Source organism: Rattus norvegicus, chromosome 2 (assembly GCF_021556685.1).
Source record: "Rattus norvegicus strain SHRSP/BbbUtx chromosome 2, alternate assembly SHRSP_T2T, whole genome shotgun sequence".
In the NCBI taxonomy this organism is placed as follows: Eukaryota; Metazoa; Chordata; class Mammalia; order Rodentia; family Muridae; genus Rattus; species Rattus norvegicus.
The window spans coordinates 7,177,703-7,754,418 of NC_141535.1; the positions used below are offsets into that span (position 1 = coordinate 7,177,703).

The following is a 576,716-nucleotide window of genomic DNA, read 5'->3' on the forward strand; positions in this document are numbered from 1 at the left end:
AACCAAGTAGAAACAAAAAGGACCATAGAAAGAATCAACAGAACCAAAAGTTGGTTCTTTGAGAAAATCAACAAGATAGATAAACCCTTAGCCAGACTAATGAGAGGACACAGAGAGTGTGTCCAAATTAACAAAATCAGAAATGAAAAGGGAGACATAACTACAGATTCAGAGGAAATTAAAAAAAATCATCAGATCCTACTACAAAAGGCTATATTCAACAAAACTTGAAAATTTGGAAGAAATGGACAATTTCCTAGACAGATACCAGGTACTGAAGTTAAATCCGGAACAAATAAACCATTTAAACAACCCCATAACTCCTAAAAAAACAGAAGCAGTCATTAAAAGTCTCCCAACCAAAAAGAGCCCAGGACCAGATGGGTTTACTGCAGAATTCTATCAGACCTTCAAAGAAGACCTCATACCAATACTGTCTAAACTATTCCACAAAATAGAAACAGATGGAGCACTACTCAATTCCTTCTATGAAGTCATAATTACACTTAGACCTAAAGCACGAAAAGACCCACTAAAGAAAGAGAACTTCAGACCAATTTCCATTATGAATATCGACAGAAAAAATACTCAATAAAATTCTCACAAACTGAATCCAAGAGTACATTAAAATGATCATCCATCATGATCAAGTAGGCTTCATCCCAGGGATGCAGGGACAGTTTAATATATGGAAACCCATCAACTTAATCCACTATATAAACAAACTCAAAGAAAAAAGCCACATGATCATTTCATTAGGTACTGAGAAAGTATTTGACAAAATTCAACACCCCTTCATGATAAAAATCATTGAAAAGTCAGTAATTCAAGGCTCATACCTAAATATAATAAAAACAATATACAGCAAACCAGTAGCCAACATTAAACTAAATGGAGAGAAACTTGAAGCAATCCCACTAAAATCAGGGACTAGACAAGGCTGCCCAGTCTCTCCCTACTTATTCAATATAGTAGTTGGAAGTCCTAGCCAGAGCAATCAGACAACAAAAGGATATCAAAGGGATACAGATTGGAAAGGAAGAAGTCAAAATATAACTGTTTACAGATGATATACTATACTTAAGTGACCCCAAAAGTTCTAATAGAGAACTACTAAGCCTGAGAAACAACTTCAGCAAAGTGTCGGAGTATAAAATTAACTCAAACAAATCAGTAGCCTTCCTCTACTCAAAGGATAAGCAGACTGATAAATTGGAGAAATGACACCTTTCACAATAGTCCCAAATAATATAAAATACCTTGGTGTGACTCTAACAAAGCAAATGAAAGATCTGTATGACAAGAACTGCAAGTCTCTGAAGAAAGAAATTGAAGATCTCAGAAGATAGAAAGTCCTCCCATGCTCATGGATTGGCAGGATTAATGTAGAAAAATGGCCACCCTGCCAAAAGCAATCCCCTCAAAGTTCCAACTCAATTCTTCACAGAGTTAGAAAGAGCAATTTGCAAATTCATTTGGAATAACAAAAACCTCAGGATAGGGAAAACTATTCTCAACAATAAAAGAACTTCTGGGGTAATCACCATCCCTGACCTCAAGCACTATTACAGAGCAATAGTGATAAAAAAAAAAAAGCCTTTATGGTATTGGTACAGAGACAGGCAGGTAGATCAATGGGATAAAATTGAAAACCCAGAAATGGACCCACCCACCTATGGTTACTTGATCTTTGACAAAGGAGCTGAAACCATCCACTGGAAAAAAGATAACATTTTCAACAAATGGTGCTGGTTCAGCTGGAGGTCAGCATGTAGAAGAATATAAATTCTTATCGCTCTGTACAGAGCTTAAGTCCAAGTGGATCAAGGACCTCCACATCAAACCAGATACACTCAAACTAACAGAAGAAAAAGTGAGGAAGAGTTTCACACACTTGGGCACTGGGGAAAATTTCCTGAACAAAACACCAATGGCTTATGCTCTAAGATCAAGAATCAACAAATGGGACTTCATAAACCTGCTAAGTTACTGTAAGCCAAAGGACACTGTCATTAGCTCAAAATGGCAACCAACAGATTGGGAAAAGAGCTTTACCAATCTTATATCTGATAGAGGGCTAATATCCAAATATGTACAAAGAACTCAAGAAATTAGACTCCAGAAAATCAAATAATCCTATTAAAAATGGGATACAGAGCTAAACAAAGAATTCTCAGCTGAGGAATATGGAATGCCTGGGAAGTTCCTAAAGAAATGTTCAAACATCCTTAGTCATCAGGGAAATGCAAATCAAAACAACCCCGAGATTCCACCTCACATCAGTCAGAATGGCTAAAATCAAAATCTCAGGTGACCACAGATGCTGTCGAGGATGTAGAGAAAGAGGAACACTCCTCCATTGTTGGTGGGATTGCAAACTGGTACAACAACTCTGGAAATCAGTCTGGGGGTTTCTCAGAAAATTGGACATTACACTACCTGAGGACCCAGCTATACCACTCCTGGGCATATACCCAAAAGATGCCCCAACATATAACAAAGACACGTGCTCCATTATGTTCATGGCAGCCTTATTTATAATAGTCAAAAAGCTAGAAAGAACCCAGATGCCCAGATTATCCTTCAGGAATGGATACAGAAAATGTGGTACATCTACACAATGAAATATTACTCAGCTATCAAAAACAATGACTTCAGGAAATTCATAGGCAAATGGATGGAACTAGAAAATACCATCCTGCGTGAGGAAACCTAATCACAGAAAAACACACATGGTATGCACTCACTGATAAGTGGATATTAGCCCAAAAGCTCAAATTATGCAAGATACAATCCACAGACCACCTGAAGCTCAAGAAGGACTATCCAAGTGCGGATGCTTCAGTCCTTCTTAAAAGGCAGAACAAAAATATTCATAGGAGGGGATTTGGAGGCAAAGTTTGGAGCAGAGACTGAAGGAACTGCCATTCAGCCTGCCCCACATGGGTATACAGTCCATATATATACATATATATACATGTATATGTATATGTATATACAGCCACCAAGGCTAGATAAGATTGATGAAGCTAAGAAGTGGATGACTATCGGAGCCTGATATAGCTGTCCCCTGTGAGGCACAGTCAGAGCATGTCAAATATAGAGGCGAATGCTAGCAGCAAACCTTTGAACTGAGAACGGGATCCCTAATGGAGGAATTAGAGAAAGGATTGAAAGAGCTGAAGGGGCTTGCAACCCCATAAGAACAATGATGCCAACCAGCCAGAGTTCCCAGGGACTAAACCACTACCCAAAGCCTATATATGGACTGACCCATGGCTCCAGCTGCATATGTAGCAGAGGATGGCCTTGTTGGGCATCAATGGAAGGAGAAGCCCTTGGTCCTGGATCCCCCAGTGTAGGGGAATGTTGGGGGGCAGGTAGGAAGGGAGGGTGGTTGGGGAGGGGAATACCCATATAGAATAAGGGGAAGAGGTTGGGATAGGGGTCTTATGTTCAGGAAACTGGGAAAGGGAATAACATTTGAAATGTAAGTAAAAAAATCCAATAAAAATAATTACAAAAAAATCATTTTTGTTCATACACCTTACTGCATTTTTCAATTTTAACTTTACTCTGTAAACTATTATATATTTGATTATTACTATTTACCATATACAACTTTAAAAAATATGACATTGTAAGGATGAAATGAAGCAAATTCTAACAGATTGGATTCCCATGTACAAAGAACAGACAGACAGACAGACAGACAGACACACACACACACACACACACACACACACACACACACACAGAACAAATGTTAGATATTTTTTAAAAGGCTCATAACTAATAAGATCTGGAAAAAAAACTTACCATAGCAAATGTTCCTTTTTAAAAATTGGATATATTTCTTTATTTATATTTCAAATGTTATTCCTATTCTTGGTTTCCTGTCTATAAGCCCCGAATCCTCTTCCCCTCCCCCATAAGGGTGTTTCCCTCCCCAACCATCTCCCCTTTACCGCCCCCCCCACCCGACATTCTGCTGCACTGGGGGTCCAACCTTGGCAGGTCCAAGGGCTTCCCCTTCCTCTGGTGCCCCCAAAAGGATATTCTCTGCTACATATGCAGTTGGAGCCCTGGGTCAGTCCATGTATGGTCTTTGCGTAGTGGTTTAGTCCCTGGAAGCTCTCGTTGGTTGGCACTGTTGTTCTTATGGGGTTGCAAGCTCCTTCAACTTTTTTTTTTTTTTTTGGTTCTTTTTTTCGGAGCTGGGGACCGAACCCAGGGCCTTGCACTTCCTAGGTAAGCGCTCTACCACTGAACTAAATCCCCAGCCCCTTCCTTCAACTCTTTTAATCCTTCCTTTAATTCCCCCAAAGGGGGTCCCATTCTCAGTTCAGTAGTTTATAGCAAATGTTCTTAAAGAACACTGTTTTAAGTATGAATTTATAACCACTTAAACGATTATAGTCATTTATTTATTTTTGGGAGGAGCAGGACCCACACACATCCCAATATTGAAGTCAGAGAACAGCTTCTAGGAGTTAATTCTTTCTCTCCATCCTGCCAGTCCTGGGAGGTCAAACAGAGTCCATGAAGCTTGGCAGCAAGCAACTTTACCCACTGAGTCATCCTGATGTCTCGGCATCCACTTTTGCTTACATTAACTTTAACCTAAGTATGTATTACAATTAATAATATTCTGAACTGTTCATATTAAACTAATCATTTAAAACCTAATTTCCAAACATAAAGGCAAGATCCAAGATTGTTTCCAGCATGTGTAAATACCAGACTAAATTTAGATGCTAGTCTCTGGTTATAAAATGCTAAAAAGGTCTGTTGAACTCCCTGAAAAATGTATGTCAGAAGGCACATGTCACTGGGGAAATAGCTTTCTTCTTGCCAAGATCAAACTCTTTGAAATAATACATTGAATACAGATGGGGGAGGGGAACAACACTGCATTATATTTTGTCAGCAAAGACTGTCAGAATATGCACAGAAAGTTTTGCTAAGCACAGAGTCACAAGTATTAGAATAGCAATGCAGGAAATTGCAGGCTAAACTGAAAGCTTACTTTTTTAATATTTTCCACTTTGAGTTGTTTGGTAGGTTCTGTTGCACTGTAGTATTTATTAGCATGTGTTTCAATAATAAGACACATGTGCATTCTCTTAAAAGAAAACTGTAGTAAGGACAGCATAATTTCTTTCATGTTCTTCAAAAATGGCTTTTCAAAAAGAAAAGCTAAGTTTTATTCCATGTTTCTGTAAGTGTAAACACTGATGGACTCATGGGGATTTTGCCCTTTTGTTTGTTTGTTTTTTGAAACAGGTCTTACTCTATAGTCTAGTCTAGTCTCAGACTCATAAAGGTCCTCCTGCCTCCACATCCTGAGCCACCATATCTGACAGCATTACCTCATAGGCAATTATTCTAGCAAAGCAGCTTGAGTCACGACATGCAACAGGATGTTATCAGTTTGATTACTTTTTTGAAAAAACAAACAATTTGGGAATCAATCTACCTCAAGATCCATCTATACCATTTGTGAATATGTACCCAAAGGATGCTCCATCCTACTGAAAAAACACTTCCTCAACTATGTTCATATCTGCTCTATTCATAATAGTCAGAAACTAGAAACAATGTAGATGTCCTTAAACAGAAGGCTGGATAAGCAAAATGTATCACGTTTACATAGTGGATTATTACTGAATTGTTAAACAAAAAAAATGGCATTATGAAATTTGCAGCCAAATGGATGGAACTAGAAAAATTATCTTGAGTTATATGTGAATATTAGATAAATAAAATTAAATAAATGGTAATGAATACCTAATCCATAGAACCAGAGAGGTTAGATATAAAGAAAGGGATTGGGGTAGTAGTGGGGGAACACATGGATCTCTATGGGAGGAGAATACAGAAAGAGTGTAAAGGCAAAGGTCAGAGGGGGTCAAGGACACAAGCACAAGGCCCTCTGAATCAGCTTAGCAAGGCTCATATGAACTGACAGAGGAAGAAGGAGCAAGCACAGGGCCTACATAGGTCTGCACCAGATCCTCTGTGCATGTATTATAGCTCTTAGTTTAGTATTAGTATGGTACTCCTGACAATAAATATGAGCGTCTTTTGCTCTCATGCCTGCTTTTAGAGTTCTTTTCTTTTTGTTCGGTTGCCTTGTCCAGCCTCCATGTGGTGATTCCTGCTTTATCTTATAAAGTTTTGTTTTATCATGTTTGTTTGTTATTTCTTAGAAGCCAGTTTATTTTTTTCTAATGAAAGACAGAAAGGAAGTGGTTCTGATGTGGGGGAGGAGGAATAGGGAAGGAACTGGGAGGAGTAGAAAGAGAGGAAACTGTAATCAGGATATGGTATATGATGGAAGAATTTATTTTCAATAGAAGAAAAAAATGAAAAAATAATCTTTTCATTGTGAAACACTAAACACATACAAGAGAGGTGTAGAAAATGCCTGTGTATAATTGAACACATAATTTAAAAATTAAACATCTAAAAGCTTTACATTAAAGCGAGAGCACAATCAGGGTTTATCCTTGGGCTGCATATTCAAATACACACACACACACACACACACACACACTCACACACACACACTCACTCACACACACACTCACTCACACACACACACTCACTCACACACACACTCACACACACTCACACACTCACACACTCACTCACACACACTCACTCACACACTCACACACTCACACACACTCACACACCCACTCACACACTCACTCACACACACACTCACTCACACACACACTCACACACTCACTCACACACTCACACACTCACACACACTCACACACCCACTCACACACTCACTCACACACACACTCACTCACACACACACTCACTCACACACACACTCACTCACACACACACTCACTCACACACTCACACACACTCACACACCCACTCACACACTCACTCACACACACACTCACTCACACACACACTCACTCACACACACACACTCACTCACACACACACTCACTCACACACTCACACACTCACACACACTCACACACCCACTCACACACTCGCACACACACTCACTCACACACACACTCACACACTCACTCACACACTCACTCACACACACACTCACTCACACACTCACACACTCACACACACTCACACACCCACTCACACACTCACTCACACACACACTCACTCACACACACACTCACACACTCACACACACTCACTCACACACACACTCACTTACACACTCACACACTCACACACACTCACACACTCACACACTCACTCACACACACACTCACACACTCACTCATACACACACACACACACACACACACACACTCACGATGCCTCCTTCACAGTGACTGAAAGAATAAAGAACTTGAAGTTGTAGTGATTGTTTATTTTTCCCTTACACTTTGTGTATCTTGGCTGCCTTCCTTCCGGTTCTTCGGTGACATAAGTGTGCTCACACTGCACATACTCTTCGTTTGCTTGTTGCTATTGTAAAGTGTGAAGCCTGAGCTTTACCCCTTCCATGGCTGAGGAGCAGCAACTGAGACATTTGTGACTCATTACCTCTGCTGCTGCACAGGTAGGGCAGTTTACTCCCAACTGGACCGTTTCTTTCCTTTAAATACATATTTGTGAGTCTGATAAATCACACAGGCTGTGTAAGTCCAGCTTTGGTTGGTAGTACCCAGATGATTTTAAACACTTTTATCCACTCCCTAGAGCATGAGGCATGAAAATTCTCCCGATTCTTTACTTAAATATATCTAAGTATATACTTTAAATATACTTAAGTATATACTGAAATTATATATTGTATACCTGGAACTACATTGTGAGCTTTACAAATAATGATTTATTTAATTTTCACAACCCCTGGAGTAGGATCTCTTACTGTCTAATTTACAGGAAAAAGATGTTAGGGCACAAAGAAGTTAAATAACTCCCCCAGTATGAAGGAGTTGGAATTCCAACTAGGGTGATAGGCACAGAGCCTGAGCATGCAATGCTAAGAGAGTATCTGGGACACCTCCCTTCACTGCTGGCAATTGCTTTACTTCATCTCATACATTTGGGGCTTTGCCTGTTTTTATGTTTGCATGTAATTTGCCTGCCTGGTGTTCAGAGACTAGAAGAGGACGTGAATCTCTTGGAATGGATTTACAGACACTTGTGAGCACTATGTGGGTGCTGGCAGGTGAACTTGGGTTCCCTGGAATGAGAAGCCAGTGTTGTTTACTGACTAGTTATCTCTCCAGACCCACTTCCTTTCATTTAAAAAAAATTGTGATTGATAACAGCATATGCACACCATAAAATCTCATAGCTTATAGCATTTTTCTAACTCCCTTAAACATTTTCCCAATGGAATTTCAGTGGACATTCATTGAAGGTCTGTTTGAAAAATGCTACAATGCAGGCCAAAGGGGTGGCTAGGCTAGTAATGAGCTGGCCAGTAAGCCAACGTTTGATTCCTAGGACCCCAGGAAAGCTGGATGGACAAGCTCCTTCAAGCTGTCTTCTGCTTCCACATGAGCAACGAGGTGTGTCCTCCCATAGCAAGCACATTAACAATGAAAATGAAAGTGTGCAGCCCCTTTTGATTAGTCTGCTGGAACACATAAGCAATATTAGGCAAGGTGGAGATGTCGACCAAAATTTTTGTTCAGTAGGGGTGGAAAGGAAAACCAAACATCTATTTTGACAGCTAGCTAAAGAAGCAGCAACTCATTGGAAGCACACACCTCAGAGCACCTTCAGGCAAACTGAAGGCTAGCCAGACACTGGCATTATTGTATCACAGTGTAAACCAAGAACTAAAACCACCCAGACCTATTCAGTTATTCTTCCTGTAAGGCTTTACTAAGAATTACATTTAAAAAGTTCTATATTAACGTGTGTGTGCACACATACGTATGTATGCACACATTTATTTACTTCTATTCCTGAGACAATATGTCATATGCTCCAGGATGACTTTGAACTCCTCCCTCTCCTCCACCTCCTAAAAGCTAAGATTATAGGCATGCACCACTGTGCCCAGCTTATATGGTTTTGGGGATCAAGCCCAGAGTTTTATACATGTAACTAAGTTCACTACCACCTGAGCTACAACCACATCCTTATATTAATATGCTTTATTCAAAATACCATTTGCAGTTATCTCATCTATTTAATCTTTTCTCTTTCAGCATGTTTTACTGTATTCATAATGTCCTGACAGTAATGCAAACATTTTAAAGTTCCATTCTTCTGGAATGTTCAGTCAAAACCGTTGGAACCTACTAGCTCATGTTCTAAGGGCAAACACAAAGGGACACACAATGAAGCTATATCCACTTGGAAGTTGAACAGAGGACTGGGGCTGGCTATTCAGGTGAAAAAGCAGCTTAGAAACAGGAAGAATAGAGAGGGAAGCTAACATAGATAAACTATAGACCTTCTGGTCTAGAATTTCAGTTGGTGGGAGAGAAATGTATTCATATTGTTTTAACTAGTCTAATGGGAGATAACATTTGTAAATTTACATACAAAATCAAGAGATTAGCCATCCAATAAGAGTTTGCTAGTAGTTCACTGGGAACAGTAAATCCAGACATCTGCCTTTGAAACCATTTGGTCAGGCAGAAGGAACATTGACTTTTCTCATTTTATATCATGTGTGAGCCTATAATAGGGATCACACAGTGAGTTATAGGAGTGATCACGTGGTAAGCCTATAGTAGTGATCACATGGTGAGCCTACAGGAGTGATCACATAGTGAGTCTACAGGAGTGATCACATGGTGAGCCTACAGGAGTAGGCAGCATTTTGTTTCTGTGTTATGGCTTTCTTCCAAATGGTAAGATTTGCACTTTCAACTGCATTGTCTGTGGAAGCCCTGGATGAATACAGTTGTCACATGAACATTCAGTCCCCAACATCTGTTATCTATCTACATCAGGCACAGTGGCTAGTTGTGTTTTTCAAAAACTGTTCTATTTTAGTTAAAATATTAAATAAATAGCAAAACATGTATTCCTTTGAATTAGGACTTCCAACACTTTGAAGTGTTGAACTTCAAAGAAACCTGACTGTGTGGCCTTTAAGATGCCTGCTCTTTTATTCAGCTATTGACAAGCTGAAAACCCTCCCCTACTGTAAAATATAATTCCCAGGGAGGTGTCTAAGTAAGTACAGATATGATGCAGTTCATTTATTCACAATATTTTGGAGTTTTTAATTTGACCCTGTGCAGAAACATGACATGTTATCTTTAAATGATATGAAATGTTGTTGTTGAACCTTCTCTGAGAACTCGAATGCAGTACAAATAGATATTTTCATCCTCACTATCTCTGACTGTCACGGTGACTGCACTAACCACTGGCATTTCTTTTTTTTCTTTTTTTTTTTTTTTTTTTTTTTGGTTCTTTTTTTCGGAGCTAGGGACCGAACTCAGGGCCTCGCGCTTCTTAGGTAAGCGCTCTACCACTGAGCTAAATCCCCAGCCCTACCACTGGCATTTCTGATAGCAGGTTCTCTCATCACTGGCTGTTCTGGATTCTCCCTTAAACTTGCTACTTCAGGAACTCTGATCTCCACAATGACAGTCCCCAGGGTATTAACCAAGCTAGAAGACTTTACAGGCATTGGATTTGAGCTGTTCTCTTTAGTTCACTCACTGTCACCTGACCCCTTCCTTGACACAATACTTCTCAGACTTAATTTTCTCAACTTGTGTTTTACTTTTTCGTTTCTGGGTTGATAATCTTGCCTGTAGTGAAGAGCAGTATTTTACAGTGACCAGCAATTGAAACTTCTTTACAGCTTTCTTTCTGAGACCCTAGCTGATTCCATTAAATATTAAGTTGACAGAGGCATTTCAAAGCCTTAGCTAGGCTCAATAAGGGTTCAGGAGTTCAATGACAACCTGGGTAATAGGCAAATTAAGGGCAAGTTAGGCTATGAGAGAGCCTGCATCCAAAAGGAAGAAAATGAAAGCAAACAAAATAAACCAAAGAGCCAGGAGAGTGCCTTAGTGACTCATTTGCTTCACCTTTGTACTGTGTGTTGCTTTCTTTGATGAGTCCCTCTGGCTTGTTCTTAATGATATTGGCCTTTTGGCCTCTTTAAAACTTCCTTACAATTTTTCGACCTCTTGATTCTTGAATGAAAGACACGCATGCCAGCTAGTTTTGATATACCTTGCCTAGCTTAATGGTTGAGCTCTTCTAAACCTCCCCACAGCTAGCAAACACTCCCCTCCGATTTTCCAGAGTTAACAACTTTTTTTTTAAAGATTTAATGTATATGAGTACACTGAAGCTGTCTTCAGCCACACCATAAGAGGGTATCAGATCCCATTACAGATGGTTGTGAGACACCATGTGGTTGCTGAGAATTGAACTCAGGACCTCTGGAGTCAGAGATGGACTTTAGAACAGTCAGTACCCACTGATCCATGTCTCATCTCTGCTACCCCAGATTCAATCAGGGGAGTGGCCCCTAGGGCCACTCTCTAGGATTCTTCATGGTAGCATAGCTTTAAGTCTGCTCTCTTGTCTTCCTCATCCTGCCTATTCTCTTCTTCCTCTCTCCAGGGTCCCTTGTCCACACAATCTAAAAGTCCTATATTTGTCTCCCTGCCCAGCCTTTGGCTGTACAGCAATTCTTTATTACCAATAGAAGCCAGCTGGGGGTGGGGACCCTTGGGTCTAGAAGCACTGCTTTGGGGAGTCAAATTAAAACAAAGCATTAGAATCAATTCCAAACTCTCGAGAGACGGCCCAATGGTTAAGTGAACTGATTGCTGTACCAGACAACTCAGGCTCAATTTCCAGTACCCCAAAGGCATCCAACAGCTAACTGTGGTTCTAATTTGGGGGGTGGGTGAGGGGATCTGGTTACCTCTTCTGGCATCCACATGAGGTATAGACATGGATATACCTGGCAAAACACACAAATAAAATAAAAGTTTAAAAAACTGAATAAAAACAAATTTTAAGCATTAAGCTTGAATTTTGGTATTGCCTTTCATTTCTATTCTCTCATCAAATTAGAACATCTATATTTAGATAGTCTTTTCCTCCCAGATATATAACTACTTTCTTTCCCTAAAGTATCTAGATCCACAACCCTTCTCAACAGGAAACACTCTAGGTTCCACAGGGCCTCTGCTGCTCCTGCTAAGGAAGGGCTTGTTACAGGTTCTCCTTCAGGACATTCTGTGTTACATAAGTTCCTGCCTCTTTTAGGACCATGTTTGAATCTGTGTTGAAACGTAACTGACCTTTTTCTGTAAAGTGGTAAGTACAAGCAGCAAAGGAAAGTGATTCTGATTCCACTAGCAAGCAGAGATTTTGAAACTTTTCCTTAGAAGCATTCTGCACTGGATCCCTGAGTAAATTCTCCAACACTCCACTTCTGAATCTAGGCCTCAGCAGAAGCAGCATGCTGCAAGCACAAACATATTTCGTGGCTTCTTGAATTTTCTTACCTTTGAATCGCAAAACATCCTTACTCAATGAAAAAAAAAATGGGGCTAGAGAGATGGCTCAGTAGTTGAGAGTGCCTCTTGGAGAGGAACCAAGTTTAATTCCCAAGCAACTGCATCATTGTTCACAAATACATGTAGCTCCAAGGATCCAGGGGGATCCGTGTTGTATGTAATAATTAAAAATCAATCCACGCTGTCACCAGCTAAGTACCAGCCGGTGGTCTTGGTCTGTTTCTAGCCGGGTACATAGCCCGAGATCAGACAGCCTGTTTCCCCTTGCCAAGGCCTCTTCCACCAAGGCTAGCTCTGCCTCTCCAGACCTCTGAAATAGCTCTCTCGGTCCCTGCGGGCAGCTGTGGGTGTGCTCTCAGCAACCTCGCTCTGCTGCCTCTCCCCTGGGGCTCAGTCCTTGCCCAAGTTTCCCATCCCAAAGCCTGGCTAAATTCTGCCTTGCCTAAGTTCTTTCCCTCTGGCACACCTCGAGTCTCTGCAGAATGGAAAACACCAATCTTAGTTTAGAATCAACAGATAACACAATCGCTGGGCACGGAATCCATTATCCTAAATTTATCAACTGTTCTATGTTAGAAACCTTGTGGTAGATCCTGGGAGATTCTGCCACCAGATCTAACAGTCCTTGGCCTAAATACGGTCTACTTCGCTCCTGCCCTGGCGTCCAAAAAGCCTCCTCCGTGTTTCCTCTTTCTCTCTCAGACCAGAAGATTTGCCTTCTCCTCACCCAGTGATTGGCTTCTTGTCATCTTTATTTTTCAATTAATTAGGGGAGAATTCCGCTACAGATCTGAAAACTTCTTCTGACCTCTGTGAGTAAGTACCAGGCACACCAATGGTACACACACATGCCTAGGCAAACATTCATACACATGAAATATAAACAAAAATAAATCCTTTTCAGGCAAGATGGTAAACACCTTTAATCTTAATATGAGGGAGGCATATGTAAGTAGACCTCTATAGGTTCAAGGCCAGTCTCAGTTACATATTAAGATCTTATCTCAAACAAACAACCGAATAAAATGAGCATTTTATGCATTTAATGTTTGCTATGTGTTTTGTTTCATGGACTTTTGGTTTGCTACTATGGAATCTGGCAAACTGTAAGGAAATCTGTTGAATTCTGGGGAGCCAGAAACCTTTTTGCATCAGGTGAGATCTAACAAGAAATGGTATTTTTGTTGAACTGGCTAATAAGTATCTAATGGTTTTGTGGGTAAGCTATATCAAAAGAATACTCAGGAATTGCTGTCAGAATATTTGTCATGTTGGGGGAAAGTGTATTTTCACAGATGTTACCTAACTTTAGAGTTGCAAAAAAGTCTATTCTGAGCAGTAAGGTATGCAGAAACATAGAATGCAACATACACAGAAACATAAAACACAAGAGAGCAAGAAAGCACAATAAGATGCAAATGAAACAAGTTTCTTTTTAAAAAGTGGAGTTTACTCTGCCTTCTGCTGTGTCAGTAAACATTTCAGTCTTCACTACTCTGTCCCCTCTCCTCACAACAGCTAGAGACTGTCTAGAGCAGTGGTCCTCTACCTTCTTACTGCTGTGACCCTTTGATGTAGTCCCTCATGTTGTGCTTACCCCAACCATAAAATTCTTTTCATTGCTACTTCATAGCTGTAATTTCTATGCAAAGTATTTGATATATGGCACCAAAGGGTCTCAACCTACAGGTTGAAGAAACACTGGTCTAGAGTAACTGACTGCATACTAGACTCTGAGGTTAGGAGGCATTTCAAAGCCAGTGTATTTTATTGCTGCTCAATGCTCTAATATATTACTCAGTTCTCTTATATTATCTCTGATTACAACAATATCTTGCCAATGATCCCTTCCATGGCCTCCAGGATTTTTATTGCAGAAAGTCAAATTGATTTAAATAAAGTTGCTGTCCTAAGCAATCAGGCTAGAAATGTCATGGGTAGAAGCCAGCTGGGTTGATAGGTTGATAAGATGAGAGTATGACAGGGTGACAGGATGACAGGATGACAGGGTGACAGGGTGAGAGTATGACAGGGTGACAGGATGACAGGATGACAGGGTGATAGGGTGACAGGGTGACAGGGTGAGAGTATGACAGGGTGACAGAATGATGCAATGGTGTTGCCTCGGTTAACTCATTTTTCCAAAAGCTCATTCCTCTATGTTGCAAGTCTACAAACTCTTTTTATAAAGAAACCCCAAATTGATCACAGTAGGAGGCGTGGGGGGGCAAGAAGACATTGTGTAAACTGTAATCCCGATCATAACAGTCAGAGAGATGAGTAAGTTCCATGTACCCAGCATTTCTCCTCCATTACTGCCTTCAACTCAGCAAACATTAGTTAGTGCCCAGGGTATATGTTAGCTTGATATTTGGGATATGTTGTGTATTACAACACCTTAACTATATCTGTAGCATCACTGACTTGTACAAAAACCACTTTACTCAGAGCAAATTACCTTAGGCCAATGTTTGCCTTTACCAATTTTCTGAAGTTGTCTCTTCTATTCAACCCTTTTGGAGAAACTATGAACTCTCTGCCTGACAGCATTAGACAAGATGGTCTCCACTAGTCATGGTCACAACCCATCCTCTGGTTCTTTCAAGGAACCCATACCTCTCCAGATAGGCACACAGATGATTGCATGCAAGGTGAATTGTTTTCTGCTATTAGATTCTTGCATTAAGGAATAACATAAACATTTAGAATCTTTTAACATCTCCAGCAATCCGGGCAGACAGGTCACCAATACTGCCCATTACCTAGTGTCAATGTTCCTAATGCAAACTTGTGAAAACTATAGACAGATGAACCTAGCATGCCCTATTTTCTCACATTAGTAGTATACTATGTAACTTACCCTTCTGCAATGTCCGTCATCTGGGTCAGTCCACATTTTTGCCTGCTGCCAACCTTTTTCTGGTTATCTTCTGGACTTTTGTTTAGGCCAGATGGAGAAATCAGACCTTATTTCTGTTCTTCTGTTTTACCACATACTTCCCCCTTCTCTCCTATTGCTCTCAGCTGGCGATCCCCTCAGCAGTCACTCATACACCCTAGTCATAAACATACCTTACAGCAAACACTGTTCATACAGCATCTGCCTCTCTTTCTCAAACTCAGATGCGTCCACAGTCTCAACAATATCCATGCCTACTTCAACTCCCTTCCTAGCTCCTTGATCTTTGGTGACCTTCACCATCCCTCTACTTTATCCATACATGACCAGACCTCAGACACTGTCACTGTCTGCAACAGCTCCACACCTGTAATGTTCATTGTCTTAGTAAGTTGTCATGCTCTGTTTTAGCCAAGGAACTGAGTAAAGAGATGAGATTGCCTACCTTCCCTTCAGACCCAAGCATGTTTACCTAGTATGTCCTCCAAGACCTTCTGCTTGGGATGGGCTGCAACACCATCCTTCAGTCTGTGAGAAGGAAAAAGCAGAGCTGAAAAATAGCACAGCAGTGAACATACCATTTCCTTGAGGATAGAGGGGAGTGAATTGAGCTTTTAAACTATATTTGAGTAAAAACACATGTTCTTGAACACAGCTGGAAGGTAAATGATTTGAAGGCTCCTTTCCAAAGCAAAAGCCTCAACTACTGCCATCTCATGACATAAAAATACACATGGTGGGAAGGGCTAATTTCGAGTCTCACCCAGGAGAAGCTATTCTGCCTGAAAAGCTCTATGACTGTTGGCTTTATTTTCAGAGTTTCTCCAGACCACTTTGGAGGGATGATGTCAGTGTCTGATCTTATGCCCTGCTGTTTGCTGCTTTACTCTTGGACTCTTGCTTGCTATATCCTTAATCAATTTGCTTGTTCACAGTCAAAAGCACAGTCTGGAGGACTGGTCTTTGTATGGATGTCTAAGACTGTAATAATTTTTCATACACTACCTGCTCACATTCTCACAAGATGTCTCAACTCTGGTCCTTCTTTCTCTCCCCCTCTTGGCTAGTGTTTGTTCTGATCTCCTTCTCTATGCATCATTTGTCACATCCTCACAATCCTTACAGTCTCTATTTCCTTCTCTCCTTCCCATTCTAATCTAAACCAGGATCCATGCAGGTGTGTGGATTTTCACATCTGGGTTATAAAGTATCACTCTGTATCTTAGTTACTTTTCTGTTGCTATGACTAGGTCCCAGGACCAAAACAACTTATGCAGAAAAGTTAACCGGGTGGGGGGGGTAGTTACAGTTCCAGAGGGTTAGAGTCCATGATCATCATGCACATGGCAGTGGGCAGGCAGGCATAGCACAGCACTGACACAGTAGCTGAGAGCTCATATCTGTTCCACAAACACAAGTGTGTGTGTGGAGGGGGGTTAGGAAATGGCCTAAGCTTTTGAAAATTCAAAGCTCACCTCCAACAAGGCCACACCACCTAATCCTTCACAAACATATCCAACAACTGGGGACCATAAATTCAAATATATGAGCCTGTGGGGTCCTTCCTCATTCAAACATCATAGTGCAAAAAATAATCATAATTTGTGTGCATTGATGGTATGGTCCTTATCTTCAGTGTCATGTGGTAGTGACCTTATAATCAAAGTTAACCATTTCTTCTCAGATGTAGAACAGATTTCTCCTTTTTCCATCTCTAACTCTGACTTGTCTTTATTCACCTTCATATTCTGTGCAGCTGAGGATTTCCCTGTGCCTCTCCAAAACCAAGCCAGTAAAGTTACATGTAGGTACCTACACCCTTTTCCTCTCACAATGCAATATGATTCCTCCTGTAAGTTATGTGAAAGTCCTCTGAATGTCTATATGAAAAAGGTTGGCCCCAGGTTCATATTAGTACAATATAGATAGAATTAGGAGGTACTGTGGATCTTTCAGGTGGGAATCTTAAAGAAAGTTTTCTTTAGAAACAACAGGACTGATGCACATGTGAACTTGCAGAGACTAGAGCAAGATGCAAGCTAGATAGGGTCCCAGAGTTGAGAGGGAGAAGTAGACAGGAGCTCCCAGCCCTAACCAAGAAGCTATGAGCAATTGATACCCGTTGGCAAAGGAACACTAGCTTTCTCTACTCAGGTCTCACCTGCTGTATTAATCACACCTCAGGTCAGGCCCCATGCTCAGGAGAAGTTGATCAACACAAACCTTACCCAATGATATTTTGAATTTGTCTCATTTTGCTTTGCTTGGGCTTTTGTTATTATTGCTGTTGTTGTTGTCATATTGGTCCTTTCCTTGTATATTTTGGTCCCCCACCTACCTCCTCTCTCTCTCCTCTCTCTCTCTCTCTCTCTCTCTCTCTCTCTCTCTCTCTCTCTCTCTCCCCCCCTCCCTCCCTCTCTCTCTCTCTCTCTCTCTCTCTCTCTCTCTCTCTGTGTTTTCCTATTTTCTGTTGTTTTTTTGTTTTTATTCATTTGCTTTTTAAAGAGAGAGAAGAGGTATGGAGTTGGATTGGTGGGGAGGTGGGAAGATCTGGGGTAAACAGAGGAGAAAGATGATCAAAATATGTTTTGTTTTCAAAAATAGGAAAGAAAAGAGGTGGGAATCTATCTATGTGATGGTCTTAGGTATTTGGGAACATATCTCAAAGGCCATTGTTAAAACCCAGCCTCTCAGACTATCTCTGTTTTAGGTTTATGATGTGACTACATACTTTGGCATGCTTTCCCACTGAGCCCACATGCCGTTCTACTAACTTGGGAGTTTAGATGCCCACAAACTGTGAGTTAACTGTATACACCATCACCACCACCACCCTTATTTCCTATGTATCCTGTCTCTGATTTTATTGTAATACAAGGCTGACTAGTGCAAATCTCTTATCTTCTGATATATCACTTGATCTGGGAATGCTGTGTGCTTTCCCTTTTGTGGTTGGAGGAACTGCATGCTATGTTTTGTTCTCCTGTATAGTTAACATTTTCCTCTCAACTTCTCCTTCAGCATGTCAACATCTCCTGGTGCTATGGCTTAGGAATCATATGCTCCTCAAAGGTTCATGTCCTGTGTCTTGGGGTGATAGTCTCTTCCCATATTTGCTCCTACAATGGTTGATGCCATTTTCTATCTACCACAGGGTCCTCACCAGAGTTCAATCAGTGTTATTATATTGCACTCAAATCATTAGAACTGCATGCTGACGTTAGTCAGAGTTTTGTAGAAGAACAGAACCAATAGAATGAATATATATTAAAAGAGGATTTCGTAGATGAACTTATACCATATAGTCTAGGTAGTTCACTGATAATTTTATAGTGGAGAAGCCATGAACCCATGAGGGGCTCCTCAGAAGTCCCAATATGGTACTGAAGGCCTGAAGGATTCCTGAAGAGCTACTCATCTTTGCCTCATGTAAGAAGGCTGAAGAAGTTGTGTTCTGACATTAGTAAAGGATGGCAGAGACACCATCAGAAGCAGGAACACCATCGCCTCCATAGATGAACTTATCAGCAGGAGATAGCAAAAGCTTTCCACTCAGACTTCCTTGTAATCCAGACTGGCACCAGAAGGGGCTCCCCACACTTAAGATAAGCTTCATTTCAATTAACCCAATCAAGAAACTCCTTCCCAGGCATCCCAAGAGGTTTGTCTTATGTGTTATTCTAGAGCCTGTTATAGCTGATATAGTCACAACTGTCACACTAAGTTTCTTTTATAAAATATTTACCCTGCCTTAAGTACTCAGTTATAATCATGAAAAGCCAGGTAATATGCCAAATATCTGGCTATTCTTTCCCTTCTTTTTGAAGCAATTTTAAATAAAAGAAAAACAAAATACCTTTCCATTCAGAAATATTTACTTCTTTCACTTGCCAAGGTGTTCACACTTTCTTACCATTTGTTTTCAGCATTTTAAATGTTCTAAATGTTCCAAACTTGTTTGCATGAAAATTATTATGACTGAAAATTAAAATTCTGTAAGAATCTTTACTATTCAACCTTGTTTTCATATATAAAACTATATATTAGTATATAGTTTAATGAATTATTATTGTGCCTATCATTCAGATCAAGGAAATAACTCTATCCTCCTCTACATCCCTCCTAAATGGACTTCCCCATCCTTCTACAGGTGACCATCATTCTGAGGTCACCATAATAGACATGTTTCTTTGAAAGTTCAGTTCTGTCTTTGTTCCTCCTCCTTCTCTGCTCCACCATGCACTGCATGCTGGGACTCTAGATTTGCAGGACTCATCTGTACCTGCTCTGGCCTGGGCTTCCAGTGAATTTAGTTGCTATAGATCTCAGAAGGAGCTGAGTGAAACAGGAAATGTTTCATCCCTGACTACCTTCCTAAAAGAGTCTCCAGAGGTCAGCGGATTGACTTTGTCATGAATTGATACAACCAGGGCATTTCCAGTAAAAAGAACCATATCTAGGTGTATGAAGGAGAGAAAAAGATTGTTTAAAGAAACGGGGTCATGAAACTGAAGACTTGATGAACCCAAAGCTGCCACATCCCACCCCCTGTTCCCTATAGCCTTCCAGTCACATTATAGTCCAGAAAACATTTAGTCCAACTTTAAATGTCTCCATAGCCTATATCACAAGCTCACACTTCAAACTCTCTGATATTCATAATTGCATGACTTTAACGACATGTAAAATCAAAATGAAAAGGCAGATTACTTACTTCCAACATATAAAGGCACAGGATAACATTACCATTCCAAAGGAAAGAGAATGAGGAAATATTGGACCAAGGCAAGACTGAAAACCAGCTGGGCAAACCCCAAAATTTGCATATTCATATCTGATGTCAAGGCACTCTTCAGGTCTCCAACCCCTTTTAGCTTTGTTGACTTAAACAGACTTCTTTATCTTAGGCTGGTTCCACACCTGGTCTGCAGCTTTTCTTGGCAGGTATCCCATGGCTCTGGCATCTTTGACAACTCTAAAATCAGGTTTTCCAAGAAAATCCAGACTTCATCTTCATAATTTCACTCATTGATCTCTCTAGGCCTCCATACAGGGACACCCCTGTTTCACGTCCTCAGCAGCTTTCCTTAGAGGGAGATTCCATAACCCCTTTCTTCTATCCTTGACTCTGAAGTTAGAACCACATGGTCAAAGCTGGCAAGTACTGTTATTTTCTAGGGGTGGAACATGGCCCACTTGTTCAATTTCATCTCCATTAGCTTCTGTTTTTTATATTTTCCTTCACTGCCTAGGTTTGGCTGTCCTTCAACTCACTCTGTAGACCAAGCTGGCCTCAAATTCTGAGTTTCACTAGCCTCTGCCTTCTGAGTGCTGAGATTAAAGGTATGGGCTACCTTTAATTCCTTTTCCTTTTTCTTTAATTCCTGTAGCAAGTTGGAAGTTCAGCTGGGTGATGTCTTGCTCTGAGACTCCTACTCCCTTAATTCCATTTAGTTTTAAACTTTTCTTTCATCTGTTTATACTTCTTAGTAACCCCTTTATTCTTAAACTGTACATTTTGTATTTTTTTCCTTGCTCAGCTTGCTTCTTTTCATTATAGATCTGCATTAGTGTGGCCACTAATAACCAAAAGACAGTTAATAATAGGGCTATTTGAAACCTGTCTGTCAATGCAACCAATCCAAAAGTCTTCCATTTAGCTCCAGATGAACTTGTCAGACAAAGTTGAAAGCAGTCACATTCTTCAGCATATTACGGTCTCTAGGTCATATTCTAATATTTTTCCTCTCTGAAACCTCTTGAGCCAGGCCATCATAATCTACTTTGTTCTCAGCATCACTGTCTGCTGTCCTTCTAACTAGTATGGCTGACTAAATTCTGCTTATTCAACTGCTTCCCAATTCCAAAGTCTCAAAGTCTCACATTCCTTCAGACAAAAGCATAGTCAGGCCTATCACTGCAATACCCCAGTCCCTAGTACCAACTTCTGTCTTAGGATAGGTAGGATTTCTATTGTAAGGAGACACCATGAACAAGGCAACTCTTATAAAGGAAAACATTTAACTGGGGTTGACTTACAGTTCAGAGATTTAATCTCATTCTCAGCATGATGGACAGGAGATTTGGTACTGCAGAAGAAGTTGAGAGTTCTACATCTGGATCCATAGGCAGCAGGAAGAAAGAGTGATCCACTGGGCCTGGCTTGAGCTTTTGAAACCTCAAAACCTACTCTAAGTGACACACTTCTCTAAATAAGGCTACACCTCCTCTAACAATGTCTTACCTCTTTTTTTTCTTTTTTCTCTTTTTTTCTTTTTTTTTGGAGCTGGGGACTGAACCCTGGGCCTTGCGCTTGTTGGCAAGCGCTCTACCACTGAGCTAAATAACCAACCCCTATGTCTTACCTCTTAATCCTTTCAATTAATGCCGTTCCCCATGAGCCAATGGGGGCACATTTTCATTCAGAGTATCTACCACAGCTGATAAATTTTGATCCCAAAGGCAGTTTTCTGGCAGAATTCCTTCTTGCTTGGGGGAGATTAGTCTTTAGTCATTAAGGTCTTTGATTGAGTGAGAGCCACTCATATCTAGAAAAGTAATCTGCTTTACTCAAATTTCAACAATTTAAATGTTAATCTCATCCAAAAGATGCCATCATATAAAAACCCAGATTAATGTTTGACCTAATATATGGACACTATTATCTAGGCAAATTGATACATAAAATTAATCATGATGCAGTCCAAAAGCAAGTCAAACTCTACATTGTCCTATCGTGTTCCACACGAATCTTGATAAGACTTAATCCTGATAATACGGATATCATTGCCTCCCTAACTATGAAATTGAATTACTGTATGAAAATTAAATGAGCATGTACTCTTGAGGCAAAGTCTCGTACCTATACATGGGTATATGTATATTGTCTGTTTGAATGTTGGTCTCAGAGTTTGTGTTTAGCTAAGACTGGGAAGAGAAGGTGCCCATTTCCAATTTCTAAAACAAACAGTAAACAGTAAAATTTAATTTGAGTATTAAAACGTAGAGCTAGGCTAGAGACAACCAACTCAATTTACCAACTGAATAGAAAGCAGAGGTTCTTCTTGAAATTCCATGTTCCTTCATGTTATAGTGAATCTTGTTTTATCTTTCAGAGGAAATTACACACTGATTTCCATTGTGGCTACACCCATTTTCACTCCCACCAACAGAGAGCTTTGAGAAACAAATGGACCATTAAGGTTCTACCACTCATTAGTCTAAGCAAAGATCTAGGGAGTTGAAGAACACCAACACTCAAATGAAGAGGAATCTGCCTGAAGAACAGAGGATGGGGGAATCTTTATTGGTATCTAACAAGGGACTAGTATCTACAAGATACAACGAATGCAAAAACTAAACAAGAAAATAACTCAGTTAAATTTAGGCATTCTGCCCCACATGTGGCCCATACATATACAGCCACCCAATTAGACAAGATGTTTGAAGCAAAGAAGTGCAGGCCGACAGGAGCCGGATGTAGATTTCTCCTGAGAGACACATCCAGAATAAAGCAAATACAGAGGCGAATGCCAGCAGCAAACCACTGAACTGAGAACAGGACCCCCGTTGAAGGAATCAGAGAAAGAACTGGAAGAGCTTGAAGGGGCTCGAGACCCCATTTGTACAACAATGCCAAGCAACCAGAGCTTCCAGGGACTAAGCCACTACCTAAAGACTATACATGGACTGACCCTGGACTCCGACCTCATAAGTAGCAATGAATATCCTAGTAAGAGCACCAGTGGAAGGGGAAGTCCTGGGTCCTGCTAAGACTGAACCTCCAGTGAACATGATTGTTGGGGGGGGGAGGGTGGCAATAGAGGGAAGGTGGGGAGGGGAACACCCATAAAGAAGGGGCGGGGGATGGGTTAGGGGGATGTTGGCCCGGAAACCGGGAAAGGGAATAACACTGGAAATGTAAATAAGAAATACTCAATAAAAAAAAAAATGTAGGCATTCTCAAAAGAGGAAATACAAATAGCCAAAAAACAATTCTATAAATTTTTCAACATTCTTAGCCCTCAGATGAATGCAAATTAAAAGGTTTGATCTTACTCTAGGCAAAATGGCCATGATCAGTAAAACGAGTGATAACAAATATTGGGTTAGATGCTGAAATAGGGCTACTGGAATAGTAGGAGTGAAAATGGAAATCATTTTCCATTTTTCCACCATGGAAATCAGTGTGTAATTCCTCAGAAAGCTAGAACTAGATTCACTATAACATTCAGCAATACTACTCTGGACATATTTCCAAAGAACTCTACAGTGTACTAAAGAGACACTTGCACATCCATATTCATTGCTACTAGGTTCACAAATAGCCAGAAGATGGGAACAGCCTAGATGCCATCAAAAGATAAATGGGTTATGAAAACGTGGTTCATGTACACAAGATTATTGTTCAGTTCTTAAGAAAAATAAAATTTGCAGATAAATGGCTGGGGCTGGAAATAATCATTTTTAATGAGGCCGCTTAGACCCAGTGCATGTTTTTCCTTGTATGTGGATGTTGACTGTGAATCTTTAGGTGTGTGTGTGTGTGTGTGTGTGTGTGTGTGTGTGTATTTAAATTGGAGTACTCATAGAAGACAAGAAGCTAATAAGAGGCCAGGGGGTATTTCAAGGGAAGGGAGATAGATTTCTGATGGTGTGAAGAGCAAAGAGGAGTGATGGAATAGGAGGGGCTTAAGGGGAGGTCAGGGAAGAGGGTAGAGTATGGAAGATAATGACTAATACTACAAGCTCTGAAAATGCCATATGGAAATTCACTACCATTGAATATTCCTATTATATATATTTATATATATACATCATATATACACACATATATATACACATATACACACATACACACATACACATATATACACACATCTATAAAAGTGGTTCAAATACATTACCCTAGAGTAGGAAAACAATGCCTGGCCCAGACACCATAGGCTATCAAGTTAAAAGCCCAATGCCAATATGTTACTTCTTTTCAAATTGTTTGTCACTGGAATCCTATAGGTCACGTTCCCAAACATTATAGGCTATTTCCAACACTCTTGTTTACTTACCTTCCAGACCTTGACAATAAGAGCCTAAGGCTGGATATACTATATATCTGAGTCACAGATCATGGAGAAACAAACCTGTACTGACCTGGAAACTTCGTCTCTACTGACTAGCTTTCACAATGCAAGAAAGTTCTATACATACTATCAGGGCAGCAAAATCGTGAACTATTCTACTCAGTTGTGACCTGGTGAGCTACAATAATAACTGATCTGGAAAGACATGTTCACATGTGAAATAGTAGCTTGGATGTTATGGGAATAACCAGCTACTTTCAGATTATATTTAAAGCCTGCTACACAAGATGGGGCACATGCTGCACCAAACACCTGTGGTTAGCTAGGTCATAGTCCCTAGAGGAGAACATAGGAATTAAGGGAGCATAGTAATAAATGGCCCCATAAATTCTTATCATTATACCCATAGATCAGTATATTTGTCAGCCCTCACCAGAGAAACTTCCTTCCTTTTATAGTAGATGGTAAACAGAGACTGCGAGATGCTCATCTCAAAATCTGCGTCACACTCCTTCCTGCAAGCTTCAGGGACCATTTTGGAAGAGGGGATGGAAAGATTGTAAGAGCCAGAGGCTCTTAGTGGCAAATGGTATTCTTGAGCTATGACACTGTAGGGGTACATATGAACCCATAGTAGCTAGGACTGTATATACACAAGACTTATATGAAATCAAGCCAGTTAAAAATCTCAGCATGCGTACAGGAGGGAATCATAAAGTTCCACTCCTATGAGGATATACTGGCAACTGATGGCTGCTGAGGGAGGGAAAGCCAGTTTTCTTCAGAAGTGTAGTTCCTGAGAGGCTGCCCATGCAATACATTTGTCCATACTTGTGCAAGTACAGGCCACACTAATTGGATTCAGTAGATTTCAGGAGAGAAAGGGAAAAGGGTAGGTAGAGAAAGAGAGAGAGACAGAGACTGAGAGACAGAGAGTATGAAAATGGGAGGAAAAAGTGTAGGTAGTAGGTAAAGAATTGGAGGGGAGGAAATGGTGGGGGTTACATTTGATCCAAACTCATTACATGCCTGTGTGGATATTAAATAAGATATTTGTGGGGCTGGGGATTTAGCTCAGTGGTAGAGCGCTTACCTAGGAAGCGCAAGGCCCTGGGTTCGATCCCCAGCTCCGAAAAAAAGAACCAAAAAAAAAAAAAGAACAAAAAAAAAGATATTTTTAAAATGATAAATAAAAATTAGGAGTTTTTATGTTTCATTTTATTTTGCTATGTGAGGTGTAGAACCCAGGGCCTCACTAGTGGGGGGAAAATGTTCTATACCCCCCGAACCAATAAACATTTTTTAAACAACAAAACTAATTGCTGGTGAAGGATTACTTTAAAGCAGATGATGCTTTATAACAAATGTTGAGGAAATAAATCAAGTATGTGATACAACAGAGCACAGTAGTTAGTGTTCCACAGTGCAGGTTCTCTACTGAGAAACAGGGTGATTGGGGCTGAACATGTCCAAAAGGCTTATATTTTAGTCAGACAGCCATGATTTTTATTTTCTTCCTGCTCTGCATAGCTGGGAAAGACAGGCGGAAGTCTAATACCTGTGCATGTCAGTAAAAGACTTGACTCCAAGAGGGATCCTGCGACTGACCAGCAAGCAGTGTCCAGGATGTATCCTAGCACTTGGATGCTTTGAGATGAGAATCTTATTCTAACAAATGAGGTCAAACCCTCTCTAGAACTTCAGAAGGATTCAGTTTCTCTATTAAAATGCTGACAATACTACAAAATGTAAGTATTTTTTTCTTTACCAGTATGCTTTTAAATGTGCTAATTTTATTATGTCATGTCTTTTATCTCTTAGAAAGATGTGGGCCTCTTTATTTTTATTTCGGCCTACTAAATCTGTTGGCTCAAAGCAAATACTGTGTGTTTCTATGTTTTCCCTTGAGAGAATCATGCTATCACAATATAGAATTATTAGCATAATTTAAAATGGCATAGCTACTAAAAATCTTTTAAGGATTTAAATATATTTCATGAGGTGGTTTGAATGATAATTCTTCCTCCCACTCCACAGGCCCATATATTTTACATGTTTGGTCATCAGTTGATGAACTGTTTAGGAAGGATTAGGAATTGTGGCCTTGTTGGAGAAGATGTGGGCTTCAAAAACCTAAAGCAGCCCTTCCCCCATCTTTCTTCCTGTTGCCTGAGGAGGTAAAGCTCTCGATGATTATGGACTAGTCCTCTAAAACTGTAAGGTAGGCCCCACTTAAATGCTTTCTTTTATTAGAGTTTCCTTGGTCATGATGTCACTTCAAGCAACAAAATATTACCTAAGATACTTCACCAACTTTGTTCAGTAAAAGTTACCTCATGGGACTATCAAGAAGGCTTAGTGGAAAAAGATGCTTGTTACTAAGCTCTGACCTGAGTTCTGTCTCTGGGACCAATAATGTGGAAGGAAAAACCTTCTGATCTATACACACACTCAGTGTGGCATGCATGTCACCACACACACACACACACACACACACACACACACACACACACCTATAAAAAGTAATATCATGAGTGCTTCAATCTGCTCTTGGTCTTTTCCTTGAACATTACTGAATTAGAACTCTAGCCTTACTTTGCCAGTGTGTTTTCATTGATGTGTATGCATCAATGCAACCTGTCAAACTACGAATATTACTATTTTTCAAAGTATGTAGCTCAGGCAAGCTTCACAAAGTAGCACTTTCTCAGTCCCAAAATATTTATTTGTATTTATCTGACTCATGGGAATCTTCTAACATACTTTCAAGCAAAAAAAAAAAAAGGCTTTACTATTTTTATGAAATTAATTACAGATTTTTAGGAGAGAATCTAATTACAAATACTTGACAGCTGGCCAGTATTATTTTCTCTCTACACAGAAGACGCTTCTTTGCCTGGCTCACAAGGGAGCATTATACATCTTGACTTAATTCAATTGGAATGAAGCTCATAGCTAAAGGATGAATGCTGCCAAAACCATAATGTTTTGTTTAGTTATTAAAATAATGGGGTAACATTTTCATCAAAACACAGAAGTTATTTTGGTTAGGGCAGTTAGTAATTGATTTCTTCTCCTGTAGCCTAAAGTTTGCAAGACCTTCGAGGAAGCAGCCACCTGTGGTATGATGTTAAGATTTCCAAGCTTTCAGGGTATTATTTACTACAACAAAACAAGCATTTCCCATGCCTTCCAGGTCACTGGCCTGTTAAGGGAAAAGACTGACCTAATTCAAATACTGTTGCAGTTGCCACATGTTTCTACTTTATATCCAGATGTTGAGGGACCTGGGAGTTCATTCAGGAATCGTTGACCAACAGGGTTAGAAAGAACTTTAAGCATTGCAAGTTTTATTGTGCTGATAACATTGGGAATAGTCAACATGGGATCAAAGGCTCAGAAAAGTATGGATCAATACATCCAGACAAAGAATGGCTTTTGCTACAATTGACTTTTGTAGTATGAAATAATATCAGTAAAATACAAAAATATGTTAATAAGTTACATTTTTGAAGGTTATTTCAATAAGGCATCTAAGTGAACAAAATTAAAATCCATTGAAAAAGAGTTTACTTCCCCGAAAGGCAAATCAATGTTCTTTTATCAGTTGGGCTTCTAATAATATGCTAACAAGAAGCCAAGAAACATTTTATGAAGTTGTAGTGGCTATAGTAACAGTAATTTGTAATTAAAAACAAATGTAAACATGCAAATGACAAACAATTAGTAATGTTTAAGACATTACATCTCTAAGAATTGCAATACTATTTATGCTTTCAATAAAACTTAATGTATTTATGTCTCATGATTTTTTTAAAAAATTCCTGTGGTATTGCTTCTCTATGAAACATAAGTAACTAGAATGAAAAAATGATTTCAGTAAAGGAGGATAATACATAATTCTAGATGTGTGAGAGCATGGTATTGAATGATACACACATTCCCACAAATAAGTGCGCACAAATCTGCATGGCTCTCAATAAGCTTAGTGGTAAATCCCAACATCATGGTTCAGGATTTGCTGTTGTACTCTGCTTTATAAGATGTCATTATTGGTAAAAACTGGGTCAAGGTAACTAAGATCTTGCTATTTTTGCAATTTCCTGCGGGTCTGTAATTAAGAAAAAGCTTGAAAATATGAATAGCTGCTGTGGAGCATCATTGTGCTAATTAAATATTTGTGAGCTACAGTTAGAATTCAATTCAATTCAATTAATGTCCCTGATTCTCATCCTTTTTACCAAGTCTTGGAAATCCATAAATTTTGACTTCCAAGTGTTACCCACAAAACAAAATGAAAAAACAAAGAAACAAAAAACAAGCAACAACAACAACAAAAACTGAAGAAGTATGTGGTATCAGAGTCCAAGTCTATGCTGAAAACCCCAGTCTTCCCATCAATCTCTGGTGTCCCATTTAGACTTCAATAAGTTATTTGCAGTAGAACCCTGCAAGATAGTTGACCCCAAGTATGAATGGATGAGCTTTCAAATATCTAAAGGATTTTCTGTGCCAGAAACTATCCCTTCCCACCATTCCCACCCACTTACCCTTCTCACTCATGCCGTATCTCCATTTCTATCATTCTCCCAATAAAGTCTCACAGCTCTGAATTCCTTTTCATTATTTAATTTCTTTACTTTGCTCACATGAACACACATATTTTTATCATTATTGTTCATTTTCTTCTCACATTCCTTATATCTGTCCCTTTTAACTCATTTGTATAAATGTCACTTTATTTTTACTTTGGTACTCAGTGTATCTTGATTCAGCTTGTTTTTCATACTAATTTCTGGAAAACATTTTTTTAAATACTGTGCTTTTCAGCTCACTAAGATCATAGTGGTTTTGATCATTGTTAGCATTTATTGACTGCACACACACTGAATACCAGGCACTGTTGATCTATGTAGTGGTGAAATAGCTCCTCTCTGAGCTCCTGTCATCTCTCCACCTGCCCAAGAGCTTTGGGTTCACAAATGAAAGACACTCACACACAACCCTTTTTTTAAATAGCCTTGACTAGCTTAATGATTGGATACTTCTAAAACTCCCCATGGCTATTACACATTCACCTCCGGTATTTCAAAATTAATATTTGCTAAATCTATATTTTATCTCTGCTATCTCAGACCCAATCAGGGGAGTGGCCCCGAGGGCCACTTTCCCTCTGCTTCCCCATTATGGTGATTCTGCTCCTTTTCTACTCTGTGTTTCTTGCCTGGGAATCCTAAAAGTCCCACCTCTGTCCCACTGCCCAGCCATTGGTTGATGGCTCTTTATTGATCAATCAAAAACCAATTGAGAACAGGGACCGTTGGTGTCTGGACATATAGATTACCATGTGATTTTGAGAGTTGGATTAAGACAAAGTATTAGATCCAATCCTTAACAAGCTAATATTACAAAATTTACCTAATTGGTGTTTATTTTCTACTCATGGAATGATGTTGATTGCCTGTTTCAAGGTGATAGATCCTTTCAGGAAATATTTAACTACTCAAAAATATTTATTGAGGGGCTGAAAAAATGGATCAGCAGTTAAGAACACCTGCTCTTCTCCAAGAGGACCCATGTTCAGTTCCCGACATACACATGTAGCTCACAACCATCTGTTAAGTACAGTTCCAGGAAATCCATGATTTTCTTAGGGTGCTATAACAGACACCATGACCAAGAAAAATCTTATCAGCACAACATTTAATTGGGACTGGCTTACAGGTTCAGAGTTTCAGTCCATTATCATCAAGGCAGGAGCATGGCAGCATCCAGGCAGGCATGGTGCAGGAAGAGCTGAGAGTTCTACATCTTCATCTGAAGGCTACTAGCAGAATACTGGCTTCCAGGCAGCTACAATGAGGGTCTTAAAGCCCACACCCACAGTATCACACCTACTCTAAAAGGGTCATACCTATTCCAACAGGGCCATAGCTTCTAATAGTGTCACTCCCCAGACCAAGCATAATCAAGCCATCACAATTTTACTGACCAGTAAAGACAAATACTTGACTATAAAGTCTTACAAAAAATAAGTCTGAGTTTGAAGCATATTTGTAATATTAAGTTTTATAAGGCTAATATAAATATACTTTAAAAAGCTTTTTACTTTTTCTTTATGAATTACTTTTTCTTTATGAATTTCACGTGATGCACCCCAATCGCACTCATCTCCTCCTCCCCATACCTGAGATCCACCCTTATAACACCCTCCCCAACAGAGAAAGAAAATAAATCTCATTGTGGAAACTGTAGTGTGTCACAGTGTGACCCATAGTATACCCTTTTGTCTGCACTTCTTTGCTTGCACATGTTCATTGACTTGGTCTGATACAGGCCTCTGACTTCTACTACACTATCACTACTGGAACCTTATTTGAACTCCTCTGGGATATCCTATTGTTGCCCTGTGTCATGGAGATCCTGAAGCTTTACCTCTATAGGACTTGCCCCTTCATGCACTCTAGCAGTTCATAGATGAGGTATATTTTGGGGTAGGCCAATTCAAAGCCCTGTTCTGACTGACCCACTACCAGCAAGGGGCAAAGCCAGTCTCCTGCTCTCATGCCCATGGGACTGGCTCATGTGCACCCATAGAGTCAGAGATAGTTCTATTGTGCTGCCCAGATAAAGTACAGGACCCAGTCTCCAGAGTGCTATGGCAGGTGAGAAGTTGGGAAGGCTCTCCCACTCTCATAACCCTGGGGTGGCTCATCCATTCACCTGCACCACCTGTGTCCAGGACCAGCTTTATAGTTCTACCCAGGCAAGGTGCAGGGCCCACTCTCCCAAGTGTTGTAGTAGGTAAGGCAGAGGACCACATCTCCTGCTTTCATGACCCCAGGACCAGGTCTGCTACCTTCCGCAGATGTCAAGAGGCAAGGAGGGGTGAGGGCATCTGTCCCTCATCCATGCCACCCCATGAGAAATGAGTGGCAGGGTCAGCTTGCCCACATTCATACTCTTAGGGCAGGCTCACCCACAACTCTCATACCAGGGCTAGCTCCTGGGCTATGTGTGCCAACTCTCTCAGGTACTACAGCTTGCTAGGGATGGGCCAGCACTTCTGCTCTCACACTCCAAGGCCAGCTCTCCCATGATGCCCAGGTGAGGGGTAGAGCCAGATCTGCACAGCCCTCAGACATCAATATATTCCTGGGCCAGGGACATCTTCCTGACTTTTAGTGGTAACAGATTCCTGCTGATGCAGGGGTACAGACCCAGACATAGCCCTCAATGACAGCATAGCCCAGGAACATTATCAGCTATTCACAACAGGTTTTTCTCTACCCTCAAATCTCCAGATCTGCCTTCTTCACTGTGCTCACGTCCTTCTGTTTCTCTTTCTCTTCCACTTTCCACCACTTACCTCCTCCTATTAGTGGAGCCTGGGATCTCTGGCATTCTAGGGTCATCACAGGAATGGTCTAAGGAGTATGGTGCCCCACCTCTGCATTATGCCCCTTGGCAGGGGTTATCTGAGGCATGGTTGGCCTCTCTAGACTTTTGCAGTGCTGGACTGGTGGTCATCCTAGGCTAGCTCACTGCCCTTGCCCCATGGCATGGGACTGGTGATTATCCCAGGCTAGCTCCCTGCTCTTACCCCATGGCATGGGACTGGTAGTTGTTTGGGGCTCATTCCCATCCAGGGGTCGTAGTCCTAGCCTAAGTTCTTCTAGTCTCAGCTTGATTTCTGTCCTGGGAGCCCATCTGGGCCTGCACAGCACCAGACTGGTGGTCATCTCCAGCTCTCTTTTACAGGGAATGTTAGGCAACTAATCATTCAGATGTTCACATGTGAAAACACTGAGTATAGACATAGCCTCTCTGCTCTCTGCTACCTACAGACACATATGTGACACAGCAGCCACTCCTATAACGTCTCTAGGGGCATGTACTTTTCTTTATTTAAAAGAAAAAAAAAACGGTCAACTGGCATGAATGCCTCCTCACTGAAGATTAGCTTTCATGGTACCAGAAACACCATGCAGCTTTCAAAGTAAGGAAGCAACCAACAGTATCACACAGCTATGACACCTGTGAGCAACATTAATGACCAGCATGGCACAACAACCCTAAGGATGCAGTAATGGCACACATACTTTGAGGATAGGCAACAGCTCTGTATTTAATTTTAAGACCCACCAACAAGAAAGAAAGTATGCCCGGTACTGGAAATCTAACCACCTACTCAGGCTAGCGAAGTCATAATTATTGGAGGAGAGTCTATAACCATCACTTTACTAATGCAGCACAATCTCTAGCAACAATCTATAAACATTTATTATACCCACAGATAAGTGGAGTCTTCATCCTTACTTCTCTAACAGATGGAGAAGACTACAGAAAACCACAAAAAGTTCAGAGTCATAGAGCTTTGTCCCACTAGATAGGGTGGCAAAAAATTCCAACAACTAAGGCCCAGGGAGCACTGTAGAGGAGTGGACAGAAAGATTGTAAGAGACAACAGATCAGGGAGTCTAATGGAGTGTGTCTCCTACTAAGGTTAGAAGCTACACCCACAAAGTCTCACCAACATGACTGATCAGACTTGAGCTGAACAAGGAAGACACCGATGGACATGAGAGTGTGGACAAGGAAAACCCAATAAGACCTCAACCCTACACAAAGAAGAATGCTGGGAGTGGGCGAGCTAGTTTTCTCCAGGGAAGAGCACACCAACTAATTGTCCAGTGCCAAATGGTCTGCCTTGAAAACATACATACAGGTAAGAGTATACAGACTGAGAAAGTTATATTTAGAAATCACAGAGTGGTTCACAATGTTGGGTGCCAATATGTTGAATTAATTTTGTAAGATTTATTTATTTATTTTAGGTATATGAGTACACTGTAGATATCTTCAGACACACCAGAAAAGGATATTGGATCCCATTACAGATGTTTATGAGCCTCCCTGTGGTTGCTAGGAATTGAACTCAGGACCTCTAGAAGATTAGTCAGTGCTCTTAACTGACAAGCCATCTTTCTACCCCTGTTATATTAATATTTAATCTCAGTCAGAGGTTTCTACTCTGCCTTGATCATTCAGTTCCCATATAAATGACACACAACCTTTATATTTATGATAAACCTTTAAAGCAGTAGAGCTGGGCAGAAATCTACTCTCTAAGCTATTAATGTCTTCTTCCCTAAACAATAACCCAAGTTATAATTTGCTATGTTCCATCTGGGCTGTTCTTAGCTCCAACTGGCCAGCCTTCAAGGCCATGTTCTCATGACTCACCTATGCCATGGCATCTTCTCCTCTTCCCCTCATGGTTCTCCTCAGACTCATAGCTAAGGAATCTAAATTCCCACCTATCCTCTCCTCTGCCACTGTCTTTATTCAACCAATAGTTTTAAATTATAGAGCAAGGTCACATAGTGTTATGTTGGGGACTGGTTCTACTGCTTGGATTTAATCAAGAATTTGCATGTCCAAACACTGAAGGTCTTTGTCCCCAACAGGTTTTTGTTTGATCAATGAAGATACCAGTGACCAATGGCTGGACAAAGGGAGACAGGGCAGGACCTTTAGATTTGTGAGGGCTAGGAACTAGGAAAAAGGAGAGAGAGAGAGAGAGAGAGAGAGAGAGAGAGAGAGAGAGAGAGAGAGAGAGAGAAAGAACTGCCATGACTTGGGGGAGATGAATGGGATGTAAGGCCTGCAGGATAGAAAGTCAACTAGCTATGTGAGGATTCGGGTGAGTGGCCACTGGCCACTTCCCAGATTGGGCCTGGAGTAGCAGGGGAAGGTTTAGGAGTGCCCATGGCATTTTAAAATTAACGGGCGCGCATGCAGGTGTGTGTGTGTGTGTGTGTGTGTGTGTGTGTGTGTGTGTGTGTGTTCCATTCACAAATCCAGATAGCGCCTGGGCAAGTACATGCATGCGCCCTCCCGGGAGACAAAGCAGCATAGCCCAAACTCACTACTATAGTATTACTTTGTGTAAATTCAGATTCTCTCTCTCAGAGCAACCTTGTAGTTGCTTTGAGCCAATATTTAGCATTACAATACATAGCAAAAGTCCAAACTTCAACAACCATTATAATTCCAATTCCAGGAGATCCAATACCCTCTTCTGGACTCCTAGGGCACAGGGTACATTTAAGTGCATGCAGACAGAACATCCCACATGTAAAATAATTTTTAAAAGTTCTCATCATTATCAATTTTAAACAAATATTGAACAATTTCTTTGCTTTACTTATTTTTTAGTTTATAATACAATTTCTTCCTTCCCATTCTTCCCTCGTACTCCTCCCATATACCCTATCCCACTCGTGTCCAAATTCACAGCCCCCCCTTTCCACTGCTATGCATGCGTATGTATACACACACACACATACACACACACACACACACACACACACACACACACACATTTCTAAATATAACTTTCTCAGTCTGTATACTGTTACCTGTATGTATGTTTTCAAGGCAGACCATTTGGCACTAGACAATTAATTGGTGTGCTCTTCCCTGGAGAAAACTAGCTTGCCCACTCCCAGCATTCTTCTTTGTGTAGGGTTGAGGTCTTTTTGGGTTTTCCTTGTCCACACTCTCATGTCCATCGGTGTCTTCCTTGTCCAGCTCAAGTCTGATCAGTCATGTTGGTGAGACTTTGTGGGCGTAGCTTCTAACCTTAGTAGGAGACACACTCCATTAAACTCCCCGATCTCTTACAATCTTTCTGTCCACTCCTCTAAAGTGTTCCTTGGGCCTTAGTTAAGTTTTACCACTCTGAACTTTGATTTTTTGTGTGTGCTTTCTATGTCCCTTGGAAAGCAGCCAGCACTTTGAACTGCTAAGACATCACTCCAAGCCATAAATCTACTTTTAAATTAAAGAAATGCTTTATATCATATGTAAGTCACTTTTCCAGGTACTGGGGAATACAGAAATGAAGCATTCATCTCAAAATATGAGTAAGTCATTAATGAAAGGAATCATTTTTCTAGGTTCTCAGGAAACAGAATATGACTTGTTTCTTTTTTTTTTTTAATGGAATGTAAGTTTCCTTGGCACAAGGATTTCTCTCTTTCAACACTGTGTCTGTGTGTGTGTGTGTGTGTGTGTGTGAGAGAGAGAGAGAGAGAGAGAGAGAGAGAGAGAGAAAGAGAGAGAGAGAGAGACAGAGACAGAGACAAAGACAGAGAGAGACAGAAAGAGTATGTGAGTGTGCGTGAGTATGAGTGTGTATGGGCGAGTGTTTATGTGTGAGTATATGAGTGTGTGAGTATACGTGTTATGAGAGTGTGTGAGTGAGTGTATAAGTGACGGACTGAGTATGCATTGACCTTCCTGCTCAGATGGGAAGGTGTTATGGGACTCAGAAACCCAGGAATCACACAGGTCAGCTGAGGAGCTGAGCAGCTTCAGCCCCGCTCCACCACTTCACTTCTTCCCTTCTCCCTTTCATTGTTTCTTGGCTTCCCATGAGAGTCACCTCAGGCAGCAAAACTCATAAAAGAGATTTATTAGGATGTGGAGGGATAAATCCAGGGATGACTGCCTTTACTCCTGCTGAAGGGTCCTTTTCATCCCGTTCTGTCCCCACTCAGGAACTAGTCCATAAACCACCTGTTATCCATCTGTTACCCACCTGTTATCCATCTGTTATCCATCTGTTATCCATCTGTTACCCACCTGTTATCCACCTGTTATCCATCTGTTACCCATCTGTTATCCACCTGTTATCCATCTGTTATCCATCTGTTATCCATCTGTTATCCATCTGTTACCCACCTGTTATCCACCTGTTATCCATCTGTTATCCACCTGTTATCCATCTGTTATCCATCTGTTATCCATCTGTTATCCATCTGTTACCCACCTGTTATCCACCTGTTATCCATCTGTTATCCATCTGTTATCTGTTATCTAGGTGTGAGGTACTTCCATAGCTGATTTGCCTATCTGGGCTGCTCTGAGGCAAGATGCTGCAATCTCTGTCTTAGCACCTCATACTGGAACAGCAGGACGCTCTAAATTTAAAAGGTATGCTAAGCCCGTCTCTGTCCTTTGTTCTCAGCAATTGTATGATTTTTCCAAGAGTGTGATCACATGGTAAAAAGTTCACTACAAAATTGTCATAAATTCAAGTCATAAATGGAATAAGAGGTTTATAACAGAGAATGTCTATGTGAATATCTACCAGGAATAATTATCTGGCTAAACATTCATCATTTATTATTAGCTTACAGGTTCATGGAAAGTTAAAAACTATAACTAAACTGTCATTGAAGCTTTATATAGAAAAATCCAGTCAATATTTTATCTTCTGTCTTTTCACCTTTGGTGTATATCTTTGTTATAACCTTTGATTAATGGCTTTTATAACCCTTTGGAATGTGTTCTAGGTTTTAGAAGTTTGTTATTTCAAAAGCAATCAAGCAGTTCTGTTATAAAAAGGGCTTGAATGTCTTTGACTGTTTCACTATTCTGAAATGATGGTGACCCTAGCATGCTAGTTGTTTCTGCAGAATAAATGCTCTTTGTGTTGGTATTCTGTCTAAGCTCCACCCCCACAGCTACCTGGGAACAGCCGAGTATGCTCTGCCCCACAGTTGCCTGGCAACAGCTAGCTGTGCCTGTCTATAAAGGGGTCTGCTTGCCCCCTTTTCCCCCTCTTGCTCTCTCTTGTTCTTCCTCTTCTCATGCCCTCTTTATCCCTGTCCCTTCCCCCTCCCCCTTTCCCTCCATGTGCCCATGGAGGCCTCCTTTCCTCTCTTCTTCTACTCTTCTCCTCTCAACAAATCTCTCCACTGGAACCATGTTGCTTCGTGTGCTTTATCCCGGCATGGGCCGAGACTTCTACCCCAATATTCGTAGAAGTCTCCTAACAATCTGGAAGGAGTGTGGGTTACTTAAAACTAAAGGAGGATCAGTAACTAATTCGAACCAAAATATAGCCCATGCTAAAGGCCTCCCACCTCCCCACAGCTATTGGGATTGTCCACTGCAAATCCCACCAGACGGATGACTCTATTGTCTCCAAGGGAAACAACTGAGTTGACGAGCTTAGAGATGCAGCCCTTAGAGGCCTAGACTCATCTCGTCCTTCCCAGGGCATTCTTACACTACAGCCGACAACGCCACCCTCACCCTCTGACACTCTCTCAACTCTGTCCTGTCTTCACCAACACTGTCATCCTAACAGCTGAGCGTTGTCCTATTTGACCCACCTACAGCCTACTCCTGAGAATTTGTTTCTTTTTCTTTTCTTTTAAATTGTATTTAGTTATTTATTTTACATATGATGAGTACACTGTAGCTGTCTTCAGACACACCAGAAGAGGGTGCCAGACACCATTACAGATGGTTGTGAGCCCCCATGTTGTTGCTGGGAATTGAACTCAGGACCTCTGGAAGAGCAGTCAGTACTCTTAACCACTAAGCCATCTCTCCAGCCCTTAAATTTCTTAAAATCTATCACTGCTTCTTGAAAAATCTATCAGATGTTGGACTCCAACTCAAGGTATCTTAGTCCCCCCTTCTCTACCCACCAGGTCAGAGGCTCCCTTCTTAGAATCGACTGGCAACTTGACTTCACCAACATGCCCACTGTCAAATGTGCCAAGTACCTCCTGGTCTTGGTAGGCACCTTCTCAGGTGGGTAGAGGCATTTTCCACAACTAACAAAAGGATACAGACAGTTTCTGATCTCCTCTGAGAGACCATCCCCCCTCCCTCCGATTTGGTATCCCAGCCTCCCTCCATTCAGACAATGGCCCTGAGTTTACCTCCCAAATCTCTCAAATTCTATCTAAGGCCCTAGACATCCCCTGGCATTTTCATATTCCCTACCACCCTCAATCGTCAGGGAAGGTAGAAAGACCTAACCACTCTTTAAAAACTACTCTTGTCAAGCTGTCACAGGAACTTTGTCTAGATTGGGTAAAACTCCTACCTCTGGCTCTCTTCAGACTATGAGCTCTCCCTAAATGACTTCTCCAAGTCTCACTTTTTGAACTCATGCATGGATGCCCAGTCCTAACTCCTGGCCTTTCACCTAAATGCTCTCTCCTCCCAGACCATCTACTTACCCCATTGCTTTGCCTCATTTGTTCTCTCCTATGGAACTTTGCTGACCACCATCTACCTCGGCCACACACTGTCCCTTGTCCATTGCCTATCAACATTGGGGACCAAGTTCTGCTATCCCTCCAAGACCTCACCCATCTCCCCTAAATGGCAGGGCCCTTTTAAGGTGATTCTCATGATACCTAGAGCTGCCAAATTGGAGGGACTCCCTCATTGGGTCCACCTTTCCCACCTTAAACCTTTTACCCCTCCTCCTAAACATTCTTCATACACATCAACCCTAACAGGACAATGCTCTGTTAAGCTCCAGAAGACATCGAGACCCCCCACCTTGTCCCAATTCCAGAAAAGGAGACTCCAACACTTCACCAACTGCATTCAACACCACTGGACTAGACATGGGCTTCTCATCCTTTCCTTGCTGCTTGTTTCTATCCAGGGTAGGTCATAAATCTGGAAATTTGAGGTTCAAGAAACCTCTGCAGATAACAAACAGTCTTTCCCAATAGGGTCTGGAAACTGCTCCATGGCCGGGTGCCAGGAACTGATCCAAATTGTTGTCATCCTTGTATCGGTTATCCCATCTAAATATTATGATCTCTTTACTTGCTTTCATTTTGACCAGACAAAAGATGATTATAAAAACTGGCCAGATACATATGGGCGCAGCCCATATTGGTTTTGTCAAATACATATGCTAGGATCATGGACCAATCACCACTTCTATCAACGACGATGCAAGATGCTCTTTTTCTACATAGGAGATCCATGGAATCCCAGGTGGGAGACAGGAGTTGTTGGTAAGCTCAACTGGAAAAATCAAGCAGAGACTCCAATAAGTACTATCCACATTCAGAGAAAATATGTTTCAATTGCCCAACCTCTAGATATCAGAAATGTAGGGGAGGTAGTCAGATACTCCTCTGAGCTTCTTACCTCTTTGATACCGCCCCCCATAAATGGCACCAACCTGTCATTCCTCCTTTTGCTCCAAACCTTTACCTCAGCATACCAACTCCTTAATGTCACCCGACCTGGTTGCTTCAAAGATTGCTGGCTATGGGTAACCCCAGGAACTAACTCTCAGCTGCCACTTACAGCTTCTCCAGTGATACAAACCTTACCTCACCCTTTGTCAGTTGCCCTGACTCTGATGTTGCTATGACTCCATATCTTTCCTCTATTTCTCTTTTTGGTGTGGCAAACTGTTTTAAAACCTTCAGGACACATTCTGTAGGAACACTAGGCTCCCTAGACTCCAATAGAGCCACATCTTGCCACAATGCCCTGCAGTCCAAAACATGTCAATCCTCTGTGGCACCCAAGTTTATGATCATTTACCTGCCAGGTGGTCACAGTTTTGCACATCGGTACTCTTTTTCCCTGAACTAAGGGTAATCCAGGGAAACGACCCACTGCCAATCCCAGCTGTAGATATGATAGCTGCCCAACATAAGAGGGCAGTTCAGGTCTTGGTCGCTGCAGGAGATTTCAGGGATAACTACTTCTATGACCCAATATAATAAATTCACTTACAAGCTTGGCAACCATTTTTAAAAATGTCTGAAATCATGCTTTCCATCCAGAAACAGATCGATTCTTTGGCAGCTGTGGTCCTTCAGAACCAACAGGGGCTGGACATCCTGACAGCTAAGGAAGGTGCTCTTTGCCTGTTCCTCCAAGAAGAATGCTGTTTCTACATCAACTAATCCGGGATAGTGAAAAATAAAATTCAGGAGCTTCAATCAGACAGGCAGAATTTCAAGGAACGTGAGGCCTCCAATTCCTGGACTTTCGAAAACCCTATATAAAAGTAGATACTCCCATTCAGAACACCCTTTCTAGTCATCTTTCTGGTGTTACTATTTGCTTCTGCCTCATTAATCTTGTCTCTACATTCCTTCAACAACAGATAAAAAAAACTCTAATCAAACTATTAATCAGTTCCTGTTACAGGATTACTAGCCACTGTCCATTGAGGAACCTGATGCGAACGTTTACCAAGTGCGCCCTGATGGTGAAAGTCAGCTGTACCCTGACATTGAGTACAAGGCAGCAGGAAGTAGCCTAAGAGACACAGCACCCCTATCCTCCTTTCACCATCAGCTTCCCCCTCCCTTTTTCCTTTATTTTATGATAAGAAAAAAAGAGTTATGTTGGTATCAGGAATTGCTTTCACCTCCAGCAGCTACACCACCTGGTCACTGTTGCCATGGCAATTGCCATAAATTCCCAGTACACCTTTGGCTTAGTTCCCACCTTCAGCTGGGAGCAGTTACATCATATTACAAATAAAAGGCAGACATTTTCTGCCCTCTCTCTCTTTCTCTTCTTTCTCTTATCCCTTCCCCTTGTTAAATTCTCCCATTAAATCTCTCCACATGGAACCATGTTGGCTTGATGTGCTTTATCTGGGCGTGGGCTGATATTTAAACAAAACACTTTGTTTTTTATCTGAGACTGGGGTCTTCCTTTGGTAAAGTTTTGACATTTGCACTGGGAGTGGACAACAGGGAACTGAGGAGACACAACCTTTACATAGGGTTTAAGGGGCAGAGCTTTCTAAAGCAGAGAGTTTTTAGAGTGAGGATTGGTGGAATTTCGATTCCTGAGCAGGTGGTTTTTCCTGTTCAGACTTTTCACCTAAAATTAGACTAATCTGGGAAGGGTCATATTGAAGGACTGGAGATGACATTTATGATAGTTTCAGAGGCTAGGATGCCAGTTTGACAGTAAGGGAGGCCTGGGGAAGGGGACTGGAGCTCTCAGGCCACGAATTGGCCATATTCCTGCTTTGAGGTTTACAGAGTTTACAAAGGGAGGTCACCACCTTCTTTGCCTCTTGAGTGAATAACCACAGTATGTGTGTATGTGAATGAGTGTGTGTGTGTATGTGTGTGTGTGTGTTTGTGTGTGTGTGTGTGCTTAACACTGTATATGAAGTACTTCTTTTAAACTACATTCTCACTCCCTTCAAAGGGAGCTAGACCCATTAATTTAAATATCACTATAGAATTTAGGACAAAACTCAATCTGAAATATAGATCTTCCTACTGTAATCCACTTTTCAGGTTCCTCACTCTTCCCTCTTGCCCTCTTGCCTCCAAACACATTCTTTCTCCCACTAATACAGTTATTTCAGAAGGTTTTGTAACAAGTTCTCAGAGGTTCCATTGTGTAGTCACAAAGAACCCCAGCAGTGAGCCAGTGAGCCAACAGGTCCTGTTCTTGCTGGTCTGAGTGGAGGACATCCTATCCCAGGCTGGCAATTCACTAAACGCTTGGAACCAAGTTCCAGCTTGTCATGGAAGTCAGACCTATTGGGTGGATCTGTGGACAGGTGGTGAAGAACTTCTCTGGAAGATGTGTGTATATGGCCAACCCTATTGTAACGGGGGCTATGGGCAGGGGCACAATTGGGAACAAATCCCACAGGTTTCTTTGTATTCCCCGTTCCCTGGGATAATGGCCAGTGTTCCAAATGCCTGCAAATGTCACAGGATGTTTTTCCTAATTTCTCCTTTTTTTAGTTGAGGGGCTCCAGAAGGCAATCATGGACCTTATAGATGAGTTTAAAGATGATCTTCCTACCATCCTAAGATTATCACAGTCTAACCAGGTAATGTGATTCTTGAGCTTCAAAAAAAAAAGGACAAAATATGTTATTATTTGTATCATACAAATCATTAATGCTGAGATCAGTAAGTAAAGTTAAAATTTTTTTAACTAATTTGTCCACAGAAAAACCAATGTCAAATTTTATTTCGTGGGACTAGTCCTAGAGATAGACCAGGAAGTGAGTGAGGTAGATTAATTATGATTAAAGATGATCATTTGATCATTAGATTAAAAACCTGGAGGTCTTTCAACCAGAAACTGACAATGTGGTTTACATAAGATTTACTTAATGTTGGCTATTAGCCCAAATGCTTGAATTACCCTAGATCCCTAGAACAAATGAAACTCAAGATGGATGATCAAAATGTGAATGCTTCACTCCTTCTTTAAATGAGGAAAAAGAATACCCTTGGCAGGGAAGAGAGAGGCAAAGATTAAAACAGAGACTGAAGGAACACCCATTCAGAGCCTGCCCCACATGTGGCCCATACATATACAGCCACCCAATTAGACAAGATGGATGAAGCAAAGAAGTGCAGACCGACAGGAGCCGGATGGAGATCGCTCCTGAGAGACACAGCCAGAATACAGCAAATACAGAGGCGAATGCCAGCAGCAAACCACTGAACTGAGAATAGGTCCCCCGTTGAAGGGATCAGAGAAAGAACTGGAAGAGCTTGAAGGTGCTCGAGACCCCAAAAGTACAACAATGTCAAGCAACCAGAGCTTCCAGGGACTAAGCCACTACCTAAAGACTATACATGGACTGACCCTGGACTCTGACCCCATAGGTAGCAATGAATATCCTAGTAAGAGCACCAGTGGAAGGGGAAGCCCTGGGTCCTGCTAAGACTGAACCCCCAGTGAACTAGACTATGGGGGGAGGGTGGCAATGGGGGGAGGTTTGGGAGGGGAACACCCATAAGGAAGGGGATGGGGGAGGGTGATGTTTGTCCGGAAACCGGGAAAGGGACTAACACTTGAAATGTATATAAGAAATACTCAAGTTAATAAAAAAAAAAGATTTACTTAATGTAAATTGTAAAGTAGTTAGAAATACTATGATAAAATCTAATACAATTAACTGAATACAATAACTGAGATAAACCAATACTGAAAAGATACAGCGTAAATAAGTATGTGTTAATGTGAAAAGAAAGTACCGATATCTACCAATTTACACAAAATATGCATATACTGTATTTTTAAAGTCTCTGTTCCAAAAAGGATTTGAAAAAGATAAACTTGAAATTGGAGGGAGAGGGAATTTTGAAGATGCTTATAAAAAAAAAAAAAAAAGGAAAGACAGTATCTTTTCTAACCTAATTATTCTAAGTATCTCCTTTGAAGTACAATACACTTTATATGATACTATAAAAGCCAGACTTGTGACAATATCAAGTGTTTAGTCCAAACCAGAAGTTTTAAAAAACATACAAAAAGCATCCTGAACAATATGGAAAGCACAAAAATCTGTGCATCTCATTAGGAAGGGTGTTGGAGCTGTCCTAGCCATTTCTCGAGATAAACGACTGTTGAATATTTACCACATTACCTCTCTATCACTTGGAACTGGAAGGAAAGGATATAGAGACAATTAAAAAGAATGGTCCCTTGTCAGTGGGTTTAATGTACTAAAGACGGGGTTTTAATAGTAAAGTTAAAGTATTATTAATTTAACCTGGACCCAGAATATAAAGATCTTGGATGTCATGCAACAAAAGAAGCTAATCTTTGTCTTAATTATAACACAAACATATGACAAAGATGATCTTGAGGATGAAAATGATATCCAATTTTTACACTGAAAATGGTTCTTAGGGCTAGAGAGAAAGTTCAATGGATCAGATCACTTGCTGTGCCAGCAAGAGTTTGCATCTCTGGCGCCCACATACAATCCAGGTATGTCTGCCTGTAAACCCAGCATTATGAATGAAGGCAGGTGGATCCTGGGCTCTCACTGGCTAGTCAGCCTAGCTGAAAGAGTACGGTTCAGTGACAGACCTGCCTCAAAATATAAGGTAGGGAATGATAGAGGAAGACACAGGAAACCCTCCTTTGGCCTCTCCATGCATACATGAACACAGATATATGTCACACACATATACAAACCCACAAAAGAAATGTTATTTTTCCAGTGATATTTTTTCTTAATAGTGGCAAAGTTTCTAGTAAGATTCTGTTATAAATGGTTGCCAAGAATATTGGGAATATAAAGACTGGTGGTAGATTCAATATATCATAAAGTTGACAGCATGGGATGACATGCTATGCAGGAGTCAAGCAAGAGTTGGCATTTCTTGAATAGCTGGAAGGATAATCATTCTATTAAGTAGGATAGGTGACTAGGTGAGGAACAGAGAGATAGAATATAATAAAATTATTTTCGTTGAATTTTGTTTCAAGGGACATAACACATTGCATTTAATCCATGCAGTTGAGTTGTAAATTGGAGCTACTTAGTTTATTGATCTGAATGTTGACTAACAATGAAAATAACCCTTCTTCATTTGGGGGAAAAGGATTATGGTGAAGTGTGGGATCCCCAATGAGCAGTAGTTGGGCAGTGTACAGAGAGATGCTGGCTAATGGAGCAGCACAAACCAAGGCTTGAAAACTCCAGGGGTCAACCCAAAGTTAGTAATTCCAGATCTCTAATGTCTAGTTACACCCCCTCTTAGTATTTCCCTGGACTTGGGTATAAAGTACTTTGAAACACTGTAAACTTTTCGTGGCCATTCTCTGGAGTTGTAAGAGAAGAGATAGACAGGCATCCACAGTGGACCTAGGATATAAATGCTTAAAGTGGCAATAATTATTGGAAAAAGCCTCAAGGGGAGTCCTCTAAGCTAGAGACATGCTATAAGTGCCCTGTTACTTTTCCAAAATGTGCTTCCTTCGTTGTTAAGATTAGAGACATTGAGACTTGTTCAACCAAAAAAAAATCAGATTTTTCATTAATTGATTTGTTATTCACTTTACATACAGCCCCTCTGTCCTCCCAGTACTCCCTTCAGATACCCTTCTCCTCTGAGAACATTACCCTGGCACATTAAGTCACCACAGGACTAGGTATATCCTCTCATACCAAGGCGAGACAAGATAGTCCAGATAGGGTGACAGGATTCAGTTTTTTTATATCCCCTTTCATCTTTGTCTGCCTTCTGATGGCATCATTGTCACCAGATCCAAGACCATGATTTCTATTTAGATACATAGCTGCCAGCTCACTAAAGAGAGCTCTATGTCTTGTTTCTAGCACCTTAATTTATTGATTTATGAAACTCAGGCCATTTATGGAAGAACACAATGACAGCTTTTGCCCAATTTGAAATCTGTGGTTCTTTTTTCACCATTTTCTTTGCTAACTTAGTGACACAGACCCACTCATATGTGTGACATGTTCAAAGCACAGACTGTGTGTAGAATGAAAAGAGACCTCACCTGAGCCTTTAAGGAGTCCTTTCAGAAGCACTTACCTCAGTATTCACCCTTCCCTCATCTCCAGCTCCACTTCTGTCTGGATTTGACAAGAAGAAGTTCAACTTTCACAAAACACTCTTAAGTTCCACAAATATTGAGAAGGGAAAGGGAGGGAAGATGGTTGTGTCAGATGGGAGAAAGCCGCCATCTCCACAGGGCATATGCCCACTTTGCTTTCACACAGAGCTGAATAGCAATTGTGCCAAAGTAAGGTGTGATTCTGACTGTGATGGTTTGCTCAGCCCAGGGAGTGACATTATTAGAAGGTGTGGCCCTGTTGAGTAGGTGTGACCTTTGTGGAGTAGGTGTGGCATTGTGGGTGTGGACTTTAAGAACTTCATCCTAGCTGTCTGGAAGCCAGACTGATGAAGATGTAAAACTCTCAGGTCCTCCTGCACCCTGCCTGCCTGGATGGTGTCATGCTTGATAATGGACTAAACCTCTGAACCTATAAGCCAGCCCCAATTAAATGTTGTCATTTATAAGACTTGCCTTGGTCATGGTGTCTGTTCATAGCAGTAAAAACCTAACGAAGACACTGTCATGGGTTTTAACTGGGTCCCTCAGCTTTATGAAGGTGAAATAATGAAAGTAAGCAAAACTGGAAGAAAGGAACTGTTTAGCTGGCTATTCGCTCACCTACAGAAGAGATGACAATGGTGTCGTAGACACTAGAATAGAGGATGGGTGGGAGGAAAGGGCCAAATCCTGGGACTATTCAAAGGAAGAATTGAATAAGCTTTACTGGCAGGCTTGTTTTATAGAGGGAGGATAGTAATTGCTCTGGTATAGAAATGATAGTTCGGTGTTAAAACTACTGACAATAAAGATATGGGAAGGGCCTGAGAAGCGGGAAAGTATTCAAGTGAAGAAGGTCAGTTCGGAAATCTGGAGCATAGTTCCAGAACCCATCTTAGTGACATTACCTTTGCTAAGCAAATCCTGAGCCTCCAGGGGTTTGGTGGGTGATTGATTTCCTGGCATCTGTGAACGGCTCAGATGATGCTCAAGCTCCAAAGGGACATCCACCTTGCACCGGTAACCAGATCTTAAATACTTAGGCTAAGAGTCTTAAAGAAAACCATCAAACAGGCATGAAGATCACTCATTTGGGAACAATATTTAAACCCCCACACATGATTTGCTTAACAAACAACATAGAATAGGCAATAGAAAAAGGAGGGGAATGTCTGGCAGCTGAGAATGAAGATCCACCCCACCCCTTTTAGAACTGATTAAGAAGTTTATTTACTGCTGTAAATCATAAGCATGTCCACCCACCTCTGAGGACTGTAGGTAGGTGCTTCTCCCTGACATCTTTTTGTTCACGTAATACAGAAGAGAACCACACCTGTATCCCTCTGCTTTGGTTTGCTTTCCTACATCATTTTCCTGTGAGGCAGGAAGAATGTCTTCTTGAGAAAGTGCCAATTCTATGGTTTGTGGGAGGGAAATTACAAGTTGCCAAGAACATTGTGTTGTTGGAAGTAACAAGTCCTTAAAGTTATATGGGAAATGTTTTGTTTGTTTTTGTTTTCTTTTGTCTTAAAGAAAGGATTTAAAAGATGTGCAGGGCAGCTCAGCATTAAATTCTAACAACTAAGCATTAGAAAGAAACAAAGACCATAGTCATGAGGCATGGGTTAAGACCCAGAGATAGCTAGGATTTCATGATGATTTCTGTCTTAGAGTTTCCATTGCTATGAAGAGACACCATGACCAAGGCAACACTTATAAAGGACAACATTTAATTGGAGCTGGCTTACAGGTTCAGAGGTTCAGTCCATTATCACCAAGGCAGGAGCATGGCAGCATCCAGGAAGGCATAGAGCAGGAGGAGCCCAGAGTTCTGTATCTTGATCTGACAGCAGCCAGGAGAAAAACTGGCTCCCACATAGCTGGAAGGAGAGACTCAAAGCCCACCCCAAAGTGATCCACTTCCTCCAACAAGGCCATGCCTACTCCAATAAGGCCACAGCTCCTAGTAGTGCCACTCCCTGGGCCAAACATATTCAAACCACAGCAGCTAAATATGCCATTATTGCAGTTCAGACTGCCATGAAAGAATACAATTGTCATGTTTTGATCAACCTAAATTATGTGAGCCCTACTGAAATTTGACATGACCAAATTATCAATGATAATTAACCTTGTTTTTATATAAAGACAAAAAACAAGAAAGAAAATAGAAAATGTAGAAAGGGATTGGATTGATTTCATCAGAGTAGAATAAATATGTTTAAAAGAAACAGATGGGGCCAATGAGTGGCTGCATGCCATGGTCTAGAGAAGAACTGGAGGTGTGATTGTGTATGCCAGCAGAGAAAGAGGCCATATGAGACCAGATTTGCTTAGAAAGTGAGACTGTGTCTCAGAAAAACTAGAAGAAAGTAAAAGATCCTGTAGAGACACGTAGAAAATTAGAAGAGGAATCTGTAGATGATAATCATTTCACAACTGCCAACATGGTAGAATCTCCAAACACTGATTACTTGAAAAGGAGATGAAGTTTGTAAGGTAAAACATGTCCCATCCCTGTTTGTCCTGCCAATGTGGATGACTATTCTTAATAATGAGTACAGTGAGGGAGAACATAGGTAAAGTGTAGTCACAAGTAAGATAAAGCTAGTGTCAAGTCCCTACAAAGGAAGAGTAGAGAGGGGCAAGTACAGCATAGCACACAAGAAATGGACCAGCAGACATCAGAGCTTCAGCAGGACAGCCTGTGTGACTTCCCTGGCTGTCCTTTAACCACAGCCACAGAAGAAAACAGTGTCATGTGACTGTGCCTCTGAGCTGTTTCACTCTGCTTTTAGGTTGCTTTTCTCTACATGGCTTGGGAGGTTAGCAGTTCCAAAATCAACCCACTGTCTAGATGGCACTAGCTACTGTAGCTGCTGCCTGGGAGACTAAGACCAGGACCCACCAATGGGACATCAAAACACCAAAAACAGGACAAAAAAAACCACCCCTCAGGAATGGGTTAGAAATTCTGAACAGTAAGAAAAATACTGAAATCACATGATGCATATTTATTTTTAAAGTAAATATATAAAATGTTAGCTCTTAGGCAGACACATGATGTTTGCTGCAGACAAGACAAAATAATTCAATTTATCAGATATTTTGTTTGGGTATATTTAGGTTTAACAAAATATTGCAGATTTTGTACCCAGTTCTTTTTTTTTTAATTTTGTATTTTTTTTTATTAACTTGAGTATTTCTTATTTACATTTCGAGTGTTATTCCCTTTCCCGGTTTCTGGGCTAACATCCCCCTAACTCCTCCCCCTCCCCTTCTTTATGGCTGTTCCCCTCCCCATCCTCCCCCCATTGCTGCCCTCCCCCCAACAATCATGTTCACTGGAGGTTCAGTCTTAGCAGGACCCAGGGCTTCCCCTTCCACTGGTGATCTTACTAGGATATTCAATGCTACCTATGAGGTCAGAGTCCATGGTCAGTCCATGTATAGTCTTTAGGTAGTGGCTTAGTCCCTGGAAGCTCTGGTTGCTTGGCATTGTTGTTCATATGGGGTCACGAGCCCCTTCAAGCTCTTCCAGTTTTTCTCTGATTCCTTCAATGGGGGTCCTGTTCTCAGTTCAGTGGTTTGCTGCTGGCATTTGCCTCTGTATTTGCTATATTCTGGCTGTGTCTCTCAGGAGAGATCTACATCCGGCTCCTGTCAGTCTGCACTTCTTTGCTTCATCCATCTTGTCTAATTGGGTGGCTTTGTACCCAATTCTTAATCAGTATTTCCTAAGTTATGGCTAGGAAATTGCTTGGATCAATGATGAAACTGCCTGTCTGTTACCTGGGTGCAGCCTTGCTACTCTCTGCACTTTCTCTGTGGTAAACTACTTGGTAGAACTCAGAAGAAACACATGTTATATGCTTTGATGATGCTACTACAGGTTTGTTAGAAATTCCTTGAATTTCTGAAGTTTTGACATAAAGGATTTTCTTAGAGCCACAATAGATCTGCATGTAAGGCATTTTACTTTCCTTTAAATCCTTTCTACATATTATATATGCTTTAGCTTATGACTAAAACAATTTAAAGTAAGCCTGTTAAAACATTTGTAGCATTTAAAATAAGTACAATTGCATGAATGTTTCAGATATTGAGTAATATCTTGGGTAAGAATTATTGTTTGCAGTGGAGCCTGGAAGCATAGGACTGCAGTCCCAAGTAAACAGGAGGCTAAGGCAGGAGGATTGCCAAGTATAAGGCCTGAATGGGTTACAGCATGAGCTCACATGCAGCCTGCACAACTTATGAGATCTTGTGTCAAAGTAAGAGTAAACAGTGAGCTAACATACAGCTCAGGGGTGAAGCATCTGCTTAGCATGTACAAGACCTTGGGTTCAATCCCAAGTACTGGGAAGAGAGGAAGAAAGGCAAAGGAAGTGTAAGAGAGAATCATGTTTATTTTCACAGCAGCTTCTAATGTCAATGTAAAAACACCATTACCTCCACTCCACCCCCACATCTATGCAGGCACAGTGGTTGTAGCACATGCCTTTAATCACAGCACTCAAGGCAGGCAGTGATGGGCAAATCTCTATAAATTTGAGGCTAATCTGGTCTACACAGAAAATTTAAGGTCAACCAGGATGACATAGTAAAACTCTGTTTCAAAAAACAACAATAACACAAACCCTGAAAGAAAATATTCTTTCTTTTGGTTTATTCAATTCTTGATATTTATTGTAAGGAAAAATAAATGTATTCACACATAGTTTTAATTAGTCATTGAATTTTTGAGGTATAATTGTTGGACTGATAAATGTAAGGCATTGTGTACAATGTAGTTGAATACTCACTTTCTGCTACATGCAGATTCTAATAATATGTCAGAGAATCATATATCAGATTCTTTTTTTTTTCAGAAAAAAGATTCAGTGCAGAAAACATCTAAGGTCAAAATGGCCCTTGCTTTAGCCAAGATCAACCGTGGAACATTAATTCAAGGGTTGAACAGGATATCCAGTTCCTCCAAATCGGTGGCCAAGCTTCTGCAGCCACAGCTGGCATGCAGACTCTTAGAACTGAGGAACATATCTCACAGGCTGCTGAGAGAAGTGAATGCGCCAAGGCAACCCCTGAATAGCATACAGGTAAGTGCAGGCTATATCTGCATGATCTGAGGAACCTCTCTAAGCATTCATAGCTGACCCAAGTGTTGAAAATAAGTCACCATTGAATGCTTAGCCCTAAACACCTGAATCCCCCTTTCAAGACTCAGGGAACATCATGGGGCAGGACAGAAAACTGGAAGAAATTCAGTGAAAGCCCATCTTCTAGACAACACATGCCAGTTGATGGACTCACTGCAGCAGTGGCTGCCTACGTTCTCGGGGTTGAGCCCACTGACACTCCATCACTCACTGGGAAGAGCTCAGAAGGCTATTGACAGTTAATGGTTGCTAGAGAAGGGCGAGTGCTTTTTCTTGAATGGGACAGGCACAGGTAAATTGCCCCAAACCTGTGCTCATTCAAGTACCCCAATTAAAAGTAATGAGCCACTCTTCCCCCTGAAAGGTATGAAAAATAGGAAGATTTGTTGGAAGACAGAAGGCATCAATGATCTAGGGAAAAGGATAAGACAGAAAAATGGGGGATTATGGTCAAAGTCCATGATAGTGGACAGAATTGTGAAAGAATAAATAGCATGTTAAATCTTCTTTAATTTAAAAACAACCCCCTCTGATATTCCTGAATTATTTCTGACTAAAATCCATATTTCATCTTTGCCTCTCTGTCTCAATGCCCAGCCATGGGTTGCTGGCAACTTTATTTCACCAATCGAAGTCAACTGGGGGCAGGGACCCTCAGCATCTTATAGGTAGATGAGCAGGTTTCCATGTAATTTGGGGAGCCAAATGAACACAAATAGCAGTAGAACCAATCCACAACACATTGTATTCATGTTAAAAGCATTAGCCACAGCAATGTCTTGTACTGGGCCCTACTTTTGATTCCTACTACAGGAAGAGGAAATAAGGATCCTTTGTTAATTGTACACATTTAATGTTGTATCAGGAGAGAAGAACTTTGAAATAAATAAACTGAGCCATGGGTCTGTCTTTGGGTAGTAGTTTACCCTCTGGAAGCTCTGGTTGGTTGGTATTGTTCTTATGGGGTTACAATCCCCTTCAGTTCCTTCAGACCTTTCACTAACTCCTCCAATGGGGACTGCACACTCAGTTCAATGATTTGCTGATAGCATTCGCCTCTGTATTTGTCGTGCTCTGGCTGAGGTTCTCAGGAGACACTTTTATCAGGCTCTTCTCAGCATGCACTTTTGGCTTCATCAATGTTCTCTAGGTTTGGTGGCTGTATATGTATGGGCTGTATCGCCAGGTGAAGCAGGCTCTGAATGGTCATTCCTACAGCCTCTGCTCCAAACTTTTTCTCCATATCTCCTCCTATGAATATTTTTATTTCCCCTTTAAGAAGAACTGAAGCATCTGCACTTTGGTGGTCATTCTTCTTTTGTTGTCTGATTGCTCTGGCTAGGACTTCAAGTACCATATTGAATAAGTAGGGAGAGAGTGGGCAGCCTTGTCTAGTCCCTGATTTTAGTGGGACTTTAGTCTTCATTAGTTTGATGTTAGTTACTGGTTTGCTGTATATGGTTTTTACTATGTTTAGGTATGGGCCTTGAATTCCTGATCTTTCCAAGACTTTTAACATGAAGGGGTGTTGAATTTTATCACATGCTATTTCAGCATCTAATGAGATGATCATGTGGTTTTTTTCCTTGAGTTTGTTTAAATAGTGTATTATGTTGATGGATTTTCTTTCCTTTCTTCCTTCCTTCCTTCTTTCCTTTCTTCCTTCCTTTCTTTCTTTCTTTCTTTCTTTCTTTCTTTCTTTCTTTCTTTCTCTCTCTCTTTCTTTCTTTTTTTGATGGATTTTCTTCTATTGAACCATCCCTGCATCTCTGGGATGAAGTCTACTTGCTCATGATGGATGATCATTTTGATGTGTTCTTAGGTTTGGTCTGCAAGAAGTTTATTGAGTATTTTTTTTATCGTGTCAAGCCAGGGGAGGAAGAGAGAGAGAGAGAGAGAGAGAGAGAGAGAGAGAGAGAGAGAGAGAGAGAGAGAGACGAGAGAGACAGAGAGAGAGAGAGAGAGAGAGAGAGAGAAAGAGAGAGAGAGAGATTGAGTATTTTTGAGTTGATATTCATAAGGGAAACTGGTCTGAAGTTTCCTTTCTTTGTTGGGTCTTTGTGTGGTTTAGGTATAAGTGTAACTATGGCTTCATAGAAGGAATTGGGTAGTGTTCCTTCTGTTTCTCTTTTGTAAAATAGTTTGGACAGTATTGGTATGAGGTCTTCTATGAAGATCTGATAGAATTCTGCACTAAATCCATCTCGTCTTGGTCTTTTTTGGTTGGGAAACTTTTAATAACTGCTTCTAATTCTTTAGGAGTTATGGGACTGTTTCGATGACTTATCTGATCCTTATTTAATTTTGGTACCTAGTATCTGTCTAGAAAATTGTCCATTTCATCCAGATTTTCCAGTTTTGTTGAGTATAGGCTTTTGTAGTAGGATCTGATTTTTTTTTAATTTTCTCAGTTTCTATTGTCATGTCTCCCTTTTCATTTCTGATTTTATTAATTTGGATATTGTCTCTGTGTCCTCTGTTTAGTCTGGCTAAGGGTTCATCTATCTTGTTGATTTTCTCAAAGAACCAGCTCCTGGTTTTGTTGATTCTTTATATTCTTTTTGTTACTTGGTTGATTTCAAACCTGAGTTTGATTATTTCCTGCCTTCTATTCCTCTTGGGTTTATTTGCTTCTTTTTGTTCTAGAGCTTTTAGGTGTGCTGCAAAGCTGCTAATGTATGCTCTCTCTAGTATCATTTTGGAGGCACTCAGAACCATGCGTTTGCCTCTTACAAAGCATGCGTTTGCATTGCTTTCATTGTGTCCTATAAATTTGGATATGTTGCACTTCCATTTTCATTAAATTCTAAAAAGTCTTTAATTTTTTTATTTCTTCCTTGACCAAGTTATCATTGAGTAGAGTGTTGTTCAACTTCCATATGTATATAGGGTTTCTGTCATGTTTGTTATTATTGAAGACCAGCCTTAGTCCATGGTGATCTAATAGGATGCATGGCATTATTTCAATCTTCTTGTATCTGTTGAGGCCTTTTTCATGACCCATTGTAGGTCAATTTTGGAGAAGGTAGCATGAAGTGCTGAGAAGAAGGTATATTCTTTTGTTTTAGGATGAAGTGTTCTATAGATATGTGTTAAATCCACTTGGTTCATAACTTCTGTTAGTTTCTCTATGTCTCTGTTTTGTTTCTGTTTCTATGCTCTGTGTATTGATAAGAGTGGGGTGTTGAAATCTCTCCCTACTATTTTATGAGGTGCAATGTATGCTTTGAGCCTTAGTAAGGTTTCTTTTATGAATGTAGGTGCCTTTGCATTTGGAGCATAGATATTCAGGACTGAGAGTTCCTCTTGGTGGATTTTTCCTTTGATGTGTCCTTCCTTATCTTTTTTGATAACTTTTGGTTGGAAGTCGATTTTATTCGATATTAGAAGGACTACTCCAGCTTGTTTCTTGGGACTATTTGATTGGAAAATGGTTTTCCAGCCTTTTACTTGGAGGTGGTTTCTGTCTTTGTCACTGAGATGTGTTTCCTGTATGCAGCAAAATGCTGAGTCCTGTTTAAGTATCTTTTAGTCTATGTCTTTTTATTGGGGAATTGAGTCCATTGATGTTAAGTGGTATTAAGGAAGAGTGATTGTTGTTTCCTGTTATTTTTGCTGTTAGAGGTGAAATTATGTTTGTGTTACTATCTTCTTTTGGGTTTGTTGGAAGAAGATTACTTTCTTGCTTTTTCTAGGGTCTAGTTTCCCTCCTTGTGTTGGAGTTTTCCATCTATTATCCTTTGTAGGGCTGGATTTGTGGAAAGATATTGTGTAAATTTGGTTTTGTCATGGAATATTTTGGTTTCTCCATCTATGTTGAGAGTTTTGCTGGATATAGTAGTTTGGGTTGGCATTTGTGTTCTCTTAGTGTCTGTATGACATCTATCTGCCCAGGAACTTCTGGCTTTCATAGCCTCTCATGAGAAGTCAGGTGTAATTCTGATAGGTCTGCCTTCTGATATGTTACTTGACCTTTTTCACTTACAGCTTTTAATATTCTTTCTTTGTTTTGTCCATTTGGTGTTTTGACTATTATGTGATGGAAAGAATTTCTTCTCTGGTCCATTCTATTTGGAGTCTGTAGGTTTCTTTTATGTTTATGGGCATCTCTTTCTTCTGTAATTTTGTTGAAGATATTTACTGGCCCTTTAAGTTGGGATTCTTAGTTCTCTTCTATACCTATTATCCTTAGGTTTGATCTTCTCATTGTGTCCTGGATTTCCTGGATGTTTCGGTTAGGAGCTTTTTGTGTTTTACATTATATTTGATGGTTGTGTTGATGTTTTCTATGGTATCTGATGCCCCTAAGATAAATCTCTTCCATCTCTTGTATTCTGTTAGTGATGCTTGCATTTATGACTCCTGATCTCTCTTCTAGGTTTTCTATGTCCGGGGTTGTCTCCTTCTGTGATTTCTTTATTGTTTCTATTTCCATTTTTAGACCCTGGATGGTTTTGTTCTATTCCTTCATCTGTTTGAGTGTGTTTTCCTTTAATTCTTTAAAGGATTTTTGTGTTTCCTCTTTAAGAGCTTCTACCTGTATTATTCTGTATTTCTTTAGGGAGTTATTTATGTCCTTCTTAAAGTCCTCTATCATCAACATGAGATGTGATTTTAAATCCAAATCTGGCTTTTCTGATGTGTTTGGATATCCAGTATTTGTTTTGGTGGGAGAACTGGACTCTGATGATGCCAAGTAGTCTTGGTTTCTGTTACTTAGGTTCCTGTGCTTGTCTCTCACCATAAGGTTGTCTCTGGTATTAGCTTGTCTTGCTGTCTCTGACAGTAGTTTGGCCTTCCTGTATGCTTGCATGTCAGCACTCCTGTAGACCTGTTTTCTTACAGTGGGATCTGGGTACAGAGAGCGGTGGCACCGGCTCAGCTCCAGGCTCAGACAGAAACCAGGAGGGTCCTGTACCAGACTGCTCCTGCCTTTGTGTGTCCCGGGGTCTGTAGGTGGGTCTCTCGGAGCAGAAGAGATGACATCTCTCAGGTGTGTCAGTGCTCCTGGGAACTGGCTTTCTGCTCTGGGCACAGGCAGAAACCAGAATGGTCCTGCCCATGACTGCTCCTAGCTTCCTGTGCCCAGAGGGCACTAGGCGGTTTCTTCTTGGGCCAGGAATGTGAGCAGATGTGAAATGTCCACACTTCTGAGAGTTCAGTTCTCTCCTCCACCGGATTTGGATTTTATCTAACATTATTAATAAATGTAGCTAGGGTTTATTTTAGCTTCTCTCTGGTATTCTGGAATAAGGAAAGATAATCTAGAGTTTGACCTGGTAAGATGAAAAATTTAATTTCCAATTCCTTTCTTAAACAGACAGTGCTTTGGTAAACATGTTTATAGATGTTTCCCTGTGCATATGCATGGACTATGTGCATGTTGGCAAGCACCCCATCACTGAGCTACACCCTGCCCTCTTGTTTCACTCTATGTAACTTTAGTTTTGTGCACCCCAACCCTGAGTCTTTCTACACAGGGTCTTATTATGTAGCTCTGGCTGGCCTGGGACTCACTCTGTAGACCAGGATGACCTCAAGCTCACAGAGATCCACCTGCCTTAGCTTCCCAAATTCTGAGATTAAAGGTGTGCACCACAGGGCCTCGCTCTTTCTCTTTTCTTTGAAGCATCTTGAGTAATTAGCTATGTCCAAAGGGTATCTTAAATTTAAAACATATTAATTTCTTTTTATGCATGCGTGTGTGTGTGTGTGTGTGTGTGTGTGTGTGTGTGTGTGTGTAAAGGTGACTGTGTATAGTGGCCAAAGGTTGACATCAAGAATCTTCTTCCCTATCTCTTCACTGTATTGTTTGAGACAGAGTCTGTCACTAAGCCCGCAGGAAGTCCAGGATCCTCCTCTCTCTGTTTCCAGCACTGGGATTACAAGTGTGTGCCACCAAGCTTTACATGTTTAAACCCAAGGCCTCCTGTTTCTATGGCAAATATGTTACCAAATGAGCTGTCTCCTTTTTGCCCCACATTAAGGACTTTGAGAGGAACTGTGAGTTCTTTCCCTTAGGATTCTGTTTGTTCTTTTTCATTTTTGTTTTTGTTTTTTTTTCCCTTTCAAGTCTTTCTTTAAACTTTTTCAATAATTTTGCACATATGTGTGTGTATGGTCTTTCAAATGGTTATTCTTTGAAATATTAGGAGCTACTATTTCCTTATGTTTTATGATTGTATTTAACTGGAACTTCTCCAACAGAGTTCACATTAGTAATGTCCTCTGTACTTGATACAGAGCTCTCCTGGAGGAATTTTGCTAGTGCCCTGGACATATGGCATATGGACAACCTGAGACCAGCCTTCAAGCTTTTTCTGTCCAGGCTTGGCTGCATCATTCACACAGCTCTCTAAGCATTATGACAAAGAGAAAATGCCAGCCCCAGTCAGGGAGCAGCTTCCTCTGCTTCTGTTGTGCTGGTTACAGTTTGAGTCTCAGTCTCCCTGACACTGCAGCTCAGCAAATCCTTTCATCCACCATGTGTCTATCCAAGCCTCAAATGCTGCTGGATATTAAAACTCATCTGGTAGTCCAGTAAGTGCCCGGGTGCCTGAGATACAAGCTCACAAGCTACCCTGGCCATTCCTGCTTTGTTCCTGGCACAGGGATTTATCTTTCTTTTTAATAGACTTGGCCTTACATGAAGTTCTGGGTTTTTAATTTTAAATGGAACTTCTCAGTGGTTTTATGTGAATGTTTCCATGTTAGCCTGTCATGTAACTAGACCATCTTTCTACCATCTTCTTTTACAATTTAATATAAAATGTCTACATTTCTTTTGGGAAGTAAGTAAAGTATAGCAACCTTTCAATTAACCCAGCAAATATTTATTGAAACCTGATATATACAATCACTTGTTTGGGTACCAGGCATTCAGGGGTATCATCCTTGCCTCATGGAGCTAATAGGTAAACATGTAGGTACTGTCAGTCAAACGTAGCAAGTGCATGACCGAAGGGTGCAAAGCAGATTGTGGAAGGATCCAGAAGAGGCATGCAATTTCAGAACCTGAAGGCTCAGTGAAGGTATATATGGAAGCATGAATGTGAACATTAGTCCAGAGGGTCAAAGGCACAACAAAGGGATGCATGAGATGTGAAGTGTGGGAAGGGTTGCTCTGTGGACAGTGTTTCCATGGTGGTAGTATACTAAGTGAGTCTCACCACATAAGGTACCTCTTAGTCATAACATGGAGAAACTATGTTCATTGTTAACAACTCTCAGTCGATTTTCCCAGCTGCTTCCAGGCAAAGCTTTATGGTGGAGAATTTCAAGGAGGTGATAGCTGGAATTAATTTTCAAAGTAGTAAGCTGTGTGACCTCCTAGAGAATATTACTTTATGTAAACATGGCTGTGGGGAATGTAGATGGCCTATAACCAGTTTGAAGCTATATTTCATGGTCTAAAGATAGTCTTCAAGTGCCCTGTTGAGTCTCTGATCTGAAAGTGGTGAATGATAGAAGCATTTTATTTTAACCTGTAACAATTTAATTAGTTCTATCTAAATTCTTTTATTAATATTAAATACCAGTGAAGCAGATTATTTCCCTTAAAACATGGAAACAGAAGCATTTTCATTAGGACACTGACAATAACTAGAATGATGTTTGAGCTATTTGGTACAGTACAGGGAGAGCTAAGCCATTAAATTTACACTAATGGTTTCCTTAAGATGAGCAGAGAGAGGATACTGGCCCAGAGCCCCTAAGACAGACTCCTGAGTCTTTTGAATGGATCTGGAGCATGCGAGTATTTCTTAACCTTTAAAATACATACATGAGCTGCCTAAATCTACACTCGATACTCAAAAAATTCCAATGACCAGTCACGAGTAGAGTATAGAAGTTGGGGTTTGGCCTCTTCATTGCTATCTTGTTAGAAATTTCCTTTGCATCTGACTGTACAGACAGATGAATGTTGAGTCATGTTTCTTCTCAAGTTCTTCCAGGTTCTGCAGACCTCAGACTGCGGTGATAGGAGAGTAGCTAATGATGTTAAGTCTCAGAAATGGAGAGTGGAGAATTCCCTAGAGGTTTCCAACATCCCTAGCACCAGTACTTCAGAGTGGTATATCCACCCAGCCTGAAAGCTGCCTAGCTGAGCAAAGCCTGCAGCTGTTCTTGCTGCAGTGACCTAGATAATCAGCTTAAATGCTGACTTCAGCCAAGACACGTCAGCTCCAGACATAGCTGTTGATTCTGGAAGGCCAATCAATGTGTCGCCAGAGAATTAAGAGCTCTTTCTGGGTCGAGATAAGATGACTGTTTCTATTGTGTACAGGCGTTATGGGAGGCATGAGGTAAAATGGGGGCAAAACCTGAGTGAACCTGAAGCCCTGTACTTCCTCGATATTTACTCAAGTCAACTGAACTCATGCCTCTTTTCAGGTTGAGGTGAGTTTTCTAAAAACAACCCTACCACTACCACCACCTTCCCTGCACCCTTCAGGGAGCACACCAGTTAAGAGTTTAAAGTACAAATATCAGGGTTTCTGTGGGTTCTTGATGGGTCTGCCCCAACACTAACCTAGGAGCTATGATTCAGACCTGAGGAAAGAGGACATTTCCCCAAAAAAGAACTTCTCAAAGACATACTACTCCAAGCTGATCAAAAAGTCAGGTCATCTGACTTCTACTGGACCATTTCTCTGGAATGATGTTCCACAAGATGCTAACCAAAACCTTCTGTACTGTGGAGTGCTAGGAGTCTTAAACTTACCACTGTGGTAAGTTACACAAAGGCATGGCCATGTAGCTCTTGCCAACTTGTATGAGGCCCTTCCTTGCTGGGCCTGCCTGTTCACAGCGTCAGCACATTTACAGTTGTTTGTTAGTTACAGAGTCAGAGCTGTCCCTGACGCGTCTCCTATCCCTTTCATGTTGTGATTCTGAACAGCATGAAAGAAGTCAGGCCTGGCAATTCTTTACTCTGCTGGTTATGTATAATTAAATCTTTATTTTTTTCAGCTGCTCAAACATGATTTTCTTGTGATTTATGTCATTATTAGTGAAAAGAAAATGAAGACAGGTGCTTTACGAGATGAGACAGTCAATTATGTAAATTTTTCCTTGTCTCAAAAATGTGTATATATTGTGCATATTAATGTAACCAAACTAAAAATATTGACATAGCATTTATACTATACTTTTAAAATATATAAATAAATGAAATTAATAAAACAAATTTAAGATAAAATATTTCAGACAGACCAAGATAATGTAAATACAGCTCATATTTATCCAAACAGCTCCTGTTTATTATTTTTTCTATACATTTCTATACACTGTTCTTGATATCAGGCAGAAATGAAGCAAGGTGGTTTACGATGTAAAAACCATGCAGTGCATGTGTCTTAATCAGTGTTCTATTGCTGTGAAGTGACACCATGATCACTGATTTGGTCTTATAAAGGAAAGCACTTCATTGGGGACTTGCTTACAGTGTCAGGGGCTTAGTTTATTTTCATGACAGGAGCAGGTGTGGTGCTGGAGAAGTAGCTGAGAGCTATATCCTGGTCATCAGCCAAGAGAGAGAAACTCCTGAAGCCTCAAAGTTCATCCCAGTGACACACTTCCTCCAACAAGGCCACACCTCCTATTCTTTCTCAAAAAGGCTCACTCCATGATGGCTAAGCATGTAAATATATGCACCTATAGGGGCCCCTTTTTTCTTCCATTTTTATTAAATTGGGTATAGGGGCCATTCTTATTTAAACCACCAAAGCATGTGAGCTGCAAAACTGGAAAATATTACTTGCTGGTAGCCACATAAATTTTGGACCAAATATATATCCTATGGGGATGTTACAGAAATTGAAAATAGTAAGATAATGAAATCAACAAACCTTAGGCAATGTACAAAATTAATTACTCACAGTTGTAACAAGAATCATCAATACATTTTGAAACTAATCATTTTAATTACCTTTTGATGAAAGAATAAATCTGAGAGAAGTGTGTAGTGAAACAAAGTATGATTTCTTACACAGACACCTCTTTTATTTTGTTATGAGACCTTCTACTCATCCCACACAGACTTTCCCCCATGCACATAAATGAGTCTTTTCCTGTACAAAGAGGTATCCTGTTGAAGTGAATATATCTGCCTTTCTTTCTCATGCTCTTTACCTGTGTACTTGTGTCCTGTAGCCATACAGTTAGGTTTGAAAGCATGGTGCCATTCCCACTGTTCTGGGAAAAAAAAGAAAATGCAGCCTTTGATTCATTTTCCAAAGACTCCTTAGCCAGGGACACTGAGTCATTGTCCACATTGAATTATGGGGAGAGTAGCCAAAATTAGAGGAAATATATTTCCTATGAGGATGATCTATTAAAGAAATAGAAAGCATTAATTGTAAGCAGAAAGAAGGCATCAGTTCCTATATCTGTGTTGGTGTGGCCTCAAAAAGGAAAGAAGAAAACAGTTAACAATATACTCCCTCACTTTTAGCTGAGAGGTCTCTTGGCCCATGATTTGTTTTTGCATTCCATAAATCCCTTACTAAGAGTCACGGAAATACTGGTGGCCAGGTTTGTTCTTCATTCAGAAGTGGCAGCAGTAAGCCAAAATGAAACATTCAGGGCATTGAGCACATGTATAGTTTAGACATTTCACTAACACAATACCCTGTGCCTTTTCAATATAATTGTGACAGTATAGAAGGGGCTAATCTTTCTGAACCTGTGTCCTACCTCATAGATTTTTTTTTCTTATTGGATAGTTTATTTATTTACATTTCAAATACTATCCTCTTTCCTGGTTTCCCCTCTGGACACCCCCTATCCCATCCCCTCTCCCCCTGCAGAGCTTTGCAATTTTATGAGGTCCCATTTGTCTACTGTTGATCTTAGAGCATAAGCCATTGGTGTTCTGTTCAGGAAAATTTCCCATATGCTCATGAGTTCAAGGATCTTCCCCACTTTATCTGCTATTAGGGTGCTGCCCCACCCACCCAACCACTCCTGCCTCCCTGTCCTGGCATACACCTACAGTGGGGCATTGAGCCTTCCCAGGAACAAAGGGTCTCTCCTCCCATTGATGTCTGACAAGACCATCCTCTGCTACATATGCAGATGGAGCCATGGGTCCCTCCCATGTACTATTTGGTTGGTACTATTTGGTAGTTTAGTCCCTGGGAGCACTGGGGGGATCTGGTTGGTTGATATTGTTGTTCTTCCTATGGGGTTGGAAGCCCCTTCAGCTACTTCAGTCCTTTCTCTAACTCCCTAATTGGGGACCCCATTCTCACTCAAATGCTTGACTGTGAGCATCCACCTCTGTATTTGTCAGGCTCTGGCAGAGCATCTCAGGAGATAGCTATATCAGGCTCCTGTCAGCAAGCACTTCTTGTCATCCACCTTAGTGTCTGGGTTTGATGTCTGTATATGGGATAAATCACCAGATGGGGGAATATCTAGATGGCCTATCCTTCAGTCTCTGCTCCATACTTTGTCTACATATTTCTTCCCTTGAGTATTTGTTTCCTCCTTCTAAATTACTGAAGCATCCACACTTTGGTTTTTGTTCTTCTTGAACTTCATGTGGTCTGTGAAGTGTGTCTTGGGTATTCCAAGCTTTTGGGCTAATATCCACTTATCAACAAGTGCATACATGTGTGACTTTTGTGACTGGGTTATTTCAGTCAGGATGTATTTTCTAGTTCCATCCATTTGCCTGAGAATTTCATGTAGTTATTGTTTTTAATAGCTGAGTAGTACATGATTGGTAGATGTACCGCATTCTGTATCCATTCCTCTGTTGAAGGACATCTAGGTTCTTCCCAGCTTCTGGCTATTATAAATAAGGCTGCTATGAACATAGTGGAGCATGTGTCTTTGTTATATGTTGGAGCATCATTTGGGTTTATGCCCAGAAGTGGTATAGCTAGGTCCTCAGGTAGTATTATGACCAATTCTCTGAGGAGCCACCAGACTGATTTCCAGAGTAGAAATCCCACCAACCATGGAGAAGTGTTTCTCTTTCTCCACATCTTCACCAGCATCTACTGTCACCTGAGCTTTTGATCTTAGCCATTCTGACTAGTGTGAGGTGGAATCTCAGGGTTGTTTTGATTTGCATTTCCCTGATGACTAAAGATGTTGAACATTTCTTTAAATGCTTCTCAGCCATTTGATATTCTTCACTTGGTAATTCTTTGTTTAACTTGGTACCCCATTTTTAATAGGGTTATTTGATTCTTTCGAGTCTAACTTCTTGAGTTCTTTGTATATATTGGATATTAGTCCTCTATCAGATGTAGGATTGTCAACCAATCTGTTGGTTGACAGTGTCCTCTGCCTTACAGAGCTTTGCAATTTTATGAGGTCCCATTTGTCTACTGTTGATCTTAGAGCATAAGCCATTGGTGTTCTGTTCAGGAAAATTTCCCATATGCTCATGAGTTCAAGGATCTTCCCCACTTTATCTGCTATTAGTTTCATTGTACCTGGTTTTATGTGGAGGTCCTTGATCCACTTGGACTTGAAATTTATACAAGGTGATAAGAATGGATTGATTTGTATTAATCTACATGGCTTTTAGAGTCTCTGTTGAGGAGTCTGGTGTAATTCTGATAGATCTGCCTTTATATGTTACTTGATCTTTTCCCCTTACTGATTTTAATATTCTTTCTTTGATTTGTGCATTGGGTGTTTTGATTACTATGTGATGGGAGGAATATCTTTTTTGGTACAATCTATTTGGAGTTCTGTAGGATTCTTGCATATTCATCGGCATCTCTTTCTTTAGGTTTGGAAAGTCTTCTATAATTTTATTGAAGATATTTACTGGCCCTTTAAGTTGGGCATCTTTGCTCTCTTCTATACCTATTATCCTTAAGTTCAGTCTTCTCATTGTGTCCTGGATTTCCTAGATGTTTTGGGTTAGGAGCTTTCTGCATTTTGCATTTTCTTTGGCTGTTGTGGCAATCTTTTCTATGATATCTTCTGCAGCTGACATTCTCCCTTCCATCTCTTATATTCTGTTGGTGATGCTTGCATCTATGACTCTTGATCTCTTCCCTAGGTTTTCTATCTCCAGGGTTGTCTCCCTTTGTGATTTCTTTATTGTTTCTATTTCCATTTTTAGATCTTGGATGGTTTTGTTCAATTCTTTCACTTGTTTGTCTGTATATTCTTTTAATTCTTTAAGGGATTTTTGTGTTTCCTCCTTAAGGGCTTCTACTTGTTTCCTATACTCTTCTATATTTCTTTAAGGGAATTATTTATGTCCTTCTTAAAGTCCTCTATCATCATGATAAGATGTGATTTTAAATCCAAATCTTGCTTTTCTAATGTGTTTGGGGTATTGGAGCTTTGCTGTGGTGGGAGAACTGGGTTCTGATACCAAAGAGCCTTGCTTCCTGTTGTTTAGGTTCTTTGTGCTTGCCTCTTGCCATCTAGCTACCTCTGGTGTTAGTTGGTCTTGATGTCTCTGACTGGAGCCTTTCCCTCCTATGAGCCTGTGAGCCTGTGAACTTGGGAGTGATAGTGGTCCTGGAAGATCAGTTCTCTCTGGGTGGGATTTGGGTACAGAGAGCTGTGCCACAGGGTTAACTCCGGGGGGGCAGATGGAGACTGGAAGGATCCTTTCCCCAGTTGCTGAGTGGTTCCGGAGCCCTGTGGTCTCCTGGCAGGTCCCTCTTTGGCCGGTTATTGGAGCAAAAGTATTCATCTCACCTGTGAACTTAGGAGTGACAGCACTCCTGGGAGATCAGCTCTCTCCAAGTGGGATTGGGTACAGGGAGCTGTGCCACAGAGTTAACTCCGGGGGGCAGATTCGGCGACTGGTATCTTAGAGATTAAAACAATGCTAGTAACACTGTTAGAAAAAAAGTTGGCCTTCAAGAAATGTTCTATATAAATGATACAAAGTTGTACTTTTCAAACAACTTTTATTACAAAAAGCTTTTACTACAATTTTAGTGTATTTCTGACAATTTTTCCTGTAAAAAGCTAGTTGTATTTTTAATACATAAAAAAAAAAAACAAAAAACAAAAAAACGGGAGGGCGCTAGCATCCCTGGTCCAGGATTTACAGCCAGTTAAGAGCCACCGTGTGAGACACCGCCGGAACCTGAAGGAACAGACCAGATAAACAGTTCTCTGCACCCAAATCCCATGGGAGGGAGAGCTAAACCTTCAGAGAGGCAGACACGCCTGGGAAACCAGAAGAGACTGCACTCTGCACACATTACTGATTCCAGAGGAAAACACCAAACACCATCTGGAACCCTGGTGCACTGAAGCTCCCAGAAATGGCAGTGCAGATCTTCCTGGTTGCTGCCGCGGCAGAGAGCTCGTGGGCAGCACCCCGTGAGCGAACTTGAGCCTCGGGACCACAGGTAAGACCAACTTTTCTGCTGCAAGTGACCTGCCTGGTGAACTCAAGACACAGGCCCACAGGAACAACTGAAGACCTGTAGAGAGGAAAAACTGCACGCCCGAAAGCAGAACACTCTGTCCCCATAACAGGCTGAAAGAAAACAGGAAAACAGGTCTACAGCACTCCTGACACACAGGCTTATACGACAGTCTAGCCACTGTCAGAAATAGCAGAACAAAGTAACATTAGAGATAATCTGATGGCGAGAGGCAAGCACAGGAAACCAAGCAACAGAAACCAAGACTACATGGCACCATCGGAGCCCAATTCTCCCATCAAAACAAACATGGAATATCCAAACACACCAGAAAAGCAAGATCTAGTTTCAAAATCATATTTGATCATGATGCTGGAGGACTTCAAGAAAGACGTGAAGAACTCCCTTAGAGAAACACAGGAAAACATTAATAAACAAGTAGAAGCCTACAGAGAGGAATCGCAAAAATGCCTGGAAGAATTCCAGGAAAAAAGAAATAAACAAGTAGAAGCCCATAGAGAGAAGACACAAAAATCCCAGAAAGAATTCCAGGAAAATACAATCAAAGAGTTGAAGGAATTGAAAATGGAAATAGAAGCAATCAAGAAAGAACACATGGAAACAACCCTGGATATAGAAAACCAAAGGAAGAGAAAAGGAGCTATAGATATAAGCTTCACCAACAGAATACAAGAGATGGAAGAGAGAATCTCAGGAGCGGAAGATTCCATAGAAATCATTGACTCAACTGTCAAAGAAAATGTAAAGCGGAAAAAGCTACTGGTCCAAAACATACAGGAAATCCAGGACTCAATGAGAAGATCAAACCTAAGGATAATAGGTATAGAAGAGAGTAAAGACTCCCAGCTCAAAGGACCAGTAAATATCTTCAACAAAATCATAGAAGAAAACTTCCCTAACCTAAAAAAAGAGATACCCATAGGCATACAAGAAGCCTACAGAACTCCAAATAGATTGGACCAGAAAAGAAACACCTCCCGTCACATAATAGTCAAAACACCAAATGCACAAAATAAAGAAAGAATATGAAAAGCAGTAAGGGAAAAAGGTCAAGTAACATATAAAGGCAGACCTATCAGAATCACACCAGACTTTTCGCCAGAAACTATGAAGGCCAGAAGATCCTGGACTGATGTCATACAGACCCTAAGAGAACACAAATGCCAGCCCAGGTTACTGTATCCTGCAAAACTCTCAATTAACATAGATGGAGAAACCAAGATATTCCATGACAAAGCCAAATTTACACAATATCTTTCTACAAATCCAGAACTACAAAGGATAATAAATGGTAAAGCCCAACATAAGGAGGCAAGCTATACCCTAGGAGAAGCAAGAAACTAATCGTCTTGGCAACAAAACAAAGAGAAGAAAAGCACACAAACATAACCTCACATCCAAATATGAATATAACAGGAAGCAATAATCACTATTCCTTAATATCTCTCAACATCAATGGCCTCAACTCCCCAATAAAAAGACATAGATTAAAAAACTGGATACGCAACGAGGACCCTGCATTCTGCTGCCTACAGGAAACACACCTCAGAGACAAAGACAGACACTACCTCAGAGCGAAAGCCTGGAAAACAACTTTCCAAGCAAATGGTCAGAAGAAGCAAGCTGGAGTAGCCATTCTAATATCAAATAAAATCAATTTCCAACTAAAAGTCATCAAAAAAGATAAGGAAGGACACTTCATATTCATCAAAGGAAAAATCCACCAAGATGAACTCTCAATCCTAAATATCTATGCCCCAAATACAAGGGCACCTACATACGTAAAAGAAACCTTACTAAAGCTCAAAACACACATTGCACCTCACACAATAATAGTGGGAGATTTCAACACCCCACTCTCATCAATGGACAGATCATGGAAACAGAAATTAAACAGAGACGTAGACAGACTGAGAGAAGTCATGAACCAAATGGACTTAACAGATATTTATAGAACATTCTATCCTAAAGCAAAAGGATATACCTTCTTCTCAGCTCCTCATGGCACTTTCTCCAAAACTGAACATATAATTGGTCAAAAAACGGGCCTCAACAGGTATAGAAAGATAGAAATAATCCCATGCGTGCTATCAGACCACCACGGCCTAAAGCTGGTCTTCAATAACAATAAGGGAAGAATGCCCACATATACTTGGAAATTGAACAAAGCTCTACTCAACAATAACCTGGTCAAGGAAGAAATAAAGAAAGAAATAAAAGACTTTTTAGAATTTAATGAAAATGAAGGTACAACATACCCAAACTTATGGGACACAATGAAAGCTGTGCTAAGAGGAAAACTCATAGCTCTGAGTGCCTGCAGAAAGAAACAGGAGAGAGCATATGTCAGCAGCTTGACAGCATACCTAAAAGCTCTAGAACAAAAAGAAGCAAATACACCCAGGTGGAGTAGAAGACAGGAAATAATCAAACTCAGAGCTGAAATCAGCCAAGTAGAAACAAAAAGGACCATAGAAAGAATCAACAGAACCAAAAGTTGGTTCTTTGAGAAAATCAACAAGATAGATAAACCCTTAGCCAGACTAACGAGAGGACACAGAGAGTGTGTCCAAATTAACAAAATCAGAAATGAAAAGGGAGACATAACTACAGATTCAGAGGAAATACAAAAAATCATGAGATCTTACTATAAAAGCCTATATTCAACAAAACTTGAAAATCTGCAGGAAATGGACAATTTCCTAGACTGATACCAGGTACCGAAGTTAAATCAGGAACAGATAAACCAGTTAAACAACCCCATAACTCCTAAGGAAATAGAAGCAGTCATTAAAGGTCTCCCAACCAAAAAGAGCCCAGGTCCAGACGGGTTTAGTGCAGAATTCTATCAGACCTTCATAGAAGACCTCATACCAATATTATCCAAACTATTCCACAAAATTGAAACAGATGGAGCACTACCGAATTCCTTCTATGAAGCCACAATTACTCTTACACCTAAACCACACAAAGACCCAACAAAGAAAGAGAACTTCAGACCAATTTCCCTTATGAATATCGACTCAAAAATACTCAATAAAATTCTGGCAAACCGAATCCAAGAGCACATCAAAACAATCATCCACCATGATCAAGTAGGCTTCATCCCAGGCATGCAGGGATGGTTTAATATACGGAAAACCATCAACGTGATCCATTATATAAACAAACTGAAAGAACAAAACCACATGATCATTTCATTAGATGCTGAGAAAGCATTTGACAAAATTCAACACCCCTTCATGATAAAAGTCCTGGAAAGAATAGGAATTCAAGGCCCATACCTAAACATAGTAAAAGCCATATACAGCAAACCAGTTGCTAACATTAAAGTAACTGGAGAGAAACTTGAAACAATCGCACTAAAATCAGGGACTAGACAAGGCTGCCCACTCTCTCCCTACTTATTCAATATAGTTCTTGAAGTTCTAGCCAGAGCAATCAGACAACAAAAGGAGGTCAAGGGGATACAGATCGGAAAAGAAGAAGTCAAAATATCACTATTTGCAGATGATATGATAGTATATTTAAATGATCCCAAAAGTTCCACCAGAGAACTACTAAAGCTGATAAACAACTTCAGCAAAGTGACTGGGTATAAAATTAACTCAAATAAATCAGTAGCCTTCCTCTACACAAAAGAGAAACAAGCCGAGAAAGAAATTAGGGAAACGACACCCTTCATAATAGACCCAAATAATATAAAGTACCTTGGTGTGACTTTAACCAAGCAAGTAAAAGATGTGTACAATAAGAACTTCAAGACACTGAAGAAAGAAATTGAAGAAGACCTCAGAAGATGGAAAGATCTCCCATGATCATGGATTGGCAGGATTAATATAGTAAAAATGGCCATTTTACCAAAAGCGATCTACAGATTCAATGCAATCCCCATCAAAATACCAATCCAATTCTTCAAAGAGTTAGACAGAACAATTTGCAAATTCATCTGGAATAACAAAAAACCCAGGATAGCTAAAACTATCCTCAACAATAAAAGGACATCAGGGGGAATTACTATCCCTGAACTCAAGCAGTATTACAGAGCAATAGTGATAAAAACTGCATGGTATTGGTACAGAGACAGACAGATAGACCAGTGGAATAGAAGTGAAGACCCAGAAATGAACCCACACACCTATGGGCACTTGATTTTTGACAAAGGAGCCAAAACCCTCCAATGGAAAAAAGATAGCATTTTCAGCAAATGGTGCTGGTTCAACTGGAGGTCAACATGTAGAAGAATGCAGATCGATCCATGCTTATCACCCTGTACAAAGCTTAAGTCCAAGTGGATCAAGGTCCTCCACATCAAACCAGACACACTCAAACTAATAGAAGAAAAACTAGGGAAGCATCTGGAACACATGGGCACTGGAAAAATTTTCCTAAACAAAACAACAATGGCTTATGCTCTAAGATCAAGAATCGACAAATGGGATCTCATAAAACTGCAAAGCTTCTGTAAGGCAAAGGACACTGTGGCTAGGACAAAACGGCAACCAACAGATTGGGAAAAGATCTTTACCAATCCTACAACAGATAGAGGCCTTATATCCAAAATATACAACGAACTCAAGAAGTTAGACCGTAGGGAGACAAATAACCCTATTAAAAAATGGGGTTCAGAGCTAAAGAAAGAATTCACAGCTGAGGAATGCCGAATGGCTGAGAAACACCTAAAGAAATGTTCAACATCTTTAGTCATAAGGGAAATGCAAATCAAAACAACCCTGAGATTCCACCTCACACCAGTGAGAATGGCTAAGATCAAAAACTCAGGTGACAGCAGATGCTGGCGAGGATGCGGAGAAAGAGGAACACTCCTCCATTGTTGGTGGGATTGCAGACTGGTACAACCATTCTGGAAATCAGTCTGGAGGTTCCTCAGAAAATTGGACATTGAACTGCCTGAGGATCCAGCTATACCTCTCTTGGGCATATACCCAAAAGATGCCCCAATGTATAAAAAAGACACGTGCTCCACTATGTTTATAGCAGCCTTATTTATAATAGCCAGAAGCTGGAAAGAACCCAGATGCCCTTCAACAGAGGAATGGATACACAAAATGTGGTACATCTACACAATGGAATATTACTCAGTTATCAAAAACAATGACATTATGAAATTCATAGACAAATGGTTGGAACTGGAAAATATCATCCTGAGTGAGGTAACCCAATCACAGAAAAACACACACGGTATGCACTCATTGATAAGTGGCTATTAGCCCAAATGCTTGAATTACCCTAGATGCACAGAACACATGAAACTCAAGACAGATCATCAAAACGTGAATGCTTCACTCCTTCTTTAAAAGGGGAACAAGAATACCCTTGACAGGGAATAAAGAGGCAAAGTTTAAAACAGAGACAGAAGGAACACCCATTCAGAGCCTGCCCCACATGTGGCCCATACATATACAGCCACCCAATTAGACAAGATGGATGAAGCAAAGAAGTGCAGACCGACAGGAGCCGGATGTAGATCGCTCCTGAGAGACACAGCCAGAATACAGCAAACACAGAGGCGAATGCCAGCAGCAAACCACTGAACTGAGAATAGGTCCCCCGTTGAAGGAATCAGAGAAAGAACTGGAAGAGCTTGAAGGTGCTCGAGACCCCAAAAGTACAACAATGTCAAGCAACCAGAGCTTCCAGGGACTAAGCCACTACCTAAAGACTATACATGGACTGACCCTGGACTCTGACCTCATAGGTAGCAATGAATATCCTAGTAAGAGCACCAGTGGAAGGGGAAGCCCTGGGTCCTGCTAAGACTGATCCCCCAGTGAACTAGTCTATGGGGGGAGGGCGGCAATTGGGGGAGGGTTGGGAGGGGAACACCCATAAGGAAGGGGAGGGGGGAGGGCGGTGTTTGCCCGGAAACCGGGAAAGGGAATAACACTCGAAATGTATATAAGAAATACTCAAGTTAATAATAAAAAAAAAAGAAAGAAAAAGAAAAAAATCCAGATAGAATCATTAAATTCTAAATCAAAACTAACAGAGCTATATAATCAAAAAGTATGCAAACCACTTAATGTGTAATTCAATGAATTTTCATAAATTGACAATTTATGGTAGCCATGCCCCGAAAATCTCATACCCTCCTCAGCACTGACCTCATCCTTATGAAGGAGGAGTCCATGCTCTGCACTCCCACCAGTAGAGATTACTTTGGCTCACTTTTCTTTTCAGTTTTCCCATTTGCTAGGCATACAGCTCTAATGTCATTCTTTCTCATGTGCATGAGATACTAATGTCTGTCAAGTCATTTATTATTCTCTTTGTACAGGAGTTCCACGAAGTACTGTAAGCATGCTCTTGTCTTCCTAGCAAAAGCTTGACGTAAACGATTCTAGCTCCAGGTACTACTATCCACTCGGATGAGCAAAGCCTTCCAGCAGCACAGCTCACTGGTCCAGTTAGGGCTTAGACTTGGGATGTGATTCCTTGCTGGAACCTCACTTTACTTTCAGCAGCTATGTTGAGGGTCACTTCTGTCTCCTTTCTCCTGGGTCTCTGTGGAATGAGAAAAGCAAAAATGCCACCTTTATGAGGTGGTTTTAAGTATAAAACAGAGTGTTTATAAAGCATATATTTGGCTGTGTTGCTGTTTTAGTTGAACTAACCTTGTTCCGTTCCTTCCAGGCTGGTCTGAGTAGCTGTGACAATCAGCCAGTACTATCATGTCAGCCTACAAAATGAGCATGACATCAGTAACAGAATGAAGTGTTTATTCAATAAAATGTTATTATATACACTTCAGAAGCATGTTCTTAAAGATTACAGAATATATTATTGGTTAGATTTCATTTTCCTAACCTTTCTGCTATCAGTAATTATTTTGGCTTTTTGGGGAGGGGGGTAGGGAGGAGAAGGATAGTGTAAATAGCCTTTGCAAAATGAGATCTTCCTATACTGCCCAGGCTGACCTCAAATTGCTGTGGTGAAGGAATCCTCCTGCCTCAGTCCCCCAAATAGCTGGATTTACCCACTCCTATGTGTGGGTAATTTTATTTTGGTTTTTGGTGATGCCAGGGAATAACTCAAAACTGGTGCATGCCAGGCAAGCACTTTCCCACTGAGCTGAAGCACCAGTCTCAGCATTATAAATAATTTTTAAGGGCAATGCACACACTGTTCTTAGCATGCATGCACTATCCATTGTGCCTCTCTATGATTTTATTAGTTACAGCCCTATCATTGGACAGTCACTGAAGCTGCTTCATGTGGCTTAGCTCTTACTTCAGAGGAGCATGGCTAACTGCTACTTCACTGCTGGAGGGAAGGAAATATTTATCTAAAGGCCCTCATTTCATAGCCTGTTCAAAACAACAGAGGTAACCCCATAGGAATGAGCCCCTTAAGCTGAATATGTTATACTGATATGTTAAAGGCAAAAACATCTGCTACCAGAAACCAGAAACTCGTAAGAGGCAAATTCATTATTAGCATAAACCCTTCAGGGCAGCAGGCTGGTTATGAGCAGAGACTTGCCTGAAGCTTAACGTTCATCTAAGGTCATGACTGCCTACAGCAGCCCCATGATTAACATTTCTAAGCGGGTCATTAATCTCCAGGAAATGCTTAGTATTTTGATTGCTGTTTGCTTAATTGAGGTTGTGAATAATTTAGTAAAGAATGATTACGAGTGTTAGAAAAAGACAAAGAATTTTTCTAATATTTAGGGAATCCCTCCTAGTGAACACATTTCACAGCTAAACATTGAAATAGTTCTGGTTTCCGAAATAGAGACTTCAGATTTGTGTATATTTGTCACAGGTTTTTATTAGTAAAAGGAAGCATCTTCTTGCTAAAAGGAGAAGCAGGAACTAGTACATCTTCACAGTGTGAAAAGGCACAGATAACTAAATACAGATACCTTTTATTAGGTAAAAATTTTAACTTCTCAGAATAATATTGTGAAATAGAACATTGAAACATTGAAAATTTCATTTTAATGAACTTTCGCTTTGTTTTTGCAGGTCAGAAAAGGTTCTTTGTTTGAAATCATTTCTTTTCCAGCAAAAACTGCCTTAACTAGCATAATGTATGCTTCTTATGCAGCGCTAATTTATTTGGTAAGTTAACTGCTAGATTGTAGAGATGAAGGTACTTCATGCCTTGTTGAAGACGGCAGGCCCTGTATCTAAGGTGTCATCTAGCACTAGCTTTAATGTTACCAGTCCTAAGTCAAGGCACAGTGCTGCCTATGCAAAATGATTTCAGATTAGATGTTTGCTCTTCTGAAAAGCCAAAGTTACCACCCGGTCCAATTCGCTTATAGAATTAGAATTATTTTATCTCTCCAAAATTAATTACTATTTAGAGAAATTTAGTCAAAACAGTTTAACATTTGCTTTGAGGGGGTTCTATTGACTTGTTATTGCCATTGTCTCATGAGACCTTTAGTCCATTATTTGGGGTCTGTGACTTTGAAGAACACAGTACTGCATTTTGATTATAAGTGCTGTTTATGATAACAATATAAAAGGTTTTATCAATTATAAGTTTCCCTTTGTTAATAAATATCCATATATGCTTTATTAAAAACATAATACAAGAAAGGTCTTGCCTTGAGTTATTATAAGTCTATTGGTCTATTTCAACTTTACTCGTATGTCAAACCTCATTGTCTATGGCAGCCATTCTTCCCTCTCTCACATCTAAGTGACTACTATTTTGACTTGTGGGCAATTCAGCTTTTTAGAATGTACATAGATTGAATCATAATATACACTTTCATTTACATTTTCTGCAGCTGCTCAGATTATAGAGGCGTTACTCTGTAGCTGTCCATTTCTGACCATTGTTGTAGAGGCGTTACTCTGTAGCTGTCTATCTCTGACCATTGTTGTAGAGTGTTCTAGTAGTTTGCATTCCTTCTGCCATTCAACTACGCATGGGCAGCTTAGACTCTTCCTAGTCTGAACATACATGTCTTTGGACAGGTTCTTTGGTGAAATCAATAGGCTATCAGATCTGCATACATTTTATCACTAATAGATGTTGCAAAAAGCTTCTAAAGTGAGTGTTAGCAATTAAAACATCCTAGCAGATCACAACAGTCCTATATGTTATCATTAGTATCATCTTGATACTGTCAAGAGTTTCTATTTTTAGTCATTTTTGAAAGTGCATATTATAATATTGATTTTAATTTACATGTCTTTGATTATTAATGAGATTGATTTCCATTTCATAAATTACCTGGGCATTTGGATGTCTTGTCTATAAATTTCTGTTAAAGTCTTTTATTTTTCTGAGAGATGTCTAACTCTCTAAGTTATTGATTTTGCTTTGAAAATATATTTCAAGATATTCTTGTTTGATATCATATAGGTAAATTTCATTTTTTCATCCTATGACTTATCCTTTCATTTGCATAGCAGAATCTTTTAATGTACAATTTCTTAATTCTAATGTAGTTTACTTTACTAATACTTTTCTTTATATTGTGGGTTTTTTTCCTGTTTAAATAAATTATGACCTACACTCAAGATGATGAGAACATTCTCATCTGTTATATTCTAGAAGCTATATTGTCTTTCACTTATAGATTTATAATCTATGTGGAAATTGGTATGAGTTAAGAGACACACAGCCCAATGGCACCCAACTAATCTACCCTTATTTATCAGGAACTTTATTGTCACAAGTTAAATTTATTTGTATGTAGGACTGTTTATAAACTCTCTATGTCTAGTTGTTTTGTCTATTCTTAGTCCAGTTTTGTGGTGAATCACTGGACCTTCATAAAAATGTTTTTATAAGTTACCAGTTACATTCTTCTAATTTATGAACATGGCATATCCTTTGGTTACTTTGGCCTTTCAAAACTTCTCTTAACAATTTTTATTTCATCATAACTTATATATTTGTCAACTTTTATCATATTACAATATATAATAGTATTAAACTTTTCCCACAACTGGTGTGTGTGTTGACAAGCTGCTTCTAGATTGGTCAGGGAGGGCTGGAAATATAATGCAGCTCAGTTAGTAGGGTTCTTGCCTACTATGCACAAAAGTCTTAGGTTTGGTTTCAAGCAATGCATATATGAATCGGGTACGGTTTGCAAGCCTATAATCCCAGCAAGCAAGAGGTAGAAGAGGCAGGGTCAAAACTGAAGGGGACAAAGGAGCATGTATGTTGCAGTGTTTTATAGGACAGTCAGGAGGCAGGAGAACAGCTGAAAGCCCCAATTGTTCACTGCTATCCTTTCAAGAAAACCAGAACTGAATCTACCTTCAAAGCACTGCACTGATGTCTTCTGTAGGAAGATGGTGGAACAGAAATGTCCTTTACATGACTCTGCAAGTGGGAAGAGTCAGTACAACAAAGTATATTCTGAAGAAAGAAAATGGAAAAAGCTATAGGAATCAAAACAGGTGAACAAGAGCTAAAAGACAAAGAAACAGCAAGGCAACTCAGAGAAAACAAATTGGAAACTCCAACTTAGGTCCCCAGCAAGGCTTAGGGGATGTCTTCATGCCAGAATACTCAGCAAGGCAAAGTGCAGACAGCCACAGTAATACCATCAGCCCGTTTTAGCAGTGGAGAAACCCCTAGTCCATATAAGCCTTACATGTCCAGTATTGTGATTTGTTTTGAAGGTGACTTATTGCTCACACTTTCTTAAGAGTTTGGAGCCAGGATTCACTGTGAGAAGGGTACTATTAAAGACTGAACTACTCTGGATTTCAGACTACACAGAGCGGTCACAATTCAGAGGCACTGGAAAGTGTGAACTGCAGGGCACAGTGGTCAATGGCACTTTCCTCTGTGGGAAGGAGAAGAGCAAGTGCTTTACTGTAAGAACTGGGCTGAAAGTGCTCAGAGAAAGGGCAGTAGATTCTTCATTTCCCACAGGGTTCTCTCCATCCCATCCCTGCCCTATCACCAGTCAGAGGTCAGTAGTCTGTTTGCTTCCCACACCCTATTGGGCCTCTAAAGATACACTTTGGCTTGGACATTTGCCAATGCCCTGGGAGATTGAGATGGAGGGCATCTGGACTAAGAGAGCACTCACCTATCAAAAATTGTTGGGGTTCATGCAGAACCAAACTTCAAGAGAGGAGCAGTGCCCATCCAGCCCCCTTACCACTTCCGTCTTCTTGCCATGCATACTGAAAGCCTTTTTATGAATACAGATCTGCCACAGGCATATCCTTGACCAAGCCAAGAGGAAAATGCAAGGCAGTGCAGAACAAGGTTCAAACTGTATACAGCTCTGCCTGTCAGGTGGGAAATTTAATGACCATAGGCCTTATCTGTGACAGACTATCCCCTTTCCCTACCAATCACACATGGAAGAATAGAGGACAAAGAAGGTAACTTTCTCAATCCATGGACCTCAGTTAGGAGGGAGTTTTAGTGTTTCCTCCTTACATTATTTTTTCCTTGCATCTAATTTTACTTTTTCTTTTAATTAGATTTTTAAATTTCCATCTTAGCTCTCTTTAGTTTATTCTGTACTATTCCTGACTATTTCTTTTCTATTCTTATTGGTGGTGGTATTGATGTTTTGTTTCTTATTTGCTTGTTGTGTTTCTATGTCCAGGAGGTTTGTTTTCCTGTTGTACTGTGATTACTTTCATCTTTGAGTGATAGGTCATACAGAACTTTCAGGAGAAGGCTTCTCATTAAGAAGACCTTTGCATAAAGTAGAAAAGATATCCATTCTAGTAGATGTACAAATATAAATATAGAAATACAAGTACTATGAAGAAAATAAGGTAGCACCATTCTTCTGACAGTTTATAAAAGTGAACCCAAAGATACTGAAGCATACAAATGATAAAGAATTCAAACAGCTGTTTTTCAAAATGATGACTGAGTCTGAATAGAATACAAATGAACAGATGAATAAAATAAGCAAGTCAATATAAGCAATAAGATGAAACTCAGAAAAAGAACCAAACAAACTAGAAAAAGGAAAATTCGTTCAAGCCTCACCAATAAACAAGGTCATCTGTAAGGCATAAGTATCAGATACAAAAGACAAGTGAACAAAAGATATGTTATGAACATATAAATGGTTTTCAAAAAGTGACATAATTAGAAGGATACGTTTATGACTAACTAGCATTGAATGAACCAAGTTATAAAAAAAAGAAACATATGCTTACACATGTACATACCACACATACGCACACAAAATTTCAAAATGATTTATTGGATTTTAAAACAAGATACAAGAAATTCTGCCTGCAAGAAACGCACATCCATCACATAGTCATACAAAAACTAAAGATGAAATATCAGAAAATTATATTCTAGAAAATTAAATCAGAAACCAAGCAGGAGACTTAAAGACAAAATGTTCAGAAAATATAAAAAACAAGGTCACTATATATCAGCAAAAGGAATTGTACTAGGCAGCTTTTCATCACTGAAACAAGTAACTGAAAGAAACAATTTTAAAGAAGGAAAGGTTGATTTTGGCTCACAGTGTGAGAACTTTCAGCAAAGGCTAGCTTTCTCCACAGCTCTCACATTGGAGTAAAGCATGACAGTGGAGGCAGGTGGCAGAAGCTTATTATTTAATGACAGAGAAGAAGCAGGGGAAGGAGATGTGGACAAGGCAAGATATAACCCCTAGAATATACCTCCAACGAAATAATGATTATAGGAAGTACCCATCATCTAAAATTACTAGCACCTCCCAAAATAGGTCCATATCTGGGACAAAGCCTTCAGCCCATGAACCTATGGAGAACATTTTACATCCAAACTATAAGAGGAACAGTCCATTGAGGAGATGTAATGGTTATAAATCTATATACATTGAAGACTGGATCACTCATTAAACAAGCATACAAGGAGAGCTAAGACTACAATACCATTGTGTCAATCCTAGTTGGTGACTTCAGTATCCCTGCTCTCACCAGCACACAGACCATCATGACAAAAATATGGACAAAGAAACATTATAGCGTTAAGTACACTAAGGGTCAATGATTTAATAAATGTCTACACAATATTCCATACAACAGTAGCAAAACACACATTCTTTTAATCAACACACAAAACACTATTTTTCAAAACATTTTAAGCCATTACTACAAGGTTTACAAATCTGAAAAACGAGAAAGGAAGAAAAGGGAAGAAAAAAATTATAGGCCAATATAATCTTTGATAATACTTGATCATCTTTGAAACTAATTAGGTGAATAAATCCTTAATAAGGTACTTGCAAATTGAACTCAGAAATATATGTTAAAACATCATCATAATTGTCAGTTTCATCTCAGGGATGCTAGGATAGATCTATATTTGTAAACCAATATTTAATTCAGTATTAAATAGAATTAAGACAAAAATATCATCATCTAGATCAATGCAAAGGAAACCTATGAAATGAAATTATAACATTTGGGAAAAAGATTACAGAATGGAATTTGAGGTCATTTAGGAGAAGACAAAAGACGTAGAAAGAAAAGTATAGTATGTTTTGTCTCATTGTGTGGAAACCAGAATGATTTTTAAGAAGACATAAGCTAGTGGAAGGACTACGAGGGAAGGGCTGGGACTAGTACGAGGAGGGAGAGGGTAAATTATCATTGTGATACAGCAATGTAACAGCATATAAGCCATGTGCTGTAATAATAAGAGTTCTCTGAGAAAAGTAAAGTGCGTTGAAATCTGAAGGAGAGAAAGAAAGCCCTGAATGTTTGCTGTCCTCATGTCGACTTGAGGCAGTTCTTGTGCAAGGCAAACTAGTGCTGTTCTGTTTAGCTTCAGGGAATGGTTGTTGTCTTTCACTCCTTGGCTCCATCATCGACGTCATTAGTGATGAAGAGTAAGTTAAGATTAAACTTGTTGTATTTCTCACTTCTGAAGTTATTTTTATGCATGTTTTATTTAAATGCCTTTCCATATTTAGGATAAGGAATCGATCTATCACTTGCCATGAGTCAGGGTTTCCTCAAAGGAAGGGTTTTTTAAATTAGAACATGTAGATTGACTATATTAGACATGTTACTTTTTGTCTGTGGTTGTTAGTACCTTAAAGGGAAACATTATTTTTCAACATTTCTGTTTCGGATTTTGGTACAGGCAGTCTGTGTTAATGCTGTGCTGGCAAAGATAAAGAACATTTTCCAAGAAGAAGAATCCATAAGGCAAAATAGAGAGAGCAAGAATTTTAGAAAAGCCTTCTCTGAACCCGTGCTCTCGGAGCCCATGTTTTCTGAAGGTGAAATCAAAGCGAAACCTTACAGGTCACTGCCAGAGAAGCCAGACCACCTCTCAGATCAACCCAAGCCTCCTGCCAGCATGCAGAGCAACAAGATCCAAGTTCTACATTCTGTATTTGACCAATCGGCTGAATTAAATGAATGAGAAATATGGACAAAAATACCACTTTAGAGAGCTCAATAGTTACCTATCCACAGGTAAATTTCATCAGACATTCCAATTTATGTAAGCTGAATGCTCTTTTAAGAAGGGACACAGAAGGGAAACTATGACATCATTCTCTGGCATTTAAATGAAATAGAAAATAAAATGAATCTTGATGTACAATATACGTATGACTACCCAGTGTTTTTTAATTTTTGTTTTCCTACATATACAGGTATCTGTACAGGCCAGAGGAGAGTATCAGAACTCTGAGGGCATGGATACTGGCAACTGAACCAAGTCCTCTGGAAGAGCAGACCATCTTTTAATTACTGAGCTCTTCCCAGCCCTGACTATACAGTAATTTTAATAAGAGAATTCATATTTTGTTGTGTTAGAACTTACACAGTGTTTATAATATGGATGTGTTCAAAATTCATTTATATTTTTATTTAAGAAGTATTTTGAATGTTCATCTGGAAATGCAAAATGTTATGCATGTTGGGGCTGGAGAGATGGCCCAATGGTTAAGAGTACTTGGTACTCTTACGGAGAACCAAGATTTGGTTCCTAGCATCCTCAAGGTAGCTCACAACTCTTTGTAACTGCAGTCACTGGGAATCTAACCCTCTCTTCTGGCTTCTGCTGGCACCAGGTGAGTGTGATGCAGACAAAAACTTTAAAAAAAATGCTACACATCATCTTCAGAAATAGTAGAAGTATATTTCTATTTGCAGGCTGTTGAGCTGAGTCTCCCTGCTGGTGACTTTGTAACTGACTTGGGAAGTTATGAAGGACTTAACACTTATACATACCATAAACTTGTAAAACAAAACGTTACTTGCAAATCTGATGAGATTTCTGTATGTTACGACAGGACGCAATAAGGTGGGGGTTGTTCTTTAATATTGGGGTTTGGCTATATCCTCATTTTAACTTTGAATTCCTGGGTCAAATAATCCTTCTTCCTCAGCCCCCTGAGAAACCAGGACTACAGGAACACTTTAATTTTCAAATTTAAAGACACAGATTAAGAAGAGGAAACCCAGTCCACAGTCATCACTGCCACTGGCTCCTTACGAAAGGCTGCTATTCTTGGCTCTATAAACCAAGGTCCTAGTTTTTGCCTAAAGGGGAATGACTTTACATTTTAATGCATGATAAGATTTTGTACCCATTTAAGAACTACTAGGCTGGTATGAACTCCCCTCAGAGATGACACATTTCTGAACCCCATGCGTGACTAACTGCTGATGTAAAACACTGTGGAGAAAGTCCAAGCCTGGCTGATTAGCATTTCTAGAAACAAGTAACAAATACTTTCTGTCATGTAACCCATATGCCCAAAGAAAAGGGAATGTACAGCAAATGGTGCAAGCACATGTAAGTCACTAATGTGAGTTCTGGGATCCAAAGCAACAGTCCTCTCAGAAGAAGTAGTGTGCACTGCACCCCCAATCCATCTCTCTAGGTCTTTCACTGATCTTTACAACAAATCAAGAGCCCAGGTACAATCCTTTGAAATGTTAAGTACTTAATTCATCCCACATCATGAAAAATCATGTTTTGAGATTTGATTTTATTTTTAACAGTCTTTATGCTGAATTCATAGCCTACATATCCTTTCTGGCCCTGTTTACGCCTATATTTTACTGAGTTGCTAACTTCTACATGACAGATACCCAGGGTGTTGCTCTAAATCCTGAATAAAAAGTATGATATGGGTCCCAGGCAGCTAGAACAGTACTGGTCAAAACTAACTGATGGTTTAAACAGGGTGTTACCAAGCGAATATCTATCCTGCTTGTAAACTCTGAGGAACAAAATATATCTCTGCTGTCTACACATTTATGGGAAACTGTACACATACACAATGTTCTCTAAAACTCTTTTACAGTTTTACTTGAAAGTTTCATTTAGGTAAATTTCTTTGGATCATTGAACAGGCGACTTTACATCTGTCTTTGCTAAGGTATGAGAGACAGGGCGGGCAGGCTAAGTTTTACTGGGTCTTTACATCTCGCACTCCTCAGTCCCCTGCTTGATAGACTCTCACTATGTAAACTAGGTTAGCCTGTAACTCACAGATCCTTCTACCTCTGCCTCAGAATGCTGGAATTAGAGGTGTGTACCACCACTAATTCTAGCTAAAACTAAAACTAGCTTTGAGTTTCTCATTTTTAAGTTCAACATAAACATTGACCTCATTTTTTTGATAGCAGTTTTAACATGTAAGACATGTGCTAAACATTTGTAAGCAAAAGTATATAATACAACTAAAATTCAAGGATCTCAGTGTGTTTAAATTTTACCTTTAAAATTGTAAAAACCATAATTAAATACAAGCAGTCAACAGTCTGTCGGCACAGCAATGCAAGAGGAACAGAGGACTGCTGGGGACTATTGAAGCAAGTAACTTTGAATTATGAAAATTTTCCAAAACAAAACACAATGTGATTGGGAAAATGTGTCTTTACCCATTTACACTTTTCCTGTTAAGTTTCTGCTTAGTCTGTTTATCAACTGTGTTTTCTCTGAGTTAACTGCATGCTTCTTAAACAGATCGTGTCCAGCCTATAATGTACAGATTCCAATCAGTCCTGAGAAAGATGGAATGTATTCTATTGACCTGGGTGGGGCCCTGAAACCATACTAAAGTAAATGTGTTTTTAAACTTCTCAAATTTAACACTTTAAAAAACATCTGCTTTTATTTTTATTTATGGCAAATGACTTGTGTGTGCAGGTGTCCACAGAGACCAGAAGAGGGCATCAGATCCTTAAGAGTGAGAGTCACAGATCACAGGGGACTTTGAACCACTTGATCCGAGCCCTAGGAACTGAACTCAGGTGCTCTGAAAAAGCAGCGAGAACGCTTAGCTTCTGGCCATCTCTCCAGCCCCTGACAAGACACACGCTCCTATGATGGAAAAAAAAAATCCATCTTTGGTACTGAAACAAAATTACTTTTAAAATATTTTCAAACATACACACATTTTTTGGCTGCTGTACATGTTTTATCAGGAAGAACTCTGAATCACTTTGAATTCTCCAGTGGCATAATAGTCAGAGTCACATTTGAAAGGTTCCTTAGAAAGCGTCACATAAATGTTGCCATTCTTCACCGTCACAATGTGAATCCTTTGCTTTACTCCTTTGGAGCACCACTTGGGTTTTGCTGATGGGTCTTTAGGATCTATAGACTGGTATAATCCTTCTCCTGTTGCCAAAGTGATTTTGTATTTATGCCACGGGCAAACTATACATGATTGTCCATTGAAATCCTGGAGGGGAAAAAACCAGATTTAATAGTCTTGACCTTAAAGTATTTAGGATAGATCTCAGATTTAATCTAGTGCAGGAGGACTAGGCTACAGAACACCACCAAGAGGAGTGGCACGAAAAAGTCATCTCAGCGCTTGCCTGGGACCTGAGGCAAGAGGCTCTTGAACTTAAGGCCAGCCTAGACTACATAGTGAGACTATCTCATAAACAGAAAGGAGCCTGCCAGTGAGAAGCCTGTAGGTGAAGGCACAGAAACCCACGGATAGATGAGGAAATGCAGCCTCTACAAGGCTGTCCCCATACACACATAACAAATGGACAGAAGGCCTTGTCTCCCCCTCCTACCAACAAGTTATTCAACATAAAGTAAACCTAATCTGAGGACAATCAAGCCCCTTCTGTAGCTAGAACTTTGTGAGCTGGAGCTCCAGCAGGGGAGGACTAGCTGGCAGAAGACCTCACTGCCTTATACTCAGGAGATATCTACATTAATGTCACTTCTGTGGCAGAAAGAGGGCAGGGCTTATAGTGCCTCCAGAGGAATTTTCACTGTAAGGCCTAGGTGTTACTAAAGGCATGTGTGCAAAGCTAACAGACATGCAATTTTTGAACCCCACTTTCGAACTGTCTTAATGAAATGCTGCCAAGCCTTAAGGAGCATGGGCTGCACCTGGATCTGCTTTAAACATAGCTGTCAGTTTAAATTCAGTAAGCAGGGTTCTACATGTCTAAGAGACTCCAACATGCTAAGAGTGCTGGCGGGGGTGGCTCACACATTGAGTAGCAAGTTCTTTATAGACTACAATCCTAGAGACAATACTATAGCATTCTCAAACATGTGCTAGCAGCCCAGTACACCAGAAACAGAGGATTGCTAATATGAGTTCCATAGAGTTATGAGCAAATAGTAACATTTTTCATAACAAATACATGCCATGTATTTGGAACAGGAAAATATATGCTTAACATGAAGGCTTGTACAATTAGACAAAATAAAACAAACAAAAATGGAAGAAGACATATTAGATAACTAGTTTTGGAGTATAAAAAAAGCAAAGGTGCCTTCTGGTTGCTGCCCTCATGGAGAGCTGAGACCCAGCTCTGAGAAGCGACTCCAGGCTTGAGACCAGGGGTAACAACAAATTTTCTGCTCCAAGTGACCTGCCTGGTGGACTCAGGACTCACAAAGGAAAATTCCTCCAGGACTGGGCACTTCCGGTTTCTAGTTGGGGCCCGAACCTCGAAGATCCCAACCCACAGCTCCCTGCTCCCAAACCCCATGGGACAGAGAGCTCACAACCCACATAGGTGGGCACTCCTGAGACTGCAGGGCAGGAGAGACCACCAGTATTGCCCACCCTTGCCCACATACCTGGGCCAAGAGGAAATTGTATAGGGCCTCTGGGAACAGGAAGATAGGGACACGGCGGTCCAGACACCGCCCAGATCTGAAGGGACCCGTTGAAACAGCTCCCTGCACCCAAATCCCGTGGGAGGGAGAGCTAGACCTTCAGAGGGGCAGACACGCCTGGAAGGCCAAAGGAGACTACTCTCTGCCAACATTTCTGACTCTAGAGGAAAACGCCTAGTGCCATCTGGGCCCCCTGTGCACAGGGTCCCGAGCAAAGGCTGGGCAGGCCCTTCTGGTTGCTGCCCTCACGGAGAACTAAAACCCAAATCTGAGAAGCGACTGCAGGCTCGAGAAAAGAGGTAAGACCAACTTTTCTGCTCCAAGTGACCTGCCTGGTGGACTCAGGACACATGCCCACAGGAACACCTGAAGACCAGAAGACAGGAAAGACTACACGCCTGAAAGCAGAACACTCTGTTCCCATAACTGACTAAAAGAGAACAGGAAAACAGGTCTGCAGCACTCCTGACACACAAGACTACAGGACAGTCTAGGCTCTGTCAGAAATAGCAGAACAAGGCAACACCAGAGACAATGTGATGACAAGAGGCAAGTGCAGGAACCCAAGCAACAGAAACCAAGACTACATGGCATCATTGGAGCCCAATTCTCCCACCAAAGCAAACACTGAATATCCAAACACACCAGAAAAACAAGATCTTGATTTAAAATCACATTTGATCATAATGATGGAGGACTTCAAGAAAGACATAAAGAACTCCATTAGAGAAATGCAGGAAAACATAAATAAACAAGTAGAAGCCTATAGAGAGGAAATGCAAAAATCCCTGAAAGAATAACAGGAGAACACAAGCAGGTGAAGATATTAAATATGGAAATAAAAAGCAATAAAGAGGTTGGGGATTTAGCTCAGTGGTAGAGCGCTTGCCTAGGAAGCGCAAGGCCCTGGGTTCGGTCCCCAGCTCCGAAAAAAAAAAAAAAAAAGAACCAAAAAAAAAAAAAAAAGCAATAAAGAAAGCACAAAGGGAGACAACCCTGGATACAGGAAACCAAAGGAAGAGACAAGGAGCCGTAGATACAAGCATCACTCACAGAATGCAAGAGATAGAAGAGGGAATCCCAGGAGAAGATTCCATAGAAATCATCGACACAACTGTCAAAGATAATGTAAAACGGAAAAGATACTGGTCCAAAACATACCAGAAATCCAGGACTCAATGAGAAGATCAAACCTAAGGATAATAGGTATAGAAGAGAGTGAAGACTCCCAACTCAAAGGACCAGTAAATACAAAATCGTACAAGAAAACTTCCCTACCTAAAGAGATGCCCATAAACATACAAGAAGCCTATAGAACTCCAAATACATTGGACCAGAAAAGAAAACTCCTCCTGTCACATAATAGTCAAAACACCAAATGCACAAAACAAAGAAAGAATATTAAAAGCAGTAAGGGAAAAAGGTCACGTAACATATAAAGGCAGACCTATCAGAATCACACCAGACTTCTCGCCAGAGACTATGAAAGTCAGAAGATCCTGGACAGATGTCACATATACCCTAAGAGAAAACAAATGCCATACCAGGTTACTGTATCCAGCAAAACTCAATTAGCATAGATGGAGAAACCAAGATATTCCATGACAAAACCAAATTTACACAATATCTTTCTACAAATCCAGCCCTACAAAGGATAATAAATGGTAAAGCCCAACACAAGGAGGCAAGCTACACCCTAGACAAAGCAAGAAACATCGTTTTGCAACAAAACAAAGAGAAGACAAGCACAAACATAATCCCACATCCAAACACGAATATAACAGGAAGCAGCAATCACTATTCCTTAATATCTCTCAACATCAATAGATTCAATTCCCCAATAAAAAGGCACAGATTGACAAACTGGGTACGTAATGAGGATCCAGCATTCTGCTGCCTAAGAAAACACACATCAGAGACAAAGACAGACACCACCTCAGAGTAGAAGGTTGGAAAATAATTTTCCAAGGAAATGGTCTGAAGAAGCAAGCTGGAGTAGCCATTCTAATATGAAATAAAATCGATTTTCAACTAAAAGTCATCAAAAAAGATAAGGAAGCCCACTTCATATTCATCAAAGGAAAAATTCACCAAGATAAACTCTCAACCCTAAATACCTATGCTCCAAATACAAGGGCACCTACATACATAAAAGAAACCTTACTAAAGCTCAAAGCACACGTTGCACCTCACACAATAAAAATAGGAGATTTCAAGACCCCACTCTCATGGAAACAGAAATTAAACAAAGACATAGAAAGACTAAGATAAGTCATGAACCAAATGGATGTAACATATTAATAGAACATCCTATCCTAAGACAAAAGGATATACCTTCTTTGCACTACCTCATGGTACTTCCTCCAAAACTGACCATATATTCGGTCATAAAACAGCCTCAACAGGTACAGAAAGTTAAAAATAATCCCATGTGTCCTAACAGACCACGACGCGCTAAAGCTCGTCTTCATAACAATAAGGAAAGAATGACCACATATACATGGAAGTTGAATAATGCTCTACTCAATGATAATCTGGTCAAGGAAGAAATAAAGAAATTAAAGACTTCTTAGAATTTAATGAAAATGAAGGTACAACATACCCAAACTTATAGGACACAATGAAAGCTGTATTAAAAGGAAAACTCATAGCTCTGAGTGCCTGCAGAAAGAAATAGGAGAGAGCATATATCAGCAGCTTGACAGCACACCTAAAAGCTCTAGAACAAAAAGAAGCAAACACACACAGGAGGAATAGAAGGCAGGAAATAATCAAACTCAGAGCTGAAATCAACCAAATAGAAACAAAAAGAACTATACAAAGAATCAACAGAACCAAAAGCTGGTTCTTTGAGAAATTCAACAAGATACATAAACCCGTAGCCAGACTAAAAAGAGGACAGAGTGTGTGTCCAAATTAACAAAATCAGAAATGAAAAGGGAGACATAACAGCAGAGCCACAGGAATTTCAAAAAATCATCAGATCCTACTACAAAAGCCTATATTCAACAAAACTTGAAAATCTGGAGGAAATGAACAATTTCCTAGACAGATACCAGGTACGGAAGTTAACTCAGGAACAGATAAACCATTTAAACAACCCCATAACTCCTAAGGAAATAGAAGCAGTCATTAAAAGTCTCCCAAACAAAAAGAGCCCAGTGCAGAATTCTATGAGACCTTCACAGAAGACCTCATACCAATTCTATCCAAACTATTCCATGAAATTTTAACAGATGGAGCCCTATCGAATTCCTTCTATGAAGCCACAATTACTCTTATATCTAAACCACACAAAGACCCAAGAAAGAAAGAGAACTTCAGACCAATTTCCCTTATGAATATCAGTGCAAAAATACTCAATAAAATTCTGGCAAACCGAATCCAAGAGCACATCAAAACAATCATCCACCATGATCAAGTAGGCTTCATCCCAGGCATGCAGGGATGGTTTAATATATGGAAAACCATCAATGTGATCCATTTTATAAACAAACTGAAAGATAAAAACCACATGATCATTTCATTAGATGCTAAGAAAGCATTTGACAAAATTCAACACCCCTTCATGATAAAAGTCCTGGAAAGAATAGGAATTCAAGGCCCATACCTAAACATAGTAAAAGCCATATACAGCAAACCAGTAGCCAACATCAAACTAAATGGAGAGAAACTTGAAGCAATACCACTAAAATCAGGGACTACACAAGGCTGCCTACTCTCTCCCTACTTACTCAATATAGTTCTCAAAGGCCTAGCCAGAGCGATCGGACAGCAAAAGGAGATCAAACAGATACAGATTGGAAAGGAAGAAGTCAAAATATCACTATTTGCAGATGATATGATTGTATACTTAAGTGATCCCAAAAGTTCCACCAGAGAACTACTAAAGCTGATAAACACCTTCAGCAAAGTGGCTGGGTATAAAATTAACTCAAATAAATCACTAGCCTTCCTCTACACAAAAGAGAAACAAGCCAAGAAAGAAATTAGGGAAACGACACACTTCATAATAGTCCCAAATGATATAAAATACCTTGGTGTGATTTTAACCAAGCAAGTAAAAGATCTGTACAATAAAAACTTCAAGCCTCTGAAGAAAGATATTAAAGAAGATCTCAGAAGATGGAAAGATCTCCCATGCTCATGGATTGGCAGGATTAATATAGCAAAAGTGGCCATTTTACCAAAAGCAATCTACAGATTCAATGCAATCCTCATCAAAATTCCAACCCAATTCTTCATAGAGTTAGACAGAACAATTTGCAAATTCATCTGGAATAACAAAACACCCAGGATAGCTAAAACTATCCTCAACAATAAAAGGACTTCTGGGGGAATCACTATCCCTGAACTCAAGCAATATTACAGAGCAATAGTGATAAAAATTGTATGGTCTTGGTACAGAGACAGACAGATAGACCAGTGGAATAGAATTCAAGAACCAGAAATGAACACACACACACACACCTATGGTCTCTTGATTTTTGACAAAGGAGCCAAAACCATCCAATGGAAAAAAGACAGCATTTTCAGCAAATAGTGCTAGTTCAACTGGAGGTCAGCATGTAGAAGAATGGAGATCGATCCATGCTTATTACCCTGTACAAAGCTTAAGTCCAAGTGGATCAAGGACCTGCACATCAAACCAGATACACTCAAATTAATAGAAGAAAAAGTGGGGAAGAATCTCAAACACATGGGCACTGGAGAAAATTTCCTGAACAAAACACCAACGGCTTATGCTCTAAGATCAAAAATCGACAAACTGCAAAGCTTCTGTAAGGCAAGGGATACTGTTGTTAGGACAAAATGGCAACCAACAGATTGGGAAAAGATCTTTACCAATCCTATAACTGATAGAGGGCTTACATCCAAAATATACAAAGAACTCAAGAAGTTAGACTGCAGGGAGACAAATAACCGTATTAAAAAAAGGGGTTCAGAGCTAAACAAAGAATTCAAAGCTAAGGAATGCCAAATGGCTGAGAAACACCTAAAGAAATGTTCAACATCTTTAGTCATAAGGGAAATGCAAATCAAAACAATCCTGAGATTCCACCTCACACCAGTCAGGATGGCTAAGATCAAAAACTCAGGTGACAGCAGATGCTGGTGAGGATGTGGAGAAAGAGGAACACTCCTCCATTGTTGGTGGGATTGCAGACTGGTACAACCATTCTGGAGATCAGTCTGAACTTTCCTCAGAAAATTGGACATTGAATTACCTGAGGAACCAGCTATACCTCTCTTGGGCATATACCCAAAAGATGCCCCAACATATAAAAAAGACACATGCTCCACTATGTTTTCATAGCAGCCTTCTTTATAATAGACAGAAGCTGGAAAGAACCCAGATGCCCTTCAACAGAGGGATCGATACAGAAAATGTGGTACATCTATACAATGGAATATTACTCAGCTATCAAAAACAATGACTTTACAAAATTCATAGGCAAACGGATGTAACTGGAAAATATCATCCTGAGTGAGGTAACCCAATCACAGAAAAACACACGTGGTATGCACTCATTGATAAGTGGATATTAGCCCAAATGCTCGAATTACCCTAGATGCACAGAACACATGAAATTCAAGAAGGATGACCAAAATGCGAATGTTTCACTCCTTCTTTAAAAGGGGAACAAGAATACCCTTGGGAGGGAATAGGGAGGCAAAGTTTAGAACAGAGGCAGAAGGAACACCCATTCAGAGCCTGCCCCACATGTGGCCCATACATATACAGCCACCAAACTAGATAAGATGGATGAAGCAAAGAAGTGCAGGCTGACAGGAACTGGATGTAGAGCTCTCCTGAGAGACACAGTCAGAATATGGCAATACATAGGCGAATGCCAGCAGCAAACCACTGAACTGAGAACGGGACCCTCACTGAAGGAAACAGAGAAAGGACTGAAAGAGTTTGAAGGGGCTTGAGACCCCATATGAACAACAATGCCAACCAACCAGAGCTTCCAGGGACTAAGCCACTACCCAAAGACTATACATGGACTGACCCTGGACTCTGACCTCATAGGTAGCAATGAATGGCCTAGTAAGAGCACCAGTGGAAGGGGAAGCCCTTGGTCCTGCTAAGACTGAACCCCCAGTGAACGTGATTGTTGGGGGAGGGCCGTAATGGGGGGAGGATGGGGAGGAGAACAACCATATAGAAGGGGTGGGGGAGTGGTTAGGGGGATGTTGGCTCGGAAACCGGGAAATGGAATAACAATTGTAATGTAAATAAGAAATACCCATGTCAATATAGATGAAGGGAAGAAAAAAAAAGCAAAGGTAATTTCCCCAAATTCTTCAGGTAATATTTCAAAATTTGGTTTCTCTCAAATACTATGAAAAACTTTTATTGTATTGATTATTATTATATAATATATTGAATAATACCTTGTATTAAGTCAGAATACATACTCATAAAATTCAAAGTACACAGTATATAAATAAAAATGTTTCAAGAAATACAAGTTTATTGAAACTGTTGCTGTAAAATTATAAAAAATGGTTTTCTTTTATCCCCACTAGATCCGGCACCACCATGCCCCAAGATATCTAGTAGATATCTTGGCAGAAGCACACATTCCAACTCTGTGGGGTCCCAGTGTCTCTGCTGCCACACACTCCCAAAGTCAAATCACCACAAGAAAGAACACGCAACCCAATAACCTTTGATCCAATTGATAAGATATAATTGCCCACCTAACATACAAAGCTCTGCACTCATCCATCCCTTAAAAACATTCATAACAACCTGTTAAGGTACAGCATGAAATCTTAACGGCAGCCTCCATGTTCTCCTGCAGCTACTCTGCTGTCCCTCAGGTCTCCTCTCTCCTTCCACTCCAGTCTCCTCCTCTTTCCTCAAACTTCTCTCCCGCCCATCCTTCCTTCTCATCCAATGAGAGGCCTCCTTCTATCTTGTACCTGCCTCACCTGTATATTGACGTCATCCCACAGGAACTACTCCATTTGCTCTGAATATTCACATTGTTAATGTCCCTCCATATTAGCACAGATAGGCTCGCTTCATTAATTTAATGAGTGCACAATGTTCCAAAGCATGGCTATGTTATATTTATTAATAAGATGATCCTAAAATTTCCATATTAGTGATACTGCAGCAAGCTTTTCCTATCAAATATTTGTGCAATTATATCCACAGAGTAGCTAACAGAGTATATTTGTTAGTTCAAAGGACATACTTATTATTTTGTCTGGAAAATGATGCTCTTTACATTTTAAGAATAAATGAGAATAATGACAATCATGTAGAAACCACTAAAGTAGAATTGAATGTAAATTATCAAATTTTGAATAAAGAACAAAATAAAATAATAAGAATGTAAGAAACGTTTGAGTTTGTCTAGAGTAAATTTAACTTTACATACCTCAATTTCTCCCAAGTGCAAGGGTCCTCCAGAATCTGAAGAGGAATGGATATATCTAGTTACTAAATGAATCTTGATAGTTTTGTGGTAAACATATACAGATTCTACAAATGAAGACAAGTCTTACGGTAGCAGCGAATGTCCATTGCATGATATTCCCCCTTGTGGTAGAAAATGACCACTTCTCTGCCATGGACAACAGCTGTCATTCTCTCTGATCTCCTAATGTCCTCTTCTCTGCCAACACAGACCGTCTTCTGTTCCTCATCCTGTTCAGAGATTTCAGGGTCCATGCTATTTAGCAAAGAGAGGAAGGGATGGGAGGAAAGCTCAACATATGTTTACCTCAGACATAACCTTCCAAACCAAAATGAAATGACTGTAAAGTTTTGAAGCAATCCTAGGTTTTATTTCATTTCTTTTTTTTTTTAATCCCCTTTTAAAAAGCTATTTTATATGTATAGGTATGTATATTATTTTATGTGTATGCCTGCATGTATGTTTGTGTACCACATGTTCATACTTGGCTGGTGCTTGAGGAGGCCAGAAGACAGTATCAGAGCCCTGGGTCTGGAGGTACAGAGGAATGAAGGAACCATGTGGGGCTGGAAATCAAACCTGGGTCCTCTGGAAGAATAGCCAGTGCTCTTAAACCACTAGGCCATTGCTGTAGCCCCTTTTGGTTTGATCTTAGCGATTTTATACTTGTGTGAACTTGTTCCAGTATGAGGTTTACAACCTGCTTTATGCAAGATAGAGAATTACATATGGAAAAGGAAATGAAGTAGGAAATAATGCCCCGCACTACTGCAGGAAACTGTTATTAAACACACTAAGAGGTACCTGTGAAGTGCTCCTACTACTAACAATATACAGAAAAGCACATGTTAACTTCAAGTCCTCCAACTGTGTGAAGGTGACACCCACAATCAACCTTCTAAACTACACTGATACTGTCGCATACATAAGGAGTTAGCACACCTTTTACCTGACCAAACAGGAAGCTATATCATATTGGATATCTCAGCCTGAGGTTAACATTTTGTGTGTATATGCCCACATATCCAACTTGTTTAAAGGAGAATCTGGACCTAGATTATATGGCTCCAATATAATAAACCTTAAAATGTTAGGAAGGAAAAACTCTGACTCATTTAAAAGCAAGTAAAACAGAGTTTAAAAACAGAAAACATTTACTTAGGAATAAAATATTACTGAGTTTATTAGAAGGAGCTTTAGAAAAGGGAATTCATCAGCTACTGTAACAATGGGGACAGCTAAACCAGGTACAAGATAGGATAGCATCATAAGCCTGGGCTCTAAAACATGCATGAATGGAAGAAGAAATGTGTCCTGATGTGGTTCAGAGAAGCAAGAGCTTTCTTTCATTCAGTGTATAAACTTTACACAAACTAAGTTTAGGAAGTACTCTGAAATTCAGTCAACCCTTGTTCAACCTAGTTGGGCTGGGATGCAGCTCGGTGGTAAAGAATGGGATGACTAGCATACGCCACAAGTTCTATCCCTACCATGTGGATTGGGGTGGAAGGCTTAACTTAGCATTTAACTGTTGTGATGGTTTGAATAGGAATGGTACCCATAGAATCATGTGTTTAAATGCTTGGCCCATAAGGGAGTGGTACTAATAGGAGGTGTGTCCTTGTCAGAGGAAGTGTGTTACTGTGGAGGTGGGCTTTGAGGTCTCACACATGGTCAGGCTCGGCCTAAGGTGGGAGTCCCTTCTTGTTGCTTGTAGATGAAGATATAGAAGTCTCAGCTCCTTTTCAAGCATTGCATGCTGCCATGTTTCCCACCATGATAATGGACTAAACTTCTGAACTACATGTAAGCTAGCCCCAATTAAATATTTTCTTTTGTAAGAGTTGCTGTGGTCACAGTGTCTCTGAACAGCATTAAAACCCAAACTAAGACAATTGTTAAATGAAAACTAAGATATATGGTATTTTAAAAAACTATTCCACAATAGAATAGCAAAAATAATTTTAATAAAAAAAAGTGAGGGGCCAGTTGTGGTAGCATACATTTTTAATCCCAGCACTCTGAGGCTGTGACGGGCAGATCTCTGAGTTCAAGGCTAGACTGAACTCTATATAGTGAGTCTCAGACCAGTCAGGGAATATATAGTGAGAATCTGTCTTAAAAGAAAAGGGTAAAGGGGATATTACTATCATTGGGGGTGGTGGTGGTAGGTGGTGGTGATTATTTGTGTCTGAGAGGAAGCTGGAACTTCCTATTTCTCTAGTCACCTGGTTTTGCTTGATTTGGTCAAATATACAAATTCCTAATGGGAACATTACCTTCAAAGCTGGATCTACAGCCTTATCAGATTCCATGGAAAGAACACAAAACCAAAATGATAAGAAAACAAAGAAACAAGCAAGTAAAGAAAAGGGAACTAGGCTGAAGTAAAAGTAAAGAAATCTTATTAAATTTGTCACACATACACCCCCACAAAAATAAGATGCAGAATATATGAAGAACTCCTATGGACACAGTAAGAAATGCCAAAAAAAAGCAAAGAGAAAACATAGAGAAGACATGACCAAAGAGTTCACAGATGAAGAACTCCTCCTGGCCAATGGTCACATGTGAATATGTTCATCTCATCAGGAAAATGAAAGAAAATGAAAAGCAAGCCCCAAACTAGAATATTTTTTGCTAGAATAGAGCAGCAAAAGATGATAGAAGACTGGCAAGAATGTGGCATGACCCCTTGTGATGACATAAGCTAATGCTGATGCAGCATGGCATCCCCCAGGAAAGCAGAACAGTCTCGACCTTATACGCCACTGAGGACTGTTGGAAGAATGACTACACCAACAAAGGACAGGAAACAACACAGACCATTAGTAGCAAGATGAATAATTTGTATATCCATCCAATGGAATGTTGTATAGCTGTAGAAATAGACTCATTTTAAAATGTGAAAAGCTTTCAGTTTTTAATCATGTGCAAAAGCACATAAAACCAAATGTTATTCATGAATACATGCTCTTAAAATATTTTCATTACTATTTTATTAGTCTTGATATTTTGCCTACATGTATGTCTGTACACCGTGTGCATGTCAGGTGGTTAGGTGCCACAGAAGGCTGGAAGAGGGCATTAGATCCCCTAGAACTGGAGTTACAGTTTAAAATTTGACATGCGGGTGCTGGGAATCAAGTCTATGTCCTCTGGAAGAGCTGCAAGTGCTCTTAACTGCTGAACCATCTCACCAGCCCCTATGAATACATTTACAGGATAAACAAAAGAAAAAAGCAAGAATAAAAACATACTCTTAAAAGCCTCAAAAATGTTAATTCTTATATTTAAAATTATTCTTTGTAGTATTTAAGTTGAATACTACTTTATGCCTTTGTTGCAAAGTCAAGAAAAATAGAGGTTTGTATTAGAGCATTTACCTGCACATAGATCAAGAATCAACTCTTTTAGACTTTTGTGTATCTTATATCAAAACTTAGTACTAGATTAGAAGTTAACCACCCACAACACACACCAAAAGCTAACAAAAGTCCAATAAATGTAGACTAACTCTTAAAGTCAACCACTCCTGACAAGCAAACAAATAAAAGCAAATACAAACTTCCCTCAAATTTCAGTGTTTGCACATAGGACGTTTAGAACTTGAAGGGGCTGATAAGAAAGGAACAGAGAGGCTCTGTCTACTGATAACAGTTTCAGAGAATTATGATTATAGCCTTGTACATGCTTAGGAAAGTGTTCCTTATCAAATAATAGTTTACTTTTTTTAGTTAAAATTAACACCCATATTGTTCTTAATTAAATACTGCAAATATCACAATCCCTTCAGACAATGAGTTCATGTGTTCATCTTTAAGAATTTAAATTTTCTTACTCTGATAAAAACTGTTCAGGCATCGCTAATGCTAATATGCCTACATATAGTTCCTGTATTTAAAAAAAAATAGAATCTTTTTAAAAAGTGTAGCTTTTTTACACTGACATAAAATTGTATGTATTTACAGAATATAACCTAACATACACATACACCGTGGAACGACTAAATCTAGGTTATTGAAAAGTGAGTTGCCATACATAATTAACATATTGTGATAAGAATAATTTACATGCATTCAAGCATTTTAAGTTTTTCAAGAATACAATACTATTAACCTTAGTCACCATGTGTGCAATAGAGCTAAGATAAACTGATTCCTTTAAATAAATAAAAGTATAAAATTAGACAACTACCCAATTTGAGGAATAAATGATTTCCTTCTGTTTTGTTGTTTAGGGTTGTAAGAAACCTAAAATTAGGTTTCTTAAAGTGAGAATTCCACATAAAACTACTACTTTTAGATAAGAGGATGGCCCCATCAGTTTTAAACACCTTTCTAATGTAGATAATTCATTTTAAGTATAGTCACAAGAGACAAAAGACATGAAATTAAAGGTACTCACATTCACGTCACTCCTCTTGAGCAATGACTAAGGGGTTCTACACCAAGAGTGGGGACTTGGCCTGCACATTATCACAATGCTTATCTCCAGGGTGATATCCTTGCTTTTAGGCTCATGGAAGGGAAATGCCTTAGCCAGTAGCAGTTTGATGATACACATGACTAGCTACATTTGACTACTGCATGGACACTTTGCAGGTTAGGGTTAGGGTTAGGGTTAAAATGTTCATTACTCCTCACAAAATTAAATATCCGTAAACTCATGATATTTGGTGTAACTTTCGTTTGACTAGCAGCCAGCGATTTATTAAAAAAAAAAAAAAAATGTGGCCTGAAAGAAAATCATCTTGAAAGCCACAAAAATCGTTCAGCAAAAATGTATAGAGAGCCTTTTATATTCCCAATGCATACAGGTATCAGAAAAGATGGTTGCAAATTTAAATCTAGGAATGCTAATGTACAAGATTGTGTTCACAAATATTTAAAGTAAAACACTTGCCCAATTTAATGAAGCCATGCAGCTGAGCAAATTAATGCCAATGTCTAATGTTAACGGTGACAAGGAGTTTCACCTGGGTCTGAATCCCGGACTGCTTCATAAGAGGCTTGTATCATACATAGGGTGTGCAGACGAAAAGCATGTTAATGCCATTACCTCTACTAATATACAGTTTGGTGCAACCACAGGAAACGCAAGATAGCCGCCCCCCCCCCCCCCCCGTGGCTTTTGCAGTTCTAACACCAGCTTTATTGGCTAAGACAGCCTGCGCAGCTGCTAGACTGAGCGGCGCCAGGGACATCACTGCATCCAGCAGCAGTCCGGAAGGCCATCCCGGGAGAACTTTTTGGGGTGCGTGGGACATCAGAAGGATCAACTTTCATAATTTACGTGCACAGGTGCGGGAAAGCGTGTTTAAATGGCTGCAGATCCCGGTGGCGGCCCAACTGTCAAGGTGAAAAGTACACTGAAGCTCTTTCCGGAGGCCGAGCCATTACGGAACACCTCCCCGCGAGGGACCAAACGCTCCCAGCTCAGACACCCGAAGACACCGAACTGCGCCGACAGCCGGATGAAGTCCAGGCCCGGCCTCCGTACCACCGGAAGCAGCATACTAGGAAGCTCCGCCCCCCGCCCGCACCCATTTCCCGCACCGCGAGAACTCAACTTACAGTGCTGGGGTTCTCGCCCCGCCCTGTACACTATAGCTCCCCCACCCCTATCTTCTGCGTCGTGCGCCTGCGCGAGGCGGGGCTGGAGGGGCGGGGCAAGGGTCACGTACTAGGAAGTACTGTCTACCCCCAGTCTGGGGCCGCGTTTCTGGGATTTTCTAGCTCTGGCGGAGTTGGTTTGATGGTGACAGCCAACCTACCCTGCTCTTCCACCATAAGTGAGATCATTTCCTTTTTTTAAAGAACGATTATTGGTCTCACTCTAAATTTATTCAAATTTTAAATGCACTCAGCAATCTCATGCCTAAGAATGTACATTGTAAAAAATAAAGGCAGAAGAAGCCTCATGGCGCGCATAATCCACGTACAGGATTGTGTATAGTAACGAAATAATACCTAGACCGTAGGAAAACTTTACAGCTATATACTACTAAGCCAAAGGTCCAATTCCATACTATAATGAACACATCATACAGGTTCCCCTATTAATATGCTCTTTAATACAAATAACTTACTGTTTGAGATACAAATAGGATAAGTATCTATATATATTTAAGCTTTTAAAAATTAGTAGATTTAAGGGAAGATGGTGTGTTTTCATTTTCAATTTTTTAACTGCCTATTTCTCTTTTTGTATTACATTGAAAGCAACACAATAAGAATTCCTCATACTTGCTCAGAGGTGAAAACTAAACAGGTTTGCAAGTATTCTCTGTAAACTGGCACATGGCAAGCACTTGTAGAGCCAGCTACTGTTGGGGCTGAGGTGGATCACTTGAACCCAAGTGTTGGGCAACAGAGAGACCCCGGGAATTTTTTGATATTGTTGTTGGGGTTTTTTTGTTTTGTTTGTTTTGGTTTGGTTTTTGTTTTTTAAAAAGATCAGCAAGATGGTTCATGTAATAAGGGTACTTTTAAACCTGTCATCCTGAGTTGTAGCTCCAGAACCTATCTAATGATGAAGGAATTGACTCCACAAACTATACTGTAGCATGCATGTCCCTGCTCACACAGAATAATAAACATTTTTAAAAAGAAAAAAATCAATGGGGGCTGGAGAGATGGCTCAGAGGTTAAGAGCATTGTCTGCTCTTCTAGAGGTCCTGAGTTCAATTCCCAGCAACCACATAGTGGCTCACAACCATCTGTATTGAGATCTGATGCCCTCTTCTGGCCTGCAGGCATACATGCAATGCAGGCAGAAAGCTGTATGATGTATACATAATAAATAAAGGGGAGGGGGAGGGGCTAGGGGGATGTTGCCCCGGAAACCAGGAAAGGAAATAACACTCGAAATGTAAATAAGAAATACTCAAGTTAATAAAAAAAAAAAAGAAAGAAAGAAAAAAAAGATTGATTTATTAAAAAAAAAATCAATGATCCTTTGGTGCATTGCTCAGAACCTAGGCTTTAGGTTTGCCTAGCAATTAAAAACAAGAAACAACAACAACAAAAAAAAAACAACCAAACAAAAAACAAACACAACTTTGCCCAGTACACCAGATCAATGAAGTAAAAATTGTAGAAGGGATTCAATATATTTTTAACTTCCAAAGTGATTCTGCTGTGAACCCCAAATTGAACATTGAAGCCTGTATTTAACATACTAACAGTGATTTCAGTGTCCCAAAGGATTGGAGTTCTTGAGACTCAGGGATCTTGTTCACTTATCCTGGTGTGTTGCATACATATTTTTTCTTTCAGGACAAAGTTTTGCTGTGTTATCCAGGTTGGTCTCAGACTTGTGAGCTCAAGTGATTCTCTCAAAATTACCCTCCAAGGTCTCTGAAGTCACAGCACTTACAGGTGTGTGCACACAAATATCAAAATATTTACAAAATGAGCCCCAACAAATAAAACTCAGAGAATCCCCGAATAATAGTTCAATGCTAGTTTCCTTCATACTATTCTGTTCACTGTATAGTTTTAGGATAACCAGTGGTATTTTATAGAACAATGTTTGTCTTGGTTAGGGTTTTACTGCTGTGAACAGACACCACCACCAAGGCAACTCTTATAAAGAACACTTAACTGGGGCTGGCTTACAGGTTCAGAGGTTCAATCCATTATCATCAAGGCAGAACATGGCAGTATAGAGGCAGATGAGGGTTTGGAGAAGCTGAAAGTTTTACATCTTTCATCCAGAGGTAGACAGGAAAAGACTGACTTCCAGGGAGCTAAGACAAGGGTCTTAAAGGCCACACATTCAAAGACACACTTCTTCCAACAGGGCCACACCTACTCAAACAAAGCCACACCTCCTAATAGTGCCACTCCCTGGGTCAAGCATATTCAAACTACCGCAATCTTCCTTTTCACTATTTAGTTCAGTGGTAATTATCATTTTAAAACTATTTTTAAAAATGAAATATTTGCTTTATCTACCTGCAGTCCTGATTTCTGAAAATATTTATTTTATGTGTCCCTGTGTGTGTGTGTGACAACATGCATGTAGGTGCCCTGACAGGTAAGAGGAGGGCATTAGAGCCCTTGAAACTGGAATTACAAATGGTTGCAAGCTGCCATGTGTGTGCTGAGGACTGCACCTGAGTCCTCTGGATTAGTTCCTCTAGGAACCCTCTTGCACCCCCTCTCCAGCCCCTGTCCCCAGTTCTGTTTGTGACACATAAAGCACACATACAGCTTGTGTCACCAAATAATTAAATATGAATTTCAGTAAGTAACAAAAAGTTTTCTTTTGCATAACCTAATCTGACAATTTTAAAGGGATACATATTTTAAATACGTTGTCCTTCAATCTGTTTCCAACTCAACACTCCAGTAAACACACCTATATAAAGAGAAATTTTTCTATTATCTTTATGAAAGTATTAATATTAAATGCTTTGAAAGTTGTAATGGATAGTAGAATAAATTGCATCTCTCTACTTCTCAGATGCACACATATGAACATACAAAATCATGTGTGCACCATCATAATACACTAGGTAGTAGCACACCCCTTAAGTGTGTGTGAAAATCTTTACAACTGAGTAAAATTCACAACTCCTCTTGCTCCCTTTAATGCTGTCTATGGCCATCTTGAGGCACTTTCTACTTAGTGGGCATGATTTACGTGTTTTCACATCTCCATGGGTTTTTGTCTGTGGTTGTTGTTACTCTCCAGTGTTTCTAACTTTAGTTTACTAGTGACACCCAGTGGTGTTTGTGAAATCAGAACACAGTGACTTTTCCTCTGTATCCTGTATTCTGGGGGCAATTTCAAGGGTCTCTTCTAAACTTTGGGGAGTCCAAGCCCTCTGTACTGAGTAGCAGTCTGCTTTTAAACAGATTTTCCAGGTACCACACCCCTCCCCTTACAGAACTTTACCATCATTAGTTTTGTAAGCTGGTGAAGGCTAAGTTGAGTGCTACTATAAGATTTGAAGAATATTCACCAGACTGAATTTCCTACAAATGCAAAAGAAAATATTGAAGCTAGCTGTCTTGTGACACAAACTACACAGACACAAAAAATGAGGGTATTTGCCTTACTGTGTTACTTTCCTATTCTGTATAAAACACCAAGACCAAGCCAGGCTATAACACATTTAATTTGACTTACGGTTTTAGAAAGTTCATGATGCAGGAGCAAAGAGGTGGAGGTAGGAGGTGGTGAGCTTGTATCTTGACAGAGAGAGGGAGGAGGGGGCACTAGGAATCTCATCCGTCTTTTGAAACCTCAAAGCTCACCCTACTTCACAGTGATACACCTCCAACAAGACTACAATTCCTAATCCTTCCCAAGTGGTTCTAACAACCAGGGACCAAGTACTCAAATACATGAGCCTATGGGGGGATTCTCCTTCAGACCTCCACAGTATACTTCAATGCATCTTACGTCCTGTAATTCCCAAACCTTATCCCCACAGTTCACACGTAGCCAGGTACCATGACAGAAACAGTGGTGTTTACTCAGAATCTAATAAACTCACAGCCCTGCCTACAAGCTGATTATACAATTGTGGCTGAAAATGCAGTTTGTGCATCCCTAGACCAAAAGAGAAAAGCTTAGTAGGAGACCTTGGGAGTTACCCCTTCACCTGTCACAAGAATGAAAGACAGACACTACAGATTTAGAAGCACCACAAACCTGGGTCCCCAAGTAACTCCAGATAACAAAGATTACATGCTTCTCCATTTCTCACTCATGTTGCAATCCACCAACTTCTGTCAAACTGCAAAAGACATAAGATTTTGGTGAAAAAAAATGAACTTTTGTTGTACTGAGGGACCAGATTAGTTAGTTTTCTGCCTGCAATGACAAAATATTCAACAAAACAACATGGTGAGGAAGAGAAGAAGGGAAGAAGGAAAGGAAGGGAGGCAGAGGGGAAGGAAGGGTGAAGATGGAGGGAAGAGGGGAAGAAAGATGGCAGGAAAGACATGAGGAAGGAAGGCTCTCTTAACTCTGATTTCAGAAGGTGAATAATGCCACCAGGCGAGTGGACAATAAGCCTATGTGCAGAGGATGTTCCTCAGTATTTGGCAGATGGCAATCAGAGAGGAGGGGAATTCAGTGAGGGTCTCGTATTATGGCTTCATCAAGGGGTTCATCAACTTTTTAGGTCCTACCATCATGATCCCAGGATTTCAGGACTCTTTCTCAGAAACTTTCTTGTAGGTAGCCTCTACTAACCTGGTAGGTGGTTCTCAGTCTAATCAAATTGACAACGGAGTAATCACCATAGGGATTGAAAATTTGGGATTGTTGACTATTTGGCATAGTCTAATCTGATATCTCATAATTATATCCAATTCCATTATGTTCAAAATTAAAATATTAATTTTCAGCTTGGCAACTTCCAAAACATCAGCCAAGGGTGAAGCTAGTAAAATGAACTTTTTAGAAACACCCATCTCTGGTCACCTATGTAAAAGGGATATTATGCTAAGAACATCTTGGTCTCTACCATAAGCCTGGGGAAAGTCAAAATTGTTACATATGGAGACAGAGGGTACAAAGAAGTGCAAATTTGTGGATTCTGATAAAAATGCTGAGTGACAATTCTCTAGCAGACTTCCTTTAGCAAGCACATTGCACACATTTCTGTGCTTTCATTACTGGAGTTAAGAACACTCTCTAACCACTCATGAGACGGCTCCTTTGTCCCCTGATATCATCCTTACAGCTAAGCCAGAGCTAATGCTGTTCAATTCTACTTCTGAAAATACACTTGGGTTAACTGTCCCTCATTTTTCAGCTACTGACAGTACCTTGTAGGTATCATTGTCTTCTATTTCTGTTGCACTTTGAGAAGACCATACCAACTTTCTTTTCTGAGAGAACCAGCTGAGAATAGAAGGAAAGAGAACAATAAACATCTCAGTTGGGATGGGTTAAATATGTATTTAAAGAATCTTGCTAACAACCTCTGGAATTAAATTTACATATGCAAGTAGACATTCTTAACTGTGGTCCTTTTTTAAAGAACAAACCCCACTCTATCCTCTTTCGGGCATATATCCTGCATAAGAGAGCAACTACTCAGCCACATACATCAGAAGTGAGCAGGTGAAATATTTCTCATTCTTTCTGGTAAAATTTGTGACCTAACATTCTGCAATGAATACACAGCTCCCAGTAGGAGATGGAGAAACACAGGTTTCACCAGGGATTTGCACTAGTTCTGTAGCAAATCTTGAATACCAAGCCTGGCTTAACAAACGCACACAGAGCTAAGGAGTTTCAGTAAAGGACCTCTAAATGTAAGCTGCTGCTTCCTGACCTTGAGCAGTGCCCAGAATGCCTGCCATCTACACTCTTAGCAAATGAAGAAAGACCAAAAAAAGACAAAGACCTTAGGGACCAGGCACAGCTAAGATGAGACTATAGAAAGGCTGTCTTTCAGTAAGTATACTAGACTTTCAGACAACAGTGGGTAGAGTAACATGTGCTGCTATTAGAAGTAGTGATGTTAATATAACTCAGACTTCAGGTTTCCTCCATGTCTGGGCCCACTCTGAGGTCCTATCAGTCCCTAGTGTTTAGGGTGTATTTCCTGAACACAAAGGTATTTTCTACATCATAAAGTCAGGAAGATAGCCAGAATTCCTTCCTATTATCTAATTCTCAAGCTCAATTCTCAAACCCAAGACTATATTTAGATGCCATGTTTCTTTAAGATTAAATTAATGAACCAGCCAGGCAGGGACCTTGAAAACAAGCAGTTCTATTCTTGTCCTTGGTTAGATATGGTCTTTGTTCTGTCTTGGCTGGAAGCCAAAAATGCCGGAAGTGGTATTTCAGTGCTCTAGTTCCAAATCTGGTTGTCTGTTTGATTGCTTTTTAATTTTTTGTCTTCTTTCACACAGCTTGCTGGAAAGTGAACATGAGCAAGAGCAGTCCAGATGCCTACTCCTTGTGGTGCGGCTTTGCAGCTGGATCTTGGAGTTTTCAGGGTTGGAAAGAGTTGTAGCTATAGTTGTAGTAGTAATGATATAGTTGCTGGACCTTGTACATTCAAGCTGCTACCTTAATGTTATCTCCTTTTGTTCACAGTCCATCCAGAACCTAATTCCAACTATCTGGATTCCCATGACTACCTTCCAAGGCCAACCATCAGCCCTAAAGCCTTCCATACTCCAATTTCAATCCATCTCTTAAATCATTTCAGATTCAGCTCTTACAGCGAGTGTTAAAGGGATTAACAATCTTGGAGGCCGTTGGAGATGGACGTCCTCTCTCATGGACAGTTTCAGACTCTATCTTCTATTTTCCTGGTAACACTAGAAAGGGAAATATCACAACTGCACCTCCAGATTTAAAATACCATATGAAGAGGGTGAGATATTAGGACTTTATTGAGGCCTATCAAGGAAAGATATTTTCTTATGGTCAAAAGAATAGATTCTGAGTTCTACATTTGGTGTTGGGTAGAAACATTGAATTCTAATCTGCTCTGAAGATTAAAACATTACTTACTCCTGTCTCTTTGGTTAAAGTGAATTCAGCAGGGCCTGCCTGCCTACCACCTATCCAGAGGCTCACCTTACAGAACATCTGATAAGGTGGGAGGTATAACTATGTATTTAATGAAAAAGTATGCTTTTACTTCTCAGAAGTTCTTCTCCATGATCCTGCTTAGGTAGTTTCTGCCACACAGTACTGTTAAGCCTGCCGCTTTCCAAGTTCTAATTCAAAAGACAGTAGCTTTTTCTTTTCTTTCTTCCAGGTTATTTGCAGATGCTGGTCACAAGCCTAAATAACTTCTAAATTCATTTTTAAATTCTTTTATTAATAAAACTAGAAGCTCTGAAAGTGAAGCCTGATTTTGCAACAACACAAGCTATTCAGTGTTTTCTTAACATTTATGGCATGCAGCAGCAAACCACTGAACTGAGAATAGGTCCCCCGTTGAAGGAATCAGAGAAAGAACTGGAAGAGCTTGAAGGTGCTCGAGACCCCAAAAGTACAACAATGTCAAGCAACCAGAGCTTCCAGGGACTAAGCCACTACCTAAAGACTATACATGGACTGACCCTGGACTCTGTCCCCATAGGTAGCAATGAATATCCTAGTAAGAGCACCAGTGGAAGGGGAAGCCCTGGGTCCTGCTAAGACTGAACCCCCAGTGAACTAGACTATGCGGGGAGGGTGGCAATGGGGGGAGGTTTGGGAGGGGAACACCCACAAGGAAGGGGAGGGGGGAGGGTGATGTTTGTCCGGAAACCGGGAAAGGGAATAACACTTGAAATGTATATAAGAAATACTCAAGTTAATAAAAAAAAATAAAAAATAAAAAAAAGAAAAAAAATAAAAAAAAATAAAAAAAAACATTTATGGCATGAATAACTTCTCCCTCTCTTCTCCTTTTTGAGACAAGAACTTTTCTTATGCCCCTGCCTCTTAAGTAACTGAGATTTCAGGTGTGAGCTACTATGCTCAACAACGTTAACTGTTTTGATGCCCTTCAATTTGAATTTGTCTGATATTTCCTCCTGATTGGCTAACAAAGATAAGCTTTGAGCCCTTTGTCCTTTCTCACCTCATTAGAGTTTGCCTCATTGTACAACGACATTGTCATCGACCCTATCAGACTACTATGAGACTCTATGGTTCTACACCCTAGGTCCCCAGTTAGGATAGTGTTTACCTGGCTATTTCTCTTCTTCTGATTTTAAAATCAGAATTTAAAACTAAATTGTTTTAAAACTAAATTGTTTAAAGTGGGAAGAAATAGAAATAATAGTGGTAGAATATCTTTGTAAAATCTGTGAAAGTAATGATTTAGTTTCAAGAGATTAGATTCATTGTCTCTTTTCCTTTTGCCATTTGCTTTTGAGTTTAGCCTAAGGGGAAGATGAATTTGAAATAAATGTAGTTCTGAGTTGGTAGGATATGTTTATATGCTTTAAAGAATATTCCCACTGTTTACTAAATGACTGGTATGCCCATGCCAGGGTGAGAGCTGATATTTTAGCAACAAGAGAATGTGCAGCTGGGTTGGTGAGATGGGTTAATTGTAAAGTCTGATGACTTGAATTCTGTATCTTCAACTTACATGGTGAAAGGAGAGAGCCAACTCCTGAAAGATGTCCTCTGTCTTCCAAAGATGGTTCATGGCACACTGTATAAGTGCCCACTTATAAACACACACACACACACACACACACACACACACACACACACACACGATCAGTATAAAAGAAAGATTTTTAAAAGGCTCATAAGATAAGTAGTTTCTTTAAATATACAGCATCATTTTTTAAGAGGTCAAAAGATTGTTTGAACAAAACAATAGAGTCAAGTGGATGGATTACCATTAGATTTGAGTTCAAAGGGAAAAGTTCAAGTTATACTGACACAGAGAACATGTAGTTGTGAACTGAGTATAAAAGTTATTAGTCATGGCTCAAGTAAGTGGACGACACCCAGAGGCCACCAACCAGCCATGGCTCACCTGCAGCAAGAGCCACTACAATGTGCTAGAATGTGGTTCACAGATGGGAGAGAAAGAGAGGTGGAACAGTTCGACTAAAATGAAGAGAAATGTGGCTGGAGACAAGAAGGTGGAGAGGAGTGGCCAGTAGTGGGTGACCTGCCCTGCCTCCAGGTTGGAGTCCCAGGCTGTGCTACCCTTAAGGGCTATATCTGGGTCTGTGGCCATGTAGCAGCAGGGGTCAGTGTCACTGAAGACTATGCAGATGTCCCTGTTCTGGACTGCTGCCAGAGACCATAGTAATATGCAGGGGCTGTGCAGAGATGACTCCATTCTCAGTGGCTACAGCACTCTGCAGAGCTGGCCTTGTACTTTGCCTGGGCAGCACAGTAAGGGATGCTCACTGAGGTGAGCTGGCCCCGTGCCTTGACAACTGCAGCACTGGGTAATATAACTGGGGCAGTGCTAGAAAGTTTGGCCCGGTGGTATGCGTATGGGAGAGCTGGGAGGCTGACCAGCTTAGCTACTACCCAGGCACAGATCCAGGCTATGGGTTGGATCAACATCTACCTTACCTAGGAACTGTTGGAGCCCTTGGAAGGACCAATCCTGCAGATCCAAAGCTGCAGAATCTCCTTGACACAGAGTACCTGCGGGGTAATCAGGAGAATCCAGTGTCAATGGTGTCACAGAAGCCAGAGGTTTCAAACCAGACCAATGACTTCGTTGCAATGAACATTTGCAAGTGAAGATATGTGGACAGTGTTGTTCTGTGCGACACCCTGTGTCACACTACAAATTCCACAAGATGTTTTCTATGCTTTGTTTTGTTTTGTTTATTTTGTTTTTTATTTTCTTTTTCGGGGAGTTGCAAGGGCAAATACGAAGGGACAGAGAGATGGGTGGGACTGGGATACATGATGTGAAACTCACAAAGAATCAATAAAACGTTTTAAAAACAGGTATTAAGAAAAATTCTTGCTACTTTCCTTAAGCACGATCATGCTTTTGGAGTTATGTAAGAATGTCTTAGCAGTTGTGTGCTCAGAGGCAGAGCAAAGTGTAATGAGATGAGCTCATGATGCCTGCGAGAGCTCGTCAGCTTATCCCTGTCACCAACGTGAACACAAAAGCAAACATAGCAAATGCTAACAACTGTTGCAATTCAGTGCTGAATGTGTGGGTGTTCTTTTGTATTACACTCTCAGTGTTTTGTATATTCTATAATAAAAAGCTTAAAAAAGAGGCAAAATCTCTTTAACCTAATGTTCCAAACATATGACTATGAAATTATTTCTCATAATAATGTCAGGGCCATAACATTATCACAGAGGAGTATACTGTAGAATGTTCTTGCATGGGGTAAGGTTTTGGTATCTACATTTTAAATACATAATAATATATTTATACCTAATATACTTGTATATGTATGTATTACTTATATATTATATATAATATATAAATATAGTAGATATTACAGTAATAGAAATGCTCAGTAAAAATAAAACGTTGGTTTAGAAATTCAAAATGTATCTTTAAAGTCAGTTGAATGCAGCTAACACAGTGGTCAGAATGGTAAAGCTAGAATCTTGCACATCGAATATCTAGTATTCATTACCCAGATCCTTTATTTAGTATTACCTCAAGTACAATGATGTAGATCAACTCTCCTGCCAGAAGCCCCAGGAAGGCCTGATATTTATCGTTCTTAAAAAGCATGTGCCCATAATGCAAATTTTGTCACATGTTCAAGTGAGCATGGTTGGTCCTGTGATCTTTGCTGGTCTTAAATAATATATGATGGTGTCTTTCTATTGGCTGCATTGAACTATATGTTGTTAAAAAGCCCTTGAATTTTGTGGGAGCAGAGACTCAGAATGAGACAGTCTAAGAAAGGGAAAGCTGAGAGGAAGAACACATGTTTCTGGTGATGTATTTTCTGTGACTGGATTCATTCAGCTCTTCCCAAAACCATTTTGTGTTCTTGGACTTCCTAATTTCAAGGGCTTTTATCTTACTCCGGTTGGAGAGGGCTTTTATTGTTAAACAACTCCTGAATGGTTATGAGGAAGATTCCTTCCATGAGAAGAAATGATTTGTATCCACTTCTTTATTCATCTGGCAGATGTGTGACTGCTTTGATCAGTAGGGCACAGAGACAACAATGCTGCCTGGGTTCTGAGGCAGTGGGACAGCATCTTACTGCTTCTGCTTTACCACTAGTATGCCGTCTTTGCATGTCTGGTAAGTCCGTCTCTCTTGAGGCCACTTGGAAGCACATGTGAGCACTCTAGTCAATAGGCTCCGATGAGCCCAGCTTTTGCGTATCGAAGGGGCTATTTGTACAAAGTTAGAAACTCTCGAGTGACTACAGACTCTTCCACTTCTTCCTTCCAAGACAAAGCTCCACACAGACAAGTACTTGGTCTGATCTCCAGCTCTACAGAATCCATGAACATAATCAAATAATGGTTATTTTATGCCATAAGGTTTGAAGTATTCTGTTACTCAGCACAGCATATGAATATGTTGATCCTGAATAAAACTAGCTTCTGCTAAAGGACAGGAAAGACATGGGAGTTAACAATGGGTCCCATAGACGCTGTGTCTGACCGCTGCTCTGTACTGTGAATGAGGTTTCTTTAACACGCTTAGATGGACACAAAGTCTCTTCTGACATTAATGGACATCTTTTAAGGCAAATAGAGCAAATTCCTCATAAATGCAGTTTGGCTATGGTCACAGGTCAAGCTCTAGATCATCCTTAAGCCCCTAAGGAGCGTCATAGTGTAATTTTGTGCCCATGTAATTCACACCAGCATTTCCTGGAAACTTAGACAGCTCCTGGAGCAGAAAACTGAGGAATGAACCATATCTTTGTCTAATTTAATAGATCCTTGGAATATTATGCAAAGGAAAAGTTTATCTATTGTAACAAAAACAAACCCCCACAAAATGCAGTAGCTTAAGGATGACATGTACAGTCTCATATGATCCTCGGTCTAGGCTGGCTTGCCTTTGTACCACAAGATTCCAAAACATCCAGATTGCATTCCTATTGGTGCTCTGTCATGTTCCAGAATGTTTCTTTTAAGCCTGAAAAGTGTAAGGAGAAACACCAAATCTAGGATTATCTAATTAAAACAAGATTTATTTTAGGGGTGGACTTTGTCTGGCTAGCTAATTGTTTCATTCTATATCAGCATTTTGGAGAGAAACCCTGAGCATGAGAAAGACAGGGTTTTTGTAGCTCAGGGGTAGGAGGTTTCTAAGGGGGGCAGAGTTGACTCACAAAATAGGCAGGGTTACAGGAACAGAACATAAGCATAACAAGTTAGTCATAATGATCTCCTAAAACAAAGACATTATTGCCATTCCTGGAACAGGAGATACAGAACAATTTGTAGTTAAGATTATAGGTGGGGCATAGCCCAGTCCTTAACAAACAGTAGTTCAGTCATAAACAGGCAAGAACCTTGTTTATCTTTACTGTAAGATGACTCAAGCATAGGTAAATGCAGTTTGGTTCTTCCGCTCCCTTGTCTGTGTGGATAAACCCGAGTCACTGTCCCACCATGAGTGGTGGCCAGTGGGAGAAAAAAAGCACATGGCAGAGCCCATGCCTGGAAAGCAAACGTTACTGTTACCACATTCCACAGCCCAGAACTGAGTCACTTGCTATATCTAGGAGCAAAGAGGACTTCGAGATGTGGTCTTTGGCTGAGCAGGCATGTATGGCTGAGCAGGGAAGAGTAGATTTGGTAGACTAAGTGATATGCTTCTTCATTTCCAGCAAGTGAGTTCTTTACTTGATTTGTTTAGAAGCTGAGATGATGAGAAATCCTGATGGTCATTGGTTGTTTGTCCAAAATATAATTTTGTTCTTTAGAACAAGTCAGGAATTGATGTTGTTTTGGTTTCGTTTACCCAACATCCTCCCTCCCAGCTTCTTCCTGATGGTGTGTATTGATGCAAAGGAAGGTTGCATCTTAAAAAAAAACACCCACAAAATTTTTCTACTATATTTTCAGATAACAGCAGCAAAGAGATAAGCTTTGCCACTTAAAAGCTGTCTGGACATGGACAGCTTATCTTTCTCTCCAGTTCCTTAAACTGGAGGTGATGATAAGATGTGCCTTCCAGCTTGTTGTGGGGTTTTCATGAGTTAGTGCTTGTGAAATGCCAAACACAATGCCTGTTTCATGGAAACCACTTAATAAATTATAACTATTTACAATACTATTAAAAACTAAAGTTGAAATATGTTAACATTTTCAAGTTTAACCCCTTCCCTAAACCAGTATAATGGTTAGCTGCATTTAATGTACTTATCCTGATGCCCACAGGTAAGTGTAGTTTTCACCCCTCATCAAAGAAGCTTCTTTTTGTAGCCATGACAGAAAGCTCTGCAGAGTAAAAATACAAGAAGAACTGACTGTGGGTGCCCAACACCAAGCAATGAATCTACAATGCAATCCTAACCCAAAGGAAGGGAAATGGAGAGGAGGGACTAGAAACATTGTAACAGCAGCAGACCAGGCCATTGGGCTTTTTATGTAACAGGGAGGCCACACTCAATATTCAACAATATTGTTGCCTAAACAGGATTTGAACATTGCAACAGCAATTGACCTGTGAATGAAGAAAATCTCACAGGGTCCTCCCCTAGATCAAGACCTAGAGAGGCTTATGAATAGTGGAGAGAGGTAATCAGCTTGCCCCGTGCCAAATGGTCAGCCCTAAAAACATCTAAGTTACACTAAATTGATTTGGGTTTTATTTTTACACTTTGAAAAATATATATGTAAAAATATTAATGAAAGAAAAAGATGTTATGAACTTGAGGAAGGTATATAAGGTAAATACAGTACACATATATAAACATTTTTAAAAATTCAAAAAAAATTTTTTTCAGCATGAACTGGGTGACTCAAAGTGAAGGTAGTCCAGAAATCCATTACAGGTGCCCAAGGGAAGAGCTGCATAGGGTGAACAATGAAGCAGAAAAGGAAATATTTAACAGAGAGATGTCTGCAAATCCTGGTGGAATATTTCCAATGACAGTATACTTGTGATGTTTTAGATTTGAAGTGTCTGTCTGTTAGAGCACCCAAAACCTTTCAGAAAAAGCTGTGAACATTGTGAGCAGGGTTTTCTGCTCTGTCAGCAGCACAGACAGGGGTAGAGCCTCCAACCTCCTTCACTTAGGGTTCAAAGAAGATCAGCTTTTGTTGTTGACAACTTTTTAGTTTTTGCCCCGGCCTTTTGGGGTTCCAAGCTGTGGTGGAACACAGAGTTGAACAAAGGCCAAAAGACTGATATCTTTAACCTTGTAACTCTGTCCTGGAAGCTGATGCTTCTGAAGACTTAACACTTTCTCCTTTATTCTGTGGCTGGAAACCTCTGGCTTCTCTTCTCTTTAATTCTCTGTGCTTTATTTTTACTTTATGAATCACTGCTTTATTTAACACTGGAGACTTAACTCTTTCTTACTGTTGTATGCTGAAACCCTGAAAACTTAATACTCAATGCTTAAATAAGCAATGGGGAAACTTAGCTCATTACCTCTCATTATTTGTGCTTACATAAGCAGTAATGTCTGTTTAGCAGTGGGGAATTAAGTAAAAGAATTTATTGGTAGACTGCCTTTCTCTGTCAAGCCAGCCCCAGCCCCCCCACCCCCTTCATCTTGGTGGCTAGGTGAGAAGCTCAGAGCTAATTAACTCTTTCAGAACCAGAGAGAAAAAGAATAAGAAAGACAACTCATCAGATAAAGGGGGAAACAGCCCCACCAACTTCCCTTATTGCTTTCAGTCTTCTTATAGCTAAAAAGCTCTCTGTGTAAGAAAAAAATTACCTCACAGATAGAATGTTAAAAGGGAAGTTACAGAAGAATATTAATAGCAAGTTCAAAGCAATAAGTTTCATACTGTAAGCTGTTACAAGTTCAAAGTAACAGTTTTTTACATGCCCTTGCACAGTGCACACCTGTGAATTCATCCTTGGACCTGAATGCTTTTCTTTGAACATAAATTTGTCCTAAACCTGTTTTTCTTTTTAGTGTAATTATGAGAGTTCATTGTATTTCTTATTATGAAGACTTTACTTACTATATGATGAGCAGGCACATTCTATTCTTGATTCTAATTTTATTACATCTTTCTAGCAAAAACAACTAAAGCCATCTCTTAAAACTTTCTTCATAAAATTACTTGAATCAAATCGAGAATTCTATAAAAATCATTAATTCATCTAAACAGTATTAATTCATGAAAGTTCATCTTTATGTTGATCTGCAGGAAGTCTGCTCAATATGGTGGGCTGATGCCCAGGAGTCCTTAGGGTATGTAATAGTGACAGGAAATGCATATCAGCTGCTGCAAAGCAATCCTAGGGTGAAGTCTCTTGGGGTCTTGTTTCTTCAAACTCACCCATTGCAGACCATGCAAAGATGATAGGTCACCTCCAGGAGGGCCCCTTGCTAGCCTTAGCTTTTCCTAGATGCCTCCTGACAGTTTTATTAAGCCACAGAGTCTTGTTATGTAGCCTTACGTGGCCTTGAATTTGCTCTGTAAAATCAGGCTGGCCTCAAACTCACAGTAGGCCTGTCTCTGCCTAATGAGTGCTGGCATTAAAGGTATGTGTCATCATGACCAGCCTAAAGTAGTTTGATTGCAGTCACATAGTAATCACATCCCTCTCTCCTAAACAGTGTTTCTGTAACTGCCATTTTTGTAGCATGAATTACATATTGACTGGTCTCTTGCCTTCCAGGACTAAGGACCTTACCCTCCCTTGGAAACCTTTAAAAGTAAACAGTTGTTTTGACTAGTAGGACTGATACATCTTCCTCCCTATTTGTGCATTTCTATCCTATTTGTGATGTTAATCAATCTCTTAATAAAGTTTATGCCATATATATTATATTGCATATTATACCATATAACATATATTGTACCCTACATGTGTATATGTCTGGATTCAATGGCTTTCTCTCAAACCTCTCCTTTTTTCTGCCCCAGAGCTGACAATATCCTCCCTCCAAACTACGTGTTAAAGGCTTGGTCTCCGCCCAGTGGTGCTATAAAGAGGTGACTGGGCTACAAGAGACAACTGCCACACCCAGTTTATCAGGTGCCTAATCTACTAGTGAGTTCAAACTAAACAAACAGGAGGTATAGCTTCATTGGAGTAGGTGTGGCCTTACTGAAGGAGTATGTCACTAGTGGTGTGGGTTTTGAGGTCTCAGATGATCGTTCACAGGATAGTGTCCCTTTGACTTCTGCTGCTTGTGAATCAAGATGTAGCACTCTTGGATCCTTCAGCTCTATGTTTGCCTTCATGCCACCCTGCTCCCTGCCATAATGACAATGGACTGAACTTCTGACACTATAAGCCAGCTCTGAGTAAATGCTTTCCTTTATAAGAGTTGCCATGGTCATGGTGTCTGTTCATGGCAGTAGGGTTCTAAGACAGTGGCTAATGTCATACCAGTTACCTAGTTGTCCTCTTGTAATTGATAGAATTTAAGATTTATTTTCTTTTCAGTCGTTTCTTAGGTTTCAATTTGTTTAAGTAGGAACATAAAAGGTATAGCGGTCTAATTGATTCTCATTCTTTATTTTAAAAATTTGGTTATGGTTTGCATTAGTTACATAAGACTTAACAAAATTATATCAGGACTTTCCCAGTTTGTAAAACAAGATTTTACCGCATGGAAATGTAGTAAGACCTGAGTTTATACTCTGAATTTTAGTTTCTTTGTTGGGTTATTTTATATTAGTGTGATAGCTCATTAAGCTGTGTGATAATCAGTTAAATATTCCAATTCATCAAGCTGCTGGAGACTAGAATGCAAGCCTAAGGTTTCTAGTCCCTCCTATAAGAAAAGGTCTTGTTATATAGCCAGGCTGGCTTTGAAGTGCCTCTGCACTTTCTCCTATTTAGTTATTTATTCAGTGAAACAAGTCATAGTTTAAACCACTATGACTATGGTTTCTTAGAGTTCTGAGGTTTGATCAGCAGGTCTACAGTTTTCTCTTTGGTTCACATGTGTGTATACATACAACTGAAGGGTCAGCTGGAGGCTGTACCCTGCTGAAGTTACTGAGTGACTGAGTAATATTTTGCTCCCGTGCAATATTTTCTTCTGGGCTTTTTCATAGAATGGTGATGTCAGGAGAACAACTCAGAAAGGGCATGCGGCCATCCATGTGCAAGTATTTATCAATCATCTGGTTTGTTAAACATACATGCTCGTGTCTCCTTCTCTAAAACAGATCACATGATCAAGCCTAGTCTCAGTGTGGGTTAAGATTATACAGGGAAGAGATTAGTATGGGGTGAATCTCTATGAATTATTGCTAGAATAATCTCTTCCTGAATGTTTATCATTGTCATTTCTGACCTGGCTATGGAAAAAACAGCAAAATAACTTTACATCTAAAAGGTTAATTTTAAGTGGAACTGCTGTCTGTGATAATTGATAAGTATCTAAGTGTTTTCCCCAAATTATGTGGAGGCCTTCTTTGAACCGATACAAACAATTAGCTAATAAATCAACACAGGTCCCAGTGGAAGGTATTTGCAAACAATATTCTTTTTTGTGGTTTGAGGGAGAAATGTCCCATACAGACTCATGGAAACAGATGTCCCCAAATTGGTGGTTCTGTTTGCGAAGGTCATGGAACCTTTGGTAGGTAGAGCCTTGCTGGAGAAAGTGCATCGCTGGGGACAGGCTTTGAGGTTTAGAGTATAACTCCACTTTCCTTTCTTTCTTCATGCTTCCTGTGTGTGCATGATATAGGATCACTCTGCTTCCTGATTGCTGGCTGGCCTCATGACTCTGAGGACATGCCTTCCCACCATGATGGACATAAGTAAAAAACAAACAAACAAACAAACAAACAAACAAAAAAACCCCTGTTTTTCTTTAAGATACTTTTACTGTTGTATTTCTGTCACAGCACCAGGAAACGGAAACATCTTCTAACTTCAGTCATTATAGGCTGATATTTCTTAAGCAAGGGTTTACCAGATTCTTCATTTAACATATATGCAAGTGTCACAATTTTGACTTTAACAGATTTGCTCTATTGTCAAATGCAAAATTCCATACATTTGTACACTTCGACTGAGGCTATGTGAAAGTGCTCTAAGAAGCATTCTGTTTCTCTGATAAAATGCATAAACCCTATGACAGGCCAAAAATTTACTTCCTTTTGTTTCCCAAGCGTTTACTTCACTTAGCAACTGCTTGCTGTTACAATTAACAGAAAATTCAACTCAGTTTAAGCCACATGAAGTGTCTTCATCTTTCTCTAAATTCTGCAAGCTCACTCATTTATCTTTAGCATGTGAGAGTGCTCAAGTTCTTGGTCCTCCCAATGAAGATATGAACTTCCTTCCTAGATACATTTCTCTACAACGTCTCCTCAGTTTCATTCACACTAATTGAATTATTTTCATGCTGAGTAAGACATGGTGTTAAAGGCAGTAGAGTTATAGTGACAGGTATAATCAAGCCCCAATCAGGAGTGAGAAATAGGTCAATGTTGGGGTTCTCTTAGAACACCTGACTACTATAGCTATCCTGAAATGAATCTGAAAAATGTTAGAAAGACTTCTGGATACTAGAAACCAATCACCATGGCCAATCAATCCACCATGGCCATAACTTCCTACTATGAAGTACGATTAAGGAGTATTCATCTTTCATCATGGTGTTCCAATATCTTTTGCTTCTGTCATATAAGATTCAACTGAATTTGAACCACGTATCCAAGTGTTAGAAAATAACAAGAATCTGAAGAGAGAAACCAAAGCTCCCCTATTCCCACTTAGTACAGCATTTAACATTCATAAATCCTACAAAGAAAATTATATGTCCACTGTATCATAGAGAAACCATAAATTCAGAGCTCACTAGATAGAGCTGAAATGACAGTGTCTGAGGCCTTGGTTTTATTCTGTAGCACTTATCAAATAAAGAATTAAAGGTAAAGCAAGCTACCTAAGCTCACTTTGGTGCTATGTGGATGATAGCCAAGCCTGGCTCTTCTGACTTGGAATATTGTTCTCTTTTCACTAAATTACACTGCTCCAAGTTTGATGACGTTTATCAGAACACTCATTTTTTAAAAAAATTTTTTTTATTTTATTTTTTCGGGCCAACATCCCCCTAACCCCTTCACCTCCTCTTCTATATTGGTGTTCCCCTCCCCATCCTCCCCCCATTACTGCCCTCCCCCCAACAGTCATGTTCACTGGGGGTTCAGTCTTGGCAGGACCAAGGGCTTCCCCTTCCACTGGTGATCTTACTAGGATATTAATTGCTACCTATGAGGTCAGAGTCCAGGGTCAGTCCATGTACAGTCTTTAGGTAGTGGCTTAGTCCTGGACGCTCTGGTTGGTTGGCATTGTTGTTCATATGGGGTCTCGAGCCCCTTCAAGCTCTTCCAGTTCTTTCTCTGATTCCTTCAACGGGGGTCCTATTCTCAGTTCAGTGGTTTGCTGCTGGCATTCGCCTCTGTGTTTGCTGTATTCTGGCTGTGTCTGTCAGGAGCGATCTACATCCGGCTCCTGTCAGCCTGCACTTCTTTGCTTCATCCATCTTGTCTAATTGGGTGGCTGTATATGTGTGGGCCACATGTGGGGCAGGCTCTGAATGGGTGTTCCTTCTGTCTCTGTTTTAATCTTTGCCTCTCTATTCCCTGCCAAGGGTATTCTTGTTCCCCTTTTAAAGAAGGAGTGAAGCATTCACATTTTGGTCATCCTTCTTGAATTTCATGCAGAACACTCATTTTTACTATAAAAGTTTCCCATGATCCAGTGAGAACATTTTTAGGAAAAGAAGGGAAAATTATGTTTCCTAAATTCTTTGTAAAAAAATAACTTAGGAAAAAACACCATTAAAATTTTCTTTTTTCCTTCACAAATAAGCCAAGCTCTTGCAGGTTTATGTAGGATTTGTAGCTAAGCAGTGGGTGTGCACTTTCTTACGCCTGTTTGGTGTCCACATGTGACATGTGACATGACAGAATTATGTTTCCCTATTTCTTAGTTCTACGTTGCTATGTGTCTAGTTGGTTTTGTTTGCTTTGTTTTGATGGAAATAGAAATCTTCACATACTTCTGCTAAAATCAAGCTGCCACATTGCTTTTCTCTGGTGTTGATGTAAAATCATCTATGTGCAAAGACTCCTTCAACTTAGGCTTATATGCAATGGCTTGGTGAGAGTCTTTTTTTTTAATGGTGAAAAAAAGGTTTTAGAATTAGCCATCTGGACTCACTTCAGATGGCCCCAATCTTGTTGGCAACATCTAGAGCATCATAATCAGGAGCCAAGCAAACTTATGCCTTCTTCTCTCCAACAAGCCTTACCAGGGTATTGACTTTAACCACATCAATGTCATAGAGTTTCTTCATGGCTTCTTTGATCTGGTGCTTGTTGGCCTTGACACCCACAATGAACGCAAGCATGTTGTCCTCTATTTTTTTCATGCTGACTTGGTGGTCAGTGGGAATTTGATGATAGCATAGTGGTCAAGCTTGTTTCTCCTGGGCACTTCCTTTGAGGCTCTTTTGGCTGCCTCTGGAGCTGCAGGGTCTTAGGCCACCAAAAACTGGGTAACATTTGGATCTTTTTCTTTTTGTGGCTGTGGACACCTTTCATCACTGCCTTCTTAGCTTTCAAGGCCTTTTCTTCGGCTTCAGCTTTAGGAGGGGCAGGAGCTTCCTTCTTCGCTTTTGGCGCCATCTTGGCAAAAGCGGTTGCCCAGCCTTGGTGAAAGTCTTAACACTGACTAGAAAGGATGTCTTTACTCATGGGATCAACATGATTGTTCTAAACTCCAAATATGTGACTCTAGTTTGCCTCTTATTATCCTTTTTGGGTGATCTTAAGAAGAAGGTAATTTGAAGGTCAACTCACTTAATTTAGCTTTGCCGTATGATATGAATAATAGCTCTAATTCTGGCAACTGTCCAAACATAAAAAGCAATATGTCTTTCTGACTAGCTGTTTTAGTCTGTGTTTAATTGATGTGTAGAGACATCATGACATGGCAACACTTATAAAGGAAAAGCATTTAATTGAGCCTTGCTTCGAGTTTCAGAAGTCCATGGTCATCATGGCAGGGAGCAAGGGGACATGCAGGTGGACACGGTGCTGGAGAAGTAGCTGAGAGTTCTACAACCAGATCCGAAGGCAGCAGGGAGAAAGAGACACTGGGCTTGGATTGGGCTTTTGAAACGTCAATGGCCACCCCCAGTGACACACTTCTTTCAACCAGGCCACACCTCTTAACTTTTTAAATACTGCCACTCCCTGGTGACCAGTTCAACTCTGTGAGCCTATAAACACCGTTCCTACTCAAACTACCATATTAGAACAGAACTAAATTTCTTGGTTTTCAAAAAGAATTCAAATTCCTGTGTCCAACAATGACAGATGGCCAAGATAACAGAATGCAATTCTATTAACTTATAAATAGTTCCAGAAGTAGTAATTGAGTTGCCTACATCTATATTAAAATTTGAGATCTAGTAAAAATTAGAGGAAACTACTTAATTATAAGCATGTCTATATGAGTTGGTCTTAACTAAATCTTCTATAAAATTTAAGGAACAGTTTAGTAGGACTTCAAATTAATTTCTTTAGTTGGTATTCTATATTTCTATCCTTGTTGGAGAATTTCAAAATGTATAGTTGACAATCAGTTGAAAGTTTATCATGGAATTGTGAGGCTCACCCTTTTTAGCACTTTTACAGTTTATTTAAAAAGTTGGACTTTGTCTTTCTAACAGACATTTTCTCTTCTTTGCTGTAGAAACTATTTTTTTCATCCTTTGGCCCATGTAGTGCCAATCCACTGTTATTTGTCTCATGCAAATAATGGTCACTCCATTTCCCTTGCAATTACAGGTCTAGCTATAGACACACTGAAAGAGATGCCACAAAATTTACAATATTCAACAGACCTCTCACAAGAGACTTACTGGGGGAAGGGAGGGGGAGGGTGAAAAATGGCTGCCTCTAACAGGGATGGAGACAGCTATTGACAGGTCAAGCCTGGATGACAAGCTCTCTAGTGGGTATGGAATGTGCCCATAAGAAAAATAAGGTAACTGGAATTCCATTGCTTTGGCCCTTAGTGATGGCAGGACTGTTGCTGCTAAGTCATTGAGGTGGGGTGGGGGATGAGGGATGGAAAACTGAGTAACTTGGTTCCAGAATTTGGACAAAGAACTTTTGCCGGTTCTTAGAAAGCCCAGCACAGATGATATAGCTCTAATGAGTTATATAGGATAGTGTTGCTTTTTAAGAAATGTCTCCTCTTATTAAAAGTGGAAAGAGAGAGTTGTCTTAAGAACAGCCAGAGAGCTGTATGTTTGAATGTGATACATGCATTTACTGACCTCAAAAGGAACTGGCCTGAATATAATGTCTACTGACGCTGAGAATTCCGTAGTATGTATGTAAAAACCAGAAAAGCAAGAAAGTCCTGGTATATGTCATTTTTAAGTGGAAATACCTGAGAACTATATGTGTTGGGGTAGGGGTGGAGGTGGGGGAGCAAATCCTAGGATGTGCAGACTTTAATATCTCAATTCAAGAAAAGATTGTAGATTAATATGCCATTTCTTTGTGTTTTCTTGCTTTATTCAAATAGGTCCTTAGTAGACTGAATGATAATTACCAACATTGGTATTTTAACTCCTGAACCAGTGAGCGACATTTCACATTCAAATAAATCAACTTTACTCTCCCTCTAGATGAGTGGCATGAGTGAGGAGGCCATTGGTCAACCCACTGCCAAGTTAGCCTTCAGAGTTGAACCTCTTCTTAACTACTGTAAACTATAGCTTTAATATAAGTGTATTCAGTAAATTAATACAGCAGCTGTATTTCTTTATCCTAGCTAGTTTTCCAATAGCAAAACAACAGAGCCAAGATTTATTTTCAAGCTTCACCTCAATACCTGGGCAGCCAATTGATCTATATTAATCTCCTAAACTAATTTGGCTACCTCCCAGCCAATATCCCATAATACTTGAATTTAGAGTCTTTTATTCTCCAGGTGAACGCTCAAGAAATCTTTCCTCCTTCCTCCAAGTGGCAGATCTCTCTCTCTCTCTCTGTCTCTCTGTCTCTCTGTCTCTCTCGATCTCTGTCTCTCTCGATCTCTCTCTCTCTCGATCTCTCTCAGAAGTCCTGCTTTATTCTCTCTTCTGCCCATCCACTGGGTGATCAGCATTTATTGGCAAGGCAAAGAAGAAATGGTAAGAATTGTTTACACAAATTTGAGATAGGAGATTCTTGACATAAGCATTAAAATGCCATGTCCCAATCGGAAAAAGATATGAAGGCAGAGAACTCAGCATTTGAGTAACACAAGGATAGCATAATGTAAACATTATGTCTACAGTGGTGCTGTTTTAGGAAGATTGTGGAGCCTCTGGGACTGTGGATGATGTAATATGAGAATCAATAGGACCAAGAACAATAAACCTTGCAAGGTAATGGGTACCCAAAACAGGAAAAATATACCTTGTAGGTTAAAGGTTCTATGTGCGGTTAGGACAGTTTCAAATACATTCCTGTTTGTCCTATGTTTGATTGACCTATCTGTACCAGATGTGCTTGAACACATGTAGGTGGTTAGTATGTAGTCAGGAAATACAAGTATACTTGCTCCTGACTGGACCTGATGAGAAATATGGTAGCCTTGTGGTTTTGCCTTTTTAAGCTGCTGTAAAAAGTGCCATTTCCTGGGAACCCAGAAGTGGACCTGGCCAGACTCCATCACCCTGGCTAGTGTTTAATTAAAGTTTACTTTAAATTGAGCTCAAAATTTACGGCTGTTCTTTTCCTCTGGAGAATCTCAGGATTATCACCAACCAAAATTGGTCATGAAGGGTGTGAAGTGTTATCTGCTTTTGGTTCTTCATGAACCTGTTTACTTCTTGATGTAAATAAGCCATACTCTTGCTATGAACTCCTACTGCTGTGGGAAATATAAGGAACACCATACAATACCTACTGCTTTGCACTGAAATCCCTAAAATTACACAGCAGTTTTGAGAACTACAGTGATGAAAAAAGGATGAATGAATTTGACTGCCCAATCTTCCAGCTGTGTCTGGTGGTCTTCTTCAGTGCTTCTGAAATCTCTTGATTGAACCCCCTATTAGAACTGCTAGGATTCAGACCTGGGACAAGCAGCCTAGGTGCATATTTAACATACCAAAGTGGATGTGGCCTCCAGGTTCTCCCAGCATGCCTCAGTCCCTACCTGACACACCACATTCTCTTCTCTAAATTCCCTAGCCCAGGGGCTGGGCTTCCCCTTCCCGAGAAGCTCTTTCCTATACAATCCAGATATTTTGGCCTCTCCTCTCCTCTCTTCTCCTCTCCTCTCCTCTCCTCTCCTCTCCTCTCCTCTCCTCTCCTCTCCTCTCCTCTCCTCTTCTCTTTTCTCTCTCCTTCTCTCTGCATTTTCTTTCTTCTTATGTGCACACTCTTTTTCTCTTCTCTTTCCCCTCTGGCTTGAGATTGGAGTATATGAATACCGGCTGAGAATAACTTATCAAAAACACGTGGTATAATTGTCATATTGTCTCCTACATCTGCCCATATTGTCTTTTTGAGGCAAAAGTGTATTGTTAATTTTAGTTTTTCTGATGCTTAGCATCTCTCCTGGCATAAAACAGTTAAAAAATATTAATTAACGAATATAGAAGTAACTTTTGGGAGGTTCAAAAATCTTGGGAATAAAAATTTTCAATTCCCCAGGAGGCATACAGTGGCTCCAGAGGGAGCCACTGACAATGGGCCTTTAGTCAATGACAGCCCTGACTTAGGGAGGTGAAGTCTAGAGCTGAGTTAGCTCCTGGGACACCTGGCTGGAGGAGATAACAATGCCAGAACTGAGCTGGTTTCCAAAATTCTTCAAAGTCTCACCAATTATAATAGAACTGACATAGAAGCCAATAAAAATTGTACTAATGTCACTGCTTTGAGTCTACCAATCATATTAGAGGTTACCAAACCATTCTAGAAAATTCCCCAATTCCTGTATAAAAGGGGGCCTATGAGCTTCTCTGGTCCTGATCATTTTGATTAATGGTTGACCTCTGCATGCTAATAATTTCTGCAGAATAATGCTCTTTGCCTTTGAATACTGTTTGAATCCGGGGTCTTCCTTCAGCGATTCTTGGACTCTAACAGCTGTGAACCAGGCTAGGATTTGTCAAAAAGCTTGAATTCTCTCTTTGGCTCATCTATTCTGTTTTTCAGACTTTAACATACTCATCAGAGTAGGGAGGAGGATCAAAGAGAGCAAGGACTCTGCAGCTCAGTATCATTTACTGTTCAAATTCCAGAGGAAGAGAAAGGGGTTCTTTGGCCTCAGTCAGGGGCACAACAGTCTTCTGAATCTCCCCTCTACCAACATAGCACTCAGTTGGGGGAGGCTGGCCCTGTGGGCAGGAAATAGCCCACAATGAAGAGATCTGTGTGGTGGAGAATGACCTGTGTTCCCTTGTGTCATGTCCTGCTGTCACACTGCTAGCTAGATATTAACAGACTTGAAAGCTCTTTAGGACTGACCCTTTTTAGTCAGCAACTTGTAAAACCAGATGTAGGAATTGAACGACTTTGATTATTGGTAAAAATACTGACATCTGAATTTTATCTCTGGTCTTTTGTGGAGCAATGGCATTCTAAACTACCAGGAAGATTATAAGGTTTCTATCTAGTGGAAGGACTTCTGGTAAAAGAAAAACAAAGATGCCATTGTCCCTTTTCTTGATAACTCATTGTCCTCTGCCTTAAGAGTTAGTCTCAAGGGCCTATCAATCATCTGGACAAGATGCCCTTTAGGAAACAGTCTGTTTCAGACATGGTATAAAGCCTGCCTTAAAATGTAGGATGGAACAATGGTCTCTATGCTCACTGTCCACTCTCACCTTTTGATGGCATTTCCCTTCTTGATGGTCTCTCAGGCCCTTGTTTGCTCTCAGCCTTTGTTTTTTTCCCCAGAGTGGTCTTGCTGGTCACTTTCAGATCTCGAGAACAGTCCATGTAATTACCTTGGGTTACCTTATAATAGATTCAATCTATCGTCTACTCTGCACTGTGCATGCCACACTTTGCAAAAACTCACAATGTTTGAAGACTGGTGAAGGACAGAGGAAATTATGAACATTTTGAACAGATCAGTAAGGTGCAGAGGGAGCTTGAGAAATATACTAGAGGGTCCTTTTGACCAAACTGTCACATGCTTTGCATAGTTGACCTTCAGTGGGAAAGATTAAGAATCAAACACTCAGACCCAAATTCATACAAGTTTAGATGGAAGAGTCTATGTCCTCATGTAAGACAAGGTTGTATGGTCCCCATCAACAGGTCCACCTAGTTCACCCCGAAGGTGCCTAGGGACAGTTTTTTGAGCTTTAGTGAGTTCCAGACCTTCATTGGATGGACTTCTTTCTGTTATAGCAAGGTCACTTTCAGAGGCCAGAGAGCAGGGGAGATGATGTTGAATCCATCAAGAGCTGATGCAAGGACTCATTTTTTCTAGGTGAAGCCCTTACTAGGTTCTCATAGAAGAACAACCTTTGGGTTATTGCTGGGTTGAGCAAGCGTACATTGAGTAGCTGCTGTTTCACACCTGCCATTTCTTGGCAGCTTTCAGCAGATAAGCTAGCCTCTCGGGAAGATGATGCCAACTTCCAGGTTCCAAACAGCCAAGTGATACAAAGGATGACAGGCCTGAGTTCCTTCTGTTAGGACCCAGTATGGGCTGAACTGATGAATCTGCTAAGAAAAAGTATTCTGGAGGAATGCATATTTCCTTTCCCTTATCCTTTATGTAGCCTGCCTATAGCTACTCTTGCTAAACTATGCCACAAATGGGCATTGAGTGGTCCCTATGTATCACATGATGTAGAAGTATACAAATATAACCACGAGCAAAACATAATCCTCAAAGATTATCACTTGTGTAAACAAGCTTTAGCCAATCCCTTCCTCTCTGCTTCTTAGTGGCACACTTACTTACGGTGAAGAACCCACGCTGTGTGTTCTCAGGTGCAGGGTGCAGCTGAGCACATGGTGGGCAGTGCTCAGAAATGCTGCCATTTCCCCTCGAAGCATGAACAGTTACGAGGAGGAGCACATACATCGACTGTTCCCTGATTTAATTCAGACTCACAGGAGCAAGCTACACATTGTTTTGTTTGTTTGAGACGAAGTCTAACAGTGTAGCCCAGACTATTCTAGAACTCACTACTTAGTCGATGTTGGCCTCAAATTCAAGACAATGCTCTTGCCTGGGTGCTGAGATCGATGGCAGGGCCTCTACTACACCTGTTTACACAGGTTTATTTTTAAGCAGTTTTCTACCTACATGCTGAACTTGGAGCTTTTTCCTGCAGATCTTGGAGCACTTGGACAGTGACTCCTGCCCTGGCACATCTACTTAACACTTTCCCTCAAGACTTTTCCCTTAGGAGTTTAATGTGGACAGACTTAGAAGCTGGACTGGGCACAATAACTCTATGTCTGACGGAATATAGACATGCTTGGAAAGAACTAAAAGAAGCTTTATGTCCTCATGTACTCTCAGTTTTTATTGATGTGGAAGTTAGATTGGAAATAAAAGCCACACCGATTTTCTTCCCAGAAAACACATTACCACGTTAAAAAAGGTGTTCTAGCTGCTATGTGGGGAATGCTTTTATTTTTCAAATGCTCTGTCACTGAAGTGACAGCATAATTACTTTCCTATAGCTTTGCTAATAGGACTCCAGATCTCCCCAGGAAGAGCATTATGGGGATTTTCTTCTTGGTAGGAACAGCAAATTTGCTGCTCCCCAAAGATGCACTTGATTTAAGCACAATTCGAATTCACTAAAAACATAATAGCAACGAATGAAAAATTGACAATTTTGTTAAAATAAATGTTCTTATCTAGAACACAGTGGGAATATAAAAGAGAATTGCAAAAATATTAAATTTTTTTAAACAACTTTCCAAGCATTTGGTCTCCTTAAAATGGGCATTGTGAGAGGAACCACAGGGAAGAAAACAAACAAGAAGTAAAAACCATGTCCTTAATTAGAAGGAAATAACTGTCGCATAAAGTATGCGGGCAGTTTCAGTGGTTCCTGCAGACAGTTCCACTATTCGTGATTTAGGCAGACCACTTACATCCTGTGTTGTCTGAAGTCTGTGCCACAGTGACAAACGACCTGTCTGTGCAGCAGCTCCTAGAAGGCACTTTCACAGGAGCAGGGCAGAGGTCTGGGGCGTGGCGGGGGTGGGCGCAGGCCGCCTTGGTCCCGCTCCTCCCGCCGGGCATGGTGATAATGGGGGTGGGGCCAGCGATGGCGGTGGAGTGCCTGGTGGTCCCCAGCCCCTCCGCTGATCTCGGCTTCTTCCTCCTGCACGCAGCACAGAACTCCTATACGCCTCCGTAGCCGCCGCCAGAGACGGCAGTCACCCGTCTGGAAGAAAAGGTAGACCAAAGGATTGACAGCGCTGTTGGCCACCTCTACGACCCGCATCGCGGCTACCAGGCTCTCTCCCTCCCAATCACCCCGGTGCCCCGACGACCAGGCGGCTGCCAAGCGAGCTGCAAAGTAGGGCAGGTCGCAGCCCACGAAGAGCAGTGCCAGTGCCAGGCTCATTTTCAAGCTCTGCACCTTGGCGCGGGGCAGCGCACTGGGTAAGGAGGCTCGAGCCATACTGGCGGACCAGGGCATCCCAGCCACCGAAGCCTGAGACCCGCGCCGCCACCAGACACACAGCAGGTGACCGCAAGAGACACCCAAGATCGCGACTGGCGCCGCGAAGCCCACGATAGCCTCGTAGAGCGCGTAGACCTGCAGGTGCCAGCGCGGCAGGGGGGCGAAGATGTCGTGGCAGCGATGCTCCCCGGGCCAGGCGCTGGCGGTTGAAGATGGAGGCGCTTCCCAGCGCACCACGAAGGTGGGCGGCAGAGCAAGCAGCAGAGCCAGCAGCCAGCTCAGGGTAGTCAGGGCGCGTGCGGGCAACTGTGGGCCCTGAGGACCTCGCACTGCGAGCTGGCGCTCCAAAGCAATGAGCGCCACCAGGTGGGCGGAGGCGCCCCGCCCAGATGTCTGCAGCAACTGGGAAAGGCGGCAAGCCAAGTTGCCCAGAGCAGGTCGCGGGTCGCCCAGCAACTCCCAAGCCAGCTGCGACAGCGCGGTGCCTCCACTCGCGTACAGGTCAGCCGCTGCTAGCTGCACCAGCAGGAAGTCCATCTTGCGACGCTTGGGACCCAGCCAGGGTCGGCTGCTACTGCCGCACAGGCGGCAGAGCACTGTGGTGTTGCCAGCTACCGAGGCCGCCAGGATGATCCCCAAGAAGACCAGATGGATCCGGTGGCTAGGTGGCCAGCGTGGAGGCGGCTGCGGTCCCGGCACAGAGGTTCCCTGCTTAGAAGTGAGGTTGAGACCCCAGCTCTGCCGAATGGGTAGGGATAGGTTAGACACCGGAGACAGAGTTGAGGGGCTGAAGGGATCTTCCATACTTAATCCGGAGGAAAGAAAGATACCTTTAAGGGCGGTGCACGCTTAAAATGCCAAAGTGTAGGAGAGGTGGTGAGGGCCACACCGCTGGGTCTCTGCGACTTCCCAAAGTTAGTTGAAAAACCACACGCATCCCGGGGAAGATGGATATGGGTAGATTTGCGCTTAGTTGTTTTTATAGGTTGGCCTTGTTATTTGTCATTCAAATGTGGGTTGTACATTCGAGGAACACACATGATCCCTATTCTCCACCTTCTTCGCTTTTCGCCCCGTCCCCCAATCACTGCAGAGCACCTTCTAATCCATGCAGCCGCCACCCTCAGTGGGATCCTTAGACCCCTGGGCTCTGGAAATCTTGCCTTCTGGCATAGAGTCAACCGGAAAGTAGTGTATGTGACCATTGCAAAGGCTAGTTAATGTTAACCCCAAACCAATGAGATAGAAAGTTCTCGACTGAGATAGTACCCTCTCCTCCAACAATTGTGTGATTATTAACAGGAAAAAATTACAAATAATACCTTTGATTAAAAAAAAAAAACATTTCGTAACGCCATACGTCTGGACTAGCTTGAGAAATACAAGGACACAAAAAGCCAAGCAGGGTTCCCCTATTTCTCCCACTTCCGACCCCGCTGGGCAAGCAGTCTACCACAGAACTACAGCTTTTTGAGCAGACTCATTATGTGAGGTATACCTTCCTCTGCCTGCAGCATGAGTGGTTTAATTGGAGAGAACTAAGGGCCTTTCTGTTGCCTGGTAACTACGAACAGAGAGGTCTGCAGATGCTTTCTAATACTGTCTTTACTAGAATCGGGGGATGGCAGCTGCTCTCTCCTCTCAGTGATGCAAAACTCCTTTTATCAGTCTGAAGAGGGCACTAACAGGGTTTTATACAAATGGTGGTTTATGTACCTAGTTCCCCTAGTATTTTCTTCCAGCGAGGGATGTGTCACGTGGGCTCCTCTTTCTCCTGATTCTGTTTTCCAGCAGATGGGAGGTTGCTAGGAGGGACTATGCCTCCAACAAGCCCAAAGAAAAGGTGACTAAGAAAATAATATGGCGGCCAATTTTTTTTTAAAAAATAAATCCACTTCACAGGAAATGGTTTAGATTTAATGCCGCCACTTTTAGTCTCACTTCACAAACAAATTTCAGTTTTCCTGTTGGAAGCATCAATTTGTCTTTGTGCACCCATCACATTAATCATGATGAAAGTAGAATTTCTTGTACTTCCTGGTCTTGGGCCAGAGAAGTGTGGGTGTCTGTCGCTTCCCAGGCTGCAATAATGCTTGCAACCTACAGATGCATGAGTTAGGAGGATTTGGTAGGATACATATCATCATGCTGGTTGCTGTAGGAATCTCATTTTCTTTTATTTCTATTTTTTATTGGATATTTTATGTATTGACATTTCAAATGTTATCCCCTTTCCAGGTTCTCCCTCTGTATCCCCTTCACTTGCTCCTATGAGGATGCTCCCCCTCCCACCCACCCACTCCCAACAAAACACACTGGCATTCTCCTACACTGGAGTAACAAGCCTTCACAGGGCTTCTCCTCCTGTTGATGCCAGACAACGTCATCCTCTACTACATATGCAGATGGAGCCATGGGTCCCACCATGTGTACTCTTAGTGGTTTAGTCCCAGGGAGTTCTGGGGAATCTGGTTGGTTGATATTGTTATTCTTCCTATGGGGCTACAAACCTCTTCAGCTCCTTCAGTCCTCTCTCTTATATTTTGGATTGTGAACCTTTTTAATGGCAGAACCATCTCTCCAGCCGACCTTCAGACCTTCCTCTTAACTCCTCCATTGGGGTTCCTGTGATCAGTTTGATAGTTAACTGCAAGCACCATCATCTACTTCACTAAGTCTCTGGTAGAGCCTCACAGGAGACAGTGGCTCCTGTCAGCAAGCACTTCTTGGCACCAGCAATAGTGACTGGGTTTGGTGGCTGTATATGGGATGAATCCACAGGTGAGTCAGTCTCTGGATGGCTTTTCCTACAGTCTCTGATCCACATTTTTTCCCCTGTATTTCCTCCCGTGAGTATTCTGTTCCCCTTTCTGAGAAGGACTGAAGCATAGGTGTGTGGGTTCATTTCTAGGTCTTCAATTCTATTCCGTTGATCTACCTGCCTGTCTCTGTACTAATATCATATAGTATTTATCACTATCGCTCTGTAATACATCTTGAGGTCAGGGATGGTGATTCCCCCAGTTCTTTTATTGTTGAGAATAGTTTTCCCTACCCTGGGATTTTTGTTATTCCAAATGAATTAGCAAATTGCTCTTTCTAACTCTATGAAGAATTGAGTTGGAATTTTGATGGGAATTGCATTGAATCTGTAGATTGCTTTCTGCAAGATGTCCATTTTTACCATATTAATGCTGCCAAACCATGAACATGGGAGATCTTTCCATCTTCTGAGATCTTCTTTGATTTCTTTATTCAGAGACTTGAAGTTCTTGTCATACAGACTTTCATTTGCTTGCATAGAGTCACACCAAGGTATTTTATATTATTTGTGAATACTGTGAAGAATGTCATTTCCCTAATTTCCTTCTCAGCCTGTTTATTCTTTGAGTAAAGGAAGGCTGCTGATTTGTTTGAGTTAATTTTATATCCAGCCACCTTGCTGAAGTTGTTTATCAGGTTTATCTGGTGGAATTTTTGGGGTCACTTAAGTATACTATCATATCATTTGCCAATAGTGATATTTTGACTTCTTCCTTTCCAATTTGTATCCCTTTCATCTCTTTTTGTTGTCTAATTGCTCTGGCTAGGAGTCCAGATACTATGTTGAATAGGTAGGGAGAGAGTGGGCAGCCTTGTCTAGTCCCTGATTTTAGTGGGATTCCTTCAAGTTTCTCTCCATTTAGTTTGATGTTGGCTACTGGTTTGCTGTATATTGCTTTTACTATGTTTAGGTATGGGCCTTGAGTTCTTGATCTTTCCAAAACTTTTACCATGAAGGGGTGTTGAATTTTGTCAAATGCTTTCTCAGCATCTAATGAGATGATCATGTGTGTGTTTTTTTTTTTCATTGAGTTTGTTTATATAGTGGATTACATTGATAAATTTCTGTATAGTGAACCACCCCACATCCCTGGGATGAAGCCTACTTGATCATGATGGATGATCTTTTTGATGTGTTCTTGGATTCAGTTTGTGAGAATCTTATCAAGTTTTTTGGGCTAAATATTCATAAGGGAATTTTGATTTGAAGTTCTCTTTCTTTGTTGGGTCTTTGTGTGGTTTAGGTATGAGGATAACCGTGGCTTCATAGAATAAATTGGGTAGTGTTCCTTCTGTTTCTATTATGTGAAATAGTTTGGAAGGTATTGGTATTAAGTCTTCTATGAAAGTCTGATAGAATTCAGCAAGACACCCATCTGGTCCTAGGCTTTGTTTGGTTGAGAGACTTTTAATGACTACTTCCATTTCTTTAAGAGTTATGGGACTGTTTAGATGGTTTATATGATCCTGATTTAACTTTTGTACCTGATATCTGTCTAGAAAATTGTCCATTTTATCCAGGTTTTCCAGTTTTGTTGAATATAGGCTTTTGTAGTAGGATCTGCTGATTTTTTTTTAATTTCCTCAGTTTCTGTTGTTATGTCTCACTTTTCATTTCTGATTTTATTAATTTGGATACTGTCTCTTTTGCCCTATGTTTAGTCTGGCTAAGGGTTTATCTATGTTGTTGATTTTCTCAAAGAACCAGCTCCTGGCTTTGTTGACTCTTTGTATAGTTCTCTTTGTTTCTACTTGGTTCATTTTAGCCCTGCATTTGATTATTTCCTGTGGTCTATTCCTCTTGGGTGCATTTGCTTATTTCTGTTCTACAGCTTTCAGGTGTGCTGTCAAGCTGCTAATGTTTGCTCTCTCCAGTTTCTCTTTGGAGGCACTCGGAGTTATGAGTTTTCCTCTTAGCACTGCTTTCATTGTGTCCCATAAGTTTGGGTGTGTTGTACCTTCATTTTTCATTTAATTCTAAAAAATCTTTAATTTATTTATTTCTTCCTTAAACAAGTTATCATTAAGAAGGGCATTGTTCATGTCCATGTGTATGTGGACTTTCTGTAACTTTTATTGTTATTGATAACGAGCCTTTGTCCATGTTTATTTGATATGATGCATGGGATTATTTCTATCTTCTTCTATCTGTTGAGGCTTGTTTTGTGACCGATTCAATGGTCAATTTTGGAGAAGTTATGATGAGGTGCTGAGAAGAAGTATACTCTTTTTGTTTTAGCATGCAATGTTCTAAAGATATCTGTTAAATCCATTTAGTTCATAACTTCTGTTAGTTTCACTGTGTCTCTGCTTAGTTGCTGTTTCTATGATCTGTTTGTTGATGAGAGTGGTGTGCTGAAGTCACACTATTATTACGTGAGGTACAATGTGTCTGAGCTTTAGTAAAATTTATTTTATGATTGTGGGTGTTTTTGGAGCATAAATATTTAGCATTGAGAGTTCATCTTGCTGGGCTTTTCCTTTGACAAGAATGATGTGTCCTACATAACCTTTTGTGATAACTTTTGGTTGAAAGTCTATTTTTTTCGATATTAGAATGGCTGCTTCAACTTGTTTATTGGAAACGTTTGCTTGGAAAAACTTTTCCCAGCCTTTTGGAAAGTGTCTTTCTTTGTCACTGAGATGCATTTCCTGTATGCAGCAAAATTCTGGGTCCTGTTTAAATATCCAGTTTGTTATTCTTTGTCTTTTTGTTTGCAAATTTAGTCCATTGATTTAAGAGAGATTAAGGAAAAGTGATTGTTGCTTAATTTGTTGTTAGAGGTGGAATTCTGTTTGTGTAGCTATCTTCTCTTGGGTTTTTTTGAAAGATGATTACTTTCTTACCTTTTCTAGGGTGTAGTTTCCCTCCTTGTATTGGAGTTTTTCCACCTATTATTCTTTGTTTGGCTGGATCTGTGGAAAGATGTTATGTAAATTGGGTTTTGTTGTGGAATATCTTCCTTTCTACACATATGTTAATTGAGAGTTTTACTGGATATAGTAGCCTGGGTTGGCGTTCTTTGTTCTCTTAGGGTTTGTATGACAACTATCTGCTCAGGATCTTCTAGCTTTCATAGTCTCTGCTGAGCAGTCTAGTGTAATTCTGTTAGGTCTGTCTTTTTGACCTATTTCCCTTACTGCTTTTAATATTCTTTCATTGTCCATTTAGTATTTTGATTATTATATGAAGGGGCCAATGTATTTGGGGTTGTATAGGCTTCTTGTATGCTTATGGTCATCTTTTTCTTTTTTTTTCTTTTCTTTTTATTATTTTTTTTATTAACTTGAGTATTTCTTATTTACATTTCGAATGTTGTTCCCTTTCCCGGTTTCCAGGCAAATATCCCCCTAATCCCTCCTCCCCTTCTTTATGGGTGTTCCCCTCCACACCCTCCCCCCATTGCCACCCTCCCCCCCAAAATCACGTTCACTGGGGGTTCAGTCTTAGTGGGACCAAGGGCTTCCCCTTCCACTGGTGATCTTACTAGGATATTCATTGCTACCTATGAGGTCAGAGTCCAGGGTCAGTCCATGTATAGTCTTTAGGTAGTGGCTTAGTCCCTGGAAACTCTAGTTGCTTGGCATTGTTGTTCATAAGGGGTCACGAGCCCCTTCAAGCTCTTCCAGTTCTTTCTCTGATTCCTTCAACGGGGGTCCTATTCTCAGTTCAGTGGTTTGCTGCTGGCATTCACCTCTGTGTTTGCTGTATTCTGGCTGTGTCTCTCAGGAGCGATCTACATCCAGCTCCTGTCGGCCTGCACTTCTTTGCTTCATCCATCTTGTCTAATTGGGTGGCTGTATATGTATGGGCCACATGTGGGGCAGGCTCTGAATTGGTGTTCCTTCTGTCTCTGTTTTAAACTTTGCCTCTCTATTCCCTGTCAAGGATATTCTTGTTCCCCCTTTTAAAGAAGGAGTGAAGCATTCACGTTTTGATGATCTGTCTTGAGTTTCATGTGTTCTGGGCATCTAGAGTAATTCAAGCATTTGGGCTAATAGCCACTTATCAATGAGTGCATACCATGTGTGTTTTTCTGTGGTTGGGTTACCTCACTCAGGATGATATTTTCTAGTTCCAACCATTTGCCTACGAATTTCATAAAGTCATTGTTTTTGATAGCTGAGTAATATTCCATTGTGTAGATGTACCACATTTTCTGTATCCATTCCTCTGTTGAAGGGCATCTGGGTTCTTTCCAGCTTCTGGATATTATAAATAAGGCTGCGATGAACATAGTGGAGCACGTGTCTTTTTTATATGTTGGGGCATCTTGTGGGTTTATGCCCAAGAGAGGTATCGCTGGATCCTCAGGTAGTTCAATGTCCAATTTTCTGAGGAACCTCCAGACTGATTTCCAGAATGGTTTTACCATTCTGCAATCCCACCAACAATGGAGGAGTGTTCCTCTTTCTCCACATCCTCGCCAGCATTTGTTGTCACCTGAGTTTTTGATCTTAGCCATTGTCACTGGTGTGAGGTGAAATCTCAGGGTTGTTTTGATTTGCATTTCCCTTATGACTAAAGATGTTGAACATTTCTTTAGGTGTTTCTCAGCCATTCAGCATTCCTCAGCTGTGAATTCTTTGTTTAGTTCTGAACCCCACTTTAAATAGGGTTATTTGTCTCCCTGCGATCTAACTTCTTGAGTTCTTTGTATATTTTGGATATAAGGCCTCTATCTGTTGTAGGATTGGTAAAGATCTTTTCCCAATCTGTTGGTTGCCGTTTTGTCCTAATCACAGTCTCCTTTGCCTTACAGAAGAGTTGCAGTTTTATGAGATCCCATTTGTTGATTCTTGATCTTAGAGCATAAGCCATTGGTGTTTTGTTCAGGAAATTTTTTCCAATGCCCATGTGTTCGAGATGCTGCCATAGTTTTTCTTCTATTAGTTTGAGTGTATCTGGTTTGATGTGGAGGTCCTTGATCCACTTGGACTTAAGCTTTGTACAGGGAGATAAGCATGGACCGATTTGCATTCTTCTACATGTTCACCTCCAGTTGAACCAGCACCATTTGCTGAAAATGTTATCTTTTTTACATTTGATGGTTTTGGCTCCTTTGTCAAAAATCAAGTGCCCATAGGTGTGTGGGTTCATTTCTGGGTCTTCAATCCTGTTCCATTGGTCTATCTGTCTGTCTCTGTACCAATTCCATGCAGTTTTTATCACTATTGCTCTGTAATATTGCTTGAGTTCAGGGATAGTGATTCCCCCTGAAGTCCTTTTATTGTTGAGGATAGTTTTAGCTATCCTGGGTTTTTTGTTATTCCAGATGAATTTGCAAATTGTTCTGTCTAACTCTTTGAAGAATTGGATTGGTATTTTAATGGGGATTGCATTGAATCTGTAGATCGCTTTTGGTAGAATGGCCATTTTTACTATATTAATCCTGCCAATCCATGAGCATGGGAGATCTTTCCATCTTCTGAGGTCTTCTTCAATTTCTTTCTTCAGAGTCTTGAAGTTCTTATTGTACAGATCTTTTACTTGCTCGGTTAAAGTCACACCGAACTACTTCATATTGTTTGGGTCTATTATGAAGGGTGTCGTTTCCCTAATTTCTTTCTCGGCTTGTTTCTCTTTTTTTGTAGAGGAAGGCTACTGATTCATTTGAGTTAATTTTATACCCAGTCACTTTGCTGAAGTTGTTTATCAGCTTTAGTAGTTCTCTGGTGAAACTTTTGGGATCGCTTAAATATACTATCATATCATCTGCAAATAGTGATATTTTGACTTCTTCCTTTCCAATCTGTATCCCCTTGATTTCCTTTTGTTGTCTGATTGCTCTGGGTAGGACTTCAAGAACTATATTGAATAAGTAGGGAGAGACTGGGCAGCCTTGTTTAGTCCCTGATTTTAGTGGGATTGCTTCAAGTTTCTCTCCATTTAGTTTAATGTTAGGAACTGGTTTGCTGTATATGGCTTTTACTATGTTTAGGTATGGGCCTTGAATTCCTGTTTTTTCCGGACTTTTATCATGAAAAGGTGTTGAATTTTGTCAAATGCTTTTTCAGCATCTAATGAAATGATCATGTGGTTTTGTTCTTTCAGTTTTTTTATATAATGGATCACATTGATGGTTTTCCGTATATTAAACCATCCCTGCATGCCTGGGATGAAGCCTACTTGATCATGGTGGATGATTGTTTTGATGTGCTCTTGGATTCGGTTTGCCAGAATTTTATTGAGTATTTTTGCGTCGATATTCATAAGGGAAATTGGTCTGAAGTTCTCTTTCTTTGTTGGGTCTCTGTGTGGTTTAGGTATAAGAGTAATTGTGGCTTCATAGAAGGAATTCGGCAGTGCTCCATCTGTTTCAATTTTGTGGAATAGTTTGGATAGTATTGGTATGAGGTCTTCTATGAAGGTCTGATAGAATTCTGCACTAAACCCGTCTGGACCTGGGCTCTTTTTGGTTGGGAGACCTTTAATGACTACTTTTATTTCGTTAGAAGTTATGGGGTTGTTTAACTGGTTTATCTGTTCCTGATTTAACTTCGGTACCTGGTATCTGTCTAGGAAATTGTCCATTTCCTGCAAATTTTCAAGTTTTGTTGAATATAGACTTTTATAGTAAGAGCTGATGATTTTTTTGAATTTCCTCTGAATCTGTAGTTATGTCTCCCTTTTCATTTGTGATTCTGTTAATTTGTACACACTCTCTGTGTCCTCTCGTTAGTCTGGCTAAGGGTTTATCTATTGTCCCATGTGCGACTTCTCTCCAGCAAGAAAACACGCGGGGACATACGGATCCTTGCTACAGCCAAAACTTTTATTCAATCTTAAGGAGAGCCCCGCGCGCCTGCATGGCGTGGCTTATATACACCCTAGCGTGGCGCATCCACACCTGATTGGTCGCTTACCCATGATTTCATTAGGCACGTCCCAGAGTGGGCAAAGACCTGGCACGAAGGCACTCTTGCACATGCGCACACAGTTAACTTCCTGAAAGGAAGTCGGCTGGCGAGGCAGAGGCCAGCGCCATCTTGTAATGGCTGAAGCTATCCTGGCCTTCCACGTGGGGCGCAGTGGAAGCCAGCGCCATCTTGTGGTGGCAGCAGCCCTCTACATCTCCCCCTTATTATTTATTTTATAACAAATCATTTATTTTATAACAAATCATGATCACCCTATCACGTGCAATTAGGAAACCTCAGCGATGTGGAAGGGCTGATCAATGGATCATTGACTCTCTCTCATCCCAGTGCAATGGATCCACAGATCCATGGGGTGCAAGAGCAGAGAACTCAGATACCGAGAGAGAGTCTCTCTCATCCCAGTGCAATGGACCCACAGATCCATGGGGTGCAAGAGCAGAAAACTCAGATACTGACTAATTCCTGAGTATAGATAGCCAAATTCCAGGGGAGGCCCCTTGTTCAATTGCCACAAGTGCTTGAGTGATAACGGCCTTGTCACGTTTTTGTTGAGATCTGAGTTTGCAAACCAACCATAGCATGAACACTAATCCACAGCCTAGGGCTGTACCAAACAGAGCCACTCCCGATAAGTAGTGGGCACCTCATTTGGTTCTCTTCAGCTGTTACCACCAAAGGCCGTAGTCAAGCCTCTCCTATAATAAAATTTTGAACTCCCAATTGTTAGCAACTACTCCAGAAAGTTCACCCACTGTGTTTGTCTAACAATAGATTGGGGAGGATAACTCCAGACACTGCAGACACAATGTCTGCAGCAGTAATGGCTGCTACAATAGCAGCGAAAGTGTCAAGGTCTTTTCCAGGACAGTTCAGGATCTCTGGAACAACCCGCAGGCAATGGAACCATGTCTGAGATCTGTATAACCAGGACAGAGTTTCCCAGTTCACAGCAGCTTCACGCAGGTGGCATTCCTGTGAAGCTACAGTCTGTAAAATGACCAGTTAAGGCAGCAAGAGTCACCAGGGAAATGAGGGGGGCAGCAACGGCTGGAGTTCAGTCTTCTCCAGCAAGCAGCAGTGCACAGAGGGTCAGAGAGCGGGCCATAGTGGGACGGGACACACGCAGTGGTAAGACTGACTGTAGCAACGGCAAAATCTCTGTGATGACAAAGGATGAGGGGGGAATCTTCCATCTTCCTCTCGGGGCAGAGGGATGACTCCAGGGACCCGAACTACGAAAGCTGAATCTTTTTGTAACCAGGATCAGCAAGTCTCAGCAACCACTCAGGCAGCTGGCACACTCTTGTAGCATCCTGTAGAAAAAACACAAACATTTCCTCTTCCCCATATAAAATATCTGGACAGGATCATGTCAATATGTGGATCTCTCTATTTCACGTAGGCAGAAGTATGCCTAGTTGTAGGGTGCCATAAACTTTGGCATCCAAATTTTAAAATTGAAATAAAAGCATTATTTAGCATACAGGGATAACTCCCCCTTTTTATTTATTAAGATATAGTAAAGATATTATTTATTAAGGTAAGTCCTCGAGGATTAAATTGAGGACACTGAGCACTTCTATTTATAAATTGACTTGTATACTAAATTATTGTCTCCACCATTATTGTTTTGGATATATAAAGAATGAGATTTTTTGACTAATTGTTCCTATGTAAGGCCTACAATCTGTCTGGTATCATAGTCCTCCCTTGCTAAAGAGCCCAGTCAATCCAGTTTGAGTTTTTAAATGTCCTATAAAGGAACAGTACTTAGTGCTCTTAACCACTAAGCCATTTCTCTAGCACCTCACAAACTTTATTTACCTAAACATAAGCATTAATTAGAAATGTCAAATCTTGTAAATTTTGTCCAATTTCAATCTTACTAGAAATCCCTGAGGTGGCAGGGTGAGGCTGGGAGTTGAAAGTTAGCAAATGGAGTCTTCCTCTTTTCATGAGGGTGTGTTATCAACTCCATTACCATTTTCAAAGAGCTGGGTCTATGGTTTTGTTTAGTTGTCTGAGCTAGAGCACTGAAAGTACAGTGAGTTGTCAGACAATTTACACTGAAATCACTCACTGATTTTAAGTAGACAACCTGTCTCTAATAAAGCATTAAGTAATTGAAATCAATTGTAAACCACAAGCCACACATTGGCTATCAGTATGTGAATTGAAAGCTTGATTTTTTAACATTTTAAAAACAGTGGCTAAAGCATGGAATTCAATAATCTGTGTTGAAGCAATAGAAACTCAAGAGAATAAACAAGTGATCTAATCATACATGTAGCCTTTTCATTAGATGAACCACCTATAAATACAGTAAGCGCATTTCCTATGGGTTGTATGCACAAATATACAGGAAGTACAAAAGCATGTAAAAAGTAAAATTATCAATTTTGCCTGAAAAATTTGTATATGTAATAGGCCAAATATCAGTATTTTGTAATAACCAATTTACTGTTGTTTGGAATAAGATATGTTTCACCAGGTTTCTTTTTAAAATACTTCCATGACTCTAGTCTACAATTCTGTATTAACACAGCTGAAGCTTTATCTCCAATGTGCATAACAAAGACCTAAGTCCTCTGGTAGGGTGAGGTACTTAGCCAATTAACATATCCTTAGAAGGTTAAAATTAGTTTCAAATATTCTTTTCTGGAGTAGTGCAACAGCTACTCCCCAAATATTAAAGCTCATTTTGAGAGCAAAGGTTTGTAGTAAAAATTTCCATATACACTGAAAGATTTAAAGTTCTAACTTCTTACATTGAAGAAGCGACAAAATTACATAATATAAGGCTGTTAGCCATTCTTAATGATATCACTTTATGGGCTCTCTAAAATTATAAGCAAGCTCACGAAATGAAAACTCAAAATCAATCCTCTAAATCTATCTTGAAATGGCAGTTGGAGTAAGTAAACTGGCTGTAATGTTCTCACAAGTTCCAAAACCTCATCAATCCTTTGTAAATCTTGTAACAATCTCTACCTGTTTGATTTTTTCTTAATTAAAAATAAATTTGAGTTAGTCAATGTAACATTGGCAATACTTAATCACAATCTTTAAGTTCTCCTTGTAATACCAGAGTACAACCACAAGGTCACCTGAGTTCTGAGTACCTGACTAGGCAGCTGTTCTTGGGGCAGTGGAATTAGCATTAAAATACAGATAGCTTCAGGGCAAACCACAACTAGGAAAGCAAAACTCGACCTCCAACAATCTAGTACAAAGTTTGACTGCCAATTCCTATATATGAACACACGATGGTGTAGTCTCCAGTACCTCAACAAAGAGACACTGTCCTAAAATCTTTTAGAAGCCTGGTTTCTAGAATAAGAATTCCATAAAAATATTACCTCAATTTAGTCCTGTTTCCCTAGGTTGCCTCATGCCACATGTTGTCTAGAATGACTCTATCCAAATTATCAGCTTTATGTCAACTTTCTGTTACCAATATTACACCTTTTTAACCATATCCAATAACTTAAAAAGCCAACAATCTATGACCAAGGCAAGTAGAGCATATTTACACATTTAAAACCAATCAGAAACAAAATTGAAGTGGCTACACATATCTTTAATATTTAGACCAAACACCATTTTTACCTTTTTAGCTATGATTTTAAGAGAAGCACCTTGTCACCTGTTGAGTCAAATAATAAGTCAGGGATTTCTCTAAGAAAAACAGCTCTCAGCTCTTGTACCAAAGAAGCTGAGAAGCTGATGGCGCCTTTAAGATCAGCTCGTGCAGACGCTTAGCCTCTGGGCAGCTTCTCCAGCTGACCTAGACTCCTGGCTGTAGGTACAGGGCTCTAAAGGCCTGATTGAAACTGTTTTTTATTCATTTGTCCCTTTTTGAAATGAGTTAAAACCAAATCAAGATGTAAACGAACGGCTGATAAAGTTTTTACCATTTTTTCTTTTGAACATGAAACATAAAACATTTAAGCAATGAGAAGCAAGAACCACAGACATAAACTGACAGACATGGGGACATCCTGGTGCACCAAGGACAGACAATAGACAAAGAGGGAAAAAACCAGATGGTGTTCACGGTGACTATCCACTCGAGTGGAGTCGATATGGATGATGGATTGTCTCAATTCCTGGACTAGTCCATCAACGTGTTGAAACCCAATTCCTGTAAGATACTGAGATATATTATCTGAGCAGCACGACTGACATTCGCCAATGGTATGGAAATGAAACACAGTCCTGAATATTTTTACTCACAACCCAATTACATTAACTCCATCAAGCTGTGCATGGGCATTGAGATGTCCTTTTGTTTGATTCTCCTGAATAAATTTTCAGGCGGTCTGCCTCTATCAAGTCTAATCAGTATGACTCTGCAAAGCTTCCAGAGCCTAATCACACCTTTTACAAGCACGAAGACAAAGTTTTTCTCCCAAAATACTGTGTGCCTTTTATCTCCTCCATTTTTCTCTCCCGGGGCTTTTTTTCCCCACTCTCTCGCTTCCTCGGATCCAAGGTCCTTGGAAGGGCTTTTTTTCTTAGGTGCACCTTTCCTTCTTAAAGCTTCTAATCTTTCAACTCGCACTGTTTCTGACATGCTGCCTTGCCCTTCCCCCAACACTCTCCACTTTGTTGTTATAGCTGGGAGGCTCCCATGCGACCTCCGACGCTGCTTGGTGGTAGCTAGAAACTCAAAGGCCAATAGAAAAAACCCGAGGGCTGCTACAACCATCATAGAGGCTTCTGCCACATCTAGCAGAGGGGTGAGGTGGAACAGATCAAGGGTAAACATTGTCTCTCAGAGTCTCACCCGCGTTCCGCAGCTTCTGGATCCTTTCCGTGAATGGAGGCTCTCCTTCGGCGCCGGCGATGATGAGGCGTTTATCCTGGGTTTCGGCACCAAATGTCCCACGCGCGATCTCTCGCCAGCAAGAAAACACGCGGGGACATATGGATCCTTGCTACAGCCAAAACTTTTATTCAATCTTAAGGAGAGCCCCGTGCGCCCGCATGGCGCGGCTTATATACACCCTAGCGTGGCGCATCCACACCTGATTGGTCGCTTACCCATGATCTCATTAGGCACGTCCCAGAGTGGGCAAAGACCTGGCACGAAGGCACTCTTGCACATGCGCACACAGTTAACTTCCTGAAAGGAAGTCGGCTGGCGAGGTGGAGGCCAGCGCCATATTGAAATGGCGGAAGCTATCCCGGCCTTCCACGTGGGGCGCAGTGGAAGCCAGCGCCATCTTGTGGTGGCAGCGGCCCTCTACAATCTATCTTGTTGATTTTCTCAAAGAACCAACTTTTGGTTTTGTTGATTCTTTCTATGGTCCCTTTTGTTTCTACTTGGCTGATTTCAGCTCTGAGTTTGATTATTTCCTGTCTTCTACTCCTCCTGGGTGTATTTGCTTCTTTTTGTTCTAGAGCTTTTAGGTGTGCTGTCAAGCTGCTGACATATGCTCTCTCCTGTTTCTTTCTGCAGGCACTCAGAGCTATGAGTTTTCCTCTTAGCACAGCTTTCATTGTGTCCCATAAGTTTGGGTATGTTGTACCTTCATTTTCATTAAATTCTAAAAAGTCTTTAATTTCTTTCTTTCTTTCTTCCTTGACCAGGTTATCGTTGAGTAGAGCATTGTTCAATTTCCACGTATATGTGGGCGTTCTTCCCTTATTGTTATTGAAGACCAGCTTTAGGCCGTGGTGGTCTGATAGCACGCATGGGATTATTTCTATCTTTCTGTACCTGTTGAGGCCCGTTTTTTGACCAATTATATGTTCAGTTTTGGAGAAAGTACCATGAGGAGCTGAGAAGAAGGTATATCCTTTTGCTTTAGGATAGAATGTTCTATAAATATCTGTTAAGTCCATTTGGTTCATGACTTTTCTCAGTTTGTCTACGTCTCTGTTTAATTTCTGTTTCCATGATCTGTCCATTGATGAGAGTGGGGTGTTGGAATCTCCTACTATTATTGTGTGAGGTGCAATGTGTGTTTTGAGCTTTAGTAAGGTTTCTTTTATGTATGTAGGTGCCCTTGTATTTGGGGCATAGATATTTAGGATTGAGAGTTCATCTTGGTGGATTTTTCCTTTGATGAATATGAAGTGTCGTTCCTTATCTTTTTTGATGACTTTTAGTTGAAAATTGATTTTATTTGATATTAGAATGGCTACTCCTGCTTGCTTCTTCCGACCATTTGCTTGGAAAGTTGTTTTCCAGCCTTTCACTCTGAGGTAGTGTCTGTCTTTGTCTCTGAGGTGTGTTTCCTGTAGGCAGCAGAATGCAGGGTCCTCATTGTGTATACAGTTTGTTAATCTATGCCTTTTTATTGGGGAGTTGAGGCCATTGATGTTGAGAGATATTAAGGAATAGTGATTATTGCTTCCTGTTATATTCATATTTGGATGTGAGGTTATGTTTGTGTGCTTTTCTTCTCTTTGTTTTGTTGTCAAGACGATTAGTTTCTTGCTTTTTCTAGGGTGTAGCTTGCCTCCTTATGTTGGGCTTTACCATTTATTATCCTTTGTAGTGCTGGATTTGTAGAAAGATATTGTGTAAATTTGGTTTTGTCATGGAATATCTTGGTTTCTCCATCTATGTTAATTGAGAGTTTTGCAGGATACAGTAACCTGGGCTGGCATTTGTGTTCTCTTAGGGTCTGTATGACATCTGTCCAGGATCTTCTGTCTTTCATAGTCTCTGGCGAAAAGTCTGGTGTGATTCTGATAGGTCTGCCTTTATGTGTTACTTGACTTTTTTCCCTTAGTGCTTTTAATATTCTTTCTTTATTTTGTGCATTTGGTGTTTTGACTATTATGTGTCAGGGGGTGTTTCTTTTCTGGTCCAATCTATTTGGAGTTCTGTAGGCTTCTTGTATGCTTATGGGTATCTCTTTTTTTAAGTTAGGGAAATTTTCTTCTATGATTTCGTTGAAGATATTTACTGGTCCTTTGAGCTGGGAGTCTTCACTCTCTTCTATACCTATTATCCTTAGGTTTGATCTTCTCATTGAGTCCTGGATTTCCTGTATGTTTTGGACCAGTAGCTTTTTCCGTTTTACATTATCTTTGACAGTTGAGTCGATGATTTCTATGGAATCTTCTGCTCCTGAGATTCTCTCTTCTATCTCTTGTATTCTGTTGGTGATGCTTATATCTATAGCTCCTTTTCTCTTCCTTTGGTTTTCTATATCCAGGGTTGTTTCCATGTGTTCTTTCTTGATTGTTTCTATTTCCATTTTTAATTCCTTCAATTGTTTGATTGTGTTTTCCTGGAATTCAGGGATTTTTGTGATTCCTCTCTGTAGGCTTCTACTTGTTTATTAATGTTTTCCTGTGTTTCTCTAAGGGAGTTCTTCACGTCTTTCTTGAAGTCTTCCAGCATCATGATCAGATATGATTTTGAATCTAGGTCTTGCTTTTCTGGTGTGTTTGGATATTCCGTGTTTGCTTTGGTGGGAGAATTGGGCTCCGATGATGCCATGTAGTCTTGGTTTCTGTTGCTTGGATTCCTGCACTTGCCTCTTGCCATCAGATTATCTCTAGTGTTACTTTGTTCTGCTATTTCTGACAGTGGCTAGATTGTCCTATAAGCCTGTGTGTCAGGAGTGCTGTAGATCTGTTTTCCTGTTTTCTTTCAGCCTGTTATGGGGACAGAGTGTTCTGCTTTCAGGCGTGTAGTTTTTCCTCTCTACAGGTCTTCAGCTGTTCCTGTGGGCTTGTGCCCTGAGTTCACCAGGCAGGTCACTTGCAGCAGAATAGTTGGTCTTACCTGTGGTCCCGAGGTTCAAGTTTGCTCGTGGGGTGTTGCTTATGTGCTCACCGCGGTGGCAGCAACCAGGAAGATCTGCGCCGCCCCTTCCGGGAGCTTCTGTACACCAGGCTTCCAGATGGCGTTTGGTGTTTTCCTCTGGAGTCAGAGATGCGGGCAGAGTGTAGTCTCCTCTGGTTTCCCAGGCGTGTCTGCCTCTCTGAAGGTTTAGCTCTCCCTCCCACGGGATTTGGGTGTAGGGAACTGTTTATCTGGTCGGTCCCTTCAGGTTCCGGTGGTGTTTCAGTCGCAGTGGATTTCTTTCTCCTGTGCCCTTATCCAAGGGAACCCAGAGGCCGTATACAGTTTCCTCTTGGGCCAGGGATGTGGGCAGGGGTGGGCAGTGTTGGTGGTCTCCTCCGCTCTCCCGTCTCAGGAGTGCCCACCTGTCTCAGCGGTGAGCTCTCTCGCCCACGGGGTCTGGGAGCAGTGAGCTGGAGGCAGGGAGCGCGAGATTGGGACTCGCGCTACAAACTGGAAGTGTCTGGTCCCAGAGGAACCTTGCCTCTGTGTGTCCGGAGGCCACCAGTCAGGTCGCCTGCAGCAGAAAAGTTGGTCCTACCTGTGGTCCCAAGGCTCAAGTCTGCTCGTGGGGTGTTGCCTATGAGCTCTCCAAGGCTGCAGCAAGCAGGAAGATCTGTGCCGCCCCTTCCGGGAGCCTCCGTGCACCAGGGTTCTAGATGGCGTTTGGTGTTTTCCTCTGGAGTCAGAGATGCGGGCAGAGTGTAGTCTCCTCTGGTTTCCCAGGCGTGTCTGCCTCTCTGAAGGTTTAGCTCTCCCTCCCACGGGATTTGGGTGCAGAGAACTGTTTATCTGGTCGGTCCCTTCAGGTTCCGTCAGTGTCCCATCTTTTTCTTTAGGTTAGGGAAGTTTTCTATAATTTTGTTGAATGTGTTTACTGCCCCTTTGAAATCTTCACTCTTTTCTATATCTCTTATTCTTAGGTTTGGTCTTTTCATTGTGTCCTGGATTTCCTAGATATTTTTGGTTAGGAGTTTTTTGTATTCTGCATTTTCTTTGACTTATGTGTCAATGTTTTCTATGGTATCTTCTGCCCCTGAGATTCTCTTGTCTATCTCTTGCATTCTCTTGGTGATGCTCGCATTTATGACTCCTGATCTCCTTCCTAGGTTTTCTATCTCCAGGGTTGTCTCTCTTTGTGATTTTCTTATAGTTTCTATTTCCATTTTTAGATCCTGGATGGCTTTATTCAATTCTTTCACCTGTTTGGTTGTGTTTTCCTATAATTCTTTAAGGGATTTCTGTTTTTCCTCTTTAAGGGCTTCTACCTATTTATGTGTGTTCTCTTTAAGGGAGTTATTTATGTCTTTCTTAAATTCCTCTATCATCATCATGAGATGTTATTTTAAACCCCAATCTTGCTTTTCTGGTGTGTTGGGTTATTTCTGTAGTGGGAGAACTGAATTCTGATGATGCCAAGTAGTCTTGGTTTCTGTTGCTTATGTTGTCCTTGCCGTTTGCTATCTGGTTATCTCTAGTGCTACAAGACCTTGCTGACACTCCCTGGAGCCTGCTCTTCGTGTGATCCTGTTTGTCTCAGAACTCTTCAGAGTCCAGCTTTCTCTTTGATCCTGTGATCCTGAGTGTGTCATAGCTCCTTGGAGCCATCCTGCCTCTGGGATCCTGAAATCACGGTGTGACTAAGCTCCTGAGATCTTGTTGTGTCAAAGCTCCTGGGAGTCAAGCTTTCTCTGGGTGTTGTAGGAGTGGGTGGGGAGCTAGAGCTCTGGGTTTGCCCTGGGCACAGGTTCAAGCTGGAAGGAACCCGTGCCTCTGGCTCGGTGGGGGTTTTTGTTTCCCTGGTTCCTGAGGGTGTCCCAGTTATGCTAGGTGTTGCAAAAGATGTTGTGGCCTCAACTGTGATCTTGAGTATGTCACAGCCACAGTGCTCCTGGGTGTGTCTGATCTCCTTCAAGTTGAGCTTCCTTTGTGATTTTGTGATCCTGTACGTTTCAGAGCACCTGAGATTCAGGTTCCCTTTGCGTGTTGTAGGAGTGGGTGCAGAACCAGGGCTCCATATCTGCTCTGGATGCAGGTTCAGACTGGAAGGTGTGTCCAGTTGACTAATTAGTGCCTATATAATGCATATCAGATGACTTTGAGTAAAGTTCTGGCTTTGACTATAAATGTATCACATAAGATGCTTTGCATGCTTTTGGTGTCAGTATCATCTAGAAGAGCCAGTGAGGTCTGAGGGTATGTGGATGCTCATGTCTTTCTTTGCTGGAACATGAAGGAAGAGGAACAGTGGCTACAATGAATGTTTCTGGGCACTACGTGTTTGAGTCTTTCATTTCTGAGTAGCCCCTAGCAGCTCATGACTGCCTTATCAAGTGTGAGTTCAATTAGTTTTCAAAGTAATTCTACAGTTAGTTGGAATTTTCTCATACATTATAAAGAAAGAGTCTACCACTGAAAATTTATTCTACTCAACTTTAGAAAGACTTGATAAAATATTGATTTTAAAAAATAGTTGTTTTCCAGGGAAAATGGCAACCACTAAGGCTCGGAATGCCAGAATCAGTTGTGGTCATGCAGTATACATAGTTCGAGCTGGCCCTGGTCTCCCCTACATCCTCTTTCTTCTTCTTCCTCTTCTTCCTCCTCTTCTTCCTCCTCATCCTCTTCTCCTCTTCCTTCTCCTTTTCCTCCTCCTCATCATCCTTTTATGATGTCTTCTTCCTCCTTTTCTTGTATTTTTAAAAATATTATCTTTAACCATTTTTTATAGCCTAGCTGTTATTACCCTCATGTTCAACCCTCCTACAGTTTCTCATCCCATTCTTCCTCCTCTGTCTCCAAGAGGATGTCCCCATCCCCACAGCCTCCATACCCTTCCAGGCCTCCCATCCCCTGGGGCCTCAAGTCTCTTGAGGGTTAGGTGTGTCTTCTCTCACTGAGGCCAGGCCAGGCAGTCCTCTGCTGTGTATGTGTTGGGAGACCTTGGACCAGCTAGTGTATGCCGCCTGGTAAGTGGCTCAGTGTCTGAGAGATCTCAGGGGTCTGTGTTAGTTGAGACATCTGGTCTTCCTATTTGGTTGCCCTCTTCCTCAACTTCTTCCAGCCTTTCCCTAATTCGACCACAGGGGTCCCCAGCTTCAGTCCATTGGTTGTAAGATCTGCTTCTGTCTCAGCTGCTTATTGGGCCTCTCAGAGACAGTCATGCTAGACTCCTGTCTGTAAGCACACCATAGCATCAGTAATAGTGTTAGGCCTTGGAGTCTTCCCTTGAGATAGATTGCAATTTGTCCTCTGGCCTCCACACACATGCTCACAAATATTATACATACATTCAATAATAGTAATAGTAATAATAATAATAAATAACAATAAAATTTAAATTAAAAAGAAGTGAATGCAAACATTAAAAGGGTTCAGTATGAAAGCAATACACAGAGTTTGCATAGACAATAAGAAAGAATGAGATAAAGGATGATCCATTGACGTGGAAATGTTAACAGGCCCCAGACATAGTAGGCCCAGAGACCTTAGCACAATTTCCATGACAGAAGTACCATGGCTGTACCACTCACCAGCACCACCTTCCAAAACTAAAACCAAGGCTAATCCATAGTTCTCAGAAAGTCTCAAAATGTATTAACCTTGCTCTTTAGCTTCTGTAGCTGCTCTTGTTAACTGAAATATGTCAACCCAGGACATATTTTCTTTCTTTCTTTGTGTGTGTTTAAAAGCTCACCCTGAGAAAGGCTTGGGGCTATATTGGGATTTTGAACAGCTAGTGTAGTTGGCTGCCTGATATTGACTTAAAACCATGTCTAACCAGTCTTCTCTGGTGGATACCTCAAAACAGAATAATTGGTGAGAGTGGGTGTTGAAGTCTCCCACTATTATTGTCTGGGGTTCAATGTATGTTTTGAGTTTTAGCAAAATTTCTTTTATGAATGTGAGTACCCTTACATTTGGGTCATAGATGTTCAGAATTGAGACTTTCTCTTGGTGGATATTCCCTTTGACGAATATGAAGAGTCCTTCCTCATCATGCTTGATAACTTTTGATTGAAAGTCTATTTTATTGGATATTAATTAGTATGGCAACTCCAGCTTGTTTCTGGGGACAATTTGCTTGGTAGACTTTTTCCCAGCCTTTTATTCTGAGATAGTGTCTTTCACTGTTATTGAGGTGTGTTTCTTGTATGCAGTAAAATGCTGGATCTTGTTTGCATATTTAATCTGTTAGCTAAAGAAACCAAAAACTATACAATGGAAAAAAAGAAAGCATCTTCAGTAAATGGTGCTGGTCTAACTGGCTGTCTGACGTAGAAAAATGAAAATAAAGTCATATTTGTTACCATGCACAAAGCTCAAGTCCAAGTGGATCAAGGACCTCAACATAAAACTAGATACACTGAATCTAATATAAGAGAAAGTGAGAAAGAGCCTTGAACTCATTGGCACAGGGGGAAATTTCTTAAACAGAACTCCAAGATCTTAGATCAAGAATTGATAAATGGGACCTCATGAAACCGGAAAGCTTCTGTAAGTCAAAGAACATAGTCAATAAGACAAATTGGCATCTTACAGATTGGGAAAAAAATCTTCACCAACCCCACATCTGATAGAGGGCTAATATCCAAAATATATAAAGAACTCAAGAAGCTACCCACCAAAACCACCAAACAACCCAATCAAAAAATGGGGTATAGAACTAAACCAAGAATTCAGAACAGAGTAATCTTGAATGGCTGAGAAGCACCTAAAGAAATGTTCAAAGTCTTAGTGATCAGAGAAATGCAAATCAAAACGACCTTGAGATTCCACCTTACACCAGTCAGAATGGCTAAGAACAAAACCTCAGGTGACAACAAGGATGTGGAAAAAGAGGAACACTCCTCTATTGCTGGTAGGATTGCAAACTGGTAAAACCACTCTGAAAATCAACTTGGAGATTCCTCAGAAAACTGGAAATAGACCTACCCAGAAATACTACTCTTAGGAATAGACCCAAAAGATATCCCACCATGCCATAGGGGCACTTGTTTCACTATGTTCATAGTGGTCTTATTTGTGATACCCACAAGCTGGAAACAACCCAGATGTCCCATGACAGAAGAATGAATACAGAAAATGTTGTTTATTTACACAATGGAATACTACTCAGCTATTAAGAACGAGGAAATCCTGAGTTTTGCAGGTAAATGGATGTAACTGGAAAATATCATCCTGAGTGAGGTAAGTCAAACCCAAAAGGACATGCATTGTATGTTTTCACTAATAAGTGGATATTAGGCCTCCCCCAAAGTACAGAATACCCAAGATACTGTCCACAGAACTCAAAAAGGTCAACAAGCTGAAGGGCCCAAGTGAGGACACCTCAGTCCCACTTGGGAGAGAGAAGAAAGCAACCACAAATGGGGAGGGAGGGATAGGGAAGGAAAGGGGATAGGGGTGGGAGTAGAGGGGAACATGATCTGGTATTGGGTGAGGGGAAAGAACTGAAGTCCCAAGGGCCAGCAGAAAGAATGGAAGCAGGTGACCCCAGGAGGAAGAAGGTTGGGAGGACCCTCTAGAATGTACCAGAGACCTGGGAAGTGAGAACCTTTTAGAACTTAAAGCAGGGGGACCCTAGATGAAATGCCCTATGGTGGGGAGAGGGAACGTATTGAACCCAACTCCAGCAGAAAGACAGGGCATCAATTGAGGGATGGGGTTGCTATCCCACAGTCACAGCTCTGATTATAATTCTTCCTGTCTGAAAGAAATGCAGGGATGGAAGTGGAGAAGAGCCTGAGGAAAAGAAGGTCCAGTGACAGGCCCAAAGTGCGATCCAGCTCAAGGGGAGGCCCCGAGACCTGAAACTATGGGGCATTCACAAAAAGAGATCTATCATGACTGCTCTCCAAAAGACCCAAAAAGAAGCTGAAAGTGTCAGATGCAGATATGTGCACCAAACCAATGAACAGAAGCTGCTGACTCCTCTGGTTGAATCAGGGAAAAGCTGGAGGAAACTGAGGAGGAAGGCAACCCGGTAGGAGGACCAGTAGTCTCAATTAACTTGGATCCCCGAGATCTCTCAGACACTGGATCACTAACCAGGCAGCATACACGAGGTCTCCAACACATATACTGCAGAGGACTCCTGGGTCTGGGTTCAGTCAGAGAAGATGCACCTAAGCCTTGACACTGGAGGCCCTAGGAAGTTCAGAGGTCTGGTGGGGTGGGGACATCCTTGTGGAGATATGGGGGAGTAGGAATGGGGAGGAGGTGTGGGCTGTGGAACTATGGGGTGAGGGTGGTGGACTGGGAGGGGAATATAATCTGGAGTGTAAAAGTAAATAAATAAATAAATAAGTAAAAAACAAACAAAAATGAAACAGAATAAATGATGTAACAACTAGGAATAAATTCACAGTAGTTTCACATTGTGATCAGTGACAGGAGGGCTTTACAGACATAGCAGTGTGACAGTGTTCAGGCTTCTTTGTGAATGGGTGCATTTTTCCCTTTTTAGACAAGGGTTCAGTAGCCCAGTCTGACTTCTGTGCCAAGGGATAAACAAAGACAAACAGTAGACTATGTTCTGAATGACTGTCATCAAGAACTTCATTCTCTCTAAATTAGGCTATACATTTAATTACCTTATTTAGAAGGATTTTTTTTAAGTGGACCTTAGGGCAGCAGCAGGCAGATATCTGAATTCGAAGCCATTCTAGTTTAAAATGTCAGGTTCCAGGACAGCAGCAGCCATACATAGAAACTCTGTCTCAAGAAACAAAACAAAATAAATGAACAAATAATGAAAAATGAAAAGAAAAAAAGAATTATACATTTTGGTAATTAGTCCAAATTCGTATGGAGAAATTAAACAAGAGTAGCTGGGACAAAACAGAGTACTACATGTGGCCCTGGGCTTCAGATTAACTACATGTAAGAAGCAGAAGACTCAGAAAGGACATACTTACAGATGGGACCTTGATACGGTCAAACAGATCAGAGGAGAAGATAATGATTCAACCTAAGATGTTATGTAATGGAGTGTAGTAGGAGAGGAGACAGTCAACACAATAAAAGGTAAATCGTTTAGCAGCCAAACAAAACTGAAGAAAACAGCAACACTAAAAACTAAAGTCAGATCTTTAATATGTAAAGAATCTTACATGGATCAAAGATCTAAGGGCTAAAAACAAAACTTTATGAACATCAGAGCATCGGAGAGAAGAACATTCATAATAGGACACAAATTCTAAAAGCTACAAAATAAAGATTTATAAACATTTTAATGAATATTTTAATTTTAAAAATCACAATATTTATTTGGTACTAAGATTTATAAATATGTTACAAGAAAATACAGATTTTCCCCGGGTCAATAGCAAAAGACAAAGTAAATACTATTTCCAGTAGTTTTTTTAAAAAAAGTATTTGTTTATTATTTTAAAAATTTTATATGAATGAGACTTGCCTGCATTTAGTCTGTGCACTACATGTTTGCCTGGCACCCTTGGGGGCCAGAAAGAGCACTGGCTCCCCTGAATTGGAGTTATACACAAGTTGTGAGGCACTGTATAGGTGTCAATAATTGGAGCTTTGTCCTCTGGATGAGTAGCAAGTGCTCTGAACCACAGAACAATCTCTCTAGTCCTTTTTTTCTTTTCAAAAGGCTAATATCTAAAAGTATGCATGTAAGAGAAAGACAATGCTAATAACCTATAGAGAAAATGGCCAAGAGACATATGGAAGGTCATTCTGATGCAAATTTTACTGGTTATTAGATCTATGAAAAAAATGTCAGTACTCACAGTAAATAAAGATAAAATATTAGCTATCTACTGGTGGGAATGCCAACTGCTAGAATGTCTTTAGAAACAACTTGAGAAAAGCGACAGAAATTTTTGTAAATCCCTGCTCAGCAATTTTACATTTCAGCATCTATTATTAATTGGAACTAGAAAATAAAGCCAGAGCACAATATGCCAGAAAAAACCCTACAAAGAACATTATCAATTGTGTGTATGCCTGCATGTCCATGTAAATAATATATTCATTTGGTTGATGACTATATGTAGCTTGTCCACAAAGGACACAAGGTGATTGTAGTTGCCCTTTGGAGGGTGCTGACCAGGAAAGGAAGGGAGCTTCATATTCTTTTTTTTAAAATAACAACAACAACAAAACTAAAATCAACTATATTAGAGTCTATATCCAATTAAGTAGTTCTAACATATCAAATATATCTAAAGAGTTTCATAAAAGAACTAGTAAGTCACGAAATACGATTCATAAATAATAACTGATGGCTGTTAAAATAGTTCATATTCTGTATCATCCAGGGAAATAAGAGTGCCTGCTTCTATTCTTTAAATACTTCTGATGTTAAACTGTCAGAGCTCTGCAACAATAAGGTTTTAGTACAACTAGTTCTGACAATGTGAGTTCTGTATTCATTGGCACTTGAGATACAGTATGTATTTTGAAAGTAAGTAAAATTGGCAATCACTGAGGCTATTTCAGCTCAGTATGCACTAACGTATTCATGTATAGCTTGAGAAAGTTTTTTTATTGTCTACTGCTATTGGAGAAGAGTGGGTTGTGAGCCACTGGTGGACTAAGGAGAGTGGGCTGTGAGTTGGTGGACTGGAGTGGACTGCAAGCCACCGTTGGATTGCATTTTCATACTTCCTTGGGTCTTTTTGCCAATCTTGATGCCACCTAAGGTGTGCTATATAATTTGAGTAATTTTGTGCTACGCTTTGTTTCCACATGATAAACTGCTCTTTATTGTACTGATGGACTGAAGCTGACACTTTAGGGTAGTTTATAACAGAACGAAGCTGCTGGTCCAGTGAATAAGTAATTTCTGGAAATTCTGTAGCAATGTTTGTTAGCTCATCTGGGTCCAGTGAAAGATCTGAAAGAAAAGAAATAAAACAGTTATGTTCTAAAATAGTTTTGCTAGAATATCATTGTGATATTATGATTTACTTTTATTTTCCTTTCTTCTTTGCATAAGAATGCAGTATGCATTCACATTAGCAGCAGCAGAGCACATTAATAGTTATGTTCTTCTAACATTACATCTCACAATGACTCTCAGCTGTTTTAGGTCAATGATCGGGAAGCAAGGAATGGCCATGGATAATTTACTAAACGTGAAACACTCCTGTTGATGAATAAACATATATCTTAATGTAATCATTCTGTCACTACACTCTTTTTCTTATGTGTACTCTGACGGCAGACATAGCTGAATTCCTGCAGTTACTAAACTGGCTTAGAATAAATGTCTACTGTTTGTAGAGAGAATTTCTTGTGTACTATGTGGAAGTGTCACTGGTCAATAAAAATCTGGAAAACAATGAGCTAAGGCAGGATTGGAAGAAGGGACACTGGCAGGCAGAGATAGGAATTCTGGGAAAGAGTCAGACGTTGGTACATTCAGCACTGGGGCTCTGAAGGACACATGAAACTGGACAGGTAACCAGCCTTGTGGCACACATAAAATAGAATTAACAGGTTATATAGGTTACAAGCTGGTCAGGAAACAAGCCTAAGCTTATGGCCTAGGCATTTGTCATAAATAATTTTCAGAGCTGTTATTTGAGAACTGGTGCATAGTGAAAAGCCCATAGCTACAAATGGTGCCTAATGTGGGACATATAATCCAAAACCAAGCTTAGAACCAAAGATTCAGGCATTAGAAAAGCCCCAAGGTGATATTTTGACCTCTTCTTTTCCGATCTGTATCCCCTTGATCTCCTTTTGTTGTCTGATTGCTCTGGCTAGAACTTCAAGAACTATATTGAATAAGTAGGGAGAGAGTGGGCAGCCTTGTCTAGTCCCTGATTGTAGTGGGATTGCTTCAAGTTTCTCTCCATTTAGTTTAATGTTAGCAACTGGTTTGCTGTATATAGCTTTTACTATGTTTAGGTATGGGCCTTGAATTCCTATTCTTTCCAGGACTTTTATCATGAAGGGGTGTTGAATTTTGTCAAATGCTTTCTCAGCATCTAATGAAATGATCATGTGGTTTTGTTCTTTCAGTTTGTTTATATAATGGATCACGTTGATGGTTTTCCGTATATTAAACCATCCCTGCATGCCTGGGATGAAGCCTACTTGATCATGGTGGATGATTGTTTTGATGTGCTCTTGAATTCGGTTTGCCAGAATTTTATTGAGTATTTTTGCATCGATATTCATAAGGGAAATTGGTCTGAAGTTCTCTTTCTTTGTTGGGTCTCTGTGTAGTTTAGGTATAAGAGTAAGACCTCAGAAGATGGAAAAAATCTCCCATGCTCATGGATTGGCAGGATTAATATAGTAAAAATGGCCATTCTACCAAAAGTGATCTACAGATTCAATGCAATCCCCATCAAAATACCAATCCAATTCTTCAAAGAGTTAGACAGAACAATTTGCAAATTCATCTGGAATAACAAAAAACCCAGGATAGCTAAAACTATCCTCAACAATAAAAGGACTTCAGGGGGAATCACTATCCCTGAACTCAAGCAGTATTACAGAGCAATAGTGATAAAAACTGCATGGTATTGGTACAGAGACAGACAGACAGACCAATGGAACAGAATTGAAGACCCAGAAATGAACCCACACACCTATGGTCACTTGATTTTTGACAAAGGAGCCAAAACCATCCAATGGAAAAAAGATAGCATTTTCAGCAAATGGTGCTGGTTCAACTGGAGGTCAACATGTAGAAGAATGCAGATCGATCCATGCTTATCACCCTGTACAAAGCTTAAGTCCAAGTGGATCAAGGACCTCCACATCAAACTACATACACCCAAACTAATAGAAGAAAAACTAGGGAAGCATCTGGAACACATGGGCACTGGAAAAAATTTCCTGAACAAAACACCAATGGCTTAGGCTCTAAGATCAAGAATAGACAAATGGGATCTCATAAAACTGCAAAGCTTCTGTAAGGCAAAGGACACTGTGGTTAGGACAAAACGGCAACCAACAGATTGGGAAAAGATCTTTACCAATCCTACAACAGATAGAGACCTTATATCCAAAATATACAAAGAACTCAAAAAGTTAGACTGCAGGGAGACAAAAAAAACCCTATTAAAAAATGGGGTTCAGAGCTAAACAAAGAATTCACAGCTGAGGAATGCCGAATGGCTGAGAAACACCTAAAGAAATGTTCAACATCTTTAGTCATAAGGGAAATGCAAATCAAAACAACCCTGAGATTTCACCTCACACCAGTGAGAATGGCTAAGATCAAAAACTCAGGTGACAGCAGAAGCTGGCGAGGATGTGGAGAAAGAGGAACACTCCTCCATTGTTGGTGGGATTGCAGACTGGTACAACCATTCTGGAAATCAGTCTGGAGGTTCCTCAGAAAATTGGACAGTGAACTGCCTGAGGATCCAGCTATACCTCTCTTGGGCATATACCCAAAAGATGCCCCAACATATAAAAAAGACACGTGCTCCACTATGTTCATCGCAGCCTTATTTATAATAGCCAGAAGCTGGAAAGAACCCAGATGCCCTTCAACAGAGGAATGGATACAGAAAATGTGGTACATCTACACAATGGAATATTACTCAGCTATCAAAAACAATGACTTTATGAAATTCGTAGGCAAATGGTTGGAACTGGAAAATATCATCCTGAGTGAGGTAACCCAATCACAGAAAAACACACGTGGTATGAACTCGTCAATAAGTGGCTATTAGCCCAAATGCTTGAATTACCCTTTATACACAGACCACATGAAACTCCAGAATGATGACCAAAATGTGGATGCTTCACTCTCTTTAAAAGGGGAACAAGAATACTCTTGGCAGGGAATAGAGAGGCAAAGATTAAAACAGACACAGAAGGAACACCCATTCAGAGCCCGCTCCACATGTGGCCCATACATATACAGCCATCCAATTAGACAAGATGGATGAAGCAAAGAAGTGCAGGCTGACAGGAGCCGGACGTAGATCGCTCCTGAGAGACACAGGCAGAATACAGCAAATACAGAGGCGTATGCCAGCAGCAAATCACTGAACTGAGAACGGGACCCCCGTTGAAGGAATCAGAGAAAGAACTCGAAGAGCTTGAAGGAACTCGAGACCCCTTATGAACAACAATGCCAAGCAAGCAGAGCTTCCAGGGACTAAGCCACTACCTAAAGACTATACATGGACTGACCCTGGACTCTGACCTCATAGGTAGCAATGAATATTCTAGTAAGATCACCAGTGGAAGGGGAAGCCCTTGGTCCTGCTAAGACTGAACCCCCAGTGAACGTGATTGTTGGGGGGAGGGCGGCAATGGGGGGAGGATGGGGAGGGGAATACCCATAAAGAAGGGGAGGGGGAGGGGTTAGGGGGATGTTTTCCCGGAAACCGGGAAAGGGAATAACACTCGAAGTGTAAATAAGAAACACTCAAGTTAATAAAAAAAAAAAAAAAAAAAAAGAAAAGCCCCAAGGTTAAAGCAGTTTTCTAGCTGGGAGAGTGAGTAGAGGCCTGTGGGCAGGGGGTAGCAAGTGGGGAACTGGAGCCTCAAGGCATGACCCACAGGTGAAAAACTTCCCAGAGCTGAGGCAGATAGGCTCATTTCCCAAGCAGTATTAAGCTCAGCTAATACTGGGGGGTGGTGCGGGGGCTGGTGGTAAAGCTAGTTGCCCTAGTCATATGCTGGCCTGAGGAGCTTGCAGACATACAGAAGGACAGAAGGAACATTTTGTTAAAGCTGTAGCGGGACTGAAAACTCTCAAATTTCTGAACTGGTAATGTGTAAGTTTGTAAAGAATAAAAAAGGAACAAATACATATTTGAAAATAATAAAATGCTTCTGGTCTCCATATGCACCTAAAGCTAAGGCAGTCCCACAGCCCTCCTTACCCAAATCCTGCCTGGAAAGAGCTGGTTTCCCAGGAGTTCTCTCATGTGGGTTGCTGTTTATGTGCAGGTGAGGGCAGGCAAAAGGTAAGGCAAGAGCCTGCTACTGGGTAGTGAAAAAGAAAGGCAGGCTGAGAATTTTAGAGATGGGACAGAGTATGGAGAGGGGAGGAAGGAAGATGGAGGAAGAGAAGGGTGACCCAGATCAGTGTGGCTTTAAATAGTCACAGGTAGTTATGAATATCATGTAAGATATGGATTATTACAGGATAAATTTGTCCAATCGAAATGGGCAGTTTATATCAACATCATGCTCTGATTCTTTCATTGGACATTTGTGGGTTGAGATTTTACTGATATAAATCTGACTGATAAAATACAAGCCTCCAGTAACTTGATTTTACTGGGTTACAGGGATTTGTGACAGCTAACTGCAAAATGGGTGGCAAGACTGCTGGGGCCCAACACTCTCACTTCTAAACCCACAGGTAAGATCACCACTTTCGCTCCAATAACAGTCCAAAGAGGTACCCACCAGGAGCACACAGAGCAGAAGAACTGCAGAGCAGCCTGGGACAGGATCCTTCTAGTCTCCATGTGCTCCCAGAGATAAGGCTGTGACACTGCCCTCCATACCTAAAACCTGCCTGGAGAAAGGTAGTCTCTCATTGGTGCTCTCATTCTTAAGATCACAGGCTCAGAGGCCCACAGGAAGGACAAGCTGCACCAACTAAAACCAGAGATAGTCAGATGGCTAGAGGCAAACACAGAACCTAATCACAGAAACCAAGGCTATTTGGCATCATCAGAACCAAGTTCTCCCACCACAGCAAGTCCTGGATACCCTATCACACTGGAAAAGCAAGATTTGGATTTAAAATAACATCTCATGATAATGATAGAGGACTTTAGGAAGGACATAAATAACTCCCTTAAAGAGAACACAGGTAAACAGGTAGAAGACCTTAAAGAGGAAAAACAAAAATCCCTTAAAGAATTATAGGAAAACATAACCAAGAATTGAATAAAACCACCCAGGATCTAAAAATAGAAATAGAAACTATAAAGAAATCACAAAGGGTAGTCCATGCTGGCACTCAACTTCTTGGAATTTTAATCCTGCTTTCTTAGAACTCCCAAGAGATTGTAGTACAAACATTTACTGGCATGCTTTACTTAGTATGTAAACTAGAGAATATATGCATTTATAAATAAAAACCTCATACATAAAAAAAAAAAGAAATCACAAAGGGAGACAACCCTGGAGATAAAAAACCTAGGAAGGAGATCAGGAGTCATAAATTCAAGCATCATAAACAGAATACAAGAGATAGATGAGAGAATCTCAGGGGCAGAAGATACCACAGAAAATGTTGACACAACAGTCAAAGAAAATGCACAATGCAAAAAGCTCCTAACCAAAAATATCTAGGAAACCCAGGACACAATGAGAAGATCAAACCTAAGGATAATAGGTATACGAGAGTGAAAATTCTCAACTTAAAGGGACAGTAAATATCTTCAACAAAATTATAGAAGATAATTTCCATAACCTAGAGAAAAAGATGACCATAAGCATAAAAGAAGCCTACAGAACCCCAGATAAACAGGAACAGAAAAGAAATTTCTCCTGTCTCATTTAACAATGTTAATTACATAGTTCTTAAGCATGGTGTATCTTTCCATCCTTTCCTGTCTTCTTCTATTTTTTTTCTCGGAGTTTAAATATTTTTGTTATGAACATATGTCCCAGTAACATTTTTTTTAGCTCTGACAAAAATTAATGTACAGGAGTAGGGACATGTTCCAGCTCCGAATTTGAGGATACACTCTATCTATGGGATAAAATCAAATTGATCAAGGAGACTGACCTTTTTAAAGCACGCCTATCTTTGCTTTTCAGTGATTTTGTTAAGAATACATATGTAGCAGAGGATGGCTTTGTCTGACATCAGTGGGAGGAAAGACCCTCAGCTTTGTGGAGGTTTTATGCCCCAGCATAGGAGGATGCTGAAGCAGTGGGGCAGGAGTGGGTAGGTGGGTGGGTAAGCACCCTAGAGGCAAAGGGGAGGGAGGATGGGGTGTGGGGTTGTGGGGTAACTGCGAATGGGGATATCATTTGAGATGTAAGCAAATGGAATGATATATAAAAATTAACGATAAAAAGGATGTTTATATCTATGTTAAGAAAATCCTCCTGCATCAGAGAAAGAACTGGAAGATCTTGAAGGGGCTCGAGACCCCATATGTACAACAATGCCAAGCAACCAGAGCTTCCAGGGACTAAGCCACTACCTAAAGACTATACATGGACCGACCCTGGACTCTGACCTCATAGATGGCAATAAATATCCTAGTAAGAGCACCAGTGGAAGGGGAAGCCCTGGGTCCTGCTAAGACTGAACCCCCAGTGAACTAGACTGGTGGGGGGAGGGCGGCAATGGGGGGAGGGTGGGGATGGGAACACCGATAAAGGGGAGGGGGGAGGGGGATGTTTGCCCGGAAACTGGGAAAGGGAATAACACTCGAAATGTATATAAGAAATACTCAAGTTAATAATAATAATAATAATAAAAAAAGAAAATCCTCCTGCCACATAATAATCAAAACACCAAATGCACAAAACACAGGAAGAATATTAAAAACATTAAGGAAAAATGTCAAGTAACATATAAAGGCAAACCTATCAGAATTACACCAGATTTCTTACCAGAGATTCTAAAAGCAAGAAGATCCTGGGCAGATGTCATACAGGCCCTAAGAGAACACAAATGCCAGCCCAGGCTTCTATACCCAGCAAAACTCAATTAAAAGAGATACATAAATCAAGACATTCGATGACAAAACCAAATTTACACAATATCTTTATACAACTCAGCCCTACAAAGGATAATAGATGGAAAACTCCAACACAAGGAGGGAAGCTACATCCTAGAAAAAAAAAAAAAAAACCAAGAAAGTAATCTTCTTTCAACAAAGCCAAAAGAAGACGGACACACAAACATAATTCCACCTTTATAAACAAAAATAAGAGTAAGCAACATTCACTTTTCCTTAATCTCTCTTAAATCAAATGGACTCAATTCTCCAATAAAAAGACATAGACTGACAGACTGGATACATAAACAGGACCAAACATTTTTCTGCATACAGGAAACACACCTCAGAGACAAGGACAGACACTACCTCAGAGTAAAAGGGTGGAAAACCACTTTCCAAGCAAATGGTTCCAAGAAACAAGTAGCCATTTTAATATCGAATAAAATTGACTTTCAACCAGAAGTTTTCAAAAAAGATAAGGAAGGTCACTTCATATTCATCAAAGGAAAAATCTACCAAGATGAACTCTCAATTCTCAACACCTATGCTCCAAATGCAAGGGTACCCACATTCAAAAAAGAAACTTTACTAAAACTCAAAATACATATTGCACCTCGCACAATAATCGTGGGAGACTTCAACACCCCACTCTCATCAATAGACAGATTATAGAAATAGAAACTAAACAGAGATACAGGGAAACTAATAGAAGTTATGAACCAAATGGATTTAACAGATATCTATAGAGCATTTCATTCTAAAACAAAAGAATATACCGTCCTCTCAGCATCTCATGGTACCGTCTCCAAAACTGACCACTTAATCAGTTACAAAACATGCATCAACAGATACAAGAAGATTGTAATAATCCCATGTATGCTATCAGATCACCATGGATTAAGTCTGGTTCAATAACAATAAAACCAACAGAAAGTCCCGATACACATGGAAGCTGAACAACATTCTACTCAATCATAACTTGGTCAAGCAAGAAATAAAGAAATTAAAGAAGTTTTAGAATTTAATGAAAATGAAGGCACAATATACCCAAACTTATAGGACACAATGATAGCACTGCTAAGAGGAAAAATCATAGCTCTGAGGCCTCCAAAAAGAGACTGGAAGGAACATACACTAACAGCTTGACAGCACATGTGAAAGCTCTAGAACAGAAAGAAGCAAATATACCCAAGAGGAGTAGGCCACATAATCAAATGCAGGGCTGAAATCAACCAAGTAGAAACAAAGAGAACTATACAAAGAATCAACAAAACAAGGAGCTAGTTCTTAGAGAAAATCAAGAAGATAGATAAACTCCTAGCCAGACTAACCAGAGTACACACAGTCAGTATCCAAATGAATAAAATCAGAAATGAAAAGGGAGACATAACAACAGAAACCAAGGAAATTAAAAAAAATCAGCAGATGCCACTACAAAAGCCTACTTTCAATGAAACTGTAAAATCTGGGTGAAATGGACAATTCTCTAGACAGATAATAGGTACTGAAGATAAATCAGAATCAGATAAGCCATCTAAACAGTCCCATAACTCCTAAATAGAAGCAGTCAATAAAGTCTTCCAACCAAAAAAAGTCCAGGGCCAGATGGGTTTAGTGCAGAATTCTATCAGACCTTCATAGAAAACCTAATACCATTACTGTACAAACTATTCCATAAAATAGAAACAGAAGGAACCCTACCCAGTTTGTTCTATGAAGCCAAAATCACACTTATATCTAAATCACACAAAGACCGAACATGACACACAAAGACAGAACAATTTCCCTTATGAATATTGATGCAAAAATATTCAATAAGATTCTCACAAACTGAATCCAAGAACACATTAAAATCCATCATGATCAAGTAGGCCATATGTCAGGGATGCAGAGATGTTTAATATATGGAAATTCATCAACATAATACATTATATAAACAAACTCAAAGGGAAAAAAACACATGATCATCTCATTAGATGCTGAGAAATCATTTGACAAAATTCAATACTCCTTCACGATAGAAGTCTTGGAAAAGATCAGGAATTCAAGGTCCATACCCAAACATAGTAAGAGCAATATACAGCAAACCAGTAGCCAACATCAAACTAAATGGAGAGAAACTTGAAGCAATCCCACTAAAATCAGGGACTAGACAAGGCTGCCCACTCTCCCTACTTATTCAATATAGTACTTGAAGTCCTAGCCAGAGCAATCAGACCAAGGTAACCAGGTCAAAGGGATACAAATTGGAAAGGAAGAAGAATTTTCAGATGATATGATAGTGTATTTAAGTGACCCCAAAAGTTCCACCAGAGGGCTAATATCCAAAATATACAAAGAACTCAAGAAGTTAGACTCCAGAGAGAAAAATAACCCTATTAAAAATGGGGTACAGTGCTAAACAAAAAATTCATAGCTGAGGAATATCGAATGGCTGAGAAGTACCTAAAGAAATGTTCAATATGCTTAGTCATCAGGAAAATGCAAATCAAAACAACCCTGAGATTCCACCTCACACCAGTCAGAATGGCTAAGATAAAAAAAACTCAGATGTCAACAGATGCAGGCCAGGATGTGGAGAAAGAGGAACACTCCTCCATTGTTGGTGGGATTGCAGACTGGTACAACCACTCTGGAAATCAGTCTGGAGGTTCCTCAGAAAACTGGACATAGTGCTACCTGAAGACCCACCTATACCACTCCTGGGCATATACCCAAATGATGCTCCAACATATATCAAGGACCCATGTAGGAGCCTTATTCATAACAGCCAGAAGCTGGAAACACCCCGGATGTCTGTCCTTCAACAGAGGAATGGATACAGAAAATATAGTCCATATACACAATGGAGTACTACTGTGTTACTAAAGAGAAAGACTTCATTAAATTCTTAGGCAAGTAGATTGAACTAAAAATTATCCTGAGTGAGGTAACCCAATCAGAAAAGGATACACATGGTATCCACTCATTGATAAGTAGAAATTAGCCCAAAAACTTGGAATACCCAAGGTACAATTCATAGACCATATGAAGTTCAAGAAGAAGGAAGACCAAAGTGTGGGTGTTTCAGTCGTTCATTATAAAGTTTGATGCCTTTCTCCTGTTCAAACATAGAGCAAAGAATCATTAGCTGAATTGTGGATACTGTACATCCATACATGTGTTAAAATAAATATGTATATAACCTTTGAAAGCTTACATATTTTCAGAGTGAAAGGACCAGATACCAAAGAAATCAAGACAAACAGTCCTTGAGATCCTACACCACAGATCCTCAACTGCTGTTTTCTTAAGAATCTATATCCGGGGGTCTTCAGAGGTCCTGAGTTCAATTGCCAGCACACACACTATTCCAGTTAGGACTTCCCTTAAGCTTTGCATTTTCCACCAAAGAACAATTGGACAACAAATGTTATAGCTAGCTTAATTTTTTTGTTTCTTTTTTTTAATTGTATACTTTATTTACATTTCAAATGTTATCCCCTCTCCTAGCTTCCCATCCATAATCTTATCTCCCCTCCCCCTTCTTCTATGAGGGTGTTCCCCTACCCAGCCACCCATCCTTTCCGCCTCCCCACCATGACATTTCCCTACATTGGGAGGTCCAGCCTTGGCAGGATCAAGGGATTCCACTGGTACCAAACAAGGCCATCCTTTGCTACATATGTAGCTGGAGCCATGGGTCTGTCCATGTGTACTCTTTGGGTAGTAGTTTAGTCCCTGGGAGCTCTGGCTGATTGGTATTGTTGTTCTTACAGGTTGCAACCTCTTTCAGCTCCTTTAATCCTTTCTCTAATTCCTCCAATGGGGGTCCCATTCTCAGTTCAATGGTTTGCTGCTAGCATTTGCCTTTATATTTGACATGCTCTGGCAGAGCCTCTCAGGAGACAGCTATATCAGGCTCCTGTCAGCATGCACTTCTTAGCATCAGCAATATTGTCTGGGTTTAGTGGCTGTATGTATATGAGTTGTATCCCTAGGTGCGGTAGGCTCTGAATGACCATTGCTTCAGTCTCTGCTCTAAACTTTGTCTCCATAGCTCCTCTTATGAATACTTTTGTTCCACTTTTTAAGAAGGAGTGAAGCATTGGCACTTTAGTTGTCCTTCTTCTTGAGCTTCATGTGGTCTGTGGATTGTATCTTGGGTAATCTGAGAATTTAGACATTTATATTTAGGTATTGCAGTATTTACCCACAGTACACACCATGTGTGTTATTTTATGATTGGGTTACCTCACTCAGGACATTTTCTAGTTCTGTCCATTTGCCTATGAATTTCATGAAGTCATTGTTTTTAATATCTGAGTAGTACACCATTGTATAAATGTATCACATTTTCAGTATCCATTGCTCTGTTGATCTTAGAGCATAAGCCATTGGTGTTCTGGTCAGGAAATTTTCCCTGTCCAGGGAAAATTTGTCCCTGTGTCCATGTGTTCCAGGCTTTCCCCCACTTTTTGTTCTATTAGTTTGAGTGCGTCTAGTTTTATGTGGAGGTCCTTGATGCACTTGGACTTGAGCTTTTATACAGGGAGATAAAAATTAATGAATTTGCATTCCTCTACATACTGACCTCCAGTTGAACCAGCAACATTTATTGAAAATGCTGTCTTTTTTCAACTGGATGGTTTTAGCTCCTTTGTCAAATATCAAGTGACCAAAGGTATGTGGGTTCATTTCTGGGTCTTCAATTCTATTCAGTTGGTCTACCTGCTTGTAGCTGTACCAATACCATACAGTTTTTATCACTATTGCTCTGTAATATAACTTGAGATCAGGGATGGTGATTCCCTCAGAAGTTCCTTTATTGTTGAGAATAGTTTTCCCTATCCTGGGATTTTTGTTATTCCAAATAAATTTGGAAATTGTGCTTTCTAACTCTATGAAGAATTGAGTTGGAATTTTGATGGGGATTGCATTGAATCTGTAGATTGCTTTTGGCAAGATGGCCATTTTGACAATATTAATCCTGCCAATTCATGAGCATGGGAGATATTCCCATCTTCTGAGATCTTCAATTTCTTTCTTCAGAGACTTGAAGTTCTTGCCATACAGATCTTGGCTACTGGTTTGCTGTATATGGCTTTTACTATGTTTAGGTATAGGTCTTGAATTCCTGATCTTTCCAAGACTTTTATCATGAAGGGGTGTTGAATTTTGTCAAATGCTTTCTCAGCATCTAATGAAAATGATCCTGTGTTTTTTTTCTTTTTTGTTTATATAGTGGATTATGTTGATGGATTTCCATATATAGAACCATCCCTGTGTCCCTGGGATGAAGCCTACTTGATCATGATGGATGATTGTTTTGATGTGTTCTTGGATTCGGTTTGCAAGAATTGTATTGTGTTTTTTTGCATGGATATTCATAAGAGAAATTGATCTGAAGTTCTCTTTCTTTGTTGGATCTTTGTGTGGTTTAGGTATAAGAGTAATTGTGGCTTCATAGAAGGAATTTGGTAGTATTCCTTCTGTTCTATTTTGTGGAATAGTTTGGATAGTATTGGTATTAGGTCTTCTATGAAGGTCTGATAGCATTCTGCATTAAACCCATCTGGTCCTGGATTGTTTTTGTTTGGGAGACTTTTAATAACTGCTTCTATTCTTTAGGAGTTATGGGACTGTTTAGATTGTTAATCTGATCCTGATTTAATTTTGGTACCTGGTATCTGTCTAGAAAATTGTCCATTTCATCCAGATTTTCCAGTTTTGTTGAGTACAGGGTTTTGTAGTAGGATCTGATTTTTTTTTTTTTTGGATTTCCTCATAGTCTATTGTTATGTCTCCCATTTCATTTTTGATTTTGTTCATTTGGATACTCTCTTTGTGCCCTCTATCAGTTTATCTATCTTCTTGATTTTCTCAAAATACCAGCTCTTGATTTTATTGATTCTTTTTATAGTTCATTTTGTTTCTAATTGGTTGTTTCCCTCCATATGTTTGATTTTTCTTGTGGTCTACGCCTCTTGGGTATATTTGCTTCTTTCCGTTCTAGAGCTTTCAGGTGTGCTGTCAAACTGTTAGTGTATGTTCCTTCCAGTCTCTTTTTGGAGGCCTCAGAGCTATGATTTTTCCTCTTAGCACTGCTTTCATTGTTTTCCATAAGTTTGAGTATGTTGTCCCTTTATTTTCATTAAACTCTAAAAAGTATTAATTTCTTTATTTCCTCCCTGACCAAGTTATGATTGAGTAGAGAGTTGTTCAGCTTCCATGTGTATGTGGGCTTTCTGTCCTGTTTGTTGTTATTGAAGACCAGTCTTAGTCCGTGGTGATCTGATAGGATGTACGAGATTATTTCAATCTTCTTGTATCTGTTGATGCCTTTTTTTGTGATCGATTATATGGTCAACTTTGGAGAAGGTACCATGAGGTGCTTAAAAGAAGCAATATTCTCTTCTTTTAGGATGAATTGTTCTATAGATATCTTTCAAATCCATTTTGTTCATAACTTGTTAGTTTCACTGTGTGTTTGTTCAGTTTCTCTTTCCATGAACTGTCCATTGGTGAGAGTGTGGTGTTGAAGTCTTCCAGTACTATTGTGTAAGCAGTGTGTGCTTTGAGCTATAGTAAGGTTTCTTTTATGTATGTAGGTGCACTTGCATTTGAAGTATAGATATTGAGGGTTGAAAGTTCATCTTGCTGGCATTGTTGTTCATATGGGGTCTCAAGCCCCTTCAACCTCTTTCAGTCCTTTCTCTCATTCCTTCAACGGGGGTCCCATTCTCAGTTCAGTGGTTTGCTGCTGGCATATGCCTATGTATTTGCCATATTCTGACTGTGCCTCTCACAAGAGATCTACATCCAGTTCTTGTTGGCTTGCACTTCTTTGCTTCATCCATCTTATCTAGTTTGGTGGCTGTATATGTATGGGTCACATGTGGGGCAGGCTCTGAATGGGCGTTCCTTCAGCCTCTGTTCTAAACTTTGCCTCCCTATTCCCTCCCAAGGGTATTCTTGTTCCCCGTTTAAAGAAGGAGTGAAGAATTCACATTTTCATCATCAGTCTTCAGTTTCATGTGTTCTATGCATTTAAGGTAATTCGAGCATTTGAGCTAATATCCATTTATCAATGAGTGCATACCATGTGTGTTTTCTGTGATTGGGTTACCTCACTCAGGATATTTTCCAGTTCTATCCATTTGCCTATGACTTTCATAAAGTCATTGTTTTTGATAGCTGAGTAGTATTCCATTGTATAGATGTACCACATTTTCTGTATCCACTCCTCTGTTGAAGGGCATCTGGGTTCTTTCCAGCTTCCAATAAAGAAGGCTGCTATGAACATAATGGAGCATGTGTCTTTGTTATTTGTTGGAGCATCTTTTGGTTATATGCCCAAGAGAGGTGTAGCTGGGTCCTCATGTAGTTCAATGTCCAATTTTCTTAGGAACCTCCAGACTGATTTCCAGAATGGTTGTACCAGTCTGCAATCCCACCAACAATGGAGGAGTGTTCCTCTTTCTCCACATCCTTGCCAGCATCTGCTGTTGCTGGAGTTTTTGATCTTAGCCATTCTGACTAGTGTGAGGTGGGATCTCAGGGTTGTTTTGATTTGCATTTCCCTTATGACTAAAGATGTTGAACATTTCTTTAGGTGTTTCTCAGCCATTTGGCATTCCTCAGCTATGAATTGTTTGTTTAGCTCTGAACCCCATTTTTTAATAGGGTTATTTGTCTCCCTGTGGTCTAACTTCTTGAGTTCTTTGTATATTTTGGATATAAGCCCTCTATCAGTTGTAGGATTGGTAAAGTTCTTTTCCCAATTTATTGGTTGCTGTTTTGCCCTAACAACAGTGTCCTTTGTCTTACAGAAGCTTTGTAGTTTTATGAGATTCCATTTGTCAATTTTTGATCTTAGACCATAAGCCATTGGTGTTTTCTTCAGGAAATTTTAAGGAATTATTTCTAATTAATAATATTTATATTTGTAACTCGGATTCAAACTTAGGAAGCAGTAAATATTAACAATGGCCTTGACTCTATTTTATGTCCAACATAGGGAGAAAAGATAAGAAAAACAATAAATAAAAAAAATACTGTTTAAAAACTGAATTCACCCAGAATGAAGCTAGATGTCATTTACATAGGGTGCAGGAGCTTGGGAACCTATGCTGAACTTTTAGTTTTATGACTTCCTAGTTCTGAGGCCCCTGCAAGTCTGTCAGACTTTCTCTGATCCCCAGTTTACTTCTCTCTAAAGAGAAGAGAAGGATGCAATCTCATAGCACTGTGGTGACATTAAATGATGTGTGAACTTCCCAAGAGATAGACATCAATAATCTGGAATGGATGAAACTTAGGTGTAAGAATTTTGATTGGTCATTGCACCTCACACAATAATAGTAGGAGATTTCAACACCCCACTCTCATCAATGGACAGATCATGGAAACAGAAATTAAATAGAGACGTAGACAGAATAAGAGAAGTCATGAGCCAAATGGACTTAACGGATATTTATAGAACATTCTATCCTAAAGCAAAAGGATATACCTTCTTCTCAGCTCCTCATGGTACTTTCTCCAAAATTGACCATATAATTGGTCAAAAAACGGGCCTCATCACGTATAGAAAGATAGAAATAATCCCATGCATGCTATCGGACCACCACGGCCTAAAACTGGTCTTCAATAACAATAAGGGAAGAATGCCCACACATACGTGGAAATTGAACAATGCTCTACTCAATGATAACCTGGTCAAGGAAGAAATAAAGAAAGAAATTAAAGACTTTTTAGAATTTAATGAAAATGAAGGTACAACATACCCAAACTTATGGGACACAATGAAAGCTGTGCTAAGAGGAAAACTCATAGCGCTGAGTGCCTGCAGAAAGAAACAGGAAAGGGCATATGTCAGCAGCTTGACAGCATACCTAAAAGCTCTAGAACAAAAAGAAGCAAATGCACCCAGGAGGAGTAGAAGGCAGGAAATAATCAAACTCAGAGCTGAAATCAACCAAGTAGACACAAAAAGGACCATAGAAAGAATCAACAGAACCAGAAATTGGTTCTTTGAGAAAATCAACAAGATAGATAAACCCTTAGCCAGACTAACGAGAGGACACAGAGAGTGTGTCCAAATTAACAAAATCACAAATGAAGGGAGACATAACTACAGATTCAGAGGAAATTCAAAAAATCATCAGATCTTACTATAAAAGCCTATATTCAACAAAACTTGAAAATCTGCAGGAAATGGACAATTTCCTAGATAGATACCAGGAACCGAAGTTAAATCAGGAACAGATAAACCAGTTAAACAACCCCATAATTCCTAAGGAAATAGAAGCAGTCATTAAAGGTCTCCCAACCAAAAAGAGCCCAGGTCCAGACGGGTTTAGTGCAGAATTCTATCAGATCTTCATAGAAGACCTCATACCAATATTATCCAAACTATTCCACAAAATTGAAACAGATGGAGCACTACCGAATTCCTTCTATGAAGCCACAATTACTCTTATACCTAAACCACACAAAGACCCAACAAAGAAAGAGAACTTCAGACCAATTTCCCTTATGAATATCGACACAAAAATACTCAATAAAATTCTGGCAAACCGAATCCAAGAGCACATCAAAACAATCATCCACCATGATCAAGTAGGCTTCATCCCAGGCATGCAGGGATGGTTTAATATATGGAAAACCATCAACGTGATCCATTATATAAACAAACTGAAAGAACAAAACCACATGATCATTTTATTAGATGCTGAGAAAGCATTTGACAAAATTCAACACCCCTTCATGATAAAAGTCCTGGAAAGAATAGGAATTCAAGGCCCATACCTAAACATAGTAAAAGCCATATACAGCAAACCAGTTGCTAACATTAAACTAAATGGAGAGAAACTTGAAACAATCACACTAAAATCAGGGACTAGACAAGGCTGCCCACTCTCTCCCTACTTATTCAATATAGTTCTTGAAGTTCTAGCTAGAGCAATCAGACAACAAAAGGAAATCAAGGGGATACGGATCGGAAAAGAAGAAGTCAAAATATCACTATTTGCAGATGATATGATAGTATATTTAAGTGATCCCAAAAGTTCCACCAGAGAACTAGTAAAGCTGATAAACAACTTCAGCAAAGTGGCTGGGTATAAAATTAACTCAAATAAATCAGTAGCCTTCCTCTACACAAAAGAGAAACAAGCCGAGAAAGAAATTAGGGAAATGACACCCTTCATAATAGACCCAAATAATATGAAGTACCTCGGTGTGACTTTAACCAAGCAAGTAAAAGATCTGTACAATAAGAACTTCAAGCCTCTGAAGAAGGAAATTGAAGAAGACCTCAGAAGATGGAAAGATCGCCCATGCTCATGGATTGGCAGGATTAATATAGTAAAAATGGCCATTTTACCAAAAGCGATCTACAGATTCAATGCAATCCCCATCAAAATACCAATCCAATTTTTCGAAGAGTTAGACAGAACAATTTGCAAATTCATCTGGCATAACAAAAAACCCAGGATAGCTAAAACTATCCTCAACAATAAAAGGACTTCAAGGGGAATCACTATCCCTGAACTCAAGCAGTATTACAGAGCAATAGTGATAAAAACTGCATGGTATTGGTACAGAGACAGACAGATAGACCAATGGAACAGAATTGAAGACCCAGAAATGAACCCACACACCTATGGGCACTTGATTTTTGACAAAGGAGCCAAAACCATCCAATGGAAAAAAGATAGCATTTTCAGCAAATGGTGCTGGTTCAACTGGAGGTCAACATGTAGAAGAATGCAGATCGATCCATGCTTATCACCCTGTACAAAGCTTAAGTCCAAGTGGATCAAGGACCTCCACATCAAACTAGATACACTCAAACTAGTACAAGAAAAACTCGGGCAGCATCTCGAACACATGGGCACTGGAAAAAATTTCCTGAACAAAACACCAATGGCTTATGTTCTAAGATCAAGAATCGACAAATGGGATCTCATAAAACTGCAAAGCTTCTGTAAGGCAAAGGAGACTGTGGTTAGGACAAAACGGCAACCAATAGATTGGGAAAAGATCTTTACCAATCCTACAACAGATAGAGACCTTATATCCAAAATATACAAAGAACTCAAGAAGTTAGATCGCAGGGAGACAAATAACCCTATTAAAAAATAGGGTTCAGTGCTAAACAAAGAATTCACAGCTGAGGAATGCCGAATGGCTGAGAAACACCTAAAGAAATGTTCAACATCTTTAGTCATAAGGGAAATGCAAATCAAAACAACCCTGAGATATCACCTCACACCAGTGAGAATGGCTAAGATCAAAAACTCAGGTGACAGCAGATGCTGGCGAGGATGTGGAGAAAGAGGAACACTCCTCCATTGTTGGTGGGATTGCAGACTGGTACAACCATTCTGGAAATCAGTCTGGAGGTTCCTCAGAAAATTGGACAGTGAACTGCCTGAGGATCCAGCTATACCTCTCTTGGGTATATACCCAAAAATGCCCCAACATATAAAAAAGACACGTGCTCCACTATGTTCATCGCAGCCTTATTTATAATAACCAGAAGCTGGAAAGAACCCAGATGCCCTTCAACAGAGGAATTGATACAGAAAATGTGGTACATCTACACAATGGAATATTACTCAGCTATCAAAAACAATGACTTTATGAAATTCGTAGGCAAATGGTTGGAACTGGAAAATATCATCCTGAGTGAGGTAACCCAATCACAGAAGAACACACATGGTATGCACTCATTGATAAGTGGCTATTAGCCCAAATGCTTGAATTACCCTAGATGCCTAGAACAAATGAAACTCAAGACGGATGATCAAAATGTGAATGCTTCACTCCTTCTTTAAAAGGGGAACAAGAATACCGTTGGCAGGGAATAGAGAGGCAAAGATTAAAACAGACACAGAAGGAACACCCATTCAGAGCCTGCCCCACATGTGGCCCATACATATACAGCCATCCAATTAGACAAGATGGATGAAGCAAAGAAGTGCAGGCCGACAGGAGCCGGATGTAGATCGCTCCTGAGAGACACAGGCAGAATACAGCAAACACAGAGGCAAATGCCAGCAGCAAACCACTGAACTGAGAATAGGACCCCCGTTGAAGGAATCAGAGAAAGAACTGGAAGAGCTTGAAGGGGCTCGAGACCCCTTATGAACAACATTGCCAAGCAACCAGAGCTTCCAGGGACTAAGCTACTACCTAAAGACTATACATGGACTGACCCTGGACTCTGACCTCATAGGTAGCAATGAATATCCTAGTAAGAACACCAGTGGAAGGGGAAGCCCTGGGTCCTGCTAAGACTGAACCCCCAGTGAACTAGACTATGGGGGGAGGGCGGCAATGGGGGGAGGGTGGGGAGGGGAACACCGATAAGAAAGGGGCGGGGGGAGGGGGATGTTTGCCCGGAAACCGGGAAAGGGAATAACACTCGAAATGTATATAAGAAATACTCAAGTGAAGAAAAATAAAAAAAAAAAAACCAAAAAAAAAAACCCAAAATAAATTGATAAAGCTAGGTAAAATAAATTGTGTATATAATAATAGTTATTATTATATCAATAAATACTTCTATTCCTAGGTAAAAAAAAAAAGAATTTTGATTGGTGATGAAGAAACAACAGTCATCAGAAGGTCATTCCAGGAAACATGGTTGAATGAGATTTGGATAGCAGGCTCTATGCTGGCTCTGGTTTGGGTGCTAATGTGCGAGGCAGCACTCGTCTTTTATTAACTGAACCTGACAGCTCATAACACCGTTAGGCATCACAGACTAGAGAGTACACACGGGTTTTAGAAACTGAGACTAGATCTAAATAAACTTACTCTAAACCATGAAACTATTGCAGCCTATCCCAGCCTGAGATGCAACAGGTACTTATTTATTTCAAAAACAATTACTGACTCTCTCAAGCAGGTGGTGCAGATCAGCTTTTTGCACGTAATCTGTATCAAGAAGCTTACCGAAGAGCTGAGGCTGTACCAAAGTACCGTCAGAGTAGGCTATATACTTCCACTGGCCAGTTCTCAGCATGTAGGTGGAAGCATTTGCATTGCATCCATGGAATTCACTCAGAATCCAAGGTGGATGGTGGACTCTGAATGCCTGGTCATTTGCAGATGTATTTGACGACAGTGGCAACAAGGAGTATCCACTCAGGTTCAGTGGCAGAGGGATCCCAGCAATGTCTTCAAAACAAAAGGAAAGTGGTTTTTTTTTTGTTGTTGTTGTTTGTTTGTTTTTGTTTATCTTTGTGTTAATTCTTTTTGGAGTTATTTGAACATTCAAAAACATGATCTATATTTTTCCATCACTAAGTGTTGCAAACTAGAGATCATGTATGGATTTACAACCTTACTTCCTAGACTGAGGTGCTCACTCCATGATCATGCTACCCTGAGTGAGGTAGTAACTCCTCTGACTGTTTCCTCATTTCTGTGAGATGTATAATAATAGTACAATACTACTTCTATTTGAAATGTTCAGTTTTGATGAAAATGAGGTAACTTGAAATTTGGGAACAGTACATGGCACACAAGGGCCCTCAGTCAAAATTACTTTACATAAGGCCAGCCTGGTCTATACATAAAGTAAGTTCCAGGACAGCCAAGGCTACACAGAGGGTAGAAAAAAAGGTGCAGCCTTGTTGGAGGAGGTGTGTTACTGGGGCCATGCTTTGACGTTTCAAAAGGAAGAGAATAAAGGGGAAAGACGATATCTATTAGGTCATCTGTTCAGCCTCTTTACCTTCTGTTTTGTTGTCCTGAGTTCTATATTTGTGTCAGAGAACACCTGAGGTATAGCTCCCAGTGCATTCTCTCTGCCTCATGGATGTAGATGGAAATGTCTCAGCTGTTCCTCCCATTATACTATGTCTGTGCACCACCATCACAGACTCTCATCCTCTGAAAAATAAGCCAATTAAATGCTTTCTTTTAAAAGTAGCCTTGGCCAAGGTGCTTTGACTCAGCAACAGAAAAGTAACCGATACATCCTGTAAAAAGTGGATAAACTATTCCATAGTGGAAATACTTGGGTAAGTAGTAGAAAGCTGAATGTTGTATATAAATAAATAAAATAACCTTAGAGTCATATTCTGATTGTGAATCTTTTGAAGAGAATATGACTGAACTGGGTGAAGGCCATAGGAATCTGTGGGCCATCCTATCTTTGCAGTTCAATCCTTGTCTTTGAGAGAACGATTCTGACTCCGTGAGTGAGATGCTTAAGGCAGGAGGATTCTGAATATTTTGTGTTTCTTTTCCTCAGCATTACAAATAAATATTTTCACAACCACAGTACTTACCAAGCATAGTAGGGTAAATATCCACAAGAGAAACAAGACTTGGTACTTGTAGGTTGGCCTTAATTCCTGGTCCCATCATCAAAATAGGAACATGGGCACTAGCTTCATACATACTCATTTTGTAAAACTGGCGGTGTTCCATAGCCATCTCGCCATGGTCCGAAGTATATATAACAATAGTTTTCTGAAGAAGATTTAACTTGTGAAGAGCCAAAATAATTTCACCTACCACAAAAATCCAGAAAAATGAGCTTTAGTTTGTGTTTTAGTTTATCACACTCAAGTTTAAATAACTGGATTGAGTTTGTTGGGATACTTCTTACCATTTGAATAAAACCTACAGTTTGCTTTCTTCTCAGCTGACAGATTGGAGAGAGGAAGGGGGACAGACAGTATCTATCTGATCTCTTCAGTTGTTTTACCTGGTATCATGCTGTCCTGGGTTTTTATGTTCCTGACAGAGAACACCTGAGACTAGAGGGGCTTCTTCCTTTTAGAGCCTCAAATGAGGAAAGACAGGCAAATCTGGAGTCACTACTGTATATGATTCAGACGTTAAATCAAGGAAGATCACTATCACTAATGATCCACAATTTCTGCACAATAAGTGTGGCTGAGAGCACTGAGAACTTCCCTGCTACCTTTGCTCCTAAATCCTTATGCCACTGTCCTTTTCTGCTCCTAAAAATGACTTAGAGTTATGGATATCCCACCCTTAAAGAAGGGTGAGCCACACAGACAGTACAAGCCATGACTTGATTAGCTGAGCTGTAACATTTGGAGAGACTTTGTCTCCTTGACTTGGAAGTTGCTTCTTACTGAAATTATGAGAATCACAATAAAGGAAAAACTTCATTAAAACTTCAGATAATATTAGGCATATTCAGAGTAGTATGTCCTTAGACTTAGACCTTCTGCAGCTTCCTTGTCTAATTCTTTAGCAGGGGACACAAGTTCTTCATCTTAAGTGCTCTATACTTAACATCCTCAACTATTTGGTGAATCTAGTAGTCCTAGATCACATAGTATACTCTGAAAAGTATATTAGATTATGCCTTTTGTTTCTGTGTGAATGCCCTTTCTCCTACACTTCAGTCATGTTTTTACCCTTCTTTTATGAGTATTAGATATGAAGTATTAGATAGTGAAGCCTTCTCTTGTAGAGGAATTTTAATTTAGCAATATGGCTCCTTGAAATATAGACACGCCCTTACCACACACCTTTAATCCCTAATAATGCAGTTAAGGTTAGTTTCTTACATTAGAAGAAAGCAATCATGTTTGAAAATTGTTGTTGTAAAATTGTAATAAAATAATGCTTTTATCCCTCACTAGGTCCGGCACTGCAGTGCCCCAAGATATCTGGTAGATATCTTCATCTCAGTCAGCAGAGCCTCTCACATGCTTTGCTCTATCCCATATCACACTGCCGATGACTTCTCTCTGAGCCTGACAACAATCTCTACCCATCTAGCTTCGAAGGCAGGTTGCCACCATGCCAGAAATAAACATTTTAATTCCGTGGTGGCCTAGTGTCTCCAGCCACCACATACTCTCTTGAACTTAAATAGCCACATGAAGAAACACACAACACAATAACCTCTGATCCAACTGATAAGATATAATTGCTTACCTAGACATCCAAATCCCTGTACACATCCATCCCTTAAGAATATTCATAACAACCTATAAATGTGCAAAGAGGAAACTTTACATCTGCCTCCATGTTCTCTCTGCTGTCTCTCTCCCTCACTCTAGTCTCCTAATCTCTCTAAAACTTTCCCCCTGCCTATCCTTCTTTCTCGTCCAATGACAGGCCTCGTTCTATCTTGTACCTGCCTTCACCTGCATGACATCATCCTACAGAAAGTGATGTCTAATTCAGAGGTAGACAAAATGATGAATCAGAGAAAGGTTTGTCAGGATCAGTCAGACATAGGATATGCCCAGCTCTCACAGAAATATCACAGGAAAGAGCAATGACTTAAAAGAACAGCATATATAGAGAGAGGGAGAGGGAGAGGGAGAGGGAGAGGGAGAGGGAGAGGGAGAGGGAGAGGGAGAGGGAGAGGGAGAGGGAGAGGGAGAGGGAGAGGGAGAGGGAGAGGGAGAGGGAGGGAGAGAGAGAGAGAGAGAGAGAGAGAGGGAGAGAGAGAGAGAGAGAGAGAGAGAGAGAGAGAGGTTTTACCAGGATAGTTTTATATAGACAGGCTATAGGTGAAGACAAAATGAACCAGAGAATAAGGAGTCAGAAGACTAGAACAGACTTCCAGAGTTAGCTTGAGGTCAAGCAGAACAATTCAGTGAGAAGTTGAGAGAAGCCAGATTGAATCAGCCAGCTTAGAGGAGTTTGAGACAGAACAACTGAATTGATCCAGCCAGAATTCAGAAAGAGGTAGAAAGGGTGAGCACATCTGGCAAATAAAAGCTACATTTACATCTGACTTCTGAGGAAATAAAAGCAATATTTACACTTTCTTCTTCTCCACACCCAATCATTCATTCTCCAAGCTCCCTATGGTTTATCTGCAACTGCAGTAATATGAACACTGGTATTTATCTGTATGTATGCCCATCTATATGCATACATGAGCCATAGCAACAGGGTGGAGGTCAGAGGACAACTTCGGGAGGTGGTTCTTTCCTTCCTCCATTGCTTGGTGACAAGCATGTTACTGCTCCATCTTGCTGGCTGCACTGAGTTTGTCTGATGAAGCCTGACTGATCAGGTACTGTGTTGGGCACTATATTGAATACTACTAAGAAATAACATTCTTTCTGTGGACTTCTTTTTTTTTTTTTTGAAGAAAGGAGTTTCATTTGTTGGAAAACTACATGTGTAAAAAATCTTATTTGTGTCACAACATGGCAGTTGTCATCAATCATATAGTGGAAGGAGATGCAAGAAATCACAAGAGAATGAGAAAGCAAGAAGATTGTGTACTTCTATCTTAATGTACAGGCATTAAAAAGTATAAGTTACAAGGCATGTAAAGTTAAAAATATAAGGTCTATTTAAAATATCTTATTTATCTCCTTTCTAAAAAAAGAAATAACACATTAATTTAAGATATTACAATTATTTCTCCATCCCATGGCCTTTATATTTTCTGCCTAGAATGTCCTTCTTTTTGCTCTTTACATGACTGACTTTTTTCTCACTTTTTGGCTCACAAACCATCTCCTCAAAGGTATCTACCCCAGTTAGAAAAAAATGGAAATGTAAAATTAAAATGATGAAATTCACCATTTACTTTTGTTTACACCTTCTACTATTTACATCACTTTACCACAGTCTGTTCACCTCTGAACCTCTGCTAATTTTCTTAGTGTCTGTGAAGACACTTCAAGAGCTATACTGTCTCATTCCCTACAGCAGCATTGAGTATGCACTATTTCACTCTAGAAGATGCACTTGCAAACTCTGAAAGCAATTTGAGGATGCAGATGACGAGACACTTCCTAGCACTCAACTGTCAGATGGAGTTATGGCTAAAGAAACACTTAAAATATTACTGTCCCACTGTCCTAATGAGGGAGAACTTGGAAAGTTCCTCTTTTCTTTCTGCTACATGCTATTCACTCAGTGAGCACTTCTAACCATGCTGGGTGGTTATTCTCAATGTGTTTTGGTGAGTAGAAAGAGGTGCTTGCCCACACTTCACCAATGCAGTTGTGTTTTATTCCAAAATATAGCAAAGTGAAACAACGCTGAGAAAATAACTTGTCATCCTAACAGTTGCTTTTAAAAACAAGGTTTCTTCAGTAGGAACTGGAAACAGTACTGCAGCCAACAGCCAGAACCCGTCCACAATCATGTTACCGAGGCAGGCTTGTCTGAGTTTCCTTTGAGCCAGAGTCTCAGAGTCTGTAGTCATCAGAGGAAATGGATCTGAGCTGTGGGCAAGCCTTACTCTACAGGGTCTAGGGAGAATTAATTTATTTGTAGGTATTATATGTGTGGAAACAGTTTATAAACACTAACAAAGAAGTCTCTGTTTAAAAAGGATTATTAGAGGTGTTAAAATGAGACTGGTCCATCCTCAGTAAAACCAGTAAGACAGGAAAGTAAATATTGAGGTGCTCATTATCTAAGCTGAAGATATTTTTCACAAAGAAATGTACATGCTGACTGGACATCTGTCAGCTTCTAGAATGAGCTGTAAACATGCTTAAAATGATGGTGAAGCAAACATGAGTGCTAAGTTCTTTTTATAACACCTTAATCTACCATCTGCCTTACTCCTAAGACTGACATTTCCAGTAATTATAAGATTTGTGTTGGAATTTTCTCACTTTAAAACACATGAATGATTTTATAAAAATAATTTCATCTACAGCTTTTATTAGCAAGTCATTTTTTTAACTTTACATAAAAATATCACTTGACAATGATACAAAGCATCTGTTAGAAGTTAACATGTTTGAAGAAAAGTTAAAGAGATTTTTCTACTCTTAATTCTTCTATATGTCTATCCACTGGGCTTCTGAGAACCGTTCAGCAAATTCTCAGGTTCAACAGAAGGAGTTTGTGGTCACAAATCACCGAGTTGATTCCTCTCCATCAGTGTTTGAAATGTCAAACTCCTCATGTCTTGGAAGTAAGCTGACTTATAATTACTTGCCGCATGCCTGTGTTCAGCAAAGTACAGATTTGTTTAAGGCCGATTGTATTTTGTTTCAAGTAGAAAACAGCTTTCTGTGACTCTTTTTTATGTATGAACAAATCTGAGAATTATAAATAATTAAAATAGGAAGGGCCCTTTATTCTGTTATTAAGGTATTTTTGTAGGTAAAGAGTCTCAAAGTTCTAAGTCTTAGGTATCTAAGCAACTGCTTTAAGAAATATCTGAGGATGCTCCTGCAAGCCCCAATTAGCACAATCATAATTTGTTGGAAAAATATTTTCTTCATGAAATTGCTTATTAATTATACCACCTACCTAGCATGGCATCTGTCTCAGCACACATAGCATAATAAAATGCTCTAATGTTCTTAATTTCATTTTCAGTAAACTTCCCAGTGCAGTTTTTTGTGTAGGAGGAGTAATAATCCACAGGATGCATTTCTGACAAAGCCAACCACTTTGGGATTTTGATTGCATCGTAAGCTACCTGAAAAGGAAGAAGAAAAAGCTTTACATTTGCAAAGTCAAAATATCCCTTTCTTCCAGTGAGTGTCTGTGGTGAACTCTGAAACGTTTCGTACATAGAATGATTGAAAAGAATGGCTATGCAGCATGGCATTTCTCCGAGTTCGGAATGGGCTGAGTAAACCTATTTACAGTATCTGGAGCAGGGGTGTTTGAGATTTTTCCTGGCTTTCCTCAAAGGTTAATAGGAGAATCGATTTATCTGCCAGTGAGAACTTCACAAGTCACTTTACAAAAGTGGAAAGAAAGAAGACTCGATAAAGATGAATACTCAGTAAAGAAAGGAAACACACTAAGACTAGAGTGAATTCAAACCACACATATATGAAATTATAGAAGAAAAAGCTGGTCTTGGATACTGACAGTGCTGCCATCCCAAAGAATCCAGATTCACAGTCAGAGAAACTTAGGGACAGGACTCCTATTTAAGCAGATAAACCAATTTGAAAAGGCTCGAGATTCAAACAGGAGAGGCAGTGGTAAAATGTTCATCTTAAAGGAACTATTGCAGATCTACACTGGAAGTCAAAAAGTAAAATATAGGAAGGTAATCCAAATAGAGAAAGAAATATGACAATTTGCCAAGCCAAGAGAAGATGCTTGCTGTAGGTCAGCTGCACAGGGGAAGGTGGGAAGTGCTCACACTGTGCCTAGTATACTTTTTACAGCACTTATCTGAAGTACTTCTGCTTTTAGCACAGAATACTAAATAATACATTTTGATATTTCTTTTTTTACTGACAACCCAAAGCAAAATTTTAAATATTTTGACAGGTGTTTTTAACATTTCTAGAAAAAAATGATAATTTTTTTTCCTTTTACAATTAAGAGCATTTATTTGCAGTTTAATTCTGTATGGTTATTTTTACCATCCTGAACAAGGGGAAGTGAGGCCTGCCCACACCCAAAGATAGTGTCTTTAGCTCCATTTTATAGACATATCACATGTACATCTATACGGTTAGCAAGCTCTAACATTTTATTTCAAAAATAGCCTTTGAACAAATTTATGACCAGTTTAGTTTAAAAGTATAAGCTCCAAATTTTTCCATAAAAATAATAAAAGAATGAGCTAATGCCAGGTGGCTTTGCATGTGTCAGTGCCTGCTTTTGGGCATGCATAGAATACTTACCTTTTCAAGCCAGTAAAGAGAAGTGTGAAATGTAGAAGAGCCAAAGTTTTCTCCTGAAGATGGTGAAGGGTAAGGATGTGGCAAATTCAATCCCAAGTAAAGGACAAATGGTTTGGTGGAGTTAACCTGTCTTAGCCAAGCAATTGCTTTGTCTGTATTCTGCCAGTCCTTGTCCATCACTCTCCTTCTATTCTTATCAGGGATAAGATTAATTATGGGCCTGCCCTCTTGTCGCAGCAAGAATGCAACGTCTCTTGTCCATGCTTCCACACGGTTACTGAGGGTATAAAAAAAAAAGTGTTCAGAAAATGTTCATGCAACCTTAGAAACTGGCTAAATAAATGCCAGAAAGCAACAGGAAAAATGGTCTTCAGACTCCCCTGTGGAAGTGTTTAGATAACTGTATCACATCTCAGTTAAAAGTTGTTGAGTATTACAGATTTAAGAACTATGAAAAACAAATGAATATTCATTTGTGCTAAGATTAAGACAATTTACTTAGAACAGTTAAAGAATTTTTTTTTTTAAAGAGAAAGATATTTAGTTGTGCTGGCTGCTGTTAGGTCAACTTGACACAAGCTAGAGTTATCTGAAAAGAGGGGACCTCAGTGGAGAAAATACTTCTATAGATCCGATCCAGCTGTAAGGTATTTTCTTAATTAGATATTGATGGGAAGGACTCAGCCCACTGTGGGTGCTGCCATCCATGGGCTGGTGGTCCTATTTTCTAGATGAAAGCAGGCTGAGAAAACCATGGGGAGCAAGCTACTAAGCAGCATCCCAATATGGCCTCTGCATAAGCTCCTGCCACTGGTTTCCCCCATTTGAGTCCCTGTCCTGACTTCCTTCAATGATGAGCAGTAATGTGGAGATGTGAGCCAGATAAACTCTTTACTTTCTCAACTTGCTTTGGTCATGGTGCTTTATGACAGCAATAGTGACTCGAACTAAGACAGTTAAATATTCATAGTCCTAGCAGTTTTCTTTTCCATTGAATTTTCTAGCATTTTAGTATCTTTCTTAATGCCAATCAACCAGAGCTTCCAGGGACTAAACCACCACCGAAAGACTATACATGGATGGATCTAGAGCTCCAACTGCATATGTAGCAGAGAATAGCCTTGTTGGGGCACCAGTGGAAGGGGAAGCCCTTGGTCCTGCCAAGGGTGGACCCCTAGTGCAGGGGAATATGGGGGGCAGTAAGGGGGGCACTCAGGGGGATGTATGGGGAGAATACCCATATGGGGGAGGGGGATGGGATGGAATGGGGGCTTAAGGACAGGAAACTGGGAAGAGGAATAACATTTGAAATGTAAGTAAAGAAATATATCTAATGAAAAATTAATAATAAAAATATTTTTAACCAAAGGTACTATAATTTGATAAAGTTTTTAGGGAGACATAACTACAGAATCAGAGGAAATTCAAAAAAATCATCAGATCCTACTACAAAAGCCTATATTCAACAAAACTTGAAAATCTGCAGGAAATGGACAATTTCCTAGACAGATACCAGGTACCAAAGTTAAATCAGGAACAGATAAACCAGTTAAACAACCCCATAACTTCTAACGAAATAGAAGCAGTCATTAAAGGTCTTCAAACCAAAAAGAGCCCAGGTCCAGATGGGTTCAGTGCAGAATTCTATCAGACCTTCATAGAAGACCTCATACCAATACTATCCAAACTATTCCACAAAATTGAAACAGATGGAGCACTACCGAATTCCTTCTATGAAGCCACAATTACCCTTATACCTAAACCACACAAAGACCCAACAAAGAAGGAGAACTTCAGACCAATTTCCCTTATGAATATCGATGCAAAAGTACTCAATAAAATTCTGGCAAACCGAATCCAAGAGCACATCAAAACAATCATCCACCATGATCAAGTAGGCTTTATCCCAGGCATGCAGGGATGGTTTAATATATGGAAAACCATTAACGTGATCCATTATATAAACAAACTGAAAGAAGAAAACCACATGATCATTTCATTAGATGCTGAGAAAGCATTTGACAAAATTCAACACGCCCTCATGATAAAAAATCTGGAAAGAATAGGAATTCAAGGCCCATACCTAAACATAGTAAAAGCCATATACACAGCAAACCAGTAACTAACATTAAACTAAATGGAGAGAAACTTGAAGCAATCCCACTAAAATAGACAAGGCTGCGCACTCTCTCCCTACTTATTCAATATAGTTCTTGAAGTTCTAGCCAGAGCAATCAGACAACAAAAGGAAATCAAGGGGATACAGATTGGATAAGAAGAAGTCAAAATATCACTATTTGCAGATGATATGATAGTATATTTAAGCGATCCCAAAAGTTCCACCAGAGAACTACTAAACCTGATAAACATCTTCAGCAAAGTGGCTGGGGATAAAATTAACTCAAATAAATCAGTAGCCTTCTTCTACACAGAAGAGAAACAGGCCGAGAAAGAAATTAGGGAAACGACACCCTTCATAATAGACCCAAATGATATAAAATACCTTGGTGTGACTTTAACCAAGCAAATAAAAGATCTGCATGATAAGAACTTCAAGCCTTTGAAGAAAGAAACTGAAGAAGACCTCAGAAGATGGAAAGATCTCCCATGCTCATGGATTGGCAGGATTAACATAGTAAAGATGGCCATTTTACCAAAAGCAGTCTACAGATTCAATGCAATCCCCATCAAAATACCTATCCAATTCTTCAGAGAGTTAGACAAAACAATTTGCAAATTCATCTGGAATAACAAAAAACCCAGGATAGCTAAAACTATCCTCAACAATAAAAGGACCACTGGGGGAATCACTATCCCTGAACTCAAACAGTATTACAGAGCAATAATGATAAAAACTGCATGGTATTGGTACAGAGACAGACAGATAGACCAGTGGAATAGAAGTGAAGACCCAGAAATGAATCCACACACCTATGGTCAGTTGATTTTTGACAAAGGAGCCAAAACCATCCAATGAAAAAAAGGACAGCATTTTCAGCAAACGGTGCTGGTCCAACTGGACGTCAGGATGTAGAAGAATGCGTATCGCTCCATGCTCATCACCCTGTACAAAGCTTAAGTCCAAGTGGATCAAGGACCTCCACATCAAACCAGATACACTCAAACTAATAGAAGAAAAACTAGGGCAGCATCTCGAACACATGGGCACTGGAGAACATTTCGTGAACAAAACACCAATGGCTTATGCTCTAAGATCAAGAATCGACAAATGGGATCTCATAAATCTGCAAAGCTTCTGTAAGGCAAAGGAGACTGTGGTTAGGACAAAACAACAACCAACAGATTGGGGAAAGATCTTTAACAATCCTACAATGGATAGAGGGCTTATATCCAAAATATACAAAGAACTCAAGAAATTAGAGAGCAGGGAGACAAATAACCCTATTAAAAAAACGGAGTTCAAAGCTAAACAAAGACTTCACAGCTGAGGAATGCCGAATGGCTGAGAAACACCTAAAGAAATGTTCAACATCTTTAGTCATAAGGGAAATGCAAATCAAAACAACCCTGAGATTTCACCTCACACCAGTGACAATGGCTAAGATCAAAAACTCAGGTGACAGCAAATGCTGGCGAGGATGTGGGAACACTCCTCCATTGTTGGTGGGGTTGCAGACTGATACAAGCATTCTGGAAATCAGTCTGGAGGTTCCTCAGAAAATTGGACATTGAACTACCTGAGGACTCAGCTATACCTCTCTTGTGCATATACCCAAAAGATGCCCTAACATATAACAAAGACACATGCTCCACTATGTTCATAGCAGCCTTATTTATAATAGCCAGAAGCTGGAAAGAACCCAGATGCCCTTCAACAGAGGAATGGATACAGAAAATGTGGTACATCTACACAATGGAATATTACTCAGCTATCAAAAACAATGACTTTATGAAATTCGTAGGCAAATGGTTGGAACTGGAAAATATCATCCTGAGTGAGGTAACCCAATCACAGAAGAACACACATGGTATGCACTCATTGATAAGTGGCTATTAGCCCAAATGCTTGAATTACCCTAGATGCCTAGAACAAATGAAACTCAAGACGGATGATCAAAATGTGAATGCTTCACTCCTTCTTTAAAAGGGGAACAAGAATACCCTCGGCAGGGAATAGAGAGGCAAAGATTAAAACAGACACAGAAGGAACACCCATTCAGAGCCTGCCCCACATGTGGCCCTTGCATATACAGCCATCCAATTAGACAAGATGGATGAAGCAAAGAAGTGCAGGCCGACAGGAGCCGGATGTAGATCGCTCCTGAGAGACACAGGCAGAATACAGCAAATACAGAGGCGAATACCAGCAGCAAAATACTGAACTGAGAACGGGACCACTGTTGAAGGAATGAGAGAAAGGACTGGAAGTGCTTGAAGGGGCTCGAGACCCCATATGAACAACATTGCCAAGCAACCAGAGCTTCCAGGGACTAAGCCACTACCCAAAGACTATACATGGACTGACCCTGGACTCTGACCTCATAGGTAGCAATAAATAGACTAGTAAGAGCACAAGCAGAAGGGGAAGCCCTTGGTCCTGCCAAGACTGAACCCCCAGTGAACGTGATTGTTGGGGGAAGGGCGGTAATGGGGGGATTATGGGGAGGGGAACATCAATATCGAAGGGGAGAGGGAGGGGTTAGGGGGATGTTGGCCCAGAAACCGGGGAAGGGAATAACAATCGAAATGTAAATAAGAAATATTCAATTTAATAAAGATTAAAAAAAAAAGAAGTGCCTTTAAGTGCTCTATCGGATTAGCAATGTTTTTTAAAGAATCTAGATAATATCTCCAGCAAAATTATATTTCTTGTTAAAACATAATACTCAGAAGAAATTTCAGACCAGAAAATGACCAATGGCCTATCCATGGCATGGATGATGGCAAATGAAAATTTTCCTCCCCACTCCTCTTGATAATTGAAGGTAGACAAAGAAATTGAAGAGGCCATAATAAAAATATTTTTATAGTACATAGTTAATAACCTTTAATAAAAATTTCGAATTTTAGCAGAATTTCTCCTAACATATTCTAACTAATTTTAATAGATGTGAAACTCCAAAATTGAATTTTTCTGGGAAAAATTCACCATACTATAAAGCATATGTTAGCTTCTCAGTCTTTTGTTGATGTGTGGATATGAGGAAGCAAAGAACTTTTTTGTTAACTTAGCAGTATTATTCTACAGGAAATATTACTGAGAAATTACTAAGAAACAAACTGGCAATGCAACTGAACTAGCTGCTCATCTTTGGAATGGCTCAGGGATGGACAAGCGTTTACTGTGCTGAGTCCTTACCATAGTGAACCCTACGATTCAGTCAGGAATGAATCTAGAGCAAAGGAAGATTATTAGGCTTTCTGTTGATTAACGTTATTAATAAAACTTTTTTTGGTGCAATTATAAAACCTGTTAAGGCTAGCTGGCTGTATCCTTTCCCCTTTATGAAGCAAAGCCTAGAGAGCATATGTGAGGTCACTGGAGCATGTTCATGAAGCACTGAGACCTTCTCTTTCCTCTCTTTCTTTCTTCCTGGCGTCTGTGATGTAAAGAGGCATTCCTTCCTGCACACTCCTGCCATGACCCTCTGCTTCATCATAGACCAGGACAACAGCGCCACTGAACCATGAACTGCAGCTTCTGAAAGCTCAAGTCAAATCTTCCCACATTAAAAGTTAATCTCTCAATGGGGAAGGATGGGGAGGGGAACACCCATAAAGAAGGGGAGGGGGAGAGATTAGGGGGATGTTTGCCCGGAAACCGGGAAAGGGAATAACACTTGAAATGTAAATAAGAAATACTCAAGTTAATAAAAAAAATTTTGGGTACATAGCTAAACAAAGAATTCTCAGCCAAGGAATATTGTATGGCTGAGAAGTACCTAAAGAAATCTTCATACTTAGTCATCAGGAAAATGCAAATCAAAACAACCCTGAGATTGGGGAGACCTCACACGAGTGAGAATGGATAAGATCAAAAACCCAGGTGAAAACAGATGCTGGTGAAGATGTGGAGAAAGAGGAACACTCCTCCATTGTTAGTGGGATTGCAGACTGGTACAACCATTCTGGAAATCAGTCTGGAGGTTCCTAAGAAAATTGGGCATAGTACTACCTCAAGACCGAGCTGTACCTCAAGACCGCACATATATACAGGAGTGAAAAAATTACATAGACTCTCAAAACCAATCACTAGCCCTACAGGCATTAGAGTTTGGGAGGCAGAGGCAGGTGGATCTCTGAGTTCGAGTCTCACCTCATCTCCATATTGAATTCCAGGAATGCCAGTGCCATCTTGCAAAACCAAACCAAGAAAACAAAACAATTCACTAGAAATCATTATGGGACTCTACTGGAGAATAAAAAGTAGGTTCTAGTATAAAGAGTACAATGGAATGATTTAAAGTTTATTATTACTTTTAGAGAGCAAAATATTTCCAGAGATTCTGAAATCCAAACTATTTAATGAAGCATAGACTTTATTTTCTAATAGGCTCTGGCCTATCAGTCAAGTCCTTCAGTATAATTTTAGAGCCTCACTTCTCTGTTTTCGTTCCTTTTATGCCCTCCAAATGGTTTGTTTGTGGCTAGTTGGGTGTCTTTGTTAAGACATTTCTCCTTCCTGTTCTTTTTGTGCACCTATTTATTGATGGTTTACTTCTATGGGGCCTATCAAATTCAAAATGGCATTAAGTATAGGACGTAAATACACATGCCATTAAGGAAATAGTGAAGACTATATAACAGATTTTAAATGAACTTGAAGTCCCTAAAGTAGAAAGTAAAGTTTACCATATACAGCTAAACTTATTATATTGCCTTACATTTTAAAATTTAAAATTAATTTATTATTAAAATATTAAAAACCCTAAGACTTGTAATGAGTTTATAGGCTCAAAATTATTACTTCTGTGTTTTATGAGAATGATGGTATGAATTGTGGATAGGCTGGGGATTTAGCTGAATTTGTTTAGCATGTGTGAGGCCTGGGTTTCAGTAACACAAATAAAGCAAAGCAAACCTGAGTCATGGAAGATGAACCCTCTGATATCTTGAGCCTGTTCAGCTGCACATGTTCTAGCTATCAGAAGGATTCTGGGTAATAAAACCAGACCAAAAACCAACCAACCAACCAACCAACCAACCAACTAACCAACCAACCAAAAACCAACCAACCAACCAACCAACTAACCAACCAATCATACAAACAAACAAAAACCAACTAAACAAAAACCCAAAATATCTTTTACTATTGTAAAGATGATGCTACGAGTATATTCAGGACAATGTGACATTCTTCTGGACAGTAAATTTAAAACAGAGTAAAATGGGGAGTCCTAAAGGTAACTACTAATATGTCTATTCTTCTTAAGAATAACCTTATTGTGGAGAAGCCATCTAAAAATGCAACAAATATCATGTCAGATTACAAAATCATAATAGGTAGAAATGAGATAAACAGTGTTATGCATTAGGCACTGGACTTCCAGGGTGGTAGAGGGCTTTTTTGGTCATTGTTCTGAGCTTTATGGTCTCTATTTTGTCCCCATCTGATTCTATCTGGACAGCTTTTGTGCTGGTCTGGAGGAGTAAAGCGGGCACTGTGCTTCCTATGCAGTTTACCAAAGTTTCAAGTGTTAACAGTTCTGCATGTATCTGTTGTTTCATTTGGGAAATAGCCCTCTAGTTTCATTTGTTTAGAAGGATTAAGAAAATGTTTCTTCTGAGCAGATTTAAAAGAAATCTGTCTTCATGAGGAGAGAAAATACATAATTAGAAGATGCAATGACAGATGATTTATAGTTTTCATTAGTCAAATAGCATAGCAGTTTGATTGATTTGTTTTTCTGATAACATTAGATGGTGTAATAGTTGTCTAGTTGCTGTGATAAAATATCCTAACAAAAGCAACTGAGGGGAAAAGAGGTTTATTCTGACCTGTAGTTTTAGAGTATTTACCATGGCAGGGAAGTCATGCATACTATGGCAGCTGGTCATGTCACATCTGGTGTCAGCAAGCAGAGAGACACATATTTGTGCTCAACTCTTTGTCTCCTTCTTATTCAGTCTGGAACCTGAGTCCTAGGGCAACACTCAGCTGCCCTGAGTGGCATGTATCAACACCCTTTCCTGCCATTCCCCTGCCCATCAAGTCCCCCAGGCCATGCCCAGCTGCTCTGAGACTTGCACTGCTCCCTAAGTTCCATTCTCCAGCCCAAGGCTGCTTACTGGAGGCCTGCTGCACCAGGAACATCCAGGACCAACAAGATGCCTAAGGGCCAGCATAAGAACACAATCACCAAAAGGAGAGCAATATGATACCTTCAGAGCACGACTATCTTACTATAGCAAACCCAGGATATCCTAACATAAGCAAACCACAGGAAAGTTACCTTAAATAGACTCTTATAAAGATAATAGCGGCCTTTAAAGAGGAAATTAAAAAAAATCCCTTAAAGAAACACAGGAAAAACAAGAAGTTAAGGAAATGAATAAAACTCTTCAATACCTAAATGTGGAAACAGAAGCAATAAAGAAAACACAAATTGAGGGAATTCTGGAGATGGAAAAATCTAAGGAAGAGAACAGGAACAACAGATACAAGATCAACAGAATACTTCCAGGGACTAAGCCACTACCTAAGGACTATACATGGACTGACCGTGGACTCTGACCTCATAGGTAGCAATGAATATCCTAGTAAGATCACCAGTGGAAGGGGAAGCCCTGGGTCCTGCTAAGACTGAACCCCCAGTGAACGTGATTGTTGGGGGGAGGGCGGTAATGGGGGGAGGACGGGGAGGGGAACACCCATAAAGAAGGGGAGGGGGAGGGATTAGGGGGATGTTTGCCCGGAAACCGGGAAAGGGAATAACACTCGAAATGTATATAAGAAATACTCAAGTTAATAAAAAAAATCAACAGAATACAGGAAATAAAAGAGAGAATCTCAAGCATAGAAGATATGACACAAGAAACTGATAAATTAGCCAAATGTCAGGACAGGGAGGCGGGAGGGAGTGGGTGGATGGATTGGGGCGCACCCTCATAGAAGCAGGGGGAAGGGGATGGGAAAGGGGATTTCTAAAGGGGAAACTGGGAAAGGGGATAACATTTGAAATGTAAATAAAGAAAATATCCAATAAAAAAAGAAAATGATAAATCTAAAAAAATTCGTGAAACAAAACATCCAAGAAACTTGGGATACTATGAAAAGACCTAATCTAAGAATAATAGGAACAGAAGAGGGTGAAACAAGCTCTAAGGACCAGAAAGTATTTTCAATAAAAATCACGGAAGAAAAATTTTCCAACCTAAAGAAAGAGATGCCTATAAACATACAAAAAGCTTATAGAACACCAATTAGACTGGACCAGAAAAGAAACACCTTCAGCCACGTAATAATTAAAACATAAAATCTACAGAACAAAGAAAGAATATTAAAAGCTGCAAGGGAAAAAGGTCAAGTAACATATAAAGGCAGACTTTTCAGAATTACACCAGACCTCTCAACAGAGACTCTAAAACTAGAAGGGCATGGAGAGATGCATGCAGTCTCAGATACTGCGGATATCAACCTAGACTACTATACCTAGCAATGACACAAGAATGTCCCAGATGCCAGGAAAGCAAGAGGCTCCCAGGGCCCAAGAGGGATGAGAGTAGTTGAAATGCCCAACAGAGGGTTGGGAGAACCTGTAGAAACCATATCCTGAGGTTAGGCAAGGTCCCCGGTTGGAGGTTGGAGCCACCCACTCATCTCCAACCCAGAATGGCTCCTGTCTAATGGAAATATGGGGACAATGTGTGAAACAGAGACTGAAGGAAAGGCCATCCATAGACTGCCCTACCCAGGGATCATCCCATATACGGACATCAAACCCAGATAGTAATGTGAATGCCAAGAAGTACTTGCTGATAGGAGCCTGATATGTATGTCTTCTGAGAGACTTTGCCAGAGTCTGACAAATACAGAGGCTGATGCTCATGGCCAACCATTGGATTGGACTGAGCATAGGGATCACAATGAAGGAGTTAAAGAAAGGACTGAAGGAGCTGAAGGCGTTTGCAACACCATAGGAAGAACAACAACATCAGTTAACCAAACCCCACCAGAGCTCCCAGGGACTGAACCACCAACCAAAGAGGGACCTATGGCTCTAGTTACAGATGTTACAGAGGATGGCATAGTCTGGTATCAATAGGAGGAAAGGCTCTTGGTCCTTTAAATGCTCTCTTCCCCAGTGCAGGGGAATGCCATGGCAGTGAGGTGGGAGTGGGTTGGTGGGAGGGGGAACACCCTTATAGATAGGGGGTTTTCAGAGGGGACACCAGGAAAGGGAATAACATTTGAAATGTAAATATATAAAATACCCAATAAAAAAATAAAAAAAAAATCTTTGTTCAACTCTAACCAAGCAAGTGAAAGACTTGTATGACAAGAACTTCAAGTCTCTAAAAAAAAAAAAAAAAAAATGAAGAAGATATCAAAAAATGGAAAGATCTCCCATGTTCATGGATCTGTAGAATTAACATAGTGAAAATGGCTATCTTACTAAAAGCAATCTACAGATTCATTGAAATTTCCATCAAAATTCCAACACGGTTCTTTACAGACCTTGGAAGAGAAATTCTCACATTCCTATGGATAAATGATAATCCAGGATAGAGAAAACAACCCTGTACCGTAAAAGAACTTCTGGAGTGATAACCATCCCTGATTTCAAGTTGTCCTACAGAGCAATAGTAATAAAAACTGCATGGTATTGGTACAGAGAAAGACAGGTTGATCAATGGAATAGAACTGAAGACACAGAAATAAACTGGCATATTTAATGGACACTTAATATTTGACAAAGAAGCCCAAACCATACAACAGAAAAATAAAAGCACCTTCAACAATTGGTGCTGGTCTAACTAGATGCCTGCTTGTAGAAGAACACAAATAGTTCTATATCTTGCACAAAACTCAAGTCCAAGTGGATCAAAGACCTCAACATAAAACTGGACAAACTAAATCTAATAGATTGCAGAGTTTCTGTAAGGCTAAGGACACCATTTATAGGACAAAACAGCAGCCTACAGAATGGCAACTCTACATCTAACAGAGGGATTAATGTCCAAAATATGTAAAGACCTCAAGAAATTAGACATCAACAAACCAAACAACACAATTAAAAATGGGGTACAGAGCTAAACAGACAATTCTCAACAGAGGAATCTCTCTTTTTTTCCTTCGGAAATCTTGTTTGAATAAAGTTTGACAAAGACAGAGCTTTACATAAATTTTGATTGTATTAAGACTCATAAGTGTTAACTGAGCAGATAATGTAAACAATTGTCTTCATAAAATATAATTTTCTTTTTTGTTCAGTACCCTTTTTTGACCATTTTTCTTTTATTGGATTTTTTTTAAACTTACATTTGAAATATTATCCCCTTTCCTGATTTGCCCTCCAGAAACCTGCTATCTCCCCCTGCTTCTGTGAGGGTGCTCCTCCACTGACCCACTCACTTCCTCCCACCTCCCTGCCCTGACATTCCCCTACACTGGTGCATCAATGGACCAATGGCCTCTCTTCCCATTGATGCACTCCTCCACTACATATGCAGTTGGAGTCATGGGTTCATCCCTGTGTACTCACTCTTGGTATGGTGGTTTAGTCCTTGGGAGCTCTCGGGGGTCTGGTTGGTTGATACTGCTCTTCTTATGGGGTTGCAAACGCCTTCAGTTCCTTTAATCCTTTCTCTAACTCCTCCATTGGGGACCCCATTCTCAGTTCAATGGTTGGCTGATAGCATCCGCCTCTGTATTTGTAAGGCTCTGGCAGAGCCTCTCAGGAGACAGCTATATCAGGCTACTGTCAGCATGCACTTATTGTTATTCACAATACTGTCTGGGTTTGGTGGCTGTATATATATGGACTGGATCCCCAGGTGGGGCAGTCTGTGGATGACCTTTGCTTCTGTCTCTGCTCCACACTTTGTCTCCATAAGAGGATTTCTTTCTAATGGCCAGGAAGCACTTAAAGAAAAGTTCAGTGTCCTTACTCATCAGGGAAATGCAAATCAAAAGGACTCTGAGATCCCATCTTACGGCTGTCAGAATGGCTAAGAGGAACACTCCTTCATTGCTGGTAGGAGTGCACACTTGTACAACCATGCTGGAAATCAATTTGTGGTTTCTAAGATAAATGGGAATAGTTCTACCCCAAGAATCAGCTGTATCACTCCTGGGCATAAACCCAAATGATGCATCACTAAACCACAAGGAGATTTACTCACCTATGTTCATAGTAGCTTTATTCATAATAGCCAGAAATAGGAAATAACCTAGATGTGCCTCAACTGCAGAATGGATACAGGACATGTGGTCCACCTATACAAAGGAATACTACTTAGCTATTAAAAACACGTGAATATGCAGGCAAATATATAGAACAAGAGAATATCATCCTGAATGAGGTAACCCAGACCCAGAAACACAAATATGGTATGTGCTCACAAATAAATGGACATTATAAATGCACATATACCCATGCTATAATCCATAAAGCCAAAGAAATAAGGAGGGCCCAAGGGAGGATGACTGAATCTCATTCAGAAAGGGAAAATAATAGCCATTGGAGATGGATGAATAGAGGGAACTGGGTGGGAGGAGGGTAAGGGGGGGAACAGGGATGGAGATCAGGTGTGGGGAGAAGGAAACAGGAAAGAGCTAGGAGGGAGAATGGAAATTGGGGGGGCGGATCTCTAGGCCTAGCTGTAGACCTGGGGCAGTGAGGTTCTGGGGAGTCTATGGGGATGGCCAGGCTGAGATTCCTACTAGTGGAGATATGGCTCCCTCCTATAGCCTGGTTGTGGCTTCCAGTGGAAGGAGGGGTACACCAACCCATCCACAAAACCTTCAACTAAAATCTGTTCTGCCTGTAAGATGTACAGGGATCAGATGGAGCAGAGACTGAGTGACTACCAATGACTAATCAGTGACTACCCCAACTTGAGACCTGTAAGCCATGTGAAAGGGCAATCTGCTATGCCAGCTTACCTGTCTCCTAAGATGCTTTCTCCAGCAGTGGAGGGAAACAGATGAGGAGACCCATAGCCAGGTGCAGCTCGGGTTGTATTGTGAAAGAGTTGGGATAGAATTGAGCAAGCCTAGGGGTCAAGGACACAAGAAGAACTACAGAGTCAGGGCCCATGGGGGCTCATAGAGACTGAACTACAACCAAAGAGCATGTAGGAGCAGGACATAGGCACCCAACACACTTGGAGTAGATGTATAGCTTGGTCTTTATGTGGGTCCCCTATCAATTGGAGCAGTGACTGTCTCTGACTCTGATGCCTGACATTGGACCCTCTTCCCCTAACTGGACTGCCTGGTTGTACCTCAGCAGGAAAGATGAGCCTAGTCCTGTAGGGATGAATGTCCTAGGGTCGGGTGGTACCCAAGGGGGGCTTCCCCTTCTCCGAAGGCAGGGAGTAATGGGGGGGAGGGACTTGTAAGGGTGGGACTGGGAGGAAAGGAAGGAGAGGACTGCGATCAGGGAATTAAGTCAATAAATAATGAAAAAAACAAAAGAAATGTAACTTTAAATGTTTCTCTATAAAATCAATCACCTAATTCTATACACTTACAAAATAATATTTCCCTTTGATTTTTTTAAGCATAAAAGATCTCTAAAACATGACACTTATATCATGAAATAGTTTGTTCATGATCTTATAGTTGGTATTTTATTTAATAAATGTTTAAGAACTGTCCAGAAGACAAGAACATTCTGCTTTCAATCTCCAGCATGACCACAGAAAACCAGACCAAGCCCACTATCAAATGCACTTGTATATTATTACACATAGCATCAGTCAGTGCTTCAGATGCATGGATGTACTATAATTATAAAGAAATTTATATTGCTGCATGATAACATATGCACATTCTGAAGTGGCCACATACAAATGAGGCCTGGTAGTGATGGCAGAAGAAGATTCAAGGCCAGCTTGGACTCTTAGCAAAAAACTAATCTTCTACCTCCCCATGCCTGCAAAAGTAGGAAAAGTGGTCATTTTTAGCAACTTGGAATGTTTCTGTTTATGAAGTATGATATCAAGAGACTTTTTCCTGAAACTCCTTTTTAAACTTACATAGAAAGATCTGAATAAAATGTCATATTCATATAACCTTTTCAGACATGCTATCAAAAGAAGCCCTGGTCCCTGTGTTGGCACTCCTGCAAACAGTACTGGAAATCCTATTTTCCTAAGTATGCTGCAAGCTACTGTTGAGCTGGCATTCAAAACATTACATTTACTTGTTTTTTTTTTTTTTCCTACTGACTTTAGAATTTATAGGACAAAATGAAGAACTTATGGAACTGAGACTATTTCAAATATTTTAAAACCTTAAAATAAGACATGCTTTTCTTGGCATACTCTATCTATCTATCTATCTATCTATCTATCTATCTATCTATCTATCTATCCATCCATCCATCTATCTATGCCCTAGTTGCTATTCCCATCAGTCAAGAGAACTCACAGGCTGTACCTGCACAACTAGGAGAGAAAATGTGTGTGTGTGTGTGTGTGTGTGTGTGTGTGTGTGTGTGTGTGTGTGTGACTGAATTCTTGAATTTGAGATTCTGGGAAAGCAATATATGTTCTTGACCACTGAAGTCTCTCTCCAGCCTCCAAGCTCTTTCCTTTTCTTTAATATGACAATGCTAAAAGCAAAGGAAACAAAAGTGTGACTATATAAAGACAAGAAGATTCCACAGAGCAGAGTAAGTAGCAGGATGAAGGCATCTATAGATGAGAGAAAGCATTTGCAAGATGGCTCTCTGCTATGGAGTTAACAACCAGAATACATAAGGAACTTAGCTCAACACCAACAGCAGGGAAGCCCTGGTAATCTACTGAATGTGGGCAGTACAAAAACAACCTATGTATCTATCCATCAGTGACAAGATAAAGAAAACGTGATTGGTACAGAGTAGAAGACTGCTCAGTCACAGAAAAGTGACATCTGAAGGCATGGTGTTAAATGTAAATAGCCAGGCACAGAAGACACATGGTCTCACTTTTGGGAAATGTGACAAAGTAGATCTTCTGGAGGTTGAGAATGGACTGGTGGCTCTGCCAGGCTCAGGAGAGTGTGTACAGCAGAAATAGAGAAACATACACCAACAGATGGGAAGCACTAATCAACATTATAACAATGCGTCAAGCTACAGCCAGGGGAAGACGCCCTCAGCTTCTACTACATGGTGGGGTAGGTAGACATCTATCATGCATTGCAGAAAACATTTAGAAGGATGGTTTCTGTCATGAAAAATGATGTGTAAGGAGACAGTGAGGGTTAAGTCAACTGGACAGAATCAAGCACCATCCAGGAGGCGGAGTCCAGAATACTACCTGAGAGGAACTTTCCTGATTAGGATAATTGAAGTGTGGAAGATCAGCTAACTGTGGGCTCAGGTCCAGTCCAGAATAAAAGGAGGAAATGAGCTGAAGATTTAGTTGCCTTGGCTTCCGAGATACAACTAATGGTACTTTGGACTTGTCAATCAAAGCAAACAAAGCCTTCCTCTAGCTGCTCCTGTCAGTATCTTATCACAACAAAGGATATAAGTAACAAGTAACTTGCCCAAGGTGAACCAAATGAAAGCAGAGTGTCTAACAATGCTCCCCACACTACGTGTGCTGCCTGCTCTCTTCATTCTGCTATATTCTCAAGGCAAAGCAGAATACAGGGAGAGATTTTTACCCAGAAGGCCCATGTTGTACAGCAGTTCCCACTGAAAAGCACATTAAAGACATTTTAGTAGTAGGTGCATAATGCAGGAGACAGCATGGCGTGAAATTGGATTGTAAATTATGCTGTGGATATGAGAGTCTAATGAACGTAGAGTAATTTAACTCACAGATACAAAGCAGGTAAGTCATGTGATTAACCAGTTGCATATTTAAAGAAGATCACTGTTGCTACCTTAGAAAATGGTCCATCTGAGGAGTTCAGTTAGAGGCTATTTTATTAACTCAGCTAAGAGTGACGTAGCCTGGTAAGGCAGTAAGTGAATAAGCTGGGGTGCTTTATAGCAGAACTGAGAACACTTGGTCATGAAAGACAAAGTGGAGAATAGAGGTGTTGAGGTAACTTCTGAATGTAATTTAGATTTTTAAAAACAGAAAAAGAGAGAAATTCAATATTAGAAGGAACAGCAAAATTAATAAATTATTCTAGTATTAATACTCAGATTATTTTAATATTGGTTTAACTGCAAACTCACTAGCTCCTTAGGACTTGTTCAATAAGTTACCACAAAAAGAGTCACTTAAAATATCAGAATGTTCTTCTACCTCTCTAGATAGAAGCAGGAAGCTAACATATCAGCAGAGCAGTGCTGCTCCTCGAGGCTCTCTGGAAGACTGTTCTATTGTTTCCTCCTGGTTATGGTTACTCTGGGACTCTGTCATATTCTCTGATGTAGTGGCTATTCCTGGTTGTCAACTTGACTATATCTGGAATGAACTGCAATCCGGAATTGGAAGGCTCACCTGTGATCCTGATCTTGCGGCCAGGAGATACAAGTTTCTGACCTGGATCTTGGTATGGAGATCTTGAGGCAAAGTGGCTATGAATCCTAGGAGCTTAAGGCAAGGAGATCTCTGAGTTCAAGGTGACCTGGGACAAAGCAAGTCCCAGACCCAGGCATGGTGGTACACACCTTTAATCTGGGACACACCTTCTGCAGAAGATTTACACAAGAACATTGAAAGAAGGAAGTGTCTGTCTGTCTGTCTGTCTGTCTGTCTGTCTCTCTCTGCCTGCCCGCCTGCCCGCCTGCTGGGACTGAGCCACCCCTAGCTCCTTGGACTGCCATTCACAGGTGCTGCTGATCACTGTTGGAGACTTGGCCTAAACTGTAAGTCATCAACCAATTCTCTTACTATATAGAGACTACCCATTAGTTCTGTCTGTGTCACCCCCCTCTCTGCCTCTAACCTTAGCTGTCACCCCTGAGCATCTGTGCCTTTCCCGGTCGTCTAATAAGAGGGGAAGTCACGACATTTAGCACTTATCCTAGTTCAGAGTTTGTCACCTTGAGACTGGTAAGGAGTTACGGTTGCAGATAGGATCTATTTCCAAATCCAAGCACATTGTGAAGTTTTCGTGCTCATGAGCCTGGGTGGCGAGCTGTTCCCTCCATCACCCTGACTGCTGTCTGTATGGCATTTAGTTTCCAGTCCTATTTACCATCCCTCAGCACAACCGCTGTCTCCCTTGAGAGGTACGAGGTGATGCCTAAAGTCTTAACTGAGTTTTTGCTGGGAGTCCCAAGTGAGTCTCAAGTGTTAGGGAACCCACACCCATGTTTGTAAGAGGAACTGTGGGATGTGGAAGAGGTTTTACCATCAAAGCACAAAGCAAAACTCGCACAATGAAAGGGGCTTAGGGTGAAGGGCAATGGAGAGGCATAAACATGCAACCAGACTGCCCATGACAGGCCAGATTCTTCTACTGTGCAAGTATTACTACAGGTGTGAAGCTCTGTCTCTAGTCAACACATCTGCAGTATTATCCTGAATAAAACTTGAGAATCAGAACTCTGATTGAGGCCTAATCATGTGGGCACCTTGGACCCAACCCTTACAAAAACTCTAGTCTGTGAAGAAAGCTGACTGTTCAACATAAATCACACTATACAAACACTCCAGGTCTCTTTTTTTACTTACAGAATGGTGGGAAAATACTCCTAAAACCCAAGTTCCCCAGCACCAGCCAGGGCCAATCATGTGGGTAGGCAGATATTTTAAGGTAATTTTCAGGTATGCACACTAGCACTTGCCTGCATGAATTACCTACTTTAGTCATCACATTAGCTAAAGTTCAAACAGCTTAGGTGTGTTCAAAATTACACAACCACGGGCTTAGTAGTAAGTACAGAAACCAGCATTTAAATTAGGCAATCTGGTTCTAGATCTTCACTCTTCACCACAACGCTTGGCTGCTAGTTTGCTTTTGCAGTGTGGTGGACAGAACCCATAGCCTCTGCATGCCCAGCATGTTCTCTACCCCTCAACCAAACCACTAGCTATAATGGCTGGCTGACTTTTGAAGGTTTACCAAAATGAAAAAAAAGTTACAGTAGCTTCAAGTTCTAGAGAACTGTCATAGGTAAAGAGCAAGAAGGCTTATATTACAAACTAACAGTATGAAAAATGGGGAATAAAACCTATTATATAACAGAAATTTACAAAGTATTTCATAGGATAAACTATTTTACAAATATTAAAATCATACACACACACACACACACACACACACACACTGTTTCTTTTCAAGACACAGTTTCCTCTCTCTTGGGTGTTCTGAAACTTGTAAAGTGCTGGGACTAAAGGCATCTACCACAAATGCTTGGCTGCTAAAATCCAGTAATTACAGATGTTAATATTAAAAAAAAAACCCATAGAATATTAGCAACTTTAATATTTTAAGAAGGTTAAAGAAAGTTAAATTTTAGCCAAATTGGCATAATTGAGGGATTAAGAGATTGAATTTCAGCTTTTTGGTTAAAAAAAAAAAAAGCCCATGAATGTGCAACAGAGGACAGCATGGGGTTAATTTAATTTTTACCTAATGGAATGATGCCCTGAAGAATAGTCCAGTTTTCCAAATTTCTGTGTCTGATAGCCATGCTTCTCCATGACATCCATCCATGTTGTGTAATTTGGATCCAGACCCTTAAAATTATTCCAAGATTCTGTTAAGTGAGTGAAAAGGCCACTCCACATTGCTGCAGGTTAAGAAAGAGAAATAAAATAATGAAAATAAAGATAAAAACTTAAAAGGAATAAAAAATAAAAAATGTAAACATAAAAGAAATAAAAGAAACCAATGAAGGTAAAATTTAACAATTCAAGTTTAAAAAGAATTACTTGGGAGAGAGTGGCTGGCTGTCTTTGAGTCTGATCTGGCATAAGAAGTGCCACCAGCTGGGACATTTCACAGATATTTCTCATTACTACTTCACTTTATTGGAGGAAAAACACTGCAAGGGGTTAGTATATCTATTCCTCACGTGGATCCACCAAGGCCTAGAGGTTTAGCTGATTAAGGTATTTGTTGTACTTATGGCTGAATTATATATAGGGCTCGAATATCATTAGCATTTTTCTAGTCATAAAAACTATCTGTAAGTATTTTTTTCTAATTTTTTAAACCATAAGTTAGTGCACTGACAATTACAGACCCTGATTCCCTTGAATCCTCAAGGGTTTTCCTAGTAATTATCGTTTTGCTAGGTTTTTCTAGGAAAAGGAAAGAAAAAAGGATGCCATGTGTATCCTTTCATTTTCTAAATATTTAATAAACAATTTCTTTTCCTTTTTTCATTTTGCAGACCCAGTAGGCTGGATACGCCTTCTTTTCTTTTTTCTTTTTTCTTTTCTTTTTTTTGGAGCTGGGGACCGAACCCAGGGCCTTGCGGTTGCTAAGCAAGCGCTCTACCACTGAGCTAAATCCCCAACCCCTGGATATGCCTTCTTTTCTGTATGTGTGCATGTGCATGTGCATGTCTAGGGTGTCTTCCTAAATAGACTTTGAGAAAAGGTGTCCTTCCCTCCCCAACTCCCTTCCTCTTTCCCTCCCTCTAATTTCCCAACCACTCACTGAACCTTGCAGTTTGGCTTGTCTGGGTCCACAAGCCTCAGGAACCTTCCTGCCTGTGCCTCCAAGTGGTGGCATCACATGTATGCACTGTCACACTCAGTTTATTATTGTTGCTTTAAATACATGGGTGCTGGGTACTCAAGCTCAGGTCTCATGCCCATGGGGAAAGCACTTGACAAAGTGAGTCATACGCCAAGTCTCTCTTTTCCGATCTAAGAAAATCCTGTCTGAGAGGTTGAGTGTGAATCCCAGTAACCATAGTTCTAGTGTGTTCTCTGATGTTATTTAATCTTTTTCTTTTAGTTTTCTTCTGCAAATTGGGCTATTAATAGTAACCATGTTTATGGAATTATGAGGACTACTTATAAATATTAGAAGAAAATTACCAACTATAGTAAGAATACACTAATAATTTGTATCGCTGTAATTCCTTGTCATGTGTTTCTTCTAAGTCTTTTGTGAGACCTTCATTAATCACTTTCTCAATTGACAACCATGTTTGCTGTGAGGGATTTAGCACATTTAGTGTTCTGTAGATGAGGAAACTGGCTTACTTCCATTACAGGGTCCACTGAAGTTTAGAATCACCTTACCCTCCCTCAGGGCTCATTCTACTTATACAGTATTCTTACACAGTATAGAAATTAGCAAACACATTTTTACACATGATCTCTATGACTCTATTGGGTCATAGAGAAACCAAACTGTTCCTGTTATTTATAGGTTCCAGGACAGATAACCACAGACCCCATGAACAGAGGCACAGGAGAGCAACTTTCAGACAAGAGTCTTAAAAGCCCAATGTTCAGTTTTCAAACTCATGGCTTATGGTCACTGATGTGCTCACCACCAAAACTATGACTATTTGTTAGTAAGGTGAGCACTTAGCTTGGTGATAGATGGAAATTGGGACAGAAGAGAAAGAGATGAGTATATAATATGAAATTGGAGGACTTTAGATAAAATGAATAAATGAAGTTCTGCCTGGGAAGGATCTTCCAGAGAGCCTGTGGATTCCTTTCCAGTCCTTCTGAAGCCCTCAGTGAAAGGCTCCCTTGGAAACAGAGCTCTCTGACTTATGAGTGCCTGTTCATCTGCTTTGAGAGTCAAGTGAAAAACAATCAAATAGAACTAGAAAGCATCCCAGGCAAGAAAAAGCCTTTCTTCAGAAAAACAAGTTAGAGATTCAAATGAGCCCAGCACTCAACATATATCTTAGAACACACTGGGGGGAAAAAAAGAACAAAAAAGAACACACTGGTTACACCAAGGTATTTTTTATTAAGTATGAAATATGACTTTGCAATAGGTCTTTGCATATAAGATTTTGAACACTATTGTACTTTTAGGGCTCTGACTCTTCCATTAACATTAGGCATATTACAAACATATTCATACCTGCACGTGATGGACAGCAGATGGGAGAGTTAGTGTAGGCATTTAGGAAGGTGGTGCCACGTGCTCTCATGAAGTTAATGAAGGGAAGTTTTACTACCTGACTTCCTGGTTGGAATGTTAGTCTTCCATCCTGAAATAAGAAATTCAAACACTGCTAATTATGCTACCAAAAATTATGTCCTTTAATTTTAAACACAAAATTCACATCCCAAAAGACTTCAGCATGTTTGTTCAAAATATCAAAAAGAATAAAACTCAACAACAGAGGTATGTTATTAAGGCTTCAGTGCGCAAATAAAAACTGAAAGTGTGATGCTCAAATCCATTTACACATATTAAGTTAAAGAACTTCTTGGAAAGTTCTTTTGTAGAATGAAGAAATAATTTTAAAATTATATAAATAAACATTAAATACTTGATTTTTGTGTTTATGTATCAGTCACCTTGCAAGATCTAAGGATACAATGGTGAGTCAAAATAGAGTCTCATAGCCATGAAACTTATACCCTATAGCAGAGATTAAAAAAAAAAGAGTGGTAGCAAATTAACTTCGGTGTTTCAGTTTGGATTTCATTGCTGTGAAGAGATAGCATGTGCAAGGCAACTCTTACAAAGGGAAGCAGTTAATTGGGGCTGGCGTACAGGTGCACAGATTTAGTACATTATTGCCATGGTGGGAAGCATGGTAGATGGTGGATAGCATATAGGCCAGCATGGTGTTGCAGATGGAGCTGAGAGTTTTATATCTTGATCTGAAGACTGCCAGGAAGAGACTGGATTCTACACTGGATGAAGCTTGAGCATAGAAGAACTCAAAACTCACACTCACAGTGACACATTTCCTCCCATTTGGCCACATCTACTCCAACTGGGCCATACCTCCTAATAGTGCCATTCCCCACAGGCCAAGCTTTCAAACCCAGGAGTCTAGGTATGGGGCCATATCTATTCAAACCCCTACATTTGAATACTTATATGAATTATATGTGTGTATTTGTGTACATGCATGCATATACACTTTTTTCTTTGAAACAGGGTCTCATGTATCTCAGGTGGCTGATGACTTGCTATAATGAATGACCTTGAACTTCTGATTCCCAGACTCCACCTCCTGAGTTTGGGATCCTAGGCATACATTACCACACCGTCTTTGTGTGGTTCTGGGGATTGAAGCCAGGGCTTTGTCCATTCGAAATGAGTCCCAAATGAGCTGCATCCCATATCTAGCTATACATTTCAATAAATTCTAATTGCTGTTTCTGAATTATGGCATGGCATTTAGTTCCTTTTCATTCTGGGCCAAGGAGGATCAAAGGAAAAGCTTAGATGTCAAGTATTGCTCTAGTTTGATTCTGTTGTTGTCACAAACATAACGATGACTCAAAACAACTAATGGAAGAAAGAGTTATTAGTTCTGGCCTCAGTCCATCATTGAGAGAAGTTGGGGCAGGAATTAGGTAGGATCTTGAGAAGTAGAAACCATGGAGGAACACTGTTTGCTGGCTTGGTTTCTGGCTAGCTCAGTCATAGTCTTATGCTTAGTCAGTGTTCTGATATAGCCCAGAACCACCTAAACAGGCCATGAGATAGTGATGCCCACAATGCTCCCAGCTCTCCTGTATCAATGAATAATCAAAACAATTTCTCTCTTCTTCCTCTTCCTGTTCTTCTTTTTTTTAACTTGATACAAGCTGGAGTTATTTGGGAAGTGGAACCTCAGATGAGAAAATGCCTCTATCGGATTGCTTGTGGGCAAGTTTGGGAGAACATTTTCTTGATTAATATGGGGATAATTAATGATTAGTGTGGGAAGGTTCAACTGTGGGCAGTGCCATTCCTGGGCAGGTGGCCCTGGGTTTTATAAGAAAGCCAGCTGGGGAAGCCACGGGGAGCAAAGCCAGTAAGCAGTCTTCCTTTGTGACTTCTGCTTTCGTTCCTGCCCTGACTCGATGGAGTATGACCTGACACTTTACAGATGAAACAAACTCTTTCTCCCCCGGCATGTTTTATCACAAGAGTAGGAATATTAAGATTTCTCCCACAGTGTGATTTAGTGATCGAGGCAATACCTCGATTGAGGCTTTCCTCTTGGATAACTTTAGGCTATGTCAAGTAGACAATTAAAGCTAACTAGAAAAAGTATTATCCTAACCAAAGAGTCAAACAATGACTTATATGTTCTGTCAAGGCCTTAGTATATTGTGTGCCTTTAGACTTATCTACCACTTATCTATATTCTTGGGAGATTCTGCAATACACATCCCATGACTTCTGAAACCTCATCAAACGAAAACAAGTGTGGCTGCAACAGTGGGGAGGTGCAGTGGGTATGGAAGCAGGGGTACAGAGGATGCCCACGTATTTTAAGGCCAGGCAGAAGTGCTTTTTATCCATATATAATTTATATACAACTTACATATTTACAGTGTGTAACTCAAAGGTTTTTAGTGTATCCAGAAAGTCATTTAGAACACATACATCATTCTCAGAAGAACCCTTAGCTATCACCCTGGACTTGAAAGAATAAAGATTTTAAACTAGCCCCAACTGACCCTGCTGTGAGGACAAGTGCACCTCACAAAAGAATAACATAACATGCTTTGGGGATGTAGCCTGGCTACAGCCACCACAAACCATCTGGCCTTGATAAGGCCTGACTCAACAGTCCTGAGAAAAGCGAGGGTCAGCTTGCCTGTGCACCTGCCAGAAGCAGGGTGGCCTAGAGTTGAACTGAGCCCAAGTTACAAACCAATGAAATTGCTTTTGTGTGACTGTTGCCAACTGCCTGAGTAATTTTCCCTATAAATACCTTCCCCTAATTGGGCTCGGGGTCGACTCCTCTGTCTCCTGTGTGAGATACGTGTCGTCCCCAGGGCTCTGGTTCCTCAAATAGACTTCTTATTTATTACATCAAGACCGGTTTCTCATGAGTTCTTGCGGATTGCGTCGTTTCAAGATTTGAGTGGGGGTCTTCCCCACCCCGGTGGTCTTTCAGACTCATCTAAAACTGAGGCCAGTACTCTGTCTTTACATAGTTCCTTCCTTTGGACAGATCATAGAAATTCATATAAAACAGTCTGTCATCATTTCCTTTGAGGACACCGTTTTCTACCTTCAGCCACATTGCAACAAGCATGAGTTTTGGATTTCTTTTCTGGTTGCTGAATAATACTATCAAGTTCCACTTATACATTTACCAGTTCGTGGCTACTTAGGTTGATTTCACTTCTCATCTTTTAGCATAATATTGTCATGTAGAAGCTTTGGTGTGGACTATGTTTTCATTTCTCTTGGACACAAACATAAACATACACACCTAGGAATAGATTTGCTGAATTGCACAATGACTTTACAGTTAATAAATATAAAAACTGTCAAATAATTTTCCAAGGTGGCTTTATAACAAAGCATCTCCACAGCAGTGTGTGAGGTTTCTAATTCCTCCATCTTCTCTCTCACTAACTCTGGTTACTGTTTATGGTGTGTGTGTGTGTGTGTGTGTGTGTGTGTGTGTGTGTGTGTGTGTGTGTGTATACTGAAGAACTTAAATATTAACTGTGAAAAAATAATGGGCTAATTGAAACAGTTTCATACTTTGATCATAGTCACCTCCATATTATGTCCTCCTGCTCCTTTGGCTGTACCTTCTCACATAACCCCCTCTTATTTTTATGCCTTTTGATTCTGGCTATTTTTATGGAGATCAACTGGTTTGAACTACATTTCCCTAATGATTAACTAATCTAAGTTTCTAATTATGGGCTTATTGGTTATCTGTGTATATTTTATGTGGGGTTGTCTTTTTAAATCCGTGGCTCATTTTAAATTGCCTAATCCCAGATTATGAAAATTTACACTTCCATTGTCTTGAAGAAGTTTTATATCCTTAGTTTTTACATTTAAATCATCAATTCACTTTAAGTTATTTTTTATTATTCCACATGGTGGAATCAGGACCCAACATTGTTCCTTTCCATGTGTATATTTAATTTTCCAGCACCACTTATTTATATGACTTTATTTCTGGAGTCTTAAATCTACTCTACTGGTATAAATATGTATCTTTCTGCCTGTAACATACTTTTGTGGTTATCATAGCTCTGCCCTAAGTTTTGAAACTAAAAGTTTTTTAAATCAGTCTTCTTTTTCATTTTTTTCTCCCAAGAAAGTAGATTTAATTATAACAACTAACATTTAAATCAATGCTAACATAATTATTAAATGTCTAGATTAGTGGTTCTCAACCTTTCTATGCTGCAACAGTTTAATACAGTTCCTCATCTTTTGGTGACTCCATCATAAAATTATCTTCGTTGCTACTTCATAACTAATTTTGTTAGTTATAAATTGTAATGTAAATATTACACCGATGGTCTTAGGTGACCCCTGCAAAAGGCATTTGATCTCTCTGAAGGGATCGAGACCCACAGGTTGAGAATCACTGGTCCAGAGAATAAAGTTGAATTTCCTTCATTTCTCAACCAAGCATTAAGTTTTGCAAATGTAGGCGACTGACATGTGACTCTGGAAAACGAATACTGTTTTATGGAAGTGCACAATGCATTTTCCTTCAAAGCTGAACTGAACCGAGATATTGGCTATATATTAATATTATCGCTAGAGCCCAGGAATTAGAGACCGGCTTCTTACTACTACTTCACAAGTATGCATATGTGTGGAGCAGATGTGCGCATGCGGGACTTCTCAACCCCAGTTCCTGTTCCCTGTGACGTTTCTCCTTGGGCTATGGGTGGTGTCTGCTTTCGGTCCTCTGGGTACTTACGAAGGAGTCACTGGCGACCAGCACCACGTTGGGCGCCTGGGCCACTTGCAGCCTTTTCTCCTGTGTTTCGGGAGCCGGTGCCACGAGCGCCAACGCCACGATCACTGAAACCAACAGCAGCAGCATCGCGGGCCTGGACGTTCGGAAACAGCCGCTGAGCCGGTCTCTTGTGACTTGCTCTCCAGTAATGAGCCGGGACCGAACTCTAAAACTAGTAGTTTGGGTTCCAAATACTGAAGTAAATAGGAGTGACACCAAAAAACTACATTTCCCATCAGGCCAAGTGCAGGCGCATGCGCAAAGGGAATCTCGCTCGTAGCCAATACAAAGACCGTTTTAATCAAATTTCGAGCTTATGATAGCTCAGCCAGTTCCTCTTACTCAAGAGATGCCTGGGGAAGTGCGCATGCGTTGTTCTGACTTGTATTTTGTGGCAGTGCCATATGCCCAGGTGGGTACTGATTGCTTTCGGTTTTGGCAGAAGTTGAAATCTAAAGGCAGTTGAAATGGTATTTAGGGGAAGAAAGGATTGGGCATGGGCGTGATGTTAAGGGTCGTCTTCCTTTTGTGCGGGGCTGAATGTTGGCGGCGATGAGGTGGCAGTGATTCTGTCACTTACATTGGATCGGGCTTATGGGACCTTAGGCTGGGTAGTGGTTTGGATCTCTGCGGCGCTCCGGAACAGCAGCCCGCCTTGTCGTATTGCCTCCTTTTGCCGCGGCTGTAAGGATTGCGCCTATATGGGATGAAAAGCGGGCCTAATAAGTTTTAGGTTCCAGATACGGAAAAGCTTGGCTGTTCTTTGCCTTTGGAGTGACAAAAGGGGGGGGGCGGTTGTAAAAGGAACAGATTTGGACTGAACGAAGTGTGCGGTTAATTGACGTATGCTTGGAGTAACATTGTTGGGTATAGAATAATCAGGTGTACCTTTTTTGCTAGATTCCTTTGGAGAATTCTGTAAGAAGCACGTTTCTATTTCCAAGTCAAATTCTTCACTGATATTTCAGGTATATAAAATTATGTTACAGTAGTTATTTTGATTTTCTGGAAGGAAAAGGAGGAGTAGTGCTAATTATTTAAAATCTCAACTCTCGGGGGCTGGGGATTTAGCTCAGTGGTAGAGCGCTTACCTAGGAAGCGCAAGGCCCTGGGTTCGGTCCCCAGCTCCGAAAAAAAGAACCAAAAAAAAAAAAAAAAAATCTCAACTCTCATATCTGGCAGCATTTTGTACAGATTAATTGTAATAAGGAAAATACCTTACACATCTAATGCAGAGCAGTTAGTGCTTAGTGTTCTGTTAAACTTTACTGTACATTTATTGGGTAACATGCCTTTTTATGGAATGCAGTCTTCACTTGGACTACTTTGCAGATGGGAAAACAGACTGAGAGGTTAAATAACTTTTCAAGGGTGAGAAAGCTTATCTAAGTAGTTTGCCTCCTGAGCAGGGCACACTCCCCAGAATTGTGTTGAGGGTTTTTTTGTTTGTTTGTTTGTTTGTTTTTATGTAGAACATACTCTACAGAAATAATATCAACTGATGTTTAGTTTTAAAAAAATTATATTTATTTGGTTTTCTTTTTTCTTTTTGTATAGTAATGATTCTTTGAACACTAATCATCCTTGAAGGCTTGTTTATGCAGGCTCTTGTTCTGATGACAGGAGCACATCCTTTTCTCCTTTCTGTCAGTGAGAACAGGTACTGTAGTGGTTTGGTGACACAGGTATTTTAGGGACCCAGTTTGAAAGTGCTGCTAGAGCCTAAGAGGTTTCTAGTAAAGTACTCTCCATCTGACATTTAGTGGGACCTGGAATGGGCCTGCCTACTGGCTTGTCCGGCCCATATTCATCTTCCCTGGTGGGAAACCTTACATTGAGGAGGTTAAGTATTAAAAGTTTTGATTTTGAGCTGAAGTCAGTCTTCTACTTTTAGCCACTCATTAAATCGTTATACTTTGCTTTTACAAGAGTAAAGCCCATCTTGCCATTTCTTCTCCAGTAGTCTTCAGCCTGTCTTCCCATTTCTTCTCCATTAGTAGTCTTCAGCCCGTGTTCCCATTTCTTCTCCATTAGTAGTCTTCAGCCCGTGTTCCCATTTCTTCTCCAGTAGTCTTCAGCCTGTCTTCCCATTTCTTCTCCATTAGTAGTCTTCAGCCCGTGTTCCCATTTCTTCTCCATTAGTAGTCTTCAGCCCGTGTTCCCATTTCTTCTCCATTAGTAGTCTTCAGCCCGTGTTCCCATTTCTTCTCCATTAGTAGTCTTCAGCCCGTGTTCCCATTTCTTCTCCATTAGTAGTCTTCAGCCCGTGTTCCCATTTCTTCTCCATTAGTAGTCTTCAGCCTGTGTTCCCATTTCTTCTCCAATAGTAGTCTTCAGCCTGTCTTCCCATTTCTTCTCCAATAGTAGTCTTCAGCCTGTCTTCCCATTTCTTCTCCAATAGTAGTCTTCAGCTAGTTATTGCTTTACTGCAGGTTGCTTCACTGTTTTTTTTCCCCTCTGGAATCTTAACTTTTTAATTAACTAGTTGATTAATTAATTATTTTACTGTACATTTCCACTGCAGCTTCTCCTCCCTCCTCTCAGTCTCTCCCTCTCCTCTCCTCTCCTCTCCTCTCCTCTCCTCTCCTCTCCTCTCCTCTTCTCAGCCCTCCCTGAATCATCAGAAAAGAGGAGTCCTCCCATGGTTATCAATAGGCCTTGGTATATCAAATTGCAGCAGGACTAAGTCCATCTCCTATTAAGGCTAGATGTAACAGCCCAGTTAAGGGAAAGGGATCCACAGGCAGGCCACAGAGTCAGAGACAGTCCCTGCTCCTACTGTTAGGAGTCCCACATGAAGTCCAAGCTGTACAACTGTTACATATGTGCCAAGGATCTAGGTCTGTCCATGCATGCTCTCTGATTGGGGGTTCAGCCCAGGTTAATTGATTCTGTAGGTTTTCTTGTGGTAGTCTTGACCCTACTGGCTCCTATGATATTTTTCCCCATAGGATTCCACAAGCTCTGCCTAATGCTTGGCTGTGAGTCTCTGCATCTGTTTCTGTCAGTTGCTGGCTGATGAAGCCCCTCTGATGACAGTTATACTAGGCTCCTCCTTGCAAGTGTAGCAGAATTAGTGGTGTCAGGGGTGGTCTCTCTCATGGTATGTGTCTCAAGCTGGATCAGTCATTTTGTAGTCATTTCCTCAATTTCTGCTTTATCTTTACTCTTGCACATTTGATAGGCAGGACACATTGTGGGTTTCAACAGAGGAATTTCTAGTGGCTGAAGAATACTTAAAGGTATGTTCAACATCCTTAGTCTTCAGGATAATCAGAACAGCTCTGAGACTCCATCTTATACCTATCAAAGTGACTAAGATCAAAAACTCAAGCGGCAGCACAAGTTGATAAGGATGTGGAGCAAGGGGAACATTTACCCACTGCTGGTGGGGGTGCAAACTTGTACAACCACTTTGGAAATCAATTGGGTGTTTTCTCAGAAAATTGTGAATGGTTCCACCTCAAGACCCAACTATACCACTCCTGGGCATATACCCAAAAGATGCTCCAATGTACAACAAGGACACATGCACCTCTATGTTCATCGCAGCCTTATTTATAATAGCCAGAAGCTGGAAAGAACCCAGATGCCCTTCAACAGAGGAATGGATACAGAAAATGTGGTCCATTTTATTTTTCTTTTTTTCATTTTTAGTTTTTCGAGATAAGAGTTTCTCTGTGTAGCAAACCCTGGTTGTCTTGGAACTTACTTTGTAGATCAGACTGGCCTTGAACTCACAAAGAATCAACCTGCCTCTGCCTCCCAAGTACTGGGATTCAAGGCATGGACTGCTAGGCCCTAACAGTGTCTTCATTGTTTTAACAATGACTGCTTTTTGAATTTAGATGTTTTTGTTAATCACCGAGTTACTCTATGAGTAAAGGATCTTTAATGTGTGCATGTGTTCATGTGGTTAGGTAGTATTCAGGATAGGGACTGTGGTTTAGTTTACAAGGGCTGATATAACAAAACACCACAACAGAAATCTATTTTCTTATATTTCTGGAGTTTAGAAGTCCAAAATCAAAGAGTTGTTAAGTATGGTTTCTTCTGAGGCCAGTGTTATTGTCTCGTGGATGATCAACTTTCCACTGTGTGCCACCCGATCTGTCTTCTGTGTTTGTACATCTTGATGTGCTCAGATTTCTTCGTGAAGTGTGACACTGCATACATCCCACATGACCTCATTTAGTCTTTATTGCCTTTGTGCTTTGCAAATACTGTTGTATTCTGAAGTTCTTTGATGTATGATGTATGAATTTTGTATGTTGTTTGACTTTTCTTGTCAAGTTGAGCAAACAGACTGAATTAATGAGCTTCTTGGACTTCCGGAGCATGGGTGTGGGGTTACTTAGGGGAATATGGATGACTCAGTGGTAGCTGCGTCACTGAAAAGCCATTGCAGCATGGGTGATGATGACTCGTGAAGGCTGTGTTCTTGAAGCTGCTTGTACACCTGGGCTGAGTAGCTCAGCCACCTGCAGAACACCCTGCACTTCCTGTTGTTACTGCTTGTTTTACTTGGGAGAGGAGCCTTGTTAATCATGTCAGTTTCAGTTGCTTTCTGACACTTGTGAGTTATTTATATCTTGAGCCTTATAAACTATTTCTTGAGTCTTAAGAAGCCTGCCCCCTGCATGGAATGTTTTAATTTGAAATAAATTTCTATAGAACTCAGCAGGATACAATTATCTCACAACAGGCTCAGATCTCTGTGTGTCCATGTCTGTCAGGTTTGCATCAGCAGCTAGTGATTTCCATGTTAGGAGCAGGTTGCTTTAGAAAAAAAATATTCCATTCTTAAGAAGTTAGAGAGGTGTTGAGTTGAGCAGTCTGGGTCTAGCTTATGGTCCTCTGTAGGCCTTGTAATATTAAAAGTAAAAACAGAATTTCCCAAAGAACTTCCAGTCAGTTTTGGGAAACATGTTCATAATTGTAAAAGTCAAAGACTAGTAAAGGCATTAAAAAGTATGGGTAATGGTTGGATGGAAAAAAAAAAAAAACCCTACAGCCCCCTCCCCATGGAAAAGCACTTCTATCCCAAGCTATTTTCTGGAGCATGCTAGCGTTTTCAAAATGTCACTTGGCTTTTCCTGAGCTGAGTGTTCTGTGATGCCAGAGTTTAGAGTTGCTGCATTCAGCTGTGTTGTGTTATTTGGATTTTCCAGAAGCTTTAAGATTCCAGTATACATTGTTATGGGACACTGAGGTCTTTATGGTGGCCACAGAAATCCTGCACCGTGTAGTAATGCCTTCAAGCATGTTCCTTGGAATATGTTTTTGGAAATGCTGGCATAGATCATAAATGTTACAGGATTGGACTGGTGTGAATTTGGTGTAGAGCAGGTTGTATGCTTGACACTTCAACTTGGCCTTGCTATGAGTAACATGAGACTAGGTAGAAAGAAGTAAGAGAGGGCAGACTGAACAGTTGGGTGAAGCAAGGACACACAGTTAGAATACTGGAGGACTATCCAAAAGAGTATGTGAGTATTCTCACATTGCTTTTAGGTGATCTAGACTTTGGAAGCTAGATTGCCAGTCATGTGTTCTGTGTGTACTACTTAACAGGATTGTGTTAAAGTTACTAGTATTGTGATGATCAAAGCAACCTGGGGAGGAAAAGGTTTATTTGGCTTACACTTCCACATCACATTTCATCACCAAAGTAAGTTAGGACTGGAACTCAAACAAGGCAGGAACCTGGAGGCAGGAGCTGATGCAGAGGCTTGGTGAGTGCTGCTTACTGGCTTGCTCCACATGGTTTGCTCAACCTGCTTTCTACAAAACCCAGGACCACCAGCCAAGGTGTTGTCCCACCTACTATGGATTGGGCTCTCCCCATCAACCACTAATTAAGAAAATACTCAACAAGCTTGCCTGCAACCTAGTCTTATGGAGGCATGTTGAGGTTCCCTCTTCTCAGATGACTTGAACTTCAGTCAGGTTGTCATAAAACTAGCCAACAGAGATTGAGTACATAAGCGGCTCCAGATAATATAAGCATTGCTTTGGGTACTTACTGAGTTGGGGAAGAACACACATCTCCATAGAACAATTAAAAATTCTAATATGTTTTTGTTGAGTAGCTCTGGAGTACCTTAAGCTTTATTATTATTAGTACTTGTGTAATAGCTGATTTGAAGAGGATATACTCATTTTTGATGATAGTTCTTGTGAGTTAAACAGGTAAGAAGAGAGCAAGGGATGAGGTTGCAGATGGGTTGAGTTAGGGTTTTTTTTTTTTTTTTTGGAACTGGGGACCGAACCCAGGGCTTTGCGCTTGCTAGGCAAGCGTTCTACCACTGAGCTAAATCCCCAACCCCAGGTTATCTTTTTAATTAAAAAATTGTTGATGTGTACTGTATTTACATCATTTCCCCAATTCTTTCCGGTACCTTTCATGTCTTCCTACAACTAGCTTCTCTCAAACTCATAACCTTTTTTTAACGATTGTTATTGTTGTGCACACGCATGCACACACATATAGAAATGAAAATATAACTACAACCTGCTGAGTCAGTTTAATGTGACTCATATGTATATGTTTAGGGTTGACTACTTGTTATTGGATAACCAATTAGTGTTCCCAGATCTACCTTAGAGTCATTAATTGCCATAGCTCTTCATGTAGAGGTGGAGCCTTTTGAGATCTTCAGCATCCATATTGGCATTTCAGCTGTCACTGTCATTATTTAGGTAACCATATTATTTTGAATTCCAGATGAGGACAGGATTTCCAGCAGTTTCTGAAATGACCATTACTGTTATTTCTGCCACTGTCTGCTCTATATGTATGGGAAGAAGTGTCCTTATTATCGACAATCTAAAATCAAAATAATGATTTTGAAGGTTCCGAAAGTTGTTGAAGATACTGTGTATCATACTGTATCAAATACCCAGCCAAGATTTAATTCTTTATGTAGGAATAAACATTCATTCCACTATTATGCAAATTTCTTTGTTCTTTAATTGATTACTTATATATCAAATAATTGCTTTAGCATACATTTCTTTTTTTTTTTTTTGATTTATTTATTTTATGTATGTGACTATATTACCACTCTCTTCAGACACCCCAGAAGAGGGCATCAGATCTCATTACAGATGGTTGTGAGCCACCATGTGGTTGCTGGTTGAACTCAGGATCCCTGGAAGAGCAGTCAGTGCTCTTAACCACTGAGCCATCTCTCCGGCCCCCTAACATACATTTCTTTATGATTTGCTGTCATATTGATTATATACCTTTGTTTCTGTGCCTCTGTCCTCGGGGTTGCATTAATATTTTACAGGTGAAAAGGAGGCACAATTGAAACAGCTTAAGTCCTGGTTTAAACCAGGTTCAGAAATTTGGAGATGAAGATTAGTGGTTCTCTGAAAGATGAAAGATTGAAAATCATATACATTTATTTTTCATGTTTTAAATTATGGTCATGGTGAATGTAATTTTAAAATGATGTGGAAGGATTTGGGTGTTGAATATCACTATTTCATGCTTGTGTTTACTTACTTTAGGTGAAAAATGGGTAAGGAACAACTTGGCATTCAGTTCAGGAAGAAGATGCAGGTGTGGTAACAGGTAAGAGAGGTGCTAAATCACAGGCAGTCTGTCTGTCTGTACAGAACGATCTATTCCCGATCCTTCAGCAGCAGGACTATGATGGATATTCTTTTATATCATACTACGGTCAAAGCAAATACCTGTAGACTTTTTACTACTCTTTGTTGTGACTTAGTTTCTTTGAAAATATAATTATTGCTACTTTTTAAGCTTAATTTGAATAACAAATTTTAAAATTGCTAGTTGGAAAATTTTCATCGCATAAAAGTATGCAAAAATTATGCATTTTCTCTTGGTAACCAGTTACTGTGTTCAGCATCTTTTAACATAGTTTGCTGAGTGTTAACTTGGGAGAGAAGACAAATGATGGGAAATGAGGGGTCAGGGAAAGTACTACCCTATTGTGGAATAGCATTGCAGCCTTTCAAAAGACTTAATAGTCTTAGAAATGCTTACAATTGAGGGAAATACCCAAAACAGAGGAGAATGGGGTACATGGAGCAATTTTAGATAACGGATTTTTTTTTTTTTTGAAATTTTCAAAGATTTAATAAAATATCTTTAAAATAATAATAAAAGACATTTCAGACATGCAATTTGATTAAAGAAAAATTCTTACTTTAAAAAACTTTTTTTTTAAATTTAGAGAATACTTTATTAGTTTTTGTAATCAAACCCACGTATATAAGACCTTACATATTTAATACAGTGTGTTACCCCTGTACAAATGGAAAAAACTTAAGTTCAACATTTCTAGACCAATATGGCTGTTAATTTCTGTACAGTGCCAACTCAACACAGTAAACGGGGATACTTTTTTCGAAAGTTGACAGCACAGGTAAAGTTTCAAAAAATTCAAATTATATATCTGTATATATATATTTATATTTATATAAAAAGACCAATAATAGCAGTGTGTTATGCATCAACAGCAGCAACAGCTTTTCCAGGTTCTGCAGTCATCTGAACAAAACTGTAGAGACATCCAGCACACTCCATTAAAAAAAAAAAAAGTAAAAAAACAAAACCCGAGAAAACAGCACAGTTCTGTTACTCTTGTGGTACCTGGCACCATTTTTTTTTTAAATTAGCTTCTCAATCATCATCTGGAAAGAAAACATTCTGAGCAACATCATTAAAAACAGCTCTGATAAAGCACGGTCACTACTACGTATCATAAAGCAGGTACAAGCTATTTTACATCCACAGAGGTATGATACAGTACTGTCCTACATCTATAATACTAGAGGATACAATTTAAAAGGCATTATTTGAGACTTGATTCTACTTTTCCAGCAGAGGGCCCAAAGGATGGTGTGACACAGCTTTGTAAAGAAACATACTCTAGACAGGATTTCCTTTCACTAATGGCACACTTCTAAGGATTCATTCTCTCCATGAATGTCAGCTAAAACTGTTATTAAAAAAATGAAATATCCCTAGAACAAAACCGTATAACCACCGGATTCACATGAAGATGACCTAGTGGAGACAAGCTGGACCTCACCTTACCAACAAGCTATCAAATCTGTTATGTTTAAACAGTGAGACCTCCAAGGAAGGAGATGCCAAGTAGTGCTTCAAAGCTTCGGACCACAATCATACACAGCATCCTTTTCAACAGAAGCAGAAGCTCATCTGAATATGCTCATGGATGCTGACATCAACATTTAATCATCTCCTCACTCATCCAGGAAGAGGGGGAGATCAGTTACTACTGTACTTTATTGTGTTCAACCAAATCACCATGTTACAAAAATAGCAAGCTGCCATAATAAAAAATAAGGCTCCTCTATCCAGCACCAGATAGCATCATTTTACTTTCAAGCCTAGAAATTGCACATTTGTATATAAACCAATCGAAGATGAGGACTGAGAGTTCATCTTGGTGGATTTTTCCTTTGATGAATATGAAGTGTCCTTCCTTATCTTTTTTGATGACTTTTAATTGAAAATTGATTTTATTTGATATTAGAATGGCTACTCCAGCTTGCTTCTTCTGACCATTTGCTTGGAAAGTTGTTTTCCAGCCTTTCACTCTGAGGTAGTGTCTGTCTTTGTCTCTGAGGTGTGTTTCCTGTAGGCAGCAGAATGCAGGGTCCTCATTGCGTATCCAGTTTGTTAATCTATGTCTTTTTATTGGGGAGTTGAGGCCATTGATGTTGAGAGATATTAAGGAATAGTGATTATTGCTTCCTGTTATATTCATATTTGGATGTGAGGTTATGTTTGTGTGCTTTCATTCTCTTTGTTTTGTTGCCAAGACGGTTAGTTTCTTGCTTCTTCTAGGGTATAGCTTGCCTCCTTATTTTGGGCTTTACCATTTATTATCCTTTGTAGTGCTGGATTTGTAGAAAAATATTGTGTAAATTTGGTTTTGTCATGGAATATCTTGGTTTCTCCATCAATGTTAATTGAGAGTTTTGCTGGATACAGTAACCTGGGCTGGCATTTGTGTTCTCTTAGGGTCTGTATGACATCAGTCCAGGATCTTCTGGCCTTCATAGTTTCTGGCGAGAAGTCTGGTGTGATTCTGATAGGTCTCCCTTTATATGTTACTTGACCTTTTTCCCTTACTGCTTTTAATATTCTTTCTTTATTTTGTGCGTTTGGTGTTTTGACAATTATGTGACGGGAGGTGTTTCTTTTCTGGTCCAATCTATTTGGAGTTCTGTAGGCTTCTTGTATGCCTATGGGTATCTCTTTTTTTAGGTTAGGGAAGTTTTCTTCTATGATTTTGTTGAAGATATTTACTGGTCCTTTGAGCTGGGAGTCTTCACTCTCTTCTATACCTATTATCCTTAGGTTTGATCTTCTCATTGAGTCCTGGATTTCCTGTATGTTTTGGACCAGTAGCCTTTTCCGCTTTACATTATCTTTGACAGTTGAGTCAATGATTTCTATGGAATCTTCTGCTCCCAAGATTCTCTCTTCCATCTCTTGTATTCTGTTGGTGAAGCTTGTATCTACAGCTCCTTGTCTTTTCTTTTGATTTTCTATGTCCAGGGTTGTTTCCATGTGTTCTTTCTTGATTGCTTCTATTTCCATTTTTAATTCCTTCAACTGTTTGATTGTGTTTTCCTGGAATTCTTTCAGGGATTTTTGCGATTCCTCTCTGTAGGCTTCTACTTGTTCTCTAAGGGAGTTCTTTATGTCTTTCTTGAAGTCCTCCAGCATCATGATCAAATATGATTTTGAAACTAGATCTTGCTTTTCTGGTGTGTTTGGATATTCCATGTTTGTTTTGGTGGGAGAATTGGGCTCCGATGATGGCATGTAGTCTTGGTTTCTGTTGCTTGGGTTCCTGCACTTGCCTCTCGCCATCAGATTATCTCTAGTGTTACTTTGTTCTGCTATTTCTGACCGTGGCTAGACTGTCCTATAAGCCTGTGTGTCAGGAGTGCTGTAGACCTGTTTTCCTGTTTTCTTTCAGCCAGTTATGGGGACAGAGTGTTCTGCTTTCGGGCGTGTAGTTTTTCCTCTGTACAGGTCTTCAGCTGTTCCTGTGGGCCTGTGTCTTGAGTTCACCAGGCAGGTTTCTTGCAGGGGAAAAGTTGGTCCTACCTGTGGTTCCAAGGCTCAAGTTTGCTCGTGGGGTACTGCCTAAGTCCTCTCCGCAGCGGCAGCAACTGGGAAGATCTGCGCCGCTCTTTCCGGGAGCCTCCGTGCACCAGGGTTCCAGATGACGTTTGGTGTTTTCCTCTGGCGTCTGGATGTGCACAGAGTGCAGTCTCTTCTGGTTTCCCAGGCGTGTCTGCCTCTCTGAAGGTTTAGCTCTCCCTCCCACGGGATTTGGGTGCAGAGAACTGTTTATCCGGTCTGTTTCCTTCAGGTTCCGGCGGTGTCTCAGGCGCAGGGATCCTGCCGCTCCTGGGCCCTCCCCTACGGGAACCCAGAGGCCTTATACAGTTGCCTCTTGGGCCAGGGATGTGGGCAGGGGTGGGCAGTGTTGGTGGTCTACTCCGCTCTGCAGCCTCAGGAGTGCCCACCTGATCAGGCGGTGAGGTCTCTCTCCCACGGGGTTTGGGAGCAGAGAGGATAACGGATTTTTTATGAAAGAAAAAGATTTTGAATGTTACTTAATTTGTGGTCAGCTTTCTAATGTTTATTTTTAAAAAAATGGTTAATGGGCCTCTTCTTTTTATATGTGCTTTCGTGTACATGTGTGCTAGAGTCTGCACCTATGGCTAAATGAAGAAGGAATGGGAAGGGACTAGATGGTTTCATTGCAGTGTGAAGAATTACATGTGGAAGCAGGTGGATAGGGAAGGTCCTGAACACACAGTTCTTATCAAGAGAGAGAGTGTGCTTCTAGTGGGCTTCAAATGTAGCATACAGTCTGATGTCTGTCAGCTGTCCGTTGTCTAGGCCTGTCTACCTGACTCTCAAGATCTGTAATTTTTGGCAGCTACTTAGCCCTAGTTTGCTTCTGATATTGGGTGTATCTCCTGTGGTCTGTTCAGTGTGATTTTCTCATCCTCTCTTGTTTCTTTCATGTTCTCCTGCTCTCTCCTTTCTCTTTATGCGATGTCTCTGACTGAAGTGAGGTTCTTTCTTTTCTGCATTGTTGTGGTCTGTCTTCTCCTGTTGTCATTTATTACCTCACACAGTGCGTCTTCTCAAAGTTCCTACTGTACCTGCCTGTTTCTCCTTTAGTCTGGCATTTGGTTCTCGCAGAGTTCATGTAAAGTCGTGGTGTTTCTCCTGATTCAGATTGTACTCTTTAGGCAGCAGGGTCATTTGGTTTTTTTTTTTTTTCCTCGCACTGGTGAGCTTGGACCCACGTGGAGATTGTCTGTTGTTTCTTCCTTGTTTATGCTCCCACCTACGGTCTTCCTTATTTTATTTTTTTACTTGGATCTCTCTGTTTGTCTGAGTCAGTTATCTTCACTGACCTTTTCTTTTTAGTCTACAGGTTACCTTGCAGAAGGAACGCGGCTTGAGAAAGCTAATGTGAGATCAATGCTAAACTTTGTTAACTGCTGCCATCAAGACTCATAGACTAAAAGAATTTCTTTTCTAGTTCACCTCTAAATCAATATCAAGATACTTTCAGGTAAGGTACTCATTCAGAGATGACATAATGTCATGTGTAATTAAGTAATTATTGCAATAAGATGTTGCATTATATTTGGGAAATCTGAATGTATCACAGATAAACTAATGTTTTAATGTTGTAATTTTTATATTATTCTGAATGCTATCTTTTTTTTTTTTAAGTTAAAACAACCTTATCTTCAAGTCTCTTAACTTTATACATCTCTTTTGTTTTGTATTTGTGCATTTCAGTTTGGCTAGAATGTACTGGTGGTATTCTGTTAGTGTATTGTTTCAGTATATTATATTAGTGTACCATGTTAGTGCACTGTATCAGTGTAGCACGTTAGTGTATACTGTGTTAATATAGTGTGTTAATGTATTATATTAGTGTAATATGTTAGTGTACTGCATTAGTGTTACATGTTAGTGTATTAAATTAGTGTACTCTGTTAGTGTATTATGTTAGTGTTGTGTCTTATAAAAAGAGAGAAGGCAGGAATATGTTTGGTGGAGGCATGGTAAGGTGTGGGGGAAGGAGGTTCCTCTGCAGGCCCATGCTGAAGCATCCCTTCCCCCTCTGAGGTACCAGCCATACAACGATATAATATAAAATAGTGTTTATTCAGGGCGTGGGGAGGGCAGTAGAGACAGAGAAAGGCAGAGAGAGAGAGAGAAAGAGAGAGATATTACAGGAGTAGAAGAGTAGACGCCAGCCATGAGCACTTGGGAGAGGGGAGGGGCATGGGGAGAGAGAGGAAGCAGAGCAAGAGGAGAGAGCAAGAGCAAGAGCGCAAGAGAGTGAGGAGGGGGCAAGCAGCTCCTTTTATAGAGAGTCAGGCACACCTGGCAACAGCCAGGTATCTGTAGGGTGGAGCCTAAACTAAATACCAACAGTTAGTATACTGTATTTGTGTATACAGTTAGCGTTCTGCATGAGTGTATTGTTTTAGTGTAAAGTGTTAGTATACTGTGTTTGTGTAAAGTGTTAGTGTACTGTATTAGTGTACAGTGTTTGTGTGCAATTTTTGTGTATAGTGTTAGTATTTTGCCTTAATGTACTGTTTGTGTACAGTGTTAATGTACTACATTAATATATTGTGTTAATGTACTACATTATTATGCTGCATGAGTGTATTGTGTTAGTGTACAGTGATAGAGTACTATATTAGTGTATTGAGTTAATGTACTACATTAATGAACTGTGTTAGTATATTGTATTAATGTATTGTATGTACTGTATTAGTGTACGGTGTTAGTGTATTCTGTTTGCATAAAGTGTCAATGTACTGTGTTTATAAACAGTGTTTGTGTATTATGTTAGCGTAGCATTAATCAACTGTGTCCATGTACTATGTTATTTGATTGTGTTCATGTACTATGCTTGTGAAATATGTTAGTATATGTACTGAGGGAGAGTAGTTTCTCTGTTCCCTTACTGTATTTGAATACTATGATGTGCATTGCGGGACTTTGTTACTCTAAATATCTGGAGTCTGTAGCTGCTTAGTATTTACCTAACTTTGTTTTATCTTTATGATGAGATTAGAAAGTGATCAAGTGAGTAAAAAATGCAAATGTTTCTCTCTTTAAAAAATTGTATTATTAAAAAAAGAATTATTTTGTGATTGCATTTGGTTTGGGTAATTTGGTAACTTTTAAAATATTAACATTGGCTACTATAGTTAAATTAATGTATTTTAATATTCAATGGAGTACTTTGCCTATAAAATAAAATATCTTTAAATTTTTAAAAATTTTTAAGTTATTTAAAATTATTTAAATTATTGTACAAAGGTTTCATGTAGGGAAGATTGGCTTTGAACTTGCTGTGTGACAGAGGTTGGCCTTGAACTCTTCATTATCCTGCCTCCACCTCCCTAGTGATGGGATTACAGGAATGTGCTGCCACATCTGGATATGAGTTGTCTCTTCATGGCTGCAGTTAGTGTACAACTTTTGCACAGTAACCACTCTTATATTTATGTGTAAACATTTATATATCTTATTAGAGGAAGTAATGTTATTATGGTAATCCTCAATATGAAGACAATTTGCATCCTGATTACGTCTTACAGAATCTAGTATTAAAATAACTTTTTTAGCCTTTAAAAATTTCCCTATCCTAGTTACTAAAGCTATTGTGTTTTTCTCCATCTTGAGCTTATTTTATTGGATCTTGCTTTTAAAATTGGCTTGGCGTTACATATATTATAGGTGTTTGCTCATAAGATCATCTGTATTTTAGCTCAGCGTGTGGAGAGTGAGTATAGTTCTAATACAGCTGCATTTCAGCATGTGTTTATTGCTCACTTGCTTTTGTCAGACTAAGTCCTAGAGATGGAAAACAAAGACCATCAAAACCCTGTTAATACAGAACTGAGATTCTGCTGGGGTTACGATATACGTTAATCGAGTAGAGATATAGAATATACGGTACAGGAGAGGCGTTAGTATTGGAAATAAAATAAAGCAAGGGAAGGGCATAAGGGGATATTGGCGATTTTAGGTAGGAGAGGGAAGATTAAAATCGTAGCAAGCTTGTCCAGGGAGTGGTTCAATGTGAGGAGACATTTGAATAGAAGTCTGAAGAATCGAGGGGACGAGCTGTGTGTAAGCAGGAGGGAAAGCATATACAAGAGAGAAGGAATTAGATTTTCCTTTTTCAGATGGTTAAGTTTACTGGGACTCTTACATTGGGAGATATTCTTGTAGATTCACTACAGCTTCTTGTCTTAATAGAATGTCCAGCAAAGAAGTGAAAACTGCTCTAAAAAGTGCAAGAGATGCAATCAGAAACAAGGAGTACAAAGAAGTTTTGAAACATTGCAAGGTAAAGGGTATTTGTTTCTTGGGCATTCAAATATTTTACCAATTTATGGGTTATTTGTGGATATAAGTCTTTCATTGTCCACATTCAGTCAAGTGATAGAACCCGTAGAGCAGTGGGACTCCTCTCTCCTTATCAGTGGGGTGGGCTTCTATTGCTGCACTTAATATTCCACATTGCTAAGTCATCAAAGCTCTGTTTTCATCGGCAGATGTATCATAAGCACCTTGCTTTATGAAATGCCACTATACTTTAGCATCATCATCATTGTTATTACAATATTGTTATCATTATTATTGATGGTAATGCTTGTATTATATTTTAAAATGTGTCTGTTATGTGTATTGTGTTTGTAGAGGCCAGAGGACAAATTGTAAGAATCAGTTCTCTCCTACCATGTGGGTCCTGGGGCTTGAACTCAAATTTTATTTGATAGCAGGAACCTTAACCTCTGAGCCACTTTGCCTACTCAGCATTTTTATTATTTAAGGTGTTTGACCTTAATTGTATCTGACCAGTGGGTTGAAGACTCAAGACTCTGAAGCTTGCCAATGGGCATGTCCTTGTTAAAGAGAAACTGACTGTGTTAGAGAGAGGATGGGGGTAGCAGTGAAGTCCTTAGGGAGGCAACAGGCTGCAGCCCCTATCACAAGAGGAGGCAGCCCTTTAGTCCTCTTCTGTTTTAACAGGGAAAAGATAGGTGCAGATACATACAGGGGGCACTATTTGTTGATTAGTGATGGGAAAATAAGAGCATTCTTCTCCGATGGCTTCTGTTTTTTTGTGATATAAGGGCCCATTTGAAGATTGAGATCTCTGAGTGATGGAGTTCAGTTATGGATGGTAAGAGTGATGAGGAGAGAGGCAGTGGAGGCAGGAATGGGAGGCAGGAGGAGGTGTGGCAATCATGGATTGTAAGGAGGCATGAAGCCACAGGAATAGGAAGGAGAGTCCGAGGCTGAGAGCTTTTACCATGAAACCATTACAGTAATCAGTTGGTTGGGTAGGTGTGCCAGGCACATTAGCGATTGCCTCAGAGGCACCAGAGCACACTGGTGCATGGAAAGGGAAGAAATCAGAGCATTTCCTTTGGCCAAGAACAAGCCCAGTTTTGATTCCCTGCTTCTTTCCCTGTGACCCCTCTGTCTGTAGTTTATGGTTCTAGAGTTGTCTGCTACGTGAGTCTCACTCTGTGTCTATCTGAGAGCTATCTTGTGAGCTTTTCCCTCACAGAGGGCTTTTGCTAAGTCTTATTGATGAGCCTAGAAAGCATCACAAAGGAAAGGCATTGATTAACAGAATTTTGCAGGGGACTGAACTTAAGTGGCCAAGAAGCATTCAGGAAAGCAAATGTGACAATGAAGCCTTATTACTTATGTCCATGTTGCTTCCAGTGCTTATGGTAGATATTTGTTTAAGGACACTTTTGACCTGTCTGCTGTTTTCAGCAAATGATTATCATAGCACACATGTAGACACACATGCATTACTCTTTGAATCAGGAGCATGAGAGAATATGCTATTTACAATTAAAGCTGTGTAACATGGTAAGGTTGTCTGTTACATTGTTACTCTTAAAGGCAGGTTAAACAAACAGGCTAAGTACAGAGCAGGATTTTTGTTTTGTTTTGCCTTGTTTATTTTTTGAGACAGGGTCTCTCTGTGTAGCCCTGTCTGCAGTGGAACTCTCTTTTTAGACCAGACTGCCCTTGAACTCACAGTGATTGTCCTGCCTCTGCCACCTGAGTGCTGAGATCCTAAGTGTGAGTCACTACACCTGATTTGATTCTAATTCTTTCGTGGCCTCAAGGTTTATTTGGCTGTGAGGTTCAGCAAAGATACCAGCCTCTCTGAATGTAAGAGGTATATTCATAAAAATATATTGATGACTCAGATTAGCAGACCTGTAAAGCCATGATGGTACTAATCTGATATGAAAGGTGAACAGTGTTTAGATGGAAGATGCAGTCTGTGGAGTGAGGTGAGGAACTGTTTCCTCCAGCACAGAGCTTATCTAACAGATAATGTGCTTATGCTTACGCATCTATATAGTTATTACTATTCTAGTTATTATTAGTGTGTGTAATGTATTTATGCATGGTATGGGGCATACACACGTGGAGATCAGAGAACAACTTTGTGAGCCAATTCTTTCTACCTTCGTGTTGAGTTTCAGGGACTGAACTTAGTTCCATAAGCCAGGGTGGCCCAATGAGCCATTTGGCTGGCCCATGTTCCTGTTACCTTACTTAGCATGGGTATCTTTCTGTAGGTATTTACAAAATTTTGACATGAATTTCACCAAGTAGCTTGTAATTTATGGTGGAGAACAAAGCAATGGCAGGCGTCTCTTATCTGTGGTAACCCAGAATTGGTTGACACTAAAGAAACACTACCTAATAATGTATTTGCCCTTGTTCTGTCTCACAGAGCTTTGCAGCATGGCATAGGTCTTCCTTTGTGGAAGCTGGCTCAGGTTTGTGTACACACAGTTAGGTACTTTTCTCTCTAGTTCTCTCAGAATTTTCTATTGTCACATTTCTTTTGCATGTGACCTTTCCTTTAAAACATATCTCAGATACGGAAGCCCCAGTTGCTACTTAGACAGTGATTAGTGGCTGGTGGTTGACATGTAGCTGTATCAGTTGATAAGCAGTTTTATGCCACTAGTTGTACTTGGTGTTCAGAACACAAGCAGAACATGCCCTAGTGTTAGGGTTTCATTTTGGCAAATCCCTGGTTGAGTTTTGTAGGAAGCAGTATTACTGGATAGATGGCAGCTTATATAGTATACTGGCGACAGATTGCTGGAACTGTGTGTGGATGCACATGAGCCTAATTATTGGAGAGGTTCAACTCCTAGGAATATGATCTTCCCTAGAATATGCAAACCCTTAACAGGCTCCTAGTTCTTTTTTTTTTTTTCTTTTCATAGAACATACTAATTGTTGCCTTAAACTATGGAGGTAACTTGCATTTCTGAATGCCTCATTTCTATATACCTTTGTTCTAGATGGCTGGTGTTATTTAAACACTTCCTGCCATTGTATATTTTGAATATGCTTGGTATATTGACATTAGGGTAAATTGACTTATTACTGCCATGAAGAATCCATCTTTAAGATGGGAAAATATTACTATGAAAAAGAAAATATTGGTGTTGAATGGAGGGCTGTGGAAATGGAATGGGGCTAGGCATTACTGTTGTACCCAGCATTCCTACCCAGCATTACTGTTGTCTTTTACTACCCAGCATTACTACCCAACATTACTGTTGTCTTCTACCCAGCATTACTACCCAGCATCACCGTTCTCTTCTACCCAGCATTCTCATAGGCAGGCCCTCAAGCCACTTGATGTAGGTATCAAGATCCCTTGGGCACTTTACAGGAAAACACTTCATTTTCCAAACCCTTTACACTTTTTCCTTTACAGTACCTGGCTAGCTATGATTCTAAAGGTCACTCTGTTAGTGGCAGATCTAGTGTTCTGATTCATAACAGACTATTGTTTTGTTATTGTTAAGTAGTTTCCAAAATGTAATGATTTACTCTTAATTTTTTTAATCAGACAGTGTTAAAACAAGAGAAAGATAACTATAATGCCTGGGTTTTTATTGGTGTTGCTGCAGCTGAACTTGGACAGCCTGATCAGGCTCAGGGCGCCTATAAGAAAGCCGCTGAACTAGAGCCAGAGCAGCTCCTTGCTTGGCAGGTATGCAGACACCTTTCGTTTCTTGTAATATAGGGCAAGCGCTTGTTTTCCATTCTCCACATTGTAGCTTCCAGTGTTCAAACGAGTACTTAAACCTGTCTCATGAACAAAATTAAATTTTCTAAATTAAAAGTTAGGTTTAGATGTCCAAGATACTGTTTGTCACTACTTAATTTCCTACCTAGTAGATTATTTTTAAATATAAAGACTTTAAATATAAAGTTTCCCTACCACCTTTAGTTTACTTGGAAGGAAATTTCACACATATTTCATCTGTAAACTATGCTACTTTGTAGATGTTAGCACATTATTTCACACAGTAAATAAATTTTGGGACATTTGAGATTTTGCTAAGAACAGTCATTACCACTTCCTGTTTTAGGGTCTAGCAAGTTTGTATGAGAAGTGTAATCACATAAATGCTAAAGATGATTTACCTGGTGTATACCGAAAGCTATTGGATCTCTATGAAAGGTAAGAATATGTGGGGAAAGGCTAATTTCTTTCCAAATTTGAATTAGAATAATTCTATTCTATTCAAATGTGTTCGTTAGGGCTCTCTAGAGAAAGAGAACTGATAGAATGAATTGACATGTATAAATAGATTTATTAGCATGACTGACAGGCTGTGGTCCAACAGTTCCAACCGTGGAAAGTCCATGAATCCAATAACAGTTTGGTCCCTGAGGCTGGATGTCTCAGATGGTCTTTGGCAAACTCAATTTCAAAGAAGTAGACTCTCCCGCCAGTGAAGGAAAGGACTTGCCAGAGTGAGCAAGAGCAGCCAAGAATAGCTTCCTTCTTCTAAGTCCGCTATGTAGACTGCCACCTGAAGATGAGGTCCAGATTTTAAGGTGTGTCTTCCCACCTTAAATAATTCAGTCAAGAAAAATCCCTCTCAGCTCTACCCAGTGGCTTAGGTTTTAGTTAATTCCAGATGTAGTTAACGTGACAACCAGAAGTAACTACCATAGAAGGACTACAAACATTTACTGAGAATTCAGAAACAATTTTCTTCCAGAAGTTTGTCACAATTTTTTTGTGATTTAAGTAGACCGAGAAGACTATTAAGATGATTGACTCAATGTGGAATTTTAAAATTTATAGTCAAGATAATAAAAGATGATCTTTAGGCTTGTTGGATAAAATAATACTACAGTATCAATTGTTTCAGGCTTTTTAAGTGTTTGGTTGTTTCTGCTATCAAATTAAAATGTCTTCTTCCTTTTCTTTTGAACCTAAGTGTTGACAAACAGAAGTGGTGTGACGTGTGTAAGAAACTTGTGGATCTCTATCACCAGGAGAAGAAACACCTAGAGGTGGGCCATTGACTTCTGAGCTACTTCCCATGAAAATGCTATTGGGAAAGAGCTTTTATCTAGCTTGGATAAAAGTGAAAAATTAAGATACAGTATGATATCAAAAATTTGAAAAATAAATTACAATATTTTGGAAACAATTACAATTCAAATTTAGGATATCCTATCTTCGAAACTTTAAGACTAGTTTAAGTTTCCTAAGTAGTGTACCTGTGGAGTTTAGTGAGCCATATTGTTACCTTCTAAGTTATGGGCATTGGGGATGTAGTCATTTGTCTTGTGACTTAGTGGTATTTCTGATAGAGAGGTTCTAGAAATTTCCTTAGTCAACTTTTTTCCCCCTTGTTTTGATCAGAGTTCACATAGAATGCTATTTTTACTTTTGCTGTTTTTACATGTTAGTGGATGAAATCCCTTTGGTTGTTAGGTTTAACATTTTAAGTTTATGGTAACATAACTATTTCACTCTTTCACCAGGTGGCTCGGACATGGTATAGACTGATAAAGGCGCGTCAGGAGGATGGGGCAGACCGACAAGAGCTTTATGAGCTGTGGAGAAAGCTGAGTCAGTTGCTCTCTGAGGATGCAGAAGATCAGAATGATGAGACCCAGCAGATGGTATGGCTACCTTGATTCTCAGGGTCTATGCAATGAAAGTTCATAGTTTAATTCAATTTAGAAAGTGGAAGCACAGTGAAGTGACACAGGAAAGTCCCGTGTGTTGGGTGAGCAATTCCTACAGGTTCTTGGATGATAAAATTAGAAACCTTTGCTTACAGTCCCATGTAGTGTGAAGGGGTAGACTTGGGTCTTAGAATATTAGGCCCTTGTATTCATAATAATCCACAAAAGATCATTAACTTACTCACTGTAGAAAGGAAAACTTGTGAAAGCTAACTTTTTCAAAACTGCGGTAACTTCTAGAAAGTTGTACTTTGTTGCTATTATTCCTTATATTTGTTTAGTAAAGGTACTGAACTAATTAATAACTATTTGTTAATTCAATTGGAATATTTATATTTAATAGACTATATTAGATAATGTTCTTTTTTAGTATATTGATTTCCAAGTCATTGAAAGAATTTTTAAAATATAAAACATTAGTTTTAAACCATAGCTGGGAATATTTCTTACATATTTTATTAGAAGTTTAATAGTAACTTAATTTTTTATTGTAATAAATGGCTACTCAATTTATGCTTGTTAAATTGAATGTAGTTTAAAATAATAGTTATAAACTATACACAATAAAAACCTGTTTTTATATGTTTACTTCTCTATTTGGTAATTTGTTCCTGTGCTCGAAATTAATGTTAAGGATGTGCTGTATGCCAGGCAGTCCCCGAAGGGTTGACTATTAAACATGGTGTAAGAAATCCACCTAAAAGGAGGAAGGGCATTGTGGCTCACAGCCTCAGAGGTTGAGCGTGTACTGACCATCTGCCTGTTGGCTTGTGTGTACAGCATGGCAAGGCAGCAAGGGCAGCAGCCCATGCAGATCAGAACTGTTCACCTGTGCTCCTAGGATGAAAAGAGCTGAAGGAAGGGCTGGGGTCTAGTACCTTCTTCATGGGGATCTGCCTTCCATTTACTGGGCCTCACTTTCTGAAGCTTCTGCCACCTACCAAGAACACTATAAGCTGGTGATGAAACCCTCAACCCATGTCTTTCAAAGATGTTTAGGTGCAAATTATAATATGCAATAATAATGACTTATCTGTGTGTAAGAAGTTGTGGAAGATATTTAGTGGTGACAACTTGGGTAGCTCATCTATTTCTTTTAAACTCTATCTACATAATGTAGCTTTACTATACTTCTTAAAATACTATAAGTTAACAGTATTGAAAATACCAAAATTAAGTATATATTTGATTTATTTATACTTCATGGAAGATAATTCATTAAAAAAAAAGTAATATCTTACTATGTTGCCCAGGCTGGCCCTAACCTCCTGAGTTTATCTATTCCTCTGTGTCTTTTTTTTTTTTTCTTTTTTTGTCCCTGTCTCCACTCTTATTCCCTTCCTGTCTTCTTTCCCCATCCACTCTCCTTTGTTCTCTTCCCTTTTCATTTTCTTCCCCCCACCCCCATTATTTCTCCCTTCCTTTTTTCTTTCTATGCTAGCAATTGAATCTAGGATCCTGCACATTCTAGGGCCATGCTGAACACTGAGGTAGTTTGTCTCTAATTAGTACACATACATAGATACACACACAAACACAACGCACATAGTCACACTCAACACACATACACACACACCACACAAACACAAATGCACATTCACACATATAAACAGATACACTCATACGTACTCACAATCATATGTACACACATGCACACACAGATACACACAAATATAACTGCATGTACAATACACACGAACCATACAGACACACATACAAATACACATAGATTCACACACAAACCACACACACATACACACACACTTTTGTTTGCTTCTTTGTTTTGGTTTTGATTCAATGTTTCATCATTGCAGCCTAGGTTAACTTGGAATTCTTTTTTTTTTTTATTGGATATTTTTTATTTACATTTCAAATGTTAATCCCTTTCCTGGTTTCCCGTCTATAATCCCGTATCCTATTCCCCAATTGCTCCCTCACCAATTGCTCCCTCTTTCTGCCTCCCTACCCTCACATTCCCCTATACTGGGGGTCCAGCCTTGGCAGGACCAAGGGCTTCTCCTCCAATTGGTGCCCAACAAGGCCAACCTCTGCTACATATGCAGCTGGAGCCATGGGTCTGTCTGTGTGTACACTTTGGATGGTGGTTTAGTTCCTGGGAGCTTTGGTAGGTTGGTATTGTTCTTATGGGGTTGCAAGCCCCTTTAGCTCCTTCAATCCGTTCTCTAATTCCTCTAACAGAAACCCTGTTCTCAGGTCAATTATTTGCTGCTAGCATTTGCTTCTGTATTTGTCATGCTCTGGCTGAGCCTCTCAGGAGACCACTATATCAGGCTTCTCTCAGCATGCACTTCTTGGCTTTATAAATATTGTCTAGGTTTAGTGACTGTATATATATGGACTGGATCCCCATGTGGGGCAGGCTCTGAATGGCCATTCCTTCAGTCTCTGCTCCAAACTTTGCCTCCATATCTCCTCCTATGAATATTTTTATTCACTCTTTTAAGAAGGCCTGGAGCATCCACACCTTGGTCATCCTTCTTGAGCTTCATGTGGTCTGTGGATTGTATCTTGGGTAATTAGAGTTTTTGGACTAATATCCACTTATCAGTGAGTGTATACCATGTGTGTTTTTCTGTGATTGGATTACCTCACTCAGGATGATATTTTCTAGTTCAATCCATTTGCCCACGAATTTCATGAAGTCATTGTTTTTGATAGCTGAGTAATATTCCATTGTGTAGATGTACCACATTTTCTGTATCCAATCCTCTGTTGAAGGGCATCTGGGTTCTTTCCAGCTTCTGGGTATTAGAAATAAGTCTACTATGAATATAGTGGAGCATGTGTCTTTGTTGTATGTTGGAGTATCATTTGGGAATGTCCAATTTTCTGAGGAACCTCCAGACTGATTTCTAGAGTGGTTGTACCAGCTTACAATTCCAACAATGGAAGAGTGTTCCTCTTTCTCCACATCGTCACCAGCATCTGTTCTCAACTGACTCTTTTATCCTAGTCATTCTGACTGGTGTGAGGTGGAATCTCAGAGTTGTTTTGATTTGCATTTCCCTGATGACTAAGAATATTGAACATTTCTTTAGGTTCTCAGCCATTTGATATTCCTCAGCTGAGAATGTTTTGTTTAGCTTTGTACCCCATTTTTAATAGGGTTATTTGGTGCTCTGGAGTTCAACTTCTTGAGTTCTTTGTATATTTTGGATATTAGCCTTCTATCAGATGTAGGATTTGGTAAAGATTTTTTCCCAATCTCTTGGTTGCTGTTTTGCCCTAATGACTGTCCTTTGCCTTACAGAAGTTTTATGAGATCCCATTTGTTGATTCTTGATCTTAGAGCATAAGCCATTGGTGTTTTTTTTTTTTTTTTCAGGAAATATTCCCCAATGCCCATGTGTTTGAGGCTCTTCCCCACTTTTTCTTCTATAGTTTGAGTGTATCTGGTTTGATGTGGAGGTCCGTGATCTACTTGGACTTAAGCTTTGTACAGGGCGATAAGAATGAGTCGATTTGCATTCTTCTACCTAACTTGGAATTCTTGATTATCCTGCCTCAGTCTGCTGTGTACAGATGTATATCACAATGTCTAACAATTTTCAATAAACATATTAACCATGCATATTTATGGAAATCATATATAAATTATTCATTGATTACACTCAACCATTTTTCTACTCTTTCTCCTTACCTCCTATATTTTTCATAGTCCTAAAAAAAAATTAAAATATAATTGTAACATTTTTCTTCTTTTCTTTCTTTCCTCCAACCTCTCCATGCTACCCCCAAACTTCTCTGAAATTCCTGACATTCTTTAATTTTTACCATTATATATTTATGTATATTTACAGCCATAGATGTTAATTCTTACGCATACATATACACATTTATATTTATCTGAGATCTGAGTTCATTCAGTGTTGCATGCATGTATATGATTTCAATGCTGACAACACTTGGTGTAAAATTGGTTAATTGGTTAATTAGGGACACCTTTCTGGGGAAGCCTAATCTTGCTCTCAGCACTGAGTCACCTGTAGTTGTTTGTCTAGGGATGGGGCCCATGAGACTTCCTCCTTCCCTGTTCACATGGTGTTTTATTATTGAGGTGTCACAGATGTGCTTCCCTGTAACTTCTATAAAACACAGTTTCACAGCAGATTTCCTAGTTCTCTGACTTAAATTTTTCTGTCCTCTCTTCTGCAATTTTATCTGAGGCTCACATGCAGAAGTTGTGTTCAGAGGTATACGTCTTTAGGCTGAGCACTCCAAAGTCAGCTGTTCTCTGCATTTTGACCCATCGTGGTTTTTTTCTAATGTTCTCTGTTACAAAGAGAAGGTTCTTTAGTAAGGGTTACACTTCATGCATTTTGTAGAGAGTGAGCTATGCTGGTTCTTTTCTAAGATCCATACTTCACTGGCCTTGGGTATTTGGTTAGATTTCCAGTACTAGGTCTGATTTACCTCCTGCTGAGCAACCCTTAAGTTCAATTAGACAGATATTAAGTCCATATCAGCAAGATATGAATGCCACCACCGTGTCTCTAGGAAATCTTGCCAGGGTTGTTGTTGGGGTTCTAGGCTTCAGTAGTTGGGTGGCTCCATTTGACAGCTATCAGGACTATGAAAGTTAGCATACAGGGAAGCATACTTTCAAGTCAGATCGAGCTCTCATCTTCCAAGTCTTTTGTTCAAAGTTCATGATGTTTTCAACAGCAGAGACTTACTTTCAACCTCTGGGTGGCAGTTGAGGACAATAGCAGTGTTCTGTAGTACCACACTGAAAGGGAGTTTTTCATACCTATTGTTAGGGTTTTAGTTAGACAGCGTATGGCTCTTGAGGGGAGCATTGTCAGCCTAACTTAATTTAAACTATATATGTACATACATTTATATGTACTATGTGTAATTTTGTAAAAATAAAAGATAATTTGTTTTCTTAATGTTCCTTCCCCCACCCCACTCTTCTCTTTCCCTCCCTAATGAGAGCACCTGCCCTGTTTATCTCATTTCCCCTCACATCACCTGCTCTTCTTTCTAGAGCTCTTCTTTTTCTGTCATTAATAGTGGACTTCTAAGAATTTATTTCTAGGCATTAAACAGATAGATCATCAAAAAAGATAAGGGATGAAGTTTAATGAGTGCTCAGAAAAAACTGTCACATTTTTCCATTTGAAATACTTACTTTGTTATTTGACAAATCTAATTATGATATATAGTTGTAAGTTAAGTTTCCTTTATTATGAGATCATTACCCTTATTTGCTCTTATGTGAACAGTTAAATTTTACTTATTTTTCCACCCTTTATATTTATAATTGTCTATGATGAAATTTTGAGGTAATGAGATATAGTAGGGCTTGGTTGTGATAACCAATTTTATCAACTTGATTGGATTAAGAAACACTGAGGTCATCAGAATATCTATGGGTGTTATTACAAGTGTTTTGATAAAGAGTACCTGGGGGTTTCTTGGGTTGGAGACACCTACCCAGGTGAGTGGCACTGTTAGGACCAATCAGATTGTGGTGGCTCCATCTGTAACTCCTGTAGATGGGAGGACGACACAAGAGGATTTCCATACGTCCAAGGTTTGCTAGGTTGATAGACTGCTTTAGAAAACTGACCAACCAGCCAAACCAAAGAATTGTGAGGTTCAAAGAGCTGAAGGTTTAGTTCTGATAAAGGAGTTTTAGTTCATTTTAATGCTTGCCACATTTTTCATTAAGTATGCTACATAATAGCTTCTTGGTTTGTTTCAGCTTTTAACTGCATTTGAGAATGCACTGGACTTAGCAGATAACGTTCCCAGTGAAGATCACCAAGTACTTTATAGGAATTTCATTCAGTATTTGTCTAAAGTAAGTGACGTTCCTGTACTCTAGTTTTGCACATGTTCATCTATAAGCTTTCCTGCTAATGGAATTCACTTTGTCATGCTTTTATATTTTCAAGTTTCCTCATGAGATGACTAGGTTGAAGAAGGCCTGTGAAGGAATGATAACTATGTATCCTGCTGTACAGTACCCACTGGAAGTGATTTGTTTGTACCTAATTGACTCAGGCAAGTTTGTTATATTGCTTCCCAGAGATGTGTGATTATATAAGGGTGATATTGTAATCAGTTAAGCACTACTTACTATGTATAAAATATTATGCTGGTCTTTCTGGACGTAAAAGAAATGTAGTTGTGTAATGTTGCATTTATAGATACTCTGACAAATACAGGAAAGTAGAATGATTTAGGATTTGTGAGTTATAAAGCTACTGGTTCATCAATGAAGTTTATTTATTTATTTATTTTTAATTCAGTGAAGCCTTTTTGGCGATAGGACTTGAAGGATGTCTTGAGTTTCCTCCAACATTAGATGGAGCAGGTCTGACAGGTAGTTTAGACATCAGGTATAGTGTTGTGGCAGTAGATATAGAAGAAATAACTGCATCCTCTCTGGCTAGTAGGCTGGATTATATTCATGAGGTCTTGAGTGCTATGAGAAGGTTTGTCTAAACACTGAGTTTCACAGTGCTGATGTTAATGCCAGAGTGATGGTCTGTTTTTAAAGTGTCTACAGGATTGTGAACTGTTGGTCTATAAGTAAACTAGAGTGTACAAGTTGGAGGGATATCTTGGTGTGTACACCATGTTCTTGCTTCGTCTCAGACTTCTTTGGTAGAGAGAGATGACTGTTCCTAGCTGGAATAGGAATTGGCTTATCTGAAGCCATGTCTATCTGTGATCTAGGCTGGTATTTGTGCTGATTGACTGCTATGGTTTTTCATCTTGGCCTCTGTCCTGTGTCTGTGCTGAATAGTGTGCTATATGGTGACTGGAATATACTTCTACACATGCATTTATTCACTGGAGATAAACAAGTTCACAGAGGTGAGTGGTAAGACTGAACTGGAAATAGCACCACAGTTATTCTGGTAACTGGATTGTTGCAGAGCTTTCCTAGTGCAGTGAATCTTTTCACTTGGTTGCAAACTTTGTGAATATCTAGAACATTTATATGAGTGATTCACATGTGTCATAGGAGGAAATATGGCTGAGTTCTGGAGGTAACTGAGGGAGAACTTCAGGCAGTCCTTGGCCCTTGCTTCTGCTTATTTCCATTCTCCTTCATCACCCTTCCTCAAGTCTTCCTGGTCTGTATGAAGACAGATGCTCCTACTTCTAGTCTTGGACTTTCACCAATAAGTAAGGAAATCTTTTATTTTCTTTTTTCTTTCTTTTTTTTTTTCTTATCTTTATTAACTTGAGTATTTCTTATTTACATTTCGGTTGTTATTCCCCTTCCCGGTTTCTGGGCCAACATCCCCCTAACCCCTCCCCCTCCCCTTCTAAATAGCCTTCCTCTCCCCATCCTCCCCCCATTACCATCCTCCCCCCAACAATCACATTCACTGGGGGTTCAGTCTTGGCAGGACCAAGGGCTTCCCCTTCCACTGGTGCTCTTACTAGGCTATTCATTGCTACCTATGAGGTCAGAGTCCAGGGTCAGTCCATGTATAGTCTTGGGTAGTGGCTTAGTCCCTGGAAGCTCTGGTTGCTTGGCATTGTTGTACATATGGGGTCTCGAGCCCCTTCAAGCTCTTCCAGTTCTTTCTCTGATTCCATCAACGGGGGTCCTGTTCTCAGTTCAGTGGTTTGCTGCTGGCATTCGCCTCTGTATTTGCTGTATTCTGGCTGTGTCTCTCAGGAGCGATCTACATCCGGTTCCTGTCAGCCTGCACTTCTTTGCTTCATCCATCTTATCTAGTTTGGTGGCTGTATATGTATGGGCCACATGTGGGGCAGGCTCTGAATGGGTGTTCCTTCAGCCTCTGTTCTAAACTTTGCCTCCCTATTCCCTCCCAAGGGTATTCTTGTTCCCCTTTTAAAGAAGGAGTGAAGCATTCACATTTTGGTCATCCTTCTTGAGTTTCATGTGTTCTTTGCATCTAGGGTAATTCAAGCATTTAGGCTAATATCCACTTATCAATGAGTGCATACCATGTGTGTTTTTCTGTGATTGGGTTAACTCACTCAGGATGATATTTTCCAGTTCTATCCATTCATTATGAATGAATTTCATAAAGTCAATTGTTTTTGATAGCTGAGTAATATTCCATTGTGTAGATGTACCATATTTTGTGTATCCATTCCTCTGTTGAAGGGCACCTGGGTTCTTTCCAGCTTCTGGCTATTATAAATAAGGCTGCTATGAACATAGTGGAGCATGTGTCTTTGTTATATGTTGGGGCGTCTCTTGGGTATATGGCCAAGAGAGGTATAGCTCGGTCCTCAGGTAGTTCAATGTCCAATTTTCTGAGGAACCTCCAGACTGATTTCCAGAATGGTTTTACCAGTCTGCAATCCCACCAACAATGGAGGAGTGTTCTTCTTTCTCCATATCCTCGCCAGCATTTGCTGTCACCTGAGTTTTTGATCTTAGCCATTCTCACTGGTGTGAGGTGAAATCTCAGGGTTGTTTTGATTTGCATTTCCCTTGTGACTAAAGATGTTGAACATTTCTTTAGGAATTTCTCAGCCATTCGGCATTCCTCAGCTGTGAATTCTTTGTTTAGCTCTGAACCCCATATTTTAATAGGGTTATTTGTCTCCCTGCTCTCTAATTTCTTGAGTTCTTTGTATATTTTGGATATAAGCCCTCTATCCATTGTAGGATTGATAAAGATCTTTTCCCAATCTGTTGGTTGCCATTTTGTCCTAACCACAGTGTCCTTTGCCTTACAAAAGCTTTGCAGATTTATGAGATCTCATTTGTCGATTCTTGATCTTAGAACATAAGCCATTGGTGTTTTGTTCACGAAATGTTCTCCAGTGCCCATGTGTTAGAGATTCTTCCCCAGTTTTTCTTCTATTACTTTGAGTGTATCTGGTTTGATGTGGAGGTCCTTGATCCACTTGGACTTAAGCTTTGTACAGGGTGATAAGCATGGATCGATCTGCATTCTTCTACATGTTGACCTCCAGTTGAACCGGCACCATTTGCTGAAAATGCTATCTTTTTTCCATTTGATGGTTTTGGCTCCTTTGTCAAAAATCAAGTGCCCATAGGTGTGTGGATTCATTTCTGGGTCTTTAATTTTGTTCCATTGGTCTATCTGTCTGTCTCTGTACCAATACCATGCAGTTTTTACCACTATTGCTCTGTAATACTGCTTGAGTTCAGGGATAGTGATTCCCCCTGAAGTCCTTTTATTGTTGAGGATAGTTTTAGCTATCCTGGGTTTTTTGTTATTCCAGATGAATTTGCAAACTGTTCTGTCTAACTCTTTGAAGAATTGAATTGGTATTTTGATGGGGATTGCATTGAATCTGTCAATCGCTTTTGGTAAAATGGCCATTTTTACTATATTAATCCTGCCAATCCATGAGCATGGGAGATCTTTCCGTCTTCTGAGGTCTTCTTCAATTTCTTTCTTCAGTCTTGAAGTTCTTATTGTACAGATCTTTTACTTGCTTGGTTAAAGTCACACCGAGGTACTTTATATTATTTGGGTCTATTATGAAGGGTGTCATTTCCCTAATTTCTTTCTCGGCTTGTTTCTCTTTTGTGTAGAGGAAGGCTACTGATTTATTTGAGTTAATTTTATACCCAGCCACTTTGCTGAAGTTGTTTATCAGCTTTAGTAGTTCTCCAGTGGAACTTTTGGGATCACTTAAATATACTATCATATCATCTGCAAATAGTGATATTTGGACTTCTTCTTTACCAATCTGTATCCCCTTGATTTCCTTTTGTTGTCTGATTGCTCTGGCTAGAACTTCAAGAACTATATTGAATAAGTAGGGAGAGAGTGGGCAGCCTTGTCTAGTCCCTGATTTTAGTGGGATTTCTTCAAGTTTCTCTCCATTTAGTTTAATGTTAGCTACTGGTTTGCTATGTATATGGCTTTTCCTATGTTTAAGTATGGGCCTTGAATTCCTATTCTTTCCAGGACTTTTATCATGAAGGGGTGTTGAATTTTGTCAAATCCTTTCTTAGCATCTGATGAAATGATCATGTGGTTTTGTTCTTTCAGTTTGTTTATATAATGGATCACATTGATGATTTCCGTATATTAAACCATCCCTGCATGCCTGGGATGAAGCCTACTTGATCACGGTGGATGATTGTTTTGATGTGGTCTTGGATTCGGTTTGCCAGAATTTTATTGAGTATTTTTGCATCGATATTCATAAGGGAAATTGGTCTGAAGTTCTCTTTCTTTGTTGGGTCTTTGTGTGGTTTAGGTATAAGAGTAATTGTGGCTTCATAGAAGGAATTCGGTAGTGCTCCATCTGTTTCAATTTTGTGGAATAGTTTGGATAGTATTGGTATGAGGTCTTCTATGAAGGTCTGATAGAATTCTGCACTAAACCCATCTGTACCTGGGCTCTTTTTGGTTGGAAGACCTTTAATGACTGCATCTATTTCGTTAGAAGTTATGGGGTTGTTTAAATGGTTTATCTGTTCCTGATTTAACTTCAGTACCTGGAATCTGTCTAGGAAATTGTCCATTTCCTGCAGATTTTCAAGTTTTGTTGAATATAGGCTTTTGTAGTAGGATCTGATGATTTTTTGAATTTCCTCTGATTCTGTAGTTATGTCTTCCTTTTCATTTGTGATTTTCTTAATTTGTACACACTCTGTGTCCTCTCGTTAGTCTGCCTAACGGTTTATCTATCTTGTTGATTTTCTCAAAGATCCAAGTTTTGGTTCTGTTGATTCTTTCTATGGTCTTTTTTTGTGTCTACTTGGTTGATTTCAGCTCTGAGTTTGATTATTTCCTGCCTTCTACTCCTCCTGGGTGTATTTGCTTCTTTTGTTCTAGAGCTTTTAGGTGTGATGTCAAGCTGCTGATATGTGCTCTCTCCTGATTCTTTCTGCAGGCATTCAGAGCTATGAGTTTTCCTCTTAGCATAGGTTTCATTCTGTCCCATAAGTATGGGTATGCTGTACCTTCGTTTTCATTAAATTCTAAGAAGTCTTTAATTTCTTTTTTTATTTCTTCCTTCACCAGGTTATCATTGAGTAGAGAATTGTTCAACTTCCATGTACATGTGGGCGTTCTTCCCTTATTGTTATTGAAGACCAGCTTTAGCCTGTGGTGGTCTGATAGCACACATGGGATTATTTCTATCTTTTGTATCTGTTGAAGCCTGTTGTGTGACCAAGTATATGGTCAATTTTGGGGAATGAACCATGAGATGGTGAAGAATGTATATCCTTTTGCTTTATGATAGAATATTCCATAAATATTTGTTAAGTCCATTTGGTTCATGATTTCTCTTAGTCTGTCTCTGTCTCTGTTTAATTTGTTTCCATGATCTGTCCATTGATGAGAGTGAGGTTTTGAAATCTCCTACTATTATTGTGTAGGTGCAATGTGTGTTTTGAGCTTTAGTAAGGTTTCTTTTACGTATGTAGGTGCCCTTGTATTTGGAGCATAGATATTTAGGATTGAGAGTTCACCTTGGTGGACTTTTCCTTTGAATATGAAGTGTTTTTCCTTATCTTTTTTGATGACTTCTGGTTGAAAATCGATTTTATTTGATATTAGAATGGCTACTCCAGCTTGCTTCTTCCGACCATTTGCTTGCGAATTTGTTTTCCAGCCTTTGACTCTGAGGTAGTGTCTGTCTTTGTCTCTGAGGTGTGTTTCCTGTAGGCAGCAGAATGCAGCGTCCTCATTGCGTATGCAGTTTGTCATTCTATGTCTTTTTATTGGGGAGTTGAGTCCATTGATGTTGAGAGATATTAAGGAATAGTGATTATTGCTTCCTGTTATATTCATGTTTGTTTGTGATATTAAGTTTGTGTGTTTTCTTCTCTTTGTTTTGTCCCCAAGATGATTAGTTATGTTGGGCTTTACCACTTATTATCCTTTATAGCGTTGGATTTTAGAAAGATATTGTGTAAATTTGGTTTTTTCATGGAATATCTTGGTTTCTTCATGTATGTCAATTGAGAGTTGTGTAGGATACAGTAACCTGGGCTGGCATTTGTGTTCTCTTAGGGTCTGTATGACATCTGTCCAGGATCTTCTGCCTTTCATAGTCTTTTGTGAGAAGTCTGGTGTGATTCTGATAGGTCTGCCTTAATATGTTACTTGACATTTTCCCTTACTGCTTTTAATATTCTTTCTTTGTTTTGTGCATTTGATGTTTTGACTATTATGTGACGGGAGGAGTTTCTCTTCTGGTTCAATCTATTTGGAGTTCTGTAGGCTTCTTGTATGTTTATGGGCATCTCTTTCTTGAGGTTAGGGAAGTTTTCTTCTATGATTTTGTTGAAGATATTTACTGGTCCTTTGAGTTGGGAGTCTTCACTCTCTTCTATACCTATTATCCTTAGGTTTGATCTTCTCATTGAGTCCTTGATTTCTTGTATGTTTTGGACCAGTAGCTTTTTCCGTTTTCCGTTATCTTTGACCATTGTGTGAATGATTTCTCTGGAATCTTCTGCTCCTGAGATTCTCTCTTCTATCTCTTGTATTCTGTTGGTGATACTTGTATCTTCGGCTCCTTGTCTCTTCCTTTGGTTTTCTATTTCCAGCGTTGTTTCCCTTTGTGCTTTTTTTTTTTTTTTTAATTAACTTGAGTATTTCTCATATACATTTCGAGTGTTATTCCCTTTCCCGGTTTCCGGGCAAACATCCCCCTCCCCCCTCCCCTTTCTTATCTGTGTTCCCCTCCCCATCCTCCCATTGCCGCCCTCCCTCCAACAATCTAGTTCACTGGGGATTCAGTCTTAGTAGGACCCAGGGCTTCCCCTTCCACTGGTGCTCTTACTAGGATATTCATTGCTACCTCTGAGGTCAGAGTCCAGGGTCAGTCCATGTATAGTCTTTAGGTAGTGGCTTAGTCCCTGGAAGCTCTGGTTGCTTGGCATTGTTGTTCATAAGGAGTCTTGAGCCCCTTCACGCTCTTCCAGTTCTTTCTCTGATTCCTTCAACGGGGGTCCTATTCTCAGTTCAGTGGTTTGCTGCTGGCATTTGCCTCTGTATTTGCTGTATTCTGGCTGTGTCTCTCAGGAGCGGTCTACATCCGGCTCCTGTCGGCCTGCACTTCTTTGCTTCATCCATCTTGTCTAATTAGATGGCTGTATATGTATGGGCCACATGTGGGGCAGGCTCTGAATGGGTGTTCCTTCTGTGTCTGTTTTAATCTTTGCTTCTCTATTCCCTGCCGAGGGTATTCTTGTTCCCCTTTTAAAGAAGGAGTGAAGCATTCACATTTTGATCATCTGTCTTGAGTTTCATTTGTTCTAGGCATCTAGGGTAATTCAAGCATTTGGGCTAATATCCACTTATCAATGAGTGCATACCATGTGTGTTTTTCTGTGATTGGTTTACCTCACTCAGGATGATATTTTCCAGTTCCAACCATTTGCCTACGAATTTCATAAAGTCATTGTTTTTGATAGCTGAGTAATATTCCATTGTGTAGATGTACCACATTATCTGTATCCATTCCTCTGTTGAAGATCATCTGGGTTCTTTCCAGTTTCTGGCTATTATAAATAAGGCTGCGATGAACATAGTGGAGCACGTGTCTTTTTTATATGTTGGCGCATCTTTTGGGTATATGCCCAAGAGAGGTATAGCTGGATCCTCAGGCAGTTCAATGTCCAATTTTCTGAGGAACCTCCAGACTGATTTCCAGAATGTTGTACCAGTCTGCAATCCCACCAACAATGGAGGAGTGTTCCTCTCTGTGTTTTCTTCATTGCTTCTATTTTCATTTTTAATTCCTTCAACTGTTTATTTGTGTTTTCTTGGAATTCTTTCAGGGATTTTTGTGATTCCTCTCTATAGGCTTCTACTTGTTTATTTATGTTTTCCTGTGTTTTTCTAAGGGAATTCTTCATGTTTTTCTTGAAGTCCTCCAGCATCATGATCAAATGTGGTTTTAAATCTAGGTCTTGCTTTCTCGTGTGTTTGGATATTCAGTGTTTTTTTGGTGGGAGAATTGGGCTCCGATGATGCCATGTAGTCTTGGTTTCTGTTGCTTGGGTACCTGCACTTGCCTCTAGCCATCAGGTTGTCTCTTGTGTTACCTTGGTCTGCTATTTCTGACAGGGGCTAGACCTTCCTATAGGCCTGTGTGTAGGGAGTGCTGTAGACCTGTTTTCCTGTTTTCTTTCAGCCAGTTTTAGGAACAGAGTGTTCTGCTTTTGGGAGTGTAGTCTTTCCTGCCTATTGATCTTCAGCTGTTCCTGTGGGACTGTGTCCTGAGTCCAGCAGGCAGGTGGCTTGGAACAGAAAAGTTCGTGTTACCTTTGGTCCCGCGGCTCAAGTTCCTCGTGGTGGGCTGCTTCTGACCTCTCCATGAGGGCAGCAACTAGGAGGGCCTGCGCCACCTTTTCTGGGATCCACCATGCACCGGGGTCCCAGATGGCGTTAGGTGTTTTCCTCTGCAGTCAGAAATGTGGGCAGAGTGTAGTCTCTTCTGGCCTCCCAGGCGTGTCTGCCCCTCTGAAGTTTTAGCTCTCCCTCCCACGGGATTTGGGTGCAGAGTACTGTTGATTGGTCCCTTCAGGTCCAGGTGGTGTCTTGACCGCGGGGGACCTGCCACTCCAGTGCCCCAATCTTTGGGTTCCGAAATCTTATTTTCAAAGAGCACCAAAACTATCAGAGTGAATTACTTTTTGAACTACAGGGGCTTAAACTAATAAAGTTTAGGATGGTCTAGTCCAGGCAGTAGACTAGAATGATTAAACTAAGTGACATCATAATGAGTGAATGAGCTTGGAATATGATATCTTGATACAAAGGATGGATGAATGGAAATATAATGTTATAATAGAAATGAAAAATTAATGAAAAATGTAACATTATTTTCAAAATAGTCAAATCCCATCAATTGTTTGTAAATGGGAATCTGCAAACTAAAGCTATGTATGCAGTTTGTTAAGTGTAATGGAGTGATTGATATTACAGAAGACTGAGGTGAGTGACTCTTGGACAGTGCAGTCTGGCTTGAGAAGAGGAAGAAAAGGGTGAGGATTGGGAAGGAGGACTGATGGGAAGATAGGAAAGAATATTTCAGACAGGAGTATTTTGTAGACTGTTGTGGTAGACTGAGTAACTGATTTTATGACTAAGGAAATGAGTATTAAGTCCTTTAAATAAGATGTCCCGTGGCTGGGAGAGCTGAACACCCAGAAGTGCAGACCATCCTGAGACCACAGGTCAGAGTGCACTTCTGCCCACCCTTGCCCACATCCCTGGCCCAAGAGGAAACTGCAGAGTGCCTCTGGACAGAGAAATATAGGAGTAGTCAGCTGTAGGTACCTGTAGTTCTAGTCTGTGCCTGGAACTGAACTGAACCAGTCAAATAGCTACCTGTGCCCAAATCCAGAGAGCTGGACCCTCAGAAGTTTGGACACTCGTGAGAAATCAGAGGAGACTACCCCACATTACTGACCTAAGACGGAATCACCTAGTGCCATCTGTGCCCCCTGTGTGCAGGGACCTAGGAGCAGTCCGGGGTAGGACTCTTCTGATTCCTGCCTGTACCAAGAGCTGAAAGACAGTCACCAAGAGTGCCTACACACCTGTTCCCAGAAGCTGCTGAAAGAAAATAGGAAAACAGGTCTACAGAAGTGCTGACACAGAGGCCTATAGGAGGGTCAAGCCACTGTCAGAAACAGCAAAACAAGCTAACACCAGAGACAGCCTGATGGCAAGAGCCAAGTGCAGGAACCTATGCAACAGAAACCAAGACTACTTGGCATCATCAGAGCCTAGTTCTCCCACCAAAGCAAATACCGGATATCCAAACACACCGGAAAAGCAAGATTTAGATTTAAAATCACATCTTATGATGATGATGGAGGACTTTAAGAAGGACATAAATAACTCCCTTAAAAGAAATACAGGATGACACATGTAAACAAGTAGAAGCCCTTTAAGAGGAAACACAAAAATCCCTTAATGAATTACAGGAAAACAACCAAATAGGTGAAGGAACTGGACAAAACTGTCCAGGATTTTAAAATGGAAACAGAAATAATAAAGCACAAAGGAGACAACCCTGGAGATAGAAAATTTAGGGAGAGATCAGGAGTCATAGATGCAGCCATCACCAACAGAATATAAGAGATAGAAGAGAGAATCTCAGGGGCAGAAGATACCATAGAAAACATCAACACAACCGTCAAAGATAATGTAAAATGCAAAAAGTGCCTAGCCTAAAATATCCAGGAAATCCAGGACACAATGAGAAGATCAAACCTAAGGATAATATGTATAGAAGAGAGTGAAGACTCCCAACTTAAAGGGCCAGTAAATATCTTTAACAAAATTATAGAAAACTTCCCTAACCTAAAAAAAGAGATGTCCATAAACATACAAGAAGCCCACAGAACTCTAAATAGATTGGACCAGAAGAGAAATTCCTCTCCTCACAAAATAGTCAAAACACCAAATGCACAGAAGAAAGAAAGAATATTAAAAGCAGTAAGGGGAAAAGGTCAAGTGACATGTAAAGGGAGACCTATAAGAATTACACCAGACTTCTCACTGGAGACTATGAAAGCCAGAAGATCCTGGGCAGATGTCATACAGACCCTAAGAGAACAGGAATGCCAGTCCAGGCAGGCTAATTTATCCAACAAAACTCTCAGTTAACATAGATAGAGAAACCAAGATATTCTATGACAAAAGCAAATTTACACAATATCTTCCTGTAAGTCCAGCCCTATAAAGGATAATAAATGGAAAACGCTAACACAAGTAGGGAAACTACACCCTTGAAAAAGCAAGAAAGTAATATTCTTGTAAGACACTCAAAAGAAGAGAGACACACAAACATAATTCCACCTCTTACAAAAGGAAGCAACAGTCACTATTCCTTTATATCTTTCAACATCAATGGGTTCAATTCCCCCAATAAAAAGACATAGACTAGCAGACTGGATACATAAAGAAGACCCAGCATTTTGCTTCATACAGGAAACACACCTCATAGACAAAAATAGACACTACCTCAGAGTAAGAGGCTGGAAAACAACTTTCCAAGCAAATGGTCTGAAGAAGCAAGCTGGAGTAGCCATCCTAATATCGAATAAAATCGACTTTCAACTAAAAGTCATCAAAAAAGATAAGGAACGACACTTCATATTCATCAAAGGAAAAATCCACCAAGATGAACTCTCAATCCTAAATATCTATGCTCCAAATGCAAGGGCACCTACATTCATTAAAAAAAAAAAACCTTACTAAAGCTCAAATCACACATTGCATCTCATGCAACAATAGTAGGAGATTTCAACACCCCACTTTCATCAATGAACAGATCATGGAAACAGAAATTAAATAGAGACATAGAGAATGTAACACAAGTTATGAACCAAATAAATTTAAGACATATTTATAGAACATTCTATCCTAAAACAAAAGGATATACCTTTTTCTCAGTACCTCATGGTACCTTCTCCAAAATTGACCATATAATCAGTCACAAAACAGGCCTCAACAGATACAGGATGATAGAAATAATCCCCTGCGTCCTCTCAGACCACCATGGAGTTAGGCTGGTCTTCAATAACAACAGTAACGACAGAACACTCATATACACATGGAAGTTGAACAACGCTCTACTCAGTGAAAACTTGGGCAAGGTAGAAATAAAGAAAGAAATTAAAGACTTCTTCGAATTTAATGAAAATGAAGGCACAATGTACCCAACTTATGGGACACAATGAAAGTAGTACTTAGGGGAATACTCATAGCTCCGAGTGCCTGCAGAGAGAGACTAGAGAGAGCACGGACCATGTGAAGCTCAAGAGGAAGTGTGGACGCTTCACTCCTTTTTAAAAGGGGGAATAAAAATGTCCATAGGAGAGGATATGGAGGCAAAGTTTAGAACAGAGACTGAAGGAAAGGCCATTCAGAGCCTGTCCCACTAGTGCCCCATATATATGTGTATACACACACACACACACACACACACACACACACACACACACACACAGAGTCACCAAGACTAGGTAAGATTGATGAAGCTAAGAAGTTCATGCTGGCAGGAACCAGATATAGATGTCTCCTGAGTGACACAGCCAGACATGTCAATTACAGATGTGACTCTAGTAGGAAACCACTGAACTGAGAACAGGACCCCGTTGGAGGAATTGGAGAAAGGATTGAAAGAACTGAAGGAGTTTGCAACCCCATAAGAACAATGCCAACCAACCAGAGCTTCCAGGGACTAAACCACTACCCAAAGATCTGACCCATGATTCCAGCTGCATATGTAGCAGAGGATGGCCTTGTTGGGCACCAGTGGAAGGAGAAGCCCTTGGTCTTGTCAAGGTTGGACCCCCAGTGATGGGGAATGTTGGGGTTTGGTTGTAAGGGGGTGTTCATGGGGAGGAAACACCCTTATGTGGGAGGGGGAGAGGTTAGGGGGAGTATGGACAGTAAACTGGGAAAGGGAATAACATTTGAAATGTAAATAAAGAAGTATATCCAATAAAAATAAATAAAAAACCAAAAAACCAGAAACTGAGTACTAGAGAAAAGGTCCCTACCATGAAGAAATCAGCAATAGAAGAGCAAAGGATCTAGAGATCAAACAAAGCCATTAAAATTACCATGGTAAATCCTTACTTATCAGTATTATCTTTCATGTAAGTGAAATTATATAATGAAAAGACAATGAATGGTTGAATAGATCTATGAAACTAAATACATGAATAACAACAACAAAACAATATGCTGCCTGTAGGTGTTTTATAGCAGTTTCCTAGGAAATTAAAACCCAGTTTGAAGAGAAGATAAAGTTTAAGACACGGGTTATTAGAAGAGATAATCTAAGTGGGAGGTAAAAACATTCCGTCTTTCAGTGAAGCTCCTTAAACGCAGGAAGTAAACAGTAAACGGTTTCTGTAAGTCCCTGAAACCGACCAGATATGGTACAGCTCTCCCTCACCAAGCCTATATATATAAGCTGTAAAGACTGCTGAGTGAAAACGTTGAAGGTGGGTTTGTGTCCCCATCCCAAAGGGGCTGGAAACCCCAAAGCAAGACCAACAGTGTCAACTAACCTGGACCACTGGGAGCTCCCAAAGACTAAGCCACTAATCAAGGAGCACACGGAGTCTGGTCCAAGGCCTGGGCACATACTTAGAGATGACAGCTTTCTCTGGCCTCAGTGCGAAAGATGCTCCTAGTCCTGTAGAAGCTTGACACCCCATGAGGGGAATACATGAGGGGGGGTTCCCTCTCAGAGCGGAAGGGGAGGGGGAACAAGGGGAAGAATTCTGCAAGGGAAGATGGGGCAGGGGAACAATTGGTATGTGAATAAATTAAATAATTAAAGTTAATTAATTTTTTTAAAAGACTGCTCAAAGATGCTCTGAGGCAATCTGAGCTGCCTAGACAAGGCACAGATCAGTGGAGTTATCTGGAAAGGACTCTATAACTGTTGAAGTGTATTATGCAGTGTTCTTCAGGTGTCTGGTTTCTGAGCTGTCAGTCCTCCTGGGGTGGGCTTTGGGTCATTTTGTTCCTCTGTGAGTAAAGCAAATAAAAGTCATTTTAAATAAAAGTAATTGAATTGAAGTAGTGATGGAGAAAATTGTAGTAATTAGAAGTTTAAGGAGAAAAGTAATTGAGGAACTTTACTGTAACTTTAATTTTTTTCAAAACATTTTTAATGATGGTTCTTAAATGCTTTAACCTCCCTTGAAGCCCACCACCCAGCAGAAGTAGTGGGGAAGAAAGGATACGGGGCAGGGGATGGGGTGGGAAGAGGACCTGCTTAGAAAGGTCCTTTGGAGCAATCCCCACCTGTGTTGTCTGGAAACTGGCAGCTCAGTTCACAGGTTAGCAGGCAGCAGCAGCTCTGTCCACTCACAAACAGTTCATGGATACACCAGCAGTCCAGTGCAGTAGAGTCTGGATAGCAACAGCAGTGAAGTGACCTCGAGTCAGCAGGAGGGACCTGGAGGGATGCCGGAAATTCTCAGCTGTGCCTCTCCCAGGAAAGGGAAGATCACTGAAGACTTGAGACTCCGAAGAGTTACACAGCTAGCTGTCTGAGCAGGCCAAGCTCTCTCTCCATCCCTCTGCGGAGTCCTACTTATACCCTCCAAACTGCTGGTGTATCCATGAACTGTTTGTGAGTGGACAGAGCTGCTGCTGCCTGCTAACCTGTGAACTGAACTGCCAGTTTCCAGACAACACAGGTGGGAATTGCTCCAAAGGACCTTATGTATCCTCCACATGCCTTGCCCCAGCGCATGCATCTAATCAGTTCATGGAAGCAGCAAGAAACTGCCGTACACTATGAAATGTAAGGTGGACCAATATAGGTGTGTCATTAGCAAAGAATCTTTCATCAGGTGTCTTTCATGTATACTTGCTTTAGCAGAACATCCTCTCTCCTGTGTCTGCTTCAGCAAGCATTCTTTCACGAGTCTGCCTTATCTTTTCACACCTCTGTCCACTTTAATGAAATGTTCCTTCATGTGTTTGCCTCAGCAAAACACCATCCAACTGACTTTCCAAGGAACCCTGTACTAACTGCATTTATGGGAAAAGCAGTGGAAGGGAAGCTTGTGATGGGGCAGCAAACTTTCAGAGGGGCAGCAGGAGGATTATGGTGATGTCTTCTCTCTAGACCACTGAAAGATGAGATAAGTGAACACGACAAATGTTGTGTTAAGCCCTTGGAAGAAGATAAGACCTGTCAGCACAAGAAGATACATGTTTTTGATTTTCATCTCATAGGAAACATTATTTCAAAATTATCCAGTTTTTTTTAGAGGTTAGGGTAAGAGCCGGTGTGTGACATAAGGATGTGGCCTTTGTGGCTGTTAAGTTGCTGTTGAGACTTAATGCCTGGTCGTTACTTTCTTTCTAGTTCTATTTAGCACCATTTTCTCCATTGTCTGCTCCAAATGGTGTAGGTAAGTATTTGGGCATTTCTTTTGGAAAACTGACTGAATGCCTCCTCAATAAGCATGAATTTGCCTACAATGTTTTTTTTTTTTTTAAAATAGACATGGCTCTGGTATTCTAGAATCATAGAACAGCAGGAACAAATGGATTCATGTCCTTCTGCAGAGTTTCACATGTAAATTTAGTAATTTCTCCGATATTCGATTCCTTCCTCAATTAGTGTGAATTATAGGTTAAAAAAATGAGACACTTTCAAACCTAAGATTCATCAAAATGCACACTTACTAGCATTCCTTGAGGTTTGCAATAAAATGGATTTGAGATTTAACTTAGACTTTGTTCTAGAGTAAATTGAATAGAACAGAAACAAAAATTAAATGCTGTAAAACCCTGACTATCAAATAAAATAAAAACCAGAATCATTCTATGGGCATTTAAAATGTATTGCACTGAGAATGGGACAGATTGATAAGTGAGTTGTTTAACTTGCAAGAGGCCCAGGCTTTATTTTAAGTTGGGGGTTTTGGGGAAACAGGAGGTGGCAGTGTGCGTGTGTACTTGAATGCTTGTGTGTGTGTGTGTGTGTGTGTGTGTGTGTGTGTGTGTGTGTGTGTGAAGGACAATAAAGACATAGTAAAGGGTTATGTTGACTGATGAGAAAACCTATTGATTTAAAAGCTGAGTATGGTGGTGTATGCCTGTAATCTCAGGGTGAGGAAGACGGCACAGGGGAGGGAGGCCACCTGCATACCAAGTTTGAGGCCAGCCTGGGCTGCATAAGACTCTGTCTCAACGAAACAACAAAAGTATTCCTGAAGAGCATTTGTGTATGGATAGTAGATAGAACTGAAAGGGCTCTCTGTATCATGGTGACTAGGGGATGGGTAATTGCTCATATGTGTGGTAAGACCCAGGGAGTTCATGTTCTAGTGAGTTGTTGTAATAAGCTGTGGGATGGAGCACTCCAGTTGTAAGTATGTTCCAAGGAAAATGGTTATTCTGGGGGTGAAATGAATAGTTATTACAGGACAGTGCCAAGTTGTGCATGATTTCTCTTTTCATCATCCTGAGCCAAACTGTTTATTCTGAGAATATAGAGCTTCTAGAAACATGGAAGTCCATGAAAAGCCGTATACCCTTACTCCCCAGAGTACTTTAGTATCCATCCAATTTGCTGCTTCACAACAGTTCATCATTGTGCTCTCTCCCCCAAGGACAAGTGTAGTCAATCCTTCTTGGGCTTGCTTGATGTGTAGAGCCTCAATACTCATTTTCAATATGACTCATTTGTCAAGCTTCATATAACAGAGTTTGAATAACTTCCTGGTTGCCACTTGTCAAAAGGTATTTTTTGTGTATATGTGCTAAATGACCCTTTTGATTTGTTTTGCCTTGTACCTGAAATACAACAAGACAAGGAGGCTCTTGACTCTTTAAATTCAAGCAGAAAACAGCTTCATTAAGGCTTATGACTTTGTGTTCTGGGGCGCAGGGAGACAGCTCAGAGTAAAACACTTGTTTAGCCACAGCATTGCCAAGGAGGACATTGAGGGCATGTTGTAGGTAGATGTCATTATGCAGGTGAGGACTGGCACAAGTTAGGTCAAGACCATGATTCGACAGGAAAACCAATAAGGCGGGGACAAAGCTTTTGTAAGGCTGGAGAGAAGGAGAAGGAATCAAGATGGAGACAGAGAAGGATGAGCCAGATCCAAGTGGTCTTGAATTGCCAAAGTAGTTAGGATGAATTTCTGTAAGCAAATTTATCTTATCTAGGTGGGCGGTTTATATCCTTATCAATCTGTTGTGAGTTTATTGTGTGAATGTATTGTAGATTGAGAATTTAACATGTAAATCTGATTGTTAAGTTGTGGTTTGTTGAGTCTTGATTTTAATGGGTTGTTAAAATCAAGTTTATAGCTCGATGCTATAGAGTTTATAGCATAACTATTAGGGGGCGGATTTTGGGAATATAAACAGACCAGCAGCAGAGAATTACAAGAGGGTAGCTGCCACTGGGACCAGGGGGTAGATACTAGAAATGTAAGCAGAGTTCATGGTAAGAGAACTGAGAGATAGGTGGTCCTTGTATGAAACAGGTGTGGTAGTGACCTGCCTGGGAACTAGATGGGTAGAGACATTGCTGCTCCGGGTATCGTGGAGCTGCTGAGATAAAATATAACTAGTTCCAATGGCCTGCTAGAGCTGGAACTCATGAGAGAGCGACCGACTGCCAGGGTACGTGAGGGCCCCGTTCTGCCCTTTTTTATTTTTTATTTTTTTAATTTTACTCTTACTTATTTTAGCATGGCACTAGTTGCATCATGTTTTGAAATTCATATTTGTGGAGATAATAGTGAGGTAGCCTTGACAGAAAAAAAAGTCAAGTTTGGAAACATAATAACTGATCAAAGTGATATTTATTTCAGTCTGGTTTCATATTTTATCATACGGTGCTTTTTAAAAGATTGAATTAAATTTGAATTTTCAATTCTTTGAGCTATTGTGAATATTTAGTTTTTTGCTAATTTGAGGTTCTACATCAATATATAACATTACAAATTATTCATTGATATGCATCTGATATGCATTATGTTGAAATATAATGGTATTACGTTAAAAATTTACTCTTGATATCTATGATTGAGTCAGTGACTCCATATATGGTTTAGAGCTGTTATTTTACAATAGATGTTAAAACAATAGGTTTTTTAAAATATTAATTATATTTATTTGTTCTCCACTTATATTGTTTTGTCTGTCTTAGTCACTTCTTAAGAACTTCACTGTGTGATTAAACAATTTATTAAGGGGTTGAGTGCTCCTCATTAAGTATAAAGATAAATCACACTTTTCATTTCTTTTTGGTATGAATTTCTAGAAATTAGAATGGAACTATACAAAAATATATTTTCTAACTAAATTGTTTTACTAAAATAAATTAAGATTTTTACAGCATTGGATAATTAATGCATATTATTATATAGGCAAAAATCATTTGATTAAAAAATGTGTGCAGTTCATTGCTGAATATGTAAACCTGAGAAGAGTGTGACAAAGTCTTCAGTCAGTGTTGTAAGTCTAGTGCAGCATCTTTTGATAGTAGGGTACAGAAAATGTTCACCAGATTCCAGTGCTGTGCCTCTAGCTATGAATTACTGCCTCAGGAAACCAGTAAGGTCCTCTGTTTCTTTTGTGTAAATACTAAGTAATATGGCTGCATAGGTAATACTGCTGAAAGTTGAATAGGGGAGAGATCTGGCAAGTCATGGCTCTGTGATAGTCCTACTACGAGCCATAGTTTTCTCCTCTGAAACCTCTGATCATGAATTTAGTTTCAGAGTTTGTATGTAAACAAGTTTTACTTCCAGTGTTTAAATGTGTTAATGAGGCTTTAGTGCTTTCTGTATTTGCTTTATTTATGTTTTTACTTCCTTAAGTCAGGATTTGGTAAAGTATATATGAATATGACATTTTTGTATATAGATATTGGTAGTTAAAAATTTGGTGTTCATGTATGTATATATGTATATGCACACACACATGTATGTAAATATGCATGTTTATAATGCTCGCTTTTCCTTTCAGGGAGCCTGACAGATGAGGGACACCAGTATTGTTATAAGCTAGTGGAAATGAATTCAAAAAGTGGTCCAGGCCTTATTGGCTTAGGTATTAGAGCTTTACAAGACAAGAAGTATGAAGATGCTATCAGTCATCTAACAGAAGGTAATGAATGTATACCATGTGGCATATTATGAGTGTATAGGTAATCAGTCTGTAGGGACTATTAGCCTCATGTAAGGAGATTAACTAGTATGTATACACACACACACACACACACACACACACACACACACACACACACACACACACACACACACACACTCTGGAGCCTGCGTCTTAGATTTGAATTTCAACTTTTCAATGTAAGAGTGTGGAAAAGTTCTACTTTATGTGTCACAGTGACACCTTAGAAATAGAGAGGCTTAATTTAGTCATCCTAGGTGTGGTGTTTTGGATAAACTTACATTCAAGCTGAGATATGTCTGACAGAGTGAGGAGAGTTGATTTACTGTGTGTGTGGTAGAGACAGTGAGGTCAAGGAGTACATTTATGGATTGGTAGAGCTAAGAGGAAAACTTGCTCAGGGTAGGTCTATAATTAAGGCTTGAGGATGGATTTTGGGTATGGGACAGGACAGGAAGTAAGGTTGAGCATGGCCTTATAAGCATTATTCAAAAGCTTACACTGCATGCTGAGGAGAGTAGGAGCCCATGAAAGCACAGAAGTATTATACTCTGATTTGCAGTTTTAGACAGCTGGGGGAGTAGATCAGTCAGGAAGTGCTTGTAAGTATGCAGACATGAGTTTGATTCCTGGAACCCACAGTATTTGTGATTACCTCATCCTTCTAGGCTTGAAGGAAAGCCCTCTCTGCATAGCTGGGTGGTGTCATCTAGCAGAAGCCCAAGTCAAAGTGCACAGACCTAAGGAAGCTATTCTTTCTTGCAATCGAGGTATTCTTGATGGATTTTGTGTTTGCACATAATGGGGACTGATGCTGTTTGTTTTGGTCAACTTGAGAAAGATACTATTGTTACAATGGACTTTTTTTTTTTTAATTTTAAACTTGAGGTTGATTTAAATTGCACTGAGGAAGAGAAATCAATGACAAATCTGTATGAATGTTTGGTAGTATATTTGTCTGTATGTCTGCTAGTATATTTATCTTTAAGGTGTGGGGTTAGGTATGGATGTTCAGCCTTTCCAACAAGAAATTTTTGGTATGGTTAGGAGTTTCATGAATTCTTAATGTGATAGATATAGATGAGGGATAATTCTTTGTTCTCAACCCAGTTAGTTGCCAAACTTCTGCATTCAAGAGTGGATTCTAATTCAGCCTCTCTCCTCTTCCACTGCCCTGAATTTGCTCACTGCAGAGGACTAGTACCACTGTTATTCTTAAGTGTCTTTAGTTTTATTGTATACCGTGGGAAGATAGAGGTCTTAAATTCAGGTGTTTAGTTTTAAATTCAGGTCTTTCTAGAAGAATGTGAGAGTTTATTTGTGTTTGAATTATTCATTTCTCTCTATATGTTATAATTATATATGTATTTATAATAGGAATTTTGCTCACTGTATGTACAGTGTATTATGGGTTTTTTTTTTAAGAAAATCTTATATTTTTAAGATTGACTCTATGTTATATATATGGGAAAGTCTGCATGTATGTCTATGCATCATTTCATGCATTGCTTGTGGAGGGCAGAAGGAGGGTCACAGGATCCCCTGGAAAAGGAACTATAGATGATTGTGATCTGCCCTGTGGGTGCTGGAAATCAGACCTAGGCCTTTTGGAAGAGCTGCCAGTGCTCTTAACTACAGAGCAGTCATGCCATTCTTTATTAAAAGTTTTCTTTTTAGTCTGCCTGCCTTCCTTCCTTCTTTCCTTCTGTTCTTTCTTTCTTTCTTTTGTTCGTCCCTTTCTGCCGTCCTTTTTTTTTTTCTTTTTTTTTCTTTTTGTAAGGATACATGTACACATGCCATAACATAAGTGTAGAAGGCAGAGGATAACTTGTAGAACTCTGTCTCCCTTATCTCATGGTCCAGGGCACTGTAGTCAGATTGTCAGGCTGGGCAAGCACCATTGTCTTTTAGCCTGTCTCACTGGCCCCATGCCATTTTCAAAAACCAAGCAAACTGAATCTCTGGAGCTTGCGTTCTATGTTCTTAATCTTGTCAGCTCTGAAGACCATAGATAACCTCGGTGCGTCAGGTGGCAGTCTTCATCAGAAGAATCTTTGTCTTCGTCTGAAAGCAGAGGCTTTGCTTAAACTCTCAGACTGTGCATCGTTGGAGGAGGCAGTGCATATCCTTGATCAGGTATATAGTCTGTAGTCTGAACCTTCCCTCTCGGGTTCTGCTTCCAGGTACTGGGTGCCAGCCTTCTTTCCCGTTACATGCTTACCACCATACATTCTGAGTTACATTCACAAATTTAGTGTCTGTCTATACTCTCAGAAATCTTTGACACTCTTAGACCTCCTTGTTATCTGTGTGCCTACGGTTAGTACTTCAGTAGTTCTCGTGATAGCTTTGTTTCAGTGCCTGTTCTCCCATCTCGTTTCTGTCCTTTTGAAGTAGCACTACTTGCTTATTAACAGTTTAGGACTTTTTCCTTAGAAAATGTTTTACAGATTATTGAACAATTAATAACTAAATAGCTTCTTGTTTAAAAATGTAATGTTTGCCTCATCCACAGATGTTGGTTTGTTTTTAAAAGAGGGAACCGATTTCTTCAGGCTTTTGAAATTCCTTAGTGAGAACATAGTGGGCAGATGATGATAGTGAGAACTTTGGAAGATATTTATTGCAATTTTTTAAAAATCATTGCTTTGTGTATTTCAAAGGATTTTGCATTCTATGTCATTTCTTTAAAGTGACATCAGCCATTGGCCTCCTTCAAGAACTCTTTAAGTATTGGGATGTGGTGGTTCATGCCTGTTAGCCCAACACAGATCTCATGCAGAATGATGGTCATGAGTTTAAGGCCGACCTGTGGTGCATTATGAGTTCCACGCCAGTCAGAATCACATTGAGACCCTGTCTCAGAAAACCTAGCATCTCTACTTGTCTTTCCTCAGTGTGTACCTTGTGTAGATGCTTCATGAATACCTTCCTAATGCATAGAGAAAAGTTTTTAAAGGAATTTATATTTGCATATCTGAAAAAGAAAACTTGTTGAGTGCAAAGCATCATGTCATGCTAGAAAGCACAGAAACTATAAAGAACCACACTAAGGAGACATGGGAACTGGCTGGAGACATCATAGCTGTCCACCAATGGCAACAATGCATGTACTGTTTAATGTTTAAATATGTTTAAGTTCCAGTGCAACAGTACCACAAAGAAAAAAAATCAGAACAGCTTGTTGAAAACACATTACTGAGTATAAGGGACACACTGTAAAGTGTGAGAGCATTAGTCATGCCACACTATGAACTGCTCAAGATAGCCAAACAGATAAGGGAACTTTCTCTTGGTTTAAGTACTATGTGATAAGGAAAAGTGCTATAATAGACTAGAAAGCTCCATTGTATAATCTTAAGTGAATAAAGAGGTGTAGGTGTTGAGGATCTGTGGCTTCCACAGGTAGAAAAGGTAGTCTGACCCAACCATGACAAATAGCATATATCAGCAGAACATCAGACCCAGGTCAGGTCAAGCATCTACCCTGCATGTTGACACAGGACCAGAGAGAATGTCAGGCAGCTCAAGGACATTTACTTCATAAGAACGTAACATTGTAACACTATGCAAATGGTCTGTCACAGTTAGACTGTAAAGAAAGCAGGAAAACAGAAGGGGACCCTGTTCTTTAAAAGTTACTTTAAAACTTAAAGGAATTACCATCTAACTGAGATATATGTAAATTTGGCTAAAATATTTCTCTTAAATTCTTTGAGTCAGCTCGGAAATCTGATGCTAAGAGAGCCATACAGTTGGCTTGGCTTTGGATCTGAGAATGGTAGTAAGGTTGCCATTTACAAATAACTTTATCTTAGATGTGTATGCTGAAATAGCACAGACAAGAAGTTATAGTAACTGACATTTGTTTAATTCATCTGAGGAGTATTAGCAAAATGGTGGATATATACACGGGAAAACAGCATCTGAGTTTATGATTCTGTAGCTGGGTAGCAGTCATGCAAAGCTGCTCTATTTGAAACGTCCCCATTTGAATGCTGGGAACTGGATAGTGAGGGGACTACCCTCTGACTCCATCCTCCCGACCTTGCTCTTCTGTGCTTCCTAAGTAGAGCAGACACCCCCAAGCTGTCTGGAGAGCCTTGTAACAACTATCCATTGTTTCTCATCTAGCTTTCTGACACAGATAATACCCCGGGACTGCTGGTTCTCCAAGGCCTGGCCTGTCTGAATACAGGTGCTATAGACAAAGCTACAAAGGTTGGTCCTTTTCTTTCAAGTGGAGTACTATTTGAGGTCTAAAAGAGGGTTTGGGGATTTAGTTCAGTGGTATAGTATTTGTCTACAAAGTTTAAGGCCCTAAATTTGGTACCAAGATCCAAAAATAGAGTAAAATTAAATATAAAATAAAAAAACTGAACAAGATAGCCAACTAAGAAATTAAACTCAAAAGCTATTTTAAAATATTTTATTGTATTTCATGTGTTTGGGTATCTTTCCTGTATGTATGTTATGCCATGTTTGTGACCTCAGAGGTCAGGAAAGAGCATGGATTCCTGATGGTTAACAGCCAGCATGTGGGTGCTTGGAATTGAACCTGGGATTCTGGAAGAACAACCAGCACTCTAACTCATGAGCCATGTCTCCAGCCCCATTGGTTTTTAATGGTTTTTAATGGAATTGACAAGTGTCTCCTCCACAGATCATGGAAGACCTTGTAGCCTCTTACCCTGATCTGTCTGAAGCTCACGCTCTTGAAGCTTATGTTCATTTTACTAAGAAGGACTATGTGCAAGCAGAAACGAGGTAAGACTTTGTAGGTTGCCTGTGCTCCAGTAATATCCTATGATATTTTGGGAATAATCACAATAACTCAAAATGGGCTTAATGAAGGTCTAATTGTAGATTTCTGTGGCACGTGTGTGTGTGTGTGTGTGTGTGTGTGTGTGTGTGTGCGCGCGCACGTGCACGCAACCCATATGCATAAAATAAATAAGGAAATTCCCAAATCAAAAGCATGTCACAACTTCAGAATTTAGACTATAATAAGCAAAAAATTATGTTATTGAAAAAGAGCTTTTAAGAAGCACAGGGCCAAATCTTACTTTGGCTAAGTAAGCATTACGATGAACTAGTTAGATTAGAAATTCATTACAGAAAAATGTATAGTTCCTATGCTAGAAGTGAAATTAAACGCACACACACACACACACATACGCACTCTTACACATTCAATACTCCTTTTCACTTCCCTTTGGTGATTTAGTTTCCAGAGAGCACTGGAGAAAGATGCTGAAGTTGCTGAATATCATTACCAGCTTGGGTTGACATACTGGCTCATGGGTGAAGAAACAAGAAAAGACAGAACAAAGGCTCTTAACCACTTTCTGAAGGTAAACCAGCACTACTGCTAAATGTTCTGTTTAGAGTGGAGATTTGTTAAACAATCAAATGGTGTCAGATTAGTTATTTAAAATGACTAGCTACTGAAGTATCTTTTCAAATTTCCTGTCTAATAGAAGAGGTTTTGTGAGAGTATTCTGTCGGTTTTTGTAGGTAAAAATTTACATGATGAAAATATAAAAGTTCTGTTTCAGAAATCTGTGTTATAGAAGTCTAGCCATGGTGACTGTGGAGGAAATGCTCTTTTAGCTGATGACTCTGTAGTTTGTGGTCCATACCTCTAGATTTTTAGCTTACTGTTTTTATAGGCTTTTAACATCTATGTCTTAAATTCTGATCTTCTCAGGAAAGCGTAGTAATTTGACAATGGCTTTAATTTTATATTTGTTTTTACCAAAGAACTGTTAGTTTATCATGTCTAATTTTTGCAGGCAGTGTGGACCAGCTTTTGCTTCTGTTTTAAATTTCATACTAAAGGATTGTTTGTCGTAATTCTGTACTTTTAATCAAGCAGTTTCTTTCCTTTAACCAGTGTGCTGTATCAGTGCATATATACTATGTGAACTTTTAATGCTGCATTGTCGATGTTCCTTTCCAAGGCCGCAAGACTGGATGCACACATGGGTAAAGTTTTCTGCTACCTAGGCCATTATTACCGAGATGTGGCTGGCGATAGAAATAGAGCCCGAGGCTGTTACAGGAAAGCATTTGAATTGGATGACAGCGATGCTGAGTCTGGAGCTGCTGCAGTTGACCTGAGCGTAGAGCTTGAAGACACGGTCTGTCTCATGACCACTTTTGTCTCTTAGTCTTTTACCCTAGCATATAAATGGGAATGGTTTTTATAATATATTTACTTAAAAGTTATCATTGTTTTTTCATTTTGTTCATAGGTAAAAAGAAATATCTTTGTATTTGTTTATAAACTACATTTTCTTTTCAGTGGTAGATAGATACTGAATTACTTGTCTGTTTTCTGTATGTGCTCTTACATGGCTATACACTTGGATGCGTGGCTTTCATGGGTATATGTGCTTAAGTGTATGGGCCTGAGGTCATTGTCAGGTGTCTTTTCCTGATACTTTTACTCTTACTTTTTGAGAGAGGACTGTACACTGAACATGAAGCTCACTGGTTCAGCCAGGATGCCTACTAGTGAGCTTCAGGGCTCTGTCTGGTCCCCATCCCTGTTCTACAGTGCTGGGGTACAGGAACCCTCCCCATTTCAGCTTTCACATAAGATCCTTAGATCTGGCCTCAGTCCTTTCTAACTTCCTGACTTCTCATTTATTATTAAAATTAGTTTTACGTATTTCATTGTAAATTAAAAGAACTAGAAATGGGCACTGAAAGTTTGTCTGTTTCTTATGTATTATTGCTCTGTATTTTTATATTTGGTGTCCCTGACATTGATATTTTCTCATTAGGAAACTGCATTAGCGATCTTGACAGCAGTAACCCAAAAGGCAAGCTCAGGAGCAGCGAAGTGGGCGTGGCTGAGACGAGGCCTATACTATTTGAAAGCTGGTCACCATTCTCAAGCAGTGGCTGAGTAAGGTGTCTTACTATGTTTACATTTAAACAGTGTAGTGCCTGCTTAAATTTCCTTGCTAATCACAGGACCTTTATAAGTGGCCTCTTACCAAGATGCATGTTGAGGGAAAGGTAACAAAATTTACTAGATTAATTGGGTGCTTATTGCCTGCAAGGCAGTAGAATTTGAAGTGGTTAAGGCCTGTACTGTGGAGTTAGCCAGTTAACTCTCTGTTGGCATCATAATGCGGTTAGGTCTCTCAGGAGACATTTCAGGAATAAAAGCTGAGATCTCTGCTCTTATATTGATAACTGTTGGCTTAGGGAAGGGAAACCTTTGCAACTTGAAGGGTGAGGTTCATATGTGATTGATTTTAAACATTCGCTTTGAACTGTATTTCAGGTGTTCCGTAGGAGGCCTGTCAGGCTGATAGACTGACAGTCAAACCGAGATTCCCACTTATCCTGGCAGGTTAGGAAACTGGAACTCTGTCAGATAACAAAGAAAAAGGCATCATGGTCAGCATTTTCCCAAAAGAGCATTTTGTTCTTATTTTTTAAAAATTGCTTCACAAAGTTTTCTTACTATTAAAAACATTCAAATTGTAAAAGTAGGAGGGAAGATTGTTTTAAGTTCCATGTTTGCAAATCAGAGGACGTATGGATGATTTGATTGTATTGCTTAATTTATACATTCCTTTTAGATGTGGATGTAGTTCTTTAACTTTTGTTTCTTAAATGTTTAAGTTTACAGGCAGCATTAAGGGCGGACCCCAAGGACTGCAATTGTTGGGAGTCATTAGGAGAGGCATACTTAAGCAGGGGTAGCTACACAACGGCCTTGAAGTCCTTCACAAGAGCCAGTGAGCTCAGCCCTGACTCCACATACAGTGTGTTTAAAGTGGCAGCCATTCAGCAAATCCTAGGCAGGTATTCGGAAGCCATTGCACAGTATCAGCTGATCATTAAAAAGGAGGAAGATTATGTGCCTGCCTTAAAAGGTAATTTCTTTTCAAAACTTCCTTTTTGAAAATTTAATAATACTGAACTATAGAACCTCTAAGTAAATTTTCTACCTACATATATTAAATAACTTGAAAATAATAATAAATAATATAGCAAGTATCTGACAAAAATTTCTTATTAAGAATTTCTTGGTTTGATTTGTTTATAAAAGATCAAGTTTTGTTTCCTCAGCAGTTCATAAATGGTAATACATAGAGATTTAACTCTTAGACAAACAGAACAAAAGCTATTGGACCCCAAATATATCTTCCAAATAAACTTCTCTGATGCTATGTGTCCTAGTTGGGGTTTCTACTGCTGTGAAGAGATACTATGACTACGGCAACTCTTATAAAGGACAACACTGGGGCGGGCTTACAATTCAGAGATTTAGTTCACTGTCATCATGGCAGAAGCATGGGCAATGCAGACCATGGTGCTGCAGAAGTAACTGAGAGCTCTGGATCTGGATCTGAGTGTGGCAGAGAGACGTAGTGATACTGGGCTTGGCTTGAACATCTGAAACTTCAAAGCCAGCCCCCATGGCACACTACCCACAACAAGGCCACACCTACTTCAACAAGGCTACACTTCCTAATGGTGCCACTGCCTGTGAACCTTTGGGGGCCATTTTCATTCAAACCACTATGCCATGTTTTGTTATTTCTATGTTCCCAGAATATCTTAATCCTTTTTATGTTATAGTAGCTGTTACCCCTTCATAAACTGAAGCCTGCTATGTGAGCAGGTCTTTTTCAGCTCCTGGGTTGTTTTGCAGCTGGAATCACTTTTCTTCTTTTTCCTCTTTCCCTCTTTCCATTTATAAAAGTTTCCTCAAGAGAAAGAACTTATGTTTATGAAATATTTCCTGGCACTTGAGGAATTTATTATTCTATTTAATTTTTACTGTATTGTTACACAGATTTTAATATAAAAGGTCAAATACTGCTTTTAAGCAGGCGTCTGTAGTTAAGGCAACTCTGTACAGATAACTTCCTCTGAGTTCAGTGCTTTTTTATTGCAAGAGAACCTTGACATTTGAGATCATTTCTAAATGTATCAAGATTACATTTAGAGATAATTTTATAAAATAATACTGTTGTTTTATGGGAAATGTTCTTAAAAGAATGACGATTTATCTAATGTTGATTCTAAGTGTTTGTTTTGTATATCTTAATGGTACACATCGTCATCTCACTGCAGGTTTGGGTGAGTGCCACCTGATGCTGGGGAAGGCGGCCTTAGTGGATTTTCTGGACGGGAAAGCTGTGGACTATGTGGAGCAAGCTCTGGGATATTTCACCCGGTTAGTACCATCTTTGTTTAGCACTCTTACTTGCTTGGTAGTATAATAAAGCTAAATTTAGGATACAGTTTTATGCCTATGCTGCTAGATATGGCAATTATTCAGACTGTCAAGCATAAAGAATAATAACAGACTAGCCAACTAATTCTATAGTATACAAACTGAATTAACTTTACGTGTGGAGAAAGACTTTGTTGTGGTCTTTGTAGTGGCTGTCATGCTGCAGAGAGGAGGGACGCAGCAACTACTAGTAGAACACCCTCTTAGAGGCTAAGGGAAGGGAGTGATAGTGTCCCTTGATCCTGACATGGTGGCTCTCGGCTACAACTGACAGCGGAGTGGAACTTCTCATATGTAGTGTGCTTTCACTCCTCAGCAGGGTCTGTTTCAGCCTATAGATGGGCTGAAGGTAAAACAAGCTTTCCCATTAATCCTGGAGAGAAGCTGTAAGACAAAAGTGGTGAATCTAGTAAGAAAGAATCCGGGAAATTTAGATGTAAAATGTTATAGAAATGTAATGTATTATTTTGTGATAGATGACTTTAAATAGTCCACATACTAGGTAGGGGTCATGGAGATGGCTGTCAGGTAAGAGTAGGTAAGAGCAGTTGCTGGGCGAGTATGAGGACCTGTGTTTAAATCCCCAGCACTCATGCTGGGTGTCTGCACATGTGCCTCTAACTCTGCTGTTTTGGAAGGCCCAGCCCAAGAAGCACAGAGTCTTACTGGGTGCCATCCCAGTTCCAGAAAATGTGACAGAGAGGGATAGAGCAGGATGTCTGACGGCCTCTGTAGTCAGGTGAACACGCGTGCGTGCGTGCGTGTGTGTGTGCGTGCGCGTGTGTGTGCGTGTGTGCGTGCATGTGTGTGTGTGCGTGTGTGCGCGTGTGCGTGCATGCGTGTGTGTGCGTGCGTGCGTGTGTGCGTGCGTGTGTGCGCGTGTGTGCGTGCGTGTGTGCGTGCGTGTGTGCGTGCGTGCGTGTGTGTGTGCGTGCGCGTGTGTGCGTGCGTGCATGTGTGTGTGCGTGCGTGTGTGCGTGCGTGTGTGTGTGCGTGTGTGTGCGTGTGCGTGTGTGCGTGTGTGCCTGTGTGTGCGCACGCGCATTTAAGAGCACACACACACACACACACACACACACACACACACACACAGAGGCAACAAGTCTACAGATTATCCTGGTACAGTGCTACATGCCTTTAATCCAAGCCACTTGGGGAACAAAGGCAAGAGGAGAGCGACTTCAAAGAAAGTCTCAGTAAGATCTCAAGAGCAACTGTACCACTGAGCTGCTTGTTTTTGTTTTGTTTTTTTTTTTTTGTTTTGTTTTTTTTTTAAATTAAAGCTGAAAAGACATGCGTTTGGGCTGCAGAGAAGTTCTTGGTCCTGCGGAGGCTTGATGTCCCAGTGCAGGATGCTTGGGGATGAGGCAGGACTAGGTGGGTGGGGAGCACCCTCTTAGAGGCTGAGGGAAGGGAGGGATAGGATGGAGGTTTGCGGAGGGGAAACTGGGAAGGGGGACAACATTTGAAATGTAAATGTAAATAAAGAACAATAACTGTAACAATAATCATAATCATACTCATAAAAAGAATCTGTGTTGGTCTGTTGTTTACAAAGAATAAGAATGTTAAAATTTTAACACTTGTAAATGGAAAGAAGATGACATTTGCCTGCCTCTGTACTTTCTGAGAGCATTTGCAAATAAGCATCAAAACAAGAAGAAAATATTGAAGAGACAATTTGTGCCAATACCTTTGTCAACATCATGGGAGTACTGGGTTGTCTATCCAATTCCGTATTCCTTGCCGCCTTTATGGTTTTTCCAACTATTTGTGAAGAATGTTAGAAACTTCAGAGTCTTATGCATCAGCAAAGAGTAGTGCATTAACTAATGTAAAGTAGAAGATAAAATTTCTAGTGCTCATGATGACTTACTTGCAAGAGCAGCTGATGAAGTGTAAGAAAATTTATATTCCTGAAAATTAGAGGTGGTTACCAAATTGGATAGCTCTTGATTCTTTAGCTGTTACAATGATCTGAAGGTTTGCAGAAGGTGTTACATGAACAGAGACTGGAATGTTGATTTGAAGACAATTACTTTATAAAGATTTTCTCATTGCTGTTGTTGCATTAACTCAAGAAGTAGAGACACTACTACATGGATAAGATTTGTATGATTGAATTGATATTGAATTGATATCGCAATGTTTTCATAAGTATGAATTATAATCCCTGATACTTTTGACGTTTATTAGAGAGATTTTTTTTTCAATGGATTTTCTATTTCTTAAAGGATTTAAGTCATGTGTAGTCTAGTCTGACTTGAGTGGTGACATTATAGAAGCATACCATGCACTGTTAGAACAGTATTTTATGAAGCTTTACTTTTATAGTGCATCCCAAAGTTTTGGGGTTTTCTGGTACATGTTATTGGATTTAATTATAAATACTTGTTGTAAGTGTAGCTTTTTATGGGTTGAAATTAATAGCTTTACAGTTACATGTCAAGTTTCTATTACTTTGAAGTACATTGGCTAGGAATATAAAGTCTACATTTGATTATAATGCCTTAGCATTTAGCAGCACTCTCATGTATTTATTTGTTTATGTATTTATTATTAAATCATTATGCTACTCATTTCTGTTCATTGTTTTGTTTGAGTTTCCATGCTGAATATCTGTTATTTATAAGTGCATTTGTAAAATGAATCTGTAAACAGGTCATCATGTATGTCAGATGAAATTCTATGTCTTTTCAACATACTCTGTTGTATTATTAGTAGGTTGTTCGTAAATTGTGCATTAAATACATGTTCTCTTTTTAAAAAAGTGACCAGTGAGTCATGCTCAGAGCCTGACATTGCCCTCAGTCAGGACTGCATATAGTTCTTTTGTTTTAAGGATACAGAGTCCTGAGTGACAGACTTTTGAACACAATTTTGAAAGCCTTTGTTTGTCTGACAGGGCCCTACAGCATCGAGCTGATGTGTCTTGTCTTTGGAAGCTCATGGGGGATGCATGCACTTGTCTGCACCCCGTTTCACCAGCTAAAGTGAATGTTCGTGTCTCAGGAGCCCTTCTCGGCCAGCAAGAAGGACAAGAAGTCTTACGGAAAGATGAGCTCCTGCATCTTGGAGGAAGGTGACTTATGGAGATCACCAGTCATTCACATCAGAGTTGAATTTGAACATTCGATTTTGAAAACACCCATACCATTCATTTCTATTTTTCTGCAGGTGTTATGGTCGTGCATTAAAATTGATGTCTACATCTAATACATGGTGTGATCTTGGAATTAATTATTACCGTCAAGCACAGCATCTAGCAGAAACAGGCAGCAGCATGAATGATCTTACTGAGTTACTGGAGAAATCTTTGCATGTATGGAAAGTTTTTTATGAACTACAAAAACAAGTGATTTTATGAAAGATGTTATTAATGCTTTGTTTTAACATTAAACTATATTTATATAACTGCTGATATTCAAGAAATAAATTAATGTCACTTCTTTTTAGTGTCTGAAAAAGGCAGTGAGGCTGGACAGTAATAATCACTTATACTGGAACGCTCTTGGTGTGGTTACATGTTACCATGGTGAGAATTGAGTAAACTTTTCTTATTTTACAAGATGTTTGTTTTCAGGCAACAAAGTTCAGTTACTTTAAGTTCTATATGTTTCAGGAGTTGGAAATTATGCCCTTGCTCAGCACTGTTTCATCAAATCAATCCAGGCAGAACAAATTGTAAGTGCTCTGTGTGTCTGCAAATAGAATTGCAAAATTCGGTGTATTAATTTGCTTTTAAAATCAATTCATTTCGTGTGTGCAGATGTGCTTATAGACATTAGAGGATTACTGTGGGAGTTGGTTCTCACCTTTCATTGTGTTGAGGAAGGGTCTTTCTTATTTTAAAAATATTATATTTATTTATTGAGTATATGTGTGCATGTGTGCTTTTAAAAATATTATATTTATTTATTGAGTGTATGTGTGCATGTGTGCTTCTGCATGATTGTGTAAATGTGGTTGTCAGGATGATGTTGTTTAATTTATTCTTTGCTAGTTCAATACACATACATAATGTGTTTTGAGAATATCCAGCTCCCTATGCTCCTCCTCTCCTCCCTCATCCAATGATTCTCCCTTCCTACTTTTATGTCTCCTCCTCCTCCTCCTCTTCCTCCTCCTCCTCTTTCTTTAAATGGACTACTGAGTTTAATTGGATTGCTTGTGTGAGCATGGATATGGGTTACTTGTGGACGATGGACACATTAACAGTAGCTACATCACTGTAGAAAAAGGCCTCCTGGTCTCTATTCTCTTTCAGCTCCTTAGCTGGGGGTGGAGCTCCATGAGCTCCTCCACCCTGCACAGTAGAATGCTGATGTGTTCAGTCTTACAGATCTCGGCAGGTGAGTTTGTGAGTGCAGGGGCCAATGTGGTTCTGTTAAGAAGACTGAGCATCCCTCCCATCCTCCAGGCCTTTCATTCTTTCTGCTGTCCACTGATGTTTCCTGCACCTTGGAGGATGTGCTGTAGATGCTCTGTTTAGGGCTGAACACTGAATGGTTACTAAATAGTCACTAAATAGTCACTTTTTAAAAAATCACTTTCACTAGTTATGAGCCTCTGTTAACTGCTGCCCACTGTAAAAAGAAGCTTCTCTGAATGAGACTTGTTTGTTTTTAAATGTCTTTTAGAACGCTGCTGCATGGACCAACTTAGGAGTGTTATACCTTGCGACTGAAAACATTGAGGTATAATTATCAGTTGTGAAGAAATCCTATAGGTATAGGTATTATCTGTCCAGTATGTCAAATATTCTAGTTAATCAGTGGCATTTGTATTTTATGTCGATATAATGAATGTGTAAGATTTATTTCTCCTTCCATGAAACTCATGAAACTTCTCATTTTATATTAATGTAAAGCTTTACCCACTCTGAGACAGCATCTTTCTATGTAGTCCACAGTAGCTTTGAACTCACTGTGTAGCAGCCGTCCTCTTACTTCAGCCTCATTAGGTAGTTTTTATAGATGTAAACAATTCTCTTATGAATTCATCTGGTAACAGCACAAACAGAAGTTGTTTGTATCCCATGGTTAGGCTGGGTGACTGAAGAGAGACAATTAGAATTTTTTTTACTATCTTAAATTTGACCATTGATGTAATTTACATTTTAGCCTTAGCAAATGTTATTTTCTTTACATGTCCCTTGGAATTCCTCCCAGTTGAGCCGATGGAGCAGAGTACCTGGAATCATGTTATAGGCCATATGTGGGAAATCTTCACAAGTCCAGGGATAGTGCTACATCTGACTGCTTCTTCCTGTAGTTAGTGTGCTAAATCCAGTCCTTTGACAGAAAAAAAATTCCATAATATTCTTTTGAGTGATTCTGACTAATCATTAGTGCATTGTAAGATTGTAAATTGAAATAAATTCTTAAATTAGATTTTGACATTATTGAAGCTGTAGCTCAGTGAAAGAAAACACCCTAGGTGTGGGCAAGGCCTTAGGTCAAGTCTTGTGTCCACAGGGCACAATCGTTCATAAGCTTTCTTCTTCTTAAAAACAGTCTTTCTTGACACCACACGGAGTATCCTAGAACAGTAGAAAGCAGTATGGAGTGTGTTGTTGTTGATTTTAAAGCAGGGGACAGGGAACATATGAACTCACTGTCCACGAGAGGTGTATTTAATGTTTCTTGACTGCCTATTGTAGAATTGTGTTGTTAATCTCTTTCTCCAGGAGCTTCTCTTCAACTTCATTGGTTGTGTGTGTTCTTCCCTCAATAAGGGGGACTAGACTACACTTAGCACATGGTGTTTAAAGCTCTGCAGACTAGGTGATAGAGACGTAGACATGGAGATTAAGACCCAGATAAAGATAGAGTCCTATAGTATCATGTTGCAGGAGACCAGAGCTCTTCACCTGTAGAGGAATGTATTGTCCATAGCATTATTCTAAGACTGTGTAGCTAAAATATTGAATTCTAATTGCGCCTTAACAATGAAATTTTATATTTATGTATATTCATGACAGGTTTAACTTTTCTTATTTTGTGTTTTTTAAGCCATTGATGTTTATGTAATTGCTTGATGTAATAGTTTTTGCTTTTTTTGCCTAGCAAGCCCATGAAGCGTTCCAAATGGCTCAGTCCCTTGATCCATCTTATTTATTGTGCTGGATTGGACAGGTAAGATATACAACAATTATTAGCAAACTTATCAATATAAAATAACCTCCTATTAGTGCTAATATTGATAACATTACATCTAACATTTGAAAACTCATTGCATGCCAATCATTGTGCTAATGCCTTTGTATACAATATTTTAGTTTATCTGTTGTCAATTCTTTGAGGTGTGGCTATTGTTGTACTCTTTAAAGATGTAGACATTTAAACTCAGATGTTGTAAGTATTGTGACCTAGCTGGCAGTTATTAAACTTTGAATCTCATGAATGCAATTATTAGTTTGCCTAAGAAAGAAACCTAGAACTATTAATAAGCTTGCATTTACAAAGATGATGCACATTTACAAAGATAATTATGGTTATTATTTTCTAATTTTCTGTAAAATCTTCATATTGTGATGTGCACTTATGAGAGTATTTTCTCTTTGACCAAGTTTAGATTTTTGCCAGATAGGATCAGGTTAATTGTTACTAATCTTGGTCTGTCACTGATTATTTTACTTTGGTCATATCACTTAAAAATAGTATTGGGGGTGACTGGATGGCTCGTCTGAATTACAATGAATTGATAAATGGTTCAGCAACAACAGCACCACGTATATCAGAAACCATTAGTTAAAGACTAGGTATGTCTCGTACTGTGCTTTGTACCATAGTTGAATTCAAGTTGTATGATGTAAGCGGAGATAGCAGGCCAATCTGCAGTGTCCTGTCCTCGTTAGGCGCAGTGGCCCCGGAAGCAGCACTTTTGTGCTGTCCTCTGTGCCAGTCACTGCACAGGCAACACTGGGATTTGCACTTCTGCCAGATGTCAATCTTATGATGAGACTGTTCCAGGGTATGTTGTGTTACTCTAGATTTATAAATATCAGCACAGCTGCCTATATATTACATGTTTAATTTTTTGAAAGTATTTTGTTCTCTAAAATAATTATTTCAGGATATTACTCACAGGCTTAGTTAAAAATGGTAGCATGGAAGTGAAACGTTGCTTTTCCCTTGTAAACCTCTGGTTCATTTATTGTCATCATTTTTATTTCTTTTAAATTAATTAAAACCTTTTAAAATTTCTTTTAATAGGCTCTTATTGCAGAGAGAATTGGAAGTTATGAAACAATGGATCTCTTTAGGCATACCACAGAGCTCAGTATGCATGTAAGAATATAAATGTTCTTCTTGGACAAATATTATCCTTGTTCACAAAATGAATAGAGACTGGGAATAGTGATCCTCAGGAGGTGGAGGCAGGAGGATCAGAGTTCTAGGTCATTTTCAGCTACAGAGCAAGTATGAAGTCAGCCTGAGCTACATTAAATCCTGTCTCAAAAAACTAAAACCAGAAACAAAAAGTAAAGGAAACAAAATAAATGGTAGCATAATGGTATAAAGTAGTATAAAATGTTCATGATAGCTGTTGTTTCTAGTCTGTTTTAATGTAGATAAACTGTCCTCACTTTAAATTTTTGTTTTTATCTTAAGTGTTCAAGCTGATGAAAAAATGACAGTGAGATTACATTTTTTATTGATTTATTTTTCTGTTTATGGGTGTTTTGCCTGTATGTATGTCTGTGCACCAAGTCTGTACCTGGTGTCCATGAAGACCAGAGGAGGGATTGGGGTCCTGGGGCTGATGTTACAGACGGTTGTGAGCTACATGTGAGTGCTGGGAATTGAATCTGGGTCTTGTGGAAGAGCAGTCAGTGCTCTTAACCACTGAGCTGTTTCTCTAGTCTCCACATTGAGATTTATTACATGTAATAAAAGTAATGTTGAAAAGTAATTGAGATTATAAGGAAGGATGATGGCCATGATGGCTTTAATTTATAACTAGATTCTGAAAATACATTGAGTTAGTTTTATCTAACTGTAGACATGGTCGTAGAAGGGAAAAACCAGCCCATTTGGCAAGCCTCTGTTTTTTTTTTTTTTTTTTTTTCCTTTTATTTGATTCTCCTCAGGATTAGAGAAGCAATTTTTTTAATTGCATTTTTTTATCTATATTTTAAATGTTATCCCATTTTTTGTTTTCCCCTCCACAAACCCACTATCCTCCTCCCCCTGCTTGTATGAAGGTACACCCTCACCCACCCACCCACTCCCTCCCACCTCCCCACCCTCACATTACCCTACACTGGGACATCGAGCCTTGACAGGACCAAGGGCTTCTCCTCTTACTGATGCCTGACAAGGCCATCCTCTGCTACACATGCTGATGGAGCCATAGGTCCATTCCTGTGTTCTCTTGGGATGGTGGTTTTCTCCCTGGGAGCTCTGGGGGTCTGGTTTGTTGATGTGTTCTTATGGGATTGCAAACCCCTTCAGCTCCTTCAGTCCTTTCTTTAACTCCTCCATTAGGGACCTCTTCTCAGTTCAGTGGTTGGCTGCAAGCATCCGCCTTTATAAGGCTCTGTCAGAGCCTCTCAGCAGACTGCTATATCAGGCTCCTGTCAGCATGCACTTCTTGGCATCCACAATAGTGACTAAGTTTGGTGACTGTACATGGGATGCATCCCTATGTGGGGCAGTCTCTGGATGGCCTTTCAGTCTCTGCTCCACACTTTGTATTTTCTCCTGTGAGTATTTTGTTCCCCCTTCTAAGACGGACTGAAGCATCCACAATTTTAGATTGATCTCAACCATTCCCCCCACCCCCATGGCATCTCTTGTTAAAGGCACTTAAAGAAGACTAAGCTATCATGCTATTGTTATTGAAATATGCTATTTTATTTCTTAGTTTTAATGAAATTTTATTATTCTAAGTTCAATTGTTGTTGTTTTTTTAAGACTGAAGGAGCAATAGGTTATGCGTATTGGGTTTGTACAACATTACAAGACAAAAGCAACAGAGAAACAGAGCTATATCAGTACAACATCCTCCAGATGAATGCTGTCCCTGCAGCACAGGGCGTTCTCTGTAAATATGTAGGTAAGACACCTAGCGCGTATGGTGCAGTATCGGACTACTGAAATGACTTAATTCTTTTTAAATCACCCATCCTATGTTAAATATTAGTGTTATTCAGATGCTACCTTAACTTTTTGTTGCTACTTGGAAGGAGTACAATTGTTAAATCAAAATAATGACTTTGAAAAAGTGATAAACTGCCCTCTATTACTTTCTGATTGAAGATGTTCTTGTACTAATGGAAGTGTGCTGAAGGCTAATGGTTCTGAGTCGCTGCTGCTGTCTTTCCGCTGTAGTCCATTTCAGTGTGGGCAGTGGATGTTTTACTTCCCTTAGCTTGTGCTTCATCTTTGCGAAGAAGATCACAATTCCCAAGTTGCATAGATATAATTAGGAGAATTAGAAAAGATAATACGTAGGAGATACTGAACCCATGCCCAGGGACTATAACCTTTCCTGTTAACTCATGATTATCCTGTAAGATATTGAGAAAAATACACTTAGATTTAGGAAACTCGCAGAGTGGTAAAGCTTATTAACTTCACCTGGTAATAATTTACTTTGTTTTTAAAACAAAACTACCTCTGTCTCCACTTCTGTCTCCACTTGGCTTAGTGCTCAGGTCTGAGAACTTAGCAGACTGTGCAACTGAGTGTCAGCTGGCCTACCTGCTACTTAGGATTTCAGAGAGACCAGTGCTACAAAGTATTGGAGGAAATCAGAGAGCAGCAGCAGATTTACATGAAATGAAACACAGGAGAGAAGGGTTCTACTTAAGTTATCAACAGTCAGTTCTCTTGTGCCTGTGGTATGTGCAGAGGGTACTGCGTTCACAGGCATCAGCACGTTGGGACGTTGTCATCTGTTGCAGTATGCAGACAGGAAGGACACTGCTAAGTTCCCAGAAATAAGGAGTGTGAACTCAGAAATCTTATTTACCAGTTTTCTTACCTTAAAACAACCTAAATAAAGGATTTACATAAAGAGGTAAATTTCTTAATAAAATGCAGATGTCTAAAATGATGAACAAAATTTTCTAACAAGTGTGCACAGCTGGTTCTCAAACAGTGGAGTCATTTTCGCAGACTTGTGTATATTCTGTGTGCTTGGCCAGAAACACTAACAGAGTAGAAGTAGAGCAAAGAGAGATGCTGCTGAGTATGTGTTGAGCATCCTTGTCTGTTCTCCTGAGTTCGAGAGTATATGGAGTTTCTAACTCTTTCTGATGGTTTTGTGATCTTGTAGCGTGACTTTAGGGATTTTGAGAATGACTTTGACCCAACAGAAGGAAAGAGCCCCAAGAGCAGGCACTAAGCTAAGAGCTGGTGTGTGGGGGTGAGGGTGGGGGTGTTCAGACCCATTTAGACCCTGTGCTTGCCCTTCATCTGTGAGTTCATATGAACCTTGCCTGGTTGATTCAGAGGGCCTTGTCTTGCTGTCTTCCATCCCCTCTGGCCCTTACACTCTTTTTGCCTTCTTCTCTTCTGGATTCTCTGAGCTTTGAGGGGAGGCATTTGACGGAGACATCTCAGTAAGAGCTGTGTGTTCCAAGGTCTTAAAGAGAACATATTTAAACTATAAATGTAACTAGAAACCTCATAAAACTCTTCAATATTATTCAGTGATTTAGAAGAATTATCAAAGATCATTGGTATACTCAAGATAAATTAGACTATTATGCTTAATAATATTGATCTCAGTAGGTAATCTCCAGTTTTGAGATACTGAAACAAAAAGAATTTAACTGTTGCTTTTGTGAATATAGTCATGAGTATACACATTAAAGATATTTGTGAATTTCCAGAAAGAATTCAGAATTACGCTCCAGCGTTCACAATGTTGGGTTATTTAAACGAGCATCTGCAGTTGAAAAGGGAAGCAGCTGAGGCATACCAAAGGTAGGCTGTGCTCCAGGGATGTCTCTTACTATGCTGTCAGTGTTCTTACTGCTTAGTTTTGGGACAAAAGAACTAATGAGAGTTTTGTCTCCTTTCCTGATCCTCATTGTATTACCTTGTAGAAGGTGACAGATGTAATTCCAAGTTTTCAGCTGTATTTTAGGTTCCATTGGGTCACAGATCAGGGCAGAAAACAAATCCTCATAGATTTTGATTTTAAAAATATATCCCCTACAGTTAGACGGAAATAACAACGTGAATATTTGCTTGACTTACCTCATTATCTATAACATATTTACTTCTATAAATAAATGTTTATTGGATATTGTGTGCCAAGAAGTGTCCTTGGCATGAAAAATTTATCAGGGAATTAAAATAAATGAGGCCCTGTTCTCCTGGAGCTCCTCAGTGGGAGACACTCAGTAAGCTAATAATATCTGGTTACTAATGCGTGCTACGAAAGAATTAGAGTAGGCTCTTGAGCCAGAGAAATGGGAAGATACATTTTAGATCAAATGACAGCAAGTCCTCCCAAACAGAAATAGTTTGCTATTATTTAATGAACAAAAGCCATGTACTAGAGAGTAATGACTATCCTGGAGACCAGTAGGAAATGGAACAAAGTATTCTCTTATAGGTTAAGGTACCACGAAAATAACTCTTCATCTCATGAGTGACTACTAAATAACTACTAAAAGAGCTGATTGCCTAACTTTAAGGCACACCACTGTTTCAGATGTAAGTAAATATTCAGAAGATGTCTAGTCATGTGTAATGAGGTATCCTAAATACTTAACTACATCCTTTTGTGGATTCCTATGTAGTTCAAAGGAATAATCACATACGATGAAGTTATTGTTTTCAGTTGATGGAATATTTACCAAAAAAACAAAACAAACAAAAACCCCACAATTTGCTGCTTACAATGTTAGTAAACTTAGAGTAAATAAAATATAGAGTATAACAGTTAACACATCAAAACCAGACAACTTAATGGTGTTTGCTACTTTTCTTTTAACCGTATTCATGTTGTGTAGATACTGCTGACTCTGACATCACCAGACTTCAATCCTGTGGATATGTACCAGTCCTTTTGACTGACCATAGCAACTGTATTATGTGTTGTGATATTTTGAGGTTTTAAGCATAAATAGTGTATAAATTTAACCAGAAGTGTAGTTTTGATTTTTTTTTAGCATTTTATGCTTCTTGAGCATATTGTTTTTCATGTAACATCAAATAGATAAACAAAACAAAACAAAACAAAAACCAAAAAAAAACCAAAAAAAACCCCCAAACTTGATTATTTTTCCTGGCAGATCCTCTTTAAAAAGAAAAGAAAGAAATTAAAAAATAAAGGTTAACTTCTCCCCCCTTGCCTAGACAGAACACAGTGGGAGAAAAAAAAAGTTGGTTTTAGATTTTGGTAAATGTATTCTAAGCCCAGTGGGACCTTTCATCTTTTCTTGTAACTCATTGTCTTTTAGTGTTTCTGTGTGGGCAGTCTCAGAGTACATGAAAGCATTCAATTTTTCTGCCTTCCTACATAAATATTTTCATAAATATAGACATAAATAAATGTCTTTATTTGTAAAAAATAAGTAGATTATTTTTTACTGATAACCTAAAATTTAAATGCCTCTGTGGTGTCAACTTACTGAAATATGAATAAGCAGCCATTAATAGCATTAAAGAATTAGTAGAATTGAAACAAACAAATATCAATCTATGGATATAGCTCAGGAGGAATGTGTAAAACAAAATGTTTCACATGTGGAATTCAAAAATACCCTGTTTTAATTTTTTTTAAGGGCAACTGCACTGTTACATTCTGCAGAAGACCAACATACTTACAATGTTACAGTAAGAAACTGGGGCAGATTGTTGTGGTAAGGCTGTTTTTCTCCCATTAATTCTATGAATCTATATCTGAGGGAAAAAATCTTGTCCCTACAGATGTGAAGACTAGTACCCAGAGCACTGGGATGCCTCATTCCAAGTGCCAGAATGTGTCAAGCTTTATGTATTCTTAAAAACTAGCCTGAGTATGCTTTATGGAGAGTGACTGTTGGAGCCCATGTTTAATGGTCTGGATAGAAGCTTACTTAACTAGTTGGAGAATTGGATTTGTTTGGATCAGCTATATACTTAAACTGGGAATAAATATTATGGTCTAGGGGATCCTTTGGTATAGTACTAAAAAGGACATTGTTCAGGACAATGGAACGAGGCTTCCTTTAGATTCTTCTGACTGAGGAGGACAGGCTAACTGTTGCTTTAGGGGATTGAGGCTAGATCCCCTAGCTAGAGCATGAATGGGTTTATGACTCATGGGTGATTTCTTAGATGTAGAGCTGCCCTAAATTTGAACAGTCTAGTTTGAAGTACATTAAATTTCAGCTTAGTGCTTTCGGATCAGTCTTTACATCTCCTAAGGACCTGCACATAGTGGCATTAGGTAGCCAGTTCTTCCTGTCCCCACTGTTACTAAAGCAAACCCATTAATGGGGAATTTTGCTGGTTGCCTAATAAGGTTTCTAAACTATTATATTTTAGTAGTTGGTAGAATCAAGTCTGTTAATTTCAGGGTTTTGTTGAAGCAGAGGATACCTAGAATAAGAAGCTCATATTTCAACTTTTTAGGTTTGATATTTCATATAGACTAAATATCTTTGAAGAAAATTTAGCCTTCTATAGAAAATTGGCCATCTATTTTCTTTTTTAAAAGGATTTATTTATTTTTATTTCATGTGTGTATGTGACTATCTGTATGTATATATGTGAAATGTGTATCTGTTCCCCAGAGGTGCCAGGAAGGGCTTGGAGCCCTTGCTGCCTGAGTTAACAGATGGTCCTGAGCCACCCAGTATGAGTGCTGGGTACTGACATGGGACTTCTGTGAGGCCATTGTATGCTTTAACCCCTGAGCATATCTCCAGCCCCCTTTTGGTTTTATTTTGAAATATCTGGAACACACAGGCTTATGTACACAATAAGCTATACTGTGTAAGTTGATGAATAAACATTACTCTTGGGTAAAACATGAATATTCTGTGAGTTTGCTTCAAGTTTCCATTTCAAAGACCAAGCCATAACGCTGATGATGTTTCTTTCCTCTTTTTCCTTCCTTTTTCTCTCTACACATTTCTCAAGATTTTCACTGAAAGAAATATATATGTATATTTTATAAATGAACTATATCAAAGGATAGCCTTCTTTTAATTAGAGCTTAGCTGTATACCTTCATCTTTGTAAAGCTAGGATTTGAAGCCAAGGTTGCTGGGATTTTTAACTGCCTTTTGTAGCTTCAAAGATTAGTATGCTCTATACCGGAAGAGTCTCAGAAATATTAACTTAGATAACACTTGGGGCAGCAGAGTTGACACAGCAGAGTGCTCGCTGCTCCTCCTGAGGCCCTGAGTTTGGTTTCCAGCACCTATGTGAGGCAGCTCACAGCCACCGGTAACTCAAACTGCTAGAGCGCTCTTCTGGCTCTACTGGCACCCACATGCATGTGACATAAACTCACAGAGGCACACACACATACATAAATGAAAGCTATCTTTATGTGATAGCAGATGAGCCTATGTGACTTCACGGAAGATAAACAGCCAGCCATTTCACTGTTATGATCCCTAGTGCATGTTAGCTTTTCTGAGTACATATTGAAACACAAAACAATAAAAAAAAATAAAATTTTAATAAATTTTCTCAGAATTTTATTGTGTCAATATGCCATTCAAAGAATGGGTATTTGGGTAGTTTATAGGAAGGCTAGGTTTTCACTCTTAACTAAATATTTATAACTTACTGAAGAGTCTAGACCCATACTCTTAGAATAATATTTAACTAGTATAGTAAGCGTAAAAATTAGATTTTTTTTAAAAATAAAAGCCAACCTGAAATTGTTCTTATAATGGGATTTAAGAAATGTTTGTTAAGAAAAAAAGCAAAGCATTTAAGAGAGTAACTTGAGTTTTCCAGAGCCATTCATTTTTACATGTAATTTAAGAGGAAAAAACATGCACTCAAGTCCTATGTGTCTACCTATGTGTGCCTTCTACTTTAATTTTTTTCAACAATGTGAGCAGTAATATATTTTATTTGCCAAATTACTATAAGAAAGGACATGTAAATAAGTCATTAAACATAGTTGAATAAGTCCATATTCTTTTGTGAAAGAAAAATTAACATTATTATCTTTAAAAGTAAGTTGTGCTTCCTTCTTAGCTCCATTGGTGACTATGACAAAGCTCTCCAGGCCTTTAAGTCAACGCCCCTTGCAGAGTTGGAGGACATCATAGGCTTTGCACTGGCATTGTTTATGAAGGGCCTGTATAAGGAGAGCAGCACAGGCAAGTAATCATGCTACTTGAAGCTTTTTCGAAATATAAAATGCTGTGATTGTGGTAGGGTTGCGGATTTTAATTAGTTAAAATTTTAAAAATATATTTGTATAGATTTGTGTATGTTAGTTCATGGTTGTGTACCTAATCTTCTTAGAGGCCAGAAGAAAGCAACTGGAGTTATAGACAGTTGTAAGTTACTGTGTGAGTGCTGGGAATTGAACCTTGATCTTCTGGAAGAGCAGCCAATGCTCTTAACTGTTAAGCCATATCTCCAGCTCTGGGGTTACAGCGTTTGCTAAACTCTGACTAGGAGTCCAGAGCCATAAAAAGATTGTTCATATGTCATCTCATTAGTGTGGGATGATGAGTAATCTTAATGAACAATTTAAACTGAGCATCCATTGGACATTTTGAGGAGACTAAGGCACAGGTCTTTATGGTTGATGTGTAAGTTAGCATTTGAAAGCAGATACTTACTATTCTAATACTGTTTAAATGAAATTTTTTGATAAGTGAAAGCTTCAGTTTTTGTTAGTAATATATTTTTATTTCTCCAAACATTTTAGGTGAGGAAATTCTGATATACATGGGCTGTGCCACCATGCATATAGTATACTTAAATATTATCTGGTTGGTCAAGGTGATGATCTGTACTAGGAATGTGATTAGACATTGATGTTTCCAAGTCTCTTTTGCTACCTAAGGTGACTAAGACCTCAAAGTCTATTCTGCAGGTAGAAGGTGGGGATTGTCACCTAACAAACTTAAAGGCGTCCTCAGAGTTACTTTGGAATAGCTGAAGACCATGGTAGGTTTTATTCTGTCTGCTTGAAAACAAAAGAACAAGGAAGAAGGAATTTCAGTTAGATCTGTTTTCAAAAGTAGGATTAGGAAGGGGAAAATGCTGTGTTTTCTTAGTTAGAATTGCTTTTATATTTTGCTTCCTGTCCTCTTCTCTGTAATAGCCTATGAGAGAGCCTTGACTGTTTGTAAATCAGAGCAAGACAAAGCTCACATCTTGACAGCTATGGCAGTAACAGAATATAAACAAGGAAAAATGGATGCAGCCAAGTCATTACTCTTCAAATGGTATGTATATGCAGCTGGCTTTAACACTTACCAGTCAGATCCTTAAAGTCTTTGAGATAAGATTTGAACAATGTAAAATAAGTTTTAAATGTTTTAGGAACTTTTAAGTATATGGAAGGAATTGGACTGCCTTGTTCTAAATTGACAGTCTTGGGTGGAGTTACCTATGGCTTAATCCATAGCTTTGTATCTATCCAATATTGCTTATTTAGTTTCAAGAATAATTGACCACACAGACCACTTAGTAAAATGAATCATGAGCTGATCTGTGTTCGGTTGCCAAGATCTTCAAAGTGGCTTCCTTTCTTCCTCTTCAAGTTAATCTGGAAAAAAAAAGGGGGGGGGGTTCATTTAAAGTGTCTTTAAAGATACCTGTAGAACTAACATACTTCTGGTTTTGAAACAAGTTACAAAGAGAACCTGTGATAATGGAGTTATTTATACAGTACTTGTTGAGTTCTTGAAGCCTGATAGTTTTGTTTTAGAAGGTTGGCTGTAATTTTCCAGGGGCAGTAGATGGTTAATACAGGATATTGGAAAGTGCTTACCGATGAGGTTTGCTGGTCTTTCGGGTCTTACAGATTCTCATAGGACAGAAGGTCCCTCCCTACTTCAGGAGGCTTATAGTTCCACCACTTCATATAGGAGCTCTCCTCGGTTTCTGTGACAACAAACACATTGCCTCAATAGCTGTCCCTTAGTCCCCAAGGAAGGGACATCTGTTACTCTGGAAATCTCTTCCCTGGTTTGCACTGTCCGTGACTGCTTGATGTGCCATGATGAGAAGAGGCCCTTGGAACCTGTGTATATAAAAATGGAGCAGTTTCTGACCCTTTAAGCAGTGAGGAAAATTGATAAGACCTTCTGAAAATGGTTTCCAGTTACAACTCTGTGACTTTGCTGGGAAGGGCTGAGAACCTATTCTCTAGTGCCAGCCCTAGTGGGCCCTGGGTCTCTTTCTTCTTAAACTAGAAGCATGCAAGGTCAGGTTCTGTGCTGAGGAGACCAGGGAACATACTTAGTCTCTCAGCAGTAGCTGTCTATCAGGGGGGGCCTCCTCCTACCTGCCACCCACCAGACCCATGGTGGACTAAAACCTGGTGCTTCTGGTGTCTGTGGTCCCTGCCACTGCTGTGGGACTGACGCCTTGTTCTACCAGAAAGTGGCTGCCCCTCCTTAGTTGAGTCTGAGGAGACAAAGCAGAATGCTGGCATCTCTAATCTGCATCTTCTGATCTTCCTTTAATTAAATAGAGTTTTACTAAAACTAAACATTTTACTAAAGTTGTTGTCATTATTTGCTTAATACTGAGACTCAAAGAGGCCAATTTATGTTTCTAAAACATAGACATAATGACTTGAAATGAGATTTGTCAATTTATGCTGTGAAAGACCATTGCTATTTTGCTCCAGTCAGATAATTATTATATTTAAATATAAAGAATTATTTTTATATTAAGCACAAAATTGACTTATTTTAATGAATGTTTAAGAAAATAGCTTTTTGTATTAAGCCAAACCTCTTGATTGATATTAGACTACTGCTCTCATGGCTAACAGACTACTAAATATTTATTTCTAGCTCTATATTAAAGGAACCAACTGCAGAAAGCCTCCAAGTACTATGTGCTCTAGGGCTGGCAATGCAGGATGCTACACTGTCAAAAGCAGCACTTAACGAGTTACTGAAGCATATCAAACAGAAAAATGATTATCACAGGTACCTTCTTACCTCAGCAATTTACGCACTCCAGGGCCACAGTGTGGCAGTGCAAAGACAAGTGGCCAAGGCTGTGCACAGGTGAGTCTCATTTGGGGACTAACTATATTTGATGTGATTGTGTTCAACTTTTAGGATTTAGTATGATGATAGAATGAAATATGTGTCTCGTTTTGGAAATCAGACTGCTTGTTATTTTGGTCAGTTGATAAGTTTTTCCTTTTTTGGAAGGGGGAGAAACTCCAGTTTTTGATATAAAAGTCTGTAATTTTAAGTTTGTAATATTGTCAGTTCATTAATTGATCTATATCAACACATATCTTTAGACTAGGCTGGCCTCTGAGTTTGAGGTCAGCCTAGTCTACAGAGAGAGTTCCAAGGACAGCCAAGGCTATTCAGAGACCTTGACTCTCCAAACCAAACCAAACCAAACCAAACCAAACCAAAGCAAACCAAACCAACCAAACAGCAACAAAAGCCAAAATGATATTTAACAGGAGTTATTTTTATTTTCATATGCTGTACCTTTAATTTCTTTTTCTTTTTCTTTCTTTCTTTTTTTTTTTTTTTTCTTTTCTTTTTTTCGGAGCTGGGGACCGAACCCAGGGCCTTGCGCTTGCTAGGCAAGTGCTCTACCACTGAGCTAAATCCCCAACCCCTAATTTCGTTTTCTTTCTTCATTTATTCATATTAACAACCTTTGTGGATTGAGTGTGTTGTTTTTTGTTTTTTGTTTTTTTTTTTGAGGGGGGTGAGTGAGGTACACACAAGTAGTGTGTACTTATGAGGATGGGAGGACAATTTGCAGGGCTCACTTCTCTCCTAGCTCATATGGCTAATCCATATGGTTCCCATATGGTTAAGGTTTTCATACATCAGAGGTTTTCAACCTATGGCTCTCAACCAATTTGATAAACCGCTGTCTTCAAAATATTTACATTAAGACTCATAACATCAAATTTACATTTATGAAGTAGCAACAACATAAATTTATTATTGGGGGTCACTGCACCATGAGGAATTGTATGACAAGAGTTGCAGCGTTAGGAAGGTTGAGAGCCTCAATCCCAGGTCAGGTTAAGTGCCTTAATCCATTGAATCATCTCTTTGGCTGGACTGAAAAATTTAATATGAAATATGTTCCTTATGAACTGTTTCTTTAGAGCCATCCTCCTGCTGTATAATCCTATGCCTTTAAAGTTTTTTGTAGTTCTTCTGAACACACATTCTATGTTTCCTTAACTGTTTTTGTCTCATAATTTTTTTCACCATGATACTGTTTTCCTTTGTGTTTTAAGAATTTAAGAATGTAAGAACTCTTAGTGTATAGAAAACAGTATAGTTTGTTTTCTAAAGTTTAAAGTATTTTCAGTTAAATGTGGGAAATTAATATGAACTTGCTTAGGTGTCTAAAACACTTTCAACTTAAAATATTTGCTGTGATTTTGTTAAAAAACTCCCATCTTTAAGGTGAGCATTTTTATGTTTCCTCTAGTAATCCTGCTGACCCAGCCCTTTGGTCTTTGCTGTCTCGAATTGTTGCTCAGTACACCCAGCAGAATGCAAAGGTGAGTAATGCCTAATATTCTGACAAGTAGCCTGTGGTATGTTTAAAATAGATATATAGATATATATATGCATATTTATATTATTATACATGTATATATATTTATATATATATATGCACACACAGAGAAAGAGAGAGAAGGGGGGAGGGAGAGGGATTGAGAGAGAGAGAGCACAAGAGAGAGAGCTCGCGCTTCACTGTGTATCTCTGGCTGGCCTGGAATTTCCTGTGTTGACTAGGCTGAATTCAGCCTTACAGAGTCTGCCTACCTTTCTTTCTTTTTTGAGTGCTGGAAATAATGGCATCAGCCATTACACTCACCTTAAATATATTTTTAAAATACAGCATTTTTCTTAAAAATTTTAAGCACAATGAAGAAAACATCGTTATTTAATCAGTGATGATTTGCACTAATACTAGACTGAGTATCCTCCATATATTTACAAACTGTTGTGATTATTATGAACACTACAAAGTAGGAGAGCGTTAATGCTCTGAAAATACACAGATTATCTCAATGTCTATATAAATAAGTAATATGCATAACAAATAAGCATTAGTGACTGTATTTTTATATTCCAAAAGATGATTTTATTTAAAAACTGTCTAAAGATAAGATAATAATACAAACATTGCTAATATCTAAAAATCTCATATACTGTATTTTAGTCATAATTTTAAGGTATCTATATTTTATTAGTTTCTGCTGTTAATATTTCCTTTCTTTTCTCATTTAAATGGTTGGCAAACAATAGAAACACCTAATTTGTCTTGAAAACTTATTTAGTCATACGTTTTAGTCTTAGAGTCTTTGTTTCTACAGTCCATTGTTCTCCTGATCTTGATTCAAGGTGGCTTTATGCCTTTCACTGACGGTACCTTCTGGAGCATTATTTGCAGACATAATTTGAACCTCAGGATTAAAATAGCTGCATATGAAAGAGTTTGTACTTGTTTTTGTACATTTATATTTAGGGCTCTGTGTTAGCCAGGCTATTCAATTCCTGGGTCTCGTCATCCTGGAGACGTTCAGCAGTTCCTGAGCTTCTGTGTGTGAATTCTGGGCTTGTCCCACGGGCAGATGAGCTTCAGTATTGGCATCTGCAAATGGCATAAATGGTCTTTCTGACTCTAGATTTCTGTCTCTAGATTCTGTCCCTTTAACCTTCAGTTTGAATTTGATAAATCCATGATAACTTGTCAGTTATTCAGTCCTTTTAGGAGTATGTTTTAAAATATTTCATCCCAGTACTTCTCAGACATTCACAGGCCATGTGTTGGCATTACCTAGTATTATTAAATCAGCTTGTAATTTAGCAAGGCTGAGACAGCACTGAGAGTCTAGGTTTGTAAGAACCTTTCAGGCGGTGTCCATGCTTCTGATTCACAGGCCATTTGGGTAGTGGGCTTTTAGCTATTTTGATAGGATGCGTTGGACACTGAGTAAATTGCATATTGTGCAAGAGTTACTCTAGTACACTTAGGTGTGTGTGTTAAACAGTAGTACACAGTTTCTGTAATGACTATTCAGTTTCTCGGAAAGGAAGCTTGAGGCCTTGAGGTTAAGTAACTTGTGCAAAATCATGGTTGTTGTTGATGGTTTTCAATCCACTAATTCTGGAATCTTCACACTCTGCTATGCTGTCTTTTTCTTAATCTGCCTTTGTTTTATATTCATATAACTCTAAAGCTTTATTTCAGCATTCTATATGTGAAGCCTAGTGCACATGTGAAATAAAATCTAAGGTGTAAAATACTTGTGAGGAAATTATTGCATTTGCTGCTGATATTTTTGAAACAGACTGTCAAACAGCCTAAGCTGGCTCTGACCTCATGGCAATTCTCCTGTCTCAGCATTCTGAGTGTTAAGGTTGTAGGCATGAACCACTATGTCTGGCAAAATCATTCTTATAATTCACTTTTTTTCTTTTGGGTGAACTAGTATCCAACAATTTGAATTCAAAATTTTTAGATTTTTTTTTCTTTTTTAGTAATTGATTTTGTCATTGAAAAGGTAATCAGCTTTCTCACACGGGAGCATTTAGTATTAAGGACGGTAGAGGTTTGAAGAATCCTGATTTCTTTCTTGGTTTTTGAAAAGTCAGAACAGGAGCTCAAGCAGTGAAGGAACCTGGAGGCAGGAGCTGATTCAGAGGTCATGGAGGGGTGCTCTTTACTGCCGTTCTCCTTGTGGGTTCATCAGCCTGCTCTCTTACAGAACCCAGGGCTACGAGTCGAAGGATGGGACTGCCAACAGTGGGCTGGCTGGGCCCTCCCCCAACAATCACCAATTAAGAAACTGTCCTCCAGGCTTGCTTACCTGTAGCCTGATCTTATGGTGGCGTTTTCTCACTTGGGCCTCCCTCCTCTCAGATGACTCTTGCTTGTGTCCAGTTGACATAAAACCAGCCAGCACACACTCCTTTACTTTTGATTACATTTTTGTGCACTCATCCACCACAAAATACATGAAAATTCAATGACAGTGAAAACTATAAAACAGTTAGCTTTTTGCTCTTCTCATGACTCATGGGTCCTTGACCTGAATTATGTCTCACGTCTGATAGCATCCAGCTTCCTCCTTCTACGTGGCCTACTATACACACATGTACATTTGTTTACATACACATGTGTACATTGCAGGCTAAGATCCACATACATGGGAGAACATGTGTTGTCTTTCTTTCTGAGATAGAATGACATTCTAAGTCCATTCATTTTTCTATAAAATTTGTGATTCCATTGTTCTTGAGAGCTAAGCAGTATTCCATTACATCTGTCTGTTTATATGTCCATGCATGCATCCATTCATCCATCCATCCATCTCTGTATCTATCACATTTTTATTATCAGTTCATCTGTTGATTTCCAGCTAGGTATTTTGCAGGAGTAAACAGTGCTAATTTGTATTTGCTACCCTGCATCACTCTATTTGCCATGCTTTCTTTCAGCATGTTTGTGTTGTTAGGCAACATATGCATTTACTTGGTGCCCCTACAAAATCATCTTACTTTTGAACTTGTCGTATTATGATAACAAAGTGAAATGATCAAAGTAGACAGATTTTCTTTCTTAAAGTTCTATTAATATATTGATATTGACAGAATTTACAAGTGTAAATTTGCTGAAAACTGAACTTCTCAAATGATTTGCAGGGAAAATTTTATTAGCCTTACTGTTTCATGAAAAGCTTTGCATTTGTCTAAATAATATGTTTTGTTATAGGGTGGTGCTGTTGCTGGCAGTGTGGCTCATATTCTGGATTCGAATCATGGAAAGGTTAGTTTTTATTCTCATACAAAGGAAATAGTTAACTTGTTAAATAGTATTAATGAGTCAGAAAATGTTCCTCATTGCTTTAGGGTTTATATCTTACCAAATACAGGCCTTTTACTTTTGAAAAGAGGAATCTGTAACAGAGAATTGATAAGCACATCTCCTTTTCTTCTTGTATAGAAGGCTTTATTGTACACTGCAGTGAACCAGTTGGCCATGGGAGGCAGTACAGCAGAAGACAAAAGCAGCACTGCTCTAAAGACCATTCAGAAGGCAGCCTTCCTTTCTCCAGGTGACTATATGACCTGTTTTACTAATCTGGATGCCATCAAGTTTACATTTGTGGTTTAAAAGAAGAAAGTTTGTATTCTCATGATAGAAGAAATTATAAGTATGTATTTTTAGGTTTTGTGTATTACTTCATTATCTGAATGTGACTCTTATTAATTATATGAATTGTTTAAACAGACCGATGAGAATGTTTTCATAGAGATACTTAATTATCTGTTATTGAAAGTATGAGTGACATTTTCAGGCTATTTTATATCAATTTTACATCAGTCTGGTCTAATGCAGTTTATCTATACCTACTAAATTACTTAATATAGTATTTTTGTGTGGTTAACTCTGGAGGGTTGGGGTATGTTTTGTATAGTGTGTTACAAAATCTAACAAGATGTGTGTTTTGTATAGTGTATTAACCTTTAGCCATCTTAGAAGATGGGGATGGCATGGTGGTGGGGAGAGGCCACACAGCATGCTCCATCTCAGTCAGGAACTAGAGAAAGATGGTGGTTGCCACTCATCTCTTGCTCTCTGTCTGTTACACTGGAACAGTGGGCCACACAATGGCTCTATCACATTCAGGGCAGATCTTTTCTCAAATATATATGTCTGGAAACACACTCAGAGGAGTGTTTCTATTATGATTCTAAATCATTTCAAGTTAATAAGACTGACTGACAGGTAGGGTAACTGTTAGAAACAGCTCACTTTAGTGAGCTATTGTTAACTCTAGGAGGCTGGTGTGTTTCCATTGTTAGTCCTGGAAATGTTAGAGGGTTAGGAGGTCACATTTTGTAGGGTTACAAAGCACAGTTGTATACTTTTGTCTTAACTATGAAATGCAGGGTCACACAGTTGCTTTTCCCAGGTACACACAATCTACATGCAGCATGCATCGGCACCATGAGATTTTTTTCATGCTTTCATGGTGGAACATAGGTTCAGTGTTGACTTTTTCCTCTGAGTTTCACTATTCTTAAGAATCAAAACACAGAACACAGCCAAAATGTGTTCACTTGTTTATCCTTAGACCAAGCTTTTTAAATAGGAAGAAATGTCTCCTTGAAAGTAGTCCTCATGTCTAGTGAGTGTGTGCAGTGACTCTCCATCATAACAGTACTACAGGGACTGAATCAACTAGCCATGTGACAGGCAGGAACTTACTCAGACAGTTTCTTTATGAAAATGTTCAGAAAATTTCAAGATTCAGAACCAGTTTGTTTTTAGAAAACAAGTTAGCTTTCTTTTAAGGTCATGAAATTTTTAAAAAATATAGTTAACCTTTTTGGGAAAGACAAACTTTTATTTATGATAGTTTTGCAGGAGCATGTTGATATGAACAAGGCTTTAACTATATTTCTTGTTTAGATGATCCTGCTGTCTGGGCTGGCTTGATGGCAGCCTGCCATGCAGATGATAAACTGGCTTTGGTCAGTAACACTCAGCCAAAGAGGGTAGATTTATACTTGGCATTGCAGTCTGCTGTTTCTGCTTCACGTAAGTTTTTGTATGTTTTAAATGCTTACAATATGTTTTGATCATATTCTTTTCCCTCACCTAAGTCCTTCCAAATTCTCCCTCCCTCCCTACCCACCCAACTTCATGTTCTTTCTCTCTCAAAAAACAAACAAAAAACCCCCAGAAAATAAAATAAAAACAAAAAAGAGCAAAAGCACCAAACAACAACAACAGCAAAGAAAAGCAGACAAGAAACCATGGAGTCCATTTTGTCTTGGTCAGCTGTTCCTGAGCGTGAGGCCTCCTGTGGAGTGTGGTTGATATAGCCAGTGTCACTCTGCTACAGAAAATACCAGTCTCCTCACTGGTATCAGTGTCAGATAGCTTTTTGGTGAGGGGTGAGACTTTGTGCCTACTTCCCCTTATCTGCCCTGTGATTTTGATCTGACTTGAATTTGTGTAGGTCTTGCAAATTCATATTTGCATTAGCCCTTTTTTGTTTGGAAGACACTCTTCCTTGATGCCATCTACTGCCTCTAGCTGTTAGCATCCTTTTGTATCCCCTCCTGCAATTATCTCTGCATCTTGAGAGTAGGAGTTTGATAAGGACATCTCATTAAGAGCTGAGTATTACAAGTTCTCTTGTCTCTGTACATTGTCTAATTGTAGGTCTCTGTGTTAAGTACTATCTACTACAAGAAGAAGCTTCTCTGGTGAAGGGGGGTTACATTTGGGCTTGTGAGATATTTTGAGTTGCCTTTTCTACAATAAAATATGTACATGTTTAAAGTTTAAGTTACTTTGCAGCGGTAGCTGACCTGTCTCAGTTCCTCTGAGGCCAGAAACTGCAGTCTCTGGCATTTAACACCTTTGTGCAAGGTGGAAAAATAGGGATCTATTTTCATTTTTCTATATACAGACTGCCAGAACCATTTATTGAAGATGCTTCCTTTTTTCCATTGTATATTTTTGGCTTCTCTGTTAAACATCAAGTGTCTGTAAGTGTGTGGTTTTATTTCTGGGTCTTCAGTTCTATTCCACTGATCAACTGTCTCTGTCCCTGTATCAATACCATGCTCTTTTTATCACTATTGCTCTGTAGTATACCTTGAGGTCAGAGATGGTGATTCCCCAAAAGTTCTCTTATTGTTAAGAATTATTTTTGCTAATCTGGGTCTTTTGTGTTTTTTTTTTTTTTTTTTTGATAAACTTGAAAATTGCTCTTTCCATATCTTTGAATAATTGTGTTGGGATTTTGGTGAAGATTGCACTGAATCTGTAAATCTGTAGATTGTTTTTTGTACGGTGGCTTTTTTTTTTTTTGCTAAAACAACAGCTTATTTTTATTAAATAATTATTATTTCTTCTTTTCTTTTTTTTTTAATCGATCTTTATTAACCTGGGTATTTCTTATTTACATTTCAATTGTTATTCGCTTTCCCGGTTTCCAGGCCAACATCCACTAGCCCCTCTCCCTCCACTTCTATATCGGTGTTCCCCTCCTCATCCTCCCCCCATTGCCACCCTCCCCCCAACAATCACATTCACTGGGGGTTCAGTCTTGGCAGGACCAAGTGCTTCCCCTTCCACTGGTGCTCTTACTAGGCTATTCATTGCTACCTATGAGGTTGGAGCCCAGGGTCAGTCCATGTATAGTCTTTGGGTAGTGACTTAGTCCCTGGAAGCTCTGGTTGGTTGGCATTGTTGTTCATATGGGGGTCTCGAGCCCCTTCAAGCTCTTTCAGTCCTTTCTCTGATTCCTTCAACAGGGGTCCCGTCTGCAGTTCAATGGTTTAATGATGGCATTCGCCTATGTATTTGCTGTATTCTGGCTGTGTCTTTCAGGACTGATCTACATCCGGTTCCTGTCAGCCTGCACTTCTTTGCTTCATCCATCTTATCTGGTTTGGTGGCTGTATATGTATGGGCCACACATGGGGCAGGCTCTGTTCTAAACTTTGCCTCCCTATTCCCTCCAAAGGGTATTCTTTTTCCCCTTTTAGAGAAGGAGTGAAGCATTCGCATTTTGGTCATCCTTCTTGAGTTTCATGTTTGAACCCCATTTTTTAATAGGGTTATTTGTCTCCCTGGGTCTAACTTCTTGAGTTCTTTGTATATTTTGGATATAAGCCCCCTATCAGTTGTAGGATTGGTAAAGATCTTTTCCCAATCTGTTGGTTGCTGTTTTGTCCTAACAACAGTGTCCTTTGCCTTACAGAAGCTTTGCAGTTTTATGAGATCCCATTTGTTGATTCTTTATCTAAGAGCAGAGGCCATTGGTGTTTTCTTCAGGAAATTTCCTCCAGTGCCCATGAGTTCAAGATGCTTCCCCACTTTTTCTTCTATTAGTTTGAGGGTATCTAGTTTGATGTGGAGGTCTTTGATCCACTTGGACTTAAGCTTTGTACAGGGTGATAAGAATGGATCGATTTGCATTCTTCTACATTCCGACCTCTAGTTGAACCGGCACCATTTGCTGAAAATGCTATCTTTTTTCCATTGGATGGTTTTGGCTCCTTTGTCAAAAATCAAGTGACCATAGGTGTGTGGGTTCATTTCTGGGTCTTCAATTCTATTCCACTGGCTTATCTGTCTGTCTCTGTATCGGTACCATACAGTCTTTATCACTATTGCTCTGTAATACTGCTTCAGTTGAAGGATAGGGATTCCCCTGGATTTTTTTATTTTGTTGAGGATAGTTTTAGCTATCCTGGGTTTTTTGTTATTCCAGATGAACTTGCAAGTTGTTCTGTCTAGCTCTATGAAGAATTTAGTTGGAATTTTGATGGGGATTGCATTGAATCCATAGATCGCTTTTGGTAAAATGGCCATTTTTACTATGTTAGTCCTGCCAATCCATGAGCATGGGAGATCTTTCCATCTTCTGAGATCTTTTTCAATTTCTTTCTTCAGAGACTTGAAGTTCTTATCATACAGATCTTTCACTTGCTTGGCTAAAGTCACACCGAGGTATTTTATATTATTTGGGACTATTATGAAGGGTGTAATTTCCCTAATTTCTTTCTCGGCTTGTTTCTCCTTTGTGTAGAGGAAGGCTACTGATTTATTTGAGTTAATTTTATACCCAGCCAGTTTGCTGAAGGTGTTTATCAGGTTCAGTAGTTCTCTGTTGGGACTTTTGGGATCACTTAAGTACATAATCATATCGTCTGCAAATAGTGATACTGTGACTTCTTCCTTTCCAATCTCTATCTGTTTGATCTCCTTTTGCTGTCTGATCGCTCTGGCTAGGACTTTCAGAACTATATTGAGTAAGTAGGGAGAGAGTGGGCAGCCTTGTCTAGTCCCTGATTTTAGTGGGATTGCTTCAAGTTTCTCTCCATTTAGTTTAATATTAGCTACTGGCTTGCTGTATATGGCTTTTACTATGTTTAGGTATGGGCCTTGAATTACTATTCTTTCCAGTTCTTTTATCATGAAGGGTTGTTGAATTTTGTCAAATGCTTTCTCAGCATCGAATGAAATGATCATATAGTTCTTATCTGTCAGTTTGTTTATATAGTGGATTAGATTGATGGTTTTCCATATATTAAACCATCCCTGCATCCCTGGAATGAAGTCTTGGATTCGTTTTTCAAGAATTTTATTGAGTACCTTTGCGTCGATATTCATAAGGGAAATTGGTCAGAAGTTTTCTTTCTTTGTTGGGTCTTTGTGTGGTTTAGGTATAAGAGTAATTGTGGCTTCATAGAGGGAATTCGGTAGTGCTCAATTTCGTGTGTTTCAATTTCGTGGAATAGTTTGGATAGTATTGGTATGAGGTCTTCTATGAAGGTCTGATAGAATTCTGCACTGAACCCGTCTGGACCTGGGCTCTTTTTGGTTAGGAGACCTTTTATGACTGCTTTTATTTCTTTAGGAGTTATGGGATTGTTTCAATGTTTTATCTGTTCCTGATTTAACTTCGGTACCTGGTATCTGTCTAGGAAATTGTCCATTTCCTCCAGATTTTCCAGTTTTGTTGAATATAGGCTTTTGTAGTAGGATCTGATGACTTTTTGAATTTCCTCTGGCTCTGTTGTTATGTCTCCCTTTTCATTTCTGATTTTGTTAATTTGGGCACACTTTCTGTGTCCTCTGGTTAATCTGGCTAAGGGTTTATCTATTTTGTTGATTTTTTTCTCAAAGAACCAGCTCCAGGTTCTGTTGATTCTTTGTATAGTCCTTTTTGTGTCTACTTGGTTGATTTCAGCTCTGAGTTTGATTATTTCCTGCCTTCTACTCCTCCTGGGTGTATTTGCTTCTTGTTGTTCTAGAGCTTTTAGGTGTGCTGTGAAGCTGCTGATATATGCTCTCTCCTGTTTCTTTCTGCAAGCACTCAGAGTTATGAGTTTTCCTCTTAGCACAGCTTTCATTGTGTGCCATAATTTGGGTATGTTGTACCTTCATTTTCATTAAATTCTAAGAATTCTTTAATTTCTTTCTTTATTTCTCCCTTGACCAGGTTATCATTGAGTAGAGCATTATTCAACTTCCACGTATATGTAGGCGTTCTTTCCTTATTGTTATTGAAGACCAGCTCTAGCCCGTGGTGGTCTGATAGGACGCAGGATTATTTCTATCTTTCTCTATCTATTGAGGCCTGTTTTATGACTGATTATAGGTCAATTTTGGAGAAAGTACCATAAGGTGGTGAGTAGAAGGTATATCCTTTTCTTTTAGGATAGAATGTTCTATAAATATCTGTTAAATCCATTTGGTTCATGACTTCTCTTCGTTTGTCTATGTCTCTGTTTAAGTTCTGTTTCTATGATCTGTCCATTGATGAGAGTGGGGTGTTGAAATCTCCTACTATCATTGTGTGAGGTGCAATGTGTGCTTTGAGGTTTAGCTGCCCTTGTATTTAGAGGATAGATATTTAGGATTGAGAGTTCATCTTGGTGGATTTTTCCTTTGATGAATATGAAGTGTCCTTCCTTATCTTTTTTGATGACTTTTGGTTGAAAATCAATTTTATTCAATATTAGAGTGGTACTCTAGCTTGCTTCTTCAGACTATTTGCTTGGAAAGTTGTTTTCCAGCCTTTCACTCTGAGGTAGTGTCTGTCTTTGTCTCTGAGACGTGTTTCCTGTAGGCAGCAAAATGGTCGGTCCTCATTTCATGTCCAGTTTGTTAATTTATGTCTTTTTATTGGTGAATTGAGTCCATTGATGTTGAGAGATATTATGGATTAGTGATTTTTGCTTCCTCTTGTATTCGTATTTGGATGGGAGATTATGTTTGTGTGCATGTCTTCTCTTTGTTTTGTTGCATGACAATTAGTTTCTTGGTTTTTCTAGGGTGTTGCTTGCCTCCTTATGTTGGGCTTTACCACTTATTATCCTTTGTAGGGCTGGATTATAGAAGGATATTGTGTAAATTTGGTTTTGTCATGGAATATCTTGGTTTCTCCATGTATGTTAATTGAGAGTTTTGCAGGATACCGTAACCTGGGCTGGCATTTGTGTTCTCTTAGGGTCTGTATGACATCTGTCCAGGATCTTCTGGCTTTCATAGTTCTGGTGAGAATTCTGGTATAATTCTGATAGGTCTGCTTTTATATATTACTTGACATTTTTCTCATACTGCTTTTAATATTCTTTATTTGTTTTGTGCATTTGGTGTTTACACTATTATGTGACGGGAGAAGTTTCTCTTCTGGTCCAATCTATTTGGAGCTCTTGTAGGCTTCCTGTATGTTTATGGGCATCTCTTTCTTTAGGTTAGGGAAGTTTTCTTCTATGGTTTTGTTGAAGATATTTACTTGTCCTTTGAGCTGGGAGTCTTCACTCTCTTCTATACCTCTTATCCTTAGGTTTGATCTTCTCATTGTGTCCTGGATTTCCTGTATGTTTTGGGCCAGTATCTTTTTCTGTTTTAAATTATCTTTGACAGTTGTGTCGGTGATTTCTCTGGAATCTTCTGCTCCTGAGATTCTCTCTTCTATGTCTTGTATTCTGTTGGTGATGCTTGTATCTTCGGCTCCTTGTCTCTTCCTTTGTTTTTCCATATCCAGGGTTGTCTCTCCTTGCGCTTTCTTGATTGCTTCTATTTCCATTTTTAATTCCTCCACCTGTTTGTGTTTTCCTGGAATTCTTTCAGGGATTTTTGCATTTCCTCTCTATAGGCTTCTGCTTGTTTGTGTTTTCCTGCATTTCTCTAAGGGAGTTCTTTATGTCTTTCTTGAAGTCCTCCATCATCATGATCAAATGTGATTTAAAATCTAGATCTTGGTTTTCTGGTTTGTTTGGATAATCAGTTTGCTTTGGTGGGAGAGTTGTGCTCCGATGATGCCATGTAGTCTTGGTTTCTTTTGCTTGGGTTCCTGCGCTGCCTCTTGCCATCACGTTGTCTCCCGTGTTACCTTGTTCTGCCTTTTCTGACAGTGGTTAGATCGTCCTATAGGCCTGTGTGTCAGGAGTGCTGTAGACCTGTTTTCCTGTTCTCTTTCTGCCAGTTATGGGCACTGAGTGTTCTGCTTTCAGGCATGTAGTCTTTCCTGTCTACTGGTCTTCAGGTGTTCCTGTGGGCATGTGTCTTGAGTCCACCAGGCAGGTCACTTGGAACAGAAAAGTTGGTCTTACCTCTGGTCTCAGACCTGGAGTCATTTCGTTTATCCAGGTTTCAGCTCTCTGTGAGGGCAGCAACCAGAAGGGCCTGCCCCTCCTTTGCTAGGGACCCTGTGCACAGGGGGCTTAGAGTGCTAGGCACTTTCCTCTAGAGTCAGAAATGTGGGCAGAGAGTGGTCTCCTCTGGCTTCCCAGGTTTGTCTGCCCCTCTGAAGGTCTAGCTCTTCCTCCCATGGGATTTGGGTGCAGGGAACTGTTTGACCGGGTCCCTTCAGATCTGGGCATTGTCTGGACCGCAGCACTGAGTGTCCCTATCTTCCTGTTCCCAGAGGCCCTATACAGTTTCCTCTTGGGCCAGGCATGTGGGCAAGAGTGGCTAGTACTGGTGGTCTCTCCTGCCCTGCAGTCTCAGGAGTGCCCACCTGTCTGGGTGGTAAGCTCTTTCTCCCATGGGGTTTTTGAGCAAGGAGCTGTGGGCCGGGATCAGCGAGGTTCGGGTCCTAGCTAGAAACCTTATTTATTCTTTTCTTATATAAATTAATACTTTTTTATTTTAATAGATTTATTTGTTTACATTTCAAATGTTATTCCCTTTCCTGGTTTCCTGGACAGAAGCTCCCTATTCCATCTCCCTTCCTTTCTTCTATAAGGGTGTTCCCTTCCCCTTCCAACCCCCTTATCCCCCCTGACATTTTCCTACACTGGGGTTTCCAGCCTTGGGGGACTCCTACTTGGGGCTTCTACTTCCATTTGTGCCCAAGAAGGAGGATGGCCATTTTTACTATGTTAATTCTACCAAGCCATGATCATGGGAGATATCTCCACTATATAAACAACCTCAATGAAAAACAAATCACGTGATCATCTCATTAGGTGCTGAAAAAGCATTTGACAAAATACAATACCCCTACATGGTAAAAGTATTGGAGAGATCAGGAATTCAAGGCCCATACATAAACTTAATAAAAGCAATACACAACAAACCAACATCCAATATCAAATTAAGTGGAAAGATACTTGAACAATCCCGCTAAAATCAAGGACAAGGCTGCCCACTCTATCCATATCTATGTAATATAGTACTTGAAATTCTAGCTAGAGCAATAAGACAAGGAGATCAAGGGGATACAAATTGGCAAAGAAGAAGTCAAGGTATCACTATTTGTAGATGACTGGATAGTATACATAAGCAATCACAAAAATTCAACCAGAGAACTTCTACAGCTGGTAAACAACTTGAAAGTTGCTGGATATAAAATTAACTTAAACAGATCAGTAGCCTTCCTTCCTTTATACAAATGATAAATGCGCTAAGCAAAACATTAGAGAAACAACGTCCTTCATGGTAGTCACAAATAATATAAACTATATTGGGGTAACTCTAACCAAAGAAGTGAAAGATATATATGACAAGAACTTCAAGTCTCTCAATAAAGAAATCAACGAAGACTTCTTTTTTAATTTTTTTTTTGAGCTTTTAAACTTTTCAGATGTCTTTTTTTTTTTAACATTTTTTTTTTTTTTATTAACTTGAGTATTTCTTATATACATTTCGAGTGTTATTCCCTTTCCCGGTTTCCGGGCAAACATCCCCCTCCCCCCTCCCCTTCCTTATGGGTGTACCCCTCCCAACCCTCCCCCCATTGCCGCCCTCCCCCCATAGACTAGTTCACTGGGGGTTCAGTCTTAGCAGGACCCAGGGCTTCCCCTTCCACTGGTGCTCTTACTAGGATATTCATTGCTACCTATGGGGTCAGAGTCCAGGGTCAGTCCATGTATAGTCTTTAGGTAGTGGCTTAGTCCCTGGAAGCTCTGGTTGCTTGGCATTGTTGTACTTTTGGGGTCTCGAGCCCCTTCAAGCTCTTCCAGTTCTTTCTCTGATTCCTTCAATAGGGGACCTATTCTCAGTTCAGTGGTTTGCTGCTGGCATTCGCCTCTGTATTTGCTGTATTCTGGCTGTGTCTCTCAGGAGCGATCTACATCCGGCTCCTGTCAATCTGCACTTCTTTGCTTCATCCATCTTGTCTAATTGGGTGGCTGTATATGTATGGGCCACATGTGGGGCAGGCTCTGAATGGGTGTTCCTTCAGTCTCTGTTTTAATCTTTGCCTCTCCCTTCCCTGCCAAGGGTATTCTTTTTCCTCATTTAAAGAAGGAGTGAAGCATTCACATTTTGATCATCCGTCTTGAGTTTCGTTTGTTCTAGGGATCTAGGGTAATTCAAGCATTTGGGCTAATAGCCACTTATCAATGAGTGCATACCATGTATGTCTTTCTGTGATTGGGTTAGCTCACTCAGGATGATATTTTCCAGTTCCAACCATTTGCCTACGAATTTCATAAACTCGTTTTTGATAGCTGAGTAATATTCCATTGTGTAGATGTACCACATTTTCTGTATCCATTCCTCTGTTGAAGGGCATCTGGGTTCTTTCCATTTTCTGGCTATTATAAATAAGGCTGCGATGAACATAGTGGAGCACGTGTCTCTTTTATATGTTGAGGCATCTTTTGGGTATATGCCCAAGAGAGGTATAGCTGGATCCTCAGGCAGTTCAATGTCCAATTTTCTGAGGAACCTCCAGACTGATTTCCAGAATGGTTTTACCAGTCTGCAATCCCACCAACAATGGAGGAGTGTTCCTCTTTCTCCACATCCTCGCCAGCATCTGCTGTCACCTGAGTTTTTGATCTTAGCCAATCGCACTGGTGTGAGGTGAAATCTCAGGGTTGTTTTGATTTGCATTTCCCTTATGACTAAAGATGTTGAACATTTCTTTAGGTGTTTCTCAGCCATTCGGCATTCCTCAGCTGTGAATTCTTTGTTTAGCTCTGAACCCCATTTTTTAATAGGGTTATTTGTTTCTTTCCTCAGTGTCTTGAAGTTCTTATTGTACAGATCTTTTACTTGCTTGGTTAAAGTCACACCGAGGTACTTTATATTATTTGGGTCTATTATGAAGGGTGTCGTTTCCCTAATTTCTTTCTCGGCTTGTTTCTCTTTTGTATAGAGGAAGGCAACTGATTTATTTGAGTTAATTTTATATGCAGCCACTTTGCTGAAGTTGTTTATCAGCTTTAGTAGTTCTCTGGTGGAACTTTTGGGATCACTTAAATATACTATCATGTCATCTGCAAATAGTGATATTTTGACCTCTTCTTTTCCGATCTGTATCCCTTTGATCTCCTTTTGTTGTCTGATTGCTCTGGCTAGAACCTCTAAGAACTATATTGAATAAGTAGGGAGAGAGTGGGCAGCCTTGTCTAGTCCCTGATTTTAGTGGGATTGCTTCAAGTTTCTCTCCATTTAGTTTAATGTTAGCAACTGGTTTGCTGTATATGGCTTTTACCTTGTTTAGGTATAGGCCTTGAATTCCTATTCTTTCCAGGACTTTTATCATGAAGGGGTGTTGAATTTTGTCAAATGCTTTCTCAGCATCTAATGAAATGATCATGTGGTTCTGTTCTTTCAGTTTGTTTATATAATGGATCACGTTGATGGTTTTCCGTATATTAAACCATCCCTGCATGCCTGGGATGAAGCCTACTTGATCATGGTGGATGATTGTTTTGATGTGCTCTTGAATTCGGTTTGCCAGAATTTTGTTGAGTATTTTTGCGTCGATATTCATAAGGGAAATTTGTCTGAAGTTCGCTTTCTTTGTTGTGTCTTTGTGTGGTTTAGGTATACGAGTAATTGTGGCTTCGTAGAAGGAATTCGGTAGGGCTCCATCTGTTTCAATTTTGTAGAATAGTTTGGATAATATTGGTATGAGGTCTTCTATGAAGGTTTGATAGAATTCTGCACTAAACCCGTCTGGACCTGGACTCTTTTTGGTTGGGAGACCTTTAATGACTGCTTCTATTTCCTTAGGGGTTATGGGGTTGTTTAACTGGTTTATCTGTTCCTGATTTAACTTCGATACCTGGTATCTGTCTAGGAAATTGTCCATTTCCTGAAGATTTTCAAATTTTGTTGAATATAGGTTTTTATAGTAAGATCTGATGATTTTTTGAATTTCTTCTGAATCTGTAGTTATGTCTCCCTTTTCATTTCTGATTTTGTTAATTTGGACGCACTCTCTGTGTCCTGTCGTTAGTCTGGCTAAGGGTTTATCTATCTTGTTGATTTTCTCAAAGAACCAACTTTTGGTTCTGTTGATTCTTTCTATGCTCCTTTTTGTTTCTACTTGGTTGATTTCAGCTCTGAGTTTGATTATTTCCTGCCTTCTGCTCCTCCTGGGTGTATTTGCTTCTTTTTGTTCTAGAGCTTTTAGGTGTGCTGTCAAGCTGCTGACATATGCTCTTTCCTGTTTCTTTCTGCAGGCACTCAGCGCTATGAGTTTTCCTCTTAGCACAGCTTTCATTGTGTCCCATAAGTTTGAGTATGTTGTATCTTCATTTTCATTAAATTCTAAAAAGTTTTTAATTTCTTTCTTTATTTCTTCCTTGACCAGGTTATCATTGAGTAGAGCATTGTTCAATTTCCACGTATATGTGGGCATTCTTCCGTTATTGTTATTGAAGACCAGTTTTAGGCCGTGGTGGTCCGATAGCAGGCATGGGATTATTTCTATCTTTCTATACCTGTTGAGGCCCGTTTTTTGACCAATTATATGGTCAATTTTGGAGAAAGTACCATGAGGAGCTGAGAAGAAGGTATCTCCTTTTGCTTTAGGATAGAATGTTCTATAAATATCCGTTAAGTCCATTTGGCTCATGACTTCTCTTAGTCTGTCGACATCACTGTTTAATTTCTGTTTCCATGATCTGTCCATTGATGAGAGTGGGGTGTTGAAATCTCCCACTATTATTGTGTGAGGTGCAATGTGTGTTTTGAGCTTTAGTAAGGTTTCTTTTACATATGTAGGTGCCCTTGTATTTGGGGCATAGATATTTAGGATTGAGAGTTCATCTTGGTTGATTTTTCCTTTGATGAATATGAAGTGTCCTTCCTTATCTTTTTTGATGACTTTTAGTTGGAAATTGATTTTATTTGATATTAGAATGGCTACTCCAGCTTGCTTCTTCTGACCATTTGCTTGGAAAGTTGTTTTCCAGCCTTTCACTCTGAGGTAGTGTCAGTCTTTGTCTCTGAGGTGTGTTTCCTGTAGGCAGCAGAATGCAGGGTCCTCGTTGCGTATCCAGTTTGTTAATCTATGTCTTTTTATTGGGGAGTTGAGGCCATTGATGTTGAGAGATATTAAGGAATAGTGATTATTGCTTCCTGTTATATTCATATTTGGATGTGAGGTTATGTTTGTGTGCTTTCATTCTCTTTGTTTTGTTGCCAAGACGATTAGTTTCTTGCTTCTTCTAGGGTGTAGCTTGCCTCCTTATGTTGGGCTTTACCATTTATTATCCTTTGTAGTGCTGGATTTGTAGAAAGATATTGTGTAAATTTGGTTTTGTCATGGAATATCTTGGTTTCTCCATCAATGTTAATTGAGAGTTTTGCTGGATACAGTAACCTGGGCTGGCATTTGTGTTCTCTTAGGGTCTGTATGACATCAGTCCAGGATCTTCTGGCCTTCATAGTTTCTGGCGAGAAGTCTGGTGTGATTCTGATAGGTCTCCCTTTATATGTTACTTGACCTTTTTCCCTTACTGCTTTTAATATTCTTTCTTTATTTTGTGCGTTTGGTGTTTTGACAATTATGTGACGGGAGGTGTGTCTTTTCTGGTCCAATCTATTTGGAGTTCTCTAGGCTTCTTTTATGCCTATGGGTATCTCTTTTTTTAGGTTAGGGAAGTTTTCTTCTATGATTTTGTTGAAGATATGTACTGGTCCTTTGAGCTGGGAGTCTTCACTCTCTTCTATACCTATTATCCTTAGGTTTGATCTTCTCATTGAGTCCTGAATTTCCTGTATGTTTTGGACCAGTAGCTTTTTCCGTTTTACATTATCTTTGACAGTTGAGTCAATGATTTCTATGGAATCTTCTGCTCCTGAGATTCTCTCTTCCATCTCTTGTATTCTGTTGGTGAAGCTTGTATCTACAGCTCCTTGTCTCTTCTTTTGGTTTTCTATATCCAGGGTTGTTTCCATGTGTTCTTTCTTGATTGCTTCTATTTCCATTTTTAATTCCTTCAACTGTTTGTGTTTTCCTGGAATTCTTTCAGGGATTTTTGCGATTCCTCCCTGTAGGCTTCTACTTGTTTATTAATGTTTTCCTGTGTTTCCCTAAGTGTGTTCATGTCTTTCTTGAAGTCCTCCAGCATCATGATCAAATATGATTTTGAAACTAGATCTTGCTTTTCTGGTGTGTTTGGATATTCCATGTTTGTTTTGGTGGGAGAATTGGGCTCCGATGATGGCATGTAGTCTTGGTTTCTGTTGCTTGGGTTCCTGCGCTTGCCTCTCGCCATCAGATTATCTCTAGTGTTACTTTGTTCTGCTATTTCTGACCGTGGCTAGACTGTCCTATAAGCCTGTGTGTCAGGAGTGCTGTAGACCTGTTTTCCTCTCTTTCAGTCAGTTATGGGGACAGAGTGTTCTGCTTTCAGGCGTGTAGTTCTTTCTCTCTACAGGTCTTCAGCTGTTCCTGTGGGCCTGTGTCTTGAGTTCACCAGGCAGCTTTCTTGCAGCAGAAAATTTGGTCTTACCTGTGGTCCTGAGGCTCAAGTTCGCTCGTGGGGTGCTGCCCAGGGGCTCTCTGCAGAGGTAGCAACCAGGAAGACCTGTGCCGCCCCTTCCGGGAGCTTCAATGCACCAGGGTTCCAGATGGTCTTTGGCTTTTTCCTCTGGCGTCCGAGATGTGCGTGCAGGGAGCAGTCTCTTCTGGTTTCCCAGGCTTGTCTGCCTCTCTGAAGGTTTAGCTCTCCCTCCCACGGGATTTGGGTGCAGAGAACTGTTTATCCGGTCTGTTTCTTTCAGGTTCCGGCGGTGTCTCAGGCAGGTGTCCTGCCGCTCCTGGGCCCTCCCCCATGGGAGCCCAGAGGCCTTATACAGTTTCCTCTTGGGCCAGGGATGTGGGCAGGGGTGAGCAGTGTTGGTGGTCTCTTCCGCTCTGCAGCCTCAGGAGTGCCCATGTGACCAGGCGGTTGGGTCTCTCTCTCACCGGGTCTGGAAGCAGAGAGCTGCTGCGGGCCGGGATCCGCGGGTGTGGGACTTTCGGTAAACACAGAACGTGCCCGGGCCTAGAGAAATTCTGCTTCCGTGTGTCCCAAGCTCACCAGGCAGCTTTCTTGCAGCAGAAAATTTGGTCTTACCTGTGGTCCCGAGGCTCAGGTTCGCTCGTGGGGTGCTGCCCAGGGGCTCTCTGTAGAGGCAGCAACCAGGAAGACCTGTGCCGCCCCTTCTGGGAGCTTCAGTGCACCAGGGTTCCATATGGTCTTTGGCTTTTTCCTCTGGCGTCCGAGATGTGTGTGCAGGGAGCAGTCTCTTCTGGTTTCCCAGGCTTGTCTCTCTTTTTTAATTTTTAAAGGATAAATTTTTAGGGTGCAGCATTGTAAATCCTCTCTCCTTTGTTAAAATTTTAAGTATTTTGATTTATTCTCCTTTTCTATAGTTTCTGAAGAGATGTTGGATATGGTCTTATCTTTCTCTCTCTCTCTCTCTTTTCCAGCTTTTTCGTAGAGTTTTGCCTTAACTTTAATTTTCTGTGGTTTGAAGGTACCATAACTGGATATAGGTTTGGGTTTTTGCTTCTGCCTGGTGTTCATCTTTCTGAGTGTCCTCTGTGTTTCCTGGTTGGTGCTTGTGTCTAGTGTTAAGCTGGGGACATTCTCAGTTATCATAGTTCTAAATATGTTCCCTTCTGCTTCTTCTGGTATTCAATTAGGTCTATTTAGGTCTTTTGTAGTTGTCCCATGGTTCTTGGAACGTCCCTTCTGTTGCATTCAGTATGTTTTCTTGTTGCTTTACTGTTTGAGTGATTTCAGTGGAGATACCTGAAATTCAGAAATTATTTTCTCAACAATCTGTCAATAATCATGAACACTTGGTTTCGTTAATAGGTTTGTTTTCTTTTCTATCTCTTGTTGTTTCTCAGTTTTTCAGAATTTACATTGCTCATTTCTTTTATGTTGTCTCCTTAATTAATGGAGTTTTTTTTTACAATATTAATCATAGCTAATAATTCCTGCATTCCTGCTGTACTCCAGCATCTCTGTATTACTGACTCCAGTCCTGAAGCTTGGTCTGTTCTACAAAATGTATCTTTTACATTTGAATCTCCTTTCCTTTATAGTCTTGTGGTGGTTAATGTAGCTGCTGTAAGCCTTTGGTGGTGTGGTGTAAGGTGGCATACAGAATACATTCTGTGGCCTTGTGTTCTCAGTCTTGTTGAGCCAGGATCTCTGATCTGTGAGCATCACTATGCTTCTTTCTCTGCCCTTCACCCTCGCTTTGGCAGAATAGGCTCCCTACAGTGGGCTTGAACTGCATACTTTTTGTCTTCTACACAGGACGCCTTTAGTGGAAGGAAATTAAATTCCCCATCTTTTGCTAGTAAATAACAGACTACTAACTGGGAAATTCTTAAATATTTGCAAACTACATAGCACACTTCCTTATAACCTAGTTCAAATAACAAGTCCTGAGCAATATTAGGAAATATGCTTCAATGAGTTAAAGTCTGCAGTGTGTGAGCACTGTAGAACATGACTGAAGCAGAGCTTAGAGGAGATGTGTCATACTAACGGTTACATTGGGAATGGAGCACAGCTACCCTCAAACTAATGATGTCAGCTGCTGTCTTAGGAATCTAAAAACAAAAGGTAAGTTAAGCCCAAAATAAGATGAATAAAGAAATGGCAAAGATAAGATAGGAATCTGCTAGATAAGACAAAGAAAAAGACAGTAGAATGGATTTTTTTTTTAGAAGTACTGCTAATAAATCTGCAGTTACATGAGCTAAGAAAAAGAAGATAGGAAACCAGTCTTTGAATAAAAGCATGTCACTGCAGCTATTAGCATGTCAATAATATTCCAATATCAATCTCTTGTTCTGACATTTGTCAACTCAGAAAAAATAATAAAATTTTTTAAGGTACAAAGTTTGCTTAAGCAGAAATAAATCAATAGCTACATGTCTACTAAAGATATCAAGACTGAAACACCATGAGGGAAACTAAGACCAATGACTCCACTGATGAATTCTGCCAGACATTTATGGAAAAAATGATACCAGTTCTATTTAAGTTTTTCTTAAAAATCAGAGATGAAAATGCTTTTCAATATAATCTGTGAAGCCAGATTTATTCCAGTACAAAAACCAGAGATATTCCAAGAACAAAAAAGGATTGAGCAGTGTCAGCCCTAGCATACATGAGGAAATTCATAACAGAACCTTAGCATTTATATCCAACAACACAAGAAAGATAATGCATTACACTCAGATGTGGTTTTTCCCACGAACTTGAACATGAGTACAGTTAGAGATGCCATTCATGTGAAGTTATAGACCATGAAATCTGCGTGGCGTTTCCAGCAGCAGAGCATAAGGGACTTTGGGTGAGCTGGAGACAGAAATGATTACATTGAGGTGGGAGACAGCTTTTGCTAATGGTGGCCTTGTGTTCTACCTCAGCTGTGACGTTTGTCTGTCAGTGTATGATTTGGAACTCTTCAGAGTGGATGCAGCTACTTTTACTTTAGTTACACTATTGAAATTGTTCATTGTTTTTCAGGGAATTTTCATTGTTTTATACAGGGTATATATTTAATATATCAACCAGAAGTACTAAGGCACTGGGTGTAGTGGTAATTATGAGAGTCCAGAAATGTGACTATGAGTGCAGCCTGGGCTATCTAGACCCTGTCTCTAAGAAAAAGTATGTAAAGTGCACCTGTGAAAATTGTTAGCAAATGTTCTTCTGCTTGAGAGCGCATTACACAAGCAGAAGCCAGTAGAATTGATCTCTCTCTTTTTTTTTTTTTTTTTGCTTTACAGTTAAGGACAAAGAAAATTTGCAAAATTACAACCTGTTGCTTGAAAAGTGGTCTTTTTCACAAGCTGTCACTGGTCTGATTGACACAGGAAAAATATCTGAAGCCGAATCTCTGTGCACAAAGGTACTATTGTGGAATTATACATTGAAATTCATGCATTTTTTTGTCTTATGTAAAACTCTAGCATATAGTACTTAAGGAGTGTAGGGTGGTAGTAATAACAAGCAATATTTATTGGCTACTTACTGCAAGTCAGTCTTTCCATCTAGGATTATTTTTTTCTGGACTTCACAACAATTGGTGATGTATACGTTTATGATTGTCAACCTTTTTATCAATGAGAAAATTCAGTTCTGAAAAATGTTAAGTTTTTGCCCAGGAGCTCTCAGCAGCTAGAAGTGTCTTGCTACTACTGTACTGCTTCTAAAACCTGCATACTCTCTTTGTGTAAGAAATATTGTTTGTTTGTTTACTTATGTATTCATTCGTTCATTCATGTGTGTGAATGTGTATCAGAGTATGAGGAGGTTATAGGGGTATCATATCCTCGTGCTGGAATTATAGTCAGGATGAGCTGCATTGTATGGGTTCTGGGAATTGAACTCCAGTCCTCAACAAAGTCAATAAACGTTTTTAGTCACTGAGCCCTCTTCCTAGCCCCCGCCTGGACTCTGTACAGACCGTTTATTTTGCTTTCTTGTCACTCCCTTTAAAATGCTGGTCTCAAGATTGTGTTCACCTCAGCTCCCTGCACCCAAATCCTGAGGGGAAGGGAGCTGAATTCCTAGAAGTGCAGAAAATCCTGAGACCTCAGGAGAGACCTCCACTTCTGCCTACTTCTGCTCACAGTCCACATAAGAGGAAACTGCATAGTGCCTCTGGATACAGGAATATAGGAACAGATAGCAGCAGGAACCTGCTGGTTTCTGTCTGCACCCAGTACTGAGCTGACCCTGAACTGAACCCGTCCCAAAGCTGGCTGCACCCAATTCCCATTGGAGAGAGAACTGGATCCTCAGAAGTGCGGACATTCCTGAGAACTCAGAGGAGACAACTACTTTCTGCCCATGTTCCTGACCCAAGAGGAAATCACCTAGTGGGGACCTAGGAGGAGTCAGGGGCAGTACCCTTCCGGTTTCTGCCTGTGCCCAGAGCTGAAAGCCATTCTCCAGGAGCAACTACACACTTGAGAGCAGAGGTAAGACCAACTCTTCTGAGCCAGGCAACCCGCCTGGAGGCTTCAGGTCATGTAAACCCAGCAGCAGCTCTCTGGTCCCAGAGAAAACAGGTCTACAGGAGGGTCAAGCCACTGTCAGAGACAGCAAGACAAGCTAACACCAGAGACAGTTTGATGGCAAAAGGCAAGTGCAGGAATGTAAGCAACAGAAACTTGACAGACTACTTGACATCATCAAAACCCAGGTTTCCCACCAGAGCAAATACTGGATATCTAAACACCCCAGAAAAGCAAGATTTAGATTTAAAATCACATTTTATGATGATGATGGATGAATTTAAGAAGGACGTAAATAATTTCCCTAAAGAAATAGAGGGCAACACAAGTAAACAAGTAGAAGCCCTTAAAGAGGAATCACAAAAATCCCTTTAAGAATTACAAGAAAACACAACCAAACAGGTGAAGGGATTGAACAAAACCATTCAGAATTTAAAAATGGACATAGAAACAATAAAGAAAGCACAAGGGGAGACAACCCTGGATATAGAAAACCAAAGGAAGAGACAAGGAGCCATAGATACAAGCATCACCAATAGAATGCAAGAGATAGAAGAGAGAATCTCAAGAGCAGAAGATTCCATAGAAATCGATACAACTGTCAAAGATAATTTAAAACGGAAAAAGATACTGGCCTATAACATACAAGAAATCCAGGACACAATGAGAAGATCAAACCTAAGGATAATAGATAGAGAAGAGAGTGAAGACTCCCAACTCAAAGGATCAGTAAATATCTTCAACAAAATCATAGAAGAAAACTTCCCTAACCTAAAGAAAGAGATGCCCATAAACATACAGGAAGCCTACAAAACTCCAAATAGATTGAATCAGAAAAGAAACTCCTCCTGTCATAATAGTCAAAACACCAAATGCACAAAACAAATAAAGAATATTAAAAGCAGTAAGGGAAAATGTGAATTAACATATAAAGGCAGACCTATCAGAATCACACCAGACTTCTCAACAGAGACTATGAAAGCCAGAAGATCCTGGACTGATGTCATACAGACCCTAAGAGAACACAAATGCCAGCCCAGGTTACTGTATCCATCAAAGGTCTCAATTCACATAGATGGAGAAACCAAGATATTCCATGACAAAACCAAATTTACATAATATCTTTCCACAAATCCAGACCTACAAAAAATAATAGATGGAAAGTTCCAATACAGGGAAGGAAACTACACCCTATAAAAAGCAAGAAAGTAATCTTCTTGCAAGACACTCAAAAGAAGAGAGACACACAAACATAATTCCTCCTCTAACAACAAAAATAAGATGAAACAACCACTATTCCTTAACATCTCTTAACATCAGTGGATTCAATTGCCCAATAAAGACACAGACTAACAGACTGGACCACATCAAAGTTGACCACATCATCGGTCACAGAACAGGCCTCAACAGATACCAGAAGATGGAAGTAATCCCATGCATCCTCTCAGACCACCATGGACTGAAGCTGCTCTTCAATAACAACAGAAATGACAGAACGCCCACATACACGTGGAAGCTGAACAATGCTCTACTCAATGACAACCTGGTCAAGGAAGAAATAAAGAAAGTAAAGACTTTTTAGAATTTAATGAAAATGAAGGCACAACATACCCAAACTTATGGGACACAATGAAAGCTGTGCTAAGAGGAAAACACAGTTCTGAGTGCCTCCAAAAAGAAACAGGAGAGAGCATACATTAGCAGCTTGACAGCACAGCTAAAAGCTCTAGAACAAATACACACAAGAGGAGTAGAAGGCAGGAAATAATCAAACTCAGAGCTGAAATCAACCAAGTAGAAACAAAAAGGACTATACAAAGAATCAAGAAAACGATGAGCTGGTTCTTTGAGAAAAATCAACAAGATAGATAAACCCTTAAAGTAACCAGAGGGCACAGAGAGTGTATCCAAATTAACAAAATCAGAAATGAAAAGGGAGACATAATAACAGACTCTAAGGAAATTCAAAAAAACATCAGATCCTACTTTAAAAGCCTATATTCAACAAAACTGGAAAATAATATATTTTCTCTTTCTTGTGAAGGATTCTATCTGCTCTACTTCCAGAACAGTGCATTAATTTTATTGTGGATGCTGACTAAGCATAATTTAGCAGTTGTAATGTCTCCTCTGCTAGAATGAGGAATGCTTTATGAGTCTGTCCTTTTCATTTTATAGTTTTAGTCTCTCTTAATAGAAGGCCTTCAAGTATACTTTAGAAATATGTTGAACTGTGATCTCATGAGAAAAAAATAGATAAGTATTTTCTGAAGAGAAGCAGCACAGAAGAGTTGGAAGTTTGCCAACCTCCAGAGCTGACACTTGAGATGAAAATTCTAATTATTCTTATATGATCATAACATATGTATGTTATGGCACTGTACTTCATAAGTAAATACAAATGTTTCATTAATCATACAGCATGGTATGTTCCACTGAAATAGTAATAGCCTTCACTTTTTACATTTCTTTTTTTTTCTCTTTTTTCACTTTTTACATTTCTTGAGTGAGTTTTATATTTAGAACTTTAATGTAACAGTTGAGAATAAACCGACTCAACAGGGCATATTAAATCTAAACTAAGTGACTCAAGCACTATAACACTATTACTTGGTGAAGGATTATTTAAGTGTATGTATGCTTTGGTATTACTAGGCTGTGTAGTTTTTGTTTAACTTTTATACCTGTTTTTGCTATAGCCAAAAAAAGAAAGGTTTAAATTAAGGGGAATAAAATCTCTCAGCATGGAGCACAGTGTAATTAATTGCCTTTTACTTATTTCAGTTTAGAGCCCATTTTGATATGCTTCTATTTGGGATTTAATTTTTAGAATTTAAAAAGCAACCCCGATCAGCCAGCTGTTATCTTACTGTTGAGACAAGTTCAGTGTACATCACTCCTGGCGTCACAGAAACCCCTCCCAGATGCTGTACTGGAAGAACTGCAAAAAACAGTCATGTCCAACTCAACCTCTGTTCCAGCATGGCAGGTGAGCTCTCTGCTTTCTTATGTGAGTCCTACATCAAAATATGCTGTGAGGCTAGTCGAGGATGCTAGTCCATCTCCATTGAAGTCTTACTGTTAGACGTACTGTCAGTTTCCAAATCTGAAGAGTATTTTAGGAATTTAACATTAGTTTAGGATCTGTTTTCTATAATGTTTTAAGCCATTCTTAATTGTTGATTGTAAATTTCCTCAGATGAAAACAATGGCAGAACCCCATCATTTACTTTGAGTTGATGTAACCGAACTACATGTTCAGTTTTATACTAAGGACACTGTCTTAGTTACTTTTTCTGTTTCTTTGACAGACTACATGATGAAAGCAACATAGAGGAGGAGGTTATGTCAGCTCACAGCTCCAGGATAGTGTGAATGAAAGTGTGTTTTTGAAAGGCTGGTCCCTTGTTGAAAGGCTGGTCCCTTTTTAATGGCACCATTTGGAGATGTTTGAAAAATGTGGCCTTGCAGGAAAAACTGTCTCAGGGTTTGACTTTGAGAGTATGCGGCCTCAGTTCAATTCTGGTTTACTCCCTCTGCTTCCTGTTCCTGTTGCCATGACTGTATTCAGCTGCCACTATCCCTGGCATATTAAAGTCTTATCCCTCAAACTGTACACCAAAATGAATTCCATTCTAAAAGTCAGTTGGCCATGGTGTTTTAGCATAAGAACAGAAAGTAGCTAATACAGACATTGGTACCAGAGTGTGGGCACTTACTTAAAATAAACTGATTGTGGATTCTATAAAGGAATATGGACTTTAGGATTTTGGAACCAGAGAAGTTATTGAATGGTATAAGTAGAGCACACAGGGCCATTCTAGTATGAGCCTGGAAGGCAGAAGTGCTGAAACTGATTCAAAGCCCAGACATGAAGAAATGTCTTCTGTAAGGAAGAGATGATACCAGTTCTATTCCATATTTTCTTAAAAACCAAAGAGATGAAAATGCTTTTGAATATAATCTATGAAACCAGATTTATTCCAATATGAAAATCAGAGACATTCTAAGAACAGAAAAGGACTGAGCAGTGTCAGCTCTAGCATCCATGGGGAAATTCATAACAGAACCTTCGCATTTATATTCAACAACACAAGAAAGATAATGCATTACACTCAGGTGTGGTTTGTCCCACGAACTCGAACATGAGTACAGTTAGAGATGCCATTCATGTGAAGTTATAGACCATGAAATCTGAGTGGCATTTCCAGCAGCAGAGCATAAGAGAGATTTATGGGTGAAACAGTCTTAGCAACTGAGCTAGTGAACATTCAGTTACATTTTTTCAAAGTATCTAGCAGGTTTCTGCCCATGTCCTGAGAACTTGTAGGAGGCAAATGAAAAATTAATCAACTAATTTCATGCACATGTCAATGCTATATAATGTTGAGTCAGTGGAATAGTTATTATTAATTACTCCTTGCAGGGCTACAAAATAAAAAGCAAGTAGACAGAAAGAAATACAAAATGAACAGTTTGGAGAGAAAATGAACCCTAGAAAGCTTAGTGTTACAGCCACAGCATTTGCTAGAAGAGAGGCTCTGGTTATAAAAGAGGTTAGGACCATCAGGGAGACTCCTTCTGCTATATACCCTTCAACAGAAGAAAGGGTAGCAGACCCAGACCCACCTGGCTAAGGTGCTGTATTGCAAAAAGAACATCTGAGGGGGAGCCAGGCCTTGCCCAACAGTATTCAGCATTACAATATATAGCAATCAACCAAACCTCAACACATCTGCACTCTTTAAAGCAAAAGGAGAAGCTGTGATTCTAACTTTTGTCATTTTTATCTAGCTTTAATTAGTTTTGAACTTTATAAAAATGAAATACTTGTATCTAGTTTAATTTAATATTATTTACAAGAGATTCCTTTTGTTGTTACATGTTACCAGAATGTTTCTTCACCTCACTTTGTGGTTATTTTGAGTTATTATATTAGGACAATGAGTATGTTAGATGTCTTATTTTGTTTGGCAGATAAACCCAATCATTTTTCCATATGTGTGTACCAGCTTATATTCATATGAACATTCCATATGCTAGTGTTGTTGATTTTTGTTTCTCTCATATTTTGTTAGATGTGTAAGTAATACTATTTTTCAGTTGTTCTCTCATTTACTTGATGACTAATGATGCTGAACAACTTCTGAAATGCTAGGGACCTTTCAGATAACACTTTTTTTTCTCCCAAGAATTTTTGTTTTAATTGGATATTTTTTATTTACATTTCAAATGTTATTCCCTTTCACGGTTTGCCATTTATAAGCCCCCTGTCTCCTCCCCCTGCTTCTAAAGGGGTGTTCACCCTCCCAAACCACCCTCCCTTGCCACCTCCCTGCCCTTACATTCCCCTACACTGGGGGAGTCCAGCCTTGGCAGGACCAAGGGCTTTTCCTTACATTGTTGCCCAACAAGGCTATCTTCTGCTACATATGCAGCTGGAGTCATGTGTACTCTTTGATTAGTGGTTTAATCCCTGGGAGCTCTGGTTGGTTGGTATTGTTGTTCTTGCAAGGCCCTTCAGCTCTTTCAATCCTTTCTCTAATTCCTCCAATGGGGATCCCGTTCTCAGTTCCGTGGTTGACTGTGAGAATTTGCCTCTGGATTTCTCATATTCTGAAAGAGCCTCTCAGGAGACAGCTCTGGCAAGCTCCTGTCAGCATGCACTTCTTGCCTTCAGCAATATTACTAGGTTTGTTGGCTATACATATATATATATATGGGCTTGATCTGCAGGTGGGACAGGCTCTGAATGGCCATTCCTTCAGTCTCTGCTCTAAATTTTGACTCCATATCTCCTCCTATGATTATTTTTGTTCTGTCCTTTAAGAAGGACTGAGGCATCCACACTTTGGTCCCTCCTCCTTCTTGAGCTTCATGTGGTCTGTGGATTGTATCTTGGTTAATTCGAGCTTTTGGGCTAATATCCACTTATCAGTGAGTGTACACCATGTGTGTTTTTCTGTGAATGGGTTACCTCACGCAGGATGATATTTTCTAGTTAAATCCATTTGCCTATGAATTTCATGAAGTCATTGTTTTTTATAACTGAGTAGTACTCCATTGTGTACATGTATCACATTTTCTGTATCCATTCCTCTGTTGAAGGGCATCTGGGTTCTTTCCAGCTTCTGGAAAGAACTGCTATGAACATAATGGAGCATGTGTGTTTGTTTTATGCTGGAGCATCTTTTGGGTATATGTCCAGGAGTGGTATAGCTAGGTCATCAGGTAGTACTGCGTGCAATTTTTCCGAGGAACCTCCAGACTGATTACCACAGCAATTGTACCAGTCTGCAATCCCAACAACAATGGAGGAGTGTTCCTCTATCTCCACATCCTCCCCAGCATCTGTTGTCACCTGAGTTTTTATCTTAGCCATTCTGACTGGTGTGAGGTGGAATCTTAGGTTTGTTTTGATTTGCATTTCTCAGATGACTAAGGATGTTGAACATTTCTTTAGGTACTTGTCATATATTCAGTATTCCTCAGCTGAGAATTCTTTGTTTAGCTCTGTACTCCATTTTTTAATAGGGTGTTGGCTCTCTGGAGTCTAACTTCTTGAATTCCTTGTAAATATACCTCTATCGGATACACCTCTATCGGATGTAGGATTGGTAAAAACCTTTTCCCAATCTGTTGGTTGCTGTTTTGTCCTAATGACTGTCCTTTGCCTTACAGAAGCTCTGCAGTTTTATGAGGTCCCATTTGTCAATTCTTGATCTTAGAGCATAAGCCATTGGTGTTCTGTTCAGGAAATTTCTCCAGTGCCCATGTGTTCGAGGCTCTTCCACAATTTTTCTTCTATTAGTTTGAATGTATCTGGTTTAATGTTGAGGCCTTTATCTACTTGGACTTGAGCTTTGTACAAGGCAATAGGAGAGGGTCAATTTTCATTCTTCTACATGCTGACCTCTAGGTGAACCAGCACCATTTGTTTAAAATGCTATCTTTTTTCCATTGGATGATTTTAGCTCCTTTGTCAAAGATCAAGTGACCATAGGTAGGTGAGTTCATTTCTGGGTCTTCAATTCTATTCCACTGATCTACCTGCCTGTTTCTGTACCAAAACCATACAGTTTTTTTTTTATCAATATTGCTTTGTAATATTGCTTGAGGTCGGGGATGATGATTTCCCCAGAAGTTCTTTTATAGTTGAGGATATTGTGGGGTTTTTTTCTTATTCCAAATGAATTTGCAAATTGTTCTTTCTAACTCTATGAAGAATTGAGTTGGACTTTTGATGGGGATTGCACTGAATCTTTAGATTGCTTTTGGCAAAATGGCCATTTTTGCTATATTAATCCTGCCAGGCGCAGTCTGGACCGCTGGGCACCTGCAGCTTGAGTGCCCCTATCTTCCTGTTCCCAGATGCCCTATACAGTTTCCTCTTGGGCCAGGGATGTGGGCAAGGGTGGGGAGTACTGGTGGTCTCTCCTGCCCTGCAGTCTCAGGAGTGCCCACCTGTCTGGGCGATGAGCTCTCTCTCCACGGGATTTGGGACCAGGGAGCTGTGGGCCGGGATCAGTGAGCATGTATTTGTTTCTTAATCCGAATGCTGAAGTAGACATGTTAAAATCACTTGTTACTGAGAACATGTCTACTATTGGGTTCTGTCAGCCCTTTCTCATGAATTCTATGTTGTTGGTATTTGTAAATGTAGAAATGCTTATGTGGAAGGAGTACTGTTATAGTATCAACTTATTCTTTCCATGTTGTTGTCTTAAAGACTACATTGTTGAAAGGGCTACAGCTGCACAAACTTTCTTTTTATGAGTATTTACATAGTTTATCTTTTTTTTTGCTTTTGGTAATCTTGACTTTTCATCTTTGGAAACATTTAGACTTCAGCTTGATAGGACTATGAATGTATTGCTACCAGATTAAACTGTATGACTACCTTCCTTTTGGGACACACACCAATAATTGAATTAAAAATTAAATTAATTAGACTTACTTAATTTTAGGGAATGGAGAACCAGACTCTGTAGTATGCTCAGATGTTCTATTTCTGTCTTCCTTTCTGCTCTTTAGTGGTTGGCACAGGTGTATCAGTCCCAAGGAATGATGAGTGCCGCAGAGATGTGTTATAGAAAGAGTCTCCAAGTGGCATCCCAGCAGGGCAGCTGGAGTGGGAAGCTCTCGAGCCTGCTGAAGCTAGCCCTTCTTGCACTGGAAGTGTGCATGGTAAGCCCAGTGTTGCACTGGAAGTGTGCATGGTAAACCCAGTGTTGTCACTGTGACCATGGAAACGTGATTCCTTCACAAAACGCTTTTCCCTTTTAACTAGGCAGCCTTTCGCCTTTCACAGAGTGATATTCTGTGGCTCCATTGCTTCATTGTCTTCTGCTGTGGTATCTTGTGGACTACACCTTGAGCTCTAGAGAAACATAGAACATTAGGAACCCATAGACTACAACAGAACTTCAAAATTGTTTAGAGACACTCTAAGACTGTAATTTTAAAAATTGAATTATAGCAAGTGTATTCTTGGTAACTTAAGAATTCAAGTCTGCTACTGATTGTGACAAAGATGCCAGAATTTAACCTTTTCTCCTTAATTCAATTTGACATTCCTTAAGGTATTTCTAGGGACCTATAACTTGATATCCTATTTTATGATGCCAATTTTACATATATTAACCAAAAAGTTTGATTGCCAGTAGGGAAAATTCTTGAAGATAACATGTACATGAGAGTGAAGTCAACCTGCAGAAAAATTTATATACTATAATCTTATTTGAGCACTTATATGATATATGTTTGAGAATCAGGATATACAAGCACAGCAGTCCGTAGATACCAATTCATGGAAAGATACATAGAAGCTATAATGATAGTTCCTTTGAATAGAAGAACTGGGCTTTTAGAGATAAGGGAGCATTTTAAATCATATCTTTTGATAGTATTTGAATTTTTATCATATTTATATAACTCAGTTAAAAGATGTGCTGTCCTTTTTTTCTACTTTATGTGATTAGAAGAGACTGTCCTGTGTAGACCTGAAATAGCTTGTTTTTACCTGATTTTTCCATGCAAACATGATCAACTCACTTTATATTTTTTGATTATGAAAGAAAATGGTGGAAAGATGTTTTGGGGTGGATGCCATAGGTATGTTGCTGTAGACACATGGGCGATGTTTTGTTCTCCTCCTTGGCTTTACCAATGCTTAGTGGAGAGGTGGTCAGTTTCCAATAAATAGTTCTGGAGCAGATGAAGAAATAATAACACAACACCAGGTTCTACACTTTTACTTGCCATCTTCAAATTTGTTAATAATCATGAACACTTGTATTTTTGTACTGACCCCTAAGTTTTGTGTGGCAGATAGATACCTGCTCCTGATGTTAAAAATCTCTGAGAAAGCTAGCATAAGGAAAACAACTTTCAAATCTTTCAGGCCTGGAGAGCTTTGTGTCATTTCTTACTATAGTACTTGCCAAATATAAACTTCCAAAAGTTTGCTCAGGACCTGGAAATACAGGTATCCTGAAGGCATGGGTGTACAGTGGAAGAGCACCATGCCACTGTGGCTTTGGTGAGCCTCAGTCTCTGCCTGAGACACATGCAGATCCTTACACCCAACCGATGGACAGAAGCCGGGGACCCCTGTTGTTGAATTAGGGAAAGGCTAGAAGAAGTTGCAGAGGAGGGAGGCCCCATAGGCCCCAATGCTGATATCTGTCAGACACTGAGCCACCAACCAGGCAGCATACACAAGCTGGTACGAGGCCCCCAACATATATACAGCAGAGGATAGCGTGGTCTGGCCTCAGTGAGAAAAGATACACCTAACCCTCAAGACATTTGTGGCCCCAGGGAGTGGGGAAGCCTGTCAGGGTGAGGGTGGTGGTAGTGACATCCTGTTGTAGACAGAGGATGAGAAACAGTCAGAGGATAGACCAGGAGTGACTGGACTGTAGAAAAGATTAAAGATAATTAAAAAGAAAAGAAAGGAAACAACAAGTAAAACAAAACAGAATTAAAAGAAAAGGCACAAGAAACTCAAACACACAAATAAACACAAATAAAACCCATAAGAACACAAAATTGGAAACCATAATTTACAAACCAAAATTTATATAATTTATAAATTTATATAATTTATATAATTTTCTTACTGAGAAAAAAAATGCTCAAACAGAGCAACATGAGACAAAACGTCTATGAAAATAGCATTGAGTTCTTGATGTCTGTGAAAACACCATTGAGTTCCTATTGTACTCGCCATCTCCTCCTGGGCATGTGACTGCCCTGAATTGTAGGTAATGTATCCAGAGACGTTTCCATAGCAAGCAGGTGGAGATAGGGTCAGTTAGGAGGGGAGCTCACGGCCACTTTCCCTTCTCAGCACATGAACCCACCCCATTCGTAAAGTGAATATGTCAAAACTTAGAGTTAATGTTTATTTTGCATTTTTTAGGCTAATGTTTCAGGTGATCACTGGTCATCCTTGGTTCAAGAAGCCACAAGTGAGGCCTTGAAGGTTTGCTTTAGTCCGCTGGCTATCTTCTTGCAAGCGTTGTTACAGTTCAACCGTAAGATGGGAGCAAGGTATTAGACATCTGTGTTTATTGTTTGCTTTGAAATTCTAGGAGGTTACAAAACCTCCTAGGAAGTGATCGAGAGAAGATTTTTAATGAGATAAACTAGTGTATCAGGCTTTGGGATATTACGTCTCTACTTTAGGAACATCTCATTCTGTATTGCAGTGAAGAATAAAACATTTCATATTTATTTAACAAAAAATGTTGCATAGATATAAGTATGATAGGTTTGGCATGTCAGCATTTCACATGAAGATGCCCTTGAGAGTTTTAAAAATTTTTTTTTCTATTTTAGGATATAATGTAATGTGGATTTTAGAACCAGACAAAATCAGAGTGGTTCTGGCTCAAGGTTATATTAATAGAAATTTTGCTAATTTAACAAGCTGGAAAAAATTAACAAATGTTAAAAAGATAAACTTATTCATAAATATGCACTTTCATGTCTAGAAAAGTCAAAGGCTGTTTAGATTAAAACAAAACTTTATTATTTATTAGAGGTTGGGGATGGGGATCACAAATGTAAAGGCCATTACTTAGATCTCTCTCTCTCTCTCTCTCTCTCTCTCTCTCTCTCTCTCTCTCTCTCTCCTCTCTCTCTCTCTCTCTCTCTCTCTCTCTCTCTCTCTCTCTCTCTCTCACACACACACACACACACACACACACACACACACACGAAAAGTGTTTAAAAATAACATCTGGTTCTAGTAAGTCAACTATATATATAAACAAATGACTTAGGAATAAACATTGCTGATACAGAATATAGAATAGGTTTATAGAAATAAAGCTAACATATATAAACATGCTCCCCTCAAAAAGCCAAGCTGCACAAAATAAGACTGAAGGATGAATTAAGATCCCACAATTCTATAAGATTTACCAATTCTATAATACTCACCTGGCAAGGGGCTCTGCTCATCGGGCTGGCATGAGTTCACTAAAAGTTGTGTCTATAAACTTCTGAGTGAAATGTTCCTGGTGATGCACATGAGGGATAGGAGAAAACAAGCTCTCATGTGACCCTGCCATACTCCTTTCCATTGATAGCATTTCCAAAAATAGACCCTAAATATGCCATCTAGGAAGAAACTGCTTATGATGTAACACAGTACATGGACTTTTCCAAGACAACTTCTTTAGTTCTTGCTCAAACCAATTACTATTTATATGATTGTTTTACTTAGCAGTTCTGAAGTTAGTTATGTTATTTCTACCACTAAGGAGTTTTGAGAGTCATTAACGTTAGAAGATAGAAGTGAAAAAAATAAGAATATAACTGTAAATCATTTTATAATTATGTAAGTTGAGTTCGCATATTGAACATATCCTTGAAAACACTAAATGCTTGATTTTTACTCATGTGGCTTCTTGTACCAATAATAAACATTCTTGTCAATTATAGACCATAGCTGTTATTGGCTGGTTAGTTGGTTGCTTGGTTACTTGTCTAAGAACTTTGCCTCACTGTGAACTTTTGTGTTGCCCAGGCGGCCTTCTACCTTCTCCTCCTCACATCTGAGCTTCAGGCACGTTGCACCATGCCTGGCTGACTTTTCTGCAATTTATTTTTTGTCAAAAAGATCATGTGTTGAACACGTAGAGATGGTCATATAATTGGGAGTCTTCTCATTGTGTTTTGAATGAACTTTAATTTGCATGTCTGCAGTAGGAATAAAAACAGCAATAAGGTTGTGATACTAAGTATGACTAAATGCCATGGTGCTTTGTGCACAGTCATAGTAAACATTTAAAAATAAATACTAGCTGTCACTATTCTTATCATAGTGAACATCATAAAGTTATCAGTTAAGATATTTAAGCAAATGGGAAAGCTAATGTAGTGTGAGACTAGTACGTAAAATCTTCTTAATAACTTAAGTGCTTGAAGTAATTGTACATGTCTTTCTTCTAGAGAGACACGGCGACTGTTGGAGAGAGTGGTGTATCAGACTGGATACCCCAACTCAATTGTATCAACTGCTCGTTGGTACCTCTTAAGACACCTCCATGCGAAAGATGACCATGAGCTAATTGATGTAAGCTGTCTTCACTTAATTATTAATTATCTTTTCAAACTTACTGTAGTATTATTGAAATTTTAAAAGATGAATATCAAGTTCTTTGGCAAAAATACCACAATTAATGTTGCATCTGTTGAAAGTACAGAAAGAGTTCAAAGGTTTGTAGTTAGTGTTTTACATGCATTTGTTTTAAAATTCCCATCTTGAAAGCTAAGATCCTTTGGCATGAAAACTAAAATATTAAGCTATGCTTAAAAGTAGTTCAGTGTAGATTCAACAGGAAGCCATGGGAAGTTTTCTTTGAGACTATTTTCAAGTCCAAAATCCAAACTAATGTTTAACACTGATGGTAAAAGGCATTGCTTTAAAACACTTTGTCAAGGCCAGTTGCTATCTAAAGAACTACATGAAGCCCTAGCAAGATGCTCTAGGTCTCTGAAAGCCTGACTTAGATCCCCGCTACCCACAGTGCAAGGAAAAACAGACTACTGAGCATGGAGCGAGAAATTTAAGGTGTCCTAAACCTGTGTTCCTGGGCATGGTCACTCATGTTTGGCTCCAGAATAAACTTTCTCTTAGCCATTTGAAGAAAATAAATAATTGCATAGTAACTATAAGTGACAAGTTTAGATTTTTTTTAAAATTTTTATATTTTGGATATTTTATATATTTACATTTCAAATGTTATCTCCTTTCCCAATTCCCCCCTCTCCCTTATCCTCACTCCCTGCTTCTATAAAGATGCTCCCCCTCCCTCCCACCCACTCCTACCTCACCTCCCTGGCATTCTCCTACACTGGGGAAACGAGTCATCACAGGACCAAGCAATCCTCCTCCTATTGATGCCAGACAAGGCCATCCTCTGCTACGTATGCAGCTGGAGCCGCGTCCCTCCGTGTGTGCTCTTTGGTTGGTAGTTTAGTCCCTGGAAGCTCTGGTGGTTCTGGTTGCTTGATATTGCTCTTCCTAAGGGGTTGCAAACCCCTTCAGCTACTTCCGTCCTTCCTCTAACTCCTCCATTGGGGTCCCCGTGCCCAGTCTGGTGGTTGGCTGTGAGCATCCTCGTCCGTATTAGTAAGGCTCTGGCAGAGCCTCTCAAGAGACATCCATATCAGGCTCCTGTCAGCAAGCACTTCTTGGCATCAGCAATCGTAACTGTGTTTGGTGTCTGTCTATGGAATGGATCCCCAGGTGGGGCAGTCCCTGGATGGCCTTTCCTTCAGTCTCTGCTCCACTCTTTGTCCCTGTATTTCCTCCTGTGAATATTTTGTTCTCCCTTCGGAAGAAGGACTGAAGCAACCTTATGTTTTGCTCTTTCTTCTTCTTGAGCTTCATGTGATCTGTGGATTGCATCTTGGGTAATCTGAGCTTTTGGACTAATATACACTTATTAGTGAGTGCATACCATGTGTGTTCTTTTGTGACTGGGTTACCTCACTCAGGATGATATTTTCTAGCTCCATTCATTTGCCTAAGAATTTCATGAAGTCATTGTTTTTAATAGCTGAGTAGTACTTCATTGTATAGATTTTTTTTTATTTTCCATGTAAAATATGGCTAATGAAAAGTTAACCTCACATACATGTCTATTTATCAGTGTAGTTTTATGGGCTTTCTTTTTTTCTTTTTCAACTTTTTATTGAATCTTTATGAGTTTCACATCATATAACCCAATCCCACTCATCTCCCTGTCCCTCTGTATCTGCCCTCCACCCCTGCAGGCCCCCCTCCCCCCCCAAAAAAAGAAAACCCCCAAACAAACAAATCTCATTGTGGAAACTATAGTGTGTCAGTCTGTCCCATAGTGTGTACCCTTTCATCCACACTTCTTTACTTGCAAATGGGCACTGCAATGAGTCACTGGTCTGGTTCAAGGCACCTGGTTTCTGCTATACTATCAATGCCAGCCTCTTCACATGCTTCAGCAGTTCATAGATGAGGTAGATGTTGGGTTGGCCAACTCAAAGCCCTGGATCTGGGTCTGCATGGTGGCTGAACTGGTCAGCCCACCAGCTCTCCTGCACCCACCACCAGGGGGAGCTCTCCAGCACTGCTCCAGCTTATTCACCCAGTGTCACTGATGCAGTCACGAATGCAGTCAGTGTCTGACCATAGAGTTCTGTGCCATCAGGCTCAATCTTGAAATTGCTGAACACTATCTTACTAGTTTACTAGTAGAGTACTTGTACAAACAGAAAGCAACGGAATGGTCAGGTGGATTGGGAAAACTAAGACAAGTTTGCTGACAAAACCTGAAACCTAGAGCTTAGATCTTATGCTGTGGCTTCTAACAGGTGCTGCTGTTGGGACAGCCCTACCAAAAGCAGGGATGTGGGGTCAGGGTTCTGGGTGACAGAAGTGTAAGTAACACCCTTGATTTTGTGGACAACTGATCATTAGAACAGGTATCCGCAGTTTTACTAATACATGGAGCTTACATGCTGACTGTAGTTGAGTAATTCATTACAGCAGAAGTGAACAGCTGTTGTCACTACGGTCAGGATTATGCTTTAATAATACTGACTACAAACTTCTGCATGATTTCATGCAGGTTTTGGTGAGGAATGCCGAGACCCACGGTGATAAAAGAATGTTGGAACTGAATCGGAAGCTGTCGGCCCAATAATCGTGGATTGTGAGACGCACAGTAAGGAACCAGAGAAAACACTTGCAGATGAGGCAGCGAATCAAGCGTTCTCACCAGAACAGCACATTTTAAAATTATGGTTGTATCAGCTGGTCAAGGTGGTGCCCCAATTTAATCCTGGCACTTGGGAGGCAGAGGTGGGAACTCTGCGAGTTCCAGGCCATCATGGTCTTCATAGAGTTTCAGGATAGCCATCTGTACACAATGAAATCCCATCTTGAAAAGAATAAAAAATAAAAACAAATAAGTTTAAAGCTACAGTTTTGATCATCCATTGTTTTCCCTCCTTTTTTATTTTGATATTTTACTCTAGATACGCTGAAGTTCTTAAGTTAAGGGTGTAACTTTTCACCTGCTTTTAACCTGAAAGACACCTCCAACTTGGTCCTTAAGGAAAGTTAATACCCTGATTCCGAGTTACTTAACAGTTGCTTACAAACCATTATCTGTTTGTTTCTTTGTTTCTAAGACAGACTTTCTCTGTGTAGCCTTGGCTACCCTGGAATTCCCTCTGTAGAACAGGCTGGCCTTGAATTCAGAGATCCACCTGCCCTTGTCTAAGTGCTGGTATTAAAGGCCTGCCTCACTGTTGCCTGATAAAAAAACTTATTTATTTTTTTACATTTGCATGATATAATGGAATACTTTTTGGAGGTTGCTTCTTAATGATAAAACCTTTGTAACCATTTTTACAAGTAATATGAAAAAGTAAAATTTCCTTTTTTTTTTTTTCAATCCCAGAATTCTTCCAGATCAAGTCTTGGTGAAATCTACATGTTCTTGTACTCTGTCTTGCTAGTCCATCTCAGATCCTATTGAAGAAGCATAATATGAATATTTGTAAGATTTTGACTGCTAATGGATAAGTCCATAAAATTCAGAATGCTCAGTTATATGGTTGCATTTTAAAACACATTAATGGAAAATTTGGGGGAAATAATGCTGATAATATTTAATTATTCATGCAATTTTTTTGCTTATGATGAAAAGACATAACTTGAAATAAAATAAAAATCAGTGTCTTATTTTTCATATTATTAATATGAAACATAGTTGTTAAGTTTCTGGTTTTAAAACTTAAAAGCAGAGTTACCTATTTTTTTCAAAATGTAATTTATATATTTAAATAATCTATATGTCACTCACTTTGGATTGTGATTTTAAATATTCCAGTGGGAATGGTGGTGCACGCCTTTAATACCAGCACTTGGGAGCAGAGGCCTGCAATCTCTGAATCTGAGTTCAGCCTGGTCTACTTAGAAAGTTCCAAGCCAGAATAGCATGTGAGAGCTTGTCTTAATGAATTTTTTTCAGATGTAAACATGTATTGTACTATGGCAATATAATTAATTTGTATGTGGTTTTTTTTTTTTCTCAGCCAGCAGGCTCATTGTATTATTTTGTGAAATTCTATGAATTGGTAATATCCTTTAATTAACTTGTATGTCAGAGGTTATTCTCTTAGAACTGTAACCTGGTATTTTCCATTTGTGGTAGAATATTACAATCACAGTTATTTAATCATAAACATTAGGGAGGGAGGGTTCAGAACTCAGCATTCTGATAGAGCCTGAGGAGGTCTAACACTTGTACAGACCTGAACACAAAGGTTCTTTTGGTTGTTTCTTCCTGATTCTCCTGCTAAGCTGATCCATTATGTACAGCCTGACCCCAGGCAGCTAGGTGTGCACCAGAGAAGGCACCGTGGAGCTCGGTGCCCACACCCTTCTGTCTTTTCCTCTTGACTGGGCTGCTGCCATCTTCCTGTATTAGACATGGTCCCTGCCATCCACCGGCTTTCTGGGGGTATCATGTGATTCACAAGGTTATTTCCTTCCCCATTTAGATCACATGACCCATTTTTGGTGTAGAGAATGTATTCACTTAAGATTTGTATTCTGAAGATCACTCATGGTGTGTTTGGCTTTTGCTCCAGCCCAAATTCAAGCAATGACCTTTGGATTCTCTTGCCAATTCTGGCTTCCAGGGCCCTGAGTTTCTGGAAATCAGGCTAGTAAAAAATGTCTTTAATTAATAACAATTCAGTTCATTCTCTTTTTGCATTTAGAATGTCCACATGCAGGTTATTTTCTACCAACCTGGGGATCATTTACCCTCTCCTGTTAAACAACAGTCTTAAAGCTTTGAACCCATACTTTGAAACATATCCACATTATAAAGTTGTGGAAAATGAATTAAAGCTAATTTATCAAGGGCTAATATTCAGTATTTCACTGTTATTTCTACATTTGATTTTAGAATTACAATGTGTTTTCTGTTGCTTTTCTTAACCCACCATTTAGCTACTGTTGATTAAATACTTGTACCATCATTTATAGCGTATTACCCCTTTTTAGTTTAGAAAGTAGCCATAAAAGGCCACTCATGGTTTTGAGCTATCATGTGCTATAGTGTTTTTGCGTGGTAAAATTTAACTTTTGTTGATTAGAGAATTTTTTTTTAATAACTTTAGTGGTTCTTCATGAATTTTACATCGTGTACCCCAATGCCACTTATCTCCCCCTTCCCTTATTCTTGCCCTTCATCCTTGCAACCTCTCCAGCAACAGAGAAAAAAAAATCTCTTTTTGGAAACTGTAATGCATCACAGTGTATGCCACAGTATAACCTTTTACCTACACTTCTTTGCTTGCAAATGTTCATTGCATTGACTGGTTTGTCTGGTATGAGGCTCTGGATTCTACTATTCTTATCTATACTGGATTCTCAGTGAGACTCCTCTGAGGTTTCCTGTTGTTGCCCTGTGTCATGGAGATCCTGCAGTTTTGTTTCTGAGAGTTGGCTCCTTCATGCACTGGGGTAGGACAATTCAAAGCCCTGGAGAGATATCTAGGCGGATAGGTATCTTATACCCACAACTAAGGCCAGCTCTACCCTGCTTCCCAGGAGAGGTTCAGGGCCCCCTTTTCCTGAGTGTTAACAACTGGTGAGGGCCATGCTCAGATCCCTTACTCGCCTGACTGCCATAGATGGTATGGGAGGTGGGAAGGGAGAAGGGAATCTTTCCCTTATCCACACCTCTGCCTAGCAGACAAGAGGCAGGGCCAGCTCTCCTGTGCTCACACCCTTGGGGCTGGCTCACCTACAGTCTCTATGTCCAGAGTCAGCTCTACTGTGTTGCCCAGGTGAGGTGCAGGGCCTGCTCTCAAGTGCTGCAGCAGGTAAGGGGCAGTGTCAGCTCTCCCACTCTGATGATCTCTGGGCCAGCTATATGTGGTAAGGGGCAAGAATGGCAAAGGCACTATGCATCTCTCCTTTCACATGTAACCAAAAGGCACGCAAAATAGTGGGGCCAGCTCCCCCAGCCTGGCTACACTGTGTGTGTATGTTCGGAGTGGGAGGTGTTCCCCATGGCACTGGACTGGTGGTTAGACATAGCTGGCTCCTTGCATGGGCTCTATGTGAGGAGTATCTGTCTTGGGCTCTACTCCTTTCTGGGGCCTAGGTGTAGTTTCTGGTTTGCTTGTGAGGCAATGGACTGGACTAGAGGTCATCTCAGGCTCAGTTTTATTTTTAGGGAATGATAGGCTACTAATCATTCAGATGAAGTTCATAGGTCAGAACACTGAACATAGTCAGGGCCTCTGTCCTCTCTGCCACCTACTGATGCACATGTGACACCTGCAATCCTCTAAGGGCAGGGATTACAGGGTTTCATAGCAGTATTTTAAATTTTAGCTCATCCAAATACCCTTTTTAACTTCATATTTTCATAAGTACTACTTTTTACTTTAGAATATTTTTAAATAGAAATTTGTCCTGGAAACAGCCATTGTTGCTTTCATAACAGCAAGGAAGCTGAGTCTGCCTAGACGTCCATCGACAAGTAAAAGGGAGATGTGGTACATATTCACACTGGCTGTAAGAAAAGTGACATTTGCAGGCTAATGAATGAGACAGGAAATTATATAAGCAAACTAGCCTCACCAAGAAGTAGTTCTGTCTAATTCTCTTTTTGAGATGTATTAAATTATACTCTCAGAGCCTGGCAACCTGGGTTACATTTGTGAAACTTGTGTTGAATGGAAAGAACCAACTCTTCAGAATTGTCCTATGATGTGTTGACCACCCTTCTCCCTGGAGACTGTTGGCCACCAGCCAGAGAGGATGGAAGGTTCAGGAAGCCGTGAGTATAGACAGAACGACCCCTGGAGACCACTGCAGTAATACAAGTCTACTTTATTGTTTCAGGGATAGGTTATATGAGGGCTTTTTATGGGTATGGGTAGAAAGGGTTAATTGATAATAACATCAAGTCAGCAGGAAGGGCTGATTGGTTATAATATAGCACTGAATTATCATGCAGGCAGGAAGCCAAAGTGGGACATGTGTGCTGGGTTATGCTGCCTTGTAGAGAGCTCTGTACAAGGTGACTTTTCAGACAAGGCAAGCCACTTGTGTTCAGGGACACTAGAGATAAAGGCAGAGACAAGAAAGCCCTGCTAAGAAAAGGAGTCCCCCATTTTGCACCAAGCTCAGAAAGCCATTCAGTCATGGAGGACTGCTACCTTAATAGCAAGGTTCCCTACCTAATACTTTGACCTCCACAGGCATACTATAGCATATGCACCCAAATGTACACATCACTGTGCACACAAGTAATTTTCACAAAATTTCCTAATACACACACATACACTTTGTTCATGTAAAGGACTTGATTGGAGTTATCCTACATAAGGAATAATGCACCTCCCGGAAGCTATATGTTACCAGATAACAAGCTCAAGCTGCCAGGAGTGAAAATCCTTCAGGTTGGTGGTCAGGGGATCCTGGATAACCGCAAACAATGCAGACTGTTGCCAGTGCTCTTGTTTGCCCAGCAGAACCAGATGGCATGATGCTATTGCTGAAGACCCCACACAATAAGTCAAGGGACTTAGAGAATTCAAGAGAGTACTGAACAGGAGGTTTCCTGGGTACTTTCAGAGTACTGGAAGGTGCTAGGCAGATTGCTGAGGGGAAATCACCAATAGTCTTACCCAGTTGTGATGCCTGTGGCATACAATAATGACAGGTATAGCAAGATTTAGCCTTGGATGCAATACTACCCAATCACTTTCTGATTAGATTTAAGAACCACTCCACGGGGTGTGCTATAATTCTAGCCAAAAACCATCCCATGGATTGAAGCCAAGAGATGACTTACTAGTAGTATTTTGCTAAGTGTCAAACTGCCCTCTAAATTCTTATTCTATATCTATAGATTAGTGCAGATCTCAAAACTCACCAGAGAAATTTCAGTGAACAAGAATTAATGCAGAAACCCACAAAACTGGTCAAACTACAGAGAACAAGTATCTGGATTGCTCAGGCACATCACATTCTTCCCAAGGAACAGTCCAGTCCCATTTAGGGAGAGAGTGGCAAAAGACAGTCCTAGCTGGAGGTTGGAAAAACCTGAGCACACCAACATCTGGACATGGCAGGACCTCTGCACTCATGGACTCACAACAGCTGTGGCCGCCTGCACACAGTCTAGCCAGTCAGCAGGCCAGCGAGGAGTAAGAAGGGGTTCACAAGCCTTCACCCCTAGCTGAGGTGCGTTGATAGTTGATGGTTGAAGGGCTCTAGCAGGCCCAAGCATCCCCCCACCCTACTCCACCAACCCTTTGTTCCAAAAGACTCCTTTTGCCTCACCGGATTAACATGTTCAATCAAAATTAACCACTCATCCTAACAGGGCTTCCCTGTTCCTCATTATAAACTGCCATTTGCCTCTGGGCCTCCTCTCTATCCAGAATCAGTTTTTCGTCCCTCCAAGACAAATGCTCCTTCCCCATTTCCCTTGTTTCTTTTCCCTTCTCTCCAGTCCTCTGTTTTCTGTCATTGTCTCTTATTTCCTGCCCTTTGTCCCTCGAGGGCAAACAAACTTCCTTTGGGCTGAGAACTAGGTCCTGGTGTGTTCCTTCCAGTGGCTTTTGGGGAGGGGAATGTGAGAGAATGTATCTGGGAGAAGTTAGGGAGATAGTGGGGGAGAATATGATTGAAACATTATATTCACTATGAAATTCTCATTTCTAAAGCATGTTTTAGTATTGACTAGATTTGTGACTAAACAAGCAGTTTTTTTGGCCTTTGAATTGTCTATGAATTTATAAATTCTGGGTCTTAGCTATATTTCTAGTGGCGACATTCTATTCCTCTAGTGAGGGCACTGAAGTTTTCCAAGCCAAAATGAATGAAACAAAGTATTAGAATAAACTGTTGCTGCAGTCCCTGTGCCTATAAACCTTAGAAGAGAATCCCTTGCTTTAGACTTAAATCTTTAAACCCCTTCATTTCCTCCTGTTGATCACAAAAAAAAAAAAAAAAAAAAAATTTAGTCATTGTTTGATCTCGATATAGAAAAACATACCATGAAAACTGTTTTTGGAAAACTTCAAAAGGCTAGTTTAAAAGATTTAATTGATCTGCACTGTTTGATGTTTTTAGAAAATAAAAGAAGAGATAATTTTTGTAAACATGGAGCTCAGAAGTTTGGAAATTGGGAAGAAGCCAGAGGTGGCAGTGAGGAAAAGAAAGGGTTCTTACAGACTGCATTACATATTTTTCTGAATGTAGACGTTTCTGGAAGTGCTACTTTCTCTTATGTTTGTGACACAAATTTGCCTGGGCACAAGAAAGAACCCAGGTGGAACAGATGGTTTTCTGTGGACAAAGGAGAGGAAGTTACAAAGGTGGGGGGAGGTGGCGGTGCACATGGCTGAGAGAAATTTTTATTGATATGTGTCAGCAAGGTGCAATGAAACAAACAGGACCACTCCATAGATAGATAGAAAGAAAGGTTTATTGTGGATCCAAACTGTCGGGCTTTCTCTCAAAAATAAAGAACAACAAATGAGGAGTGAGCCTTGTCAGTTTTTGGGGACAGGTGTTGGTTGAGGGGAGGCATATGAGCCAGAATAGCCTGGGAGTTAAGAGAATCAACGAGTGGGGTGCAGGCCAGAACACCCTAGGTACTAGCATGGGGACTTCGGTCTGTGTTAATTGGAAACCAGATGCCCCTGCTGAAGGATGTAGGGGCATGCAGATAAGAAATGGCTTATCCTGACAAACAGAAACCTGCTTCAAACATTTTCTAAGGAATGTTGAGTAGGCTTTATCTGCTAGCAGTCCTTCTGTTTATCTGGTCAGTCCAGCCTGAGATGATTCCATTTTGTCATTGAAGACACTGTCAGCAGTGCTGCCCGTCTTGGGAGTGCACTTTGGACCTGACAATAAGCAGCCACTGTGAGATGGAGGTGAGCACACTTCAGAATCAATTGAAGTTCCCTGCAGAGCCTCGGGACAAGTGCTATGCTTGTGATTGAAAGACTCTTCTAGAGTAAGCTCTCTAGACTCCTATTCACAACAAGAAATGCTGAATAGTATATAAATATTAAGAACTAGCCAGTGATAAGTTTTTGTGCTAATCAAGTAGCTTCTAGAAAAACCAAAGTTAAGATACAGTATCTTGACAGAATAGTGAGGCATTTGCTTCAGCCATGGGCGTTTGTGCTTATACACATCTGTTGTGCAGTAGCTGTTTCCCACCAGGCCTTCAGGACCCAAGAACCCATGGGGAGAAATAGATTGAAAACCTACTGTGTGCCAAGCTCATTCTTTTAATCCTCATCATTTTGTGTGGTAGATTTTCCTACTTTAGAGTGGTAAAAAAAAGGATCAAAGAGGTTCACTTTTAAATGTATACATTTAACCAAGTAGAATCTACCTAAAAGATCATTTGAAATGGTATCTATTTCTCTCCACTGCTGTAATTCAAAGAAATGAGAGAGAGAGAGAGAGAGAGAGAGAGAGAGAGAGAGAGAGAGAGAGAGAGAGAGAGGAGAAAGGAGAGGAGAGAGAGAGGAGAGAGAGAGAGAGCCTTTGTTATCCTAACAAGCTGTATTAAGAGTGTATCATAACCATTTGGCACAAACTGAGTTTTAGAGAGGAACATGAAAAGGAAACCCATGCCCTTCAAAGCAACCACTTAGTAAATGTGATTTTTGTAGTGATATTGAATAGAGACTCAATTCTGAACCTTATATATGAGTGAGTTATTTCATTTAATTCTTGGTGACCTCATAGACTTTATTCTTCTTTGTGATTTTTCTAGCTTATTCCTAAAGTCTACCAACTTTCTTTTGAGCCTTATATTGTAGTACCTAAACACTTGACTGGTTTGGATGGTCTTTGCACTACAGTGCCAAATAACTCTTCAGTGGAGGTAGCTAATAAAAACTTACGTGTCTGTTCCTTTTCTCATTATTCTTCTATTTGCCTATCCTACATTTCTTGAAGATATTGTGTTGGTGTCATTAATGTGTGCAGATCTTTTATTTAAAAGACTTAAGTGGTGGACTGTATAAGAGATAAAAGGACCATGATTCAGAGGTGGTAGGGTTGCAGAAGTGTGGGTTTGTACTGTATCATGTAGGCATTGCTCATTTGAACTCTATCCCTGGACATTTGTCTTATGAGCACAATGTCTTACTTTTCTGGAAAAGCATCTGCTAGCTGGATACTTGGCAGAAGAGCTGTTGGGTTCCTTTTGATGGAGTTCCTTAAGGGAAGAAACAGGATGTCTTATAGATGGGCATTAGCAGTTTATGGAAACAATGTCTATAATGCCTTTTCAACTAAAATTGGGAAATAGTTTCATTGTCAGCAGGTCATCCAGAAGAAATGTCTTTTTTGTTTTCTACTTCTCTCTTTTGCTCGGATTAGTAAAAGCAGAAGTATTTGTTTTTCATTCATACCAAATGAGTCTTTCAAGCACAAATTTAGATAATGATCTGAATCTGGGTTATATAAAGACTACCATAGACCTCATCTTTCCTTATGAAAGTCAAATGCTCTGTTTATTAATAGTAAATGTCTAGTCTTCACTAGATCAGACTCTTATATAAGGTGGTTTGCTTGTGTTTAAAGAAAAAAATACAAACTGCTATTTAAACCAAGTACTCAGGATTGTGGGTTCAAATCCTGTCTTTGTCCAGTAACCTTACCTAGTAAGTTGCTTGATCTCTCTGTTGTGATAAGTATCTAGTATGAATCCGTTTAGACTTCCTTGAACATTTCTTAATACCTGGCAATACCTCAATAAATGTTCCTTCACATCTTTCAGTAACTTTCAAGGTAGGTGTACAGTATTGCTGTCCCATTTGAAGATGAGGAAACCAAAATTACAGAACAAATCCAAAAACACACTAATGGTGATTGTGGCACAGGATTAAATTTGGGATTTGTAGTAGTCAATATTCCTTGAATTCTCTGACATTCCCCCATTTCTTTTTGAGACTATTTAAATGGACCTGGCTCATGGCATAGTGGTCAATCTACCAGTCATTTCACATTCTCATTGGTCATGTATATGTATACCTTCTGAAAAATTTCATTCTACCAAAGAGTCAGATAATGTCATGACTCTATAACAAGAAGATCTAACATAATGTTAACCCTTTCCACAAACATGCGTGACTCCGATCTCCCAGAGAGGGAGAAAAGCCTTGTAGGATATGGTGCAGGAGATCTCTCCTGTTTCCCTGAAGCAGCCCTGCCTCTCTTGAGTGTTTGAAAAGACATTCATTTGTTTATTAAATAGAAGAGGAATCAAGAAAGCATTTAAGTTGTCATTCTGTGCTTGCAAATTTACATTGGAGGTTGGGTCATCTTTGGTAGGTGGATTCTACCTTAGAGCAAGGACAGTGGAATGGTAATCAGTCACTGCCACCATCTGCAGGCAATAAGAGCTTCACATACAGACAGAGCGTCTCACCCACCGCACGGCTTCTACCCTATTGCTGATTATATCCTTACCTGGGCATGCCTGTTCCTTCACACTTGGTGTTTAGCTTACAGTATCCATGCCCCTACACCCATAACACTCACACTCAAGCAAGTCTTTCCCACCCAGAATTCCAATAACTGTTGCTGGTGACTTCCAAAGCTAAATTCACAGTCTGGATCTTTATCCAGGCCTCATTAACCATGGACTCGACAGTTTTGACTGTCCCCAGAATATATACTCTATATACTGTATACCCCTGAGCACACAGACACTGCCCTGCTGTGTCATTTCTCTTTCAGCCCAACTGTTCTTCCTCCCCACTGTCTAATCTACATACTCCACGCAATGGAATCTCAAGTATAAATCTCAAGTACTCTCCTATATAAATCGCTTGGGGCTTATTATGGGACCTTGGGAGAAAGCCCAGTCTCTCAACATGAATTACTAAGTCCTTTGTGGTTGAGTCCCCTACACCCTCGATGTTCCCCAGCTCTTTCTTTCTCTACCCACTTCCTGCATGCCCCTCCCCTTCCCGTCTCCTATGACTCACTTTAGGCTCTGACTATATTGAACTTCTTGAAGTTCATAATTTAGTCTCTTGTCCTCCAGACTGTGCTCACTCTCCTCCACTTGCCTTAGTTCCCATCACAGCCTTACCCAAGCATTTGCAAATATAACTATTGGCCTTTCCATTGACTTTAACTTCCTTAAGAGCAAGATATTAGCCTCCTATTAAATATATGATTAATATATGAAGTCTGTAGGTAATTCATCTGTAGACTCAACCATCGGTAAAAAGTATTTTAAAACTTGAACTGTATATAACATGTACTTCTTTTTGTTATCATCCCTACTACCCCAGCCAGAAAAGAAAAAAAAAAGGGTTTAGCAAAACTATATAGCACTGACATTCTGACGCTGCAGTAATCTAGTGAGATATAAAGAACATGGATGACTAGTGATGTGGCTGAATTGTGGAGTGTATGTGCAGCCTGCTTGAGAACTTAGGGTCACTCCAACATTGGAATGTGATATTTGTGCAGGGGCTCCTCCTCTGGTTCCACATCCATTGTTTCCTCCCTCTCCATATGTCCAGGCATCACTGCATACCAGCCTAGGACCAGAACAAGTGGGGTCTGCAGGATCCTGGTCTGGCAGGGAGTGAGTGCCAGGCCTGGAGTGGGTAGGGGCTTCTCTGGTGATTTTTAATGAAACAGCTCTTTTACATGATCTTAACTTGTGCACATACCATTATTTGGGGTAGTCAGGGGGAGTATATGATCCTTGAAGAATTACCATTCTTCATTCTTTTTTTTTTTTTTTTTTTGGTTCTTTTTTTTTTTCCGGAGCTGGGGACCGAACCCAGGGCCTTGCGCTTCCTAGGCAAGCGCTCTACCACTGAGCTAAATCCCCAACCCCTCTTCATTCTTCTTAAGGTAAAGTTTTATTGGCTGGAGTTTAAAGTACTGGGATTGTTTCATTTGTATGGAGAGGCATTTCAAGAATCCCAGGTACTTTCTGGGCAGATTTTTATCAGGAAAGAGGAAGTTGCCAGGGACTATGTGAAATTCCTCAGGTCAGTTAAGGGTCGGGTTCCCAGAGCAGGCAGAGAAGAGGAAGTCCTAGTAAGAAAAGGGAGTTGCACTGAGTTCAAAGGAGCTATCTGGACATGCTAGACTAAAACCTTAGTAGCGAGGTGCAGTGTGGGAACAAATAAAATATTAGAATTTGCATAGGTCTTCAATACATGCTACATGGTTTTACAGGAGTTCAACATGTATGGATCATCATGATGCTGACTGCTAGAGAAGGACATCAAATATCCTATCACTTTTCACCTTTTTCACTTGAGATATGCTCTTTCACTGAACCCGGGGTCTTACTGGTGTCAGCTTGCTCCAGTGATCTTCCTGTCTTGGCCCCTGCAAGTGCTGGTATTGATGTGTCAGCTCTTTATGTGGGTGCTGGATTCTCAATGCAGGTCTTCATACATGCACAGCAGATGTTCTTATCTACTGAGCCATCTCTGTGTCTCTCCTTCCCTTATGCTGTCCCTCCATATTTTTGCCTTGCTATGTGGAAATCTTTTATTTGATGTAGTCATACTTTTTTCACCCTGTGCTTTGATCTTATATCCAAAAAGTCACTGCTACAACTAATGTTGAGATTTTCAGAATATTTTCCAAGAGCAGCTTCTAATACATACAGGGAAAGCAGAGGCTGGGAAACAGCAGGACTTACACTGTTTGGGACTGTGTAAATGGTATTAGTATACAAAAAGTACATATGTTCTGGATATGATCTCAGAGTTCCAGTGTATTAGCCTGTATCTGTGGGGAGAGGAGCTTCACATTTCTTAACTGATTAAGCACAAGCATTTGAGATGGAGTGTAAGTACCTTGTCTCTGCATTGACTTTCTCTCAAAAAGGAAGTCTATCATGCTGATAAAATTTTTCAGTGAATTTAAATGAAATAATGCAAGGGGAAAGCTCTAATCCTCCAGTGTCCCCTTAACAGAGGTTAAATTGTTGTGTAACCACCAATGTTTCTTCAGCTTCGGAATCCCTCATGAGTCTTGAATGTGTCTTTACAAAGCTTTGGGGAGCTTTCTGTGAGTAATAGAACAGGTTTGGAGTTGTAATTCTGCAGGGTCTGTGCATGATAGAGAGTCAGGAGATGAAGGAAAGAGAACAGAAGAGAATATTTAATAGATTCTTCCAGATTGCCCTCTAACTCATTGTAGCAGTTTATAGGCACACCCATGCTTGATGGGAGCGTTCCTTTCTTTTTTTCTTTTTTTAAGACTGGAGGTTTTATTTGGTAATCATTGAAGAGTTCCTTCCAGAAAACAAAACAAAAAAAAAAAAAAACAAAAAAACCAAAAAAAAAAAAAAACATTTTATATGGTGATCACATGGAATAGTTTCATTTTTTATTATATCTAAACCAATAACAGAATTGCAAATTTTTACTAGTGACCCCCATTAAGAATGTGTATGTGACAAACTAACCAATCTTCTGTGCCTTGGATTTCCCATGTAATCACCATTTACAACCTAAACAAATGAAAAACTGTAATGTTAATATACATGTGTTGAGTGTATATTGATAATAATTTGCTAAAAACAGAACACTTAGGTTAAAAGCAATGTTTTAAATACATACCTATTGTAAATGTAGAACTCAATATATAGATTGTAGTGATATTTATTCCTTTTATTTACAATAATACTTATTTTTTACTTTTTATGGAATATTTTCTTTTATCTACATTTCAAATATTATACCCCTTCCCAGTGTCCTCATCAGGAACTCCCATTTCATTCCCCCATCCCTGCCTTCATGAAGGTGCTCCCCAAACCACCAACCCACTCCCTCCCACCTACCTGCCCTGGCATTCCCATACAGTCAGGCATCAACCCTTCAAAGGAACAAGGATCTCTCCTCCCATTGATACCCACTAAGGCCCATTCTCTGATATATGGGTGGCTCCATGTGTACTCTTTGGTTGGTGATTTAGTCCCTGGGAGCTCTGGGGTATCTGATTGGTTGGTATTGTTGTTCTTCCTATGGGGATGCAAACCTTTTTAGCTACCTCAGTCCTTTCTTTAATTTCTCCATTGGGGACCTCATTCTCAGTCCAATGGTTGGCTGCAAGCACCCACCTCTATATTTGTCAGGTTCTGGCAGAGGCTCTCAGGAGACAACTGTATCAGTCTCCTGTCAGAATGCACCTCTTGGCCTCCCCAATAGTGACTGGGTTAGGTGACTACATTTGGGATGGATCCCCATGTGTGGCAATCTCTGGATGGCCTTTCCTTCAGTCTCTGTTTCACACATTATCTCCATTTTTCCTCCTGTGAGTATTTTGTTCCCCCTTCTAAGAAGAACTGAAGAATTCACACTTTTGTCTTTCTTCTTCTTGAGCTTCATGTGGTCTGTAATTGTATCTTGGGTATTCCAAGCTTATGGGCTAATATCCACTTATCAATAAGTACATATAGTGTGTTCTTTTGTGATTGGGTTACCTAACTGAGGGTTATATTTTCTAGTTCTAGACATTTGCCTAAGAATTTCATGAAGTCTTTGTTTTGAATAGCTGAGCAGTACTCCATTGTATAAATGTATCACATTTTCTGTATCCTTTCCAGTTTCTGACTATTGTAAATAATGCTGCTATGAACATAGTAGAGCATGTGTCCTTGTTATATGTTGGAGCGTCTTTTGGGTATATGTCCAGGAGTGGTATAGCTGGGTCCTCAGGTAGTATTATGTCCAATTTTCTGAGGAACGTCCAGACTGATTTCTACAGTAGTTGTATAAGCTTGTAATCCAACCAACAATGGAGGAGTGTTCCTCTTTTTCACATCTTCACCAACATCTGCTGTCACCTGAGTTTTTTTGATCTTAGCCATTGTGATTGGTGTGAGGTGGAATCTCAGAGTTGTTTTGATTTGCATTTCCTTGATGACTAACGAAGGGTGTTGAACATTTCTTTAGTTGCTTCATGGCATTCGATAGTCCTCAGTGGGGAAAATTCTTTGTTTAGCTCTGTACCCCACTTTTTAATAAGGTTATTTGATTCTCTGGAGCCTAACTTCTTGAGTTTTTTGTATATTTTGGATATTGGCCCTCTATCAGATGTTGGGTTGGTAAAGATCTTTTCTGTTGGTTGCTGTTTTGTCCTAATGACAGTGTCCTTTGCCTTACAGAAGCTTTGCAATTTTAAGAAGTCCCATATTTGGATTCTTGATCTTAGAGCATATGCCATTGGTGTTCTGTTGAGGAAATTCTCTCCTGTGCCCATGTGTTCAAGGCTCTACCCTACTTTCTCTTATATTAGTTTCAGTGATTCTGGTATTATGTAGAGGTCCTTGATCTACTAGGACTTGAGTTTTGTACAGGGCAATAAGAATGGGCCAATTTTGAACCGATACCATCCCACAGTTCCCTGCACCCAAATCCTGTGGGGAAGAGCGGTGAACACCCAGGAGTTCAGACATCCTGAAGCCACAGGACAGACTGCCACCTCTGCACACCTCTGCCCATAAATCTAATCCAAGGGGAAATTGCACAGTGCCTCTGGAAACAGGGATATAGGAGCAGACAGCTGCCAGTACCCACGGTTCTGGTCTGCGCCCAGGGACTAAACTGAACCAGCCAAACAGCTCCCTGCACCCAAATCCCGGGAGGAGAGAGCTGGACCCTCAGAAGCGTGGACACACCTGAGCAGTCAGAGGAGACAACCCTCTGCCCACAGTCCAGACCCAAGAGGGAATCACATAGTGCCAACCATACCCTCTGGGTGCAAGCACCTCGGAGTAATCAGGGGCAGGACCCTTTGATTCCTGCCCATGCCTAGAGCTAAAAGACAGTCTCCAGGAGTGCCTACACACCTGAAATCAGAGCACCTGTTCTCAGAAAAGGCTGAAAGAAAAACAGGAAAACAGTTCTATAGGAGTGCTGACACAGAGGCCTACGGCAGGGTCAAGTCACTCTCAGAAACAGCAAGACAAGCAAACACCAGAGACAACCCAATGGCTAGAGGCAAGCGCAGGAACCTAAACAACAGAAACCAGGAGTACTTGGCATCATCAGAGCCCAGTTCTCCCACCAAAGAAAATACTAGATATCCAAACACACCAGTAAAGCAAGATTTAGATTTAAAAATCACATTTTTTGATAATGATGGAGGACTTTAATAAAGACATAAAGAGGGGCTGGGGATTTAGCTCAGTGGTAGAGCGCTTACCTAGGAAGCGCAAGGCCCTGGGTTCGGTCCCCAGCTCCGAAAAAAAAAAAAAAGAACCAAAAAAAAAAAAAAAAAGACATAAAGAACTCCCTTAAAGAAATGCAGGAAAACACAAGTAGAAGCCCTTAGAGAGGAAGCACAAAAATCCCTCAAAGAATTACAGGAAAACACAAACAGGTGAAGAAATTGAAAATGGAAATAGAAACAATAAAGAAAGCACAAAGTGAGACAACCCTGGAGATAGAAAACCAAAGACACAAGGAGCCGTACATACAAACATCACCAACAGAGTACAAGGGATAGAAGAGAGAATCTGAGGGGCAGAAGATACCATAGAAAACATCGACACAACTGTCAAAAATAATGTAAAACGCAAAAAGTTGCTAACCCAAAACATACAGGAAACCCAGGACACAATGAGAAGATCAAACATATGGATAACAGGTATAGAAGAAAGTGAAGACTTCCAACTTAAAGAGTCAGTAAATATCTTCAATAGAATCATGGAAGAAAACTTCTCTAACATAAAGAAAGAGATGCCCATAAACATACAAGAAGCCTACAGAACTCCAAATAGATTGGACCAGAAAAGAAACTCCTCCTGTCACATAGTAGTCAAAACATCAAATGCACAAAACAAAGAAAGAATATTAAAAGCAGTAAGGGGAAAAGGTCAAGTGACATATAAAGGCAGACCTATCAGAATTACACCAGACTTCTCGCCAGAGACTATGAAAGTCAGAAGATCCTGGACAGATGTCATACAGATCCTAAGAGAACACAAATGCCAGCCCAAGTTATTGTATCCAGCAAAACTCTCAATTAACATAGATGGAGAGACCAAGATATTCCATGAAAAAAACCAAATTTCCACAATATCTTTCCACAAATCCAGCCCTACAAAGGATAATAGATGGAAAACTCTAACACAAGGAGAGAAATTACACTGTACAGAAAGCAAGAATATAATTTCCTTGCGATGAAACCAAAAGAGAGACAAACAAACATAATTCCACCTCTAACAACAAAAATAACAGGAAGCTACAATCACTATTGCTTAATATCTCTCAACATCAACAGACTCAATTCCCCGATAAAAAGACATAGACTAACAGACTGGATACGAAAAGAGGACCCAGCATTTTGCTGCATGCAGGAAACACACTTCAGAGAAAAAGACAGACACTGCCTCAGAGTAAAAGGCTGGAAAACAACTTTCCAAGCAAATGGTCTGAAGGAGCAAGCTGGAGTAGCCATTCTAATATCGAATAAAATCTATTTTCAACCAAAAGTCATCAAAAAAGATAAGGAAGGACATTTCATATTCATCAAAGGAAAAATCCACCAAGATGAACTCTCAATCCTAAATATCTATGCTCCAAATGCCAGGGAACCTACATACATAAAAGAAACCTTACTAAAGCTCAAAAGCACACATTGCATCTCACACAATAATAGGGGATTTCAACACCCCACTCTTATCAGTGGACAGATCGTGGAAACAGAAACAGAGACATAGAGAAACTAACAGAAGTTATGAACCAAATGGACTTAACAGATATTTATAGAATATTCCATCCTAAAACAAAAGGATATACCTTCTTCTCAGCACCTCATGGTACCTTCTCCAAAATTGGCCATATAATTGGTCACAAAACAGGCCTCAACAGATACAGAAAGATAGAAATAATCCTATGCATCCTTTGAGATCACCATGCACTAAGACTGTTCTTCAATAACAACAATAATGACAGAAAGCCCACATATACATGGAAGTTGAACAATGTTCTACTCAATGACAACTTGGTCAAGAAAGAAATAAAGAAAGAAATTAAAGACTTCTTAGAATTTAATGAAAATGAAGATACAATGTTCCCATACTTATGGGACACAATGAAAGCTGTGCTAACAGGAAAACTCATAGCTCTTAGTACCTGCAAAAAGAAACAAGAAAGAACATATGTCAGCAGCTTGACATCACACCTAAAAACTCTAGAACAAAATACATAAATAAATAAACAAACAAACCCAAGAGGAGTAGAAGACAGGAAATAATCAAACTCAGAGCTGAAATCAACCAAGTAGAAACGAAAAGGACTATACAAAGAATCAACAAAACCTGGAGCTGATTCTTTAGAAAATTAACAAGATAGATAAACCCTTAGCCAGACTAACCAGAGGTCAGAGTGTATATCCAAATTAACAAAATCAAAAATGATAAGGAAGACATAACAGAATCTGACAAAATTAAAAAAAATCATTGGTTCCTAGTACAAAGCCTATATTCAACAAAACTGGAAAATCTGGAGGAAACGGACAATTTTCTTGACAGATACCAGGTACCAAAGATAAATCAGTAACAAATAAATCTAAACAACCCCATAACTCCTAAAGAAAGAGAAGCGGTTATTAAAAGTCTCCCAATCAAAAGGAGCCCAGGAACAGAATTAGTGCAAAATTCTATCAGACCTTCACAGAAGACCTCATACCAATACTGTCCAAACTATTCCACAAAATAGAAACAGGTGGAGCAAATTCCTTCTATGAAATCACAATTACTCTTATACCAAAATCATACAAAGACCCAACAAAGAAAGAGAACTTCAGACCAATTTCCCTCATGAATATTGATGAAAAAATACTCAATAAAATTTTTACAAACTGAATCCAAGAACACATGAAAATGACCATCCATCATGATCAAAGTAGGCTTCATCCCAGGAATGCAGGGATGGTTTAATATATGAAAAATCCACCAATGTAATCCACTATATAAACAAGCTCAAACATAAGAACCCCATGATCATTTCATTAGATGCTGAGAAAGCATTTGACAAAATCCAACACCCCTTCATGATAAAAATCCTGGAAAGAATAGGAATTCAAGGCCCATATCTAAACATAGTAAAAGCCAGCAAACCAGTAGCCAAGATCAAACTAAATGGAGAGAAACTTGAAGCAATATCACTAAAATCAGGGACTAGACAAGGCTGCCCACTCTCCCTCTACTCATTCAATATAGTCCTCGCAGTCCTGGCCAGAGCAATTAGACAGCAAAAGGAGGTCAAAGGGATACAAATTGGAAGGGAAGAAATCAAAATATCACTATTTGCAGATGATATGATAGTATATATACTTAAGTGACCCCAGAGTTCCACCAGAGAACTACTTAACCTGATAAACAACTTCAGCAAAATGGCTGGGTATAAAATTAACTTAAACAAATGAGTAGCCTTCTTCTACTTAAAGACTGAGAACGAAATTAGGGAAATGACACCATTCACAATAATACCAAATAATATAAAATATCTTGGCGTGAGTTTAACTAAGGAAGTGAAAGATCTGTATGACAAGAACTTCAAATCTCTAAAGAAATTGAGGATGATCTCAGAAGATATGAAAACCTTCCATGCTCATGGATTGGCAGGATTAATATAGTAAAGATGGCCACTTTGTCAAAAGCAGTCTACAGATCCAATGTAATCCCCATCAAAATTCCTACTCAATTCTTTATAGAGATAGGAAAATCAATTTTCAAATTCATTTGGAATAACAAAAATCCAGGATAGTGACAACTATACTCAATAATAAAAGAACTTCTGGGGGAATCACTATCCCTGACTTCAAGCAGTACTACAGAGCAATAGTCATAAAAACTGTATGGTATTGATACAGAGACAGGCACATAGATCAGTGAAACAGAACTATACATTATATGCTGTGTATACACTAATAACGGTAAGTAGAGATGTTCTACATCTTAAAATATTAGGAAAGTGGGTGTAGATGAAATGTTTGGGTGTTAAAATTGCTTTATTATGGGAGAAATTGCTACTGTTTTTAGAAATTGACAAACCAAGGAAGGTTCCTAAATCTATTAATGGGTTCCCTTGTCAGGTTTATAAAACCTGTGGGTAGAAATTAGTCCACAGTGTATGCCACAAAGTTTTATTTTTCATGAATAAAAATGCCTAATTCTGATAGTTCCTGTAATGATTAGCTTTGATTGTCAACTTGACACAATTAGGACTCACCCAGAAAGAGCAACTCAGAGAGACATTATCTGTAGTTTAGTTGGCATGTGAATGCATTTGTAGGGAGATGTTTTAAATTAATCGATATGGAAAGAGCATGCCCACTATGGGTGGTAACATTTCTTAGGCAGGGGTCATGGACTGTAAAAGAGTGGAGACAGCTGAACATGAGTAAGAATGAGAAATATTTATGCATTTATTTGTCTCTGTTCATAACTATGGATATGGTAGGACAAGCTGCTTCAAATTCCTGCTGCTTGATTTCTCTACAATGCATTGCAACCCAAATAAATCCTTTCTCCCTTAAAGTTGCTTTTTGTTAGGGTATTTTATCACAGGAGCAGAAATAAAACTATAACAGCTCTGTACTTGGGCTGTGTGTTTTAGTTTTACAGGAAACCAATGTTTTTGATGTACTTCTGATTTAGTATCTAGGCCAAATATTGTGGAGGTTTTTCAGTGGAAGCTAGTACGTCATTTTATTTTCAGGTGTTAGTACAATTCTGATACATTGAGTGCAATGAAAATTCATTTTAAATATGCATAAGTCAGAATTACTATAGACGTAGTATTTTTAGAAAAGAGAATTTTCTGGGTCAGAAATTATAAATTATCCCTCTGATATGTATGTCCCACAAATGTTGATCTTAGAATTTATGGAATATTTTATCATGAATCTATAAGCTATTTTGATCTCAAATGCTAATGGTAAATGAGATTTTTAAAACATAGATATGTTTTACAATAATGGACAAAATTCATATTATAGCAATGAATTGTAACCATATAGTAGTTACAATATTTTCAGACATAATCAGTCATCTACTGGGTTTGCCATATACCTGAACTTACTAAATTCATGTGGTTCACAATACAGACTATGTTTTTCTTACTTGTGTGCAAATAAAAATACAACAAAGCAAAAAAAGAAAAAAAGAAAAAAGATTGGGGATTTAGCTCAGTGGTAGAGCGCTTGCCTAGCAAGTGCAAGGCCTTGGGTTTGGTCTTCAGTTCTGGAAAAAACAAAAAAACAAACAAAAAAATAATGCATGCATGAAAACAAATTTCTTAATTTTTCATTAAGAAATTAAAGGCATCATGAAGCTTTTTGATTTATTTTGTGTTTTTTCCTCCTGAAATGTCTATTTACTTTAGTGGTGATAAGAAACACCAGTAGTAATATCCTAAAGATATTAATTTTCTTCTTCACAACTTTTCCCAACCAACCCTTGCACCTGCTGCTGGAAAGAAAGTGCCTTCAAAGTTATACTTCTTGGAGTTCCACTATTTTACGCTGTAATTTCTTTAGGTCTTTCTGTACTTTATATTTCTCTAAATCCATCTTTGTTTTCTGTATTTGTTGGAGAGAATTGAGGGAGTCGTGGATTGATTTAAATCCTAGAAGAGGAAAGGAGAACAGATATACTAAAACAATGCATTGTATCTCCCCCATCCGCAAATGTGCTCTTCATCAGTACTTCCATAATTGATCAACCTTTAATTCAAATAACATTAAAGTCCATTAAGACACATCTAAAAATATACAGACAAATTAGCTCATAGTAGCTTAACTGGATCTGGCTTTATTATGAATACCTTTTCCCCCCTCTCTGTAAGCATACTGGGTAGTAAAATAACTTTCAGAAGAACTTTAAAATATTTTCTTCTTTCTATAGGCTTTGTAAAAAGATTTGTGGGTTTCAAAAAAATTCTCGTTATCCCCTTAACAAGTAAGCAACTTGGAGGAGCTAAAAAGGCCTGCTGTCCTTGTCCCTCTTGCAACTTCCTACTTGTTTTCATGTTTATTCCCTGATAGCCACAGACTTGTCAGGCCACAAGCTCAGAACCTACATCTTGAGGTCTTCTACATAGTTGCTTATCAACATCTTTTTATTCAAAATATAAAGGAGTACTCATTTGTAGTCTCTCTTTGCTAGAACCTCCACTTAGTAAAATAAAAACAAAGGCTGAAAAACTCTCTTCTACTCGTCCTAAGCAACAATGAGTATAATTAAATAGGAAACGGATACTGAAATGAAATATGAAGAGGGTCTCTTTTTGGAAGAGTCATTTGAGTCTGGGATATGATTCCTGGTCACAGTAGGAGGTGTGGCTATGGCTGTAGGAGGTGGGGCTGTGAGGGTTACTTTCTGTAGGCAGCATGTTCACTTATGTGCCAAGAACACTGGGTAGAAGGAGGCACCTCCAGTGCATCTCTGTGGGACCAAGGCTTTGTGGAATTTACACATATTTTTCTAAGCCCTGAAGGACACAACACAGCTTTCTCTAATAAAGGAACCTTATATTCTTCAGAATTGTGACTCAAGGCAGATGGCATTTGAATTAGATAAGCCTTTCAAATAAATTCTTTTTGAAGTCAGCTCACCTGGACTCTGCTTCCTTTAGCCTCTTAAGAGGAAAAAGTTATTACAAGGACTCTGTTAATTCATCTCTTCCTCACTTGTCAAGGTCAAGTTGCCAAGCTAATATCTGTCTAGCACCACTACCTGCAGTTCGATGAGAAGGCCATTTGACTTAGTCTCCTAAGTTCATAATGGAGCCACAGTCAATTTTTTGGTGAGCCCAAGAACTTGCCATCTTACAGATCCAAAGATCTTAGTAAGTAAAGCATCTCACAACAATGGCAGGCATAAGACATGGTCAAGTGTAAACAAAGAACCGTCTACTTATGTATGTGCCTTGAGTATTATGCCAACCTCCTGTAAGATGTTTTGGGACACCAGATTAAATGCATGATGATGTCACTAATGACCAGACCCAGTGAAAATAGATACTTGGGAACAGAAGGGGGATGGGAAGGAGGATAGGCCGTATGATTTTTGCTCACCTGATTGATAGTCATTTTGCATTTTCTCTAGTTCCCCCCAGATCCGCTTCTCTATTTGGCACATTTTCTTGGACACTTTATTTTCTATGGCTTTCACTTTGTTTACTTCTGCCTCCTGTTTCTGGGAGTTAATAAAATTCTCCAACTTGCTTGAAAGTTGCAGCATTTTTTCTTCCATCTTATTCTCAGACTTTTCCTTAAAATAAATAAATAAAAATTAAATAAATAAATGAGAGAGAGAGAGAGAGAGAGAGAGAGAGAGAGAGAGATCATGTGATAACACTTCAGACAAGAGCAGCAGAATGGATTCATGCTTCAGCTTAAAGAAACTGCTGTTGAGCTGAAACTGCTATTGAGTTGGTGCCCAAACCTCGCTGGCCCCAGCCCACAGCTCCCTGCTCCCAAACCCCATGGGAGAGAGAGCTAATGACCCAGATGTGTGGGCAATCCTGAGACTGCAGGGCAGGAGAGAAGGCCACTTCTGCCCACCTTTTTCCACATCCCTGGCCAAAGAGGAAAGTGTAAATGTCCTCTGGGCACAGGAAGATATGGTAGTCAAGCTGCAGGAGCCCTGTGGTCCAGACTATGCCCAGATGTGAAGAGACCCTGTCAAAGAGCTCCCTGCACCCAAATCCCATGGAAGGGAGAGCTAGACCTTCAGAGGGGCAGACAGGCCTGGGAAACCAGAGGAGACTATTCTCTTCCCACATTTCTGATTCTAGAGGAAAACACCTAGCGCCATCTGGACCCCCTGTGCACAGGGACCCAGGAGAAGTAGGGGCAGGCCCACAGGGACAGCTGAAAGCCAGAGGACAGGAATGACTACATGCCTGAAAGCAGAACACTCTGTTCTCATAACTGGCTGAAAGAAAACAGGAAAGCAGGTCTATAGCACTCCTGACACACAGGCGTATAGGATGGGCAAGTCACTGTCAGAAATATCAAAGCAAAGTAACACCAGAGACAACCTGATGGTGAGAGGCAAATGCAGGAATCCAAGCAACAGAAACCAAGACTACATGGCATCATCAGAGCACAATTCTCCCACCAAAGCAAACACTGAATATCCAAACACACCAGAAAATCAAGATGTAGATTTAAAATCACATTTGATCATGATGATGGAGGATTTCAAGAAAGACATGAAGAACTCCCTTAGAGAAATGCAGGAAGACACAAGTAAACAAGTAGAAGCCGTTAGAGAGGAAACACAAAAATGCCTGAAAGAATTACAGGAAAATACAAATAGGTGAAGTAATTGAAAATGGAAATAGAAACAATAAAAAAAGCACAAAGGGAAACAACCCTGGAGATAGAAAACCAAAGGAAGAGACAAGGAGCCATACATACAAACATCACCAACAGAATACAAGGGATAGAAGAGAGAATCTCAGGAGCAGAAGATTCCATAGAAATCATCAACACAACTGTCAAAGATAATGTAAAATGGAAAAAGTTACTGGCCCAAAACATACAGGAAATCCAGAACACAATGAAAAGATCAAACCTAAGGATAATAGGTACAGAAGAAAGTAAAGACTCCCAACTCAAAGGACCACTAAATATCTTCAACAAAATCATAGAAGAAAACTTCCCTAACCTAAAGAAAGAGATGCCCATAAACATACAAGGAACCTACAGAACTCAAAATAGATTGGACCAGAAAAGAAACTCCTCCTGTCACATAATAGTCAAAACACCAAATGCACAAAACAAAGAAAAACTATTAAAAGCAGTAAGGGAGAAAGGCCAAGTAACATATAAAGGCAGACCTATCAGAATCACACCAGATTTCTCACCAGAGACTATGAAAGCCAGAAGATCCTGGACAGATGTTATACAGACCCTAAGAGAACACAAATGCCAGCTCAGGTTACCGTATCCAGCAAAACTCTCAATTAACATAGATTGAGAAACCAAGATATTCCATGAGAAAACCAAATTTACACAATATGTTTCTATAAACCCAGCCTTACAAAGGATAATAAACGGTAAAGCTCAACACAAGGAGGCAAGCAACACTCTAGAAAAAGCAAGAAACTAATGTTTTGCAAGAAAACAGAGAAGACAAGCACACAAACATAATCCCAGCTCCAAATATGAAGATAACAAGAAGCAACAATCACTATTTCTTAATATCTCTCAACGTCAATGGACTCAATTGACAAAACGGCAACCAACCCCTACAACTGATAGAGGGCTTATATCCAAAATATACAAAAAACTCATGAAGTTAGACTGCAGGGAAACAATATCCGTATTTTAAAAAATGAGGTTTAGAGCTAAACAAGGAATTCACAGCTGAGGAATATCGAATGGCTGAGAAGCACCTAAAGAAATGTTCAACATCCTTAGTCCTCAGAGAAGTGCAAATCAAAACAACCCTGAGATTCCACCTCACACCAGTCAGAATGGCTAAGATCAAAAACTCAGGTGACAGCAGATGCTGGCAAGGATGTAGAGAAAGAGGAACACTCCTCCATTGTTGGTGGGACTGCATACTGGTACAACCATTCTGGAAATCAGTCTGGAGATTCCTCAGAAAATTGGACATTGAAATACCTGAGAAACCAGCTATACCTCTCTTGGGCATATACCCAAAAGATGCGCCAACATAAAACAAAGACACGTGCTCCACTATGTTCATAGCAGCCTTATTTATAATAGCCAGAAGCTGGAAAGAACCCAAATGCCCTTCAACAGAGGAATGGATACAGAAAATGTGGTACATCTACACAATGGAGAACTACTCAGCTATCAAAAACAATGACTTTATGAAAATCATAGGCAATTGGATGGAACTGGAAAATATCATCCTGAGTGAGGTAACCCAATCACAGAAAAACACACATGGTATGCACTCATTGATAAGTGGCTATTAGCCCAAATAGTTGAATTACCCTTTATGCACAGAACACATGAAACTCCAGAATGATGACCAAAATGTGGATGCTCCACTCCTTCTTTAAAAGGGGAACAAGAATACCCTTAGGAGGGGATAGGGAGGCAAAGTTTAGAACAGAGTCTGAAGGAAAGCTCATTCAGAGCCTGCCCCACATGTGGCCCATACATATACAGCCACCAAACTAGATAAGATGGATGAAGCAAAGAAGTGCAGGCTGACAGGGACCGGATGTAGATTTCTCCTGAGAGACACAGCCAGAATACAGCAAATACATAGGAAAATGCCAGCAGCAAACCACTGAACTGAGAACAGGACCCCCGTTGAAGGAATCAGAGAAAGGACAGAAAGAGCTGAAGAGGCTTGAGACCCCATATAAAGAACAATGCCAACCAACCAGAGCTTCCAGGGACTAAGCCACTACCCATAGACTATATATGGACCTACCCTGGGCTCGGACTGCATAGGTAGCAATGAATAGCCTAGTAAAGGCACCAGTGGAAGGGGAAGCCTTTGGTCCTGCCAAGGCTGGACCCCCAGTGAACGGGATTCTTGGGGGGAGGGAGGTTATGGGAGGATGGGGAGGGGAACACATATATAGGAGGGGAGGGGTAAGGCAGGGGGATGTTGGTGTGGAAACCAGGAATGGGAATAACATTTCAAATGTAAATAAGAAATATCCAATTTAATAAGGATAAAAAACAACAACAACAACAACAAAAGAAACCACCGTTTTCCTCATAGAGAACATGAACATTGTATTTCTCCAACTGTCCTCCTAAGCGTGAGAGTCAACTGCTTAGTTTGTCTTTGTAATTCTTTTGTAACACTACACATTATGTAGAGGGGCTGATGTGCCTGGAAGTTTTGGAATGTTGGTCTGATGTTTAAAGAAGTATTACAAAGAAAGATAACAGACACCACTTTGTCTAAGCTCCTTGGATGTGCTTCTAAGCATTATAACTAATCTTTATAGAACCTCACATCTCCACGTGTACCCCAATCGATGTAAATGTTGACTCCAAGCTCTGGTTTTTAAATCTAGGTCATACCCCTCCCCTATGAGCTCTAATTTAATTGGTGTATAATGGAACTCGGGAATTAGTACAGTAGAAATGCTCACGAAGTGATTCTAGGGGGTGAGTATGGGTGCAGTGAACAGCCTTAGACCTAAGGGAGTTCCACAGAGAATCAAGGAGGAGAGATTGGGCACAAGTGCCATGCCTATTTTCTGCTTCTTGCTTTAGGAATGGTGAAGTCAGTTTCTCTCTTCCTCCCATGATGACCTAGGCTCACCCATTATACTGCTTATAAGTGGTAGAGGGTTTTGGGTACTTTGGGAGTTGAACTAGCAGGCTCACTTGGCAGTCATGAATCTAACTATCCAGACTTTGATAGCCACAGTCACAATAAAGCTGATGTTTGTGTTCAGCTCTTGGCCTGTACCTTGTTCAGTTATGTGCAGACTCAGGTGTGGGCTAGAGACATTGTTTACTGTGTTGCTGACAGTCCCACTGAATGAAGTTCTCAGGCCATCTTATTTGTACAGTTTTCGTGGCAGGCAGCCATGGTCTACCATCATGATTGTGAGCTGCCCTTTTTGGAGAACTTGGGATTCCAGCAGCAATGAGAGAGGGAAGTCTACACACAGGTATGTTTGTATATGCTGTGTCAGCCTCACTCTGAAGATGTGGACTTGCTTCACAGGGTGTGATTGAGAAAAGAGTTTTTAAAACTTTGGATCTATGCCAGGCATGGTGGCATACACCTTTGATCTCAGCACTTAGGAGGTAGAGAGAAACAGGCAGATCTCAGTGAACTCCAGGCCTGCCTGATGTGTATAGCAAGTTCCACGACAACCAGAGCTACATAGTAAGAAAAAACAAAGAAAAAAAAAGCAATAACAAATAACTCTGCACTAGTAATAGATCTCAAATAGGGTAAATTTTGTTTTCCAGAAGCTTTCAAACTGTCATGAGGTCAAGTGTCACCTAGAAAATTTGTCTAGAGCCTCAGATTTCTTTCTTTCTTTCTTTTTTTGAAATCAGCACAACCACTTTAATCAGTGAATTCTTTCAGGCTGTAAGCAAAAGCATCATTCTAACAATACACAAACTTTTTCAAGGATTAGGCCAAAATACACTTTCCGGGCTTTGCTTGCTAACAAACAGATAAGGACTCTTCATGAGCAGAAAGTTCCAGATCAATCCTGCTCGTGTATATTTATAAATGACAAAATGAAATACATAACATTGACAGCTCATATGCCATAGTCTATGATAATGATCAAGTCAATATTGTTCCAGGATTGCAAAGATCTCTGAACTTGATAAAATTAGCAAGTTTGTTTCCCCAAATTGGAAGGATAGTGGAGAAGTACTATTTAGTCACTCACCTGAACATCTACCTCTGGTCACCATTCTTTCAAAGTTGGGAAAATGCACATTTTTTTTCTTTTTATTTTCTTTTTTATTTTTTTATTATTAACTTGAGTATTTCTTATTTACATTTCAATTGTTATTCCTTTCCCGGTTTCCAGGTCAACATCCCCCTAACCTCTCCCCCTCCCCTTCTTTATGGGTGTTCTCCTCCCCATCCTCCTCCCATTACCGCCCTCCCCCCAACAATCACGTTCACTGGGGGTTCAGTCTTAGCAGGACCAAGGGCTTCCCCTTCCACTGGTGATCTTACTAGGGCCTCAGATTTCTTTTTTTGGTTTTTTTTTTTCCTTTTCTTTTTTTCCGGAGCTGGGGACCAAACCCAGGGCCTTGCGCTTGCTAGGCAAGCGCTCTACCACTGAGCTAAATCCCCAACCCCGGGCCTCAGATTTCTAACAGAGCACCCCAAACAAGATTCTTCAGTTTGGTCTGAGTGTGCTTTGTTGTTGCTCTTGCTGCTGTTGCTGTTGTTGCTGCTCCTCCTCTTCTTGAAAAAGAAAATTTCTTCAAGTTATTTTGGTACAGAGAGAGCATATACTAGTAAATGTAGATTTCCACAGCTGGAGAGGTGATTCCTGGACCAGAGGTAGGCACTGGCCTCCTACAGAGGTGTTAAAATACAAGCACTCTCTCACACAAGAGAGATTACTGTCAAGGCTTGGGCAGCCACCATGCAATGCTGTTAACCTCAGGAAATAGTAGCACCTTACCAGCTTTTCTTGAACAACCTTCAGACATTCATTCATGTGGCCCAGATGGTCTTTTCTGTACTTGATAAACTGGTTTTCTGTCCATTTTTGATTGTTTTCAACTTCTTCATATATGTTTGTAGAAAGTGAGTTAAATCTAACAAAAAACATTTTAATAAGTGAATTTACTAAATCAATCAATAAATGTAAATATAAATAAAATTAATAAATTTAAAAATTTAGCACCAAAAAGGTGCAGTAGGATAATGTCTCTGGGCCTGAGCAGATACTTATGAGACATCTTGGGAGGTGTAGGCACTGCCCTAGGCTGGAGTCCAGGCCAGCCACTGTCAGCAGTCTTTTGTGTACCTCAGAATGCAAACATACATGGTGGCAGGTAAATGGTAGCTTATGATAACTTTCTCATACAGAAATGCATATGTTATCCATGTGTAAATCCCCTCAAGGCTTGAAGTTCTCTTTATGAGGGAAAGAAATGCTCAAGTCTCTTTGCAGTAGAAACTGACAAACTTTCTGTAAAGAACCAGATTGTAATAGTTCAGGCCCTATAGCTTGAATGGTGCTACTGTGGTAGGAGAGTATCCACAAACAAATAGCACAGCTCTGCTCTGATCAAACGCTCTGTATACCCAGAGTAAAATTTCACAAAATATTTACAGGTCACACAGTATAACTTTAAAAAAACGTATTCAAGAGTATAAAATGTATCACTTTCAGTCAGACTCAGCTGCTTGAGTTTGCTGACCCACCTGAAGCACGGAGAAGAACAGAAAGGACTAAAAATGTCATTAGAGGAAGGTGAGGGCAGTCCCCAGATATACCACAGCAGAGCACTGTCTAAGGTCTGGCTTAGGGTAGTGTATGATTTCCCTGCGGAAATCATCAGAGTCATCGCCTCTGCAGCCCGTGGATCTGAGTGGATGGATTTGTGCCAAGTTACTCACATGGCAAAAGGAAGAACCCAAACAACCAACCCTAAAGTAAAGAATGCACAGAAAGGGACTGCTTCTGACATGGAGTATAAGATCATTAAACAACCACAGAAGATTTTAACAAATCGGAGTGAATGTTTTCCTTTGACATCACTTAAGATGTCAGGCACGTATGTATATCTTTCTAGCTGCCATGAAAAGTATTTGGTTCCATAATTAAAAATGTCAGCTGACCTTAGCATACAATTATATTCCTAGTGCTTGCCTGCAGGTGCAGGAGGATTGTTCACAAGGTCGAGGCAAGTCTGGTCTACTTATTACACTGTAGATTAAACAGGGTTGCAGACTGAGATATTGTACTGGCTAGTTTTGTGTGTCAACTTGGCATAAGCTGGAGTTATCACAGAAAAGAAGCCTCCCTTGAGGAAATGCCCTCATGAGATCCAGCTGTAAGGCATTTTCTCAATTAGTGATCAAGGAGGGAGGACCCAGCCCATTTTTCCGTCCTGGGCTGGTGGTCTTGGGTTCTATAAGAGAGCAAGCTGAGCAAGCCAAGGGAAGCAAGCCGGTAAGTAACATCCCTCTATGGCCTCTGAATCAGCTCCTGCTTCCTGACCTGCTTGAGTTCCAGTCCTGACTTCCATTAGTGATGAACAGCAACGTGGAATTAAGCTGAATAAACTCTTTCCTCCCCAACTTACTTCTTGGTCGTGTTGTTTGTGCAGAAATAGAAGCCCTGACTAAGATAGATGTCTCAAAACAAAAGAGAGAAGTGGAGTGGAAGGAAAAGGAGAAAGAAACAACAACCTCGAAACAGGTGCTGTAAAATAATTGTTGTGTAGACTAGTGGCTATAAAAGAGGCTATTTAGTGTCTGATGACAATTCTCATTGTCAACACTGGGAGGTGCTATTGGCATTTAGTGTACAGAGACTATGGCTGCTACTGTGTATCCTCCTGAGGCATACAGTTAAGGTCATGCAACCAAGCCATCAGTAATGTTAAAGGTGACAAACCCTGACTTGCATCACATAGGCAAGGAATGGAAAAAGTAAGTTAATTAAAGTCTGATCTTCATCTAAATTTTCCCACATTAGTTTTTGACACAAGAACTTATTTTGATTTAGCTGAGTTCTTTGGCATTGAAGAACATGAAATCAGTTTCATTTCTTGTGCTTACTAATGTCATGATTCCCAATCACCTGTGCAAATATCTAATTGCTGTTAGATATCAGGCAAATAGGTTCAATGGATGTTATGTGGGTAGCGCCATTTGGGTCAATAGTTTCCTCTTTGTGGACTGCTCCTTTGGTTGCTCCTGGTTTCCATTCATTCAGACTTACTTCTCTGTTGAGTAACACCCTTTTAAACAGAAGTCTCTTTTCTAACCACCCTGAGAAAGAGAATGTTTTAACTAATGTGACATCCACTTGCTCCATGTCTTCACTGTTTTATTGTTATGAAAAGACACCATGGCCAACACAAGTCTTATAAAGTATTTAATTGGGGGCTTGCTTACAGTTTGAGAGGGTTTGGCCATTATCCTTATGCCAGGGGGCATCATGGTGGTACATATGGTACTGGAGCAGTAGGTAAGAGTCCATCATGATCCATGGGCAAAGAGAGAGAGAGAGAGAGAGAGAGAGAGAGAGAGAGAGAGAGAGAGAGAGCGCAAGAGGGAGAACTTGGGCCTAGTGTAGGCTTTTGAAAACACAAAACCCGTGCCTAGTAGCATACTTTCTCCAACAAAGCCACACCTTCATCCTTTCCAAATAGTTCCATTAACTGGAGAGTAAGTATTCAAACATTTGAGCTCTTGGGCCATCCTCATTCAAACCACCGCACCTGATTTGTCAATAATTAAGTGGGCAAAGCTTTCCCATTTTATTTCTAGGTTCTCTATCTATTGCAGTGGTCCATTGGTCCATTTTTATATCAGAACCAAGCTGTCTTTATAACTATATCTCTGTGTAGTATTATTTGAGATCAGGTAGTGCAATATCTCAATCATTGTTTTCATTCCTTAGGATAGCTTTGGCTATTTGTGGTGTGTGTGTGTGTGTGTGTGTGTGTGTGTGTGTGTGTGTGTGTGTATTGTGTGATTTTTATAGTTCCATATGAATTCTTGTATTTTCCTATATCTGTGAGACATGATATGGAAGTTTGGAAATGAATATGTTTAATATTGATTTGGGTAGTGTAGACATTTTTATAATATTTTACCTACCCAGGAGCATGAAGTAGTTTTCCATCATTTAGTATCTACTGTGATTCCCTTTTTCAATATCTTGAAATTTTTGTTGTCAAAGTCTTTTACTTCTTTAGTTAGATATTTTCCTAAATACTTATTCTTGGGAGGAAATATTTTAAATTGAAAAGATTCTGATCATAGTATCCTCTCCCCCAACAATTCCAAGATTCTCTCCACCTTCCCATCCACCCAATTTCATGCCCCCCTCTCAAATTGGCATCAAACAAGCAAAACAAAACAGCAACAGCAGAAGCAACAACAACAACAACAACAACAACAACAACAACAACAACAACAAAAACCCATAACCTTCCACACACAAGAAACACACACAAAAACACAAAATTAAAAACTGTATTATGTACATTATGTGGTGAAAATCTGAGTTAATAAAGAAAAATTCTTTGCACGTTCCTATGTGTTCAAAGTTACAATAAAATTAAAGTCTGTGAAAATTGAAAAAAAAACTATTATACAAGCAAAAGACCATGAGGACAGAAACAAAACAAAATGCTCAAATAAAGCAATATGTGACAAAATTCTAGCAGTGACAGTTTTGCTTTGTTAGTCTTCTGCTGCTGGACACAGAGCCTACACTTACATGTGGACAATGCATCCAGTCAGTTTTCTCCAATAGAGAATAACTTACTTTTCCTTTTCAAATGGTTGTCAATTGGAGGTAGCTTCTTGGTTAGGGATGAGAGCTGTGTCTACTTTCCCTCTCAGTGCTGGGATCCTGTCTTAATTGAGTCTGTACAGGCCCTGTACATGCTGATATTTGTGAGTTAATTATGTGTCATTCCTTTTGTATCTGGAAGATACTGTTTCTTCAGTGTCTTCCATCCCCTATGACTTCTTACACATGGTTTCCTGTTGGACCCTACCTTGGGGTGTTTCCCTTCCCCTTCACTGAGCCTTTTAGTCTGCTATAGCAAGAAGTCATTTACACCCTTGGCAGCTGCTCTCAGCACCTGATTTGGGCCTGAGACTTTCCGTGGCACCCTTTTCCCTTGCTGAGCCTTTCAGCTTGTTATTAAAAAATTGTTGATGCCCCTGATTTGGTCCTGGGACTTTCCATGACACAGATTTTTCCTGTTTTCCTGATTGGGGATTTTCATCTGCTTTGTTGTTTTTCCATGACTTTTGCCTCGGGTATATAAGGAGATCTCAGTAAAGCCTTGGTGGCACTCTCTGAAAATGGGTGACCTGTGTATTTGTTTTCTTTCAATCCCGCAGACCTACACCCAATATTCACACATTGGCGGCACAGGTGTCCTCATTTGGCGGTCCCACCGAGACTGGGAAAAAGAGGACAACCTGACCAGATTGTTCCAAAAGGCCGGCCAGTGAGGAAGCAGAATGTATTGGGGACAAGTGGCGACCACGAGACAAAGCAAAGTAAGTAGCACTACAAAGGTTTCATCTTAGCCATGGGAACTAAAAGTCCCTTGTTATTGGTCGCATATCAGCTTGTAAGTTTACTCAAATAACAAAGGACTGGTATTAAGGTAAAGGCAGCCCAAGATTTTGTTAAAACTGTAGGACACGTCAGTCCTTGGTTTATAGCTAGTGGTGGTTTGAATAGTCCAGATTGGAAACAGGTTAAAAGGGACAAGGTAATAATGGTAAAATATTTTTGTGTATGTGTTCTTTTAGAGTTATGCTAAAACCTAGAGAAGTGAAGTCAATTCTCATAGATGCTTTTCGTCTTTGAACCCTGACTAGAGACATTTTACATCCTAGACAAGAGAGAGAATGAGTTTTAGAAAAACAGTCTGTCCACAGATGTTTTGGCAAAATAAGGAAAATGAGCCTAAGCTTTTTAAGAGCTCTCCTAGGGACAGACGTCCCGCCTCCTTGCTGGCTCCTATTGGAGAAGTGCTTATTTCTGGTTCTGGGTCCTTTAGGGTATCTGGGTCCCTTTGGTGGGATGCTATCTAGTTCTTTCCCTCTATGTCTATTGTCTGTCCTTGGTGCACCAAGCTGTCCATGTGTGTCAGTTATGTCTGGGTTTTGCTTCTTGTTGCTTAAATGTTTTATGTTCAAAAGAAAAAAATGCTAATAACTTTATCTGTCAGTCGTTCACACCTTGATTTGGTATTAACTCGTTTGAAAAAAGGAACAAATAATTAAAAAACAATTTAAATTGCCCTTTGGAGCCCTGCACCTGTAGCTAGAAGCCTAGGTCAGCTGGAGAAGCTGCCCAGGTGCTGAGTGTCTGCACAAGCTGATCTTAAAGGTGCCAGCAGCTTCTCAGCTTCTACGGTAGGGAGCTGAGAAGCCATCTAGTTCTCAGCTGATGGCTGTTTCTCTTTGAAAAATCTTTGATTGTGATTATTGAATTCAACAGATGACAAGGTGCTTCTCTTAAAATTACAGCTAGAAAAAGTAAAAATGGTTTTTGATCTAAATATTAAAGATAATGTTTAGCCATTTCATTTTTTTGTTTCTGATTTGTTTTAAATGTATAATATTCTCTACATGTCTTGGTTATAGGTTAGTGGCTTTTAAGTTATTGGGTATGGTAGAAAATTTGTAACATTGGTAACATAAAGTTGGCTTAAACCTCATAATTCAGATGGAGTTATTTTAGACAACACAGGGAAATAGGTCTAAATTGGGATAACATTTTAATATAATTCTTATCATTAAAAACCAGACCTATAAAAGAATTTAGGGCAATATCTCTTTGTTGAGGTACTAGAGCCTGCACCATTGTTGGTTCATATGCAAGAATTGGCAGTCAAACTTTAAAGCAAGAGAAATGGAGTTGGTGTTTTGGAGAGACTGGATTTTGGAGAATAGATAACTTGTTGGAGGTTGAGTTTTGCTTTCCAAAATTATGGTTGTGCTCTGGTGTTACAAGGGAAAGTTAAAGATTATGGTTAATGATTGTCAGTGTTACATTGGCTACAGTTTACAGTTTGATCACAGACAGGCTCAGGATTCTAACTCACACATATTTGTAATTAAGAAAAAATCAAACGGATGGAGAATGTTACAGGATTTATGAATGGTTAATGAGGCTATGGAACTTACAAGAACATTACAACCTGTTTGCTCACTCCAACTGCTATTTCAAGAAATACAGGTAGAATTATTATAAATTTAAAAGATTGTTTTTATGCTGTTTCTTTACATCCTGGCGATTGTGAAAGATTTTAATTTAGTGAGCTTGCTTATAATTTTGGAGAGCCCATGAAGTGATACCATTGGAAAGTTTTGCCTCAAGGAATCACTTATGTCCCTACATTACATTAAAAATTTTTTGTCACTGCTTCAATACAAGAAGTTAAGACTTTGAATCTTTCAGTGTATATTATTCATTATATAGACATTTTAATTTTACTACAAGCCTTTATTCTTACAATGTGCTTTAAATTTTGGAGAGTAGCTGCTGCTCCAGAAAAGAGTCTTTATTCCTTTTCAATATTTGAGACATTGGTTATATCCTAAACAAAGTATGGTTCAGAAAATTCAAGATATTTTACTTTAAATTAATTTTAAAAGCTTCTAATATATGTTAATTGGCTAAGACCTTACCTTAACTTCACCACCAAACCTTTGTTTGATATCCCCAAGAGAGATGCAAATTCTATTCCCCTAGACAATTAACTGAGGAGTGATTGAATAGCTTTACAGAAAGTAAAGAGAGCTAGATGTACAGAATTGTAAGATTGAATCATGGAAGTATTATAGAAAAAGAACCTGATGAAACATACCTTACTTTATTCCAAACAGCAATTAAATTGGTTATCTAATGAGAAGGCAACACATGAAATTGGATCACGTGTTTATTCTCTTGACTTTCCCCCTGCTTCAACACAGATTATTGAATTACATGCTGTAGCCACTCTTGTTAAAATGTTAAATCAAGCTTTCAATTCGTATTTTGATAGCCAATGTGTGGTTTGCAATTGATTAAAATTTTTCCTCTTTTAGATACTGTTAACCCTCAAATTTTACAAATATTTATGCTAATACCACTGATTTAAGAGAAGTGTACTGTTCCTTTATAGGCCATTTAAGAACTCAGATTGGATTGCCTGGACCCCTTAATGAGGGCAAAGTCACAATAGAATTATATACCAGGCAGATTTTGGGCCTTGCATAGGAACAATTAGACAATCTCATTCTTTATATCATCAAATAGAAATAGCTAGAGACAATAATCTGGTATTTCTAGATTTATTTGTGACTACTGACACTTTTTCAGACTTTCTGGTTGCAACTGCTTTAACAGGAGAAGCAACTACAAATGTAATTAGTCATTACATACTTGACAAGGAGTGGGGACAGCTACAGCTCCTCAAAAGTAGTAAAATACTTAAATGGAAAGATGAGGAAGGACATATGGGATATTTTCAACCTTTGTCATCAATAATATTCCTATTAATCTATGGGGAAGCAATGTGCTTCATCATGTGGAAGCTGTCTTGACTACGCAACCTGCTCAAAGAATGATTATTTTACCTTATGATCAAGAACAGGTAAGTAATTTGATTAGAACTTTTGATGATTTGTCCATTTTTTCATGTTCTACTACTAGTCAATTTGATAACTATTATCCTGAAAATAAAATTTGTCAGTTTAAGTTACATACTGTGATTTTCTCCCTCTATAGTAAAAAAATTAGACTCTAAGTAAGGCCAGATTACTTTTCACTGATGGGTCTTCTAAGGGAGATGCCATGGTCCTTTCAGAGGGCAAGGTGGAGAAACTGATGCTTGATTCTGTCTCGGCACAGTTGGTGAATTAAAGGCCCTTCTTCTGGCGCTATCTTTGTTTCCTCAAGAGCCCTGCAAAGTGCTTATGTATCTAATATTATTTTACCTTTGGAACCTGCTGCATTTATTGCTCCTGTATCTCCTATTTGCTCTTGTCTTTTGCAAGTGGAGGCATTGTGGCAACGCAGAGAGCCTATTTATGTAGGGCATTATCAGAGGTCATTCTGGATTGCCTGGCCCCGTTGGCAGAAGTTAATGCTGCTGCTGATTTTTATATTAGGCCACAATTTGTAGCTATAGCTCTTGATTATTATGATTTGGCCCTTCAATTACATAGAAAATTTCATATTAACTCACAATCTTTAAGACACCATACAGGATGCACCAAGGGTCAAGCTGTTCAGATAGTTACTCAGTGTTCCTCATGTGCTCCATTGATTCCCTCACCCAGTTTGGGCATTAATCCTAGAGGATTGATGCCCAGTGATATCTGACAAATGGATGCTACACATGTACTTTCTTTTGAGAAATTGAAATATGTCAATATGTCCATAGATACCTATTCAGGATTGATTTTTGCTTCTGCTTAGAGTGGAGAAAGGATCAAAGATTTACAAGCCTTTGCCTTTATGAATGTGCCTAAGCAAATGAAAATAAAAACTGATAATGGACCAGCATATACCAGCAAATCATTTCAACAATTTTGTGCTTATTTCGATATTCTTCAGAAAACAGGTATCTCTTATAATTCTCAAGTTCAAGCAATTGTAGAGCAAGCCCATTTGACCATGAAAAACCAACTTGAAAGAATAAAAGAGGGAGAGTATATAGCCCCTCCTAAATTATCAACTATTCTTTATATCTTAAATTTTTTTAATTGTGGATAAGGCTGGCCTCTCAGCAGTCGACAGGCACTGGTGGAAGGACAGAACACATAATGGTTTAGTTAAATGGAAAGATCTGACCTCAGAAGCCTGGAAGGGACCTGACCCCATCTTTGTCAGGTTGAGAGGATCAGCTCGCATCTTTCCCAAGGATGCTGAGGCCCCTATTTGGGTTCCTGAGCGTTGTGTGCATCCTGTAGATGACAGTCCACTTGGAGTTATACTGAAACTTCGTAAAGAATCCCTCGATCCTGATGCCAGTGGGAATACATAACACGGCACAGCCTGCCATTATTACAACAAACCACACAATTGGTAAAATGGCAGCTCACATAAAGGTAAAACGAATAATTCTTAACTTTACTTTTCATCTTAAAGGATAGTCTATGTTTTGTTATGATTTTTATAAAGCCTCATTAAACTCCTCATTTTTTTCAGTCAGGTTTACTTTTAATAATGTTTCCATAGCTGATTTAAGTATTACTGTTACCAATGCTAGTGTTAATAGGATTGAGAGATATTTTATACCCCATTAGTCTTGTTAGAAATGATAGTTATCTGCTTCCTAGACCAGCACATAGGTGCTGGCCTGGACCTTTAAGTACTGCCTCTTGAAGTATACCTGATATTTTTGAAACCTCCCTACATTTTTGCCCAAATAAGAAGAGTAAAAATTTTCTGAAATCTGCGCCATGTGTGTTGGCACCCCTTTTCTTTTTTGGTTTGGAATGAGACTAAGGCAGTGTCAAGGGAGGAGATTCTCAATTGTTCTTCCAGGTCCTGTCTACTGATCAGTTGCGGGGAACAGGAAGATTTTACATTGATCCTGGTGTGATCCCCATACCCAGTGGTACTCTACAGGCATAAAAGAGACTTTGGCATTACTGTGACAGTCATTGCTACCATCATCATTTCAGCCACCACTGCTGCTGCAGTGGCCAGTGTGGCCATATCTCAATCGGTAGCTGTCGTTGGGACTGTGGATATGTTGTCTGGAGAAGTCGCCATGGCATTGACTGTGCAGAATATCGTTAATATTCAGATTCAGTTGGTCATTCTTAATCTCAACCAACAAACTGCTCTCAATTGGACTTTTTCTGGGAAACCCATGTTATATCTTTTTTTTTTATCTTTTTTTTTTTTTTTTTTTCGGAGCTGGGGACCGAACCCAGGGCCTTGCGCTTGCTAGGCAAGTGCTCTACCACTGAACTAAATCCCCAACCCATCCATGTTATATCTTGATCTACCTTTTATCATTCTGTGTGTAACCCTTGTTAAGGCCCTTAATAGCAGCAAGGCTGTTGGGGATTTAAATGCTTATCTTGATTGCTCACTCTTAGCAGCTTCCCTTTGGGGGCTGTTTTGCTGTGCCATTTTAAATCCCAACAGATCTAGTCTCAGGCTGAAACCAAAAAGGTTTGTTTTCATTGGCTGGGAATAATCCATTGGCCCAAATTAGGCTCAGTTTGTATGACAAGTAAGTTAGCCAAAGATGGGCAACCTTCTGGAACCATGCTCACCTAAGACAGAAACCCTGAAGATTGGCAGGGTTTTCAGAGATGGAAAAGAGTTTTGGAACCCCAAGTTGATCCTAAGACAGGAGCTACTTAAAAAATAAAAGAGGGGGAATTGTTGGGTCCTACCTTGGGGTGTTTCCCTCCCCCCTCCTGCTGAGCCTTTTAGCCTACTATAGCAAGAAGTTGTTTACACCCTTGGCAGCTGCTCTCAGAACCTGATTTGGGCCCAAGACTTTCCATGGCACCCTTCTCCCTCGAAGACTCTTTCAGCTTGTTATTAAGAAATTGTTTATGTCCCTGATTTGGGCTGGGACATTCCACGACACAGATTTTTCCTGTTCTCCTGTTTCCTGGTTGGGGATTTTCACCTGCTTTGTTGTTTTTCCATGACTTTTGCCTCGGGTATATAAGGATATCTCAGTAAAGCCTTGGTGGCACTCTCTGACAATGGGTGACCCGTGTATGTGTTTTCTTTCAATCCCACAGACCTATGCCGGATATTCACACACTGGCAGCACAGACGTCATCAGTTTCCTGACCCCTATGAGGAGAGAGGTTTGATGAAGACATTCCACTCAGGACTGAGTATGCCAAGGTCTCTTACTCTCTGTATATTAACCAGTTGCGGGTTTCTGTGTTAGTTCTCATCTTATGGCAGGAGAAACATCTTTGATGATGGATGTCTGAGGTACTGACATATGGGTAGCAGAAGGGGATCTAGAGTCATTTTATTGTTCCTTAGCAGAATGGAGGCATTTGGGTTGGGGTGGGGGAGCTATTTTTAATGAAACATTTTCCCTAATTTCTTTTTAAGAGAGTCACCTATTAATATATATGGAGGGTCATTTTGTTTTGTTTTGTTTTTTTGTTTTTCTATTTAATACATACTGATTCTGCATTTTGCAAGAACCTTACTGTGTTTGTTATAAGGTCCAAAAATTTTCTAGTAGACTCAATAGGGTTTCCTCAGTAAAGAATCATGTCTCTGTAAATAGGGATATTTTTGAGTTCTTCCCTTACTATTATTGTCCCTTTATGTATTTCTCTTATCTAATTGCTGTAGCTAAGACTTTGAGCACCATATCAAACAATACAGGGAAGAGTAGATGAGCATCCTTGTATCATTTCTGATCTTAGAGAAAACGTTCTTAATTTGTCTCCATTTAATATAGTGTTGGCTGCAGTTTTATAGCCTTTATTATTTGAGGTATGTTCCATCTATTTCTGCCATATCCAGAAATTTTATCACAGAAACATGTTGAATTTTGCCAAATGCCCTGTTAGCAGCAATTGAAATAGTTGTGTGGTTTTTATCCTTGGGGTTGTTTATACGGTGTATTTTATTTATTGACATACATATTTCTTGCCTTTCTGGAATGAAGCCCACTTGGTAATAATGTATAATCTTCATGGTATGTTCTTGAATTCTGTTTACAATGTCGTATTGAGAATTTTTGCATCTGTGTTCATCAAAGAAATTGGTCTGAATACTCTAACCAATGATTGACTCCTGCCAGGAAGAGAAGTAAGCTGACTGACAGTGAGTCTACACTCTCCTTTCACTTCTCCAGATCCAGTCCCCCTCTCACCTCCAGCCTGGTAGCAGAAAACCCACTACAGCAAACCAGTAGCTAACATTAAACTAAATGGAGAGAAACTTGAAACAATCCAACTAAAATCAGGGACTAGACAAGGCTGCCCACTCTCTCCCTACTTATGCAATATAGTTCTCAAAGTTCTAGCTAGAGCAATCAGACAACAAAAGGAGATCAAAGGGATACAGATTGGGAACGAAAAAGTCACTATTTGCAGATGATCTGATTGTATACGTAAGTGATCCCGAAAGTTCCACCAGAGAACTACTAAACCTAATAAACACCTTCAGCAAAGTGGCTGGGTATAAAATTAACTCAAATAAATCAGTAGCCTTCCTCTACACAAAAGAGAAACAAGCTGAGAAAGAAATTAGGGAAACAATACCCTTCGTAATAGTCCCAAATAATATAAAATACCTTGGTGTGACTTTAATCAAGCAAATGAAAGATATGTATGATAAGAACTTCCAGTCTCTGAAGAAAGAAATTGAAGATCTCAGAAGATGGAAAGATCTTCCATGCTCATGGGTTGGCAGGATTAATATAGTAAAAATGGTCATTTTACCAAAAGCAATCTACAGATTAAATGTAGTACCCATCAAAATTCCAATTCATTTCTTCATAGAGTTAGAAAGAACAATTTGCAAATTCATTTAGAATAACAAAAAGCCCAGGATAACTAAAACTATCGTCAACAATAAAAGAACTTCTCGGGGACTCACCATCCCTGATCTCAAGCGGTATTACAGGGCAATAGTCATAAAAACTGTATGGTATCGGTACAGAGACAGGAAGATAGACCAGTGGATTAGAATTGAAGACCCAGAAATGAACCCACACACCTATGGACACTTGATTTTTGACAAAGGAGCTAAAACCATCCAATGAAAAAAAGATAGCACTTTCAACAAAAATGGTGCTCGTTCAACTGGAGGTCAGCGTGTAGAAGAATGCAAATCAATCCATTCTTATCACCCTGTACAAAACTTAAGTCCAAGTGGATCAAGAACCTCCACATCAAACCATATATATTCAAACTAATAGAAGAAAAAGTGGGGAAGAGCATCGAACACATGGGCACTGGGGAAAATTTCCTGAACAGAACACCAATGGCTTATGCTCTAAGATCAAGAACAGACAAATGGTACCTCATAAAATTGCAAAGCTTCTGTAACACAAAGGACACTGTCATTAGGACAAAACAGCAACCAAAATATTGGGGAGAGATCTTTACCAATCCTACATCCCATAGAGGGCTAATATCCAAAATATACAAAGAACTCATGAATTTAGACTCTAGAGAGCCAAATCACTTTATTAAAAAATGGGGTACAGAGCTAAACAAAGAATTCGCAGCTGAGGAATATCGATTGGCAGAGGAGCACCTAAAGAAATGTTCAACATCCTTAGTCCTCAGGGAAATGCAAATTAAAACAACTCTGAGATTCCACCTCACACCAGTCAGAATGGCTAAGATCAAAAACTCAGGTGACAGCAAATGCTGGCAAGGATGTAGAGAAAGAGGAACACTCCTCCATTGTTGGTGGGACTGCAAACTGGTACAACGTCTCTGGAAATCAGTCTGGAGGTTCCTCAGAAAATTGGACATTGCACTACCTGTGGACCCAGCTATACCACTCCTGGACATATACCCAAAAGATACTCCAGCATACAACAAAGACACATGCTCCACTATGGTCATAGCAGTCTTATTTATAATAGCCAGAAGCTGGAAAGAACCCAAATGCCCTTCAACAGAGGAATGGACACAGAAAATGTGGTACATATACACAATGGAAAACTACTCAGCTATCAAAAACAATGACCTCATTAAATTCATGGGCAATTGGATTTTCTGTAACTAGAAAATATCATCCTGAGTGAGGTAACCCAATCACAGAAAAACACACATGGTATGCACTCATTGATAAGTGGATATTAGTCCAAATGCTCAAATTACCAAAGATGCAATGCACAGTCCATATGGAACTCAAGAAGGATGAACAAAATGAGGATGCTTCACACCTTCTTTAAAAGGGGAACCAAAATATCCATAGTAGGGGATAGGGAAGCAAAGTTTGGAGCAGAGACAGAAGGAACGGCCATTCAGAGTCTTGCTTACATATGGCATATATATATATATATATATATATATATATATATATATATATATATACCTCCAACAAAACTAGATAAAATCGATGAAGCTAACAAGTGCTGCGCTAAAAGGAACCGGATATAGATCTCTCCTGAGTGATACAGCCAAAACATGTCAAATATAGAGGCGAATGCTACCAGCAAACCACTTAACTGGGAGCAGAATCCCCATTGGAAGAATTAGAGAAAGGACTGAAAGAGCTGAAGGGACTTGTGACCCCATAAGAACAATAATGCCAACCAACCAGAGCTTCCAGGGGCTAAACCACTACCTAAAGACTATACATGGACTGACCCTAGGCTTCAACTACATATGTAGTAGAGGATGGCCTTGTTGGGGCACCAGTGGAAGGGGAAGCCTGCCAAGGAACCTTGGTCCTGCCAAGGTTGGAACCCTAGTGTAGGGGACTGTTTTGTGGGGGGGTAATGGGTGTATGGGGAGGGAAACACCCATATAGAAGGGGAGAGGGAGAGGTCCGGGGGTTGATGGACAGGAAACCGTGAAAGGGCATAACATTTGAAATGTAAATAAAAAATACTCAATTTAATCAAAATGGGAAAAAGAAATGTAAATAAGAAATACACAATTTAATAAAAATGAAGAAGGAAAGAAAGAAAGAAAGAAAGAAAGAAAGAAAGGAAAACCTGCTGCAGAGTCCCATTCTTTTCTGATCCTGTCCCCACAGATCATAAACATCTCTTCCAACCTTAATACCTCAACTCATTCCAGAATTCAGTCTCCAACACCAGCCAGTATTCTCTTTGAACACATCAGTGGAGCAGGCCAAGGAAAAATGGAACATACAGCCATCACACTCCAAAGAGGATCATCACTTTCCAGAAAGGAAATGGAAAGCAAGGAAAAAACACAACAAAGTCAGATCCAGAAATCAGCACTAAATTTATAATCATCTTAAACTTAGCTGCCTAGATGCCAATGTAAGAACATAATCAATAATAGCCAGAGAAAATTTTGGCTGGACTAGAGTCCAACCAAAGCAGGGCCTGAATACGCCAACACAGCTGAAGTATAAGAAAAAGATCTTAAAACCAACTATATGAAGATGATAGAGATCCTTAAGAAGGAAAGACTCCAAGAGCCCACAGATGGGACCTTAGACTACTATATGAAGCAAAATTTCAATCACCATTGATTGCTAAAATAAGATACTCCATAATAAAATGAAACTTCCTACAGAGAGAGTAAAAGGAAAGATCCAACCTAAGGAGGTTAACTACAAAAATTAAAAATATAGGAAATAATTCTAGATGTCCCAAATCAAAGGAGGAGAAGCACGGATATACACAGACATACACACACACACACACACACACACACACACACACTCACACATTCACCACCACCAACAAATTAACAGATATTTAACAATAATTTTTCATTTTTCATTGATAATTTTCAATATCAATAGCTTCATAAAAAGACATATAAGAGAATGGATGCGAAAATATGACCCCATCCTTCTGCTGCATCCAAAAATCATACCTCAGCATCAAAGACAGACACTACTTCAGGGTAAATGGCTGGAAAAGTATACCCTAAGCAAATGGACCTAAGAAAAATTAGAGTTCAAACATAACCTAACCAGAAGAGATAGGAAAGGACACTTCATACTTATCAAATGAAAAGAAATCAACCAAGATGAAATTTCAATTCTTATCATCTATGTTCCAAGGACAAGGGCAAATACATTTGTAAATAAAGCATTACTAAAGCTTAAATCATGGTGGACCCTCACAGGCTGTTAGTGGTAGACTAATACCCAACTCTTACCAATACACAAAAACTAAACAGAGAAATGTTGGCACTAACAGAGATTATGAATCAAATGGAACATTCCACCCACACACATAAGAATATACCCTTTTCTCAGTACCTCCAAATATTTTCTCCAAGTACCTCTCAGAATTTTCTCCAAGCTAAGGGGAAAGTTCATAGCACTAAGTGCCTACATAAACAACTCATAGTATGAGAGATCTCATACTAGCAACTTAATAGAACAGCTGAAATCTCTAGAATAAAAAACAAAACACACCCAAGAAGAGCAGACAGCAAGAAAAAATAGGCTGAAATACATAACACAGAAATAAAGAGAATAATACATAGATGGCACTGGCTAAAGTTAAATCACAAAAAGATTAACTATCTAAACAGACATATAACCCTAGTGAAAAACAAGTAGTCTTTTTTTAATTGTTTTTATTAGATTTTTTTTATTTACATTCCAAATGTTATTCCCTTTCCCAGTTTACTGGTCATAAGCCCTCCCATCCCATCTGCCTCTCCTACATAAGGGTGTTCCCCAGCCACCCCTTCCCTTCTACCTTTCCTGCTCTGACATTCCCCTATACTTGGGAGGTCCAAACTTGGCAGGACCAAGGGCTTCTCCTACCTTTGGTGCCCAAGAGAGGCATCCTCTTTTACATATGCAGACGGAGCCATGGGTGTGTCCATGTGTAGTCTTTGGGTAGTGGTTTAGTTCCTGGGAGCACTGGTTGGTTGGTATTGTTGTTCTTATGGGGTTGCAAGTCCCTTTCAGCTTTCAGTTCTTTCTCTAATTCCTCCATCTGGGATTCCGTTCTCAGTTCAGTGGTTTGCTGCTAGCATTGGCCTTGTATTTTACGTGCTCTGGCTGTGCCTTTCAGCATGCACTTATTAGCTACATACATCTTATCTAACTTTAGTGACTGTATGTATGTAGGCTGTATACCCATATGGGGCAGGCTTTGAATGGCCATTTCTTCAGTCTCTGCTCCAAACTTTGACTCCATATACCCTCCTATGAATATTTTTGTTGCCTCTTTAGACAAGGACTGAAGTACCCGCACTTTGGTTGTCCTTCTTCTTGAGCTTCATGTGCTCTGTGGATTACATTTTGGGTAATTTGATCTTTTGCGCTAATATCCACTTATCAGTGAGTACATACCATGTATGTTTTCTGTGATTGGGTTACCTCACTCAAGATGATATTTTCTACTTCCATCCATTTGCCTATGAATTTCATGCAGTCATTGTTTTTGATAGCTGAGTAGTACTCCATTTTGTAGATGTACTATATTTTCTGTATCCATTCCTCTCTTGAAGGCCATCTGGGTTCTTTCCAACTCCTGGCTATTATAAATAAGGCTGCTACGAATATAGTGGAGCATGTGTTTTTGTTGTATGTTGGAGTACCATTTGGGTATATGCCCAGGAGAGGTAGTACAATGTACAATTTTCAGAGGAACCTCCATACTGGTTTCCACAATGGATGTACCAGTTTGTAATCCCACCAACAATGGAGGAGTGTTTCTCTTTCTCCACATCCTTGCTAGCATCTGTTGTTACCTGAATTTTTGATCTTAGCCATTCTGACTGGTGTGAGGTGGAATCTCAGGATTGTTTTGATTTGCATTTCTCTGATGGTTAAGAATGTTTAACATTCCTTTAGGTACTTGTCAGCCATTTGATATTCCTCAGCTGAGAAGTCTTTGTTTAGCTCTGTACCCCATTTTTTTTAAATAGGATTACTTTGCTCTCCGGAATCTAACTTCTTGTGTTCTTCGTTTATTTTGGATATTAGCCATCTATCAGATGTAGGATTGGTAAAGATCTTTTCCCAATCTGTTGGTTGCCATTTTGTTCTACTGACAGTTCCCTTTGCCTTACAGAAGTTTTGCAGTTTTATGAGGTGCCATTTATTGATTCTTGATCTTAGAGCATAAGTCATCAGTGTTTTGTTCAAGAAATTTTTCCCACTGCCTATGTGTTCGAGAATCTTCGCCACTTTTTCTTCTATTAGTTTGAGTGCATCTGGCTTTATGTGGAGGCCATTGATGCACTTGGACTTAAGGTTTGTATAGGGCGATAAGAATGGATAAAATTTATTCTTTTACGTACTGACCTCCAGTTGAATGAGCACCATTTGTTGAAAATGCTATCTTTTTTCCATTGGATGGTTTTAGTTCCTTTGTCAAAAATCAAGTGACCATATTGTGTGGGTTCATTTCTGGATCTTCAGTTCTATTCTACTGGTCTAACTGCCTGTCTCTGTACCAATACCATACAGTTTTTTATGACTATTGCCTTGTAATATTGCTTGAGATCAGAGATGGTGATTCACCCAGAAGTTCTTTTATTCTTGAGGATAGTTTTCCAAATTCTGGGTTTTTTTGTTATTCCAAATGAATTTGCAATTGGTCTTTCTAACTCTATGAAGAATTGAATTGGAATTTTGATGGGGATTGCATTTAATCCGTAGATTGCTTTTGCCAAGATGACCATTTTTACTATATTACTCCTGCCAAACTATGAGCATGGGAGGTCTTTTCATCTTGTGAGATTTTCAATTTCTTTCTTCAGAGTCTTGAAGTTCTTATTGTACAGATCTTTCACTTGCTTGGTTAGAGTCACACCAAGGTATTTTATGTTATTTGGCACCATTGTGAAGGGTGTCATTTCCCTAATTTCTTTCTCAGCTTGTTTATCCTTTGAGTAGAGGAAGGCTACTGATTTGTTTGGGTTAATTTTATACCTAGACACTTTGCTGAAGTTGTTTATCAGGCTTAGTAGTGGAACTGGTGGAACTTTTGGGATCACTTAAATATACTATCATATCATCTGCAAATAGTGATATTTTACTTCTTTCTTTCCAATTTGTATCCCTTTGTACCTCCTTTTGCTTTATGATTGTTCTGGCTAGGACTTTGAGTACTATATTGAATAGGTAGGGATAGAGTGGCCAGTGTTGTCTAGTCCCTGATTTTAGTGACATTGCTTCAAGTTTCTTTCCATTTATTTTGATGTTGCCTACTGGTTTGCTGTATATTGTTTGTACTATATTTAGGTATTCACCTTGAATTCCTGATTATTCCAAGTCTTTTAATATGAAAGGGTGTTGAATTTTGTCAAATGCTTTCTCAGCATCTAATGAAATGATCATGTGTTGTTTTTTCCTTTGAATTTGTCTATATAGTGGATTACATTGATGGATTTCCATATACTCAACCATCCCTGCATCCCTGGGATGAAGCCTACTTGATCATGATGGATGATATTTTTGATGTGTTCTTGGATTTGGTTTGGGATAATTTTATTTGGTATTTTTGCATCCATATTCATAAGAAAATTGGTTTGAAGTTCTCTTCCTTTGATGGGTGTTTGTGCGGTTTAGGTATAACAATAATTATGGCTTGATAGAGGGAATTGGGTAGTGTTCCTTCTGTTTCTATTTTGTTGAATAGTTTGAACTGCATTGTTATGACACCTTCTCTGAAGGTCTGATAGAATTCTGCACTAAACCCATCTGATCCTGCCTTTTCTTGGTTGGTAGACTTTTAATAACTCTTTCTATTTCTTTAGGAGTTATGGGATTGTTTAGATGATTTTCTGAGCCCAATTTAACTTTGGTACCTGGTATTTGTCTAGAAAATTGTCCATTTCCTCCAGATTTTCCAGTTTTGTTGAATATAGACTTCTGTAGTAGGATCTGATGATTTTTAAAATTTCCTCAGATTCTGTCTCCCTTAATTTGCATACACTCTCTGTACCCTCTGGTTAGTCTGGCTAAGGGTTTATCTATCTTGTTGATTTTCTCAAAGAACCAGCTCCTGGCTTTGTTGATTCTTTGTATAGTTCTTTTTGTTTCTACTTGGTTTATTTCAGCCCTGAGGTTGATTATATCCTGATTTCTACTCCTCCTGGGTGTATTTGCTTCTTTTTGTTCTAGAGCTTTTAGGTCTGCTGTCAAGCTGCTGATATATGCTCTCTCCTGTTTCTTTCTGCAGGCACTCAGAGCTATGAGTTTTCCTCTTAGCACAGCTTTCATTGTGTCCCATAATTTGGGTATGTTGTACCTTCATTTTCATTAAATTCTAAAATGTCTTCAATTTCTTTCCTTATTTTTTCCTTGACCAAGTTATCATTGAATAGAGTGTTGAGGCCTGCATTATGACTGATTATATGGTCAATTTTGGAGAAGGTACCGTAGGGTGCTGAAAAGAAGTTATATTCTTTTGTTTTAGGATGAAATGTTCTATAAATATCTGTTTAATCCATTTGGTTCAAAACTTCTGTTAGTTTCTCTATGTCTCTGTTTAGTTTCTGTTTCCATGCTATGTTCATTGATGAGATTGGGGTATTGAAATCTCCTATTATTATTGTGTGAGGTGCAATGTGTGATTTGAGCTTTAGTAAGGTTTCTTTTATATATGTAGGTGCCCTTGCATTTGGAGCATAGATATTTAGGATTGAGAGTTCGTCTTGGTGGATTTTTACTTTTATGACTACGAAGTGTCCTTCCTGATCTTTTTTGGTAACTTTTGGTTGAAAATCAATTTTATTTGATATTAGAATGACTACCCCAGCTTGTTTCTTTGGATCATTTGCTTCTGTTTGGTGCAAAAGTGTTGGCATTACCTCTGCTCTCAGGTGTGTAGGCGCTCCTAGGGAATGACTTTCAGCTGTCAGCACAGGCAGAAACCTGAAGGGTCCTGCCCTTGTCTGTGGCTCCTAGGTCCCTGTGCCCAGAGGACATAGATGGTACTAGGTGATTTCTTCTTGGGTCAGGAATGTGGGCAGAAAGTAATTGTCTCCTCTGAGTTCTCAGGAATCTCCTCACTTCTGAGGGCCCAGCTCTCACTCCCACGGTATTTGGGTGCAGAGATCTGTGTGACCAATTCAGTTCAGTTCCATGTTCAGGCAGAAGGTTCCTGCTGCTGACCTCCTCTATATTCCTATATCCAGAGGCCATTATGCAGGTTACTCTTGGGTCAGGAATATGAGCAGAAGTGGTGGTCTCCCCTGAGCTCTCAGGATTGTCCATACTTCTGGAAGTTCAGCTCTCTCCCCATGGAATTTGGGTGCAGGGAGCTGTGGGTCTAGTTCAGTTCAGTTCTGGACACAGCCAGAAACCAGAAGTGTCCTGTCCCAGAGGACTTCTGCCTTTGCATGTTCTGAGCCCTCCAGGTGGGTCACTTGGAGCAGAAAAGTTGGTCTTACCTCTGCTTTCAGGTGTGTAGGCACTCCTGGCATTTGTCTTTCAGCTCTCAGCGCAGAAACCTGAAGGGTCCTGCCCTTGACTGCTCCTAGGTCCCTGTGCCTAGAGGGCACAGATGGCACTAGGCAGTTTCCTCTTGGGTCTGGAATGTGGGTAGAAAGTACTTGTCTCCTCTGAGTTCTCAGGATTGTCAACACTCCTGAGGGTCTAGCTCTTCCCCCCAACCCCCATGGGATTTAGAAGCAGTCTTTAAAGATCTCCCAATCTGGCCCAGGGCCAAATGGTTTAGCACAGAATCCTATCAGACAATAATAACAATAATCCTCAAATAATTCCACATGATAGAAACACAAAATACATTGCCTCATTCTATTAGGCCATAGTTACTGCCAGGAGCCATCCTGGCCTGCAGTGATTTGAAGCAGGATTTAGAATTGGATGTACAGCCACCAAACTAGATAAGATGGATAAAGCCAAGAAGTGCAGGCTGACAGGTACCAGATGTAGATCTCTCCTGAGAGACACAGCCAGAATATGGCAAATGCACAGGCGAATGCCAGCAACAAACCACTGAACTGAGAATGGGACTCCCGTTGAAGGAATCAGAGAAAGGACTGAAAGAGCTTGAAGGAGCTTGAGACCCGGTATGAACAACAATGCCAACCAACCAGAGCTTCCAGGGACTCAAAGACTATACATGGACTGACCCTGGGCTCCAACTTCATAGGTAGCAATGAATAGCCTAGTAGGAGCACCAGTGGAAGGGGAAGTCCTTGGTCCTGCCAAGACTGAACCCCCAGTGAACTTGATTGTTGGGGGAAGGGCAGTAATGGGAGGAGGATGGGGAGGGGAACACCCATAGATAAGGGGAGGGGAAAGGGTTAGGGGGATGTTGGCCTGGAAACCTGGAAAGGGAATAACAATTGAAATGTAAATAAGAAATACCCAAGTTAATAAAGATGAAAAAAAAAAAGAATTGGATGTAGTGGTAGCTTTAAAAGACTGATGGTTTCTGGCCTTTCAGCTCTCTATAACTATACTGTATGCTTGCTGATAATTTCTTAAAAAAACAAAAAGTTCTAAAAACTTTCTTGCTTATTTTGTGGTTAAAAACCACTGGCTTGGGTGACTAACATCTGTTGCCTAGCAGCAGAAAACTAAGTAAAAAATGTATTGCTATCACTCCCTTCTCAGTCCAGGCAGCCAGAAGCCTCTCTGGCTAGATTGGTTAACTCTTTGTGAACCAGAGAGGAAGTAAAGGAAAAGAATTAAGATTCTTTATACAACAAATATGCACAGGCACATATACATTCATGCACCCACACTGCTGGGCCCTAATGTCTATCTCAATCAACTCCATGACTACTCATGCATGCTTACATACATACCCATATTCCTAAATATATACATACAAACAACCGGACATATACATTTGGATGGATAGATGTAGAAGAGCCCCAAAGCCAAACTACCCAACCAACAATTTTATTTCCTTTCTCTGGACATTTTATACCTTTTTAGACAAAAAGTTCTTTAGAAAATTACCTCAGAGTTAAAATGTTACATAAAATGGGAGTTATAGAGAGATGTTGATATTCTTTTCAAAGCAGTATTTCATACTGTAAGCTCAAAGTTCAAAGCAAGTTTTTACATGGCTTTGCCTTATCATAGTGCACACCTATGACTTTGTCATTGGACCTAAATGTTTTTCATTGAATACAGATTTGTCCTGAAAGGTAAAAGTTTTAAAGTTGTCCGTCCCCCCCCCAGACACAAAGTTTAGAGCAGAACAGGTTAGGCCCCAGAATTGTATGTTCCAGGAAGCCTCTCCTAGGGCTATAAAATAGGTAATTACATTGGACAGTTCAACAGGAACTAGCTGATCATGAAGTTAGATTAGAATCTTAGAGAACAATCTTGAGAAGCAGGAAGCAGCTTCTCCCAGAACTAGCGGACCATAAAGTTAAACAATCTTGAGAGACAGGAAGCTCCTCCTTGTGATTTTTCACTAGTATTCTAGACATTTTCCAATGACTCTCTCCCTACCCCCTTGGGTTGCGCTTTCTTCCTTTAAATTGCCCGTCTTAGCTACTGGTCTTTGAACTCCATGCCCCTGCGTGGGATATGAGTCTCGACCCCAGTGCACTGGTTCCTATTGATAAACCTCATGTGATTACAGCAAGGATGGTTTTGTGTGAGTTCTTGGGGGTTTGCGTCATCCCAAGACTTGAGTGAGAGTCTCCCCGCTCTGGGGGTCTTTCATTTGGGGGCTCGTCCAGGATCGGCGACCACCCTCGTCTCTGAAGACCCACTTGGAGGTGAGATAGCATCTGTGTCTTTGTCTGTGTCCTTTTGTTTTGTGCCAGCTAAACTCTGGGTCTGTATTTGCTACTCTGAGTCTGTATTTGTTCGAGAGTTCTGGAGTTCTGGTTTTGCAGTCGCTCCCATCTCAGGCTGAGAAGGGAGGCTTATGTCTCAGGAGAGATGAGAGTGTGAGCAGTAGACGTGCCAGGGGCTCACTGATTGTGCTGCCCTGAGAGATGTCCCAGGAGGTCTGGAGGAACCTCAGGGACTCCTGGGAGATTCCCATCTGGGTGCTGGTGAGGATTCGGTGATTCTCCTGGATTGGAGAAGAGACCCGTCCTCCCGGCCATCTGTATTTCTAGAGTGGTCTTTGTCTGTGTGTCTTAGGTCTTTGTTTTGTGTTACTTGTACTTTGACGATGGGACTCCTCTGAGTTTGACTTTAGACCACTGGACTGCTAGAGCACACAATTTGTACCGTGGCAGACTTTTTGCTCCTTGGAGTGGCTGGCGTTTGATGTTGGCTGGCCTCCAGAGGGCACCTTTGACTTAACCATTATTTTTGATCTGCTCTCCTTCATCTGTCTTTGGTGTCCCCTTGGGAAGGAGGAGTGAAGTGAAATCCACTCCCCTTCATCTGTCTGTGGTTGAGAAGGAAGAGTGATGTGGAATCCGTCTCCTTCATCTGTCGTTGGTGAGCTCACGGAAGCTCCCTTCTAAATCAGTTCAGTTTTGTGGTGATCTCGAGGCAGCCGCTTGTTTTTTGTTTTTGTGCACACTTCTGCTTTTTGTCTGTTAATCTTTTGATTGTCTTTCTGTGTGACTGAATGCTTTTGTCCTTTTCTGCGGACCTCTATTTTCTGGACTCTCTTCTTGTTTTCTCACCATCCCACTTGAGATACTTGTTAATAGCTGTTACAGGAAATACAGAATCCTACTAGAGGCCAGAAAAAATGTTCCAGACACGGATGGAAGGCCCTCACTTCTGCCTGTTGACTTCAATACGCCTGAAGGTAGGGAATGCCAGGTCTACTGTCAGACTCCAATGGTGGGACTCTGAGGGGCTAAAAAAATGCCCCACCAATTTGGCTAAAATAAGGAAAATATATGAAAAAAAAAGCTGCAGAAACTTGAAGGGTTAAGCTAAGTTGCTGAGAGAGTTAGTGTAAGTCGCAGAGAAAGTAAGGTTGAACAGAGAGACTGAGGAAGAGAAAGAGAAAAGAAGGTAAAAAGAAGGGGAAGCTAGAGAGCTAAAGAGAGATAAAAGACAAGAGAGGAACATATACTGGACACAGTAGTTAGGGAACCTAGGAAGACAGTACCTGCCAACTGAAGAGAATTTCTTGCTAAAGATCAGTGTTCCTAATGCAAAGAAAAAGGACACTGGGTCAGGGACTGCCCCAGGAAGAACAAGAGGGGCCTCTTCAGTGGCCCCTGAGGCAAGTCTCTCGGTCCTAGAGTGCTGGCTATGCACAAAGATAGAAGGGAAGCCCGCCCAATTGTTTTGTGAATAAGGGGGCCCAACACTCTGTGCTCCTACGCCTAAATAGGCTAGTGTCCAACAAAAGACCTTGAATACAGGGGGCTACCAGCAACAAACAATACTTATGGACTACCCGAAGAACAGTGGACCTTGGCGTGGGCTGGGTAACCCACTAGTTCATGGTCATCCCTGACTGCCCCTATCCCTTGCTCATGAGAAATTTGTTCTCCAAAATGGTTTGTGCAGGCTGAAATGGCTGGATGAGGCCATGTGTATGCATATCTGCAGACTGTGTATGTGGAACTTAAGACCTGTCTCAGTGCACCAGTACCTGATGCTGGAAGATGTGTGGCTTAGTGCCATTCTGCCTGGAACACACCGCTCCTGCCAGCCGGGCACTAACAGTTATCACCCAATCCAGGACTTCAAACTGTGGTAGAGTGGCTGATGTTTTGCCTTTGAATAAAATGTCCCAGAGGATGGAACCACTGGTCAGCTGACATGGACTAGATTCTCCACCGGTTGGGGGCAATATGGTCACCTTGCTGCCCAATCCTGACCTGGAGCTACCACAGCACGAGTGTCAAGCACTGGCAGAAGTCAGTGGGTGGAGGGAAGACCTCTGCAACTGGCTGATCGACCCCTGCTGAAAGCCAAGGCTACCTTGTCTACAGATGGGAACAGTTTTCTTCATGAAGGTCAGAGATAAGTGGGTGCTGCCATGATGGGCAATTCAATGTCATCTGGGATGTCTGAACCTCTACCCACCCAGCACATCAGCACTGCAGATGCCTTGCCATCTCTTGGATGCCCTGATGAAGCCAGCAACTGTGAGTATTATTCATTGCCCAAGACATCAGGAGGGAAGAGATTCAGTGGCATGGGGCAATAACAAAGTAGATTAAGTGGCTCGAGAAATGGCTATGCAGGAGCCTATTCTGGTTGCAGGCCTACAAGAGACAGCCACTGGGAACTGGGATCAGACTAAGGAATGACCTCACTTAAAAATACCCAAATTGTGGGGGTTGGGGATTTAGCTCAGTGGTAGAGCGCTTGCCTAGGAAGCGCAAGGCCCTGGGTTCGGTCCCCAGCTCCGGGAAAAAAAAAAAAAAAAAAAAGAATACCCAAATTGCTTAAAAGAAAAAAAGACAATGGCACATGAGGGAAAACTATATTCTCTAGAGAACAAACAAGATTCACTTTGCCAAATACACAAATGGACTAATTTAGGAGATAAGAAGCCTGTCCAAGTAGTTAAGATATATGTAATAGACTTTAAGATTTTAGCCAGAGAGGCAGTAAAAAAGTATGTATGTCAGTAAGTGAATGCTTAGCAAACAAACAGGGCAAAGAGACCTAGAGAGTTTAGTAGAAAGTCGAAGTGAACTTCACTGAGATAAAACCAAGAAAATATGGTTACAAGTATCTCCTAGTGCTTGTAGATACCTTTTCAGGAATAGATAGAAGCTTTCTCCACCAAGCAAAAGATGGCCTCCATAGTCATCAAGAAGATACTGGAAGAAATCTTCCCCCAGTCTGGAGTGCTCAAGGTAATCTGGTCAGACAACGGCCCTACTTTCGTTGCCAAGATAAGCCAGGGTGTGACCAAGAGGTCTATTGGAAATTACATTGTATCTATAGACCTCAAAGTTCAGGACAGGTAGAGTAAATAAATAAAACTCTAAAAGAGACCCTGACCAAATTGACCATGGAGACTGGCGCAGACTGGGTGGTACTCCTTCCTTCTTGCTCTCTTCAGAGCAAGAAATACCCCTTCCAGATTCAGCCTTACCTACTTTGAGATCTTATATGGGGCCTCAGCTCCTGTGACTGTATTAGATGATGTTACTGAACCAACATGTCATAGTAATAATGATTTGTATACCAGGCTAAAAGACCTACAGGTGATACAGAAAGAAGTCTGGTCATAGCTGACAGCAGCCTATGCCCCGGGGACCCCTGAGACATCTCATCAGTTCCAGGTCAGAGACTCAGCTACATGCGACAACACCGAGCCCAGACACTCAAGCCTCGCTGAAAAGGACCGTACCTGGTGCTGCTGATGACCCTGACAGCCGTCAAGTCTCAGCCCTCACCAGCCACATACTAGCTGTTGGGGCTGAGAGCTGGGACCTAGAGGGACACTCAGATCTTCAAAAAACTCCCTAGACTTGCACATCAGATAAGCAGATACATCAGAGACATGACTGGGAGGTTGCTATAATGCTCATTTGAGGAGTGTGCTTTAGAAACAAGAATTTCATGTTTGCCCGGGGTTCCATTGGGATAGGTGTGGGGATAGGCTTGATTTCTATTGCAAATGATGTAACATTGCATATGTTAGTACTCCTAACACTTCTTGGGACTGTGCCTGAGGGATCACAACCTGTATACGTTTAGAAGTTCTAAAAGGCAGTCATGACCTTTGTGTGTAGGTTCAGATAGTGTCCAGATTGGAATCCTGATGCTAAAGACTTAGTAAGACACAAAAGAGAGTTGACCTGATATTCCTTAAAGATAGAGGTCTGTGTGCTACACTAAAAGAAAAATGTTGCTTCTATGTAGACCATTCAGGAGTAATTAAAGACTCCATGAGTAAACTTAAAAAATGGTTAGACAAAAGACAGAAAGACAGAGAAGCATAACAAGGATGGTTTGAGAGATGGTTTAATAGATCTCCATGGCTGACTACTTTAAACTCCTCATTAGTAGGGCCACTTTTGATTTTACTTCTGCTTCTTACGCTCGGGCCATGTATCCTTAATAAGCTAGTAACTTTTGTTAGAGAAAGAATAAGTGCTGTACAGATTCTGATGCTATGCCAGCAATACCATGCTTTAGGAGGACAAAAAAAAATCAATATTATGAATATACTGAAATTAGACCTAGCCACTAGAAGAAGTGGGGAACTCCACTGCCCCTGCATGGGATATGAGTCTCAACCTCAGTGCACTGGTTCCTATTGATAAACCTCATATGATTACAGCAAGGATGGTCTTGTGTGAGTTCTTGGGGGTTCACGTCATCCCAAGACTTGAGTGAGGGTCTCTCCGCTGCGGGGGTCTTTCAGTCCCAAGTCTATTTCTATTTTTAGTGTAATTATGAAAGTTCATTGTATTTCTTATTATACAGCCTTTACTTTCTATATGAGGAGTGGGCACATTCTATTTTTGATTCTAAGTTTATCACATCTTTCTAGCACAACAGCCATCTCTAAAAACTTTCTTCCTAAAGATATTTGAATCAAATCATGAATTCTATAAAATCATCTAAATAGCAGTAATTCATGGTAGTTCATCCTTATGTTGATCTGCAGGAAATTTGATCAATAGGGTGGGCTAATACTCATGGATTATTATATTAATTTAATAACGACAGGAAAGGCATATCAGCTGTCAGCTGTAAGAAGCAATTCTGAGATTAATTCTCAGAACCTTGCCATCCTTTGTAACCTTGCCATTGAGCTCACCATTACAGAACATGCAAAAATGGTGGGCCACCTCCAGGAAGACCCCCTGCTAACCTTAGCCTATACTAGATGACTCTTAACAAGTTACCCTGTGATACTTTGTGGTGTCAAAGAAAGACTCAACAAATAAAAGAAAAAATTTACAGACCAATTTTCTTCATGAACATAAATGAAAATATATTCAATAAAATACTTGCAAACCATGTCTAAGAACATTTCAAAAAGATGACCCACCATGATCAAGTAAACTTCATCCCAGAGATGCAGGGAGGGTTCAATATACAGAAATCAATAAATATAATCCATCATATAAACGAAGTGAGTGAAAAAAATCACACGATCATTTTATTAGATGCTGAAAAAGTCTTTGACAAAATAAAACACCATTTTATGATAAGGGGAATTAGAAACCCCTTCGGTTGATCAGCACTTTCAGCAAAGTACTTAGAGTTTTGATGTAATTATGTCTTGTGCACTGGGAATTACATTACACCAGGAAACTATTTTCCAAATTGTACTGTGTTTAAATGAACTGGCAATAAACCATCTGTCACCTGACTCCCAAAGTTTAATCCAGGCCAAATCAGGCTGAACCCCCCTGCCATGACACCTGCAGGAACCCTTTCACAATGACACTTACTCAATCATGTTTGTGCTGTTTGCTTCCTAAGAGCTAGCAGTTGGAAATAATCTACATGCTCCTCAACAGAAGAATGGATAACAAAAATGTGGTCCATTTGCACATGGAATATTACTTAAATGTTTTTAAAAAAACATGAAATGTGCAGGCAAATGGGTTGAACTAGAGAAAAAAAATCACACTAAGTGAGATATATCAAACCCAGAAAGGTAAGTATGGCATATATTCACTTATATCTGGAAATTCACTATTAAATAAATGATAACCAACCTACAGTTCATAAATCCAGGGAAAATAAGCATAGAGGAGAGGGCTAGGCCAGACACATGGATCTCTTTTGGAGGGGGAAGTAGAATAGATTTTATGGGTGGAGTAGAGCCTTGAAGGAGAATGGGAGAAGGTCAAGAGTGGGAGGATCTGGTGAGAAGGGGGACAGAATTGAGGAATGGACTGAGATAAAGGACATTTAAGAGGCTACATGAAAGCCCAGTACAGTACCAATAAAACAACCTTAATTATATTGTGCTATACTCAGAGATTGGTGCTCTAAAAAATGAAGTTAAAATTTTTGCAGGAAGATTGATGGACTTGGAATGTATATTATTAAGCAAAGTTATACAATCTCAAAAGAAACTGCATGTACTCTCCTATGTGCAGAATTTAGCCAATAATATATGTGTACATGTAAACAAATGTATATATGGATACAGCACAATATAAAGAAAGAAGGCAAGAACATATATATACAGGGGTGAGGAAGAATAGACTGCATGTAGCAGTCACAAGCTATAAAAGTGTATAAAGCTAATTGCTCCAGTAGTTCTGTCAAGGAGCATCTAACTTCTAGATGCTGTTGTGGAAATTTTGGTTCTGGTAGTGGATGAGTGTGTAAAATCCATTCAACACTAAGAGTGCAAAAGTTAATGCTCGGTCCTACAGCTTCCCTTCCACTCGCCTATTCTAACTGTGCTGGAGTCCACTGAGATGTATAGACTTAAGGTCTGGTTAATTTTGGTGTGCTATACTTTTTCTTATTTGTAAGTTCTTTTTAGTAATAAGGATTATAAATTAAAAGGTGAAATACAAATGAGCAGGAAAAAACTTGTCAAACCTAAGATGTTTAGAAACCTAAGATGCTTTGACTTTCATTTTCTTTTTCTCCATGTCTGGGGGAAGTATAAATTGCTATAGTTTATAGAGACAGTAAGTCCCAGGTAATCTATAGTCTTCCAACTGTGAAGTGAGACTTTAGGTTCACCTTTGCTTGTAGTGAATACAAGCATTTGTTCCCTTATCGCATATCTATGCATGTCTCTCTGAACAAGAAAACACTAACTATACTCAAGTAACATCTTTTGGAAGGGTGCATTGCTAATTGAATTTCTGAGATTAAAATAAAACCAGAAACAATTACTGTTGTGACCCTTTTATTACAATGTCAGCCTTCAATCAGACAATGACTTTCCTTTATCATTGGAAATCAGACTCAATCTGCTGATAATATATTAAAACAGAAGCACATTTAAAAAAGCATTTTTCTTCAAAGAAAAAGTAAAATAAGTTTGTGAAAATCTTTGCTTAGAATTTTCTCTAAGATCATGGGCATAATTCACCCTAATTCTGTAGTTAAAATAATAATAATAGTTAAAAGTTGTAATATTAATTTATTTTATGATATTTACAGTTTTATTTAACAGATCATCAAATCTACTGGATGTAGAAATAGTTCAATCAGGAGTAGATAGGTGGGTAGGTAGATGTTAGGTAGCTAGCTAGATAGGTAGGTAGATAGATAGATGATAGATAGATAGATAGATAGATAGATAGATAGATAGATAGATAGTTAGATAGAGTGGTGGTTTGTATATGCTTGGATTAGAAAGTGACACTATTAGTAGGTCTGACCTTGTTGGAGTAAGTGTGTCACTGTAGGCATGGGCTTTATTTCCCTTTTTAGAGTTGCCTGGAAGCCAGTCTTCTCCTTGCAGCCTTCAGATGAAGATGTAGAACTCTCAGCTCTTCCTGTACCATGCCTGTCTAGATACTGCTATGCTCCCATTTTGATGATAATGGACTGAAACTTTCAACCTATAAGCCAGCCCCAAATAAATATTGGCCTTTATAAGAGTTGCCTTGGTCTTGGTGTCTGTTCACAACAATAAAACCCTAACTAAGTCAGATAGATGCCAACAGGCAGACAGGCAATAGGTTGGTAGTTAAATAGCACTTAAAAAATTTTTTTAAAGACAAAAGTCAGACTTTTCAGTTATGGTCAGAGTCCTCAGTAGGACAATACAGGCTATTCATTTCAGTTTTGTCTAATTTTTATATAGATGAAAGAAGGCTAAATTTCACACCCAGGGAAATTCTAGGAAGACTTAATTGAAAACTGAAGGCACAGCAGAGGCTGGCACTGAGTTGTGGTGAGAGCTAATGGTGCAAATACCTTGGTTGGTATACTTAAACAAACAGCTCTATCCTAAATCAGTGTTACTAGGCCTCTCATGACCCCGGTGCAATTCCATGCCCTAATTATTCAATGAACAGTTTTAGAAGATTTAAAGATTTGTAAAACTTAAGAATGTGTCTTTAATAAATTGAATGTAAAAAAAATAAAAAGAAGAAAAGAGAAGAAAAAAGACATGACAAAAAGTTCATTGTCATGAACTTATAAATACAAGAGATAATTTCATATTTTATAATGATTGTTTTTAGGTGTATGATGTGCTATTTTGGGGGGATCGAGTCAGTTTTGAGCTTCATGTCAAGAATGAGAAATTAATTCTAACTAATATATTTTCTCCTAACTTCATTCCTATTAATTCTCCTAAATTAATTTATGTTAAGGAGTAGGGATATATGAATAGAATATCCCTCTAACATGTATAAGGCCCTGGGTTTGATCTCCAGCACTGGACCAAATAAACAAAAATGCATGAATGTCTTAGAGTATGTATGGATCATAATTACCTGAGCTTTCCAGTTAAGCATTTGTGTGATTTGGGCAGGTCACTTACAATAATTCAAAAATGCCCTGGTTTTTGAGTAATGATAAGACTTGAGATGCAGGCCTGGCTGCACTGCAAATCTTGAGATCTTCAGGATTGGTAGGTATTTATAAACAACTACTACATTTTTATTTTTATTTCTGTCTATGTTATTGAACAGTTACAGTTTGACTTTTGCTTTATGTCTCTTTAGTTTTTCACTTACCTATGCTTTCTTTCCACCTGTTTGTATCTAGATAAGTTACATACATAAATTCTCAAAGCTCACCCATTCAGGCATCAGCTTCTATTTGTGTTTGAATGTGTAGCATGCTAAGTGTGCAAAGATGGATGTCATAGGGTCCTTCCTGTCTTGGATACTGTTCTACCATGATAACCTTTTCAAAGCTAGGCAATAAGACTAGATTTTATGCTTTCACACCCCTGACCTAATGACTTCTTTTCTTTCTCCTCTTCTCTTCTCTTCTCTTCTCTTCTCTTCTCTTCTCTTCTCTTCTCTTCTCTTCTCTTCTCTTCTCTTTTCTTATAAATAACTATCTCCTAAGCAGCAGCAGCCATAAGAAATATTTAGGTAGTAACTAGCATGGGCTGCAAGTTTCTTATAATAAAATTCTTTTTAAAAATATTCTCTTTGACCTAGAGATTATTCTTATGCTAATTAAAATTTAAAGATAGCATGCAACATAATAAGCTTTGCTATGGCATTTTTGTGCTTAAATATCATTATGTTTTGTTCTTTTTGTTTTGTTTCAAGACAGGGTTTGTCTTTGCAGCCCTGGTCAACCTGAAACTGGCTCTATAAACCAAGTTGCCCTCACACTCAAGAGATCCATCTGCCTCTGTCCCACCACCCCTGCTTTCCTCCAGTGTGGGGATTAAAGGCATGGTTTTCTTATTTATACCTGTCTTTTACTCTTCTTCTCTCTTCTCTTTATGGTCTCCTTCTTCCCTTCCTCCCCATAGTCTTCTGTCTTTATATCACAGGGATTCCATTATCCCTGTCTCCATGTGGACATTTTTTATTTCCTATCATTGCTCCATTACTACTTTCTGATCTGAACTTAACACACACACACACACACACACACACACACACACACACACACACACACTTAGGTTCCACCCATTTTGGCTGTAAGCCCAGACTTTGATGGCTGAACCACCTCTCCACCCCTAGATTCCACAAATAACAGAAAACATGAAATATTTGTCTTTCTGAGAGTGTCTTATTTCACTTAACATAATCATTTTCAATTCCACTTCCCCATAAATTTCATGATTTCACCTTTTCTTTATGACTGAAGGAAATTCTACTGAGTATGTCCTACATTTTTTTACCCTTCCATGTATTGGTGGACATCTAATCTCATTGTATTTTTTGTTGTGAAAAAAAAAAAAACAATGACATCACTGATGTGCATGTGTCTCTGGGGTATCCTGACTGAGTACACTTCAGATGTATACTCTCAAGAGTGGTATACCAGGGTCATATGATAGCTCTATTTTAGCTTTTTAGGGGTCTTTATGTTAACTTCCATGGTAGCTGCTAAAAGCTTACAGTTTAAGTTGTATCTTAGAATGTTTGCATTTTCACTTTCCCTTGGAACATTTTTGTCTTAATCCAAAAGTAAGGGAATTAAATAAATCACATAGCTGTTTACTGAGGGATCTCATTGGAGAGGACTATCATAATCTGAAAATGTTGTCCTAAATATAAAGAAATTGATGTGTTCCCTTTAGTTGAGAAATCCTTGTCTTCAAAATTTAGCAATAACTTATTTGTCACCTTTTGGTGTACCTATATTTTCCATTTCACACTATGTCAGACTGTGTCTTGTGAGCTTAGTGACTTTGAGGTACAAATATTATGGTGTCTCTTGTGGCCAGTAAGAATTCAGAAGAGATGTGGAGAATGGACAAAGCGTTGTTTTACCTAGGTGCTGTGGGACAGACAGGAAAAGAGCAAGATACAAGGAATGCTAAGATCATAGTATCCTAGTTTCTTCATGCTGTATTTCTGGGACACAGTGGTTATTTAAACAAGAAAGGGAACCTTGAGAATAGTGGCGGTCATCTAAACATTTGTTCAATCCTCTTTATTACTTTCTTCTTCAGTAGGGGAAAATTCAGTTTGGAAAGGTAAAGCCCGGTTTCAGAAGGGGTAAGGGAGAGCAGTGAATACAGCACCACATAGGACGCAAACATGCTTCCATAAACAAACCTAAGAACTTAACATTTTAGATTGAAATAATACAATTTATGTTCAAATTAGTATTCATATTTATTCATATGAACATTGTGTAAATGATCTCAGTGTGGAATGTCCCCTGGACTGATTTACTACTTAATTTCTTGTTCAGGCTCAAATTTCTGGAATAGGTTTTACTTATTGCCAGTGTTTTTGTTATAAGAAACTTTTTGACATTCACTTAACAAAATTAAAAATCATCTATTTACTTACTTGAAATCCAAGAGGTTCATTTCATGCTGATAATCACCTTGGACTGTCTTTAAATTTGACGTATGTTCAGAGGTAGAGGCCTCTATCTTTCCTAAGAGCTGCATTACCTAATGGAAGTAAAGATGTTTGTGTGTGAGAGCAAAGCCTCCACCATTTTTGCACTAAGACTTCCTTTCTAAGAAGCCTAGAGCACATCTGCATTAGCAAATGATTCAACTGCCAGAAGACCAGGCAGGCTGCTCTCAGACTTCCTTATCCCTCTGTTATCCCAGACACAATTTTTATGGCTGTTCCTAACACTGGAAGAGAACACAAGGGGCAGCTTTCCTCCAACCTCCTGCCTATGCCTCCTGTACATCTCCTCATTGCCTCCTCTTCCTTTAGCCTCCAACACCAGCAAGTATCCCTACAGCTCTCACCACCATTCCTGTCAACATACCAGCCTAGCAGACAAGTAAAACAGACAACACTGAGCCAATAAATGCACTCTCTGGAAACCTAGAGAGAGGATACAGAAACCAAGGAATAAAACTGTCACACAACCAAGACAAACCCAGAAATCAACACCTAGACCTATAAGCACTTCAAACCCAGATGCCTAGACACCAGCATAAAAAAAAACAAAAACAAACAAACAAAAAATCAACATAATAACAGTCAGAGCAATAGCAAAGTCCAGCTATCCTTGGATATGCTAACAGCTGAAGCACAAGAAAATGATCCTAAAACCAACTTTATGAAGATGACAGATATCCCTAATGTCCTCATGAATAATTGTAGAAATCTGAAAAAGTACAACAACCAATTGGAAGAAATGAATAAATCTCTCTTTAAAAAAGGAGTAAGGAAAAACAAAACAACTGAAGGAAACAAATAAAACTGTCCTGAAAATGGACATAAAAGCAATAAAGAAAACAGAAACTGGGGGAATCTAGGAAATGGAAACTTTTATGAATTTGAACGGGAAATAGAGGCAAGTTTCACCAACATAGTACAAGAGAGAGAAGAGAGAATCTCAGTCATTGAAGATACTAAAGAAGAAATGGATACATCCATCAAAGAAAATATTAAATCTAAAATAATCCTTACATAAAACGTCCAGGAAACCTTAGAAACCATGAAAAGATCAATGCTACAAATAATAGGAATAGAGGAAGGAGAAGAATTTCAAAGGCCTAGGCAATATTTTCAACAAAATCACAGAAGAAAATTTTCCTAACCTAAAGAATGTGCCTATAAAGGTACAAGAAACACACAAACAACAAATACAATAGACTAGAAAAGAAAGTCTCCTTGCCACATAATTATAAAAACACTAAACATACAGAACAAAGGAAGAATATTAAAAGCTATAAATGATCAAGTAATACATAAAGGCAAACCTATTAGGATTACATCTGACTTCTTAATGGAGACTTTAAAATCTAGAAACGTGTCGACAAATGTGTTGCAGACTCTAAGAGACTACAGACAGGAGCCCAGATTACTATACGCAGCAAAATTTTTAATCACCATAAACGGAGAAAATAAGATATTCTATAGTAAAGTCAAATTTAAACAATATATATCTACAAATCTGGTCCTACAGAATGTGCTATAAGAACAAGTTCAAACCAAGGAGGTTAGCTATACCCACAAAAATTCAGAAAATAATCTCAGATCAACCAAACTAAAGGAAGGTAAGCATAAACACACCACCACTACCACCACCACCAATAAAAAGCAGAAATCAACAATCATTATTCACAGAGATCTCTTACAATCAGTGGTCTTAATTCCCCAGTAAAAAGACACAGACTAACACAATGAATATAAAACAGGACCCATCCTTCTGCTGCATATAAGAAACACACCTCAGCATTAAGGACAGACATTATCTCAGGGTAAAGTGATGGAAAAAGATATTCCAAGCAAATGGACCCAAGCAAGCCAGTATAGCTTTCTTAATATATAATAAAATTGACTTCAAACCAAAACTAATCAAAAGAGATAGGGAAGAACAGGACATATTTATTCATCAAGGGGAAAATTTGCCAAGATGACATTTGAATTCTTAACATCCATGTCCTCAAAACAAGAGCATACCAGTTCATAAAAGCAATACTACTATAGCTTAAGTCATGCACTAACCCTCACACAATGATACTTAATAGATGTATGTACCAGCCCATGATGCTCACAAACAACTAGCACGGGCTAATTCTTTCCCAGCATCAGTGAATAAGCAAGAAATCACTGTGATCTGAAGGGAATTTCAATCTGCTCCAAATGCAAGAACAAAAGCACAAGCTATGTGTCTGTACTGTGCTAAGTGGAAATGAATATAACAGAGTTCATATGAAAAAACCGAAGTCCAGCCATTTGAATACAGAAATGTTTTGAATTCTACTGTCTCGCATGCCTCTGATAGTTACTATGAGAGGCATACTTGGCCCAAAGGCTCAACCGCTGGGCTTAAAAACAGTAAGTAGTGTTGTGTGTACCCTGAGTATCTTTCCCAAATCTTTGGTGCCAGCACAATGAGTGCTGCTCCTCACATGGGTACTTTTCATTCATGGAACTTGATGACATGTTCTTCATGACATCCCACAGAGTCCTTTCTTCCCTGTCTGTCACAGGAGTCAGATTTCTACTTCCCTGTCTCATCCAGCTCTCTCTCCACTATTCCGCACAGATGTTCCCTTAGTGAATCTTTTGCTTATCTGATTCCTCCATTATATTTGCCTCTCAAAGTCTCTGGACTAATAACAAGTATCAATGAGAGAACCCATTCTGCAATCAGTTTTCCTAAGAAACGAGAATGAATGTGTCACCCACTGACAGGACATGAACAAATCTAGTCAAGTAGTGATTACCTTGCAGGTAGCTCAGTATCACTGGCCCAAAAGGATGAGTCCAATGGCCCAGGTACTAGGCATGCCCATTAAAGAAGCAATGTCTAAAATCCGAGTCTAAGGTTGTTTATGCTTTTCATAAAAAATCTAACCCACCACAGGGTTTAAATAGATATGTAATATCATCAGTGACATGAATGTTGGACCTTTAGTAATAACAGCTCTCATGAGAACTGCTATTATGTGCCATCCTGAACTCCTCAGTGTTAAAGGGAGCCAGAGAGTGAGCAAAAATCAGCAGTGATGGAAGCAGCCCATGATTACATTGGAAGCCTACGCTGGGACACAAGAGGCACTCATTAAATGTTTGTTGGTTCAACTGAATGAACTAATAATGTATATGAATAAGATTCATGTTAATCTTTCAAGGTAAAGGATTCTCTTTTCGATGTAGGCCTTTGAAGATCTATCACATTACTGCTGCTTATAATGCCATACACATCCTGTCTCTTTCCAGTTACCTTTACATCCAAGTTCTTGGAAATGGTTTCTATAGCAGAAGCGAGTTCTTGAACTGATTTCTCAGTCTGTCGGCACTCGTGCCTGATGAACTGCATGTCTCCCGAAAGCTTCACAATGCTTGAATCACACCTAGGATCATGATAGAAATCTGTGTGATATTAGCAGGCTCACTAACTGTAAAATCTACAGTAGGATTTAGGGATTCACTTAACACCAAATTTCTCCAGGGTTTTGAATAACATGTTAGTAGATAAGAGAAGGAGCATGAAGAGATACTGAGGTACTGTGGGAACACCACGTTGAGTGGAAGGAAACTGCATTTCATTACAAAATTGTCCTTTCCCTCCCTCCCTCTCTCCCTCCCTCCTTCCCCTCCCTCCCTCTCTTCCTTCCTTCCTTCCTTCCACCATTCCTTTCTTCTTTCTCTTCTTTTTCTCCTCCTTCTCCTCCTCCTCCTTCTTCCTCTCTCTCTCTCTCTCTCTCTCTCTCACACACACACACACCCACACACACACACACACACACACACACACACACACTCATACACAATCAAGGTGTTATTGAATACCTCTGGCTGGCCTGAATTCCCTATGTAAACCAGGCTAGCCCTGAACTCACAGAGATATACACATGCCTTGCTTCCTCTGTCCTGAAATGTACAATGCTTGGTTAAGTTGGGTGATTTTTATAGATTTTGATGTTTGGGTAATACATTCAGTTACCTTGGGTTAGGTAGTTAGGTGTGACTCTAACTAAGCAAGTGAAAAATCTGTGAAGTGAAAACTCTCTGAAGAAAGAAATTGAAGAAGATCTCTGAAGATGGAAAGTCTTCATTGCTCATGGATTGGGTAGATTAATAGAGTAAAAATGGCCATTATGATTAAAGCAATCTACAGATTCAATGCAATCCCCATCAAAAGTTCAACTCAATTCTTCATAGAATTAGAAACACCAATTTACAAATTAATTTGGAATAATAAAAAACCCAGGATAGCGAAAACTATTCTCAAAAATAAAAGAACGTCTAGGGGAAATCTCCATCCCTGAACTCAAGCTGTATTACAGAGCAATCATGATGAAAGCTGCACGGTATTGGTAGAGACACAGGCATGTAGATCAATGGAATAGAATTGAAGACCCAGAAATGAACCCACACACTTATGGTCACTTGTTCTTTGACAAAGGAGTTAAAACCCTCCAGTGGAAAAAAGACAGCATTTTCAACAAGTAGTCCTGGTTCAACTGGAGATCACCATGTAAAAGAATGAAAATCAATCCATTCTTAACTCCTTGTACAAAGCTCAAGTTCAAGTGAATCAAGGACCTCCACATAAAACCAGATACACTGAACCTAATAGAAGAGAAAGTGGGGGAAGAGCCTTGATCACTTGGGCAGAGGGGAAAATTTCCTTGACAGAACACCAATGGCTTATGCTCTAAGATCAAGAACTCATAAATGTGACTTCATAAAATTGCAAAGCTTCTGTAAGGCAAAGGGCACTGTCAATAGGACAAAACAGGAAGCAATAGGGAAAAGATCTTTACCAATCCTATATCTGATAAAAGGTTAGTATTTAATATATACAAAGAACTCAAGAAGTTAGACTCCAGAGAACCAAATAACCCTATTAAAATGGGGGTACCATGGTAAACAAAGAATTTTCAACAGAGGAATATTGTATGGCCAAGATGCACCTAAAGAAATGTTCAATATCCTTAGTCAACAGAGAAATGCAAATCAAAATATCTGAGATTCCACCTCACACCAGTCAGAATGGCTAAGATCAAAAACTCAGGTGATATCAGATACCTGTGAAGATGTGGAGAAAGAGGAACACTCCACCATTGCTGGTGGGATTGCAAGCTGGTCCAACCACTGTGGAAATCAGTCTGGAGGTTTCTCAGAAAATTGGACATAGTACTACCTGAGGACCTAGCTATACCACTCCTGGGCAAAAGATGCTCCAACATATAACAAGAACACATGATCCACATAGCAGCCTTATTCATAACAGCCAGAAGCTGGAAAGAACCCAGATATCCCTCAAGAGAGAAATGCATACAGAAAATGTGGTATACTTACACAATGGAGTACTACTCAGCCGTTAGAAAACAGTGACCATGAAATTTACAGGAAAATGGATGCAACTAGAAAATATCATCCTGAGTGAGGTAACCCAGTCAAAAAAGAACACACGTGGTATGTACTCAATGTTAAGTGGATATTAGGAAAAACTCTAGGAATAGAGATGACACAAGTTACAGAGCACATGAAGCTAAAGAAGAAGGAAAACCAAAGTGTGGATGCTTCAGTCCTTCTCAGAAGGGGGAACAAAATAGTCACAGGAGGTAGAGGTTGAGAGGGACTTGATAGAGACAGAGGATGGGGAGGGTGAGAGGGGGAGCAGTATTAGGTATGGGAGGAGACTGGGATGATATATAGAGGCTTAGAAAATTGAACAGTTATGTATAAATTATGGATGGGAAACTGGGAGTAGCCAATTGACAGTCCCAGATGCCAGAAAGCAAGAGGCTCCCAGAACTCAACAGGGATTAGATTAGCTGAAATGTTCAACAAAGGCCAGGGACAACCTGTGGAGACCATATCCAAAGGTTAGGTAAGGCCCCTGGTTGGGCGATAGGACTACCTACTTATCTCCAAATTTTTAATCCAGAATTGCTTCTGTCTATAGGAAATACAGAGAGAAAGTGTGGAGCAGAGACTGAAGGAAAGGCCATCCTGAGACTGCCCCACCTGGGGATCCATCTCATATACAGACACCAAACCCAAACAATATTATGGATGCTAAGAATTGCTTGCTGACAGGAGCCTGATGTGGCTGTCTCCTGAGAGGAACTGCCAGAGCCTGACAATTCATGGATGCAGATGCTAGCAACCAACCATTAACTGAGTATGAGGACCTCAATGGAGAAGTTAGGGAAAGGACTGGAGGAGCTGAAGGGGTTTGCTACCTCATAGGAAAAACATTATCAACCAACCAGACTCCTCAGAGCTTCCAGGGAGTAAACCACTAACCCAAGAGTATACATGGAGGGACCCATGGCTCCAGCTGCTTATGTAGCAGATGACCTTATCTGGCATCAGTTGGAGGAGAGGCCCTTGGTCTTGTGAAGGCTCTATTCCCCAGTGTAGGAGAATGCCAGAATAGTGAGGTGGGAATGTGTGTGGGGGTTGGGGAGCACCCTCATATTAGCAGGGGGAGGGGGCATAGGGTACAGCGTTTGTGGAGGGGTAACAGTGAAAGGTGATCACATTTGAATGTAAATAAATAAAATGTCCATTAAAAAATAAGAAGAGAAAAAGATGAAAAAAAAATCCTTTTGGAACCAAAAGTGAATTAAGATAGTAATCTTGCAGAGCATTCTGTGAAGAAAGGCTATGGTTGGGAGACAAGAGGCTATAGGGGAGAAAATTAGGAGTCAGTAATGATCAAGAACAAGAACAATATGCTATGCACTCATGTCATGTTCAAAAACTGTTGTCCAGAGTTGGTATAGAATATATAATTGTTGGAATGCCACCTCTGTTTTTGATTTGTTAGAATGTTCTCATGTGAATCCATACAACCCACTAGACTATGCAGGAGTTGCTGCTGCTTTCACTACTTCCTGTCCTCTTCTGCCACCCTTACCTTACTTCCCATACTTTGGGATAGCTGGAGTGCACAATGCAGGCTGCTGACTAAGACGCTGGTGTCAAATAGACCAGGCTTTGAGCCTTATGTCTACTACTTCTTAGGTTTGTGATCTGGAATGAATTTCTTAACACTTATGAGTTTTGATTTTCTACACTGAAAAAGAAGTAATTCAGTGGCCAATGATGTTAAACTGATGCATTGTAACAGATACATAATTTTTAATCCATACTACTAGGAGATGCTAGACATTTTTGCAAATGTGTGCATATGTCTTCTGAAATGCTGCCTGCTCAACCTCCAGGATTCTAAGCAGCTCTCCCAATATTATTACTTATGGAAGCTATTTAAGGACAGGAGGTCGTGGTGAGTGTGTATTATCTAGACACTGCTTGGCACTCTGAGAGCATGGACATGGGCTTGGCAACTTTATATACCAATCTGACAGCAACTCCTGACATCCTTCAGAACAAAGTCTAACCACACATATTTTGAAATCCAAGGTTGACCAGAGGCTTCTGAGAGCAGTGCTTTTGATTCCCTGGGGCTGTTCTTTGTGCCCACCATTTCCCAGGATAATTTTACTAACTGAAGCCCATTATAAAACATGTTGTCTGAGGCCGGCTGACTTTGTAGACATAGAGTCTGCAGATCTAGAGCCCACAGGCTGGCTGTGTACTTCTTTACTACAGGAGATATTTATTTCTAAAATAAGGTACTTCAAAAGCCACAGTAGACTGGAATTGCTGGCTTTTTACACTTGCCATCTCAACTTTAGACATCATCTGTTGCCATACGTCCCCAAGCAAGCAGGGAAGATAAAATAGATTTACATATCTGCTCCTTCAGCATTTCTATAAATGATTTGCTCTTCTAAAATGTCAAAATGTATGGTACTTGAATTGTGTTCTATAACTGGAATTTTTAGTTATTGCATTTTCATTATACATTATGATGCTGCTATCCCATCCTTCCTTTATTTCTTGGTTAGTCAGATTTTGTTTTTCTTATTTTAATAGGAGAGCTCGAACATGCAGCATACACAGATACTTAAGTTTTTAAAGGAGGCTGTCTGCTCTCACATACATAAGAACGACTTATGATCGTATTTTTCTTTCATTTTTATTTTGTCGAGAAGGGCAAAAGCACACCTTCTTCTGATGGAGCCTGTTTCCTTCTCATCTGTGGGAAAGTGACGTGGCTAAGACTTTCTTCTATCAAAACTGGTAGGTAGCACTGCATTCTCCTCAGGTACATTCTACATTCATGTAACTTAAGTACATTTTCATAGTTAAAATTTGATTTTGCGTGAACTTGGGACACACAGAGGCAGAATTCCTCTAGGACCGGGCACCTCCTGTGTTTACCAGGAGTCCCACACCCGCGGATCCTGGCCCGCAGCAGCTCTCTGCTCCCAGACCCCGTAAGAGAGAGACCCCACCGCCTGGTCAGGTGGGCACTCCTGAGGCTGCAGAGCGGAAGAGACCACCAACATTGCCCAACCATGCCCATATCTCTGGCCCAAGAGGAAACTGTATAAGGCCCCTGGGTTCCCGTGGGGGAGGGCCCAGGAGAGGCAGGACCCCTGTGCCTGAGACACCACCGGAACCTGAAGGAAACAGACCAGATAAACAGTTCTCTGCACCCAAATCCTGGGGGAGGGAGAGCTAAACCTTCAGAGAGGCAGACACGCCTTGGAAACAAGAAGAGACTGCACTCTGCACACACATCTCGGACGCCAGAGGAAAACACCAAACGCCATCTGGAACCCTGGTGCACTGAAGCTCCCGGAAACGGCGGCGCAGATCTTCCTGATTGCTGCTGCCGCAGAGAGCTCGTGGGCAGCACCCCGCGAACAAACTTGAGCCTCGGGACCACAGGTAAGACCAACTTTTCTGCTGCAAGTGACCTACCTGGTGAACTCAAGACACAGGCCCAAAGGAACAGCTGAAGACCTGTAGAGAGGAAGAACTACACGCCCGAAAGCAGAACACTCTGTCCCCATAACAGGCTGAAAGAAAACAGGAAAACAGGTCTACAGCACTCCTGACACACAGGCTTATAGGGCAGTCTAGCCACTGTCAGAAATAGCAGAACAAAGTAACACTAGAGATAATCTGATGGCGAGAGGAAAGCGCAGGAACCCAAGCAACAGAAACCAAGACTATATGGAACCATCGGAGCCCAATTCTCCCATCAAAACAAACATGGAATATCCAAACACACCAGAAAAGCAAGATCTAGTTTCAAAATCATATTTGATCATGATGCTGGAGGACTTCAAGAAAGACGTGAAGAACTCCCTTAGAGAACAAGTAGAAGCCTACAGAGAGGAATCGCAAAAATGCCTGAAAGAATTCCAGGAAAACATAAACAAACAAGTAGAAGTCCATAGAGAGGAGACACAAAAATCCCTGAAAGAATTCCAGGAAAACACAATCAAACAGTTGAAGGAATTAAAAATGGAAATAGAAGCAATCAAGAAAGAATACATGGAAACAACCCTGGATATAGAAAACCAAAAGAAGAGACAAGGAGCTGTAGATAGAAGCTTCACCAACAGAATACAAGAGATGGAAGAGAGAATCTCAGGAGCAGAAGATTCCATAGAAATCATCGACTCAACTGTCAAAGATAATGTAAAGTGGAAAAAGCTACTGGTTCAAAACATACAGGAAATCCAGGACACAATGAGAAGATCAAACCTAAGGATAATAGGTATAGAAGAGAGTGAAGACTCCCAGCTCAAAGGACCAGTACATATCTTCAACAAAATCATAGAAGAAAACTTCCCTAACCTAAAAAAAGAGATACCCATAGGCATACAAGAAGTCTACAGAACTCCAAATAGATTGGACCAGAAAAGAAACTCCTCCCGTCACATAATAGTCAAAACACCAAACGCACAAAATAAAGAAAGAATATTAAAAGCAGTAAGGGAAAAAGGTCAAGTAACATATAAAGGCAGACCTATCAGAATCACACCAGACTTTTCGCCAGAAACTATGAAGGCCAGAAGATCCTGGACAGATGTCATACAGACCCTAAGAGAAGACAAATGCCAGCCCACGTTACTGTATCCTGCAAAACTCTCAATTAACATAGATGGAGAAACCAAGATATTCCATGACAAAACCAAATTTACACAATATCTTTCTACAAATCCAGCACTACAAAGGATAATAAATGGTAAAGCCCAACATAAGGAGGCAAGCTACACCCTAGAAGAAGCATGAAACTAACCGTCTTGGCAACAAAACAAAGAGAAGAAAAGCACACAAACATAACCTCACATCCAAATATGAATATAACAGGAAGCAATAATCACTATTCCTTAATATCTCTCAACATCAATGGCCTCAACTCCCCAATAAAAAGACATAGATTAACAAACTGGATATGCAACGAGGACCCTACATTCTGCTGCCTACAGGAAACACACCTCCGAGACAAAGACAGACACTACCTCAGAGTGAAAGGCTGGAAAAAACTTTCCAAGCAAATGGTCGGAAGAAGCAAGCTGGAGTACCCATTCTAATATCAAATAAAATCAATTTTCAACTAAAAGTCATCAAAAAAGATAAGGAAGGACACTTCATATTCATCAAAGGAAAAATCCACCAAGATGAACTCTCAATCCTAAATATCTATGCCCCAAATACAAGGGCACCTACATACATAAAAGAAACCTTACTAAAGCTCAAAACACACATTGCACCTCACACAATAATAGTAGGAGATTTCAACACCCCACTCTCATCAATGGACAGATCATGGAAACAGAAATTAAACAGAGACGTAGACAGACTAAGAGAAGTCATGAGCCAAATGGACTTAACGGATATTTATAGAACATTCTATCGTAAAGCAAAAGGATATACCTTCTTCTCAGCTCCTCATGGTACTTTCTCCAAAATTGACCATATAATTGGTCAAAAAACGGGCCTCAACAGGTAAAGATAGAAATAATCCCATGCATGCTAACAGATCACCACGGCCTAAAACTGGTCTTCAATAACAATAAGGGAAGAATGCCCACATACACGTGGAAATTGAACAGTGCTCTACTCAATGATAACCTGGTCAAGGAAGAAATAAAGAAAGAAATTAAAAACTTTTTAGAATTTAATGAAAATGAAGGTACAACAGACCCAAACTTATGAGACACAATGAAAGCTGTGCTAAGAGGAAAACTCATAGCGCTGAGTGCCTGCAGAAAGAAACAGGAAAGAGCATATGTCAGCAGCTTGACAGCACACCTAAAAGCTCTAGAACAAAAAGAAGCAAATACACTCAGGAGGAGTAGAAGGCAGGAAATAATCAAACTCAGAGCTGAAATCAACCAAGTAGAAACAAAAAGGACCATAGAAAGAATCAACAGAACCAAAAGTTGGTTCTTTGAGAAAATCAACACGATAGATAAACCCTTAGCCAGAATAATGAGAGGACACAGAGAGTGTGTCCAAATTAACAAAATCAGAAATGAAAAGGGAGACATAACTACAGATTCAGAGGAAATTCAAAAAATCATCAGACCTTACTATAAAAGCCTATATTCAACAAAACTTGAAAATCTGCAGGAAATGGACAATTTCCTAGACAGATCCCAGGTACCGAAGTTAAATCAGGAACAGATAAACCAGTTAAACAACCCCATAACTCCTAAGGAAATAGAAGCAGTCATTAAAGGTCTCCCAACCAAAAAGAGCCCAGGTCCAGATGGATTTAGTGCAGAATTCTATCAAATCTTCATAGAAGACCTCATACCAATATTATCCAAACTATTCCATAAAATTGAAACAGATGGAGCACTACTGAATTCCTTCTATGAAGTGACAATTACTCTTATACCTAAACCATACAAAGACCCAACAAAGAAAGAGAACTTCAGACCAAATTCCCTTATGAATATAGACGCAAAAATACTCAATAAAATTCTGGCAAACCGAATCCAAGAGCACATCAAAACAATCATCCACCATGATCAAGTAGGTTTCATCCCAGGCATGCAGGGATGGTTTAATATACGGAAAACCATCAATGTGATCCATTATATAAACAAACTGAAAGAACAAAACCACATGATCATTTCATTAGATGCTGAGAAAGCATTTGACAAAATTCAACACCCCTTCATGATAAAAGTCCTGGAAAGAATAGGAATTCAAGGCCCATACCTAAACATAGTAAAAGCCATATACAGCAAACCAGTTGCTAACATTAAACTAAATGGAGAGAAACTTGAAGCAATCCCACTAAAATCAGGGACTAGACAAGGCTGCCCACTCTCTCCCTACTTATTCAATATAGTTCTTGAAGTTCTAGCCAGAGCAATCAGACAACAAAAGGAGGTCAAGGGGATACAGATTGGAAAAGAAGAAGTCAAAATATCACTATTTGCAGATGATATGATAGTATATTTAAGTGATCCCAAAAGTTCCACCAGAGAACTACTAAAGCTGATAAACAACTTCAGGAAAGTGGCTGGGTATAAAATTAACTCAAATAAATCAGTAGCCTTCCTCTACACAAAAGAGAAACAAGCCGAGAACGAAATTAGGGAAACGACACCCTTCATAATAGACCCAAATAATATAAAGTACCTCGGTGTGACTTTAACCAAGCAAGTAAAAGATCTGTACAATAAGAACTTCAAGACACTGAAGAAAGAAATTGAAGAAGACCTCAGAAGATGGAAAGATCTCCCATGCTCATGGATTGGCAAGATTAATATAGTAAAAATGGCCATTTTACCAAAAGCGATCTACAGATTCAATGCAATCCCCATCAAAATACTGATCCAATTCTTCAAAGAGTTAGACAGAACAATTTGCAAATTCATCTGGAATAACAAAAAACCCAGGATAGCTAAAACTATCCTCAACAATAAAAAGACTTCAGGGGGAATCACTATCCCTGAACTCAAGCAGTATTACAGAGCAATAGTGATAAAAACTGCATGGTATTGGTACAGAGACAGACAGAGCAATGGAATAGAATTGAAGACCCAGAAATGAACCCACACACCTATGGTCACTTGATTTTTGACAGAGGAGCCAAAACCATCCAATGGAAAAAAGATAGCATTTTCAGCAAATGGTGCTGGTTCAACTGGAGGTCACCATGTAGAAGAATGCAGATCGATCCTTGCTTATCACCCTGTACAAAGCTTAAGTCCAAGTGGATCAAGGACCTCCACATCAAACCAGACACACTCAAACTAATAGAAGAAAAACTAGGGAAGCATCTGGAACACATGGGCACTGGAAAAAATTTCCTGAACAAAACACCAATGGCTTATGCTCTAAGATCAAGAATCGACAAATGGGATCTCATAAAACTGCAAAGCTTCTGTAAGGCAAAGGACACTGTGGTTAGGACAAAACGGCAACAAACAGATTGGGAAAAGATCTTTACCAATCCTACAACAGATAGAGTCCTTATATCCAAAATATACAAAGAACTCAAGAAGTTAGACCGCAGCGAGACAAATAACCCTATTAAAAAATGGGGTTCAGAGCTAAACAAAGAAATCACAGCTGAGTAATGCTGAATGGCTGAGAAACACCTAAAGAAATGTTCAACATCTTTAGTCATAAGGGAAATGCAAATCAAAACAACCCTGAGATTTCACCTCACACCAGTGAGAATGGCTCAGATCACAAACTCAGGTGACAGCAGATGCTGGCGACGATGCGGAGAAAGAGGAACACACCTCCACTGTTGGTGGGGTTGCAGACTGGTACAACCATTCTGGAAATCAGTCTGGAGGTTCCTCAGAAAATTGGACATTGAACTGCCTGAGGATCCAGCTATACCTCTCTTGGGCATATACCCAAAAGATGCCCCAACATATGAAAAAGACACGTGCTCCACTATGTTCATCGCAGCCTTATTTATAATAGCCAGAAGCTGGAAAGAACCCAGATGCCCTTCAACAGAGGAATGGATACAGAAAATGTGGTACATCTACACAATGGAATATTACTCAGCTATCAAAAACAACGACTTTTTGAAATTCGTAGGCAAATGGTTGGAACTGGAAAATATCATCCTGAGTGAGCTAATCCAATCACAGAATGACATACAGTGTATGCACTCATTGATAAGTGGCTATTAGCCCAAATGCTTGAATTACCCTAGATGCCTAGAACAAATGAAACTCAAGACGGATGATCAAAATGTGAATGCTTCACTCCTTCTTTAAAATGGGAACAAGAATACCCTTGGCAGGGAAGAGAGAGGCAAAGATTAAAACAGAGACTGAAGGAACACCCATTTAGAGCCTGCCCCACATGTGGCCCATACATAAACAGCCACCCAATTAGACAAGATGGATGAAGCAAAGAAGTGCAGATTGACAGGAGCCGGATGTAGATCGCTCCTGAGAGACACAGCCAGAATACAGCAAATACAGAGGCGAATGCCAGCAGCAAACCACTGAACTGAGAATAGGACCCCCGTTGAAGGAATCAGAGAAAGAACTGGAAGAGCTTGAAGGGGCTCGAGACCCTATATGTACAACAATGCCAAGCAACCAGAGCTTCCAGGGACTAAGCCACTACCTAAAATCTATACATGGACTGACCCTGGACTCTGACCTCATCGTAGCAATGAATATCCTAGTAAGAGCACCGGTGGAAGGGGAAGCCCTGGGTCCTGCTAAGACTGAACCCCCAGTGAACTAGACTGTTGCGGGTAGGGTGGCAATGGGGGGAGGGTTGGGAGGGGAACACCCATAAGGAAGGGGAGGGGGGAGGGGGATGTGTGCCCGGAAACCGGGAAAGGGAATAACACTCGAAATTTATATAAGAAATACTCAAGTTAATAAAAAAAAATAGGAAAAAAAATTGATTTTGCTCTATCAACTAAGAAAGTTACAGATAATGTAGGGTAAAACCAAGCTGCTTCAGGTATCTCATGGATGTTAATGAGGTATCTTCCACAGGTGAGTCCTGAGCAGTAGGACCCAACTCTGCCTCTCCTTACCCTCTCTAATAACAAAGCTAGATGTCTTTAGAGAACTCTGACCCATAGCACTCTGCTTTTGATATAGAGATTTAAAAGTGTGATGATTAAGGTTTCCAAGGCCATTTCCACATGCTCCTCTATTTTATAACTCTAAAACTCACTGATATCCCTCATGTTAATGGGTTCACACTTTAAAGAGAAAAATAACTTCATTGTAGATTTATGTGTGAAAAGAATTTGTGTGTCACCTTTAGACAGGGTCACATATAAGTTCATAAGTCTTTCATTTCTCTCAGTTTCTTTGAAACTGGGAGACGTTTGGGTTGTCTTGCTTTCTATTTCTGGGCAATTATGCTTATGAAGTATATTTCCCAGTCTTTTGGTCTATCTATCTACCATCTATCTATCTATCTATCTATCTATCTATCTATCTATCTATCATCTATCTATAATTTATCTTTCTGTTATCTATCATCTGTCTTCTGTCTGTCTATCTATCTATCTATCCATCCATCTATCCATCCATCCATCCACTCAGCAGGGAATTCTTCAGTTTGGAGGAAATTGCTAACCAACACCTGTGACAAACTCCACATTATGTTAAAAGTGAAAGTTTTTTTTTTCCTTTTAAGTTTTTTTTTTTTGCACTGAGATATTGAGATATCTTGAAAGTGGGGTGAGGATAATGTCTTCATTTTGTCCAGTATAGACGGACTCCCTCTCTCTCAACTTTTATTCTCAAAGTAAGTACATGATTATTGCTTTTAATCACAAATCAACATAATTTAACATTGTTTTTAAAATACAAGTTTTCTTTGTAGTCCTAATAAACCAAGCATGGCAATGGGTTGGCCACGCGTGGGCTGCTGCTGCCTCAGGTTATAAGCTATGCTCATTCGTGTGGGTGCCCCATGTACACTCACCTTTATCTGTTTTGGACTCAGGATCAATCTGCCAGAGGAGAGATATCAAATGAAGGCTGTGCCACAGTGAGAAACTCATTTCAAAGAAGTATGAGCTTTTAAATTACCCAAACATTTGGGTCAGGGAGAAGTGAAAATCCAAGGAATTAGAACTTTAACTAAGTACTAAATATTAAACTTAAATTTTGAGGCTGATTTATGAAACAGCAAAGGGCTTGCTAAGATTTATGTTGAAATAATTAACTTAATTTCACGTATGGCAAAATGCTAATTAGAATTAAAATTACTGCATGTGGAAAGGCAGTTATCAAGATAGATGCCTTGGCTTGTCCATTAGTCTTTTTTTTTTTTCTGGCAAAAACCACAAAAATCCAGGTAGTACAGGGAAGGCAAATCTAAGTTTGATAAATTCTAGCCATGGTTTGTTTCAGACAACCAAATAGACTTCAGAATTATCCACTAATAATAGACATTTCAAGGAGAAACAAGACCTTTTCCTGATGATACTACTTAAGATTGAGAATGAAAGCTCAGAAAGTATTGGAGGACACACCTGAGAGCAGAGGTAAGACCACCACAACTTGTGCTCCAAGGGACCCACCTGCTGTCCTCTGGACATAGGAAACAAGGAGCAGTCTGGGACAGGATCCTTCTAGTTTCCAACTGTGCCTGGAGCTGACTGAGTACCACAGCTCCCTGTACCCAAATCCCGTGGTGGGGGAGAGGGCTGGACTCTCAGAAGTGCAGATAATCACGACAGCTCAGGGGAGACAAACCACTTCTGCACACATTACAGGCCCAAGAGGAATCTACATGGAGCCCTCTGGACACAGGAACTTAGGAGGAGTCAGGGATAAAAGCCTGCACCCAGAGCTGAAAGCTAGTCTCCAGGAGTGTTGACAAACCTGAGAGCAGAGGAAAGACCATCACTTCTGCTCCAAGGAACTCGCCTAGAGTCATCAGGATATCAGAACCCAGAAGCAATCTGGCATAGGATCCTTTTGTTTTCTCCTGTACCAGAGCTGACCCAGTCCCACAGCTCTCTGTACCCAAACTCCATGGTGGAGAAAGCAGGACTCTCAGAACTGCAGACAGTCCTGAGAGCTCAGGAGAGATCACCACTTCTGCACACATTGCTGGACCAAGAACAACCCTCTAGGAGCCCTTTGGACACAGGAACTGAGGAGCAGTCAGAGACAGGATCCTTCTGCTTTCTGCCTGCAACCAGAGCTGACCCTGTGACACAGCTCTCTGTATCTGGATCTCCTTCAAAGAAAACCAGCCTCCAGGAGTGCTGAAACAGATTTACAAGAGGGTCAAGTCACTGTCAGAGACAGCAAGACCAGCTAACACCAGAGATAACAAGATGATGAGAGGCAAGGATAAGAACCTAAGCAAAAGAAACTAAGACTACTTGGCAACGTCAGAGCCCAATTCTCCTACCAAAGCAAATACTGGATATCCAAACACACTGGAAAAGCAAGATTTGTATTTAAAATCACATCTCATGATAATGATAGAAGACTTTCAGAAGGACATAAATAACTCCTTTAAATAAATACAGGACAACACAGGCAAACAAGTAAAAGCCCTTAAAGAGGAAACATAAAAATCCCTTAAAGAATTATAGGAAAACACAACCAAACAGGTGAAGGAATTGAACAAAACCATCCAGGATCTAAAAATGGAAACAAAAACAATAAAGAAATTACAAAGTGACACAAACCTGGAGAGAGAAAACCTAGGAAAGAGACCAGGAGTCATAGACACAAGTATCACCAACAGAATACAAGAGATAGAAGAGAGAAACTCAGGGGCAGAAGATATCATAGAAGACATTGACACAATCTGCAAGGAAAATGTAAAATGCAAAAAGCTCCTAACCCAAAACATCCAGGAAATCTAGGACACAATGAGAAAATCAAACCGAAGGATAATTGGTACAAAAGAGAGCAAAGATTCCCAACTTAATGGGCCCATAAATGTCTTCAACAAAATTACACAAGAAAACTTCCCTAACCTAAAAAAAGAAATGCCCATTAACATACAAGAAGCCTTCAGAACTTCAAATAGATTGGACCAGAAAAGAAATTCCTCACATCATGTAATAGTCAAAATACCAAATGCAAAAAAAAAAAAAAGAATTAAAAGCAGTAAGGTTAAAAGGTCAAGTAACATATACAGACAGACCTATCAGAATTACACCAGACTTCTCATCAGAGACTGTGAAAGCCAGAAGATCTTGGGCAGATATCATACAGACCCTAAGACAACACAAAACTATATTCAGTAAAAACTCTTAATTAACATGGATGACAAAACAAAGATATTCCATGACAAAAAAAATTTACACAATATCTTTCTCTAAATCCAGCCCTATAAAAGATAATAGATGAAAAACTCCAACACATGGAGGGAAATTATACTCTAGAAAAAGCAAGAAAGTAATCTTCTTGCAAGACACCCAAAAAGAGAGAGTCACACAAACATAATTCCACCTCTAAGAAGAAAAATAACTGGAAACAACAATCACTATTCCTTAATACCTCATAACATCAATGGACTCAATTCCCCAATAAAAAGATATATACTAGCAGACTGGCTACGTAAAGAGGGCCCAGCATTTTGCTGCATATAGGAAATACACCTCAGTGACAAAGACTAACACTACCTCAGACTTAAAAGCTAGAGAACAATTTTCCAAGAAAATGGTCCCAAGAAACAAGCCGAGGTAATTATTCTAATATCAAAGAATATTAACTTTCAGCCAAAAGTTATCAAAAAAGATAAGGAAAGACACTTCATATTCATCAAAGAAAAAAATCCACCAAGATAAACTCTCAATCCTAAATATCAATGCTCCAAATGCAAGGGCACCTACATTCATAAGAGAAATTTTACTGAAGCTCAAAGAACACACAGTAATAGTGGGAGACTTCAACACCCCACTCTCAGCAATGGACAGATCATGGAAACAGAAACTAAACAGAGACATAGAGAAACTAACAGAAGATATGAACCAAATGGATTTACAGATACATATAAAACATTTCATCCTAAAAGAAAGACATTATCTTCTTCTCAGCACCTCATGGTACCTATCTAAAATTGACCATATAATCAGTCACAAAACAGGCCTCAGCAGATACAAGAAGATTGTATCATATGAGATCATTCTATCAGGTCACCATGGACTAAGGCTGGTCTTCCATAACAACAAAAATGTCAGAAAGCCCAGATACACATAGAAGTTGACCAATTCTCTACTCAATGATAACTCAGTCAAGGAAGAAATAAAGAAAGAAATTAAAGATGTTTTGCAATTTAGTGAAAAGGAAGGCATAGCATACCCAAAATTATGGGACAGAATGAAAGCAGTGCTAAGAGGGAAACTAATGGCTCTGAGTGCCTCTGAAAAGAAACTGAAGATAGCATACACTAGCAGTTTGTCAGAACATCTAAAAGCTCTAGAACAAAAGAAGCAAATACACCCAAGAGGAGTAGACTGTAGGAAATAATCACACTCAGGGCTGAAATCAACCAAGTAGAAACAAAAAGAACTATACAAAGAATCAACAAAACCAGGAGCTGGTTCACTGAGATTATCAACAAGATAGATAAACCCTTAGCCAGACTAACCAGAGGGCACAGAGAGTGTATCCAAATTAACAAAGTCAGAAATGAAAAGGGAGACATAACAACAGAATCTGAAGAAATTAAAAAAAAATCACCTGATACTATTATAAAAGCCTATATTTAACAAAACTGGAAAATTTGAATGAAATGGACAATTTTCTAGACAGATACCAGGTGCTAAGGTTAAATCAGGATCAGATAAACCATCTAAACAACCCCATAACTCCTAAAGAAATAGAAGCACTTAAAAAAAAAAACCCAGGACCAGGTGCGTTTAGTGCAGAATTCTATCAGACTTTCATACAAGACCTAACACCAATACTGTCCAATCTATTTCACAAAATAGAAACAGAAGAAACATTGCCCAATTCCTTCTATGAAGCTACAATTACACTTATACCTAAACCGCACAAAGATCCAACAAAGAAAGAGAACTTTAGACCAATTTCCCTTTTAAATATTGATGCAAAAGCACTCAATAAAATTCTTTCAAACTGAATCTAAGAACATATCAAAACAATCTTCCATCATGATCAAGTAAGCATCATCCCAGGGATGCAGGGAAGATCAATATACAGAAATCCATCAACATAACCCAGTATATAAGCAAACTAAAAGAAAAAAAACTCACATGATCATTTCATTAGATACCGACAAAGCATTTGACAAAATTCAACAGCCCTTCATGTTAAAAGTCTTAGAAATATCAGGAATTCAATGCCATATCTAAACATAGTAAAGGTAATATACAGGAAACCAGTAGCCAACATCAAACTGAATGGAGAGAATCTTGAAGCAATCCCACTAAAATCAGAGACTAGACAAGGCTGCCCACTCTCTCACTAATTCAATATAGTACTCGAAGGCCTAGCCAGGGCAATCAGACAACAAACAGAGGTCAAAGTAATACAAATTAGAAAGGAAGAAGTCAAAATATCACTATTTGCAGATGATATAATAGTATACTTAAGTGACCCCAAAAGTTCCACCAGAGAACTACTAAGCCTGATAAACAACTTGAACAAAGTGGCTGGGTATAAAGTTAATTCAAATTAGTGGCCTTCCTCTACTCAAAGGATAAACAGTCTGAGAAAGAAATTAGGGAAATGATACCCTTCACAATAGTCACAAATAGCATAAAATACCTCAGTGTGACTCTAACCAAGCAAGTCACAGATCTTTATGAGAAGAACTTCAAGTCTCTGAAGAAAGAAGTTGAAGAAAATATCAGAAGATGGAAAGATCTCCCATGCTCGTGGATTGGCAGGATTAATATAGTAAAAATGGCCATCTTGCCAAAAGCAATCTACAGATTCAATGCAATCCCCATCAAAATTCCAACTCAATTCTTCATAGAGTTAGAAAGAGCAATTTGCAAACTCATTTGGAATAACAAAAAAAAAAAAACCCAGGACAGTGAAAACTAACCTAAACAATAGAGGACTTCTGGGAGGAATCACCATTTCTCACCCCAGGCAGTATTACAGAGCAATTGTGATAAAAATGCATGGTATTGGTACAGAAGGCAGGTAGATCAGTGGAATCAGATTGAAGACCCAGAAATAAACCCACAAACCTATGGTCACTTGATCTTTGACAAAGGAGCTAAAACCATCCAGTGGAAAAAAGAAAGCATTTTCAACATATGGTGCTGCTTCAACTGGAGGTCAGTATGAACAAGAATGCAAATCAATCCATTCTTATCACCCTGAACAAAGCTCAGGTCCAAGTGGATCAAGAACCTCCACATAAAACCAGATACACTCAAACTAATAGGAGAAAAAGTGGGGAAGAGCCTCAAACACCTGGTCACTGGGGAAAATTTTCTGAACAGAACACCAATTGCTTATGCTCTAAGATCCAGAATTGACAAATGGGACCTCATAAAACTGTAAAGTTTCTGTAAGGCAAAGGACACTGTCATTAGGACAAAACAGTAACTAACAGATTGGGAAAAGATCTTTGCCAATCCTACATCAGATAGAGGGCTAATATCCAATATTTACAAAAAAACCTCAAGAAGTTAGACTCCAGAGAACCAAATAACCCTTATTAAAAATGGGGTACAGAGGGTTGGGGATTTAGCTCAGTGGTAGAGCGCTTGCCTAGAAAGTGCAAGGCCCTGGGTTCGGTCCCCAGCTCCGAAAAAAAAAAAGAAAAAAAAAACAAAAATGGGGTACAGAGCTAAACAAAGAATTCTCAGCTGAGGAATATCAAATGGCTGAAAAGTACCTAAAAACATGTTCAGCATCCTTAGTCACCAGGAAAACATAAATCCAAACAACCCTGAGGTTCCACCTCATACCAGTCAGAATGGCTCTAAGATCAAAATATTCAGATAACAACAGATGCTAGCAAGGATTTGGAGAAAGAGGAAAAGTTTTACATTTTCAGTAGGATTGCAAGCTGGTACAAACACTGTGGAAATCAGTTTGGAGGTTTCTCAGAAAATTGGACATAGTACCACCTGAGGACGCAGCTATACTATTCCAGTTCATATACGTAAAAGATGCTCCAACATATAACAAAGGCACATGCTCCACTATATTCATAGTAGTCTTATTTATAAAAGCCAGAAGCTGGAAAGAACCTAGATGTCCCTTGATAGAGAAATGGATACAGAAAATATGGTACATTTATACAATGGATTACTACACAGCTATTAAAAACAATGACTTCATGAAATTCTTAGGCAAATGGATGTAACTAAAAAATATCATCCTGAGTGAGGTAACCCAACCACAAAAAACAAAAACAAAAACAAAAAAACAAAAGCAACAACAACAACAACAACAAAAAAAACAAAACAAAAAACCACACATGGTATGTACTCACTGATAAGTGGATATTAGCCCAATAGTTCGAATTACCCAAGATACAATCCACAGACCACTTGAAGCTCAAGAAGAAGGATGACCAATGTGGGGAAACTCCAGTCCTTCTTAAAAGGGGGAACAAAATATACATAGGAGGAGATAGGGAGACAAACTTTGGAGCAGAGACAGAAGGAACGGTCATTTAGCGACTGCCACACCTGGGGTATACAGCCCAAATACATACAGCCACCAAACTCAGACAATATTGTGATGCCAAGAAGTGCATGCCGATAGGAGCCTGATATAGCTGCCTCCTGAGAGGTTCTGACAGAGCATGAGAAATACAAAGGTGAATGCTCATAGCCAACCAGTGAACTGAGAATGGGGTCCCCATTGGAGGAGTTAGAGAAAGGATTGAAGGAGCTAAAGGGGTTTGCAATACCATAAGAGCAACAATACCAACCAACCAGAGCTCCCAAGAACTAAACCACCATCCAAAAAGTACACATGGACAGACCCATGGCTCCAGCTGCATATGTAGCAGAGAATGGCATTGTTGGGCACTAAAGGGAGGAGAAGTCCTTGGTCCTGCCAAGGCTGGATCCCCCAATGTAGGGGAATCTCAGGGCTGGGAGGCCAGAAGGAGTGGGTTGTTGTGTGTGGGAAAGGGGATAACATTTGAAATATAAATAAAAAAATCCCATAAAAAGAATAAGGAAATATTGGGGACAGTTGTATGTACTGACAAGGACCAGTACATCCAGGTCCTTAGAGGAGTAAGTGAGAAATTAGTAATTTCAGCTCTCCTCAGTCAGCAGTATTCTCTTCAGCAGTACTCTGTTTGAACACAGAGAGAGACAGAGGGAGACAGAGAGAGAGACAGAGAGACAGAGAGACAGAGAGACAGAGAGACAGAAAGACATTAAGAAATAGAGCCAGAGGGGGATAGAGAGGGATGGAGTTCAGTAGTACATAGACAGTGTGGTTAGCCTGGGAACAGTCCCTGAGATTTGACTTCTATACCAAAAAATATTTAAAAATAAATTAAATTAGAGCAAAAAGAAAAAGAATGTCACATCTTCTTGGTGTTACTCTATTGGTCTCTGTGTTACTTTTTAAAAAACTGTGTGTGTTTCAGTGTGTATGTGTGTCAGTGTGTGAGTATGTGTGTCAGTAGATGTGTATGTTCTCAGTGTGTGTATCTGTCAGTGTGTTCAATGTGTGTCAGTGTGTGTGTGTCAGTGTGTGTGTGTGTGTGTGTGTGTGTGTGTGTGTGTGTGTGTGTGTGTGTGTGTGACATGTGCCAATGCTCATCTGTGGAGATTAAGTAATCAGTCCTCCCCTTCCACTCTGGGTTTGGGAATTGAACTTAGGTCTCCAGGCTTACTCTGAGAACACTTATACCCACTGAACCATCTCTCAGGCCCTTAGTTACTTTGAATCCATTTGATCTTTGCCTTATAAACGAAATAGAATTTATAAGAAAGGAACAATAAACATTTAAATGTTATCAGTACACCACCAAACTAAACCAAATCATATTTCATTCAAAAGGAATCGTTCGTTGCTTATGTTTTTCAAATAATATTAAGTAAGGTCATAGGTTCATTCATGTTATCTTATTATGTTTTTTATAACTCACCCAAACCTAAAAATTATTTTTGCATGTATCAGATATTGTCTAATAAATATAGAATGATATCTAAATATTGTTTTTATTTACTAAGTCTCTGGATTATTAGTAAATTTTTCTTTGATGACTTTCTAACCATGAGTATTATTTCCTAATCAGTATTGAATTTTTAAGGAACAAAGCAACAGTTTAGAACTGTACAGTCTTTCCTAGTACACAAAGTTATTTGTGTTGGAGGACTACAAAAATCTAAGGTTTCTCCTCTACCTCTACCCCTCCAGCTTCCCTCTGAGCACCATGCTCATCTGCCTAAGACCCCACAGGCTTTTCAGATGGCACACTTTTGGGACCAAGGAACCTTCTGCTTATTTGTTCTACCCATTTCTCATTTCATGTTTTGTTCCTCTGCCAAGTAATGGGGTGATAGCAGGTATTCAATCAGACCCCAGATCAAACTAAAGTTTAGCAAAGTTTGCTAAAACTTTGACATGCATTTCTCAGTCATAATTAATGTTAATTTATTGAGTAATTCCATAGATTCTCTTTTTCTATGTCTGTCCTCTGCACTGAACAGCCAAGGCTAATGACTTAGATCAGGCCCCACACACCTCTAGCCTGCGCTGTTGCAAAAGAATGCTTCTGATTTCTAAATCCTCTTTCTATTTGTACCATCAATTGAGATATTATTAGAATGCCACTTAATATACCATTACCTTACCTAGAATCCTCTTATAGCTATTTATAGCCTTCCACATGAAGTTCAAACACTTTACTTTGGCCCACAAGATTCCTCCTTTTCAAATTTTATTGTTTCTTCAGCATTATCTCCCATCTTTCCTTGAATACATATTGGAACAATGTTTCCATGGGCAGGCTTGGAATATGCCCAGCAGACCTTTCCTTTACTCTCTTCTCCACACCTTTCCTGTGTGAAGTGTCTTTTCCAGCTCTCTTGGCTCATTACTACCAATACTTCAGAGTCTGTCTTGAATCTTGCCTCCTTGAGCAGCCTCTTCTGCTCAGTCTGATTTCTAAGCCAGGTGAGAAGAAACATATTTAACTCAGGACACTAGGCTTTCAGGACAGTATTACCCTCATTGCTGGTAAGCTGATGATAGAGCTGGTTTTGCCTGATGGACAGTGAAGAACTACTGAGAAGGGATGTGTTGTGAATCTTATCCTGGCATATGGTAAATGATGACTGAGTCAAATGAGTTGTTTTTGTTTTTGTTTTTGTTTTGCAATTGGGTCTTTTGAAGTAGCCTGGCTGTCATAAAACTCACTATGTAGACCTGGCTGGTCTCAAACTCACAGAGTTCCACCTGCTTCTCACTCCTGAGTACTGGGATGAAAGAAAAGCATATGAAACCAGGCTTAGCTAACTGAATTTTATTTAAGTGATGAAATACATATCAGAGAGTTCTCTGGCTTAACTTTGTGTCCAAGTGCTGTCAGTGTGATAAAATTAGGAGGTGAGTCATCTGAATGGAGGAAGCTCCTCCCAGATGAATAGAATTCACAGCCTTATGGAAGTCTTCAGGTGTCTGACACACAATGACATTGTTTATCCCCCTGGAAGATGCAGCCCTCCCAAGACAATGGAATGCATTATTATCCTGGAATATTGACTTCCCAGCCTCTGAAATTGAGACACCCTTGAGTGTCTGGTTCTTATAAATACCTAGTGTCAGGTGCTTTGTGATAGCTGCATAGATGAACTAAGACGTTTGACTTAGATGTCAGCCATTCAATTCTCATCTGGTGATTTGCACATTTGGGACATAGAAGATGAAGGTGGAAAATTCAAGGAACAAGAAAACAGAGTCGAGCAGAAGATGTAGAGATGGAATTAAACCATAGTAAGCCAATCTCGAGTAATTTCTGTATGCCTGTAAAGGTAATCCAGCCATTGCCATTCCCCAATTTCTGATGTGTCCATCAATGTTTCCACAATTGTCATTATCTATAGATTGTTTGTCTGATTCATGAACTATTAATGATTTAAATATCAGGCAAGATATTATTCAAAATGTTTTCTGTTTGGTTTACTTGTATGCAATCACTGCATATTGTAAGTACTTTATTTCCCAGAACTACCATGCATGGTGATTTTGTGTCTTGATGTGGGTGTTCTGAGTATAACTGTTGGCGTCTGGGCAGGAGAAGGCTGTAAAGACAAGACTGTGGTAACTTCTAGTAGAAAAAAAAAAGACAAGTGGGTATTCTACATAAGGGTTCATGGAACTGACAATGAGCATCAGACTTTCAACTTTTTGAGACACTTTCTCAACTACAGGTCACCCACTTAGCTTGATGTAATGATAACTCACTTTTTAAAATGTAAAATTCTTCTAAGAGATATTCAATAGACAACAGCTATCCAGGAAACCTGAGTTAAACATGCTTCTCACCTGGCTACTCTTCCCCGAAGGTCTCCAACTCCTTGTATGTGTTTGATGTTTAGATCCTGCACTGCAAAATTAGTTCCTGTGGCCACCTGGTCTCGGATTCTTATTTGGTCTTCTAGGAGCTGTAATTTTGAGGTAAGATCATCATTAGTTTCCAAATAATCATGATAAGAGAACATCACTGAAATCCATATAAAACTAGTTAAACAGATGGAATGAGAAAGAGGGATAGAGAAAGAAAAGAGAGAGACAGAGACAGAGAGACAGAGAGAAAGACACAAAGACACACACACACAGGGGGGGAGGGAAGGAGGGAGGGAGTGAGGGAGGGAGGGGGAGAGAGAGAGAGAGAATTGAATTTTTGAATTTTGATGTAAGTGGGGGAAGCTGATGCAATTCAGTTCAATGCCAGGGGAAGTGAGCTCTCAATAATTTTTGAACATTAGCCAGAACACCAGGCTTTTATCTCTTGATTTAAAAATATTGGCATCTACTATGTCAGTCTGTATGGCAGTTCTTCAGCAGGTTGGGAACAGTTCCTTAAGATTCAGCTGTATCAGTCTTGGGCATGTACCCAAAGAACTCTGTATCCTAGCACAGAGACACCTGCTTATCCATGGTCATTGCTCCTCTATTCATGATAGTCCAAAAGAGGAAACCACCTAGATGTTCACCAACAGATGAATGGGTAATGAATATGTGGTACCTTTACAAAATGGAATATTGTTCAGGTGTTAAATAAACAAAATCATAAAATTCTCAGGTAAATAGAGGGAGTCAACTCAGACCCCAAAAGACAAATATATGTGTGTTCTCTTACATGTGGAGAGTTTGTAAATGCTCAATAGTCATGTGATAATTCATATAACCCAGTTTAGGGGTAGAGAAGGGGTCTAGAGAGTCTAGGAAAAATCTCTCACTGACACAGGACTGTTAAGTATAAAGGAGGCAAGTAGGGTTAGGAAGGGAATATAGGGGAAGTACAAATAATGCTAGGGGCCATTTGAGGGTCCTATGGACACCCAGTAGCATGGAAACTTCTTAAAATATATATGTATAAGGAAGAAGTACAAAAGGAGTTATCAAATAATGGAGGAGACAAAACCCAAGCTAGACATCATTTTGAAGAGGGTGTACTCTCACTTTATGGTGATTATGAAAGACTTATGTCATACATTCTTTCAGATTATATCCCTAATTAGTCACAGTTCAACTGTATCCTGGCATTTCCCTATAGGACCAAGTTGGTGTGCTGGGAATAGTGCTTTTACAACCGTTTCACACCAAATTGTAACAATTAACTTAAAAAAATGAAAAAAAGTATGCCTACCTATTAAAACTCATGTTTTAGTTGACAAACACCTTTAGTGTACACTGATTAACAAAACATTTAGTTGAGAAAAAAAAAGTACAGTACTTTGGAAAAACAAGTTCGAGTTTGGTTACATCTGAACAATGCCTGAACTGTGCTTAAATTTGATGAACTTTACAAATCAAAAGGAATTTTTAAAAAGTGAGTGCTAGGAATGAAAAAGACCATCTATATACATTTTTCCCATTTCTTAATCTGGTGGACTGGGAAAATTGAGGAGCACAGAAAACCTGAATATCAGACACAGACTAGAGGAGGACTCTGGGAGAGGATGGTCAGTTTTCTGTAAGGCCATGGCCACCTCATGTCCTTGAGTATATGGGTAGCACAAACTGGACTCAAATAGGGTTCAAACTTTTTTAAAAGGAGGTCGAAACGTTGTCATGGGATGAAGAAGGGGAGTGGATGTGGAAAGATGTGTATGGAGATATGAGTGAATCAAAATGGATTACATGTATGAAACTGAAAATTTAATAAAATAGTGTGTATGTTTTCAAGGGTAAGCATTAAAGCATCTTCTAGTGATGTCTTTTACATTGCTTTTCCTTCAGTAAAGACCAGAGATGAGCCAAATGTGGTGTGTATACCTTTAATCCATTATGAATCCCAGTACTCTTGAGACAGAGGCAGGGGGATTTCTGTGAGTTTGAGGCCAGCTTGTTCTACATAGTAAGTTCTAGGACAGTCAGAGTGACATAGTGAGACTGTCTCAAAAAAAAAAACCAAAAATCCAAACAAACAATCAAACAAACAAACAAAGAAACCCAACTAACCAACCGACCAATATCAAAGGGAAAGGAATCAGCTCTGCACAATATGGAGTATTTTCTAGGATAAAACCAAGTAAATCAGTGTAGTGATGACATTGCAATCTCAGCTCCATGTAGCATTGTCCTGTATTATAACATAGCAACATATTGAAGACTTCTGTAACCCTGGGAAAGCAATAGCTACACTAAGACATGGGTGTTCATGTGTGTATATGTGTGTGTGTGCGTATGTGTGTGTGGTGCACATTAGGGCAAGACCATGACAAAAGGTATCAGCATTTTTGGTTACTTTTTCGTTGCCCTGCAGAATATTTAAACATCTAACTTTATATAAAATCATGTAAATGCACTTTAAAAACAATTAAGCTATAAAAGCACAAGGAGATATGACAAATGCCATTGCCAAGGGTTTCACTGATGTCAGGAAGCCATCATGTGCCTCTGTGAGGCTGGACTGCACAGGTCTTTCCATCTTCATGTGCTATGACACCATGATGGTTAGTTAAAATCATAGTGGAAATACTAATAACAAAAGTGAAGCCAAACTGAATGACCATGTGGGGAGCTTATTGTTAAATGTTTACTAATGTGCCCCTGGCTACCATCCTTACTATATGAGACAGCTTATCATACTGAACATAATTAAAAGTGATAAGATCCCCAAAGAGATATTAGCAAATGGCAGAAGAAATATAAATTATCATAGGCACATTAACAAGTGGACTCAACATCTTTAAGGAAAAAGCAGCATTTCATTTCTGTGCAACGAGCAAGGTTTGAAATCATAAATCTTGATGTTGGCATCAACATCAAGCATATAACACTAACAGAGTGTAAATTAGTGCAGAGATTGTGAAGCCAATTTAGCAACACATATCAGGAACTTTTATAGTATCTGAGCTTGACTAATGTCATTTCCAAGAATATATACTGTGGAAGTAACTCTACACACAAGGATATTTCAATATTAAGAAAATAGGTAAGCAAATCCTGATCTATACCCTTATGTATAGAGATTTTTGTGATGCAAGGTTTTTTTACACTAACAATTGTGCTTGATTTGATAGTCTTTCTTCTAAGTGGAATACTTGCAAGGACTAGAGGGAGGTTGCTCTGAGTGTTTGTAGAGACAGTCATTTGGTGGTAGGATTGTGAGAATATTTTCCCAGGTTTCAAATTCTCTCCCTGAATTCAAATGAATTATAATGACGAAACATTGTTTTTCTCTGCAATAAAGCATAAAATTTCCCTTTACTGAGGGAAAATAAATTAATTTTGAAACTTTCAGTGAATTCCTTGTTAAAAGCCTTTTGTTTGTCTAGGTTTGGTGGTGCATGCCTGTAACCCCAATATTTGGAATGCAAAGGCAAAGAGAGTCACAGGCTCAAGGCCAGCATGCCTCAAAAAAACATTTGACTTTTAAAAGGGACAAACCACTCACTCTGCTGTTAAAATTGTAGTAAGATACCCCTCCACCAATTCTTTCAAGGACTTGAGTTAAGCACTATTTCATATTTCATTATCTCTTTAGACACAAAATGCAAATGAATTAGCTGGGTTGATGAGTCTAGTTTCCATTAAAATATTTGAATAGCATCCATTTCCCTATATAATGTTCTTTAACTGAGTTCTTTACCAATGCTAAACCTAGTTTTGTGCTTTGCAATGTTTAATTAGATTACCTTAAAACTTTGAATGCATTTTTGTGGTGCTGTGGATTGGTGTCAGGGCTTACACATGCTAGGAAAGTGTTCAGCCACTGAACTATACTTTCAGCTTTTGATTTTGCAATGTAGCCCAGGATGTCCTGGAGCATGTGATTCTCCTGTGTCTTGTGTCCAGCTGCTGAGGTTACAGGCATGTGTCAATGTGCCCGGAAATGGAAACAGTGTTCACACATTCAGTTTTATGACTTCATGGAAAGTTTTACATTTTCTCCATCCTTTTGGTTGCATTGTAGAGTCTACTAGACCTACATGTAAAGATCAAATTTATAGGAGCTCATGAGCCACTTGTACTGAGTTAACCCCATGGGTGCTGTCTTGTTGTCTTCTACTTAAAAAAAATCTGTCCCAAAATTTCACTGGTACTTGATGAGGGGAAATACAGAGAAGGGAATTGTTGTCAGTTTTCATGGTTGTACAAGTTCTGAACTTTTGCCTGAGGTATCCTCTCCTCCAGATCCCTTGCCCAAAAGTTATCTGTGTAGACTCACGATGTGTAAACACCCTCAGAATTCTGAACAAAAGGCTTTTATTCTTTTAATGTATTAGAAATCATTTTTAGACAAAACTTCACAGAGAAACCCTGTCTCAAACAAAATAGAACAAATAAAAAAAGCATTTTTTTTTTGGCCTGATGTGTGGCTTAACATTGAACTAAACTGAATCTAAGCCTCATGGAGATTTTACTATGGAAGGAAAACAGACAAACATATAGTATCACACTTAGTTGTGATAACTATGGATAAAAATAAAGTTTAAGGGAGGCTAAAAGTGTTGACGTGGGCAGGGGATGAGTCTGCTGTGGGGGAAGTGCTATTGTACAAAGTGGCATTTGAGCAGGAACTTGAAGAAAATACAGAACATTCATAGAGCTGTCTACAGGAAGACGGTCTGACTAAAGTGAACAGCAAGGAGGGAGGCTGGCATGGCCAGAGAGAAGACTGAACGCCAGGCCATTGTTGGATTGTTTGTTGATACAAACAAATACATACATACACAAAGCTCTACTTCAACTTATGTCAGCCTTAAAGACGAAGACTAAGAAAGCCTATGAGGACAATATTTGGCATACTATACCATTCTCTTTACTGTCTCAAAAGAGATGAACAGTATTTTCTAAGGAAAGTTTTGTTTTCTTTACTTTTTACCATAACGAGCTGTGCAAAGTTTAGCAACAACTGCAGCAAATTTCTGATTGAAAAATGATTTGACCGTCAGTATTCTTTGTTGGGTTGTGATGGCAAAACATGGAAACAGATGTACCTCAATGTTTTGGTTGAGTTTCTTGACGATGCTAGTGATGGTCTGTATGTGACTTTCTAGTAACTTCCTGGCAAGAGATTCTTCTTTTCGAAAGCCCTGGCTTCCCTGGAGGCAAGCAGAGATGTCCTCCTTGATGCGGAAGGCCTGCTCAAGGAGGAAGGCTATGGTGCGCTCCTGGTTATTCAGCCTGTCTTGTAGTTGACTTGTCTGGTTGCTTGGCATGGCAGGAAGAAAGGGGCAACCTCTGTTCAGAAAAAGGACACACCATCGTGTTACAAGCATGAACACAGGTCTGTCTCAGTGACTTTTTAATTGCTATGAAGAGACACCATAGCCAAGACAACCCTGACAAATGAAAGCATTTAGTTGGTGTCTTGTTCACAGCTTCAGAGTTTTACTTCATTACGTCATGTTTGGGAGTGTGGCAGCATGCAGGCATGAAGAGGCTGAGAGGTTTACATCCTGATTCACAAGCAGCAGGCAGAATGAGACACTGGGCCTGGTATAGCCTTTGAAACCTCAAAAATCACACCTCCTAATCTAATGGTTCTCAACCTTCCTAATCCTGCAGCCTTTTAATACAGGTCCTCATGTTGAGCTAACTCCCAAACATAAAATTATTTCATTTCTATTTCCTAACTATAATTTTGATGCTGTTGTGAATCATAATGTAAATATTTGATGTGCAGATATCTGATATGCAACCCAAATGGGGTTGCCACAGGTCTAGAACCACTGCCCTAATCTTTTTTAAACAGTTCATCAACTGGGGACTAAATATATATAAACTATGGGAGCTGTTTTCATGAAATACTCAGTTTCTACCACTACGCTACTTTTTCATTTTCTTTCCTGTGTCCCTTGCAATATTCAATTCCTTGATTTATATCACATCCAAGGAATAGATGAGACTCTGCTTTGGAATTGTAATTTACATCTCCTTGTTCTTTTTTTTTTTTTTTTTTTTTTTTGTGGGCGCGTTGTCCTCTCGGGAGAATGTCTAGGGAGCCCCCTGAACGCCCCGGGAAAACGCAACGTCAGGATGAACGCCTGACCCCGGTGTTTGGGGAGCCCTCTTCTCCATCATCCGGGTGGAAGGGTCCCACCTAGCGGTTCCGGGGTTTTGCTTTTTTCAACTTACTCGGGCCGGGGCGAAACGTTCTTTAAACTCTCAAAGCCTGAATCCCTGCCCTGGTTTGCCTCCCCAGTTCACTTCTGAATGTCAGCACAGGACGCCCTGCCTCTGCCTCCAACTTACGAAAACTTGTTGAGTCTTGATACATGAATAGATCATAAAAGAAATTAAGTGGGTGACAACAAAGCTTTTGAAAAGCCAACAAAATGTAAGAATCTAGCAAAAAATATTAGAGCCCATTGCCCTTAGACATCTCCTTGTTCTTAAGCTGGAGTTATTTCACATACAGTGATGACAAATTTTAACATCAAAATGGTACTAGTTGGGAAGGAATTAAGCCTTAAGGGAGAGGAAGATGACAGAGGCCTTCTTCAGTGACATATGTCTTGTATACAAATTTTATTTTAAGCTGAAAATAAAAAATAACATATATATTTAAAAATACCAAACTGGGAACCTGGGAGATAAAATACCAGCTATGCAAGCATGAGGACCTGAGTTCATATTCTCTAGAACCCCATACAAGACTAGGCACAGTGGGAACACCTGTTACTTTAGCCTGGTGGGGAATAGAGGAGGGTAGATCCCAGCCAGCTTGGCCAAATCAATGAGCTCCATGTTCAGTGAGGAACCCTGTCTCAAAATATATGAGGGAAGATAGTTGAGAAAGATAACGTATGCCCATTCAGAGAGAGCTGGTCTCCCAGGAGTGCCATCACTCCTAAGTTCACAGGAGAGATGAACACTTTTGCTCCAATAATTGGCCAAAGAGGGACCTGCCATGAGACCACAGGGCTCAGGAACTGCAGAGCAAATGGGGACAGGATTCTTACAGCCTCCATTTGTGCCCCAGAGTTAAACGTGTGGCACAGTTCTCCAGACCCAAATCCCAACTAGGTCTCCCAGGAGCACTGTCACTCCTAAGTTCACAAGCTCACAGGTTCACTGGAGGGACAGGCTTCAGTCAGAAATATTGAGACCAACTAATACCAGAGCTAACCAGATGATAAGAGGCTAGCACAAGAACCTAAGCAACAGAAACCAAGATTCTTTGGTTCACTCACCACAGCAAGTCCTGGATAATACAACACACCAGATAAGCAAGATTTGGATTTAAAATCACATCTCTTGATGATGATAGAGGACTTTAAGAAGGACATAAATAATTCCCTTAAAGAAATATAGGAGACTATAGGTAAATAAATAGAAGCCCTTAAAGAAGAAACACAAAATCCCTTAAGAATTACAGAAAACCAAATCAGATGAAGGAATTGAATAACACCATCCTGGATCTAAAAATGGAAATAGAAATAATAAAGAAACCACAAAGGGAGACAACCCTAGAGGTAGAAAACCCAAAAAAAGAGATCAGGGGTCATAGATGCAAGCGTCACCCACAGAGTACAAGAGATAGAAGAGAAAATCTCAGGTACAGAAAATATCATAGAAAACATTGCCACAACAGTCAAAGAAAATGCAAAATGCAAAAAGCTCCTAACCCAAAACATTCACGTAATTCAGGACACAAAACGAAGATCAACCCTAAGGATAGCAGGCATAGAAGAGAGTGAAGATTCACAACTCAAAGGGCCAGTAAATATCTTCAACAAAATTATAGAAAACTTCCCTAACCTAAAGAAAGAGATGGCCATAAACTTACAAAAAACCTACAGAAACCCCAAATAGATTGGACCAGAAAAGAAATTCTTCTTATCACAAAATAATCAAAACACCAAATGCAGAAAATAAAGAAATATTAAAACCACTGAGGGGAAAATGTCAAGTAACATATAAAGGCAGACCTATCAGAATTACACCAGACTTCACACCAGAGACTATGAAAGCCAGAATATCTTGGACAAATATCATACAGACCCTAAGAGAACACAAATGCCAGCCCAAGCTACTATATCCAGCAAAACTCTCAATTAACATAGATGGAGAAACCAAGAGATTCCATGACAAAACCAAATTTCCACAATATCATCATACAAATCCAGTCCTACAAAGGAGCTAAACCAGTGGAAAAGCAACAGCCTTTTCAACACATGGTGCTGGTTCAACTGGAGGTGAGCATGTAAAAGAATGCATATTGATCCATTCTTATTTCCTTGTTCAAAGCTCAAGTCCAAGTGGATCAAGGACCTCCACATAAAACCAGATACACAGAATCTAACAGAAGAGAAAATGGGGAAGAGCCTTGCTCACATGGGCACAGGGGGAAATATCCTGAACAGAATACCAATGGCTTATATTCTAAGATCAACAATCAACATATGGAAATTAGTCTGGTGGGTCCTCAGAAAATTGGACATAATATTACCAGAGTACCCAGCTATACCACTCCTGGGCATATACCCAAAAGAAGCTCCAACATATAACAAGAAAACGTGCTCCACTATGTTCATAGTAGCTTATTTACAATAGCCAGAAGCTGGAAACAACACAGATATCCTTCAATGGAGGAATGGATACAAAAAATGTGGTACATTTGCACCATGGAGTACTGCTCAGCTATTACAAATGACTTCATGAAATTCTTAGGCAAATAGAGGAACTAGAAAATATCATCCTGAGTGAGGTAACTCAGTCACAAAAACAAAACATATGGTTTTGTTTTGCACTCACTGATAAGCAGATATTAGTCCAAGAGCTAGGAAAAACTAAGATACAATCCACAGACCACATGATGCTTAAGAAGAAGGAAGACCACTGGTGCCCAAACCTCGCTGATCCCAGCCCACAGCTCCCTGCTCCCAAACCCCGTGGGAGAAAGAACTCATTGCCCAGACATGTGGGCAATCTTGAGACTGCAGGGCAGGAGAGAACGCCACTTCTACCCACATTTGTCCACATTCCTGGCCCAAGAGGAAACTGTATAAGGCCTCTGGGCACAGGAAGATATGGCAGTCAAGCTGCAGGAGCCCTGTGGTCCAGACTGTGCCCAGATCTGAACAGACCCGGTCAAAGAGCTCCCTGCACCCAAATCCCATGGAAGGGAGAGCTAGACCTTCAGGGGGCAGACAGGCCTGGGAAACCAGAAGAGACTACTCTCTGCCCACATTTCTGATTCTAGAGGAAAACACCTAGTTCCATCTGGACCCCCTGTGCACAGGGAACCAAGAGAGGTATGGGCAGGCCTTTCTGGTTCCTGCTCACAGGGACAGCTGAAGCCAGAGGACAGGAATGACTGCAAGCCTGAAAGCAGAACACTCTGTTTCCATAACTGCTGAAAGAAAACAGGAAAACAGGTCTACAGCACTCCTGACACACAGGCCTATAGGATGGTCAAGTCACTGTCATAAAGAGCAAAACAATGTAACACCAGAGACAACCTGATGGTGAGAGGCAAGCACAGGAACCCAAGCAACAGAAACCAAGACTACATGGCATCATCGGAGTCCAATTCTTCCCCCAAGGCAAACACTGAATATCCAAACACACCAGAAAAGCAAGATCTAGATTTAAAATTACATTTGATCATGATGATGGAGGACTTTAATAAAGATATAAAGAACTCCCTTAGAGAAATGCAAGAAAACACAAGTAAACGAGTAGAAACCCTTAGAGAGGAAACACAAAAATTCCAGAAAGAATTATAGGGAAACACAATCAAATAGGTGAAGGAATAGAAAATGGAAATAGAAGCAATAAAGAAAGCACAAAGGGAGACAACCCTGGATATAGAAAACCAAAGGAAGAGAAAAGGAGCTGTAGATACAAGCATCACCAACAGAATACAAGAGATAGAAGAGAGAATCTCAGGAGCAGAAGATTCAATAGAAATCATCGACACAACTGTCAAAGATAATGTAAAATGGAAAAAGCTCCTGGCCCAAAATATACAGAAAATCCAGGAACAATGAGAAGATTAAACCTAAGGATAATAGGTATAGAAGAGAATGAAGACTCCCAACACAAAGGACCAGTAAATAACTTCAAAAGAATCATAGGAAAAAAAAAACTTCCCTAACCTAAAGAAAGAGATGCCCATAAACATACAAGAAACCTACAGAACTCCGAATAGATTGGACCAGAAAAGAAACTCCTCCTGTCACATAATAGTCAAAACACCAAATGCACAAAATAAAGAAAGAATATTAAAAGCAGTAAGGGAAAAAGGTCAAGTAACATATAAAGGCAGATCTATCAGAATTACACCAGACTTCTCAACAGAGACAATGAAAGCCAGAAGATCCTGGACAGATGTCATACAGATCCTAAGGGAACATAAATGCCAGCCCAGGTTACTGTATCCAGCAAAATTCTCAATTAACATAGGTGGAGAAACCAAGATATTCTATGACAAAACCAATTTTATACAATATCTTTCTCCAAATCCAGCCCTTCAAAGGATAAAAAATGGTAAAGCCCAACACAAGGAGGCATGCTACACCCTAGAAAAAGCAAGAAACTAATCATTTTGCAACAAACCAAAGAGAAGACCAGGACACAATCATAATCTCACCTCCACATATGAAGATAAGAGGAAGCAACAATCATTATTCCTTAATATCTTTCAAAATCAAGGGACTCAGTTCCCCCAACGAAAAGACACATATTAACAAACTGGATACCTAATGAGGCCCCAGCATTTTGCTGCCTACAGGAAACACACCTCAGAAACAAAGACAGACACTACCTCAGAGTAAAAGCCTGGAAGACAAATTTCCAAGTAAATGGTCTGAAGAAGCAAGTTGGAGTAGCCATTCTAATATCGAATAAAATCAATTTTCAACCAAAAGTCATCAAAAAGGATAAGGAAGGACACTTCATATTCATCAAAGGAAAAATCTACCAAGATGAACTCTCAATCCTAAATATCTATGCTCCAAATACAAGGGCACAAACATACTTAAAAGAAACCTTATTAAAGCGCAAAGCACACATTGCACCTCACACAATAATAGTAGGAGATTTCAACAACCTACTCTCATCAATGGACAGATCATGGAAACAGAAATTAAACAGAGACATAGACAGACTAACAGAGGTTATGAACAAAATGGATTTAACAGATATTTATAGAACATTTTATCCTAAAACAAAAGGATATACCTTCTTCTCACCACCTCAAGGGACTTTCTCCAAAATTGACCATATAATCAGTCAAAAAGCAGGCCTCAACAGATACAGAAAGATAGAAATAATCCCATGCATCCTATCAGACCACCAAGGGCTAAAACTTGTCTTCAATAACAATAAGGGAAGAATGCCCACATATACATGGAAGTTGAACAATTCTCTACTCAATGATAACCTGGTCAAGGAAGAAATGAAGAAAGAAATTAAAGACTTCTTAGAATTTAATGAAAATGAAGGTACAACATACCCAAACTTATGGGACACAACGAAAGCTGTGCTAAGAGGAAAACTCATACCTCTGAGTGCCTGCAGAAAGAAACAGGAGAGAGCATATATCAGCAGCTTGACAGCACACCTAAAAGCTCTAGAACAAAAAGAAGCAAACACACACAGGAGGAGAAGAAGGCAGGAAATAATCAAACTCAGAGCTGAAATCAACCAAGTAGACACAAAAAGGACTATACAAAGAATCAACAGACCCAAAAGCTGGTTCTCTGAGAAAATCAACAAGATAGATAAACCCTTAGCCAGACTAACGAGAGAACACAGAGAGTGTGTCCAAATTAACAAAATCAGAAATGAAAAGGGAGACATAACTACAGATTCAGAGGAAATTAAAAAAATCATCAGATCCTACTACAAAAGCCTATATTTAACAAAACTTGAAAATCTGCAGGACATGGACAATTTCCTAGACAGATACCAGGTACCGAAGTTAAATCAGGAATAGATAAACCATCTAAACACCTACAACTCCTAAAGAAATATAAACAGTCATTAAAAAGTCTCCCAACCTAAAAGAGCCCAGGTCCAGATGGGTTCAGTGCAGAATTCTATCAGACCTTCATAGAAGACCTCATACCAACACTATCCAAACTATTCCACAAAGTTGAAACAGACGGAGCGCTACTGAATTCCTTCTATGAAGCCACAATTACTCTTATACCTAAACCACACAAAGACCCAACAATGAAAGAGAACTTCAGACCAATTTCCCTTATGAGTATCAATGCAAAAATGTTCAATAAAATTCTTGCAACCTGAATCTAAGAACACATCAAAACAATCATCCATCATGATCAAGTAGGCTTCATCCCAGGCATGCAGGGATGGTTTAGTATAGGGAAAACCATCAACGTAATCCACTATATAAACAAACTGAAAGATAAAAAACCACATGATCATTTCATTAGATGCTGAGAAAGCATTTGACAAAATTCAACACCCCTTCATGATAAAAGTCCTGGAAAGAACAGGAATTCAAGGCCCATACCTAAACATAGTAAAAGCCATATACAGCAAACCAGTAGCTAACATTAAACTAAATGGAGAGAAACTTGAAACAATCCCACTAAAATCAGGGACTAGACAGGGCTGCCCACTCTGTCCCTACTTATTCAATGTAGTTCTCAAAGTCCTAGCCAGAGCAATCAGACAACAAAAGGAGATCAAAGGGATACAGACTGGAATGGAAGAAGTCAAAATATCACTATTTGCAGATGATATTATAGTATAAGTGATCCCAAAAGTTCCACCAGAGAAATACTAACCCTGATAAATACCTTCAGCAAAATGGCTGTGTATAAAATTAACTCAAATCAAATAGTAGCCTTCCTCTACACAAAAGAGAAACAAGTTGAGGAGGAAATTAGGGAAATGACACCCTTCATAATAGTCCCAAAGTATATAAAATACCTCAGTGTGACTTTAACCAAGCAAGTGAAATATCTGTATGATAAGAAGTTCAAGACTCTGAAGAAAGAAATTGAAGAAGATCTCAAAAGATCAAATCCTCCCATGCTCATGGATTGGCAGAATTAATAAAGTAAAAATGGCCCTTTTACCAAAAGTGATCTACAGATTCAATACAATCCCCATCAAAATACCAATCCAATTCTTCAGAGAGTTAGACAGAACAATCCGCAAACTCATCTGGAGTAGCAAAATACCCAGGATAGCTAAAACTATACTCAACAATGAAAGGACTACCAGGGGAATCATTATCCCTGGACTCAAGCAGTATTACAGAGCAATAGCGATTAAAAAAAAAAAAACAAAACAACAAAAAAAAAAAAAAAAACAAAAAAACAAAAAAACAACAAAGAAAATAAAACCAAAAAACAAAAAACAACTGTATGGTATTGGTACAGAGACAGGCAGATAGACCAGTGGAATAGAATTGAAGACCCAGAAATGAACCCACACAGCTATGGTCACTTGATTTTTGACAAAGGAGCCAAAACCATCAAATGGAAAAAAGACAGCATTTTCAGCAAATGGTGCTGGTTCAACTGGAGGTCAGCATGTAGAAGAATGCAGATCGATCCATGCTTATCACCCTGTACAAAGCTTAAGTCCAAGTGGGTCAAGGACCTCCACATCAAACCAGATACACTCAAACTAATAGAAGAAATAGTGGGGAAGCATCTCGAACACATGGACACTGGAGAAAATTTCCTGAACAAATCACCAATGGCTTATGCTCAGATCAAGAATCGATAAATGGGATCTCATAAAACTACAACGCTTCTTTATGGCAAAGGACACTGTCGTTAAGACAAAATGGCAACTAACAGATTGGGAAAAGATCTTTAACAATCCTACAAATGATAGAGGGCTTATATCCAAAATATACAAAGAACTCAAGAATTTAGACCGCAGGGAGACAAATGACCCCATTAAAAATGGGGTTCAGAGCTAAACAAAGAATTCACAGCTGAGGAATATTGAATGGCTGACAAGCACCTAAAGAAATGTTCAACATCTTTAGTCATAAGGGAAATGCAAATCAAAACATCCCTGAGATTCCACCTCACACCAGTCAAAATGGCTAAGATCAAAAACTCCAGCGATAGCAGATGCTGGCGAGGATGTGGAGAAAGAGGAACACTCCTCCATTGTTGGTGGGATTGCAGACTGGTACAACCAATCTGGAAATCAATCTGGATGTTCCTCAAAAAAATTGGATATTGTGCTTCCTGAGGATCCAGCTATACCTCTCTTGGGTACCTAAAAGATGCCCCAACATATAACAAAGTCACATGCTCCACTATGTTCATAGCAGCCTTATTTATAATAGCCAGAAGCTGGAAAGAACCCAGATGCCCTTCAACAGAGGAATGGATACAGAAAATGTGGTACATCTACGCAATGGAATATCACTCAGGTATCAAAAACAATGACTTTATAAAATTCATAGGCAAATGGATAGAACTGGAAAATATCATCCTGAGTGAGGTAACCCAATCACAGAAAAACACACATGGTATGCACTCATTGATAAGTGGATAGTAGCCCACATGCTCAAATTACCATAGATGCACAGAACACATGAAACTCAAGAAGGATGACCAAAATGTGAATGCTTCACTCCTTCTTTAAAAGGGGACCAAGAATACCCTTTGGAGGGGATAGGGAGCCAATGTTTAGAACAGAGGCTGAAGGAACGCCCATTCAGAGCCTGTCCCACATGTGGCCCATACTTATACAGCCACCAAACTAGATAAGATGGATGAAGCAAAGAAGTGCAGGCTGACAGGAACCAGATGTAGATCTCTCCTGAGAGACACAGCCAGAATATGGCAAATACAGAGGCGAATGCCAGCAGCAAACCACTGAACTGAGAACAGGAACCACGTTTGAGGAATCAGAAAAAGGAATGAAAGAGGTGAAGGGGCTTGAGACCGCATATTAACAACAATGCCAACCAACCAGAGTTTCCAGGGACTAAGCCACTACCCAGAAACTATATATACATGGACTGACCCTGGGATTCAACTTAATAGGTATCAATGAATAGCTTGGTAAGGGCACCAGTGGAAGGGGAAGCCCTCGGTCCTTCCAATGCTGGATCCCCAGCGAACGGGATTCTTATGGGAAGAGTGATAATAGGGGGATGATGGGGAGGGGAACAACCATATAGAAGGGGAGGTGGAGTGTTATGGGGATGTTGGCCTGGAAACTGGGAAAGGGAATAACATTTGAAATGTAAATAAGAAATACCCAATTCAATAAAGATGGAAAAAATAAAAAAAAAAGAAGAGCAACGTGTGAATGTTTCAGCTCTTCTTAGAAGGGGGAACAAAATGCTCAAGAAGGAAATATGGAGATAAAGCAAAGAGCAGAGACTGAAGGAAAGTCCCTCCAGACACTGCCCCACCTGGGGATTCACCCCATTACAGGCACCAAACCCAGACACTATTGTGGATGCTAGTAAGTGCATGCTGACAGGAGCCTGATACAGCTGTCTCCTGAGAGGCTCTGTCATAGCCTGACATATACAGAGCCTCATAGCCAATTATTGACTGAGCATGTGGTCCCCAGTGGAGGAGTTAAAGCACCGAGGAGCTGAAAGGGTTTGCAACCCCATAGGAAGAACAGTATCTACCAACTAGGCCCTCAAAAGTCCCAGGGGCTAAACCACCAACCAAAGAGTATACATGGAAGGATCCATGACTCCAGCTGCATATGTAGCAGAGGATGGCATTGCATGGCATCAATGGGAGGAGAAGCCCTTGGACCTGGGAAGGCTTGATTCCCCAGTGTAGGGGAGATGGGAGGGAGTGGGTGGGTGAAGAACCCCCCTCATAGAAGTAGGGGAGAGAGGATGGAATAGGGTGTTTCCAGAGGGCAAAATGGGAAAGGGGATAACATTTGAAATGTAAATAAATAAAATATCCAATAAAAAGAGAGAGAAAAGAACAAAAATAATTAAAAAAAGAAAAAGATACCTTCTGTCAACCTCTGTCCAACTCTCCTCTCTCTCTCTCTCTCTCTCTCTCTCTCTCTCTCTCTCTCTCTCTCTCTCTCTCTCTCTCCCACACACACACACACGACTGTTTACAGAGTTTCTATGACAATCAGTCTTGGAATAGTAAGTAAAATGGCTACTACAAAAGAATTGTATATCCAAACAAAATGTACAATATTGTATGCATTAGCTTTCTCTTGGTGACTTACATTTTGCATTATCTTCTTAGTGTTTTAAAGTATTATATTAGCTTCACAGAAAAGGAAAATGGCTTATAGAATAGGTAAATAACTGCCTGAGGTCATTCTAGACACATGACTAACTTGATTATTTTATCACTGAGTACAGGTCACTGGCAATGCTCTTGAATGCAGATCTGATCTTTATCTTAAAGGCTACAATTTCACTAGATTTATGTAGAGGAATTATATTAACTTTAAACTAGTTCACACTAGCATTCTGGCCCTTCTCACTCCCTTTCTATCCTAAACCAATCCACAGGCTCCTCTCCTATCAGCTACATCCTTTTTGCTTCTTTCTCTCTTTGCTCTGGACTCTTCCAAATTCTCTGTCTGTCTGTCTGTCTCTCTTTCACACACACACACACACGCACACACACACACACACACACAGAGAGAGAGAGAGAGAGAGAGAGAGAGAGAGAGAGAGAGAGAGAGAGAGAGAGAGATGTCAGAGATTTTCACTGAGTTTTCTCTTAAAACCATGACAGCTGATCTACATCTGCCTTGAAGAAACATGAATCAGCTGAGACAAAGGACCTGAATGATTCAGGTCTTTGGGGTGGAATTTCTGGGTTGATAATAGTTTTGACAAAAATGCACTAGCATGACTACTCTTTTCCCAACCAGAGAGAGTTCCTGGAACAGAACAGGAACTTGGAAGACTTGGAGAGAAAAAGTATGCACCCTATGAGAAATTCTGGAGCTGTGTGGAAACGTGTGTGTGTGTGTGTGTGTGTGTGTGTGTGTGTGTGTGTGTGTGTAAGGCAATGTGTGAGTTTGTAAATACACTAATGTTATAATGTGCTTGCCACTTGTGCTCTCAGAAGAGTTTACTCCCCTCTGGGGTTGGGTTGGGAGGGCTTCTAGTAGGCAGCAGGTGGCCTGCTCTGGGACTTGCATTAGCAAAGTCACCTTGTTAAGTTTTTATCCACTGGGGTAGCTTATATGCTGTTTATGAACATGAAGGCCTTGCTTTGCTCTAAATGGCCAGTTCTTTGGAGATGTAAGCTGAGTCAGAAGGTCTCAGTAAGAGATAGCTCAGTGAGTGTAGGAGGGTGAATAGGAAGCAAGCATTACCTGTGGCTTCTCTATTGTTCTGGGAAGAAACTACTCATGTGAAACTTGAGACTTCTGGGACCTTTGAGAAGAACCAGGCAGAGCTGAAGGGTTCTGTAAAGTGCTGAGTCACAATAACAAGAAACAGGAAGCACAGTAACCTGGACAGTTTCCTTCATGGGACTCCCCTGCAAATGGCTCAAAGCACGACGGCTTTCAACTTACTTTTTGCTAAGCAGCAGAAAGTAATGACCTGACAGATGGTCCTTATGTCTGACAGAGGCTGCCTGTGTTTTCCAGCTCTAGGTTTGTGGTGTGAGAGAGATAATTATATGAAACATATGAAAATCCTTTCTTACCAGGACTATGTGTTACAAACAATGTGTGTCTGTGATACACAAAGAGAAGGTAGATCATATGTAAACAATCTACAAAGGCCCAGAATTCAGCAGGCACATGTGTCTTTTACCTTCTACTGCTAGGAATGCCATTTTCTCTTTCTCTTTCTATCATGATTCACATGTCTGATTCATTGTTCAGGGACACAAGAACCTGAAAATCTCATTAGGTATGCCTTAGACCTGAACCCATAACAAACATCCAGGATCTGTGTGCTCTAGCCCTAGGATTACAGACTTCTGCCACCTGGCTTTTATTTGTCTTGGGTGCAGGGAATCTGAACTATGAGCCCCACTAGTCCACCTTTCCAGTGCCTAGGATGATTTTGTCTAAATTGTAAATGACAGCATGTACCCACTTAAAATCCTCCCTGTCTTGGCTTATCCATTCTCTGAGAGTAAGAACCCTGCTCATAGCCCCCCTCCCCATCCTGTTATTCTATATTCCTGGGTTTCCTCTGACACCAAGCTATCTTTTTCACTCAGAGCCATGGCACTTGCAGATCCTTCTGCTGCATGTGATTTTTGTAGAGTTATTGAATGGCTGCCTCCTGGGCATAGTCAGGTCTCAATGCCAGTTTTCCCAATTCGGACTCCTTTCTGCTCTGTTACTATCATGATTCCATAGTGCATTTTCTCCAAAGAACTTCATAAACTTATCTTACTTATCTGGTGTTGGGCTTAACTTCTTTCTTTCTAAACACAGATTTTTTTAAATTTTTATTTTATGTGTATGAATGCTTTTGCCTTTATGGATGGTTGTGAATCATGTATATGTAAGTGTTTGTGAAGGTCAGAAGAGTGTTGGGCCCTCTGGAACTGGAGTTACAGATGGTAGTTGGTTGTCATATGGGTGCTTGGAATTGTAAGTGGGTCCTCTGCAAAAGGAACAAGCTGTCTCTCCAGCTACTTCATTTATTTTCTGTCCTCTGTCACTAGAAATGTGTCCTCTTATTTTCCACAGTATCCTCAGCACCCAGAAGGGCACATGGTACATAGTGGGAGGTTAAGTAATTATAGTTGACTAATTTCCATGTTCTGTTAATGCTAAGTAGAAAACTATAAAGTAGTAGGTTAATCCAGAGCAAAATAAAGCAGCCTTAGCCCAGGCAGCACTGTTCCTTCCTGTTGCCTGTACATCCAAGAAAAAGAAGAAGGCTGTGCTAAGGGCTTTTAATACTCAGATTCAACTTACTACCCCTTTGGCTCCAAATGTTCTCCTGGAAAATTACCAAATGGAATATAGGCACATATACACTCTACAACTGTACCATGCTGATAATGCTCCCTTGTATCAGGTAAGTGAATCAGAGACGGGAGTGAATCATGGGACAGGATGCCAGGCCTGCTGATGGGGATGTGTAGCCTAATAATGATTTTTCTCATTAACTTCTTTGAGCTAATGCTTCTTGAGGTCACTAGGCAATCTGCTTCCTGGGCTGCCAAGAAACGGGGGCTCTCTAGTTCTCAGTTCTAAACAGATGCTTATAAAAGACACTATCAAGCCCCCTACTAAGATTATTTTCTTGTGTATTCTCATAATGGCAGGCATTGTTAAATACATTTCTAAATTCCTATTGGCCATAGTTCACACACATGTCTCTTGTGTCCTCTATGTTTACCTCATTCTTTTGGGCTTAGGCATGTGAGGTTTGGATAGAAACATGTGAAACAATTTTGCTTTGGGGATCTTGGCCTCAAAAAGGAGGATGAACATGAAGAACATCCTTTTCTTCTATAGCGGTGCATGGAACTGTTGAACTTATCTTGTGAGCATAAAACAAAGGGGGACTCTGGTAAAGAACAGAAAACACCTGGCCGTTTGATGATTTTGTTAGGCCACCAAAGTAAGCAAACTCTAGATTCCATTGCTGTCGTTATTATATGAGCTAATTTGTACCTTTATATTTAAGCTCTTTTGCCTGGGGTTTCTGTTATGTGCAGGTAAAGCAATATTTCTTTATCTAGTGACTTTAAAATTGCATCATTATTAATTTATTTTGTGTGTATGTATGTGTGTGTATGTATATGTATGTGGGAGAATGGGGGCTATAGCACATGTGTGAAGGTCCTAGGGATCCAAGTCACATGTTCATGATTACTGGTAGCCAATCCTTTGCCTGCTGTACCATCTTGCCAGCTCCTATATTAGTGATTTACAAATAAGCATATACCACTTACTGAGTATTTACTAAAATTTTACTCTGTAACTTAGTGGAATTCAGTGTTTCTCATAAAAACATCTGAATTGATGTTATGGGAGGACAGGGAGATTATTAAAATACAGATTTGTTGGTTCCATCACAGACCTATTAAAACAATGTTGGAGTGGGTCAGGAGAGCCTTCATGTACGCATAAGGAAAGCGCTTACATGATTCAAATGTTCCCTGAAGACTGAGTACCACAGTGTTGGGGTTTGGGTCAGGAATAAGAGAAGTCAGGATATAAAATGAATTGCTGAAGTGTGAAACATGAGCTCTCATGTTCTGTCGACATTCAGAAACATGAAGGCAAGTTGGAATGCATGATAGTCTGAGGGTGAAATACAGGCTCCATTGCTGTTTCAAAACCAAGGGTTGCAGTTGTTGGATCTTTAAACAGGGTCAACAGGTGTGGTCTGCTGTTTGGTTATGAGTGATGGGATAGTGAGACGCCTATGATAGCAAGAAGTCTATAGCAGGTTTTAGATCAACCAGTGCCATACAAGTGTGCTACAGTTCTGGGCTATAAGGGACCCAAAGTGCCCTCTTCTTGGGAGATGCTATAAGCTGTGATCAAAATTGTTCCGATACAGAGCATGAAGAAGCAGACCTTTCCCTATAGAGGCTACCCCTCAACTCACCTGTCTCTGATCCTGGCTCTCAGAGCTGACTGAGCTGCATTTCTACTCTATAGGGCATGTTACTGCAGCCTCTAGCTGCACTCTAGCACATATTTCAATGCAAATATGTTTGCTTGCACTATGGACAGTCCAAGGACACATGCACGTGCTGGGCTAGAGTTCTTCATTTCCTGTGTTTTTTAAGGCTTATTTTAAAGGTATTTTCTCTCTAGATGGCTGTCTGGAAGGTTTCTTGTCATGCCTAAGGCTTTTTGTCACCTAGACATAACTATCATGCTTGTTAATAATGTTCACCATTTGTTAGTTTTAGTCACAGGAGTCTCAGATGACAAAGGCCTTGCTTTTTCTCGACATACCCATTGCTATAAGGAAAGTTCTTTTGTTACTTGTTCAATAACCAGAAGAACAAATTTATGAATATTTTAATGTAAAGGAAATTCTTAATGGCACTATTATTCAAACCACCAGGTTACTCCCAAAGGGGATATAATTTGAGGACTTTCACTGTCAAGGTGTGTCTATCCTGGTATTATAAACACACAAACAAATAAACCAGCTAACTCTTAATAATGTGCTACATTAATGGGATCATGTTTTAAATTTGACCTTGGAAGGGAAGAAATAACTGAATATTCCAGACATATCCAAATGGAGCTACTAACCACAGGATAAAGAAATCCTGGGGCCTCTCCAGAGAGGCTTTGCACACATCACTGACTGTAGCTGAATCTGAACAGATTTTCCCCAGACTCAGAATTCTGCTTCCCTGCAAGTTAGTGTGACTTACACCAGCTGTGCTGTGGCTGGCAGAGACTCTGGTATATGGGCCCTTGCTTTGCTGCCTATTCTGTCCCTGTGAAGAGAGCACTAAATTTACTTAGAAACTTCAGATAACCATTTTGGAAACCTGTAAAAGCCAGAGACAAAAACATGAGAACTTAATCCTCTTCTGAACACAATAAAGCCATATTGAGAAGATTTTCTACATTTTAATGAGATCAACTTTAAGGATTAGTTATAGTTTATAGCATCCTGTAAAAAAAGGTAATATAAAATGTAGCCACTGTTCTGATGGCTTACAAAAATAATTCTATGAGCATGTGGAAATGGTGAATTAGAAATATGTACTTGGTATAGTTTCTGCATTTCTTGTCTGTCCATAACCAATTATAGGTTTTCCATTGCTTGTCTATAACCACTCATCTGGTGGACTTGGGAGTTGTGTAAAGAAGCTTCTGTTGTAGAGCTTAAAATAAGTAAAATACCTGAAGTGTTCTAAGGGGTGAGACAGTCAATGAGAATTTTGGGGTAGAGGCCAGACAGACAACCAGGACTGATAGGGTTGGGCAGGATGCAGCCTACCAGGGGACATGACTGGCAAAGTGACAATTCCAAATAGTGGCCCAGCCAAGAAGAGACGAGGGAGACTGGTTGTGGATCTTCCCAGTGAAAAGTCGTGTACACTAAGATGTGAATGTCTCTTATTCAATGAGGTTTCAAGAGGACTGCAAAATTAATACCATATGGTGGAATGGGAACTTTTCTTGGGGAGCTGTTAGAGTGGGTAAAGGTTCTAAGCAAAACCCATGTGTGTATAGAAGCAGGGTGGATGTCTGGATTGCACATACAAATAAAATGTATGCCAGCAGCAACAGTGATTGAGGATGTTTGGAGTTTACATAGAGTTTGTAGTGCCAGAGAGAGAGAAAGAGAGAGAGAGAGAGAGAGAGAGAGAGAGAGAGAGAGAGAGAGAGAGAGATGGGGGCGGGGGGGGGGATTGAAACATCTATAAACCAGGAAGTGCCAAGAAGTCTGTGGAAAGCTTGCAACAGATCTGCCCTCAGCACTCACAGGAACCAAGTCTGCTGACTCTGTCTCTGGCCTTCTAGCTTACAAGGTTGTGAGATACACATTTTTGTTCAGCATTACCAGAGTGCTGGTGACCATGGCAGTCCTGGTATGTTAATATCGGTGGTAAGCTGTTCTTAGCACAGTAGACATTAAGGAGTTGAATTAGTGTCATCTGATTTCTATAGAGTCTTTAGAACTAGCATATCACTGTAGTTTAATTTTATTAGAACTTCACAGTAACATTTGTCACATAAACTTTTTCTGAGACTTGGAAGTTAATAGTGTCTCAGCTGAGAAATATCTTGCTATGCTTCTTCATCTTTCCTCCCTTGCTGCAGCATTGTCCCTTTGCACCACTCTCAGAGAAGTGAGTGTGTGTGTGTGTGTGTGTGTGTGTGTGTGTGTATGTGTGTGTGTATGTGTGTGTGTGTGTGTGAGTGCGCGCATGCATGTGCACCCCATTGCACACTTTTGAGTGTGGACTTTGCTTTCAACATTATGCAGCTTCCTCCTGGTCACCTTTTACAGCTTGGTTCACAGCTCTTACTGTTAAAGCCTCATTAAGTCTCTCTAGGGAACTGAGATTGACTTTGGTCTGTGCTGCAGTAGGGTCTTGGTGTTTCTCAGACTTGCCAAAAACCGAGACCCTCCTGAGGTAGAGATAACTGGGTTTCTTCTGAGCAGCCTTGCTCTGATGGGTTTCAGGGTCCTTGTGAATATCACATAATGCCTGTGGCCATGCCCACTCATCACCAGCAACTTGCCCATCATAGGCAGAGGTGAATATGAGCAGATTACAGAGAACCAAAGACTGCCTGTACTTAATGACAGGTCAGTCTGCCATACCACATCCAAAGCTTAGCCCTTCATTCTCATGTATCATGATGTGAGTGATCTGTCTTCTTCACATGTTAACAAGCACAGAGAATTACATCGTTAAAGAATGCCTATCACCATGGGGGATGAAGCAGAGACTAGGGCAATGGCCAACTAATAGCCAGCCCAACTTAAGTCCCATCCCATGTGCAAGCACTAATCACTAACACTATTAATGATATTCTTGTGTGGACAGGAACATGTTGTCCTCTGAGAGACTCTACCTAGCAGCTGACTCAGACAGATGCAAATACCCACAGCCAAACAGTGGATGGATCTTGGAGGATTCTTACTGACGAATAGGAGGAAGGATCGTGGGATCTGGAGGGGATAGAAAACCCGCAGGAAGATCAACCGAGTCAACTAAACTCACCCTTGGGCCTCTCAGAATCTGAACCACCAACCAAAGAATATACACAGGCTGGACCTATGCCTCCCTAAATATATGTAGGAGATGTGCAGCTTTGCATTCATGAGGGTTCCAAACAACTGAAATGTGGGACAAGAGGGGAGCTATCCTAACGCTGTTATCTGTATATGGGATATATTCTCCTAGATGGGCTGTCCTGTGTGGCCTCAGTGGGAGAGGAAGCGCCTAGGCTCAAAGAGACTTGAAGTGCCAGGGTGGAGGGGATTCTCAGGGGCCTCCCACCTACTCAGAGAAGGGTAGGTGTAAGGATTGTTGGGAGGAGGTGACTAAGAGGGGGCAGTGAGTGGGACTTAAAGTGAATAAGTAAAACAAATGCCTGCCACTGTCCTAAGAAGACCTGGTAATGACTGTCTTCAGACCTTGGATACCACATTCTCACAAGCAGACATTATTCTCACTCCACAGTGACCTCATCTTAGCAATATTTGCAATGACCCTACTTTCAAATGAGGTCACATTCTGATATAATGGCTATTAAGAATTCTCCTTGTGAGAATGTGGCAAACAGAATCTGAAGACAGTCATTAGCAGGTCTTCTTAGGACAGTGACAGGCATTCTTTTATGATTTTATATCTTCTATTGTCTTATCTGATGCATTGAACATTTTATCTACTTCAATTGTAAATACTAATTAGCATCCAGACCCTGTCTTCCCAAAATGTACCCAAAGAGAGTTGTTGACATATATCGTGACTATAAGTCAGGAACTGCTGCTCAGTATCACCTTTGTTTCTCTGACTTCCTTTTGATTTAGGAAACTTAGAATTTTCACCTTGGTAGGACAGACTGGAGACTCCATATATCAACATGCATTTATATTTCTAACCTTCTTACTCCAACCATCTTCACCTCTGTATTCCTGTCTGACAAATTTTGTCCTTGCCCAGGTGTCTACCTGCCCATATCCTAGTCTGCTCAAATGCTAACCTGTAAGCAAAAATTGTCTTGGCAGGCTTACCAGAAATCTGTGCCTCTTCCTTCTCTGGAATCAAAGGTATGTGAAGTGGGAATCTTTGTCTAATTTGCTCACTCTGTAAATGCCTAGCCCAGAGTTTGCATAAACTAAGTAAGCAATAACCAGCCTCTGAAGGATTAGAAGGGACCTCAGAAAGCATTTGATTCCAAGGTGAGAAAAAAAATTCTCCTCTTGTGGGATAGCCAATTAAAGAAAAATAAGAGATTCATAAGCACAATTTATTTTCCATTCAAAATTAAATCATGTAAGAGGATAATTAGATATTCAAAAATTTCAACCACCTAGCTTATTACATAGAAAGGTGTAGATGAAAATCACGGGTGGAATTAATTGAGAAGTATCAAGAACTCATCTTTGATCACTTGAAACTCTACTCTCTTACACATAAGGTAGAAACTGAGTAGTAAGGCAATGGGAGCTTTCTCAATCACAGCCAGTTTAGCTGCTGTGGACTCAAAAGAGTTCCTTATGAAAGCCCGAGACTCCACTAGTGTGACCAGCAGGAGGAAGGCAACGAGAAGGAAAACTTTGATGCTCTTCAGTTCACTAAGTATAAATGAGCATATGCACAGGGTCATAAGGTCAGAATGTCTGATAACTGTGGATTAGCAATCCAATGTACACATTAAAATTATCTGCTGCCTTTAATAGGATGACACCTTCACCATTGTCCTATAAATACTTGCAAACATTCTGCTGCCCCACACATGTATTATTAATATGACCGACCATTTAATGTGTATAGATAATATGTGGGTTCTACTATAATTGACAGGCCAAGAAAGACTCCATAAAAGGTTGGCCACCCTTTTCAGTATGCCTTTCTCTATGTTGAACTTTTTCGTAGGCTAGGTATGATCTCTTTTGTAACTCAAGTTTTGCTTTGGGGGGCTTATTAGTACATTTTTTGAATACCACCCTTAAACATATTGGTAAGTGTCTACAAGGATGCATCCCTGAAGCTGTGTAATGCATACTAAGGTAGTTTAATGAGTGGACAGTGATCTTCATTTGTCAAAGTACTTCATTTACATCTAGTACATCTGTTACCAATTGGTGATTTAGAGGATACAGTTATTTAAAGAAAGCAAAGTTAAGTTTGTTTTATTAAATGTCAATTCAAAATTCTGCAGTGATAGTTGCAAAATGTCTGAATGTCATTTTGTTTTTCTGCTAGTCAGCATCTCATAAGCACTTCTGTTAGTATAGCTCATCCAATTCACCCTGCCCCGGCCTTCCTCGTCATTATATCTGTCAGCTACAGTTCATCAAAAATTGATAGTCTATGCACCATGATAGACTATTACAGGGTTAGTAAAAAGCATAAGGTTCCGGAGCCCCTGTGTTTGAGACTACAGTGTGAAAGAATAGAAGTAAAGAGCACGGTAGATTTAACCATCTCTTAATAAAATAGGCACCTGAATTAGGCATTGAGAGGTGGGATTATGAAATTGAACTGGGGTAGAAAAGAATGCTGGGAATAGGCAATCTTTGTCTTAACTTTGCTGAAATGCAATTGGATGAAATAACTAAGCACATAAAGGTGGTGACCTGGAACCCACACATGCAAGAACACAACCAAATTCCCAAAGGTTGTCTTCTGGCCTCTGCATGTACATAGTGAGACACATGCTCACATACATATACATATAAAGTACATGCATAAATAAATGTAAATATCCTTTCATTGTGCTGAAACCCACAATAATGTTTTAAAATCTAAGGTTGTTATCCTTCTCTAGGAGTTTATTCTTGAATCTCCTGCAATGTAGGTCACTCTGCCTTCCAACTGGAATTATCTCACTAGGTCAGAGCAATGATTTTTATTTGCCACATGCAGACAGGTGGAAACCACTCTTCTTTCTTCTAGGATGCTACAGTTAGCTAATATGCCCTTTAATTCTGGGAAGACTACATTCATTGTTCCTAGTTTATTTATCTAAGTAGCACACTTTAAAACACCAAGAAAAATAATTTCTCCTGTTTGAATCCCCACCCTCCCAAATCATAAAGCCATACTCATGTATGCAAAGTGAAAAGAATTGAAACACAGAAGTGCTGAAATGGATTGAATCCATGTGGATGAGAACAGGGGAATGCTTAACTGTAAATATTGCAACAAAAAGCAGAATTTAAAATTTTGTAATTTTTGCCATTAAAGATGACTTTAAAAAAATCAGTCTACCATTTATGACGCTTCTTCTCCTTGAGTCATTTCATTTATTTGGCACATCTCTCTTGTGGTTAGAATTCATATTATAGAATCTGAATTATTTTAAAGCTGCAGTATATACCAAGAACTTCTTAGTTTGCAAATGAAAAGAAAGAACTACGTTTCTCAAGTCCAGAGTTAAGAGCAATAGTGCAAGGAAGGGCCAAAACAGAACTGCCTAGAAGCTCTTAATGGGAGTCCAGACAACAGCCTTTCATGCTGAGGAGAACACAACTCCAACCCAGACGCAGTGCTTCTGAAACTCCACCCCCAAAACATACAATTCTGGGGTATTTTGAACAATGTACATCTACCAATGGTTGTGTCCTAAGAACCAGAGCTGTTCAATTTCTGTGGACCACTCCAGTGGGCATTGTAAGTAGGAATGTAGTGGAATTTGATTTTTTAAAAAAGTCAATCTTTTTCTGATAATTAAAATATCTCAAGTTTCCTGGGTTTTGTTTTTGTTTTGTTTTTATATCACAGTGTCAATCGATCTGCTTGGCTTTATTTGACAGTTACAGTTATTTAATCTGTTGTGTTACGTGTCACTTCTGGCCCCAGTTGTATTATTTCCCCCACAGATCTACAGGAGTTTATGAAATCGTTTAAAGAGAAGGTAGCACAATGTGTTTAGAAACAGTGAGCTTTGTCTGTCTAAGGTTGTTCAGACTTTTCTGAAAGCAGAGACCTACTTACATGCTTTCATTCAGCCATTCTATTCTCTACAGAGTCATCAAATGCAGTAAAGAGACTTAGCTTAAAGACTTACTTGTCAACATATTCAACTAGTTCTGTGGAGTTCTTAGTTGACATTTTGCCTGGAGATAATCTTACCTAAAACAGAAGCGACAGATTCAAAATATACCTGTGATGCTATGGTGGGCTATTCTTCAAACACTTGTCTTTAAATAAGTGTTTTGATTTTAAATAAACTATATACCACAGTTTACCTATGCCATGTTTGCATAGATACTAACTGAAACTGAAATTAGGTTCTGGGGCACTCCTAACGAGCTTTGCTTCATAGGTCTGCTAGCACATCAGGAAAAATTTTACAAGTTCAAGCCATGTATCCTTCCCAGATGAAAACTGCTCAATGAAAGCCCCCATGATTACTGACTAGGCTTTGAAAGAAGTCCAATGATAATAAGTTGTGCCTGACATAGTAATTTCCTGGGGGAACCAGCTAATTTTCAAAACAGCCCCACACGTAAAAGTCAATCTAAGTAATTTTATATTCTAAAAACATAGATGTCAGGTTATTATAGATGTGAAATAAAAGTATAGAACAGCTACATGTATAATTTAGTAGCATGAACCAAGTTGGCTATAGAACACTTAGCTGAAAATCTCTAATTCACTATTTTGCTACTCTTAGAAGATCCTATTTCCTTCCAAAGGTTGATAATTTGCTAACATTTTTTTCCTATGAGGAAAAAAGATAACAAATATATTCACTATTTCCATATATGGAAAATGACTAAAGGCCTAATACATTTTTTAAAGTTTAAAGCACAACAAGTTTTAGTTTAATTTCAATAGCCAATCACTGAATTGGATTCAGTGGAGGGAATGTAAGTGATATTCTTCTTCAGTTAACAAATTAAGCAAGATTATTGGATTCTTTACTTGGGTTATATCACAGCATAATAAAACAGAATAAAATATAATTATTCAGGGTTTAAGTAAATATTCAGAAATTAGTTCTTTAGTCTGTTTAATGTAATTAACCATTTCCTGGGTTAGAGCCAAGACAATTAATTATACATCCCCCTCCTCTAAAAAAAAAATCAAAACTGAAAACAAGGCAACTCTATTATCATGAAAATTTGTAGTGGCCATGCTGGTTTGATCCAGCACAGTTGGCAAGAGGCTATCACAACAGGCTCAGGATGGGGCCAGTGGACTTCTAAGAGAGTGCAGTGCCCCTGAACATACTGTGAATTAGGGTCTGCCAGAAGTTAGATGTGCCCTAGCTCAGACTTCCCCTACAGCACTGTTTTTCAACCTGTGAGTGAATCTTTGGGAGTCACGTAGCAGATATCTTGTATATCAAATATTTACATTACAATTCATAACAGTATCAAAATTATAGTTATGAAATTTCAGTGAAATAATTTTATGGTTGGAGGTCACCAGGACATAAGAAACTATACTGAAGGTTTGCAGCACTAGGAAGATTGAGAACCACGGCCCTAGAGATTAGTCTGGTGCCTAGGCACACGGTTGTGTTCTGGATACCATCCAGAGGACTTGACCAGATTTGTACCCTAGCACATCTTCTCACTATTGCTTCCTACTGTATGCTTTGGGTCTTGAACTTAGCATTGACTTCACACCAGACATTTTCTCATTGCTCCAATGAACACCAATGGTAGCAGGAGTCTGGTCTTAGTATTTCCTCATCAACAGATTGGTCTTTAACTTATGCATTTAATAACCAATGATGCTGGGTAAATATTTGTGGAATTAGTGTATCCAAGGGAAATAAATTACTAGGTTATTCTCATCAAGTCTACTTTGGAAGTATAATGTATATCTATATATCTATATCTATCTACATCTATGTCTATATCTATGTGTGTGTGTGGTTTTTCAATGTATTCTTAGATGCTAAGATTTGGTTATATTTAAAAATTATTCCACAAATAACTTTCTTATGTATGGGATTTTTTACATGACCCAATTTTGATCTGTTCACAGTGTATTTAAAATATTGTAATTTGTATCCTGTGGAATCCTTTCATAGATAGTGATTTAGTTGTTTTAATAGCTCTATGAGATCCGTATCATTGTTTCATCATATGTGACAAAAGTTCCTTTGACTAATTTAAGATGACTCTTTTTATAGGTGAAGAGCTTGAGGACTGGGAAAGCAATGGATCCTGTGATTGTTGTACACTGAGCCTATTTGCTTGCGAAGTCTTAAGAAGCTCATCGGAATGCACAACAAAAGCAAAGCCTAACTAACCTATTTTCTTCAAGGAAATTGAAGTTAAGCAATCATCCAGTCTAACTCAGAGACTTAACACCAGAGCTTGATATCATGCTTGCTTTCTGGTACCTTTTTCATAAGAAGAGACTGTATATTCTGCTCAGGTGTTATTAGACCTACCCAAGTCCAAAGCACAACTTGCTTTGCACGGTCTTTATCATCAATGCAAAGTGCCAGAGGCACTGACAAAGGAAACATTGCATATAACTATTCATTTTCTTAAAGAATCTTCATCGTAATAAATCATCACCAAATTCAAAACCTTATCCCCATATTAAAAATCACTCCAGTTAAGATATTTAGAAACTGAGAGGAATTTGTTTATGGTAACCTCCCTGGGCTCTGTCACTTTCTCAAGGCAGAACAGCAGGAACTGCAGAACAGACAGTCATTCTTCTGGGACCCCTTCAAGCTCTGAACAACCCCCAGCCTTAGCCTTGAGCAACTGAACAGAGTATTCCACTCTTAATATGAAGATCTGAAAGTACTTGCTTTCTTTTCTCCGTCACTAGCTGAGCCAGGAAGGGGGCCATCAGGTAGATCAGGGTGTTCTGCAGGCAGAGAGGCACGTTTGTTTACATCTGTATCTAGGCAACCAGAATGCAGAATCAGAAAAGGAACTATGGCAAGTGAATTTTTGCATTTGTGGCATTTTAAGATTTAAAGCTAGTTTCTAAACAGGTGTCAAAAGTTAAACAGAGGCTTACAACTTGTTGACATTTGCCTCTCCCCTCCCACACCCCAGTTCCCTCACCTGCCAGAATCAGAACATTTCTAGCTGTTGAGCAGAACATATTTCCACAGGTACTTCCAAAACCTTTTAGCTTTGTTAAGGTCAAATAGACCTAAAATATTGGGAGATACATCCAATTGTGTCCAAGATTAGAGCTGAGGGCCAATGAAGTTTTTTTGTTTGTTTGCTTGTTTGTTTGTTTTGTTTTGTTTTTTTGTTTTTTTTTTGTTTTTTAACTTTGTTTATATATAGTAAAAAATGTCAGGAATTTCAAGACTGAGTTGTCCATGGGTAGATACCTGAACTCATAAAGCTGGTCCTCAGCTTTATTATTATTACTTTTCGTTGATTTGCTTTTTATTTTTGAAAGGGAACAGAGGTTTGTTTTCCTTCTTAAAAAGTCAAAATACTAAGGATTCCTGACTACTTCCAAAATAAAACCTTCATGCTTCTGAAACATCTTTCTTTTTTTTTTACTTTTTATTTTATTTTATTTTATTTTTTAACTTGAGTATTTCTTATTTACATTTCGAGTGTTATTCCCTTTCCCGGTTTATGGGCCAACATCCCCCTAATCCGTCCCCCTCCTCTACTATATGTGTGTTTCCCTCCCCATCCTCCCCCCATTGCCGCCCTCCCCCCAACAATCACATTCGGTCTTAGCAGGACCCAGGGCTTCCCCTTACACTGATGATCTTACTAGGATATTCAATGCTACCTATGAGGTCAGAGTCCAGGGTCAGTCCATGGACTGACTATAGTCAGGTATAGTCAGGTAGTGGCTTAGTCCCAGGAAGCTCTGGTTGCTTGGCATTATTGTTCATATGGGGTCTTGAGCCCCTTCAAGCTTTCCAGTTCTTTCTCTGATTCCTTCAACGGGGGTCCTGTTCTCAGTTCAGTGGTTTGCTGCTCGCATTCGCCTCTGTATTTGTTGTATTCTTGCTGTGTGTCTCAGGAGAGATCTACATGCGGTTCCTGTCTGCCTGCACTTCTTTGCTTCATCCATCTTGTCTAATTGGGTGGCTGTATATGTATGGGCCACATGTGGGGCAGGCTCTGAATGGGTGTTCCTTCTGTGTCTGTTTTAATCTTTGCCTTTCTATTCCCTGGCAAGGGTATTCTTGTTCCCCTTTTAAAGAAGGAGTGAAGCATTCACATTTTGATCATCCGTCTTGAGTTTCATGTGTTCTAGGCATCTAGGGTAATTCAAGCATTTGGGCTAATAGCCACTTATCAATGAGTGTATACCATGTGTGTTTCTCTGTGATTGGGTTACCTCACTCAGAATGATATTTTCCAGTTCCAACCATTTGCCTACGAATTTCATAAAGTCATTGTTTTTGATAGCTGAGTAATATTCCATTGTGTAGATGTACCACATTTTCTGTATCCATTCCTCTGTTGAAGGACATCTGGGTTCTTTCCAGCTTCTGGCTATTATAAATAAGGCTGCTATGGGTTGGGGATTTAGCTCAGTGGTAGAGCGCTTACCTAGCAAGCACAAGGCCCTGGGTTCGGTCCCCAGCTCCGAAAAAAAGAAAAGAAAAAAAAAAGATTTATTTCCAAATAAGGCTGCTATGAACATAGTGGAGCACGTGTCTTTTTTATATGTTGGGGCATCTTGTGGGTATATGCCCAAGAGAGGTATAGCTGGATCCTCAGGCAGTTCAATGTCCAATTTTCTGAGGAACCTCCAGACTGATTTCCAGAATGGTTGTACCAGTCTGCAATCCCACCAACAATGGAGGAGTGTTCCTCTTTCTCCACATCCTCGCCAGCATTTGTTGTCCCCTGAGTTTTTGATCTTAGCCATTCTCACTGGTGTGAGGTGAAATCTCAGGGTTGTTTTGATTGGCACTGAAACATCTTTCTAAGGGCAGTTGAAGAGTATTGTGACTTGGAGGGATCTGTGATGTCAGTGGGGTTTCCTCTCATACCTCAAGTACTGAGCTCTCTAGGATTTATGAGGTTTTTCAGAGGGCGGATCCTCGATTACGATTGCTCATCTACTTTATCTCATTGAATGAGAAGTGACCCAATATTTCAAATGCTACAGGAGATGTAGTTGAGTTTGACAAGAGCACAGTGTTCATCAAGTTAGAAGCAGAAAACAAGGAAAGGAAAACCATTACTTTATTCCTTAATCTTTGTCCTGGTATGCTTGTTGAGGAAGCTAACTCTTTGAGGCCATTAAGAGAATGCCATGGGCAGTTGAGTGACAATGGCAGATGGCCTGGGTCGGGAGCTAAATAAATACTGGGTTAAATAAATATTTGGGTTAAAAGAAAATTTTATTCAGTAATTGAAAAATGAAGTGAGCTATTTTAGTTTCAAAGTGCTTTTTTTCTCAGTTTTAAAATTAGAATTCTTATGTGTTATTATTTGCTTAGCTTTCATATATAGAAATGAAGCTAGGTTACTATCCAAATTACAGATTGTCTTGCTCCAAGAACTTAGATGTTTGGGATGGCGAATGATAAAGCTTGATCCAGAGATAAAGACAGCCCATGATTTTGGCTCCAATATTATATCCTATAATGCTAAGCTAAGCTTTGAAACTTAGACTGGGTTTATAAGCAGGCTATGACCTCCAGCCCAGTTACTCTTTTATCCAGCACCAAGTGAGAGGCTTTTACTTGATTGTAGCTCAGGCTGGCCTTGAACTCAGGATCCTACTGCCTCAGTCTCCAGAATCTTAGAAATACAGTCATGTACAACCAAACTCATTGTTTAGAAAAAAGAGCCCCACTGAAATGGATAGTTTAACTGATTTTGACTCTAGATATACGTGGTCGATTTGTTCATAGTATAATGAGTGTGTTTAACACATACACACACACACACACACACACACACACACACACACACACACACACCATTGACTTCTGACCTGTGTATGTGAAATCCTTCCCAGACATCAATGATTAAGAGTTGTAGAATTAGAGCTTAAAGTACAACCCTCCAAATCTTCAAGTTCAATCTAAAAATGCTTTCTTAAGAAATACTTCTGTATTGGGGTGATCAATGTCTAGGATCATCCAAGACAAAACCATGTGCACTGCTTGCCTTAGGGATTGCCAATCACACTGTGCATTTTTCATATTTGCGTGGATTTCTCAGGTACATAACAGGGAATATTTTAACAAAGAAAATCTACTAAAACTGTTTTCTGATGGGTAGAGTCAAACAGTATTGAGAAAGGTGCAACTGTTCTTAACTTACATAAGCAGTGGACATGGGCAGATCTGAGTATTTGCTATGTCCTCAGCTGCTCTAGCCTCACTCCACCTGGTCTTAAGCAGACAGCTATTATTGGAACTCCTCCTCCTTTCTTTTGCCTCCAAGAGGTATTTCAGCACTACTAGGCAACCCCTCCCAGGGAGACTCATTTGGATCCGGAGTAATCCTCTGGGCCTTCCATCTTCTTCTTTGGTATTCTGATTTTACTGACTTTGGTCTTACATACCTCTTATCTGTGTTTACTATTTAATGTTTATAAATTATTCCTCATGGCCCACCTCATGATTCATATGAGGTAGTATGACTAAACAAATATTACAAATACAATTACAAAGAAGTTCAATGATGTTAAATAACCCACATGAGTCAATGATGAAGTCAACTAGCTCCCAAGTGTCTTAAACCTTAGTTTTGTATCCATTCCCCCAATTCCACACAGGACACATTCAATAGAATTCTGCTAAGATGTGGAGATTTGTTTCCCTTGCTAAAAGGGTTGGTTCTCTGTGTTTGAAACCAAAGGAAAGCAGGGGTTGACATTTTAGCAAGTAGGTTTGTAAAAGTATATTTTTGTTCCTTTGGAATGAAATGACTTCTAGTTGTAAGACAGAACATACAGATCACCTAGCAGAGTGTTGAATTTTTCCTTTGGTATCAGACTGAGTACATTTAGTTCCTTCAGCTACTCATTGGAGGATAATCTTTTTTAAAAATATTCTTATTAATCTTTTGAGAATTTTAAATGATATGTTTAGATCAGATTCAGCTTGTTTTTCAATTCCTCTGAGAGCTGTGCCCACCAAGTCCAATTTCTGTTGCTCAAATACTCTTGGGATCAGGCCTGCCCTAGAGTGTGCTTGACCTACACAGGCTCACACCCTCAAAGAAAATGACTCTTCCACTCTCAGAAGCTCCAAGTGCCAATAAATCTTTGGGTAGGACTAGGGTAGGACTTTGTGCCTACCTACCCCACATGCTGAAACTTTGTCTGACTTGAGCTGGTAGAGGTGCTGTCACAGGTCACAATCATCTGTGAGTTCATATGTGTAACTATTGTCGTACATACAGAAAACACCTTTACTGTTATTTATCTACAACCTCTGACTTTTATAATTGTTTTTGCCCCCTTCCTCTACAGAAATCCAGAAGCCTTGTGGGGAGGGGCATGATTTTTATGTCTCAATCAGGGATGAGTACTTTACAGTCTCTTATTCTCCACATGTTATCAGTTGTGGATCTCTGTTTTAATGCAATCTATAACAAAAAGAAGCTTCTTTGGTGAGAGCTGAGAGATGCACTGACCTACGGGTATAGGAATAAGTCATTAGAAGTCGTTTTAACATTATGTCCATTTAGCAGAATAATATTACTAGGTTTTATCCTCAGGCCTATGACCTATCTAGCTACAAGTTTTAGGCCTTGAAAATGATGCCAGGTATGGATACCATTTATGAACTAGGTATTAAATTCAATCAAAAAGTAGTTGGTTACTTTCAAGATGTTCATACCCATATTGTTATCAGTGAGCATATCTTTCCAGAGAGTCATTGTTATAGCTCACAGAATTTGAAGTTGGGTGAGATTAATGATTCCTTTACTCCTCTAGTACTGTGAATAGCACCTTCCAGCTAACCAATATGGATGAAACTTCTAGGACTGTACTAGGCTTCATTTCTCTGTGTTCTATGCTTCAAGAGTGGTTCTAGAGGATAACCAAGAGCAACAGCAGCAGCCTGTAATGTTTTGCAGTCTATGGGACTTTACTGGCCAACAACTCAGCCAGAGACAGTACTGGGATAGCATATGGTCTAGTTGTGTACTGTACTCTTGTTATGGAATCATGCCTTTTAAACCTTTTATTTATGTTTCTGTACTAATTTTAAGACGTTTCAACAGTAGCTAGTTTCCATATGGCTTTTTAAAAGGGTCTTTACTGTTATTCTTTTCCATATTCCTTCCTCTACTCTGCCCAATCCCTGACACCATTTAATATTTCCTGTTTCCTTTTCCTTTGTCATTATATTCTCCCCTCCTTTGAAATGTTTCCTCTTCTCCTATATCCCCTTACTAGTTTTCTAACCTCAATGGGTATTCCAATTCCCACATATCTAAAGAACCAGCAATTACATACACATATGAGAAACAATTGCAGTATTTGTTTTTCTGTCTATGGGTTACTGAACTTTATTAGTTACTTTCTTATTGTTGCAATAAAACACCATTACCATGGCAGCTTAGGAATGAAGGAAGGGCTTAGAGGCACAAGAGTTCATCTCCATGATGGTGGGAAGCATGGCTAGAGGTAGGAATGGAAGCAGGAACAACGGAGAGCTCACATCTTGAATCACAAGCAGAAGGCTGAAAAAGCTCACTGAGAATGCCACAAGGCATTTAAACTTCAAAGCCTTCCTAGTGACATTTTTCTCCAGCAACGTCAAACCTCCTAACCCTTCCTAAACAGTGCCACCAACTGGGGAGTGAGTATTTAAATCATCTAGTCTCTGTCAGATATCTCATTCAAACCACCATACTCATTCAGGATGAACTTGTTTCCAGTTCCATCTACTTACCTGTGAATTTTATAATTTCATTTTTCTTAACAGTGACTGATATTCCACAGTGTAAATATTTTCGTAATTCACTCCTCAGTTGATGAACATCTAAGCTGTTTTCCTTTCCTGACTATCATGAACAGTGCAGCAGTGAACATGAATGAACAAGTGTGTCTGTAGTAGGACATAACCTTTTGGGAATGTGCCCAACAGTAGTATAGCTAGATCACATGGTAGAATATTTCTCACATATTGAACAATTTTTGTGCTGATTCCCACAGTGTCTGCTTCAGTTTCTGCTCTCAGCAGCAGTTAGTAGTGTTTACCTTTCCCCACATCCACCAGCATGTCTTGTTGTTTTAGTTTTTTGAGGTCCCTAATCCATGTGGACTTGAGATTTTGCTGGATAAGAGTTAACAATTAGTCTCATTCTTCTATACACAGCCAGTCAATCTGATCAACACTGGCTTTCATTTTTTTTGTTTTTATTTTGTTAATATATTTTTAAATAATGCAGTCTCTTACCAGGGTGTATTTTTGGTATTTCTGTAACAACAACAACAACAACAACAACAACTGGGTGGGTATAGCTACATGGAATTATATCCAGGTCTTCAATTACATCCCTTTTATCAGTATGTCTCTTCTTATGTCAATATTTTGCTTTTCTTATTATTATATCTCTGTAGCATAACTTAAAATCAAGGATGTTCTCTTATTGTTCAGGATTATTTTGGCTAGCCTGTGTGTGTGTGTGTGTGTGTGTGTGTGTGTGTTTGTGTGTACATGTACGTGGTGCACGTGCCTGCCTGCCTGCCTGCGTGTGTGTATGTGTTCATATAAAAGGTAAGATTATTTTTTAAATTTCTGTGCATAATTGCATTGGAATTTTGATGGAGATTTTGTTGGATATGTAAATTGTTTTTTGTAGAATGGATATTTTCACAATATTAATTCTATATATCCTTGAACATGAGGGATATATTCATGAGCATCTTTTTGTATCTTCTTCAGTGCTTTTCTTAAATGTCTTGTAATTTAATTATGCAAATCTTTATCTTAGTTATATTTATTCCAAGAATTTGTCTGTCTTTCTGTCTGTATATCTGTTTCTGTCTCTGTCTCTCTGTCTCTCTCTGTCTCTGTCTCTCTCTCTCTCTCTCACACACACATATGCACACACACACACACACACACACATGAATATAAATTTGAGGCTATTGTGAATGGGATTATTGGTTCCTTAATTTCTTTCTTGGTATGTTTGTCATTTGTATATAGGAATGTGTTGCAGTAAAATTAAATAAGGAGGTTTCTTTTATCCCACAGTAGTGCTGGCACTGTAGTGATATAAGGCATCTATGGGATATTTTCATCTCAATCAACAAAGCGTCTCATCCACTAAGCTCCATCCCATATCACACTACCAATGGCTACTCTCTGAGCCCAGCAACAGCCTCTCATCTAGTTCACAAAGCAGGTTGCTACCATGCCAGACATACACATCCCAATTCCATGGTGGCCCAATGTGTCCAGCTACCACACACTCTGTTGAACTCAATTAAATCACCATATGAAAGAACACAAAACACAATAACCTCTGATCCAATTGATAAGATATAATTGCCCACCTGAATAAGATATAGTTTGCTCATCTAGACATACAAAGCCCTGTCCACATCCATCCTTTAAGAATAGTCATAACAACCTGTAAATGTGCAGAGAGAAATCTTAACATCTGCCTCAATGTCCTCTTGGCTCCTCCTTCTTGCTCCAGTCTTCTCCACCTCTAAAACTTTTCTCCTGCCCATCCTTCCTTCTCGTCCAATGACAGGCCTGGTTCTATCCTGTACCGGCCTTCACCCACATAATGATATCATCCTACAGGAATGCTACTGGTTTCTTGGTATTTTTATACACTGCTATTTTACTGCATATGTTTATAAGTTATAGGAGTTTCTAATAGAGTGTTTCAGTATATCTTATATATCATCTGCAAATAGAGATACTTCATTTCCTATTTATATACCTTTATCTCCTTCATTTATCTTACCATTGTAGCTAAGTCTTCCAGAAGTATATTGAACAGGAATGGGGAGAGTGAACATCCTTTTTTTGTTCCTGATATTAGTGGAAACACTTCAAATTCTTTTCCGTTAGTAAAATGTTGGAGGTAGTTTCGTTGTACACCATGTTTACTATGCTGTAATATGTCCATAAGGGTCAATCTGAGTAAATTGTACACTTTTACTTCCTACTTATGAAATCAGCTAGTAGTATTTACTAATTTGTCAAATAATAATAATTCACATAATATAGTAATCCAGTATATGACGTTCTTAGAAATAGTTCTTCGAACATTAATAGTTAATAAGTGTTAGTTCATATTCTCTTATTTCAAACTTGTCAATTTTTTTTTAATTTTTTAAGTGTAGTTTCTTATGTGGGCCCTCAATATATCTTAATTGAATGAATGAAAGAATTCATGTTTCAGCCTTAAAAATTAGAAGGCTGAGAGGACTCTTCTTGATGGATTATCTCATAAATGCCTTAGACTGTTTCTGTATAGGTGGGTGTGGCTTATCTGTGTGGAAACACAGATGTGATTCTCTGAATTTAGCATTCAGAAAATCCTCTTGGACTTTGGAATCATCTGTTTAGGATTCTGAGTACTTTGCATTTTAATGATTGTTCTGGGGTCAATGTAATACAAAAATAGAAAAAGAAAAGAAATCAGATGTGATTTCCTGGTGATTCCAGGACAGCCTGAACTACACAGAGAAACCCTATCTCAGAGAACCAAAAAGAAAAGGAAGATTACCTTTTGAAACTGATGATCCTTCTTCTCCTGGGATGATACAGTCAAAATACATCATATACCTGCAAGAAATGTCCTTGTGAAACTCATCTCTGCATACAATAAAACCATACTAATTAAAACATGAGAACAGGTGTGATAGAACACACTTGATCCCACCACTGAGGCAGGAGGAAAAAGTCAAACACTGGTCAAGGAACTTAATGGAACTTTCTTACACACCACCACTCCACTGCCTGTTCTTCTCAGCTCTGTCCCTAGTTTATTCTCCTGCAGCCATAATGGTCACTTCCTGACTCTTGACTATCTCAGCAGGATCTTTAACCTTCACTTGCCTCTTAAATGCACTTTCCCTAGAAAAACTCTCTGCAAAGCCTGGGCTTTCTTCTAGTTTGTATTAAATGTAACTTTCTAGGAGATGGATTCTCTGGCTATCTAAACAATAGTTTCCTCCACATAAACACTTTCTATTACTATTTCCTGCTAGAAACAGTATTGATCTATCATTTATGTCTGTTTATCTTCTATCTACCCATCATCTATCTATCTTTCTATCTATAATCTATCACTATGTATATTTATCTGTCTGTCTATAATCACCTACGTATATCAACCTATCATCTGTATCTATGACCTATCTTTTAGTGTATATTGATTACTTACTGTGTAATAATCTAAGCTTCATAGAACACAGTGACTTTCTCTTTGGTTCACTGCATTGCTTCAGAGGCTAACATTACCATGGCATTATCTGGCATGTGGTAGGTGCTTGCTAAACATGTTAAACTAAATAATTATTTTGCAGCATTGAGGAGGAAACCCAAAGATTTAGGCATACTGAATGTTGAATCGAAATTAAATATATACACAGACTTTCAAAAATGTTTAGTTGAATAAATTAAGTCCAGAAGACAATGAGAGAATTCTACAGATGAGTTACAAAGTGCAGGAAGCAGTTAAGCGTGGTGGGACTTGTAAAATGGTCTGGCATTTTAAAAGTGAAGAATGACACAACATCTCCCCTTAAAGACAATTCATAATCCTGTGGGGGAGAAAGTTCAGACCGTTGTTCAGAAGCGTCACTACTTAATAGACAATGCTTTAAGTACAAGTAGTTATAGAATGCAGACAAGCAATATACTATTGCTCATATTATTAGCTCAGAGAAATATTTTATTTCATTTTTAAATTTCAATCATGTAATGACTGAACTGGTATTTTTGTCACTGAGTATTAGTAAATTTTAGGAGTTGACTTAAAAAATGTGTTAAATTAAAAACAAGAAACAAATATTGATTTCTCTCCAACAAAATAAGGTAGTTCCAAGGAACTTGTGCGTGTGTGTGTGTGTGTGTGTGTGTGTATGTGTGTGTGTGTGTGTGTGTGTGTGTGTATGCATGTGCCGCAACAGCAGGGAAGTGGAAGGGTGTGCTTACTCCCTTCCACTGACAATTCAGGAGAAAGAAGTCTTCTTTCCCCACCATCATCTTGCCTGTCCCATTCTATTCCTGCCTGACTTTCTCCTTTGTACATTAGAAAGTACCTACCCCTTCAGTATAGACTCTGTACCTGATAAGGGACAAGGTATTAGTCAGGTATCTGAACCATTAGTGTGCAAATGGACAGAAAACTTCTTAAACTACAGGGATATAGGCACCAGCTCAGGAGTTTTAACAGAAGCTTACTGTTAGAGATCCAAGGGCCACACACTGAAAACGTCAAGAGAGGAGATCCTAGAATGATATGAAGAAGCTGGCAGAGAATGTAATTTTGGTCATGAGATGACTTTGGTATACTTACCATTGCTGCATGTTCCTGGAAAGTGAAAGAATAAAAAATGCAGCCAAGAAGTCAGAAGTTTAGAAATGCTATCTTACCCCTAAGAAGCCCTAAATACCTCAAATTCCAGACCCTGCTCTCGGCCAGTGAGTAGGTAAAAGGTCACATTTCTTGAGCCTGTTCTCCCAGGAACTAGCTGACCATAAAGTTAGATTACAATCTTAAAAACAATCTTGAGAGACAGGAAGCTTCTCCTTATGATTTTTCACTGTTATTCTCGACGTTTTCCAATGATGCCATCCCTAACCCCTTGGGTTGTGGCTTCTTCCTTTAAATACCCTTTCTCTCAGCTATTTGTGGTCGAACTCCTCTGCCCCTGTGTGGGATATGAGTCTCAATCCCAGTGCACTGATTCCTATCAATAAACCTTTTGTTATTACAGCAAGGATGGTCTCACGTGAGTTCTTGGGGGGTTGTGTCATCCTGAGACTTGAGTGAGGGTCTCCCCGCTCTGGGGGTCTTTCAGTAACATCAATCTAAACATCCTTTTGCATTCTTTAGATCCTGAGTTTGAGTGAATTTTCAGAAACTCTGGCCTGGGCTGGAAGTGCTTTCTGGTTTGAAACACCATCTTCAGGTCTTAATTATCTAGCCCCACTCTCACCCCTGCCCCCTTCTCCCAGGGCCAAGCCACTCCCTCTGCCCCCCAGCTGTCAGCTAGTAATTTGCATTTTACTCCTACTTCCTATTTATAGGGGGGTTGGGGGGTTACGGGGTTGGGAGGTTGGGGGAGTGGGGGAGTCGGTGTGGGAGTGGGAGGGGGTGGTACTCCCCCTTCTTGGCTTTTTTCAGTTCCTTGCTTTCTGAGTCTTCTTTTCATTTTTTTAATTTTCTCTTTTTCTTTCTTTTTTTTTGGGGGGGGGCAAAAGGCTTCTCTTCCAAACACTTGATTGTAGTCAAGCTACTGCGGCAAGTCCCCACTGCCATTTCTACTGTCTCCCAGACTCTATTTGGCTTTGAGTATAACATCTGCTGAATCTTTTGATTAACCGGTGCACTGAAATAGGGAATTTTCTATGATGAAATAAAAATGCCAAAGGGCAAACCTTCTCAGGGGAAGCATAGTTAAAGTTTGTAGCTATGTCTAGCAGTTAGAGGCCACACAGATTTCCATTTGCACACAGTATCAAAAGTCTAGTAGCTAACAAATCCCGTACAACAAAGGAGTGCAGTGCAAAGGGTTGGAAACTACAGATTAACACCCAGACCACTGGAGTAGTGACTTTGCCATAGGCTGCAGGACTCATAGATCTTTTTTATTGGAGTGACAAGGAAGCCTGAACTTCTTTGTAATTTAGTTTATAACATCTCAATGACACTCACTGGCTGCAGGAATGAGTACTGAGTCTAGCTGAAAAGATTTCTTCAATCGAGCAGGTTTCTTGCTGAATCAGAGATGTACCATTAATACCTCTGGATCCAGTAGTCTATCTGAAAGTTCCTAGTCAATTTTGCTTGACAGTGACAGCCCAAGGGACAAGCTGGAAGTGGGCAGCTCTTCCCAACTTGCTGGCCCCAGGGATTTCAGGAACTTGTTTTTGTTGAATCATAAGACTGGTGACCCCAACCACAGAACTTTAAAAGACACTTGTATTTCAAGGTCACCATAGATCTCTCTTTGAAAAACATAAAAATAGATTCTAGTTTTGAAATCAATGAAAGCACTTCTGGCCCCCATTTAGCCAAATGACTGTAGGACAGATTTTAATATTTTATGTACTCGTACTCTGTCTTACCAATAGAAAGTGCAATGAAGGCTCTGGGGAGTGTTCTTGAACTATTGCTCATCATTAAAACTCAGGAGAATTCTTCCCTGTAAGATGTATCACTGTATAACCTTCTCTTCCCCAGGAATGGTGGTTTCAGGAAATATCTTCTCCTTTATCAAGAACAATTAAATTTTAAAACAATGAGATAATAACAAAAGAGTAAAAAGCAATGGGTAAAGGTAAAAAATAATTATGTATAATAAAATGTGTTTATGATGATTCCACTGTTTCATTTTAAATTTATATGAGGATGAACATATATGGGAGAATGCATATGCTACATGAAAGTGGGATGAGGATCAAGAATGTGCTTATGAACTTTTAATTATTTTACATGCCTTTTTGCCAACAGCATGAACAGCTATGTTTAAACATGTTTAAGATAAATAATTATCAAAGTTTTCCATATATTTCAATGGGATTGAAGAATATGAATTTTCCTTTATTTAAGATCTGTTAGATTTGTCAGGACATATCTTTATGGCCACAATGTCTTGCCTTTTTAAAAAAGAACTTTTGATTTTTATTTTGTGCATGTTTATTTTGTGTACGCACACACACACACACACACACACACACACACACACACACACACACGTCCACAGAGGGCAGAAGAAGGCCTAAGATCCTTTGGTATAGGCTATACCTCAATCAGGCTGGCAAATAAACCTGGGCTCTCTGCAAGAGCAACTCATACCAGTAGCCCTGAACCATTCCTCTATGTCTCCAGCCCCAAGATTCCTTATCTTGTATGAGTTTCAGCATATTACCTTTGTATGGGTCTAGTCCAGCAGGACTCACTACCTTAAAATTCAAAGTAAAAAGAAATTTGCCAAGGCATGTTTCCCTAGAAATTTGATTGACTTTTTCCCAAAGATTTAAAGAGAAACATTTTGGGGGTTTGATTTAGACATTTTTATGTATATATACTTTGATTTCTATAGATACAGAAACATCTAGACTAAGCCACAAAAAACAATGGTTGGGAAAAGTGAAGTGTCTTGCTGAGTGCCTTCAATATGCAAGGCATTTTGTGTGTGTACGCATTAGTGTGCTTATACACTGAGGTGATGCTTAAAAAGAGGCTTATGAGACATAAATGTGAGTAAATACAGGACCTTTGATTTTACTTCATGGTGAAGGACCAATGTTTTCAAACTTAGTTAACGATTAAGAGAAGAATGCAACACTATAATAAATGTAGAAATTCAACTGTGCATTTTCCTTGTTGTATAAAACTGTCATTGTATAACCTGCTTAAACTACCTACAGCTGAGGATATCTGAGAATCTGGGATGACAGCTCTCCTCATGTGTCTCATGACACTGTCAGAGGAATTTCTGTGAGGCACATACTGACTCTATTCTCGTAACACTGAAAATTATATTGGACAGTAAAAGAAAATGTTACTTCTAAATGACTTGGGGGAATTAATATACAATTTTCATTATATTTTAATTGTTATATTCATTCTTGTTTATATGCATGCACATGCAATTTTACATGAATTTTACATAATTGAGATAGAATACAACTTACAGAAATATTACTATCCTGAATATTTAAAATTTATCCCAAGATATGAAGAAAGGGTAATTTGAAGTGATTGCCTTTAAAATCACTTTATATATTAAATGTTTTATTTATTTATTTATTTATTTATTTATTTATTTATTTAATTAACTTGAGTATTTCTTATTTACATTTCAAGTGTTATTCCCTTTCCCGGTTTACTGGCCAACATCCCCCTAGCCCCTCCCCCTCCTCTACTATATGGGTGTTCCCCTCCCTATCCTCCCTCATTGCCACTCTCCCAACAATCACATTCACTGGGGGTTCAGTCTTACCAGGACCCAGGGCTTCCCCTTCCACTGGTGCTCTTACTAGGATATTCAATGCTACCTATGAGGTCAGAGTCCAGGGTCAGTCCATGTATAGTCTTTAGGTAGTGGCTTAGTCCCTGGAAGCTCTGGTTGCTTGGCATTGTTGTACATATGGGGTCTTGAGCCCCTTCAAGCTCTTCCAGTTCTTTCTCTGATTCCTTCAACCGGGTCCTGTTCTCAGTTCAGTGGTTTGCTGCTGGCATTCGCCTCTGTATTTGCTGTATTCTGGCTGTGTCTCTCAGGAGCGATCTACATCCGGCTCCTGTCGGTCTGCAGTTCTTTGCTTCATCCATTTTGTCTAATTGGGTGACTGTATATGTATGGGCCACATGTGGGGCAGGCTCTGAATGGGTGTTCCTTCTGGCTCTGTTTTAATCTTTGCCTCTCTCTTCCCTGCCAAGGGTATTCTTGTTCCCCTTTTAAAGAAAGAGTGAAGCATTCACATTTTGATCATCCGTCTTGAGTTTCATGTGTTCTAGGCATCTAGGGTAATTCAAGCATTTGGGCTAATAGCCACTTATCAATGAGTGCATACCATGTGTGTTTCTCTGTGATGGGGTTACGTCACTCAGAATGATATTTTCCAGTTCCAACCATTTGCCTACGAATTTCATAAAGTCATTGTTTTTGATAGCTGAGTAATATTCCATTGTGTAGATGTACCACATTTTCTGTATCCATTCCTCTGTTGAAGGGCATCTGGGTTCTTTCCAGCTTCTGGCTATTATAAATAAGGCTGCGATGAACATAGTGGAGCACGTGTCTCTTTTATATGTTGAGGCATCTTTTGGGTATATGCCCAAGAGAGGTATAGCTGGATCCTCAGGCAGTTCAATGTCCAATTTTCTGAGGAACCTCCAGACTGATTTCCAGAATGGTTTTACCAGTCTGCAATCCCACCAACAATGGAGGAGTGTTCCTCTTTCTCCACATCCTCGCCAGCATCTGCTGTCACCTGAGTTTTTGATCTTAGCCATTCTCACTGGTGTGAGGTGAAATCTCAGGGTTGTTTTGATTTGCATTTCCCTTATGACTAAAGATGTTGAACATTTCTTTAGGTGTTTCTCAGCCATTCGGCATTCCTCAGCTGTGAATTCTTTGTTTAGCTCTGAACCCCATTTTTAACAGGGTTATTTGTTTCCCTGCGGTCTAACTTCTTGAGTTCTTTGTATATTTTGGATATAAGGCCTCTATCTGTTGTAGGATTGGTAAAGATCTTTTCCCAATCTGTTGGTTGCCGTTTTGTCCTAACCACCGTGTCCTTTGCCTTACAGAAGCTTTGCAGTTTTATGAGATCCCATTTGTCGATTCTTGATCTTAGAGCATAAGCCATTGGTGTTTTGTTCAGGAAATTTTTTCCAGTGCCCATGTGTTCCAGATGCTTCCCTAGTTTTTCTTCTATTAGTTTGAGTGTGTCTGGTTTGATGTGGAGGTCCTTGATCCACTTGGACTTAAGCTTTGTACAGGGTGATAAGCATGGATCGATCTGCATTCTTCTACATGTTGCCCTCCAGTTGAACCAGCACCATTTGCTGAAAATGCTATCTTTTTTCCATTGGATGGTTTTGGCTCCTTTGTCAAAAATCAAGTGACCATAGGTGTGTGGGTTCATTTCTGGGTCTTCAATTCTATTCCATTGGTCTATCTGTCTGTCTCTGTACCAATACCATGCAGTTTTTATCACTATTGCTCTGTAATACTGCTTGAGTTCAGGGATAGTGATTCCCCCTGAAGTCCTTTTATTGTTGAGGATAGCTTTAGCTATCCTGGGTTTTTTGTTATTCCAGATGAATTTGCAAATTGTTCTGTCTAACTCTTCGAAGAATTGGATTGGTATTTTGATGGGGATTGCATTGAATCTGTAGATTGCTTTTGGTAAAATGGCCATTTTTACTATATTAATCCTGCCAATCCATGAGCATGGGAGATCTTTCCATCTTCTGAGGTCTTCTTCAATTTCTTTCTTCAGTGTCTTGAAGTTCTTATTGAACAGATCTTTTACTTGCTTGGTCGAAGTCACACCGAGGTACTTTATATTATTTGGGTCTATTATGAAGGGTGTCGTTTCCCTAATTTCTTTCTTGGCTTGTTTCTCTTTTGTGTAGAGGAAGGCTACTGATTTATTTGAGTTAATTTTATACCCAGCCACTTTGCTGAAGTTGTTTATCAGCTTTAGTAGTTCTCTGGTGGAACTTTTGGGATCCCTTAAATATACTACCATATCATCTGCAAATAGTGATATTTTGACTTCTTCTTTTCTGATCTGTATCCCCTTGACCTCCTTTGGTGTCTGATTTCTCTGGCTAGAACTTCAAGAACTATAATGAATAAGTAGGGAGAGAGTGGGCAGCCTTGTCTAGTCCCTGATTTTAGTGGGATTGCTTCAAGTTTCTCTCCATTTAGTTTAATGTTAGCAACTGGTTTGCTGTATATGGCTTTTACTATGTTTAGGTATGGGCCTTGAATTCCTATTCTTTCCAGGACGTTTATCATGAAGGGGTGTTGAATTTTGTCAAATGCTTTCTCAGCATCTAATGAAATGATCATGTGGTTTTGTTCTTTCAGTTTGTTTATATAATGGATCACATTGATGGTTTTCTGTATATTAAACCATCCCTGCATGCCTGGGATGAAGCCTACTTGATCATGGTGGATGATTGTTTTGATGTGCTTTTGGATTCGGTTTGCCAGAATTTTATTGAGTATTTTTGCGTCGATATTCATAAGAGAAATTGGTCTGAAGTTCTCTTTCTTTGTTGGGTCGTTGCGTGGTTTTGGTATAAGAGTAATTGTGGCTTCATAGAAGGAACTCGGTAGTCCTCCATCTATTTCAATTTTGTGGAACAGTTTGAATAATATTGGTATGAGGTCTTCTAAGAATGTCTGATAGAATTCTGCACTAAACCCGTCTGGACCTGGGCTCTTTTTGGTTGGGAGACCTTTAATGACTGCTTCTATTTCCTTAGGAGTTATGGGGTTGTTTAACTGGTTTATCTGTTCCTGATTTAACTTCGGTACCTGGGATCTGTCTAGGAAGTTGTCCATTTCCTGCAGATTTTCAAGTTTTGTTGAATATAGGCTTTTATAGTAAGATCTGATGATTTTTTGAATTTCCTCTGAATCTGTAGTTATATCTCCTTTTTCATTTCTAATTTTGTTAATTTGGACACACTCTCTGTGTCCTCTCGTTAGTCTGGCTAAGGGTTTATCTATCTTGTTGATTTTCTCAAAGAACCAACTTTTGGTTCTGTTGATTCTTTCTATGGTCCTTTTTGTTTCTACTTGGTTGATTTCAGCTCTGAGTTTGATCATTTCCTGACTTCTACTACTCCTGGGTGTATTTGCTTCTTTTTGTTCTACAGCTTTTACGTGTGCTGTCAAGCTGGTGACATATGCTCTTATCTGTTTCTTTCTGCAGGCACTCAGCGCTATGAGTTTTCCTCTTAGCACAGCTTTCATTGTGTCCCATAAGTTTGGGTATGTTGTATCTTCATTTTCATTAAATTCTAAAAAGTCTTTAATTTCTTTCTTTATTTCTTCCTTGACCAGGTTATCATTGAGTAGAGCATTGTTCAATTTCCACGTATATGTGGGCATTCTTCCCTTATTGTTATTGAAGACCAGCTTTTGGCCGTGGTAGTCTGATAGCACGCATGGGAATATTTCTATCTTTCTGTACCTGTTGAGGCCCGTTTTTTGACCAATTATATGGTCAATTTTGGAGAAAGTACCATGAGGAGCTGAGAAGAAAGTATATCCTTTTGCTTTAGGATAGAATGTTCTATAAATATCTGTTAAGTCCATTTGGTTCATGACTTCTCTCAGTCTGTCTACGTCTCTGTTTAATTTCTGTTTCCATGATCTGTCCATTGATGAGAGTGGGGTGTTGAAATCTTCCACTATTATTGTGTGAGGTGCAATGTGTGTTTTGAGCTTTAGTAAGGTTTCTTTTACGTATGTAGGTGCCCTTGTATTTGGGGCATAGATATTTAGGATTGAGAATTCATCTTGGTGGATTTTTCCTTTGATGAATATGAAGTGTCCTTCCTTATCTTTTTTGATGACTTTTAGTTGAAAATTGATTTTATTTGATATTAGAATGGCTACTCCAGCTTGCTTCTTCCGACCATTTGCTTGAAAAGTTGTTTTCCAGCCTTTCACTCTGAGGTAGTGTCTGTCTTTGTCTCTGAGGTGTGTTTCCTGTAGGCAACAGAATGCAGGGTCCTCGTTGCGTATCCAGTTTGTTATTCTATGTCTTTTTATTGGGGAGTTGAGTCCATTGATGTTGAGAGATATTAAGGAATAGTGATTATTGCTTCCTGTTATATTCATATTTGAATATGAGGTTATGTTTGTATGCTTTTCTTCTCTTTGTTTTGTTGCCAAGATGATTATTTTCTTGCTTCTTACTAGGGTATAGCTTGCCTCCTTATGTTGGGCTTTACCATTTATTATCCTTTGTAGTGCTGGATTTGTAGAAAGATATTTTGTAAATTTGGTTTTGTCATGGAATATCTTGGTTTCTCCATCTATGTTAATTGAAAGTTTTTGCAGGATACAGTAACCAGTGCTGGCATTTGTGTTCTCTTAGTGTCTGTATGACATCTGTTCAGGATCTTCTGGCTTTCATAGTCTCTGGAGAAAAGTCTGGTGTGATTCTGATAGGTCTGCCTTTATATGTTACTTGACCTTTTCCCCTTACTGCTTTTAATATTCTTTCTTTATTTTGTGCGTTTGGTGTTTTGACTATTATGTGACGGGAGGAGTTTCTTTTCTGGTCCAATCTATTTGGAGTTCTGTAGACTTCTTGTATGCTTATGGGTATTTCTTTGTTTAGGTTAGGGAAGTTTTTTTCTATGATTTTGTTGAAGATATTTACTGGACCTTTGAGCTGGGAGTCTTCACTCTCTTCTATACCTATTATCCTTAGGTTTGATCTTCTCATTGAGTCCTGGATTTCCTGTATGTTTTGGACGAGTACCTTTTTCTGCTTTATATTATCTTTGACAGTTGAGTCGATGATTTCTATGGAATCTTCTGCTCCTGAGATTCTCTCTTCCATCTCTTGTATTCTGTTGGTGAACCTTGTATCTACGGCTCCTTGTCTCTTCTTTTGGTTTTCTATATCCAGGGTTGTTTCCATGTGTTCTTTCTTGATTGCTTCTATTTCCATTTTTAATTCCTTCAGCTGTTTGATTGTGTTTTCCTGGAATTCTTTCACGAATTTTTGTGATTCCTCTTTGTAGGCTTCTACTTGTTTATTTATGTTTTCCAGTGTTTCTCTAAGGGAGTTCTTCACGTCTTTCTTGAAGTCCTCCAGCATCATGATTAAATATGATTTTGAAACTAGATCTTGCTTTTCTGGTGTGTTTGGATATTCCGTGTTTGCTTTGGTGGGAGAATTGGGCTCTGATGATGCCATGTAGTCTTGGTTTCTGTTGCTTGGATTCCTGCATTATCCTCTCACCATCAGATTATCTCTAGTGTTACTTTGTTCTTCTATTTCTGACAGCGGCTATACTGCCCTATAAGCCTGTGTGTCAGGGGTGCTGTAGACCTGTTTTCCAGTTTTCTTTCAGCCAGTTATGGGAACATTGCGTTCTGATTTTGGGCGTGTAGTTTTTCCTATCTACAGGTCTTCTGCTGTTCCTGTGGGTCTGTGTCCTGAGTTCACTAGGCAGGTCGCTTGGAGTAGGAAGGTTTGTCTTACCTGTGGTCCCGAGGCTCAAGTTTGCTCGTGGGGTGTTGTTTATGAGCTCTCCTCGGGGGGCAGCAGCCAGGAAGATCTGTGCTGCCCTTTCTGGGAGCTTCTGTGCACCAGGGTTCCAGATGGTGTTTGGTGTTTTCCTCTGGAATCAGTAATGTGTGCAGAGTGCAGTCTCTTCTGGTTTCCCAGGCGTGTCTGCCTCTCTGAAGGTTTAGCTCTCCTTCCCACGGGATTTGGCTTCAGAGAACTGTTCATTTGGTCAATCCCTTCAGGTTCTGGCGGTGTCTCAGACGCAGGGGACCTCTAAATATTTTATTAAATATTATTAATCTGAGAATTACATATATGCATACAATGTATTTCTGTTGTACTCATTCTTTTTATTTTCTCCATCTTTATTAAATTGGCTATTTCTTATTTACATTACAATTGTTATTCCCTTTCCCGGTTTCCAGGCCAACAGCCCCCTAAACCCTCCCCTCCCCTTCTATATAGGTGTTCCCCTCCTCATCTTCCCCCCATTACCGCTTTTCTCCCAATAATCCCGTTCACTGGGGGTTCAGTCTTGGCAGGACCAAGGGCTTCCCCTTCCATTGGTGCCCTTACTAGGCTATTCATTGATACCTATGCAGTTGGAGCCCAGAGTCAGCCCCTCTATAGCTTTTGGGTAGTGACTTAGTCCCTGGAAGCTCTGGTTGGTTAGCATTGTTGTTCATATGGGGTCTTGAGCCCCTTCAAGCTCTTCCAGTCTTTTCTCTGATTCCTTCAACGGGGATCCCGTTCTCAGTTCCGTGGTTTGCTGCTGGCATTCACCCATGTATTTGCTGTATTCTGGCTGTGTCTCTCAGGAGAGATCTACATCTGGTTCCTGCCATCCTGTACTTCTTTGCTTCATCCATCTTTTCTAGTTTGGAGGCTGTATATGTATGGGCCAGATGTGGGGCAGGCTCTGAATGGGTGTTCCTTCAGTCTCTGTTCTAAACTTTGCCTCCCTCTCCCCTCCCAAGGGTATTCTTGTTCCCCTTTTAAAGAAGGAGTGAAGCACTTGCATTTTGGTCATCCTTCTTGAGTTTCATGTGTTCAGTGCATCTAGGGTAATTCGAGCATTTGAGCTAATATCCACTTATCAATGAGTGCATACCATGTGTGCTTTTCTGTGATTGGGTTACCTCACTCAGGATGATATTTTCTAGTTCCATCCACTTGGCTATGAATTTCGTAAAGTCATTGTTTTTGATAGCTGAGAAGCATCCCATTGTATAGATGTACCACGTTTTCTGTATCCATTCCTCTGTTGAAGTGCATCTGGGTTCTTTATTATAAATAGGACTGCTATGAACATAGTGGAGCATGTGTCTTTGTTATATGTTGGGGCATCTTTTGGGTATATGCCCAAGAGTGGTATAGCTGGGTCCTCAGGTACTTAAATGTCCAATTTTCTGAGGAACCTCCCGACTGATTCTAGAATGGTTGTACCAGTCTCCAATCCCACTGACAATGGAGGAGTGTTCCTCTTTCTCCACATCCTCACCAACATCTGCTGTCGCCGGAGTTTTTGATCTTAACCATTCTGACTGGTGTGAGGTGGAATCTCAGGGTTGTTTTGATTTGCATTTCCCTTATGACTAAAGATGTTGAACATTTCCTTAGGTGCTTCTCAGCCATTTGGCATTCCTCAGCTGTGAATTCTTTGTTTAGCTCTGAACCCCATTTTTTAATAGGGTTATTTGTCTCTCTACAGTTTAACTTCATGAGTTCTTTGTATATTTTGGATATGAGCCCTCTATCAGTTGTAAGATTGATAAAGATCTTTTCCCAATCTGTTGGTAACAACAGTGTCCTTTGCCTTACTTTGCTTTGTAGTTTTTTGAGATCCCATTTGTCAATTCTTGATTTTACATCCAATGGTGTTTTGTTCAGGAAAATTTCTCCAGTGCCCATGTGTTCGAGATTCTTCCCCATTGTTGAGAATTCTGTTTATCTCCACTCCCCATTTTTAAAGTGGGTTATTTGATTTGTTGCTGTATAACTTCTTGATTGTTCTCTCTCTCTCTCTCTCTCTCTCTCTCTCTCTCTCTCTCTCCCCCCCCCTCTCTCCCTCCCCCCTCTCTCTAATTAAATATTAGCCAGATGTAAGATTTGGGTTCACGATCCTTTCTGATTCTGTAGGCTTGTTCTATTGATAATGTCCTTTGCCTTACAGAAACTTACAGGTTCATGAGGTCCCATTTATGATTTGTTGATTTTAGTACCTGAGCTGTTGGTGTTCTGTTCAGGAAGTTGTGTCCTGTGCCAAAGAGTTCAAGGATATTCCACACTTTTGCTTCTATCAGATTTAGTGTATCTGGTTTTATGTTGAGGCCTTTGATTCACTTGGATGTGAATTTTGTATAGGCCAATAGATATAGATCAACTTGTATTCTACTGCACATGCATATCCACTTAGACCAACACTATTTGCTGAAGTTGCTTTCTTCTTTTCATTGTATTATTATGGCTTCTTTGTTAAAAGATATCAGATATTCATAGATATGTGGATTTAAGTCTAGGTCTTTGATTCCATGGACCATCATGTCTGTTATTAGATCAATACTAGGCAGTTTTTATTACTACAGTCCTATAGTAGAACTTGAAATCAGAGATGATGATTCTTCTGAAAGTTCTTTTATTGTACAGGATTGTTTTAGCTATTCTGTTTTTTATTTTTTCTTATGAAGTTGAGTATTTTTCTATCAACGTCTATAAGGAATTGTGTTGGAATTTTGATGGATATTTTATTGAATCTGTAGATTGCTTTTAGTCAAATGGCCATTTTACTTTTTTAACCCTACTGATCCATGACCATGGGAGATCTTTCCATCTTCTGATATCTTCTCCAGTTTCTTTCCTCAAAGAGTTGAAGTTCTTGCCATAAGATCTTCAACTAGTTTGGCTAGAGTTACACCAAGATATATTATATTAATTGTAGCTATAATGAAGGGTGTTGTACCCTTGATTTCTTTCTCAGCCTGCTTATCATTTGTATAAAGGACAGCTTTTTTTTTTGTTTTGGGGGTTGTTTGTTTGTTTTTTAGTTAATCTTATATCCATTCAGCCAGTTTGCTGATGGTGTTTATCAGCTATAGGAATTCCTGGTAGAATTTTTAGGATCTTTTATGTATACTATCATATCATACTTTGACTTTTTCCTTTTCAATTTGTATCCATTTGAGCTCCTTTAGTTATGTTATTGCTCTAGCTAGAACTTCAAGTACTATATAGATTGAGAGAGTGGACAGCCCTGTTATTGCTTTAGTAAAATAATTTCAAGTTTCTCTCTATTTAGCTTAATATTTCCTCTTTACTTGTTCTAAATCACATTTCTTATGTTGAAGCATGTCCCTTATATCCTTGATGTCTCATGACTTTTATCATGAAGAGGCGCTGGCTTTTTACCAACCTTTTTTTTTTAATGAAATAATCATGTTGTTTTCTTTCAGTTTGTTTACATGGTAGATTAAATTGACAGATTTTCATATGTAGAACCCTTCTTGCATCTCTGGAATGAAACCTACTTGATCATGGTGGATGATCTTTTTTATGTGTTTTTGGATTTATTTTGTGAGTATTTTATTTCATGTTCTTGCATCAATGTTTATGAGGGGAAATTGGTCTGAAAGTCTATTTCTTTGTTGAGTCTTCAAGTGGTTTGGGTATTAGGATGACTGTAGCCTCATAAAATGAATTTGATAATGTTCCTTCTGTTTCTTTTCTCTATAATAATTTGAAGAGTATTTTAGTTAGGCCTTCTTTTAAAACTTGGTAGAATTCACCATTAAAACCATCTGACTCTGGGTCAGATTAGGAGATTTGTAATGACTGCTTCTATTTCACTGGGGGTTATATGTCTGTTTAAACTGCTTATCTGATCTTGATTAAACTTTTTCAAGTGTTATCTACAAGGATCTTATTTATTTCTTTTAGATTTCATTTAGATTTTTGGTGGAGTATAGGTTTTTGAAGTATGTCTTTATGATTCTCTCAATGTCCTCAGTGTCTGCTGTTATGTCCTCTTTTCTGTTTCTTGTTTTGTTAATTTGGATATTCTCCCTCTCTGCCTTCTCCTAAATTTGGATAAGGTTTTGTTGATCTTATTGCTTTTCTCAAAGAACTAACTCTTTGTTTCATTGATTCTTTATATGGCTTTCTTTCTAATTTATTGATTTCAGCCCTTCATTTGACTATTTTCTGCTATCTACTCCTCTCAGGTGTGATTTTAACTTGTTCTAGAGTTTTCAGGTGTGCTATTGAGTTGCTAGTATGAGAGCTCTTCAAATTTTTATGTAGGTACTTAGTGTTGTGAATTTTCTTTTATCATTGCTTTTATTGTGTCCATATGATTGGGTTTGTTGTGCATTCATTATCATTGAGTTCTAGGAAGTCTAATTTCTTTCTGTGTGCTTTGACCCATTGGATAGAGTTCAGTTTCCATGAGTTAGTAGGCTTTCTGTTGTTCCTGTTGTTGAAATCTGGCTTTAATTCATGGTCATCTGGTGAGTTTATAAGACAATATTTTCTATTGATTTAAACTCTGAATACTTAAACTTTTATTTTTTCTTTTTTGGTGACAGCACTATTATTCATCACCCTAGTACTTATTTCACCTAAGGACATGTAACTTGGATGATTTATGTTCTGGACCCATTAGCACAGGAAACTAGCTTTGCAGGTCATAGGCTATGTCACTCAAGGAAATGCCATGACAAATGCTTACATTATACCTTCATTCTGCCACAGAAGTAGTTCTTTGCTCTTCCAGCAGCCTCTTCAAGGTGTTAGCAAAAGACACAAAAGTAGGCAGTACTTAATTAAGTGTCATGGTTATGTGCTCAACCTCTCTCTCTCTCTCTCTCTCTCTCTCTCTCTCTCTCTCTCATTGCTTATCCCTCTCTCTCTCCCTTTGTCTCCCTCTCTCTTTCCTTCAATACTTTATTAAATGTAGGTCAGGCAGAGAGATTGCTACAAGTTAATAAAAGAGCATTAATTCTGCTCTAAGCAATTCTTTAATAGTCTCATTTGGTCAGAACTTAACTAGGCCTTTTATTCAGTCTACTTTAATCAAGTTAACCAATAAACTACACTTCAAGCAATGGTTAGACATTGCATATCACATCAGAATACTCTTAGTTAGAAGTAGTGAAATATGGACTATGAAATTCTCAATGCAGACAACTTCATTCTTTCCACCAACTTAACATTTGACCTCATGATTTACTATTCTTGAAGCTGTATGCTTTCAGCCATACCTTGCCTTCCAACTCATGGTAAAGACAGCAATGCTCTAGATCATGTAGGATCCTTATTTGATAAAAATAAGTAGCTGAGAAGGTGTAGTCATTCTGGCCTTTATTCATTCAGTCACAGCAAGGAAGCTGGGAAATTCAGAAGCTATAGGAAGTGTTTGACAGGGAACTGATCTGAGGATTGCAAGGGTGCATGTTTGGGAGCATCTGGGTGAGTGTGTGATCAGCCTGGGAAAGAACAGTACTAACCAACATTGTCCACACTTCCACTGGAACCTTTACTTCCTAATTTCTTCTTACTACTTACAACTAAAAGCCTATTTTTGAGATTGATTAGATACTTGGGGAAACAGTATTTGCTTTTAGAAAGAGTGAGCAGCAGTTTGACTGTTCTGTATGGAGAATGACCTATGATAGCTATATGTTTTGAATGAGTGATTTTATCAACTGTATAGGAAGTATTCTATTTACTTTCTTCTTGTTATAATAAAATATATCAACAAAGCAACTTAATGGATAAAAGGCTTATTTTGGCTTATACTTTCAGAGGAATGTGGTGCATCATGGCAGGACACATGTCAACACTTGGGGAAGACATGTTGCATGAGCAGGAGCTGACTCTCGTCTTAAGATCTGTTCAACTCTCTTCAGCAAGGCTTCATCTTGCAAAAGTTCCACAACATTTACCAATAGTGATGTTAGCTGGAGATCAAGTGTTCAAACATGTGTGCCTATGAAGGAAAGTTCATATTCAAACAAGAACAACAAGCAAAGTGAAAAAAAATAGCCAGCAAGTATTTCATAGATAGAAAGAGCAGTTGTGTAATGAATCATCATCAAGTTAGGTAATTAACATATCTGAGAGGAATGTCCGGGGAGGCTCTGGTGACTCTGCCAAGCTGAAGTTTCTTTTGGAGAGGTTTTAAGGCCTTAGGTGAGCTTTTGCTTTCCTTTCCTACCCAGACATTACATTTATATGGATATAAAGTTTATGTTAGCTCACTGCTTCAGAGGTTCCAGTCCATTATCAACTGGTTTTGTTGCTCTAGATTTGTCTTGAAGCTGTACATCATGACATAGGTACATATTGGAGCACCCCTTTCATCCTGTGGTAATCAGGATACAAGAAGAGAAAGAAAAGGGATGAAGAGAGTAGGCAGATGGGCATGTTCCCAATGACTTGAATTTCTACTAGGTTCCAGTTCCTGAAGATTATACCATGAAGTAGAAATTTCTGGTTGTGTTCCATGATGCAGACTTGTGGTATTTTGCTGAAGCAGACATGTGAGAAGGTACATGATGTTTGGAGAGATTATAAGTAGGACTCAAAAGACAGTGAAGGCATACTTGCATAACTAGCCATCAGCCTTCACTGATCTTCACTTCATTGAGAGAAGTATGGCAGAGAACTGATCACATTCTGCTGGTTCTAGTCACTCTGCTGACTCATACCATTCAGCAGAGGCCTGGTGGTTTCTTCTGAATCATGCTATCACTGCTGATTTGTGTTTGGTGACACTTTGAACTGGAATGTTGGTATCTTAACAGCACTGAACAGGATTGCTGGTATCTTGACAAGCAGAGATTGGAATTGCCCCAAAGAACTACTTCTAAACTGAGCTGCATCAATTGTCCCCTCTAACAATTTTTCTCCCCTGCCTTTAGACAGTGGACTAATAAGGGGGAATTGATTAGTAAGCATTTGAGAAGCCTTATTAAAGTAGGTTTTGAAAAATCTAAGCCTACATGTGGCACCCAACATGACTTAGGTATAATCATAATTTTGCTTCGAATGTGGTAAAAGAAAAGGCCAGTTGTGAAGGGCTTAGCAATGTTCTTTAAGGAGCTTGACAAAATAGTAGCTACAGCTGCTGGGTGGCCTCCTACCTTGTTCTCAAATGGGTTTTTCTAGTTTTACTTCATGGTCTTCATATATACTATTTTGAAAAAGATTCAAGGGAAAGCTGACAATTCTTTTATGTTAGGGAAAATTGCAGAGTTGGATTAGCACACAGAGAATCTGCAGAAAGAAGTAAGAGTGCTTGGAAAGCAAAAAGAACCAGTGGGAGGAGAACAACAGGGTGCTGGCTTAGTGTCTGAGACTGGGAATATATCACGTGATAAAAAGGAATGCAAAATAGGTCAGAAGATAAACTGTTTCCTCACCCTGCTCCACACATGTTCACTGCCAGGTACCCAGAAGATGATCATAACTAGGGGCTGGGAAGCACAGGCAATGGTACTGGTACAACAGTATTGTGTTCAGACAACTGCATCAACAGATTTGCTTGGGGCTATACAGGCAACTTCAGCCTTCCCAGGCTTCGTGCATATACCTGCTAATGATAGTGGTCCTGCCTATAGTGAATTGACCTGGCATCCGATAGAAATGCTAGATTTAAAGCATTTTAATAAGGTATTGTATGGCTAGCAATCTCCATTTGTTAAAAAAATGTTAAATACTTGGGCTATGCAGAATAGGGGTTTTCCCCCCTAATTGGAAGAGATTGGTATCAGCTGTTCTAGAAGCTGGACAACAATGACAATGGTTGTCATGGTGGAGGCAAAAAAACCACAAAAATACAACAACATAATACAGTGAGGGGGATAAATATTACTAAAGACCAACTGCTTGGCGAAGCTGATTTACAAGAACAAATCCTAGCTGGTGATGGCATAATCGAAAAACGTCATGTTGTGACTTGACGTTTGGGTTTGTGACTTGAAGTTGGGTTAACTTCTCAAGAATTTATTGTGGATCCTGGTATGGGGATCTCAAGGAAGAATTAGAATTGTGGCATATGTGAGAAAGGAGATGCAAATTGATGTAGGGAATAGAATTGCTCAACTGTTATTATTTCCTTAAATTAATGGCAAGTCTACTCCACTAGAAATGACAGGTGCTTTTGGAAGTACTGGGAAATGTTTGTTTTGGCCAAAATTGTTAATGATCAGAGACACAAATTAATGGAGAAAACGAATGAGATTGACAAAGAAGATTTGGTAAATACAAGGGCTGATGTTAATATACTTTCTCAAAGTCTTGGAATCCAAATTACTCATTTCAGAAGGTTTATGTACAGTTTATAGGAATTGGTAATTAGAAATAAGACAAAGAGCAAGCTGGAGTAGCCATTCTAATATCAAATAAAATCAATTTTCAACAAAAAGTCATCAAAAAAGATAAGGAAGGACACTTCATATTCATCAAAGGAAAAATCCACCAAGATGAACTCTCAATCCTAAATATCTATGCCCCAAATACAAGGGCACCTACATACGTAAAAGAAACCTTACTAAAGCTCAAAACACACATTGCACCTCACACAATAATAGTGGGAGATTTCAACACCCCACTCTCATCAATGGACAGATCATGGAAACAGAAATTAAACAGTGATGTTGACAGACTAAGAGAAGTCATGAGCCAAATGGACTTAACGGATATTTATAGAACATTCTATCGTAAAGCAAAAGGATATACCTTCTTCTCAGCTCCTCATGGTACTTTCTCCAAAATTGACCATATAATTGGTCAAAAAACGGGCCTCAACAGGTACAGAAAGATAGAAATAATCCCATGCGTGCTATCGGACCACCACGGCCTAAAACTGGTCTTCAATAACAATAAGGGAAGAATGCCCACATATACGTGGAAATTGAACAATGCTCTACTCAATGATAACCTGGTCAAGGGAGAAATAAAGAAAGAAATTAAAGACTTTTTAGAATTTAATGAAAATGAAGGTACAACATACTCAAACTTATGGGACACAATGAAAGCTGTGCTAAGAGGAAAACTCATAGCGCTGAGTGCCTGCAGAAAGAAACAGGAAAGAGCATATGTCAGCAGCTTGACAGCACACGTAAAAGCTCTAGAACAAAAAGAAGCAAATACATCCAGGAGGAGTAGAAGGCAGGAAATAATCAAACTCAGAGCTGAAATCAACCAAGTAGAAACAAAAAGGACCATAGAAAGAATCAACAGAACCAAAAGTTGGTTTTTTGACAAAATCAACAAGATAGATAAACCCTTAGCCAGACTAACGAGAGGACACAGAGAGTGTGTCCAAATTAACAAAATCAGAAATGAAAAGGGAGACATAACAACAGATTCAGAGGAAATTCAAAATATCATCAGATCTTACTATAAAAACCTATATTCAACAAAACTTGAAAATCTTCAGGAAATGGACAATTTCCTAGACAGATACCAGGTATCGAAGTTAAATCAGGAACAGATAAACCAGTTAAACAACCCCATAACTCCTAAGGAAATAGAAGCAGTCATTAAAGGTCTCCCAACCAAAAAGAGCCCAGGTCCAGACGGGTTTAGTGCAGAATTCTATCAAACCTTCATAGAAGACCTCATACCAATATTATCCAAACTATTCCACAAAATTGAAACAGATGGAGCACTACCGAATTCCTTCTACGAAGCCACAATTACTCTTATACGTAAACCACACAAAGACACAACAAAGAAAGAGAACTTCAGACCAATTTCCCTTATGAATATCGACGCAAAAATACTCAATAAAATTCTGGCAAACCGAATCCAAGAGCACATCAAAACAATCATCCACCATGATCAAGTAGGCTTCATCCCAGGCATGCAGGGATGGTTTAATATAAGGAAAACCATCAATGTGATCCATTATATAAACAAACGGAAAGAACAGAACCACATGATCATTTCATTAGATGCTGAGAAAGCATTTGACAAAATTCAACACCCCTTCATGATAAAAGTCCTGGAAAGAATAGGAATTCAAGGCCCATACCTAAACATAGTAAAAGCCATATACAGCAAACCAGTTGCTAACATTAAACTAAATGGAGAGAAACTTGAAGCAATCCCACTAAAATCAGGGACTAGACAAGGCTGCCCACTCTCTCCATATTTATTCAATATAGTTCTTGAAGTTCTAGCCAGAGCAATCAGACAACAAAAGGAGATCAAGGGGATACAGATCGGAAAAGAAGAAGTCAAAATATCACTATTTGCAGATGACATGATAGTATATTTAAGTGATCCCAAAAGTTCCACCAGAGAACTACTAAAGCTGATAAACAACTTCAGCAAAGTGGCTGGGTATAAAATTAACTCAAATAAATCAGTTGCCTTCCTCTATACAAAAGAGAAACAAGCCGAGAAAGAAATTAGAGAGACGACACCCTTCATAATAGACCCAAATAATATAAAGTACCTCGGTGTGACTTCGACCAAGCAAGTAAAAGATCTGTACAATAAGAACTTCAAGACACTGAGGAAAGAAATTGAAGAAGACCTCAGAAGATGGAAAGATCTCCCATGCTCATGGATTGGCAGGATTAATATAGTAAAACTGGCCATTTTACCAAAAGCAATCTACAGATTCAATGCAATCCCCATCAAAATACCAATCCAATTCTTCAGAGAGTGAGACAGAACAATTTGCAAATTCATCTGGAATAACAAAAAACCCAGGATAGCTAAAGCTATCCTCAACAATAAAAGGACTTCAGGGGGAATCACTATCCCTGAACTCAAGCAGTATTACAGAGCAATAGTGATAAAAACTGCATGGTATTGGTACAGAGACAGACAGATAGACCAATGGAATAGAATTGAAGACCCAGAAATGAACCCACACACCTATGGTCACTTGATTTTTGACAAAGGAGCCAAAACCATCCAATGGAAAAAAGATAGCATTTTCAGCAAATGGTGCTGGTTCAACTGGAGGGCAACATGTAGAAGAATGCAGATCGATCCATGCTTATCACCCTGTACAAAGCTTAAGTCCAAGTGGATCAAGGACCTCCACATCAAACCAGACACACTCAAACTAATAGAAGAAAAACTAGGGAAGCATCTGGAACACATGGGCACTGGAAAAAATTTCCTGAACAAAACACCAATGGCTTATGCTCTAAGATCAAGAATCGACAAATGGGATCTCATAAAACTGCAAAGCTTCTGTAAGGCAAAGGACACGGTGGTTAGGACAAAACGGCAACCAACAGATTGGGAAAAGATCTTTACCAATCCTACAACAGATAGAGGCCTTATATCCAAAATATACAAAGAACTCAAGAAGTTAGACCGCAGGGAAACAAATAACCCTATTAAAAATGGGGTTCAGAGCTAAACAAAGAATTCACAGCTGAGGAATGCCGAATGGCTGAGAAACACCTAAAGAAATGTTCAACATCTTTAGTCATAAGGGAAATGCAAATCAAAACAACCCTGAGATTTCACCTCACACCAGTGAGAATGGCTAAGATCAAAAACTCAGGTGACAGCAGATGCTGGCGAGGATGTGGAGAAAGAGGAACACTCCTCCATTGTTGGTGGGATTGCAGACTGGTAAAACCATTCTGGAAATCAGTCTGGAGGTTCCTCAGAAAATTGGACATTGAACTGCCTGAGGATCCAGCTATACCTCTCTTGGGCATATACCCAAAAGATGCCTCAACATATAAAAGAGACACGTGCTCCACTATGTTCATCGCAGCCTTATTTATAATAGCCAGAAGCTGGAAAGAACCCAGATGCCCTTCAACAGAGGAATGGATACAGAAAATGTGGTACATCTACACAATGGAATATTACTCAGCTATCAAAAACAACGAGTTTATGAAATTCGTAGGCAAATGGTTGGAACTGGAAAATATCATCCTGAGTGAGCTAACCCAATCACAGAAAGACATACATGGTATGCACTCATTGATAAGTGGCTATTAGCCCAAATGCTTGAATTACCCTAGATCCATAGAACAAACGAAACTCAAGACGGATGATCAAAATGTGAATGCTTCACTCCTTCTTTAAATGAGGAAAAAGAATACCCTTGGCAGGGAAGGGAGAGGCAAAGATTAAAACAGAGACTTAAGGAACACCCATTCAGAGCCTGCCCCACATGTGGCCCATACATATACAGCCACCCAATTAGACAAGATGGATGAAGCAAAGAAGTGCAGACCGACAGGAGCCGGATGTAGATCGCTCCTGAGAGACACAGCCAGAATACAGCAAATACAGAGGCGAATGCCAGCAGCAAACCACTGAACTGAGAATAGGTCCCCCGTTGAAGGAATCAGAGAAAGAACTGGAAGAGCTTGAAGGGGCTCGAGACCCCAAAAGTACAACAATGCCAAGCAACCAGAGCTTCCAGGGACTAAGCCACTACCTAAATACTATACATGGACTGACCCTGGACTCTGACCCCATAGGTAGCAATGAATATCCTAGTAAGAGCACCAGTGGAAGGGGAGGCCTGGGTCCTGCGAAGACTGAACCCCCAGTGAACTAGACTATGGGGGGAGGGCGGCAATGGGGGGAGGGTTGGGAGGGGAACACCCATAAGGAAGGGGAGGGGGGAGGGGGATGTTTGCCCGGAAACCGGGAAGGGGAATAACACTTGAAATGTATATAAGAAATACTCAAGTTAATAAAAAAAATAAATAAAATAAATGGGCTGGGTCCCCAGGTGGGGCAGGCTCTCAATGGCCATTCAAAAAAAAAAAGAAGCAAATACACCCAGGAGGAGTAGAAGGCAGGAAATAATCAAATTCAGAGCTAAAATCAACCAAGTGGACACAAAAAGGACTATACAAAGAATCAACAGACCTAAAAGCTGGTTCTCAGAGAAAATCAACAAGATAGATAAACCCTTAGCCAGACTAACGAGAGGACACAGAGAGTGTGTCCAAATTAACAAAATCAGAAATGAAAAGGGAGACATAACTACAGATTCAGAGGAAATTCAAAAAATCATCAGATCCTACTACAAAAGACTATATTCAACGAAACTTGAAAATCTGCAGGAAATGGACAATTCCCTGGACAGATACCAGGTACTGAAGTTAAATCAGGAACAGATAAACCATTTAAACAACTCCATAACTCATAAAAAATAGAAACCGTCATTAAAAGTCTCCCAACCAAAAAGACCCCAGGTCCAGATGGGATCAGTGCAGAATTCTATCAGACCTTCATAGAAGACCTCATACCAATACTATCCAAACTATTCCACAAAATTGAAACAGTTGGAGCACTACCGAATTCCTTCTATGAAGCCACAATTACTGTTATGCCTAAACCACACAAAGACCCAACAAAGAAAGGAACTTCAAACCAATTTCCCTTATGAATATCGACGCAAAAATACTCAATTAAATTCTGGCAAACCGAGTCCAAGAGCACATCAAAACAATCATCCACCATGATCAAGTAGGCTTCATCCCAGGCATGCAAGGATGGTTTAATATATGGAAAGCCATCAATGTAATCCATTATATAAACAAAGTGAAAGATAAAAACCACATGATCATTTCATTAGATGCTGAGAAAGCATTTGACAAAATTCAACACCCCTTCATGATAAAAAGTCCTGGAAAGAATAGGAATTCAAGGCCCATATCTAAATATAGTAAAAGTCATATACAGCAAACCAGTCACTAGCATTAAACTAAATGGAGAGAAACTTGAAGCAATCCCACTAAAATCAGGGACTAGACAAGGCTGCCCATTCTCTCCCTACTTATACAATACAGTTCTTGAAGATCTAGCCAGAGCAATCAGAAAATAAAAGGAGATCAAAGGGATACACTTTGGAAAGGAAGAAGTCAAAATATCACTATTTGCAGATGATATGATAGTATATTTAAGTGATCCCAAAAGTTCCACCAGAGAACTACTAAACCTGATAAACATCTTCAGCCAAGTGGCTGGGTATAAAATTAACTCAAATAAATCAGTAGCCTTCCTCTACACAAAAGAGAAACAAGCCGAGAAAGAAATTGGGAAACAACACCCTTCATAATAGGCCCAAATAATATAAAATATCTCGGTGTGACTTTAACCAAGAAAGTGAAAGATCTGTATGATAAGAACTTCAAGACACTGAGGAAAGAAATTGAAGAAGATCTCAAAAGATGGAAAAATCTCCCATGCTCATGGATTGGCAGGATTAATATAGTAATAATGTACATTTTACCAAAAGCAATCTACAGATTCAATGCAATCCCCATCAAAATACCAATCCAATTCTTCAGAGAGTGAGACAGAACAATTTGCAAATTCATCTGGACTAACAAAAAAACCCAGGATAGCTATAACTATCCTCAACAATAAAAGGTCTTCCGGGAGAATCACTATCCCTGAACTCAAACAGTATTACAGAGCAATAGTGATAAAAAAAACCTGCATGGTATTAGTATAGAGACAGACAGATAGACCAGTGGAATAGAAGTGAAGACCCAGAAATGAACCCACACACCTATGGTCACTTGATCTTTGACAAAGGAGCTAAAACCATCCAATGGAAAAAAGATATCATTTTTAGCAAGTGGTACTGGTTCAAATGGAGGTCAGCATGTAGAAGAATGCAGATCGATCCATTCCTATCACCCTGTACAAAGCTTAAGTCCAAGTGGATCAAAGACCTCCACATCAAACCAGATATACTCAAACTAATAGAAGAAATAGTGAGGAAGCATCTCGAACACATGGGGACTGGAGAAAATTTCCTGAACAAAACACCAATGGCTTATGCTCTAAGATCAAGAATTGACTAATGGGATCTCATAAAACTGCAAAGCTTCTGTAAGGCAAAGGACACTGTTTTTAGGACAAAACAGCAACCAACAGATTGGGAAAAGATCTTTACCAATCCTACAACAGATAGAGGCCTTATATCCAAAATATACAAAGAACTCAAGAAGTTAGACCGCAGGGAGACAAATAACCCTATTAAAAAATGGGGTTCAGAGCTAAACAAAGAATTCACAGCTGAGGAATGCCGAATGGCTGAGAAACACCTAAAGAAATGTTCAACATCTTTAGTCATAAGGGAATTGCAAATCACAACTCTGAGATTTCACCTCACACCAGTGAGAATGGCTAAGATCAAAAACTCAAGTGACAGAAAATGCTGGCGAGGATGTGGAGAAAGAGGAACTCTCCTCCATTGTTGGTGGGATTGAAGACTGGTACAACCATTCTGGAAATCAGTCTGGAGGTTCCTCAGGAAATTAGACATTGAACTACCTGAGGACATATACCCAAAAGATGCCCCAACATATAACAAAGACACATGCTCCACTATGTTCATAGCAGCCTTATTTATAATAGCCAAGTGGATGGAACTGGAAAATATCATCCTGAGTGAGATAACCCAATCACAGAAAAACACACATGGTATGCACTCATTGATAAGTGGATAGTAGCCCACATGCCCGAATTACCCTAGATGCATAGAACACATGACACTCAAGAAAGATGACCAAAACGTGAATGCTTCACTCTTTCTTTAAAAGGGGAACAAGAATACCCTTGGGAGGGGATAGGGAGGCAAAGTTTAGAACAGAGACTGAAGGAACACCCATTCAGAGCCTGCCCCACATGTCTCCCATACATATACAGCCACCAAACTAGAAAAGATGGATGAAGCAAAGAAGTACAGGCCAACAGGAACTGGATGTGTATTTGTCCTGAGAGACACAGCTAGAATACAGCAAATACATAGGCAAATGCCATCATTAACCCCCTGAACTGATAATGGGACTCCCGTTGAAAGAATCAGAGAAAGGACTATAAGAGCTTGAAGGGGTTTGTGACCCCATATGAACAACAATGCCAACCAACCATGGTTTCCAGGGTCTAAGCCACTACCCAAAGACTATACATGGACTGACCCTGGGCTCCAACCTCATAGGTAGCAATGAATATCCTAGTAAGAGCACCAGTGCAATGGGAAGCCCTTGGTCCTGCCAAGACTGAACCCGCAGTGAACGTGATTGTTGGGGAGAGGGTGTTAATGGGGGGGGTCGATGGGGAGGGGAACACCCATTGAAAAGGGGAGGGGGAGGGGCTGGGGAATGTTGGCCCAGAAATCGGGAAAGGGAATAACAATCCAAATGTAAATAAGAAATACCCAAGTTAATAAAGATGAAAAAAAAAAGAAATAAGACAAAGGATTCAATGGATTAACTGTGTGGGACCAGAAGGGCAATCAGGTAGTTGAAACCTTATGTGGCTTGCATACACATAAATTTATGAAGAAGGAATCTTTTATAACAATAAGTTACACAAATTGAAGTTTCTGCAATTCCAGGAACATCAAATGAGGAAATGAGAAGGTATTGCTTCGGGCGCTCCAGAAACATTACAAGCTGTGCCCACGGTCCACAAACAGGACATCACAAGGATCAAATTTCCAAATTTATAAAAGGTGCCGAAGCTAACATACTAACAGCTTTACCCCTGAAATGGTTATCAAATGGACATGTGTAGCAAGAGCAAATTGCAGGTGCTTGGACAACTGATAAAAGAACAGTTGGAGGCTCAACACATAGAAGAGTCTGCCAGTCCATGGAATTTCCCAGTATTGGTGGTAAAAAGAGAAATCAGGAAAGTGGAGAATGATAATGGATTCAAGAGGAGTTAACAAAGTAATTCAACTAATGGGTTCTTTACAGTCTGGTTGTCCTTTACCACCCCTGTTACTAAGATCATAGCCTATAATAATAATTGACTTGAAAGATTGCTTTTCCATAATACCCTTGCATGGATAGGAAATGGTTTGCTTTCTCATTACTTACTCTGAATAGTAGTCTTTCACTAAAGAGATACCACTGGAAGGTACTTCCAGAGGGAATGGTAAATAGCCCACTTTTATGTCAGTATTTTGTGCAACAACCACTAGAATTAATTCATAAGTAATTTCTTCAATATACCCATTTCATTACATGGATCACATTTCATTGACTGATCTGACAAAGATGTTTTTGAGAATATGTTTAAGGTAACACAAAGAATTATGCCATACTAGGGATTGCAGATTCCTCTAGAAAAAAATACAATGGAGATTCACTCAGATATTTGGGTTATAAAATCAAACAATAATAAATTTGACCACAAAAGGTATAGATCCATAGGGACTAATTTCAGACACTCAACAATTTAAAAAAAAACTAATGGGAAATATTAACTGACTGAGGCATATATTTGGATTAGGTACATATAAGTTAAATAATTTATTTCAAATATTACAAGGAGATTCAAATTGAAACAGTCCAAGATGTCTAACAACTGAAGCAGAAAAAGTCTTAGTTCTTATAGAATAAAGACTGCAAGATGTATATGCGGATCAAACTGATCATTTTTCCATGCAAAGGGAAGATAGTATTATGTAATAAATTTTTTTAGCTCACAAACAAAGTAAACAATTGACACCTGTAGAAGAGATTTCTGAATTAACTATAGAAGGTAGAATAGAATTATCTCAATTGTCTGTAACAGATCTGGCAAAAATCATGGTACCTCTTATAAATGCTGAGATTATGCCATTATGGGTGATCAAAACAGATTGGCAAAGAGCTTGTAGTAATTACTTGGATGAAATTAAATAAATAGACAACAAAATGAATGTATACAGTTTATAAAAAGAACTACTTGGATTCTTCCACATATTGTATAGAGAACAACAGTTCCAGAGGCACCATATGGAGGAAAACAAGATGTGAATGGCAGGTTATAAATGAGATAAAATAAACAAGGTACTCAAAAGTCTGTATACATCAATCCAAACATCAGAATTATATGCAATCCTTATGGTATTACATTATTCTGAATCTCTTAACATAATTACTGATTCTTTATATGAAAAAAGAGTTGTTTTGTATACAGAGACTGCTGAATTTGTACCTGATAATTCAAAATTAACCTTAATATTTATATAATTACAAGTCATCCAAAATGGAAACCATCCATTATATATAACTCATTTTAGATCTTATACAAGTTTGACAGATCCATTAGCTCAAGGAAATGATTAAATTGATCAATTAATAATAGGAAATGTTTTAGAAGCCTCAAATTTTCATGAGAAACCATATTATTGGGAAAGAGCTAAAGAAAAATATTCTATCACTTGGCAACAAGTCAAAGAAATAATAATAAAAAAATCCAACAGATTCTCTACATAACCAAATTTCATTACCTACGGGTTGCAACCCTAGGGGTACCAAAATAAATGACATCGTGCAGATGAATGTTTTCCATTTTGCAGAATTTGAAAACGAAGATATCTCTATCTCTATCTCTATCTCTATCTCTATCTCTATCTCTATCTAATCTATCTCTATCTCTATATCTATATCATATCTATATCTATATCATATCTAAATCTATATCTATCTATATGATAAAATACAATAATTCAAACAAAACAACCTTAAATTTCTATCAGTATGCAATAATTTAAACCTACTACCCTAGATAATAATAACTATAACACATCGAACAATCAAAACCATCCACCCCAATTTAAGGGATCAGGATGACAATCTAATTATAATTGCTACCTGCTGAAATGGCATGAGGAAATCTTGTTTGGAGTCTAAGGGGGTGGGGTTGGGGCAAGTTATATGAGAGAACACATGATATTTGGAGAGAGTGTAAGTAGGATGGATATAGATAGACATAGATATAGATATAAATTTAGATATATACCATACCATTGACATGTACTCAGGGTTTCAATGGGCAACTGCTTCAAGTTTTGAAAAAACTGATTGTTCAATTACACACTTACTGGAAATAATGGCAATTATGGGGATTCTTGCCCAAAATAAAACTGACAGTGCACCTGTATATGTATCCAATAAGATGAAACAATTCCTTGTATATTGTAATATAAAGCATGTTACTGCTATACCACACAATCCCACAGGAAAATCAGTTCTAGAAAGAACTAATCATACATTAAAAAAGATACTTATTAAACAAAAAAGGAGTAACTCCCCCCCCCTCACACACACAGGGACAGACTAAATAATGCTTTGTTAAGTCTAAGTTTTCTTAATGTTGGTGAAAAAAGAACAATAGCAACTGAGAGTCACTGAGTTATTGAAAAAAAAAACAGAGGAACTAGGCCAACTAATATACTATAACGATGTGTTGATATTAGAATGGAAACAGATGATAGTTTTAAGATGGGGAAATGGTTATATTTATGTATCTACAAGGAATAAGAAAATATTGTTATCAACAAAACTTATAAAGATTAGATCTGACCAGGAAAAAAATCTCTTATCTGAGACATGAATTTTTCACAAAGCAAATACACTTTCATAGACAGCTTAGTTACTAATTTCTTCAAAATATGCATGTATATCAACTTCAAAAGGGCTAGCCCAAATGATTGATCACATACAGACTAGAAAACAGACTCGACAGAGAGCACATAGACTGGACAGACAACACAGAGACTGCATAAACAGAGACTGGATAAAGACAGCAACTGGGAAACAAATGCTACAGCTAAGTTTGTTTTGTTTTGCTTTCTTTCTTTCAGGTTAACTATCTCCCAAACCTCAGCCCCTTAGGCTCCAAACAAGATTTCCTCATGTGAATTCAGCAGGAAGCAATTATAATTAGATTGTCATCCTGATCCCTTAAATTGGAGTGAATGGTTTTGGTTGTTTGATGTGTTATAGTTATCATTATCTAGGGTAGTAGGTTTAAAATATTGCATATTGATAGAAATTAAAGGTTGTTTTGTTTGAATTATTGCATTTTATCATATATTTTATATTATATTCTATTAACTATATTGTATATTAATAGAAACATAAAGTTGTTTTGTTAGACTATATTGTATATAATAAGCTGTTTATTTAAAATATGATATAAAATTCTAGTTTTATGGTTCTTATAGTCATTTTTATTGTATGTGGATTGATAATTTTATGGGAAACGACAACTTTTAAAGAAAAAGGGGGTTCTGACTTGGAAATTTCTGGTTGTGTCATGTGATGCAGACTCACATGATGCTTTGCTGAAGCAAGATCCATGAGAGAACACATGATATTTGGAGAGAGTATGAGTATCACTCAACAGACAGGGATAGGGAAATTGAATAGCTAGCTGTGCAATGATTCATTGATCTTTCATCTTTGCTGATTTTCACTTCATTAAGATGGGCACAGCAGAGAACTCCTGGCATTCAAACTGGTCCCATTACTCTCACTGACTCATGGTGATTCTAGGGAGGCCTGGGTGTTTCTGCTGGATCATGTTGCTGTTGCTGATTCATGTTTGGTGACAGCTTTGAACTGTACTGTTGGTATCCTGACATTACTGAACTGAACTACAGTTATCCTGAGAAGCAGAGATTGGAATCACCCCAAAGAATTACTTCTAAACAGGTCCATATCCCCTTGTTCTATTTACCATCATTTCCCCCCTACCTTTGGACAGTGGGCTAGAAGTAGGGTAGAGGTGTTTTGAGAATGCTTATTAAAATAGGTCTTGAAAAATCTAAATCTATCACTTCTTTTCAAGAAAAGCCACAGATCTTGTCTTTTTTGCATCCATACCTCCAAGCAATGTTGGGACCCGAAACTATTTTGATTTTTCCCTCTGGCAACTCTTGATAGCTCTGAAAATTTTTTCTTCTTGCTTATTGAAGAATTGTGACTTGTATTTTTGGAGCCTCGCTCTTGCAGTACATCTGTTTTCTTGTGTAAGTTTCAGAGATTTTCTAAAAATGAGGAAAAATTGATGGAAAATAGTTGGCATGTGTATATTCTACTTTCTCTAGTCTGTAAACACCTTTTGATAGAGCACACATCTCTCTGCATAGTGGAAAAGAATGGGCTCAGAAAGTTGTGAGTCAGCTGCACAATCTAGAATAAACTCTACAGACCATGAACACTCACCCAACTCATTAATCACAAGCAACTACATAATGGAAAGCCAGGTCTTTTCGCAGTGAGCCAAACCTTATAAAGCATCCAACTGGGATGACTGTCTAGGTTTCAGAGAATAGAGACTCTGGTTCACTCTCTGAATCACAATGAGAAGGCTAATAAGGCAAGATGAAGAACCTGGTAAGCCAAAGTGGCATATTTTGTAAGCAACACTCAATGGCCTTGGAAGATATATGGGGAAGCCCTAGAGAGCAACAGAGATAACAATAGCCAGTTGGTTATAACAGGTCCATTTGAGACAGGAACTTTTAAGCAGGAAATATATAAAAGGAGGGTCAGTTTAGAACGATTGTAACTGCTCTTGCTTGGAAATAAATGGCCGGACACTTTGACAGAGAAAAAGGTTACCAGTCTCACTTTGTTTAGGACTTTCTAGTTCTTGCACCCCTCAGTGGAACTGTCATCCTGAGGAATCTAATGTGCCATTAGTTGCTAGAGACCTCAAGAAAGGTGTGCTTATAAGTACACATTTTTGACCATTGACTCTTCAATAAAAGTCAATACAAATATGATTTCCATAGTAGGTTTAACTTCCTCCCAATTTCAGAGTGATCAGGAGAAAGAAATAGTAGACTGTTTTTACTGAGGTTTCAGGTCATTGTTCTAATATTTCTCCATGGTGAATAATGTGTCAGAAGACCAACAGCCTTGGGGTCTGGCTTCAGAGACAGAGATAACAGGGATCAAGACTAGGTTCTTCAGTGGACAATGGAGGAGGAAAAGAGGACTTGAGTTTCAAATAAGGGCTTTGCAGGTAGAGGGAGAGGAACAGGGGGGTGTGGGAGGGGGAGGTGGAGGTGGAGGAAGCCACCATGGACCACGCGGCCAGGAGAAACAGCAAGGTGGGGAATAAGTTGGTATAGCTCTAAATCTGCCCAATCTAGGCTTATGGCTGGTAAATAAAATACCTGGACTGGGTGTCTTTTATGTGGGCTTGTTAGGCTTATACTTTACTTTCACACTTTACCATGTCAATCTATTTAAACATCTGTTTTACTAAATTTATAGAAACTGCTACTCTTTTTAAGAAAGAATTGTAATCATTTCAATGAATCAGTGATTGACAGTACATTTTCAAAAATGCTTCAGAGGTTTGCCTCTAGAGTAACTCCTATGGAAGCTTCAGATTTCAGAAAGGAACTTCTTTTAAATTCTCTTAGAGGGTAATGGCATCTTCATTGCTAAGCTGTGAAACCACAACACTTTTTGCCATTCAGAAGTGGTGGAATACCATTCACACCAAACACTCACCAAGTACTGTCCTGACAATCGAGGTTTGCCATTGCTGTGTCTATCATTTGGGAGAAACAACACTTATCTTGTATTACTGAGGCTCTTAATCTTCATGATTTCCTGCATTTAACAAACATGTAGGATCAAAAAGCTAATCTTTTTTAAATTTTTTATAAGATATATTTCTTTACTTACATTTCAAATGGTATTTCCTCACCAGTTTCCTGTCCATAAGCCCACATCCCCACCCGCTTTCCCATACGGGTGTTCCTCTCATCCACTTCCCTTACTGCCCCCGCCCCCCAACATTCCCCTGCACTGTGAGTTCAACCTTGGCAGGACCAACGGCTTCCCCTTCCACTGGTGCCCCAACACCAGTTATTCTCTGCTACATAGGCAGTTGGAGCCCTCGGTCAGTCCATGTATAGACTTTCAGTGGTGGTTTAGTCCCTGGAAGCTCTGGTTGGTTAGCATTGTTGTACTTATGGGGTTGCAAGCTCTTTCAACTCTTTCAATACTTCCTCCAATTCCCCCCAAGGGGGTCCTGTTCTCATTTCAGTGATTTGCTGCTAGCATTGACCTCTGTATTGGACATGCTCTGGATGTGTCTCTCAGGAGAGGTCTATACTGGTCCCTTTCAGCATGTACTTTTTAGCTTCATCAATCCTAGCTGGTTTTGGTGGCTGTATATATATGGGCCACATGTGGGGCAGGCTGCAAATGTTCATTCCTTCAGTCACTGCTCTAAATTTTGCTTCCACCTCCTTTATGGATATTTTTCCCCCTTTCAAGAAGGAGTGGGAACATCTGCATTTTTGTCATCCTTCTTTCTTGAGCTTCCTGTGGTCTGTGGATGATATCTTGGTTAATTCAAGCTTTTGGGCTAATATCCACTTATCAATGAGTGCATACCAAGTGTGCTTTTCTGTGATTGGGTTACCTCACTCAGACGATATTTTCTAGTTCATTCCATTTGCCTATGAAGTCATTGTTTTTGATAGCTGAGTAGTATTCCATTGTGTAAATATACCACATTTTCTGTATCCATTCCTCTGTTGAAGGACATCTGACTATTATAAATAAGGCTGCTATGAACATAGTGGAGCATGTGTCTTTGTTGTATGTTGGAGCATCTTTTGGGTATATGCCCAGAAGTATAGCTGGGTCCTCAGGTAGTGCAATGTCCAATTTTCTGAGGAACTTCCAGACTGATTTCCAGAGTGGTTGTATCAGTTTGCAGTCCCACCAACAATGGAGGAGTGTTCCTCTTTCCTCACATCCTTGCTAGTATCTGCTGTCACCTGAGGGTTTTTTTTTTATCTTTATTAACTTGAGTATTTCTTATTTACATTTCGATTGTTATTCCCATTCCCGGTTTCCGGGCCAATATCCGCCTAGCTCCTCCCCCTCCCCTTATATATGGGTGTTCTCCTCCCTATCCTCCCTGCCATTACTGCCCTTCCCCCAACAATCACTTTCACTGGATGTTCAGTCTTGGCAGGACCAAGGGCTTCCTCTTCCACTGGTGCTCTTACTAGGCTATTCATTGCTACCTATGAGGTTGGTGCCCAGGGTCAGTCCATGTATAGTCTTTGGGTAGTGGCTTAGTCCCTGGAAGCTCTGGTTGCTTGGCATTGTTGTACATATGGGGTCTCGAGCCCCTTCAAGCTCTTCCAGTCCTTTCTCTGATTCCTTCAACGGGGGTCCTGTTCTCAGTTCAGTGGTTTGCTGCTGGCATTCGCCTACATATTTGCTGTATTCTGGCTGTGTCTCTCAGGAGAGATCTACATCTGGTTCCTATCGGCCTGCACTACTTTGCTTCATCTATCTTATCTATTTTGGTGGCTGTATATGTATGGGCCACATGTGGGGCAGGCTCTGAATGGGTGTTCCTTCTGTCTCTGTTTTAAACTTTCCCTCCCTATTCCCTCCCAAGGGTATTCTTGTTCCCCTTTTAAAGGAGTGAAGCATTTGCATTTTGGTCATCCCTCTTGAGTTTCATGTGTTCTGTGCATCTAGGGTAATTCAAACATTTGGGCTAATAGCCACTAATTAATGAGTGCATACCATGTGTGTTTTTCTGTGATTGGGTTACCTCACTGAGGATGATATGTTTCAGTTCCATCCATTTGCCTAGAAATTTCATAAAGTCATTGTTTTTGATAGTTGAGTAATATTCCATTGTGTAGATGTAACACATTTTCTGTATCCATTCCTCTGTTGAAGGGCATCTGGGTTCTTTCCAGCTTCTGCCTATGATAAATAAGGCTGCTATGAACATAGTGGAGCATGTGTCTTTGTTATATGTTGGGGCATCTTTTGGGTATATGCCCAAGAGTGGTATAGCTGGGTCCTCAGGTAGTTCAATGTCCAATTTTCTGAGGAACCTCTAGACTGATTTCTAGAATGGTTGTACTAGTCTGCAATCCCACCAACAATAGAGGAATGTTCCTCTTTCTCCACATCCTGGCCAGTATCTGTTGTCACCTGAGTTTTTTATTTTAGCCATTCTGACTGGTGTGAGGTAGAATCTCAGGGTTGTTTTGATTTGCATTTTCCTGATGACTAGGGATGTTGAACATTTCTTTAGGTGCTTTTCGGCCATTTGATATTCCTCAGCTGAGAATGTTTTGTTTTGCTCTGTACCCCATTTTTAATGGGGTTATTTGGTTCTCTGGAATCTCACTTTTTGAGTTCTTTGTATATTTTGGATATTAGCCCTCGATCAGTGGTAGGATTGGTAAAGATCTTTTTCCAATCTGTTGGTTGCTGTTTTGTCCTAATAACAGTGTCTTTTGCCTTACAGAAGCTTTGCAGTTTTATGAGGTTCCATTTGTTGATTCTTGATATTAGTGCATAAGTCATTGGTGTTTTGTTCAGGAATTTTTCCCCAGTGTCCATGTGTTTGAGACTCTTCCCCATTCTTTCTTTTATTAGTTTGAGTGTATCTGGTTTATCCACTTAGACTTAAGCTTTTTACATGGTGATTAAAAATGGATCAATTTGCATTCTTCTACATGCTGACCTCCAGTTGAACCAGAACCATTTGTTGAAAAATGCTATCTTTCTTCCATTGGATGGTTTTAGCTCCTTTGTCGAATATCAAGTGACCATAGGTATGTGAGTTCATTTCTGGGTCTTCAATTCTGTTCCACTGATCTGTCTGTCTGTGAACAAATACCATACAGTTTTTTTTATAACTATTGCTCTGTAATACTGCTTGAAGTCAGGGATGGTAATCTTGTAGGGAAATGCTGAAGACAGGAATAGCATTAAAAAGGAAAATATGATCATTGATATGGTTGCTTCAAGGTCTGAGTAATAGCTCAGTTAAAGAAGACAGTTATAACTCTAGGCAGTTGCTAGAATTCTTTTAAAACTTTGGATGGAAGAAAATGATTGTGATACAAAGTAAACGCCTATTAATAAACTATTGCTACTGGGGAAATGGTCAAATTAATAAAGTACAATTAAGTTCCTGCCAAACACTACCCTTATCATCACTTACATGTTGGAAGGTTACTCCATGAATATTTATAACTGGAGAACATTTTTGCTCTGTTAGGTCATAGACCACAGTCTATCATCTGAGAAAGCTGCCTTTGGATTAACTGAGAATAGGGAGGTTATGTTCAGACTAAACAGCAATAAGTAAAAATTCTTAGAAACATGCACACTCTTCTTCAAAAATTCTTTTTGAAAGTCTCTATTGACTGAATTGTCTTTTTTGTGTTTTTGCAGTTTTTAAGAGGGTTATCATCACTTTTCTGTAAAGAAAAGACATCTGTTAGGCGAAAGCATTTTCAATATTTGTATATGCTTAGGATTCCCATCCTACCCTCATTTCTAGAATTCCTAGAAAAGTGTACTGGAGATTACTCAAGAATACAACAAAAGTTTTTTTTTTTTACTTAGAAAATAAATTATGTAAAAAGAGGATTAAGGTTAATTAATGTAGGACTGAGATCCAAGGCTAGGAAAGGGAAGAAAGTTGCTATTTTGGTTGAGTTTGCTGCATGTAGCCATCCACACAAATGAAGCAGGCATGGGGATGAAGAATAAGGTGGCTTTCTCTAAAGTTTAATCTAAGCACCGGGTGGTTTCAGAATGTTAAAGTTATTTGGTTGGGAACTGGACAAGTCCTCACAGACAAGTCCTTTTTTAGACAGTGTCTCACTATATAGCCTTAGCCTTGATCTCTCTAAGTAGACATCACACTTATAACGATCTGCCTATATCTACCTTTTGAATGCTGGGATGAAAGTCACCCACCACCATATAAAACCAGTGGCATTACCCCTTCCATCGCATATCCATTGGTGTTATTGATGTCTTAACCCTAGACAAAGAACTATATAGTAACCATGGAATTCTTAAAACAGGAGAGATGGTCTTACCCAGGGAAGAACCCCATACCCCAGTTAGTTATCCAATACCAAGTGATCTTCTCTGAGATTGTACACACACAGATAATAGACTGAGAAAGTTGTATTTGTGTATTTCTCTCTCTCTCTCTCTCTCTCTCTCTCTCTCTCTCTTTCTGTGTGTGTGTGTATGTGTGTGTATGTACATATGTATGTATGTAACAACAACTAAAGAAACAGAGGTCATGAATTTAAAGAACAAATGCAGCTGCATGGGAAGGTTGTGGGGTGCAAAGGGAAGTGGGGAAGTGATACAATTATATAATAGTAACAACGACAACAACAACAACAACAATAATAAGCCTGTTGGAAAAAAAATCCAACCCTAGTGGCAGCCAACCAACTCAGTCACCAAAAAGGCAGCTGTGAAAAAGGTTTTGTCACTTCTCTTACCTTCAGTCACTGCCTCCAGAGAAGGGCTCCTGTGTTCTTTTTGATTCTAATAACCCTTGGAAGTGGTATCACAGTAATGTATAGCCTCATAGTATTGTTTAGTTTAGTCGTATGCTGCCTCCTCCTGTATGGGGATGGACTTGGCTTTGTCTCTGTGTCTCCAGCTCATCATAGAATACCTGGCAAAGAACTGATGTTGAAAATAGGTTATGGATATTAACAAATAGGATTTTTATCTTTAAGTAAAGATCAATAAACAAAATACAACAGTAAGCAATATGTGAGCAATTGCCTCTGCTCTGCTTTTATGTGCAAACATTCTCCCTTACCCAGGAACTCCTAACTCTTAGCATCTGGGCCTCCCTCAGCTTCTGTGTCTACAGATGCTGTTGTGGAAATGACAGATTAACTTCAGGGTTTGACCCAGAAATTTCCTCAGCCTCTCTCATTTCCTCTTTTCTTTAGAGGTAAAACAGAGCCCAAATATCTTAAATAAATATAATGTAGTATAATGTACTCAGTGGTTAGAAAGAAGTTGATTCAACTTAATTCTTGTTTTAAAAGAATGAGTGATTTATTTCTTTTCATTTCTCTACCCTGCTATTTAAACAAGCATATTTGAATAATATAAAGTATAATGGTGGAAATGAGGTTTATCTATTTTTAATCATGATGAGCTGTGAGGGACTTTCTTTTTAAAAGTGGTCCTTCCTTATCATAGTCAGTATTGATATTTTAAAATGAAATATATTTCAGAAGTGCCCGCCAGGATGGCTGTTGTGTTTTATAAAAAAGATAAGGAGGGAAGGAATATGTTTTGGTGGATGTGTAATCAGGGTGTGCCTCTGCAGGCTCAGGCTAAGGCACTCCTTCCCACTGAGGGACTAGCCACACAAAGACAGTATAGTATAGAATAGAACCGAGTCCCCAATGGAGGAGTTAGAGAAAGGATTGAAGTAGCTGAAAGGGTTTGCAACCCCATAAGAACAACAACAATATCAACCAACCAGACACCCCAGACTAAACCACCAACTAAAAAGTATACATGGAGGGACCCATGGCTCCAGCCACACATGTAGCAGAGGATGGGCCTTACAGGACATCAGTGGGAGGAGAGGCCCTTGATCCTGTGAAGACTCTGTTTCCCTAGTGTAGGGGAATGTCAGGATGGGGAGGCAGAGGGACTGGGTGGGTAGGTGGGGGAGCACCATCATAGAAGCAGGAAGAGGGGCCAGAGGGGTAACCGGGAAAGGGTATAACATTTGAAATGTAAATAAAGATATCCAATAAAAGAAAAGAAAAAAAAAAAGAAAAATGTTCGAGGTTGCAGCTCCCAGCCTCTCAGTTGGAAGCGTGTCCCTGATTGATCAGTCTTAGGCTAGGTTGTATGTTCAACAAACTATCCTGTCTGACTGGAGAAAAAAAAAGAAGACAAGCAGAAACTTTTGTGAGTCAGGCATAGCTGGCTATTGCCAGGTAACTGTGGAGCAGAGCCTAGACAAAATCCTAACAAGGACCAATGAAATTTTGTAAGTTTTTTTTTTTTTTCATCTTTATTAACTTGGGTATTTCTTATTTACATTTCAATTGTTATTCTCTTTCTCGGTTTCTGGGCCAACATCCCCCTAACCCCCCCTCCTCTTCTCTATGGGTGTTCCCCTCCCCATCCTCCCCCCATTACCGCCCTCTCCACAACAATCACGTTCACTGGGGGTTCTTGCTTCCTCTAACTTTACACCACAAATGTACAAATGGTAAAAGCTCATACTCGTGTTCCCAAACCTCAGAGCAAGACAGTAAGCTTGACTATATTAGTAGTGGCTCAGTGGCTACTGGCTGTGGGCCACATTTCCATCTGTGTGTATAGGGCACTTGGGTGGGGGGTGAATCTGACACCATTCCAGCTAGGTAAAGGAGAAAGGGAGGTCAGGAGCCCAAGGTGATTCTGTCTTCAGAATGAGTCAAAACAGTGCTATCTGTCTTGCTTTCCCAAATAGACATGTCACCTCACTGATAAAAGAATAAAGATGTTGGTCAGAACCTAATTTTTCTGTAGACAAGACAGAATGAAGAGTTGTTCAGAAATTTCTAGTGAGGAATACTGCCATATGTTAAACCTGAATGGCTTCCTTAGGCCTTGAAGCAGCTACTGGATAGCTAGAGTAATCTTCCTGGGACCAGGAAACTGAACTGAAACTTCAGCTGAACCCTTTGGTGACAGGTATCAGATCACAGTATGAGCTGTGAGATGAGTATCCCGTGAGAGTTCCCAATTAAATATCTAAGATTTAGTTATGTGATTCCAACACAGTTTATCTAACCAAGCTTAAATAGGGATCTGTTGTTGTAAATCTAAGAACATCAGTGAGGATGACTTCATTGGAGACTTAAGAGGGAAAAGAAATGGACTTCAATGGGGACCTGGAAGAAGATATGTGTTTCTAAATTATGAAACATAGAAATGGTATCTGGCTTTGTCTAGAAAAATATTCAGTTTGATTACCTGACATGGTCTCATTGAGTCCATAGAAGGGAATAAAAGATAGATGTCAGATTTGAATGGAAGGAAGGAAGATGATTCTTGAAGCAGAAATCTTGGGCTACTTGTACTTTAGTAGCAGAACGTACCTTTCTTAGAAAGTAAAATATGAGAGAAAAGCACATCCATGCCTGGGAACAACAGCCACTAAAGGACAGTCTAAAGGTATGCTCTAAACAAGGTCTGAGTGCTAAAGGCAGCATATGCCAGTAGGTAAGCTGGATTGCTGTTATAAGCTGTGTTGAGATTTATTTGGAATATGCTAGTATTATTGCACTTCTGTTTTATATATACACATTTACATAATTAATGAGATTTTGTTCTTTTACCTGGTCAAGAAGCAATGCCTTCAAGTTGAAATTAATAAACAATCATGGTGTGCAAGCAAGTGGTCAATTATTGGGAAAAACTCATGAGCAGTCATGTATCATTAATGTTCAGGAGTTTAAAAGAGTATCAAGTAAGATGGAGAACTGATAAATATTTTGACCTGGGGCACCCCTATGTCATAATTCAGCCTTATGTATAGGAATCAAGACTTTTGGTTATAATCTTATATTTTCTCTAAGTAACTGTAGATCTTGTCTCTAAATATTACTTGCTTTATGATGAAAACATCATTAGGAGAGTTTGACAATTAGTTTGTGAAATTAAATCAACTGTGTCTATCTAGAAAGTATAACTGAAGTTGATAGATTTCTTATACTGAACTAGCAACTATTCATGAAGGACAGAAGCCAGTCAGAATGACACGGGGCATTTGTACTAAAAATAAGAGCTAATGAGATGATTGAACAGGTAAAAACAATGACCCCCAAGCCAGATGACTCAAATTTGAGGTCTGGAAAATACAGTAGAAGGGGAGAACCAACTCTTGCAAGTTTTCCTGGGACCTCCACTCATATGCCAAGGTATATGTACATAAATACTAACACACACACACACACACACACACACACACACACACACACACACGGTAAACAAATCAATGCAGTAAAAATTAAGACTTCCCTGAGCTTTAGAGAGGTTAGTATAAATATTTGTTTATAACTGAGCACTAAACCATCATTTATTCTAAGTATCTTAAGTAACCATGTCTATTCATCCACTGCTCTCACTACAAAGAGAAGCTTCTCTGATTAAGACTGAGTGGCATTTATCTACTGTAGTTTGGGGCCATGTTAATTTATCTAAACCTCAGAAGTTTGGTCTACCTAAGGTGATGACTTTTGTTGTAGTTAGGGTTTCATTACTATGAGGAAATACCATGACCACAACAACTCTTATGAAAGAAAACATTTAATTGGGCTGGCTTACGATGATCCATTACAATTGTAATGAATATAGTCCATTATTGTCATGGTGGAAGCATGGCAGCCTGCAGGCAGACATGGTGCTGGAGAGATAGCTGAGAGTTCTACATTTGTATCTGCAGGCAGCAGGAAGAGACCCACTGACTGGGCTTAGCCTTGAGATTCTGAGACCTCAAAGCCACCATCCTCCCATCCCCCTCCAAAAAAGCCTCCCAAAAAGCCATACCTACTCCAACAAGGCCACATCTACTAAGGTCACTCCCTATAAATCTACAGGGACTATTTTTTATTCAAACTACCACATTCTACTCTCTGGTCCCCATAGGCTTGTATCCATATCATAATGCAAAATGGGTTGAGTTCAGCTTCAAAGTTCCTTAGTCTATCATAGTATCAGCACTGTTTAAAAGTCCAAATTTCAAATTCTCTTCTGAGACTCATGCAATCTCTTAACTATAATCACCTAAAAGTTAAAATGAAACTGTAGGTTACATAGTTCCCATATACAATGGCACAAGACAGACATGATAATTTTAAAAGGGATTAAAGGGAGCATAATAAGCTAATACTGGACCAAAGCAAGATAGGAAACCAGCTGGGAAAATTCCAAACTCTGCATCTTCTTGTCTAATGTCAAAGGACTCTTCAGATCTCCAACTTCTTTCATCTTTGTTGACAACACATTCTTTCTTTTGGGCTATTTCCACTCCCTGTTAGCACTTTTCCTGGTAAGGTATAGAACTCTGGCATCTTCTACATCTTGGGGTCTCCAAGGCAATCCAGGTATTATAACATCATACAAAGATCTCTCTAGGATCATCACTCCCTTTATTCCATTTAAGTTTTCCCATCTATAGAGCGACACTCTTGACACATACCTGGCCTCAGTGGCTTTCCTTAGTCATGGAGAGAAATTCCATAATTTTTCTTCTATTTTGATTCTAAAGCCCAAAACTGCCAAGTTCTGCTGCTTGCTGGTGCTAGAACTAAGCCTTCTGTTTAGTTGCATCACCACCAGCTTTCTGTTTTGATGGTTTCTTTTACTGACTAAGGTTGGCTGTTCTGAAACTTGCTCTGTTGACCAGACTAGTCTTGAACGTTGGGATTCATTAGCCTCTGTCTTCTGAGTGCTGGGATCCCACCACATCTAGACCTATGCTGATCTTTAATTATTTTTCACAAGTTTAAAGTTTAGCTGCATGGGATCATGCCCCTCCAGTTACCACTACCTTTATTTATTTAACATCAAGGTTTTCTTCCCTAACCTAAAGAAAGAGATGCCTATAAACATACAAGAAGCCTATAGAAGTCCAAATAGATTGGACCAGAAGAAAAATTCCTCCTGTCACATAATAGTCAAAACACCAAATGCAAAAAACAAACAAATTAAAAGCAGTCAGGGAAAAAGGTCCAGTGACATATAGAGGCAGACCTATCAGAATTACACCAGACTTCTAACAAAAGACTATGAAAGACAGAAAAATCCTGGACAGATGTCTTAAGAGAACACAAATGCCAGACCAGGCTACTATATCCAGCAAAACTCTCAATTAACATAGATGGAGAAACCAAGGTTTTCCATGACAAAACCAAATTTACACAATATCTTTCTACAAATCCAGACCTACAGAGAATAAAAGATGAAAAACTCCAACACTGTACAAAGAGCAAGAATGTAATCTCCTTGCAATGAAACCAAAAGAGAGACACAAAAACATAATTCCACCTCTAACAACTAAAATAACAGGAAGCGACAATCACAATTCCTTAATATATCTCAGCATCAACAGACTCAATTCCCCAATAAAAAGACATAGACTAAGAGACTGGATACATAAAGAGGACCTATCACTTTGCTGCATACAGGAAACACACTTCAGAGACAAAGACAGACACTACCTCAGAGTAAATGTCTGGAAAACAACTTTCCAAGAAAATGGTGCAAAGAAACAAGCTGGAATCACCATTCTAATATCAAATAAAACTGACTTTCAAACAAAAGTCATCAAAAAAGATAAGGAAGGAAACTTCGTACTCATCAAAGGAAAAATCCAACAAGATGAACTCTCAAACCTCCAAATACAAGGGCACCTACATTCATAAAAGAAACATTACTAAAGCTCAAAGCACGCATTGCACCTCACACAATAATAGTAGGACACTTCAATACCCCATTCTTATCAGTGGACAGATCATGTAAACAAAAAGTAAACAGAGACATAGAGAAACTAACAGAAGTTATGAAGCAAATGGATTTAACAGATATTTATAGAACATTCCATCCAAAATCAAAAGGATATACCTTCTTCTCAGCACCTCATGGTACCTTCTCCAAAACTGGCTGTATAATTGGTCACAAAACAGGTCTCAACAGATACAGGAAGATAGAAATAATCCCATGCATCCTATCAGATCACCACAGACTAAGGCTGTTCTTCAGTAACAACAATAATGACAGAAAGACTAGATATACATGGAAGTTGAACAACACTCTAATCAATGACACTTGTTCAAGGAAGAAATAAAGAAAGAAATTAAAGACTTCTTAGAATTTAATGAAAATGAAGGTACAACATATCCAAACTTATGGGACACAATGAAAGCGGTGCTAAGAGGAAAACTCATAGCTCTGAGTGCCTGCAAAAAGAAACAGGAGAGTGCATGTCAATAGCTTGACAGCACAGCTAAAAGCCGTAGAACAAAAAGAAATAAATAAACCCAAGAGGAGTAGAAGGCAGGAAATAATCAAACTCAGGGCTGAAATTGACCAAGAAGAAACAACAAGGACTATATAAAGAATGAACAGAACCAAAAGCTGGTTCTTTGAGAAAATCAACAAGATAGATAAACCCTTAGCCAGACCAACCAGGGGTCACAGAGAGTGTATCCAAATTAACAAAATCAGAAATGAAAAGGGAGAGATAACAATATACTCTTAAGAAATTAAAAAAAATCGTCAGATCCTACTACAAAAGCCTATATTCAACAAAACTGGAAAATATGGAGGAAATGGACAATTTTCTAGACAGATACCTGGTACCAAAATTAAATCAGGAACAAATAAACCATTTAAACAACGCCATAACTCCTAAAGAAATAGAAGCAGTTATTAAAAGTCTCCCAACCAAAAAGAGTCCAAGACCAGATGGGTTTAGTGCAGAATTCTATCAGACCTTCATAGAAGACCTCATACCAATACTGTCCTAATTATTCCACAAAATATAAACAGACAGAGCACTACCAAATTCCTTCTATGAAGCCACAATTACTCATAACTAAACCACAAAAGGACCCAACAAAGAAAGAGAACTTCAGAACAAATTCCCTTGTGGATATTGACGCAAAAATACTCAATAAAATTCTCAAAAACTGAATCCAAGAACACATCAAAATGATCATCCATCATGATAAGTAGGCTTCATCCCAGGAAGGCAGGGATGGTTTAAAATATGGAAATCCATCAACGTAATCCACTATATAAACAAACTCAAAGATAAGAACTACTTGATCACTTCATTAGATGCTGACAAATTTTGACAAAGCATTTGACAAAATTCAACACCCCTTCATATATAAGTCCTGGAAAGATCAGGAGTTTAAGGCTCATACCTAAACATAGTACAAGCTATATATGGCAAACCAGTTGCCGACATCAAACTAAATGGAGAGAAACTTGAAGCAAACCCACTAAAATCAGGGACTAGACAAGGCTGCCCACTCTCTCTCTACTTATTCAATATATTACTCAAAGTCCTAGCCAGAGCAATCAGACAATGAAATGAGGTCAAAGGGATACAAATCAGAAGGGAAGAAGTCAAAATATCACTATTTGCAGATGATATGGTAATATACTTAAGTGACCCCAAGAGTTCCACCAGAGAACTACTAAGCCTGATAAACAACTTCAGCAATGTGGATGGGTATAAAATTAACTCAAACAAATAAACAGTCTTCCTCTACTCAAAGGATAAACAGGGTGAGAAAGAAATTAGGGAAATTACACCCTTCATAATAGTCCCAAATAGTGTAAAATACCTCGGTGTGACTTAAACCAAGCAAGTGAAAGATCTGTATGATGAGAACTTCAAATCTCTGAAGAAAGAAATTGAAGATCTCAGAAGATGGAAAGATCTCCAATGTTCATGGATTTGCAGGATTAATATAGTAAAAATGGCCATTTTGCAATAAGCAGTCTACAGATTCAATGCAATCCCCATCAAAATTCCTACTCAATTCTTTATAGAGATAGAAAGAACAATTTGCAAATTCATTTGGAATAGCAAAAACCCTAGGATAGCGAAAACTATACTCAACAATAAAAGAACTTCTGGGGGAGTCTCCATCCCTGACCTCAAGCAGTATTACAGAGCAATAGCCATAAAAACTGTATGGTATTGGTACAGAGATTAGAAGGTAGTTCAATGGAACAGAATTGAAGACCCAGAAATGAACCCACACATCTATGGTCACTTGATCTTTGACAAAGGATCTAAAACCATGCAATGGAAGAAAGATAACATTTCCAACAAATGGTGCTGGTTCAACTAGAGGTCAGCGTATAAAACAATGAAAATTGATCCATTCTTATCACTCTGTACAAAGCTTAAGTCCAAATGGATCAAGGACCTCCATATCAAACCAGATACACTCAAACTAATAGAAAAAGTGAGGAAGAGTCTCGAACACATGGGCACTAGGGAAAATTTCCTGAGCAAAACACCAATGGCTTATGCTCTAAAATCAAGAGTCAACAAACAGGACCTCGTAAGGACACTATCATTAGGCGAAAACAGCAACCAACAGATTGGGAAAAGATCTTTACCAATCCTACATCTGACAGAGGGCTAATATCCTAAATACATAAAGAACTCAAGAAGTTAGACTGCAGAGAGCCAAATAACCCTACTATAATATTCGGTACAGAGCTAAGAGAAAAATACTCAGCCGAGGCATATCTAAGGGCTGAGAAGTACCTAAAGAAATGTTCAACATCCTTAGTCATCCTTAGTTGCAAATCAAAACAACGCTGAGATTCCACCTCACACTAGTCAGAATGGCTAAGTTAAAAAACTCAGGTGACGTCCCAGACCCGGTGAGAGAGAGACCCAACCGCCTGGTCAGGTGGGCACTCCTGAGGCTGCAGAGCGGAAGAGACCAACAACACTGCTCACCCCTGCCCACATCCCTGGCCCAAGAGGAAACTGTATAAGGCCTCTGGGCTCCCGTGGAGGAGGGCCCAGGAGCAGCAGGACACCTGCCTGAGACACCATCGGAACCGGAAAGAAACAGACCGGATAAACAGTTCTCTGCACCCAAATCCCGTGGGAGGAAGAGCTAAACCTTCAGAGAGGCAGACAAGCCTGGGAAACCAGAAGAGACTGCTCCCTGCACACACATCTCGGACGCCAGAGGAAAAAGCCAAAGACCATCTGGAATCCTGGTGCACTGAAGCTCCCGGAAGGGGCGGCACAGGTCTTCCTGGTTGCTGCCGCTGCAGAGAGCCCCTGGGCAGCACCCCACGAGCGAACCTGAGCCTCGGGACCACAGGTAAGACCAAATTTTCTGCTACAAGAAAGCTGCCTGGTGAACTCAAGACACAGGCCCACAGGAACAGCTGAAGACCTGTAGAGAGGAAAAACTACACGCCTGAAAGCAGAACACTCTGTCCCCATAACTGACTGAAAGAGAGGAAAACAGGTCTACAGCACTCCTGACACACAGGCTTATAGGACAGTCTAGCCACTGTCAGAAATAGCAGAACAAAGTAACACTAGAGATAATCTGATGGCGAGAGGCAAGCGCAGGAACCCAAGCAACAGAAACCAAGACTACATGCCATCATCGGAGCCCAATTCTCCCACCAAAACAAACACGGAATATTCAAACACACCAGAAAAGCAAGATCTAGTTTCAAAATCATATTTGATCATGATGCTGGAGGACTTCAAGAAAGACATGAACACACTTAGGGAAACACAGGAAAACATTAATAAACAAGTAGAAGCCTACAGAGAGGAATCGCAAAAATCCCTGAAAGAATTCCAGGAAAACACAATCAAACAGTTGAAGGAATTAAAAATGGAAATAGAAGCAATCAAGAAAGAACACATGGAAACAACCCTGGATATAGAAAACCAAAAGAAGAGAAAAGGAGCTGTAGATACAAGCTTCACCAACAGAATACAAGAGATGGAAGAGAGAATCTCAGGAGCAGAAGATTCCATAGAAATCATTGACTCAACTGTCAAAGATAATGTAAAGCAGAAAAAGCTACTGGTCCAAAACATACAGGAAATCCAGGACTCAATGAGAAGATCAAACCTAAGGATAATAGGTATAGAAGAGAGTGAAGACTCCCAGCTCAAAGGACCAGTAAATATCTTCAACAAAATCATAGAAGAAAACTTCCCTAACCTAAAAAAAGAGATACCCATAGGCATACAAGAAGCCTACAGAACTCCAAATAGATTGGACCAGAAAAGAAACACCTCCCGTCACATAATTGTCAAAACACCAAACGCACAAAATAAAGAAAGAATATTAAAAGCAGTAAGGGAAAAAGGTCAAGTAACATATAAAGGGAGACCTATCAGAATCACACCAGACTTCTCGCCAGAAACTATGAAGGCCAGAAGATCCTAGACTGATGTCATACAGACCCTAAGAGAACACAAATGCCAGCCCAGGTTACTGTATCCAGCAAAACTCTCAATTAACATTGATGGAGAAACCAAGATATTCCATGACAAAACCAAATTTACACAATATCTTTCTACAAATCCAGCACTACAAAGAATAATAAATGGTAAAGCCCAACATAAGGAGGCAAGCTATACCCTAGAAGAAGCAAGAAACTAATCGTCTTGGCAACAAAACAAAGAGAATGAATGCACACAAACATAACCTCACATCCAAATATGAATATAAAGGGAAACAATAATCACTATTCCTTAATATCTCTCAATATCAATGGCCTCAACTCCCCAATAAAAAGACATAGATTAACAAACTGGATACGCAACGAGGACCCTGCATTCTGCTGCCTACAGGAAACACACCTCAGAGACAAAGACAGACACTACCTCAGAGTGAAAGGCTGGAAAACAACTTTCCAAGCAAATGGTCAGAAGAAGCAAGCTGGAGTAGCCATTCTAATATCAAATAAAATCAATTTCCAACTAAAAGTCATCAAAAAAGATAAGGAAGGACACTTCATATTCATCAAAGGAAAAATCCACCAAGATGAACTCTCAATCCTAAATATCTATGCCCCAAATACAAGGGCACCTACATACATAAAAGAAACCTTACTAAAGCTCAAAACACACATTGCACCTCACACAATAATAGTGGGAGATTTCAACACCCCACTCTCATCAATGGACAGATCGTGGAAACAGAAATTAAACAGTGATGTCGACAGACTAAGAGAAGTCATGAGCCAAATGGACTTAACAGATATTTATAGAACATTCTATCCTAAAGCAAAAGGATATACCTTCTTCTCAGCTCCTCATGGCACTTTCTCCAAAATTGACCATATAATTGGTCAAAAAACGGGCCTCAACAGGTACAGAAAGATAGAAATATTCCCATGCGTGCTATCGGACCACCACGGCCTAAAACTGGTCTTCAATAACAATAAGGGAAGAATGCCCACATATACGTGGAAATTGAACAATGCTCTACTCAATGATAACCTGGTCAAGGAAGAAATAAAGAAAGAAATTAAAAACTTTCTAGAATTTAATGAAAATGAAGATACATTATACCCAAACTTATGGGACACAATGAAAGCGGTGCTAAGAGGAAAACTCATAGCGCTGAGTGCCTGCAGAAAGAAACAGGAAAGAGCATATGTCAGCAGCTTGACAGCACACCTAAAAGCTCTAGAACAAAAAGAAGCAAATACACCCAGGAGGAGTAGAAGGCAGGAAATAATCAAACTCAGAGCTGAAATCAACCAAGTAGAAACAAAAAGGACCATAGAAAGAATCAACAGAACCAAAAGTTGGTTCTTTGAGAAAATCAACAAGATAGATAAACCCTTAGCCAGACTAACGAGAGGACACAGAGAGTGCGTCCAAATTAACAAAATCAGAAATGAAAAGGGAGACATAACTACAGATTCAGAGGAAATTCAAAAAATCATCAGATCTTACTATAAAAACCTATATTCAACAAAATTTGAAAATCTTCAGGAAATGGTCAATTTCCTAGACAGATACCAGGTATCGAAGTTAAATCAGGAACAGATAAACCAGTTAAACAACCCCATAACTCCTAAGGAAATAGAAGCAGTCATTAAAGGTCTCCCAACCAAAAAGAGCCCAGGTCCAGACGGGTTTAGTGCAGAATTCTATCAAACCTTCATAGAAGACCTCATACCAATATTATCCAAACTATTCCACAAAATTGAAACAGATGGAGCCCTACCGAATTCCTTCTACGAAGCCACAATTACTCTTATACCTAAACCACACAAAGACACAACAAAGAAAGAGAACTTCAGACCAATTTCCCTTATGAATATCGACGCATAAATACTCAATAAAATTCTGGCAAACCGAATTCAAGAGCACATCAAAACAATCATCCACCATGATCAAGTAGGCTTCATCCCAGGCATGCAGGGATGGTTTAATATACGGAAAACCATCAACGTGATCCATTATATAAACAAACTAAAAGAACAAAACCACATGATCATTTCATTAAATGCTGAGAAAGCATTTGACAAAATTCAACACCCCTTCATGATAAAAGTCCTGGAAAGAATAGGAATTCAAGGCCCATACCTAAACATAGTAAAAGCCATATACAGCAAACCAGTTGCTAACATTAAACTAAATGGAGAGAAACTTGAAGCAATCCCACTAAAATCAGGGACTAGACAAGGCTGCCCACTCTCTCCCTACTTATTCAATATAGTTCTTGAAGTTCTAGCCAGAGCAATCAGACAACAAAAGGAGATCAAAGGGATACAGATCGGAAAAGAAGAGGTCAAAATATCACTATTTGCAGATGACATGATAGTATATTTAAGTGATCCCAAAAGTTCCACCAGAGAACTACTAAAGCTGATAAACAACTTCAGCAAAGTGGCTGGGTATAAAATTAACTCAAATAAATCAGTTGCCTTCCTCTATACAAAAGAGAAACAAGCCGAGAAAGAAATTAGGGTAACGACACCCTTCATAATAGACCCAAATAATATAAAGTACCTCGGTGTGACTTTAACCAAGCAAGTAAAAGATCTGTACAATAAGAACTTCAAGACACTGAGGAAAGAAATTGAAGAAGACCTCAGAAGATGGAAAGATCTCCCATGCTCATGGATTGGCAGGATTAATATAGTAAAACTGGCCATTTTACCAAAAGCAATCTACAGATTCAATGCAATCCCCATCAAAATACCAATCCAATTCTTCAAAGAGTTAGACAGAACAATTTGCAAATTCATCTGGAATAACAAAAAACCCAGGATAGCTAAAGCTATCCTCAACAATAAAAGGACTTCAGGGGGAATCACTATCCCTGAACTCAAGCAGTATTACAGAGCAATAGTGATAAAAACTGCATGGTATTGGTACAGGGACAGACAGATAGACCAATGGAATAGAATTGAAGATGCAGAAATGAACCCACACACCTATGGTCACTTGATTTTTGACAAAGGAGCCAAAACCGTCCAATGGAAAAAAGATGGCATTTTCAGCAAATGGTGCTGGTTCAACTGGAGGGCAACATGTAGAAGAATGCAGATCGATCCATGCTTATCACCCTGTACAAAGCTTAAGTCCAAGTGGATCAAGGACCTCCACATCAAACCAGACACACTCAAACTAATAGAAGAAAAACTAGGGAAACATCTGGAACACATGGGCACTGGAAAAAATTTCCTGAACAAAACACCAATGGCTTATGCTCTAAGATCAAGAATCGAAAAATGGGATCTCATAAAACTGCAAAGCTTCTGTAAGGCAAAGGACACTGTGGTTAGGACAAAACGGCAACCAACAGATTGGGAAAAGATCTTTACCAATCCTACAACAGATAGAGGCCTTATATCCAAAATATACAAAGAACTCAAGAAGTTAGACCGCAGGGAAACAAATAACCCTATTAAAAAATGGGGTTCAGAGCTAAACAAAGAATTCACAGCTGAGGAATGCCGAATGGCTGAGAAACACCTAAAGAAATGTTCAACATCTTTAGTCATAAGGGAAATGCAAATCAAAACAACCCTGAGATTTCACCTCACACCAGTGCGATTGGCTAAGATCAAAAACTCAGGTGACAGCAGATGCTGGCGAGGATGTGGAGAAAGAGGAACACTCCTCCATTGTTGGTGGGATTGCAGACTGGTAAAACCATTCTGGAAATCAGTCTGGAGGTTCCTCAGAAAATTGGACATTGAACTGCCTGAGGATCCAGCTATACCTCTCTTGGGCATATACCCAAAAGATGCCTCAACATATAAAAGAGACACGTGCTCCACTATGTTCATCGCAGCCTTATTTATAATAGCCAGAAGCTGGAAAGAACCCAGATGCCCTTCAACAGAGGAATGGATACAGAAAATGTGGTACATCTACACAATGGAATATTACTCAGCTATCAAAAACAACGAGTTTATGAAATTCGTAGGCAAATGGTTGGAACTGGAAAATATCATCCTGAGTGAGCTAACCCAATCACAGAAAGACATACATGGTATGCACTCATTGATAAGTGGCTATTAGCCCAAATGCTTGAATTACCCTAGATCCCTAGAACAAACGAAACTCAAGATGGATGATCAAAATGTGAATGCTTCACTCCTTCTTTAAATGAGGAAAAAGAATACCCTTGGCAGGGAAGGGAGAGGCAAAGATTAAAACAGAGACTTAAGGAACACCCATTTAGAGCCTGCCCCACATGTGACCCATACATATACAGCCACCCAATTAGACAAGATGGATGAAGCAAAGAAGTGCAGACTGACAGGAGCCGGATGTAGATCGCTCCTGAGAGACACAGCCAGAATACAGCAAATACAGAGGCGAATGCCAGCAGCAAACCACTGAACTGAGAATAGGTCCCCTATTGAAGGAATCAGAGAAAGAACTGGAAGAGCTTGAAGGGGCTCGAGACCCCAAAAGTACAACAATGCCAAGCAACCAGAGCTTCCAGGGACTAAGCCACTACCTAAAGACTATACATGGACTGACCCTGGACTCTGACCCCATAGGTAGCAATGAATATCCTAGTAAGAGCACCAGTGGAAGGGGAAGCCCTGGGTCCTGCTAAGACTGAACCCCCAGTGAACTAGTCTATGGGGGGAGGGCGGCAATGGGGGGAGGGTTGGGAGGGGAACACCCATAAGGAAGGGGAGGGGGGAGGGGGATGTTTGCCCGGAAACCGGGAAAGGGAATAACACTCGAAATGTATATAAGAAATACTCAAGTTAATAAAAAAAAAAAAGAAATGTAAAAAAAAAAAAAAAACTCAGGTGACAGCAGATGCTGTCGAGGATGTGGAGAAAGAGGAACACTCCTCCATTGTTGGTGGGACTGCAAACTGGTACAACCAGTCTAGAGGTTCCTCAGAAAATTGGACATTGCACTACCTGAGGATCCAGCTAAATTTCTTCTGGGCATATACCCAACAGATGCTCCAACATACAACAAGGACACATGCTCCACTGAGTTCATAGCAACCTTATTTATAATAACCCAAAGCTGGAAAACACTCAGATGTCTTTCAACAGAGGAATGGAATCCAAAAATGTGGTATATCTACACAATGGAGTACTACTCAGCTATCACAAACAATGACTTCATGGAATTCATAGGCAAATGGAATGAACTAGAAAATATCATCCTGTATGAGGTAACCCAATCACAGAAAAACATGCTTGGTATTCACTCATTGGTAAATGGATATTAGCCAAAAGGCTCAAATTACCCAAGAGGCAATCCATGGACCACAAGAAGCTCAAGAAGAAGGATGACCAACATGCGGATGCTCTCACTCCCTCTTAAAAGGGGGAACAATAATATCCAGAGGAGAGAATGTGGAGGCAAAGTTTAGAGCAGAAACTGAAGGAATTGCCATTCAGAGCCTGCCCCACATGTGGCCCATATGTATATAGTCACCAAAACTAGCTATGATTGATGAAGCTAAAAAGTTCATGCTGAAAGGAACTGGATATAGATCTCTCCTGAGAGACACATCCAGACTATTTCAAATACAAAGATGAATGCTAGCAGCAAACCACTGAACTGAGATCAGGACCCCCTTTGGGGTAATTAGAGGAAGTACTGAAAGAGCTGAAGGGGCTCGAAACTCCTAAGAACAACAATACCAATCAACCAAAGCATCCAGGGACTAAACCACTACCAAAAGACTACTACCATAGACTGACCCAGGGCTCCCACTGCATATATAGCAGAGAATAGCCTTGTTGGGGCACCAGTAGAAGGGGAAGCCCTTGGTCCTGCCAAGGTTAGACCCCCAGTGCAGGGGAACGTGGGGGGATGTAATTGGGGTGGATGGTAGGGAGTGGGGAGGCAGACACAGTTATGTGGGAGGGAGAGGGGATGGATGCTTATGGACAGGAAACTGGGAAATGGAATAACATTTGAAACATAAATAAATAAATATATTTAATACAAAAATGAAAAAATATCAAGGTTTTCTTTAATTTATCTCCTTGAACACAGAAGTTAACTCTATTTTATTTCTTTATGCCTCTGAATTCTACATTCTTTATTTTTCCTTGCTTTGATCACTTTTGTTCATTATAGATCTGTGTAAGACTAAACATTAGATACCACACTACAGAGGTGTTACTTGTCTGCAATTTTCTCTACAAACACAATTAATCCAATTAATTAAACTGTTCAATTTAGCCTCAAACATATTTTTTAGACAAGGGCAGAAAGCAAATATCACCCAAATATTATAAGAATAGTCTCTAGACTACATACTAACATTCCTCTTCTCAAACCTCTTGAGAAGGACCCTCACAGTTCACATCACTCTTGCCACCATCTTCCTAGTATGGCCCATTAAGCCTCACTTAACAGTGTTTAACTGCTTTTCTAATCCAATGTCCCAAAGTCCACATTCCTTCAAACAAAAGCATGTTCAGGCCTGTCACAGCCGTACACGTTTTAAGCTCTGCCCACCTTTAGCTCTGGGAGGTAACCATGATACCAGTCCCCTCCCCTACTTCTCTTGAATCCTTGGATAAAAGTCATAGATACACAGTTGTTCAATTTTAACATACCTTTGGACACTAGAGGATACTATCTCCTGCTGACCCTTCTTATCTGTCTTTCCATTTGCCCTAAACTTTAGTTGTTAAACTCACCTGACCTCACCTGTAGGAGAGGCCTGTGAGGCACTCTGTTTCAAGATTTCACAAAGTTGTCCGATTCTCCTCTTTCCAAAGTTTGGAGAACTCCTCCTCTCTGTGTCTCTCCTTCTTTCTCCTCCTGGGATCAGGAAGAACCACCTGTCCCTTCTGCCCAGCAACTGGCCCACAGCTTTCGTTACTGATATATCAAGAACCATTTGAAGAACAGAATCATCAGAACCTCCCCCTACACCTGGTACCAACTTCTGTCTTGATTAGGGTTTTATGCTATGAAGAGACATCATGACCATAGCAACTCTTATAAAGGAAATATTTAATTGGAACTGGTTTACATTTTATAGATTTAGTCTATAATTGTCATGATGAGAAACATGGTGGCATACAGGCAGACCTGGTGCTAAAAGAAGGAGCTGAGAGTTCTGCATCTTGATCTAAAGGCACCAGAAAGAGACTAAGAGACTTACCGGACAGTGAGCACATGAGACATCAGACTCTGCTCTGCAATGACACACTACCTCCAACAAGGCCATAGCTCCTAACAGTGCTATTCCCTATGGGGCTATGCGGCCCATTTTTTATTCAAACCATCACAATGTCCCAAACATTTTTTTAAAAACAATTAATTTTTTTATTGAATAGTTTATGTATGTACATTTTAAATGTTGTTCCCTTTCCTGGTGCCCTCTTCTCCCATCCTACCTCCAATTGCTTTTATGAGGATGCTCCTACTAGCTCCCACCCACTCCCACCTTAACACCCTGGCATTTCCCTATACTGGGGAAAATGAGTCTTCACAGGATTAAGGACTTCTCCTATTGATGCCAGACAATGCCATCCTCTGCTACATATGTGGCTAAAACCAGGGGTCTACCCCATGTGTACTCATTGGTTGGTAGTTTAGTCCCGGGGAGTTTTGGGGTTTCTGATTGGTATTATTGTTTTTCTTATGGGGTTGCAAACCCCTTCAGCTCCTTCAGTCCTTTCTCTAATTTCTCCACTGGGGTCCCCATGCTCAGTCTGATGGTTAACTGCAAGCATCCTCATCTGTATCAGTAAGGCTCAGGCAGATCCTCTCAGAAGACATCCATATCAGGCTCCTGTCAGCAAGCACTTCTTGGCATCAGCAATTGTGACTGGGTTTGGTGGCTGCATATGGGATGGATCTCCAGATGTGGCAGTCTCTGGATGGTCTTTACTTCAGTCTCTGCTCCACTCTTTGTCCCTGTATTTCCTGCTGTGAGTGTTTTGTTTCCCCTTCTAAAAGGGACTGAAGCATCCACATTTTGGTCTTCCTTCTTCTTGAGCTTCATATGGTCTGTGAATTGTATCTTGGGTATTCCTAGCTTTTGGGCTAATATCTACTCATCAGTGATTGCATACCATGTGTGTTCTTTTATGACTAGGTTACCTCACTCAGGATGATACTTTTTATGTAAACCATAACTTGAGAGGTCACACTGGGTTTATAGTAACAGGGATGCACTCCTTCTGTGGAGCAGGTCTCAAATACAATTCAGTAGCAGGTAGTTGTTTACTCCATTATTGGCTGTGCCACTATTGTGCCAGTGTGTACATCTTGCCTAACAGGTTGGCATTCATAGTTCATAGGCTTCACAGCTAGGTAAAAGTACTGATGTGTTATCATACTCAGTAGCTGTTGCAGTAGAAAATAAAAAACTGGTAACCTTTTATCCCATGTTAGAGCCAGCACTGTATGTCCACATGGCATCTACATGATATTTTCATCTCAGTCAGCAAAGCGTCTCACTCACTAAGCTCCATCCCATCTCATACTGCTAAAGGCTACTCTCAGAAACTGGCAGCAATCTCTCTACCCATCTAGTTCCCAAGGTGGGTTGCTGCCACACCAGTTTCATACAGAGATGGCCTTTTTCATGACTCTCTTACTGTGGGCTCAATTAAGTCACCAGATGAAGAACATAATACAATATCCTCTGATCCAATTGATAAGATATAATTTACCCATCTAGACAACACAAAATTCCGTACATATCTATCCCTTAAGAAGTCATAATAATCTGTAATGTGTGTAGAGAGGAATCTTAACATCTGCTGCCATGTTTCCTTGGCTGCCTCCTCCTTGCTCCAGCCTCTGCCTCTCTAAAACTTTCCTCCTGCTCATTCTTCATTCTCGTTCAGTGACAGGCCTCGTTCTACCCTGTACCTGCCTTCACCTGCATAATGACATCAACCTACACTTCACCCTTTCTATACTCAAGCCAATTAACTTTGAGAAAACATAGTCATTTAGATGATTTTCAGGTGTTAATAGTTGTGCACAGCTTACATTTGAGAGAAAAGTTTTTTTTTTAATTAAACAGAAAGGGTGATGTGTAGGATGATGTCATTATGCAGCAAGGCAAGTCCAGGATAAGATGAAATCTATTATTATATGAGAAAGAAGGGTAGGTGGAGAAAATGTCTAGGAAGGAGGGAGGAGGAGAAAGAGAGATCAAGATGGAGTCTATGGAGGAGGATGGTTCAGATTTAGGTGAACTAGATAGATTTTTATCTTGTCTAGGTGGGCAGCTTATATCTTTATCAATTGACAGTGAATTTATTGTGTGGATGAACTGTGTATTGAGAATTAAACATGTAGGTGTAATTGCTAAATTACAAGTTTCTGGGACTTTGATTCTACTGGGCTGAAGAGGACAGTGTGTGAAAGAAATGGCCGAGAGGCAGTTGGAATGTGCAGATCTGGTTCCATTACCACACAGAGTGAGAACATGCAGGGCCTGCAGAACGAGATGTGTGTGTGTGTGTGTGTGTGTGTGTGTGTGTGTGGGTGTGGGTGTGCGCGCGCGTGCGCGCCAGGCATGGTAACTACCGCCTAGGGGACCACTTGGCGAGGGTGGCTAAAAGGGAGATAGCCAGAAGAGGGCAGCTTGCAGACTGAGTGGCAGAGTAGCAGCCAAAGTGAGCAGATAGGGCTTTTGGGAACTGATAGAAAATGTGCCTTTTTAATTTTTACCACAACAAGTAGTCTGCACAATATCTCCTGCTATGATGATAGGTTGCCAAACAGGATGGAAACTCCCAACTCAGTGTCCACTTACTTTCTCTCTATCCAATGACCAGAGTCAGTTGTGATTTGGGGAATTGGGTTTTATCCTTTTGCTCTGGTGAGCAATGTTTTGTGTTGTTTTGTGGGTCTTTGGGGGCCTCTTTTACCACCAACACTTAAGGAAGCAATTTATACCTGGCACAGGTTGTTGTTGTTGTTGACAATGACGATGATGGTGATGATGGTGGTGGTGGTGGTGGTGGTGGTTGTCGTGGTGGTGATGATGATGACTGATGATTTGGGTTGCCCAACACTGCCTTTTAGGACAAACATTATCCAGTTATGTAGGCTATCTGACTATTTTTATCTCATATTTTAAATAGTATGTTTTCCATGTGTTTTTTTTCTTTTCTTTTTCTTTGTTTCTTTGGCTTTTGTTTGTTTGCTTTGGCTTTTGTTTGTTTGTTTGTTTGTTTGTTTGTTTGTTTTAAACAGGATTTTTCTGTGTAGCCCTGACTGTCTTTGCTGGCATCAAACTTGGAGACTCACTTCCTCTGCCTCCCAAGTTCTGGAATTAAAGGCCTGTATCATCACCACCTGGCTCCCTCTAGCTTTTTCATATAGTCTTTACTTTGGATAATTATTCTTCCTTCCCCTTCTTCTTTCCCTGAACCCCACCCCATCTCTTCTTGTTTGTTTCAACTCCCAGTGTTCTGTCTGTTTACTTTCATGATGCCTATGTTATGCTAATTGTAGAAGATAATGCTAGTTCTTCCTTTCAGCCTCATGTTCCCATAAATAAGACTCAGATTCAAAATATATTTACAAATACCTTCCTTGGCCATATAGCTGGGGTCTTCTCTGACTAGAAATAACTTAAAATCTAACTTAAAATATCCATTTATTTTAACATTCTATCATATGGCTCAGGTACCATGTATCTGTCTCCTCACATCCTGTCAGGTGAATTTTCTGCCTGGCTCTATCTCAGAATTCTTTTTGCCTCCTGGAGGCTCCACCTCCTATTTCCTGCCTAAGCCATAGGGCATAGGCTTGTTAATTGACAGTATGCAAGATATTCTCATTACACTAATTCCCATTCCTAAAAGCACTACCTCAACAAATGGCCCATTTTTTATTTCCTGGATTCTATAGGTGTTCCAAATTAAATCATAAAACCAAAAACTTGAGGCTAGTTACATGTGTGAGTGATGTTTCTCTAGATCTGGTAGTCCTTACCCTGGCTAATTTTTTTTTTATTAACTTGAGTATTTCTTATATACATTTCGAGTGTTATTCCCTTTCCCGGTTTCCGGGCAAACATTTCCCTCCCCCCTCCCCTTCCTTACGGGTGTTCCCCTCCCAACCCTCACCCCATTGCCGCCCTCCCCCCCACAGTCTAGTTCACTGGGGGTTCAGTCTTAGCAGGACCCAGGGCTTCCCCTTCCACTGGTGCTCTTACTAGGATATTCATTGCTACCTATGAGGTTAGAGTCCAGGGTCAGTCCATGTATAGTCTTTAGGTAGTGGCTTAGTCCCTGGAAGCTCTGGTTGCTTGGCATTGTTGTACATATGGGGTCTCGAGCCCCTTCAAGCTCTTCCAGTTCTTTCTCTGATTCCTTAACGGGGGTCCTATTCTCAGTTCAGTGGTTTGCTGCTGGCATTCGCCTCTGTATTTGCTGTATTCTGGCTGTGTCTCTCAGGAGCGATCTACATCCGGCTCCTGTCAGTCTGCACTTCTTTGCTTCATCCATCTTGTCTAATTGGGTGGCTGTATATGTATGGGCCACATGTGGGGCAGGCTCTGAATGGGTGTTCCTTCAGTCTCTGTTTTAATCTTTGCCTCTCCCTTCCCTGCCAAGGGTATTCTTTTTCCTCATTTAAAGAAGGAGTGAAGCATTCACATTTTGATCATCCATCTTGAGTTTCATTTGTTCTAGGGATCTAGGGTAATTCAAGCATTTGGGCTAATAGCAACTTATCAATCAGTGCATACCATGTATGTCTTTCTGTGATTGGGTTAGCTCACTCAGGATGATATTTTCCGGTTCCAACCATTTGCCTATGAATTTCATAAACTCGTTGTTTTTGATAGCTGAGTAATATTCCATTGTGTAGATGTACCACATTTTCTGTATCCATTCCTCTGTTGAAGGGCATCTGGGTTCTTTCCATTTTCTGGCTATTATAAATAAGGCTGCGATGAACATAGTGGAGCACGTGTCTCTTTTATATGTTGAGGCATCTTTTGGGTATATGCCCAAGAGAGGTATAGCTGGATCCTCAGGCAGTTCAATGTCCAATTTTCTGAGGAACCTCCAGACTGATTTCCAGAATGGTTTTACCAGTCTGCAATCCCACCAACAATGGAGGAGTGTTCCTCTTTCTCCACATCCTCGCCAGCATCTGCTGTCACCTGAGTTTTTGATCTTAGCCATTCTCACTGGTGTGAGGTGAAATCTCAGGGTTGTTTTGATTTGCATTTCCCTTATGACTAAAGATGTTGAACATTTCTTTAGGTGTTTCTCAGCCATTCGGCATTCCTCAGCTGTGAATTCTTTGTTTAGCTCTGAACCCCATTTTTAACAGGGTTATTTGTTTCCCTGCGGTCTAACTTCTTGAGTTCTTTGTATATTTTGGATATAAGGCCTCTATCTGTTGTAGGATTGGTAAAGATCTTTTCCCAATCTGTTGGTTGCCGTTTTGTCCTAACCACCGTGTCCTTTGCCTTACAGAAGCTTTGCAGTTTTATGAGATCCCATTTGTCGATTCTTGATCTTAGAGCATAAGCCATTGGTGTTTTGTTCAGGAAATTTTTTCCAGTGCCCATGTGTTCCAGATGCTTCCCTAGTTTTTCTTCTATTAGTTTGAGTGTGTCTGGTTTGATGTGGAGGTCCTTGATCCACTTGGACTTAAGCTTTGTACAGGGTGATAAGCATGGATCGATCTGCATTCTTCTACATGTTGCCCTCCAGTTGAACCAGCACCATTTGCTGAAAATGCTATCTTTTTTCCATTGGATGGTTTTGGCTCCTTTGTCAAAAATCAAGTGACCATAGGTGTGTGGGTTCATTTCTGGGTCTTCAATTCTATTCCATTGGTCTATCTGTCTGTCTCTGTACCAATACCATGCAGTTTTTATCACTATTGCTCTGTAATACTGCTTGAGTTCAGGGATAGTGATTCCCCCTGAAGTCCTTTTACTGTTGAGGATAGCTTTAGCTATCCTGGGTTTTTTGTTATTCCAGATGAATTTGCAAATTGTTCTGTCTCACTCTCTGAAGAATTGGATTGGTATTTTGATGGGGATTGCATTGAATCTGTAGATTGCTTTTGGTAAAATGGCCAGTTTTACTATATTAATCCTGCCAATCCATGAGCATGGGAGATCTTTCCATCTTCTGAGGTCTTCTTCAATTTCTTTCCTCAGTGTCTTGAAGTTCTTATTGTACAGATCTTTTACTTGCTTGCTTAAAGTTACACCGAGGTACTTTATATTATTTGGGTCTATTATGAAGGGTGTCATTTCCCTAATTTCTTTCTTGGCTTGTTTCTCTTTTGTATAGAGGAAGGCAACTGTTTATTTGAGTTAATTTTATACCCAGCCACTTTGCTGAAGTTGTTTATCAGCTTTAGTAGTTCTCTGGTGGAACTTTTGGGATCCCTTAAATATACTATCATATCATCTGCAAATAGTGATATTTTGACTTCTTCTTTTCTGATCTGTATCCCCTTGATCTCCTTTTGTTGTCTGATTGCTCTGGCTAGAACTTCAAGAACTATATTGAATAAGTAGGGAGAGAGTGGGCAGCCTTGTCTAGTCCCTGATTTTAGTGGGATTGCTTCAAGTTTCTCTCCATTTAGTTTAATGTTAGCAACTGGTTTGCTGTATATGGCTTTTACTATGTTTAGGTATGGGCCTTGAATTCCTAATCTTTCCAGGACTTTTATCATGAAGGGGTGTTGAATTTTGTCAAATGCTTTCTCAGCATCTAATGAAATGATCATGTGGTTTTGTTCTTTCAGTTTGTTTATATAATGGATCACGTTGATGGTTTTCCGTATATTAAACCATCCCTGCATGCCTGGGATGAAGCCTACTTGATCATGGTGGATGATTGTTTTGATGTGCTCTTGGACTCGGTTTGCCAGAATTTTATTGAGTATTTTTGCGTCGATATTCATAAGGGAAATTGGTCTGAAGTTCTCTTTCTTTGTTGTGTCTTTGTGTGGTTTAGGTATAAGAGTAATTGTGGCTTCGTAGAAGGAATTCGGTAGTGCTCCATCTGTTTCAATTTTGTGGAATAGTTTGGATAATATTGGTATGAGGTCTTCTATGAAGGTTTGATAGAAATCTGCACTAAACCCATCTGGACCTGGGCTCTTTTTGTTGGGAGACCTTTAATGACCTGGCTAATTTTATGTCAACTTGACATAGGCCAGAGTAATCTCAGAGGGAACCCTGATTGAGAAATGCCTCCCTAAGGTTGGGCTGGAGGCAAGCCTGTAGAGCATTTTCTTAGTTAGTGATTACTATGGGAGAACCTAGCCCATCATGAGTGGAACCATCCCTAGGTTGGTGATCCTTGGTTCTATAAGAGAGCAGGCAGAGGGACCCATGGGAAGGAAGTCAGTAAGCAGTATCTCTCCATGGTTTCTACATCAGTTTTTGTCTCCATGTTTCTGTACTAGCTTCCTTCAGTGATGAACAGTGATATGGAAGTGTAAGCCAAATTAACCCTTTCCTTCTCAACTTGCTTTTTTGTCATGGTTTTTCATCACAGAAATAGTAATCCTATCTAAGACACCTTCTAAGGCTCAGAGAATATTGAGTAAGAGAGAGCACAATGATTGTAGGAGCTGGAAGATAGAGAACTAATGTGGTGGGATTTAGCTCAGTGGTAGAGCGCTTGCCTAGCAAGCACAAGGCCCTGGGTTTGGTCCCCAGCTCTGAAAAGATGTGAAATGTTATCTTCAGGGTATAAAAGAGCCATTGTAAGCACTAGCTTATACTAACTGAGGCTACCTCCATTGGTCTGTACAATACCAGGCCTGTTGACAGTCATCATGAAAGGAGGAGGGGGTCAAAAATTCCTGTTCCTCCCAGATGAACTTCTAGGTGCTGATGGATTGCTTTCTGTTGCATACCAAACAGTGAATCCACTAGGTTCAAATGGATAATTCCAAAGTAGTGGAACCACACGGTCATGAAATAAAATCAAAGCATCACAGAAAAACTCAGAAGGCGTTAATGTGAAAAGGGTATCTTAGGAAGGAAAGAGTGACAGGGTGGGAAAGAAGTAAGAAAAGACAGAAGTGAGAGTAAGCAAAATGCATTATGTATGTGTAAAATTGTAGAAAGACAAGTTAAATCAATAAGAGACTTGGATCAGCCATTACATGATTAATAGTCATTATATGGCTAAGGTGACAAATATTTTAATAATTGTTGTTATAAAATTCAAACTTATTCTGTATCTTGTCATCAACACTGAATATTTGTCTCTGTTTGCCATAGAATAAAATTAGGTTTTTAAAATTCTTGATATGGGGGCTGGAGAGATGGCTCAGCGGTTAAGAGCACCTGACTGCTCTTCCAGAGGTCCTGAGTTCAATTCCCAGCAACCACATGGGGGCTCACAACCATCTGTAAGGAGATCCAATGCCCTCTTCTGGTGTATCTGAGGACAGCTACAGTGTACTCATATATAATAAATGAATAAATCTTTAAAAAAAATTCTTGATATGTTGATCTGAGCAGTCTCAAGGAATGTTACCAAGGTACATTATGTACACAAGCTCAATTTATTAGAGTGAGTTTTTATAAAACAAAAACAAAACTAAAACAAAAAACACCCCTATGCTTTCAGTTAAACCATACTTTTGCATGTGGCCTCTTAGGAAGTTAGGAAGTTGGGGCTACATTCACTAATAGTTTCATTAATCTAGCTCAAATTGAATCAATCAGATTTTTTAAAATTAGAAGCATCATAAAAATACACAACTGTGATTTTACTTACATTATTAACACATTAACTTTGGAACACTTGGAGAATCTCAGTCCACTTCCTGTAGCTTATAGTAAACATTGTCTTGACTTCATGGATAAGTATACAGGCATGCATTTGTCTATTAGCAGAGAGTCTCCTTGATTTATACTGGCCTCTTTTCCCATCTACCATTAAGAATTGTTGTTAGGGTTTCTATTCCTACACAAACATCATGACCAAAAAGCAAGTTGTGGAGGAAAGAATTTATTCAGCTTATATTTCCACATTGCTGTTCATCACAAAAGGACATCAGGAGTGGAATTTAAGCAGGTCAGGAAGCAGGAGCTGATGCAGAGGCCATGGAGGGATGTTCTTACTGGCTTGCTTCCTCTGGTTTGTCCAACTTGCTTTCTTAAAGAACCTAGGACTACCAGCCCAGGGATGGCACCACCCACAGTGGGCATTCTCAGCCTTGATCACTAATTAAGAAAATGTCTTACAGCTGGATCTTATGGAGGCATTTCCTCGAGGGAGGCTCCTTTCTCTGTGATAACTCCAGCTTGTATCAAGTTGACACACAGAACCATAGATGATTCTGCTCAAAGTCACTCAAGACAAATAACTTAGTTACCGCCACTGAGATCTATTTGATATGGTAGGCTAACTTCAGGGGTTCTGAGTGGTAGGATCATTTTTTTGAAAGGCAGGGCCTGATATTAGGCAATTACATCATCAGGACAGTGTTTGGGCTTCAGTAATGTGGCTGACATGCGGCCATGATGAATTCTTGTGATAGCAAGTTCTTACAAAATGAGAAAGTCTGACCCACGAATCTCTCAGGCTTTCTGTTTCACAACATGATGACTTCTGCAAGTTTCCATGTTGTGATGACCTGTTATAAGGCCTTCCCCAGAGTCAACTGATCACTGAACCATGCTCTTGGAGCCCAGAGGTATAGTCCAAACAAACCTCCTTTCTTTATTTTCTTTACTCAGCTGCTGTGTTTTAATTCATAGCAACAGATCAAGATAGATGGCCATTAGTAGCTGCAGTTTTCATCTTAAAAACTCTGTAATGTCAGTGGCAAGAGAGTTCTTTCCCAATATTTATATTAGAAGGTCTTGCACTGACAACGTTGGTTTGGCCCTGTTTGAGTCCATCCCAATAGTCATTGTTTTGGAGATGCTCCATACTCCAGGCAACAAGACTGGGGCCATGTCTTTCCTTCCTAATTAACAAAAAGAGAAACTGATCCAAGGGAGTGGATCATGTCTCTATTACAGCTAGCAAGCACTGTCATCCATGGCCTTTCTTATTCCCCCTTCCTTGGTGGAGTTCATCAGTGTGCACAACTGTGTCCTCATACAATATGATAGTCCTTTCTCTTCACCATTTCACCCCCAAACTTGAGCCCTCTAGCTTTGTAAACTGACCCAAGTTACATGCACACTGTAAATTAGTCAAAAGTAGTAGCATGATGTCTGGATGAAGCATTCTGATTCAGTTGGTCTAAGGTGGAGCCTTCTCAGCTATGTGTTATGTAAGTTTCATAGGGGATTATAATACACAAGTCAGTTAAGATTGTTGTTTAAAGCTAAGCTTGATGCTGTGAAGCTGTTTGCCCTCTACACAGTGGGAGGAAAATTTTGGTTATCTTCCCTGGGGAATGTTAGATTTTTTTTTAAAAGCAGGATTTTATACATATGTAGCACATCAACTAAGGACTTGTAAACTTGAGGAACAAGGCAATAATGGTGACATTCTAGCCACTTGGCAGAAAAGACAGCATCCAGAGGCACCCTGGGACTTATGATCAGTCACTCTTTATACAATATCTGCAGCAGTCCTTCACTGAGCCATTGTGTGCGGCTTATCCATGCTGTAGTTAACATGGCCAAAGTGAGCTATGACATGGATGTTCACTGAGTTTTAGAAAAATGAGATGTATCAGCATACTAGATGTATGTCCTTTGCCAAACAGTCATTCCTTAGGAGTAAAGGAACCTTTGGTTCTATTGAGGTTTTAATACTGATTTTTTAGAATTTTCTTTATCACAGTATTGAATTGTCATTTCTTGGCTCTCAAAACCAAAGTTGTATATTTTCTGCTGCATGAATCATGATAAACAACAGCTTTAGGAAGGCACTCTAGGCCAGTAATTATACTGATGAAGCAGAAAGACTGTATTCCAAGTGAGGTTAATTTTAGCAGCAGTCAGACAAAAATGTTGTCAACTAGCAGCAACATGCTGGCAATACAGCAGGATCCCTGGCAGCGGCTGGCTGGTGGAACTAAGAAGTTCTCAGGGTCACTGCAGAGGAGCACTGTAGAGGAGCACAAGTGAACTGCTTGGCAGACACATGTTACCAGGACCAGCAGAAAGAATGGAAACAGGTGACCTCAGGAAGAAGGAGGTTGGGAAGACCCCCTAGAATGTACCAGAGACTTGGGAAGTGAGAGACTTCAGGACTCAAGGTAAGGGTGGGGAGTCCTAGATGAAATGCCCTGCAGTGAAGAGAGGGAACTTACTGAATTCACCTCCAGCAGAAAGACAGGGCATCAAGGGAGGGATGGGGTTGCTATCCCACAGCCAAAGCTCTGACCCATAATAAAATGGGAATAAAATTTGGAGTGTAAAAATATATTAATTAATTATAAAGATAAAATAAACTGAAAAACAAAACAACAACAAAAAATAAATAAAACACTCACCACCTTTCTACAAAAGGGGAAAAAAGGAAACAGCTTTATTGACTTGATTATGGAATAACCCCGAAAAACCACAAGTGGGATAGAATTGTGAGTTAGAAATGTGGCCAACTATTCTCAACAATAAAAAAAAACCCTTTTGTGGTAATATCTATCCCTAACCTCAAGCTGTATAACAGAATGATTGTGATTAAAACTGCATGGTATTGGTACAGGGACAGGCAGGTAGATCAATGGAATAGAATTGAAGACCCAGAAATGAACCCACGCACCTATAGTCACTTGATCTTTGACAAAGAAACTAAAACTATCCAGTGGAAAAAAGACAGCATTTTCAACACATGGTGATGGTTCAACTGGAGGTCATCATGTAGAGGAATGCAGATCGATCCATTCTTATCACCCTGTACAAAGCTCAAGTCCAAGTGGATCAAGGACCTCTACATAAAACCAGATACACTCAAGCTAATAGAAGAGAAAGTGTGGAAGTGCCTCAAACACATGGGAACTGGGGAAAATTTGCTGAAAATAACACCAATGGTTTATGGTCTAAGATCAACAATAACAAATGGGACCTCATAAAACTTTAAAGCCTCTGCTAGGCAAAGGACCCTGTCATTAGGACAAAATGGCAACTAACAGATTGGGAAAATATCTTTACATTTGATAGAGGGCTAACAGCCGATATATACAAAGAATTCAAGAATTTGACTCCTGAGGGTCAAATAACCCCACTGAAAATAGGGTACAGAGCTAAAAAAAAAGAATTCTCAGCTGAGGATTGTCGAATGGCTGACAAGTACCTAAAGAAATGCTCAACATCCTTGGTCTCCAGGGAAATGCAAATCAAAACAACTATGAGATTCCACCTCACACCAGTCAGACTGGCTAAGATCAAAAACTCAGGTGACAACAGATGGTGGCCAGGATGTGGAGAAAGAGGAACACTCTTCTATTGTTGGTGGGATTGCAAGCTGGTACAACCATTCTGGAAATCATTCTGGGGTTTCCTCAGAAAATTGGACATAATATTATCTGAGGACCCAGCTATAGCACTCCTGGGCATATACCCAAATGATGCTACAACCTACAACAAAGATACATGCTCCACTATGTTCATAGCAGCCATATTTATCATAGGCAGAGGCTGGAAAGAACCCAGATGCCCTTTATCAGAGGAATAGATACAGAAAATGTGGTACATCTACATAGTGGAGTACTACACAGCTATCAAAACAGTGACTTCATGAAATTCATAGGCAAATGGATGTAACTAGAAAATATCATCCTGAGTGAGGTAACCTTATCACAACAAAACACACATGGTATGCACTCACTTGCAAGAGGATATTAGCTCAAAAGCTCTAATACAATCCACAGGCCACACGAAGCTCAAGAAGGACAACCAAGGTGCAGATGTTTCAGTACTTCTTAAAGTGATAAACAAAAATATTCATAGGAGGAGATATGGAGACAAAGTTTGGAGCAGAGACTGAAAGAATTGCCATTCAGAGCCTAGTCCACCTGGAGATGCATCCCATATATATATACAGCCACTAAAAATAGACAATATTGATGAAGCCAAGAAGTGCATGCTGACAACAGTTTGCTATCTCCTGAAAGGATCAACCAGAGCTGAGTAGTTTGTTCCCCCTTTTAAGAAGGACAAAAACATCTGTATTTTGGTCTTCCTTCTTCTTGAGCTTCATATGGTCTGTGAATTGTATATAATGTATTCTGAGATTTTGGGCTAATATCCACTTATCAGTGGGTGCATAACATGTGTGTTCTTTTGTGACTAGGTTACCTCACTCAGGAAGATATTTTCTAGTTCCATCCATTTGCCTAAAAGTTACAAGAAGTCATTAGTTGTTTTTTTTTTTAATCCATGCCCGGTTTTTTTATTGGATATATTTTATTGACATTTCTAATGTTATTCCCTTTTCCAGTTTCCCCTTCAAAAACTCTTTATCCCATACCCCCCTCTGCTACTTCTATAAGGGTGTTCCCCCTCCCAAACCATCCCCCTTTCCCACCTTCCCACCTTGACATTTTCCTACACTAGGGATTCAATCTTGGCAGGACAAAGGGCTTCTCCTCCCATTGTTGCCCAATAAGGCCGTCCTCTGCTACATATGCAGCTGGAGCCATGGGTCTGTCCATGTGTACACTTTGGATAGTGGTTAAGTCCCTGGGAGCTCTGGTTGGTTGGTATTGTTCTTATGGGGTTGCAAGCCCCTTCAGCGCTCTCTCTCTCTCTCTCTCTCTCTCTCTCTCTCTCTCTCTCTCTCTCTGTGTGTGTGTGTGTGTGTGTGTGTGTGTGTGTGTGTGTTGTCAGGCGCCATAACAAGAAAAGCTAATAACTAGCAGGAGATCACCCTGAGATGCCCTGCCTTGGATTATTATATAATCTGCAAACAGTTCTCTCTTATTAATCAAGGCTGTAAGGGATTAATTTTAGGAAAGATTCCTGCTATTAACATGCTTTCCTGCTATTATTAAACATATATAACAATCATTAAGTAATAGCACACCCCTTTGGAGCATATCTCTGCAGTTCTACAAAGATGCACTGTCTTGTAGTGATGCTATAAAGACAAATACATGACTTCTTAATTCTTAATGATGATCCTATAAGAATTCTTAAAGTTATAACTGTGATCATTAAGCTCTTTTATAATGGGCTATATTTCTGATAGTCAATACTTCAGTGAGAACTCTGCCAGTCTCCCAAGTGTCACCAGTTAATTGCTCTTAGATTACCAGTAACCAGACTTTCTTGTACCCTGAGCACATTCCAAGAGGTTACAGGTGCTAGGACAGAAGATAAAGTATTGACTGTGTTTATCTATACAAAACTTCACTAATAACTTAGTTATGGTTTGAAACCTTCAGTGAACCCGTGAAGCTCTGATGTTGGATGTGGACAGGTGATGGATATTTAGCCAGATAATTACTCCTAATGAATATGAATGTAAACAATCTCTGTTGTAAAGTTCTATTTCAATTTATGATTTGATATTTGTATGAGCTTGTGGTGAATATTTTAGCATGTGATCATGTATTCTGAAAGATGTTTAAGTGCTGAGGACAAAGAGAAGAGTCAGGACTGAGCTGAGAAGAACCAAGCTGAGAGAGGAACTGTGTTGAGAATTTTTTAGACAGAACCCTTTTTAGACAGAACTGAACTCAAGAACTTAGAGGTATAGGCACAACGTTGGAAGAAAAGGCATTGAGAGTAAGAGTGTTATTGGGACATCAGAGCAGGAAGAAAGAGCAAGATTAGAAGAAGAATGGAGGATGGAATAACTTAGAGACTATAGGTAGCATAAAATACTAAGAGAGCAATGTGAAGAATGCAGAGGGAAAGAGGAAAAATAAGAAGCTGCAGAGAGCAGAAGGAGCAGGTAGGCTTCTCCTTACCATGGGCCAGAACAGATCCTTTCTTAATAATAAGGCAGGCTTACTTAGTCTTATTAAAAGGAACAAACTTTTTTTTAAACAAACTTGTGTTTAATTCATTTAACATTAAAATGGTAGAAGCTTTTTCTTTCTTTATGCAATGAAGATTGGAGCTCATTTTTCATCCAGAGTAAGTTCTTTCTGCACCCGTGCTTGGTCTTTTGCTCCATATGCATATGTAGGTATGGATGTGTGTGTAAGTATGTAATTGTGAGACTGTAGGCATGTTGTATGAGAATGCAATTGTGAGAATGCTGGATCGAACTGCTATGAGTGGAAATGTATAAATGAGTATTCATGAATCTGTGTATGAACTTATATAAGTTTATGCATATTTGCCTATGTAAAAGCTTTTTCCTTCTGCATGCGCTATTCTCTTCTCTTGTTTCAATAAAAGTTTATTGCTCCAAACTTCCCCCTACCCTGACAAGCAAGAAGTATTGGGACAAAAGGGAAAAGTCTCTAGCAATTAATCCTTTACTTTAAGTTCTGCTCTTTTAGAATGAGGTGCTAAATGCCAGAGACTGCAGTTTCTGGCCTCAGAGGAACACAGTAGGCAGGTCAACTACAGTAGCATAGCATAGTAACTTAGACATAGATAAGTAAACTTTTTGTTATTATACAGCAACCCTAAAGATCTTGTAAGACAAAATGTTACCTTCCACTTACTCAAAAAGAACCAACAAGAGAGAAGACTCAACCCCTCCAGGGCTGGTCCCTCTGGCAGTGTGTGTTCTTGTTCAGAAGGAAAGATACAGGAGCCAAAGGACCAGAATGCCTGCTGCAGGTAGTTTCTTCTAGACATGACAGAGAAGCTTCACCCACTTCAATTTTAATGATATGGTTGCCTAAACAAGACCTGTCAAATAATAACATCAGGCAAACACAAACAACACGCCAATGTGGGTGGAAAAATTTCACAAGACCCAAACTCTATATGAAGAACTACAAGCAATCAGTGGCTGCTCAAAGAATGAGAATCATCAGTTCTTTCCAGAAACAAGATCCCATAGGTTCTCCAATCCCAAATGGTAAGGTCTAAAACATTAAGTGAACTCAACAGATTTTGTGTGTGTGTGTGTGTGTGTGTGTGTGTGTGTGTGTGTGTGTGTGTGAAAATAATTAAAGAATTTGTGAATCTGTGAGGTAGTTGGGAGAGATTGAAATGGGTGTAAATATTGTACACAAAACACTGCTGTATGAAATTCTCAAAAACTATTTTAAAAAGAATTCCAAAATGAGGACTGGACATAGGCCCTGTGGACACCCAGATCTTCCCCACTAGACAGTCAGTTCTGCTTTTGTTTCTACTTTCCAGCTAGCCAGCTCATCATCACCAAACTCATCACTTCTAATTGTCCCCTTCCAGCTACCACTTTCTTGACATCATGGTAATTTTAAATTTCAGCCTATTTATCTGCTTATCTTTCAAAAGTCTAACTTCCCAATCAGCTTCCCATGTAAGCTCTGTAAGAGGAGCAGCCTAAGTCTTCCTTGGGCTCTGGGGATTTGGAGTCTCAAACTATCTGGAATGTACAGACAAGCAGTAAGTGTGGTACATAATGGGTTAGCTCAGACAGTCAGCCTGGTGCATTATGGGTTAGCTTGTTCTCATGCTTTCAGCCTAAACATACTGAAATATTTGGTGCATAAAGAAATTGGACTGGACTCATCATAAAGAAAGCAGGAACCTGTATGGGCTGCTTGAGTAATGTCAATAAAAAGCTGTTCTCTTTTGAGGAATTGCCTCTTTTGTTCCGCCAGACAAGCTTGTTTTGTAGAATTGCTTAATGGCTTTTATGGTATCTGAACGAGACAAATATTTTCCTTATATAAAGGAAACGTCTGAGGCACATTTTGCCTTTGCTTCAATCTTTACAATGTATGTAACTAGTTGGGTAAAGGCATTCCAATTAAAAAGAATAGGAGGTGCTCAGGAGCTTGGAAAAATATGTTGTATATGAAGAATTGAAAGACAGCCAAGAAAGGGGAGACCAAAGAGTGAGGAGTAGATTGGTGAGATGTAAAGTCAGAGAGACAGACTTTAGCCCACATGGGAGTAGCTCTCTAATGTTGCCATACACTCAGGTGATTCCTTTGACATAAAACAAATTCTCTGGGGAGGGCTTTCTGATAATCATCAATACACCAATGGCAAAGCTTTGGGCCAGGCCGAGAAGACTAATGAAACAGTTGGAAGACTACTAGCTCACTGGAAGCATCACTTCCTGTTGATGCTCTCAGGGAACAGACGGCCCTAAGAGTAGAGACATGGGAGCAGTGCTGACATGACTTCAGGCTGGTTATTAAAGGTTGAGGAACATGTGCACCCCAATAAAAGAGATCTACAAACTTCTTGGTATTATTATTTCTACACCAATGCTTTAAAATAATGTCTCAAGTACTGTGATCCTCCATTGAAGAAAATCTGGCATTTTAAATTTAATTCCATGTGAAGAGTCGATTTATAAAGCTTGAAAACTGTTGCTAGGTTATGAATAGGAAATAGCGGAGAGGCCGTGGCAGGATGATGGAGGCTGACATTAAGATTCTGCTCTGTGTGGAACACTCCTCCATTGTTGTGGGATTGCAGACTGGTACAACTATTCTGGCAATCAGTCTGGAGGCTCCTCAGAAAATTGGACATTGCACTACCTGTGGCCCCAGCTATACCTCTCTTGGGCATATACCCAAAAGATGCTCCAACATATAACAAAGACACATGCTCCACTGTGTTCATATCAGCCTTATTTATAATAGCCAGAAGCTGGGAATTACCCAGATGCCCTTCAACAGAGGAATGGATACAGAAAATGTGGTACATCTACACAATGGAATATTACTCACCTATCAAAAACAATGACTTTATGAAATTCGTAGGCAAATGGATGGAACTGGAAAAATATCATCCTGAGTGAGGTAACCCAATCACAGAAAAACACACATGGTATGCACTCATCGATAAGTGGCTATTAGTCCAAATGCTCGAGTTACCCTAGATGCACAGAACACATGAAACTCTAGATGGATGATCAAAATCCAAATGCTTCACTCCTTCTTTAAAAGGGGAACAAGAATACCCTTGGGAAGGAATAGGAGGCAAAGTTTAGAACATGTGGGGAGGCCCATTCAGAGCCTGCCCCACATGTGGCCCATACATATACAGCCACCAAACTAGATAATTTGGATGAAGCAAAGAAGTGCAGGCTGACAGGAACCGGATGAGGATCTCTCCTGAGAGACACAGCCAGAATACAGCAAATACAGAGGTGAATGCCAGCAGCAAACCACTGAACTGAGAATGGGATCCCCGTTTAAGGAATCAGAGTAAGGACTGGAAGAGCTTGAAGGTGCTTGAGACTCCATATGAACAACAATGCCAAGCAACCAGAGGCTTCAGGGACTAAGCCACTACCTAAAGACTATACATGGACTGACCCTGGACTCTGACCCCATAGGTAGCAATGAATAGCCTCTTAAGGGAACCAGTGGAAGGGGAAGCCCTTGGTCCTGCCAAGACTGAACCCCCAGTGAACAGGATTGTTGGGGGGAAGGTGGTAATGGGAGGAGGATGGGGAGGGGAACATCCATATAGAAGGGAAGGGAGAAGGGTTAGGGGGATGTTTGCCTGGAAACCGGGAAAGGTAATAACAATTGAAATGTAAATAAGAAATACCCAATTTAATAAAGATGGAGAAAAAAATTCAGCTCTGTGTATTTACAGGTTGTTATTAATATTCCTAAGGGACGGATGGTACTGGGCTTTGTATGTTTAGGTGGGCAATTATATCTTATCGATTGAATCTAAGGTTATTGTACTGTGTGTTCTTTTATGTGACGATTTGAGTGTAGCAAAGTGTGTGGCGGCAGGAGGCACTGGGCGGCCGAGGAGTTGGGATGTGTTTCCGCCAAGATATCTAGCAGTTATCTTGGGGCACCGCGGTGCTGGATCTAGTGAGGTAAAAGAAAACAATACCTTTTAAAATTTTTTATATTTTACAACAGATGGTGAACCAATGTCTTGGGCAAGAGTCCACTAGTAATCCTAAGAGTTGAGAGAAAGTTTTTATTTTCTAAGTAAGAGGAGGCCAGGGCCATGTTAAGCCATGTGATATCTCAAGCGCAGGAATTTAACAAAGAAACAGGGAAGTAGCCTGGGCTGGCACGCTGTGATAAGTAATGGCAGCTCAGAGAGTTAGAGAATAAAAGCTGCTTTTTAAAGAAAATTGTTTAGAAAATCTTTCAGGATACTCATATTCTTTGTAACGTGGGCTCTACAGGAATTTTGGGTTGAAATCCTAGTTAAAGAAGCTACTTCTTAATTACAGGTATTATTAAAAGGTGATTAAGCTTGTTTTTAGAAAGAAGAGAGTAAAGATATAACCTGAATCACGTGGAGATTTTCATCTATGGTTCAGAACTTAGGGAAAAGTTGGTCACTACCTCCAAATAGAGAGTTGTGATAAATGTCTGTAACACCAGGGAGAGTGAATGCAGACATATATTATAGAAGTTATTAAGGTTAAAGAAAAATCTGTGGCTCTGGGTAGAGAGCTTAACAGATGGATATATTTTGGGCTAAAGTCCTGGTTTGATATGTTGCTTATTGATATTGGAATTGATTGACGGTATTGGGTTTGTTTTATGAATTACCCTGCAAAAGGCCATATGGCTCATTGATGCTGGCTAGCGAGGGTTTGTGATTATTTTTTATATCAACCACAACATCTGAGAAGCTCAGATTCTCTTAACATGGGCTCTACAGGAATTTGGGGTTAATTTCCTGATATCACAAAGTACAAAAGCCTATCAGGCTCATTGCTTAGCTTACTTCCTTTTTAAAAAATTGTTTAATCTTCATAATGTCTGTGACTTTGAGTTTTATGGTTATATTATTTCTCTGGGAGGGAGTGCAAGGTACAGGATTTTCTGGTTACAGACTAAGGAACACAGTATTTTGAGAGAAAGATTTTTGTCTTTGTGTTTTTAAAAAGTGTGATTAGGCTCTGGAAACCTCACAGAGTCATACTGATCAGATTTGATAGAGGTCGACCACCTGAAAAAATTAATGCAGGAAAATCAAACAAAGAGAGATTTCGATTCTAAACCTTTGAGTTGTGTTTTACAGAGTGTGCCTACTTGGATTCCTGGTCTCAAGAACTTTCAGCTGGGTCCAGTCAGGACACATCGGCTACAGCATTGGCTTCATTCTTCCTAACCCATACCCCCAAGGATATCTCAACGCCCATGTACAGCTTGAAGAAGTTATAGAGGAGTCGTCACCCCAATTATCAAGACTTTGGGGGGCTGAAAGTGGTTATTCTAAAGTTGTTTTTATGAGTAATTTAGAAATGGTTGTAATTTAACAGGGAGGAATTAGCTAGATTGAGTTATACAGTCATAATCTCATTCATTAAGTAAGCTAAAATCATGTCTTTGCTTTGATATATTTAAAAGTACAAGGTTTAGATCCAGTCCTTCTATTGATGTCATTACAAACTTCTGAGTTGATTACACATGTGAGTTAAGGGCCAAATAGCAAACATATTGCTGACTTTGTGAGAGTACTTTCAAGATATTATTAAGATATAAAGACAACAGTACAGATTGTCTTATATAGGTAGATAGTTTTCAAAAACATCAGAAATCCACAAAATTTGAAATTTAGTTATTTATCTTCTGTTGAGACATATCTGCTCCTAACAGTTCCCCTTTGGTGGATTTAATGAAGAATTTGAACATCTCTACCTCCAGATGAGGCAATACTTTGTGGCTAGGCAGCCACTAGACAAAACTGCCTGTTTCATCTGCAGACTAATACTGTCCAGAAAAGGACAAATTATGCAGAATAGTTGACTGATAAACTCTGCCAAGACAGGGTGATCAGCCCTTCCAAATCTGCATTTCAAGAGTCTGTCAGTTGATTTTAGGCCAGAAGGCTGAAGACTTGTGCTCACATGTTGCTAACAGGGAACTATGCTAGTGGAGATTTGTCTCTACAACCTCTCAGTTCTGGAAGCTGTCTTAGGCTTCCTTTGTGTATAGATATTTGGTCATTCTCAGATTTCTGATGGGCTTGAAGACTGATTATAATCTCATAGCCTATCAGGCTGTTTAACTCTGAATATACATATTTTATTGGATAGTTATCACATAGTATACAAACTAGCCAAGATATAATATAGATTTTAAGGCTTTCTGGAGCTGGAATGGGTAACTAAATGTTCTGTTTAACTGATATAGTAATGGACTGGGTGTTGAGTATATCATATATTTTATAAATTGTGGAATGGTAATAATTGTATTCAATTTATATATAAGTGAAAAGGCTTTTTAACTGAACAAAAAGGGGGAAATGTTGTGGTTTGCCCGGTAGTTATCTGTATTTTGATGCTAATTCCACTGCCCCAAGGACAGCTGCCTAGTCAAGTACTCACAAATCTTGTGACATCACCAGAACCTTCTCCCCATTGAATTTGTAAAATACAGGTGAGGGGCAGGTACAAGATAGAAGGAGGCCTGTCATTGGAGGAGAAGGAAGGAGGGTGGGAGAAAAGTTTGAAGGAAGAGGAGGAGACTGGATCAGAAAGGAAGAGAGGGGGGAGAGAGAGAAGCCGTGGCAAGAAGATGGAGACTGACGTTAAGATTCTGCTCTGTGTATTTACAGGTTGTTATTAACGTTCCTAAGGGATGGATGGTACTGGACTTTGTATGTTTAGGTGGGCAATTATATCTTATCAATTAAATCTAAAAAAAGGAAATAGCGCCATTAAGTGGTAATTATCTGAAATCATTTGTGATGCTTATTTACCATGTGAAAGGAAGCTGCTAAGCTTTCTGTCTCTCAAAGCTTATGGTTGCCTTATCAGGAACAGAAATCTAGTGGAGATCCTACACATTTAGGGGAAGAAGAATGCTAAAAGTTTTATTTCCAACCTGAATCTAGGAGACACAGCAGTAAGAAGGTAAAGTTAGTATTTAAGTGTTTTCAAGAGGGTGTAAAACTCTGAGGGTGGGGTGGGGATGGGGAGGCATCTCATCAGCAAGGACATTAGGGCTGACTTTCCTCTTTTTTTTTAAATTTATTTTTTATTGGATATTTTTTATTTACATTTCAAATGTTATTCCCCTTACCGATTTCCCTTCCATAAGCCCCCTATTCCATCCACCTCCCCCTCTTCTATGAGTGTGCCCCCTCCCTAACCACCCCCTTCCCACCTCCCCACCCTGACAATCCCCTACACTTGGGAGGTCCAAACTTGGCAGGACCAAGGGCTTCTCCTGCCATTGGTGCCCAAAAAGGCCATCCTCTGCTACATATGCAGCTGGAACCATGGATCTGTCCATGTGTACTCTTTGGGTAATGGTTTAGTCGCTGGGACCTCCGGTTGGTTGGTATTGTTCTTATGGGGTTGGAAGCCCCTTCAGCTCCTTCAATCCTTTCTCTGACTCCTCCAACGGGGACCCCATTCTCAGTTCAATAGTTTGCTGCTAGCATTTGCCTCTGTATTTGTCACACTCTGGCTGAGCCGGAGACAGCTATATCAGGCGCCTGTCAACATGCACTTCTTGGCTTCACCAATATTGCCTAGGTTTGGTGGATCTATCTATCTATCTATCTATCTATCTATCTATCTATCTATCTATCTATCTATCTATCTATCTATCTGCACATATGGTGGATCCCAAGGTGGGGCAGGCTCTGAATGACCATCCTTTCAGTCTCTACTACAAACTTTATTTCTGTATAAAGACTTTTAAAAGGACTGAAGCATCCACTGCTTGGTTGTCATTCTTCTTGAGCTTCATGTAGTCTGTTGATTGTATCTTGGGTAATTCAAGCTTTTGAGCTAACTAATATCCACTTATCAGTGAGTGCATAACACGTGTTTTGTTTTGTTTTGTTTTTTGTGATTGGGTTACCTCACTCAGGATGATATTTTCTAGTTCAATATATTTGCCTATGAATTTCATGAAGTCATTTTTTTTTTGATGCTGAGTGTAGTGATCCATTGTGTAGATGTACCACATGTCTGTATCCATTTCTCTGTCGAAGGGCATCTCAGTTCCTTCCAGCTTCTGGCTATGATAATAAGGATGGTATGAACATAGTGGACATGCATCCTTGTTATATGTTGGGGCATCTTTTGGGTATATGCCCAAGAGAGGTATAGCTAGGTCCTCAGGTAGTTCAATGTCCAATTTTCTGAGGAACCTCCAGACTGATTTCCAGAATGGTTGTACCAGTCTGCAATCCCACCAACAATGGAGGAGTGTTCCTCTTTCTCCACATCCTCACCAGCATCTGTTGTCCCCTGAGTTTTTTATTTTAGCCATTCTGACTGGTGTGAGGTGGAATCTCAGGGTTGTTTTGATTCGCATTTCCCTGATGACTAAGGATGTTGAACAATTTTTAGGTACTTCTCAGCCATTTGATATTCCTCAGCTGAGAATTCATTGTTTGGCTCTCTCTGTACCACACTTTTGAATAGGGTTATTTGATTCTCTGAAGTCTAATTTCTTGAGTTCTTTGTATAATTGGCTATTAGCCCTCTATCGGATATAGCATTGGTAAAGATCTTTCTCAATCTATTGGTTGCTGTTTTGTGCTAATGACAGTGTCCTTTGCCTTACAGAAGTTTGAAATTTTGTGAGGTCCCATTTGTCAATTCTTTATCTTAGAGAATAAGCCATTGGAGTTTTCTTCAGCAAATTGTCCCCAGTGCCCATGTGTTCAAGGTTCTTCCCCACTTTCTTTTCTATTAGTTTGAGTGTATCTGGTTTTACGTGGAGGTCCTTGATCCACTTGGACTTGAGCTTTGTCCAGGGCAATAAGAAATGATCAAATGCTTTCTTCTACATGCTGATCTCCAGTAGTACCAGCACCATTTGATGAAAATGTTATCTTTTTTTCCACTGGATGGTTTTAGCTCCTTTGTCAAAGATCAAGTGACCATAGGTGTATGGGTTCATTTTTATCTTCAATTCTATTCCATTGATCTACCAACCTGTCTCTTTATCAATACCTTACAGTTTTTATCACTACTGCTCTGTAATACTGCTTGAGGTCAGTGATGGTGATTCCCCCAGAAGTTCTTTTATTGTTGAGGTTAGTTTTCACTATCCTGGTTTTGTGTTTTGTTTTGTTTTGTTTTTATTTTTTGTTACTCCAAACTAATTTGCAAATTGCTCTTTCTAAGTAGATGAAAAATAGAGTTGGAATTTTGATGGGGATTGCACTAAATCTGTAAGTTGCTTTTGGCCAAATGGCCTTTTTTTACTATATTAATGCTGCTAATCCATAAACATAAAAGGTCTTTCAATCTTCTGAGATCTTCAATTTCTTTCTTCAGGGACTTGAATTTCTTGTCATACAGTTCTTGCACTTGCTTGGTTAAAGTCACACCAATATATTTTATATTATTTGGGACTATTGTGAAGGGTGTCATTTCCCTAATTTCTTTCTCAGCATATTTATCCTTTGAGTAGAGGAAGGCTACTGATTAGCTTGAGTTAATTTTATACCAAGCCACATTGCTGAAGTTGTTTATCAGGTTTAGTAGTTCTCTGGTGGAACTTTTGGGGTCACTTAAATATACTGTCATATCATCTGCAAATAGTGATATTTGACTTCTTCCTTTCCAATTTGTATCCCTTTGACCTACTTTTGTTGTTTGATTGCTGTGGCTAGGATTTTGAGTATTATATTGAATAAGTAAGAAGAGAGTGGGCAGCCTTGTCTAGTCCTTGATTTTAGTGGGATTGCTTCAAGTTTCTCTCCATTTAGCTTTATATTGGCTACTGCTTTGCTGTATACTGCTTTTACTATGTTTAGGTATGGGCCTTAAATTCTTGATCTTTCCAAGTCTTTTAACATGAAGGCTTGTCAAACATGAATTTTAACATGAATTTTGTCAAATGATTTCTCAGCATCTAATGAGATGGTCATGTGGCTTTTCTTTGAATTTGTTCATATAGTGAATTACATTGATGGATTTCCATATATTACACCATCCCTGCATCCCTGGATGAAGCTTACTTGACCATGATAGATGATCATTTTGACGTGTTCTTGTATTTGGTTTAGGAGAATTTCATTGAGTTTTATTAGTCAACATTCATAAGGGAAATTGGTTTTAAGTTCTCTTTCTTTGTTGGTTTTTGTGTGATTTAGGTATAAGCATAATTATAGCTTGACAGAAAGTATTGGGCAGTACTCCTTCTGTTTCTATTTTGTGAAATAGTTTGGACAGTATTAGGTGTTCTAGGAAGGTCTGATAGAATTCTGCACTAAACCCATCTGATCCTCAGCTTTTTTTGGTTGGGACACTTTTAATGACTGCTTCTATTTCTTTAGAAGTTATGGGACTGTTTGGATGATTTGTCTGATCCTGATATAACTTTGGTACCTTGTATCTGTCTAGAAAATTGTCCATTTCCTCCAGATTTTGAGTAGGATCTGATGAGTTTTTTAATTTCTTCAGATTTTGTTGTTATATCTCTCTTTTCATTTTTTGATTTTCTTAATTTGGACATACTCTCTGTGCCCTCTAGTTAGTCTGCCTATAGTTTTATCTATCTTGCTGATTTTCTCAAAGTACCAATTTTTGATTTTGTTGATTCTTTGTATAGTTCTTTTTGTTTCCACTTGGTTGATGTCAGCCATGAGTTTATTTCCTGCCATACTCCATCTGCCTCTTTTGTGATCGATTATATGGTCACAATATATTTAGAGATGGCACCATGAAGTGTTGAGGAGAAGGTATATTCTTTTATTTTAGAGTGAAATCTTCTATAAATATCTGTTAAATCCATTAGGATCATAACTTCTGTTAGTTTCTTTAGGTATCTGTTTAGTTTCTGTTTCCAAGATGAGAGTGTGGTGTTGAAATTTCTCACTATTACTGTGTGAGGTGCAGTGTGTGCTTTGAGCTGCAGTAAGGTTTCTTTTATGAATGTAGGTGTCATTCCATTTGAAGCATAGATATTCAGGATTGAGAGTTCATCTTGGTGGACTTTACCTTTGATGAATATGAAGTGTCTTCCTTATCTTTTTGGTAACTTTTGGCTGACAGTTGATTTTATTCGATATTATAATGACCAGCTTGTATTTTGGGACCATTTGCTTGGAAAATGGATTTCCAGCCCTTTACTCTGAGGTAGTTTCTATCTTTGTCTCTGAGGTGTGCTCCTTTATGCAGCAAAATCCTGGGTCCTGTTATGTGTTCTGTTTTTTATTCTGTGTTGTTTTTTATTGTGGAATTGAGTCCATTGATCTTAAGGGACATTAAAGAATAGTGATTGTTGTTTCCTGTTATTTTTGTTGTTAGAGGTGGAATTATGTTTGTGTGGCTATCTTCTTTTGGCTTCCTTGCAAGGAGATTATTTTTTTGCTTTTTTCTAGGGTGTAGTTTCCCTCCTTGTGTTGGCCTTTTCCATGTATTATCCTTTGTAGTACTGTATTTGTGGGAAGATATTGTGTAAATTTGGTTTTGTCATGGAATAACTTTGTTCCAACATCGATATTAATTGAGAGTTTTGTTGATATAGTAGCCTGGACTGGCATTTGTGTTCTCTTAGGGTCTTTATGACATCTACCCAAGACCTTCTGGCTTTCATAGTCTCTGTTAAGAAGACCTGCGTAATTCTGATAGCTCTTCTTTTATATGTTACTCGACCTTTTTCCAGTACTGCTTTTTTTTTCCTTTGTGCATTTTGTATTTTGACTATTATGTGACAGGAAGAATTTCTTTTCTGGTTCAATCTATTTGGAGTTCTGTAGGCTTCTTGCATGTTTATGGGCATCTCTTTCTTTAGCTTAGGGAAGTTTTCTTCTATATTTTGTTGAAGATATTTTCTGGCCATTTAAGTTGGGAGTTTTCATTCTTCTTCTATACCTATTATCCTTGGATTTGATCTTTTCATTGTGTCCTGGATTTCCTGTATGTTTTTGGTTAGGAGCTTTTTGCATTTTACATTTTCTTTGATGTCTATGTCAATATTTTCTATGTATTTTCTGCCCCTCAGATTCTCTCTATCTCTTGTATTCTGTTTGTGATGCTTATATCTATGAATCCTAATCTTTTCTGTATGTTTTCTATCTCCAAGGTTGCCTCCCTTTGTGCTTTCTTTATTGTTTCTATTTCCATCTTTAAAGTCAGGATGGTTTTATTCAATTCCTTCACCTGTTTTGTTTGTTTGTTTGTTTGTTTGTTTTGTTTTCCTGTAATTCTTTAAGGGGTTTTGTGTTTCTTCTTTAAGGGCTTCTACTGGTTTACCTGTGTTGTCCTGTATTTCTTTAAGGGGGTTATTTATTTCCTTCTTAAACTCCTGTATCATCATCATGAGATATGACTTTAAATCCAAATCTTGCTTTTCCAGGGTGTTGGGATGTCCAGTATTTGCTTTAGTGGGCTCAGATGATGCCAAGTAGTCTTGGTTTCTGTAGCTTAAGTTCCTGTGCTTGCCTCTCGCTGACATGTTGTCTCTGGTGTTAGCTTGTCTTGCTGTCTCTGATAGTGGCTTGACCCTCTTGTAACCTGTATGTCAGCATTCCTGTAGACCTGTTTTCTTTCATTTGGATCTGGGAACAGAGAGCTTTTGGATCAGGTTAGCTCAGAGTGTAGGCTGAAAATGGAAGGGTCCTGCCCCTGACAGCTCCTAGGTTCCTGTGCCCAGAGAGCACAGACAGCACAGGAAGAGGGGGGGATTCCTCCTGGGTCAGGAATGTGAGCAGAAGTAGTTGTCTCCTCTGAGCTCTCAGGATTGTCAGCACTTCTGAGAGTCTAGCCCTCTCCCCCATGGGATTTGAATACAGAGAGTTGTTTCCAGTTCAGCTCTGGGTGCAGGCAGAAACTCCTGACTTTCCTCTTGAGTACTCTGTTCTGAGATAGCAGACATGAGGTGGTTGTTGTGAGGAACTGGTAGAAGACAAGTCTGGTGGGTTGATGGTCTTTTATCTCCCCTCCATATCTGCCAGATCACCTTAAGGACATGGTGCTATATTGCAGGTAGTTGTGTAGGCCCCCTTCTAATTAAAATGAATAATGAAAGTGAAAACTTTCATTCACATTACATTTATTCTTTTATGTAGTGCTCAAAACAGATAAACTTAAAATGAGGCTGGAGAAATTCCTTAGTTCACTAAGAATTGAGGTCTGAACTCATGAAGTTAGAGACTCTCCCCAGGAATATTGTGTTCCTTGCTAAGAAAGCCCCTCCTCCCTTCTGCATAGAACTGGATCAGGGCTGCAACCACAGTCCATGTCCTGTATTCTTCAGGTTGGCTTGTTCCCAGTGGCCCCATGCTTTCAGGAAGCAGATGGAGCCCACGCTAGCATCCTGCTGAGCTCAAAAGGCACAGTCAAGCACTGTTCTCTCAGTCTTTCTTCATGACATTTTGTTAGACAGTTTGAAATATGATTAAAACCAGCCATCCCAAAGCAAAGACGAACACATCTTTGTTAAATGGACATGAAACTCATGGCAGTGTTGAAATCAAGATTTGTTTCTGTGTTTTCAAAAAATTGTAGTCATTTCTTCACAATGGGTTTCACTTTAAATACCAGATGGCTACAAATAGACAGCCAGATTTGTTTGGGCATAATGGATTTCTTGGCAATAACATGGGTATTTAGGGAAGCCTGTTAACTCTTTCTCGTCACTGGAGTGGTAGTTGAGGCTTCCAATATGTTCACTGTCACAATGAATCTCTAGAGATTTCCAAGAGTTAATGATCATCTAAGAGAACTGAAAACTCCCCAAGTACATGCAAAAACTGCAGCCAGTATTAAGTTGCTTAATAGTTTATTATCCAGTAAGGTCAAATAATACATTAGGTTCAAAACATTGGTTATAAAACATTAAATATTGAGTCTAAGATAGTAAGTCTCTATATTGGGTTTAACTGTGATATTGAGGAAAAACAATGGTCTAGTCACACTGGAACTCTTTCTGCAGCATGGAGGAACATTGTATGACTTCTCAGTTTGTGCATATATGTTTTTCTTTCTGTCTAGAAGGCCTTCAAAGTCCAGCTGGACTGCATGTTCATCTTATTCTCCATGTAGATCTCAGCTCAGTGGTTGCGTCCTCAGAAAGCGCCGTCTGTATGGCTTTCTGTAACTCTCTGTCTTTGACCCAGTTGACTCCTTTGTCAGCATTTTTCACACTACCGCATTCCTTTTGGTAGTCTGATAGTCTATGTATTTGCACCCTCTGCCCACGGCCCCTCTGTAAGAGCAGGATTGAATCTGTTTGCCTTAGTATCACATTCCCTGCTCCTATCAGGTGTGCCCAACCTGTGCTCTCTGGGCCATTATAGTTCTTGGATAGATATTCTCGAATGTCTCCCCAGTGTTTGGAGATAGATCACTGTGTCATATCATAATGACAAGAGATTAAATACCTGTGTACCTAGGTTATAATGTCTAAAATTTAGGAAATCAGTACATGCTTGTTAAAATTAATGACTGAAATATTTGATATTTGAAAATAATCTAAAGTGTTAGTTCTCTCATAAGGAAAAAAAAACCCTAACTTTTATCTTTCTAATTAATAATCCTCCCAACCATTGCAAATACATCATTTCCCAAACAGAAGCTTGACATGTGTATTATAAAGCACTCTAACTAGTAATTGGGTGTGTAGGAGTGCGAATTTTTTCTCCTTTGAAGGGAAAAATGACAGTCTATTCTTACATGGAGATTTGGATCCATAAAGATGATTGCTGATCCTCAGATTTGCTTAAGAGGGAAGAATGTAGACAAATAGTTCAGAACCAAGCTTAGTCCACAAAAGCATTGAGAAGCTACCCTGAAGGACTTGGCTGATAGCAACAGCAATAAAAAGAAAAATAGCCTGCAGACATCAGGGGATAGAGAACCACAGCATGGCTTTCATAAGACCCAGACCTGAAAGGTCTTCATTGTCCAATTATCTGAAAGATGTGTGTTGGGTTGCATCTTATGCAACTTTAACTAGATTGTTGAAAGTGGGAAAGTAAACCCAGCATGCTGTTATGATTAGAATAAAGAAGACAAGTCTGACAGTTTAGGTCTTCTGCAGGATCTAGATAAACACAGAATTCTATAGGACACAGACTGAAACTCTGAGATATTGTGTTTGTCTGGACATTTAACTCTTTAAATATTAAGAAGGAAAAAGTCCAAGAGATTGCAGAAGGAAGAAGATCATGGCTCCAGTTACACGAGGTGTTGTCTTTAAGCATTTGTGCATATGGATGATGCTAATGGTACATAAAATATTATGAAAGACAGAAAAATAAAACATTTAAGTACTCCAAATTTATCCTATCTTTTCTGTTTGATTGTAATAAAGAGAGCTCATATTTTAAACTAATAAGTTTGCTGAACTCCCAGAATTTGACATCTGCATATAAATAAAAACTCATTTATTTGCGACATGTTGTATGCCGGCTTATCGTTCACTTGCCTTTATTCTTCAAACTGCTTCATTGTGCACCGATGCTTCTCTTGTGCCTTGTTATAAATACTTCTGAGAAGTTAGGCAGGATCCTTGCTACATTTAAGCTTCTGCAATTTAATTGTTCCCAATAAAGATCATTATACCACAAGTTTTCTGCTCATTTGGACTCATGGATCCCACCTCCTTCTTTCTGGACCATGGAACATGCACAGTTCCTTGGTGAAACTGCTTTTGGGTGTGACTGTAGCCTGTCTTCTTGACTTATATATTCTTCCTGCCTATAATGTTCTGTTGGATGTAGGCACATGACTCAAGCTGATCTGGTCATATCTCACCCTAAAATTTTTCAGGAGAAATAAGAGTGACTTTCACTCCTGCTCCCTAGACTTGGAGCTAAGGCCATGCTAGGAAAATATAGTCACCATGATTAATGAGCTGACTGGAATAAAGCAACACAGATAATGGTTGCCCAGATAGCAACCCAAGAGAGGCCTGAGAACCCTGTCAGAGCACAAGAATCTGAACTGCAACTGACATGAGTGTAGAGTCATCCACCTCTGAGGCTTGATGTTTCATTAATGGTCATTTGTGAAGAAATGAATAAATTAACAACTCAAGAAGTGTGTGTACTTTAAGTTAGCTAGTCAACTGGAAGCATTGTTCCTGATTCTATAATTGTATTGCTTGTAGATTTTTTATATTAAGTTCTTTGTCCTTTGGGATATAAGATGGCAATTCTTAATGTTTGTATTTGGACTAAATCAAAAAGTAATGACTGCCATAGTACTCAAACATCAAATGGATTACCCCATTACATTGGTGTGTTATCTAGTAAAAGCTGAATATTGATAGTGTTCCTTGTGCTATAGGGGAACCAGATCTAAATCAGAATACTGTGGCTCTGTGCTCCCTTGAATTCTTAATTCATTCCCATTTGGGAGTTAATCATAGAGAAAGAGGCTTGTGGGAGAAAGGTTTTTATTGGACAGGGCTGGAAGCAGATATTAATTTCTTCCTATTCCTGTTGTACCGCTAAACCTCACCATGTGGCCAACTAACAGCACATGAGGCTGGAAACGCAGCACAGCTGTGTGCCCAGGAGGAAGGAGCTAGCAGCAGATTAGCTGGTCCTGCCCACACTTGGCAAAATTAACCTTTAAGCCATCTATTTTAACTCCTTTTGTTCTTTGAAAACATAATAGTCCACAAAATAAAAATAATTTATAACTACTTATCTATGTTAACATATCTACTCATTTATGAATAAAAAACTTAATTACAGCAAGTAACATAACATGCTCAAGGCAGCAAAACTATAAAGTGGCACATTTCCACTTAAATGAACTGAAGGACAGACAGATCCTCAAAGCCTATGTAATGTGGATATTGGTCTTTCATGTAGTTCTTATATTACTGCTGGACTTGTTTCCTCCATGTTTTTAAATTCTTCAGTATCTCAGAATGGGATCTTATTTGGAAACAGGATCTCCAAGGATAACCAACTTAAAATAGGATCATTAGGATAGGCTTTAATCCAATATGATTGCTGTCCTTATAAAAAGAGATGATCTGGAAACAGAGACAGTTACATATTGAAAGACGATGCTTGGTTCTTGAGCATACATGCAAAGAGCTTTAGAGCTTCCTTAGGTACCAGAGGTGCCTCAGGCAGCCTGCAGAAACAGAAGTTGCTGTGTAGTTTTCCTTACTCCCTGTTGGAGTTAAGTGTGGTATGATATAAAATGTTTTTCCTTGCATTAACTAAAGTTACCATTTCTAACATTACAAGGTCCATGGTTTTGTGAACATTGCCTCGGGCACACAGCACTTTGGGGAGTACTACTTGTCTCTTCCATCCACTGTGCTGTGATTCGTACTGCCTCTTCCACCTTGGACAGCCTTGAGTCTCCTTTGGATATTTCATCGTACAAATCCTTTAACATCCAATGATATTTATTCTTTCATGAAGCCTTCCCAGGTTGAACATGGCCACAGTAAATGTTGGTGACCCAGCTATTATTTCTGCTCTTATACTGCATGTCTCTCCTGTCCTCAATTATCATTCCATTTTCATTAGTTCATTGTGTGCATCTCTATATCCTTATAAGTGTTTTTATAACAACACTACACACCACACACATATGCACACGCACACACACACACACACACACACACACAGAGAGAGAGAGAGAGAGAGAGAGAGAGAGAGAGAGAGAGAGAGAGAGAGAGAGAGTTGACAAGGTTTTACTATTCATCTCTGGCTGTCTTGCAACTCACTATGTAGACCAGGCTAGCTTCCAAGACACAGAAATCTGCTTGCCTATGCCTTCTGAATTATGGAATTAGATGTTCTTGCCTTCACATCTGGCACCATCCCAGTATATTAAGACTCCCAATAAGCTGAAATAGTTCAGGGGCTGTTCAGTGAATACTGAGTTTTAATTTCCAACACCTACATAAAAGCTGGGCTTAGCAACATATACCAGGAATCCCAGTACTGGAGAGAGGTGGAGAGCCTGGTGGCCAGCTAGGCTAGCCAAGTTAAATTGGTGATGTTCTTCCAGTGAAAAGACCTTGTACCAATAAATATGACAGACAACAATAGAAGACACCTATTGTCAAATTCTGACTACTCATCATGTGCATTCCTGCAAACACATGTGAGAGTATGTGCACGAGCATGTATGCATGCTTATACTCCCCCACCCACAAATAAAGTAGTTCAGATAAGGTAACAGGAGAGATTAAAGAAGATAGGTAGTAATGAAATGAGATCCCTTTAGTTACATAGAAAATTTGAAATAAAATTAGAAGTGTAACAAAATCAAATTACTCTACCCATCTTCCCAACTATGGATGTGATGTTTCCTTTTTCATTTCTGATTTTGTTAATTTGGATACAATCCCTGTGCCCTCTAGTTAATCTGGCTAAGCGTTATCTACCTTGTTGATTTTCTCAAAAAACTAACTCCTGGTTTTGTTGATTCTTTGTATAGTCTTTTTTGTTTCTACTTGGTTGATTTCAGTCCTGATTTTGATTATTTCCTGCATTCTACTCCTCTTGAGTGTATTTGATTCTTTTTGTTCTAGAGCTTTTACATGTGCTGTCAAACTGCTGGTGTATGCTCTCTTCTGGTTTTTTTTTTTTTTCATGCACTCAGGGCTGAGTTTTCCTCTTAGTACTGCTTTCATTGTGTCCCATAAGTTTGGGTATGCTGTGCCTTTATTTTCATTAAATTCTAAGAAGTGTTCAATTTCTTTATTTCTTTCTTGACCAAGTTATTGTTGAGTACAGCATTGTTCAACTTCCATGTACATATGGGCTTTCTGTCGTTATTGTTGTTATTGTAGACCAGCTTTCGTCCATGGTGATCTCATAGGATGCATGGGATTATTTCTATCTTTCTGTATCTGTTGAGGCCTGTTTTGTGACCAATTATATGGTCAATTTTGGAGGAGGTACCATGAGGTGCTGAGAATAAGGTATATCCTTTTGATTTTGGATGGAATGTTCTATAAATATCTGTTAAATCCATTTGATTCATAACTTCTGTTAGTTTCTCTCTGTCTCTGTTTAATTTCTGTTTCCATGATCTGTCCATTGATGAGAGTGGGGTTTTGAAATCTCCTACTATTATTGTGTGAGATACAATGTGTGCTTTGAGCTTTAGTAAGGTTTCTTTTATAAATGTAGGTACCCTTGTATTTGGAGCATAGATATTTCAGATTGAGAGTTCATCTTGGTGGACTTTTCCTTTGATGAATATGAAGTGTCCTTCCTTATCATTTTTGATGACTTTTGGTTGAAAGTTAATTTTATTCGATATTAGAATGGCTACTCCAGCTTGTTTCTTTGGACCAGTTTTTGGAAATTTGTTTTCCAGTCTTTTATTCTGAGGTAGTGTCTGTCTTTGTCTCTGAAGTGTGTTTCCTGTATGCAGCAAAATGCTGAGTCCTCTTTACATATCCTGTCTGTTAGTCTATGTCTTTTTATTGGGGAATTGAGTACCTTGATTTTGAGAGATATTAAGGAATAGTGATTGCTGCTTTCTGTTATTTTCATATTTAGAGATGGAATTATGTTTGTGTGCCCCTCTTCTTTTGGTTTCATTATAAGGGGATTGCTTTCTTGCTTTTTCTAGGGTGTAGTCTACCTCCTTGTGTTGAAGTATCCCATCTATTATCCTTTGTAGGGCTAGATGTGTGGAAAGCTATTGTGTAAATTTGGGTTTGTCATTAAATATCTTGGTTTCTCCATCTATGTTAATTGAGAGTTTTCTTGGACATAATAGCTTGGGCTAGCATTTGTGTTTATTAGAATCTGTATGACATCTCCCTCGGAACTTCTGGCTTTCATACTCTCTGAATAGAAGTCTGGTGTAATTGTTAAAGGTCTGCCTTTATATGTTACTTGACCTTTTTCCCTTACTGCTTTTAAAATTCTTTGTTTTGTGCACTTGGTGTTTTGAATATTGTATGACTGGAGGAATATCTTTTCTGGTTCAATCTATTTGAAGTTCTGTAGGCTTCTTGTATGTTTATGGGCATCTCTTTCTTTGGGTTAGTGAAGCTTTCTTCTATAATTTTGTTGAAGATATTTTACTCGCCCTTTAATTTGGGAGTCTTCACTCTCTTCTATATCTACTATCCTTAGGTTTGATCTTCTCATTGTGTCCTGGATTTCCTGGATGTTTTGGGCTAGGAGATTTTTGTGCTTCACATTATCTTTGATGGTTGTGTCGATGTGTTCTATTGTATCTTCTGTCCCTGAGATTTTCTTTTCTATCTCTTGTATTCTGCTGGTGATGCTTGCATATATGACTCTTGATCTCTTCCCTAGGTTTTCTATCTCCAGAGTTGTCTCCCTTTGTGCTTTCTTTATTGTTTTTGTTTCCATTTTTGAATTCTGTATGGTTTTGTTCAATTTCTTCACATCTCTAGTTGTGTTTTTCTGTAATTCTTTAAGAGGTGTTTGTGTTTCCTCAATAAGGGCTTCTACTTGTTTACTTGTGTTGTCCTTTATTTCTTTAGAGGAGTCTTTTATGTCCTTCTTAAAATCATCCACCATCATCATAAAATGTGATTTTAAATCTCAGTCTTGCTTTGCCTGTGTGTTTGGAAATCCACTATTTGCTTTGGTGGGAGAACTGGGCTCTGATGATGCCAAGTCTTCTTGGTTTCTGTTCCTTAAGTTCCTGTGTCTGCCTCTTGCCATCAGGTTGTCTCTGGTGTTAGCTTGTCTTGATATCGCTGACAGTGACTTGACCCTCCTGTAGGCCTGTGTGTCAGTATTCCTGTAGACCTGTTTTCTTTCAGCAGAATCAGGGAACAGAATGCTCTGCTCTCAGGTGTGTCTTAGCTCCTGGTGAATGACTTTCAGCTCTTGGCATAGGCAAAAACATGAAGGGTCTTGCTCCTGACTGCTCCTAGTTCCCTGTGCCCTGGTAGCACAGATAACACTAGGCAATTTCTTTTTGGGTCAGTAATGTGGGCAAACAATAGCCTCCTCTGAGTTCTCAGGAGCATCTGCACTTCTGAGGTTCCAGTTCTCTCCCCAATGGGATTTGGGTGCAGGGAGCGGTGTGACCTATGCAGTTCAATTCCTGGTGCAGGCTAGAACCAGCAGGTTCCTGCTTCTAACTGCTATGGTATTCCTGTATCTAGAGGCACTATGCAGGTTTTTCTTGGGCCAGTGATGTGGGCAAAGGTGGGCAGAAGTTGCAGTCTGCTCTGCAGTCTCAGGATTCTCCACACTTCTGATTATTCAGCCCTTACCTCCACTGGATTTAACATCAACCCTCTTTATCACATCCAGGCTATAAAAACAAACCTGAATCAAGGGCTGTCTGCATAGCCATCTACCCTCTTTATTCCAACCAGGCCTTAAAACAAATCTGAAACAAGGGCTGTCTTCATAGCCATCTACCCTATTCATCCCAAACAACCAGGCTATAAAACAAACCTGAACCAAGGACTGTCTGCATAGGTGTCTACTCTATTTATTCCAACCAGGCTATTTCTATATTGCTTTTGTTGAATTAGGCGCACAAAGGCTTTTTGAGTACTACCGCAAAATTTACACACTTAAGTAAGAGTGCATTTGGTAATACCCAACTTTAATCCAGTGCCTAGGTTTTAAGACTGTTTTCATAAATGGTATTTTTACACACACACACACACACACACACACACACACACACACACAAAGTCTAGAGAGACAGATAATATGTGCACATTTTGACACATGGTTTTTTAAAAAACTGACAATTTATTTTAAGTATTATTTAAAAGAAAAAATTCGCGTGTACAGGTTTATACAATAAGTGGTAGAGCTGAACTATGATCTTGTATTTTGACCATTTAAGTCTCTATTAGACATGAAGTCTGAAGGGGCTGACTGCCTAGACTTCAAGTATTAAAGCCCCCTCCCACTTCCCTCAGAGATGGCACTGTCTTGTATTTTTGTTGGCTTTAACATACATTTACATATACATATGTAAATAGATATGGATATATAGATATGGATATAGATATGGATATAGATATAGATATAGATGATATAGATATAGATGATATATAGATATAGATATAGATATAGATATAGATATAGATATAGATATAGATATAGATATAGATATAGATATAGATATAGATATAGATATAGATATAGATATAGCTTGGCTTTTGAGAATACCTCCCCAGAGTTCTGCAAAGACTATGAATTTTTAGAAAGAAAGAAAGAAAGAGGGAGAGAGAAAGAAAGAAAGAAAGAAAGAAAGAAAGAAAGAAAGAGGGAATAAAAATCAATAGCAAGAACGGATGCTTAGTCCTGCCTCTTCTACCCACTTCTGAAGCTAACAAAGTTACAGAGCACCGCTACAGGCTCTTTCTTCAACAGCACTTATGGATAAAATATTATGAACATTGTTGTCAAGAATAGAAGAGATTCTTTCTATTAATAACCATCAATAGCATGCAGGTAGCATAGTTCAGAATAGTACAAGGCTGGTGGTTTGTAGGAGGTTCCCCAAACTAAAAATAAAGGGACTATATATTTTATGCATTTAAATTTTTCTTCTGACATATTTCTAAAATAAGTAAAGTTCTTTACAATAATCAAATATTCCAAGGCTTTTATATTCTCTAAATAAAAAGAGCCAGCTATACTGCAAGCATATTCAATATATCAAACACAATATACTTCAAAAGGAACTAAAAGCTTAGGAACTGCCAACATTTGTAATGAATCCCAGGCAAGTAGGGCCCCTTCACTATGCTGTGCTCAGAAGCCTAGGAGACAAACTGATCAGAGAATTAACTTTCATGCGTTGGCATCAAGAACTGAAATGACTGTGTTTATTTCAAGGTCTTGGTTTCAAATGCAAAGTCACCAGTCAGCAGCACTATAATTAAGTCATCAAGAAGTAAGAAAATTTTCTTTAAGAACTGTGTTAGTACAGCTTGTTCTAGCTAGTTAAAAACAAACAAGATGAGTTAGCTGTTCAAAGCTGAAGACACAGCATCCTCAGAAGGTGACTAAGTAGTCAGGATGTTAGGGTGCTCACTAGGCATTTCTCTTGGGCTCCTCAGACTGAGAGGGGAAGAACAGATGTGCTTTTCAGGTATAAATATCCTGATAAAATCTAAAGAAAATTAATAAATGCCAACAATAGTACTAATTGAACACCTATTGTACATCTGGTGTTATTTGGGTTATAAGGGCTTTATTCCATTTAATTTTCATTTAGATCACATTAGTGTTTTTATCTTGCATATTAAGAAACAGGAACATAGAGGGTAACTTTCCCAAAGTCCTATAGGATGGTCAAGATTTAAACCTTGAAATCTATATTCATTTTTCCTCCCTCTCCATTACTTTCCTTCTTTCTCTCCCCACTCCCTTCTCACTTCATCTCCCCATTTATTTTGCTGTTGTTTGTTTTTTGTTTAAGGTTCTTGCTATATTGTTCCGGCTGATCTTGAATCAAATGTCTTATGCATTACATGCTGTAAGCTTAATCCAAATATTTCCCATCACCGTGGAGCATAGTGGGATACGGGTCCCACTAAACAGAAATAAAGTTCCAGTAAGCCGCATTCTTTCCTGGAGGCTGTAGAGAGAACCTGTTTTGTTGCTTTGTGTGAATTCTAGAGGCTGCCAGTCTTCCCTGTTCTGAACCTTCCCTCAGCCTTGCAGCTGGGGAAGACGGGCTAGGACTTTTATACAGCATGGCTCTAGCCTCCCCTGTTATCCTTTTTTCACTCTTAAGGATCCATGCAATTGAATTGTCCTCACATGTAATTCAGGAAAACACCCTCTCACAACTATTGCTTCTGCCATGTACCCTCTTCACACTGGCAAGAGAAAACTGTGGGAGCCATAGTTTGTTTGAAGTAAAAGTTAAGATCATCTTCAAACAAGAAAAGGATTGAGAGAAGAAACTAAAAAGCAAGTAGATCGTATTGTTGTTACATTGTTACAACTATCCATTATTGAGAGCAAACCCCAAAACTTAGTTCCTAAAAAATTTCCCAACACATTTTTATTTATGACTTTGATATCTAGTCTATGCTCAGTTGGGCTCCTTGTACAGTAGTGTGGTCTTAGAGGACTCATATTGTATGCATTGCAGCTGGCTTTTAAGAAACACAAGCTGCCTAACCACCAGGTCCAGAAGTGAGCAGCACCCTTTCTTGTTTTTTTAGCGATGCTGAGCTTGATGGTAAAACCCTATTGTTGAAGACATACCACATACTTGAGTCATAAAACATAGACAAATGAAGCCGGTACCTGCCCAGAAGCTTCATCCCTATTGGCTAGCTTTTGTAGTGCTAGAAGGTACTGTGAATACATTCACAGGAGAAAAGTAATCATCTATCATACCTAGCTGTGAACCCTGCAAACAACAATAATGACTGGCCTTGAAAGATACCTTCATTGGTGCCATAGTGGCGTAAATATCATGGAATAGCCACTTATTTTCTGATTTGCTTTAAGTCCTGCTTCATAAGATTAAACCCATGCCTGGAACTATTATCATGCCAAGAACCTATGACTAGACAGGTCATTAACTATGGGGGAGACTCTGATGCTACTAAATGGACAAGACCTGTGCAAATTCGAGCCAGACCATGATAAGCAAATGTGAGGCTGTTCTTTGGTTGGCCAGGCCTGGATCACATGTTACACCTTCAACCCTGGTACAGAGTCATCCAAGGTCATATGGACTGAGAGTGAGCAAAGGGTCTTGGTCCCTACTCCTAGGGTGCTCAACTGATCAAGTGGACACAAATAGGTAGGTAAAAAAAATACTGTATAAAGAGCTCCAATGACAGTGAAAAGGTCAAAACATAGAAATGGGAATCATGTTGCCTAGGCTTGAAGCCATTGTGTACTAGTCATGTGTTGTGTTCCTGGTTATGTTATTTAATCTGCTTGTGTATCAGCTAACTCTCTATAAAGTGATACTACTTGGAGTGGTATGAATTGTTATGAGGGCAAAGTAGAAGATTCCCATGATCTGAAAGGAAGGGAGATGGACCTTTTTTCTAAATTAATAAATGTCAGAGAGGAATCATAGGTCCTCTTCACTCACATGGTCAGCTTGAGGCCACAGTGAGAAGGCTTTGTATATAATTTATTGTTTTGCTCTAGTAGGATGAAAGCCAGTCCAGCAGGTATTTACAATAGTGAGTTACATCCATTATATATTGATTTTTAAAAAAATCATTGAATAAACTTGGAGAACTGCATAGGGATATGCCCCAAGTAGATAAGACCATGTTGGTTCTATTGAGACTAGGCTTGATTTAAACTCCCAGTCAGCATTCTTGTGAATAAATTAGTCAGGAAAAATGATAGCTAAGGTGGAGCCTTTGTTCTAGTAGTAAATAGCTATTCATAAAGCCTTTAAAATTATTGTATTTAAAATATTTTATTGTTTTTGAAATCCAAATTATATACAGGTGCAGTATAAACTGTCAACTGGTCTGGGAAGTCAGAAAAAGCCTCAATCCTTCCTGTGTCTATCACTTCTATTCCAGAGGTTGCTAGCCTTACATCTTTTTACCTGGTTGTTTTAACTTACTATGTATTTTTAAGTGACTTATTTGCTAAGTCTTCCCCACTATAAAAGGCAATGGCTTAGTTCTATTTTAGCTATCCCTTCTCATAAATACCACACTGTACAAACTTAACCCGCGCATTTTTCTTGTTGTTCTATCTTTCCAAGACTGTACTATACTTTTAGTTAGAGCATTGTCCAGGGCTAAGGTTGCTAGGAGTAGTCAGTGATGTTCACAGTTAAACCACATGATGCATTTTGGTTACATTGTCCTTAAATATCTCTAGCATTAGTTATATTTCTATATTGTTTATTTGGTTAGCTTACTATTAACTCAAACCTAAGCACTCCTAATTTTCTCCCCCATCTATATATGTGTTTGTGTGTGTTCACATGTATATGCATTCACATGTAAATGCATGTGTGTGAAGGTCAGAAGTTAACTGTGTATATCATCCCTCAGGAGTTATTCACCTATGAGTGCTTTTTAATTATTTGTCTAATATGTTTGTGGTATGTGTGTACATTCACATTTGTGTATGCATGTATGTGCATATGTTTGTGGAGGCATTGGGAGGCATTAGGAAAACATTGGGTGTTTTCATTAATGGCTCACCACTTTTTGTTGTTGTTGAGGTAGGGTCTCCCATGGAACCTTGCCTAGCTGTTTAGCTTACCCTAGGTACCCAGCCCCCATCTCTTCTCAATTGCTGGAAATCCACATAGATACCACACCTGACTGGGTTTTACATGAGCCCTGGGAATCTAAACTCCAGTTTTCATGCATTTAGCCAAATCAAACACTGATGCATCTCTATATCCTCTCACTTGGACTTCTGAGACAGTCTCTCCTTGAGAGTAATCAGGCTGGTATGACTTGTCAGTGATCCTCTATGAGTTTGGGACAATTTTCCCTTGGCAGCATGGATGGCTAATTAGGGATACATAGTTCCAGCGTCACATGTTCCAGCTAGAGAGTCCCTGGTGGGGGTTGGACTGGGATTGGGTAAGTCCCAAGCCAGTGTGAGGGGTGAGGAGGCAGGAGTAGATGGTGCTCCCTGGTAAGCAGCTATAGGAAGGGGACCAGGAAGGGGAGCACTTGGTCTTTTGGTTGATCAGTCATTAGAAAATTCTCAATCTTTTGAGTGCCACTGTCCTGTGTACTGGATTAAAGTGGGCTTGGGTCCCACATTTTCACAATTCCCACTGTTTCTTTACTGATTGTCACATGTAGCCTCACCTCTCAGCATGCTTCATGCCCTTTAACTCAAGCCTGGGCATTGCTTTTCAACAGACATAACCTGTAGTCTTGTGCTAGTGTGGAGAGGGACAGCCTCTGGCCTAGGCAGAATGCTGCCTCAGAATCAGGACCCCGATGTCCTCAACAGGCTTTCCTGTAGCCGTTCTGTCATTTGAGTGAGTTCCTTTGTGCCAATGATGCCTGATGCCATTTATTCCTGGCACTTTGCGAGAGGCTGTGATGTTAATCTAGTTCTTCAGTGTAGAGTTAGGGTTCAGTCTGTTACCAGCCATGCACAGGTTTACCAGCTGCTGAACATGTATGTAATGTTGCTTTGGTTTTCTTTCCATTCTTGTGGGATGCCACCCAAGACTCCTTTCCTAGTCATTTTACCAGGCTTAGAAAGGTATAAATGCATTTGCTAGATTCATTACTGTGAGAAAAAATGATTCTTAGTTTATTTCCACCAATATAATCTGTTATCTCTGTCTTAAGACAGGAGTAATGAACACTTGTTATAGGGAGCATAGAAGTGTGTGAAGAAAAAAAGAAAATAACTCAAGTGCCACAAATATTAGTTATCTGAAAATCCACTTGCTGAACATTAAATTTTTTTGCTTTCTACTATAAAAAAAACCTTTGTAAAAAAAACTATTTATAGAATTGATCTCTGAGGCAGGGTGCCTTTGTACAACCCTGGCTGTCCTAGAACTCACTCTGTAGACCAAGCTAGTCTTGAATTCAGCTGGGATTAAAGGTGTGAGCAACCACAACTTGGGTTTCGAGTCAAACTTTTAAAGAAGGTAAAAAATACTGTAAAATTAAATTCTCTTAGTAAAGGGAATTTGAATTTCCAATGTTAGAAATTTTGTTTGAGGCCCTTCCTAGAATAGGTGGGCATAAAAGCAGACAAAGTATAGAAACAGGTTTCTACTTTTGATTCCCAGAAACTTTTGTAAACTTTTAAATGGATAGTGTGCCTTATAGTTATTATTACTATCTATCTCTCTGCTTCAAAATAAATCCTTACAACTCATGCTCACAATAATCATCCTTTAAAATCTTCACTATGGAAATTTCAAATCACAATTATTACATGCAAGGAGGGTTTATGTTAGCAGATGTGATTGGAATTAAAATGGGGACATGAATTAATATTTTAACAGGTGTGCTTCATTAGTATTTACCATCCATATAGTAAACCACTTCATTTTTCCCTTGGTATGTTGCCTTTTCTTTGAGAAGTAAACCTTTTTGACCTAAGATATGTGCAAGGTAAGTAAAATATAGGTGTCCTATTAGATTATCTTTTCAATGGGAACAGAAACTATGGTGTTGTCTTAGCTATAAATACCACCATCACCATAAGCAGCATTATATTTAATTGTGACCCTAATGACTTTTTTTTCAGAGTTACCTGCATGTTTTGTGTCTTTAGCATGCCCCTGTCAGGTAAGAAGGACAAATCATGGTTCTCTGAATGGAGATTATGAAGGAATATGTTTAAATGATTCACTCACCGGATAGAAAGAAATGAGGTAAGATTTTAACATGAATCTTCCAGCCTCAAAAGTCAGACATGTTTACATCATAAATATGTGCTCTGCCTTTCTTACCACTAAGTATTCCAATGAGAATACTTGAATGAGTACATTTGAAAGACCTTATAGCCTAAATAAGCACTCAAAGAACAAAAGCAATAGATAAAAAGTGCAAGAGTGCAAATGTGAACCTCTTCAGCATTTTCCCTAGTGTCTTTACTCCACTGGATGTCTACATTGGCTTCTAGAGGACTAGCGTATTTCTTACTAAGTGGTTGCAGCTGAGATAACTGGAAATTTCATGCCGAGTCTTATATCTAATGGCAGAAAGAATGCTTAATTTTTTCTTTCAATGGAAAGAAAATCCACTAATAGAAGTTAATTTCTATTGGATTTGATATGTATGATAAATCTTTCATTGATTATTGTATTCTGAGGGGTGAAAGTTCACTAGAGATGTTCTTCCCTATGAATCCTCCCAGGTTGCACAAAGGGCTTGAATTTTTATCACTGAATAAATAATCAATTAAAACTGGTGGGTCAGCCAGAATACAGCAAATATAGAGGCGAATGCCAGCAGCAAACCACTGAACTGAGAATAGGTCCCCTATTGAAGGAATCAGAGAAAGAACTGGAAGAGCTTGAAGGGGCTCGAGACCCCAAAAGTACAACAATGCCAAGCAACCAGAGCTTCCAGGGACTAAGCCACTACCTAAAGACTATACATGGACTGACCCTGGACTCTGACCCCATAGGTAGCAATGAATATCCTAGTAAGAGCACCAGTGGAAGGGGAAGCCCTGGGTCCTGCTAAGACTGAACCCCCAGTGAACTAGACTGTTGGGGGGAGGGCGGCAATGGGGGGAGGGTTGGGAGGGGAACACCCATAAGGAAGGGGAGGGAGGAGGGGGATGTTTGCCCGGAAACCGGGAAAGGGAATAACACTCGAAATGTATATAAGAAATACTCAAGTTAATAAAAAAAAATAAGTTTTTTTGAAAAAAAAAAAAACTGGTGGGAATGGGTGGATATTTACACACAGCTATTAGTGTTGAGGTAGGGCTTGAGGGCACGTGCACAGTGCTGCTTGGGAGTGTGCATTTACTAAAAAATGAGTTGGCTGTTTCTTCTTGGTGTACTGTGGTCAGTAACATAAATTTCTCAAAATACTAACTTCACTCAACTCCTAACTGCACATTATGTAACTCATTCCGAGAGTCTTAACCACACAAATATGGCCCGGATCCTTTTTCTTTTAGCCCTTACTCCCTTCTTTTCTTCCTTTTTCCTTGTTGTCTCTCCTCCTTCCTTGCCTTTACCATTCTTTTGTCCCTCTGTCCTCTCTACACCAGAACCTTACTAGTCATTCTAATGGACATTCTATTTTGTGTGTGTGTGTGTGTGTGTGTGTGTGTGTGTGTGTGTGTGTGTGTGTGTGTGTTTAATTAACTTGAGTATTTCTTATTTACATTTCGAGTGTTATTCCCTTTCCCGGTTTCCGGGCCAACATCCCCCTAGCCCCTCCCTCTCCCCTACTTTATGGGTGTTCCCCTCCCCATCCTCCCCCCATTGCCGACCTCCCCCCAACAATCACATTCACTGGGGGTTCAGTCTTAGCAGGACCCAGGGCTTCCCTTTCCACTGGTGATCTTACTAGGATATTCAATGCTACCTATGAAGTCAGAGTCCAGGGTCAGTCCATGTATAGTCCTTAGGTAGTGGCTTAGTCCCTGGAAGCTCTGGTTGCTTGGCATTGTTGTTCATATGGGGTCTCAAGCCCCTTCAAGATTTCCAGGTTTTTCTCTGATTCCTTCAACGGGGGTCCTGTTCTCAGTTCAGTGGTTTGCTGCTGGCATTTGCCTCTGTATTTGCTGTATTCTGGCTATGTCTCTCAGGAGAGATCTACATCCCGCTCCTGTCTGCCTGCACTTCTTTGCTTCATCCATCTTGTCTAATTGGGTGGCTGTATATGTATGGGCCACATGTGGGGCAGGCTCTGAATGGGTGTTCCTTCAGTCTCTGTTCTAAACTTTGCCTCCCTATCCCCTCCCAAGGGTATTCTTGTTCCCCTTTTAAAGAAGGAGTGAAGCATTCACATTTTGGTCATCTTTCTTGATTTTCATGTGTTCTAGGCATCTAGGGTAATTCGGGCATGTGGGCTACTATCCACTTATCAATGAGTGCATACCATGTGTGTTTTTCTGTGATTGGGTTACCTCACTCAGGATGATATTTTCCACTTCCAACCATTTGCCTAAAAATTTCATAAACTCATTGTTTTTGACAGCTGAGTAATATTCCATTGTGTAGATGTACCACCTTTTCTGGGTCCATTCCTCTGTTGAAGGGCATCTGGGTTCTTTCCAGCTTCTGGCTATTATAAATAAGGCTGCTATGAACATAGTGGAGCACGTGTCTTTTTTACATGTTGGGGCATCTTTTGGGTATATGCCCAAGAGAGGTATAGCTGGATCCTCAGGCAGTTCAATGTCCAATTTTCTGAGGAACCTCCAGACTGATTTCCAGAATGGTTGTACCAGTCTCCAATCCCACCAACAATGGAGGAGTGTTCCTCCTTCTCCACATCCTCGCCAGCATTTGCTGTCACCTGAGTTTTTTACCTTAGCCATTTTCACTGGTGTGAGGTGAAATCTCAGGGTTGTTTTGGTTTGCATTTCCCTTATGACTAAAGATGTTGAACATTTCTTTAGGTGTTTCTCAGCCATTCGGCAATCCTCAGCTGTGAATTCTTTGTTTAGCTCTGAACCCCCTTTTTTTTTCTTTTTTTTTCTTTTTTTTTATTAACTTGAGTATTTCTTATATACATTTCGAGTGTTATTCCCTTTCCAGGTTTCCGGGCAAACATCCCCCTCCCCCCCCTTCCTTATGAGTGTTCCCCTCCCCACCCTCCCCCCATTGCCGCCCTCCCCCCAACATTCTAGTTCACTGGGGGTTCAGTCTTAGCAGGACCCAGGGCTTCCCCTTCCCACTGGTGCTCTTACTAGGATATTCATTGCTACCTATGAGGTCAGAGTACAGGGTCAGTCCAAGTTTAGTCTTTAGGTAGTGGCTTAGTCCCTGGAAGCTCTGGTTGCTTGGCACTGTTGTAATATGGGGTCTCGAGTCCCTTCAAGCTCTTCCAGTTCTTTCTCTGATTCCTTCAACCGGGGTCCTATTCTCAGTTCAGTGGTTTGCTGCTGGCATTCGCCTCTGTATTTTCTGTATTCTGGCTGTGTCTCAGGAGAGATCTACATCCGGCTCCTGTTGGTCTGCACTTCTTTGCTTCATCCATCTTGTCTAATTGGGTGGCTGTATATGTATGGGCCACATATGGGGCAGGCTCTGAATGGGTGTTCCTTCAGTCTCTGTTTTAATCTTTGCCTCTCTATTCCCTGCCAAGGGTATTCTTGTTCCCCTTTTAAAGAAGGAGTGAAGCATTCACATTTTGATCATCCGTCTTGAGTTTCATGTGTTCTAGGCATCTAGGGTAATTCAAGCATTTGGGCTAATAGCCACTTATCAATGAGTACATACCATGTGTGTTTTTCTGTGATTGGGTTACCTCACTCAGGATGATATTTTCCAGTTCCAACCATTTGCCTACGAATTTCATAAAGTCATTGTTTTGATAGCTGAGTAATATTCCATTGTGTAGATGTACCACACTTTCTGTATCCATTACTCTGTTGAAGGGCATCTGGGTTCCTTTCAGCTTCTGGCTATTATAAATAAGGCTGCGATGAACATAATGGAGCACGTGTCTTTTTTATATGTTGGGGCATCTTTTGGGTATATGCCCAAGAGAGGTATAGCTGGATCCTCAGGCAGTTCAATGTCCAATTTTCTGAGGAACCTCCAGGCTGATATCCAGAATGGTTGTACCAGTGTGCAACCCCATCAACATGGAGGAGTGTTCCTCTTTCTCCACATCCTCGCCAGCATTTGCTGTCACCTGAGTTTTTGATCTTAGCCATTCTCACTGGTGTGAGGTGAAATCTCAGGGTTGTTTTGATTTGCATTTCCCTTATGACTAAAGATGTTGAACATTTCTTTAGGTGTTTCTCAGCCATTCGGCATTCCTCAGCTGTGAATTGTTTCTTTAGCTCTGAACCCCATTTTTTAATAGGGTTATTTGTCTCCCTGCGGTCTAACTTCTTGAGTTCTTTGTATATTTTGGATATAAGGCCTCTATCCATTGTAGGATTGGTAAAGATCTTTTCCCAATCTGTTGGTTGCCGTTTTGTCCTAACCACAGTGTCCTTTGCCTTACAGAAGCTTTGCAGTTTTATGAGATCCCATTTGTCGATTCTTGATCTTAGAGCATAAGCCATTGGTGTTTTGTTCAGGAAATATTTTCCAGTGCCCATGTGTTCCAGATGCTTCCCTAGTTTTTCTTCTATTAGTTTGAGTGTGTCTGGTTTGATGTGGAGGTCCTTGATCCACTTGGACTTAAGCTTTGTACAGGGTGATAAGCATGGATCGATCTGCATTCTTCTACATGTTGACCTCCAGTTGAACCAGCACCATTTGCTGAAAATGCTATCTTTTTTCCATTGGATGGTTTTGGCTCCTTTGTCAAAAATCAAGTGCCCATAGGTGTGTGGGTTCATTTCTGGGTCTATCTGTCTGTCTCTGTACCAATACCATGCAGTTTTTATCACTATTGCTCTGTAATACTGCTTGAGTTCAGGGATAGTGATTCCCCCTGAAGTCCTTTTATTGTTGAGGATAGCTTTAGCTATCCTGGGTTTTTTGTTATTCCAGATGAATTTGCAAATTGTTCTGTCTAACTCTTTGAAGAATTGGATTGGTATTTTGATGGGGATTGCATTGAATCTGTAGATTGCTTTTGGTAAAATGGCCAGTTTTATTATATTAATCCTGCCAATCCATGAGCATGGGAGATCTTTCCATCTTCTGAGGTCTTCTTCAATTTCTTTCTTCAGAGTCTTGAAGTTCTTATTGTACAAATCTTTTACTTGCTTGGTTAAAGTCACACCGAGGTACTTTATATTATTTGGGTCTTTTATGAAGGGTGTCGTTTCCCTAATTTCTTTCTCGGCTTGTTTCTCTTTTGTGTAGAGGAAGGCTACTGATTTATTTGAGTTAATTTTATACCCAGCCACTTTGCTGAAGTTGTTTATCAGGTTTAGTAGTTCTCTGGTGGAACTTTTGGGATCACTAAAATATACTATCATATCATCTGCAAATAGTGATATTTTGACTTCTTCTTTTCCGATCTGTATCCCCTTGACCTCCTTTTGTTGTCTGATTGCTCTGGCTAGAACTTCAAGAACTATATTGAATAAGTAGGGAGAGAGTGGGCAGCCTTGTCTAGTCCCTGATTTTAGTGGGATTGCTTCATGTTTCTCTCCATTTAGTTTAATGTTAGCAACTGGTTTACTGTATATGGCTTTTACTATGTTTAGGTATGGGCCTTGAATTCCTAATCTTTCCAGGACTTTTATCATGAAGGGGTGTTGAATTTTGTCAAATGCTTTCTCAGCATCTAATGAAATGATCATGTGGTTTTGTTCTTTCAGTTTGTTTATATAATGGATCACGTTGACGGTTTTCCGTATATTAAACCATCCCTGCATGCCTGGGATGAAGCCTACTTGATGATGGTGGATGATTGTTTTGATGTGCTCTTGGATTCGGTTTGCCAGAATTTTATTGAGTATTTTTGTGTCGGTATTCATAAGGGAAATTGGTCTGAAGTTCTCTTTCTTTGTTGTGTCTTTGTGTGGTTTACGTATAAGAGTAATTGTGGCTTCATAGAAGGAATTCGGTAGTGCTCCATCTGTTTCAATTTTGTGGAATAGTTTGAATAATATTGGTATGAGGTCTGATAGAATTCTGCACTAAACCCGCCTGGACCTGGGCTCTTTTTGGTTGGGAGAACTTAATGACTGCTTCTATTTCCTTAGGAGTTATGGGGTTGTTTAACTGGTTTATCTGTTCCTGATTTAACTTCGGTACCTGGGATCTGTCTAGGAAATTGTCCATTTCCTGCAGATTTTCAAGTTTTGTTGAATATAGGCTTTTATAGTAAGATCTGATGATTTTTTGAATTTCCTCTGAATCTGTAGTTATGTCTCCCTTTTCATTTCTGATTTTGTTAATTTGGACACACTCTCTGTGTCCTCTCATTAGTCTGGCTAAGGGTTTATCTATCTTGTTGATTTTCTCAAAGAACCAACTTTTGGTTCTGTTGATTCTTTCTATGGTCCTTTTTGTTTCTAATTGGTTGATTTCAGCTCTGAGTTTGCCTTCTACTACTCCTGGGTGTATTTGCTTCCTTTTGCTCTAGAGCTTTTAGGTGTGCTGTCAAGCTGGTGACATATACTCTTTCCTGTTTCTTTCTGCAGGCACTCAGAGCTATGAGTTTTCCTCTTAGCACAGCTTTCATTGTGTCTCATAAGTTTGGGTATGTTGTACCTTCATTTTCATTAAATTCTAAAAAGTCTTTAATTTCTTTCTTTATTTCTTCCTTGACCAGGCTATCGTTGAGTAGAGCATTGTTCAATTTCCTCGTATATGTGGGCGTTCTTCCCTTATTGTTATTGAAGACCAGCTTTAGGTCGTGGTGGTCTGATAGCATGCATGGGATTATTTCTATCTTTCTGTCCTTGTTGAGGCCCGTTTTTTGACCAAGTATATGGTCAATTTTGGAGAAAGTACCATGAGGAACTGAGAAGAATGTATATCCTTTTGCTCTGGATAAAATGTTCTATAAATATCTGTTAAGTCCATTTGGCTCATGACTTCTCTTAGTCTATCTATGTCTCTGTTTAATTTCTTTTTCCATGATCTGTCCATTGATGAGAGTGGGGTGTTGAAATCTCCTACTATTATTGTGTGAGGTGCAATGTGTGTTTTGAGCTTTAGTAAGGTTTCTTTTACGTATGTAGGTGCCCTTGTATTTGGGGCATAGATATTTAGGATTGAGAGTTCATCTTGGTGGATTTTTCCTTTGATGAATATGAAGTGTCCTTCCTTATCTTTTTTGATGACTTTAGGTTGAAAATTGATTTTATTTGATATTGGAATGGCTACTCCAGCTTGCTTCTTCTGACCATTTGCTTGGAAAGTTGTTTTCCAGCCTTTCACTCTGAGGTAGTGTCTGTCTTTGTCTCTGAGGTGTGTTTCCTGTAGGCAGCAGAATGCAGGGTCCTCGTTGCATATCCAGTTTGTTAATCTATGTCTTTTTATTGGGGAGTTGAGACCACTGATGTTGGGAGATACTAAGGAATAGTGATTATTGCTTCCTGTTATATTCATATTTGGATATGAGGTTATGTTTGTGTGCTTTTCTTCTCTTTGTTTTGTTGCCAAGACGATTAGTTTCTTGCTTCTTACTAGGGTATAGCTTGCCTCCTTATGTTGGGCTTTACCATTTATTATCTTTTGTAGTGCTGGATTTGTAGAAAGATATTGTGTAAATTTGGTTTTGTCATGGAATATCTTGGTTTCTCCATCTATGTTAATTGAGAGTTTTGCAGGATACAGTAACCTGGGCTGGCATTTGTGTTCTCTCAGGGTGTATATGCCATCTGTCTAGGATCTTCTGGCTTTCATATTCTATGGCGAAAAGTCTGGTGTGATTCTGATAGGTCTGCCTTTATATGTTACTTGACCTTTTCCCCTTACTGCTTTTAATATTCTTTATTTTGTGTATTTGGTGTTTTGACTATTATGTGACGGGAGGAGTTTCTTTTCTGGTCCAATCTATTTGGAGTTCTGTAGGCTTCTTGTATGCCTATGGGTATCTCTTTCTTTAGGTTAGGGAAGTTTTCTTCTATGATTTTGTTGAAGATACTTACTGGTCCTTTGAGCTAGGAGTCTTCCCTCTCTTATATACCTATTATCCTTAGGTTTGATCTTCTCATTGAGTCCTGGATTTCCTGTATGTTTTGGACCAGTAGCTTTTTCCGCTTTACATTATCTTTGATAGTTGAGTCAATGATTTCTATGGAATCTTCAGCTCCTGAGATTCTCTCTTCTATCTCTTGTATTCTGTTGGTGAAGCTTGTATCTATGGCTCCTTGTCTCTTCTTTTAGTTTTCTATATCCAGGGTTGTTTCCATGTGTTCTTTCTTGATTGCTTCTATTTCCATTTATAATTCCTTCAACTGTTTGATTGTGTTTTCCTGGAATTCTCTCAGGGATTTTTGCGATTCCTCTCTATAGGCTTCTACTTGTTTATTTATGTTTTCCTGGAATTCTTTCAGGGATTTTTGTGATTCTTCTCTGTAGGCTTCTACTTGTTTATTTATGTTTTTCTGTGTTTCTCTCAGAGAGTTCTTCATGTCTTTCTTGAAGTCCTCCAGTATCATGATCAAATATGATTTTGAAACTAGATCTTCCTTTTCTGGTGTGTTTGGATATTCCGAGTTTACTTTGGTGGGAGAATTGGGCTCTGATGATGCCATGCAGTCTTGGTTTCTGTTGCTTGGATTCCTGCATTTGCCTCTCGCCATCAGATTATCTCTAGGTTCACTTTGTTCTGCTATTTCTGACAGTGGCTAGACTGTCCATTAAGCCTGTGTGTCAGGGGTGCTGTAGACCTGTTTTCCTGTTTTCTTTCAGCCAGTTATGGGAACAGAGTGTTCTGTTTTTCCTATCTACAGGTCTTCAGCTGTTCCTGTGGGCCTGTGTCCTGAGTTCACTAGGCAGGTCGCTTGGAGTAGGAAGGTTTGTCTTACCTGTGGTCCCGAGGCTCAAATTTGCTCGTGGGGTGCTGCCTACGAGCTCTCCACGGGGGTAGCAACCAGGAAGATCTGCGCCGCCGTTTCTGGGAGCTTCCGTGCACCAGGGTTCCAGATGGTGTTTGGTGTTTTCCTCTGGAATCAGTAATGTGGGCAGAGTGCAGTCTCTTCTGGTTTCCCAGGCGTGTCTGCCTCTCTGAAGGTTTAGCTCTCCCTCCCACGGGATTTGGCTTCAGAGGACTGTTTATCTGGTCGGTCCCTTCAGGTTCTGGCTGTGTCTCAGACACAGGGAACCTGCTGCTGCTGTGCCCTTATCCAAGGGACTCTATTGTGTTTTGGATTTGCAAAGAGTTGTTAGCATCTTTTCATGTGCTTTTTCTAAATGCTTAATAAAATATTGATTAAAAGATCTAAGCTTAAGTGTTTTATTTAGGGTATCTGTTGCTGTAATAAATGTCTTGACTAAAAACTGCTTTGGGAAGAATGGATTTATTTCAAATTTGTAGTTCTTCATAAAACTATAAGTTTAATAAAATTTATAGTTCACAGAAAACTCGCAGCAGGAACTCAAGGCAGACACCTGGAAGTAGGAACTCATGCAGAGGCCATGGAGGAGAGCTGCTTCCTGGCTTGCTGTCCATGGTTTGCTCAACCTGTTCTCTTATATACATTCACAAGGGCAGATGGCACTGCCCATGATGGACTGGGTCCTCCTATATCTATCACTAGTTAAAAAAGCACCCAACATATTTGATTAAAGGACAATCTGATTGGGACATTTTTTTAATTGAAAAATTTCCCCATTCTCTCTTCCCAGATGGTTCTATCTTTTGTCAAATTGACAAACAAAACAGAAACCCACAACCTTTATATTAAGATTTATTTTCTTCCATATTTAATTATTTCTATTTAATCCTAAGACATTGGTTTCCCTCAATAATTTGAAAGAGAGAATGACCAAAGCAATAATTGCATAGCAAACCATTTATGTATTGTCTGTAGCTAAGATTTTTTAAAGTCATAGATGTTGGAAGTATGGAATTAGACAATATTAAAGACAACTATAGAATACTCCTTGTTTGTATGTATCATGTTTGATTATCTATGTTCATGTGTTAATAGTCACTTGGGTTGGTTCTCTCTTTGGTATACTGGGAGAGATGAATGTGAATTATCTACAAATAAATGTCTTTTCACTCCGTGCTTTGCATTCTCTTGAACATATGCCTAGGATCTGAATTGCTTGATCATGTTATTACCATATGCAACTTCCATATGCAACTTCTGATAAACTGCCCAACAGCACTACTGTTCTCAATGGTGGGGCCATTTCATATTCTCAGTAGCGAAGCCCCAGAGTTCTGACTTCTCTACATCTTTATCATCACTTAATATTTTCCACTTTACAATATCATAAGCCTCCTAGTTTGAGTTAAGTGGTATCACATGGAAGTCAATTTTTGTCCATTTTATTGCAGAAACATTTACTTTGTTCTTTTACTAGGAATAAGACATCTTAGTGGCATATAAGAGGTACTTTAGTTTCACTTGCCCAGAAGCTAATTTACTTGTGAGAACCCAGTGGAAAATAAGCTGCAGTGTTTCGACCTGGTGCCAGGTGGTATAGGACCTTAAACTCTAAAGGGAAATGCTGACATAACAGAGGATGGGAGATAGATTTTGCAGAGAAAGGAACTTTGTAATGGGAAATAGGAATATTTAATTGCCCATGTATTGACACATAGTCATTGTATAAGCTACTCAATCTATCAAAATGATCAACCATTGTTGTGTTCAATAGAGGTGCTGCAGTATTCTCAATTTATTGGAAAAATATGCAATTTAGATATTTCAGAGTGTTTGCCTAAATAGGATGACCTTAGGAGCTGGCAGTCATACATATTTTGTGGTTAAAAGCATACAAGTCAAGAAAGGACAGGCCTAGATTTGAATTTTGTCTTTTTAACTTTTTAATTTGCTGATTATATGGCCATCTTCAAGTGCATTAGCTGCTCTGAACATTAATGTTATGCCTTTTAAGTGGGTGTAATATTGATCTCACTGTGTTTGGAAGAATAATTGAGCTTATACACACAAAGCATGTAGCAAGTGGCTTTACATTTGGCACAAAATTGAAATAATCTTAGGTCCCCCCCCTTTATTTAAAGAACAGGAATGATTTTGTAATATGGGAAAAGAATACACATGAAAAAGATAGTGAAGGTGACAGGGTGGAAGAAGAGAGAAAGGAAATAAAAACAGTGAAGGCAAAAGAAGAGAAGGAAGAGAGATTTCATTCAGAAAAATCTAGGGTTTACTTTGCTGTGAGGAATAACCTGGGAACAATGAGTAGACTGATGGAGTCTGATTCAAGCTCACCTTGTGATATTTACTCTCCAGTTGTCTCTTAGAAAAAGATATTTCATTAATATTTCTTCACTTGTCAGTTGAAGTGATTTCAGATTATCTTTAGACCAACCTTTGCCTCTCTGGGAAAATAAGATCCTTGTAAAACTGACTGCAGTTTATTTTGAGCAGAAATATGTTAGGCAACGAATTGCAGGAGCGTGTAGCACATCACTGGGCTCTTGTCCAGCTCTGTTCTCTCAGCAAGAACAAAGTAAATGACATGAGCGATTGAGATAGAAAATGCCATCTCTTACTGTTAGTGGAGGGATGCAGGGGGTGGAAAAATATTTTTAGCTCTATGTGAAGATTTGCTTAATATTTCTACATTGTATTTGCCAGAGTATGTGGTATCCAGCAGGATCAAGAAGAGATTGTATTAGCACCCTCACTTCAGCCTGCTGAGTCAGCTTCTGGTTTTAGAGATTGCTTAGTGGTGCCCTCATTAATTTTTTCCAATACCAATGACCTCTGATTAATAATAGTAACAGCTACCATTTGGCTAGTGTTTTGCTGGGTTTTGTACTTAATATTCAGAACAACCATGTGAGGGAGTTGAGAAAATCAGACCTCATAGAAATTAATGGATTTGAATGCATTCCCTTGTCCATTATGAGTATAGTCATTTCATTAATCTTCCAAACAGCAATATTATCATATTGTGGGAAAGAAAGCCTATTCTTTTGTTTTTTCTTTATTAACTTGAGTATTTCTTATTTACATTTCGATTGTTATTCCCTTTCCCGGTTTCTGGGCCAACATGCCCCTAACCCCTCCCCTTCTATATGGGTGTTCCCCTCCACAACCTCCCCCCATTACCACCCTTCCCCCAACAATCACCTTCACTGGGGGTTCAGTCTTAGCAGGACCCAGGGCTTCCCCTTCCACTGGTGCTCTTACTAGGCTATTCATTGCTACCTATGAGGTTGGAGCCCAGGGTCAGTACATGTATAGTCTTTGGGTAGTGGTTTATTTCCCTGGAAGCTCTGGTTGGTTGGAATTGTTGTTCATATGGGGTCTTGAGCCCCTTCAAGCTCTTCCAGTCCTTTCTCTGATTCCTTCAACGGGGGTCCCATTCTCAGTTCAGTGGTTTGCTGCTGGCATTCACCTAGGTATTTGCTGTATTCTGGCTGTGTCTCAGGAGAGATCTACATCTGGTTCCTGTTGGCCTGCACATCTTTGCTTCATCCATCTTGTCTAATTGGGTGGCTGTACATATATGGGCCACATGTGGGGCAGGCTCTGAATGGGTGTTCCTTCTGCCTCTGTTTTAAACTTTGCCTCCCTATTCCCTGCCAAGGGAATTCTTGTTCCCCTTTTAAAGAAGGAGTGAAGCATTCGCATTTTGGTCATCCCTCTTGAGTTTCATGTGTTCTGTGCATCTAGGGCAATTCAAGCATTTGGGCTAATATCCACTTATCAACGAGTGCATACCATGTGTGATTTTCTGTGATTGGGTTAGCTCACTCAGGATGATATTTTCCAGTTCCATCCATTTGCCTATGAATTTCATAAAGTCATTGTTTTTGATAGCTGAGTAATTTTCCATTGTGCAGATGTACCACATTTTCTGTATCCATTCCTCTGTTGAAGGGCATCTGGGTTCTTTCCAGCTTCTGGCTATTATAAATAAGGCTGCTATGAACATAGTGGAGCATGTGTCTTTGTTATATGTTGGGGCATCTTTTGGGTGTATGCCCAAGAGAGGTATAGCTGGGTCCTCAGGCAGTTCAATGTCCAATTTTCTGAGGAACCTCCAGACTGATTTCCAGAATGGTTGTACCAGTCTACAATCCCACCAACAATGGAGGAGTGTTCCTCTTTCTCCACAACCTTGCCAGCATTTGCTGTCACCTGAGTTTTTGATCTTAGCCATTCTTTCTGGTGTGAGGTGAAATCTCAGGGTTGTTTTGATTTGCATTTCCCAGAAAGCCTGTTCTTGGTCATGCGAAAGAACCTGCAACCACTCCAAGAGACTTTGATTACTAAAAAGCTTTGCATTAAAAAAATGTCTCACAAAGAATTTTTTGGATGCGTACTAATCACATGAGAGGAAGGCAGGAGCTCTGGATATCAGAATAAAATGGAGACAGTTGCAGAGATCAAGTAGGAAGTCCATTTGGTGGTAAGTGGTCCAGGAATGTTTGAAGAGTTAATAGTTGCTTTTCCTTATAGTAAAACTAAGGGTTGTGTTATATCTGGGTAGGTTGTGTTCATAACACTGTGCTTGATCTGTGTCTAGGATAAAATGAGCAGAAGAAAAAGTATCAGAAGTTATAAGTAAGGACGAAGAGTCAATGAAGAACAAGTGTTCAAGGCAATACGAAGCAGGACAGTTGTCAGCTTCTTCTAAGTCTTTGGAGACAAAAGAGAGCTTGTGCTGAAATGCAGGTAGCTGTGCTGACCTACAGGTCTTGTTGCTTTGCCAGGCAGAATGTACCCTGAGCACCTGAGCAATGTCTTTTGCGTCACCTCATGTACTTATTCTTGTTCTTCAGTAAACGTCCTACTGTCAGCATTCTCTAAAGCTCCTTCCTGGTGCCACAAGAAATTTCTGGTTGTGAGTCTAACCTTTAATGGTTTAACATAACTTCTTCAGTCCTGCCACAGGAATTTTTATCAGAGAATAGGTAACATTGAAATAAAAAATAGTTAGACATTATGCTGGTTAGTTTATGTCAAATTGACACAAGGTAGAGTCATTTTGGAAGTGGGAACCTTCATTGAGAAAATGCACCCACCAATTTGGCCTCTAGGTAAGTCTGTGGTACAGGTTTTGATTGATGATTAATTCTGGAGTAACCAGCTCACTCTGAGCAGTCCCATCCCTGAACTGGTGGTCCTGGGTGCTATCAGAAAGCAGGATGATCAAGAAATGCTAGAACCAGAGAAATAAAGCTATAGAAGACTCCTGTGAGCTCAAAGATGACTGGGTGCCTGTGGTGCTCCTCATAGGCTCATAGAATCCTTAGTGACCAGGCAGTAGCACTATTTGGAAAGATTAGGAGATGTGGCCTTGTTGGAGAAAACAGCTCACTAGGGGTGGGCTTTGAGATTTCAAATCCTATGCCAAAACCCTTTCTGTCTGTGGATCAGGATCAGTATGTGGCTCTCTCCAAAGCAGCAAGCACAGGACTCTGCACCAGGTCTTCTGAATGTGTACTGTAGCTTTCAGTTAGTACTTTTGTGGGACTCCTGGATGTGTAAATGAGCCTTCCCTTAGGGCTCTTTTATTTTTCTGTTGACTTGTTTGCACCATGTCTGGAATGCTTGTGTTCATGCATTCTATCATGTTAGAATGGATCAAACCCCTGAAGTTGTAAGCAAGTCTCCAGTTAAATGCTTTCTGTTTGTAAGACTTATCTTTCTCATGCTGTCTTTTCACAGCAATGTGAAGCAAATGGGTGACTTAGCAGTGACTAAGACACTCCCAGATAGGAAACACTGTTGGAATCTGTTTGCATGAAGTCTGACTTTGTCCTTGTTTTTCCTCCTTGAAGAAAGAAATTTTGACCTTACAATTTGTGAGGCATTGAAGAAATATATTTTATAGAGTATAGCTATTTTAGAGAAACTAAGAAGCTAGAAGGAGATTTTAAATGTTTTAAAAAAACTAAAATTTTTAAAGTGTCTGAATTTGTAAAGGCTATAGGACATTTAAAAATTGGTATAATTAATATTGTGATATTAGTATTATCATGAGGACTTAAAGAATGAAGAAGAATGGGAAGATGAGATTTAATGGTGATGTGTTTTTGTGTCAGTTTGACAGAGGGTCAATTGTACCAGCTAGTTTTTAGATCAGTTTGACATAAGCTAGAGTCATTTTAGAAGAGAAAAACCCGGGTTGAGAAAAAATACCCCCATCAAATTAGCCTGTAGGCAAACTTGTGGTATATTTTCTTGTTTTATGACTGGTGACTAGCACACTCTGGCCAGAGGCTGGTGGTGCTATCAGAAAGCCGGTTAAGCAGGTCATGAGGAGTATGTCAGTAAGCAGTGTTTCTCCATGACCTCTGCACCAGCTTCTGTCTCCATATTTCTGCCTTCAATTTCTGCCCTGGCTTCCCTGAAAGATAGACTATGGTAAGGAAGTGTAAGCAAAATAAACCTCTTTCTCCCCAGTTGCTTTTGGTCATGATGTTTTATCAAAGTAACAGAAACCCCAGCTAAGACAAGCATTAACAATTGTTGGGTCCTACCTAGGGGTGTTTCCCTTCCCCCTCGCTGAGCCTTTTAGCCTGCTATAGCAAGAAGTTTACACCCTTGGCAGCTGCTCTTAGCCCCTTTTTCTTTCTTTCTTTCTTCCTTTTTTATTTTTATTTTATTTTATTTTTTTTTTTACTATTTAACTTGTTTTCATGTTTCTTCACAAATGGTGAAAATACTAAAGTACAGACAAGGAATAATCACAACATTGTCGCCAACATTATAAATATGGAATTATAAATTTAAAACATTTTCTGGTTTAAAAAATAAATCTGGTCATCAATGCAGCTCTGCAGGTCTCTAGTAGGGCAGGTCTCTCTGTTCCTGATGGTGCTTGCCTTTATCCATTTTCCCAGGTCCTCCATGTCTGCCTCTTCTTCCTCCTATCTCTTCTATTAAAAGTCCAGGAGTTCCACCTAGGACCACATTGTCTCCCTCCACTAAGGCCACCCTGCTCCATGCCACGGCCACCTCAGAAGCCTCCTCGGTCTCTACCTCTGCCACCTCTGAAAATTCCTCCAGGACCTCCACGGTCCATGAGTGTTGTTGTAAAAATATAAAATATATCCCCCACTAGATCCAGCACTGCAGTGCCTCAAGATATCTGCTAGATATCTTAAGTTTCAGTCAGCAAAGCATCTCACTGGTTTTGCTCCATCCCATATCACACTCGTGAAGGCCTCTCTCTGAGCCTGGCAGCAATCTCTCTACCTATCTAGTTCCCAGGGCAGGTTTCCATGCCAGAAATACACATCCTAACTCTGTAGCATCCCACACACTCTCCCAAATCCAATTCTCCACATGAAAAGCCACACAACAAAATAACCTTTGATCCATTTGATAAGATATAATTGCCCACCTAAACATACAAAGTCCAATACACATCCATCGCTTAAGAACATTCGTAACAACCTGTAGAGGTACAGCGTGGAATCTTAACATCAGGTTCCATATTGTCCCACCACGGCTTCTCTCCCTTCTCTCTTCCGTTCCTGTCTCCTCTTCTTCCTTCAAACTTTTCTCCTGCCCATCCTTCCTTCTCGTCCAATGACAAGCCTCATTCTATCTTGTACCTGCCTCACCTGTGACATCGTCCCACACATTAGTCCACCTCTTCCTCCTCACATGTACTAGGGCCGCCTTGGCCAGGATCACCACCTGGAGGCAGAAAGGGTTTCAGGAAGAAGCCCTCAGGCTTAGGAGCCCTACACTGGTTTCTGTTCTCCAGGCGAAGTTCTGGTTTCCACAGCCCAAATTGGGACACTGACAGTCTCCAGTTCGGTGCTGGACATTTCCTCCTCCAGAGGGGGAGTTCCTTTTGGATCCTTGGGGCCCTCTTGGAGGGAAACCTTCTGTCTCCTCCATGGCCTCCCACGCGACCCATGGGTCCCCCAAGACTTCCTGTGCCACCAGAACCTCCACTAGGTGGTGGTAGCCCTCATGAGGTGGCATGCCACTCCACATGCTGTTCAATGGAGGCTTCTTTCGGACAAGAGAAACTTTGAATTTACTTCTTTTAATGTTTCTTCACCCACCTCTGCTCATCCCTCCACGATCAAATCCCCCTCTTCCCCTGCCCTGGTTATCAGGACCACTCAAGCTCCAGTTCTCTCCTGGTCCGGAAAATCCTCCAACTCCTGCCCATAAACACCCATGCTACTGCGGTGATCCTGTTGGAATGAACTCTGCTGCCTATAGCTGCTGCTCTGTAGGCTATATTGACTTGGAGCCTTGCTGTAGGATCCAATCTGAGGGGGTTAACTAGTGGGAGGCTGCTGCCCATAGCTGCTTTGTTGACCATAGCTACTCTGCTCTCCATAGCTGCTCAGCTACCCATGGGTGTTCTGCTGAGAGTAACTGCTGATTGTAACTAGTTGACTGTGAAGAGGATTAGCTGGTAGGAAGGTAAGATGGAGGTGCCGTGACTGGCTGCACTGGGTAGCTTCCAGGTACCTGGGGATAACTATTGTTACTCTGTTTATATTCTAGTCTGGGTTGGTTTTAACCCCCTGTGCTAGATTGAGGTAGACTAGTCTCAGCAGGCTTATTACCATCCTGAGGTTTTGTAGGTGTGGTTGCTGCTGGCTGCTGGCCATAGACTAAGTAAGCAGGCTGGGTGCCATATGCAGACTGAGCTGCATAAGAGGCCCGTGAGTGGTGACTGCAGCAGTAGTAGTGTCATAAGCCCCAGTGCCATATCCTTGGACAGGCTGGCTGTATGGCTGGGGGGTAGTTGGAGTGATATAACCAGTTGGAGGCTGTCTGTAAGAAGTTGCTTAAGTCTGCCTGTAGGTGGCAGTGCTCTGAGCCTGGGTATAGCTGACATCTTTAGGCTGTCCCTAGGATCCATAGCTTTGTTGCCCATATGCCTGGGTGGTCTGTGCATATCTTTGAGTTGGCTGAGCTGTATAAGCACTGTAGCCCTGCTGGCCTGCAGCTTGGTTATAGATACTGTTATCCATGTACGCCATTTTTCTCTCCTTCCTCTTTGTTCTCTCATCATCCATCCCCGTCTTGAGCTCCCCCTCTACATTTTCTAGTTACAGAAGATTAGATGAATTTAGAGGGAATGAAAAGCATTTGTAGAATAAGATTATTCATTACATTCAGGTAAACAACTTGGGGTGGATGAGGGAGGGGAGGACTGGGAATGTGGAGACAAAGGACTAGGAAATTTAGAAGCAAGAATAGAGAAAGGATGGGTTGAGGTGTAACTCTATAAAAAGGTGCATGTGCAAGGCCCTGTGTTGAATTCTTAGCACTACAAAGAAAGCAAGCTTGATCTAAGAAGATAGTTCAGCTTGGCAAAGTGTTTATAGTACAAGCATGAGGGTTTGCTTTCAGTTTTCAGAGCTCATGTAAATAAAACTAGGCATGACAGCATGTATTTGTAATCTCAGTGCTAAGGCAGATAGCTAATGGAGATAGCTAGGTCCCTGGGGGTCACTGACCAACTAGCTTAGGCTGCATGGCCAATGCAAGATCAATTAAAGATCTAGTAAAGTGAATAGTGCCTAAGAAACAAACCTCAGGTTTTCCTCTGGGTAAGTGCGCGCGCGCACACACACACACACACACACACACACACACACAGAGAGAGAGAGAGAGAGAGAGAGAGAGAGAGAGAGAGAGCGCATCCTCTCCCAATATACACCCAAATGGAAGAGAAAAGGAAGGAAGGGAGGATAGAAGACGAGTGAGGGAGGCACAGAGGGAAGGAAAGAACAGCAGGAGAAAAGGCACAATTTTCTGAGGTTACCACTAAGCACAGGATAGTGTTTCTCAAAGTGTGGCTGGCTCCTGAAACAAATGCCCCAGGATAGCTTGGGGACTCAAAAATACAAATTCTCAGGATTCATCCTAGGATTACTAAATTGGAAACTATGAGGGTGATACCTGACTCAGCAATTTGTTTCCACAGGGCTTCTGGGAAATTCTGATAGCTAGGACAGTACATGGTTTCCTGGTCTATTCACATAGAACATTCTAAAACTGGAAGGTGTACCAATGCATCTGTAGAGGGCAGTGGTTCTCAAACTGTGGGTTTCGACTTTTTTGTGGGGGTCGCATGTTACATATCTTGCCTATCATATATTTACATTCCTGCTTAGGACAGTAGCAAGATTACAGTTATGAAGTAGCAATGGAATAATTTTATGCCTTGGGGGTCATAACAACATGAGGTTCTGAATTAAAGTGTTGCACCATTAGGAAGGCTAAGAACTACTGCTGTAGAGGGAGGCGAGTGTTCATGACCTCACATAAACATTCTTTAATTCAATATGTTTTTCTTACTTCTTTGAGACTGTCAAGCAATGTGGTTTGAGCATACTTCCCCTAACTCCACCTGATCTGCTTCTTTACCTCTAGACTGTTGTGTCTTCCTTTTCCTTTCTTTAAAATAAACAGGGACTACAATCTGTGCTTCATATACATACTCTCAAGTGTGGACCACCAACTGCTGCACAGTAGGACTACCAGAGTCAAGTCCTTAAAAAAGCTTACTCTCTTTCCCCACAAGTCATCCATCCCTAGCTTCTCAGCTAGGGGTGGTGTCCCATGAAACCCTTTACTGTCTATGCTAGAATGTTCACTGGCTTGATCTTGTGGAGGCCTTGAACAGTACCCACGACTGCTGGAAGCTCAGAACGACAGAGATCCTGACCTATCTGTCTAGAAAACACTGTTTTGTCCCAATCCTCCCAACCTCTGGCTCTCACAACATCTCCTCCTATCATGGTCCCTAAGCCTTGTGGTGAACAGAATGATACAGGTGTCCTATTTATGGCTGAACACTATTGATATTTATTCTCTGCATAGGGCTGTGTGAGTTTCTGCTTTGGCCAATGCAAAAAGAATGCTTACTTTGAATTGTATACCATATTTCATGGGAATATCTAGTCACTCTACTATAAATGGCACTTAAAAGAGTGTGGTGGTGGTGATGGTGGTGGTGGTGGTGGTGGTGGTGGTGGTGGTGGTGGTGGTGGTGGTGATGGTGGTGGTGGTGATGTTAGGTCCTCAGGTTTCTTGGGACAATTTCCTCTCTTCTTGCTTTAATTTGAAAGACCAAAGGAAGAGAAACATCTTTTTCTTATGTTTATTTTCATGTGCATAGGTGTTTTGCTTGCCTGTTATGTCTGTGGGCTGTGTATACCTATGGAAACTAGAATTGCAGATATGAGCCACCATGTGAGTGCTGGGAATCAAACCTAGGTCCTCTGGAAGAGTGCCCAGTGCTCTAAACCGCTGAGTCATCTTTCTAGCCTTTAGGCAGAGCATCTCTTGGGGATCTTGATTCTGGTTTAGAGCTTTAAGTAGAGGATGAAATGCTGAAAATGTAGACTGTACTGTTACAGAGGGAAAATGGATCACTTTCCTGAAGCCTCTTTGGGATGATGAAGTGTAAATAGAACCTTGTTTATAGTTTTAAATTATCTATAATGCTCTAGCATTATTCATACATTTCATGTTCAAATAAAACAATGAAACACAGTTACTTATGAATGGCTTACATCTTCCTCATAACAGAAATTCTTCAGTTTTAAAAAAGCAGTTTCCTAAATGAACAGGCAGCTTCTTCCAACCTAAGAGAAAAGGAGGCTGCTGCCTTCAGTCAGTGCTGCAGGGACAATGAGAGAACAGGCTGGCTTGACAGCTGATAACTGTGATAAACATACCAGTCCCCCGAACCCCGCCCCCCAACAGGCCCCAACTCCCTCTATGCTGATCAGCAGCTGCAGGGCATCTAGGCCTGAGGAAGATGGCTACTCTGTTGCTCAGGCATTCTTTTTCAAAGATGTGGTAGACACGGCACCCCTCAGCAGTGATGGAGTAGTTCTGGGAGGACAAAACACAACCAAGAATGTTTGGCACAACTAATTTTCTATTTTTATCTGAGAAAATAGAGATATTGGGTTAAAATATAATGAATTATACATTTTGTGTTCTAGTTCAGAGACTTAAAAAGTGTCATTAAGGTTAGGATGTGCAGAAAGAGGAACACTCCTCCATTGCTGATGGGACTGCAACCACTTTGGAAATAAGTCTGGCAGTTCCTCAGAAAATTGGGCATAGTACTACCTGAGAACCCAGCTACACCACCCTTGGGCATATACCCAAAAGATCTCCAACATATAACAAGGACAAATGCCCCACTATGTTCATAGCAGCCTTATTTATAATAGCCAGAAGCTGGAAAGAACCCAGATGTCCTTCAACAGAGGAATGGATACAGAAAATGTGGTACAGTTTCCACTGGAGTACTACTCAGCCATTAAAAGCAATGACTTTATGAAATTCTTAGTCAAATGGATGGAACTAGAAAATACCGTCCTGAGTGAGATAACACAGTCACAAAAGAACACATATGGCATGTACACATACAAGTAGATATTAGGAAAAAAGGTCGGAATACCCATGATACAACTTATAGATAATATGAAGCTCAAGAAGAAGGAAGAGCAAAGTATGGATGCCTCAGTCCTCCTTAGAAGTCATAACAAAATAATCATGGGAGGTAGATGGTGGGAGGGACTTGGGAGGAAGAGGGGGGAGAGGAAAAGGAGGGGGCAAGATCAGATGTGGGAGGAGATTAGGGAGATGTACAGAGAGTCAGGAAATTGAACAGAGGTGTGTAACAATGGGGGATGAAGCACTGGGGGGAGTCAACAGAAATTCTCAGACACCAGGAAAGCAAGAGACTCCCATGACCCAACAGGGATGACATTAGCTAAAATACCCAACAAAAGGAAAAAGAACCTGTGGAGACCATATTCAGATGATAGGCAAGGCCCCTGTTGAGGGATGGGGCCACCCATCCTTCTCAAAATTTTAACCCAGAATTGCTGTCTAAAGGAAAAACAGAAGCAAAAAGTGGGGCAGAGACTGAGGGAAAGGCCATTCAGGGACTGCCCCACCTGGGGATCCAGCCCATATGCAGCCACCAAACCCATTCACTGTTGCAGATACCAAGAAGTCTTGCTGACAGGAGCCTGATATGGATATCTCTTGAGCCCTACTGATACAGAAGTGGATGCTTGGAGCCAACCATCAGACTGAGCATGGGAACCCCCATAGGGGAAGGAGCTGAAGAGGTTTGTAAACCCATAGGAAGAACAACAATATCAACCAACCAGACCCCCTCGCCCCCACCCTAGCTCCTAGGGACTAAACCACCAAACAAACAATACACATGGAGGGACCCATGACTCCAGCTGCATATGTCACAGAAGATGGAATTACCTGGCATCAATGGGAGAGGAGGTCCTTGGCCCTTTGAAGGTTTGATGCCCCAGCATAGGGGAATTCTAGGGTGGTGAGGTGGGAATGGGTGGGTGGGTAGGGGAACACCCTCATAGAAGCAGGGGGAGAAGGGATGGGATGGGGGTTTTTGGAAGGGAACTAGGAAATTTACATTTGAAATGTAAATAAATAAAATGACCAATAAAAATTTTAAAAAGAATGTATCCTTTAATATAAGTTTCATATAACTATATGAAAAAGTAAGTGATGATTTGGTCTTAAGTCCTTAGGGGAATGTTCCTCTAGGGAGGTACAATTCTCAACCTTGTATTATTAAATAGAAAAGCCAAGGATCAAAGTATATTCTATTTTTTAGAAATAGATAACTCAGAAATGGTTATATTTTTAGGCATGTGTTCAGTGCAAGGCAAACTGCACAGCCATGGGAAAACCCAAAGCTCATTTATTTAACATCTTCTTACAGGAAAACAAAACAAAACAAAACACAACACAACAAAACAAAACAAAACAAAACAAAAACAACCAAAGAACTAAGTTCACAAGGTTGGAGACTTTCATGCCGGCACCGAAAAAAGTCAGGCACAACCTGGCACAGTGTAGATTTTCAGTACCCAAGTAAAATTTGTTCTTATACTGAATCATCAAGAGTTCCTTTTTTTCCCTACTATTCTTAATTTAAAAAGACCGCAACTAAGAATTATTTAAACTCATTAGTATGTTTTCTGTTTTAGCTCTGTTCTTAAAATATATAGAGAAGAATGTGAGTGTGCACACATGTGAATATATATGCACATGAAGTACATATTAACAATAATAACAGGAAAATGTAAAAAGGAAGGAAAATAAATTCCTAGGATCAAGTTTAATGGTAAAAACTTCAACAATCTTAAATTGCACCTCCTCCATGAAAGTTCTTTAGTTTTATCAGATGTTGACATTGCCTCTTAAAGCTCTAAATGTTTAAGCAATTTTTAAAATATTTTTAAAATCATATAATAACAATACTGAGGTGATGGATCATGTAGGTAAAGAAAAGAAATCAATATGAACTATTTTTTAAAAGGATAATCTTCCTAAAATGCAGTGTTTATGGCTTAAAAATACCTCAAAATGAGAATTTAATTTTATTTAAAATTTAAAAAATCATATTGTAAGAGTTAATATTTCATATAGTGCCATTGAGGTTAGAATGACTCAAAATAAAGGTAAGAGCTCATGGATCAGTGTCTCCTGTCGATCAGTGTCTCCTGTGAATCAGTGTCTCCCATGCATCAGTGTTGCACATCTAACTATATTTTGCTGACACATGATGCATCATAGAATCACAAGAGATAGAAAACCATAAGCAGACAAGAGTAGTCACCTCAGTGCTCATACTATTAAGTTCAATGCAGTTGAGAAGAAAGGAAATCATACCACACTTGCCAAAGATGAATCTAAAGAATACTTGGAAATAAAATTAGCAGTTAGAGCTTTAAGGAATAGCTCTAATATGACCATGGTTCGTTTGCAAAAAAGAAAAAGGAAAGAAAAGAAAAGAAAAAAATTAAGTAACTAACCTTGTTTAAACTCTTTAAATGAATGTTAAATTCTTATCATATGTGTCAAGCATTTATTTTATGTTTATCATAAGCAGTGTAATGAAAGTTTTGTATGGTACTTTACAAAGTACTCTAATACTTTGAGATAGGTACCAATATCAGTCCTTTCCCTGTTTTGTTATTGAGGAATAGAGCCCCATAATGTTTCCTTGACTTGTCCAAAGATCATGCAGCACATTCTAGTGCAGTTATTCTTTTAAATAAACAGTTTGACTCTAGGATCTAAGTGTCCAGCCTCTATCCTACCAGCACTCTGCTAAGTAAACCCTATACACTTAAGAGAAAATTATAGATGGCCCTGCCCTTTTGATCTTAAAGTCTGTTTTAAACTGTAAAAATTAGTGCAAAAATACTGAGTTATCATTTCCCTTTTAGACAGCAGCTTAAAGTAAACCACGAGTCTCACAGGAATTGTTTCATATTACACATATTTTTACAAATTGTGTACATTCTTATTCTCCAGGTTTCATGGGAAGTGCAGTGTGAACCCTGATACCAAAGGGTAAACATATCCCCTCAAAAGACAAAGGAAAAACAGCAATAGTTTCTAACTAAAAGTCAGGAGAGAGCAGGAAGGATTACTATTTAGAGCATTGGCTGTTCTTCTGGATGACATGAGTTTGATTCCTAGAACCCATGTGGTGCCTCACAATTGTCTGTAAATCCAGTTTCAGGAGTCTGAAGCTATCTTCTGGACTCCACGTGCACCAGCCATGTACAGACATACATGGAGATAAAACAACCATACACAGAAAAAACAAAACAGAAGACTATGAAGTCCAAAGGGCAACCTGTACCCATGCAAGGGACTTCCCAAGACAGCATTAGTGAATGAACTCTCCTCCAGTGACATGAATGGAGGAATGCTGGCTATAGTTACATTGTTAGGCAGATCTGACCACCCTGAACTTCTGGTTGACTGGGCTCTGCCAGCTAGGGTTGCACATCCTGCCTTTTAGCTTGCTCCTTGCTGTATATTGGACTAGTCTGGAGAATGTCTCACTGTCTCTGAGACTTGATAACTTTCCTCTGGCCTGCTGGTAGTCAACCTGGCCTATTAAAAAGATCACAACACTAATTTATTAAAGACAAGAAACACACCAGGGGACATTTAGTGATCCTGTCTAATATACTAGGTTTAAGTTATTTTTATCTTACACTTAAGTGAAGTAAAATCCTATTAGTATGGAATAAATGCTAAGGATATGGTGGTACATATCTTGTTATCATTTCTGTAGACCATTCGCACTGCGTTAAAATGATTTGCTGAGGCCCTGAGAAACCAGCTTTTAAGAGCATTAGAAACATGTATTTTCTTTTAGCTACTTTAGATTATTTAGATAAATTTAGCAGTTAATGCTATTTGCCCAGGCAATTGTAATTTACCTTGAAATATACAGTGCTTTTCTAGGAAGAGCAAAGTAAGAATACTTGTCCTTTGATTGTGAAGGTGGCATTCATCATTACCAAAGTTGTTTGGGACAGACAAAGAGAGAGGGAACAGCCTGGGAAGATTTGTTGATTTAGGTTGATGAAATTTACATTCCAAACAAAAGGACCACAATGTAAAGAATTAGATATCTCAATAGTGTACCCTAGAAACCCCAATCTTACAAGCTAAGAACACACCTTTAGTCTCAGATATAGATTCCTTCATGAAGTTACTTTGAGCACTGACTTAAAGTACAACAGTTTTATAGAAATGACCTTCAAGAGTAAATAGTATGCTACTAGGTATTCCTTTAAACAGGAAAGTTATTTTAAATTGTGAACCATGAACATATCAATATGATCGTGTGGATCATGTGGTACACAGAAGGAAGTAAAAAGCCTGAGCACAGTAAAGCTTTTAGGAACCATTTCTCAGAAGGAAACCACCACATGTTAACACTTAAGAGGGAACTTGAATTTCTTTGGGTGAAATCTATTGATTTATGTCTTTGGGAAAGCAAAGAACCATGTTTGTCCTCTCTTAAATACATTTGAAGTTCATGATGATTTGTGGCACAGAGGAAAGTCTTCAGGGGAAATGAAATTATTTGGAAACTTTCACTAGTAATAAATAAATCAGGACAAAAGTTGCTACATACTTTTTGACATTAGGTAGTTTTCTCTCATTAGTTATTTTTATTTTACTATCTATTGACAATGTTATTGCATTTCTGTGGAGGTGCATATAACAGTGCCATATTAAATTATTGGAAAAGAACTACCTTGTTCTTGAAAATAAGATATCCCCCCCTGGGTGCATAGGTGATACTTGGTGGCTAAAAATAGTAGTCATTACCAAGGCAGCTTTCAGCTCTCAGAGCCAGGGAAAGGGATAGATGATTCACTCCCTTTGAGCAGAGATATCTGGCATCCTACACATCAATATGTCAAGACACAGCAAGAGGCACCAGGGAGGACAGCATCATATCATACAATGGTTCTCTTGAACATATTCTTCTCTGTCACTGAAATTTTGCATGGTTTGACACCATCTTCTAACTTATTCTTCTCTTAGACCCTAGACACCACATGGTATACTTTGTTTCTCTAATATTAACTCTTAAATTCACACATGGTACTTGTCTTTCTGTGACTTGCTTATCTCATGGATATTTAGGTACAAGTATCCCATAGGAGTGATTCAGAGAATAATCAAGAAGTCATATTATGCAGGATTCTTGTCAGCCTTTCCTTGTAGAGACTTTAGAGAGTTTTGAGAAAAGGAATGACATGACTTACTTTATATGTTTAAAAAATTATTTGGCTGCTCTCCTGTGCTTAGCATAAGCCACATCATGTGTAATAGTCAATTTTAAGTGATTGGATTAAGGGGTATCCAGACAGTTAGCTGGTAAAGCATTGCTTTGACTGTACTTATGAGACTATTCTCAGCAAAGATTAGTTTATGAGTTGGAATTCTGAGTCAGGAAGATCTGTGCTCACTGTGGATACACATTACCCAATTGGCTGGTGTCCCAGATACAAAGAAATATCAGAGAAAATATGATAGCTTCTTTGTCTTAGAATTGGGACATACTCCTGTCTAGTTGCCATCAAAACTCCAGGACATGTAGCTGTTAAACATTAAAACCTGAACAAACAGCCACCTTTAGGATTTTTCAATTTAGCCTCAGACTGAAGATTGCATTATCAGGTTTCCTGTGTCTGAAACTTATACACTTGGACCAACATTCCATAGTCTTAAGCTATAGACAATAGTCCAAAGAGCTCTTCAGCTTCTATACACACACACACACACACACACACACACACACACACACACACACACACAATTACTGTATTGCTTTTGTCTCTCTGAAGAACTCTAACTCAGAAAGTTAAGAGTAAAACCAGAGAGACCAATGTGCAGATATTACAGTAATCCTGGCAAGTTAGGATAGTAATTCACAACACTATAGTAGTAGTAAAGCTGCTAAAAGGTGGGTAAGTTCCAGATAACTGGAAAATAGACTTTCTTAGTGCCTGAAAGATGTGTTTACTTGAGTCACTGGAAGAATGACTTGACATCAGATGAGGTTGAGAAGGCTGAAGTAAGGTTTGTGATCAGAAGATCTTATTGTGTGCATGTTAGAAGTAAACATCTCTTTTTCTCTTACCCTTGCTCTATAAAGATTCTTCTGTATTTCTTGAAGAACACACCCCTTCCATTAGCTAACATATCCTTTGTTATATAGCTATTTGTATGTGGCCTGTGAAAGTGAGGGTCAGGCTCATCTCTCTGTTCATTTAGAACTTAGGACAGCTCCCTGAATTGAGAGAGTGCATAATGAGCATGCTGAGCTGACTTATGCATTATTTTATATTGTAACTTTGCCTGTCATACTGAATTTACCACTTTAGTAGTCACTCTAGTCACTTGATCTTTCTAGGTAATCATTTAGTATTATAGAGAAGAAACCTCAGGATGAATTAAAAAACAAATAAAAAAATGCCTTGATTAAAATAAATGCAAGTCCAATTTAACAAGACTAGCAGTAAAACTGTAGCTCACCCCTAATATGTGATCAAGTGATTGCTCTAAACTTACTATTTTTGGTCATTGGATTTAATGATTATACTGGTAAGAAGTCAGTTGTCCTTACTACTCTAAATAGGTTCACTGGAAATATTACATATTCTTTCTTCTCCATTATCTCTTTGTTAATTTTATCTCTTCCAGTATCATCTTGGTTAGTAGAGCAAATAAAGGTGTAATAGTTTTTAAAATTATTTGAAAATGTATCACACGTGTTGTCAAGATACATTTATAACAAATAATTTAAAACTCAAATTGGGTTAGTAAATGTTTTGAACAAAATTACTTAGTCTCAATCTCTTAGTTTCTGTCATACATTTGCAAATTTAAGCTGGAAATTGTAGAAACCAAGGAGGCAAAGACTGAAAAAAATCCAAGGAAAACCCAACAGTTTGTTATGATAGACATTTGCTAATTTGGCATACAAGAATATGCTTTTGTTCAGAAGATTACTTTTAAATTTACTGGGGAATTCCAGAGGCTCTGAGGAGGGAGTTTTCTCCTCCCAGGTAACAAGATGAGTACTGGATCTATCTACCCACCATTTGTTTTGCAACCAAAGGTATATATGTTGTCCTTTCTTTTATCAAAATCTGTGCTAGTGAAGTCAGTTGTGGGTGCAAACTGTTCTGTAAGAAGCAACCCACCTGGAGACTATAGGTAACACAAACCCAGGGGCAACTCTCCGTTCCCAGATCCTTCTGAAAGAAAACAGGTCTACAGGAGTAGGAGACAGGAAATATTCAAATTTACGGCTGATATCAACCAAGTAGAAACAAAAAGGACTATACAAAGAATCAACAAAACCAGGAAGAGGCTCTTTGAGAAAATCAACAAGATAGATTAAACTCTTAGCCAGACCAACCAGAGAGCACAATGACAGGATCCAAATTAACAAAATCAAAAGTGAAAAGGGAGACATAACCACAAAATCGGAGGAAATTCAAAATATCAGATCCTACTGCATAAGCCTATATTCAACAAAACTGGAAAATCTTGATGAAATGGACAATTTTCTAGAAAGATACCAGGTACCAAAGTTAAATCATAAACCCATAAGTCCTAAAACAAATAAAAATACAGTCATTAAAAGTCTCCCAACCAAAAAGAGCCCAGGACCAGATGGGTTTAGTGGAGAATTCTATTATACCTTCATAGAAAACCTCACACCAATACTGTCCAAACTATTCCACAAAATAGAAACAGAAGGAGCACTACCAACTTCCTTCTATGAAGCCATAATTATTTTTATACCTAAACAACACCAATACCCAACAAAGAAAGAGAACTTCAGACCAATTTTCCTTATGAATATTGAAGCAGAAATACTCAATGAAATTTTTGCCAACAGTATCCAAGAACATATCAAAGTGATTATCCATCATGATCAAGTAGGCTTCATCCCAGGGATGCAGGGATTGTTCAATATACCGAAATCCATCAAAGTAATCCACTATGAAAAAAAAAAACTGAAAGCAAAAAAACACATGATCATTTCATTAGATGCTGAGAAAGCATTTGACAAAATTCAACACCCCTTCATGATAAAAGTCCTGGAAAGATCAGGAATTCAAGGTCCATACCTAAACTTAGTAAAAGCAATATACAGCAAACCAGTAGACAACAATAAAATAAATGGAAAGAAACTTGAACCAATCCCACTAAAATCAGGGACTAGACAAAGCTCTCTACTTTCTCCCTACTCACTCAATATAATCCTAGACAGAAAATAAAAGGAGGTCAAAGGGATACAAACTGGAAAGCAAAGAGCCAAAATATCACTATTTGCAGATGATATACTTAAGTGACCCCAAAAGTTCCACCAGAGAACTAGTAAGCCTGAAAAACAACTTCAGCAAAATGGCTGGGTATAAATTTAACTCAAAAATATCAGTAGCCTTCCTCTACTCAAATGATAAACAGGCTTAGAAAGAAATTAGGAAGATGACACACAATAGTCACAAGTATCATAAAATACCTCAGTATGACTCTTACCAAGCAAGTGAAAGATCTATGTGACAAGAACTTCAAGTCTCTGAAGAAAGAAATTGAAGAAGATTTCAGAAGATGAAAAGACCTCCCATGCTCATGGAATGGCAGGATTAATATAGTAAAAATGGACATTTTGCCAAAAGAAATCTATAGATTCAATGCAATCCCCATTAAAAGTCCAACTCAATTTTTCATAGAGTTAGAAAGAGCAATTTGCAAATTCACTTGAAATAACAAAAACAAAGAAAGAAACAAACAAAAAACCAAAAATCAGGAGAGCAAAAACTATCCTCAACAATAAAAGAACATCTGGGGGAATCATCATCCCTGACTTCAAGCAGTATTACAGAGCAATAGTGATTAAAAACTGTATGGTATTGGTACAGAGACAGGCAGGTAGATCAATGGAATAGAATTTAAGACCCAGAAATGAACCCACACACCTATGGTCACGTGATCTTTGACAAAGAAAATAAAACCATCCAGTGGAAAAAACAAGTGATAACATTTCAACAAATGGTGCTGGTTCAACTGGAGGTCAGCATGTAGAAGAATGCAAATTCATCCATTCTTATTGCCCTAAACAAAGCTTAAGTCCAAGTGGAACAAGGACCTCCGCATAAAATTGGAAAGAATCTCAAAGAAATCTCAAAGAAATAAAAAGAAAAAGTGGGGAAGAATCTTTATCACATGGGCACTGGGGAAAACTTCATGAATAATACACCAATGACTTATTCTCTAATTCAAGAATCGACAAATGGGACCTCATAAAACTGCAAAGCTTCTGTAAGGCACAGGAAACTGTCATTAGGACTAAACAGCAACCAACAGATTGGGAAAAGATCTTTACTAATCCTACATTTGATAGAGGGCTAATATCTGAAATATACAAAGAGTTCAAGAGGTTAGACTTCTTGAGAGAGCCAAATACCCCTATTAAAATGGGGTACTGAGCTAAACAAAGAATTCTTAGCTGAGGAATATCGAATGGCTGACAAGTCCCTAAAGAAACGTTCACCATCCTTAGTCATGAGGGAAATACAAATCGAAACAACCCTGAGATTCTACCTAGCACCATTCAGAATGGCTAAGATCAAAAACTCAGGTAAGGATATGAAGAAAGAGGAACACTTCTCCATTGTTTGTGGGATTGCAAACAGGTATAACCACTTTGGAAATCAGTGTAGAGGTTCCTCAGAAAATTGGACATTGCACTACCTGAGGACCCAGTTATACCTC

At 39.6% G+C, this 576,716-nt stretch overlaps 6 protein-coding genes, 2 long non-coding RNA genes, 1 other non-coding gene and 3 pseudogenes across 56 annotated transcripts; 4 read left to right on the forward strand and 8 right to left on the reverse strand.

The window, feature by feature from the left end:
- Nucleotides 1–32,215: 32,215 nt before the first annotated feature.
- On the reverse strand, nt 32,216–32,347 carry LOC120101286 (small nucleolar RNA SNORA17). Its single transcript, XR_015679363.1, has one exon. It is a non-coding gene; the product is annotated as a small nucleolar RNA SNORA17 (small nucleolar RNA).
- A 9,349-nt stretch (nt 32,348–41,696) lies between these two features.
- Spata9 (spermatogenesis associated 9) lies at nt 41,697–79,703 on the forward strand. Of its 2 annotated transcripts, NM_001106399.1 has the most exon segments (5): nt 41,708–41,866; nt 42,032–42,120; nt 50,492–50,719; nt 73,158–73,253; nt 79,234–79,697. In NM_001106399.1, coding segments are annotated over 5 exon segments (759 nt in total). In that variant the 5' UTR covers nt 41,708–41,805; the 3' UTR covers nt 79,519–79,697.
- On the reverse strand, nt 64,661–97,130 carry Rfesd (Rieske (Fe-S) domain containing). 22 transcript variants are annotated; one of them, XR_015665036.1, is made up of 6 exons: nt 96,060–97,114; nt 91,741–91,907; nt 91,614–91,648; nt 82,512–82,801; nt 71,802–71,866; nt 64,661–71,720 (listed from the first exon to the last, which is right to left on the reverse strand). XR_015665036.1 is itself a non-coding variant. In XM_087625427.1 (5 exons), exons 2-5 carry the CDS (start codon nt 91,904–91,906, stop codon nt 71,664–71,666), a joined length of 294 nt encoding a protein of 97 aa, XP_087481553.1. In that variant the 5' UTR covers nt 91,907; nt 96,558–97,114; the 3' UTR covers nt 64,661–71,663.
- Nucleotides 97,131–117,342: 20,212 nt separating this feature from the next.
- On the reverse strand, nt 117,343–121,759 carry LOC147995949 (large ribosomal subunit protein uL23 pseudogene; annotated as a pseudogene). The gene has a single exon (XR_015673403.1). The product of XR_015673403.1 is annotated as a large ribosomal subunit protein uL23 pseudogene (transcript).
- A 2,967-nt stretch (nt 121,760–124,726) lies between these two features.
- Nucleotides 124,727–127,190, reverse strand: Gpr150 (G protein-coupled receptor 150). 3 transcript variants are annotated; one of them, XM_087629738.1, is made up of 2 exons: nt 126,002–127,190; nt 124,727–125,623 (listed from the first exon to the last, which is right to left on the reverse strand). In XM_087629738.1, exons 1-2 carry the CDS (start codon nt 126,668–126,670, stop codon nt 125,387–125,389), a joined length of 906 nt encoding a protein of 301 aa, XP_087485864.1. In that variant the 5' UTR covers nt 126,671–127,190; the 3' UTR covers nt 124,727–125,386.
- A 23,272-nt stretch (nt 127,191–150,462) lies between these two features.
- Arsk (arylsulfatase family, member K) lies at nt 150,463–205,728 on the reverse strand. Of its 3 annotated transcripts, XM_087628151.1 has the most exons (9): nt 205,479–205,728; nt 200,696–200,825; nt 198,263–198,422; nt 196,183–196,275; nt 179,605–179,881; nt 178,262–178,433; nt 173,320–173,544; nt 171,977–172,201; nt 150,598–152,247 (listed from the first exon to the last, which is right to left on the reverse strand). In XM_087628151.1, exons 5-9 carry the CDS (start codon nt 179,779–179,781, stop codon nt 151,871–151,873), a joined length of 1,176 nt encoding a protein of 391 aa, XP_087484277.1. In that variant the 5' UTR covers nt 179,782–179,881; nt 196,183–196,275; nt 198,263–198,422; nt 200,696–200,825; nt 205,479–205,728; the 3' UTR covers nt 150,598–151,870.
- Nucleotides 205,729–205,882: 154 nt separating this feature from the next.
- On the forward strand, nt 205,883–319,177 carry Skic3 (SKI3 subunit of superkiller complex). 12 transcript variants are annotated; one of them, XM_087617429.1, is made up of 45 exons: nt 205,883–205,987; nt 206,418–206,485; nt 213,036–213,099; nt 217,990–218,137; nt 220,861–220,951; nt 224,519–224,662; nt 225,045–225,136; nt 225,906–225,981; nt 226,459–226,599; nt 232,397–232,495; nt 232,590–232,698; nt 251,121–251,261; nt 251,951–252,052; nt 253,279–253,418; nt 255,417–255,503; nt 255,946–256,049; nt 256,510–256,636; nt 257,246–257,425; nt 258,074–258,198; nt 258,927–259,180; nt 260,388–260,490; nt 263,456–263,632; nt 263,728–263,872; nt 264,007–264,085; nt 264,173–264,234; nt 265,191–265,247; nt 266,619–266,687; nt 267,768–267,842; nt 269,472–269,613; nt 271,397–271,490; nt 273,302–273,379; nt 275,721–275,845; nt 276,805–276,928; nt 278,510–278,728; nt 280,143–280,215; nt 283,440–283,493; nt 283,671–283,782; nt 285,144–285,272; nt 301,699–301,820; nt 305,762–305,920; nt 310,966–311,118; nt 313,358–313,488; nt 315,397–315,520; nt 318,057–318,152; nt 318,894–319,177. In XM_087617429.1, the coding sequence occupies exons 5-44, from the start codon at nt 220,862–220,864 to the stop codon at nt 318,129–318,131; spliced, it is 4,692 nt and encodes a 1,563-aa protein (XP_087473555.1). In that variant the 5' UTR covers nt 205,883–205,987; nt 206,418–206,485; nt 213,036–213,099; nt 217,990–218,137; nt 220,861; the 3' UTR covers nt 318,132–318,152; nt 318,894–319,177.
- Nucleotides 317,243–438,033, reverse strand: Fam81b (family with sequence similarity 81, member B). Of its 9 annotated transcripts, none has more exon segments than NM_001433106.1 (10): nt 317,243–318,368; nt 338,967–339,129; nt 340,580–340,775; nt 346,630–346,765; nt 381,051–381,157; nt 384,406–384,535; nt 407,453–407,571; nt 412,579–412,822; nt 435,206–435,270; nt 437,924–437,990. In NM_001433106.1, coding segments are annotated over 8 exon segments (1,110 nt in total). In that variant the 5' UTR covers nt 435,250–435,270; nt 437,924–437,990; the 3' UTR covers nt 317,243–318,368; nt 338,967–338,995.
- Nucleotides 321,692–321,814, reverse strand: LOC120101324 (small nucleolar RNA SNORA17; annotated as a pseudogene).
- Nucleotides 345,031–361,241, forward strand: LOC147995950 (uncharacterized). The gene is made up of 4 exons (XR_015673459.1): nt 345,031–345,132; nt 348,287–348,378; nt 351,048–351,209; nt 357,426–361,241. It is a non-coding gene; the product is annotated as an uncharacterized LOC147995950 (long non-coding RNA).
- LOC147995951 (uncharacterized) lies at nt 369,520–375,499 on the forward strand. Of its 2 annotated transcripts, XR_015673449.1 has the most exons (4): nt 369,520–370,004; nt 370,902–371,002; nt 371,719–372,302; nt 373,361–375,499. It is a non-coding gene; the product is annotated as an uncharacterized LOC147995951 (long non-coding RNA). The 2 variants fall into 2 exon arrangements; XR_015673446.1 differs by lacking the exon at nt 369,520–370,004 and having other exon boundaries at nt 370,121–371,002.
- Nucleotides 438,034–561,392: 123,359 nt separating the features above from the next.
- On the reverse strand, nt 561,393–563,566 carry LOC147995952 (RNA-binding protein EWS-like; annotated as a pseudogene).
- Between the last annotated feature and the right edge of the window lie 13,150 nt (nt 563,567–576,716).

Bases quoted from the DNA above. Each gene is read 5' to 3' on its own strand.
- Gpr150 (XM_087629735.1), bottom strand. From the start codon at position 126,670: ATGGAAGATCCCTTCAGCCCCTCAACTCTGTCTCCGGTGTCTAACCTA. The intron at 125,624-125,821 runs GTGCAGAGCTTG...CTTTTCTTCCAG, and splicing joins GTGCGCTGCCCCGCGCCAAG to ACGGGTGACTGCCGTCTCTG.
- Skic3 (XM_087617429.1), top strand. From the start codon at position 220,862: ATGTCCAGCAAAGAAGTGAAAACTGCTCTAAAAAGTGCAAGAGATGCA. The intron at 225,137-225,905 runs GTAAGAATATGT...TTTGAACCTAAG, and splicing joins CTATTGGATCTCTATGAAAG to TGTTGACAAACAGAAGTGGT. The intron at 256,050-256,509 runs GTAAGACTTTGT...TTGGTGATTTAG, and splicing joins TATGTGCAAGCAGAAACGAG to TTTCCAGAGAGCACTGGAGA.
- Rfesd (XM_087625353.1), bottom strand. From the start codon at position 96,657: ATGAAGCAGTCCGGGATTCAGACCCAG. The intron at 91,649-91,740 runs GTAAGACTTGTC...ATTCCTCTTCAG, and splicing joins AATGGACATTCGCTGCTACC to ATTCTGGAGGACCCTTGCAC. The intron at 82,802-91,613 runs GTATGTAAAGTT...TTTCCCCTCCAG, and splicing joins TGCACTTGGGAGAAATTGAG to GATTTCAATGGACAATCATG.
- Fam81b (XM_087621522.1), bottom strand. From the start codon at position 437,964: ATGGCCCCCTTCCTGGCTCAGCTAGTGACGGAGAAAAGAAAGCAA. The intron at 412,823-435,205 runs GTAAGTCTTTAA...TTTTCTGAACAG, and splicing joins CTAGTTGAATATGTTGACAA to AGGTTGCCCCTTTCTTCCTG. The intron at 381,158-384,405 runs GTAACTGGAAAG...TACTTCCATTAG, and splicing joins CCAAGAACTTGGATGTAAAG to GTAATGCAGCTCTTAGGAAA.
- Spata9 (XM_087617403.1), top strand. From the start codon at position 41,806: ATGGAAGTCAGACCTATTGGGTGGATCTGTGGACAGGTGGTGAAGAAC. The intron at 41,867-42,031 runs GTGTGTATATGG...TCCTTTTTTTAG, and splicing joins GAAGAACTTCTCTGGAAGAT to TTGAGGGGCTCCAGAAGGCA. The intron at 42,121-50,491 runs GTAATGTGATTC...TTTTTTTTTCAG, and splicing joins GATTATCACAGTCTAACCAG to AAAAAAGATTCAGTGCAGAA.
- Arsk (XM_087628151.1), bottom strand. From the start codon at position 179,781: ATGGACAAGGACTGGCAGAATACAGACAAAGCAATTGCTTGGCTAAGA. The intron at 178,434-179,604 runs GTAAGTATTCTA...CTTCCTTTTCAG, and splicing joins CTCTTTACTGGCTTGAAAAG to GTAGCTTACGATGCAATCAA. The intron at 172,202-173,319 runs GTAAGTACTGTG...TTTGTTTTGAAG, and splicing joins TATTTACCCTACTATGCTTG to ACATTGCTGGGATCCCTCTG.